Raw genomic sequence first — 576716 nt, forward strand, 5'->3', positions numbered from 1 at the left:
CCATGTAAGACTAATGTCAACATTTCCCAAACTGATGACAACATTAGCATACACACCAGGTACTTTTTGAATTTGCAGGAGAGCATTGAATAGCTCTACTGGAGTCTTCCAGGAGAGCTGTTTAGAGCATTTACAATAGAATGTGAGAGAATTGTCAACTAAGAGCTAAAAATCACTCTCCTATATCAGATTTAAGGAGAGCAGTAGAGAGCTATTTGCTCTCGCTCTCCTCAAAAGCCAGTCCCTGACACACACGCTATTATTTCAGATGGAGAAATATATATACATCTTGCCAAAATTATACATGTCAGTACTTTGTATATATTGTTTTCCCATTTAAGTTAATTAAGCAATATAAACTTAACTTAATAAGTGTATTTTATTAATTTGTTTGTTAAAACTAGTTTTCCATATAAAAAAAACAGCTTGTTTACTTAGCAATCTTTGACAAACTTTCAACAAATTATTTAAATATTTATATTGTAATAATATTAGGATGTTTCAAATAACTGGTGATTATATGCAGCTCATCAAAGTAAGTTAAAACCTCTGATTTGTACATCAAAAGCCCCATAAATTTAGTTCTTCATTAATAATGTGACCCTTCCAAGGTGAAGCCCAGGTGATTTATGTTGGGTGATGGTGCCTAATGTGTGACCCATCCCCGGCCCCTGCCCATGCCCTTAGACATTAAAAAAAAAAGCAGCATTTGAAATAAGCAGGAGCCAGGGGCAATCAGGGGCATATCAAGAGCCTCAGAGGCCATGGACATGGAGCAGTGCGGGGGCCTTTTAACATCTCCTTTATCAGCTCTGTTCCTATATTCGCCTTTGCTTGGAGCCACTGGACTTCGTCCATCCTGTCCACCTCCTTGCTACGTCCCTAGGGGAAATTGCACCTGGTTCCCATGGAAATCTTCATGACCAGGGCCATTTCCACCCCGATTTCCACGAGCTGGGAAAAAAGGAGAGACCATCAAATGTGTAAATGCATATGTTGTGAGTTTTATCTCTCCATCAGTAGTCACTTTTTTCATATGTGACAGGATCAAGGGAAATGAGTCGGATGTCGCTAATATTGATTTTGAGATATTGACAAAGAAAGTGTTAAAATTCTTTTGTTTTCTATTGTTTTCAGCGATTGATCAAGTGATGTAACTTGGCAAAGAAAAGTCATATCAACATGGGGTTTTCAGTTATTGAAAGCTCTAAATGTCCTCTTTAGAAACACATGTAAAACTCATTTTTGACCAGGGTCGAAATGTGACTCATTCCCCTTGATCATGTCCAGGGACAGGCGATTTGCGCGGAAAAAAATAGCAAATTGCGCGGAATTGCGCGGAACTCTTTTTTCAGTGCAAATCATGTATCCCTGCCCATAGGAAAAAAAAAGCCAATTGCGCGGGAAAAAAAGTTCCGCGCAAATCGCCTGTCCCTGATCATATGGACACTGTACAACCTTTACCCACATTTGTAGGCGGTCCTGGTTGTAGAACATGGTAATTCATTTACTTTACCAATGTACAATCCTTTCAGAATTTAGCATTTCTCCCTTCGTAATAGAATAATCAGATTAGAATCATGCATAATTTGCATAGTATATTTTGTATGCTAAAATAGTATTTTACTACAAAAGTTAGTATCTGGATTGTTAGTAACTTACTCTTATTATATATTTGTCTTGTATATAGCAAAATATGTCTGTGTAATATAAAAACAAATAATAGTGTACCATGTTTGAAATTTATTTAGGAAAATAAACGAAACCCTCATTATTTGTGAAGCTTTTTGTGATTTGTCAAGTGTGAATCAGGGTTGTATAAAAAGCAGCAGTGGTGGCACCACGGGGGGGGGTTATGAGGGGAAAATCCCCAGTCAAAACCCAAAACTACGAAAAATTTCACTTTTTGTGGCAATTTTGCACAAATTTTGTTGATTTTGCCCTCGAAATCAACTTGAAAAAAAAAGGTGACAATTCTAAGATGGGGTCTTTGGGTTGCAAAGATTTTTTGGCAGGTCAAAAGGAGGGGCAAGCATTTTTTGACAGGTCAGAAGTGTGGGGCAAGTGATTTTTGGCACAGATGTTTTGGGCACCATTTCTTTATTACACCCTAAAAGGTGTAGGTAACGTTAGGAACATGTTCAAATATGCAAAACTTCCTTCTCGATGCCCTCGCATATGATCATCGATTTAAGATTTTTTTTTAAATTTGGGTTCCCCAAAACCTTGCATGTGTAAAGGGGGGGCAAATATTTTTGACATGATGAAGACCCCATCAAAAGGTGGGGGATTTTTGGCACTGCCACTGAGAGGGGGCAAACAATTTCTTGACAGACCATACTTGAGAATTGACAGTGGGTACACTTATTTGCACAGCCCCTTAGAGTTGCAATTCAATATTCATTGTTATTAAAACGTATTGTTTTTATATTTCCAAAATTAATATTTGATCAATCAATCAAATATTTACCTAATATCTGGTCACACCTGCCCTGATGTAAATTCGCCTGTTTTGTTTTTTTAATAGCCCCTCTTTTGACAATTGATCCGGCTAGACAGTGGGCATGCGTAGTTGCAAATGTCGAATATCCGATCGGATCCAAATTTGGGCCCGTAAATGATATGACTTTTACCCCAAAATAAGGAATTATAAGGGTTTTAAACCAATCGGAATATGTCATGGAGTAAAGCAGCCTGTAAGGATTTTACGCAGCGTAACTATTTGTGAAGGACCTGCCGGGAACACCTGTAGAATTGCAAGGAACATCCAATATTTATGCTCAGAATATTTCATCGCTGATGACCTCATCATGTCATTTCAACGGTTTCTGACAAAGTGGGATGTATGTTGTTGAGCTGTTTCTTTCGAAATATTGATATAATATCTTTATAAATGTATGTGAAGAGCAAAATCCCAGTATGTGCTAATACTACTAACATAAGTTTTACCCCAGTCCATTGAAATTCGTATTTTATAACGAGTTGCAAATTATCAGACATGATCATCTGATCAATGATGATGAGACATGCAGCCAGCTGGATGCTGAACTGCACTGCCCATCTCTCTGCCCATGATCATGACAGCTATGGCATGCATGTGTGGCCGTGCACTGCTTCATCCTTCATGCATGTACTGCGGATGTACTGTTAATTGAAGTCCTGGGACTTGGCCTCTGTCAGGACCTGTAATAGCCCAAACGTCATTCATAGCTTACTCGAGCAAACATGACAAATTTCAACATTTGAGGACTTGTTCTCCTGGCCCCCAGCTCAACACAAAAGTTGGCAACCATGAGAGGTACCAAATCTTTCAAACACCCACTTTTGCAATGATTTTTCATCATATTTACCCCTTTTTTCATACAAAATCAAGGACAAAATTTGGACAAAAACGACCATTTTTTTGGTTTTCAATGCCGACTAGAATTTCAAACACCCATTTTAAATGACTAGAATTTCAAACACCCCTTTTTCAATGACACTAAATATTGCCAAAAAATTACTAGATTTTCTCAAGTACCCCTTTTATCCAAATTTCGTGGACAGTGCAAATTAAATACCCCCTATTTTGCTGATTTCACAGTCAAATTTCATGGGCAGTCCAATTTAAACCCCTATTTTGCCAATTTCATGCGGTCCTTGCTACTGGTAAAAAATTGCCTCTTTCCCGCTTTTCGGTAACTCTCATGGTTGCCAATTTTGGGTGAGTTGGGGGCGGGCTTTTTCTCAAGTTGTAGAAGGTGCCATAGGGGTGTCTTCAGTGTTAATTGTTTTCATTATAAATGTCGCAAAATATTAATATTGACAATAATTAACGACCTGTTTGACCTCTCCATTATATATTCATACATTGCTCACCTGTGTTTTCATATCATATTTTGTGGTCAAAAATGATTACAAATGTATATTAAATTTGCAGTCATTTTTGGAGCAACGATTTCTCAGTACCGACAGCTAAGTGTGTATGTGAATGCACATTAAACACATGCAAACACATGTACACACATGCACAGTACCTGTTGGAACTCCCGGTCGGAGCCGGAGTTTCAGTTATTGGAACTGTGCTCGAGAACTCTAAGCTTAGAATTTGTACACGATAGTTACGCATTCGATGCTATAGCTAAAATAATAGTTTCTCGATCATGAGAGTACAAATGTACTGCGTGCACTGCATAATGTCACAAGTTTAGTGGAATGACACAATACTCAATAGCGCGATCAATTGTGCATGCACAGGAAATGCAGAGCGTGTGTGGTAGGCGTTGTACGCTGACGCAATTGTCATTGCGTGCCTATTGAGCTCTCATGATCGAGAAACTATTATTTTAGCTATAGAGTGCGTTGCTATCGTTTTTCGGTCGGACAGCGGTGCAGTTTTTTGCACCGGAGGTTATATATTCTGTTCATGTTGAAATTTGGATATAGTTATTTCGATGAGTCAACTGTATCTTTTGATTGAGCAAGATTTGCATATTTTGGACAGTCTAAAATTTTGTTGAAGTGTAATTTTAGCAACATTTTTGATGCAATCGCCTGTCGTGATCGGGCTGTGTTTACTTCTGAACTTCCATTGCTTTACACGGTGTCATGTTTCAGTGAATCCAACTGGATTTTGAATGCAATGGTCTCTAGCCTAGTACATGTATGTGAAGCTATCGGTGAGCAAATTCTTGGCTAGAGTTCATGAGCAATTCATAGCCTGGCGATCTTTTCCTTTTAGACTAAATTATTACTTTTACATCAAGGTTTACTTTTGCATCAAGATTTTACAGTTGCCAAACACTTTGAAGTCAAGGTTTAAGGAGGGCAGGGTTTTGATAAATGAGGAAATTTATGGGGTAAAAAAACAAGGTTAAAACAACTTTTTGAAAACAAGTGAAGTGAAAACGGCTATTTTGCTATAGCTAAAATAATAGTTTCTCGATCATGAGCTCAATAGGCACGTAATGCATTTCCGTGCGTGCACAATCGATCGCGCTTATCGTGTCATTCCACTAAACTTGCGACATTACGCAGTGCACGCAGTACATTCATGATCAAGAAATTATTATTTTAGCTATATTAATAGGAAGGTTTTGTCTCATAAAACAATTTAAAAATTATCGGAAAAGCAAGAAACATATATGTACCTTTATAAAATTAGCATCACTTCCGTCACATAAAAAGATGATCAGATCAGTGGAAAGTGGCAAAGAATTTGTGAAATGAGGGACATTTTAATAAAATACATCATGTTTTTCGAGAAATTCGCCATCTTGATTCAGAATTGCGTCACACAGTAAAAAACTGTCAAACGCGTTTGGAAATGCTAAATGTGAGCGTAAAACCAGTTTTGCGTTCAACTCTTTTACGTCAAAAATTGTGATAAAAACATGGATTTTGGAACAAAATAAAGCTTGTTCGACAAAGTAAAAAGTATACATGTTTGTTCAGCTAAAACATGTTTGAAAATTGATGCAAAAGTTTAATTTGATAAATTCGTAATTTTAACATATAGCTCGGGTGGTCTAAAAGAAAAGATCGCCCATAGCTTTATTTGTTCGTCACTACAAGATACTAACTTGTGTGGCTCACGCATGCAATACATGATAGTATTGCAGCATGGTAAAGCAAGTCTCTCTCGCAAGTGGTCATTTTTTACTCTGTTCAAAACGTGACATGTACACCAAATACAGCCCCCGAAATGGTCAACTTCCAGTTTAGAGGCTGATCGGTTTATAGTTAGCAAATAGTAACTCAATTTTCAAAAATGCCTCCTTTGGCCCCCATGGACCAGATCGTGTCACAAATGAAAGATCCTACATTGTACATATTCCATATCGGTGTATTTCCAAAGATATCATCAAAAAACTGTTGAATTAGTCTCAAACGCGGATACCACAGTCGAGACTTAATTCATCAATGTTTTGATGATTTCTTCGGAAATATACCGATTTATAACGCCTAATTTCAATATTTTATGAAAAAAATATGAACTTTCATCCTGGTATCAAAATCTGCATTTTAATGGTGTAAAGTGAGGGATGAGGCTGTCAATCAGGTTTACCCTGACCGTCTGACTCCAGGATGCAGGAGGAGTGTTGCCAGTACTAAAATAAGGTCAAGATCAAGACCCACCTTTAATAGCCTCTACATTTTGTAGTCTTTGCAACTTTGGACTTTGAAACTTTTGACGGTTTCATGCAGTCATACTTTGCTTGAGAAGTCTAGCTTCTACACTATCTTTCTTCCTTGCTCTGATTGATGCGAGTGCCCTGGTAATATTATCTTACTATAAATAGGCAAAGTTTGTGGCTGTGGCCTGTGTCCACACAAAAGCTCCGTCAGTTTCGATCCAAATGTCCAAAAGATCGAGGATTGTACGGGGACTTGTTTAGAATTTATTTGGTTGAAAACAGTAAAAAATTGGCCTCAAAATCAGTGAAAATGTAGTAGATTGCTATGACACGATCTGGTCCATGGGGGCCAAAGGCGGCAAATTTGAAACTGAGATTAAGGAGTATAAAAGCAATAAAATACATAAGAAAATAGGCATCAAAAAACTTCATAACTTTAGAACCAAGTATGCTAGACCCTTGGTGTTTTCAGTAAATGATGGCCTTTTGTATTACAGTGGAAACTCTTTAATACGAAATTTGTGGGGACACAAAATTTAGTTTGTCTTATCAGGATTTTGTGTTATCCATCACATATTACATAGGGATTCAGTGCCAGGGACCTGAAAATCAAGCTTGTCTTATCAGGTTTTTGTATTATCAGAGCTTGTATTAACGAGTTTCAGTAATAATTACAGTAACTCAATTTTCAAAAATGCCGCCTTTGGCCCCCATGGACCAGATCGTGTCACATGTGATGTGTGGTCAAAAGTCATTTGAGGTAATTTTACTGTGAATTTGTGTGATTTTTTTTTTTTTTTGTTTTTCGTTTTGTTCACTGCCGGTACGTAATTACAATGTACTAATCTACTTGTTGTTTATTTCCAGTGACAACTTTAATAATACAGTAACTACTATGGAAGACGGTACAAGTACTTCCCCACCTGGAGGTGACGATACTACTGAGATGTCAGAAAACGATGCATCCTCTATCGTACCAGATGTCATTCCTTTGGAAGATTACAATATTAAAAAGGTGCGTAAATTATTTGTAATGAATTCGGTAATAATATATTATGTTAAAATAGATGTGCCACTTTATACAAAATAATTAATGTATTTTATTTTTGTAATTTTCGGGTACAGTTATTTTCACGATTTTGAGAGATATACGTGTACATTAGGATTAGGAATTTGTTATTTTTGCAATTGTCCAATCCTGCCCTATGCTTCCTATAGATACTTTTGCGAGGTGTTAATTTCGCAGTTGGAAGTCCATTGGGGAAAGATAAACCCTCACAAAAATGACCAAAAAAAAATTGATGAAAATCAGCTTTGAGCATTTTTATTTTATATAAGTGCTTCATTTGTTTCTTGTTTGTTTGTTGTTATTTAGAATTTGTTTGTTGTTGGCTTTTCTAAAGTTCTTCTTTTTTTTTTCAAGTTACTCTTGGTAATGGCATTTATTTATATGAGAGATACCACACTTGGGTCTTGGTGTGATATCTTAATTGCTGAAGTAGGCTTTGCAGTCATATGCTACCCATTTTGTGACCAGAATATTCAATATTTTTTAGTAACATAAACTATATTTTGCTAACTGTCCGACCATTTCTGTAAGGACACCTCATGGCGCATGTTACCGGAAACACAGACAAACATTGGACAAATTGTAACCTCTTATGCATTGTGAAATTATTCTCTTACCTCCATTGCCCCAATCACAGATGAATGATGATAACATGCATCACTGCCAGATTCGTATGTGATCCAATACAACCAGCTGTATAGTGTATACATATGTACATGCATGTGTGTATTGGTGCAAATTGATCACTTTGATTACCCATTCCGTGTGTGTTGTACATGTAGCTCTACTGTATGGTTTCCAAGTACATGTGTACGCATCGCATTCAATCATCTGTGAAATTCTAGTTCAGAATGTGGTCCAAAAATTCTATAATTTGACACCTGCATGATGGGTGTAGTAATTGCATCAATTAAATTAAATTAAATTTATGTAATCTGTGTAGGGAATACAACACAATCAATGGAACATTCCCATCACCAAAATAATTTGATTTGGACTCGGTCATTTGTTATGTTAGAATTTTTTTATAAATTTTGTTGCTAATTTGCTATAATGGGATGATTTGAACTGATGTTCAAATTGCAAAATGTGAATTAGATCCCATCTAGAAGAGCTTGAAAAGAGATTTTTTATAGAATCTATTACTAGTGCTGTCTTTGGCACCGTTTTTTAATGTCGACATGTCGATATAATTCGTATGTCGATAATGTGTCGACATAAAAATATTCTTAAAAAAACAAAACATTTTTTGATTTGATTGGACTCGGTCATTTGTTATACATAGAAATATTTTTTAAAATTTTGTTGCTAATTTGCTATAATGGGATGATTTACTCGGACTGATGTTCAAATTGCAAAGTGTGAATTAGATCCCATCTAGAAGAGCTTGAGAAGAGATTTTTTATAGAATCTACTACACCATCTAGCTCACAGCGTATTGTTCAGAGGTGGCTGTAGATGTAGGTGGACTTTGGATTCAAATGCTCACAGGAGTATTACATGTACATGTATTAGTATTACTCATCCACATACATGTCCTGTTTGTAGAAATTGGGAAGAAATTGTGGGTGAGATGAGAACGTTTACAAACACCCACACTCAAAATAGAAAAAAAAATCACTTCTTTTATGTATTTTACATTCTTCCTTATAAAGGAAGGAAGGTTTTTTATTTCAAACTCTAATGGTGACCCGCAGGTCAAATTGTTAGAATTGTACATTAAACACAACTAAACAGATACAATGCAATTTGCAGGCAGCAGCTTAATCAGCGCCAATATTGCAATGAAACAAACAACTATACAAACATCCAATCCAACCCAACCCAATCCCCCAGAAGGCAATGAGGATAAAGTGCCTTGCCCAAGGACACAACACGTTGGCACGAGCGGGCTCGAACTCGCAACCTATGGATTATGAGTCGGGCGCCTTATCCACTCGGCCACACGTGCTATCACCCATGGAAAGTTGAAGAGAAAGTGTAAGATTCCAAATTTGGATCTGGTGAGAACTCAAACTACATGCTATTCTTTCTGTGTGTAGCAATGTTGAAAGTGTGAACAAGGGAGCCCAAAATATGGAACCAGTTGTGTGTGGTGATTGCTTTGTATTTGACCCATGGCTTGATGTGTACACAGTGGTCCAGTTTACTCATTCAGATGTGTTCATTCACCTGTAATTAGATATCAATTATTGAAATAAATGGTGCAAAGGTTATCTTGTGATTATTTGCTTTGTTGTAGAGTAAACCACATGTGTTTGCTTTATTTCTAGTTCATGAACACATTTGGAATTTTGTTTTGGTCAGTTTTTATTTTGGAAGTGACTGTATAAATTGAATCGTAACATTTCAAAAATATGACTAGTCCTTTGAGTAATAATTTAATTTACAAAACCATGACCTATGATGACAAGAAGTGTCCACATGCTGAAATTTCAGAATCCCCTATTTTGCCCAAAAATCAGTGCTCCGTTCCCAAAGTTTGATGCTCTGCACCACACACCCAAATGTTGAATGCCTTTTTACCTTGATGTCCTAAATATCTCTCATTTAGGTTTGATCTGTGGTCAAATTGCATTGAATTGACAGTTGACACTGCCTTTATTTTGAAATCTCATACAGGAAGACACTCACTGAGTTTATATGAAATTTGTTCAAGTATGTCACAGATTTGTTAGGAATTCACATAATATGTTTTTAGCAGCCTCTGAATTGTGAGAACACAATGAATAACAATGACAATACAAAGATCTGAAGTTTGAACACTTAATCTCATAATTACATCGATGACATAATCCTATTGGCTCTTTACAATGCTGTATTTATACAAACCTGTAGAAGTGTGAATGATTATAAAAACAAGACCTTATTGTTATGTCAATAGGTACTGAAGTGTAGAGAACACAATAGTAGGATAACAGTTCACAGTTATGTGGTTATGCAATTTAAGATCATAAAGTGGTCATGTAGTAATTGGGTAGGGTCTACACATACAACTGGCATAGAATAGAGTCCAAAGTTTTCCGTTTTACGGAAAACAGAAAAAAATCACGGAATCAGAGACATTTTTGTATGATGTGACAAAAATTGGTAAAAGATAAGCGCAATAAATGGTAAATATAATCATAAGTTGTGTGTGTCAATTTTTATGATAAAAATACTGACTTGTTTATGTACCGAAATAAAGGTGTACTATACATATTGTCTTGTCTTGTCTTGTACGTTACTACTCAACGCTCCAGTTGAAGCTAATCAAGTTGGAGCCACACGAGTAGGTTGGTGGGCGTGCTTGCGAATGATGGTTTATTGGAGGTAGTGGTTGGTTACTGCTTCTTTGAAGTTGCTTGGATCTTGAATATGGTCATTTTCACGGTAAAGGGTGTAACTTTGGATTTTTAACATTTTGATCCGTAGTTTTCTAATAAAGCCACAGAATTCCATGATTTTTGGCCACATAAGTCATCTAGTTAGCAGCTACCTTGGGTAGCATAATCATCTTCGGGAGTTACTGCGCTCAGTTTTAGCAGGCTTAAATGTACCTAATATTGCCATTTTGAAAAACTGTAAAAACAGTAACATTTTTGTAAAACCCTGTGTTTTCTTCAGTTAGTTCATGGATAATTTTTCTTATCCTGAAAGTACGGTCATATGTTCAGTAAACACTGCCACATTAGATTTAATTGTGAACAGCCCTGTATTTTTGAGAACCGGACTTCGATATTTGTCGTTTCGAGGCTTCATTTTCCGTTAACAATTGTTAACAAACTTTGTGGGTATAGCTTTGGTTCATAATTCTTGGTTATTTCTTCACTTCTTCTTGATTCATAACAGTTGATATCTTAACTTGAAATGGGTAACAAAAATTAGTTGATTTGCAAGCTTTTAAAATTTTTATAAAATCTTGACTTCAAAGAGCCGTTTTTCCGTTAACTTTTTTTAATTCTTCGAAACAAACTGTTCAGCAAGCTTGGGCAAATATAAATAAAAGAGCTCATCCAATCTATTTATCAAAATGTAGCAAAGTAGATCCTCAAGTCACTTGTTTTTAAAATCATGGAGATATATATCACCGTTTGAAAATGGGACCCAATACAAACTTTCCGTTAACAATTGAAGCCTCCGAAACAAATGAAGCCACCGAAACAACAGTAAGCTTAATTATCATCTATGCATATCTAAATTGGTATGTTCCATATTGATATCTGCATTGTAATTGTTGCATGATATGTGCAGAATGTCATAAATTAAAAAAAATTGATATTATGGTTAATGCTTGAAAAATATACTGATATCCAAGAAAGCCCGCTTGGAGGCTTCACATGCAAATAACACCATACTTAACAAATGGGTGAAAAAATTACCATGTTATAAATCTACAATATCTGCCGTGATAGAATCATTGATTCAATACACACAAGAAAATAACAGCTTAGATGATCCCAACAGTGTTGTTTTCAAAAAACTACTTCTGCAATGTTTAACCATTGTTAACATGAAGCCTCCAAACAAAAAAAATGACTTGCTGTGATAATTTAATTTTTGTCACAACTGAAATTCAATACTTAGAAGCAAAGCATGAAAATTGGTAATTGTGATATTTTTACCTATTTTTTCATGTCAACTTGTAGTAGTTAGCCAAATATTTTACTTTTATGATCACCTGTGTTGTTAACTGAAGCCTCCGAAACACAAATCGCTTGAATTGCCAATTCTAAAAATAACTCCAATTTCTGTGAAACTTGGCTGGGAGGTTCCTTTCATCAAGTAGTATTTGTACACGGTTAGACATTTAAATTATTTTAGGAACCCAATTAAAACTTAAAAAATATGTTTAAGGTTGGGAAATTTCCATTGCAAATGACCCTTGATGTTAAAAATTTTCAAAATTGCAATTACAAACATAGCAAAACATGGTATAAAATTTAACTTATATCTGTTGACTTACTTTGGAATGGGATTTCACATGTATTCCAGCTTTCATGTCATAATTTTCTGAGCTTATGTAAAATACATTTTTCTTAGATTTTAACCAAAATGTTATGGAAATGTCAATTTTTTTTTTTTTTTTCAAAAGGTTTAAGCCTTGAAACACTATTTTACTCGAATTTAAGTTGCTTCTATGCATGATTACAGTAAACAGAAACATATTTAAGTGGTTTGAAATTTTGACCCTAAAAATCAAAAGTTACACCCTTTACTGTGAAAATGACCATATCTGTAAGTTGCTCTGGTAGTTGATTCCAATCACGGACTGTTTGTGGCAGGTATGAACAGTTTTTGTTGGCACTTATGGCGATGAAACAATTTTTGTTGGAATGGCGAGAGTGACGACGAACCGGGTGCAGCAGTGTTTGCACCGGGACCTTTTGAGATATCAACACCTAGATAGCAATGGTGTGAAGTTTCCTGAAGCTGAGTATTGTTAAAATGTGTAAGTGAACTGGTGAGGAGATCTGGCCTGAGTTATACGCATCACATAACATTTTTTACTGTTAAAGCTCATTTGCCAGTGATCTTGCAACTCTGTTAACTTATTCAGATCCTGTTGAAGGTTTTCTGCATCAAATGAGTTCTTAATGGGACGATACAATACACAATCGTCAGCAAAGAGCCGGATGCTAGATGAGATGTTATCTGGGAGATCGTTTATAAAAATCAAAAACCAGAGAGTGCCTGTCACAGTTCCTTGAGGAACACTGGAGATCACATTAGCCCAATCTGAACACTCACCATTGATCTTGACTCTTTGCTGTCGATTTGTGAGGAATGATTTCACCCATTCATAAATTTTACCTCTAATGCCATTGTTGAATATTTTGGCAAGCAGGCGTTTGTGGGGAACTTTATCAAATGCCTTATCAAAGTCCATTACTATCAAATCTGTTTGAATACTTCTATCTGCTGTTGAGGTGAGATCTTGCATGGTATTTATTAATTGCAACTCACAAGAGTATCCTTTCCTGAAATTGTGTTGCTCTTCCTTAAGCAGGTTATATTTGTCAAGGTGATCCATAACATTATCTAATGAATGATGTGTTCCATCACTTTTGAACAGATTGAAGTGAGGCTGACTGGCCTGTAATTAAGTGGTAAGGTCTTGTCTCCCTTCTTATGGATAGGGCTGATACATGCCTGTAACCAATCCTTGGGCAGAATTACCAAGGCATGAACCCCCTATATCCCTCCAAACATCGTAATAGTCAGCCTATTATCGTGAGAATATTCCAATCAGAGCATGATATTAATATTATTGTTTATACATTTTAAGCGATTTCATGACACGGATGTACAAATTTTACAATACGGAAAATGGATTTTAGAAAACGGTAAACTTCGGACTCTAGCATAGAACAACCTTTTCAAAATGCTCAGTAGTTTAATCCATCCTATTTCAACATTAGTACCGTAGTACACACCCATCACTTTTTTAAAGAAAATGCTTTAAAAATTGTAATTGTTCATAATGTTACTGAATGTTTCACCTAAACACATATTCTATGTTACAAGTTGCTACTTTCAATGTCTTATTTCTATCTAGGATGTGGCAGTTTTATAACATTTCCCATTAGATTGTGACAGGAAGTAAATGGCTTCCCCAGTTTCAACAGCTAAGCCCCGAATGCATATATATTTCTTTTGGCACAGATTTAATAGGTTCAATATGATGATGATTAGGTCGTTGGCCGACAATAACTGCACAGTCTAACTTCATCATAACTGTGATGTGATTATGTTAAATAATTATTATAAAGTTGTATAATTCCTACATGTGTATTTTTGATGAGTAATTGAGTAGTACTACTATTAGTCACATTGCATCTGGATCATTCAACTTTGGCCACTTTGGACATTTTCATCTTAATTGTACAGTAAACCAAACATGATGGCAATGCCCTACTTATGTGCAAGAGTTCTATATAGTTATTGACTTGTTTTCCTTGAAGACCCTGTAATTAACATTACAAAATGTGGTTTCTTTAAGAAGGGAACTTAATGTCATATTTTGTGATTGCTGCCTATGAAGGGAGGAGTGAGAAGTATATTTGTGAAACAATATTAGAGTAGTGAGATGTGTACTAATATACTATTTGATCCTGAATGCTGATTGGTTGAGAAAGTTTAGTGCATTGATTTTGAGAGTTGGGAGGAGAGAATGGTATGTTTTAATTAAGTTAGACTGAAAGAATAAAGTTATAGTCGAGCTCCACTTCTAGATAGCGATATAGCTATTGTATTGACAGTATAAAACTGCTACCGGTAATTAAAAAAAATAGCTGTGTAGTGTGGAAAGCCACGCTTCCCAACCAACAAATAGTGAATAGTATGAGTGATGTGAATGATGAGAGAAAATGTGTTTTGAATCAAAAAATTAACAACACCTGCTTTAAGTTTAAATTGGGCAGCAAATCTTTTGCCAGTATGTTAACTTATGAAATATTTTTACAAAAAAGTTATGCCTGAAATTAAAGAAAAACAAATCAGAATCCATAAAAAAAGAAAGCGGGCAGTGATGATAAAATGTTTTGGCAGAGATCAACTCAAGATGTCTAGTTGTTCAACTTACATTTCAATGTTCTTTGAATATCAGATGAACATTTTTCAGTAGTAGTTAGCATGATTCATAACATCAACTTTTTTCTTGTTATTTCCTAGGCTAAACTGAAAGCATCACTAAAATGGATGGTTGTCAATGCCTACACAAAATACGAACCACCACCGGACCTGAAAGAACCGTTCTTCCAAGATGCCGAGGTAAGCTTCTTATGTGCAGATTGTATTTGTAGCTGTGAGATGTGGCTTGAACAGGTTGTGCATACCTCTTACAGAAATGATCCAGGATTTGGGCAAATTACTTGGTGAATGAAAGATGCTGATTTTTGCAGATCCGCTCCACCAACCGCTGTCTTACATACATGTACATATAATCTGGAGTTAATTTTGCATTTCTTGAGAAATTGTTGCATCTAAGACAAATATTAATTATTGAAAATTAAAAAAACCAATTCACATTGCAAAGTGATTACCATGGTTACAGTTCAGTGTTAGGCCTACATGTCATGATGAGAATAATAGTGATCCATAAGCTTATCATACTGTGGAGTTCATAGGTTGACAATGACCACCCCTCCCCCTCCTTCATTTACATGATACCTGAATATCCATATCTTAATTAATGGACACATCATAAGGGATACAATATATTAACAGTGCAAGAAGCTAACAACCTCCTGAAGGTCTCTTAACAATAGAAATGTTAACTAAAGGTAAACAACGGATAACAGTGGTCCTCACATTGTTCTACTCACCCACTTGCTCATCTTGGAAATTGTATCCAATGAGTATTTTAAGGGATCTAAAATGAGCGTTTATTGCGTTTCGACAGTATTTTTTGTGGGACATGAGAGCACCTCAGACCTATCGAATTGCATTCTGAATACGAAGCATGTCTTTCTGTTATCAAATAATTTTCATTTTTGAAAATCACAATATAATACAAATTTTATGACAAATTATAAAAATTTGATATTTTTCAAATTTTGATATATAACAGTCCTCAAGTAAATTACATAAATCTAATGACATATTCTTAAAGTGTATGTAGCAGGGAGGAAAAGCCGACGGTCAATTGAAAATTTTGACATTTCTTATTGAAGATATGGATTTTTTTCCCAAAAAGACCTAATTTTTTTGGTGTTTTGGGAAAAAAATCCATATCTTCAATACTGAAAGGTCAAAATTTTCAATTGATCGTCGGCTTTTCATCCCACTCCACATAAAAGTATAAATCATCAGATTTATAAATTTTACTTCAAGTACTGTTAAATATCAAAAATATCAATTTTAATGATTTGCCATAAAATGTGTATTAAATTGCGAATTTCAAAAATCAAAATTATTTGATATCAGAATGACATTCTTCGTATTCAGAATGCAATTCGATATGTCTGATGTGCTCTAATGTCCCACAATAAATACTGTCCAAACGCTCATACCCCAGCCCTTAATAGTATACTTAAAAGTATTACTGTGATTGGTTTTATGAGATGGAGACACCTATTTCTGAATGTTCTTATTGGTCAAATTCTTATTTTACAGCAATCTATTATTTATGTTATAGTTGTATACAAATGTATACGTTTTGACATTGCCAAAAATGATTGTATGGATATTCAGGTATCATGTGGTCAAAAAACACATATTTGATAGTTTTTGTTTAGTTAAGAAACCCAACAATCTCTACAGAAATTTGGGAGTGTTTAGAAATTCTTCACTAGTGTTCTATAATATGCATAAAAGCATTTGGTTTTGTACCAATTTCTTAAGTGTTTACCATCTTAATTATATTATTAATTCTTCGCAGGGAGAAGAGCACTTGAAGCCCTCCGTCATCTACCAGCTAGCCTCCAGCGAACTTTACAGCATGGCCAGTACCAACGTGTTCCCACCTACTTTACATCAATGGCAGGGCCACTGGAGTATCATACAAGGATTGTCAAGAAAAGGAGTCTATGTGGTGGATGATAAAGAGCAGCCTGTGACGGAGACCGTTCTGGCACAGACACAGAGAATCAAACTGGTAGGTTGCGTTAGGTTTGATTGTTTGTTTTATTGTTAGTTCATCTTTTGTCTGTTGTTTTCTTAGTTCTTGGTAGTTCAAATTGAAATTCCCGATCTTATGGGAACATTCATTGGACTGATATTAAAAATGAATCTGTTAGCATATTTTCATCCAGTTTATTTTGCTGAACATGGTTGAAAAGTTATCCATCGAAAAAGGTCAGTTTAGTATTATTCTTTTCCACCATTATTCCATTTTGGTTCATAACATAACAACACTTGTCTCATTTCGCTACAGCACAGTTGCTTTGTTTGAAAGCATGTTCTGTGATGTTTGACTTTTAGATCATAAATACAGAATGTTTGGTTAGTGACATGGAGAATTAATTAAAACATTTGTCATGCGATAACATTTCAATTTAAACCCTGTGTATGCTCATGTAATATACTGCGCCAATAAAGTATCCTTACACTTGGAAAAATAATCACAATTTCAAAACTGAACAATATTGGGGTAAATTTGTTTTTTAAATAGATGCACTATCTAATCCTGCACATTATGACACCACATTGAATCCGATGTGACCTTAAGAAGTAAAGTTACAAGCAATTGAATAGACGAAGGTCCAGTTTTAAAAGTGGCAAACTGGCCTATACAAGGCGCAAAACAAGCGAAACAAAGAGACAACACAGTTTCTTTAATGAAGCGTTATTTAAAAAGCAGTTTTTATTTCATTTTTTGCTTCTCTGTACTTTTCATAACTTTAATTTTATTTGTCAGTTCTTTTGTTTCAGTTTTCTTTTGTTCCTTTTGTTTTAAATTAAAGCCAAACGCATAAATTAGCCATTCACCACTCTCAAACCAGATGTCTAGTCTGTGGAGTTTTGAATAGGCCAGTTTGTTACTTTTAAAACGGGCCCTTCGTCTAATCAAATGCTTGTAACTTTGCTTCTTGAAGTCACATTGGATTCAATGTGGTGTCATAATGTGCAGGATTAGATAGTGCGTCTATTAAAAAAACAAATTTACCCCAATATTGTTCAGTTTGGAAATTGTGATTATTTTTCCAAGTGTAAGGATACTTTATTGGCGCAGTATATATAGCATACATCTCAATGAGAATTTAGTGGATCGCTTCATCGCTTGACACAATGATGATGCCTAAACACAAAATATCATCAATACAGAGTACATGCATTTTTTTATCAACTGCCACCGAAAATCAAACTTTCTTGATGATATTTTCAAAACCCAAGCTTTAGTGTGAATAATATATCTTAGAAATACATACCCATGCATTCAGTAAAGCCTTGAATTCCAATGAATACTACCTAATGTAAAGGTCTGTATTTTTTTGGATTTCATATCCCATGAAAAGCTTCTTTGGGGATGCAAGGCCATTGTTGCCTGTTTCATACAAAAATAAAGTATTTAATCTGGAGTCAAAAGTCATCGCCTCCAGGCTCTAAAATTTCTTACTTGTTTGGGGTCAATTCAACTTTCCTTGGACATGGAAGTATTTTTTTATTTATTTTAAGGTTTCCGTCAAATCAAGTCCTTTATGAATCAAATAGTGTGAACATTATAAATGGGTAGTAAGAATTAATTGGGGTTGTTGAATATAAGGAAAAAATCTTTCATCTTCCCGTACCTGCCATTTGGCTGTGACCCATCCTAATCTAAGCACAGATTGTGTAATCCTAGGGTCAGTTCCTGTACATGTAGGTTTTGGAAAGGGATGACAGTGAGGCTGTGTAAAAAAATAGTTTAAATTTTGCGGCAATATTGTACTCAGGAGGGGCATGTCTATTTGTCTACCATCACTGAACATTCTAATATGTGAACAGTAAGGTAAAATTCTGTACATGAATTTGTTTAGAGCAGTGAAGCTTCCTTACTACATATGCTTACATTTTTTCATGATTAAGCTCAGCAAATCTCCAAATGTATGGATAATTTCATGTACCTAATAAATATTTAGATTGGCTAATTGGTGGAAAAAAAACAGTAATTTTTATTGAATAAAAAGTTAAGTGCAATGTAGGATGAGACATTTGAGATTTGTCATGCTGTGGCGTATACCTTGTTTCACCTTAAGTTTGGTTATGAAGCAAGTGTACCTTCAAAATGCCCTTGTATGTGTGTATTGATACAGTAGCATAAGGTGTGTGATTTGATACATCGAGCAGAGAAATACGCAGCTCATCACTACACGTACCAAACTCAGTACATTACACGGTGAACCTGAATTGTCATAAAGCATGAAAGTACCTTCATCCTAAAAATTATTTCAACATTCAAACTTGTTCAAATGAAAATTTTTTCAAAAGTTTGCAATCATTCTGGTTAACTTTGTATTTACCTGCTGCCTGACGTGTTGCTATGATGTCACTAGCAGAAGGAATTGTAGGAGTTGACAATGGAGTACTATGATTATCCGATCAAATTTTTTGTGAACTTTTACACTTAGTTAAACATTAAAAATAATGTTTGTAAAGAATGCGACAATGAAATGAAGGGATTAAAGAGTTAAAATGCATTTACCATGAAGTTGTGTAATGTGTATGCATGTAAGCTAGTTTGTAAAAGTTAATGAAATGAGAAAAGTCAAGTTTAAAACTTTCAATTCTAATCTAAAGTCATCATTCAAAAATAACATTTTTTTGTGCACAATGTGTGAGTGTTCTGCTGTGAGATTTAATGATTGATCACCATTCTTTTTCTGTTTTGAAATATATTGTACTTTTAATCATAATAATATCAATCTTTACAATTTTGCATCGGTGTACAATCCACAAGCCATACCAATAAGCTACCAGACATGAACGCAAATCGCACCTTTTTTTTTACACCTCAGGGCCTCAGATTCAACGAGAATCACTGAATTGATTCTCATAAACATTTGTTGCGAGGGTCTTTCATTCAACCATGCAGTTTTAAAGTGAAGCGACTTAGATGGTTTTGATTCTCACAAACTTGCATGAAATCTAGGCCCTGCTGACCTGATTATTTAGTTAGACCAGAGGGATAGATTTTACACTTCCCTTCAGGGTTATAGCCACGCCGGTCGGGGGTAACCGGCACGGACCGGCGCCGTTTTTTTTTGGTCAAAATTTTTCCCCCAAATATGTTTTATTCATCATAAAAAGAGTAAAAAACCAAAAAAAAATTTTGGGGGTATACCCCCTAGCCTATTCCCCGATCCCTTGTGTTCGCTAAAAAGATTGTGCCCCAAGCCAGCCCTCTAATTGGATAGTAAAATTAGCCGGTACTCAACTTGGGCTAGCTATAACCCTGCTTCCCTTCTCTTTTTAGCAAAGGTTAAAAGCCTTTGTTAAATCCTATCCTAAAACCTTGCAAACAGACAGCATCACAAACAGAGTAGATACCCTCCCCTTGTACAATTAATGAGTGATGGGATAAGTCCTTTGATAGCATGACCTTTCATTTCTACTGGGCAAGTTTCTCAAAGCTCGGACAGACCTGCTGCATGCTGCCAGGTACACCGTGTAGCATTCAAGACCCCTTCTTTTGCTCCAGTGATAACATGACCTTTCTTTCAGTTCTGCTGGGCAAGTTTCTCAAAGCTTAGGCACAGATATTCTGCTGGCTACACTATGTAGCTTTCAACTTGACCGCTAAATGTACAATTGTACATAATGGCAAACTTCAAGGGGCCTTGAACATGAAGGCTCCATTTACTTATGATGTAGAAACTGTTCCCCCCTCCTAAATGTCATGCTATGCGTCCATGCGGCGTACCTGTGTCTCTCAAACGCGATATCTCTCAACCTAAGCAAGTATGGGTGTCCTCAGTAGAGCTAGCCCAATGGCCTAAATAAATCCCTGCCTCTTGTTGAGCTTTTTTAGAAATAACATGTAACAGTCCACTGCTCTGCAATATCATGCCAACATGGGATGAGTTTACAACAGAAAAACTTTTTACATGCTTTTACGCTTCTTTGCAGGACAGGAAAATGCAATTGATTGAAGTTTTCTTATAACAATTTTTATCCATGTATTGCTCACAAAAATATTATTTGAAACAGTCTACTTGTATTCACAGTATTATGCACTTTATTAAATATCAATTGTTGAGATTCTGAAAATGTCTCCATGAACAATTAATTCTTAATTTAGGAGTTCAGACACAGTTCAGGTGTATAAAGCAAAAAGGAAATGACATTGCATTGCACTGCCTTTTCTCCCAGTGACTGCTGAGGTCACATTCATATAATGTACATATGCTGGCCAGGACAAAAGTCTGTATTATCTAGATCTGAGAGACAGAACCATCGCTAATGAACCAGAAATCCTATATGGTCAGGATGGTACAATTTATACTGAATGCAGTCTTGAGGTAAACAGTGACCTAAATTAGCTGGCTGAAAGTGGAAGAAGGGTCTTAATCAGGAAATTGTGCATCCACAAATCAATGTTGTGATGTGGAAATGGTGACCTGGCTAGATATTCTGCATTGCAAATTTTCCACACTTATTTTTGCCCTTGAATATATTATCTCTAGATTTGAAGGTAGTGATCATCTGAAATGTTGGCAACTCCATTAGACAAAAGTATCCTATACTCAGTTGTTTTTATTATTTGTTTTTAATGGTCGATCCATGCAGAAACACAATTGGGTCCTGATGGGACCAGGCTCAAGCAAAATGTTTAAGGCAGCCTAAAAAGCCTCTATTTGAACATCACAAGAATCATTTCGCATAGGCCTATATGTTGACAATGTATGCTTTGCCAAACAAGATGCAAGAACATGATGGCCTAATGGATAGAGCGTTCTACTCATGAGCACAAGGTTGTGGGTTTGAACCCTGGCAGAGCCAATGTGTTATATCGTGGGCTGCACTGCTGCAGACACTTTATCTCACTTGTCCCACTTCACCCAGGCGTAAAATGGGGAGCTGTAGGGGGTAGTCATACCAGCACCTTATTGTTGTCAGCCAAATGGTATGATATCCTAGTGGCAGCTGTAAAGCACTTTGATGTATGTTAAATTGCAGATCCAAGACGCTATATAAATGGCTACATTTATTATTTTTATTTATAAAAAGCATAAAATGAACAGTATGAGAAAATAATATTCAGGTTGCTGTAGATAGCTCAACAAAAATCAGTGCTACCCCTAGGGGATTCAGCATTTGGTGAATATTTCACACAAACATAATGTACAAGGTGTTTAATTCAACCTCCATTTTTATATTTACAATTTACTCAAGTTAAGACAGGAATGCGCTGGATTTGGAGTTAGCAGCTACGGAATTCTGCCATTTCAAATAAAAAGTGTAAATAAAATATTGAACAGCTTAAGCATAGTTGAAGTTTTGTTATTTTTACAATTATATTTCCTTTTTTGTGCTGGTGCATTGGCACTGACCCCGTTTTAACAATTTCCACCTTACAGAAAGCTTAACAAGCTGTTAAGTTCTTATTGTACTGAGGAAGACAAGCATACAATATGGTATAAATTTACCTTGTAGAGGCTATTCTGTGTAACAAGGGCACTGGAACAGTGGCCAGTTTTGTGCCTGATATATTTGATTGTTGGTGAAATGTTATAATGACAAGTTGTGTAGATTTGCATTGGAATGCCTGTCTGTCTGTCAAGCTTTCAAGAACATCGAGATTAAGTACTTTATGGGACAAAAGAAAACAGAATAATATTTCTGAATGGCTTTGTGGATTTAGGAAATAAAAGCCCAGAATTAATTTTTACCCAGAAATTCTTTGATAACTATGGACTACCTAATATTTGGCAACTTTAGAAATGATTTACACATTATTCAAAACATACATTATGATCAAATTAAAAGCTATCAAATGTAACAGAATGATACATTGTAGAAAGTGGCCAATAATCAGAAGCTTTTCCTGGCTTGCCTCTTATGAAATAGTCAATTAAGCTGTTAGCTGGTACTTTAAAACATGCACAAATTTCCACCAAATCTATTACAGGGGAGTAATATTCCTTGCATCTAGGCAGAATGAGTACCTTTCAACTAAACGGTAACTGTTGCAGAAAATAAATCGAGGTCAAGTTATCATTAGCAGCACAACACAAATATTTTTATGATATAAATAGTAATACCCAAACCTAAGCAGTGTCCTAGAATTTGATTTTGTGACTCGAGAAACATTAAAAACACCTTACAGCATTGCATGTATGCTTTGAACTTCCTGACAAATTTTGACAGTTACTTGAAAATTGCTAGAAAGGCAAATAGTATTTTTATTGCCTGCAAATGTAGGCACTTAAGGTCCAGAAATACCGACTACATGTAGTTGAATATGTAGGAACACAATATGATGTAAAATGTAATATTGCTGTCTACTGAAGATGACCATCATGTTGTCAGTTGGTTCACTGCACAGTGTACACATCATGCATTACACAGCACACATACCCATTAAAAAGTCAAACATGTTGTCAGTAAATGGTGCATATTGAGTTAAATAATGAATACAGTATGCACATATGTTAGAAAAAGGGTGTTTTTAAACAAATCCTGACTGCATCTAAAATTTGTTATTAATTTTACCAGCTGTTTGCATTTGCTCATTTTGAGTATTCAGTGCATAGATTAATAATGATGCACAGCGTGACATAGAGCTCAAGTCAGTTTCTTTTACTAATCTATTTTGCATTTTGGTGGAATTATTGTATGAAATATCATATAGTAATCCGGTAAGGAAGGACAATAAGATTAAATACCAGGCACATAGCAATATATTCTGTATGCAATCGGCATGCAATGTGTTAAAACCACCGAGCGAGACAGATGCATGTTGTTTTTATTGCCAGTTGTCGACCATGCTATTTGACTATCTCTCCTTCCGCATGTATTATAAGGTAACCTTTAGCCTTTGTGATTTCACGAGATAGTTTGTGCAAGGTATCACCTGTTTTGCGGGATGAGCTAAATCAAATAATATTGCTAGAAATTTGCATCTCATCAAGTATCTCTGCAATATTTTTATAATCTATCAGTTCCAACAGAATTGTTTTTGATATGCACAAAGGTACACTTCACATTTCCTATGATTTGCTTAAAAATGAAATAGTTTCTTGCATTGCTGATAATGCTTATTAATATTTACACAATGATTAATGGCAAAATTAGTATATTGATATTTACTATTTTAAGTCATGCTTACATTGTACATGTATACTAATATGATACAGTGCATTCAAGGCAATAACAACATGCAATTGAAAAATCCATAAATTCATTTAGGGCCAGACCGAGCCATCGGATGTGGGAGTTTACATCATACACAAACTGATATAATCCTAGATGGCACACAGCAAGACTAGTTTACAAACACTTCAATAGAAATGATGGGAGTAACTTTAGAATAGTGGCTTAAGGTCACGCTCCACTCTAATCCTAAGTTCCTAACCTTAACCCTTAATCAAAAATTCTTAATCATAATTTGGTGATTTTTTTTGCCAAACCTGACTTTTCTGATATGTACGGTGTTTGTAATATTTGAACATGTCCCAACTTACACTTTATTGGAAGCAGCCAAATTTGTAGTTTAGGACAACAGCAATTTTTAATTAATATTGAAACATTTAAATCGCTCAGAGCTCCAGCAGCCAAGTGGATTTCTTTCATTTTTGTCTCATAATTTCAGCAAATGGGTAGCAAATATTCCAGAGAGTAATATTAATTTGTTCAAGTACTACTTCATTACATGTTGTTCAATATTGCCAATTTCAGGTGATGGGATCAAATAATTTTCAGTAAAATGTATGTTCTCTATACTACTAGTGTTGTTTAAGATGCATTTTGATTCAGAATCATCCTGGTTTTTAAAAAAACCACCCCAAATCTTATTACATAATAATTCTAAATAAAATATATATGCCAGAAAATTGTGATATCAAACAATTAAATAATAATAAGCAAATACGAGGCACCAATAAAATAGAACTAGTCATCTCTGAGGAATGGGTGGGTAAGGTCAAACAATATGATGTGATACCGCTTTGATTACAAAATAAAGGCGTCTTCCAATAAGTCATCACGTTGGAATTTTTGCCTCCTTTCCTGCAATTTACGCTAACCAATTAGGTATAAAAAAATCCAATCTGTTACTTTATACCAGGGAATGTTAAAAGCTTAAAATATTTGATGATGTACACACGTGTAAGGGTGGAGTATTAATGGCCGTGTGTGTATGTGTGAGTCACTAATATAGGGACGTATATATAGATGTGTAAGTACGCCTGATTATCAGTCCGAATGAAGCGTGTGTACAGTGCTGTCTATTGGATTTTTGTGTTTGTTTGATTTTATGCATGGATATCGTTACAGCAGTGATTATTCGCTTGTGTGGAAGTGTGAATGAGCCATTGTTTTTTTTGGATTTCAGTAGGTAAGGATAGTTTATGTTGTCTTTGGTGAAATAGTTTAGGTCGCTGAAAGTTGTTAGAAATGTGTTCATTATTAAAACTGTTTATATTTTGTGACTAGTAAGTAGGGGTGTGATTCTTCAGGATTTTTTGCGGCCAAAATTTTTCGGACTTGTATTGATTTTCAGCCTGTTTGGGGGGTATTTTAGCCCAATTTCATGTTGTTTTTCAGGATTTTCTGCTACTTTCAGGATATTTCACAACCTTTGAATTACAGCCCTGAAAGTGGTCTGTGATTGAAATGCAGTACAAAATAATATGAATCAAATTTTATTATTTTGATTACTACTACTTAACATGTACAGTAAGTTACAACTTTTACTTCAAAATGGTGTTAATATAATTAGCTATTGAGCATTCACAATATTGCAGCTATCTTTATACTAAATTGTATGTTTAATTTAAAAAAATCTTTTAAATAGCATTTGACCGTTATTTGTCACTAAGAAAAAGTATCGTTAATTTACATTCTATTTCTATGAAGTGAAATATACTGGTACAGATCCTTCATTTCCTTGTTTGTCATTCTTGCTGGTGGTTCTGACAAATGGTGAAATTGATATTCATGCACTTTACAGCCATTATGGTAGTTGATGATAGCAATGCATGCTATAATAATAGTAAAAATGTACGGTAATAATAAAAGATAGGTAGGTATTGCGGGGGTCTAAACTGCCAATGCCATGTGTATGTATGTTGCAAATTCACAGGAATTGCGATGCCATTTGTGTAGGGGCATGGTTTATTTTTGTGCTATGGGTCAATCATTTTAAATTGTCGTGCAAAAATAGAATTGAAACCTCCAGTGGGTGTCTGGATAGCCTTCTGATACTAATTTTAGAGGATGAATAATAAGTTATTTTTGACATCCACACAAAATAAACTTGGGTTAAGTGGCTTGTAAAAGTGTAATTGTTTTTAACTTGCTAATAAGTATGTGAGATTAGCAATATTTTTTTTATCCATTCGCAGATGTTTGCCTGAAATATGAAATTTGTTTTTTTCCTGTACATTCATCATTTTCATTTCATGTTCATACCATTTTGCTGATCTACATAATGCAGATGTGTTGAACTAAACAGGTTTATTGCATATTGATCATGTTTCATGTCAGTTGAGCAACTCTTTCCCACAAATATAAAGAAAGAATCAGTCTTAAACATAGATGTGGGTGAGGTAATAAGCGTGGAACATTTGTAACATCCCTAGAAGTAGGGGGGTCACACTATTTTGTAATCAATGCTTTATCTCCTTGGTTTAAAGCTTTTATGAAAGTGCTTACAAAACTAAACTTATAGCAATTTAAATGGTGAAAATCGGTCAAAGCGTTTTTTAAGTTATTACAGTTTTAATGTTCCCAAAATTGCCGATTTTCAGCCCAAATCGGTGAAAAACACCCAAATTTAACGAAGTGGCAACTTTGATATAGAATAAAAACTTAAATATGAGTTTCAAAGATCCAAATTCAGTATAATTATACTGTATCCATTAACATCCAAAACGGATGTGACGTCACAGGCATCGGTCGCATCTCTTTTTGCTCCCGCGAAGCTTTGAATTAAATCTTCGCAATTTTCTGATTTCCTTTGGCCATCCGGCAATAATTTTTGTGGATTTGCGTTGTATAAACCTTGCTCCTCAATTATGTTGGCAAATTTCTTCGATATTGCTGACTAAGATGTTATTTTATGAACTTTAATGATCCTGGGGTACTTCAGTGTACAGTCGCCATCTTGACTCGTGTGTTGAAATCTATCGGGGATCTACGATAGTGATTGCATGCAGCTTGTGCGCTGCTTTACTCCCGGGATATCACTGGACTTTTCTTTGGCCACTATCCTCTCTGTATCATCTTCATGCTGGACAGTTACGGTAGGATCTTTCCATTATTTTTGTAGCCTATGTTACCGAACTTATACATGTAGCAATGGCGAGACGACGATCTGTCAACAAACATCGTGACCATGATAATATGCTCTCGCTTATTGTTCTTCTAGTGGCAAAACTGCTAGTATTCCATCATCTTGTGGCAGTTAGTGATTTGCAATCAGATGTACATGTACATGTTACAAATTACCCTCCTTTCAATTTTATCCCATTTGATTTAAACCAAACTCACAATGGTTATGGTAGAAATACATGTAGTATGCGTACAGGTGTAGAAATAGAACCTGATTATCTCCGAAACAAATATGTTGAACTTGAAACTCGTGCAGCAAGCACTCCAAATGTGTCGCATGATATGTATGTGCATGCGCCCTCTCCATCTTGTTTTGCACCGAGATGTCCTGATACTGGGCTTTCTCCATCTGATCATGACAAAGTTCATGAACCCATTCTGTCCAAATCCATCTCATTTGATGTAAACCAAAACATGCAAAATTATGGTATGCATACAGGTGTAGAAATAGAATCTGAATATCTCCAAATGAAACATGTTGAACTTGAAACTTGTGCAGCAAGCACTCCAAATGTGTCGCATGATATGTATGTGCATGCGCCTCTCCATTATGTCTTGCACCGAGATGTCCTGATACTGGGCTTTCTCTATCTGAGCATGACAAATTTCATGAACTCATTCTGCCCAAATCCATCTCATTTGATGTAAACCAAATACAATATTATGGTATGCATACAGGTGTAGAAATAGAATCTGAATATCTCCAAAAGAAACACGTTGAACTTGAAACTTGTGCAGCAAGCACTCCAAATGTGTCGCATGATATGTATGTGCATGCGCCCTCTCCATTATGTCTTGCACCGAGATGTCCTGATACTGGGCTTTCTCTATCTGATCATAACAAACCCAATGAACTCACACTGTTCAAATTCATCCCCTTTGTTGATGTAAACCAAAATTACGGTATGCATAGGGGTGTAGAAACAAAATCTGGTACTCTTCAAAACAAACATTTTGATCTTGAAATCTGTGAAGAAAGTGTTTCAAATGTGTCGCATGATATGATTGTGCATGCGCCCTCACATTTATGTCTTACATCAAGAAGCCCTGATATTGGGCTCTTTCCTCATGAACATGACAAATTCCATGAACTAAATCAGCTCAAACTCATCTCATTAGATGTAAACCAAATATATGGTATGCATACAGGTGTGGAAATAGAATCTGGTACTCTCCAAAACAAACATATTGAACTTGAAATCTGTGAAGAAAATACCTCAAATGTGTCGCATGATATGTATGTGCATGCGCCCTCCCCTTTATGTCTTACATCAAGAAGCCCTGTCACTGGGCTCCCACCTCCAGATCATGACAAATTCCATGAACTCATGCTGTCCAAACTCATCTCATTTGTTGTCAACAAAATGTACGATATGTATACGGGTGTTGAAACTGGTGTTCTAAATGTTACATGTGTTCAAGGTGAAAATTATACTGAACACAAGTGTATGTTATATGAAACCTTTGAATCCTCTCTATCATATTACAGTAGCCTGCACACAGGTGTTACATGTACAACTTGTTCCAAAGGTAATTATGCTGAACTCATTAATTGTACTGAATACATTCCATTCATCTCGCATCCAAAACAAACTTATTATGATAGTACGCATACAGGAGCTGAAAGCAGTGCCCCTAAAGCCACATGTGTTGAGCTTGAAATCTGCACAGAAAGTATTCCACACATGTACGTGTCGTGTGATACGTTGGTGCCCTCCATATGTCTCATACAAAGAAGCTTTGTTACAAGTTGTTTTCCATCTTATGTTAACCAAAACAAGGCTAACATAAACAACCTGTACCTGTACGTGCTGAATCTCCTTGAATTTACATTCTCTTTTTGCCAAATGTTCCCAACATGCATGCAACCAAAACCAGCTTGCAATGTGGAGCTTTAAACTCCTTGTTAGTAAACAACAAAAACTAACCCATACATTGGGGTTTGGCATTTTGATTCCAAAAATACCAGTCACTTGTTATTGATATTATTACTTAGTGGGCAAATTGAAACAAACCCTGGCCCTCAAGTTTTGGAGTACAAATGTGGCGCTTGCCAGTCAGAGGTTGGTAATGATGCTCAAGCGTTAATCTGTGACAAGTGTAACTTCTGGTGTCACACCGAGTGTGTTGGTTTATCTGATCAAAACTATAATGACCTGATGAACACATCTGGTAGTTTTTCCTGGGTGTGCTATCAATGTGGCTGTCCAAATTTTGATAGCTCTGTTTTTGGAACCAGATCCATAGAGTTGTCAAATCCATTCTCTACACTAAGTGATTCTATCATTGACATTCCAGGTGGTGATTACCCCAAAACATCCACCCCAACTGATACAAACCATGAGCAACAATTCAGGAGTTTTTCTCCTCCCAAAAACCGTAGCAACAAAATCAAGACAATGATTATAAACTGTAATGGGCTGAAAGGTCAAAAGAAACAGGCAGCCTTTCGTGCCTCAGTGGATCATCACAATCCTGATATCATCCTGGGCTGTGAGTCAAAAAATCAGTCAAGATATGGCTACATATTCCATATTCCCAGACAATTACGCCATTTACAGGAAAGATAGAGACTCAAACGGGGGAGGCGTATTTATTGCTGTCAGAGACACTCTCATAACTGCTGACATACCAGACTTAGACTCAAACTGTGAAGTAGTGTGGGCAAGCTTACAGTTCTCAGACACCAAATCACTGTATATTGCCAGCTACTATGGCCCACAAACTAACAAAGCTAAATCTCTTGAAGAGTTAGCCAAGTCCTTGTCTACTGTGTACTCTAAACAGAGATCTAAGCTCCCAAATGTCATCATCGGGGGAGATTTCAACTTCGCTGACATAAATTGGGATTCATGGACAACCACCAATCCAAAAACAGCTAGTGAACACAGAAGCTTCTTGAGCTTTTTACTTGAAAACTCACTCTCCCAACTTGTCACAAAGGTCACTAGACCTATATCCAATAGTATATTGGATTTGATCACCACCACAAATCCACACTTGGTGAGCAACATCATTGTGAGCTCAGGTATATCGGACCACGATATAGTCACCTTTGACATAAACATGAAACCAAAATACCAGGTTAAACCACCCAGGAAAATTTATAACTTCCTGAAAGCTGATGAAAGTGTTTTAAATGAAAAGGTAGCAGCATTCACACAGGAGTTTCTTGCATCAAATCCCTCTCTAAATACTGTGGACACAAACTGGGAGAAAATAAGAAATTGCTTGTATGAAATCATGAATGACCATGTCCCATGGAAAATGAGTAATGGGAAACGCGTCATCCCTTGGATCACTCGTGACATCAAGCGATGCATGCGGAAAAGAGACACTCTCTACAGCAAGGCACGTAAACATCCAAGTGACCAATCCTGGAGAACATTCCGCCAATATCGGAACAAAGTGACCTCATTGGTTCACAACGCACACCAAGAATACGTCAACAACATCATTGGTGCCAACATTGTAGAGAAACCAAAATCATTCTGGTCATACGTGAAGCTCATGCGAACTGAAAATCTTGGAGTACCAACACTCAGAACTGACACAAAACTCTGCACAACTGACAAAGATAAAGCTGAAGCTCTCAACACACACTTCAAATCTGTCTTCACTTGTGAACCAAAGACCAACATACCTGATAAGGGGATCTCACCTCATCCATCAATATCGGTGCTCACCATAGGCTTGGAGGGAGTGGAAAAACAACTTTCATCACTGAACCCAACCAAGGCTTGTGGACCAGATGAACTGCCTGCCAAGCTCTTGAAGATGGTCGCACATGAACTAGCACCTGCACTCAGATTTCTTTTTCACCAATCCTACACCCTGGGCTGCGTACCAACCCAATGGAAACAAGCTCTGGTCACCGGTATACACAAGAAAGGTCTAAAATCCGACCCTGCAAATTACAGACCCATTTCACTTACTTGCCTGTGTTGCAAAATAATGGAACACATTGTACTCAGCCATGTTTCCAAGCATCTCAACGCAAATAACATCTTGCTTGACTCTCAACACGGGTTTAGGAGAGGCTGTCAACGGTAACACAACTAATTACATCTTGCCATGACTGGTCTTACACTCTCCAAAATCGCGCCAAGCTGACGTAGTGTTGCTAGACTTTAGCAAGGCGTTTGATAAAGTTCCACATCATCGCTTATCCGCCAAACTAAACTTCTACGGCATCAGAGGTCCGACTTTGGAATGGGTCAACTCCTTTCTGCACAACAGAGTACAAGCTGTGTCAGTAAACGGTTCTCACTCCAGCTGGGGCAATGTTACATCAGGTGTGCCCCAAGGATCGGTACTTGGACCAGCCCTCTTCCTGTTGTACATTAATGATATCCAAGAGAAGATCCAGTCAAGTATGCGCCTGTTTGCAGATGACAGTATTGTGTATCGGGAGATTAAGAGCGAAGAAGACCATCGCATCCTGCAGAGAGATCTCGAAGTCCTCGCTGACTGGTCGTCCACCTGGCTTATGCAGTTTAACATCAGCAAGTGTGCCATTCTCTCCATCACCAAGAAACGCAAACCAAGCATCTTCCAATATAACATCCTTGGACAGCCACTTGTGAGAGCAGACCAGCACGAGTATCTCGGCGTTACCATCTCGCATGATCTCCAATGGAGCGACCACTGCAGTAAAATCACCAAGAAAGCGAAGTCGCACCTTGGGTTTGCTACGCCGCACCTTATCTCCCTGTAATCAAGACGTCAAAGCCAGAGCCTACCAGGCGCTTTGTACGCCCTCAGCTTGACTACGCCGCTGAAGCCTGGAACCCGTATACCATCACTGTAGTTAATCGCATCGAGCAAGTTCAGCGAGCTGCAGCACGTTTGTCTTCAGAGACTTCAGAAGAACTACATCTGTGTCAAGCTTGATCAACACCTTGGGCTGGGACCAACTTCATACCAGGCGCCTGGCATCACAGCTGACCATGTTCTATAAGATCCAACATGGCCTGGTCAACATACAACTGCCGCACATTATCCTACCAGCAACATACATAGGTAGACACGACCATCAATTGAAATATTCCATACCAGAAGCCACCATAGACTGCTACAAATATGCATACTATCCTAGAGCCGTAAGATTGTGGAACCAACTACCATCAGCGACAGTGTTAGCACCATCTTTAGCCACTTTCAAGGAAGCCGCCCCTACCAGCTGTGAGGGGGGATGAAGGTACCTGTTGGCTCAAGACTCCTGTAAACCACCACAGCAAGTATGTTTTTATCCCAAGCACCCTAAGTTTTTCGTTTGGTATGGTCGTTACTTTTTCTTCACCTACACTTTTCTGCACTTTGCCTGTTGACGTCACTTCTGCACCATCCTAGTATAGCTTTTAAAGCTGCAAAAGGATTCACCTTTGAAGAATATTAAAGAATTAAAATAATAACAGGTCACATGATATATTATGCAGTTTCTGAAATAAAAGACCTGGAAAATGGGCAAAATGGCAAAAATGGAGGACCGTCGAAAAGTAGCATGCCATAGAGATATTCCCCATAGAAAACACACACATTTTTATAGGCAAATTGATAAAAAACCACAATATTCAATTTGTTATAACTTCGGAACGGTTTATCATAGAAAAAAGAAAGTTATATCCAAAGAAAGCATTTTTATTCAATATCTAGAAATACCACCTAAGAAATTGATTGCATACTTTCCTCATTGTAGGGTAACTTGATTTTCCAAATGACCAAAATGAAAATTTCAATTTTGGTAGGATTTTCCCCATAGAAAACACACACGTTTTTATAGGGAAATCGACCAAAAAAGAGTACCATTTTCAATTTGTTATAACTTTTGAACCATTTATTGTAGAAATAAGAAAGTTATATCCCAGGAAAGCAATTGTATTCAATATTAGGAAAAAGCATGCAAGAAATTCATTGCATATATGTTCCTCACTGTAGGGTAACTTGATTTCCCAACAACTAAATTCTAGAATTTTTTCTGCGGATATGACATTTCACCAAACAAAACACAACAGAAGCAAAAATGTGTCAAAAGCCATTGCAGAAAAAATACATTTCAAAACTTTCCATGACTGTAAAAAACAAAATTTAACATGTTTGTACATTGGTGAGTTAAAATAGGAAAGAAGAGTCATTTAGAATGAATAAAATCAGTAATTCTGATCAATTCAAAATCAGCACTTTTGGGCTCTGAGTCAAATTTCTGTGCTGTGACGACACAAATTAGGCTAAAGTGTGACCTCCCTACTAGAAGCCAAACCTATCAGCATCTATCACATAAATTCTGTTAATGTGTGTAAGGGAAATGCTGGTTGGTCGGATGATTTTTATTCCTCTGTATAGATGAGGTGACATGTGTTTACATTTGATACGCCCTCTGTTGGTCTGTGATCAAAACTGTCAGGCAAAAAACACTATAGTTTACATGGAAGAAGTTAATTTTTATTCATTAACTTTGGTTTCAAAGCAAATAATACAAAAAATGGTATCAATCTTGTTTATAAATGCATCAAGCTATATATCACACAAAACTTCAAAGGTTTTTAAAAGTTGAGTTTTAAAGAGATTTATGTGGTCTGTCATAGACACTTCTGTGTTATTTTGCCTGACTTGAAACAACAGAGGGCGGTCTGAATGTAAACATGTGACATCATAGGTCACCTCATCTATACATTGTACATCATTTTCATTTCATGTTCATAACATTTTACATCATACAGCTGTGTTTGGCAACTGAACTTTAAACAGGTTTACTGTATATTAATCATGTTTCATGTGGACTGATCAACTCTTTCCCGTAAAAAGTAAAGAAAGAATCAATCTTAAACATAGACGCAGGTGGGGTATGCAGACCTTGAAGCTAAACTGATCAGCATCTATGATCACAGGATACAGGAATTATCTGTTAATGTTTGTAAGTGAAATGCTGCTGCTAGTCAGATGATATTTACCCGCATTTTTATTCCTCGGTATACATCATGTTTATTTCATGCTCATAACATTTTATATGCAGCTGTATGGCAACTAAACAGGTTTACTACATATTGATCATGTTTCATGTTAGTTGAGCAACTCTTTTCCCATAAAAATAAGGAAAGAATCAATCTTAAACCTAGGCGCAGGTGGGGTAAGCCTGAAACATTAGTAAAGCATGCATACCTTGAAGCTAAAATGCTCAGCATCCAGGGATACAGAGATTCTGTTAATGTTAAGGGAACAAACCAAATATTTGGTGACATTTACTGACATCCTACAAACAAAAGTACTTTCATTAGGAAGCTGACTCCACCCCTCCTTCCCTCCCTGAAACGTATGTTGTGAAATGTTGAAGATTCCAACCCAAAAGATCAACTTTGACATATTTAACTAGTTTTTAAACGTAATCAGACTTTTTAACCCCTCCGATCTAACGAAAGCACTTTCGCTTATTAGTCGTCGTTGAACTTTTAGTTTGTTCCCTAAGTGAAATGCTGCTTGTTTGGATGTTAAATTTATGCAGTCTGGCCATGTATTGAATTAATATAGTGTACTTACTGTAATAACATAGACCGCATTACTAGGAGCTCTGGAACACAACAATATATTGGCTTGAAAACAGAATGAGGCTCAGCCAGCATGTAGACCAACTATGTGTTACTATTCTACACATGTAGTACCCATTCCTTAATAAGCACCCTCGGAGGACATTTCTAACTTTCTAAGCTGATTAAATGCCACCTTTTGCTGTACTTGCAGCATGGATTTATAATTTAGGTCAAATTTTTTAACTTAACATGAGTGAAAAGGACTTTGGCATTGAGTTGCATTGCCTGTGATATTTGTTACATACAACATTTTACAGTTATCTTAAATCGAAACATGGACCAGGTTAGGTTTACATAAAACATCCTGTTCGACATTCAAAACCTAGTAAGTGATAAGCATCCGTTCAAACAATTTGTAATTAACATCCTATGGACTAAGGGTGAATACGATAAAGTTTTGTGGATATAAGATACCAAAATTGTGAAATGCTCCTTTAACAACAAGAAGAATCGATCATATCATATTTACATAGAGTTGGGAGGTTGAGACTAGTCAACATCACTGCCTTTGCCATAAGCAAAAAACAACATTAGCATCTATCACACATTGATGCTAAATAATTCTGATAACGTGCATGCATGCTTGTATGAAAATGAAGTACCTACTGACATGATTATGCTCTTAAAAAATCAGATTTGCTCAATAGATGGTGGATGTAAAATTAACATTGTACATTCATGTAATGATGGACTGATATTTTAATATATTTCATCTGTCATATGTTTGTATATTTAGAAGTCAGGAGTAGGAGGAGTTCGGAAATATAATATTGAAAAGGTTTTTCTAATGTTGAGGTTCCATTCCTGCAATTAGAGCACTTGAATTTTCTTCAGTTTGAGGTGCAACACAGCAGGTCACGGCAAGTCGTGTAGAGACAGTGTAGCTATGCTAGTTGCGTTGTTATGCAAGAAAAAGTGTGTAGATGCATAATTTGATACAAGTCTTGTATTCTGTTTACAGAATGGTTTGGACATGGAGTGTCTGAAGGTTTCCTGTGGCTTGATTTAAATTTTAAGGATGAAAAAGAAATGGAAAACAGACTGGCCATCAATAATGTATGATCTTATGAAATTGGTTTAATTTTTTTCAAACCTGATTATTGTTTGGGATATTTGTAGTGTTTTACACATGTCCCAACCTACACCTTTATTTATATTGAATTGGCCAATCAAATGGAATTTTATGTTGTGTTTGTAATGGAGCAATTATTAATTAATGTTGTGATGGAATCCCCCATATAACTCCATGTTAAACAGCCAAGATAGCCAGTATCTTTCATTACCTCATTTTTCTGCCTCCGCAGGAGGTAGTATGCTTTGAAATTTACACCTAAAATGCCGCACATTGCGCGGCATGTAGGCCGATTGTACAAATTTATATTCTGACAAGTACTCTAATTTCCGCCCAATATCGAGAGCCCAATATATATCCCCCACCTCTTTGCGCCATACATAAATTCGCCTATCGCCATTTCCGAATGTTCAAAAGGTAATCACGCTTCTCAGCATGTGCAATAAATTAGCATTAAAATTAATCTTATTCTATAGGGATTCTAGAAACGCTTAGCACGTGGCGCCAATGGCGTGGGTCTATCAAGTTAATGAATTATGCATTAGAAAATTTTCAAACTCATATGTTGTATAATTGAAGACCGAAGTAAATAAGACTAGCTTGCGTATGCCGTCCTGTAAACCAGACCAAAAATGCCATACTGCGCAGGTCAGCAACCAATCACGGCGCGCCTTTGTCATGACGTCAGACGCAAACTAGTCTTTTTTTAATTCGGTCTTTAATTATAGGTTGTAGCCTCAGCGCTCATCTGCAGCCACACCACCTCAATGCCTTCGGTGTGATCAGCAGCTTTATCGTTGAAGACAAGTTGGAAAACCGTTATGCTGTGGCAATGGGAATACACCTCAAACAAGGTTTAATTTCATGATTACATGAAACCTGATTATTAATGCAAAAACTTTGGCTGGAGAAGTTGAAGCTGACGTTCATGGCGACACTTTGGATGTGATAATTTGACATCATGGATTGTTTTGTGCAAAATTGAGGTATTTTTGTGCCACGGCGAGTCAGCAGACCGACTGGCATGCATGCTAGGCTCGACTAGGCCACAATCATGATCCGATGCATTTGAACTGCAATGTATGGTATGATACGCCTAGCCGCGCCTATGGCGGCTTCATTGCTGCCCGGCATTGCTGTTCAAATACATGTACTAAAGTATTGCAATTTTATTGCGTTGATATAATTCGAATAATTCGTTTTAAAGTATTTGCTTCCCCAATTCCCATGCGTGGTTGTGTTTTATGTTCTACTGAGTACTGTTGCAATATTTTTGCATGCATACCCATGACCGTTTCAAGACTTTGACTGAGAAATTTGCTTTTTGTTTGTTAAGATAAAAATAAAAATAAAATGCAAGAATCATCTTTCCCCACACAATACTTCTTACAAACAAGGTGTTGATATTGGCCCTTTCGATGCAAGACAAAGCACAAATGAAGGAAACAAAACAAAACAATAATGTTTTTGATTTTTTATTCAATTACACATACAAAAGAGTAATGACCTATAAAAGACCCCCTAAATATAATAATATTAATATTATTTTAGTCCTGAATACAAAATATAATAAACAAGCATTAAAAAAATCTGAAACGTTACAATCGTAATTTTCAGTCAAAAATCCACGAGAAATGACTCTTGATACAACTTAGGCATATATGCATTTAAAAAACAGAAACGGCTGCCTGCATCTGGAACTCTTCATATCTGAAAGTTTGAAGGTCTTATTTCATACATCAGAATTATCTGCAAGATGACTTTAGGTGACCGTGGCCCTATTGGCTAATGCACAAATTTAGATTTTCTTTCTATTTAAATAATATGTTAAAGCTTATGCCCTGTAGATTACATTCGGTTCTTGAGATATGGCCTGTCAAAATGGTGCGAACCCAAAACAAAAAATTGGCAACAACTTTCTTTTTATTTTCTATATTTTGACAAGTCCAGTTGCCAGATGATTTTCTAATTACATGTATGAATTATGCAAAGTAAAGATTTCAGATACAATTAAAAGAACTATAGTAGGCCTACTGAGGCATGGTACATGGGTAGAACACACACTGTAGACCTACTACAAAATTACGGTTGCGTTTTGGCAAATTTCAATTTGCATAATTAATTTGGGCCACTTATTAGAAAAGTTGATTAGGGCCCTAATTAATTATGCAAATGGAAATTTGCATGGAAAAAACATTCATGGGTTTTATATCTTATTTTGTAGCCGATCTGAACATTCTACTTAGTACAATTCTTGCATATATAATTAGAAAATAAGGCCTACCTGACATCATTGCATATCAAAAATAAAAGAAATTTGTTGCCAACTTCTTGGTTTCAGCGCCATTTTGACAGGCCATATATTTTGGTAACCGAATATCCGATTAAAATAAAATTTTCAGTCTTGTAATCAGGAGAGAATGGACTCACATATTTCAATCAGACAAAAATCTATATCCAATAGCGTTACCTTAACGCGGCTGTGTACTCTAGCCATTGTTTCTTTCTCAAAATTGAGTTTTTATGATATGTTTGTACCTTGTTATGTTTTTTATAAATACAAGGAATGAAAATCCAGATTTGTAAACTCCAACTGCAATATTTTAAGGATTTTATTTCACTATTCCACTCGTGTTTGAAATTAAAAGGAAAGAAAATCTTTGTTGTACCAGCAAGGTACACGCCACAAGCAACAACTCATCGCGTTGCGTGTCGCGCAATTTGTTAACGCACAAATACGCTGACGCATACTGCCGACGCTTATCTGCATGCGCGGCGCATCTTATGGAAACACCACGGAAGCACTGATTTCACAAAAACCTTGGCCAAATGGCTCCGTTTTAGCTGATAAAATGTGGGTTTTTTCAAGTTCTTTGCCCCGATTTAAATATCAAGTTATGAATGGATTTCGCTCACACTTCTCAAGGGGCTGTGGATTTACCCGATGTTCACGTAATATAAGTTACAAAAACGAAAACTGTCGCATTCTCCTGTGAGATTCGATGAAAGTGTAAAATGTGACCACTTTAAACTTCAACGGCCATTATTTCAATGTTCATTTTCTCGGTAAAATGACGATTTAGGTACACGATAACTCAATAAATACAGCATCTATAGGTAAGCAAATATGATCATCGTAAAAAGCATGATCGACTCAAGAAACGGTTTTCTCATTTTTTTATATTTCGGTCTATTTCCGATTTTGGGCATCATTTTGTGCAAATAGGCGTTTTGAATTTTAAAAGTTCATTTTGATGCCTTATATGGTCAATATCTCAAAAAATAAGGCCAATATCAAAAAAATAAAAAACCGTTTTGGAATGGAGCCTCAAGATTGAGCTAAAAACAAAATAAAATATTTTGGAAAGAGTGTTTTTTGTTATGATGTACCTAACAAATATTGCCAAAAACTCACTTTTTTGTGATTTTCTTCAGAATTGTTGTTTTTACCCCAAATCTGTATTTATATTAAGATTTATGGATGTCTTGCCTTCATAAAAATGTATACTTTTATATGTCTTGCGCGAATAATTACAAAGTTATTGCACTTTTGCTACATGCATGTCTGAGAGTACACAGCCACCTTAAAGCTAGCATTATAAGTGTCTCCTTAACTAATAACAAAAGGTGCCCACTGGTATCTTGGAGGCATTGTCTTTTTTAAAGACATTTCTTGTTTGGCTTAAAATGAACAGAAACCCTTCCTAGCGGTAATATTTCACCAATTCTGGTAAAGAATAACAAAATTAAAATTTGACAAAAATCATACCTTTAATAACTCGGAATTCAAGAGATTGCATCACTGTCCAGTACAATCTGTGATAGAAGGGTAATTTGGCATGCTTTGAAATTCATAAACCATGTTCTTTGAATTTCCAATTCATCATTCAACCAGGATGAGTATAAATTTCAAAATGAACTTGTCATGTAGGCCTACCTCATAGCAAAAATACCTTAGTCAATCTTACTATGAAGACAACCTTAAACCATGGCTTAAGGAACGATGCTATTTGTCATGTCGGTGTGTAGGCAGGAGTACTACGTGTATAGCTGTAGGAACGAGTCTATTGTACAGGATATTCAGTATAAACAACAGGAAACTTTAATAGACTATAAATCCTACATCCACGACCACAACAGGCACCCTCACATTACATAGCATGCATACTATAAGGCCCTTGAAACTCTTTCCTGTTTCCCATCACTTTTTGTTTCAGCTCATAATAATGAGGCGACTTTTTCATTATTCATTATTTTGGCGATTTCCATTTCTCACAAAAACTAACTTCTTTGGTACCACCCATACATGTACATAATATGCAAAAAGATGATTAAAGCTAGTGAAATAAATAGGGGATCACAGAAGACTGAATTGTTTATTCCCTGCTTCCGAAATGATTTTGCAGCAACCCATGTTCACTTGGAAGAACACTGAAATATTTAAGAAAAATATGCTGAAGTGCTATTGTACCAAATAATGAATTTTATTCAGATTCTTGATTCACAAACGCAGACTAAATTTCATAACACACACAAGTGGTGGAAACGGTAAATCGAGTTTCAATGGCCTAATAGTAATATGCCTAATGTATGCAGCAGATAATAAAATAATTGTTTTTTAAATTCATAAAATGAAATTTTGAGGTCAGGTTTTTATCAATGTAGTACATCATCATCGTATTTTAATTGTAATTATAGTACTAGGTTTGCACAACTGAACCGGAAATATCAACTGCCTGATTGAAGCTTGGGATAGTCGGTGTAATTAATTATCCCTAATTCAATTAATTAATGGAGTCATTTGGTTTTGCATTACATGGAGGCAATGGAGAAGATTAAATGTCAAGATTAAGCAAAGACTATGCTATCTCAAAGAGCTCTTATGAATAATAACACAGAGACTCTTGAAACGCTTCCCTTTTTTTGGTGCAATCATACAGGGCTTGGGATGTGTCAACAGAATACATATTTTTAATGTATCCCTGGTGCTCACCTTTCACAATGTAGAAATGTCTGTAGACGACAAGTACATACAATGGAAACTTGTCGCGTAAGACGTCCTAACATAGATGATGTAGCCAACGTGTCTAGCTAATTATTGCTGCTTAGTGATCGTAATATCACCGATCATTTCAGCATTAAAGGGTTGACCACTATTTGGCCCTAGGCTTGTTTGTTTTACTTGCTTGAATTGTATAAAAGTTTATATATCGCCAAGATTTGTACGTACAAATGTGGAAGTGACATATGAACAACAATTAGCATCAGAAAACTTGAAACTTGGACTGTGTAAATAAATATCTAGCATATTGATTGCTATAAATTTAGAATGTGCACATTTTGTGAATGACCTGCTTCTGGCAAAGGGGAATAAGGAAACAGAAAGAGATGTTTTAGTGAAATAGTACTAATAGAAGTGTCTATAAAAATGATGTTATACAAGTTGCATCATAGTGATGACAAATGCAATTCATTGATGGCACTATACATTTAATCTGAGGGGCGGTGTCAATACATAAACAGAAAAGAACTTGTACTTTCACTTTTTGAAGCAGTGGCACAACCATAGGCTGGAGTCCCTCTGCTTAAGATCCTTACCTCCCTTAGTGGACTGGGCTGGTAGTTTATAAATTTAGAATGTGCACATTTTGTGAATGACCTGCTTCTGGCAAAGGGGAATAAGGAAACAGAAAGAGATGTTTTAGTGAAATAGTACTAATAGAAGTGTCTATAAAAATGATGTTATACAAGTTGCATCATAGTGATGACAAATGCAATTCATTGATGGCACTATACATTTAATCTGAGGGGCGGTGTCAATACATTTTTGCTTTTCTTTGTAAATTATATATTGCTGACATTTTGAAAGAGTACATTGAAGTGTCATCAGGAGAAATGTATTAATTGACTGTCAGTAAAGTACACAGGTCTGTCATTAGTGATCAATGATTATGTTATGAATTCAATCAGTCATAATACGCCAATTTATTATTGTACAGACATCAATGCGAGATCAAGGCTAATATACACAGGGCTGTGTTTGCAGACATGTATGTGATACAGACATGTATCTAAACATATAAGCAGCTTATGTCTGTCCGATAAAAAACAGAAGGTAGTATCATGTTGTATCACATTGTTACTGCATGGGAGTTGATATGATATTAACCCTAACCCACCAGGGGCTTTTAGGCGACGGGAAGGGAAAGAAGGAATAAAGAGAGAAAAGAAAGAAGTTGTTTGCTCTGGGTGGGAATCGAACCCGAGACCCCTCGCATGCCAAGCACTGGCTCGGCGACACTTGGGCGTGTTAGGTTTAAGCTACAAGCAAACTAGTATCAAAAGCTAAATCCAAGTATCCAACCATATAGATTTTGGAAACATATTCTGGTCTGCGATTCTTTCTTTCAATATGGTGCCATCTTTATATCAAGGGCAAAAGGTAGCCCTGTAATCTGTTCAGGTGACATTGATTTACATGTATAATAAAATTGCAAATGATACACGCTTTTGCCATTAATTGATCAAATGTTTCAAACAGTCATCTGCGATCATTAGCCAACCAAGTGAAAAGATTTTCATATTTGATAAAGAATCTCTAAAGACTACATAGTCTATGGTGATATTTACCACACAAAATGTGTGGTAGAAGCAGGCTGTTGTCACACAGTATACGTCAACATCGTCATAAGGCAAAGTCGTCTAGTTCTCTTTCAGTGTTAGCCTCATCCTTTATATGTCATGCACGGCAGAGCAGAACCAACATGGTTATAATTCACTGACTGTTAATTGTTAATAATTCACCAAGACTCGTCACATAGTGGTCGTTGTCACTTCAGCATGGCACATGATTGCAGTGTTGGAAAACATCTATGATGACCAGTGACAGAACATTTGCTGACATTGAGATGTTTATTTTATCAATAATTAACAATGAACTCATTATGTGTTTATGTGTCTTTACAGAGTGCTCATCTAGCCATGATGGATGCGATACAGAGAGCGTATGTGTTAGAGGTTGCCAGTATAGAGAAGGTTGTACATGCAGTCAGGTAAGTATGTCACCTTGTTAAATTGAAATGAAAGAGGCTGTAAGCTCTGACATGTTTGGTGTGTTAGAAGTAATGTGTTAGAATCGATGCTGTGAGATAGGTTTTATACATTGCATACAATATGAAGATGGATATCAGTTGGCTCGCTTGAATTCAAGTATGTAACATGAGCATGCAAATGTAAACAGATTTACTTTCATGGATATTGAAAATGTGTCTTAACCAAAGAGAGTAGACCCAAAGAGTACCAACTCTGTCATGTGTCGATAAAATTATGTACCTCCAGATTATATTGCCATGCACCAGAAAAACTTATATTTAAAGCTTGTTAATTTGCATTGTGTGTGTGATGCGTTGTACAGATGACTTGCACAATGCTGTATGGCAAACCTTTGTAAGGCTCAAGTTAATTTTCAATGCTGGAGATACAGAACACTTTGGTCTCCATGCATGATAAACCGATATGGCAGATTTGCTGTAGCATTACTCATGCTGCAATTCTGAGTCGGTACTCTTGGTCCAATCTCTGGTTTCATCATAAAAAGTACCTTTTTATTCTTTGCCAATGTTAAGATTAGATACATCATAAAAAGATGGTTAGGGAATGTCCAGTGGATTTGAAAGTCAGCTATTTGATTTGTAACTTGTGTTATTTTGTAGTCACATTATGAATCTATGCAAATGACTCATTTTGTAGAATTTATGCTGAAACCAGGATTCATACAATAGATAAAAGTGTGTAAATGTCTTAACTGCTTTTAGCTTCCTTGAATCAGTAACATCAGTGCAAAATTCAGGTCTTGCAGGATTAAATTGCGCACATTAAATAAAACGCTGGCATACAGACGTGTATCTAAAGGCTGTGTATAGATTACCTGTATGCAAAACAAAAACCTACAGGTGTGTACATCACTGACTTGAGGAAGGCAAATAGAGTTGAGTGGTCTTGATTTCACACTACACCTCTGCTATTTCTCCCATCTATACAGGCAATTTTCCACCTTCAGTGCATCCAGTGAATTACCATATGATGTGGAAGATGGTCTTCTGTTCTGGTTGAATAAAGTATGCGCAACAGTAAGACACAAGATGGAGAAGGAGAGAAAGAATCAACAACAAAGTCTAATTCAAGGTTCTCCACAAAAGGTAACATTCAAAAGTGAAAAAATATCAAATGTATAAAGTGTGTCATGTATTGGAAGTCCAGGCTCTGCTCTGTATCCCACTTTTCCATACATATGTTCATGTTTCAAAGGTACGAGGTGCTCCCAAGTATTTGCCAACCCAATCTAACATAATTTGATAGAAAATAAAAAGTAACACTTATCAGCTCGTAATAGGCGGGACTCGTAACATTGTGGATTGATATAGAATTGCGTACACATAGCTGGGCGCAGCACCTGCGCGAACTGCGCTTTGCGTATTGCATGAATGATGCACGCTTTTGTGAATTTACGCAAGCGTAAATTTGGACTTTATTGACTCTCGCAGTAACAAAAACCAAATAATTCCCTCCTATTAAGAGCTGATCATAGTATAGTTGAAGGATGTATTGCACTTGGTGAAATTAGCTCTTTGCACATAAGTAAGAACTGCTTGGCAAGTATGGTAAACAAAAAATGAATTTGAGACTTCAGGCTACAGACATCTACATTCATGATGCACATCAAACCTTGCATTATATGAGGCTGCTGGGAAGTTAAGCCCAGGGTTAGTAATACATTATAACACACAGATATGATTCAATTTAATCTGACTGTGGGTAATGAATCTTCTGGCCTTATATCAAACCCAAGGTTATAATATTATGCTTTATTGAAGGCATCCTGTGTTTTGTTTTGTGTGCTTCGTTCAGCATAGAAACAGAAAAGAACTTGTACTTTCACTTTTTGAAGCAGTGGCACAACCATAGGCTGGAGTCCCTCTGCTTAAGATCCTTACCTCCCTTAGTGGACTGGGCTGGTAGTTTATAAAGGAGAAAAAACTGATTTTGTCCCTTTCTACATCCCCCTTGGCTGTAATCTTTACTACTCAACTATAAATACACCACTGCTTTAAACGTAAAGGCATCAGTAAGAACATAAAATTCCCTTTTATTGCAATTACTTCACGTAGCATAAGTTAGCTGATTCAATACACATTGTTCCATCATGCCATGCACATTATTGTTACTCAAAAGAAACAACCTAAATATTTAAAATAGTTTAGGCTGAGTGATTTAAAAGATCCCAGCAATCAAGCGTACCTTAGGTAAATAGAGCAATGTGCAGTGAACTGCTGTCGACCTTGAACATGGCCAAAACAAATATGGGTATACATTATGTCAGTCACATGGGTGTTAGTACATGTGCAAATTAACACTGTGACTGAGCCTCGCTAATTCGGAACTGTGAACTTCAAATTGTCCCCTGTTAATATTACATTGATTGGCACAATGCATTCTGAATTACTCTTGTTGATTTGTGTACAATGTAAATTGAAAAGCTTTGACAGCAGAGAACTTACTATAGTGGGAAACATGAAACATTTATCCTTGGAAAAGTCCAATGGAACAATTTTCAAACATTTTAGACAAGAAATACTGTTCATATTACGCCTACAATTGTTAGACATAGGATGTCTTCTGTGTAAGTCAAGTAACGTTTGACCTCAAGTAACCTATGAATATTAAATCTAAACTGAACAGTCGAGGTCCGTTGATAGCACTAGTACAATACAGTGATGTTTCATCTTTTGACGTCTTGTCATGGAGGGAAATTAACATCCTGAATAAATTATTACTATTCAATCATGCACTCCTGTAAAAAATACTGCAAATAAAGAAGACTATAAGTTGAGGCAGTAAGTTATTGGGATGTATTCTAAAAATATTCACAATTTTGAAGCTTTGAATCATTGCTGTACATAAGGGGTTGCATGTTTGTAGTTACTGAGTAGCATGCTGCACAGTACATTAGATGCAGTAAAATGGTACATCAATTATGAATCAAACATTACTTAGACCTAATTTATAATTTCGCATCAACATGCTTGATTCCTGCAATAGCTCAAATGAAGCTACAGTCCTGTCAGAAATTTGTTGCCACACTAGCATTGTTGGTATAAACTAAACATTGATTTAAACTTCTGCGTAATGTTTTATGCAGAAGTTCTACAATAATGTTCTACAATATTAAAATGCACATTCAGCTTACACTCTCCTTTTCCCCATTTTTCAATGTTGGTACACTATATTGTAGAAATGATGACAACATTGTCCAAATCAACATTACAATAGGGGAGCATGGAAGGACATTGGCCAATTATTGCTTTGGTGACTGTAGCAACAATTTCCTCCAGGATTGTCCAAACTATCAAAATCATCACTCTCTATTATGAAATGAAGCAAACAAAGAATCACCATTTAGTGACATCAACCAGTTATGACCCAAACAAACAGCTGTTTACCGTTGTATACTTTGATATTGTTCAAAATCAATGTTGTATTCAGTAGGACGGATGAAAAAATATGCAGCATGCTGTTAACAATGAACCACCCAAGCATGAAATAACTCTAAAATATGTACAAACTATTTTGAACTTGGCATCCATTGTTTGTGTTGTTAAGTATGGCAGTTAAATTTATCGCTGTGCCTGCAGGGATATTTGTGTCATAACAATGAGAAATTAAATTTTGAATAAAGCGGAATTTTAACAGTGGATATCAGTTATCAAAACCGACACCAGTGATTGTGTTATTTGTAGTGTATACCTGTCATGTAGAGACACATTGATCTAATAATGTGTACAATGTAAAATGTTTTGAAATCAAGCAAACTAATTTGTCAAGAAGTAATTGCATGATACCAGATTGACTTGGATATGTTTTCACAATAGAAAGGACTTTTGAAACAAGAATTGTACAAACATGTCTTGATCTACGTGTACACTTGTCAAGATCAAAAACGTAAAAATGTTGTACTCTTATAATCATAAAATATATCTAAAATATTTATGAATTCAACCATTTGATTCATCATAAATGTCATACGGAATAAATGATTTTTACACCTTAGGCCACCTTAATTAACACCTGTAGTTGCCATGCGTGTTTAGTAATATCGGTTGTGTTATTCTTTTTGAAAATCAAGAAATTCATTTTTTTTTCTTTGTCTTTTTTTTTTTTTAACGGTGAAAAGGTGAAAGTAAAACTCAAAATTCCTATTTGATTTGATTTGATTTCAAGTTTTCAACAAGCAGTGACTTAAATTTGTCTACTATTCCAACATTTGCAACAGATATTGAATACTTTATGCACAAAATGCTTGTCTCAAATCCTGTACTAACACATAAATAAATCAAAAATGAATAAAACAAAAAAAATTTAAAAAGCATTCCGTATTAGGTTTCAAATTTTGAGCTTTGAGACTCAGGATTTAATTAAGGTGGACTTATTAATACTTTGTACCACCAAATGGGATGATTATGTAGAAAACAAAGTTGACTTAAAATTGTTTTTGAGATGCACTAACGCTGTCATCCATGTTTTGTTATCTCCCCATTACAGGTGCGTATACGTCGTGAGCAGCTACAAGCCAAAGATTTACCCAGCATTCCAGTGATGGATGATTTAATGAAGGACCTTGGTGATGGTTGCTGTCTGGCAGTGCTATTACACTTTTACTTCCCACATCTTATGTCACTTGATGGTAAGACTGGCCTCATGATCTAAAGGCACTGATGACATGTGTAGACTGTCCATTTTGTCCCAGCTGTTTCTCAGTTGCTTTAGTTCTGTGCCAAAATAAGGGGAGTGGGAATCATTTTTAGGACTTGGGGGATGAGTTTTGTTTTAATTGTGTTTTCAAGTTTAATTTACATTCAACAACAGGTTTGAGCTTATAGTCGGGTTTGAGCATGTGAATGGAAATAAAATAAACTTGTAGTTCATAGACCTTTTAATGATCTTCATTCATTTCACAGATTTTCAAGCATCATTAGTATATATCTACCTCATCACAAATAGACAGCGGTATTGTTGTGCTTTAAAAAAAATTGGCATCATGCAGTTCAGATGGGATTACAAGGCTCAGCTAATAATTGTAATTTCCCACCATTGTCAAAGTAGTTAATATTGAAGCAATTTATCAGTATTTTAATTTTTTTTCACCTGTTGCAGATCTTAGTCTTCAAGACCCAATGTCATTTGCTGAATCCATCCATAATCTTGGTATCATAGAAGAATTCTTCCGACAGCACCTCCCACAGATGTATCCGTTTAAGTCGGAGGATCTACTCTACAGTCCAGCATGCCTCAAGTCCAATGTGCTGGCTATGCTTGGGGAATTGTTTTATACATGTGAAGTGTCCAAGCCTCATCATCTCAAACAAGTACAAGAACAAGGTAACTGAAAGATAATGAACACAATAATTAAAGGTATAATCAGAGCCAGAGAGATTAAAGGTATCAGAGCCAGAGTCTCAGAGATCAACAAAAATACTAGTTTGCGTCTGATGTCACTTGTCAATCAAACTCAGAAACGATTTGTTTAGGAATTGTCATGAACGCAGCGGTAAAACAATGTGCCTTATAGTTTTGCACCTTCAAACATACAAATCATCACAAAAATTAGGTCTTAGTAATAGGCACATTTCATTCCTGAAGACCCATGTCACCAATGCCTAGAGAGCCATTTTCTTGCTATTCATTTTTGTCCGATGAAGGCACCATATGAATCCAGTGTTTACTCAGAGGCCGTATGTCTCAAATTTGGCCCAGTGAAAATTATTTTTGTCTCACAAAAATTTGTAATGCTGTATTACAATTAGTGAATTTGGGGAATTACTGGGCCAAAATTGGGCCAATTTGAGAAGAAAATGTTTCATTTGGGGCACCCAATTTCCAGAGAGAGTAAACACTGTATGAATCAACCGTCCTTTTACTTAGAGAATAATAACTGTAACTATTTTTTTAAGCAAAAACTAAGTTACTGTCATAAAAGCGCATTACAAGCGCATTATTACATGTTATCAACACCCATGATGTTGTCTAAGGCCTGATAGACGGCACCCGAAATCATGCGATTGTCCAATCAGATTATGTGTCTACGAACTAGACCACTCCCGCTGACGAAGAATATCCAATCAAGGGTCGTGGGTAGTTTGATTCTCAATGACATCAGATGCAAACTAGTCTTTTTAATTCTGTCTGGGATTATAGCAATATCATTTCATTAGGTTAGGTTAATCATCAGAGGTTTAATATTTATATTTAGTTTAATCTGATATGATTCGTGTAAACACAATTAATCGGCAGGTTTTCACCGATATGATGCATGTCAAAATGTTCTTGGAGAAAAGGTTTATTCACATAAACAGTGCTGCAAATCTGTTTGTGTGGGAATCATATTAGAATTTATTCCCTGTTCGATTTAGAAACCTTGTAATTTACAAGGACAGAAGTTTGACATTGTATTTTGTGTAGTTCTGATAATAATTGTATTGGTTTTGAAAGTTTGAATAGCTGCTTAAATTATTACCAATTGTTGCTGTGAGAACTTCTTTGCAAATGTTGATAGAATGTGACATAATGCTGTGGTTTCCAGGATAAAATAATAAAGTCAGTGGGATGAATTATTTTGAGTGGGCTTTAGTGACCTTTGGTAACCTAATGTGGGTGATATTGTGTTTCCAATGACTAGTTATGAAAAAACATTAACTCAGATCTATGTAAACAAGGATTGCGGAAGACCTGTGCTATAGTTTGTTTGGCTTATAATCAGAGGAAAAATGAGACTCATAACATCGTATATTAACATAGAATGGCATGCATGCAATTGGGCGCAGCACTAATGCTAATTGCGTAATGTGTGACTGGCATGGCACAAAATTTTGCAAATTTATGGGAGTTTGGATTTTACGCGCATTCACAAAAACAAATAATTTTTCGCCGATTATAAGCGGAACAAAGTTTAGAAAGGCATAACCATTGATCAGGAATAACAACCACAACTGTCCAAATTAGGTCTTTAAAGCAAATAATGAAGTCAGAAGTTCACCATGTGGTTTCATGTAGACAAACATGCATTACAAATTTATAAGACAAATGTCATGGTACTGATCTGCTTTTTTCTGCGAGTATAAAGTAATGTTTGTCACACAAAAACATCATACATGTTTTAAGTACCACCAACAACTGTCATGGATTGGGTTATATATATGTATCTCATCCATTCAGAGGAATACTTAACATTGATTTTGATACCTTCATTTTTGATGTACAGCTAATAATACTTCCAGTGTGAAGACCCCAGATGGCATAAGCTCCAAGCTTCCTCCTCTCCCTATCAGTAGTGCAACCAAGAGGAGTTTTCAGAATGACACGGCATCAAACCTGGCCAGAAATACAGCTAGCAACCCTGAACTGGACAAGATTGGAGCCTCTCCGCAATTGTAAGTTTTATATCATATATACCGTTGCCCTACTACAAAAATTGCCCATGTCATTTTTTTATAAGTTTGAGAACAAAGAACAAATTATGATTCAAGCATGCATTTAAGCATAATTATTCACCAATCTTTGCACAAGAACAATAAGATAATGATCCAAATGAAAGGGAATAATAGGAAATAATTAAGGTGATTACATAACTGATGCATGCTTGAACCACATTTTGTATTTTGTTCTCAAAATTACAAAAAATGACTTAGATGTTTACAAGCAATTATGGTAGTAGGCTGACAATATGTAATATGATCTGTTCCAATCAGACCAAAGTTGGCAATAATGAACTTGGCAAGGTACCGAGCAAGTTAATAATGGTGGTAGCTTAATTTTTTTTTTAATCTGACTTTGGTAGAGTGGATGGATCAGATCGTGTCACATAATGAGAAGAACTGTTATACGGTTGAAATATTGACTGTAGGTCAATTTGAAGTCGCATGAAACAAATGTCACAGGGTGTAATGAGCAGTATCTTCAAATAATGGACACGACATGAGATATAGGATACAGGCGAGGATTAGGGGTTCAATTTGGGTAATAAATATTTCTATACTTTAATCAGCGGGAATTGTTGGGCTTTTACCACTATGAAGAAAAGTAGACCCACGTTAATATAGCTGACCTATCTGGTTTATATTGCGTATGTTAAATAAAGTAGACAAAGTATATGACATTAATTATAATTTGTGATGCTTCTTGCAAGATGTCACATGGCAATTCTTAAAATAAAATATATTGATATTAATCCGCGATGTTATAAGGCCCGCCGATTATGAGCTGATCAAACTGTAGGAATATGTTTAATGCTCCTGATTACCTACTATAAGGTCATGCCTGCATATGGGCTTCCTTGACAATCAGGATTTTGGATGCAGGCTAGGAGTGCCTTCCCGTGGAGGTCCTTCCAACAGTTGAGGGGGCTTTTCTGTCTCTGCATGATTTCTATTTCATTGAGAATGAGCCTATGTGCACCACTGGGCGATGCCTTGCGGTATTTGAGCTTATGTCCTTTCTAAATTATACGTATATTAAACATTTTCTTACTCTTTTATGCAGCATGTAATAATCTTATGTTATTTTAATTTCTTGTAGCTAGTATGTGTATGGTAATAATTTTATGCCTTTTATATTTTAAAATACATGTTTGTTATTTATATGTGTTGTATCCTGGGTAGTATGGGAGAACAGTGCTGGTCACTGTTTGCATGTCCCAGGTTAAAGAAGAAATAAATAAAATAAATTAATAAGATTAACCCCGGAATTAAGACATTATGGCATTTGAGATTTGCAATAGGACTAGGTTTAGTAGAGAAATCCAGGATGGCCTCCAAAATCTCCTAAAGAGTGTATAGTACAGTATTAATTACAGCAAAATATTATTCCTGATACAAGATGAAACCCTCCCTCATCCTATTCCTTTAGTTGGACCTAACTTGCAGTAAAAGTGAAATTTTTTGGGAAAAGTGACACAAATTTGCCATTTCTTTGGCAAAAGAGCAGAAAAAGTCTGCACTACTTGATTTGAACCAATTGCACTTCCATTATGAAATGCTCCCAATTTTATTGCAGGGGTCAACAACCATTACTCCCCAAGCGTCATAGGCAAATCCAAGGTAGTTTACATCTTGATAATGGAGATGATAGTCTACAGTCACAGCTAAGAAGAGCTACATCACTTGACAACATAGATGTAGGCAAAAGGTCTTTTGTTGCATGGCAAAAGCCAGAGGAGAGGTAGGTCCCTTAGCTGACAGGACACTCGCACTCACATGGACATGGTCATATTTTGTGTAAAGCATCATTCATATTGGGCTATGCCAGTTGAAATCGATATACCGATTATGCAAGACATGACCTTAAAGGCCCATTCAGTGATTTGCTCATCCGGACGATCGTAAAAATCATCAAAATTCAGATTTTGGTACCTTTGTAATTGGCATAGATGTGCTAACATAGCCTGCTAGTGGTTCGGTCGAAAGCCGTGTATTTTAGACAAAATAAAGCATTTGCATGATTCTGGACTTTTGATACTGACAGTACAAAAAGTCCGACTCGAGATCGAAAGAAGCTCACTCTCCATCGTACCAACACGCGTTGTATTGTTTCTACTACTTATTACATCAGTAGCTACTATTTTAAACAAAATATACAATTTTAACTGTTTTTCATATTTGAATTGACCGTTAGTTTGCCTCGGTGATCTTTAATTGCTTATTTTGTTTTCTACTACAAAATTGTAGCTTAAAAGCGTCTGTTTTAAATCAATTTAGACTCTACTTCCCCGTGTTAGAAACACTGGACTAGGAAGTTTTTCCAGTCGATTAAGTGGCGCACTGTACTAAAAAATCTCGATTTTCTCAGAGTTGAAGTAGAAAACCTTTCTAAAACTTCTGTTTTTTGACTAATTTGTCGATGTATTCAGGGGAAAAGTGGTTTAATGAAATTCTGTAGACTTATTCTTTATTTCTAAGCAACTCTGACAAATTTCTATTTTTTTTAATGTTCCTGTGAAATCACTGAAAGGGCCTTTAATCCACAGGGAGTGTGAATTTCATATGGGGTTACCTATATGGGTGACTCCATTTGAAATTGTCACCCATTGTGTGGGAGATTACAGTCTCTTCCATATAAGGGGTGTATGGATTTCAACTGTGATAGCCCATTGCTACCACTGGTTTTGGCCCAAGTACTCCCATTGCACTAGTTTTTGATCAAACTAACATGCTCCTGTAGAGATAATTGCTCAAAATTTCCTGAGATTGTGAAAGACAATTTTGATTCAAATTCCAGTAATATTATCAAGCTGAAACAATTCTTTTTTCTCTGTTCAACGAATCATGAAGAGATGAGTAACAAACCTATTGTTTACTCTGGTGATTTCCAAATTAGCAGAAATAATTTGGTTGCAGTTCATGCCAGTGTCCAAGAATTCCCACCTTTTGCACTCTTCCTATTAGCACAACGTTCCCGGCTCTGCACACAGTGTCTTGTTGCACACAATTTGCACTCTGTTGTTCCTAGGTTATTATTATGATCTCTTCTGTTAAATTAAATTACAAAACACCATTAAACATTCATATCTTTGTTATATGCTTTCAGTAAAGGTAAAATTGAATTGTTTTGTTTGCAATTAGTAGATGACCATACAATGAACAATTATTTTACATAGCATATAGACAATCATTATTACCTTGCTGATAGGGCATTAGGATCTGGATTTGGTAAAACACTAGATTAAGTCTCTTTTCCAATAAAATGACCAGAACTTATGAAGTATGACTGAAGTATGATGATATTGACAATGTTAACTTGTCTACCATTTGAAAATAGACCAAATATTTACTGGGTTGCAAAATCCTAGCTCATAGCATTCACAGGGTTTCCCCATTTCAAAATAAGCACTAATAAAACAAGTAAGTTCACAATAATCTTAGTTGCAACTACTAGTGGTAGTTGTTCACCATGTATGAGATAAAATGATAGTTTGTCTTTAGAAAGCATTAATGTGTACTGAAAACATTTGCTTAAATTTCTGAAAATTGATTGTCAATTTAGGTTCATTCTATTGTATTTTGTTACTCAAAAGTCTGTGCTGTACCTGTGTACTTACACCTGTTTGTGTAGTCATACCTTGCCTTTGTTTCCATGCTTTTGCACGCATTAACATTCACCTTTACTATTATACCTCGTGTTACTTTGAGCTTGCTTGTGATGTAGCCTTAAAACATGCGTGCCGCTCTCGGAATCACAACATAATACGCTCGCTTTAAAGTTGGCACAAACGGAACATTCTCTAAAATACATATCATTTCGATATCACTACCAATTTCAAAGTAACAAGGTATATATTTTCCAGTAAATCTTTGACGAGCGTGTACTACCTTGATGTTGCAAAGTCGGCGCTAACAATGCATACAGCGCAAAGTTCATTGATAAATTTCCACTCTGCAACAGCAGATCACCTCAGCAGCAATCAGAGACAAGTGCGTTTCAATGTAGTAAATATGTGATGTACGTTCTCGTCAAAGGTTTACTACAAAATATTATAGTTGCCATGATAGTTGTTGACAACTGCAAAAAAAATGTGATATAATATTTTGCAGTAAACCTTTGACGGTGCGTACTAATGTGATGTTGCGAAGTCAGAGCTAACAAGGTGTATGCCGCAAAGGTCGTTAATAAATTTTCACAAGGCAACAGCAGATCGACTCAGCAGCCAATCAGAGACAAGTGTGTTTCAATACACAATGTACGCTTAATATACACTCTCGTCAAAGGTTTACTGCAAAACATTACAGTGGTACAGTTTTAATATTTATCCCTTTGTGCCTTCTTTCTCATTATAGGCTAGATGTAGCAGTGTCACCATTGAAATCATCTGAACCAATCAAGGCATCAGTGAGCGACAGCCAAGCCAGTAGTCTACTCACTAACGTTAGTCTGGATAGTGATCTCGGACAAAGTATGAATATAGATGAACTTAACGAAAGTCACAATATGCCATTACAGAGTCATCGTCAAGTAGAGTCTAGACCGGGGCGTATACCATGCCCGATTATGTCGATGAAGATGATCTAGAAGTGGAAAGTTTGACTTCCGCTTTGTCGCGGGTGTCAAGAGCATCCGAAAATGCTCAGCCACAGAGTTTAGACGGTGCCCCTGCTGTTGCAGGTGGTGGTGTTATTAATAGACAATCACAGTATAATGGAACTGAAGAAATAGTGGAACCAAGACATAATACTATGAGAACTGACTCAATTAATGAGCCGTCAGAAACGGCATCTTACGTTACTGACAGTCAATCAAGTCTTGGTCACACCTTGGGTGGTGGAAGTGAACAATTATTAGAACCTGCAACTAATTTCCACAGGAAGAAGCTCACATTGGACATTCAACCTGTACCTATAGGACAAAACAGAGGGAGACACCAGGAGAAATTAATGCCTGCTGTCGTCAGACCTCTGAAAGAAAAATCACAAAATGCAAACAAGCAGGAAGAGCGTGGTGTGCTTTCGCAAAGTCGTAGCCCAAGACTAACTGGTGAGAAGTTGACGTCATGGGGTAGTGGTGGGAAACATGAGAACAATGATTTATCTCCAGACTTGGAACCGTCTACGCCTCTTAGTCCTGAAAGCATCGCAGACTCGTTAGCGAGCGACTTTTCACAACGTAACAAAGACAATGTATCGCAGCAGAAGGGCCAGTATAACCGTGTGCCGTTTCAGCCTCTCAATCAGAACATATCGCAAGAGCCGCAAATGGCCAAAGGGAAACATGGAGAGGCGTTCTACATCCATACAAACCCAGACCAAAATTTGCAGTATCAAGACAATGTGCATGATTCCATGCAATATCAGGACAATATGCATGAGTCTATGGAGCCTGCAAGGCCCCATCCTACCAGTAGTTTCACTATAGTTGACAAACAGTATACAATGGAGAGTGCGCAGCAAGCAGGAATACCAGTGGTGTCATCAATGGATGACGGTCAGAGATCACTACAGTGGTCTCATCCGACCATGGAGTCTGTTAGCGGTGGAGGAGGAGGCAGTCCCCGGATCACGCAATCTAACGCCTTTTCTCATGCTTACCCAGCTAATCCTAACCACATGCATAGCCCTCATCTGATGCATTCTTACCACAGTCCATCACATTCCCATAACTCATCACCCATGCATACCCCTCCTCCATTACACAATACTCCACCACCCCCTCCTCCCGGTAATCCCAATTATCCTAATCCTCATTATCCTAATCCTCACCACAGTCCGCAGCATTCAAGCCCACGCCATCATTACCCTACCCAGCATGCTAGTCCTCACCATGGACACCTATCCCATAGCAACCCTCAATATGCAGGGCTCGGTGGCGGGAGTAGCAGCATTGGCGGTGGCCGGGTAGAGCTTACTCGTTTCGGGAATCCAGGTATGGAGCCTTCTTCTGTTATTCATTCTGCCCCTGTGAATATTAATGATAAAGAGTCCCCCAAGTTACATGCCGATCAAACCGAAAGAGAATCGCCTTTTAGGGCGCCAGTTCTCTTGACCTTTGACTCGAATCTGAGTCCAGAAAAGCCGATAGAATCACCTGTAGTTAGCACTTCTTCTAACATGAACCACTCACAGTCTAATCATATTAATCACTCACCAGTAGTTGCTAATAGTCATAGATATAGCCCTGAAGAGATAACAAGCTTACCTACTAACTCTAGTCCTCAGCTTAGTAACCATGTCCGCATGGATGCAGATCCACTGGACACTAACCACATCCAGATGGATGCAGACCCATTGGATGATGAAGCTCATCTCATTAATCAGAAATTATCAGGTCCCGATGTTGTTTTATCCTCAGATTACATCACTACTAAACCTCATTCCAAAATGACTACTTGGGTTTCTCACTCAAAGCATGCACCTCATATTAATGATATTAACACAGGTCACGGGGCACCCTCTCATCACCACAACAACCAAGAACCACTGGCCATCGGTCTTGCCCAGGTACGCCTTAGACTGGAGGAGAAACGGCGCAACATGGAGAAGGAGAAACGCACACTGGAACGTCACTGGACAAAGACGAGACAGCGTGTGGGTAAAGCTGCATTCCTGCAAGTTTTAGCTAATCAGAAGCAAGCTAAAGAACCTAAGAACATTGTATCCAATGCTCCGGAAGAAGGGACATTGGGGAAAGGTGGAAATAGGCCTTACTCAAGAGAGGAAATTGAAAGATCATTGCATGAGGCACAGTCAAGGTGGCTAGAAGAACCAGCTAATCAAGGCAAAACCACATTTGCCGCTATAAATGCACACAAGGAGAAAAGTAGTGGTAGCATTCATAGCCGAGATTCGGACAGCCCAAGAGGATGTCGTGCTGATTCTCCATCATCGGGTGCTGAAATTGGTAGCAAAGGAAGCCCATCATCTAGCGTTGGGTCGCATTCACCACCACATTTGACTCCCGAACAGTATAATGTTTCTCTTGATAAAATGAACGAGAACATGTCACAACTGATGCGTGAGATTCAGAAAATCTCAGTGCAGCAGGAACAATTAAAATCGGCCATGTCATCGCCAAGACAACAAGGAGCAAAGGAATCGCCACAGCAAGCAACATCTAAGCCGTCGACTGGTAGGCAGTTATCATCATCATCATCCGGTAGTGATGCACCTGGGTTTACGTTACATGGTGGTGGTGGATCACAAAATGCACCTGATAATCAGCCTTTCTTTTTGGGCGGCCATTCACCCTCGCCTCCTGGACCACCTCCGGTCGATTCTGATAATGAACCTTTTGTGTTGCAAGAAAATCCATTGTTTAGCATGTCTGAACAAATGTCACCACCTACAGGCAGGCCTGTAGGTGGTCTCCCAGCACAGAGTCCACGAACATTGCACCCTGGCGGTAGCGACCAAGAATCACCTAGAGACAATCACAATACATATGTTGTACAAAAACCTAAATCAAGGCCCAAGTTGGACATGTCTGCAACTGAATCTTTAGCAAGTAAACGTGGTCAGCAAATTACGCCAGTGGAGACCAACGTGGCAAAATCAGCGGGAAGCGAAGCCCCGATGACCTTGGACGATCTTGACAAAAGCCCACCAAACCAAGGATTTCGTCTCCATGGTGGCGATGCAGAACCAGATGGTGATGCACAGGTGGTGGAAGCAAACTCTTACAAAGCTCCAGTCGGTTTTGAAATTGTTGATGATGAACCGAAACCAACGCCTACGAAACGGCCAAAAGAGACGAGACGGACTCCGCAGCAGGTGCAGCAGAAACAGTCAGAAAAGGTGGTGCCGAGGCGGAGAAATAATTCGGTAGGATCTCCAACAAAGAAGCGCCCTCCATCACTGTATGAGATTGTCGGCGAGACAGATGGACAAGAGGAAGACGTAGAGCAGATGGTGGTGAAGCCCTTAGATGAATCCACGCATGATGTTGATGACAGCGGGGATTCCAAGGTCCTAGGATTTATGGTTGCTGAGGAAAAGGTAAGATATTTTTTCATATTTAAAAAAAAAAAAATTTAAGTGAATAAAAGTAGTTTTGGGTTATCAAGATTACTGTATTTAAACAGTATATTTTTTTCGGTATTAATTTTTTAGTTCTGAGCCGTTTGTTTTACTTGTGGTTTTTTTAGACTTCACAATAAATCCTATGTCATCACTGGTTTCACATTGCAACCTATCATAATGCTAGCTATATACGATACATTGTTATGTGAAACATTGTTATGTGAAAAGGACCATGTGTTGGAAATTTGTTTTAGGCTCTTTAAATTTGCAGTCATGACATAAACTCTGTAAAACATGGACATTTCCTGCCTTACACTATGGTTATTTTAGAATATTTCATTGATAAGTAGTGTTTGGCAATATGTAATAAAGGAGGAGGATCAGTAACCTCATTATATGCATTTAACATGTTTACTCCATCATTTTAGTATCAGTTGGTGGAAAGGCCATATTTATCTCATTGACACTGAGATATGACAAAGGTGTTTGGATTTTGTATGCCAAAATGTATCTCAAGTGGGTTAGCTGATCTATGGAGCCTTGACATCAACATTATTCGCCTATTGCACGGTTCCGCCATGATGCAAGGAGAGCCTCGAACTGGCATGACATGAAAGGAAGAATTACATAACTTTACGCAATGTTATATGACTGATTCAATTCCCATTTAAATGCATGCTGCCAGATAGAGGCTCTCCTCACACATGGCAGAACCATGCAATGGGTGAATAGCTCTTATATCATAAGGGCTTGAAATATCTGCATGCAACTGCATAGGCGGAGAATGGGAGTTGAGGTTATCAACTTAAGTGAAAGAATATGATAAGATTGGACCATTAACATTATTGGATTGGATAAAGTGACATTTGACAAACTAATTATTCATATTTTTAAGTGGTAACTTCACAGGAATCTAAGTACACAAAGTTTACAGGGTGAAATTGACAGCTGATAGAAAACAAGTACAATATGTTGCGCATGGGTTTCTCTTCCGGAAGTCAATTAGTACCGAAAATTCCATCTCACAAGATAATAGACATGTTGCATAACAATAGATACAGTTTGGTGGTTAATTCATTTCCTTTGTTATGCAATATGCAAATTGACTCCTGAAGGACAAACTCAGGATCCATATGTTCCCAAGTATGAAATTGACATCAAACATTATTTGTGTTTAAAAAAGAATAAGTATCGATATCTGAAACATGGCAGATATCACCATCAGAATTGTTCACACTTTTTGGCCAATGCAGTGTATGAATGTTAAAAAAGAAAAATGAGTTTTACATATGTTTCTCAAGAAGACATTTAGTGCTTTCAGAAACTGAAACCCCAAGTTGATACGGCTTTCCTTTGCGAAGTTACGTCACTTTATCAATCGCTGAAAACAGTAGAAAACTAAAGAATTTTAACACTTTCTTTGCCAATATCTCAAAATCAATGTTAGCTACATCCAACTCATTCCCCTTGATCATGTCACATTTTCTTCCATGTTAATTTTATGGGTTGATTTGTTTCAGAATGAGGAGGACGAGATAGCCAAGAAGAGAGAACAATTCCTGCGTAGCCGACTCAAGAAGCAAGAGGCAGAGAAAGCCAAGAAGGCAGCCAGAGAAGCACAGTCAGAAAAGTTGAAGGAAGAACACAGGTATGGGCTTAGTGTTGTAAAAAAAAAAACATCCCAAGTTTGTGATTGCCCATCTGTGGGAGGGGTGCTAATCCTTTAGAACCATCACGTGCATGGAGTATAAAGTAATAAAAACTGTAACGATAATCTTGCTTTGTATTTCAGACGAAAACAGGAAGAAATTGAAGCCAAGAAGGCGAAGGAAATAGAAAGACGAGAGAAGATTAGGCTTGCCTACCAGAAAAAGAAACAAAAGGATCAGGTAACTTAGTTTGATACGTACTTGGTTTATTTGGATTATCTTAACAGATGACATTCTTGCTTTCCACAGAGAAATATTACCAACTATACTATTCAGCAAATCACTTCAGCAGTGTCCTTCTGCTCTGTCTGATCATCACCTAAAAAGAACTAGGTCACACGTACGTTGCTACGCAGTTTGACTAGCGAATGAGGTGCCCATGTGATCATAACGTGATTCAATTAGCCAATCAGAACCCCACTTCCGTATACACCATAAACTGCCAAATTGGCAGACCGCTGAAGTACTCTGCTGAAAACTAGAACCAATTTAATAAAGATCTTCATGTTGTAACAATAATAAATCTATAAAATGATGTTATTGGTAAATTCTTACGAGGAGCTTTATTTATTGACAGTGTAAATCATCCTTGATGTAATATTTAGGCCTATATTTTTTAAATTAATTTGTCTAACAATATAACAGGAGGAACAAGATGGAGGTCCACCACCTATGCGAGAGAAGAAATCCAGCAGAACAAAGTCACGTCCAAGGTCAAGAATCATCGATGAGAACACCGACTTTGCCAAACCCACCATCAGCTCTGGACACCCTGCAGTGTCAGCACAGGATGTAGCTGATGTAAACATGCCAATAAGTAGGTGTACACCATATCAAGTCAGTCATGTGTTATGCAATTATCAAATTCTATTAACTGTTTTGATTTGATCTGCATTTGCAATCCACAGAGCAACACACTTTCCAAGGCACAGTTCACTGAGTCTGTATCTTGATGTGTGTCTAGATAGAGGGCCTGCTAGCTCTGGGTATCATATTTGGTACTTTTTTAATTAACAAGTTCTGTTTACCATAATTGATTTACATGTAGCTTAGTGGACTCTGCCCTTGGGGTGTGGATTGTTTTATTGCAGATTGATATAGAGCAGTTTGCACAGAATGTTAAGTTGGTAAAATTTATATAAAAACAAAAATGAGACAAAAGTTTCAATTTGCTGGGAGTTGTGCATCAAGTACTAATTTAACTCAATTTAATTCAAATTATATTTATACATGAAAAGGGCTGGTCTTCACTGGGGTAGTGTTTTACAACAAGAAACTTATTACCTACTGTGCACATTGCTCAAACTTATTACTTTTATTCTTTTAAGTTTTATTCTTTAGTTTTGTAATGTTTAATTATTGTATTAGCCATTTGAATGTTACTTACCTAGTAATGTAACCAACTACATTTCATGTAACTGGAAATGGAAATAATGTTCAAAACCATGTTCAGGAATCATTGTATGAAAATGATACATAAATATTGAAGTGTTCAGTTTGAAAAGTGGTTGGTTCTTTTGAATTTGAGCATTAACTGATAAAAGTAAGAATTCTTTCTATTGTTATTATTGGTGCAGTGGAAACTTGACATAGTTGCTTGATGTTGTTGGAAGTTGGAGCTGAACTCCAAAAGTGTTCAATTTAAAAATAATTGTTTTAATAAACTTTTGATCATGTGATCTCACTGCTCTATCATTAAAAAGAAAACTTTCGAAGTTGTAATTTTGTGTTCAATGACAATTGAAATGTTTCTACTGCACCAGTATACAATAGTGCATCATGTTGCATTAGCAATGACTATTTACTCTATTATAATATAAAAGTTCAATGTTTCTTCATACTTCTCTCCAGTGAGTTTGAATCAAAAAGATATTTAATCTTGTTTCAATTGAAATACTCGGTTGAATATTTTATTGTATATGACTCTTGTCTGCATTAATTTTATAATTTTATCTGCATTAAGTCTAAGTAAAGTATATTGTTACTTCGAATGACTTGCTTAGTATATTTAAAGATGATAGTTCTTCCACAAACACTAACCAATTTCAAATCTTCCTTTAAATGTTCTGCAACTAATCAAGATTAGGTTGAAGTGAATATGAGGGTGACCATTTTAGCTTCTTTGAGATAACTTCATATACTTGAAGTTGAAAGGGGCTTAACCCCATGAGAACTACCTGGCTATTGGTCAAAAAGAAGTTTTCATTATCAATTGGACCAATCAGCAACACTGTTAGAATAATTTCAACACACAAAAAAATTGTGAGTGGATTATTTTTAAAGCTCCAATCTGATTGATGATTGAAATGAAGATATCATGTAACTGACCAATCAGAGAGAATGTTAGATCGGCAGGTAGTGCTCAGGGGGTTAATTCAGTTCCTTATCAAAGATGGCCAAAGGTGATCATCCTTAGTGGGTTATTCCAATTGAAATCCACACACACCCGGGATGTGGAAGATATGACCTTAATCTCCCACACATGGAGTGGGAATTTCAAATGGGGTTACCTGATCGAGTGAATCCATGTTATATCAACACTCCCTGTGTGGGAGATTAAGGGTATGTCATCCACAGGGTTTATGGATTTCAACTGGAATAACCCAATATTCTCATAGTTCAGTACCCATAGATGACCCCTATCTCACAGATTATGCTATAGTATTATTACCTGCATATAACAAGCCATGTATAATTAAAGCAGGCCTAGTCTGAAATATAATCATATTAATGACATCAAGGCTGTTTTTTAGCTATTTTGGCACTCAGAGATCTATATTTTGTAGGAATTGTGATGGTTTTATCCCCAAATAAAATTTGATTTAATTTTGAAACATAATCATAATTGAACATAAGACAAAAAGTCAAAACAGCCGTGATATAAATAAAGTAGATATGCAATTTAACAAAGTTCATTGCAAGCTTAATATTCAGAAAAGAAAGTCAGCGGAAATGAAATTAACTGAGTTGCTAATTTTATTTTACCCTGTATTTAGTTATTGAAACCCTCTTGCATGTAACTGAGATGTCAAATTGATGATTCTGTTTGGCATATTTTCATGTTGACAATTTACATGAATTCCTATTTTGCAGACTTTAGTAACAAATATTTTAACTCTCTGCCCTGTAACCAGGGGGTGCAATGCTTTAAATGTTAAAAAGGTTCAAATTTGAACATTCAATGCAGCCCAAAAAGAGGGGCTAAGTCCACTTTTTTGCAAGAAATAATTTTTATTTTTTGAAAAAGGTCCACATTCAGGAAATAACTCACCTGCCCTGTGCAAAAAATTGGAAATATATTCTTTTGATTTTGATTTTTCCACCCACTCAAGTGTCTATGTTTGCCTTATAGCTGACAATAGTTACAATACCAAATTATTAAGCTTGCAATGACATTTTATGTTAATGCCCTTTCTATATGTATGTTCTGACTGTTCTTTTCGCTCGGGGCGCTCCCTGCTATTACCATATGTACTCTATAGGCAAACAGAAGACATCGTTTACGATTTCATCATCCAATGGTCAAACGGATCGCAATGGTGGAGGGGCAGCGGGAGTAACTGGTGGTACGTTCTTTGCCTCTTTTTTTGTTTATTTTATGATTTATTTGAAGACAGCATAACTGCTGGTAGTAGGTAAAACTATGATTTATGTAGTTTATGTTTTGCTGTGTATTTTGACGTGGTTGTTGTGTATGTGTTTTGCTTAAACTTTTAACACTTGGTAACAAAACTAAGAAAGACTCTCATAATCGCTCTTCATTTTGTCATCTTTCATAGTTAAATTAGTGATTTTTTGCAAAAATGGTTGTTAATATAAATACTTGATACTCTGCAACAACATCAGTTCTTCATGTATAACAGTACCACAGCATTCCTTTTCTAATATAGTCAATGGCAGCACCAGGAACATTTTTTCTTGAGGGTGCAAATTGAAATCTGGTGGTTAGGGGCATAAAAATTAATGCATTTTTGGCCCCAAATAGTGAGATGTTATAATACTGCCACTGTGCCACAGGTGCATTGGTATCATATAGAAATTTATCAAAATCATAAATGTCATGTAGAGGGATATTGCCATAACATTTTCATACACGTGTGTTCAATACTGAACTGAATCAAAAGAACACAGTTCTCTCTCTGGTATTTGTATACTGTTCATAATATTCTCTTTGAGCATACATCACTCATGAATGTTTTACAATTATGTCATGACTATACATCGTAACATCTATCAGCATATTTTCATGTGTGAAACCTATTTTTCTGTGTATTTTTTGCTTGAGTTTCATAATTTAAACAAAGTAGTAATCACTTGGCTCTCAGAAATAGTTATCATTATACTTGTTAGACATGTAGGACAGTTCTTTTGATTACATTTTTGAGATTTACGAGCTCTTTGTCTCTAATAATATTAAAGTACAAAAAGCCATAAACCATGATCAGGTAAGTGCCGGATCTAAACAGGGTCTCCAGAACCAAAATAGGGTTTATGGGACTAAAATGGGGTCTTTCTCAGAAATAAATAGTTACAGCACAAATTTGAAACTAATTTTGAGGTATTTGGAGAAAACTTTAGCCTATAGTCTCTAGAACTTCAAATGGGGTCTCCAGAATTGGAAGAGCTTGATAACAAAGAGACATGTTATTTATAGATTGCTCAAAGTTTGAATTGCTTGGTTAGTTGTATAGAGACTTATGCCCCTTGATAGTCTTACCATTTATTAACCTCTTACTGTATCTTCATGTAGACATGAATGTTTTGCAATTTGAGTATGCAGATGGTTTGATTGAATTATGCAGTGTGTTTACTTTATCTTTACCTAACAAATTTTTCCATTTTTGTCCTCGTCTTTTTTTTTTACTAATCCTTCTTGAAAACAGGGCAATCAACACCAACCCAGCCCATTAATTCAGGCCCCGGTACCCCAACAACTGCCCCTGCCGGGTTAGCATCAAGTGCAATGAAAGTAACCAGCCCAGAAAAGCCCCCCTCAGTCCCTGATGCAGTCAAACGTAGGCCACCCTCCCCAAGGGTACGTCCCAAACAAAATGGAACAAAACAAGCAGACACATCACCAACTAAAAAGGATCCATCACCAACAGCCTCTGGGCCACCTTCAGAGCGCCCCAGCTCGGGCAAATCTGAAGACACACAGTCAACAACAGCCCCTAGTGTTGTATCGCAGGATAGTAATGATTCAGGGGGCAGCGGACAACCGGAATATACGGGTTTGTGGGATTATTGAATTATATTCTGCCGCATGATCGTAAGCATGTGCCTGCAAGCATGTCTCAAATATACTGACTTGTAGAGTAATTATTTGCATAGAGAAAAATAGCCTCATGCTAAAACTAATCACAAAATAGATAGGCATGTCATCCACCTGCACCTTGTGTCACTTGTTTACTGTATTTGCCTTTTATCTTTACTCTTTCATTTCATTCTCTCATTTTTATTGTCCAAATATAGCTTGGATCATATTTGTATCGTAATAATCTATTCTATGCACATATTTGTTTTTTACCCAAATATTTTGATTTTCTTTGCAAATGTCCTAGATGTTCACCGTACTGCATAGACTTCTCCGTAGTCCACTTGCCAATTGTGCACCACTCTGGCTATTACATTTAAGCTTAAAACTCTGATTTAATTAATGAGTGCACAATTGATAGATTTTCACAACTGATCTTTTCAGTCACCGTCGCCCTCTGTTTGTTAGCTTCCCAAGTGGACTACTGACTTTGCCTTGAGAGTTAGGCCAATTTCTGGCCTAACTAAAATTAGTGATGATGTAATGCATCTTTAAAAATGAATCTGGCTTGTGATTGGTCGCCCAGATCTCGTTATTGTTTAAATCCTCCCGGCGCGTACTGGTACCATTATAACTATACATGGTACACAACTATCTAGGGAATCTGGCTTTTTGTGCTGGTGGATGAGCGTATGCATCTAGCGCGTATTGTACCACCATGCTTAGTCTTGTGGTTAGATTTTATTGATAAACAAGTATGATTGACAGTGTGTGAGTCCCGGGTAAAGTTCTGCTTAAAAGTGAAAGTCCATAGTCGGTTTTTCGGATAATAAACTGGCAGATTCTAAAATTAGAATTGTTCAGTATTGAAGTGTCATTATAATTATGCCATTATGATATGTTGCATTATAAGCCTACGTGGGGCCTATACTTTACTTTTACTGTCACAAATATAATTATATAGCCTAAACTTTTTCATAACCATTTTATACTAGTATTTTGATGTAGGCCTACTAAATATCAGTATAATTTCGAGTTCAACTGAATGCGTTCATCATGATTAATAACATTTTTATTTATCAAAAATCGACTATGGCATAGTCTACGTACTGCATGTCATTGTGTATTACTTTTAGTTGAAATTTATTGTATCTTTTGTTTTTCCTTCTGTTTTCTTTTCTATTATCTGTAATGTATCCATTTGTCTCAACATGTTGTTGGTAATTTGTGGATAATTATAACAGTGTTGGGACAGAGGATGAGAAAAATAAAACAACTTGCTCAGTCTTTCTGAACATCTTAATGTTGCATTTGACTTTAATAGTTTATGCATGAATTTTGAAATGTATCGCATGCTGTTAACTAGCACTAGGAAGGATGTTTGCATATGCATGAGATAAAATGATAAAAAAATGTTTGATAATATACTGAAGTAAATTGCCTAATTGTTCAAAGTTACGGGTAGTCCGTGATGATCATAAGAAGCTTGGAAGAAGTGAAGTTGCCGCTCCCACGATGGATGAGTAATGGATAATTGTCTTGTTGCCATGATGGTTAATCAGCCAATGAGAAGTTTGTATCACTTACTTGTATATGCTTGATGCACAACACAGAACAATTAGGTAAATTACTTTGGTTACACATTTTTAAGTTAAAAGTAACAGAATTTGCTAAATAAGAAATTATACACACAGCTGAGATAAAAGGTAACAATGTACTTCACTTGAGTACAGATGTGCCCATCATTAATAGCTGTGCAGTGGTAGTAATTTTCAGTATCTTGAGTTTCAATATTGTTATTGGTGACACATTTTGGTGTGTATATTAGATGCACAGTGCAATAATTTGCATTTTGAGTGCTTTTAATGATCAGTTCGATGTTTATAGGGGATTTAAAAAAGTTGTTCTACTGTAGCAATGTAGAATACAAAAGAGTGTATTCAGTGTACTTTACATAGTCAGATCAGGTAGTTGGATGTCTTATTCCATTTTAGCGATGGTGGTGTCTTGGTTAAGTGTCAATTAAACATCACATTACTTAACTTGACACTTCCAGGTAGTTTTTGTTGGAGGTACCGGTGTGTTACCTGCCCACCCCACTGAAAGGGAGGCATCCAGCCTGAGGTATTTGCTAGTGTTAAGGTTTAAGAAGGCTAAGTGGTAGCAGGTGTTGTGTAATCCTTAAAATTATCAGATCAGCAGGATTGCTCCTTAAAGCCCCACTCCTGGACCCCTTTGATCATCTCAAGCTAAGCGCTCGGGCCTAGCCTACGACTAGGTTGTTTCTGGAAATGGATCAGTTGCCCGTTTACATCTTTGCAAAAGGTATGGCATATAGTGCAATGAATAGGCTTAGAATTTGCTTAAATTTATGAAAACTTGCTGGCAAGTCCTGTGGAAAAGTAGCATATTGCATAACAATAGTCATGTTAGCAATTCAAGTCATTCAAAGTTTAAATTGGCCTAGCAGAGTGTGGGTTTGGTCATATTGGAGTAAGTCTGATAATGGTAATTTAGTAAATTAAATCTAATTCTCTTCAGGGGTTTTAGTCAGAGGTGCACCTAGATGTGTTCACAGCCTGTTGAAGGGGAGGCACAGCCTGTAGGATTCAGGGCAGTTGTAAAATTTGTATATATTGCAAATTTCAAAAAAATCAAAATTATTTGATATCAGTAGGATATTCCTAGTGTTCAGAATTTAATTTTGTGTGTTTGATGTGCTCTCAGGTCTCACAAAAGTACTGTGCAAACGTCGCTATCCGAGCCCATGAAAAAGGCTAATCTGGTTAGAGGAGTTTATGAAACAGTGTGCTTCATATAATTGCAGAGCCTGTGTTTGATTTGCCTCTTAAGTATTGAGTTATCTATTTATTTCACTGCATCTTTGATTTATTGCTCTGGGTATTGCAGTAACACAGTAAATTACTTGATTGAAGGAAAAATAGATGAAAAAACAAACTGTAGTGGTTGTACTTCAGCAGATGCATTGCTTACGAAATATTCGACATTGTTTCTTATAGATGGAGCTTTTTGTGTTTTTGTCATGTACTGCAGGTGTGTTCCACTTATCTCTAGTTGAAAAAAACATCTGTTTAATGTGCATTTTGTAGTATTTACATGTATTATTAACATGGAATATGTTTTGCCTTTTATGTGCAGGTCCAAAGTTATATGTGAAGCCAGCCAGCAAATCCAACCGTCATATCATTACCAATGCTATAGCACATTGTGTACTAGCTGGTGTTGTCAACCAAGGAAATAAGGATAAAGTATTACAGGTAGGCACTGTGGTCTTTATGGGTGGGGTTTATCTCCCTCAAATCAGGGGAAAATTGCCTCCGACCCCCTCAAATGAAGCTCCAACCACCAACTACAAGTAACTTTGTCTTGTATTTCTTTGTTTCCAAATTTACGACCGTCTAAATTTACAATTCAACCTGAAATTTATTAAGGTCTGATTAGGCCAAAAAAATAATGGTTTGTCTCAAAGCTCACGAGTGGTTTGAAAACAAATGCGAAATGCGATTTTTTTTTTTTTTTTTTATTCCCGACTTTTTTCATGGTATTTGGAGAAAAAAATCTGATTTTCGCCAAATTTTTCTGGAAAAACTATAAAAAAAATTTTTTTTTTGAAATAAAAAAAATTCTGCATTTCTTTTTTTCCAAATCTCACGATTTTACAAACGCGCGCGAGCTTTGAGACAAACCTTTTTTTTTTGTTGGCCTTATGAATACTGCTACAGCTATAATAAACCAAAGAAATGATGTCAGAAAATAACAACAGAATTGGAATTGGAAAGTGGAATCATTTATTAAGATTTTCAAAGTCTGTGCTATTACGTAATTATAATACGAGAACATGTTTTTGAGATCTATGCAGTTGCAAATAAACTCAGTCACAAAACAAAATGCATGCATCAGTCATGTATTGCACAAAGCACACTACCGTAGGTGCTTGGCCCAACTGCGCGTGCGCACCATTCTATATCATTCCATTTTGTTGCGAGTCTCCCTATTACAAGTTGAACTAAGTATACCATTGTATGTTTTCCTACTCCTTAAAACCTTGACAATATTACCATTGAACCGTGCAGTACCATCAAATACTTGTAGCACAAGTATAAGGATGTATGAAGTCAACTCAAAATTTTTAATACTTCATCATTTTCAATCCTGAAATTAAGTTGAAATGCGCGTCATATTAAAGTACCGAGTTCTAAAATCAGAAATACCCTCCCTCTTATGAAAGGACTTTCATTTATAGGATGTCATCAAACTTACTGGTTTATCACTTACCTGAATAAATTAATAAATTAATTGCTTATGTTTATTTTTTTCCTTGCTCTCAATACAGGAGGTAGCCAAGTCAGAATACAAGCATTTTGTACTATTGTTTAGAAACGCTGGTCTCCAATTCCGTGGTCTGTACGGCTACTCGCCAGACTCGGATGAGATTACCAAGATATATGGTACAGGGCCAAGGCATGTTGCCCCTAAAATGATTGAAAGCTTATTCAAGTAAGTAGAAGCATGCTGATTGTTGGTTAATGCGTATGACTACTTGACAGAGGAGGCTTAAATACATTTCCACAATGCACTATGATTGGGAAATTTGTTCAATATAACCTAATTTTAAGGCAAAGTCCCCTTACCATACACACAAAATGGTAATTTTAAAATTGCAGCCAACAAGCTAATTGTGAAAACACCAGATATTTGCACACAATCCCAATGCAAGGTATGGTCAACTGTGTACAAATGGCAGACATACCAAGGCCAGAAACCCCATTGGGTTATGGGAATGTATTTAAACATCCTCTGACTACTCTGATGAAAAACTTGTCATGGTTAGTAGGGGAATGGGACAAATTGGGCTGTGGGTGAGGGTGATAGGCCTGTAGCCAGTACCAAGGGGAAAATTGTTGCCATATTTCCCTGATAGAAACCATGTTGTATTTGGTTTATTGTACCATACTTTGGGAATGAGGTTGTAGGAAAATAGTAAGAAATATCACACAGGAAAATGGTCGGTGTCATTTGTGATTAACCAATAAGTTGGCATGATTAGCTTATGAATATTTTATTTATGAGGTGTAATGATATACACCTATGACATGGTTTAAAAGGAAGAAGAAAAACTGCTATCCCGAGGTGTCACATAATTTGTCTGCTTCCTGACGCACAGTGGAAGGAAATAGTCAAAGTTATGCAACATTACGTTTTACCTAAATAAATGTTGTATTTGTATTACATTATCATATAAATTTTGTGACATTGAAAAGAAAACAAACAAACTAAAGAATTTTGATGTGATGCATGATCAATAGAGGTTATCCGTGTTCTATAAGCTGTATATCCTATCAGCGACTGCTATACCTTGTTAGGATTTTCAAAAGAAGTACCTGCAGCTGCATGTACAACCATGACTGTTTCAAAATAGCCTGCCAAAGTCATGCAAGTAACTCCGAGGTCGTGCATTGAATTGGTTTGAATGAGGAATACTACGGGAACCAGCGCCTTTTGTTAAAAGTCACACATGAGTAATGTGGCTAACTAAACCTCTATAAACATCCATATAGTTAAATAAGAGACCAAAGTTTTCTGTTTTACCGGTAAAGAAAACAGAATTCAGTGTTTTGGTGGAAAACCAGTTTATGTCATAATTTCTTGGAGAAGACTTTGTCAGACTAAATTAATGTCAGTTTAAGCTTTGCTTTGCCTTAAACATTCATGCTAACAATGATGGTCTGTCTATGTTGAGGGTGCAATTTTGCAATTTGAAAACGGGTATTGCAATTCACAAAACGGAATTTGCCTTTGGTCTCTAAATTAAATACAACCTTAAAGGGAAAAGTTAGTCTTACTTTGTTGCCACTAATTCTCTTAATTATGTGAAGCAGATGAATACAATGATTGATATGAACATAACAAACTCTTTTTCTCTTGACAGATACAACTCTGGTGATAAAAGCTTCAGTAGAATACCTTCCAAGACCATGTCAGTTCAGATAGAAGCGGCATCACGATAGCCAACCATCTATGGCAAAGCAAAAACCATCCGGAAAGAAACACTGATCTGTCTACGCTGCCGATGTATGTCATGTGCCTCGTAGGAATAGATGGGTAGGAGCTATATGAGATGAACTGTATTTGTTGAATCAGAATGAAAGATGGATGTCTCCCAAGATTGACCAGCTGGTCAAGATAATGTTGTTATTGACAGCGCCTAGAGTTTTAAGATTAAATGTGTGGCGTGGGCATTCAATATTTCGGTCTCTATATCAATGGCCCGATTATAAGACAAGTCACTAACAAACAGATACTACCACCCTAAAACGATAATTGCATAACTTGATAAGGTTAAAAACACAAAAATATAGTCACAATACTGGTCAAATTATATAGTTATTTATCATTCTTTGGATAGGAATTCATAACCTATGAAATATATTTGGTAGATGCACATTGCAAAGGCTTTTAAAAAAAACCAAAAGTAGATTATGCAATTTTAACTCATTTGGGTGAGGATATAAGAATGTTCCAAAGCCAATAATGTAGTGGACAGATGTTCAAGTTGGATGAAATGTAGAGAGATGATGGTATGGCTTGAGCTTGTACTGCAAATATGCACAAGGTAGTGGATCAGAAATTATTCATGTCCAGGCAGTCAAGGATATAGTATGACCATGAAAACCTGAAAGAGCATACTTCTTCAATTGTCAGGTTTCTCTAAACCTTCCAACCATTAACATTCAATTCATGTACAGAACATGTGCTACTAAAATGTCTGTCTTTACATACTGATATAATAATATGTAAACAAATTGCTTGTAAAATGTTCGGTAGCAAATATATTCTCTACTTTATATTGAAGTGTGAAAGTGGGACTGGTGGATGTGTAATGTGTCTTTAAAAAAAAGAAATATCTGCCAAGGATTGCTATAACAGCTTTTTTGTGGGTTTCTATCTATTATGATGGAGTTAAATCAGAACACATATCAATTTTGTATGTAGTGATTTTGTTGCAAAATGCAAAGGGCTGCAAAGCCAACATCATCTGAGTGTCACGGTATCATGCATAATAGCTGCCTTGTGGTGTATGCCATTTTATAATAGTATGATAAATATGCAAATACTTAATCACTGAAATTATTAGTAGCCACCTTCTACATGTACAACATTGAAAGCTTACAAAGCAGCTGTTACTGTATAACTTAGTTGCAATAATGTGACTATGTGATATAAAAGGATAAACCAAGTAGTAAATTTACGGTACTTCATATATCAAACTGACGGGATCATTTTGTTTCACCTCAAATTTGGTAGTGATGTTGGTGCTTTTACGTGGTTGCAGCGCAAGCATACCAACAAACTGCCCTTGTGTGTGTGTGTGTGTACATGCACTGCAGGATTATGTTAGCATTTGTAATTCAATTGTGTCTAGCAAAATGGATACTTATGTCACTACCAAACTCTAGGTTAATCAAAGTATATTTGTGCAAATTATGCTTGTTGTATCAAAGTTTAGTAGAAGAAAGGTCTTTTCATCAACACATATGGTGGCTGTCAGTATTGTAATCGATCAACACAGGTAATCATATATCTTATAATCATATATAAATACGTCATTGTACAGATATATGTATAAATGTATGAAACTTCATGTGTGCAATACAAGTACTTGGTTGTAAACTTGCAGACTATTTTACTGCACAGAAATGTATACTCTATAATATACTGCCTGAGAAAGAGTACTTTTAGATATATATGGATGACTTGGAGGAAAATGTTAGTACCCCAACAAACACAAAATGTTTTAAAATGTTATAAACATGTTCAAAAGCGTATGTTGGTTTTAGTGGTCAAACAGTTTTAATAATATTTAAATATCGGTTTGTATGAAAGTCATGTAACACTTTTAAATTGTTTTATATGATAAAATGCTACTCGTTTTAAAAATGTCATTGCAAAATATTTTTGTTAACACTTAACAACATATGTGAGAATTTTTTGCATTAAGTTTAAAAAAATCTTTTCTTAATGATATTAAAACAATTTATACCCTTTACATAATCCGACATTTAAATGTTTTCTGTAAAATGTTTTGTGTTTATTGGGAAGTGCTAAATCAATCTTCTAAAGTTTGGTAATTGACCTAAAAATAATGTACTCATTATTATTCTTATTACTCTACGATGTTTTTGCTATTTAAGATGATATGCAATGCATAGTTCATGCACAAACCCATCTTAACTTTCCAAAAACAACAAAATGATCAGGAGCTTGTGACTTTCAAATATTTTGGCACTTAATATGGGTTGCAAGTGTATATGAAGTAAAGGCCATGTGACATTAGCAAACATATATCCATTCGTAAAAATATTGTCAATATAAAAAGTAGCATCCCGGGTATTTGCAGATTTGGATAGAAATGGCACTCAGTGGATGCAAACTGTTTATGAATGCCATATTCTATGTTGCGTGGCATGTGATTGCATGGAAAGGCTTAACAATGGCAAGTATAGAGTAATGTTTGAGCACGAAAACATGTCACAAAATTAATGCAGTTCTGTCCATAAATGTATGCTACCTACACAGTGAAAAGCATTATGTTTATTATCAATGCAAATGTAGTAGAGTAACAATAATTATTATGTCTGCAATCACACAAATATCAGCGGAGAGTTACAATTGGGCTGCTTGTATTAAATTACTGAGAAATAAAAAAGTTTACCTGGTATCTACACTTCCATGTGACACAATCTTATCCTAAAAACAGACCTGAAACTTTTTGGCTGATTTCAGGTCTGTTAAAAGGCCAATGCCAGGCAATTTTAATTTGAGTGTATAGATCAATAACAAGAACATTTGTATGAAAACATACATTTCTAAATTTCATAACATCAATAAGTATGCCAAGTTTATCTAGATGGTCATGGTCAAATTGACTGACATTGGCTTAACTCATTTGTATCGTATATTTTAAAAAGCTGTGATATGCAATTAATTAAAGTATGTATTGTGAATATCAAGGATTTGATCAAATTCCTTCTGCTTGTTTTGCTGCGGCAATAAAGACTTCAATAATAGAAAATTTAAGTTTGCACATGTTCATAAGTCATATATGAAAAATACAACTCATTCCAAACAAGAATTTATCTATATCGTAACTTATTGAAAAGAAAGTTCTACTCTATATGTGAAATTATATAGTTCTTTATTATATAATAAGTCAAACAATTACAAAATTATCATTCAAAAAGACTGGTGTACAAGGCAAATTATATAATGCATTAAGCTTGAACACAATACCATTTTGTACAACCCCTATGGCAATATAGTGTGGTACCCATTTGCGTACCCACTAATCAAACTTCAAATACATTGCCAATACTATATTATTCAAGAACAAGAACTAAAGTGCATTTCTCTCTATTCAGATGTGCGTCTATTATAACATTAAAAAACAATAATAAATTGAGATATGTGACCATCCAGCACAACTGAGCCCGGAAGTCGCCAATCATCATTTTTGAGATATTCAACCAAAATATTCTGCTTGAAATTATCTTTAAAATGATGTATATCATGTCTATAGTACTAGACATTTAAGTAGTGAAAAATCAATAAAACAGTCAATAAATCCTTTGTTTCCTATTGTTTCAATTTTAAGTTCAATGGAGCATATCTCAATAGTGGCACTGGCAACATCCGGGCTCAGTTGTGCTGGATGGTCACATATATGTATTAATGTTCTACAGATAATGTGATGTATCCTGTGGGTTTTTTTATGTAAAAAAGACAGGTTACTGTTAGCCAATATTTATGTTAATGATGCTTTTGTGCAGTTGCTTGTAAGGAAAATTAATTGCACCAAAATTGGACAAAAACGTTTAACCCAGGGATCCAAGTGAGTAGCTCCTTACAGTGTCTGCCTCTTTCTGGGTCCAGGCATTTGAAGCCCATAAATATATGTACCTAGTGTCCCAAAATAGATTGCATGTAGAAAATGAACCGCAAAAAAGGCTGGGCCTACTCAAATGCCCACCAATGTACAGTGGTAATGAACTTTGCGTCATGTGTTATTATTTCACATAAACAGCTCACTCATGCATGTTGTGAACTTGACATCACAGGGGAAATGGTAGAGGGTGCATATTGCCGTTGGGCAGGAAAAACCTCCTATGTGCTTGTGGCCCCTGAACATGTTTAAAACAAAACTGCCAACAGACTAAAGGAGATTTTGCTTTAAACATGTTCAGGGGCCAATGACACATGAGGTTTTTCCTTCCCAAATCCGATATGTCATAAAAAGGACACCTATATTTGTTTTCAAAAATCTACATGTAACCTTTTTTGGGGACACCTGGTAATTACAGTATGTAAATTAAGGAGTTCCAACCATTCTCTGGATTTGTTTCAATATGTATTTAGTAGTGCAATTACTTTAGTGTGTAATTTATTCTGTACAGCTAGCTTTCTTTTTCATTTATCAGTATATAGAAAATGATGATATTTGTATTATATTGCCAAATAAACCAGGCTTGACTATAAAATAAAAAGCAGAGCTTCCGATTACTCAAAATGTTGTGTATGTTAATGTGTGTAATACTGAGGAAGAAATATGTATTATTTGTTTGTGCATTTCAGTCAAATCTATGCTAACATTACAAAGCCCTGTAATGTTTTAAAATTCTGTCTATATATAATCCAGAGCATTATTGAATGTGCATCAATTGTCTAACTTATTGTTAAGCAATGTTGCATGAATGTTTGTTTATTTGAAATTTTGTTTGTCAAAATTATTAGCCTTTTCGAGATATGTCTGACACAATAGGATGGCTCTGCACGAACTGGGTAAAGTCTTTTGAATTTGCCGGGTTTTACCCATATTGAAGACTGCCCTCTTATTGTGTACGCCATATCTCGAAAAGGCTAATTGCATCATCAGTGGAAATGAAATGTTGGCAGTATTTTTCAGAATATTTGCCTGATTAGGTATGATAAAAACATCCCCAAATGTTCATATCTAGTCATACCTGGGTTTGCCTTGTTCGTGAAAATCAGATGCCAGGCTATCAAATTCATATGTCATCCAAATTGTGCCCACAACTGGGGGGGGTGAAAGACTTTCTATATTAACTGTTTCGACAATATAGATGCCTCCACAAAGGAAAGATAGTCAAGTTTCTGTATAAGTGGTTATTTCCGCGTACATAATTTGTTTGCAATTTCCAAAAAGGGGACCTTTGTGTCCGAATAAAGGCACCTTTGTGTTTGTTGGTATTTTCACAAATTGTAATGCATAACAATGTTATATATGACAAAAGTTCATACTCATGTAATGTTAAATTTGCAAAAATAAAACCCTCACAAAAATGACCACTTTTTGCAGTACCAGCTGCTTCTGGTATGTGGGTGGGAGTTACTGGTTGGGTGTTGCATCTCCGTAAGCCTTCATCCATTCTAAAGTTTGTTCAGCTTTTGTTACTGTGTGCGTCAATAAAGTACCAACTCTCACATACGCGTGCATTGGTTACGCATTATGCAATGTACAACTAATGTAAGCACTGCGCCCAATTGCGTTCATGTCATTTTATATCAATACACAGTGTTATGAGTCTTTTCCACTTGTGTAAGCAAACAAACTTGACCATGCACTAATTGTGGCAAGGGTTATAATGGATATGCATGCCCCTATTGCATAATGGTACAATGCAAAGGTACAATGCAAAGTACTAAGTTTTAAGCTAACTACCCTTGAAGCAATGGGGAACATTAGAAGATATATATTCAATTGAATGAACATGCATCTATTGCTTTTCAAACCTCCCAGTGGGTGTGTTGTCATAGTTGAATCAGGAACATGGGGGGTTTGTCATGTTGTGTTCACTCAATTGAAATACCAGAGTATAACTTAAGGGACTGGTCACAGAAAATGTGTAGGACGTTATTTCTGATTCCAGCATTTCATAATTACTATTACCAACATTGTCATTGTCTCTGATGATGTTGCATAAAATCTGCCTTCAGTTTTTGTAGTACCTCCAACCAAACCACTAAATGGTACATTAATGTCGATCAATTCAGTGTCAAGAATAAAACTGTTTTAAAAGCCAATGTGCTTTTGTCACCGATATACCAAATAATATCAGCAAGTGTGAGTAGTGTATCATTTACTGTGTGGGGCCTAAAACTGGAAATAAATGTGTTTGGTCAAAATTAGTGTTATTAATTTAAACAAACACTTCATTCTATCTGAAAAATAAAAATCCCATTAAAAACAATAATCCTCCAATTTTGCTGAATGTAAATTTTTAAACATAAGACATAGACACCTCTGGTACGGTGAACATGTCCAGTTCATGCTAAAATGGTGGCCCAAATGTAACGTGCCAGTTTTGGCTCCCAAGCCTTGATGTATTTTATTTGTAAATGACAAAACATGCGGACCATTCACTAACAGGGAAAATCCCTGTGATTTGTTTGCACCGAGAATGTTTGCTTATTCATGAAGGCCAAATGCCTGTGTCTAACAATTAATTAATGATTAATAAACATGCATTGGTGTACCTCAAGTTCGGTAGTGACATAGGCCTAGGTGCTTTTTTCACTGGTCGCAGTATCAAATCATGCATAATGTTAATCGCGCGGAGCGTACAGCCATACAAGGGCAGTTTTCAGCACGCTTGCAGGCGAAAAAGCATTGATGTCGCTACTGAACTAGTGGTGAACCAAAGAAAATGTAATATAATATATTATACAAGTAAAAAAATCTGGTTGACATACATTGTTTTTATCACATCACATTTTGGCTTGACTGACAATCTTCTGCAATTCTACACAGTATGAATGCAATGTTCATGCATAATGTTTTGAAAGTTTATACTCCCAAAAGTTTTTTTAATCATTAATGAACAAACAAAAGTTATAATGGGTATGAAAATTGTAGTGCTAAGACTTCGCAACTGAATAGAACTGGAGAAGTTGGACTGTGTCATGTTTAAATGTCACTTATGGAGAGGCATAGTGGTTAACCATGTACACAGCAAACTTGATATTTAAGGATGTTATGAATTTAGCCAATATTTTTCATAACGGTATGTTTTTCTGTATATTTTTCAAGATTAGTTTGTTTATTTGCCAGGCGGTATATTTTACTGGAACGGGTCACATGACATTCAGGAATGAATTTGGTGCATGGTCAGACTTATTTATTAGCACTTTTAAAAACAGCATTAACATTGTAAATTATACGAGTGTTGTTTCATTCAAACAACAGAACACATGCACTACCAAATACTGAAGTCCATGAGACTGAAAAAAACACTTTGTTTAGCAGCAGGAGAACAGAAAAGAAATAATGCAAATCAGGATTGCCAGAATCTGATTCTATAATTTTTCAGGCATGAGAATTTTCGGAGTTTTTTTCCTGAATTCAGGCAGTTTTGTTGTCCAAATATATGCATTTATATTTTTTCCAGCTTTTTTTTTCACACTTTTTCAGGCAGTTTTCAAAAAAATCCATTCTCATGCCGGAAATTTTGGAGTAATGATTGCAGCCCATTTCATTGCCGAAAATCTCCAAGTTGAACAAAGTTTAGTCATCAATCCAAGATTCTTAATGTTTGGGTGTACCCCCCCCCAGCTCTGCATCGTGTATTGTGCAGCATGTATATAGCTCTACAGCTGAAAAAATAATAAATATTGCATGCCACTATTGAGTTATTGATTTTTAAATATTATTTTATACTTTGAAGGAACAGTGCTTTCTTTATAATGGATTATAGTAAGCAAAGGTTGTACAAAGTATGATGGTAATTTTTGTTCCATTTTGCTTATAATTTATTTCAAATCCCTCAAAGTATTTTATTAGGGATTCTGTGGATATTATGTTTTGTATATAACATGCTCTTGGCAAGGCCAAATAAAGATATAAATGAATGAATGATAATTACACATTTCAAGAGTGTTTGAAATTGATTGTGTCTGTGTTGTAAGATGAATCAAATAATTTAATGAATATTTGCATCAAAATATAAAAGCTATAATAAACACACAAACAAGAGAGATATGCTACCATTATTAATAAAGATGAGTGACTTGATTCATTCCCTATTTTCTCCATCAAAATAAATATTTCAGTATGTGAAAGCTTAAATTATTCTTAACTCTAGTGAAATTTTGAGTTAAAACACCAGTCAAGTTTCTCGTCTCTGTACCCTTGCCTTCTGTTTTACTGAGGTGGGTGAAATATGTTTCTTTTAGTTTTTTTTTTTCGTTTTAGGTTTTTAACTTAATTATTTAGTGGTCTGTACTGACATCAAAACAAAATAATTTGTTGTTTTTTCTCTTGGTTGTGCTGCTTGTGCATGAATGACTTTTTAATGTTATTATGACTTAAATAGCATCTTAACAATATTCTTATAACAATGCTGTTAATGCTAGCAACATGAACACATAATAACATTAATTAATAACATAAAAAAGACTTTCATTTGTACAGTAATATTTTTCTTTGGAATTTGAGTTGGTCGAGAAACTGCAAACAAGCATTTTTTTTTAGTGTTTTAGGAGCATGTTACGTCCACCCTGAAGCCATGTCATTTAAAATTCGCTAAAAATTATTATTAGCCGCTTAAATATAGACCAGAGTCAGAGATAGAATCAGAGTTGTTTTTATTAGAAACTGCACATTCATTGGACAAATAACAAAATATACATTTTATAATCCACACTAAGTACTGTATGTCAAATTCAGATTCATTACTAATATTTATCATGATTTTACTGAATTGGTTTTAAAAACCAGTGGCATAGCAGCCATTTTTTTCCTACTCAAAATGTCTAAATTCATAGTTTGCAAAAGGTATTTCTATACTATATATCCTCAATCTTGTGAAAAAGACATCCAGTAGAAAAATATACTATTTCATATTTCTATAAAGCAAAGTGCATTTTGTGCTTCAGACAAAGGTAATATTGGAACTGAATATTAAAGAGAAGTTACATTTTCATCAATTGCACGAAATCTCACTTTTACAAACATTGTAATGAATGATCATCATGAATTCATATCATACATGAACACATATGATTATATTTGTTTAATATATGTTAAGCATCAGGGGGCATGCCCAGAAAGGGAGCTGGAAGGCAACAAGAGGTCAGAGTGGCTAGAATGTGCCCAAAAAAGGCAGATTTCTCATGTTTTGGGCTTAAACCTGGGGCTACCCTTAGCCTAACTCCGTCAGGCCCTATTGCGGCATCCTTTTACTTTACCCACAATCCTGTTCGTGTAGCATCCATACAGATAGGTTAGGAGACTGACGGATTTAGTCTTAGGCTACCCTCTGGGCACACACCAGAGTATATTGAATATTAAGTTGTTATGACGTAGAGTCCAGACTCAGAATAGCCCAGTGCATAGCACTGTAATAAATGCTCCATATTGGTTTATCATGCATGGAAACCAAAACAGTGTACATATGTTAAAAGCCTCAAATCAAAGCTTGAGCATTATGCAAAATTTGCTCATGTAGCCTCTAGCATGTTATCAGCAAGACAAATTACACATACAACATGACAAAGCATGTGCTTTAACTCAAAGTTTCTAAGCGCATGATGAGATAATCCGGAGGTACCCTCTATGAGTGATGCACAAACATGGCAGAGTCTGGACTCAAAAATTTTAAGTCTCATCTCTTTATGTCATTGTAAAAATAGAGTGTTACATAATTGACAAAAAGTGCCTTCATTGCTGGTGTTCTTTTTATTGCTGTTTAATCTCTAAACACGTAGACATCACTGCATTGATAGAAGACAGCAGGGGCATCTGGGTTCTTGGTTACGTATGTTACCTGGAAAAAAAAGAAGAGAAACATTGTTTTAATGTCTTTCCTGACTAGTATCTACAAGGTTAAATCTAACAATTAATCTCAAATCTGTCACTAGTTTGTTTGACGGTGTACATTTGTCTTGGAGAAATTGGCCAATTCAACTTTTTGAATTTTTTTTTTAAATAGTACCAAAAATTGGGTTTTATATTTAAAAGCATATATGTCAGTAGAATAAATATTTTATTATTTGAATAAGAATGTAAGTTTTGAAAGTTCCGAACATCTCAAACTTATTTTGAGTTTTGGGGAAGACGGTAGAGTGGAAAAAACGCATTCCAAAATGGATTTTAAAATCTTCACAAGCTTCGCTCATAATTATTGCACAACCTCTTATGGATTGTTCTTTAAAACATTACCATCATGTGAGATTTTACTTACAAGCCTCATGGCATGTAACAGATGTGTTACACCTTGTCTCTCCTATTTACAGCTTTATTTGAATGCAGCCTTCAAACATACTAACTGTCTCAAAAGCTAGGTCATAGTAATAAAATTATTTCTCCCCGAAGGCACCATGTCAACAAGTTGAGTTTATTCTGCCTTGTGAGAGAACAGACCACAGACTACTACAGACCATGTATCAACAGTCAAAGTCCCAGTGCATTGTATACTGTGAATTTTCACATATTCATGAGGGCCGATTGTTCGATCGTGCCATGTCTAACAATCACGCCAGTGTTACGTGCGATAGAGCATTGCTTGCCTTCACGATTACGCGATAGACCGTTAAAATATGTGGTAAGTGCGTAGCAGTTTTGCCTGTCGTATTTCATGGAACAATCAGCCCTCATTATCGGGTGATGCTTATACTTTGACTGCTTGTACACAATCTGTTATCTTTTTCGTCCATGGAACAGATATTGTTTGCCATTTTCTGCGATTCCTTTTCTCAGAAGAAGGCACCAAATAAATAACTCCCATTTTAAGTGCTACTAACCAATCACAGGCTGCAGGGAGGTTGATTGATAGGTTTGTTGGACGTGAAGTAGTTTCTTTATTTCTTACATATTTATTAGTGTTAGGGGGCTATCATTTTCTTCGGGAGGGGGGTCCCAAATTTACAAAAAGTCAGCATCAATAATATTGCGACCCCCCTATTTCTGCAAAAAAAAAAAAAAAATTATGACCCCACCACCGATACACCTTACCCCCTAAAACAGGCTAAAACTGTATTGAAATCAGTCTTTTTGAATAAAATAAACACACTATCTGTGATCATATTGTGACTCCCTACATTTTCGTCATCAAAATTTTTATGACACCCCCCCATTTTTCTTTCCAAATATTTGTGACCCCCCTATTATATTTGTGACCCCCCTTCCAAAGAAAATGATAGTCCCCTTTATACTCACCTGAATAACACCAACTGACATTCCAATAGCACTATTGAATAAAAACAAATCAAAATAATGTATCAATAACAGATTTGTGTACAACTAGAAAACTGGTTAATGATTTTTTCAAATAGCAGAATGCATGGTTGCAGTCAATTTTAGAATGATTAATCTTTGTTAAAATAAGAGAACCCTTTTCTTGGCTTTAATATTTTATTGAATGGAAATTGGTTAGAATAAGCATATTTTTACAAGTTGTTACCAATTTTCGGGGATATTTTTGGCAATTAAAAAATGTTGACCTAAATTTAAAAAATAGTAACCAGATTTTTGTCTCTAATTTTTATAACTTTTAAGCAGAGTACCTAAAATCTTACAGAAAAGACACTCCTTGTGTTAAAAGTTGAGCTATTCCAGTTGATATCCACACTACCCCTGTGGAAGGTTTGGAAATATCTTCCACAGGGGGAGTATGTTTTTCAAATGTAACTAGTCAGGATTAATCATTTTGAAACCCATACTCCCCCCAGTAGCGTAGCCAGCGGGGGGGGCAGGTGGGGCAGAGTGCCCCCCCTGACAAAAAATGAAAGAAAAAGTGCCCTCTGACAAAAAAATGAGAGAGAAAATCAGGAGGGCAAAGGAAAAGAAAAGGGCAAGGAGCCCTTTTCTAGCAAAATTCAGGGCCAAAATAGTGTAAAAATACAAAATTTTCAGCTTCGCACAAAATTGTAACAATAAAGCCCTTTTTAGCCGGATAATGGGCGAAAATAGTGTAAAATACCATTTTTTTTTTGCTTCGCTGGCGCACATCATCCCAATAAGGCCCTTTTAAGGGAAGCTCAAGACATACAGTCTCTATGTATTGTATGATGCAACTGCAATTTTTTTCTTCTGTTCCCCCAAAATTTTATGTTGCCCCCCCTGACCAAGAAAGCTGGCTACGCCCCTGACTCCCCCCTCTATTATAGCTTTACCTATATCTTCCACAAATGGAGAGAGTATTTCAAATGAAGTTACCCAATTGTCTATTCTATTCAAAACTCATACTCCCTCTTTGGAAGACTTTAGCTAAATCTTCCACAGGGGTGGTGTGGAATGGTCCAATGCTACACTCCTTGCATAGTGCACATTAGAATGTGACCGTTGCTAGGTCAACTGGCTCACGCTGTTTTTGTTACGAACCACTATTCGAAATGATCAGAACACAAATCCTATGGCATATCATAATTCGGAACAGGTGTATGAGCCCAGGCTTGAACCAGTAACCAATGGTTACTAACAGCCCCCATGTCACAAGGGAAAAAGCGGTAAATCGCACATTATTTCACATTATTTGCACATTATTTGCAGAATCTCTCCTCTTTTTTCACATTATATAAGCTTACTTAACAGAAATTGTGGCAAATTTTGGCGATCTTAGCGTTTTTGAGCGATTTTGCTCGTTTTACCGCTTTTTCCCTTGTGTCATGGGGCCTGTATCACCCGCCATACACCAAATTTTTTGAAGGGGAAAAAAATGCATTGGGGGGTTCAAAAAATTAAAATGTTTGAAATTGCCCATACTTTCAACCCCTGCAATTTTAAGGCAGTCAATATATAGGATATTGCCAAATTTGAATTCCAAAATGTGGCTTTACCACAGGGTTCAATGGGAGAATTCAAACTTTAAATGGCTTTTTCCGGATTTTTTAAGTGCTTTTTTCCTCTGGCGTCAAAAAATTAGAATTGATTCCGGATCAAAGTTTCATAGCGAGAACGCAGCATATTACTTAGGGCTTTTCGAAAGAAGCGGAAATTTAAATCAAATTTGCTCCACAGGTTCCAAAGTACACAATGTGCTTACACTCAGTGATTTACCAGCCTACCTTGTATGTCCGATGTGTTAAATGCAGCCAATGCTTAATGGGCTGTTCAGTTAAAATCCTTACACCCTCTAGATGGAGGTCATGGCGTCAATCTTGCACACAGGAGTGTAGATATCAAATATGGTCACCCATTCAGGCAACTCCATTTGATATTCACACTCCCTGTGTGGAAGATGTCTTGCCGGGTGGGGAGTATGGAATTCAAATGGAATAGCCCAGCATTTCTTCTTTTGTAGGATTTGAAGGATTTCAATATTTAAGTCTGTTCCAGATCATGATTTTACATTTGAATTCACTCGCCTTAAAAAAAAAAAAAATCTGCAGGGGGTAGGTGGGGGGGGGGGTAGGTGGGGGGGCTGAAAATTTGAAACGTTCAAAATCACTCATATTTTTAACCACTGGAATCTTAAGGCAGCCAATGTGTAGCATATAGCTCAATTTGGACTCCAACTTGTATATTTTGCATAGGGTTCCATGTAAAATTAAAACTTCAAATGCATTTTTCTGGAATTCCAAGTGCTTTTTTCCTCTGGCGTCAAAAAATTAGAATTGGTTCGGATCAAAGTTTATAACGGGCTTTCGAGATAAAAAAAAAAAAAAAAAAAAAAAAAAGCCGCAAAAAATTGAAATCGATATTTTGCTCCACAGGCTGGCTGTGTACTGTACATACACAATGTGTAGCTGATACAGTGAAATTTGACTGCCACACTCTTGCAGCCAATGGGCTATTCCATTTGACATGCATACACCCCTAGATGGAGGTCATGACCTCAATCGCGCACACAGGGGTGTAGATATCAAATGGAATCGCCTATTCAGGTAACTTCATTTGAAATTCACACTCCCTGTGTGGAAGATTAAGGCATGTCTTCCATAGGGGTGTATGGATTTTAACTGAATAGCCCAATGGTTTAATCACCTGTTTGAGTTCTGCATGTAAAATCATCTGCAAGTAAGAAGCCCCCATGTCACAAGGGAAAAAGCGGTAAATCGCACATTATTTCACATTATTTGCACATTATTTTCAGAATCTCTCCTCTTTTTCACATTATAAGCTTACTTAACAGAAATTGTGGAAAATTTTGGCGATCTTAGCGTTTTTGAGCGATTTTGCTCGTTTTACCGCTTTTTCCCTTGTGTCATGGGGCCTGTATCACCCGCCATACACCAAATTTTTGAAGGGAAAAAAAAATGCATTGGGGGGGGTCAAAAAAAATAAAATGTTTGAAATTGCCCATACTTTCAACCCCTGCAATTTTAAGGCAGTCAATATATAGGATATTGCCAAATTTGAATTCCAAAATGTGGCTTTACCACAGGGTTCAATGGGAGAATTCAAACTTTAAATGGCTTTTTCACGGCATTTCTAGTGCTTTTTTCCTCTGGCGTCAAAAAATTAGAATTGATTCGGATCAAAGTTTCATAGCGAGAACGCATATTACTTAGGGCTTTTCGAAAGAAGCGGAAATTTAAATCAAATTTGCTCCACAGGTTCCAAAGTACACAATGTGCTTACACTCAGTGATTTACCAGCCTACCTTGTATGTCCGATGTGTTAAATGCAGCCAATGCTTAATGGGCTGTTCCAGTTAAAATCCTTACACCCTCTAGATGGAGGTCATGACGTCAATCTTGCACACAGGAGTGTAGATATCAAATATGGTCACCCATTCAGGCAACTCCATTTGATATTCACACTCCCTGTGTGGAAGATGTCTTGCCGGGTGGGGGGTATGGAATTCAAATGGAATAGCCCAGCATTTCTTCTTTTGTAGGATTTGAAGGATTTCAATATTTAAGTCTGTTCCAGATCATGATTTTACATTTGAATTCACTCGCCTTTAAAAAAAAAAAAAATCTGCAGGGGGGGCTGAAAATTTGAAACGTTCAAAATCACTCATATTTTTAACCACTGGAATCTTAAGGCAGCCAATGTGTAGCATATAGCTCAATTTGGACTCCAACTTGTATATTTTGCATAGGTTTCCATGTAAAATTAAAACTTCAAATGCATTTTCTGGAATTCCAAGTGCTTTTTTTTCCTCTGGCGTCAAAAAATTAGAATTGGTTCGGATCAAAGTTTACATAACGAGAACGCCATATTACTTAGGGCTTTCGAGATAAAAAAAAAAAAAAAAGCCGCAAAAAATTGAAATCGATATTTTGCTCCACAGGCTGGCTGTGTACTGTACATACACAATGTGTAGCTGATACAGTGAAATTTGACTGCCACACTCTTGCAGCCAATGGGCTATTCCATTTGACATGCATACACCCCTAGATGGAGGTCATGACCTCAATCAGCGCACACAGGGGTGTAGATATCAAATGGAATCGCCTATTCAGGTAACTTCATTTGAAATTCACACTCCCTGTGTGGAAGATTAAGGGCATGTCTTCCATAGGGGTGTATGGATTTTAACTGAATAGCCCAATGGTTTAATCACCTGTTTGAGTTCTGCATGTAAAATCATCTGCAAGTAAGAAGCTGTATCACCCGCCATACACCAAATTTTTGAAGGGAAAAAATGCATTGGGGGGGTCAAAAAAATAAAATGTTTGAAATTGCCCATACTTTCAACCCCTGCAATTTTAAGGCAGTCAATATATAGGATATTGCCAAATTTGAATTCCAAAATGTGGCTTTACCACAGGGTTCAATGGGAGAATTCAAACTTTAAATGGCTTTTTCCGAATTTCAAGTGCTTTTTTCCTCTGGCGTCAAAAAAATTAGAATTGATTCGGATCAAAGTTTCATAACGAGAACGCCGCATATTACTTAGGGCTTTCGAAAGAAGCGGAAATTTAAATCAAATTTGCTCCACAGGTTCCAAAGTACACAATGTGCTTACACTCAGTGATTTACCAGCCTACCTTGTATGTCCGATGTGTTAAATGCAGCCAATGCTTAATGGGCTGTTCCAGTTAAAATCCTTACACCCTCTAGATGGAGGTCATGGCGTCAATCTTGCACACAGGAGTGTAGATATCAAATATGGTCACCCATTCAGGCAACTCCATTTGATATTCACACTCCCTGTGTGGAAGATGTCTTGTCTTGCCGGGTGGGGAGTATGGAATTCAAATGGAATAGCCCAGCATTTCTTCTTTTGTAGGATTTGAAGGATTTCAATATTTAAGTCTGTTCCAGATCATGATTTTACATTTGAATTCACTCGCCTTTAAAAAAAAAAAAAAAATCTGCAGGGGGGTAGGTGGGGGGGGGGCTGAAAATTTGAAACGTTCAAAATCACTCATATTTTTAACCACTGGAATCTTAAGGCAGCCAATGTGTAGCATATAGCTCAATTTGGACTCCAACTTGTATATTTTGCATAGGGTTCCATGTAAAATTAAAACTTCAAATGCATTTTCTGGAATTCCAAGTGCTTTTTTCCTCTGGCGTCAAAAAATTAGAATTGGTTCGGATCAAAGTTTCATAACGAGAACGCAGATATTACTTAGGGCTTTCGAGATAAAAAAAAAAAAAAAAAAAAGCCGCAAAAAATTGAAATCGATATTTTGCTCCACAGGCTGGCTGTGTACTGTACATACACAATGTGTAGCTGATACAGTGAAATTTGACTGCCACACTCTTGCAGCCAATGGGCTATTCCATTTGACATGCATACACCCCCTAGATGGAGGTCATGACCTCAATCGCACACACAGGGGTGTACGTAGATATCAAATGGAATCGCCTATTCAGGTAACTTCATTTGAAATTCACACTCCCTGTGTGGAAGATTAAGGCATGTCTTCCATAGGGGTGTATGGATTTTAACTGGAATAGCCCAATGGTTTAATCACCTGTTTGAGTTCTGCATGTAAAATCATCTGCAAGTAAGAAGCTACTAACATGCACTACAGCAGTGAATTGCTTAGTATGATGTGTAAAGCCATGACAGATTATTAATAAAAACATCTCTTCCACTTCATCAATAATAAGCCCTATAAGTAATAATATATCTTACTTGTCAGGAATAGTGACATTCCTTGAGAACAGAGTAAGAGATGGTTCTCCCATGTCATTAATGCGAGCTAGTTCCTTGAAGGTGCCTTTGTCATCAGTGCCCATAGAGATTGAAAAATAACCCTGAAAATACAAAGAAATAAGTAATGAATATAAACACAAATTATTATTTTTAAACTGAAGAAACTGATATGAATCAAAAGCAAGGAACACTCACAAACAGATACACCCCACCCAGGGTTGGCATGATTTAAATCAAATGATTTTTTTTTAATCAATGGTTTAAATCTTTTTCAGTTTTTACCATTTTGATAAATTTAAGGTAATTTCTTTCTTGAATTGACTGTTTTACTTCATTTGTAATGCTTCTACACCTTTTGGATAAAATTAAATACCTCTATGATGTCATTTTATCTATTGCTAAAAGGTGCAGAATTCAATAGGTTCTTTCCCATGATTTAACCAAATTTTTTCTTTGAAATTTTCACATCTGAAAACATGTTTTGAGTTTTTGTAAATACCTGATAGGATTGTATATATGTCTACCATTCCACTGGTCTCTTTTGACATTATCATGTGGTTTTTCAGTTCTTGGAATCAAAATTTTTTTTTTTTAATCCGATTTAAATAAAACAAATCCGATTTAAATAAAATAAATTGATTTTTTTTTAAATCAAACAAATCGCCAACCCTGCCCCACACACTTCACTCCATTATACACGTACAACACACTACAAACAGTACAAGTTATTTAAGGCTAATCCCGGCAGTGTCAAATATATGCACATCCTTTCGGAAACAGACAAAAATAATAAATTGACAAGCAAACAGACAAACAAACAAATACATACACTTTATCAGATCTGTTTTAAACTTTCAGCCCCACAATCATGTGTCTAACTTTAATATTGTTTGCTCAATCCACATCTAGGTATCATATACCTGTCCCTGGATACAGTTTAATAATAGGCTGTTTATATAACTCACACACCTACACTAGACAAATAAATGATTAAAACTTTATGTAAGCCCTGTTTGTTTGTATTCAAAAAGCTAGTACTACTATAACAAATTTGTTCTGAATTTGATGACCAACAAATTGCTTTGATCATCTTGACTTCCAAGGATAATCACTTTGTTTTCACAGGTTCCAGACAGGACTTACAGATATTGCGATTAAACAATTAACATGTATATCGGCTACAGTACTCCCCCACACACCACTCATCACCCCCGCATTCATCATTGCTGTCTGTAGATATGTGGCCATCAGTACGTGATGGGCCTTGGCGAAAAATAATTTTTGTCAACAATAGACATTAATTTTGTGTGAGCTGCATGAGTACGTGAAGAAACAAAGTACATGTTTCCCCCACACTAATCTGCCTGTTTATGTTGCTCCGTAAGTTTTAAACTAAACTAAACATGTGTTGAATAATTTCTTTTGTTTGCACCCCCCACTGCACACCCCCCTCCCCACTAATTAGATTCAAGTTTGTGCCCCCCCTGGTTCGAAAAACTTGGCTATGCCACTTTAGCGCTAGTTTAATTAGCCACTTTCACATAACGGTAACTGTTCATTCATACCTGAGACCAATTAAGAGTGTTTGTCAAGGTTTATACTAAATTCATGTTACTTGCAACCAAATTGGCAACCTTTTTTAATAAAAAGGTTACACGTCATTACCCCCATTTACTTTTGATCCGTCCTAAATTAGCTTGTGCTTAAAATAAAGTTACTTTAAAAATATTTTAATTTAAAACAAAAATCTTCCCCATTGTCACTCACATTAAAATAACAAAGTATCATTGTCTTACTTTCTGCAGCTTATTCGCTGTCGTAGTGCACGTTAGTAACAACTGGTTACTGCTCCAAGCCTGGGCTCAGTCATTTACCTGTTCTGAATTTTGATATGCCATAGGCTTTGTGTTGTGATCATTTCGATCAGTGGTTCGTAACAAGGAAAGCGTGATCCAGTTGACCTAGCAAGGGTCATATTCTAACATGCACTACAACAGCCGAATACAGCAGGATCTTATTCTTACATTCAAGTTATGTTATAAATGGCTTGGAAACCCAACCGCCATTTGGCGACCTGTCAGAATCATTGGTATTGCCAGCTCCGCACCTGAGGTTGAGGCTTTGAATCCATCCCTTACATACCCCTTACACTAAATGAAAACACAAATAATTTGCAGAATACTTACAGGGGTTGCCTTAACCCAGTGGTCTAGATTCTTTTGGAAAGTAACGGTGAAATTCATTCCAGCTCTGTCAACAAGATAGAAACACAGACAACTTAGTTTCTTCTTCAAATTTATGAATGAAATGATCTCCACCACTATAATGCAAAAAAAGCCAGCAAGAAACAACATCTATAGAGATTTTTGATTTGAACTTATCAGCACCCCATGTACAGCAGGGTCAAATAATACATTACAGGGAGGTGGGACAATTTGCTAAGGCTGTCAATATTTAACCGTTTATTCATGTGTAAACATTGAAAGAGGCTAAAGGAGGCTAAATGAACCTAAAAATTCATTGTAATCTTCAAACTCTGAAATGTTTTACACAAACATATTTTTCAAATTGTCTTATTTTTTATCAAAAAATTTTAGTCAACATCAATCCGCTTTGGTCAAAGCTGTTTTATTTCATGCAGAGCTCTGAGAAAACAACAACTATATTTTTTTTCTTGTCACCTTAGATTTAAAGTTAAGAAAAAGAACATATAGAAGAACTAATAGACGAGGGACAACTAAGACAGATATTAATTTGATCAATTAATGACTTACCTGACCCCAACACTAGGGCTTGTGGCCATCCTTCCTCCACACGACATCTTGGTGAGAACACAATCATTTGCACCTGGATATGACGAGAACAAAAAATAAAAACACCAGAAAATGTCAAAAAAAAATCTCAGCATCTCAATACATGTGATAATGCCCAGGGGGGGGGCATTCATGTATAAAAGTTGTAAGCATCCGTGTTAATTGACTTTTTAAAAAACAAGAGCGGTTATTGTACCGCTAACTGGTGGACCGAGCTATGCGCACACTTGAATTTTAGGAGTACTGGACTGGTTTTCATTTAATTGTATTCTTTTTATTAATTATTAATTAATTATTAATGCCCCCGTGCCCCTATGACGCTACACCACTGTAGGGATCATAAAAACTGCCCAATATTTGATGTTTCTTCTTCAAAACTGAAACTCTCATTAAGGTTGGTCTGAACCCTGGAATTATGGAAACTTTCGGGCCTCATAACTGCTAAATTGTTGGTGTAATGTATAAAGTATACATATTTAGAATGGCAAAGACTTGATAAGTTCATCTGTGAGGTCAAATTTGGACCAAAATGCTCATTTTTGGCCCAAAATCCCAAAAAACTGTTTTTTAAATTAATTTTTAAAAACTAGATAAAAATATCTAGGAGATGTTTTTTTTATTTTTTTGAATTTTGACCAACTTCACTAAAAATATTTGAAATTTGGGCAAAAAATCAGGCTTTTTTATGATTTTTTTGAAAATTCAGCATTTTTTTACCATTTTTGGTGCAAATTTCTCCAAGTTGGTCGAAATTTAAAAAAATGAAAAAAGGCTCCTAGATATTTTTATCTAGTTTTTTAATAAATTAATAAAAAAAAATTTTTGGCCCAAGAATTTTTTTTTGAAGAGCGCCGTTCTATGTTAGCTTTGACGCTTAATCAGCCTCGGCCAATGATGCGATTATCGATTTGTCGTTATGATTGTCAGACCATTCAACAACTCTTCCTATACTTTTGTACAGGAGCCAAGCATTGTTAATCCGTGATGAATCCGCAGTCCAGTAGCGTATACATGAACGCAAGGTTACGCGTACGCATTACTCGTCAGCGCGTAAAATTCGTCATGCCTGGAACGTAAACACTCTCTTTAATATGTTGGCGGTAGCATAGCAGCTAAACATTACCACTGATATCGACAGGGAATTGAGAGAAATCATCGATCTTCTTGTAAGGTTGAGTGGCAATGACAAACAGATACCGTATTCCGAATGAAAAAATCATGTGAATTAGAAGATCTTTAGCTTGTTTTCGTTGTTGAAAGGGATTCAATCATGTTTCACCGTTATTCATCACCGATTAACAACTCGCGTCCGGCGCATCTGCATGGTTTGCTTCGCTCGGGCAGCAGTGGTGTCTGAATCGTTGTTAACTCGCGACCGGCGTGTCTGCGTTGTTAATCGGTGATGAACAACGGTGAAACATGAATCCCTAATTGGATAAGCCAATCAGAACCCGATTTCCGTATTTACGCTGTGCATGCTCTCAAAATAAAAACAAGTGCCGTCTTCTCAGCACTGTGACTTTAAATTTAACAATTATAACTTAAACATGTTAAAACTTATAACGATTTAAGCTTACCTTGTTTGTTGATTCCCATCATTGATCCTCGTTGAGGAGGACTGATCAAGCACATGTGTGCACTTGAGTAGGCCACAAAGCACACGACTATTAAAAACACACGCATTTTGTTTGGAATTTTATAGACAAAATGAATGACAAAGACAGCGGGGTAATTCAGTTGTTCCTTGTTTTCTTTTGTTTTGTAAATGAAGCTTATGATCGATCAGGTGACTGGTCATGTGATACGTTCGAGGGGGCGTGGCGAATATGGCAGGCCAAATGTCCAATAATATAACCTCAAAATCTTGGATTTTCACTTTACTTGAAAATCAATCGGTCCGTACATGAAGCCCGGTACCCCAGGTCAACATAAAAAGTGGTAACCATGTGTGTTCTAAATTTCGCAGAAAAGGGGTATTTTGTTGACTGAAATCGCGGACCGCGAAATCGCAAAAAAAGGGGGTATTCTGAGCATAGTCTCCGCGAAATTTTAAAAAAAAAGGGGTATTTCACAGGTTCGTTTGATCGATGTCTTCAGCCCTACATACATACTGTGTAATTGCCAAAGGAATCTTGTAAATTCATTCCCTTTCAGAGATATCGGCAAATATATTCGATTTGTATTTTTTGTCCCGGGTTTTTTTGTCTATCGACAGACAGAAAATATACAATCCTATGGCTATGGACCATTGAAAATATACGTTTTGGTCCATATCTCGCCAACGGTAAGTCCCGGCGGTAAGTCCGATTTGCGGGAGTACAACAGACACAAAGTAATGTTCATACTTGCACATTTTGTACTTAATATATTAAAATATTTGGAGTCATTGAAAAGGGGTGTCTGGAAATCTTCTCATTGAAAACCTTGAAAAAGGGGGTATTTTTACCCTGATTTTGTCAGTGATTTGGCAAAAAAAGGGGGGTAAAATCAATGAAAAATCAGTGAAAAGGGGGGATTTGAAAAAGGAAGAACACACATGGTTACCACTTTTTATGTTGACCTGGGGTACCGGGACATGAAGAACTTGAATTTTCAGTCCATAGGTCCTAATCCAAGATTTTCGACTTGAAAATCCAAGATTTTCAATAATTATATTGGAAAAAAACTTTCAATCGAAAATCCAAGATTTTCAACTTGCAGCAGTGAAAATCCAAGTTTTTCACTTTGATAATCCAAGATTTTAAGAATAAGCTGAAAAACTTGGGCACTCGGCCTGCCATAGGCGTAGTAACCCCGGGTAGCAACCAATATTAATTAGTGGTAGGCCTTATTTGTCCAAAATTTCGCGCAATTGTTTCAAGAATGGGGGGGTTGGGCGCCACAACCTCTAGCTACGCCACTGGCCCGCGTCTAAGATATTCTTGGGTGGGGGGGGGGGGGATAAGGGCGCCAATTTTGTTTCTTGTCCCGGGCGCTACCAACCCTAATTACGCCACTGCCCCTTCCTGAATCAGGGGCGGATCCAGGAATTTTTGATAGAGGGGGCGCCTTAGCTTTTAGTCGACGACGAGAAAATGGTGTTAAGGGGGTTACCCCCTCGGAAACTCAACGGTTTTGGCCCATTGTTACTGTTCATGGCCGAATTTGTTCATTTTTTAAATTTTTTTGTATTTTAAGTTAGGCCGGCGCCCTTTGCTAGTCAAAAAATAGAGGGGGCGCGCGCCGGCTGCGCCCCCCCCCCTAAATCCGCCCCTGTGAATGAAAGAAAGGGTCCTGCTGAGGCGGGATTCACTCCGGTACAATTCGCAGTGGTTTACCATGTTTACCCTGCACACCCTATTTTTTTGGGTCAGGGTTAGTGTTGGGCAGTAGCGTACAGCGGGCGACCCTCCCCCCATCAAAAAAAAAGAAAAAACAAAAGAAGAGAAATTGGAGAAAAAGAGAAGAGAAACGCCTGTGGGCCTATGCATGTTACTTTGACGAAATTGGCCATTTCAGCTTTTAAAAAACCCAGCAATTTAGGCGCGCTTCACATAAATTTGTTCCATTTGAAATATATTCGACCATATTATATTTAGGCCTAGGCCTACATGTTTCATGATTCTTCCTTAGTTCACCAAGAGATTTGCTGAAGTTCTGTACACGCGCCTGATAGGCCTACATGTAGTCCGGGCTGATAGTCTACTTTCTTTAAATCTTTTCACTGGCTGCATGATTGTCTTTGTCATGCAGAGGATAATTATCTCCCGGGAATTATCTTCACCAATGAAGTTGAAAGTCTTAACGATTCCAACCACCCATTCACCTTCTTCACCACGTGCACCATTGGTGATTGAAGTTCGAACAATGCCAAGATTGATCTTCGAACTGTTCGAAGATCAATCTTGGCTGTGTTTGGCTCCAAGATCTTTTCAGACATTTTAATAAGTAATCCCAACCATCAAACATACTCATACATATGAGGGAGGCACAAGGAAGAAGAACATCCAGAACTGAAACTTTAAACCAATCACATTCACCGATAATTATAACGTACGTATGGACCTGTCGATGTTACTATAGGTAACACTTCATAATTCATAATCATGATCATGCTGTTACCGGGGCTCCCGGTTCGGGGGCTGTTACCGACAAAGCTAAAAGTGCCTAAAAACTAATTGAACATTAGTCAAGAACTTAAATAACTTTTTTAGAGCATTCATTGGCGAATTTACCCCTGCCAGCCCAGGTGAGCTGGGTTTTTGTTTTTCCAATTATAATCTCCAGTCCCTATATTAAAGTGGATTGATCTCACTTGATCGATACACAATAATCAATATCATTATCAAAATAATTGACAAGCAAGCTGTCAAAGTTGTGAATGTGTGACTGAAGTGAAGAAACTAAGCTACAAAGTCTTCGAGAAATTTGATTTAATGGTACGGTTTTTCTTAGTCAGATTGATTGATATTAGATCTTTGTTAAGTTACTTATTCTGAATTTGTTTTGACACACGTGACTGATGGGATAATTTTTGCATCATCCGTGCCGTGTCAATTTGCAACCCAGATCATGAGATTCACTTCCGAATTCAGCAGGCATGCTAGTCCTGCCCCCAGGGGGGCCACTCATATATAAAAGTTGTAAGCATGCGTGTGAATGCACTTCAGAAAAGCACCCTTAACAAGGACAACCATTGTGTCTTCAAAATGACCCTTAACAAGGATAATGGTTTGTTAACCATACCCTTAACAAGGACAAGTTTAGTTACAAGTGGATTAAATCCAACCCCTTAGCCTAAGCCTAAGCTAAGGTAGACATGTCCACATTGCTTATTATAGAGGGCGACATTTAATCCAAAAAGTTGTGTCCACAGTAGCTCACAGTCAATGGCTTAACTGTGTAATCCCCATAGGGAAATACAAAAATTTGAAATTTGGACACCAGAAACTTGACGACGTAGTCCAAAAAGTGCTGGTACTTTATCCTTGACCTTGTCCTTGATACAGAAGTCAGCATGCAGTGAAAGTTAGATTTCATAAAATAAAATCGCCTTTGTGTAAAATGGATCATCGTGGTAAAAAATGATGCATTACATGCTTTTTTTGTACAGTAAGTCAGTGTAAGGCATTGTCAATGATTGGTGCAGAAAAGTGCAGTTTTTTAAAAACAGACATTTGCCCATAACTTCGGCTTCGCTAATTTTTGACCTACACTACAGACATGGTTGACCCCTCATTTTTTAAGTTAAATGATCACCTTTTTAAACAAAATAATTTCAATGTGAAATATCCTACTTGAAAATTTTGTGAACATGCCTACCTTAGCAAGGATGCATGATCAATTTTGAAGAAAAAAGTAAAAGACATCAACTTTCAAGGTTTCTTATTTCCTTTATTATTATACTCTAATTGGATACTTCCTAACTGGATTTGGTAGGCTTAGGCCTACTCAGTTATCATTATTCAACATAGGCCCCTAATTATCGCCTGCATTATTAGGGCAGTAGGCCCTATATTTTATTATGACGATTGTAGGGGTAGGAATGTGATTAGATTTAACTACCCTTAGCACGGACACATGGGTGTCAAAAATGACACCCTTATTTGCTATAATCAATGATTTTGAGACCCTTAACACGGGCCCGTGCGGGCCCGTGTTGCAGTAGAAAAAACCACCCATATTCCGCGTTTTTGTTCACACGCATGCTTACAACTTTTTATATGAGTGGCCCCCCTGGGGTCCTGCCAGCAAGACTTCAGTCTTTATCATAAACATAATGACATCTACTGACCTGAAGTCTTGCAGCGGTACATAGGGATGCACTGTACGTTAAGAAATCCAAACTTCAAGCATCAAGAAATATACCTTGTATTTGTCAGATCATGGAAGTAAGAGACATGTAAGCTGGTCAAATACTACATCAAAGTGAGTATCATACTTGCCGCAATACTGAACAAAAGCAGTACAGGTGAAAGTGGAACAATTGAGTCAACGCATGGTCAACGTGTACCATGTCTAAAATCAAAGTTCCCGCTTAAAATCAATAGCAGTACGAGGTCGTGTACTAAGTCCTGACAATGGGCTGTGCTATATTACCGCAGTGCATGACTAGTTTTATGAACACAAACAGATTTTATAAAATCCCTACGTAATGGTCAAAATGCTATCAGTTTAATTTATACAATTTTATTAAAAGTATGTAATTATGTGAAAACCTACCGATTAAATGATTATATGCTAGACTCTCAGATAGCAGTTTTAAAACAAAAAATTAAATGAAGTACAATTTATTTTACGCAGAATGTAAAAATAATACCCTACCCTGGAACATTCTGGTCAACAGCAATTTCGGGCAGCCCCGGGCACACAAATAGATGCGGGATTAATTTTATAATGTAACGCATGTGCCAAGTGCGCATATCAATTATTACCGCTAATTAGCGGTTTAGACGCAAATGCATGATTTCCAATATTTTGAAGTTTAAGAAAATCTGTAAGTATAGGGTAGAAATCGATATTTTAATTGGATTTCTGTAATTATGAATTACAAATCTAACATCCCTGTCATTTTTTTCCGAATAAAAACAACATACTTGAAACATAATCAAGAAAAACACGATTTTTGCTCATAATAATAAACCTGTAAATAAACGAACTGGCAATAAAGGCGGCAAGTCTGATCCACATCAAAGACACGCTGACTACATTGTTATCACAATAGTTTGATACGTACCCTCTATAGAATGTTACGTAAATAATTCAATAGATGTTGGATCGACCAGCTTCCATGTCTCTTACTTCCATGGTCAGATTTACCTCAGCCGCTCAGTCTCAGAGATGCTGTGGACCCTCTCTACACAGCACAGTGTAGAAACATCACAAGTAGAATGCTGCTCAATATGATAAATCCAAATCATGAAAATCAAGACATTTTGCAGAGCAATATTTTGACCACTTTTGCACTAAGTAAATTACTCCCATGAAGATTGCAGGTTTTGCCAACCCTGGGAATTTTGAACCCACCCAAAAGATGAGATCAATGTTGATCAATTACCTCAACTTTGTGAGTATAGACTAGTAGTAGAGTGGGATTAAAATCATCCAAGCACGCCCAAACCCTGATACAATGGGATTAAAATCATCAGTGCATGCCCAAACTGTCCTTGAGAGAGTTCCTCAGCTACATCCTTAGTTAGAGCCCAAAATGAGCCCACATATTGTGATGTTTCTTAGGCGCGTGAAAGTCGATTCCGAGTTTATCGTCCCCCGCCCGCGTCACTTTTTGGACACCAAAAACACCTGCGTCAAATTTTCAAAAATGCCAAAATAATTCATATCAGTGTTTTCACCAGTTTTAGCAATTGGAAACATATATTTTTGTTTGTAAAACATATAAATTTATAACTTGGAACCAAAACCAGGCTCTTTTCTAACTTTTCTAGTCCCTACCCATATAAAAACATGTTTAAATAACATGTATGAGTGTGGCTTTAAATCAACACTCACTTTAGGTCAATAATGAAATCTGATGGAATAATGAAAAATGAAAAAGTCACCTCACCAACCTGGGAAAAAAAAGGGACGATAAACTCGGAATTGACTTTCATGGGCCTTATATGGAATAGATAACAGTAGAGTATCACTGTAACTCTAGGTATGACGAGTTACAGTTACTGGAACTAGCAGGCATGCATGCATAACTCAATATTTTGGCACTCGTATTTTAGGGTTAGGGTTTAGTTAGCTTAGGGTTAGGGCTAAGTTTTTGGGTTTGGGTTAGGTTCGGGGTTAGCATTTTGGGCCAAGTGACAGTGTCATATCATAATGCAAGACATTTTCAGCAGGGGTAGCGTTTTAAGGGGTCTTGGGGTCCAGGACTCCTTGAATTGGCAGGTCACCGTGATTTGGACCCCTTTAATTTTGTACGCCTGCATAGAATTTGATGCCTGGACCCCTTCATTTGCCAACTTGGACCCCTGGACACAGCAGGTCACCGCTAACCCTGATTTTCAGGAAAGAGGTCAAGCATCACTTTTTTAAGGAAATCTCAATGTGCAATTTATAAGGCTGGACCTGATGTACATATAGTACATGTATGTTTTTTCAACATGAATATTGTGTGTTTTTAATATTATTTTATTTTGATTTTTCGTTTTCAAAATTTGTAGGTTATGCTAAGTAATGGTAACAGTATGTGTAATATTGTATGTTTTATGCTTGCTGAACAGTTTAAAATTTAGGGTGGTACTACACCCCTTGATCAATTTGTGACTATTTTTGTATTTTTCTCGGGGTGGCGAGTGGGTGGGAGGAGTTGTGGGGTGGGGAGTCTGGTTGCTGCGCTGGGATTTCTCACTGCACAAAGGCTCTGCAAGCGCAGGTATTCCATGTGATGCAATTACGTCGTCATGCAAATTTTATAAGGCTTTGAAAATGTGATTTTTGTTCGAAAATTTGATTTTTTTTGTCAAAAATGTGATTTTTGTTCGAAAATGTGATTTTTGGTCAAAAATGTGTTTTTGGGTGAAAAATGTGATTTGTGACAGATACTTTCACATTATACCTGAATTTATTGATCTCGCTAGAGTTTTCAAATATTACGCTCGACTTTGTCTCGCATGATATTTGAAAACTCTAGCTCTACCGATAAATCTGTCCAATTTTATATATCTTACTATAATTCACCAGAATCTGTCTGTGTGTGTGTCTGTCTGTCTGTTTGTCTGTCCGCCTCTTTTCTCGGAGACTGGGGGTCGCACGTTCCTCAAACTTGGTGGGTGGGTGCAGCTTGGTATGAGGAAGAACGAGTTTATATTTGTTGGTGGGTCAAGGTCACCCAAGGTCATGCAGGGGTCAAATTAGTACAAACTGTTTTTCTCGAGACTGGGGTCGACGTTCCTCAAACTTGACAGGTGGGTGCGCCTTGACCCGGGACAGGACAAGTTTGTATTGGTTAGTGGGTCAAGGTCACCAGAGGTCATCTAGGGGTCAAATTAGTAAAAACTGTCATATGGGCATGAAACTTGGTGGGTAGGTGCATCTTGACCTAGGACAGAGCAAGATTGTATTGATTAGTGGGTCAAGGTCACCCAGGGGTCATCTGAGGTCAAATTAGTAAAAACTGTTTTCCGCCTATTTTCTCGGAGACTAGGGGTCGGCCGTTTCTCAAACTTGGTGGCTGGGTGCATCTGGACCTCAGACAGAACAAGTTTGTTTCAGTTAGTGGGCCAAGATCACCCGAGGTCATCCAGGGGTCATCTGAGGTCAAATTAGTAAAAACTATCGTATGGGCATGAAACTTGGTGGGTACAGTCAACTTTTAGAGTCAAATTTTTGGACGATCATTTTGGTGTCATCCGGGGTCACCCAGGGGTCATCTGAGGTCAAATTAGTAAAAAATGTCGTATGCGCATGAAACTTGGTGGGTACAGTCAACTTTTAGAATCAAATTTTTGGACGGTCATTTTGGGGTCATCTAAGGTCAACTTACTAAAAACTGTCGTATGGGCATGAAACGTGGTGGGTACAGTCAACATTTAGAGCCAAATTTTGGAAGGTCATTTCGAGGTCACAAGGGGTCATCTGAGGTCAAATTAGTAAAAACTGTCCTATGGGCATAACACTTGGTGAGTACAGTTACCATCAGCCAGGTAATCGCGACAGCCGAGAACCGCCAAATACGGGTAACCGCCTAGTCAAAATAATTGGCATGGGGATTGGATATGGTGGCCTGATGTGCTGTATAATTTTGTGCCATGTTATTTGCATATTTATGAATTTATTAATGAGCTGATTTTCATATTCAATGATATTATAATTTTGCTTTTGTTTTCAGAAAAAATATTACGATGTGAGTAGACTATTATCAACAGATAATGCAAACTAGAGGTAAAACAGCACAAACAAGAGGTGAGAAAGAATATTTTTGTTTGTTTAATTGTATTTTCATGTACATATGCATGTTGTCCGATAATATAACACATTTTGTTTTCTAGCTCACATTGAGGCCCATCACTCAAACATTTACTTAATTATCCCAAGTGTTGAGGTCAGTTACTCCATCAAGTTGAAATCACCAATGTGATGCGAGTTGGTAGAGGGTGGCAATTGACTGTCTTCAAATTCCAGTAGGATTTGCTTAAAGCCATATATTATTGCAGTTTCATGAAATATGAGGGGAACGACCACCTTAGCAAGACAAAAATATCAGGTCATTTTGGGATTATTCGGGGTCATCCAGGGTAAAATTACCGTATTTTGTCGCAAGGTCATGAAATTATATGGGAATGACCACCGAACAAATGGCAATTTTGGGGTCAATTCGCCATAGTGCTGCAGGTTCATGAAATTTGATGGGAACGATCACCTTTGCTTGGCAAATAATGTGAAGGTCATTTCAAGTTTGAGGTCAAGTGAAATTGCAGTTATTGCACCAGTTAAAATGATGCGCATCAAGGTGGAGACATTGCGGCACGAGAGCCCACAAGTCCAGAAACGCGAAGTTCTAGTTAGCATTATGATCCAGGACCACAAGTTGCAGACAAAATTAGATATATGCTGAGTGATTCCACCAACATCACATTTTCACCAAGATCACAAATGAGAGATTTAGTCTGCAACTTGTGGACCAGGATCGCAAGTAGTTTATTAACATAGGGCAGCTATTCATTAATCTTTAGAAGCTGCAACTGAGAAATAATCAAACATTTAATGGGAGGGTACGATTTACTTATTTCAAAGTCGTGGTATTGTTTCACATCTTGCAGACAAAATCTGTCAAATGCAAACTATTCTGTATCAGATTGTAATTTCTATGTCATGAAGCCCTCAAACAAATTTTAAATTCTGGTTTTTACACGATTGTAATGTACTTTAGTCAATAAAGATACTCTGCAAAAATCAAGACTTTAGGTGCTGTAGTTTTGTCACAATCCGAGATTTTGAATAAAACAATTGAAGCGGCGTTTATTATTACGATGGAAATATTAGTCAAACACGTATACACAGTACGTACACGGAGTGCGGCATACACATACACACACACCCCAAGGATCGTACTAGTACCGTATTACAACCGCGGGAGCAACATGCATGGGCGCTAGTAGTAAATTCCAATTTTCTATGCTTTACTTCACTTGTTCGGCTCAAAATTAAAAGGGGACATATCTGACAGTAAAACCTAACATTTTATGGAAAATAAATACTAATCTATTTTTACAGAAATGTTATAATATGGCTTTAAAGAGGGGGGGCAAAGATCTGGCAAGACTTTAGATACCCCCGGTACCGGTAATTGTGCTATTAAATCATGAGGGATTAGGATTAGGGGCTATGCAATAATTATGAGCCCCCCGCCCCAAAATTTCCCAACGGCTCACCAAAATCGCTTGTTCTCCTCTCGCACGCCAAAAATCACTAGCCCCCCTCTTGGCCCGCCAAAAATCTTTACCCTCCCTTGAACATGCCAATCGCTTCCGTACTGTTTTCCTAAGCCTTTTTAGAGTGTTTTATTTAAAAGGCGCCCCAAGAATTGGTGCCTAAAATCGCTTGCCCCCCTCTCGGCTTGCCAAAAATTGCTTGCCCCCCCTTTTGGCTCGCCAAAAAAATTTTCCCCTCCCCTAAGGGCTCATAATTATTGCACAGCCCCTTAGGGACCTAGGGTTAGACATTAGTTTTAGGATTCAGATTTTAGGGTTAGGATAGAGCCTGTGGTGCTATTAGGTCAAATACAGTACTTTAATCTTATTCTTATGTTACAATAAATTTGTTCTTCATTCTAGGGGCTGCAATATGTTGCGACTTGGAGTCTGAAAATCGGATTCCATTGGTTGCCAACACAGATTCACCTGTGTCCTCACAAACAACCATCAGTTCATTCTCTATAGATGGAACAAAGGTAAGTATTGAAACCCGGGTATTGAAATGACAAAACAACACTCGGTTACCTGTGTTTAATGGTCTGAAAACAATATTGACAGTGATTGTGTTCGTCACTTAGATGAGAAACCATATGTGATTAAGAGAGGTAGTCACAATAACAGTACCATATATGAGTCTTTATGGTATCAAGGGGCATGTCTCAGGAAGGGGTATGTCTATGTCACCTCACACCAACAGTTCGTAGTCTGAAAAGTTGTTCTACTAGAGATGATGAAGGTGATTCCTCAGTCTGTAATGACAGTTGTTGCTTCTGGAGAGGCAGGGTTCATGGGACCAATGTGCTCCACCGCTTGTCTCATGGCAGGGGCAGTAGCAGCAAGTTTGGCAGAATTAACAATACAGGATTACAGGAATGATGTTACCTGGGCTTGATTAACTATAACAGCTTCAAATCCAAAACTGTACACATCCTAAAAAAATGTCAATGTAGACTAAACCAGAAGGCAGACATACCTGGCCATGGCATTTCAGTTTCACTCTTTAACTCTTTTTTTTTCTACAAAATTGTGAACAGGTTGGTCAACTTGCTTGGGTACAGTGTGAGAATGAAGCATGTCTGAAATGGCGACAAATAACTCAGACAGAAGCAGAGAAGCTACAGATTACTGACAAACCATGGTTTTGTTCCATGAACACAAATAGCCAGTTTAACAGGTACGAGTGAGCAATTTGTGCTGGTGAATTTTGGTAAAATTCAGCAAATGTTCCATTAGTGAAGCAATGCTTTGTGGAGTGTTACTGCAACGATAAGCAGCCCAGGATCGGAACATTAAGGACTAAGTAAGTCCTCATCATGCACACCACAATCCTATGCATCCATCTTGTTCCACAAGGAATGTTTGCACAGCAACCAAGAAGAAGCATGAAAACTAAAACAAACACAAGACAAAATAATGGTCACTTTTCTATTATAAAGTATTATATAAAAGGGAGGGCCTGTCAAGCAATTACCTTGGCCAGTAAAAAAATGCTGACTGGCATATTAAAATGATTTGCCAAGTCCTTTTTACAAATTAATACTAATAACCGTCCAGCGCACACAATAGAAGTTGCAAGGATTACGCTTTGAGCAAAACAAAATTTGGCTAAATATGGATCTAATTGATTTGTTTTTGATAATTTGTTACTGTCTACTTCAGTTGGTTCCTTGGGATGGTTCTCCTGGTCTTGGTTGAGGTCTAGTTTAGACGCTGCAATTTTGACACCTCCAATCAAGTCGCTTGTAGATTTAAGAATTAATTTCCAATGGCTTTTTCAACCAAATCTGTTCTTGCAGTTGTGATTGTCCTGAAGAGAAGCTCCTAGATGACAAGACTGCATCCAAGTGTGGCTACCGTATTGTACGTGCTACTCTGCCTGCTGGATCTCTAGTCTGGGCTAGGATGCCAGGACACATCAAGTAAGGTCATTCTGTATTATGTAGCTTCCTATGATAACATCATTCCGTACTATGTAGTTTACTCTGACAGCGCCAGGAATGGTTTTTTTTGGGGGGGGGGTCAAGTGAATTTCAGGGGGACAAAATCACTGAGCAAATTTGTGGGGCAAAATTGCTGCCAAAAAGCGAACATTTGCATAATTTTGGGTTTTACGGCCGGGGGTAAGAGTTCTGACGGGGTGGGGGCATTTGCTTTTGGTTGGTAAACTGGTAGTCATTATTTTGAAGTTTTTATGCCTTTTAATACTTCAGAGTATTTTTTCAGTTGAAATCCACCCCCCTAAAGAAAACATGATCTAAATATTCCACACAGGGAGTGTTAATTTCAAATGGAGTTACATGAATGGGTGATTCTATTTGAAATTCACACTCCCTGTGTGAAAGATTAAGGTCATGTAGTCCATAAGGGGATGTATGGATTTCAACTGGTATGCCCCATTGATATTTGCAGGTGGCCAGCTATTCTGAGTCCATGGGATGGTCAGCATGTTGAACTGGATTTTTTGGGTGACCCAAAATTCTACCATGTGGAATTTCTTGGTAAACCTCACACACAATACTGGGTTCATGGCCGCAGTGTGGAGATCTATGCAGAGAGCCAAAAACCAATACTGCAACAGCAACAGGTAATGTGAATCAAAATTAAATATCCTAAATACGTTTGAAATAAAATTTATGAAAAGGAGAAGGTCCTGAACATTCAGCATTTCATCCACGCAAGGAGTTGGACCCGAGGGTTGGAGGTGCTCATGTGTAAAGGTGGTACAGGTATGTGTGTCAGACAAGGGTCTCCTTTTTTCAGGCTGTCTGGCATGCTGACAATTGAATTGTATCTCTTTAGCTGAACTTCTGAAAAATATAGATGAGTAGACTTCTGACATCAATGCCTGACAGTATGTGCACGCATCATCACAATTTCCATTGTTTTTTTGCTTGGCAGTATGCGTGCGCATCATATTTTGTTCAGGGTTTGTGTTTTTAAAACTCCTGCCACATCGCAATAAGGCTATTGAACAGTGGAGTGGTTGCACGGGGTTCAGTCAAGCATATCGATATACCAGTCCCTTGCCTTTATTGATAAACATTGAGGTCAACTGATCTATAGAATTTCTTAAGTCCACAGACTAAACTTTAGCCCAATTTTCAGGATTTTTCATGAGTTTCATGAATTTGTTAAAGGAACAAGGCTTCTGGATTTCTGAAAAACTCCTGCTCTTGATAATGACTTAATAGAGGCTGTCAGCCTTTCACCATCTTGCGGGTACACATGATACACATGTTCATACGTTGGACACTACGTGCAGGGCGCAGCTTGCCAAGCATATTAAATTAACTGTGACATCCAGTTTAGGGACAAAAATTGTTCACTGAGCTGTCAGGAATCACTTCTGCAACCTGTAGAAAACATTAAAAAAATCTTTGTTTCATAGTATAACTACAACTTTATATGTTTGGCTACAGAAAACAGGGAAGAGGAAGAAGAAGCCCCTGACTAATAATGTAAGACATGCAAGTGTCAAGTATCAACGCTACCTGCTGGAGAGTATGGCAGAGGCAGATATATTGAAGAACCTCACATGTGAGGAGAGGCTTGCAAAATGTGTTTTCAAGTATGAGAAACCTGCATCATCAGAACCAAGTGAATCTAGATCAGAACCTCAACCAGCAGAAGTAAATAAGCAACATGGAAAAGATGCACATTCAGGTATTGATATTTACTTACAAATTAATTGGAAGAGGTACTCAGTACAAATGAGCATATTTATGGGGATGTGTTGTAAACATCGTAAACATGAGTTGCATTTTCTGCCATTTGATATCAGTGACCCCTTTTTCTATGCCAAATTTGGTATATGGATGGGTATTTTTTTTCAAAATTGTCTTACTTTTTGTTCAGAAATAGTTCAATTTTGTCATTATTTTCAAAATTTTACAAAAATGCATTGAACGGACAAATCAGTCACAAGATCATAAACTTTTCTTGAAGTTCTAGCTATTGGTATTCAAGTGTTTGATGATGGAGCATGTAGAGATGTTGAGCTAAAAGCTAGAATGATAAACTTGAAATGCTGGTTCATATTGCATAATGTACATTACACAAGTTGAAAAAAAAACCCCACATAATGACCTGAACATGTACCATCCATATCAGCAGGTGGTAGTTGTGTATGTGGTGTATAAAGACAAAAATAAGGGCTTCAAATTTTGAAATGGGGCATCTCATTATCACATGATTTGGTTTTACATTCTAAATAAATAAATAATAAAAAATGAAATAAATAAATTTTGGATTTATATAGCGCCTTTTCTCCAGATCATAGAGGACTCAAAAGCGCTATAATTTCGCTGCCATGGTGAATCATCACAATCAGATCGCATCAACTAGGCCAGTTGCTGCCGAACGGTGCAAACCTATCCACACTTAGATTGTAACATCCACCAATTATCTGTGCAGCTCCCCAAATTCCATTGGGTGAAGTTTTTTTGATAACCAAACAACTAATCACCGATTTTTGCGATACAGGAGGAAACTGGAGATCCATATGGAAAAGTAGTCTCTTTTGCTCAAATAAAAGGGGTCCCACAGTTAAGCAATGGGAGAAAATTGTCTTTTTTCACTTTCAACTTCAATTATTATAAAGGGAATGTCTTTTATTTTTTGGCTCACTCTTAATTGTCTCATGTATATATTAAAATTTCCTTTCCCCGATTGTTAAGGAAATCTGATGAAAGACCTCGTCGTACAGGAGCACTAAACACCGCGAGGTATTCCCAAACTCTCACTCGATTTACGGCGAAATACACTGACATGCACCCTGTGTCATTAAAGTAGCGTGCTATAGCCGGCCCTCACTTGATAATAGTCAGTCCGATTGACTTGGCTCAAACGGTATTTTCTAGAAATACTTTGCCAGATTCTACTCTCTAAAAAGGAATCTGATTGGTTACAAAATGCCGTCGTACCGTAGGAAAAACCACACACTCTTCCGTACAGCCCTGCTCAGTGTGTTGTGTGGTAATGTATGCATTGTGCATTGACCTCGAACGCCTCTGTACACACAGCGTGCACACACTGGAGTCGGGTATGACTTATTTAAAGAGACTTTCATAGGAAAACTTTGCCATATGCGGAAAAAACCTGCGAGAGCGAGCATGGAATCGGGAGCATGGAACAAGTGCACATGAGTCCTTGGGCCGCGCCAGGGCTTGAACCCGGGACCTCAGTGGTGCAAGGCGAGGGAACAACCGCTGCGCTAACTCACTCCCCCATTCTAATATGATATACATGTTGGTTAGTATTGAAGTTTCCATATTCTATTTTGGTGTTATTGCAGGTTTGAAAACTTCTGTAGCACAGCCATCTCAACAAGAATCATCTGGATTTTCTCTCCATGTGCCCACTTCACGTCAGCTTAATGATCCAATCCATCTTGAACCAGTAGTAAAGAAAAAGAGGGGAAGACCACCAAAATCAGCTACTTTGTATACTCATGGTATTGATACCAGCAACATGACTGGACAAGATATGAGCAGGCAATTATTGTTGAACAAAACAAGGTATTCACACAAAGACCACTGCAAGAAAAAGAAGGTATGCAATTTCTCAAATTCAGATGAATTTACTGAACAGTTTGGTTCAGTGAGATCATATGTGACTTGATCAAGGGGAATGAGTCGATGTTGTTAATATTGTTTTGTTTTATATTTATTTTTTGCTCTGTTGTCAGGATTGTCCAGAGAAAATGGCTAAAAAGCACTTAGTTAAAAGTATGCTGTGAGGTTAGACTGTGCCAACTGGGGAAAGTGAAGATTCTGCATGATATGTTTCACCTAAAGACTTCAGTGTTCATCTTATTGGCACTTGGACAATTTTGATAGTATTAGTTGAAAAAGAAAAGATGCTGAAAAAAAGTAAAATATAATTGTATGGTGAAATTACTGTATTAATTAGAATTTGCTGAAGAAAATACAAGCTTGGGTTTGTATTTGGGACTCACTCAAACAATTTGAAGGATAATAGTCAGAAAATATTCAAATTTGGTACTGATACTGTGAGGAGAAACATCTCAGCTGCACATTTTTTTAAACTGTATTAAAATATGATCTATGATGGGCAAGTTATAAAATGAAAGGAGGGTATGAAAAAAGCAACAACAACCTGGCTGGCAACTCACAAATTTTGTGACTTTGGTCAGTCGGCATGTCACTCACAATAGATCGCTTCATTGCATTGGTTGTTTTTGCCTGGATGTGGCTGTTCCATCTTGTGCCCTCTGGACTTGAAGGGGATGCTTACTGTTGCACTCAATGACCATGGCATAAGGCCAAAGAAAAGCAAGTTTGTTTCCTGTAGCACCGCATTACGTTTTTGACGGCTTATTTTGCGCATTAGAATTTTTTTTTTCACTTTTCAAAGAAAAAAAACAAAAACCCGGAAAAATCACAAAAAATAATATAAAACACTACTGGAGTAAACATTTACACATTGCACAACAAATAAGCATAGTGAAAAACTACTTGAGAAAACATCACACATTTTTTTGCAGGTTGAAAGGGGATCATAAATATTCTTGAATATGATGTTTTTGTGTGTGTCGGAGAGACCCACTGTAAATTCCCATTCCAATTTGCAGCAAGAAAAGGTAATTTTGTCATTTGAAGACATAGATTAAAAAAACAAAAAAACACACATTTCGCATTTTACTTTTTTGACCTGCTACAGGAAACAAACATGTTTTTTTATGGCCTAAAATAAATACCTCTTGGTTAAACAATTTAAAACATTGGTTATCAGGGGAATAAACTCCCAATAATTACAAAAGAAATGGCAAGTTGGTATTTTCTATGAGGAACAAATTGACTAGAACTGAAAGGCCCTGTATAACCAATAGAGATTTCGAAAGATGTCCACTTAGACAGACATGAGAAATGGGTAAGTGCAATAGATGCAACAACCCGACCGAGAGAAAAGTTATATTATTTGTTTGGGTAACATTTGATAAAATCACATCATAACATTCTTCCATTCATTTGGGTTTATTTCAGCTGAAAAAGCAGAAAAAGAAAAAGAAGAAACACAAACATAAGAAGAAGAACCACAGACATGAATGGGACCCTTATGAGTGGCATGATGATCATAATTCCTGGAGACCACTGTATGCTGCAGCACCACTAGCCACTCCTCCTAGGAGATCAAATGTAAGGATACAAACATTTATTTGCACTATTGTTCTCATCACTAAGTTGACTCAGTTGAATATCATGCCAACTGTTCAGATTTAATCTGATTTGTTCAGATTTCAGAGTTTTGAACAATCAGATTTTTCACATCTTCCAAAGAACAAATTTAATGTAAATAGACCAGTGCATGAAATGTTGTAATATCTATAATATCTTTCTTTCTTGGGTCTTTTCCAAATCAATAACCAGGGTCCTATGGGGTGCAGGTGCAAATGGTGCATGCAGAATCAGCCCATTTTGGGGCTTTTCATGCAGCACCCTGGGATCTAATGTTTCTGGGTATTCCTTGTTCAGCTTTTGGGGTTTCTGTTGTTGGGAGGTATGGAGTATTCAGTCTGTGAAGCTAGAGACAACATGGAGTTAACATTTATTAGAAATGCACTATGTGGAATATATGTGTCTGTCAAACATTTGGCAAGGCTGTCTCCACCCCATGGGAGTAAGACTAGAGCTAGGATTTTTAGGGTTAATTTGTAATGAGGATTATGATTAGGGTTTGGGAAATTTGTTTTTTATTATGAAAGTGCTTGTGAAATATCAACAAAAGAGCTTTACACTGAAAATGATAATGAAACATTTTCTTTTTGTGATGGTGATTTTGAAGGATTTGTGAAATTGGACCTCTTTTCTATTTAGGCAGTGATTATTGCTGTAAATCAGATCATTGTATATTTCTTTGTTACAGATGAATATGCAGTTTGGACCACATGAGTTTAGCAATCCTCAGCAGCCACTGCAACAAACACCATTGATATCCAAGGAGGACCGTCTACAAGCAGATATCCAGGTAAAACATTGCAGCAAGAAAATGGGAATCATATTCATTTCTTCTAATCAAAACTAATTGATACATATTGTTAAGGGAATTCAAATGAGTTAAAAAAAAAAAAAACCAATTCCCCCCCCCCAAAAAAGAATTTCAAAAGTTACATTCTCTTTGCAGTACATAAAGGTTCAAATAATACGAATACATTGAAGAGCCAAGGTTCTGTTCGAAATATTACACTCTTTTGACCCATATAATTATGTACATTGAAACAATAAGACCCTTTGAATTGGCAAGAGTTGAATTCCTAGAAACCCATATATTATTTTTCACACTACTACCTTTAATCTTCATAAAAACATTCGCATCTAAAAGGCCTGATTCATTCAGATTCATATGTGCATTTTTTGTCACGATAAACTTTGAGTTGAACAGCCTTTACCTACAAAAATCTGTTAAGCACTAAAATTACCGAGTTTAATAATTGTGTTCAACTCAAGTGATGATTTCCTTGTACTTCATAATTATGATAAGTAATTTATCGCATAATGTAATCACATTAAAAATGAAAGCTGTATTATTTTGTATACACGTATTCCTGTTTTTCTAACTATAGAATCTAAGAAGAGATGAGCAAGAATTCCACACTAGCCTTAATGCCTTTCACAAGAAAACAGGCAGAAAAACTCGCAAACCACCTCATTGGCAGGGCCGTCTAATCAGCCTCTACCAGCTCTTCATGGCGGTTCAAGAGAGGGGAGGATTCTACAAAGTAAATATTTGAAATATGAGAATAGAATGTCATTGTACATGATGTTTTTGTTAGTTTGTTTTTGTGTTTATTTCCTTCCGGTTTTTTTTGTGTATTTCTGTATCTTTGTTAGTTCCTATGTGTTGCATTCTTGGATAAAGTTGAATTGTTTACTTCAGGCCTATAAGGCTAAAAATGATACGGGGAAAAAAGGTTGATTTGGCAAAAAAAACCTTAATGTATTCCACTTGGCCTAATCTAAGTTTATATATTGTGCACCATCATATCATAATGCGACCAGCTCCCACAAAACGAGCGTAAAAGTAACGGAACTATATAGAAGATACATTCCAGTAAACATGTTCCAATTCAATAAAAACACAAAAGCTTTGGAGGAAATTGATTTTTGAAGACCAAGGCAAGGAGCAACCCTATATATTTGGTATGCTTTGAAACCTTATAAAAAAAAGGATTTCAAATCGGGAATATCTTGGGAAGTTATTTACCAACTTTATTTATTTATTTATTTGTTATTTGCGGCATAGTTATAGAGAGTAGCACAGATCAGTTAACAAAGCATTGCTTTCCAGTGGGGCCCTCTTATATACTCATTTCTTGGTAAGCAGGTCACAAATAAGATAAAGAGTAGAGCTGCAGCCACACAAGTATTTTCCATCATCAAGTCTATGTCCTCTTGTGCTTTGAATATGACAACTACAGATCTACACTTTCCATTTGAAATGAATGAAGACATGAGTTAAAACAGTTAATCACCATTATTATGTAACCTATAGGTGTGTGCAGTACCTGGTGCATGGAAGAACATCTATCAAGATGTAAGCAATGTGGTGCTACAGCAGGCTGGACCATTTGGACATACAGCTAAGAAATACTATCAAAGGTAATGTTTCCTTCATCATGAGAGTCTATTTGGAGAGTCATGATTGAAGTTTCTACTTACGCCGAACATAATAAGTCATTATGTGAAAAGGTTAACATCTTGGTTTGACTTGGAAGAGCTTGGTGTCCATATTGCCCCTTGTGCTCAGTGGGTATCATCTAGAGACCAAAGTTTTCTATGTTACCAGTAATGAAAACGGAATGCAGTGTTTTGGTGGAAAACAAGTTGATATTATAACTTATTGGAGAAGACTTTATTAGACTAATTGATGTCATTTTAACTTCGCCTTGCCTTAAACACTCCAAATTCATGTTAACAATAATGGTCTGTCTATGTTGAGGGTGTAATTTTGCAATTTGAAAACTGTTGGAAACTGGTCTTGCAATTCACAAAACAGAATTTGCCTTTTAGAAAATGGAAATCTTTGGTCTCTAGTATCATCCACTAAATAAATCACATAAAAGGGTCATTTTCAAGACCCAAAGCACTGTATATAACGTTAATAGGGTATCTAAAACAAGCAAATTTTAGAAAAATTTCATAACGTTAATGATGTATCTAAAAAGCAAATTTGAGAAAATTTGCTCAAAAAATAATACATATTATGGGCTCTATGATAAAGAATTTGTATAAAACCATGGAAACTTTCTGACCTTGTGATATTTAAGCATTTTTCCAGTTGTATAATCAAAGATTTGTGTCTCAAATAACTGGCTTAAGAGTCCCAAAAAATTGATGCTTAACTTGGTTTAGGGAATAAAATAATTGTTTAGGGCATAGCAATGACACCTGCCTTATTTGCTCAGGGGTGCATTTTCAAATAAATGCTTTTACATGTTTAGAGTGCTTTTTGAAAGTCCCTGTTCACAGATGATGCCCCTTTGTCAATGTCAAATGCAATATTGCTTTCTTTTAGGACTTTACTTCAGTACGAGCTGTCATGCATCAAAGGTAAACAGATTCGGCCTGGGAAGGTTCTTCATCACACCGAATTGGATAAAGTGCAAAAGCAGCTAAACTTTTCACCACCACCTCCTCCATCATCATATCCAAAACCAATACCATCACACAACAGCGCATCATTCTCCATGAACCAAACATCTACCAACTTCTTGTCTCAACTTGCTGCTCTTGGATCAGCTAGCCCTGCTAGATTGAAAACTGCATCATGTGCCTTTGCTGAGAAAGGCAGCACTGTGAGCAAAGATGTAACAGCACCCTCTACAGGGCAGGACACAGGCAAAGTGGATATTCTAGGTAAGAGAGAGGGAGACAGTGATTTCAGTGTTATGGGCATAGACCACCAAATAACTTTGAAAAGCACGTAAAAATCAACTTTTTTAAGCGGCGTTTTCTATATGGCGTGACAATATTTTTCACTTTTTCCGTCATCCCTGTATTAATTAAGGACTGAAATTTCATTTAAGCTTCAATTTTGGGAACTTTATAGATAAATTTTAAATTAAAAAATGTTGAAAAGCGACGCCGCTATTTCAACACCAAAACTAGCATTAAAACTTGTTCCGTTAGCAGTAATTCGGACAGGGCCTACTTTTCTTGTGAAATCGATTTGTATAATTTCATATCTATTTTAGTCATTAATAGGTTAGCATCTTTCATTTAAATTTATTTATTTATAACATTCGGCCGAAGCCAGGCTAATCCCAATAGTGCTCAGAGGCTACTAAATTTAAGGGACGCCATCCGGATATGATGGGACAGGAGGAAAACCGGAGCACCCGGAGAAAAACCTGCGAGGACAAGCATGGATCGGCAACCAAACTCACATGTGGCGCCGCGGGGAATTGAACCCCGGCCACAGTGGTGAGAAGCGAGTGAGAAGACCACTACACTAACCCGCCCTCCCCAAAAAAATCAGAACATGCCAACTTCACGAAGAACATGGTCCCTAAGGACACCACATTGTCTCAAGTAGCCATATACTTTTAACCGGAACTTATCACCATTGCACCTTTCGCGCAGTGATTTGGTGTAATGCGCCCTTATGAAGAGTACTGAAAACTACTCAATTTTGTGGGTACTTTGTTTTGCAAATAACAAATATCCAGCTATTTTGTTTCCAGACTAATTTCACAATTTCAGTGTTATTTTCAGAGTTTGCTGGGCTCCTTGCAAACTTTGTGCAGTATGTAGGTTCCAGAAGTAAGTCCTAATTTGGCCATTTATCAATGAAAATGATTGGCTCTCTTTAGATAGTTAATAAACTAACATAATAGAGAATTTGAGATAAGTAGTGAAGAAGTGAAGAAGTTAAATTCAAAATAAAATAAATAAGTAGTGCAGAAGTTTAATATAAAATTATTCTTAAACTGATTAAAGAGTTTAACTTCAACACAACACTATTTTTCGCTCACCTGGAACGTTTTCACTAGTTCGACTAGCATCTTCAGCAGATGGTGATGCTGTGATGTTATCTTGTCTACAATCGGGAAAAACGTTCCAGGTGAGCGAAAAATAGTGTAGTGTTGAAGTTAAACTCTCTAATCATTTTATCTACCACTACGTATGAATATCCACTCGTATATTCTTAAACTAACATTTATTTTTACATTTTTTGCTTTATTTTTGTTGACACTAACTACTACTTGAGAGTAAATGAAACATATATATAAAAGTTAATAGTGTTCCAAATTAAAATACTTTTATCAGCAAGATCCATGTTCACCCATATTTTAGCATGAAACAAAGGGATTGCAGAACAATGGGCACTGCTTTCCAGTTCCCAAAAACCTGTCTGTTAATATCTGAGTGGATCGCGTCCCTGGGATCTTTGCATAATTTTGTGTCCTATGTTTGCATAGGTGGAGAAAAGAGGGTACTGGCAGTAGGGAGTTGGATTTTATTGTGTTCAGTGACTTGTTCAAAAGATCATAATCTATTAAAATCCTGATGGCACTTTCTTGAATGATTAAAACACCAGTTCATAATTTGTCCCAAACTGCAATTATCTTTGCTGTCCTATTCGGAAAAGTCCTTTCATACTGCCTGACCACGCTTCATGATCAATACATAAAAAGAACTAAGTCACGCATGGGCCATGTTTCGTAGCTTTTTTGGCTAATGAGGTGCCGATGTGATGATAACATGATTTAATTAGCCAATCAGAACCCCACTTCTGTGTTTATGCTGTAAGTAGCGCCAAGTCGGCAGAGTGCTAAAGGACTTTGCCGAATAGTATAGTAGAGGGGTGGGAAAAGTGCACAAGTAAGGTCAATCAGATAGGCAGGGACTGACAATTGTATCCTTGAGAGCTAGTTCTCTCAGCCAGCTGGGAAGTAAAAGAAACCACACCTAATAATTTCCTCTCTACAGATAGTAGAAGTAATGATTAGATAATTATCTGATTCACACACATCTGTACAAGAAACCTCACCTGTGGGAAGCTTTCAACTTGAGTGTCCGCTCAGCTATTTTCAACCCCAAACTTTCAGAAGGGTTGCTTTTGAAAAGTCCCTTCTGAGACAGTAACACCAAAATATTCTACATGACTCAGAAAAGAGGTGTTGATGCAGTCATTGGGAGGTTGAGGCACTCAATTTTCATTTTGATACAGGTGTATGTATGTGTGGCGCAGAGCGCTGAATTATTGGTACTGAGAACTGATTTCCCAGCTAAAATGGGGTTTCGAATTCCGAACTGAAATTTTGACATGTTTTTGGGTCTAGCGAACTGAAATTGGTCCAAATTATAGGTTGTATAGCTATGAAAATTGATCTCCCCCCCCCTAATTTTTGACTAAAGGGCTACAAAATGGAATTTTATTCTTTTGAAGCTGAATTGAAGCCTGCCTCCGCCAAGGTTGGCCTTTACAAAAATGCATCCTTGTTGAGGCTGCTGTTCCTTATTTTGATGTGTGGTGCTTTTTCATGTTTTAATCTGTATAATTATGGACTTCCCTAGTTTGATAGTTGCACAAGAATACAACAAGATTGAAAGGATGCAGCTAGATAAATTTTAGGCGACAAAAAATAACCCTGTCCTATGGGCTCAGCCGACCCAGATTTTCTGTTTTTGAGGTTTTAAATTGTTAATTTACATATAAAATCACCTGTTTTTTGTCCAAAAGTGGACTGAGTTTTGTATAAGTGGGGAAAATCTTGTAATGGTGTGAAAGTGAATCTTTGAACCCTAATTATAGAAAAGATACCTTGCATGAGACCACCTCATAAAATCTTATCACACAGCATTCCCATGAGGGTCACTTGTTGAGTTCCTTCCTCATTTCTGATCTGTAATACTGACCAGGGATGTGCACTTCCCTGCACTCACTAAGGCCTACCTCACCCCTCTGAGGTGTGTCATCTAAAATATTGGTGACATCATGTGTAGATGTAGAAAGCTTTGTAAAATCACAGATTAATCTGTGGTAAAATACTTTTTTTTTCAAACTATGCTGCAGGCTTGGTTAACAAGCAGTAGATACAGTGACAGGTCACTGATTGAAGTCATTCATGGGGGGTACTCTGTAATGACCATAAAGGAATATGCCACAAACATGGGTCACATTTTTGGCCGTTTAGTTTATCAAGGACCCCTTTTAAGCCATTGGTGTACGGATTGGTAAAAAATTTTCCAAAATGTTCTCAATTTGTTTGGAAAATCACCAATTTTGCCTCACTGTAGGCAACATTTTCAAAATTTACTAAAAATTTGGTGAAAAGGTGTCAACAATTGCAATTTGTATTACATTTGGCTAAAAATTGGACTTTCGGTATAGCAATGGGTTCAGATTTCTTGGAAAATTGATACAGCGATAACCAATTACTGGATGTGTATCCTTTCAGATTTTCAGAGGCATCTTCCTACCCAAACCAAACTGGAGGTACCCAGGGATGTACCCCACAGGCATTCATCTTCCTTTCATCTCTTTCCATTTAGCCGATAGGGGTACATTATAAAAGTTTACAAAAGTTTACCTTCAAGAGGTTACAAAGTATCCTCAAGACTCGGTCACTGGCTATTATTCTTATCTACCATGTTTTCAGCTGTAGTCTTTTGCCTGATCAAATTGTCTTGAGATTTTTGATGTAAAGTTTATGAAGATATACTAGTAGTAGGCTTTATCAAAATTAATCTTTGCAGATTTTGATGTTGAACATGGCCATGTATCAGCAGGACGTTGTCCCCACACAGGTCACTAGATGAAGTCTATGATATTTCCTGGTAGCTTGTGACATAAACTGATTCCTATTAAAGCCACATAACCCTCTTTGGGACATGATAGACATAGTAGGCTTTGTAAGAAAGGCCCATCTTTCAGATGTTACAGGGTGTCTGTATTATGCATGGCTTGAGACTTTTATCACTGTAGTTTACATCGGTATTCCAGTTGAAATCCATACACCCCCTATGAAAGGCATGATCTTAATCGCCCACACAGGTAGTGTAGATTTCATATGAAGTCACCCATTCAGGTAACCTCACAGGGGGGTGTATGGATTTCAATTGGAATAGCCCTTTTGTGCTCTTCCTCCTTCCATGTCTAGCCTGAGACACAGACTTAAACCTAAACCATATCTCTCTTGAGGTTTGTGATGTGAAGTATGGGTGACTTGTAAACTTTGAAAGCTTTATGCATTTGATTATGTAAGGTGTTTCAGAGGTCAATTTACTGTTATGTAAAATGTATAAAAGATGAAGAAGCTGAAAGTGCATTAATTGTTTTTTGTTTTGTGTGGTTTTTTTGCGTTATTTTCTGGGTAATTCTAGGCAAAATAATACATGTATTGATTCTAAGAAGTTTGACATTGGCTCAATGGAGTTAGGGCTACTGTGGAGTCCATCTTTGAGGTGGGCCTACCTCACACATTTTGCATATGATTGAATACAACTTCTCTACCTGGTAGCAAAATTGTATCCAGCACAATAAATGAATAAATTGTAATTTACATGACACTCTCATCATAGCAAATTCCTGCCACCCTAACAATCCTAGCCTGAATTTCTTAATCCTAACCAAAAACTTAACCCCAACCCTGACCCTAATCATACCCCTAAAACTGAATCCTAAGAATTTCATTTTTGGGCCGTACCATTTTGCCCAAATTGCTGTAGAATTTGTTGGTGAGGGCTTTTTGATTATCTTGACCCATTTTGACAGCTTTTATTTCACAATGATATGAGGAGGACACCCTCAATATTTTTCAAATTTCTGATTATTACTCGATTCTTCTTCTTTACGTATACTGTCCAACACCTCTTCTATTCCAAAGTGGTCAACCGGACAGGATGTGGTGTGCTCGCTGTTTATTTGTTACTTTCTTGCTGATGATATCTTGAGATATTCTTTAACTGCCTCTTTGAAGTTTTCTTTGTCCGGGATTACGGTTAGGTTAGGTAAATTGTTCCAATCAACTAAAGTTCTTGGTATGAAGCTGAATTTGAAACAGTATTTGTTTGTAACGTACTGTTGTAAACTAGCATGCAAACCCCAATGCTTAAAGGTGCTGTAGTTGTGGCAAAATCTGAGATTTTGAATGAAACAATGGAATATGTCGTTTAATTATTACATTATTGATGAGATTCATCAGGATCATTCAAAAGTCAAATAAATAGGTTCTGGTATTGAACAGATCCATAAGAAAAAAGTACTCACTTGATATATTTCAGTGCCTATCAGGAACCTTGTTCCCTCTGCAATGCCTGTAGTGTTTTTAGATGTGACAGTCCTTGGTGGCTGGGATGACATCGCCACTTTTGAAATGATCTAGAGTCATTAATTATTATGATTAGTCTAATGCATACACGGTGCTCATAACACTGTATGCACCTAGGATACATACATGGTGTGAAGGATGGTCATAATACATCAAAAGGACCAACCTCACTCCGTCACAATAGAGTGACACGCACTTGGTGACATATGTGCTAGAATTAAATACCGATTTTCTTTGTGTTGCCTCATCTGTTTGGGTCAAAATTAAAAGTGGACTATATCTGACAGTGAAAATTAACATTTGTGGAAAAGAAATGCAATCCTATTTCTTATGAAAATATTACAATATTGCTCTAAGCAAGGAATCATAAATTGGTACTGTCATAAAGGTTCTAAACTTGGGTTTCATCACTCACCATTACCTTAATAAGGTGGTGAGGTAGTTTACCTTGCACGTAAAGTTGGTCACCGGAATTGCTGTAGCGTGCCATAGAATAGGCCATTCCAGTTGAAATCTATATATCCTCTATAGAAGACATAACCTTATGCTCCTACACAGGGGGTGTAGATTTCAAATGGAGTCATCTATTCAGGTAACCCCATTTGAAATTCACACTCCCTGTGTGAGATATTAAGGTCATGCCTTCTATAGGGAGTGTATGGATATCAACTGGAATGGCACAATTGCACACAGATGTGCTGAATAGTGAAATGTGAATATGCTGAAAGTCCCAATTATTCTTGATTGGCCAATTGATGGATCGAAGAATTTGTTAAGTAGATGTTGAAGGAGATATACCAGCTTGCCTGAACTGTTGTTAGCCTTTGGGTGAACGGGTGAACAAGCAGGTTCAAGTACATGCTTTGCATGGTGAATTTCAATTGGGGTGGGGAGGGGGGGGGGGGAGTAAGTAGCGAAAGGCTCTTCAGGAATCCATAAATGGATAAAGTAAACTAAAATATCTTGCATCGATCATATATAAATATAATTCACCCAGGAGGTAATCCCCCTATCCTCTAATTCTCAGAATCATTTGCAAAGAAACCAAGACTATGTCATTGTCACTGCGCATATTTGTCACTGGACACTGATGTGTGCATCAGCAATAATTACATTTACAAAATGCAGTGATTTATAGTGTCCTATGCATACTGCAGGCATAAACCCACAAGCCTCAGCACACTTAATAGGAATTTGCTGTCCAATGTGGCCGAAGACATCATATAAACCATTTAGTAGCAAGCAGGCTTGCAGCTAAGAAGTGCAAACCGTATACATACCACATTAACCCTAACTGAACCAAACATCAAAAAACCTCAATTCAAAAAGCACATGCATGCGCAGGGACCCAACGTGATGCAATTGCGTCATCATGCGAACAGTCAAGCTTTACCTCCGTGGCAAGGTAGGCCTGTGCATGGGAGTTTCCTTAATTCCCCCCTGCCAAAAAGCAACTGGGGCATTAGGGTTAAACCATTATAGCCAGGTTCAGCTCCTCCAAGTTCTTGAACAAGTAATACAAGACAATCAGCAGTATGTTAGTTCCTTGCACAGCGGAATTTCAAGTTAGTTTTGGTTTGTTTGCTATGGATTTCAAGATTAACTTGACTTTCATTTAAACTTAAATAAATAGATTGTTAAAAATTCCCAACAAAAAGTGCTAAACAATCTTCTTTAACTTTTTTCATCACAATGGAAGATTGAAAATGTGAGCATCGTGGCAACCTAGCTGAAGACCGAAGGTTTCAGTCGCAATGTCAGTTTCATCTGTTTAAAAAAAAATGGTATGTCTGGTTGGCCAGATTTAAATTAAATCTAAATGGTGGCAACTTGTACTATTTTACAGAAGGCTTTTTAAGTCATCTAAATTTGTGGAAAAAAAAACATAGGAACTTGGAAGTTTGACTTCCTCCATGATATGATGAGAATCGTAATCATGATAATACCATGCTTGCTTTGTGCCCTGCATTGTAAATTGTAGTTGGTAAATGATTGACTTTAGATAGGAATGCTATAATTTATGAAAACATTTTTTATTTTATTTACAAGTTCAGTTTCATTTTGTCAATTAAGTACTAATCAATTATCACGTTAAGTAATTAACCGGTCACGATTATTATGAGTGAAACCACAATGCACACGTCAATCTATGAAGGTTCATATGTTAGGCTAATGCAAGTTGACCACATGGTTCCTGTTTCATATTTTTTGATTTAGGACAAAGCGACTATTTCATTATTCATTATTTTTGTCATTTTAATTTCATTAATTGCAATTATCAAAGTTGGAAGTTAGCACTAGAACCTACATGTAGATTTGTGAGTAAAGCATTTTGTGAACACTTTGGAAGTGTTTAACAGCTTAAGGTGATGATGATGTATTGTTGGTTGAAGCAGCCAAAAATTGATTTTCATTCTCAAAATCAATATATTATTGAAAAATTTTACTTTGATGTTTTGCAGAAGTTAATTTTACAAATCATATACTTATTTATTTATTTATTTATTTATTTCACAATATTTCAACAGGGTAACCTGCTCAATAAAAATTGATTTTCAGCAGGGCCCTGCTTAACGTATAAAACACAGTTTTACATGTTAAAAGAAAATAAATATTTACATAAACATATAATCTATCCATAAAACCATGACGTAAAAGACATAAAAGATATGTATATAAATTATTGAATAATTGATAAAATCATTAGAAACTTCATAAGAATTGCATAAGAATATAAATATTGACATAAACATATAATCGAACCATAAAAACCATAATATTAAGAAACATGCTGATGTAAAAGACATAAAAGATATATATATACATAAATAGGATAATTGATTAAAAAAAACATTAGAAAATACATAAGAAATATACATTGATATGCTAAAAACCTATTGCAATTGAAAACATAATTTAAGAATGCAGAGCAAGATGATGACTCATAAATGGCAAGATACATTAACATAATTTCAGATCTTTTTTAAAAGCTGTTTTAAAAGACGAGAATGATTTTGCATCTCGGATATCCTTTGAAATAAGATTCCATGTGATACATCCCTGATATTGAAACTTACTTTTACCATAATCTATACTATTAAAGAGGAACTTATCGATACTTTGAAGAGGAACTGATCGATTCATCGGTATCATCTCGGAGATTATAGATAAATTATAAATTAATAAATAGATAAATAAATAAGTTCTAGCATTTCCAGATGAATGGTAAATGCATAGATAGATAGATAAATTAATAAATACAAATAATTATTTGGATTTATTCGGTAGATCAACCAATGGTGGCCCGCTTATTTACGGTCCGTTGCTGCGTTGCTATCGCGGATTACGCACAGAGTCGTGGCAACTTCCCGACGCGCTAATGGTAAACAAAACTTCCAGTTTCATCTAAGACGGAAAATATCACATCTCTTAGACGGAACTAACAAATTAATGGCTGAGACAAAGGTGGTTTTAAGTTACGTATTTTGAAAATAAATGGTCCAAGTGATCTAATAATTTTGAAAGTGATATGTGTTAATCCGTCGTGGTGACTTTCGACGGAGAGTGGGCATTATGCGGCATGGTAACCGCAACGGCTATAATAATAAATCAACTGCATTCGTTTATGCAAATTATGACTTTGGAAACTTCTTTTGTGATGACTTTCCGAAGATTTTAAATTCAAGGTAGGCCTAGGCATATACGGTATTGGAAAGTAATTTGAGTTTATTCGTTTGTCATGTTGTGATGAATTTCGATGGGGAGTGTGGTACATTATTAGCAGATGATAGCGTGGTATAAAACCGCAAACGCTAAATATCCGTGGCGTAGATTTCTTTTTGACATTAGGGAGGGATGAAAACATTTCTTGAAGTAGGCATATTAATAGTGAATCCGCATCTTTTGGCAACATTAACAATGGCGTAGATTTCTCTTGACATGGCGGGGATGGGTCCGTTTAAATCAATTTCTTGCAATAGGCCTACAGTGAAGCCAGCATCTTGGCGACAGAATAATTTATGGCAAGCTAATTAGGCCTACTGGTGAATTATATTGTGCAAAAGTGGAACAAATTAAGCACGAAGGCCGCAAAAATTGGCACTTTTTAGTTTGGCCAAAAATGAGGTTAATTTTGTCAGAAACCCACATCTATTATACATGTGTGAACTTGGGGTGATTGTACGGACCATTGACCTTATCAAAACATGGGGGGGTTATACCCACCCCAACACCGAATTTACGCTATGTAACTCAACCTTCTTGAAACCCAATGTTTGGTGATTCAGTAGATCATGCCCCTTATCGAAATATTGAGGAATTTATTACTCATCCCGGGATTTATGCCTATGTAAAGAAAGAAGAAGGAAGGAAAAAAGGAAGGAAAGAGGGAAGGAAAGAGGGAAAGAACGAAAGAAAGAAAGAAAGAAAGAAAGAAAGAAAGAAAGAAAGAAAGAAAGAAAGAAAGAAAGAAAGAAAGAAAGAAAGAAAGAAAGAAAGAAAGAAAGAAAGAAAGAAAGAAGGAAGGAAGGAAGGAAGGAAGGAAGGAAGGAAGAAAAAGAAACAACGGGAAAGCAAGAAAGGGAGAGAGAAACGAAAACAAAGAAGAAATAGACAGAAAGAAAGAAAGAAGAGAGAGAGAGAGAAAGAAAGGGAACAAGCAAGAAACAGAAAGAGAGAAACTGAAAGAAAAAAGGGAAAGACAAAGAAAAAATAAGTAAAAAGGGAGGGAAAGAAAGAAAGAAAGAAAGGAAAGCAAGAAAGAAAGAAGGGAAAGCAAGAAAGGGAGGGAAAGAAGAAAGAAAGGGAGAAAGAAAGGGAGGGAAAGCAAGAAAGAGGGAAAGCAAAAGGGAGGGAAAGCAAGAGAGAAAGAGAGGGAAAGCAAGCAAGAAAGAACGGAAAGCAAGAAAGAAAGAACGGAAAGCAAGAAAGAAAGAACGGAAAGCAAGAAAGAAAGAACGGAAAGCAAGAAAGAAAGAACGGAAAGTAAGAAAGAAAGAACGCCGCTTGCAAAGTAGAGGCAACAAATGGTAGGCCTACCACATCACTAACCGCGTAATAATTGAGCTGTTAAAAGCGATACCAATTGACATGATTACCATTTCCATCGTTTATACTAACCGATCCCGTTTACTAACCGCTCCCATTTACTCATCTAGCGGGGGCCCGCGCGAAGCGCGGGTACCCGCTAGTAAGTATTAAAACTAGGCTTGTAAAGATTTCCAGCTTTGCTTGTTCGTGTATGTACAGCATGGATAGAACTAACTGCATGAAATAAATCATTAAGGTAAACAGGTGCCATATTATTCAAAACTTTGTACATCATACACCCATTATTATATAAAATTTGACTACGAATATCCATGAAGCCTAAAGTCATTAACATATCTTTTGATGTGTGTACGGAATGGCATACATAAAATAATTCTCATGGCAGTATTCTGGAGTTTTTGAAGCCTATTTATATTAGTTTCCGTACAACTACTCCAGACAACCATTCCATAATCAAAGTGAGGAAGTACCAATGTGTTATAAATTGTGATAAGGAACTCTTTGGTACAAATGGCTTAATTCTCCTCATGATACCAAGGCCATTACATACCTTTCGCAAACGTTGTTAACATGATCATTCCATTTTAAGTTTGAATCAATAGAAACACCAAGATACTTAAACGAATTTACATTTTCAAGCACAATATCATTCATAGTTACATTAAAATCACGAATTTGTCTTGTTTTGAATGGCGTACCCAGCAACATTACCTTTGTTTTGTTTACATTTGCTTTCATATGGTTATCATCAAGCCAATTATTTAATGACATAAGGTCATCGTTTAGGAGATTTTCAATAGTAGTGACATCTTTATGACAAACGTAGATTAAAGTATCATCAGCATACATGTCAATAATTGAGTTGTTTAAATAATTTGGCATGTCATTTATAAAAATCAGAAAAAGTAAGGACCAAGAATAGATCCTTGTGGAACTCCGGATCTAATTAAATTTGGATTTGAAATTTTGCCATTAACCAATACATGCTGTGTTCGATTTTCAAGATAAGATTTGAACCAGCTACCTTCAACTCCTGAAATACCAAGTGACTGTAATTTGTGCACAAGTAATTCATGATTTACCATGTCAAATGCTTTGCTGAGATCAACAAAAACAGCACCAACATAATTTCCATTATCTATTTCCATGTTCCATTTATCAATTGTTTTAATAAGAGCTGTGCATGTAGAGTGGTGTTTTCTGAAACCAGATTGAGCAGTATACAAAATATTATTATCAGTAACATATTTATACAGTTGTTTATGAACGAGCTTTTCCAAAATCTTTGAACAAACTGGAAGAATGGAGATGGGCCTATAATTTGAAAAATCATCTTTATCACCACTCTTGAAAATTGGGGAAACCTTCGCAATTTTGAGATCAGTAGGAACTTTACCTTGTTTAATACATAAGTTAAAAATATTACACAACACAGGAGCAATTTCATTCGCGGCATACTTCAATAACTTAGTATAATTTGAATACTTGCTTGATTTATTGTTATTAATGAGTTATGTACGTTTTACAAAAGTGTTGTTGTTTCAGCCCTCTTTACAACATAACTCAAGAACCACAGAGCCTACAAAAGTATATAGGCCCCCTATGTGATATTTGAATGAAATGATCAATGCAAATTTTGCCAGAGCTCACTACCATTCGCACGATGCTGTGAACTACCAAATCGCAACAGTTTAAAATAGTTGCTACCCTTAACATAATTCATCATTGGCAACTTCTTTTAGAATTTGGATGGAAACATGAATCAGCTTCAGCAGTGCAAGAAACATGGTGAAAAAATCGTAAAATTTCATTATTAACCCTGTCTTATGCTCCCATTGATATGAAACGCTGTTAAAATGATTAGGGGGAGACATGTGACATTTTTGTTAGTATTAACAGGTATGGTATATTTTCCATCAGGAAAAATGAAAAATATTGAAAATGTTTGTAGTAGGAAACAAGAACCAAATGAATCAAATTTCATTGGCCTTATTTCTATACTTTTATAAATTAAGTATACTAGAAATGAGCCAAGTGACCAGACAAACCATGTTATTCATCATCTCGGCTAAGTCCAAGTCCGGAGCAAAGTAAACAATGACCATGGAAATATTTTTCTAGATTTATAATTTCAATTTCCTCAATTTCCTTCAAGGCACCTGCAACTAAAGCCATGAGTGAAATGGACAGTATTGTTTAATGTAAGATGTGACCTTATGAGTAAAATGAGGACAATGATATTGGTTTCTTTTTAAACAGGCATCAGAATTTTCCTGCCCAAGCAGGAATTCCTGCTTTTTTGTTGTCCAAATTTCCTGCATTTTTATTTATTTTTACCCCTTTTTGGAGAATTTTTGCCAAATTTTTACTCACTTTTTCCAGCTTTTATAGAACTTTCCTGTTTTGTCAAGGAAATCTATTCTCATGACTGTTTAAAGTAGATTGTGAGTATTGTGTGATATCCAGAATTTGTTTTGGAAGGCTTTAGGACGAAGTTGACCTTTTTCAAATGAAAAGTGCCTTTGGGCAGATTGGGCAGATACTTTGTAAAAACAGTGGACCTACCCCCCCCCCTTAAAAATTGCCTTGGACTTTATCACACAATTTGAACCTTTTATTTACTGCATATTAGTCTGATGATATCTACACCATAACCAAAAATGTTACCTTTACTATTTCACCATCTTAATGTGTTTGATCCTGATCAGTCCTGTAAGTGGAAAATTAGAAAAGAGCTGTAGAATGCTCTTCTGGTCTCTTAAAGCATAAAGAAATTAACGAGTCATCTAGAGGAGCTATAAATCGCTCTAGCAAATGCAACTTAAGAAGAGCTGTAGAGGAGTGATTGCTCTTGCTCCTCTCAAAAGGCAGTCCCTGGTCTGATGGGGATATGCAGCTCAGAAGGAAATGAAGACCACAGTTGATTGCTATGGGTCTAAAAATCTCAGAAAACTGGTTGATATTACTATTAGAGAGGGAATGCCTTTTCAAAAATGTACTCCAACAATCTGGCAAAAGTGCTCATTTTCATTGTTATTTGTAAAAATTTGATACATACTCATTGTTGATTTGTTGCTTTACAACTGCTGACTAAGCAACAATAAACAAACAAAAAACCAACTTAATTCCAGCATTACATTTTGGTGGTGTATGCAGACCAGGAATTAAGCTGTGGTTGCAGTGAAAGTGATCTTTGTACTCCCTTTCAAAACTGCATTACACCATCACTTCAGTTGTAGAGTTCAATTTTGTAAAACAAAAAAGATAATAAATATTTTGAGCCTCGATTTAGAGACCTTGGATTGAAAAAAAAAACCGCTACAATTTGGATTTAATATTGCGCTGAATAATGCCTCTAGTTGTACACATCTATCAGACATAATAACAGGTTTGCTTGCAATGGTTTACAGGTCCACCAGGTAAAACTGGAGTAGGAAGGAAATAACCATTTACAGCTTCAAATATGAGAAATTGTATAGACAGCTCAATGACTAACATATGGCCAACGTTTGAAATCAAGTCAACGAAATACTTTGACAAAAAGCTCCTTTTTTTAATGATTATATGTACCAAAATTGAAATAACTGTGAGTTGATATGCTTCAGGTGTTGCTTTGATTTGGAAGGAAATTTGTCTGGCCTACAGGATGTGGCAGCTACATAAGACAGAAGTTTTGTATTTGACCACAGTTGTGTATTTCCTTCTGGATAAAAAATGAAAAGAAATTTTGACTTTTTGCACTTGTGTTAAAAGTTCATAAGTCTAATCATCCACCCATTAGCTCATTAAATGTTAAATGTGGAAAGTTTTCTGTCATTTGTGATTTACATGTTGCTATTTGTGTAACAGGTGCATGTTAAATGTATGCAGCTTTTACAATGGGACAATGTCTTTGTATCCAATTAGTAAGGTTTTTATGGGTTTGCCATAGGCCAAGTTGGGAAGGTTAAGCTTTCATTAGGAGTAGCTCTGACTTCTTCAGGATAAAGTACCTAATAATGAGACATGTATCCTTGCCTACTGGTGGCTCTGAGAAGAGCCAAATTTGCCAACAGAACAAGCAGACCTTACTTAATCTGCTAATGTAAAGGTTTTGGTGGCCCTGAAAAGAGCCGTTCACAGAAGACTGCTAGAATAGTTAATAAGTGGTGGCTTTATATGTTCTCATTTGCATGCATGTAGCAAGTAGTTTTCAATTTATCCATACCTTTTGAAAATCAAATCACATGACCTTAAATGATGCAACCATTTCCAGATTCGTTCAATGAAATCCATTTAACATTTGGTATTTTCTCCTGGAATTATTCATCTCACCAGCTAGAACTACAATTGTATTAATTGTCCATCAGCAATATTTAAATGAATGTGAGCTCTAATGCCCCAGGTGTTTTTGGCAAAGGAGAAGAAAAGGAGGAAGAAAAGTTGTATTTTCTGGTGAGGTTTTGAACCCCTGACCTGGGATAGCATGCCATGGGGGTGTAGCTTGGCCGAACAAGCTATTCCTGCCATTATGTGTGTTTGCATGCAATTGATTCAGGTGGGATACTTACGCTTTGTGCATTAAAGACTAATGTACGATCTTTTTAAATTTTTAGATTTTTCTTTTTTTCTTCCAAAATGCAGTTTAATTAGCTCGTCTAATGAAACATAATATTATCTCGCGACTGAAATTGCCTTCCGTAGTGAAGTCACGTTTCACTATTTTCCCGGTGGCGGAAATAGCCTTCCGTAAGGAAGTCACGTGATAGTTTCGCGGGCAAGGCTTCATTGGGTTGCCGTTAGGTACATGTGTACCGGTTTTCATTCTATATCAGTCAAGCATTCGGAATCGGACGTAAAATTTTTTTTTTTTCTCTATGTATCATGTCTATTGTACAACGAAGAGGCCAAATTAAATCAGCAAGCTTATACAATACAGCTTTCTTCACATGGAATAAACTGTGACGGCAACAGATATTAAATCAAGATGTTGTCTGCATAGTTTTGTGTAAATTACTCGATAATACAAGTATACTGAGGTAGTCAGGCGTTACGAGTGCAATTCGCTGTATGACGATAATCAAGAGTGTGTGCTGATATTCCGGGGTTCTTATGCTTGAACATACATGTAATGGCAACGACCGATGGCTAACACAATTTCTGTATTCGGCTTCAACGGGCAGAACAGGGGATAAATCGGTGAGATATTTGTTTTCAACAATTTGTCAAACCTTGCTGTTAATCAGTTTTATTAGCAGTGAATAACTGGGTTCTAGCCCATCTTTAGAAATTAGCCATGGAGAATAGCTCCAGATACGGATACCTACTTCTAAAATTCAGGTTTACATGTCAATCTAACGTTATCTTGCTGTATTTCAGCTAGGGGCCATGGGTAGAAAATCTGGGTTAATGTTCTTAGAACAATCCAAATAGGCCTCACGTAATCAGATTGCGGGAGCACTTTCTTTGTCATGGGACTAAAGTTGAAAATCGCCCAATTAGGCGCCAAATCGCGGGTTTGGCAACCCTCGTAATCTATTCATGACTTCAGGGACGCTGCTGACCTCTATCATAGATGACCATAATGGTCATCAGTTCTATTCACCATGTTCATTGAAGTGACAAGAGAATTGAATAGATGCGTGTATGTCCCATCAGAAAGTAATACAATTATTGGTACTCATGAATGCTAAAGATCGATGAATCATGCAGGTGGCCAACTGGCCATTTCTATAACACATCATAAACCGGGAAGAAGGAAACTTGTTTCTGTTCTGGTTAAATAAATTAAAAGTTACATTTATTAGTAAAATTCGGTTCAATTTTTTGTTGTTGTTGTCGTTGTTGGTTCTGAATTGGAAAAATCTCTCTTGGTATAAAATGGCCATAGGCCTATGAGGGAAAGTTATTGCAACGCAAGGATATGTGCACTGGACACGTAATGGTCGAATTGGATAGTGTTCCGTGTTCCATTTTGACGAAACGAATCGTAACAAACAAACAAAATTAAAAAAATAATAACAGTAATAATGATAACTTGAATATTGTCGTCAAAGAAAAAGGCCATTTTAATTGTGCATTTGACGCGATTACGCGGCCATTGGTATATATAGGTTTTCATAAATGAAATTTCAACTCAAGCAGGGATATTTTACATTTGAAAAAAAAAAAAAAAAAAAAAAAATCATACTCAAAATTTCTGTTCGAATTGGAAAATCTCTCTGAGGATATAATGGCAATTTGAGCGAATTTTAATGTCAATTTCAAACATTTTATCGCAATCATTTTTTATTTTTTTATTGTGGAAGCCATTCGTGTTTTCTTTTTGGCTTCAACTAGAATATATTAATGAAGGAGTTGGAGTGTAGAATATATACGAGGCTAATAATATACAGACATGTACATGTATATGACATACAGTATTTAGTGTAGGCTTTGCAGACATAATTTCCTTCCCTTTTCTTCTGTTTTTAATTGCAGGTCGTATGGATTTTACGAGATGGGGGATAGAAGGAAGAACGATAGACGAAAGAACGGGAACTTCTATATAGGGAAAATTATGGGCCTACAACGGCTAACTACATTTAGTGCAGACAAAGAGACAAAGGATCTACATCTTCATTAAAACACAGTGTTTCCCTCAAATTGAGTAGTGTTGCATCTCGAATATTAACATATTATACAGTGCTTCGATGCGAGTAAAAATAGCATCAGCAATTATGGAACTGAATTCTAACATGTCTATGGATGGGTAGGCAGTGAGGAATAGAGGAATATCGGTTCACAGCTTGATGGAAAGGTCAACACTTTTAATATTTGGTATCAGTGGAAGGAGCTTATACAATTCTTTGGCAATCTATCCAGGTAAAACAATTCAGGAAGCACAGTAAGGATACAGTTGGAGGGAATGAAAGAATAATCTTGGGTGTCATCAATGGATCATTCAATTAATAAAAGTTCATACATTAAGCGCTGAACTGATCCGAAAGCAAGTAGTTGAAATTAGCGAGTTTTATCTCGGTAGCAGCTAACCAAATATGTTATTGCATAAATTATCTTTGATATATTTGTACAAACAAGGGTCATTCCACATCGGACAACTTGACTTTGGCTAGTTGGACAAATAGCGACAAGCGTTATAGCAGAAATCAGATGGGATTGAAATATTACTAATCAAATCAGACGTTAGTGTGCGCAAATAGTGATGCCTTGCCTTTTGATGCCTTGTCATTTATGTATTTCTGGATCTGTGTATCCATAAGGGTGATGTACTAGCAACCTCTCCCTTCTTTATCGCATCGTCATTTTTTAAAAATAAGCGTGCAATGTGGCTTCTTTGTGACGGGCCCACGGATGTTTCTTCTGCTTTTATCGAAATCGCCGGTGGTTTTCTTTTTAACTCTATGTCATAATGTACATTGATTTTATGACGATATTGCTATAATTTTGTTTCAATATTACCTGCTTTATATAGTTTTGATGTGCTTATCATGCTTACTGTAGATTGATGTTGTTTTGAAAAGTAATTTTGTATATAAGGCCTATGCGTTGTAAATCGCTATATCATAATCATGTTTGATGCTTGCTATAGTTTATGATATTTGATATATAATTTTGTATTTAAGGCCAATGCTTTGTAAATTGCTATATCATGTTTGATGTACTTGTAATTTTGTATTTAGGGCATGCTTGGTAAAGCGCTTAACGACATCTGTTTTAGCGCTTCATAAATGTTTCGTTATTATTTATATATTATTGACTTGGTTCAGATAAATAAAAAAAAAAAGATGATATATTGTTTGTCTTTTAAAACTAGTTTTAATATATTTGCTCGAACTCTTTGTATGTTCTAAAAATTGTAAACTCAAATATTGTTCTCATTTTTTACAATGTATGTGGTTTTATATAATACCATGTTTTGTAAAGCGCTTTGAGTTCTTTTGATGTGATTGCACTATATAAGAAATTATTATCATTTTTATTATTATTATTGTTATTATTATTATTAGTTCTCCAGTAGTCAAATTACAGTATTCTCTTTTACGGTGTATGTATGTCACAATGTTAAATAGGTTCACCTAGTTGATACACCCAGAGACAAAAGGAAATTCACCTAAGTGGGCATGAAACATGTAGGGGCATTCGTCAAAACTTGGGAAGTCGACAGTGGCATATAGGGCCTACATTTGAACATCACATGTAGGCCTTGAGGGATGAAAATTCAAATAACGCCAATATTTAGCAGGCTAATAATCATTGGGTTTGTTTGTTTTGTTTGGCATTGGGTTTTTCTCATACGTAAATCTACCCAAAAGATAGTAGTACATTGTAGGAGTATTGATTGCCCATCAGACTTTTTGTTATTCCAAACATAACGATGGCTAATGCACTGGTCAATTGAACCGTCAATCATTTTCTTCACCGCAAAGCTCGGCGGAAGGGTAGATGTCATGTAAAACATAAACTGCAATCAGAGGGGGCGGAGTCAGGCAAGTTCCTTGACTTGTCTACGGAACGTGGTTGGCAGTTTTTTGGATCATTTTTCTAAAATGATCAATTTAATGTACATAATTATACATATATTACATTAATAAATTCTATTTTGTCTTTCCAATCTTCGTGGGTATTTGCCTACTAGAAGATTTGGCGTTGGTTTATGCTGATGCCCACCATGTAATCTAAATATGAATATAATATGAAAATGAGAAAGGGGTCAGCCATTTAATTTCTTTTGATATATGTAAGTCCGCTGACTTTTTATATTGTCATCGTTAGATGCAGTCTTTATATCCTATCCATTGCTAAATCGAGTCTTTATATTTTCTCTATCGTTAGATAGTGCATTCCCTGTTAGGGGAACTTTTGGTTTATATGCTAACTGGCTTTCAAGTAATTGTTTGGAAGGCTCCGTCGGGTAATTACTCTGAGCGAAAAAGTTGACCATAAATCAATAAATATTAGTTGGCTGATTCCAATGAATTTTCTCAAAGCATTGCATGAATAAATTATGCGTTCTTTCTGAATGACTGATAAGTGTCCAAAAATTGGTGTGAGGCATTTCTTTATTTCAGTGTCTAGGGATAATGCAGTTTAATTAGCTCGTCTAATGAAACATAATATTATCTCGCGACTGAAATTGCCTTCCGTAGTGAAGTCACGCTTTCACTATTTTCCCGGTGGCGGAAATAGCCTTCCGTAAGGAAGTCACGTGACGTGATAGTTTCAAGGGCAAGGCTTCATTGGTTGCCGTTAGGTACATGTGTACCGGTTTTCATTCTATATCAGTCAAGCATTCGAATCGGACGTAAAATTTTTTCCCACCCTCCACTCCCTTTATGTCAAGGTTGATCTGATTAAAATTGATCAAAATAGAGGACAGGACGTCGAAAATAAGTATCGCAAGAGTGAGACAAATCACATGAAGGTTTCATCTTTATTAAGTCAAAATGTAATTAAGAATGAAATGAAATCAGAACATGTTGGATGTCACGGTTCTTTGTGTTGCATAATAGTATGACTATATGAGTGTACGTGTGTGAGTAGTTCACTTCAGCTTCAGTTTCTATCTCAGCAACATGTTCTATTCTGTTGCGCAGCTGTAATATTTGTTCTCAGTGAAATAGTGTGGTGAAGTTTGCTTCTGCCTCAGAAGCATTAGTGAAATTGATTTTAATTTGTGCCATTTTGAGTCAGAAGGAGAAAGGAAAACATAATTGGTTGAGAGCCCTCGGGTTAGAATATACTGCGGAATAGTATGACTAAGGGTGAGAGTGCGTGAGTAGATCATTTCGGGTTCAGGTCTAATTCAGCAACACGTTTTATGCTGTGGCGCAGTTATAAATTTTCAAATATCGTTGTAAAATAGTGTGGTTAAGTTGCTTCTTCTACAGAAGCATAAGTAAAAGCGTTAAAATTTATGCCATTTCAATCTTGGGCGGTATTTTGGTTGATGAATGTTGTGTATAGAGGGAGGAAGGAATCAACACCAGGTTGGCATGGGGTAGCTAGACAGGGGCCAAGTACTATGCCCTCAGATTTTTCTTGTTCAACAAAATATAAGTAAAAAGGAAATATTGTGATCAAGTTTTTTATTACGTTGCGCAACCCGCCAGTTATCGCGTTGAATTCTAGGGTAGGCTGTCCTATTGCATTTAGAGTAGGCATCATAACCTAGTGGTGCATACGATATCATAAGCTTTCAAAGCATGGCGATGTGTGTCAAGGAACCTGGGGCAGTTTTTTGGATCATTTTTCTAAAATGATCAATTTAATGTACATAATTATACATATATTACATTAATAAATTCTATTTTGTCTTTCCAATCTTCGTGGGTATTTGCCTACTAGAAGATTTGGCGTTGGTTTATGCTGATGCCCACCATGTAATCTAAATATGAATATAATATGAAAATGAGAAAGGGTCAGCCATTTAATTTCTTTTGATATATGTAAGTCCGCTGGCTTTTTATATTGTCATCGTTAGATGCAGTCTTTATATTCTATCCATTGTTAAATCGAGTCTTTATATTTTCTCTATCGTTAGATAGTGCATTCCCTGTTAGGGGAACTTTTGGTTTATATGCTAACTGGCTTTCAAGTAATTGTTTGGAAGGCTCCGTCCGGGTAATTACTCTGAGCGAAAAAGTTGACCATAAATCAATAAATATTAGTTGGCTGATTCCAATGAATTTTCTCAAAGCATTGCATGAATAAATTATGCGTTCTTTCTGAATGACTGATAAGTGTCCAAAAATTGGTGTGAGGCATTTCTTTATTTCAGTGTCTAGGGATAATGATAATATGCAATCATTATGAAAGTTCCCAATACATTTGGACGCGAAAAACATTGGGAATTTGAAACAACAAGAAACAACATCATAAACTTCACCTCTATCACTCGAAACATCTCGCACTATTTGGATTAGGACAGCGAGTGCGGCCTCAGAGTTAGTCTCCTACGCGGCCAGTTTGGTTACGCTCCTCCAAAAAAAAAAGGGTTTTTGATGTTTGGCAAGGTTAGAATTAATATTTTAAATATCATGTTTAGTTTTCAAATAAAAGTACATTTTTGGACAAAAGAACCCTAGGTAACAAAACATAAAGTTTTACCACTAAATTGAATTAACATTTTTAAATATCTTCTGAAAGCAGATGTTGACATTCAGAATGAAGCTCAAAGCTATATTGTCACATTACAGTAACTTTTATAGCAGGGGTTTCCACCTTTATAGACAGGGCCCTGGCCCTGTGTTGCAAAAGCCAAACAGTTCACAACCCATGTAGAAATATGTTTCATGACCCACCTTAATAAACCTATGCACAGTCATCTCAAAATGAGGTTCTTCTCGAAAAGTGCATGCTGTGTGCGGATGCCTTTCATGCTTTAATTAACATGTTCGCTTTGTGAAAGTCTTTTGGAGCATTGCTAGAAATGTGCGGAAAACAAAAACGCACCTTTGCTAGGAGAATTATATATGGGGCATAATTATTTACCAGGGAATATACGGGATCTTTTGCCTGAAAAAAACCCTTAGATGCAGGAGAAGAGGAAACTGGAAGCCATAAGGAACTTCCCTGGAAGCATTATAAATTATATAGTGTGAAATGGCTAGACTGATTGAGCAGGAAAATGTATGGATCCATACAGGGTGTCTATAAAAAAACATGTACCATCCTAAATGGTAATTATTGAGGATTTTAATTTCTAAACAAAACAAGATTTAATAAATTTTTAATTATACAATTGTGTAAAAAGACCGATTTCATATTCTTTTTGAATTTTGTACATTGACTACTTTGTTCTTGAAATAGAAGTGTTCTATATGTATGACAGTGCTTTATTTTGAATCCTTTCCACATATTCAATACTCGGTGCTTGAGGTGTTATTTACTGGGTATTAAAGCCGTATTGTAACATTTCTATAAAAATAGATTCGTATTTCTTTTCCATAAAATGTTAGCTTTTACTGTCAGATATACCCCCTTTTAATTTCGAGCCAAACAAGTGAGGTAAAGCAAAGAAAATTTGAATTTACTACCAGCGTCAATGGATGTTACTCCGGCGGTCATAATAAGGTATGATCCTTTGATGTGTGTGTATAACCGTACCATCCTGTACGCCGTGTACGTACTTTGTTGTGAACATCGCATATGTGTTCGACTAATATTTCAATTATAATAATAAACCATCTTATTGGGACGGTTTATTCAAAATCTTGGATTTTGACAAAATTATGGCACCTGAAGTTTGATTTTTGCAGGGTATCTTTGTTTACTAAAGTACATTAATACAGTCATGTAAAAAAACAAATATTGAGGGCGTCCTCCCCAGCAAATGTTACAATATGGCTTTAATTACCGTGATACACATTCTTTTTGATTCTTGAAACGGAATAAAAATTTGTGTGATTTTTAAATTGTTATAATTCAAGAATGGAGCAGTCAATTTTTGGAAAATAGGTAATATTTGGTTTATTATTTACATACATTATTCCTTTCTGTTTTATAGTACTAGCAATAAAATACTCAAAAATGAAAAAATACTAAAAAAAAAAGATTATTTCTGATGGTACAGTTCTTTCAGAGACACCCTGTATCTGACCAAAATGAGGTGACTGAGATAGGAAGAGGAAAGTAGGACAAACACAAGTATGGACTATTAGAGAGTAATAGTGTGTATAACTAATGGTATCCTTAAATGACACTAGACCATGGTGACATTTTTTTTTCTTTTTTTCATTTTGCAAGTTAGTTGTAGAGCTGTGTAGCGAGTTTATTCGAGCTTAATGGTAGCAACATGCATATTTGGAAGCATAAACATTGAAGGGAAATCAAAGGCTCAAAATAGAAGCATGTCAGTCATGTGTGATTTGCAGTTGTTTGGGATGAAAACTTTTGTATGAGTGCAAACTCTGGTCAATTTAAAGGGCTTTGTGCCACATTTTATGTGATGTAAGCTGTAAAATTGGTCAAACAGTCAAGTTATAATTGTGGGTCATTATTGTTGTCAGAGAAGTTGTTATCATCTTCTACACTGTAATAATAACAATTTCTCTGATAACAATAGTGACTTCCCACAATTATAACTTGACTGTTTGACCAATTTTACTGCTTACATCTTGACTCTGCTGCAGGTGAATCTCAAATTTTAATCCCAATCCGAACCGTTACATTAAACTTAACCTTAATTCCAAAGCCGTCATTTCGCAACACATATTCAGTAGTACCACTGACCCAGTTTCTTCAAAACCTCAAAAAAGTTCAAAAACATCCCCACCCTAAGGGCAATTGTTGGAGCATTTATGAGATGGCGTAATGATAACTAAACGAGCCATGCATAAAATGATGCAAGTATAGACCCATAAGGCCAATCAAAGTCGATTTTGAGTTTCCTGTCACCCGCCCTCACTTCATTTTCTGACCCTCACTTGAATTCATTATTGTGATTTTCCAAAAAATACCGATAAAAAACTGGTTATATATTTGCAATAAAAATGATGAATATCCCTTTATTTTTTGTGGAAAATCAAAATCGAAACATACATTTTGCTGTCAACCATGGAGACTCTTTTTAATATACTTTTGAATCTCATTTGGGCTAAACATCCATCTTTAAGTGAGTGAGCGGCAAATAACAACACATTTTACATGCGTGTTGGTCATAATAATGAATGGCAGAAAAATAATGAATAATGAAAAATGAAAAAGTTACCTCACTTGTTTTCAGAAATTATGTGACGGGAAACTCAAAATTGACTGTTAGTGGCCTAATAGCCATTGCTAGGAAGGTGCTGTTGAATACCTGCATGTACTGAACCCAAAAGGTGTGAGATTTTATCAAAAAGTAGAATCTACAAAGTCATCAGGTATGATGAAGCAGAAATGCCTTCAGGACAAACTTGTGTGAAAATCTAGTGTGTCACATGTTTAAAATTGAATAAAAGTATTATAAATCTGCTCATTTCTGCATCTTAAAGGTCTTTTCAGTGATTTGTTCATCCGAAGGATCGTAAAAGTCATGAAAATTCAGACGTTGGCACCGTTGTTAGTGTCATTGATGTGCTAGCATAGCCTACTAGTGAGTCAAAAGCTGCGTATTGAAGACAAAATAATTACCTGACTTGAAATTAGCTACATGTATTTGCATGGGGCTTCAACTTTGTCAATACTGCTGTTTTCCTTGTTTTTTGCAATTTTTGATTAACTAATTAATTAATTAACATGCCAATTTAATGACTTATCCATCACTTTTAGGTAATTTATACACAATGGTTTTTTTTTTTTACAATTTCAGTGAGATCACTGAATGAGCCTTTAATACTGGAAAATGGGACGACTGGTCAAAATCTCTGGACATGAAGTCTCTACTACCATCATGCTCTGGGCAAAGTACCTGGGTCAGGTCTTAATGTGAACATTGAATGAAATGGTTATAAATCTGCTCATTCCTCGATCTTATACTGGAAAAAAGGGGGGAGTGTTGAAAATCTCTGGCTCTGGTCTAAGGAAGATGAGAGAGTAAAATTTGGTCTTTTGGTGTCTTTGTATCTGGTTCTCATGGTTCTGTAGTATTTGGTTCAACTTTCATACAGTTGTTTTGTGCCCATATAAATTGCCTTTTGATTAAAAATATGTTAAATTTGATTTCTTTGGAAAACTTTTTATAAAGGCTATTTCAAAAACAAGACTCCATAAAATGTGATGATACGCAGTCAGGCAAGTGTTGCATACTAATGCAAACTCCTTTATTTGGCAAAGCATTCTGGATAAATAGGGCAAGCCATGAACTTTTGTCAGTTTTTACAGTGATGTGGCTGAGAATGTTGTCACTATGATCATCACTTGAGAATGTGTCTATTGACATGTTACATGGATGTTGTCCCCAAGGTAATTTGTAAAACTCAAGAAGATCATTATATTGTCAATACTTGCTGTGTCATTGTTTTCCTGCTTGTCAATTTTTGTCAATTTATCAATTTAAACATAATAAATGGTATTATGTTTGGTGGAGTGTAGTTTTAAAGGGCACTTGGTGATTTTTGAAGAATATGAGTATTCAACCAGTTATGTGGCATTTTTAATCAGAATTGAGCATGCCATGTGTACGATGTATTCATTAATATTGTGAAAATCTGTTGAAAACTGGTATATTGCACGTGTGAAAGGGTGAATTTTATTACTGTACTGATGCGAGTATAGTCCCACCTTCGAGTAAAGTCCCACCCCCAAGTTTTCCATTTTGTAGTGTCCCTGGACCTACAGCTATATGCTAGGATCATTCATGGTTGACTTACTAAAAAAAAAGTTCACCTAAAATGGGGTGGGACTATACTGGAGTCAGTACGGTAATGAAAAGAAAATATTTGTGATATGACTTGAAAGTTTCAACTTAATGTGTTGTCCTTAAACAAGTTACTAGTTAAGCTTACCTTAATATACTGTGAAGGTTTAGTTTACGATGTTGTAATTTTCTTCACAGTAGTTCAATGTGAAGTCATGGCTGACAAACTAATCCAGTAGTAAGGTGATGAGCTGTCAAAGCTAGGGATAAGAACATTAGGGTTCTGACAGCCACTTCAACAGTTATGTAAGTTGCCAGTACCCTGGCATCATGTAGGCATATATTTTTCCACTACCAGGCACTGATTGCGCATGATTCTCACGCATGCAAGTGGTGTACTTCTTGACGATTCTGAGGGTGGGGGTGCTGGAGGTACTCTTTACAAATGACCATAATGGGGATGTGCCACAAGCATGGGCCTCATTATCCAAATACGGCGCCTCCACCTAATCAAATTTGGGCTAGGATTTTTTTTCAGGCTCCAAAGCATGCAAACAATAACAATACTTATATCTGTAGGCATCGGATGTTTACAGTGAAAGCGTTCATCTAAAAGAGTCCCATAAAATTGGTCTTTTGCATAATTAGGCAATTTATGATACATAAATGGGGTGTATCAATTTAGGGGGCATTGACTATGGACTTGTGTTCAATCTTCTTTACCATGGGTTGTGGCAGGGCAGTAGTAAGGTTGATAAATATTGGAGCAGCCCCAGTGAATCAACCGTGAAGAAACTGGGGCAGCCAAAACCAGGTTTTGGATCCAAATGAACGTGAAGTTATAAAGAAATGCATAAGAAATTGTTCGATTGGGAGTCCCATGTTTCTGGCTGCCCCTGCCTCCCTGGTTGCTATGACCCTATGTTGTATCACTAACAGTGGCGTGCGCAGCACATTGAAAGTGGGGGGCAAGGTTGTTCAGTTCCTCCGAATGGAGTCTGTTTAGGAGCAAATGTTGACATTTTTCCCCCAAATCCCCCGAATGACCAACAAAAGTGGCACGCCACTGATCACTAAGTACCCAGCAAACACAAAACGTTTTCGACATCATTCGCAAAAGGTTATAAAAGGTTGTCAGAAAACATTTAAATGTCGGGTTATATAAGGGTACATTAATGGTATAAAACGTTTTCATAACATTAAAAAACATTTGTTGGTAATTTACTGCACATTAAATACAAATGTTTTACAGAAAACATTTAAATGTCGGGTTATATAAATGGTATAAAATGTTTTAATAACATTCCAAAAACATTTTTGAAAACTTGGTGCAAATCATTCTAAACAGAATGTTATTTTGGGGTTTAAAAAATATTTTGCAAAAAATGTTTGCCCAAAATATTTACAATAACATTTTTAAAATGTTTTCATGACCTTTATATAACCCGACATTTAAATGTTATTAAAACGTTTTTTAAAAAACATTTTAAGAACATTTCTGTGTTTGCCTGGTACAAATATTTTAACATAATGTTATTTAAGTGTTGACAAAATATTTAGCCAAAAATGTTTGCAAAAATAGTTTACAATGACATTTCGAAAACATTTAAAAAATATTTTTGTAGTGTGTTTTCATACAAAACGCTTTTAAAAGCGATTTCACGACCTTTATATAACCCGACATTTTAATGTTATTAAAACGCGTTTTACCTAAACCAAAACCCAAAATATAACTTATTTAAAACGCTTTAAAAACGTTTTGTGTTTGCTGGGTAAGAATCTTAATTGTGGACAGAAGGACTTGGTTTTGATTTCTGCCTGGCCAGGATGTGAATCTCTATTTCCTATGACAGCATAAAGGAAGAAAGTATATTGGCATATTAAACAAAACATCTTTCCTAAAATTAATTCTTTGAAATAAAATCAAAGTTCTTTCACATTAGTGCAGGTGTCTTAGGTTGTACTCAGTTTGAGGACAATGCTTCATGATTCATCCTCTCATCCCATGGTAAGTAACCCTGTGCACGGCGTCAAATGTAGGACATTAGTTTATTCCCATTTACAGGGTGTCTCTGAAAGAATTGTACCATCAGAAATTGTATTTTTTTAGTATTTTAATTCCTGAACTAATCAAGATTCAATAATTAATGCAATGTGTGTAATAAGACAGCTTTTATACACTTTTTGAATTTTAAAAATTGGCTGCTTCATTCTTGAAATTAAAGACATTTATAAAAAAAATGTTGGTATTTATACAGCGCCTTTCACATGTGCACATGTACCAAAGCGCTTTACATTTATTCCGCTGTCGTTTGAATAGAATATGTCAGCTGCCATACAATGCCCAAGGCATGCTCATACCTTTAGGTGGCGCTTAATGGACAATATTCATAACAGCTCCCCATTTCACCCCTGGGTAGAGAGAAGTAAGTAAGGTAAAGTGCCTTGCCCAAGAGCACAACATGATGGCACCGCCGGGGCTCGTACTCGCAATCCACCGATTGCAAGGCAGAGCCTGTACCGCTGCGCCACCGTGCCCTGTGACAGTTAATTTCATTTGAATCTTGTCCACAGATTCAATGTGGCAGTCAATAGGCTGTGCCTGAAGTATCAAAGCACTGGGTATTCAGTGGTATTAAGCACGAATAGTTCAATATACACAATTTATGGCTTGTGGACTGGATTAAAAATGAGGTATGATTTTCAAATTGTTATAATTCCGAGAAGGGGTCAATTCACCTTCGTAGTGATGACATCATGCTGTAGTAACTGGTTCACTCTTGGATTGCAAACCTGTTAGCAACCCATTGGCTTTGTGTTGTGATCATTTTGATTGTGGTTCCAAACACAGATAGCATGAACCAGTTGACATGTAGCAACAATCGATTTTGACATCACAGTACGACTGCAAATTTTCAAGATTCAAAAAATATGTGGCAGCTGCTTTGTCACACAATCATACAATACCCCATTCTGGTTCCATTCCTTTGTGGCATTCAAAAATGAAATTTTCTGATGGTACAGTTCTTTCATAGACACCATGTATCTTCAAAGTTTGTTGCAGGTGTCTTCGATATGTGCTACTTTGTTTGATGCCATCACTTCATGATTCAACCTATATACCAGGGTAACCCCCTCTCCGTATACAGGTTTATGATTAGAGACATTAGGCCCCAGTTGACACTATGTTAATTTAATTTAGAACATGATTCATGTTCTGGGGTGATTTTTGTGCTCTTTTCTCAGCTGGTTTTCTCAAGTGGCCCTGAATCTTCCTGATTGAATTTTGGTCAAGTTATGGTTCGCTTACTCAGTTGTTGTTTTTGCACTTTTCACACATTTTGCTAGTCATGATATGTCCTGCAAAATGAAAATGATATTCATTTGAGGCTTGTTTAATACACACTAGGATTGCCACAATTTTGAAGACCAGAGCCGAGGTGCAGCAATCAGCACACTCTTTTGATAATCCTGTGCACATCAGCCAAGCAATACGCAAGGTGCATCTTAAGTAGACACTGGCTAATCGATGTGCGCATATCGGCATCAGACGACGTGACGTCAAATGACAACATCTCAGGTGTACTCGCAAAGGCTTATGGGATTTACCGAAAAGGTCAATTAAGAATAGAAAACACAGTTATTCAGTCTTTCACATTCAAAAACTTATGAAGATTGGCACAATAAAATTAGCCACACTTTAAATTAAAGTGGAGCATTTTTTAGGTGTTGTGGCCTTATTTAAATGTGTAGCCTAATTGTGCAAGGAATTTTTGGCAATCCTGATTCCCCTTAAAAATTCCTTTGTGAAATGAACTTCAATTTCATTGTTGGAATGTGTCTCTTGTTATAAAGCTTCAATGAGATATGGTCAGTGACAGCACCAGGAATTCTTTTCAGGGGAGGGGCATGGGGGAAACATGAATTTCAAGGGGTGTGGGGAAATCAACCAATTTTGCATAAAATTGTTGCGAAAAGTGGAAATTTGTATGATTTTGCAGTTTTTGCCTCAAAACTGGGGGAAAACTGGAGGGGGGGGCAAGACATATTGGGGGGATGCCCCCTTGTCTCCCCTCCCCCCGTAGCACTGCCACTGGATGTGGTTTCCAGGTCCTGCATCTGAAAAGACCTGCAAATAGTACAGCACAGTCACAGTGCTAAATGAATGTCCTAATTTGTACAATAATAATGAGTAGTTACCTTAGATTTGGTTGAGTGCTGAAAGCTGTTATTACCGTAATATTTACCTTGTATTCAGCAATTAATTGGGTTGAAATTGGGAAATGGTGCCAACTGAAATTCTGAACACCCAAGGGGGAAATGTCATGCGTTTTGCAGAGAAAATTTCCTGTGCTTTTATTAGTATGTAATTATTACTCATTCGCTGCCAACTACTTCCCATTGCATTGAAGTGAGAATTAATAATTACATTTTATGTGAAGAATTCAGATGCAAAAATTTATATCCATTTTTCCCAATTTGAGATAAAAATAAAGATAATAATAAGAAAATAATGTGCTACTTTTAATCATAGTTTTAAAAATTTACCTTGGGAAAGAAAGAAGAAAGAAAGAGAAAGGACAAGGAAGGAAGAAAGAAAACCAAAAGTTAGAAATGAAGGGAAAAAAACAAAGAAAAGGAAGAGAAGAAATAAATGATGGAAAGGAACAACAAGATAGAGAAGGAGAAACTAGATATAAAGGGAAGGAAAATAAGAATCAAAGAAGGAAAAAGATTGTTAAATAAACTTAAGAGATGGCTTCAAAACCCAACCACCAGCAACGTGGTAAAATTGATGGTGTAAGCATGTTCTATTGTTCTAAACAATTCACCTTTTTGGTAAATCCCATAAGCTTTTGCAAGTACACCTGAGAACTCGTCATTTGATGTCACACAGACTTGCAATGCGCAGTAACAATGTTTGATAAACGATGTATGCATCGGCATGGCGTCAAATGACAAGTTCTCAGGTGTACTCGCCAAGGCTTATGGGATTTACCAAAAAGCTGAATAGAAACCAGACCCAATTGCCCATTCTGCCAGGATGCCAACAGTCGACTGGCATTTGGGTTTTAAAGCTATCGCTAACTTTACTGTCATTCACTCATCATTGATGGGTCGTAGTCATTTTAGAACTATTAAAGACTTCATGATATGACAGTTAAGCCAGCATCTCCTTTGGCCATTAGTCACAACCTAACTGTCTCATATAAATATTGTTGTTTCAAGATCAAATTACATGGAAGGGAATTCCCAGTGGGGTATGTCAAGGTACTTTTATTTGGCTAACACCAGCAAAGGATGTTCGTCTTCTCATGTTTTATTTACGAATGATAGTTCTGATTTTTGTGCTGATTCATTTAGCGTATTTCTTTCATTTCAGCGCAGTACTAATTATTTGTATCTATCTTATGGATGTGTAAAACTGTTACTCCTATATAAGATTGCAAAGAAGTTTAACCCCCTGAGCACTACCTGCCAATCTAACAGCCTCTGATTGGTCAATTAGGCCTACATGATATCTTCACTTTAATCACCAATCAGAATGGAGCTTTGCAAATAATTCACCCCAATTTTTTTGCATGGTCAAATTATTCTAGCAATGTTGCTGATTGGGCCAATTGATAATGAAAACTTCTTTTTGGCCAATCGGCAGGTAGTTCTCATGGGGTTAAAAAGCAAAAGTGTGTACAAGTACTCAGGCATGAGAATTTTCAGTTTAAAAACTGAATTCAGTTTTTTTTATAGTCAAAATTTCCGCAACTTTATTTAATTTCAGCCTGTTTTTGGTACTTTTTGCCCAATTTCACGCGCATTTTCAGTTTTTTCAGTTTTTTTTAGGAAAGTGCAGTCTCATGCCTGAGTACTTCATACTTTTCTTTTATCTTGTCTTGGGTGAAAGTACTGTTAAGGGAACTTAAAATTACCCCAATTAAGGCTAGGGGTTCTGTTATAGATTGCAAACTTAATCACATCAAAGTAATAAGAAAATGATGGGATGGGATGCAAAAAGGGACTACTTCTTTATACACAAGGATTGGGAGGAAACATTGGAAAAAGGGTGTGGATTTGCAGCCAGACACATTTTGGTTCCACAGATAATCAAAGTTAACCAGTGAGACAAGTGCATTTGCAGGGACTACATGCATGAAGGTGTCTCAGGAGTATGCTAGTGCGATAATAACTAACTACACCATTTTTCACCTTGATGTGGCAGAGACGTCAACAGGTTGAGGCAACGGTTCCGTGCGTGCATCTAAGCGGTGTCTTTAAGCGAACACTAGCGATTTGAAGATGCGCCCAATGAAATAGGTACTGATGTCACTGCCACATCAGGGTGAAAAATGGTATGGGGTGTAGTGACCTATTTTAATGCAATTGGCATAACTGTAATTGTCATAAGTAGACATTGATAGTGGCAATGAATGAACACAGCATGATGAATGCCAGTGTTACCACCATGTATACAAGACAACACACCCACAAGGAGACATGGTATGGGATGCAGTAGACGTGTGAATTACGTGCATGTCTAAAATGGCATGTTCTTTTCATTCATTTGCCATTTGCACTGTAGAATACCCCCTTTGTCATTTGTTTTAGGGTTAGTGTCAGGAACCTAACACTAACACTAAAAGGTTAAAAGGTTATTTTTAGGGTGTGGGGATATTCTATAGTTCTATTCCAAAATTACATATCTGTCATGAATTGGCATAAAGGATGTTCCAAGAATATTGTGGTTGGAAAATCTAGGTCAGGGACTAGTACCTGTGCTGCGTAAATTTGCAACAGCATTCACATTAACTGCATTGAAATTCAGGCATTGTATATCATTATTAGAACCTACTTTTGTGTAAATTGCAGTTCAAATATTTAGCTATACACATGATACATTGTACATCAAGACTTCATTGTGACCAGCCTGTTCTGTTTAGCATTGCAATGAGCTGTATTGCACAATTAATCCAAGATAACAATCATAATAAGCCATTGGCACTCAATTTGAACCCAAACTTGAACTGAAAGCGCAACCCACCTCTTGGGTGGATTAACCAGTGCATGCCACAAAGACTGCTGCCCCAGACAGCTACCATGCATGAATAACCAAAACAATAGAGTAATAGATGTCCTAATAGAATTTCAGCAAAATGAAAATAAGCGACAAAGACAGATTATTAGTTGCCTGGATCAATCAAGGTCCTTTTTTTTTCTTGGATCTTCAAACTTCAAGAGGTCATCAGCATGACTCCTAGTTAATATCTAAACAAAATATACTAGAAATTAAATTTTGTACTTTCTTTTGTTATCCTTTCTTCCCTTTCTTTCTTCCTTTTTGCCATTTTGATATGTATTAGTACTTCATCAGTAGTTCTTGTATGACACTTCCAGTGGCGTTGCATCTAGTGCAGTTTACATGTCATCAGCAGCTCAGGTGGTGCAGAATCTACTTCAGAAAGGTTTGATTTCCCCAGCCAGATGATACTTATGTTGTATGTTTAAGTTGCAGGATATCTCCTTGTAATCCTGCAAGTTTCCACCCTTCTTCCACCCAGCATTACATAAGACAATGGCCACCTATGTGTGTTTCATTATGTATGTAACCTTACAAGACAACCATTTTGCTGCAAGATTAGGGAGCTGTCAAAATGTTTATGTAGCATGTGTCAATGTTAACACCCTAACAGCTTGCAAGAGTTAATTTTGTATCAAAGCATGCTGAATTTTTCAGTACTGAAATAGCAGCTCTCTCTCCTGGGTAAAGGGTATACCAACATGCACACTTGAGTGATTCTGATTTTGTTGAAGTCGATGCCCGGAGTCGTTGGCTCCTTTTGTGCATTTCATTTGTGGACCCAGGACAGGAACTTAAGGAACCCCAGATATCCTGTTCCTGTTGGACAAAAGTTTTGCACTGGTACTTCTGGGCAAGATGTCAAGCCTTAATTTGATGCTGACCAGTAGAGAGGTGTGGTGCTTTTCATATTTGAAAATTGTGGAATATCAAGTATTGTTTCCATTCCATGTAGGGGAGGAATTGAAATTCCTTACTTGAGCCAGGGATATGCCTGCTTGAGCATCCACTTAACATGTTTTGAGGGTTTGGCAACTAACTTTTGACACTGTTTGAAGCTTTTAGATAACTGCACAACCTGAGATTAATAGAATGACACAATTACTGTGTTTGTCACATTAGTGACACTGCATGAGTGTCTACAAATGCCAGAAAGGTCGGCATATATAGAAAGGTTAACCACTTTTAACCAGTTTTGATATGGATGTTACTTTTTGATATTTTACTTACATGCTTGAAGTCTGTAATAGAATTTTAATATATTTTAATAGAAAATGCAGTGCAAAAGGAAACCTTGCTGGTATTTTGGTATGTTATGGGTGGTTGGTAATAATGTGTTGAAATGGAGAATTGTGTGTGTTGGGCTGTATGTGACTGCTGTTAATGTCATAAATGTATTTCAGAAACTCTTATGTGACCATGGTGCACTACATGTACCAGATGAGCTTGATACTTCTTAGGATTCTTTGTGTGTGTGTATGTCAATCATGCCTAAAATAGAAAGACAATTTTGAAAACCAGAATTTCTCATTTTTGCCATCTCATTTTTGCCATCTCATTGCCCATTAAAAAATCAACAAGTTAACCTCATATCACACAAGAAAAATCCTAGCGTGATTCAAAAATCAGTAGTGATCAAACACTTGTAGCGTTTGCACAATTGCTACCACTTTTCAGTTGTGGCTAGCGATGTAGCAACAAAGTAGCTTAGGGGGCTGGCATTTTCTTCGGAAGGGGGGGGGTCACAAATATGTCGGTGACCGGAGTCAATTTTTTATGACCCCCTATCGCGGGCAAAAATTTTTACGACCCCCCCTATCGCGGGTCGAACAATTTTATGACCCCCCCCCCCCTTCCAACTACACAGACTCAAGAAAAATTATTCATTGCGGAACTAAAGCGCGGAGCGCCAAAACTTAAAAGTGAAGAAAGTGTGTGGAGCGGTAAAATTTTTATTGTAAGTGTAAAGAAGGCGCATGAGCGTGTAAAAATTTTGCATAGATTGTACGCACAAAAGTTACATAAGTTACATAATGCAAGGCAAGAAGCTAAAAATTTTAAGTCACCAGCCCTTAATAATTCTATAACCCCCTATTTTGGGTGCTAAAAAATTATAACCCCCTATTTTTGGTCTGAAAATTCTATGACCCCCCAGTATTTTTGTGACCCCCACTTCCAAAGAAAATGCCAGCCCCCTTACAAGTCAACTGGTTGTGATTTGATGCTAGGCAGGGTTTGAGTTTTGAAAAAACCAGGTGTGCTACAAATCGCACTCCTTGAAATGTTAAGGCGAGCTGTAAGGTGATAATAATTGCACTTGTGAAGAAGCTAAGGCTCTGGCAAATTTGTAAGGTGAGCTATAAATTGCACTCGGGTAGGTGATTCCTGGGCAATTTAACACTGTTTTAAAAGGTGTGCCCTATGTGTGTGTTGCACTCACACACCTTGAAATTCAAAAGCCTGGCTAGGGCATGTTAGCATTTCAATAAGCAAAAAAAACCTTCACTCCTTTCTATTACTTAGTATGATATGGGTATAATGCTGACAAAATACTAGTGTCCTTTAAGAAAATTGGTAATGATATTATATAGTGGCTCATATCATTTCCAATTCAATTGGCTATAGGCCCCGGGCTATAGGCCTGTATCTTGTTAGAGGCAAACCAATGATTAATTGGCCGTTTCTCTCTCATTTATCGGGAATGCAAATTTGGTTTCTTGTGTGCGAAATTCAAGTTTGTAAGTTCATATCTTGTGTCACTTATCTTGCCTAAAAAACTCACTTACCCAAAATGGGCTTGTCAGTTAGCATTCAATCATTCTCACGCATCGACCCTTGCATACACTTTATTCTGTGCTGAACTTGTTCCTTCCTCGCATTAACCCCCGCATTTTATCAAGTTTTCCATTGACACCTTGTTCCAGGAGTGTAGAGGCCAGACAGTGTTTCCTTAGCAGTAAACACAGTAGCATAAATAACACCAACAATCATTATCCTTTATAGGCCAAGCAACTGCGTGTTATAATAGCAACCAGTAATTGGTTGCCGAGCTAGATGGATGAATTAATACCTTCAGTTAATTTTAACCTACTAAGTGTGTTGTGATGAGTGCAGTGGATGATCGGAAAATGTGGCACATTTGGGGTATTCTATTTGAAATCCATACACCCCTAAGCAAGACATGACTTTAATCTCCCACACGAGTGGGGGTGTATATTTCAATTGGAGTCGGCCATTCAAGTAATCCAATTTGAAATTCACACTCCCCGTCTTGGTTTAGAAGATTGAAGTTGTTTTCCATAGGGGGTGTATTGATTCCAAATGGAATAGCCCTTTATTAGCAATGACGCTTTCAGTACCAACTTTGTAATCTGAATGATTATTTTGTTTGAATGAGAGAAAATGTGAATGGTATTGCAGTTCTTGAGATTTACAGCAGTTCTGTGAAGACTTTGCTGACTTTATGTGATGAATCCTTTTATTAGACATATCATTAAGCATTGACTAAATTGTTATTGACAACGGTCAAATATGAGTGATAAAGATTAAATCAATTTTAAACCAAATTAATATGAATTAATGTGTAATTAATTACTGCAATGATGATAGGTGGAAACTGTATTATCAATAGTAATCAAAATCATGTGTATCAAGGTGGCAAAGGTTATGAATATAATTATATATTCAGGTTGTATCAACCAAATCATTTTTGACAAGGTTCAAAATGTTGAGATGTTTGCATGAATCTCGGAATATTAACATAATTTTTTGATTTTCATATCAACATATTTATAATTGCAGGAATTGGTGAGTACTATAGGTAACTGAATGGATGCTTTATGTGACTGCTTCTGTGACTGTTTACTTTCAGTTGTTCCATCTTTTTGGATTAGTAAGATTGATTTATCTCAAGGAAGAAGGTAATTTTTCATTTAAATTTGACTCTAAATTTTGATCATAAAAGTGTTTGTAATTATGACTGTGATGGATCATGATTTAGAAAAGTAAAGTATGAATTGATGACTCATTTATTAAAACGCAAAGTGGAAACTTAACATTCTTCTTACCTTTTTGCTTAACTCTTATATTCAGTTTGAATACACCTACGATGTGCCACTCTTTTGCCAGTGCTTAGTTGCTTCTGTAAGTGATCTGATGCTTTAAATGTTCTTAGGCTTGCATAATGAAATAAACTAAACATTATTTTTGTTAAATTTGTTGAATAAATCAATGAGGCTTGGGGGAGTGGGGTGAGTGGAACAACTGTACATATTTGTAAACCCTTGGTAAGTTTTGCCTGGTACTTCCCTGCCATACATAGTCCTTAACGCAATGCGTCCAATTAGCTAACAGTTACAAAAATAATAGCTTTATGGAGAAGGTCCGGATTTATAACTCTTGCAGCCTTTCCTTATGTAATGGTTATAAGGAAACAACCATAAGGTCAACAAATGGGCAACTATTTTAACAGAAAACAAATCTAGAAATAAATGTGTTTTAAGTAATGAAAGAAAGTACCTGTCACTCCAAAGTCAATGGACCCTATAGTAGCTCCTTTCCTTCACCTCTTGAAAGTCTGTAAGTTCATGCACAGTCAAGTTGGGATTTAATTATGTCCACATATTTAAGTGCGCCTTTTGAAAATAGTTATTTTACATTGCCAGCAGGCACAAATTGCATATTGAGAGCTGTAAACACTTTGGGCAAGTTATAACAAGTTGCCCTTGGGTCTAGTAGTTGTACATTTGAGACCTGTACATTGAAATCTCAGAACCCACATCACAAACAAAATAAGTGTCATATTCATTACGGTGTTAAATCAAAGAGAGATAAAACATCATCTTGTTGGTGCAATTCAAGTTATCAAATTTTTCTCAAATTGTAATATTTCCCACCCCACAAACTGCATTTGCTTCATTTTCCACAAATATACCACCAAAGAGCATGAAGAGAGGCCAGTATTTTCTAGAAAAAAATACAGGCTCTCAGCAGTACATTAAAAATAGATCATCTGATATCAGAAAATTGGTAAATATTACTGATTCTGTTGCCAAACATTGAGAAAGCCACCAAAAGAGCACACCTACAACAAAAAGTAAGCATTTACAAGCATGTTTTTCACTTTTCTACTAACTTTTGATAAAGCAGGTGCGGTTTCTCACATAAAAGTACTGAGATGTTTAGATAGGAATGGGCAATATTTATCCAGTGCTCTGCACCCCTCACCTAAAGGGTACACATTTGAATGGTCATGCACTGAGCGAAAATATTTGAAGAAGAAAAAGTATCCAGGCAAGTTTAAAAAGTGGTGGGCCAGTTGTGCCAGCGATTGATCTAATCTGGGCCAAAGAACAAGTTGATGAAAAATGTGAGCACTGATTCTGATCTTTTAACTGTGAACAGGTGAAAATGATATGTCTCAGTGAGTAAAAGTCTCTCAGTGTCTTTGAATAGACTCTTCTTCAGTTGCCGAGTGATATTGTCCATTTCACCTGCACATTGAACGTTTGTCTTAATAATGTCCATGCTTTTGCTGGTGCCTATTTTTACACGTAGGTGGAGAGAGACAATCCATGGTAAAGCAGGTAGTATTAATGTGCAGCATAATGGTGCCACTAGGGATCAAAATTGTAACTCTAGCTACTCAGTCCCACTTTTTTGATTATGACAAAATGAATCCTATAATACTGCATCACTTCCTAGAATTGATGTACTAGTTTATTACAACTTAATTTGCTATGTAATGTTTGACAGAATAGACGGTGTTGCCTTGCTGCAGGCCCAGGGGGTGCTCAGTACAAATGATGATACAGGGGGATGTGCTGCAATCATGGGTCTCATTCTCATTTTTGGCTAGTTGCAATATCAATGACTCCCTTTTCTAGGCCAATTTTGGTGAGCAAGAGTAGTTGTAAATTTGCCATAAAATTTTGACATTTGGTATAGTGATGGGTCCAAATTTCTTGGAAAATTAGTATATGGATAAGGCCAAAAAAGAATAGTTTGCTTGTCCCCCACAACTCGATCAGTCGAGATTATTAAAAAAGGTCATAGCCAAAACATGACTGTATGCCTTAGCTTAATAAATAGCCGAAATAGTTGTGAATTGGGATATGTCTCTACTGTATACCATTTCATTCGTGTTTTGAAAACAGTTTAGAAGTGTGTAGAAACTGTAAAAAGAACCTTTCAGGATGTCAAAATGTTGAAAGAAAAAACTTTTTCTGGAATATCCAGAATTAGGGTTGGTATTCATTTGTACAGTAAAACAAAACAAAAACCCTTTCCAGATTTTCCAGATTATGGTCTGTCGGTGGAGGACAAGCAAACAATCTTTTTTTTTTTTTTTTAAGCCCATTTTCAAATTCTCAGTGGCACACCTAACCAAACCAGACTTGAGTACCCAACCCCTTGTAAAATTAAAGTTGTGAGTTGTACAGCAATTGTACTTCCAGTTCTTAGGTGCTCTTTTTGGATGGCAATGATGTATTAATTCCTTGTCACAATATAATAAATATTTTTAGTGCATCTGATAATCTGCCTTTAAAAATGCCACAAAGTTCTTTAAGGGATCTCTAGAATGAGCGTTTATGGCGTTTCAACAGTATTTTTTGTGGGACATGAGAGCACATCAGACATATCGAATTGCATTCTGAATACGAAGAATGTCTTTCTGATATCAAATAATTTTCATTTTTTGAAATTCACGATATAATACAAATTTTATGACAAATTATTAAAATTTGATATTTTTCAAATTTTTGATATATAACAATCCTCGAAATAAATTTTATAAATCTAATGATATATTCTTAAAGTGTATGTAGCTGGGAGGAAAAGCTGACGATCAATTGAAAATTTTGACCTTTTATATTGAAGATATGGATTTTTTTCCCAAAAAGACCTATTTTTTTTTGGTGTTTTGGGAAAAAAATCCATATCTTCAATACGAAAGGTCAAAATTTTCAATTGATCGTCGGTTTTTCATCCCACCTAGAACTAGCCCCGTTCCACAAACTGCGACGCCTCTCGAATAGCGAGCGGAGCGAGCACCGCTACTATCCTACAGTTGGAAAATCATCATACAGGTATCAGAGTACAGCACAGAAACCAGTGCTAATCCCACCTACATACACTTTAAGTATAAATAGTGATAGGCTGTTTAAGGGTGTAGTTGCAAACAGCTTAGGGTACCAGCTTATTTGATGCATCTTGTTGTTCTGAGTAATTTGACACCAATTTTATTGAAATCGGCCAAAAATTGAGACAGTGCCGGCCAAATAACGACACACAAGGGGGGGGCAGATTTGACCCTATTTTCTAGTTTTAAGGGAATTTTATCACATTAAGGATTATGTAATGCATTTTTGGTATCTACTTACATAGTTTTAGGTCCAGGAAGGTCATTTATGCACTTTGTGTCAAATGAAACTTTTTAGTGTCCTTAAAATTAACGGTTTTGGGTAAAATTAGGCTGTGAGGGCGCTTTACCTTTTAGCAACACCTTTCGCAACCATTTTTTATTTTTAAGTTAATTATACTAGAGATAATCATCAATCATCCATATTCTGAAATTTTCAGCCATTTATCACATTTGGTGTGGCCGTGGCGCTAATTTTTAATACAGGGTAACCTGCCCATAGCAATATACAGGGGTCAAATCGAACTTTGTATCACATGTAAGTCAATGGAAGCGTCTCTACACATTTTCAAATGGGTACCACGCACAAGTGAAATAATTTGGACAGATGCTGTTATTTATCAGTAACTTTGATTTGATAATAAGAAATGATAAAATTTTAGTAGGGGGGGATACGTAACAGCTATTAGGCTGAACAGCGCCCTCGCATCCTAAAATGGCTCTTAAACTTGCATTAAAACATACGATTTGTGTAAAATTGCATAAATATATCCAGGGACCCAAAATCATGTTAATAATCATTAGAATCCAACAAACAGGCAAAGAAAATGCCCATAATTGTCAAAATAGTGAAAAATAGGGGGGGTCCCAAGAAATCCCCCTTATGCGTAGTTTTTTGGCCGGCACTGTCTCATTTTTTAACCAATTTTTTTTTAAAAGGTGTCAAAATGCTCAGGAGGATCAGCTGCTTCAATTCAGCTGGTACCCTAAGCTTTTTGAAACATCACCCTTTTTTTGGGCTGTACAGCCTATCACTAGTATAAATCATCAGATTTATAAAGTTTACTTCAAGTACTGTTAAATATCAAAAATATCAATTTTTAATGATTTGCCATAAAATGTGTATTACATTGCGAATTTCAAAAAATCTAAATTATTTGATATCAGAAGGACATTCTTCTTATTCAGAATGCAATTCGATATGTCTGATGTGCTCTAATGTCCCACAATAAATACTGTCCAAACGTTCATACCCCTTCCCTTAATATACTCTGTAAAGAAAATGCAAAATTAAAAATTTACTTACCATTCTTACTCTCACTCAAACGAACAATTATATGTATAATTATTAAGATGCGTTCTGACTAACAGATCAAGGCAAAATATAACCCTTTTTGGGGATTTCAAGAATTATACAATTGAAAAAAGTACCTTTTTTTAGATTTCACAAGAAAAGAAATTCAAGAAAGTCAATAGTTTTTTCTTGCAAAGGTTTATGTGTGTATTCAACAGTTTTAAAAGTGACAGGACCAGGGGGTATTGGTGATCCTACCCTCACCCCTGTCATACTGGTTTGGATTGCTTGGCAAATACCCAATTTGTAATTCATGAGTGCATGCATAGTGCCATATAACAGTGTATGGTTTTGTTAGCTCTGATATGTTCTCAATACAATCTTTGATTCCCAATTTCCTCCGATTTCCTACAGGTTATAACATGGATCAATAGTAGATAATCATCATTGTGATATAGGCTTTAATATGCTTAATAACGTAGGGTTATTTGTGATGTTGCACCTAAATATCGGTAAATTATTATGTTAATGTGCTAGTGACTTGCATGCTCTCACCGGGGGGGGGCACTCACATTTCCCAGCTATACGGCATGTGCCGCGGCGACGACCCCCTTTTTCAGAGCCGCTGGCCGTTCCTTAGACCCTCTGAATTCATTGTTTGCCCGCTCTGAAGCCCCAAAATTTTTCTATAGACCCTCAGATCATCGATTTCCGCTCTCATCGGCATCTTGAGAGGTGTGTTTTCTGTCCTACCATTTCAAGCCCAAAAGCAGACCCAAAAGCTACTTTTGCGAGCCCAAAAACTTCAAAGGGAATTTTCCATTAATTTCTTCCCCATTGAAACACATTGTAAAGTGAACTTTGGGCGGGATTTTGGGCTCCTTTTAGAGTGGCAACACTGGTTGACTGTTTATAAACATTGTAGTATGCTAGGTGAATTCAAATTTGCCATCAAACTGCATCGTTTTATATATCAAATTAAAGCCCTTGAGTAAACAAAGCCAAAACTGAAAACCTTTTTTTCATAGCACTTTCCGTAGCAAAGTTACATCTTGTCAAAGATTGACTTTCATCAAACAATGTCAAAAAGATTCAGCTAGCAAAATTCCCCAAAAGCGGCATTTCGGGGTGTTTCTAGATCTTAATCTCATGATGATAGCAGCTTTTTTAATGGAACTGCTATCAAAATCCTCTAAAATTCCATGTGCGAGTGACTTATCACCATAAAAATCATATATTTGGGTCAAGTGAAGTATAGAAAACATATTTATGTAGGTTTCTTTCTTGACCAGTTGTTTTAAATTTCTATGTAAAAATGCATTGACATTGTCGGCGAATTTGGCTGACTAGCAAATGTGTTTGCCTGGCATACCTAAACATTGCAGCACTGCCGAGTGCCTGCCGACTGCGATGCCTCCAGCTGGTGAACATTTAGCTAGAAATAAATGATTTTGAGATCTCTTTTGGGAATAAAATTGCCAAATATGAGGAAAAGTACCTTAAGGGATCTAAAATGAGCGTTTATTAGCGTTTAGACAGTATTTTTTGTGGGACATGAGAGCACCTCAGACCTATCGAATTGCATTCTGAATACTGAAGCATGTCTTTCTGATATCAAATAATTTTCATTTTTGAAAATCACAATATAATACAAATTTTATGACAAATTATAAAAATTTGATATTTTTCAAATTTTTGATATATAACAGTCCTCGAAGTAAATTATATAAATCTAATGACATATTCTTAAAGTGTATGTAGCAGGAGGAAAAAGCCGACGCGGTCAATTGAAAATTTTGACCTTTCATATTGAAGATATGGATTTTTTCCCAAAAAGACATAATTTGTTTTGGTGTTTTGGGGAAAAAATCCATATCTTCAATACGAAAGGTCAAAATTTTCAATTGATCGTCGGCTTTTCAACCCACCTACATACACTTTAAGTATAAATCATCAGATTTATAAAGTTAACTTCAAGTACTGTTAAATATCAAAAATATCAATTTTTAATGATTTGCCATAAAATGTGTATTAAATTGCCAATTTCAAAAATCAAAATTATTTGATATCAGAATGACATTCTTCGTATTCAGAATGCAATTCGATATGTCTGATGTGCTCTAATGTCCCACAATAAATACTGTCCAAACGTTCATACCCCACCCCTAAATAATTATGTACACATCCTTGCAACTCTCCATAAACAATGAATTAAAAGGTAATTTACGATCTACTGGTCTAGTGAAATCGGGAGTGGAATGGCTGTCAAATTCTGCACACTTCACTCAATCATCTCATATGTTAAGCATGGCAGTTCAATGTTGTCTAAATGTTTTTCTTTTCGGCACTGAAAAAAATAATTCTTGTGGATTTGTTTTTAATATGGTGGGCTGCTGCTATAATTATCAGTAGGCTAATAGCATAAATTGAAGGTCTACAGGGTCTAGTAATTTTTGAATTGAATGCTGTTTTGCTTTGTTGAGGTTTCCATCGTAATAGGCCAAACCAGACCTATTTTGCATTAATGGTTTTCCTGATTAATAATTTAATGCACAATTCAAAGTGAAATCGATTCCTTCAAAAATCTGTGGCAAAAACGCAACAAAATTGAACCCTGGTTTGGCCTGCGGGTTTAGTTTCCGAGATTTTTCGGATTTCGTGACCGATCAGTTCCCAAGACCCCCTTTTGGTCGGTCAATCAGTTCCCAAGACCCCCCTTTTGACCGGCCAATCAGTTCCTAGACCCTCCTTTTTGGCTGTCCGATCAGTTCCTTAGACCTCAAGTTCAAACTGGCGGTGGCACACCCTACCAAAAAAAAATTTGAGTGCCCGGGGCTCTCACATTGGAATGTTTGCATTTTATTTTATTTACCTAGGTGGGTTTACACCCACCTAGGTATTGAATTCAGTCGTTTTCTTCCGCTGGCAAACTGGCTGGCAACAGAAACTCATCTATCAGGGCACAGTTCTTGAACCCCAATATATTTGTATATTCATTGAATAACAAATTTGGGTACAAAAAAACTCATACTCGGTAACAAATTCAAAATGCTATGTCACTTGCACATATAATCATGGAAGTATACTATATAGTGAGCAAGGTCAGAACAGAGATCAAAAGTAGAATCAGACATGCAGCTGGAAGTGATTCCCAATTGGGTAATAAAACCACCCCTTGCTGCAACCCACTCACAACTCTAATTTCACTGACCTCCAAGCAGGTGATGTCAGCCACTTACTCCGATTTCACCATTCAGAAGTTCACTGTTGTTGTGGATATTATAATGTGCATATGATGAGCATTGATCATGTTGATTACCTAGCTGGGGATTTCCACCCCGAGCTAGGTACTGTTTTGCTATCCGATCTTTCTTACCTAGCTGGTGGGTTTAGGCTACAACCCCCCAAGCTAGGTACTGTTTTGCTATCCGATCTTTCTTCTTTCTTCTTCTTCTTTCTGACAATAACTTCAAATTGCTTCTCCTCCTACATGTTACACCCTACAATCATGTCACTTGTACCACAGACCCTAGAAAGTTCTATGGTCTGTGCTTGCACATATGTATCGGCTATATCCAGTGGACATAGGGTCTAAACAGAATTGAGGTCAAAGGTCATTAAGAGGGCATTTCCAGTATTTAACCAAATACCTTCAAAATGCTTCTTTTGTCACATATCATATATAGTACAATGATGTAATTTGCATATATGCATCGGCTATACCACACGCCTATAACTTGCATACAGAATTGGGGTCAAAGGTCATTAAGGGGTAAAATCTTACAATTGTATTATCTGGATATCTGTAAGGGGTATGGGGCTCAAACTCGGTGACGACAAATCTCATGACCAGGGGAACATTTTGCAGGGGTCAGGTCAAAGGTCATGCAGAGGTGAAATTTTAGAAATGCATTTCCTGTACATCTGTAAGGAGTACAGGGCTCAAACTTGGTGACAACAAACTTAATGACCAGGGGAACATTTTGGAACACTTTGCAGGGGTCGGTCAAAGGTTATCTGGGGTTAAATCTTAGAATTCACTTTCTGGATACCTGTAAGGGGTATGGGGCTCAAATTCAGTGACAACAAATCTCATGACCAGGGGAACATTTTGCAGGGGTCAGGTCAAAGGTCATATAGAGGTCAAATCTTAAAACGTCTTTTCTGGACATCTGTAAGGGGTAAGGGGGCTCAAACTCGGTGACAACAAACTTGATGACCACGGAAACATTTTTGAACATTTTGCAGGGGTCAGGTCAAAGGTCATCTGGGGTCAAATTTTAAAATTACTTTTTCTGGACATCCGTAAGGAGAAAAGGACTCAAACTCGGTGACAACAAACGTCATGACCAGGGGAACATTTTTGGAACATTTTGCAGGGGTCAGATACATCCACAACACCAACACGCCCCACCTAGGTTTGTGGTCTATGACCATCATTTGCCACTAGTTTAATCTGTAGCCAGAGCAGCCAGCAGACATTACATTAGGCCAAAAAAAAAAAAAAGTTTGTCTCACGAACATTTGCCAAAAAAGCTAAGTGCTATGCTTTTTTTTTTTTTTTTTTTTTGGTTTAGAAGCTATGCTAATCGTTTTTTTTTTTTGTGTTTTTTTTAGCCTGAGACAAATGAAAATCACAAGACAGGTATTGGAAAACTACAAGTGGTCTTACAATGAAAGAGAAGCAACAAATTTACAATGTTAATATTCTGTAACTGTATTTTATTTGCGGAAAATACGGGTTAGGCTACAGCTTCACCCGACACCAACTCATTTTTAGGGCATTCAGAGTAACCGAATCGGTAGCACCAATGCAGTGCCCAATTCCTCAGCACAGTCCCCCCTGTTTTAACTATACGAATACGAACAATCATGTTGAAATAAACGGTAAAAAATTCGTTAAAAAACAGCTACAAAAAATACAAAAATTTATGAAAACAACATGGCCGCACTCGGTCGCAGAGTTCTCCGTAGGCTAAGTCCTTTTATATTGCATCCACTTTGCTTCGTCGGCTTTACGCTCCGTGCCGTTGCAGGGATGGCGTGAAACTAGCGAGACTGAGGCTACGGTGTGGGTTACGGGCTATCTGCAACACTAATGGCATCCGCGCTGCCTGACATTTTCGATGGTTTTCTGACATTGAGGAATTCATTTTTACTACGTTGGTCGAACTATCGGGAACCGGAAAAATCGGGGGAAAAAAAAAAAAAACCTTTAAAAAGGCGGTCAGCGGGTAGACAAACGCGCTGTATCGCTTTCACATACTTATGCGGGGGGGTTCGTGAGACAAACCTTTTTTTTTTTTTGGCCTTATTGGGTACAGATTAAAATTTGCTAAGTATAATAATTTCATTTGATTTTATAGGAATTTTATATGATACTGAATCATACCTTAGCTAGCATATGCTTTAAGCCCATTAAAAGAATGTAGAGGATGCTTTTATTAAAGTTCAGATTTTGCGACTTGCTAAAGCATATTAACCCTCTTCAAGCAGGCGTCGACTGCAGACACCAACTTTCAAAAAAACAAAAAATTCAAAAATTTATGAATTTCACATTTTCGTAAACATTAAAATGAGAACAAATAAGCCGTTTTTATTGGTTCAGCAGTTCTTGAGATAGCTCTTGATATTTCGAGAAAATACCTCAAGACTTTTTTTGTTGAAGCCTGTGGCTAGCACGCAAGTAATAATAATGTGTATTATGCCTTACAGATTGAGCTTTGACATCAATCAGGCCAATCAATGTGAATTGCCAGTTAGGTCCAACTAAAAGATTAGGAGTGAGCTGTGGTTTATTTGACAAAACCGGATAATATTTGGGAGGACGCGTTAGTGTAGTGGTCTTCTCACTCACTTCTACCCATGTAGACTAAGTTAATTGTTTGTTTGTTTGTTTTAAATGATCTTCCCGTAGGAACTCGACAACGACCCATAATAGGAGAGGGTTAACGGCTCGCACTACCCCCATCCCCGGTCTACGCCAAGCTGGTGGTCCAAGTAGGCCAATTTCGACAAACTTTTACGTCTTTCAGGAAATGCCACTTGCATCTTGACAATCCTTTTTGGACGGTACAATATTTGCTCTAGCCTTTTGGGTAACGAGAAAGGACTAACTGATTCCAGTCTCTAACACCACTAAGGCATATGAAGTGCTTTAATTACAGTAAAATTTTATAATAATAACAATAATATTGGCGAGTTAATAAACACATTCACAATACTTATAGGCACTGGAATGATAGCTATTTTCTTTGTTTAACCTCATTTTATTCAGTTTGAAATTTTAATTTCATGTCTTCTTTTAAAAAAGACGACATGTAATAGTAATAAAATTCCTTTAAAAGGAAAGCCAGCCTCAATGTAGAAGAGGTCTTGTAATTAGTTTTGGTCAATGTGAAAGGCATTTTTAGGATCACGCTTACATCTACATGACAGTCCACCAAACCATCAACGATGAGAACATGCACACTGAAACAGCAGAAAACATTAATTCCTAATCTCATGTCAACTCTTTTAATTCATTACATGTACTCCAAATTGTTCTGGTCTGTTTGTTTTGTTGTTGTTGTTGTTGTTGTTGTTGTTGGTTTTTTTGTCTTTTCAGCTTTTTACCCACGATATCTCAATTTCCAATTTTGTAATACCAGAACTTACGAACTCAATATCTTCGCTTAGGAATGTCCGATTTCACTGCTTTCGATATATACACTGCGGTTTGAGTTAACTTACATGTACATTTTATTTTAAAATAACTTAATTAATTCGCAATGTATAGTTTAAGCCTACTATATTATAATAGATAGTGGCCAGCACATTTATAAAGGACTGGTTACTCACTACAATCTTCACTCTTAAACTGTGTTTTTCTGAATGTGCTGATCATGTTGATTGCTAGTCGGAAACTCCTGCGAAGCTATGGACATGGCATCTTACATACTCCATTCTATAACAGTCTGCCTAGTGCCTTGTGTGTTTTCTCTTCAATCATTTTGTTGAATGTAATTTTATGAATCAAATAGTTATGTGTCATTTTATTTATAATAAAGAAGTTATTAAATTAATAAAGTAAGACAATTTATTTATCTATAAGTGCATGTCAAATGGGGTACATTGTTCAATACTATATGCATAAATTATGCCCATATTATAGCTAGGCCCTAAAAACTTTATTTTGCATCGGATTTTTCCCGTTGAAAAGACAAAACTGATGTTTATGATAGCAACCATTTCATCAATAACATTTTGAGTCATTTTTATCCATAAAACGCGACACAGGATATGATAGATAACTACTTTCACATCAATATGGTCCATATGATCACAGATTGTTGAGAATCTGTGATATGATCCGATGGCGTAACCAGTTAGGGTGGCGGGGGCAAGCTGCCCCCGGACACAAAAAACTGGGAAGAAGAGCAAAAAATTGGGAAGGGGAAAAGGGGGAAGGAGAGAAAAAAGGGAAGAAAAAAGGGGAAGGAGAAGAGAAAAAGGGGAAAAAAGAGGGAAGAAGAGAAAGGGGAAAGAAGAAAAGAAAAAAAGAGGGAAAAAAAAAGGGAAGGGAGAAGAGAAAAGGGAAAGAAAGAGGGAATTTGAAATTTGTACTCTGAAACACTGATTTTTTAGCTTCTAATATGCCAAAAACCAGGAGCTTCAGGGGGCCCGCCCCCTGGACCCCACCAGGGCTCCTGAGGCGGGCCCCTGGACCACACCCGTTTAACGCTTCGCGGCAAGCCGCTCGTGGCTTTTGGTCAAGCATTGGGAAATTTTTCAATCTTGCCCCCCCGGAAGGTCAGGTCTGGTTACGCCCCTGATGATCCGGGGATATGATGAAGATTTTGATTCTATAGATCTGTTATCAACATGATATCACGCTGTTCAGTGGTCAAGGAGTAAGGACCCCGGTCAAGGACACTGATATGACATCATAGGTGATGTCAGATTTTCTTCTGCTGACCATATGATGCTATATATATTAACTATTATTGTTACATTTAGGCCTTTAAACTTTTAAAGTCATAATTAATTAGTTCAAACATAACTTTGGTAATACTCACTCGTTTTAGCTCGTTGAAACGGCAAAACATACTTACTTTTCCTAACAAATCGAATTAAAATATTTTTAAAAAATTTAACCACAAAAGTAAAAAAAAAAATCATTCCAATACCACTAAAATATAATCTCTTGAGTAAACTGACCCCAAACCTGAAACAGGTACCAGCCCCGAATGGGCTGGCGAAAACTAATATTTTATGGAAAGCAAATAAGAATCTATTCTTTCTCAAAATCGTGCATTATTGCTTTAACCTTACGGACATCTTGTTAGCATCATACTAATCCTCACTTAATCTTGAGCTTAAATTGTCATATCTAAAGTGTCTGTCTTGACAGTCAGGCTTTCCTGTTGCAAACACCTAGATTATTCATCATTAACTGTGGTCACTAACTATCATGTTATGATTATATTAATTATATAATTTAATGCTTAATTAGTAAATATAGTTATAATGACGTTCCTGTGACATGTCTTAATTGGTTGTAGTACTTGCAGATAAATCTATAGAAGAAAGAGGATCTTGGAAAATTTGTCAATTTTCAATTATTATTTTTTTCCATATTTTCTAAGATATATACAGGGGCGTAGCCAGCTTTCTTGGTCAGGGGGGGGCAAAATAAAATTTTGGGGGCACAGACGAAAAAAAATTGCAGTTGCATCATACAATACATAGAGACTATATGTCTTTGAGCTTCCCGAAAAGGGCCTTATTGGGATGATGTGCGCGCGTTGCGCGAAAAAAAAATGGTATTTTACACTATTTTCGTCCATTATCTGACTAAAAAAGGGCTTTATTGTTACAATGTGCGCTACGTAGCGCTTGGAAAAATTTTGTATTTTACACTATTTTGGCCCTGAATTTTGCTAGAAAAGGGCTCCTTGCCCTTTTTCTTTTCCTTTGCCCTCCTGATTTTCTCTTTCATTTTTTTTCGGGGGGGCACTTTTTCTTTCATTTTTTGTCAGGGGGGCACTCTGCCCCCGCTGGCTACGCTTACTGGATATATATGTGTGTGTGTGTTCCTCCGAGGCTAATATTTCCTTCTTTTTTTAGTGACATATTACTCTTTTTGTTACTTTTATTCAAAATACCAACCAATAACATAAATACTTATAAATATAAGATGGTTTAAGTTTTTCATCGCATGGTATCAGGTTTATTGAAGAAAACAGTAAACAAAACCCACTAAAAACTTGAAAACTCTGTTAAGTACTTGCAACTTTTTGTTTCCTACTTTATATTATAGTATATTTATCAGTAAACACAACTCGCAAAGACTTCCTTCAGATTTCATTTAGAATTAGTAGTGATGAGAAGTACCAACACACAAGAAATATAAAATAATTGTAAATGTGTATATATATAAGTTTTATATTTGTTTCAAAAAGGGTTATATATAGTCCCTTATCCTCACTTACCGTACCAGGACTTCTTTTATACAGATTTCTGTTATCCGCACATGTGATCTTCATAAAAAAAAAAGTTTTGAATGCTTTGAGAGCTTGATTTTATGCACTGAAGCATTTAGAAGGACATTGTGGCATACCATAAACATTTGCTTAATGGCGCACATGGGCACCTTGTCTTGTAAATTTCAGATACAGATAGAGAGCTCACTCCTGAAAATTCCAACAAGAATTAAGGGTATACATGCCCTTTTTTTGCTGGTGGGATTTTTATGGGAGGGCACTTTTAGATTGTGCCTAAAATTCCAGTTATGTCAAGGCAGCCCATAGCCCCATTAGGCGAACGTTTATTTTAGCACTTGCATATCATCATCTGTCAAGTGTCATTACCCCATTTTGAGTAAATTTTGAATGTCTCTATGTTAAGCATTTCATGCATTCAATGCAGATTTGCATAAAATTCACTTATCCAAAGTTTTCACTTATAAACCGGTCAGTGCTTGGTCCTATCATGGCCGAATAACAAGAGTTGGACTGTACAGTGAAATTTTAATGACTGAGGTTCACTTTCTGGAGAATGGTCATTTCCTTCTGTTGAATTTACATGAACCTGCCATTTGCTAAATGATGCAATAGACTTCAAATCAGGTGAGGTAGTGTCTGTATAAACAGCCTGTTTCATCTCTTAATTTTTTGATTATTTAACCACGTTTAGCAAAATAATCTATTGACAATTAACCTAATTAAATCCCAATCCATCTCTATACACATGTGATATAATAGCTATTCACGTCACGTCTGTCTAGGTCAGGGTTATTTTGATTTTTTTTTGGCTTTTGTGGCTTAATATTCATCCACGTTCTTACCTAGATATCAAGGAAAGGTGGTCACTAATTGAATTGCCTTGTTTATATCAAATAATCCATTTTTAATTTGCAGTTAAGTAGTAGGATATAAAAGTGTGTTGTGTTTATTGTCTGCTGAAATCCTTAGTTTCCTGAAAGAAGATTTTCTTATTAAGTGATGACACATTTTGGTTTTAAAGAAAATTTAGTGGCGTACAGTTAGAAGGGCTTAGTTCTGTGCTAGATCATTTGCTTTTACAAGAAAATAGTAACCGTATATCCTTGAATAGTCTCCCCGCAGGTGTTGCTTTTTCCAAAAGGGGGCGTTTATTAGAGATCATTATTTTATAGAATATAAAATGTACATGTAAGTTAACTCAAACCGGCAGTGTATTTGTGACGTGGTATATCGAAAGCAGACAAAACAACAACAACAACACAAAAACCAGACCAGAACAATTTGGAGTAACAAATTAAAGAGTTGACATGAGATTAGGAATTAATGTTTTCTGATGTTTCAGTGTACATGTTCTCATCGTTGATGGTTTGGTGGACTGTCATGTAACATGGATGTAAGCGTGATCCTAAAAAATGCCTTTCACATTGACCAAAACTAATTACAAGACCTCTTCTACATTGAGGCTGGCTTTCCCTTTTAAAGGGAATTTTTATAGAGTGATAATTCCTGTTAAAATTGTTAGGTAAGCTTAAAACTCACGCTGTAATGACGAACTATGAACTTAGGAACGATGACTTCTGGTTCACTTCCGGGTTTACGATCAAACTTTCGCCAACTACATCAGCATTTTTGAACATCTTGGTGGGGGGCATTTAATTGAATGGGTGCAACTGTTCGGGGATATACGGTACATATATTTCAAACCAATTTTCAACTGCATTGTGTTGTGATCACAAGTCTTAAATTTTCAAATGGATGCTGTGTGGGTCATTGGGTTTATCTGTGGTTGTTGTTGGGTTTTTTGTGTGTGTTTTTTTGTGTGTGTTTTTTTTGTTTTTTTAAGAACATACTTCTGCATACGCACATTTATCCTTGCACCCGACAGATTCTACCAGCCCTGCAAGTCCTTAACCACAGTGGCGTAACCAGTGGGGTGGCCGGGGGGGCAAGCTGCCCCCCCGGGCACAAAAAAACTGGGAAGAAGAGCAAAAAATTGGGAAGGGGAAAAGGGAGAAGGAGAGAAAAAGAGGGAAGAGAAAGGGGAAAGAAGAGAAAAAAGAGGGAAGAAAAAGGGAAAAGAAGAAAAGAAAAAGAGGGAAGAAAAAAAGGAGAAGAGAAAGGGAAGGGGAAGAGAAAGGGAAAGAAAGAGGGAAGAAGATCTATAGGGTCCTACTACTTTCATTGTGAAATTTGTTCTCTGAAACACTGATTTTTAGCTTCTAATATGCCAAAAACCAGAGTTCAGGGGGCTCCGCCCCTGATTCCCCACGGGCTTTGCCCCTGGACCCCACCAGTATAATGCTTCGCGGCAAACCGCTCGCACATAAATACTATGATTTTTTTCAGAAATTGGGAAATTTTACAATCTTGCCCCCCCCCCGGAAGGTCAGGTCTGGTTACGCCCCTGCTTAACCAGCAACATCATACACCTTTCACTATAAATTTCAGTAAATCCCCTTCATTGTCATCTTTCAAATCACTCAATTTGAAAGACTCCAAAATAATTAAGTGATCTGAAGCAAGGATTTTATGCTGTTACATTGTCTTACACAGTATCCATTGCAGGATCAAGGCATCACCATGTTGTCTCCAGGGTAGCTTCTGTTCCTTGTCTGATGAGGTAATATCTATTGCCTTTTTTTGTCAGAAGGTAGTGTCTCACATATAATGTGTGTTTGATGATGCGGATAGAATCTGATAGAATTTTCATAGCATAAGTTTAATTGGGCTATTCCAGTTGATATCCATATAACCCCTATGGAAGACATGACCTTAATCTCCCACACTGGGAGCGTTAATTTCAAATGGGTTACCTGAATGGGTGACTCCATTTGAAATTCACACTCCCTGTGTGGGAGATTAAGACTATGCCTTTCATAGGGGGTGTATGGATTTCAACTGAAATAACATATTTTATACCAGGAATCTGTAGTGTCTCATTGAGGTCTGATTCAATGTCTTAATGCAGCAAACAGGTGTAGCTGTAGTAGAAGTAGGAATACAGAGGTATGAGTAAGAGAAAAGGAGATTCTTAGGTGACAGCCAAATTGTTTAATCATGATCATTAAGATTGTAATGAGTCACCTTTTTATGTTTTGATCCCAGGTAGATTTCTTTTAATTAATGTGATTGTAGGTTGACCTAGACAAGGGCGACCGAGTCAAAATCAACGAGTTAGCAGAGGCTGGTTAATGGTTCGACAATTAGTAAGTTTTTAGCTGGTTCGCCATCGGAAAAGTTTAGAACTGTCAAACTTTCATCAGGAGTAGCTCTGACTTTGTCAGGACAAGTACCTATGAATGAGACATGTAGGCCACCCCTAGTCTACTGGTGGCTCTGAAAAGAGCCGTTCACTAGACTGTCCCTTGTCAACAGAAAACAAGCAGATCTTGCCTATCTGATAATGTAATAGGTTTGGTGGCTCTGAAAAGAGCTGCTCAATGAAGACTGCTATTAATGTTTGACTGGTTTTGTTTTGCTGTGGCTCTAACTAGAGTTTACACATCAAATTGGACTTGAATTTGAATCAAAATAATATCTACTGTGTATGGCACATTGATACATTTTATTCCTAGTATCAAATATCAGATAGGAAGATGAATCAGACATTTATGTGTGTCTGTCATTTGTTGCCGTATATTCATGATATATATGGCTTTACCGAATTGCAATACAGGATCAATAAAATATATTCATAATCCATATAATGCTCTGCCATATCATCCCTGTCTGCAAAATACACTGATGATATTCAAGATGTACCTGTTTTGTTTTATTTTTTGACGTCCAATATTGGATGCAACAAGTATTCATTAGCAATATGTTTCAGTTCATTTTGATTTTCTAAGGAATGTTTGTTGATGAAAAATCAATTATATTTGATGCTTGATATCTGGTGGAAATATAATCTGATGATGATAGATTTTACATCACCAAGCATTTGTTAGAAAATAAAAATGACTGGAAAGAGACTTATTAATAACATAACCGTTTGTTACATCAAATATTTGAAGTCAAATAAAAAGTATGAATCAGCCTAAGAAAATATTATTTTGAAAGACCCGAGGTGCTCAACACTTAGACAGGTAGCCAAATTGTTATCATGGTTATATGGCTAGATTTGAGTATCTTGATGACAAAAAAGTAAGAAAATCAGGTGTATTAGGCCCTTGTGAGCATATTGGTAACTTTCATGTTTGAACTTTGGAGGTCTCACATGTTCAGTACAGAAACAATGTAAAATAGGTGTGTCACCAGTCACCACTAGAATGTATTGTTAATTCTTACAAATACAATATGCGATGCAATCAAGCAAAATCAGTCGGAACTCGGAAATATTAAATTTTCAGTTTCTATAGTAAATAGCATTTGCAAAGCTGCATTTTGCAGAAAACTCCATTGAAATTGAAAAACCAGTTCCAAAGATATGAGCAATTGAAGAGTTTCTAAAACAAAAGGAAATATTACCTTTGTTTGGCTATATTCCAAAATCAATATTTCCGAGTTCCAACTGATTTTGCTTGATCGCATCACATATGTGACCCTCAGCACAACTGAGCCCTGAAGTCGCCAATCATCATTTTTGAGATATTCACACCAAAATATTCTGCTTGAAATTAGCTTTAAAATGATGTATATCATGTCTATAGTACTTGACATTTAAGTAGTGAAAAATCAATAAAACAGTCAATAAATCCTTTGTTTCCTATTGTTTATTGTTAAGTTCGATGGAGCATATCTCAATAGTGGCACAGGCGACATCCGGGCTCAGTTGTGTAGGATGGTCACATATAACATGGAAATAGTAGATGAGAAGGAATCACAACGAAATCGATCGCCTGTGACTAATCCCGCTTATCTATTCTTCATTACAAAGGAAGAGGACTCAACAAATACCCTTTTGAGGACACTCATATTGCCGCCATCAGCATGATTTGGTAGCATAACTGGAAATTCATAGCGATAAATCTTTGCGCACACTAAATTTTGAACCGGTTGTTGTGACCTTAGTTGCTGAAGCGCACTTTTAACATTCATTTAGACTGGATTTTATAAACATTTGCAACAGATTTCTGCATTTTCAGATGCAGAGAAGTCAAAACAATACAAATATTGGGAAATTTAATCAAAATACGTTGTATTTTCGACTAAAGACACTTTTAAACAAGTTTTACATTTTGTAAGGATAATCGTATTTTCGCTGACCCCAAATTTAATTAAAATGTAAAGGTATAAAACAAGTTGTTCCGATTGTTTCCGAAAAATGGGAACAGATTCTATCATAAGACAAACGGAAAATCAATTCTATCAAATTGCCTTCACATGTGCCCCAGACCACCCACATAGGTAAATTTGCCCCTAAATGTTTCAAATATATGACTTTCTATTTCCGATTTTGGTAATACATCCTTCCCACAAGGCATTATTTTTGGGTATGTTATCCCATCTGTCCCATAATGCATTCATATTTCCCGCCCTTTCCTGCTCACAAGGCCGCATTTAGTCCATAAGCATTGGTCGCTTGACTGCAGCTTTAGAATTGAAAATGTCATGTCATAGAAATGTTACGTCACCGATGACCATCGTGTTGGGATATAATCCCGAGGATTATGATATAACCAGCGCACTGAATGGTCTATTGTTCTATTGTGTCCGATTTGAGCGCTGACATATTGGAAAATGTTTGCCAATCAATATTCATGAGAGTGTACATTCAACGTCCAATTTTCGAAATTGGGTGACTTGTGCTTGGCAGGTGTAAAATACATCTGAATGGGCGTTTTAAATACGTAACGCATTAAGGCATTGACATCATCGAATGGCTGCCTATAGTGCTGTTAGTGTTAGGCCTATGTGTGTGGGGGGGGGCTGTGTTTAGTTGCTATAATAATTATTATAAGGCCTACATTTATTTGTTATTCCTTTCTTTTCCTTTCTCTGTACTTATTCTTTCCTTGCTAAAGTATCACTCCCTCTTCTTATCTCCCTTCCCTTCTCCATCCCCTCATACTTTTTGTCCCTCTTTCTCTCTTCCTCCAGCCCCCTCTCATCTCTTCCTCCCTCATCCCCTCCCAATACCTCTCACAAAGGAGCTGCCCCCCCCCTTCAGTACGCCACTGTTTATGACATTCTCCTTCTTAAAATAAAATAAAATGTCAATTTGTGAAACAACTTTTATATAGGCCTATACCGGTATACTTATTATATGTTACATGTATACGTATAGCTATTACCATTATACAGTAATAGACATGGCAGCCTTGATCTGAATCATTCAGCAAGTGCATTCAATTTATTTAAATGAAGCACCTACAGTCAGTGGGGTCACAACGAACTGCATCAGCGGCTAATGTGTGCCTTTTGAGCTTACGGCTACTCAATTACACCCTTGAGTGGTATGACAACAAAAGGTACTTTTCGTTATAGTAAGCGCTTACACGCGACTTTCGCTTGATCACTTATTGACAGTAGTCTGCTAGGTAAAGCGTTAATACACTGTCGGGTCAGCTTACCGATTTAATGGTGGACGCTCTTTGTCCCAAACAAAAGGTACCTTTCGATGAATAGCTTGTCAGATTTCAAATCGGCACAAGTTTTCAATGCGTTACATAATCTATTGCCTCTCCATTCTTAATAGCTCCATGGATATAACTATAGCGGTTGACGTGTATAGAAACGTCAATGTACATGTCGGCAATGTGTTTGGAACTTTGATGATGGTTAGTTGTGATTCCTTCTCATCTACTATTTCCATGCATATAATAAGTCCCATACTTTATTTTACATAAATCACAATATGGATAAACTGATGCATTAAACTGTAAGACCATTTTTGATAGTTTTAGGATCCTTTTAAAATCACACTCTTGAGCTATGTGAAAAGTGAAACATGGCAGCCATCATACCTGCAAAATAATGTAGCATTCAATTCATGAACTTCATTTCTAGACAAATTGTGTTATTTTGGGGACAGAGTAGTCGATTCTCAAAAAGTATTTGAAATATTTAAAACTTTTGCTTATGTTTGGCTTATATTGTGCTCAAAAGGAACATTCAGTACACCATAGCAACCAAATGTTGATTTTTCAGGATCAGCTTCAATATTAAAGGTTGATTAGAACTGTCTTTAAAATCGTAAAAATACATTTTATCAGACTCATAAAAATGCCATAAAAGAGGAAGCTGATTCACCTAGATCATCTGCATTTTATCTTAATATGCCTGGGTTTTAGTAGACATTTATGCAGGAACAATTAACAATTTTCAATTTGAAAGTGGCCTGTAAAGTGTAGATTCCAACCACATGTTTGTCAATTGATAGGGCCCAGCAATATCAATATTTCTCAAAGTCATGATAAGTTTACTTAAAAAGGAAAACTATATTATGTAACCATGGTAACCTTAGGCTGATCTATACAGCATTTTATTAAAGCAGTTGTAGTTTTCACCAGAATTATAGGTTGTCATTAGGCCTATGACACATAGGCCTAATTATGTGTAGACCTTAGGGATACAAATTACCTGGTAAAGGCATGAGCAAAAAACATTCACTTTCATGTTCTTTTTAGTCAGATAGAATATGCAGACTTCGGTCTAGTGGTGTGAAATTATTCTTAAGGTCCCAAGAAGCATTAATAATCCTGGTGTATGCCTATCCACAGCTCTTATGGTCAGAATAGCAATTCCTGTATAGATCTTGTAAATTTATCAATTATCATCACAGTGAGCCATTGCTTCCTGTACTCGGCATTATTATGAAAGTGTCACATGAAAATGGACCATTCTGACAAACAAAGGTTGTTTTAGTATTTGAGTACCGGAATGTCCAGAGGCAAGTGCCAGTGCCAATGAGAGGAGGGGGTATTTGGGGGAATTCCTCCCACTTCTCCCCCCCCCCCAGTCAGAATAAAAAAATCACAGTAAATCATGATTTGGGCGAGAGGGCAAAAAATACTCAATTTCCCTCCCCAAATTGGAGGCACCATTTATTTGTTTTGCCTGTCCTCAGCCCACAGGTCCAGGGGATGAGAGGCATGCAGGATGTTATTTTTTGCAGTTTTCAGCAGAGTTTGGGTTAGTTAACTTGTGGAGTGTTTCCATTTCTGCCAGTTCTCTAATGTAATAGCTTTTTACTGTTCATCTAGCAATTTCTCCCATGTTTGTACAAACTCCAGTCTTAGTTTAGTCTTAGTCATCCTTTCTAGTGTTTGTTTCTGTGCCCATTTCATTCCCCATTGGGCCATTTTTCACATTTCTCAGTGTTTCACCTGTACCTTGGGTTTTGTATATTTAGCCAAATAGTCATTTGCTGTCATAATAATGGTTGTGAGATTGTCGAATTTGACATACATGTGACTTGTCATTTCAAATTCCAAACTTAGTCATCCTTTCTAGTGTTCCTTGCCCATTTCATTTCCCATCGTGCCCTTTTTAATATTCTATAGTGTATCACCTGTACCTTAGGGTTTCATAGAATAATTTAGCCAATAGTCATGGCATTTGCCGTCATAATAATGGTGATAAGATTGTCAAATTTGACATACACGTGACTTGTCATTTCTATAAATATCCACCAATTGATTTGACCATTTTGAGTCTTGTATGTGTTGCATCGACACTCCTCACATATCCTTAATGCATGGTTTATGTAGATGTGTGTCTGACTGGTGGAAGTTACCAATCACCTATCGCGATATCGGTTCACTCCCTCAGTAGAAAAAATATTTTTGAAGACAGTTAGAACTGCAATCCATTGGTATTATGTGCATAGTGCCCTCTGTTGTTTGAAGTACTTACTTAAATTCAATAGTACTTGATTCACTGTGTCATCATTTGCAACTTGTGTGAGTGTGTTTGGAGCACTTAAGACATACACTGTAAGCAGGTACTTGATTCCAAACTTGGTACAGGTTTTCCAGAAGGTATAAAAACTACCCACAGTAGCAATTTGTATATGGCCCATTCTTATAGTAACCTTCAAAAATAGGATGCAATCATATATAGTAGCCTCCAAAAATGCCAATTGTAGGTTTTGTAAATAGTAGTAACCAAAAATAAGCCAAAAATTACCCATTAGTCAAGTTGACAAAAAACGATCCACCCAAATGACCCAGTAACATCATACAAAATGACCCATTGTTATAGTAAGAGGTGGAAATATGACATACACCTGGGGCAGCACATTATGTACCTACCTTTTCTGCAGAGACCCCCCCCCCCCCGCTTCTTTTCAAGGTTCTGGAATGAATCCACCTCTACAGTGTCATCCCAGCAAACACAAAACGTTTTCGACATCATTCGCAAAAGGTTATAAAAGGTTGTCAGGAAACGTTTAAATGTCGGGTTATATAAAGGGTATATTAAGGGTATAAAACGTTTTCATAACATTAAAAATCATTTTTTGATAATCTACTGCTCAGCAAACAAAAATGTTTTAGAGAAAACGTTTAAATGTCGGGTTATATAAAGGGTATAAAACGTTTTAATAACATTCCAAAAACATTTTTGAAAACTGATACAAAACATTTTAAACAGAATGTTATTTTGGGGTTGAAAACATATTTTGCGAAAAATGTTTGCCCAAAATATTTGCAATCACGTTTTAAAAACGTTTTCATGACCTTTATATAACCCGACATTGAAATGTTATTAAAACGTTATGAAAAAAACATTTTAAGAACATTTCTGTGTTTGCTGAGTGCAAATATTTTAACATAATGTTATTTAAGTGTTGACAAAATATTTGGCAAAAATGTTTGCAAAAATAGTTTACAATAACATTTTTGAAAACATTTTAAAAATATTGTTGTAGTGTGTTTTCATACAAAACGTTTTAAAACGCTTTCATGACCTTTATATAACCCGACATTTTAATGTTATTAAAACGTTTTTATGTAAACCAAAAGCCAAAATATAACTTATTAAAAACGTTTTTAAAACGTTTTTGTGTTTGCTGGGATGACAGAGGGTCAGTCAACGCTAAAGCAGTATTCAGACTTTTTATTATGCGTACAATATTGTATGCAACATATCTCGTTGTTTAATCTATTGCCATTCTATTTCCAGTAATGTTTAAGTTCTAACGAATGTTTGATGACGTAAAATCGATAATATATTTCTACTAGATATTACATGTAACTTATTATCGATTTTTCGTCATTAAACATTCGTTATAACTTAAACATTACTGGAAATAGAATGGCAATAGATTAAATAACGTAGATATGTTGCATACAATATTGTACGTACAATACTCGGAGTCTGTGGAGCGCTTTATTGTGAAAAAGCATAAAAACCGATGATACTGAGCAGATGTAATTATGGTATTAGATGCATCCTGTTTACACCTGACTTGGCATTTCTCTAAATAGATTTCATAATTGACTGAGATGCTATTGTCTTGGTTATCTTCTTTCAAACTGACACCCATTTCCATAAATATCAGATTCAGATGTGCTATTAAAACAATTATTATATTGTTTGATTTAGAGCCTTGGGTATAATGGTTTTGATAGGACTTATGAGAGAGAAAATTCAATTATAGAACATTTGTGATAATGAATGCATTGTGGTGACTGCTGTATGTGGCTTTCGCTTTTTCACTCTATTATGCGCTCATTCACTTTTTCTTCTACAATTTGTGGCTAAGCGCTAGCTAGCAGAAGCTTTATTTAAAACTAATTATTTCCATCAGAATTCAAGCATGTTTCCACAAAACTTAGTCTACCTTCATAACAATAAGTCAATGGGCTATTCCCTGCACACCCCCTATAAAGGAGTTCGGATTTCCGGATTTTTTGTCCAATCGTGACTGTTGGAAATCCAGACTTCTAAAATGTCCAAAGGTAAAAAAATCGGCAGAAAAATAGTTCAAAATCAGTAATCCTCAATTTGAGAGCTCATTTTGGCCATTTCTATGATTTCTCCTTCATTTAAATGGGTTTCCAAGCTTTTGCAAGTGACATTGGCATCTGGAATTCCCGGGCTGGAATTCCAGTCGTTTTCAGAAAGCAGACTTGGACATTTCTTTGATTGAAAATTTACTCCTCTATAGGGGGTGTGCACTTATTTTCTGGAATAGCCCAATGTGTGGGTAAGTTTTGTAACCCCAAATCAAGGTAACCTATTTAAGACCTGTTCACCTGACCCTAGATCCAGGACTGACTTTGCATTTCTGTAATTACCTTGACCAGGTAGGAAGCCATCATTGTCTAATGTGGGTGACAATCTGACACTCCTTGGATGTCCTGTTCATTACTTTTGCTAACTGCTCTAGAAACTAGAGAAAAATCATGGCATTTGTTTGCAAAAGGTTTTGATTTCAGTATTAAACTTCTTGTGGTTTTGAAGCAGCTCTATTTCTAATGCAATAAAAGTTGCCCTTTGTCTAAAATGATATGTAAGAAGTTTTCATTACTTGAATAGTATACACAACAGCACCAGAAATTCCAAGTGTGATGTATAAGCCGTGGCCTTCACCATGGAGAATTGACTTGGTACAGATGGTGTATTATAATATTGATGTATTTTGTGGAGGAAGTGAATTTAATTCTTATATGATTGCTTTGTGCTTTGTATTAAGGTCTGATTTATGTCAATCACTTCCAGAAAGTAATTATTGCTTAAAAATAAAATTAATCAGTTCTGTTTTCTTGCAAAAGTTTCATTAATTTTAATCGAAATGGAAGGAAGTTTGTATTGAGTCTTAAGGGCTGGGGTATGAACGTTTGGACAGTATTTATTTTGGGACATTAGAGCACATCAGACATATCGAATTGCATTCTGAATATGAAGAATGTCATTCTGATATCAAATAATTTTGATTTTTTGAAATTCGCAAATTAATACACATTTTATGACAAATCATTAAAAATTGATATTTTTGATATTTAACAGTACTTGAAGTAAACTTTATAAATCTGATGATTTATACTTAAAGTGTATGTAGGTGGGATGAAAAGCCGACGATCAATTGAAAATTTTGACCTTTCAGATTGAAGATATGGATTTTTTCCCAAAACACCAAAAAAAAATTAGGTCTTTTTGGGAAAAAAATCCATATCTTCAATATGAAAGGTCAAAATTTTCAATTGACCGTCGGCTTTTCCTCCCTGCTACATACACTTTAAGAATATATCATTAGATTTATATAATTTACTTTTGAGGATATATCAAAATTTGAACAATATCAAATTTTTATAATTTGTCATAAAATTTGTATTATATTGTGATTTTAAAAAATGAAAATTATTTGATATCAGAAAGACATGCTTCAGTATTCAGAATGCAATTGATAGGTCTGAGGTGCTCTCATGTCCCACAAAAAATACTGTCGAAACGCAATAAACGCTCATTTTGGATCCCTTAAGGCCAAGTACAGTGCTAGTGTAGTTGATGGTTTTTGCACTATGCACATATTACGAAACTAAAATCTCACTATACCATTTTCACGCTGATGTGGTAGTGATGTCAACATCTTGAAGCACATGTTTCGCACAAACATCTATGTGGCATCTTTAAGCGTGTGCGTGCGTATGCCAGTACCGTGAGCGAATGCTAGCTATTTGAAGCTGCGCCCAATGAAATGCACACTGACGTCACAGCCACACCATGGTGAAAAATGGTATGTCACAACTGGATGCAATCTACAGGATAGATATCTATAAGGATGAAATCTGCTCCCAAAAAAGCCACTGGGCCATTGTAGAGTGATACGAACAGCTATCCTATTCCACTAGATATCTGTAGCAGTTACTGCCAGAGCCTTGTATAGTCATGATAGTTGATGCATGCCTTTGGCGTTCCATCAGATCACATAACCTTGCAGTGAAAGTTCCCATATCTAACTGTGTCAGCCGCAAGAGATCAGTTCTCCCCTTTTCAGCAGGCATATAGAATGCCCTTTCTGATCATATTGTGTCCAGGATATCCAAAGCTTTAAGTGGGAGGTTAACTGGTATATGCTGCCAACTCGTCATCAGCACTACATCTAAGAAAATAGGTTATAAAGCTAATGCATTGCCTGTGTGACAAACTGGAACAAGTGGTCAATAGTGGACATCGTTTCTTCTTTAATTATCTATTGCTCAATTCCTGCTAATTGTCTCAAATTAGGCCTGACAGGAACATATCCTCTTTACATGTATTATAGTTAAACATGTTAACTATACAAGCAAGTTGATATTAACTGGCACTAGTAGTCACTATAAAGTGGTTATCCTGAAGTGGACATTGTATCTTTTAACTAGAGCTATTGCCCAGTTGTTTCACATGAAGAAATTAAAAACTGATTAGGATTGACAGGGTTACAACAAATGCATCCCTATAACATCATAAGTATTAGGCCTACATTGATTAAAAGGAGCACAAGTGGTCACTCCTAGTGGTCATTCCTGCGAATGACCACTGAACACCCTATGCGAAAAAGGCATGGTTGAACTATGGTTAACCATGGTCAACCATGGTTCAACCATGGGTTTTGACCATGGTCAAACCATGGTCAACCATGCTTTGAAAAATGGCATCACGGCCAGAGACCATGGTCAACCACCTTTTGACCATGGTCTATCTAAAGTGACCATGGTCAACCATGGTTAAAACTTAGCATGTTTGACCATGGTTGAACCATTGTCAACCATAGTTCAACAACCAGGGTTTTGACCATGGTCAACCATGTTTTTGACCATGGTCAACCATGTTTTTGACCATGGTCAACCATGTTTTTGACCATGGTCAACCATGTTTTTGACCATGGTCAACAATGGTCAACCATGTTTTTGACAAATGGCACCACGGCCAGAGACCATGGTCAACCATGGTCTATCTAAGTGACCATGGTCAACCATGGTCAAAAATTTGCATGTTTGACCATGGTTAAGAAACAATAGCAATCAAGGAAGAAAGGGAAATTATGGGGTAAATATTTAACAGAATAAACTGCATAATCATATTATTTAGATTTATTCTGTTAAAAATCTTATTTTAACTTATCAAATTACTAGTTTTTATATTCTATGGTGTCAAATATTTATTCACAACGTTGTAAATACGCATTAAATACGATTAATAACAACAGAGGGTGCTTTTTCTCATTCACTACCCAGAGTCAACCATGGTCAGGTGAGGTGATGACCATGGCTGACAATGCTCAGCCATGCTAAAGCATGGTCGACCATGGTATACTTAAAAGTGACCATGGTCAACCATGGTCAGGTGAGGTGATGACCATGGCTGACCATGCTCAGCCATGCTAAAGCATGGTTGACCATGGTATACTTGAAGTAACCATGGTCAACCATGGTCAGGTGAGGTGATGACCATGGCTGACCATGCTCACACATGCTAAAGCATGGTTGACCATGGTATACTTGAAGTAACCATGGTCAACCATGGTCAGGTGAGGTGATGACCATGGCTGACCATGCTCACACATGCTAAAGCATGGTTGACCATGGTATACTTGAAGTGACCATGGTCAGGTGAGGTGATGACCATGGCTGACCATGCTCACCCATGCTAAAGCATGATTGACCATGGTATACTTGAAGTGACCATGGTCAACCATGGTCAAGTGAGGTGATGAACATGGCTGACCATGCTCACCCATGATAAAGCATGGTTGACCATGGTATACTTAAAAGTGACCATGGTCAACCATGGTCAAGTGAGGTGAAGACCATGGCTGACCATGCTCGGCCATGCTAAAGCATGGTCGACCATGGTATACCATGGTGACCATGGCAACCATGGTTGGCCATGGTCAAGCCACCATGGCTGATCATCGCTGACCATAGTTAACCATGGTCAACCATGTTTTGACCATGGTTGACCATGGTTGACCATGCTAGCACGGTTGACATTTCGCCTAGGACCTTTATACGGGTGCATTATACAGGATACAAGGAGCTTATTATATTTACACATAGTGACCCAATCTACAGGGCCAAGCTTTTTACGCAAGTCGGACATGTTACCTGTACAAAGATGTGCTTCTTGTCAGAGCATCCAGGAAGTTGCAATGCTTGTAGTGGGCAGTCTCTTGTCTAAAGTTATTATCTATCTTTTAGCCAGTGCATTTCTGTATAAGATCACACTGATGAGATGCTACATGTGTGGGTCACTTTTGTTATAAACTTGATTATCTGTGGGATGTGGGGGAGTACCTACTTTACACATAATAAGGTTATGTAAAGATGACACTAGGTCACTGAATTATGTAAAGATGACACCGGGTCAATGATTAAGATAAAGCAGATGAAATGTATAGTATCATATTTTGGACATGGGATTTTGAGTAAAATGTCAGTTCCAAATCAAGCAAAGATAGGATGTTATTAACTTGATGCTCGTCTTTAATCATATTATGTTAAGATATCGCCAGGTTAGCGTTTTGAAGAAAACAGATGTGTTGCACTCATCTTTTATGTCTGGAATTTGGATTGAAATCAAAATGTCAGTTCCTAATTAAGGAAACTATATGTGACACGATTTAGTCCATGGAAACAAAGGAGGCATTTTTGACAATTGAGTTGCTATACTTCACCTCATACAAACATTAGGCTATTATACTGAAAACGCAAAAAGGTCTTGCATACTTGGTTCTGAAGTTAAGAAATTTTGTGATTCTATTTTCTTATGTATTTTCTTGTTTTTTTATGTCATATTTTTGACATTATCTCAATTTCAAATTTGCAGCCTTTAGCCTCCATGGATCAGATTATTTCACCTCCTTCGGCTGAAGCTGGTCCTTGATCTTATAGCAGCAATATGGTCAGGAAAGTGCAGTCCACAAGTGAAGAATGAATATATACATTCCAAATTTCACATTCAATCAAATTTAAACTATGAGTTGACTATTAGAAGCAACTATAGGAAAACAAAAAGTTGTAGCCATAAACTCCAATGTGTGCATAAAACTGCAATGCCCAAATTCAAGGCTCACATCTGAGGGGCTTGATTGATTTAATTCACAATATAACTACACTACAAGATTCCTATTGGAGTCACCTGCACAGGTACAGTGGTACACCATCGCAAAGTACCTGACAGGTACACACAGAGTACCCACCAGCAGAGAACCTGTGCAGTAGGTGTACTGTGTGTGTACCTGTCAGGTACCTTGGCGACACTGTGCCTGTGCAGGTGGGCCCAATAGGAATTTTGTAGTGTAGTTCTTTCAACTACAAATCAACTATATTGCAGAGAAACACAAGTGGAAGTTTGAGAAAGGACCTTTCATAGGTTGATTATAATTGGAGTCCATCGAGTATTCCATGTCTTGACAACCTACCACACACATTTTCCTGTTAAGATTCACGTTGATACCGCGAATTAGTCGTATACTTCCACTACCAAGTACCAATTCCCCAGCAACTTGAACCAGGCCTGGTGTGGTGCAATTATAACTCTCAACTGAGACTCACTGGAAACATGAATGTTTGCATTGAATCTCTCTTGGATCTGAATTTCCTTTTCCTTTTAATTTTAGAGTTTTGCTCATTTCTTTTATCCCCATGGCTTTAGCCATAAAGGGGGATATCACCAGGGTATATTTGTTCTGTGTGTATGTGAATGTATTTGTATTGATGGATGTTTGTGTGTGTGTTCCATTTTAGTTTTTTCTTTTTTCCTCATATTTTCTCACACTTTGATCCTATAGTGATGAAACTTGGTGTCAGTTAACTTCAATATGTATTGCACAATGTCAAGGTCATATAACGTAATCAGAGGTAAAATTAGTGAAGATGGTTTGATTTTCACAAAAGTTTGAGTTTTTAACCAAGGGTGTTTGATCAAATTGATCAAAGGTCATTTCAAACCTTGAAATTCAAGGCCATCAGGGTTATCTAAGGTAACATAACTAACGATTGTTGAATTTTCATGAAACTTGGTGACTATGAACAGTAATGAGAGTGACTTTTTTGAAGGTCATCTGAGTTCAAATAAGTCAAGATTGGTGGATTTTTATGAAATTTAAAGCCATTATTTTTGCAATATCATTTTAAGGTCATCTGAGGTCAAATAAATATTCTTGGAATTCCTTAAAATCTGTGGAAATATCAACCTTTGGGTACAACATGACGATTATATTTAGGGGCTTTGCAGTGACAAACTGCTGTTTTTGTTTGTTTTTTTTGTTTTTTTTGTCTTGGTTTCAAAGTTGTTCTTTTTTCCAGTTTGAAGTGATTGGGGTCTGATTGGTTGGGTAGGCTAACAGGGACAAACTTATCAGTATACTGAGCTCAGGAAAGGAAATTGAGTCATTGAAATACACTGTCATGATATTATTAACTCAAGTGGTATTTATGCACATTTGAAATTGCATTTAATTAATTAAATTGCTCTTCTTGCATTAATATTTCCCTTATTACACTCACAAAATGAGTTTGTTTAGACTTGTCCATTTACATTTGCTTATATATTATCACATTCACCCATTGGATGGTTCTGCCATATGCGAGCAGAATCTCGATCTTGCAGAATGAATTTGAATAGAACTGGTCATATAACATTATGTCAAGTTACGTAATTCTACCTTTCATGTCAGGCTCTCCTTGCATATGGCATTGAGAACTGTGCAGGACAAATTGGCATGGATTCTCGGTTCCTCACCTCACCCAGGGTCCAAAGTACCTGCCCCAATCCTGTAGTACCCTTCTCACTAGGATCCACAACATGCTCTTCTATCAGGGGAACAGTTCTTAAACCCCAATACATTTGTACATTCATTAAATGACCTTTGAAGATTTGGGTACAAAAACTCATACTCTGCAACTTGAGGTCAAATTTTGCACTATGATTATGTAATTGAGGTTATTGGAATATGCCATTGGGATGAGGCTCTTGTGGTCCATAGTGTCTACTGCAGTAATTACACCAGGAAGTTGCAGAGGAAGTCGGTCTAATCTGATGAATTTGGCTCTTGGAGGAAGTCATAATTTGTTCACCATGTAAGGTGAATCCTGCCGACCACAGTCAACAGGATTGTGGGGATACCATCAAATGGGTACCGTATGTGTGGGATGGAGATTATTTATGTTATGGACTAACTGTGGATCATCTTGCTTACCTGTGACCTTGTGTTTGGAAAAGATGCACTTTTACAATTAAAGCAGTGAAGTGTCTATGAATAAAGCTTCCAAATCTTCCTAAACATGATATTTTTTAAGAGGCATTTCTTGAATGAAGGTTTTGTTGTTTTGTGATATATTGTTTTGAAGAGGATGTAACAGTAATAACAAGTTATGTACTTGTGTAAAAAGTTATTCATTAGATACTCGGCTGTATTTTCTTAGAATTAAACTACCAATATAAGTTATTATATTTTAACCAATTTTCCTTTTTGCCCCTTTCAGGGATATAGTTCACAAGAGCAGTGGTGGAGCCATGGGGGAAAATGGCGTCCAGTCAGAACTCTTGCTCCCCCCTTTACCCCCCCCAGTAAAAACCAAAAATACGAAAAATACCACTTTTTGTGGCAATTTTGTGCCAAATTTGTTGATTTCTTGCACTTCCCAAATTCACTTTCCCCCTGAAAAAAAATTCTGACCGCCACTGCACAAGAGTAGTTTATATTGTTGAAGACAATTGGAGAGATGAAATGTCAGTGGATTTGGAAGTGTCTCTTAATCCTGCACCTGCTGATCACCAGATCTGGTTTGTGAAACTCTGTTTTTGCAACCTATATGAATGTATCATGTGTATAGACTGACACATCATTATTTTCATTTATAAGAACTTCATTGTTTAGCTGGAATTCATGTTCAAGTTTGGCAAATCTGGTATGACCAAGACAATTAATAACGCTCATGTGGCATCTCCAGGCTTATAGAAAATAGAGATTTTTGGTTATTCTCAAGAACCATATTTCTTTCTTAGGTTTGAAAAATACCAAAGCAAGCTATTTTGTGGTATATGATCAGATCAAGACATCACCTGGCAAATCATTCACCTTCATGTGTGTGCAACTTTTTTTTATTAGAAATCGGATTCAAATCACTACAGATAAAGCCTCATCTTTGTGCCTCTCCTGGTCAACATGAAGTCAACTGCTCCATCACTTTGTAGCTTGTCAATATGGAGCACAGTGCAGTCTGAACTATCCTGATATCTGAGATCAAGATACAAAATGATTATAAAATTGGGACTTATTACAATCAAGCAGATCTAATTTCCTCAACAAGTTTCTTGCCATCTATTATCCTGAAGAATGTATCTATCACCCAGCAAATCAAAATTGTTGCTTGATCTAATACTTTAATAGCTGTATTAATTTTAAAGGTCAATCTTTGGCCAAATGGAGGAGTTATTAATATAGCACCAAGGAAGCAAGTCTCTATAGTCCGTCTCAGCTCAAGTTGAGAGTAACGCCATGTTGGATTTCACAGTGGACGATTCGAATTGTGAGCGCTTACCAAATCCCACGGGGCGTATACATGTGCGTAGAAGTGGGATTTGTTAGTACACTGGCGATACAACCGCGTAAGCGCACTGACTTGTATCTGCCACTCCGGAAATCCAACATAGTGTTACTCTCAACTTGAGACGAGACACATTGCTGTCCTTTGATCTTGTATCAGTTACCGTAGTTCAACTTTATAAGCAAAAGAAATGGTTTGCAGGTGAAGTTTTCTGTATGGATTTTAGTATAAATCACTGGGCTTTTATATATATATATATATATATATATGAATTTTAGTGCAAAACATATGTGGGGGTAAATATGGGGAATACTTTTGAAGTGTGAAAACCATGCCAATGTGTGGATTTTCCCCAGAAATAAAGAATCGTAACATTTGGACTCATAGTCTGATGTCTCTCCATGTTTATATTTATGTCACTTAGTTACATTTTTACATGAAAAGACAACTTGAATTTCAGTGAAATAATGTTTTTTAGCTTCAATCGGCTAACTGTAACAAGCATGCATAGTCATGGTGGCTGACATTGGGTCCCCCTATCTCATAAGCTAAGATGCCCAATATCCCCTCGCCAAGAGAGACTAAGAAACTTGATACTGGTATGCACTCATACAGTATAATATATAATGGTAAGCATAGTAAGGTGGTAGCAAGGGGTTGGGGAAGATTGGGATGAAAGCCAATGCCTTCCTGTTCTATTTAAATGTTTTTCATAATGATACAGGTGGACATGTTTCATGGGTAATATATGACTGGCCTGATCATCCTGGCCTAATCGACCAATCTAATTTGGTAATAGAAGAAGTGAAGATTGTTGATGGGAAACATAGTTAGGCATGCAAGAAATCAGATTAGTAGAACATACTTGACATACATGGCATAAAGATTGCACATTTTGTTAGTTAGTCATATTTCTTCTCGTTTTTATTTTTCCATTTTTTTTTTCACATTCAAACCATAACGCGTCAGGGTTCGCAGGTTTTTGCCGCAGGTGGAAAAAACTGTGGTTTTAACCGCGGTTTTAACCAATTTTTGCCGGCAAAAATGGCAAAAACTAAAAAAGTGATTTATAGTTAATTTTTTTCATCTCATTAAGTTACAAAAATAAGTTCCTGAGTGTAACAAAGCCAGATTTTGTTATTATAAGTAATATATTAAGACATTAAAGGCATGCATTTTCATTGCTCAAGTGCAATTAATCGAAATGTGGCATTTATCAAATTCAAAACTTTTTCATTTTAAGGACTTGATGAGACAAAAAATGTGTTGAATGATTCATTAAAAGTTGTGTGTTACTGTTTATGAGCTTTCTGTGTCACTTTTTAATATTTGAATGACTATATGTGAGTTTTTGCCAGTTTTTGCCATTTTTGCCGGTTTAAACCAGGCAAAAACTGGCAAAAACAGTTTTTGCCAGGTTTTGCCACTTTGCCGGCAAAAAACCGAACCCTGTAACGCGTTAAGGCAATTTCAGTGAAATAGGGTTTGTTTTTCATCAGTATCAATAGACTAATTGTAACAAGCAAGTGATCATGTGCATCAATCCGGGGGGCAGGGGGCAAATGACCCATTTTGTTCTTTTCAGTTTGCCCCCCGCCACATTTCAAACTGGATTGGCACTAATGGAAACAAGCATAGTCATGATGAAGGCTGATATTGGGTCCCTCTATCTCATAAGCTAAGGTGTGCAATAATCCCTCCCCAAATGAGATTAAAGAAACTTGATACTGGTATGCAGCATAAAGGTAAGATGGTAGCAAGGGGTAGTTGAAGATTGGGATGAAATCCAATGCCTTCCTGTTCTATTTAAATGTGTTCATCTTGCTGCAGGTGGAAATGTTTCATGGGAATTTATTACTTGTACGACTTACTGGCCTGGTGAATGTAGAAACTTGAAACCAATCTAATTTGGTAAAACAAGAAGTGAAGACTTTCGATGGGAAATATAGTTAGACATACAAGAAATCAGATTAGTAGAACATCATATTTGACATACGTTGGCAATTGCGTAAAGATCATTTTTTTGTAAGTTGGTCATAGGTCTTGATGTTTGTATTTATTTCACTTTGTTAATTTTAACACAATAAGGTAATTTCAGTGAAATAGGCTATTTGTAACAAGCATAGTCATGATGATGGCTGATTTGGGTCCCCTATCTCATAAGCTAAGATGCTCAATGTCCCCCTACCCAAGAGAGATTAAAGAAAGTTGAAACTGGTATGCAGGATGCATATAAAGGTAAGATGGTAGCAAGGTCAGGGAAGATTGGGATGAAATCCAAAACCTTCCTGTCTGATTTAAATGTGTTCATCTTGCTGCAGGTGGAAATGTTTCATGTCTGACTTACTGACCTGGTGAATGTAGAAACTTGAAACCAATCTAATTTGGTAATAGAAGAAGTGAAGATTGTTGATGGGAAACATAGTTAGGCATACAAGAAATCAGATTAGTAGAACATCATTATTATGGCATAAAGATTACTTCTGTTAGTTGGTTATGAGACATTTAAATATGATGGATATAAGTTAATGTGTCAAATCAGGGCACAAAACTAGGTTTACTGACACAAGACTAGTATAATCAGATGTTTTGTTGTGTGATGACAGACATTGCGTTTGGTTCTCTGCAGTAAGTTTTGGTTCTCTGTTGGCGTTGTGAATTTCAGTTTTCGGCTGCAACAACTAAGAAACAAAATTAGACTGCAGTTATATTTCACTCCACTAAAATTTGTTCAACTTATAATTGCAAGAATTACTCATTTTTGGTCAAGAGCCATTAGGCACCAGACATAAATGCAGTAACTCCATTGCAAGAGCGATTGTGCTGACAAATGCATAACTTACATAAGTTAATGATCCATCATTATGCTTAGTCAGTATTATAATAAAACAATATGTGCCGGTTTTAGATAATATGTGACCTTTGACTCGGATAACATCACCAAAGTGTAAAATAAAATGCATGAGAGAACAATAGAATAGATAATAGTGATTAAAACTGGGCATTGGACATTACCGTATATATCCTCGAATAGTCACCCCGGGGGTGTTGCATTTTCTAAAAGGGGGCATTTATTAGAGATCATCAGGTAAGCTTAAAACTCACGCTGAACTATGAACTCCAGGTTTATGACTTTTGCCAACTACCAGTGCCATTTAGCAATCATGTGTACACCTTGGTAAGCTTACTACACAAGATTTTTTTTTTTTTTGATTGTTTTTTTGTTGTTGATTTGTTCGGGTTTGACAACCCTGGATAACCCAAGAAAGCCTCTATTGAAGCTTATTTCCATTGGGGTCCATTTGAACACCGGGACGGGTTGGGAACAGTCAGGGGTTAACACCCTACTCTTTTCTAAACTGGCTGCGAGATACATGTACAGGTATGGCTCTCTGCACACTGGACCGACGGCTTAACGTCCCCTCCGAAGGACGGGGTACTTTCATGATTCATTAACCCAATTCTAAATGAACCATGGAGGAGAGCGGAAGTCTGAATTTAATCTACAGAGGTTGCCAATTAATTTCAGACTTTTTTTTTTTTTTTTCATAGCATGGAAATATCAGCATTTTTGAAACATCTTGGTTGAAAAAAAATGGTGGGGACGTTTAATTGAAGGGGGATAAAAATTCCTTTAAAAAAGGAATGGGGCGCCCAAATTATGTGAGCTTGGACGTGATATGGTGAATTCCATGGCATGGTGTTTAGATTTGGTCCCGGGATTTGGTATCATAATGATTTTTTCTAGGGAAGAGTAGAAGATGATCAAATGCAAGACAAATGTGTTTGATTGGGGAAGGTGTATCACAGGACCGTTTTGGATGAAATAACTTTTGAATTGGAATGAAGCTGTCGTGTCAATTTGCGATTATGTGGGGTGGGGGAGTTCAATTTTGGGGCATATTGTAGTGATGATATTGCTTTGGATATTGAATATTGTTGAATTTCGTTATGCAGGGGGGTATATGATGGATAGTATAGAAGAGGATCTACCCCTATGTTGACCAAAAGAAAAGTTTTTATGAATGTATAACGTCTGTGATACATATACATCATAACGTCTGTGATACATATACATCATCTACTTGCTAATACACTGAAAATCTAATAGAGATGAAGGATAAAAGACAATTACAGAACATTCATTCTTCAAAAGTAGCTATATGGGTATACAATGTTTACAAGATAAGAACGTTAATGTTTTGTACATGAACGTAACATCTTTGATACATAGTTGTTAACACACTGAAAATCTGACTAGAGATTTACAATTTGATGATATCCAAAAGAATACTTACTAACTTAGCATTGAAGAATTAAAATAATTACAGAACTTTCATTTGTTAACATACACGTAGCAATGATTAACAATGTTGAAAATACAAACGTAACGTTTTGTTCATAAACATAACATCCTCGACACATCTAGGATCCGCATAATTTGTTGATTAATGTCATAAACAGTCACAAAAGATTTATGGTCTGATCATTTTATCATTTTAAGGGGACCCGATATTGCATTTGGAAGAACCAGGCTTTTCAATTACTATCAAAACTGCTGGGTACCAAACTTTTTGATACAGCTTGTATAGTAATTTGTTCTAATTTCCATGCAAAAGGAGCCAGTTGTTTCATCCTTAAAACAAATAGGCTACACCATAATTTCCAATTACCCCATGCAGATAGATAAGACCTTGGTAAGATAAGCGTGTTAATTGTTATGTCACTATCACTATCTTGATCTTGATAAGATGCCTGACTTTGAAACTTTGGGTACAAAAACTCATACTCTGCAAGTTAGGTCAAATTTTGCACTATGATTGTTTATTTGAGCTTATTGGACTATGCCATTCAGATTAGGCTATTGTAATCCAAAGTGTTGGTCACCGCTCATCGGGTTCTAAGAGGCGGTAAACTGGATACAAAGGTCAAAGTGGTTACAAAGGTAAAAGGTCTCGATTTATTTGGTGTTTTTACAAATCCATTAATTTTGTCTTTTAAACAAAGAATATCGCACACCATTTTATCCTGTGCATAACAGAAAACAATAATAAAATAAAATCCAAGCATATTGTGGATTTATTTCTGAGCAAGGGCATAATTTTAGCAAAATAGCACAACAATTGCGGAGTAAATCTAGTAAGACTGAAATTAGAAGCTACTCACAAGTACATGCCAATATTGTGGGACGCCTCCGTAGAGGGCGCCCCAACAACTATCCAAGGATATACGGTATATGTCAGGGTTTTGTATGTGATTTTTAATCGCATTAAAACTGGGCTTTGGTCATTATATGTCCGGCTTTTGTATGTGATTTTGCACGTTGGACAGATTGATGAGAAAATTATCATGAAAGATGCTGATATAAAACGGTTTTACTTCACATGCATTGTAAGTTTTTGCTCAGCCCAACAACGGATATTGAGATTTCTGATAAATTTTACCAGTATTTCCAAGGCTTATACTCAAACCTTCATCCCGTCACAGGATTTAATATTAGTGCACAATATGCTTCACCAATAAATACCTGGATTTTCCACATCCTGTTTTTAAAGCTGTGAACCAATAATTTGTCTCAAAAAATTTCCCTGAAGCTTACCGAACTTTGAGTTGTTTATATCCTAGCATAAACCATCATGACCAGAGCAAGTGAATTACATAGGATTATATAATACAAAAACCAGGTCATAAGAATTGTACCTAATTGATTGATGTAAGTGAAGGATTTGAATTTTATACCTTTGTGGAAGAAAGTGATAGTGAGTCATGTCAATTTATCATAAATATCAGAGCAGTTTGATTTTGATCTAGAAACCCACAAGAAGAGCCCAAAATAGTTTGAGAAATATCATAAATTGGTAAAGTGATACCAAATGTTTTTGAACATCAATTTTATTTGATTGAAATCAAATACGTTTTTGGTGCAGGACCATAGCCAGGATTTATTTGGGGACAGTACTGATTTTGAAATCACCTTCACAGCATGGCCAATGTATCCCTACCTAAGTACAAACTCACTTTAGATTGTATCATGAAAGGTTTTGGAGATATTTGCAAAAATGTTGGAATTCATGATTTCCCTAAACCTTGCCTTTAACACCACCTTAATACTGAGAAGTGCACTGCACTTTTTTCAAATTACTAAAACTGAAATAATATGATTCCTGCCATCCCTCTCGCCTTAAAGTTGGTAAGTTTGCATATGAGTTCATGAAGAGGAAACGTAGGAAACATTGTAAGAACTTTTTAAGTTAAATCAAACAAAATGTTCTGGTCAAATCAAATAATAAATCAGCAAGTTTTGCAAGTAAGAGTGATTCATGTTTTTCTGGTACTGCATGAGATCATGTTGTGGATGACCGAATTTCATTTTGATTTCAGTCATGAATGACATGATGCGACCGCTATGATCCTTTTGGAGCCGGGGGTGTATTGAGTTTTATGATTCTTATTTGTATAATATATCTGTTACAATGATGCATAGTATGACAGATTTGCTGAAGCTTTACTTTGAGTAATAATTTCTGGTGTCCTAAGGTTTTTATAATTGAAACATTGTTTTTTTACTCTGCATTATTGTCTATATTTCAAATTCAAACTTCCTGACATTGGCCTAACTGGATTTGATAGTATCACAAAATGTTGATAATTAAATGCCTTTGAGAGTATTACAGTCAACAAACTGACAGATAGACTCATGTGACTTTGGGGACTTCTGGGGTTCAAGTTTCTACAAAATCAGCCTCTTTGGCCACATTGCAGCAACTGAGCCCTCATCAGTGCTGATACACTCAAACTCCCCTCCCTGGTTGAAGGATACTGGACATGCCCCATGCCCCAAGGAGGTCACTCATTATGTAACTTGTTACGCAGGCACATCAAATTTTTTTTTAAAGGGTGTCATTTTCAGCACAGGTGATGTTGCCGTTGTTATCAAAAAAGAATGTTTTTGAAAAGGCAATGCACTTTAGGGGTACCTGATGCTTTGTGAAATCAGTTTTGTGTAAGAAACGTAGCACTTTTTGTCTACCCACAGCTTCAATCTTCTGCACGAGATAAAGTGGAAGCTACAGAATAAAAGCTTGTTCTTAACTCTACGCCATTTAGGGTATTTTTTGCAGTATTACACTATTTAGAGTTGCAATTGATTTTCTGTGATACGCCATTTAGGGTGTATTTCAGATGTTGTCAGACAGACGCGGATGGGCAGCACTTTTGTGTGAGAGTGACACCCCCCTGCCCACATCATCTCTCTAAAACCTCACCAAAGACATGTCCCCCTAGACCCATCGTTATCAAATAAGCCTTACCCCATCCATGACTCACTATTTTCACATGTCCTTTTCTACTCATTTCCCATGTAGATCAGGTTCCATGACAAATGTGACATATAGGCTTGAGGAAACAAATCAAACAGTCAAAGGAATTCAGATGAAAAGCAAAAAAAAAAAAAAAGTATGAAGATTCCAGAAAAATTACTTACATCTGTAAAAATCTCTAATGTGACCGTACAGCACGAATGAGCCGTAAATGTCCTAAATTGTATTCTGAGTTACAGTGTAAAATGTGCATGAAGGTCGTATTCATCGGTTCCTCTAGCTGGTGCGACATCTATCTCATTTCGATAGTCAAACACCAATCAATAATCCTATTGTTGAAGAGGATAATAAGCTTCTACCTTAAATGGCTATAGAATTTTTAATAGCTCTGGTCTTTGTTTGCTTTGGCTAAATCCTGTTCAAGTGGTGGGTTACCAGGCATTGTATTTTGTATAGGTATGTATAACCAACAACCAAGAACTTTCTTGAACCTCGTTGACTTGGGGATGATTTGAAATGACCGCCAATTATGATTGTTTGATCTTTATTGCCAGCAATGTGGAAAAAGAGACATATGTAGAAACGAAAAAAGCTACCATTTTGTTGAAGGAGCAAAGTTTAACAAACCATAACCCCGCTTCTGGATATCGTTTGAAGTCAAATAATATACCATTTTAAAGCTTATGATGTATATTTTCTAAACATAAAATTAAACAAAATTGACCAGGGAGGAATTTACGGCTCAATCGCCGTGTAATGTCTTGTTAATATTATGTTTTACCACTTTTGTTTTATCACCAACTGTTTTCATATCTTGAAAGCTATCTTTGTTACACTTTGATTTTCTTTTAGGGAAAAACCTTTCCTTTTCAAAAGAAATCACTTTCATTTCTTTATTTGTGACATGATCTGGTCCATGGGGGCCAAAGGCGGCAAATTTGAAACTGAGATAAAGATAAAAATATGGAGTAAAAAAAAACCCAATAAAATACATAACTTCATAACTTTAGAACCAAGTATGCTAGACCTTCGCTGTTTTCAGTAAATGATAGCCTATTGTATGTATAATGTAATAATTACAGTAACTCAATTTTCGAAAATGTCTCCTTTGGCCCCCATGGACCAGATCGTGTCACATTTCCTATTAAAAAATTACACTGCTTTTTATTTCCAGATAGACTCGCCTAAATAAGTTTCTTGCAAAGCTATGTTTAATTCCCATACTTGGAGAATATGTACTATTATATTTCCAAATAAAATTTCCAGTAACTTCGTAAAGGTGCAATGGCCAGCCCAGTAAATGACATAAATCTCATGTGTTTTACATGTTTGTTTCCTGTGTTAGATTTCATGGCAGCAGATATGACAGATATGCTAGATGAAGAAACAGATCAAACGGTGGAAGAAATCCAACTGATTAAATCTATGCTACAAGCAGTCAACGGTGATGATGATGACGTGCCGGTGCTCGACAGACCTACACATACTGGTATGAATAATAGTGAACATTCTAAATGAAACGGACGCCAGGGGTTAAAAGGAATGGACACCTTTTGCTCACATTTTATGTAACAGCATTTTAACACTGCTGTTCACATTCGGAACACAATTTGATCACTTTTTGTGTTTAATTTTGAATTTTGAATGTTTGTTTGTATTTAACTTACGAACACTGGCGTTCATTGATTGAATACAAAAAAGTGTTCAAACTGTGTTCTGCAGACATATTTAACACTCTTGAGTGAGAAACATGTGTTCTTCAACACTTTTTATGCAAGACTTTTTGAACACTTTGCAGGATGTGTTAAGCGTTTAAAAGCGCTCAAAAGTAAACAGTGAAATTTACGGTTTTTTAATAAAAAATTTAATGTAATGCCACATTTGCTTAGATTTTTGATTGTTTGGATAGCTTTGGGTGAAGTATTTAATAACTAAGAAGTGCTACAGAAAAGTGGATACATATTTTGAGGAAAATGGGAAAAATAAATTTGAATGCATGTATGTGTTCAAAAACCTGACATCTGTTTCATTTAGAGTACTAGGCGGTTACCGGTATTTGGCGGTTCTCGGCTGTCGCGATTACCTGGCTGATGGTGACTGTACATAGGACAGTTTTTACTAATTTGACCTCAGATGACCACTTGTGACCTCAAAATGACCTTCAAAAATTTGACTCTAAATGTTGACTGTACCCACCACGTTTCATGCCCATATGACAGTTTTTAGTAATTTGACATTGGATGGCCCCAAAATGACCTTCCAAAAATTTGACTATAAAAGTTGACTGTACCCACCAAGTTTCATGCCCATACGATAGTTTTTACTAATTTGACCTCAGATGACCCCTGGATGACCTCGGGTGATATTGGCCCACTAACTGAAACAAACTTGTTCTGTCTGAGGTCCAGATGCACCCACCAACCAAGTTTGAGGATCGTGCGACCCCTAGTCTCCGAGAAAATAGGCGGAAAACAGTTTTTACTAATTTGACCTCAGATGACCCCTGGGTGACCTTGACCCACTAATCAATACAAACTTGTTCTGTCTTAGGTCAAGATGCACCTACCCACCAAGTTTCATGCCCACATGACAGTTTTTACTAATTTGACCCCTAGATGACCTCTGGTGACCTTGACCCACTAACCATTACAAACTTGTTCTGTCCCGGATCAAGACGCACCCACCCGTCAAGTTTGAGGAACGTGCGACCCCCAGTCTCTGAGAAAAACAGTTTTTACTAATTTGACCCCTGCATGACCTTGGGTGACCTTGACCCACTAACCAATATAAACTCGTTCTTCCTCATACCAAGCTGCACCCACCCACCAAGTTTGAAGAACGTGCGACCCCTAGTCTCCGAGAAAAGAGGCGGACAGACAAACAGACAAACAGACAGATTGTGGTGAATTATAGTAAGATATAATTTTTGTTTTAATTTTACACAACAATTACCTTCAAGTCTTTGATGTGGAGATGTGTAAGGTAAGGTGCAGGAGCAAGTCCCCCATCTCTTTTTTACTTGGCGGTTTGGGCCAGACTCCCCAGAATTAACTTGTGGGGGTCGCCACTCCATTCTTGTGACATGGCAAAGATCTGACACTCCCCCAGGTTTGGAATTTTTGAATTTACATGATTTTATTCTTTCAAAATATACAAGCATCTATAAAAGTGTTATCTTTTATAAAAAAAAATTAAAAGAAGACATTAGTTACTCACAGGGTATGGATTCAAAGAAAGACATAAATGAGCAATTATGCAATTAAAAAAACATTGAAAGTGATAACACTTTTTTCTTCATAACACAAGCACACAAACAATGTGTACCTGTGCATTGTATGCAGTGAGAATTCTCGCATATTCATGAGGGCCAATCGTTCTATCGCCCATCTAAAAAGTCATGCACAGCATTGCATGCACTTGAAAAATATGCCGTACCAGGCACAGAGTGGGTGTAGCATTTTTATCTCTCACACTTGATAGATGTAAGGACAATCTACCTTCATTAACAGATGAGCTTCTGAAATTTGCAGACAAAGATATTAAAATATGAAAGAAGAGATTAACAACAAAAAGATTATTACAGGATATATTTAACTTGCACGTCAGTCCAATTTTCTGTATAGCAAGTTCAACCACTCTATTTTAAACTTAGGCCTACTGAAAATGTTTTTAAATGATGAATGTTTCCTCAATAGTGAGACAAATGCATGAATAGTATAAGTACTCAAGTTTTCTGTGAAGGGAAAAGAAGATTTATCTATTGCAATTATGGTGGTAAATTGTGCTTATTTGGTGCCACTGATGATTCCTAATCTAATTCCACATAGGTTTCTTGGCGCTGGTTCTAGCCATCACAATACTTCCAATAATGCTAGAAAAAACTTTTTTGATGGTTTCACATGAGTAGCAATCTGGCACCACAATGTCATTATCATGCAGTTTATCAGAGAAAAAGTTTTTAGAGTTGATAGGTTTGGAGACACATAACTATATGAAATTTTGTAGTAGCTTGCTTGACAAGTGCAAATTGTCACCAACATAATCAACCAGACAGCTGTTTCTAAGAAACCCCTAGATATCAGCAACCCCACAACTAGGCCAAAGAACAGACATAAAATTTTCTTGCTAAGTTTTTAAGGAAAACTTTATGGTATGGTAGAATTTTGTGCTAACATCAGAAACTTGTAGTAAACATAATTGTGAAATTTACACTGGAAGTGGAACTAATATATTTTGTTATCACTTTCATGTGGTGATTTCAAAAAGGAAGTATAACATCTGTGAATGGGTCCACTGGCTCCCTTGTACAGATTAATAGCCAGTTGTTACACCAGAAATTTTTGTAATTTGCATTTTTTTACGGGGAGAGGGGGGCAAGAGTTCTGACTGAGGGGATTTGCGCCCCCATGGCGCTGCCACTGTTGATAGCACCCACCTGGCCCAAGAGAATCATAACGCTTCCGATCACGCTATTATAATAATGTCAAGTAATGAAAATCTGTTAAGATTAGAAATGAAAATTAAAAATGTCTGTTTTGAATTTCATTAGGATAATCAAATAACTAAAATCACCTGTACTGTACACATAAATAGTATTCATAACATGATTCTAAACACCTAAAATTGTTTGATGCACTGAAAGCTTTTAAGGGAAACATTTATGTGCTGTCTTATCGGAATTACTTGACATCGGAATTCTGCCACATGTTTGGATAAGTATAGACTATCAGTACATTATAATAATAGCAGTCAAAAATTAAAATGAAAAACAAAAATGAAATCTACATGAAAATGTATTCAAATAAGTACTAATATGCCTAGGTTTTGGGGTGTTTTTTCTTGAAAGAATATGGGAATATGGTAAAGGAATCGGGAGTAATAATATTTAAAAGGATAAACTACTGGTTTCCACAAATGAAATCAGTTGCCAATTTTGTGAGCAGACTATGCTAGACTTGGATCAAACTGAATGTCGTAAAGCGATTAAATTTTCAAGTTTAAAACTTAAATTAGCGAGAAACTCAACAGACAGTAAAATATGGGTCCAATCTTTTCCATAGTCAAAGAAACTTTAATGTGAATGAATTTATGGCTCTTTCTTCAAGCAATTAAATATTTTCAAATTGTGTTACAACTGTAACTGTACTTGCAGATTGATCTGGAAATAAGTATGATAATGCCCACTGTCCATCAAAAATAAAAAAATACGGGGTAAGTCAGTTCCACTACTTCTAATGCAGTATGCACTAGCATTGCCGTCTACATACACACATGTCAATTTTAGGCTAAATCTCCCAACCCGTCTCCCAATTGCCAACTCTCAATCAAATGCAGATAAAGTGACTTCACTCGTTTGTGCATAGAGTGAATACAAGTATCACATCCCTGATATTGTACCTCCCTAATATGCTTGTAGGTTGTACATGTAGCCTCTCCGTTTCTTCCTATGGTGAATGCATCCTGTAGTCTGCTATGTATTAGCCCCCTCTATATTATACAAGTAAATTAGTCACGGACATCATAAATGTCATAGCTTTGATATGGCAAATGAAAGCAATTAAATAGTGTCAATTTTATTGGTCGTTAGTGTCTTGTAGGGATAGGATGGCTCTGGAAATTAGTTGCAGTTGTGAAGTCATTGAGATGCAAAAAACCAAATGCTGGGATTTGGTCAAAAATAGCTAAATCATCGGTGGAAAGGATAGGACTTTCCCTGCTCTTTCACTTCTTGATAGTCACCAGTTTTAAAGAAATTTTGCTTGCTTGTCCACAGATCCTGGATCTGTGGTTTACCCTGTTTGTATAAAGTATTGGAAAGGACACATTTTCGGACTTTTTCAGGCATATAAATTGTGTGTTGTTATTTTATCATTTTAGGAGAAGGGAACCCTGGATTCTGATAAAAATCCACTTACAAACTTGCAGTTTCACATCACTAAACAGAAATGGGAAACAAATTTGTTAGTTTTTCATCTATGTTAGCTTTGATTACAAATCCATATTTGCAATTATTTAATCTTATGTTTAATGCAGGAAATTAGTGAACTAGTTAAGATATTCATCAGCTAATCCAAAAAGGAAATATACTAAATGTGTAATAAGTACTCCAACACGTACATATGATTGAGTTAAGCCATGATCCAAGTTGCAAACTGTAGGTACCGCATGTATATTGTGGATTTTCATGCATACATAAAAGTGGGCCTTTTGTGAATGTTTCTTTCAAAGGCTGATTTTCAATTAAAGTTTTTACCAAAAAATAGACCTTTTGATTTGGTTTGTCATCGGGGTGGGGATCTGTCATACTTAACCACTAGGCCGTAGCAAGGTTGAAAAATGTGAGAAATAAAGATATAAAGAAAAACATAACAAATTTCTCAAAAAGTGGGGCGGCCATGGCATCCCCGGCCGCCCCACTTCCTACGGCCCTGCTTAACCACACCCACCCCACCCCCATCTACAGCTTCAGTAACTAGTAAATGTGGTCCTTCAAGTTACCAGCCAAAATACCCTCTGAAATGAAGTATATACACCAAATATTTCTGCAATCAACCTTGTCGGTGAAAGAAAACCCCTTTGGACTCAATTTCCAAATATTTTGAAATACTTCTTAAAATGACAAGTTATGTGATTAGAACCGGCTCAGTTCCACAGATCATCAGGCTTGAATAGAATGTGTGGCCACCAAGCTGCCAGTGTGATGAGTCTTTTAAAAATGTTGCCAGTGTGAGTCTTTTAAAAATGCTGTATAGACTCAGTGTCAGGGATGGTAGCCAGTGCTAAACACAGTTGTCAGGGGGAAAAGTTTTATTTTTCTTGAAAGTTTGTAGTTTTTAAACCCTAATCAATACCCTATAGTCGGTCAACTTAGTCGGCCAAGTACAAAGTAAATAGACCTCAGAAACTGGAGGTATGAGAATAATTATTTCAGTGTAAAGCATGTGTAAATGCTTCTTTGGCGTGCCAACTGGTGCACGATTTGTACTTGCAGAGTGCACCACGCTCTTTATGCATCGCATTCTTTAACATGCAGTGCGTGTGATGCAAAGCTCCGACCCCCAATACCAGATTTGGTTTGTAGTTCTAGGTTGAAGCAGTATATTAGCAGTGGCGACGCCAGGATTTTTTGGGGGTGGGGGCAAAGTGAATTTCAGGGGGAATCAACAATTTTGCATGCAAAATTACTGCAAAAAGTGGAAATTTTCATAATTTTTTGGGTTTGGGGGGGCAAGAGTTCTGATTGGGGGCATTTTCCCCCATGCCCCCCCCCCCCTGTGGCGCTGCCACTGTATAGTAGTACTAGTAATGCACATTACTGACCCAATTGCCTGTATATGTACTCTTGAATGACAAGACATTTCTTGTTTTATACTCATAGCCCCTGTATAGAGTTATGCTTTGGTTTTAAGCAAACCTAAACTTACTAGGGCCCAACTACATTTATGAAGTCACCCATCCCATAGTACATTTTTCTTAGTATGATAGATAGTTCATCAACCTTTGAAGATGTACCTTTTAATTTCTAATTGATTAAGTTATTGAATGGACAAGGGCACCTGTAATCGAATCATTTAAAAAGTCATCCAAATTTATATTGAAATTGAGAGGTACTATATAAGTGGGAAATTTTCGCAAATTTTTATTTTTGCTCCTTTTTTCGGTGGATTTCAACACTGCAAATATTAAGCCTGGGAAAATATATTTTACCCATCGACTTTAATATGCAACTGTTTGAAATTGGTTGGATAAGAAACCGCGAAATTGCTCTGAACTGTTCAAATTGTAAAAAAAATTAATACCGTGAAAATATCACCCTTGACAGTAATTTTGTCTTGTTATCTAAATAAATGAAGGGTAATAGGCAAAATGAGTGAATATAATTGTGAAATGGGTGACCTCATGCATATTGATGGCAGCTATCTGTGACTTAGGAAAAGTCATAGTTTCTTATTAAATTGAGGATAATTAATTGTGATTTGACTAGACTGACCATTTTTCCAGGAAGAAAGTGTCTGCAACTCTGCATATCGATTCCTTCAGAAAGAGAAATGTGAGAGACTTGGGAGGAGGGAATACTCATACTGGAAGACCATCCAGAACCATCAGGAAGCATGACTGTTGTCAAATTGCAAAAGATGTCATTAGATATAGAGAACTGTTATTACTGTCTGAAATCAAAATGAAGTACTTTTTATCTGCTGACAAAATCAATGGATATCTAGTGCAGAAGTCAGGTCAAGGAGAAATAAAGATTCCATCAAACATTTTACTCTCAACCTTACATCAAGAGAAAGGAATTTCTGGCAAACTCAGCTGGTTATCGTTTACGGAGTTTAGGGTTGGGGTTTAGGGTTTAGGTAGATCAGTCTTGTAATAAGACTCGTAGAGTTGCACCCTATTTGGCAATCACTCTGAAAGGTTATAATCAATCTGGTTAAATAGTACCAATGACATTATAGTCAGTCAACTCAGAAGTACGAAAAAAAATCTGTGGCATCTGGGGTCAATGCTTCGCGTCACACGCACTGCGTGTTAGAAAACGTGACACATAAAGAGCGTGCTGCGCTCGGCAAGTACAGATCGCGCAGCAGTTGACGCGCCTAAGAAGCATTTACACACGCATTGCACTGAAATAATTATTCTCATATCTCCAGTTGCCGAGGTCTATTTACTTTGTACTTCTGAGTTGATGAACTATATATTTGTTTTGTTTTGTTATCCGCTTCTGGGCCCATGGACTATAGAAGCTTATAGACATACTTGTATTGATTACTAAATGAGGTCAGTCGCGCATCTGATCTGAGTCTTCAGAAACTTGGAAATCAGGTCATTTTGTAGGCTGAGGATGATGGTTGTCTGAGACCTTGACACAAAACACCCACTTTCCTCTTCTGTACTTCAAGACTACTAAACTTCTATTGACAATTAATTACAAGCAAAATTGTAAGGGATATTTTGAGAATTTAAAATGATTTCCAAGTGACCAAGTGTCCCATCTCAGATCAACCTAAAAACAATCCTGGCTCATCTTACTACAGTCTGTGTATAGCTATAATTAGATGCAAAATACTGTACATGTTCATGTAACCTTCAACTCATTTACATAATTTTGGATACCAGGACTGTATTCTGATTTGTTGAGCCTTCTAGTTAGCATGCTTTTGAATACCTCCATATTTGGTTTTACCTAATTAATTATCAATACCTGTACGTTGTTTATATAGTGACGTCATAAGAGCTAATTGTTATTTTGTCAATACGAAACATAATGAACATTTGCATTTTTCTTTCCATTACTTTTATATTGTGAAATACCATATGGTGCAATGTATTTGAAAAACATTTCTGCATGCTGATGAACCTATGCTAAGCTGTATTTTCGCTCGAAAGGTGCTGCATCTTGTTCGCCATTTTGAATTTCTCAGACAACTTGCAGAGAACAATATTGCTAAGAGTTGTGTCCAGCTTAAGCTGAAACACAATAGGTAGCGTGTGTGGACACCATAAGAAGATGATAAGAGGTTAATAACAGTGCATCGGTTATTTGGAGGGCATTGTGAAAAAAACTAAACATTTTGTCTTTGGAACCGAGGAATATTCTGAGATCCAAAGCAAAATGTTTAGATTTTTCACAATGCCCGACATATTACCGATGTTAAGTTATTAACCACATTTAACACACAATTTTCCTCAAAAGTTTGTAAATATGAATAATTTTTACATCTTCCCTTTAACAGGCTAAAACTGGATGACCAGTAACAAAAGTGCGTACCACAGTGTGCAAATATGGTAGCGCGCAATCCAAATGCGGCAGCCAGCGTGCACAGTTTGTTTGACGCCCCGGTTTGACGCACAATACAGCGCGCGCGCGGAGGTTACTAATAATTTACTTTAGAACAATTACACATTTTGTGGTCAATTGTGAGATATTAATGAACCCGATTTGTGTTTGTGTTTTTACAAATAATAAAATATGATTAGATCACTCACAACGTACATATTCATGAGGTTACAAATCGTGAATACTACACCTGAATCTGATTAAATTTTAGTAAACTTAGAATTAGTGCTCACTGTTTAATGATTGAAAAAGGTCGCCACTGTCATCCAAAAATAGATGTTGAACAACGACTCTGTAAACTCTGTAATTTGAATGTCGTTGAGGATGAGTTCCATTTTATTATGAAGTGCTCTCATTATGACGATCTTCGTACTAAGTTATTTTCTGGTGTTAAGGAAATTTACGATATTGATAAACTCAGTGATAATGATGTTTTCCTTCTAATTATGAGTGCAGAGGAATATGATTGTATTTCTTTAATCCTTGAATATGTTAATGGTGCTTTTACTACACGGATGTCTCATGACATTTAAATATACCATACTTTACATTCCTTATAGTGTGTGCTCAGTATTACAAAGTACTATAGCATTTTATTATGTTAAACTGTAAATATTATCTTGTGTTTTATGTACTTGTGTTGTTTACTTACATGTATTGTTTACATTGATTATACCTAATGTGTGGTAAATATCAATAAAGATTCTGATTCTGATTCTGATTTCATACTGACCTCATATTCATTTGAACTTCATCATTGTACTCATGTGTGTCACTAATAATGGAATATTGGTTAATAAATTCAGGTAGCAGAACAAATTTGAATCATCAAATTTCCATCCTAGCCTTGACCAGGTATGTAGGTGTAAATTTGAAACTTAACCCCAACCCAGTTGTGTAATTTGTTGGATACTGGACTCTCTTCCCTTCCCTTTCAGCAGTGAATTATCTGCAACGTCCCATCAAGTAATGACAGGTAAGTTGACCTCTTCTGCCCGTGGTGTCTTTGGCCTACTTCATTTAACTCTTGGTTACTCTGAAACTCTCTCAAAAGTGGATAAAAATGGTTAAGGCCTCTGGTATGAACGTTTTGACAGTATTTTTTATGGGACATGAGAGCACATCACACATCAAATTGAATTCTGAATGCGAGGAATGTCCTGATATCAAATAATTTTGATTTTTTGATATTTGCGATATGATACAAATTTTATGACATTATTAAAATTTGATATTTTTATATTGTTAATATTTAATAGTCCTCGAAGTAAACTTTCTAAAGCTAATGATATGTAGCTGGGATAAAAAGCTGATGATCAATTGAAAATTTTGACCTTTCATATAGAAGATATATATTTTCCCCCCTACCCCCCCCAAAAAAAACCTATTTTTTTAGTGTTTTGGGGGGAAAAGCCATATCTTCAATATGAAAGGTCAAAATGTTCAATTGATCATTGGCTTTTCATCCCAGCTACTTACACTTTAAGTACATATATTAGATTTATAAAGTTTACTTCGAGGACTGTTAAATATCAAAAATATCGAATTTTAATCATTTGCCATAAAATGTGTATTATATCGCAAATTTCAAAAACATCTTCGTATTCAGAATCCATTTCGATATGTCTGATGTGCTCTCATGTCCCACAAAAATACTGTCCAAATGTTCATACACCATCCCTTGAGTACTTGAATCTTGTGCTTAGGTGTGTAGTGTTTTGTCTTTGAGTCTCTGCAGTCATGTTTCTTTGCTCTGGTAGATGCCCTAAAGTCTCCTAGCAAAAAGAAAACCCTTAATACTGAGTCCTCAGTGTCCCTGTTAACATGTATGAAAACCTGTTGATCCTGGCTGTGGCGGTTATCCTAGATAAATGTTGATTAGAGCACTGTACCTGTTTAGAGTTGCACCCCTGAATGAAACTGGAAATTATTCAATGAGTGTTTTGGGCCATCATGGCATGACCATGCTCGGCGGTTTTTATATCTGTAAAAGTGTGATGTGGCATTCAAATATCTAATGTTGTTTTCTTTTCCTAGTTAAAAGTGGTAGTAGATGACAGGTGCTGGTTTATGAAAACAAGACTGATTTTAAGAATGGTTAGCAATGTTCTTCATCAATTTATTTCAGCGGTGTTCGTCTGCTCTGTCTGATTATCGCGTAAAAAGAACTAGGGCTTACGTTGCCACACAGCTTGAGCAACGAATGAGATGCCGATGTGATGATGACATGATTCAATTAGCCAATCACACTTCCGTATGCGCCATAAACTTCGCCAAATCAGCAGATTGTGGCTACTTTGGTTTCCATTCTTGAATGATTTCTTTTACATGAATTAGTGTTTCTGCTTATCTTTGTAAGTTTCTTATGAATCTTTGTGATGGTTACTACTGTATCTCTTGTCTCAGCATGCATGGCGGTATAGAGCATCTAAGAAGAAGACTAAAATATAGATATAAACAATTAAGAATCCCCTTTGAACAAAATGAGCAACTCCCCAGCAGAACATGTGGATACCAATTCACCAGCAACTTCCAATCCAAACTTTGATACATCAAGATCATTAAAGTAATTCATTTTCACCTTATACCACCCCTATCCTATGTATGATTCATTGCCGTAGTTGACTCATGGTGTATGAAGGCACAGTAATGTCAACTGAGTAGCCACAAGTCCTATGTTGTGTCAGTTTTGAGTCTTTGCTCCAAATGAACTGGTCCCTGAGGAGACTTGCTTCTTCATATCTACTATGTGTAATGGAATCAAGGATATCACACCTGAATTGAATTCAACATTGACCATGCAGTGTTACATATCTACTGGTTATAATGTACCATCATGATAGTGTGTCATCACAACAACTTAGGGACCGTTCACAAACACTTGTTAGGGGGGTCTGATGCAAACAAATTTCATCACAAAAATTTTTTGGCCCCCCCTTTCAGATCTCAAAAATTTCAGGGCCCCCACTTTTTGACATGAAAATTATGGGTCAACCCCATAGAAAAGCATATAAGCTCAATTTTCCCGGAAAAATTTGTGGTCAATTTTTTCAGGCAGGAGGGTCAAAACTTTTACTTTTAAGGGCCCCCATTTTGCATCAGGCCCCCCAATAAGTGTTTGTGAATGGTCCCTTATAGTGAGCACAGATTGCATCAAACTCTCACTTCCTTGACTACATTTTGTTTAATTGAAAGTTGTGATATTAATGAAGATTCGGTTCCTTCCTGGTTGCTGACCATCAAGTACACCTGAATGCAATTTTATCTTTATCTGGTACATTCTCTAATCATGTGTTCCTTACTGTATTAATCAAAACTAATGTTTTGATTAACATTGAACATAAGAGATCAAAGTCCATCAACCTTGACCAAACTGCAGGGGAATATGAAACACATTGCCCAAACCTAGTTGCATGATAAATGGAAGTTGAAAATCATGTTCCTTCGACTAATTGGCCAGCAAACACATCTGAATCCATTTCACTGTTGAGCTTATGTAGCATACATGCATATTCTTGGATTGTCTGTACCTTAACTGGGTCATTTAAAACTAAAGTTTCACTAATAACTTTGCAGTTTGCAGGCATGTATATAACATCAAGTTTGTATCCTTATCTATGTTGATACAAATGAACCTTATTAGCCTAATTTAGTCCAATTATAGTTGAAAATTGTGTTCTTCCCAATTGCACCATTGACCTCACATGGACACATCTTCTTTGTATTATGTATCTTAATGTGTCATTATGTCTTAGTTTACTTCTTTCTTTCACCTATTACATCAAAGTTACATGCCCTTGACCAAATTGCTGTTAGTTTGACACATAATTCCCTAATTGTGTCATTACTAAGATCATGTTCCTGCATAGAATCTTCTATGGTTCCTGCCAGGTTATTGACCATCATACACACCTGTATCCAATCTCTTATTGACCTGATTTGATTGAAACCAGTTCATTGAGTATTCATCAGTATACCTTCTTCAGTACATTATGTGTCATCAGGAAGATGTTTTAGGAAATCAGGTAGCTAAATAAAGTGTTCAAAGTCAAACCAGCCTTGACCAAGTGGGATATTTTTAACATTGTATCTTACATTTGCTTTTGTTTGAAGCAGGTCTTGTTCCTCTTCAGGTTAGTAAACTGAACTTGATCAATTATGGGCAGATATTATTCTGACCTCATCTTGTCGTCAGTAGTCGGGTGGATGCTAGAGTTCAATTGACCTATATTGAAAACTTTGTGTCATCTGCGAAACCCAACTTACGCACAAGCACTTATATACAGGAGAGCATGCATCTTTTTTCACAAATACTGACAGAACTTTTGAACCAAATAAGTGATGAAGTTCGGGAGCCCAGATAATGAAAATCTTTAGGGTTTCTTTTGATGTATAAAATAGCATTGTTCGTTCAACCCCATGCAGTCACGCAATCGTACGCTGAAAATATTATCATGAGTATTCAATGGCGATGAGTGGAAATTTGGAAGATTTGTGCATGATTTAGCAATGACCAGTGCTTTTGCAAGGCACAGCTTGAGAACAAAAGGTTGCATGAACTTCGGGAGTTCTGAAAATAAAGTGTGACATCATGCAGATTGCTGTGATTGTTCCAATTTTTCCCAATGCAAAATGGAGTTAAGAATGACAACCCAATCACAGTCTTCTTTATATGCGGTAATGCTTCAGTGTACTATCCTGTGTACTATGTGTGCCTTCAGATTACAATGTCAGATCCCTCTTCCACTACACACAGCATAGTGGTCTGATTTTCTGCCTGATGAAGGCCAAAAGTTCTCAAATATGCCCACTCACCTGGAGAAGTTCAAGAAATGGGAAAAAGAAGAAGGGATATAAAAAGTGAAATAAAATATAATAAGAGAAAATGTACGATTGGATATTCATACATAGTAGTGGATGATGAGGCCCTAGAGAGTTTCTTCAACTCTGCACTATTTTTTGCTCACTTGGAATGTTTTCACCAGTTTGACTAGCATCTTCAGCGAATGGTGATGCTGTACTGATATCTTGTCTATCGGGATAGTGTGGTTAAACTCTTTAATAAGAGAAAACTTGTGTTGAAAGTACTGAGAAAAGGGAAAGCAAATGGGTGAATTTGAACTTGAAAGTAGATTATTAGTGCACACTTGACTCATCAGTAATTTTGCCAAAAGTACATGCCGGTGCTAATGCTGGTACATGGCTTCAGTGAGCCAATGACCAATATAACTTGAGTCATTAATATCTGGAGATGATAGCAATCAATTGCTGAACAATTATTAAATTGGCAGTACAAACCAACATTGAAAAAATTAATGTGGTCAAAAACAGAGTCAGTTTGGGGAAGTGAAGATGGGGAAAGATCAAAGCATGTGCAATTTTTTAATGACTGATGGGTGCCTAGCACTTTCCTTCTGATATTCTTTTAAGTAAACAGGTATCATTTTCTCCCAGATTCTGCAATCATCAGTTATCAATTATACCAACTTCATTGCATGGAGAAAATACTTTCTTGGCATCTATTTACATGCCCAAGATGGTTTTGGACTTTATCCAAACAAAATTAATACAGAAGTAGATTTCCCATTATTTTGAATTTTTGATCTTGAAAATATTCTCCACCTGACAAATGTGTGCAGAATTCTGTACACAAAAGAAAAGTTACAAAATCATAGCCAGGTGTACTATTTCAAACTTGCTCCCAGACAGTTTGTCCATAATTAGCAATTTTATTGTCTTGATAAATTAAATCTCTACAAATTGAGTTACAAAACAATGGTCAATATTTATACCTTGGCCAGGTGTAACTTTTAAACTTGCCCTCAATTTTATATTGTGAAATTGTGTGTTCCTGTTAGGTTGTTGCTTAGTCTTTTCCAATTACCAATGGTTCATAGTGACTTTGTTTGTTAACCTCAAACTGTCTACATGTAGGCCACTTAGTATAGTCACTAGCAAAAAGGAACTATAGGATCCATAACTCTCCTTAATATTTTACGAAATGTAAAAAGATATGTGTAACCTTATTTGTTGTACACATCTGGACCAATTTATAGCATCAAAACAAAAAGCTAGCATGGCTATTTAGCCAACAATTTGATGAAAATTTTTTCCATGAAAAGACATTGTGTAGGTAAGCTTAACAACACTTTTTGGGTGTGCCGTTAATAGTATCACATTCAACATTCAAAAATTGCTAGATGGGCACTTATTGGGGTATGGGCATTTAATGGAATGAATATTATGTGGTACCTGTAATATTATGGAATCTCCATTGAAACATGATGATGGTTGTTTTGGCCAACAATTCTGGCATTTAATTTGGGGGGGTAGATATTGTGTAGGTAAGGTTGATAAAACTTTTTTTTGGGTGTGTGGTTAGTAGTATTACGTTCTAAAAGTTGAAAAATCGCTCGGTGTCCTCTTATCATTGCTTATTGGGGCATCGGCATTTATTGGAAAAAATATGGTACAACCAAATGATGGTGAAATCAATTATGGATATTTAAAACATTTTCATCAAGTTTAAATGGTGTACTATAGTTTCTTTCCTGAACTGACTTGTTAACAATCATAGGCAGTCTGTGTTGAAAACTTTCCAACTGTATTTGTTAATAACATCTGACTATGTACAGTCAGTGCGTCTACATTCAGTGAAATTTGTGGTTGTGTGCCAAGCAGCATAACATCAGGTATACTTGCTTTTCAAATTATGTGATGTATAATTTCTTGGCACTAAATGAAAGAGCTTCTAAAAATGATGTCTGCAGTAATTATGGTTTGTCATGTTTGACATTGCTAGAATATTTCCATGGATCTAGAAAAAATTGATAAAGTACTGTGATCTGTATACAACTTGGATTTGTAGATCAGGAGTACATAAATTTGTATGTTTCTGAAGTTGATGACTGAAAGTTACAATTTTATAAGGTCATTAGAACACTTGAACTAAATAAATGCACAATCTTGTGCCAAATCAAACAGAATTCGCTGTAAATAGGTTTTAATTTTATCAAAGTTGGCAAATGTTTTGGGATTTGAAATGCAGCAACTTAGCTGTCAATTCATAATGTGCCTCGTAGGTAAACATTTCATCATGTAAGAGAAAAGAAAGCGATAATACAGTCATATGTTTGTAGCTTTATGTGTAGGCATGCACAAATAACCTATTCTTAGATATGTGAGTCTTTGCAATATTTCCTGATATGAAGGCAATGGTTCAGCTATAATTGATTGGTAGAGGGACAGGATTAGGGATAAGCGTTGGCCAAAAGGGTAGATTGATCTCAATATTTAACTTTTGAATTTGACACAGTTTAATGGAGCCAATGGCAAATTAGCAAATTAGGTTGAATGAAATATGACACAGTTTCATGCAGCCAATAGCAACTTACTCGTATGAGTGAAAACTTAAACAGTGGCATAGATTTCTTTTGGACATGGGGGGATGGGGTTTGTGAAAAAGAAAGTAGAGAGAATCTAGACCCATGGTACAAATCAGGCCATCATTTTGAAAATTGCAGGAGCTCTGTTAATCATACTCCTGAAATGTTGTTAAGAAGAGCTGTAGGAGCTCTGGTGCAATTGAGCTCCTCAATAATGAAGGTCTGACAAAAGTGTGTGACTTGTGAAAAAAATGTTGCCAAAAATAATACAAATTTGAACAATTCCGTGCGAAGTACCACAAATGTGCACTTTTTAACCTAAAATGGTCAAATATGCTGTTATGTTGTCCAAAATACACACATGTGGCATTAACATTGATATGGGTTGATTGTATGGACCATCCCCCAGGATCTACATCTATGAACTTGAATATTATCAACAAGTCACTTTGATGGTCCTGCTTCAATATAATATAGTACCATCATCATTTTGTTAATGAGGTAACATAGCTTAAATGGTAGGCCTGTGCCTACAAATTCTAAAAATCTGCTCACAAGGGCTTTTCTCTAGGCATTTCTTGTATTACTTGCTTCCAGGATCTTGCTTATGTACTAGGCTGGGGTGAGTCGCTGAAATGTGCCTAAAAAAGGCCGATTTTGCATGATTTTACAGAAAAATGTGGGTGCTGAAAGCCCTTAAAACCACCTTCCTTAGTATACTGAAAAGCCCTTAAAGCCAAATGAGTCTCATACCTAAAGCATACAGGCATACCTCATATCCACTTCAGTGGCAAGTATGGAGCTAAGCATCGCTCTTGGGAAGCACCACTACTTCCTTCATTGTATCATTGGCATGACATTCAGTTGGTTTCTTGCCAAATGTGTCATTGGGTATTCCCATGTTAAAGGGAATGTTAAACTAATGAGTTTTTGAAACTGCCACTAAGTTGAAATCACATCAGTGTCTTAAGTGTCAGTGTTCCAATGTCAATGTCCCCTTTGCATTGAGGACCATTATCCCCAAAAGAAATCGCCTACCATCTTAAGAGCCAAGTACATGTTATAGCCATATCTTGGCCATCACAATGCAAAACTCTATCTTATATGATTTGCATTATGAGGGTGACTCGCATTGTATCAAAAGTATAAGAATGCAACAGGTATCAACTGATGGTAGAGCTTTCGTTTCAATAATATTCATGTGTGGCTAGTAGTACAAGCGGGTCTGCATATTACAGATTTTACATATTGCCAGTTCTAATGACATATTGTTGTGTATAAATTTGTCCACACTACCTCTCCAAGATGTAGGGTCGATCTGAACTTTTTTTCTCCGATTTAAAAAAAAGATTTGTCAGGTTTGGGGAAACAAACAACTTTTCAGGGCCTAACTTCCTTAATTGCGGAAAAGTGAACCTTAAAGTGGAAAATGGGTACCTTAGAATTAGTAGCATATTTATCTTTAACAATCACATCGGATACAAAGGAGATGTGTTTTTTTAATCAAAGTGTAAATTGTTGGATCAGTGATCAATATTTTATTAGGGATGTAAAATCAGGCCTATTTAAGTACCCCATAGCCTATTACCCGACCCCTCACATTTGATAAAAAGGTTGTGCGGAGAAAGGGCTTGATGTTCTCGCTTCGCTGTACTCGCTTCTTTTCAGGGTTTTTTTTTTCAACAGCTACTTGCATCCATTTTATTATTCAGCGGCGTGTCCAGGGGGCTTTAGGTGCTGAAGCCCCCCACAATTTATCATGTAAAATCAGCCGCTTTTTGGCAATTTTAGCCATTAAGCCCCCCGCATAACTCTGAAAGCCCCTCTGAGACCCCGCAGGAAAAGATCCTGGACACGCTGGTGTTATTTGAGTGCATGATATTGTTACATTGAAAAAGATGTTCCACTGCTCGCTCGACACTCATAAACAGATTAATGGGAATTTGTACTGCATTGTGTAGAGAAGTTTGCCTAGATGGAATATATCAAGTGTATCCATGTTTTAAAATATCGAGACCATAAAAATTAGTTGACTTTGAAAGTCGGATATCACAGGTAATGGAGAAATGGGCATTTGGTTAAGAAAGGGAAACTGTGAAACGAGATGTAATCAAATTTGAAATTGTCAAGTCATGGGAGGAAAAATAAAAAATGTTCTGAGGAATTTCAAACTATACTATATTGCAAACCTTTCAAATGCTTTGCTATAAATAGCATGTTTTTCTTAAATTGATATAAAAATACTTTATATGGATATAACATTATAAATAGGCTTCAAACACTTTGTTAACCAAACTATATATTGAAATTAAAATTTTTTCTTAGTTTATGTGAGTCAGTCAGTCACTGGTTTTAGTGAGCAGGCAATTATTTAAACAATACTCCTTTTCTTAAAATGCTATTGAGCTTGATAAGCATTGGGCTGTTCCAGAAATAAGTGCACACCCCCTATAGAGGAGTAAATTTTCAATAAAAGAAATGTCTGGATTTCCAGGTTTGCTTCCTGAAAACAACTGGAATTTCAGTTGCCAATGTTACTGGAAAAGGCTTGGAAATACAATGAAATGTATAAAAAATCACTTATTTAGTTTCATATTTAGACACTTTGAAAGTTTGGATTTCCAGCAATCATGGCTGATCGAAAAGTCCAGAAATACGAAATCCTCTATAGGGTGTGTGTATCTTTTGCCTGGAATGGCCCAATATCTATCGTACCACATTCACAATAGCACTGAAAACTTGATTTCAGAAATTTGAAGGCATTTCTCCTTTAAATGTGTATCATTGCCTAGGCGAAATGTCAACCGTGCTAGCATGGTCAACCATGGTCAACCATGGTCAAAACATGGTTGACCATGGTTAACTATGGTCAGCGATGATCAGCCATGGTGGCTTGACCATGGTCAACCATGGTTGCCATGGTCACCATGGTATACCATGGTCGACCATGCTTTAGCATGGCCGAGCATGGTCAGCCATGGTCTTCACCTCACTTGACCATGGTTGACCATGGTCACTTTTAAGTATACCATGGTCAACCATGCTTTATCATGGGTGAGCATGGTCAGCCATGTTCATCACCTCACTTGACCATGGTTGACCATGGTCACTTCAAGTATACCATGGTCAATCATGCTTTAGCATGGGTGAGCATGGTCAGCCATGGTCATCACCTCACCTGACCATGGTCACTTCAAGTATACCATGGTCAACCATGCTTTAGCATGTGTGAGCATGGTCAGCCATGGTCATCACCTCACCTGACCATGGTTGACCATGGTTACTTCAAGTATACCATGGTCAACCATGCTTTAGCATGGCTGAGCATGGTCAGCCATGGTCATCACCTCGCCTGACCATGGTTGACCATGGTCACTTTTAAGTATACCATGGTCGACCATGCTTTAGCATGGCTGAGCATTGTCAGCCATGGTCATCACCTCACCTGACCATGGTTGACTCTGGGTAGTGAATGAGAAAAAGCGCCTCTGTTGTTATTAATCGTATTTAATGCGTATTTACAACGTTGTGAATAAATATTTGACACCATAGAATATAAAAACTAGTAATTTGATAAGTTAAAATAAGATTTTTAACAGAATAAATCTAAATAATATGATTATGCAGTTTATTCCGTTAAATATTTACCCCATAATTTCCCTCTTAACCATGGTCAAACATGCAAATTTTTGACCATGGTTGACCATGGTCACTTTAGATAGACCATGGTTGACCATGGTCTCTGGCCGTGGCGTTTGGACCATGTGACGTCATATTGAACTTTAGAAAGTCTACACAATTCGACAGCAATACCCCTTGGGCGGATTACGCCTTTTAAAAGGAATTCTTGTTGATGAACTTTTCAACAACAATTCCTTTTAAAAGGGAATAGTCGCAGAGCGGTACATGTAGGCCTATTTAGTCCGCATTTGAACGATAAGTCACAAGTAATTGTTTAATTTTTCGACAATTTCTTTATGTATTTCTGTAAGCCATGTGCCTCACGTAAATATTTACCAAAATATTTTCAGTTGGTAGCTTGTTTGAAAATAACAGTTTAGGCCACATTATAAAAAAATGTTTCTCGTTAGGGGCCACATTTTCTTTGAAATGTGGGCTCATGAATATACTGAGCCCAGTACCCCACTTTGAACACTATAGTGGGACCCTAAAAATTCATTATTTTGATTCCCGGGCAATCCCGCAATTATTTCAAACAACTTTGGTGCCCACTTTTAAGAAGAAACAGTTTTAGATTTCCATTGTTATTTTGTTTTCTTGTGCCATAACAATCACTTACAACTAAGGTTCCTCGGAAGTGCTCGGAGACTTCAAACATATTTTGAAAGGTTCCATGAGTAAAGGGAAATTGAAATATTGGTGAACCCTGCATAGGCTATGAAGAACAAAAGTGTTGCATTTTATTTAATGTACCGTAAAAGTATGCATACACACATACTATCATATTAGCATATTATGACACATTATTTTTTTTTCATCCATATAAGTGCCACTAAATTTCAATCAGTTAGGGCAGAAAACATGACACAAAAGAAAGACAAGTTGGAGAACATACATTTATTATTTCTGTAGTTTATCAGTATATCTGTCCAGGAGAAATATTATTGATTTATTTTAAATCTATGCCAAGTTTACATTTTTAGTTATACCTCATTTCACCTGGAGTTTGTAGTCACTTCATAAAGCATCCACATGTGCAAGAGCATTTTGATTGCCCCACCAGTACTGGCTCGATGAGAATTATGCTGCGATTCTTAGAGCGATGTGTGCATTTATTTTCATGGCTACATTATCCCATAATGGCTGCACTGTCACTACCAAACTCAAGGGGAAACAAACTTTTGTATAACATTTTATTCTTTTCTGACATTAATTTAGATTAGCAGTAAAGACAGCACATATTCTAAAATGCTGCTCTATTTTTATCAATTTTACTGCCTAATGTAGTGAGCATGTGCATATATTATAACCGTCACAGAAAATAGGTGAAATAGCCTGTGTAATAAGTATGCAAATAAATGATGAAAACTGTGAAAACTGAAGCGGCAAAGCAGGGACATGTTGCTCTTGAAATGTACCCTTTTTATTTTAAGGACAGTATTGCTCCCCTTGCAATTTGAAAACCGCAGACATTTTTGTCTATATTTTGCCCGTAAATTCTGTCATGAAAATACCCCTAATTCATGGTAGAAGTAGTGATGTAACAGGATAAATTACCACAGCGATAGGTGAAAAGGTCGCTGTCGGATTGTGTTTTTTGATGTGTCGCCTACATTATATAAAGTAGGCTACACTCATCACCTGTCATGTCTGTGAATGTGTGCAATCATAGATTAAAAAAATTACCGCTCTTTGCAAAGACACTAATCGTACCTGTGCAAGTGAAACGTACATGGACCAGGTACAGGTCTTTATGCATGTTCTTTGATCATTAATGGTGCGATACAAAGTTACCATGTATGTCTAGTGCAGGGCAATACGTTCAAAAATGTTTTCATACATCGCTTTGGTAATTAATCCTGTTACATCACTACTTGAACTACAGCAAATTAGAATGATCATACATAACGATGATATTATTTTACTCCCACATTGTCAGCTTTCTACACAATATGTATATTCTGATGAGAAATCGGGTACAGATTAGCTACACTACATGAAAAGCTCAAAAATGTTCCTAAATATCTTGATGCACTTTGTAAAACCACAAGTCGCATCATCAGGCACAGGCACATGTAGTCATCGCTGTTGTTATTACGCTCACACCATTCATCTGATGGACAAAATCCCAGGTGACATGTCAGGAATCAGGATTTGGTTGGATTTGACAATTTCTTGAACCGGACATGTTGTGTGTGGGAGATTTCAATTACCCAACTCTACCAAAACCAGTGGACCAATATTGACACTGGGATTAGTAAGGTTGAGCAATCCTTTTCTCCCCAAGCAGAGTCCCAAGTCAATGGATGCTGATCTCTTCACCACTTGAGTATCAGTAATGGATGGTGTCCTGAAATGAAAAAAAATTATAAAAAAATTATAAAAGCGACGATTCGCATTATTTCCTTGGAGTCGCAAAAGTTGTTATCAATAGCAAATCACCACTGTCGCTGAATTGCATAATTCTACCGGCATTTGAATTTTGATTACCATGATTACGGTACCGTACTTTACTAGTGATTTTTAAATCGCACATTTTACTCAAGAACTTTAGCTTCAAATTTGTGCACGATTGTACGCATTTGATACTGGAGTCCATTCTGTCGTTTTCCGTTCGATCAACATCAACTGACATTTTAGGCAATGGATGTTATTTTGTTATGTAGAAATGCAGATTGCAAGTTATTTACAATGATTCAAGTGTATCTTTTGTGTAAAGGTTGCCTATTTTAGCAAAATTGTAGTGTTGTGATCGGCTGTGTTTACTTCTAAACTTTCACTGCTTTACAGTGTCATGCTTCAGTGAATTTGACTAGATTTCGAGTGCAATGATCTCTAAGCTTGAGTTGCTCGAGAGGTCTAGCCACGAATTTGCTCACTGATAGCTTCACATTCGAGGCTAGAGACCATTGCATTCAAAATCTAGTTGCATTCGCTGAAGCATGACACCATGTAGAGCAATGGAAGTTCATAAATAAACACAGTGGGTCACGACGGGTGATCACATCAAAAACGTTGCTAAAATTGCAATTCAACAAAATTTTAGACTTCAATAATAGGTAAATTTATATCAAAAGGTCCCGCAAAAGGTACAGATTGACTTATTGAAATAACTTTCATCCAAATTTCAACATTAACGGCATAAATAACATCCGTGCAAAAATGTCAACGCCGTCAACCGAAAAACGATAGCAATATACTCTAGCATCGAATGCATAACTATCGTGTGCAAATTGAAGCTATAGAATTCGCTTTGAGTAACGCACACAAACACACACTGTGACTGCTACTGGTATGCCCTTACGCAGCTAGTACTGGAGCAGAAACATAAAGTGGGGCCAAAAAGGGGCCCTGAAAGTTTTATATCCCTCTGAGGGGGGGCTTTAAAAATCACCTAATTGTTCTCATAGTCATCGAACATGAGTTTACACTACGGGGTTGGCGTACATCATTTTTCATGGCCAAATGGGGGGTAGCTTGTTCACGTGGCGGTTGTCACACTGGCCTACTACACGTATAAACGTAGATTGCATGGCGATCGGAGTGTTATCGCAGAGCACCATGCGGACTGGGGGGCTGAAAATAATGTTAGGTCCGTCCCACGGGGGGCTGAAAAATGTGCATTTTTCATTTAGTATCAGCCCAGCCCAGCCCCCCCCCCCTTCACAAGTGTTTGTGAATGGTCCCTTGAAACACATGACATAAGTAGAGTGATTTTTAAATGAAATTTTAAATTATAATCCCTGTTCATACAGTGAGTAAACACTCAAAATTTCAATTTGGAAGTCAAATTAATTTAAGTAATTTTGTAATTTACAAATTACATCAGTCATGGTCATGTGGTGAATAATAATCAAGAATCTGATGCCAGCAAGCAACAGAAATGAGCACAATTTCAACTAGTTCAACAGTCATTAGTGTTTTGACGCTTCGCACACACATGCACATACACAGCCACAGGGCGCCCAAACTGCCGAATTCTACTCCGGCTCCGCTACCGTAATTTTGTTTAAGCTTTCATGTCGTGATCAAACGCATGCGAAAGTGTAATTCTGAAGGAAGTAGTGACAGGATAAACTTAATACTATTCTTTACCTTGTATGGATGACAATATTGCCTGGAATTCCAATGTTTAATCGCTAATCCAAATGAATTTAGTTGCTGCACATCTTCCCTTCCCATGGGCGCCGCCATTTTGTTGTGACGTCACAGTGACGAAGTCGTGCAATCTGATTGGTCCAACTGTAGACACTGTAGAAAACTGTAGAAAAATTGTAGACAACTGTAGACTTTTGACCAATCAGGAGATAGCTCACGAAACTGTAGACATGAACTGTAGACTCTCGGCCAATCAGAGCTAAGAACTGTAGACAACTGTAGACAGCATTGCACTTCCCACGGACTCACATCTGGCCGTGGTGCCATTTTTCAAAAACATGGTTGACCATGGTCAAAAACATGGTTGACCATGGTCAAAACCCTGGTTGTTGAACTATGGTTGACAATGGTTCAACCATGGTCAAACATGGTCACTTTAGATAGACCATGGTTGACCATGGTCTCTGGCCGTGGTGCCATTTTTCAAAAACATGGTTGACCATGGTCAAAAACATGGTTGACCATGGTCAAAAACATGGTTGACCATGGTCAAAAACATGGTTGACCATGGTCAAAACATGGTTGACCATGGTCAAAACCCTGGTTGTTGAACTATGGTTGACAATGGTTCAACCATGGTCAAACATGCTAAGTTTTAACCATGGTTGACCATGGTCACTTTAGATAGACCATGGTCAAAAGGTTAACCATGGTTGACCATGGTCTTTGGCCGTGGTGCCATTTTTCAAAAGCATGGTTGACCATGGTTTGACCATGGTCAAAACCCATGGTTGAACCATGGTTGACCATGGTTAACCATAGTTCAACCATGCCTTTTTCGCATAGGTAGTATGTCTGTTGAAATGTTAAGGTTTTGAGGGAACTATTGATATGATGTGATAATAAAACACAGTTTATTTCAAAGCCATATTGAGGTGGTGTGCGGTAGTTGCAACACCTCAAAAAATGCAATTCGGAAAAGAATTCACAAAAGTCTGTTTTTTTCGGGAAAATTTTTAAATTAGCTGTTTCTTGAGTGGAAAATTTATAAAAGGTCCCCTTTTGCTAGTCCCCTGCACCCCCAAAATAAATCCTGGCTATGGCTTGGATGCATTTCCCTAGCAAAGTTCTCTTACCAGCAAGGAATTGTTGTATTACACTTTGCATTCTAAAACAAAAACAAAAAATTAACTGTGAAAAATGTGAAAATAAAAACCTGGCAAAAATATTCCGCTATAAAATATATCTCGTTGTACAATATTGAATTTGATTTTTGTTCCCATTTTTCTTAATTTTTCAGACATAACATTTACAAAGCCAAGTCCGCTTTCAAGTAAGAAGCCATTTCAATTCTATTCCATGCAATTTGATGATGCGGATACCGTAACTAAGGATCCATTGAAGAAGAAAACAACGGTAAGTAGTGATTTTACCACAGTGTTAACTCACTGGAGTGAGTATCTTTAATGGTGTTATTGCTGTTGTTGTTGTTCTATTTTTTATATGCAATATTTTTCCTGTGTATCATACATTCTGAAACATTTCAAGACCGGCTGATCGATGGACATCTTTTTTCAAATTGGCATGGATTTATATCAGCTGTAACACATGCACTTTGATAGTGCTGCTATTGTTACAGAAATATGAGGTAAGTTGGTTATGCTGCATCAGCGATATGATCAAGGTAAATGAGATGTTTGTCGCTAATATAGATTTCGAGATTTTGATCCAACAAAAGCATTCAACTGCCCTTGTATTTTGTTGTTCCAAGCAACACTAAAGCGCTCCACAGACTCCGAGTATTAGACGTACAATATTGTATGTAACATATCTATGTTATTTAATCTATTGCCATTCTATTTCCAGTAATGTTTAAGTTCTAACGAATGTTTGATGACGAAAAATCGATAATATGTTACATATAATATCTAGCAGAAATATATTATCGATTTTACGTCATCAAACATTCGTTAGAACTTAAACATTACTGGAAATAGAATGGCAATAGATTAAACAACGAGATATGTTACAAACAATATTTTACGTACAATAAAAAGTCTGAATACTGCTTTATGCAATTGGGATGAAATTTAGGCAAATGAAAGCAATGGAAATGCTTAATGTAATGAGATTACAAATACTTTTTGATTTTGATTGACAAATGACTCACTTTGCTTGATCGCATCACTTAGGCCTAAAAAAAATTGTTTGATTGGCGTAACCCGACCGACCCAAAGTAGGCCCAACCCTAGACTTTTTTTTTGCAAAAATATAATACAAAAATAAAGAAATTAAAAAAAAATTAAAATAATTTTTTTAAAAAAGAAGAAAAAAAGTTCCAATGCCTTTATCGAACACAATTTACAGCTTAAAAAGTAAAACAAAAATTCGACCTACCTACCCTAATTTTTTTTTTTAATGTTACGCCAATCAAACAATTTATTTTTTGAGGCCTTATGGCTATTCTTTGATCTAAAATTGGGTCTTGCTTTGGTGATATCACACCAAACAAATGATATATGATGATTAAGATGTTCTAGTTTTATTGTTTTTACTCATGTATTAGACTTTATCAGTAGTACTAAAAAACATGGAGCATCCATTTAAAAATATTAAATATATTGCGCACAATACCAATAGCAAATTTTAAATACAAAAATAGGACCAATGCAATTTTAAAAACAGACAAAAATATGTGCGTGTCACCTCTAAGACCATCCACCTTTATATCCAAATCAGAGAAGAAGTTTGCTCTATTATTTACCGTATTCATTCTAATAAGCGCCCAGGGTGCTTAACAAAGTCATTTTGGGATGGCTCTTATTTTTTACCTGGTTTACCTAATTTTTTAGCAAGGGGCGTTTATTAGAGACAAATTTATGTATGTTATAAAAGGGTCCTGAGACGTTCTAGTAGCTTTTCTGATGCAGAAAATGTATTACAAGTTTGCAGAGGACTTCTAGTCCTCCAACTATTTCACTGTATCAACGTCTATCCGTCGCTTCAACATTGATGGTACCCTTTAGCAAGTTGAAAATACCCTGGGTGGGCGCTTACGCTTATTGGGGCATGGGCGCTTATTACGGTACATGAAAAGTTGAACAAAAAAGGACTGCGCAAAAAGTGGATCTACTTTTATTGGCGCAATAACAAAAGCCTCACAGTGTCCACCTATTTGGCACTGATCAGAATGTAGGTGAATTATTTTACTATAACTACAACAAAGAGCCAGTGGCATAGCAAGGGCTTTTTAAGATTCCTCACAGGTGTGGGTGGTGGCAGGGGCAGCAGCTCCCTTTCCCCTGGCTACGCCACTGCAAAGAGCAAACCATAAAATGGAAATACACATTTAACAAGAGAAGCATTTTCTTTATTTTCTATATCTGTCTATTTTTAATTGAGATTTTCCTCTGAGTAAACAAGCATTGCCATGTAGATAGGTTGGTCTCTGTGCAATTGTTATATATTCTTTCTGATGATTGCTATAATAATGTAATAGAGGTGAGCTAAGGGCAAATCATGTTGACACTATGAATATAAACATTCAACCTGAACGTCAATTCAAAAGCTTAGTTCCTGCTTGGTTCCTTCAGGACCTTACGCCATAGGCTCAAAATGAAGTTTGCATTATTAAAAATAACAAATAAATATTGCCTATATGTCATTTTTGTCAGTACCGTATGTTCCATGGCATAAGCTGAGGGTTTATAGCTTTATTTAGAAATGATCTTACCTGATTTGTGAGGAAATTAAGAGCTTTGGTGAGTGATCATTAGATCAAACACATAGTTCATGTAAATCAAATTTGATTGTGTTGAAAAAATGTTTTGAGTCAAGTTGCGTGGGATTTATTTGAAGCTGAGAAGTTACATGTTTCCTGTTGGATAATTCTCAATTTGTATGCACTAATCAGAAAACAAGAGAGCTATGTTATAATTTCTTCCTGCAAAAGGAAAATGATTTAACTGGGATTTTATTGATAATTGAAAATGATCATTAAATAAAACATAGTTTTGCACCATTTTTCTTATAAATGAAACTTGAGATTAAGATGATGATTAGCATGAAGAAGCATATGGAGAATTTTAAAAAATGTCTTTTTAATAGTCATTATGTAAATTATACTGTTTACTTATTGAAAATAGACTACTTGAATCAGATTCATTAAAATATTGGTGGGATAATTAGGATGGAGCTAGTGTTCATACAACGCAATGTTAAAACCAAGAAAGATACATTTATTGAGAGCAGGTATTTGGGATCACAAGGTTGCAGAAAGCCAAGGCTCAAAATATCTGTTTTAATTGTGTTAATTACATTATTGAACAAATTCTATCAAATCTAGCTTTTGTTTATTTGAAATTTGTTCGCAGGTCACATGGGTTATTTTGTGAAATTTTGGGGTAATCACCATCAAGAGAAGATATCTTACCCTTCCCAGAATCCTTTACAATATGTACATACATCACCTCAGTTCAGCAAATGACACTTGAGTTTGTACCTCGACTTTGTACAGGTCACATTTGTTGAGAATGAACTGGCTAAATATGTGCCAATAGTCATGGAATAAACATAAGTTCATTTAGGTACCTTTGGTCACTGTCAACCCATGTTGCACTGGATATCATCTCAGTACAGAAAATGGAAGCTATGCATTGTGGGAAGTGTAAGGTATCTTCTCTGATCACCATCAGCCCTTGTGTAATTTTTGTGACTGAGTTTAGTGTTCGTAAGGTTGTGGGTTCAAGCCTAACGTTTCAGTAGTGCTTTATTGCAAGTCCTTGTGTTTAGAAGGTTGTGGGTTCAACTCAAGCCTAAAGTTTTGAGTAGTGCTTTATAGCCAAGTCCTTGTGTTCAGAAGGTGGTGGGTGCAACCAATATGTGGCATTCATTATTTTAGTTGTTGAGACTAGTCATTGTGTTCATAAGGTTATTGGTTGAAGCCAGTAAAGTTCGGATCATGCTTTGGATCATGCTTTACAGAGAGAACTAGTATTCACAAGGTTATGGATTCAAGCCTGAGATGCATTTACTTCGCGTTAATAAGGTTACAGGTTCAAAAGCTTTCAAACAGTAGAGCTAGGGTAGTGGATGAGACTATAAGTACTTTATTCATAAGATTGGTCGACATAACTGGGTGAGTGGTTGAGATCAGACGCTCAAGATTGTGAGAGAGCTGGAGTTGTGATAGGTAGATTCAGGGGCGGCGCCAGGGTATTTTGATAGGGGGGGCAAAACAATTTTGGAAATTTTGTATGCAGCGCGACAGCGCTGCCTGTCAAGCTTGCTTATGCCGACGCAGAAGTGTCTGAGGGGATGTGCCCCCCTCCAATTAGAAAATTTTCAAAATGAAAGCACAAATTAAGCCATTTGATGCACCATTTTCACCCGTTCTAGGGTTATTTATTTATTTTCCAACCGCATATTTTTTTGGATTTCATTCACGGGCCCGACTTTCAACCCGCTGGTTTTAGGAATGGAAAAATCCAGCACCTTTTGACAACAAAATAAGTTCATGGTACAAATTTGCACGAAGTGAAATATGGTGGAAACGTTAAATAAAGTCGCGCGAAGCGCGAAAAATTTGGCACTTTTTAGGCTAAAATGGCCAAATATGAGATTACTTTGGACAGAAACTCACACAGGCGTCAACATTGGGGAATGATTGTATTATGCCCCACACCCGGGTCAGATCTACGCCTCTGGTCGCAAAGCGGGTATGTTAAGTCAGTTGCATTGTAAATATGCGGTTTTTTAAATATAAATTTGCACGATAAAATGATATGAATGGGGTAGGCCTACCCGTCTTGAGGGTGGAAATATTTCAAATTGAAAGCCGCAATCAAGTGCATAGGCGGGAGGTAGTCGCCCCTAATCACTAAAAAGCTGAAAAGGTCCACTTTTTTATGCTTTTTCAGCCAGAAAAGGACAACATTTGCCCATTCACGAGTGTAGCGAGCGAAAGTAGTTGGGAGAATGCAAGAGAGGCCATGTGACTTTTATGGGGGAAAAATTTGCCGAAAATGGGCCCTCAATATAAAAACCAACAACTTTAAAACCGCATAGGTCAGCATCCCACAAGGGGCAAGATGTCCGAAGGGGGTGGGGGTCCTCCTTCTAACCGTGGACAAGGAGGGGAATGGCTCCTTTTCTTCTTCTCCCTCCTCTCTTTTTCTCCCCTCCCTTTTCTCTCTCCTTCTTCTCTTTCTCTTTTCCTTCCTTTTACCTCTTTTTTGAAAATCATAGGGGGGCAATTGCCCCCCTTGCCCCCCCTGTGGCGCCGCCCCTGGGTAGATTGACACATATGACTAAGAGTAAGATACCGCATATCTTTGGGCAAGATGTTTTATTATTTTTATTATGTAAAGGGTGATAAGGATGATTAGAGGAGTTGCTAGCCATTGGTTAAAGTGTAATTATCATTGAAATGTGCTAGTACAAAGAAGCAGATCTTTCAAGTAAATCTTTCAATCACTGTGAGCTGTTTTATATTATCCTGTTTTATATAACAAGCTTTCCTGTGTTATAATTTGAAACGTATATTTGTGAAATAAATGAAGTAGATTGGTATTTCAGGATATATTTTGTCAATTAAAATGACATGCTTTTGACACAATCTCATTATGGTAACTGTCATTAACAAATTATTTTTTTGAAATTTGGTTGCATCATGCCAGTTGTCTTTTACATCAAAGTTTAGCATCTTGGACCTTTTTTATTTCACTGGTTGCATCATACCAGTTGTCTTTTACATCAAAGTTTAACATCTTGGACTTTTTTTATTTCCTAACATATTACCGTATGGTTTCCTTTTATATTAATTTCAGAAGTATTGTCGTGAAATATCAGTTTTAGTGTGTTAATTGATTTAAGATAACAGCAGTTATGAATAGGATAGCATAGATTCATTTGTCACAGTAAATGGTAAGTCTGGCATAAAATGGTATGTCTTGGATAAATGTAATTTGATTATGACGGTTTAATTTTAAACTGAACAGGGCGCAAATGATCCAATTTGAACTTGTCACACCAGGCTCAGAAACTTTGTAACATTACAGGATAGAAACAATATTTTTTCATAAATTTAAGGCAGGTGACTCTCCATTATATGTTTCTGTCCCACATCACTGTCATGAAATCTCCTACCTCCAATCCTGTGTCTTTCTTGTGAATATCAATGCATATAAGAGCTGCAGCTGGTCCCCCAGGTTTCTTTCTCCTATGCTTTGGTATCCAGTGGACTAGTCAGGATGCTGACTCCTCACACCTAGAGCTGTGTCTTGCATTATCTGAAATTTGTTCTCTCCCTAATCTTGTCACACATTTTGGAGATCCCCCATATTATTCAGCATTTGTAATGTGCTGCTTCCAGTTAACATTTAAAACAGTTCTTAGCATACAGGTGTAGCAACCATATAATTCTTTACAGTTTTTGGGTCCATGCTTCACAACCCTTGAGAAGGACTGACTTGACTGAAAAAAATGAAGTATATAACAACGTTTTACCTTTACCTTAAACATCATTCCACCCAAAGAACCTTACATTGAGATAAAATATCAAAATGATGAGATTTGGGTTGCAACAGCATGCCCAAGTTTGTTTTGGAATTTGTTAGTTTAAAACCATATTGTAACATTTGCTGAGGAGGATGGCCTCAATATTTTTTGAGGTTCTATTTTGCACGATTGTAATGTACTTCATTTTAAAAACTAACATACCCTGCACAAATCAAGACTTAAGGTGCTGTAGTTTGGTCAAAATCCGAGATTTGGAATTTATAAAGCTCTGGAACCGTCGTTTAATTACTTCAATGGAAATATTAGTCAAATGTGTACACAATATTTTCAGAACACAATGCGTACATGGCATGGCGTCGTCATACACACATCAAAGAACCGTGCCATAGCATGACCGATGAAGTGACAAACATCGGCGCTGGAGTTGTTCGGCTCAAGATTTAAAAGGGGACATATCTGATATGAAAAGCTAACATTTTATGGAAAAATCTATTTTTTATGGAAATGTTACAATATGGCTTTAAAACAATACCAAGCTTTCATTCTTCAGAATGCACAGTGACGATTGAAGCCTGTCAAACTGCCAGTGAGTATTTGACATGTTTGACTTAGTTACAGATTTAACTTATTCTTAAAGTTTCAAAATGATAAACAAAGAAAAATAATAAGCTCAACTGCAGTCACCAAAAGGCCAGATTATCCTGGATGTCATCATTGCTAGAGTTGTCAATCTACTGCTAGACAAAAGCCTCAGGATGTCAGTATCTTGTTAATATGTCTCTAAATTGTACTCTATTTTGCCTTAGATAGCCGTGATCAGCCCATGTCTGTCTCCTGATGGCCATTCCTTCCAACCTGCCCTAATCAGCCTATGTCTCCCAATGACCAATCTGCATTTACTCCTTAAAATGGCCATATTCATGGTTTTCTGCAACAATGTTATTTATGTGACTGATACCACAAAACAATGTGACAGTAACAGAAAGTGGACCATCTGTGATATTTAACCCAAGATTCCATTAATAAAATTGAAATGGATACCATGTTAGCAATATCATTTCCTCGCTCTATCTTGGGAAAGACGGATCTGCTAAATACAACATTTCATACGGCAAGCCCATCTGTGCATAATGTCAATATACCATGTGTCAGGTTAGGAAATTTAATTGTTGGATATGTGTGCTGTAAAAGGGCACTTAGTGGAATGCCTACTGTCATAATTATACTTCTAATTCTGCCACATTTGTCTTAAGCCGGCTCTTTAGCTGTAGATAAGCCTAACCAAATAATATGTTTGTTTCTTGTAGTTGCTATAAAACCAAGATGCCTTTTGCATTTTTTTTTGCGTCAAAGCACATCTGGGCATTAATAACGACACACATATGATGACATGTAGAAACTGCTGGCAAGTAAGCAACTTGATGGTAATCAATAAGGAATAATCAATGGGACATCAAACACCAGAAACAGCATGTTAAATATTGAACAGGGTTGCAAGTGTTAGCAATGGTAGTTTTCAGCTCTGCGGTTCTGCTCAGAAATGCCCCCCTGGTTTATTTTTGGTGTGTAAAATATGTTTCACGTAAGAAATATTAGTTCTTAAATCAGTTGCCAAAACGAAATAGGAAACTTTGCGGAAAGGTATAGATTGATTTTCAGTATGTGTTTTTGTATGTCATTTGTAAACAAAACAAAACATTTTTCATAGGCATTTTATACAAGAAAATTATAAATTTGTCCAGATTGCTCAAATAAAAAAAAATGAAATGCATTAAAATTGCTTCTAAAACCAAAATACACAGCAGATCTGCAGGAAACAAACTTGTTTTTTGGCATGGCCTTTCCACATATTGTTCCTAGCTGTTTCTACCTCACACATTTATCATTTCAAGATAACATTGGGATTTAGAATGTCACGCTTTGATTTTCAAATTAGTTTATGCGTGAGAAGTATGATTGGAAGATATCCTTTATAAACGGCAAATATAGTGCATGGGAAAAATGAGAACATGGTTAATGTTTTGTGAAAATGTATTCAAGATGGCATGAATAGTTTCTACTGTTTTCTAAAGAGGTTTGGTGATGTGAGTCATATATGTTAGGTCTTGGGATTAATGTCTTTTTTAATGCAAATATTTTTGTTGTTTTCTTACTAAGCAAATTGTGCATATAATTTTGAAATATAACATGCCATGTTAGACCTTTTATTCACTAATGGCAATCAGGGTGCGTAGCAAGAGCCTCTGGGGCCATGGACAAGGAGCATTGCGGGGGCCCTTTATTGACTCCTTTATCTATCAGCACTTATGTAATTTTTGCCTTTTGATCGGGGGCCCTGAACCCATGGACGTCCACCTGCTGAGTACGCCTCTGATGGCAATGTCAGATGCATAGCAAACCCGAAACAGAATATAGATAGCTGATTGGGATTGAAAGGGTTTGTTTTAAGGTAGAATTAAGTGTAAAATCATTTTCTGCCGCAAAAGAGTTAACATTTGATGGTGACCAATCAAAATAATTAGTAGAGACTAGACCAATTTGCACTGATCTTAGTACTCAGAATTGTAATTTTTGATGGGTGTCTGGCACTTTTTAAAAGCAAATTGAATGTTTCTCATATTCGACAAAGAAAATAAGGGGAAGATTATTAAATATGTGCTCTACCATTTCCACAGGTACCAATATACAATATAAAAGTAGTAATAATAATAACAAAATGAACAATACATGTATAGTAACAGTAATAATAATAATATTTTTCAATATCACATTAAAAATATTATTACCCAAAGATACCCAAGTATCATGAGTATTGTCATTGGCATACTGGATCACTAGGGGGGTGATGCAAACAAGAAATATCAACAGTTAGTGCGCAATAGCTTGCAAGTCACAGGAATGAAGCTGCATAGATCTGACAAGCAATCAACAAAGTTCTTAGAGAATGACGCTTTATTTCTTTTACTATTCTAGCCTATTGCATGATCTTTGGGTGCAGAGCTGACAAGTAAGAAAGCAGTATGAAATTATGAAATTTTTCCAATAATTGTTAATATTTTTCCACTCAATTCTGTAGTGTGATATTATTCAGTTCCTGAAGTACACAACTTACACACTTTGCTTAGAAGAAGAAGAATGTGGTCATAGGAAGTCTATGGCATATCAATGAGCACTATCTTATAGAATCTATAGTATTAGCTTTGATCATGTATCATGTGCTTGTTGACCATGTTGACCTTTAAATAGTGCCATGGTTTGTGAATATGTGAGCATCACTGGGATTAACATTTGGTCAACAACATGTTGAAATCCATCATGTACATCCTACGAAGGCATGCAATGCATTAAAGCGTGGTTTTGGTCATGCAACTTTTCAAAACACCAGCTCTGGAGTGAGAGTGATCTGCCTGTTTCCGATAGAGGAAATATAGGAGCGCACTGGGGAAAAGTATGGGAAGTGAGTGTCGCGAGGGGCACGGGAAGCTAGCTGGAAGGACAGGGAGGGAATGGCATGTATTAGGACCTGGAGCTAGTGCTATGTCAGGCTCTGAGTCATTATGGAAGTGACAAGAAACTAGGTGAATCTAAGTATAGCAGTAAAAGCAATCAAGCCAAAAATGGGTGGAAGCGTTAAGGCATAGTTGGGCAGTGATTTGAACTTTTGACTTGATCACAAGGTATGTCACACAAGTACAGGTTCAAATCATGGTAGTGTCATTATGTAGCATAATACCTTTAGTCCAACTGTGCGTCCAAGTGTTGTATATATGTACCACAGGCTTTGTGTTGCATTGAGACTCTGATACCTGTATGATGATCTAAGATAAGATCTAAGAGGGACGTCTTGGTTTGCAAACTGGGCTAGTTCTATTTACTGTGTGACCAAAAACGTTAAGTTAAGAGGAGTATATTTTGGTTACTAACCACATATTATGTTACTCATTATGGGAAAACATATCAATGTTCAAGGATATGTTTTCTGATATGTCCAACTTATCATAGGTCTATGGAGTACATTTTCAAAATGTTTGCAAATTTAATTCCAGAAAGGTGAATTTTTGCTAAAAATTTGGGTAAAAGATGGATTATTTTTGCTGGTATGATGAAACTTGTTTATTAGCATGATTAGGACGTCAAGAATTTACTGGTCATGCATATGTACCTATGCACTAAGTGGCCCTTGGGTACTGGCAAAAGGAAGGTAAACAGTCTCTCTATGATATATTGTAATGGTTTTTTAGCAAAGCTGTCAGCTATGACGTCATGCTGGACACTTAGTTATTGGGTGCAGCGGAGATATGGTATAGGAATACCATGCTCAAAGTGTTATACTAGGCGAAGCCGTAAGGCCAAGCCTAGTATGACACTGAGCACATGGTATTTCCAATATCATATCCATGCTGAACCCAATACCGAAGTCAATGCATTTTTAAATAATTATAATTTCACACATTCATAGTGCATAGTATCACATAAAATAAACCATGTATCCATGTTTTGCGCATGATGTTCTCGTCCCTGATGCACATAATAGATTGTGCCAAATGTTGAGGAACATAATGACTCGAATATGTGGTCATCTACCTAGTATGACACATTGTAAGTGCTAGATTATATGCTTAAATTACTCTCAGATCCCACCAAAAATATGTCAAAACTTCGCTATTCAAGCCCTTAACTGTCCAAATGCAGTAAATGAAATTCATGAAATGACACCATGGACAATGCCAAGCCAATGTGACAGTGGACGCAGGTGACCAAATACTAAGTGTTTGAAGCCAATGTGACAGTGGACCAAAATGACGCAGGAGACCAAATACTAAGTGTCTGAAGCCAATGTGACAGTGGACCAAAATGACGCAGGCAACCAAATACTAAGTGTTTGAAGCCAATGTGACAGTGGACCAAAATGACGCAGGAGACCAAATACTAAGTGTCTGAAGCCAATGTGACAGTGGACCAAAATGACGCAGTTGACCACCCAGCAAACACAAAAACGTTTTAAAAACGCTTTTAATAAGTTATATTTTGGCTTTTGGTTTACATAAAATGTTTTAATAACATTAAAATGGCGGGTTATATAAAGGTCATGAAAACGCTTTTGTATGAAAACACACTACAACAATATTTTTTAAATGTTTTCAAAAATGTTATTGTAAACTATTTTTGCAAACATTTTTAAATAACATGTTAAAATATTTGCACCCAGCAAACACAGAAATGTTCTTAAAATGTTTTTTCAAAACCTTTTAATAACATTTAAATGTCGGGTTATATAAACGTCATGAATACGTTTTTAAAACGTTATTGCAAATATTTTGGGCAAACATTTTTCGCAAAATATTTTTTCAACCCCAAAATAACATTCTGTTTAGAATGTTTTGTATCAAGTTTTCAAAAATGTTTTTGGAATGTTATTAAAACGTTTTTATACCCTTTATATAACCCGACATTTAAACGCTTTCTGTAAAACATTTTTGTTTGCTGAGCAGTATATTATCAAAAAATGATTTTTAATGTTATGAAAACGTTTTATACCCTTAATATAGGCCTACCCTTAATATAACCCGACATTTAAACGTTTTCTGACAACCTTTTATAACCTTTTGCGAATGATGTCGAAAACGTTTTGTGTTTGCTGGGCAAATACCAAGTGTTTGAAGCCATTGTGACAGTGGATCAAAATGACGCAGGTGACCAAATGCTAAATGCCTGAAGCCAATGTGACAGTGGACCAAAATGACGCAGGTGACCAAATACCAAGTGTTTGAAGCCATTGTGACAGTGGATATCAAAATGACGCAGGTGACCAAATGCTAAATGCCTGAAGCCAATGTGACAGTGGACCAAAATGATGCAGGTGACCAAATACCAAGTGTTTGAAGCCATTGTGACAGTGGATATCAAAATGACGCAGGTGACCAAATGCTAAATGCCTGAAGCCAATGTGACAGTGGACCAAAATGACGCAGGTGACCAAATACCAAGTGTTTGAAGCCAATGTGACAGTGGACCATTTTAAAAATATTGTTGTAGTGTGTTTTCATACAAAACGTTTTAAAACGTTTTCATGACCTTTATACAACCCGACATTTTAATGTTATTAAAACGTTTTTACCGACACCAAAAGCCAAAATATAACTTATATAAAATGTTTTTAAAACGTTTTTGTGTTTGCTGGGAAATGCCTGAAGCCAATGTGACAGTGGACCAAAATGACGCAGGTGACCAAATGCTAAATGCCTGAAGCCAATGTGACAGTGGACCAAAATGACGCAGGAGACCAAATACTAAGTGCCTGAAGCCAATGTGACAGTGGACCAAAATGACGCAGGTGACCAAATACTAAATCTCTGAAGCCATTGTGACAGTGGACCAAAATGACACAGGCGATCAAATGCTAAGTGTTTGAAGCCAATGTGACAGTGGACCAAAATGACGCAGGAGACCACATACTAAGTGCTTGCCCAGCAAACACAAAACGTTTTTGACATCATTCGCAAAAGGTTATAAAAGGTTGTCAGAAAACGTTTAAATGTCGGGTTATATAAAGGGTATATTAAAAGTATAAAACGCTTTCATAACCTTAAAAACATTTTTGATAATCTACTGCTCAGCAAACAAAATGTTTTACAGAAAACGTTTAAATGTCGGGTTATATAAAGGGTATAAAAACGTTTTAATAACATTCCAAAAACATTCTTGAAAACTTGATACAAAACATTCCAAACAGAATGTTATTTTTGAAAAAATATTTTGCGAAAAATGTTTGCCCAAAATATTTTCAATAACGTTTTAAAAACGTTTTCATGACCTTTGTATAACCCGACATTTAAATGTTATTAAAAGGTTTTGAAGTAAACATTTTAAGAACATTTCTGTGTTTGCTGGGTTCAAACATTTTAAAATAATGTTATTTAAGTATTGACACAATATTTGGGAAAAAATAGTTTACAATAACATTTTTTGAAAACATTTAAAAATATTGTTGTAGTGTGTTTTCATACAAAACGTTTTAAAACGTTATCATGACTTTTATATAACCGACATTTTAATGTTATTAAAACGCTTTTACCTAAACCAAAAGCCAAAATATAACTTATTTAAAACGTTTTTAAAACGTTTTTGTGTTTGCTAGGTGAAGCCAATGTGACAGTGGACCAAAATGATGCAGGTGACCAAATACTAAATCTCTGAAGCCAATGTGACAGTGGACCAAAATGATGCAGGTGACCAAATGCCAAGTGTTTGAAGCCAATGTGACAGTGGACCAAAATGACACAGGCGATCAAATGCTACCGGTAAGTGTTTCCCAGCAAACACAAAAACGTTTTTAAAACGTTTTAAATAAGTTATATTTTGGGTTTTGGTTTAGGTAAAAACGTTTTAATAATATTAAAATGTCGGGTTATATAAAGGTCATGAAATCGCTTTTAAAACGCTTTTGTATGAAAACACACTACAACAATATTTTTAAATGTTTTCAAATGTCATTGTAAACTATTTTTGCAAACATATTTGGCCAAATATTTTGTCAACACTTAAATAGCATTATGTTAAAATATTTGCATCTAGCATACACAGAAATGTTCTTAAAATGTTTTTACAAAACGTTTTAATAACATTTAAATGTCGGGTTATAAAAAGGTCGTGAAAACATTTTAAAAACGTTATTGTAAATATTTTGGGCTAACATTTTGTGCAAAATATTTTTTCAACCCCAAAATAACATTCTGTTTAGAATGATTTGTACCAAGTTTTCAAAATGTTTTTGGAATGTTATTAAAACGCTTTTTATACCCTTTATATAACCCGACATTTAAATGTTTTCTGTAAAACATTTGTGTTTGCTGTGCAGTAAATTATCAACAAATGTTATTTAATGTTATGAAAAGTTATACCAAGTTGTTGAAGCCAATGTGACAGTGGACCAAAATGACGCAGGTGACCAAATACTAAATCTCTGAAGCCAATGTGACACTGGACCAAAATGACGCAGGCGACCAAATGCCAAGTGTTTGAAGCCAATGTGACAGTGTACCAAAATGATGCAGGCGACCAAATGCCAAGTGTCTGAAGCCAATGTGACAGTGGACCAAAATGACGCAGGCAACCAAATACTAAGTGTCTGAAGCCAATGTGACAGTGGACCAAAATGACGCAGGCAACCAAATACTAAGTGTCTGAAGCCAATGTGACAGTGGACCAAAATGATGTAGGCAACCAAATACTAAGTGTCTGAAGCCAATGTGACAGTGGACCAAAATGATGTAGGGGACCAAATACTAAGTGTCTGAAGCCAATGTGACAGTGGACCAAAATGACGCAGGCAACCAAATACTAAGTGTCTGTAGCCAATGTGACAGTGGACCAAAATGACGCAGGCAACCAAATACTAAGTGTCTGAAGCCAATGTGACAGTGGACCAAAATGACGCAGGCAACCAAATACTAAGTGTCTGAAGCCAATGTGACAGTGGACCAAAATGATGTAGGCAACCAAATACTAAGTGTCTGTAGCCAATGTGACAGTGGACCAAAATGATGTAGTGGACTACAAAGATTACATGCTATTAACTTAAGGCAACATTCTGTGTCAACTTATTCCTGAATTTCAACCTCAACCTGCCAAAAAAATAACATCTTAGCATATCCATTAACACACAGACATTGCAGTCAGATAGTTGCAGTATAGTCTGTTTCATTGTTTCAACAGTACTTAAAGTGTATGTAGCCAGGATGAAAAGCTGACGATCAATTGAAAATTTTGACCTTTCGTATTAAACATAATAGATTTTTTTCCCCAAAATACCAAAGTTAGGTTTTTTTGGGAAAATAATGTATATCTTCGATATGAAAGGTCAAAATTTTGTACTTGAATACTTGATAAGTACATATCATTAGATTTAGAAGGTTTACTTCGAGGACTGTTATTTGTTAAATATCAAAAATTTAAAAAATATCAAATTTTAATAATTTCTCATAAAATTTGTATTATATCGCGAATTTCAAAAAATCAAAATTATTTGATATCAGAAGGACATTCTTCGTGTTCAGAATTCAATTTGATATGTCTGATGTGCTCTCATTTCCCACAAAAAATACTGTCGAAACGTTCATACCAGAGCCTCGTCCTTAAGACAAACGAAGCATCAAAATTTGCAGGAAAAAAAACAGGTATTTTGCAAATTCAGTTTTAATATTTTATGCATAGAGTTATTATTTCTTAATGACATGGTAATTAATTTATGTGATGTGTTTAGATTGGTATTCAATGCTAGTCAAGCAGCTTCTTTGGCTTTGCCATTTTTACCAAGACCTCATTGTGATGGTAGCTATCATTAGCCATCTACCACCTTCTTAAATTAACATATCTCTCAATTGACCCACATGTGATGCTATCATTATCAATCTTAGCATTACAGAAATTCAAACTGACCCTTCCATTCGTGCTAATTTTAGACAAGACATAATTGGATTTGAAATTGAGCATCTTTATGTTTTCTAAATTTAGACAAAATCTAAGCTGCTGTTGGCAATCTAGCTAGCACCTTGTTCAATTGATCCTAAATCCAACTTGGGCCAACTTGATGTTGAATACTTCCTTCCTCAACCAAGTCTATTATGTTATCAGACACTTGATCCAAGTGATGATACAATGAACTAACTATTGTATGTAGACAATGATTTACTGGATCAGCAATAGCCTATGACCTGCTAGACTAGATATGCACTGAACCTGCCAGCAACCCAGAGGCTTGAAATCTCTTTCTAGCAATTCAGGTAGCACAATATTAATCTAATCCAAGTTCTAATTAACCATGTAAATAACTATTAAGAAGACAGTGTTATCACATTATTATGTGAGACACAAAGGCTCATTGTTGTGTCCTGGAGCATTTTCATTGTCTTCTAGGATCTCTGGTTAATTAGTACAGACAAAATGGTTGGTTTGAGAGCAATATGGACAGTCGACTGAGCAGGGGTCAATCTGAAATCTTATCAAATACACATTCAAGCATGTTCTCAAGTGGCACGGTGAAGTTGGTTCAATATTAGAGTTTTAAACCTTTTCTGCATCGATCACATAACATGGAGTAATTTGAGACCTTTTTTGAACAAAAAATTTCAAAGTTTTTGAACTTTGTTATTCGGGCGAATTTCGACTTAAAAGCCACTTTTATGTATTAATCATGTGTTCTTAAGCATTTTGACACGTAACAATTAAGCAGTCTCAATTACTCCAGTACTCATGATCGATGCAGACAAATGATTAAAAATGTTATTTTCAATGTAACTGCGAATGTCTAATCTCTACTCATGAGACAACTTCACCGTGCCTCTCAAGTCTAAATCCATCTCAAGTCTAAATCCATCTACCATTTATTGAAGCTTTAAAGTTAGATATGCTTTAAGGTGGTATTGGATGCATTTTCTAGAAATTAGAAAATGCTTTGAGCATGTTTTAAACAGATAAATTGAGTAGGGTAAAGTACACTGATCAATATGCTTTTTGTTTGGAGTAAATCGGACATACGGTTTCCATAATACATCAATTTATATTTTCTTTGTATCCTATTGTTTTTGTCAATAATCAATATAGTTAATGAGCTAAAAGGACTGGAAAGGCTCATTAATATGTAATTTTGCCAATATTTTGCTAAAATCAATGCATAAATGTTCAGGTACTTTTATTTTGCATACTTTTGCCCTGAAACTTGGTCAAAGTGTTTCTAATATGTTCTAATGTATTATATAGTGAAGCCGCCCTCTAATTTGCATATTTGCATAATTAATGAGCTAATTTGCATAAATGCTAATTAATTATGCAAATATGCAAATTAGGAGGCGGCTTCACTATATAATACATTAGAACATATTTGAAACACTTTGACCAAGTTTCAGGGCAAAATTATGCAAAATAAAAGTACCCTTAACATTTATGCATGGATTTTAGCAAAATATTGGCAAGAATTATATGTTAATGAGCTTCTCCAGTCATTTTAGCTCATTAACTTTATTGATTATTGATAAAAACAATAAGATACAAAGAAAATATAAACTGATATATTTTGAAAACCGTATGTCCGATTGACTCCAAACAAAAGGCATATTGATTAGTGTACTTTTGTTTCACTCAACTAATCTGTTTAAAACATGATTAGAGCACTTTATAATGCCTCCATAACCACCTTAAATAACATTTTGTTGCCAGTAGGGAGGGTTGATTCCCCAGTTAATTTTTGGGTGTATCAAATTTTCTGACCTAAATCTGAACTGACAATTTACCATCGGAGCCTGTGCCTGTACAATAGGTCTTACTTACATCCTAATTTTCACTTGCTGTTCAAGTTAGCTAATAAAACATCAATGAATATTATAATATTGAATGTTTATGAGTTCAATGGTAAGAATATTTTCATGAGGTGAAATATGGACTGTTCCATTCAACGAGGCGGGTATTGAACTGGAGGCCTATAGATAATAACATCACTGCTCTTCTCCATCTGACTCATTAGCTCAGTTGGCAGAGTATCGGTCCGGTGATCCGAAGGTCCCAGGTTCAAATCCTGGATGGTCAGTGAAATTTTTTCACTGGCAGTCATTTATGTATGTGGAGACTTGTGGTTAAAAACCTTTCTCAGATTGAATGGAACAGTTCATATTTCACCAAATGGAAATATTCTTTCCATTGAGCGAATAAAAAACATTATATAACTCATAAATAAGTTCCTTTGCTTCTACTGAATTTGATAAATCACCAGGAAAAAAAAAAAAGATATCTAAATGCATATTTATTTTTGAAGCAACACCCGCACCTATAATTGGCGAGTCTAGATGGAAACCTCACGTTTTACGCTTGCGCGATGCGCGTCTGTCAAATATTGCACGGACGTGGAGTGCAATAGTCCTTTTGCAACTGGCCACTAAAAATAGCAGAAATAATTTTTTATTTCGTTTTGGACCTTGGAATTCTTGGGATATTTACATAGGTTCCAAAGGCAAAATGTTAAGATTTTTCATAACATTCTCAAAACAACTGATGCACAGGAATTAAAACCTCTGATCAAAAAAAAAAAATCTTTTGAAAAAAACACTTAGAGATGTCACAAAATGAAACTTATTTATTTTATTATTATTTTATTACAATGGAAAAAATAGCTATTAGCTTTCTAGCCAGTATGACATTATAGAAATTGAATTTCATACATTTATGAAGCGAAATCTGATTCAAAGCACTCTATACTTAATTAGGCTCAGGTAGCTACTAAATATATCTATTATTATTACCTTGTATTGTTACCATATTTTATGCTAGTAAAGATAAATTGTAATCTTTGAGCTTGATTCTTTTGAGATGAAAACCTTTACAAATCCTGTATCCATTAATGCCTATACAAATTATCATGTGATTGGAACAAGTAAAAACTTTTACTTATATTTTTATCATATTTTATCCCGGGGGGGGGGGGGGTACTCAAGTTTGGTTTTGGTAGGGACGTGCCGCGGAGGTTTTGGAAGTAGACCCATAAATATACCAATTTTTCAAGAAATTTGGACCCATTGATATACCAAAAGTCAAAATTTTCAGCCGAATTTAACCAAAATTGTCTTAGTTTTTACAAATTTTCCCAAAATTTTGGGAAAATTTTGAAAATTTTGGCTAGATTAAGGAAAAATTGGGCTGTTTTCGAAAAAATTGAGAAAATTTTGAAAAAGGACCCATTCATATACCAAAATAGGCTTTGAAAAAGGGGTCATTGATATACCAGAAGGCTGAAAATGCTACCCATGTTTATGCACGTCCCGTATGGTCATTTGTACTGAGTACCCCCGGTATTTTATGCTAGGAAAGATAAATTTTAACCTTGAGTTTGATTCACACATTGGAATAGCTGCCAAAAGTAGTTATCAACTAGCTTGCCTTCTGGTATATTAAACAATACAGGGTTGCTTGAAGTTGGAATAAGCATCATTGTGTAATGAGCATAACATAGACCCCGTTTAGACTAGAGAAAAGTCGAATTCAAACTCGACATTGAATTCGATTAAGACAGAGGATTACCATAAATTAATTCGTGTTTGTGGTTTTTACTGGGTGTTTACACTATGCGCCCGCAACGAATTTGACTCTGTTAAATTCGATTACGACTATTTATGCCCTCTGTCATCTAGTAATTTTTTTTATTAAACCTCAGATTATAATTTATTATATTCTATTTTCAATGCCTGTATACTTTTTAAACAAAAAATCTGCATGCAAAGTAGTGAAATTGAGTTAAAAGTCAGCGTTTTTCGGTAGAAACGTTTTGAGTACGTCGCCATATTGAATTCTTAACACGTATTTCACTCATTCTGAGCATGTGCAGAACGTGTCACTGCTCAACTTGTGATGTCATAGTTCATGTAAGATTCATCCGTGGGGCGGCTCACAGAATTTGGGCCGCGCCGGATCACAAAACTTTTTGACCTTGCTTTATGAACTAAATCCATTTGCATCCGAGTTATGAGATAATACTTTGACCCATTTACACTAAATTAAAACTTTAAAATCCATCAGGTCAAACTCTGTGGATCGAATGGAAAAGACGGCATCTTGTGACAAGATGGATAAAATCATTTTTGTGGATTTACTTCGAGTTTGGAGTGAAAATTGGATGTAGGTCTACAGTACACTCACTGCAGTATGCTGCACATGTACGAAAATACACAAGAACAGCTGTTGTTTATCGATATCACAATGCCGTTGCTTAGCGACAAATCGACGGACGGGAAATTCACCTTGCCAGGTCAGCGACACGCATGAAAAAGTCGAATTCAATTCGACTGACTGTTTAGACCAGGAAAAGTCGCACTTCAACCACGACAAAGTCGAATTGAATTCGACTTAATGAACCTCGGGAGCATTGTTGAACAACGACTTTTGAATCAACTTTGGTCGTACTTGAACAACGACTGTACCTGTTTAGACCTGAATTCGACTGAACTCGACTTCAAAAAAGTCGTTGTTGAAGTACGCCTTTTCCCTAGTCTAAACGGGGTCATATATAGACCACTTGGCATGTGACGTCATTGCCCGGCAGTATGCGCGCGCATTATGGCAATTTCCATTGTTCGTTGCCCTGCAGTGTGCGTGCGCATCGTAGTCTGCTAAGAACACGTGCATTTTAAATCGCCCGCCACATTTCATATAGTACAGGAAAGCCATTGAACAGTGTAGCGGCTCATTCGAGCATATCGATAGACGAGTCCCTCGCCTTTGTTGATAAACAGTGATGTCAAGTGGTCTATAGCCCAAGTGTCTGTAAGGCTGTGATCACATAGAAGTATACTGTATACGGTATTCGCTATACGCTTTTCAATCAGTATAGGTCAGTTTGCCAATTTTAAAACTGAACCTTCGTCTAATCAAATACTTGTAACTTTACTTTTTGAGGTCATTCAATGAGGTGTCATAATGTGCAGAATTAGATAATGCATCTATTAAAAAAAATTTACCCACATATGGTTTAGTTTTAAAATTAGGACGGTATACGCTGCACTAAAATTGAACACGCCCGATTCCCACTATACTATACTATACGCAGGTATACAGCCTTTTCGAATAGTGCCCTCTTATGTGACCCGGTACTATGAAATTACCTTGCTCCTGCAAGAAACTAAGAGACATTGTCGACTATCTGCCAGATCATGCAGATAGAGATAAGAAAAGGTGATCAAAGAAGAAATAAAAATTCCCTTTAAAAGGGAAAGCCAGCCTCAAGGAGAAGAGGTCTTGTAATTAGTTTTGGTCAATGTGAAAGGCATTTTAGGATCACGCTTACATCTACATGACAGTCCACCAAACCATCAACGATGAGAACATGCACACTGAAACAGCAGAAAACATTAATTCCTAATCTCATGTCAACTCTTTTAATTCATTACATGTACTCCAAATTGTTCTGGTCTGTTTGTTTTGTTGTTGTTGTTGTTGTTGTTGTCGTTGGGTTTTTTTGTCTTTTCAGCTTTTTACCCACGATATCTCAATTTCCAATTTTGTAATACCAGAACTTACGAACTCAATATCTTCGCTTAGGAATGTCCGATTTCACTGCTTTCGATATATACACTGCCGGTTTGAGTTAACTTACATGTACATTTTATTTTAAAATAACTTAATTAATTCGCAATGTATAGTTTAAGCCTACTATATTATAATAGATAGTGGCCAGCACATTTATAAAGGACTGGTTACTCACTACAATCTTCACTCTTAAACTGTGTTTTTAGGCGAAAAACGCGAAGCGTTTTAGTCCTATATTGCGATGGGTTTTGGCTTACTTATTTCCTCACAGCGTTGCAGAATAAAAAATAAAATAATTGTGCTGTCTATGTAATCAGGAAACTACAGAGGCGATAGTGTACATTTAAATTTGTCATTACTAATTCATGTTGATATTCAAACAGCGCTATAAAGTTGTCTTACCAAGGAATGTGTTTGTATTAAAAGAAATAATTGTTTCACAACTTGGATTAACTAGAATTACTTTTATGCAAATCCGAAAATTGCAACAGATATTTTTCATTTCTTTAAGATTTAGCGGTATTGCCAGATTGTACGTACAGTTGGGCTACATTAATAGCCTCATTATAGTTTTATTGATACTGGTAAAATACTTGCCTGTATGTGCTTGTTGTTCAAACATTCAATTAATTTATGTCAACATGAGGCGAGGCTGTCGGATTGCTCAGACCAAGAATGTTTGCTTATCATGCTTATTGACCAATTTACCAGGAGAAAAGTCAATAACTGGTTGCCCTTTATCTGCTAACTTGGTTGAACCTGATGTGGTGGTATACAGCTGTATACGTTGAAGTCAATGTTAAAAAAATGCCAAATGTTGCTAGCAGTAGAATAGTTAAATAGGCCTACTGCATGCAATGACAATAAAAAAAAGTTTATCATGATGTCGTCATGCTTAGATCTTAAGGTGGTATTTGAGGCATATTCTAGAAATTAATAAATGGCTGAGACAAAACCGTTTGTGACTTTCAGAAGATTTTAAAGAGGTACCAGCACATCTGGATTTATTCATAAAATGTTACACAAGCTTAGCATTTTATAGCATAACATAATCCATGATAATAAAATTGTCCAACTCGCCAAGATCCTGACCATCTAAAAGAACATAGTGCAGTGATATGTAAAGACAAGGTTACTTGCCCAAATCCTAGTATAAACATTTAGTAATTGTTGGTATTTAGTTCCTGCATAAACTGCGGCCAGTTGACCAGGCCAACGATGGTGGACCTTTAAGGTATGTGCCAGTATTTTTGGTAACGAACCGGAGCGATATGACATGTAAAACAGATGAAAAAACTGGAAACATCAACCTTCTTTTGTGATGACTTTTAGCACCTTCTTTTGGAATGGGATGGGGGCATCTTTTGTGATGACATTCGGAACCGTTCTGGGCCATTATTGGCATAACCACAACCGTATTAATCAACCTTCTTTTGATCTTCTTCTGTTATGACTTTCGAACATCATGTAATGTTTTGAACTTTTGAATTCATAGTATGGCCGTCACATCTCTAATAAGATTGTTTTTTTTTGTTTTGTTTTTTTTCATTTTTTCGATAATTTTTTTCATTTCTTCATTCATCGATAAACAAGAAATGTTTTTATCTAGGCCTAGGTGCAATTATTTTCGTTTTAACGAATAACCGTGGAACGACATTAACATGTAAAACAGACGTAGGCCTATCATGTAAACATTAATCATGATGATGGGGGCATAATTATGCGCATTATTATAGCATATAACATTCAGCGGAAACTAATGAAATGTTCTCAATATAAAGTGCAAATACTAGTGTCAGCTTTTAAATAGAAAAATTAATTATGCAAAGTAGAGCAGCTAACTAATTAATTATCTGGAAGTCATTAGGAACACTTTGACCAAGTTTGAAACCAGTATTCTATTAAATAAAAATGTTATGTTTTAATCACAATGGTTAGAATTAAATAGTCAAAATGATTAGACAAATAGGCTACATTGTCCATACACTGTACATTCTCATTGCAAGATCATTATGATCGATGCGAATTATAGAAACAGTTCAAACAATAAAATTACTACACCTTTATCTTGACACTTCCTCATTTGCTCGCCCTGTTCCTTTTTAAAGGAATTTTTATTCTGAATGTGCTGATCATGTTGATTGCTAGTCGGAAACTCCTGCGAAGCTATGGACATGGCATCTTACATACTCCATTCTATAACAGTCTGCCTAGTGCCTTGTGTGTTTTCTCTTCAATCATTTTGTTGAATGTAATTTTATGAATCAAATAGTTATGTGTCATTTTATTTATAATAAAGAAGTTATTAAATTAATAAAGTAAGACAATTTATTTATTTATAAGTGCATGTCAAATGGGGTACATTGTTCAATACTATATGCATAAATTATGCCCATATTATAGCTAGGCCCTAAAAACTTTATTTTGCATCGGATTTTTCCCGTTGAAAAGACAAAACTGATGTTTATGATAGCAACCATTTCATCAATAACATTTTGAGTAATTTTTATCCATAAAACGACACAGGATATGATAGATAACTACTTTCACATCAATATGGTCCATATGATCACAGATTGTTGAGAATCTGTGATATGATCCAGGGATATGATAAAGATTTTGATTCTATAGATCTGTTATCAACATGATATCACGCTGTTCAGTGGTCAAGGAGTAAGGACCCCCGGTCAAGGACACTGAGATGACATCATAGGTGATGTCAGATTTTCTTCTGCTGACCATATGATGCTATATATATTAACTATTATTGTTACATTTAGGCCTTTAAACTTTTAAAGTCATAATTAATTAGTTCAAACATAACTTTGGTAATACTCACTCGTTTTCGTGCGTTGAAACGGCAAAACATACTTACTTTTCCTAACAAATCGAATTAAAATATTTTAAAAAAAATTTAACCACAAAAAGTAAAAAAAAAATCATTCCAATACCACTAAAATATAATCTCTTGAGTAAACTGACCCCAAACCTGAAACAGGTACCAGCCCGAATGGGCTGGCGACAAAGAAAATGGGAAAGAAAAACAGAGAAAGCAATTATTTGTAGATAGACAATAACCATGATAACCAAAATATAAGGGAGAAAATAGCAATGAATTTCTAACAATTTTACGTAAAAATTATAGCAGTGATGAGGTTATAGTAAAAGTGATGATATTTAAAAGAAGGAAAGCTTTATAACACATTTTATCATCAATTCAAGGCTATAAGAGAGTGGTGAGTGCAGCATCAAAGCTTAATGAATATAATAGTATAGTCAAGAATATAGTGGAGGACAAATTAGATGTTTGACAATTGTTTTCTATTGTCACCTGGAAGTAGCATGCTATTAGTCGTGTTCACATTTTGAATTACACCCAGCATAAACTTACGCTAACATAGATACAAATTCCACAAATATTTCCCTACTCCTACCACGTGTCCACACTTAGCCTACTCTTTGCACTACCAAGCATTCAATTCTCTTCGGCGTAAGCATCGGCTACCACTTCCGGTGTTTCAGTTACCTTTATCAACAATGTGAAATGTAATTTCTTAGGTCCGACCAAAAAGCAGCGTTCACATTGCAACATATGCCTGGCGGATATTACACCTAGCTCGCTACTCCTGACTTGATTTTTGTCAGGAGTAAATTGTCGGACGTATGCCTGTCAGAACTTAAACTGACCATCGTTCACACTGTCACTACTCCTGGCAGCACCTACCGCTACTCCTAGCAACTTGCGCAGACCAATCCGCCGGGCGTACGTCCGACAATGTGAACATGGCTTATGAAAGAGAAGATGTATATTTTGTGTGGGGGCTGGATGGCTAATATAAGTCTGAATGCAGTGTTTAATGAAACAGAATACCTAATAGGGCCTATGTTACAGCTTGTATGGATGAAAGTAATGCATATACAGAAATAGAATTATTTCTTTACAAAGACCTGTTTTGATCAAAATTTACAAAACTAGCTTGCTCCTGCATCATTTTGGAGTTTTTGCTGGAGCCATTAGTGAATGTTCCTGACTCACCTTTTGGTATTGTGCAATACTTTGGCACAAATTCCAAGATTTGAACCAAACACAACGCAAAAAGAACGGCCGCACTTATGTAACGTGTCCTACACCAAAACCTGATCTTTTTATGACAATTTGATTGATAAGGTCGTGTGCAGAATCTTGTTAGCTCAAATTTGATACCAAACGATGCATGTGGTCAAAATTGCTAAGCGTGGTCAAGCGTGTTTGTCCGCGATGGGCCCCTGCCGACTATCCCAAGTGCCCATACAATGCGTGGTTTGTTCAGTTGTTAATTTGAAATGCATGGAAATGATGAGAATGAAGGTTTAGCACATCAAAAGGAAAAACCAGTTAAAATAAAGTCAAAATAAGATTTTCTCTTACCTTTCTTAGTGCTAAAGTATGTACCATGGTACTGAGATAAATTCGTAAAGGGCATTTTAAATTTCTTTTTTTTTTTTTTGTCTTTTAAAGGTGGGCATTCTTTGATTTTGATTTTTTTTATCATTACATAACTGGTTTAAAGGGGTAATCTGATTTTGCAGAAATATGTAATATAAAATGTACCGTATTCATTCCAATAAGCACCCAGGGCGCTTAACAAAGTCATTTTGGGTGGGCGCTTATCTTTTTACAAGGTTTACCTAATTTTTTTCTTAACAGGCGTTTATTAGAGACAAATTTATGTACGTAAATTAAAGGGTCCCGAGACGTTCTAGTAGCTTTTCTAATGCAGAAAATGTATTGCAAGTTTACACAGGACTTCTAATCCCCCAGCTATTTTATTGTATCGGTGTCTATCCATCACTTCAACATTAATGGTACCCTTTAGCATTTTTGAAAATACCCTGGGTGGGCGCTTGCTTATTGGGGCATGGGCGCTTATTGGAACGAATATGGTACAAATGCTATAAACTTTTGTGGTGATTAGCGATAAATTATCTTCAGTAGATGCAGGGATATTGAGTGAGTATAAATAAAAAGTTCTTTAGAAGCTAGCAAGAGATTATAAATTAAAACAGCCTTCAGTAGATAGCAAGGTCCAAGTATAAAACCACATTTAGTATAGATAGCAAGGTGTGAGTATAGCAAATGTTTTGGAAGCTAGCAAGAGTACCCTCTGTACATAGCAAAGTCTGAACAGAAAACTATCTTCAGTAGATAGCAAGAATGAAACTGTATTCGGAAGCTATAGCAAGTTGCAAGTATAAAATAACCTTCAATACATATACATAAGGCCAAGAAAAATAAATTGCTTGTTTGCCCTTTCATGAAAAAAATCAGAAGGGTCGGTAGGTCGAATTAAAAAAACCCATTTTTATATGATGTAAACAACGGATGTTAAAGTCCCACATTTGTTTTTAAAACAAAACAGAAACAAAGAAAAATGAGAACAGTCATGGAAACATAATCATGAGGTATCATTTGCCAAAGTCTGGGTTTCAAAACGCTCAAAAATATCTTAGAAAAGTATAAATTATTTTTTAATGATTTTTTTTTTGCAAAAAATTCTGAATTTTTGAGGTTATAAAAGGAAAAAAAATAAAACATGACCCAAGATTTTAGTGATTTTTGGGTCGGTCGGGAAACGGCAAACAATTTTTTTTTTCTTGGCCTAAGGTCCCAGTAGAAAACTAAATATTCAGTAGATAGCAAGATGTGAGTATAATTATATAAAGCCATCTTATTAGTATAAAACTGTATTAGGAAGCTTGCAAGGTGAACTAGCAAATCTCATATTAAATTTGGACTGGCAAACCTATTTGAAATTTGGACTAGTGCACCTTTTTTGGTTTTGGATTGGTGAATCTCTTTAAATTTGGACTAGCGTACCTCGCCTCATCTTATTGAGTTAAGTGTTCGGACAAACAAACCTTCGGACTAGTACTCACCTGAAATGTAATTACAAATTGGTTGACCTACTTTGCTGCACTGTCCACAGATCCTTCTTTCCAGGATCTGTGCACTGTCTCACACCGACAAGAAAGAGATCTATTTCCCTGACCATACATCAGTCCATGATCTGAACTGTGTAATTCCTTTGATCATTGTCTCCAATTAATTAGTAAACATCCAGGTATATCATGGAAGGAAAATGAGTGTATGCTGGGATTATATTGAGGGGAAAATATTAAGGTACCACTGGTTAGACTAGGATTGAGGTGATGCTTGATGGTGATTTGTGGATTTTATGTAACGTTGCCAGCATTTATTTCTAAATACTAAATATTCAGTTTTCCATTTAGCTTCTTGGAAGCAGTTAGGGATGCACCAATTGACTTCTGGGGTGGAAGTTTTGAATATCACTTAAAAGAACTTTCCTCACCTTACTGTGTATAATGCATGCAAATTATTAAAAATAAATAAATCCTGACCAATACCTAGTGCAAAGACAAAAAACAAAAACCTTCATTGCCTAAAAAAAGTGCAGACTTTAACTTCAAGGCCCCCCTCCTGGAAGTCAAATGGTACAACCCTTACATCAGAATATTTGTTGCAGTTACTTTCCATGTGTACATGTACCACCTTTGATCATGGTGTAAACATGGCAGTTCTTTGAGTCAACATACTCAATTCCCGACTCAAATTTTAACTGTGACCACTAGAGCATGCATTGACACCAATGCCACGAGGAAGTCAAAAGCATTTATGTGTTTATGTGTTGGGATAGAGCAGAAGCTCAAAACCTGTTGTTATTTTTAGTGAGTTTTCAGGCTCGTTTATCTATGCACATGTTACAAGTTTGCATCGTAACTCTACCATTTGTTTTAGCAAAATCTTTCGCTGTAAAGAGAACTGGTCATTGTCACCTTAATTAAGGTGCAAGACATCTATCGCCAGATATACGCCATGAATTAGGAAATCCTATAGTATCTGCTTTGATGATGAAACACATGAGTATCAGTGTGAATGATGGGTCAATCTCTCTCATTAGTAGCATTACATGGTGTGAGCAGACAATTTGTGATCCTACCTTCAAAATTCTTGTGAACAATATTTAAGGTTAGCAACTATTTCAAACTGTTGCGATTTGGTAGTTCACAGCATCTTGCGAATGGTAGTGAGCTTTGGCAAAAATTGCATTGATCATTTTATAGCGAGTGTGTAGACAAATTCAAATATCACAGATATACTTTTGTAGATCCTGTGGTTCTTGAGTTATGTTGTAAAGAGGGCTGAAACAACATCACTTTTGTAAAACGTATTTTTAAAGTATATGATTTGTAGAATGAACTTTTGCAAAATATCAAAGTGTTATTTTTCAATATTATATTGATTACGATAATGAAAATCAATATTTTGGCTGCTTTGACCAACAATACTGCGTAGATCCTTAAGCCAATAACTTACAAAGAGGATTTTCTACTTCAAGTAATAGACCATAATGTGACCCGATCTGATCCACTCAAGCCAAAGTTGAAAATTTTGAAAATTGAGATACTACCATTACTAACTTGCTCAGTACCTACACTTACTGAAGTTGAATCCCCAGGTCTTGATTGCAAAGATATGAAACTTTAATATCTCCATTTTCTTATGTTTTTATTGGGGTTTTTTCTCCTCACATTTTGCCTATATCTCAGATTCATTAATGCTGAATTTAGCCTGATTTGATCAGATCTGGTCACATAATGTATTGCATGTATGTAATTAATAACACAAAGGCCTCAAAACAGATGCTTTATCACTATCGCCTAGTCGTACTTTGTAATTTATTGGAGAAATTGTACATGTTTTATAGGAAATACACTAAATTTGGATGTAGAACTTAAAACACCGCATAATTCTTGATATTGGAACGATTTAATATTAGTGCAGCTATCTTGGCTGAAAAATGTACTTTTTTATGTGATATTTACCACCATTTTTACCCCAAAATGTGACCCGGCAGCACAAACGAGCCGTAAATTCCCTAAATTGTATTCTGAGTAAAGCAGTATTCAGACTTTTTATTGTAGTACAATATTGTATGCAACATATCTACGTTATTTAATCTATTGCCATTCTATTTCCATTAATGTTTAAGTTCTAACGAATGTTTGATGACGTAAAATCGATAATATATTTCTACTAGATATTACATGTAACATCCCAGCAAACACAAAACGTTTTCGACATCATTCGCAAAAGGTTATAAAAGGTTGTCAGAAAACATTTAAATGTCGGGTTATATAAAGGGTATATTAAGAGTATAAAACGCTTTCATAACCTTAAAAAACATTTTTTTTAATCTTACTGCTCAGCAAACAAAAATGCTTTACAGAAAACGTTTAAATGTCGGGTTATATAAAGGGTATAAAAATGTTTTAATAACATTCCAAAAACATTATTGAAAACTTGATACAAAACATTCTAAACAGAATGTTATTTTGGGGTTGAAAAAATATTTTGCAAAAAATGTTTGCCCAAAATATTTGCAATAACGTTTTAAAAACGTTTTTATGACCTTTATATAACCCGACATTTAAATGTTATAAAAAGGTTTTGAAAAAAACATTTTAAGAACATTTCTGTGTTTACCGGGTTCAAATATTTTAACATAATGTTATTTAACTATTGACACAATATTTGGCCAAAAATGTTTACAAAAATAGTTTACAATAACATTTTTTGAAAACATTTAAAAATATTGTTGTAGTGTGTTTTCATACAAAACGCGTTTTAAAAGCGTTATCATGACCTTTATATAACCCGACATTTTAATGTTATTAAAACGTTTTTACCTAAACCAAAAGCCAAAATATAACTTATTTAAAAGCGTTTTAAAGCGTTTTGTGTTTGCTGGATATTATCGATTTTTCGTCATCAAACATTCGTTAGAACTTAAACATTACTGGAAATAGAATGGCAATAGATTAAATAACGTAGATATGTTGCATACAATATTGTACGTACAATACTCGGAGTCTGTGGAGCGCTTTATGGTGTAAAATGTGTACGAAGGTCGTATTCATCGGTCACTTATGCTGGCGCGACATCTGTCTTATTTCGATAGTCACAACACCAATCAATAATCCTATTATTGAAGTGGATAATAAGCTTCTACCTTAGATGGCTATAAAACTTTTAATAGCTCTGGTCTTTGTTTGCTTTTGCTAAATCCTTTTCAAGTGGTGGGTTACCAGGCATTGTATTTTGTATAGGTATGCATAACCAACAATTAACAATGAGAGAACCTTCTTAAACCTCGTTGACTTGGGGATGATTTGAAATGACCGCCAATTATGACTGTTTGATATTTATTGCCAGCAATGTGGAAAAAGAGACAAATGTAAAAACATAAGAAGCTATAATTTTGTTGAAGGAGCAAAGTTTATCAAACCATAACCCCGCTTCTGGATATCGTTTGAAGTCAAATGATATACCATTTTTAAGTTTATGATGTTTATTTTTTAAACACGAAATAAAACAAAATTAACCGGGGGAGGAATTTACGGGTCATTCGCCGTGGACGGTCACAAATGTTATTATTAGTTACAGAGGATATAACTTGCACAAGGAAACCTTGCTGCAAATTCAATCTTCACCTTAGCTGCGGGTTTCAATATATCTATCATTACGCGCGCAGAGACACCAAATATATTCGCTTTTCAATCAAATCTACCATTCTAAGCTTAAAATACTTGAGGTTCAACTATATTTTCCGATATCTTGATTGGCATTTCTACTCACCACTAATAACAAACCTGAATTGGCAAATATTGACAGGCAAATAACATCTTCCTTCTAAAGTGGAGTGCCTCCCCCTCACTGGGTTTCTGGTATATACCTCTGTGTAATCTTTATTTTATTTTCTGATTTCTCATCGATCTACTCTTATTCATGCGCAGTGACATAGGGGCAGGGAGCCACATGCTCCCTCAATGCGAAACCGTAGGGACAGGAACACGTTGGACATTTCATGTCTGCACCTAGCTATAGAAGGATCGGTAAATTTGTGCAGACTACGAGTGAACTGACACAAATAATATAATAGAACCTTAGTCAGTCCCTGCTAACAAAATTCAACTTTCCCAATATAGATCATTCTGCTACCCTGTACCTCAGCTTACCTCACAGATGATCAAATCATTTTGTATCATTTTTCACCCTGAAGTGGCAGTGATGTAACTTCATGTTGAAGAGGTTGTTTTTGTATGCGCATCTATTTCTTCTGCGCGCATCTATGCGGTGTCCTTAATCGTGTGTGTGCATTTGCCAGCATCTTGAGTATTAAAAGCACTAGCAATTTGAAGATGCACCCAATGAAATGCGCCCTGATGTCACTGCCACATCAAGGTGAAAAATACTATACTGTATATATGTAGGGCATGTGGAGTGTGGACACAGAAAATCATGAAATAAGATGTTGGAAATCCAGCCTAATTATGATCGGAAAAGGCGCAAGACCAACTGTCAGTTTCAAAACAGACAGTGCACTAGACATCTATGACAGCCGTATACGGCCCCTAAGACCATCTATCCCACCTGATGCCTTGCTTAAAGGAATTGTCTACCTGTTCTGTGTGTCATCAACTTATTATCACATAAATGTTGCATTAAAGATTGTCACTATGCTCAGCCAAAGTAATTGACTGTGAATGAGACATCAATTATTGTATCAGATACGTCTGGTTCAATTATCTCTTTTATCCTTAACATGGTTTAAGGGATGTAGCAAGGTATGATGCTTATTTAGTTAAGTAACTAATTGTTGGGGAAGTTTCTCATTGTTTTTTCCTTTTGTTGACCCACCCCTGAAGGTATGATTGTCTGATGTCTTAATAAGGTGATAGCCTGGTCATGGATGATAGGGGATTCAACCACACCTGTTTGGTTACTCCTTGTCTTTTTAGACTCACCTGATAGATGGCCTATGAGTATGAACTATATTTGTATGATTCCAATCGGGGACCCGGTGGGTTCAGTTTGTATTTAAAGATAGGACGTATGACCGTTCCAGGATTTGAAAATGACCCCCTATTTCACAGGGAATCAAGGACATTTGCAGCAAGTTTACCCCCTATTTTGCATGAAATCAAGGAAAATTTGCCCCCAAATACCTCCCCTATTTTGATCATTTTGAAGACGCATTTTTATTTCACCCCCTTATCGCAAGGAATCAAGGACATTTTTCCGAAATTTCCAAAATTTACCACTTCAAGGACGCTTTTGAATTTTTTCCCTATTTCACGGGGAAATGAGGACAATTTTTTTTGTGAAAATACCCATCAATTTTTGTGTGGAACTACTAAAAAAACGGACAGAAAAAATACAAAAAAACCCGAAAACTGTAGCGGTAAAACGAGGAGGAAAGTCCTAGAAATACACCCTATTTTTCATTTCAAGGACAATTTTGCTCCAAAACACCCCTAATTTGGACAATCGCAAACAATTTTGTCCTCGAAAATTCCGCGGACATTTCTTGAAAAGTACCCCTAATTGGAACCATCATGCGTACACATCGTCAGTGAAGACTGAACCCACCAAGTCGGGACAGGCTACTTAGTATTTTGCCCTGTTTCATGGTTAGTACTCCAGGGAAGGGAAGTAGCATACACGGGCAAATACAATACATACAATATCTTGTATTTCTTTAGACTCTCATTCATCTGGGAATGTTGAAACTGACAAAATAAATTGTATTATCTTGTCAGCCAAACATACCTTGTTGGAGCAACCTTAACCTAAAGTATTCAGCAGGTTGGCAACCTTCCTGACTGAAGACTGTACAAGGTATGTCTGGTTGACAAGATTCAATTTTATTGCTCAAATTAACGTTCTTTTTCACAGAGCAATTTGCACAAACAAGTTCCTCCATAAAATTGGTAGAATTGATTCCCCATTTTGTGGTTTTTGTAATAATTCTGAGTGAGGAATCCTTGGTGCATTTATTTTGTGATTGTGATCAAATTGAATGCTTGTGTGTGGAACAGTCTGACCCAATTTATTGAAAGAAAAACTGGTGATAATATTACAATTTCTAACTATCAAAAAATGTTTGAGATTAATGTCTATGACTCTGAGCACAGAATTGTAATCAACTTTCTTGTATGTTTGAAGTTTTATATTCATAGATGTAAATTTCAAAAGACTTCTCCCAGTTTCCAAGCTTTTATGAACTTTGTGAGAATGAAACTAAATACAGAATATAGGATTGCCGAAGGTAAAGATAAATTGGGCAAACATTTCAAGAAATTTACGTTTGACCTTAATGAAGATTGAAGTCACTTTGCCTGCCAATCTGTTTTTATTTGTATTTCCTCTTTTTTAATTTTTTTCTCATTCTGCACCTGATGAAAATAACATGGGAAACTTGTCCTTTTGTCTGTGTCATCGTTTTTGTGTTGTTTGTGTTCGTGTTGTTTTGTCCTTTCTGGTGTCGAAAATCATAAAATCAGCCATCATTTTATATTGTATTATTTGTTAATTTAATCATACACTATGGCTGTCAAAAGATTTAAAAAAATTAATGCTCTGTTTAACCAATTGGTCCATGTGGACACATGCTTGGGTGCTGATTTGGGTGCTGATGGGATCAGGCTGAAGCAATACCCTCAAGCCAAGCTGAAATATAAGCATACTAGTCTGTATGAAGAGAAAAGAAAGAAACAGAAAAAGAGCAAAGAAAAGAAAGGCCACTCCCATCAAGCAATGGTAAATTACAATAGAGGTTATCCGTGTTCTATAAGCTGCATATCCTATCAGCGACTGCTATACCTTGTTAAGGACTTTCAAAAGAAGTACCTGCATGTGCAACCATCACTGTTTCAAAATAGCCCGCCAAAGTCATGCAGGTAACCCAGAGGTCGTGCATTGAATTGGATTGAATGAGGAATACTACGGGAACCAGCGCCTTTTGTTAGAAGTCACACATGAGTAAAGTGGATAACCTCTATATAATGGAGGTTTTTTCCATAAAGTTTTGTGTGGTCTTGCATCATTTTTTGTCTGATCCTCACACATATTAACTGTGTCTTGTGTTGTCTTACAGTCTGTTAGGGTGAAGCAAATAGTATACCTCATTTCTTCATTTGTGTGTGTGTGGGGGAGTGTTACTTGCTGCGAACATCATATTGTTCTCCCCCAATTGACCCACCCTTGAGGTATGATTGTCTGATATCTTAATAAAGTGATAAACTTGTCATAGTTGAAATAATTTGACCACACCTGCTTAATTAATTGCTGCTTGTATTCTCAGACTCACCTGACAGACAAGATTGGGGAGGTACATTACTTGTGGCTATGTTCTAGATATCCAATTGGGCACATTAGTCCCTTCCTGCAATGCCTTCAGGTTTGTGATAGACTATCATTATAATTCAATTGAATTCCTTCTTTACCACAGGGCCTTGTTAATGTCATATAGGTGAATATAATAACATTCAAAGAGGAAGCCCACAGGGCAGAGCAGTTTTCTAGGGTGAACCAAACCTGCATGGTTATCAAATTAATCAGTGACAAGGTTATCTCTAAATCTGACAGGTGCTAATTGATGTTTTAATGTTATTGCATCAATTAGCAGTCAAATTCAGAGATAACCTTTTCACTGATTAATTTGATAACCAAACAGGTTTGGTTCACCCCAGAAGAACTGCTCTGACAGGGCTTCCTCTAGAATGCAGAAAGAATATTTATATTGAAGGATACTGTAGAGAATATGTTGTAAATTACTGGATTCCTCCCTCTCCCTCTCACTTTTTGTGTGTCTTTGATAGCATTTTTACACAATGGCTGAATTCAATATGTTCCAATTTGAATGTCTCTGTCATCCATCATCATATTATCAAAAATTTCATCTAATCTATGTCACTGTCAGTTGTAATTAAATTTTGTATGTTAGACATATATTAGTGATAGACAATAACAATTTTTCATTGTGTCTGTAACCCAAAGGTAAAATTATGTGATTCTTGATTAGACAACGCCCAGTCTTTTGCTTCTATGTTATCACCCCAGGGTGATCACCCCTAACTGCATCACTACTTAGTACTTGGTACGACTATGGTAGGTAGGACACCCCTCATTAGTTTGATGTAATGGATTTGCAAATGCAATGAGTGGAATAAATCTGAAATATTGGACCAAGCACTGAAAGTGAATGCTCAAAATCGAGATAGTGAAGGGTCAAAAGTCAAGGGTCATTGACCCTTCGTAACGGGTTAGTGAAATTGTCAACTATACTTTGATCAGCTCGTAATCGGCGGGCCTTTTAACATTAGGAATTATTATCAATATGTTTTGTATTGAAAATTGTGACATCTTGCCAGAAGCATTCAAGTCATATACTTTGTCTACTTTCTTTAACTCGCAAAATATAGAGTAGACAGGTCAACTATAGCACTCATAATGTAGCGTAGTGATAAAAACCTAACATTTCTCGCCGATTACGAGCTGATCAAAGTATAGTGACCATTGCAGATGTTAAGGCGAAGGCACTGCAATCTGAAGATGTAATATGGTGCAGCAAAAGCGAACAAACATAAGATCAACATGATCAATGGCATGGTGTATAATTTGGTTCACCTCAAGTTTGGTAGTGACGTCAATACTACTTCGCGTTTGCACCGCAAGCATGTCAACAAACCGCCCATGTACGCATGCATGTACACTCAGGGTGTTTAACTTTACGCGCTCGATTTGATACTGCGGCGAGCGAAATACGCACATACGTCACTACCAAACTTGAGATGAACCAAATTATATGTGAACTCAAGTCCTTGTCAAAGGCCTGACCGATTGACCCACCCTTCCACAAACACCCAATTTAGTCTCAACTGAGGTCATAAAATACAATTGGAAGGCATTAACCAGAACATTTCACAAACAGAGCACATTACCTCTTCCTTCCTATCTCCAGACTGGTCATATTCAGCCAAATGGGCTATTCTAGTTGAAATCCATACACCCCCTATGTAAGACATGACCTTAATCTTCCACACAGGGAGTGTGGATTACAAATTGGATTTACCTGAATGGGTGATTCCATTTGAAATTTACACTCCCTGTGTGGAAGATTAAGGTCATGTCTTCCATAGGGGGGGTGTATGGATTTCAATTGGAATAGCCCATAATGGACTGTGTAAAAATACAGTGACTAGCCAGGATTTTTGCTTTATTTTTGGATGACTTCCATTTTGGGAGTTTGAAGTGGGTCGTTTGTAACTACTACAACTATGACCCATTTTGCTGACAATTTTATCCAATTTCCTTTGATTTTACTAAAATGTGTAGGAAGTTTGCAAACACAATTAAGTGGTAAAATTGATCTAATTTGGGTTAAATTTGACCCTTTTTTGGTCAAAATGGGTTCCATTGTCTTGGCAATATTGGAATTGGGTTCTTTTCATGATAGGTTAAAGATACCATTCTACCAGATCCTCTTTTGACATTTTCAGTTCAAAATGCTTTACACTGTGCACAGCACATGTTTTAAATTTTCAGTAATTTTATAATGACACCATTATGTAATTCTTTATGCAGATTTTTGTTCATGATAGTATTGCACAGGGTAAAGGAGGTCAGAATGACTTGAAATTTGATGGAACACTGAAATATAAAAGACACATCAGATATTGAATAAACAAAAACAAAAGAAGGGTGAAGAAGTTGTACATTTTTATATACTTATCGTCATTTATGTTTAGAGATAACAATTTATAAATTACTGCCTCGTGGAATGCATACAGACCATTATAGACTTTTATAGTGGACTTTTTCTTAAACTTGGGAAAAGAGACTTGACATGCCAGTACAGTATGATTGGGCTATTCCAGTTGAAATCCACACTACCCCTGTGGAAGATGTTGGAAATATCTTCAATGGGGGAGTATGTTTTTCAAATGTAATTGGTCAGGGTTAATCATTTTGAAACTCATACTCCCTTTGTATCATGGCTTTACTCTTTCTACAACTGGAGTGAGTATTTCAAATAGAAGTTTTTCAATTGTCTATTCTATTCAAAACACATACTCCCTCTGTGGACAACTTTAGCTATATCTTCCACAGGGGTAGTGTGGATTTTATATTTCAAACAACAGTTTAAGGATTTATCATATCTTACTGTATGAAATCAAAATATTCATTTTTGATTCTCCTGTTGATGTTCAAATTCATCTTGTTGGTCTTACCATTGTACTATTATGTCAGGTTACTGAGAATAATAGACCAATATCATACTTAACATACAGTCCAACCTCTCTTATCCGGCCATGATGGGGACCAAGCATTGGCCGGATAAGTGAAAAATCCGGATAAGTGAATTACATGTAATTTTGCATTGAATGTCTGAAGTGCTAACATTGAGACAGCAAAAGGTTACTCAAATGGGGTAAATAACACTGAAATATGGTATTTGAGTTATGTATGCCACATAGTTATGTCCTTCTAAATGCTTCTGTGCATGAAATCAAGTTCTCAAAACATGAAAAACATGTTTTTCTATGAAGAACACATATCCGGATAACAGAGAGATCCATATAAAAGAGGTCCGGATAAGAGAGGTTGGACTGTACTTTAAAAAAAGTATCAGAGGCTGTGCAAATGAGCCCTTTGAGTGTAGCGAGCAGAAAATTGTGCATATTTGATATTTGATCGTTTTTTTAAGCCTTTTTGGAGCATGTCATTTAAAAGGTGCATTGTCATCCTTTTCCTTGGGGGGTTAAAAAAATTCTTGCCCCCCCTCCTTTTTTTTACCCACCCCCATGGCTCATAATTGCACTGCCCTGAAAGATACAGCTAAAGAAAAGCTACAAGCTATTTTAAGCTGCAAGGAGGGAGCTAATTATACGCCTAATGAGGGGTACATCTAACAATAGCTACCTGTCCCTCAGGGTGATAGGAAGCTTCCTATCATCAACACACAACAAGCTATCAAACTGTTACATCCTATGATGGAGTGAGTTGATACAATGTGACAGTCAAGTATCATCAGTATATTACACTGGAACATAGGAAGCTGGAAATATCAGAAACATGTATGCAGTACAATTATGTCAATGTTAATTATCATGATGAGGTGCATGTGGTACCTTTTGCCCCAGTTGTTCATTTCTACACATGCCCGGTACACATGCTTGCAAACTTGGAAGAGACAGAAGCTTGTGTTGAATTTCAATTATTTTTCAAAATACATAAAAAATATATCAACAGAAAGGTGAATGAGAACTTTTGAGCTGCCAGGAGCCCTGAAATACCAAAAGAACACTATCACTAAGGTGCAGAGCTCTTAAGTCGGAAGATCTCTATACAAAAGACAAGAATAAAGCCATATTATAACATTTCTGTAAAAATAGATTAGTATTTATTTTCCATAAAATGTTAGCTTTTACCAGATATGTCCCCTTAAATTTTGAGGCAAACAAGTGAGGTAAAGCAAAGGAAATTGGAATTTACTACTAACGCCAATGCATGTTACTCCTGTGGTTGTAATGCGGCACGATCCTCTGGGGTGTTCATAAAACATAACAGAGTATGTACATGGCGTGCGGAACACACACATCGCATACGTGTTCGACTAATATTTCCATCGTAATAATAAAATGATGGTTCCTGCGTTTTATTCAAAATCTCGGATTTTGACAAAACTACAGCACCCAAAGTCTTGATTTTTGCAGAGTATCTTTATGAATTAAAAATTTTTTGAGGGCGTTCTCCTCAGCAATGATAAGTGCTTCACTCCTTTATTTTGACCCTTTTCTGTCCTTCTGTCCTATTGTTTTAAAATAGTTGACCAACAATTTATCTTGATCATTGTTGATAGTGTAATTTTTGACACCTAACTCTGTAGTGTTTTTATATCGGACAAATTGTGGTTTTCCCTCCTGCGCTTTAGGGCATCTATACTGATGAGTATGAGTAATAAGGCCAAACAACTTTGCGCAGGTTAAATTGCAGTATGTTGGTTTGTGCATGGAATAAAGAGATAAGAAGGAACCACAACGGACGCATTCACTTTGTCCACTCCCTTTACCGACATTTAATTGACATTGTTATTCATGAGGATTTACTTTGATCAATACCCCGCGTTAAATAGGTGATTGGTATTGTACTCCATGTATTTGCATGTCTTCTGGAGCGTGTCTGAAGGATGATTTGAACTAATGACCTTCCGTGCAAGCACTCTATAGGATTTTCTCTGGTGACGTGATCATCGGTCATTGATGGCCTACATCTTTTTCTTCCATTTCGCCCAATTTTCCCGAACTTTGATGACTTTTTTCTCAGAGTTGGTAGTCTTTGGCACTGAAACGAGTTAGCTAGTTACGATTATACACATATAAACTATTAAATTAAACAGGTTTCATGTACCGGAATCAACCGGAATATTGTGCATTATTTAAGAACATTTTGCATCTATTTTTCATCAAAAAAGTCACCAAAATCTTACCTTATTTGCTAAAGATGAAACTCAGCAAAAAAACGGCCGATTTTGATGACCTTTTCGATGTGTTAAAGGACATTTTCTACACAACACGATCAAGAAAACAGTTTGACTGTAGATCCCAAAACAAAGCTACTATACATGTTCAGAGCATCAGTGAAATTCCATAATCTTACTTCTGGGTAGCGTTTGTTTGTTCTTGGATGGGTTTGTTATAGTTTTTTTCCAGTAATGATTTCGCCAAGCATCGATCGCGGTAAATGGATCATACATGAAAGTAAGTACCATTGATAGCTTTTCTTTTCATGCGTCAATAAATAAGTGGATTAAAACTTGGCCGATCGAAGTCGTTGTGGTTCCTTCTCATCTCTTTCTTCCATGGTTTGTGTATGTGAGCACTATGTGCACACATGTGAGGGTTATCGCTGTATTAAAATGAGGACGAAAGTGAAGAATTTCTGACAACTGCATTGCTTATAAAACGAGCTTTTACAATGATAAAAAGAAATGTTTTTCAACAATTGGTTATTAAATTAGTTTGGGGGAAAGACAGAAGCATAATAAATGTTTGGTTCAGCTATAGACCCAAAAATTCCTTTAGCATAATGAAACAAATTGTTCATAGCACTACTACTACTAGGCCTATCATAGATTCATTGCTGGTCGATCTCGACAGGATTTCAGTCATAAGCATGTTAACACAGGTAAGAGCTGGGTTTTGACTTATTTTTCAGCTAAAGAGGTAATTGAATTCAGTAGGGGATGAATCAAAAGCCAGGAAGGGCTCAAACAAGATCAAAAACGCTCAGCAGAAAAGTGTCTTAAGTATTGAGAACCAAAATCCTATCAAGATCGACCAGTAATGTTATCATGACTATAGCACTTGTTCAGTGCTGAAATTACAGGCCCTCTCTTGCACTAATTTCCCACATTTGTCCGCTCACCCTGGATGGGTTCGGTGGCCTCTTCGCCATTCACCATCCGTGCACCATTCGAGGGCATTGCAATGAAAGGAACTGAGGCAGTTCTACACCGATACAGTTCTACACTACTACTGCTGATGGGGTATTCTGGTTGCATGGAATTGCATTTGGGATTGGGGTTTCCTCTAAGTAAATGAATGATGTTTAATAATGACAAAGCAAGTTAGAGGAAAAAAAGACAAAGTTGAAAGATCTTGTAATTGAAAAATCATTTAAAACAACATAATCCCTGCGAAGGTATAGACAACATTATCTGTTGCACCTGTCATTGCTAATTATATGATCAATAGCCTCAGCAGTATCTGATCCATATCTTTATCCCTGGTAGCCAGACAGGTATGGAAGGTTCTGTGTGAATAGTAAATTCAGGAAATCAGTACACCACACCTATACCTGAGTAGTATGTCCTATTTATATGGTGACACCTGGTGATTTGGTGTATTTTACGGAAAAATTGAATCCTTCCTTGCAAGCTTTTTTGGGAAGAATGGTAGCTGTCGAAAGTATATTTTTATTAATATTAGCCAAATCGAATCAATTTTCCAGTGGTAAATACAACAACCTAGCCCACATGACTGATCACAGAGAACAAGAAACCACATAATTGGCTTAACATGCTTGACCAAAGATTTACCTTAATCATTACTGATGGTGTCACTTCACACGCTTAACTAAATGATTGTGTTTTTCCTCCATGCTATGGTGGTCTTCTCCTACTTCCCGACGAATGATGAGGATATAAAAAACAGAAGTGTTTCTCTTCCCTCATTCTCTAGCCTCTGGTCAAAGTACTGATCCATAATGGTCATTGGACTATTTCAGTTGAAATCCGTACAGCTACATTTAGAGCTGAAATGATCAAAATCAAGGGTCTTTCAGAGCTCTGTTTTGGTCCAATTCAGAGGTCTTTCGGAGCTGCGTGGTCCAAAAACAGGTCTTTCAGGGGAAGCATACCCGTATGGTCATTTGTGTTCAGTGACACCCCCCTCCTCCCGGGGTTAGATACAGGGTTATTTAAATATTGCAACAAAATCAAACCACCAGCTCCTAAACCTTCTGTATAGATAACCACATCTTGGCTTGCAGTTGGCTTAGCATGAATTGACTCCTCTACATGTAGGTCAAAGGTAGCACCAAATCAGACTTGTGTGAGTTTCAATTTGGGATGTCCTGTCACAGGGTTTGCTTTGTATATAGGGATGTCCTGATATAAGGACACACCTGTCCAGACCTAAGTTGGTCCATTATGTGCCCATGGTGAGTCTAATTCAAACCCTTCCTTCTGTGTACAATTTCAGAAATGAATCAGATATGAAATTTTCAGCAATTATTATATCGGGACTTTTGACGCAAAAATAGACAGATGGAACTAGGTCAATGTTTACAAGATGTCAGAGTTAATTCGCTATCAGCTGTGAATGTCTAGTTGCATTTACAACTGCACACTTCTACTAATCTGATTATGCAGCAGAATTCAAATAGAAATATTATAGTCATTGTATTGCCAACCAAGACTGTTTATCTTTTTTGTGGCGCCCTCTACGGAGGGGCCACAATATAGGCATGACTTTGTGAACGGCTTCTAATTTCACTCTTGCTAGATTGCCTTCGCAATTGTTTTGCTAAAATTATGCCCAGCTCAGAAATAAAACCACAATTTGCTTGGATTTTATTTTATTATTGTTTTCTGATATGCACGGGATAAAATGGTGAGCGTATATTCTTTGTTTAAAATACAAAATTAGGATTTATAAAAACACCAAATAAATCCTGACCTTTGTATGCGTTCAACCAGTTTACCGTGTGCCTTAGAACCCGATAGACGGTGACATTTGACCATACACTAGGATCCACAACATGCTCATCTATCATGGGAACAGTTCTTAAACCCTAATACATTTGTACATTCATCCTTTGTACACAAACTCATACTCTGCAACTTGAGGTCAAATTTTGCACTATGATTATGTAATTGAGGTTATTGGACTATGCCATTGGGATGAGACTCTTATGGTCAATAGTGTTAAGATCAATTAACGAGCTTTCTTAAACTGATGGCTTTTGTTTGCTAATTACCATAGAATCTATATAGCGGTTACTCCATGATTGGATTAAGTAAATAACTAAATCCTGTTATCTATCCAGCAATGTTTGCTTATCTTAATTATTGTAACAAACTGTAGTGTACTAAATGGCACAAGACAGAAAAGGCAAACAGACAGATATTTAAAGTTTTAAATTAGAGAGTTGACAGGAAGTTGTAAGAGTTAAATTGTTATGGATATATGATTGGTGTAAGCGCGAAAATGTTGAATGTCATATCAAAGTCATCCGAGGTGAATTAAGTAATGTCAATCACAAATTGTTACAGGTCATTTGAGGTGGACTAAGTTTATATTTGGATTGTCAGAACACCTTCCCCAATCAAACACATTTCTCTTGTATTTGATCATCTTCTACTCTTCCCTAGAAAAATCATTATAATACCAAATCTACACACCATGGAATTCACCATATCACGTCCAAGTTCACATTGGGCGCCACATTCCTTTTTTGAAGGAATTTTTATTCTTGCATTAATTGTTTTGGCTTTTATTTTGTTATTGTTTATGTCTGCCATTATCTTACACACTGACACTGCCAGGCCGCCTTCTGCATTTAGGAATTATAAAATTGGTTTTGTACACCACAGTCCCGGGGTACTCAAGTTTGGTTTTGGTAGGGACGTGCAGCTGCAGGGCAGTAGTGCAAGCCGGGCAGCCAGGGATGCCATGGCCATCCCACTTTTTGAGAAATTTGTTATGTTTTTCTTTATATCTTTATTTCAATTTGGTGATATATTTGTATTTTGGCCGCCCCACATTTGTCATGGCCGCCCCACATTTTACAAACTTGCTACGACCCTGTGCCGCTGAGATTTTGGAAGTAGACCCATAAATATACCAATTTTTCAAGAAATTTGGACCCATTGATATACCAAAAGTCAAAATTTTCGGCCGAATTTACCCAAAATTGTCTTAGTTTTTACAAATTTTCCCAAAATGTTGGGAAAATGTTGAAAATTTTGGCTTGATTAAGGAAAAATTGGGCTGTTTTCCGAAAAAATTGAGAACATTTTGAAAAAAGGACCCATTCATATACCAAAATAGGCTTTGAAAAAAGGGTCATTGATATACCAGAAGGCTGAAAATGCTACCCATGTTTGTGGCACGTCCCCGTATGGTCATTTGTACTGAGTACTCCCCGGGCCACAGTGCTGAACGTGGGGTGGCGCTGGTCATCCATGGGGGAGGGGAGAACTTAAGTTGTTGACTTTTTTTCATCAGAATTTTTCAAATCATTTTCTTCAAAATGTTACTATGCGACTAAACCACTTCTATCTCTGCACACAATTTTTTTGTGGGTGGTTAGTTTTCTTGTAATAGTTTGTTTTTTTGATCCCAATTTTATGTATAACATGGGTATTTGAAGACATCAGCAGCAAATCAAAATTCCCTGGAAAATGCTTTTTTTTTTCAATTTAGGGGGATGGGTCTCATTCCTTGATTACACACCTCTTGCATGTTTTCTATTTTGTCTTTCGAAATTTCATTTAGATGTTTCTTTTCCACTTTCTTGTCAGATAATTGCCACCTCAAAAATGATGTTGCCAGGAAATTAGTTGAGTAGGCCTAAAATATCCCAGTACATTACTAAACAACAGGAGTACCTTTCCTTAAATTTAAAGCTCTACAATATCATTTTTATTTATAGTGTTATCTTATGTTAGAAGTTGTTAGATTAGAAATGATTTTCTGTATTATCAGTCTCTGAAGACATTTACATTGTTCCAAGCCATTTCCTTTCCCCGGTGTTAACACTTACCATTGACTATGTGTACGCATGATCGTTCCCAATTTCGTGAAAAAAGGGGTTATTTTTGGGGCGCCCGCTACGGCGGCGTCCCCCATTATTTGGCTTGACTTTGCAAAAAGCTTCTAATTTCAGTCTTGCTAGATTTACTTAGTAACTGTTTTGCTTAAAATTATGCCCAGCTTAGAAATAAAACCACAATATGCTTGGATTTTATTTTATTATTGTTTTCTGATGTGCACGGGATAAAATGTTGTGCGTATATTCTTTGTTTAAAATACAAAATTAATGGACTTATAAAACACCAAATACATCGTGACCTTTGTATGGTCAGGTATGGTTTAAACTGCAGTTTACCGCCTCTTAGAACCCGATAGACGGTGACATTTGACCATTCTAATTATGTATGTTTTGAACACATGATGTTTGCACATGAACTAGTTGTTTACAGTGTGAAGAATCTACAACATGCTCATCTATCAGGGCACAGTTCATTAACCCCAATACATTTGTGCATTCATTGAATGACCTTTGAAAATGTGAGTACAAAAACTCATACTCTGCAACTTAAGGTCAAATTTTGCACTATGATTGTTTAATTGAGGTTAATGATAATATGCCACTGGAATGAGGCCATTGTGGTCCATAGTGACCTTTGCACACCTAATCCTTAAACCAAACAAAACAACCACTGACCAATCATGAAATCACTAATTGGTTTATGTGCTTCAATGCTAACTGATTGTGACCAAATATTAGAACACAGCTCAGTATCTTTGTGGTGACTATCTCTGATAAAAAACATTAATTAACGAATTTCAATTCTGCTCAGCAGAGAAAGGAATAAATTCGAAAGACATGATTGTGTTGAAGGTCAGAAGTGTATTTGCAACCCGAGTTGCCAACCCCGCGATATGGTAGCCCAATTAGGCGATTTTTAACTCGTGGTTCACCGTTGTTGGGCAGTTTAAAGCAATAATATACGATTTAGGCCTACATCATTTTGTTAGTGTTTACCCATAATGCTGAATGAAATTATATTTATTGTAATATGCCTAACTGCTGGGAAGGGTTCCTAGCAAGGTAAAGTGAAAGAAACCCCAATGGCTATTTTGTCCGTTTAAAATAGAGTTCTATGGCCGATTTAAAGTCATAATTATGACGTAATTTTGTTATTTATTAATTACTATTTTTAGCAGAATAATGGGCTGTGCCCGTCTCATGAAGAATAACGATCGATCTTACCCTTGATTTAACAGGCCTGTCAATTTCTTGGAATTGTTTGATATGAAAGGAGGGTATGATTTTTTTGTATTAGTTTTAAGTATTTCCTAGCCTCTCTTAGCCACAGGGTTGGCTACAAAAGACACAAAGTATACCTTAGGATAAACTGGTATGAGTGCGCTGACCCCAGGTTTTCAACATTTCAGGATTGTTTGTGGACGGAGGTCGGGTGAAAAACGAAATTACGTTTACATGTCGAAATTAAATCGTGTGACAAGAATGAGTGTATAGATTACTAGGGGGGAAGCTTACTTATTTGTATCTTCTATACTATCCATCATATACCCAAGGCCCTGCATAACAAAATTCAACAATATTCAATATCCAAAGCAATATCCTCACTACAATAGGCCCCCAAAACAGAACTCCCACCCCACATAATCGCAAATTGACACGAAAGCTTCATTCCATGAAGCATTTCTCTCGTATTAGATCATCATATCCCGTCCAGCTCACATTGGGCGCCCCATTCCTTTTTTAAAGGAATTTTTATTCAACTATGTTTGCGAACATAAAATGTTCGCAATATTTAAAAAATAGGGTTGTTTTTGACGACGGGGTACTTGAAATTAAAAACTAGGGTATATTTTTGTGAATCCTGAGAATGTTGAAATCCCAAAAAATCTTACCATTTCATGCTCAATTTACTCCCGGATTTCACTTTTGTGAATTTTTGTGCCTTCCTAATATTCAGCAACTCACTCAGTTTGTTTCTGGGGTTTCTTTACACCGATTACGTCACTACGGACTTCCCAGTTTGGCCACTGTGTTCTTTGGTGTGAAGTCTGTCCTTGATAATACAAGTTTAACATTGCACTTTTTCTAACAGAACACTTTAGAGGTCTAAGAACAATAGGTGAAAGCAGGATTTGGATGTTAATCTTGAAGTAGGATCTAGACGCCACAAGATTACCATTGGCTAAATTCAGCATGAAAACTCATCCGTCAAGTGTGATTTTGAGACAAATATGGCAGTGAACCAAAGCAAAGTCAAACAGCTATAGGCTATGATGGATACTACACTTTATGGACAGTATAGCACTGTGATAGTGATGTGAAGGAGAGTATGATTTATGAATGAGCATACAAGGGAATATTATAAGGGGGGTACCCCAATCCTTATCTTGAAAGTCTTCTTAAAAAGTGGTAGGGCACAGATTTTTATAAGTGGACTTTGGCATCAGCCCCCCATCAACTTTCAAAGTTGCTCTAAAAAGAAAGGTTTGTTTGAAAGAGTTTCTAAATATAAATTTGTAAATGTTATATTTTCATCACATTCATGGTTCACTGGAACATTCTTTATCTTCAAGATTTTTTTATGTGACTGTTAACAATGCTGTAATAATACCATGCTGATTGGACAGGCCTTTCATCAACATAGAACATGCATTTGTGAAAAATGTTTAGGTCAGGTGTGCATGCTTGTCATGTGTGTGTTAAAGCATACAACTTCAGCTTTTTTAACAGCGAGCTAGTTGGCACCAAATACTCATAACTACTAGTATGATGACTATTTGGATGTCAAACTCTGAATAAAATAAAAACTCATGTGAGCTCAGTGCCTGAACTGCACAAATAGAAAAATAAATATGTTATATAAGATATAATCAAAAGAATAGATGTTGAAAGCAAGATATACACATTTATTCATTTTGTTATTATTTTATTTATTTATATTATGTTTTTTACTTTTTTCTGCTTTCTGTCTTTCTTTCTGACTTATCAGATATACCTTAAATGTCATTACATTAGTAGCAGTGCGCATGTTTCCAGCCATTAGCTTACAGAATTAATCCGTTACTTTCCTAGTGATTAAGGCCTTCCTTAAATGTACAGACCAATTCATACTTAAAATCCATACAGCTAGCCTCTTATAGGGTTAGGATATATAACCAGGTTAGGATTTGGATTAAGATTAGGGATTAGATTAGAATGGTTATAGTGAGGGTTTTTCACCCAGTTTGCTGAGAAAGGTCATAAGAAAGACACTCCCTCATCATCAGGAGCACATTATGGCTCAATAGAGTTTGGAAAGGCATGGTTAAATTGGTTAATTCTGAATAGTTTTTGCAACAAGTTTGCCCAGAAAGTTCACATCAAAGATGTACCTATACAGTCTTTGCACAGAGTGGTGAGAACGATCCTCCCAGAAATAATATAATTATTTTTGACTTTTAGCATGTTTAGCAGTACTGAAAAGGAAGTACGATTTTATGTGTCTTCAACAATTTTGTACCGTTTCCTTTTATGTTGATCATCCCTTCATATCAGCACAGCAAGCATATGCACAGGCCTGCTACAAAAATGAAGCATCAGTGAGCGGGCAGGTATTGCAACATTTTTCATACTGTATATAATTTGGTTCACCTCAAGTACGGTAGTGACGTATGTGCGTATATCGCTCGCCGCAGTATCAAATCTTGTGTGTCAAGTTAAATGTGCTGAATGTACACACATGCGTACAGGGGCAGTTTGTTGGCACGCTTGTGGTGCAACCGCGAAAAAGCATTGACATCACTACCGACCTTGAGGTGAACCAAATTATAGGATACATTGAGCTACATTGGGTGTGACCATGGTGACTGCAAACATAAAATGAGAAACAAATGTTTGAGTTGAAGAACATTAATCAAAGATATCAACAAACATTTTGAAATTGCATCTGATGATTGCAAAAGTTGTATTTGTTTATGAATACAGGTCTTTTTCTTAACTCTCAATGCCAGAATTTCTGTCAGTGCATTCTTTCATTGGTCCTAATTTCCTGGTCTATTTAATAAGCCTACATGTAAGGTGCACATAAATGATTGGCTTGGTCATAATTGTTGCACAGACAGTTTGATCACAGACTGCATAGAATATACGCACCTTGGTGTTGATAACCTGGTTTCTTCTATCCTATGAAATCCCACGTGAGAAAACCACAGTGAGTCCACGCCTGCCTGTAGGGTACTTTAACCTAGATAGGGGTACACCCTTAAAAAATACGCCTAAGTGTGTTAATAGTAGTCATGTCGTAGAGTTCTTGAGGATCGGCATGCTCAAGAATTGTGATTCCTTAGTCAATTCCCGAGTGTGTGTCCACCATAGACTCCACACAACTCAATATTGAAGCCTGGAATCCTAGAGTTTTTTTGCATGAAGATGTTGATCAGGCCTTGGCATTTAAAAGTGAGGGATACTTGAAATTGTCATTAGATATGTTTATCAATTTCCAAAAGTTTAAACTGACTTTTAGCACAACAATTCACTAACCTTGAATTTTCGATGTGTGACACACATCTTCATCAGAAGAAGTCCTAAGATGTTGTGATGGACTTGCCCTCGAAAATTCAAGGTTAGTGAATTTTTGTGCTGAAAGTCAGTTTAAACTTTTGGAAATTGTTTATTACCTGCACATATGAACTTACATTCGAGGATATGTTTTTCATGTAGCAAATTTCATGTAGAAAATGAAGAAAACAGCATTGGTGATAAATATCCAGGGATGTAAATCTTTAGGAAATTTCCTAATTTCAGGAAATTTTGCTTGGATCTTCCCTGTACAAAGTTGAGGAAAATTCACCTTTTCAGGAAATGTTAAAGCAGTTTCAGGAAATTATGTCAGTGCTTGTTTTCATCCCTGAATATTAAGCTCCATTTACCGTAACCACCCGGGTATAAGCCCACCTTCAGGTATAAACCCACCCTCTGTTTTTCAAAACATTCTGGGAACAAGGGTGCACTCGGCTATAAGCCCAGTACTAAATTTTGGCCAAGTTCTAAAATCATATCAATGCTTATGCTTTTCTCTCACATTTAAGAACAAATATAAAAAACATCAGTTGATAATTAACATTCCACACTTAGAATTTTAAGAAATTGACATAGATGATAGAAATTACTGGTACATTGGGCATAAACAAATGGGGATGATTTTTCTTATTTCTAAATTCAAGTACTAGCCCCTACCTGCATATAAGCCCACCCCCATTTTTGAAGTGAAATCTGCCATAGGGGGTGGGCTTATACCCGAGTGGTTACGGTAAATGCCTGTAACTACCAGTGCCAGTATGGACAAAGTCACCAAAAATTGAGCTCTATGTAACATCTAGCCTTATTATGTCGTTTTCGGTCTTATCACTTGTGCTTTACAAAATGCAGAAATCTCATTTTTGATGATTTTTTTAGATTGTCTGATTTAGCTAATCCCTAATGGTTTAACTGCAACTAATAACAGCGAATATTCAGCACACTGAGCACCTACTTACAGCACGTTGCATATGTTTCCTGACATAATGTTAGATAAATAGCTTGAAAGATAACTGCTATGCAGCGCCAGTGTATGAAAACCCATGGGAGTATGCACCATGACCAGCAAATTGAAAAGAGAAACACTATATAAGACCCCATTTAATTTTGAATCATAACTCTGATAGTTTATATGATACAAGAGTAAGAAATGTGTTATTATTAAGAAGTGCCATGATGAAATTGTTTAGAAAGATTGGTGTCATTAAGTAAATTTTCAAGTCATGGTTAAATACATAAAAGTAAGATTTCTCCTCAATCAGGACCTTAGCCCCACTTAAATTGGTGGTTCATACAAATGTATTTGAATAATCTAGATTTCACCCCTCAGACACTATTTCCAATCACTTTTATTACTTAATCAATATTGTGTTTATGATTGTGCTTGGATGTCTGATACCTCTCTTGACCAAATGTGAACCAAAGTTGATGCCTGTGATCACCGAAAGCCAGTAAGCATGTGTGTTACTGCAGTCAAGTTTGTGAGGTACTGGACACTGCATGACAGAACGATTTCAAGCCCCAGCAATATCATTCATTATTCTGTTCTTGTGAAAAACATTGAATCTACTGTTAGTCCTGTAAAGTCCTATTCAGATTCTACATTGCAGTGCGATGTGATGCTGCAATGCTTTTAGCTGAAATCTGTGGCAGGTTTTTATGAGCTCCCCTGTGAAAATTCCCCGGTTCAGCGGGTACTCATGCTCGTCAGTGAACTTTGAAAACACCCGCTGCAATGTAGAGTCTGAATTGAGCTTAACCTTGTACAAAACTGAGGGAGCTGCATGATCCTGCTAGCAATGATTTATCTGGATGAAGGTTAATTACAATATTGCGCCTCATAGGGCTAGCTGTATTCCGTAGCCATTGTGGATAGCAACTTTCAGTAAAGATTGGGCAAAATCAAGAAATTTCGTAATTTGGGGTTTTTTCTTGGGGGGGCAACAGGGAGAGGCAAGAGTTCTGACTGGGGGGCATTTATCCCTCCATGCCCCCTCCCCGTGGCACCACCACTGTGAACATCATTTTCAACTGAGATAGAATATATTCTTGTATTTTTGGGTATCTCTGGCAATCAAAAATATAAATGTTATGAAGATGGGAAAAAGGTCATACAACTTCTCACCTCCTTCTTTTGCATTTAAGTATTAGAATGTGTTGATGGATAAAACTATAAATGCATAGTAGAGTCATGATGGAACATGGAAGTCTTCCGGCATGATCTAGATTGATGAATGAAATAATGTTGTTAAGAATATGATGATTCAGGTAAGAAAATAAAAATACCAAAGTGATGAGATGATTGGAGGAAACATAACTGGATGCATACCTTGACATGGAAACTGTGTCTACTTGTTGAATGTATCTGAAGGTAGTGTAATGAAGAATTGTTCAATGAAAATAAAAATGTGTGAACTTCTATTTTTGATGTGGGGGATGGAAAAGGTATCGATTTGTGGTGCGCAAATACATTATCTGTAATGATCAGAAAGTTATTGGGCTAGAACACAATATCAACCAGTTTAGCATCATTTTGGGATGTAGCTCTTATTATACAGGTGCAGTTCCCGTATCAGCCGGCATCTAGATTAAACATAGCAACCAGAATAAACTCCCTGAATTTGGTATGGGGGGTAAACCGGGTAACAATTATTACTAGCAGGAAGTTCTTTGACCAGGAGAATTTTAAGCTAGCTCAATTTTTCCACAAGAATATAAAACGGACACTGCATGAGCTCAAAATTACACCTTCACACACCAGAGTTTAGCGCTATACCAATTGAGATAATTTGACTCACCGAAACCACAAAAGCAAGTTACTTATCACCTTCCCTTTTGCTACCTGTGTACATGTATATGAATTCATCCCGGGGATTCATACATACTTGCCTACATTTATAGTCAAGAAACAGCACACACATAAGGCCAAAAAAAAATTGTTGTGTTGCCCTCAAGTGGAAAAATGGGAAATTTGGGTAGGACGGTCGGATTATTATTTTTATTTTTTTTTTTTTTTTTTTTAACCTTCAGTTTTTAAAAATCCCCTCAAATATTAAATAATGCTTGTTCAATTAGGGGACATTTGTCAATTTTGACTTATGGATACCTGTTAGACAACAATTAAAGACTAGTCTTACAATAAAATATTAATTTTAAGTGAAAAACATTGAGTTTTTGAACAAATCTGTAAAAATCATAATTCAAAAAAAAAGTTGCGACCCTGATTTTTCAGGATTTAGGGTCGGACGGTTGAGGGCAACACAACAATATTTTTTTTTGGCCTAACTATACCCCTACCTACAATCCCCGAAATATGTCCTTGGAACGCTTTAGGCATCTTGAATGAAATCAAAAGTGTATTTTTAATGTGGATAAAAATGTTCAATATTTGGAATTAGAAGAAAGCTGGGCCATCAATTAACACTTTTCCCTCCCCCCCATCATTCAATGTTGCGACACTTTGGAGACACGCTGAACACATTTCAACATTGCACGGGGAGTGGGGGGGGCTTATTTTCCCTAAAGACGCTTTAATGTTTCAAGACATATTTCGGGGATTGTAGTCCATCTTATGAACGCCCTTATACTTGTGCACATATGCATAAACACACACCAAAAAGAGTATGGTAGCTGACCGAAGAATACATTTTCTTCAAGTCATGTAATCATTTATCAATATCATACAATGATTTTTGACAAATCACTGAGTTTATTTAAGTTCACAATTTATTTTTCAGGGCTGTTGATATTCAGATATTTCATCAAGTTGAGTTTACAAGTAAACCATGTGTAAAGAGACAAGGTGTTTCACTGATACCCCTCAACAAGTCTGTGATATCAAGTATGGATATATATATCAACAACTTGTTAATGTTTAGCGATGACATTAAGAAATCTGTCAAAGTTAGGACAGAATTACATCATGACGTAAGTAGCTAGTAGCCAGAATACACGTCAAACATGGGAATGATGATAACGGTGTTAAATAGATACATGGATGTTCTAGGGTGTTGATTCTCATTGAAGCGTGTGATAAAAATGGTTATTGCCTTTGTTAGACCTGTTGCCATATGCATAAACACACACCAAAAAGAGTATGGTAGCTGACCGAAGAATACATTTTCTTCAAGTCATGTAATCATTTATCAATATCATACAATGATTTTTGACAAATCACTGAGTTTATTTAAGTTCACAATTTATTTTTCAGGGCTGTTGATATTCAGATATTTCATCAAGTTGAGTTTACAAGTAAACCATGTGTAAAGAGACAAGGTGTTTCACTGATACCCCTCAACAAGTCTGTGATATCAAGTATGGATATATATATCAACAACTTGTTAATTTTTAGCGATGACATTAAGAAATCTGTCAAAGTTAGGACAGAATTACATCATGACGTAAGTAGCTAGTAGCCAGAATACACGTCAAACATGGGAATGATGATAACGGTGTTAAATAGATACATGCATGTTCTAGGGTGTTGATTCTCATTGAAGCGTGTGATAAAAATGGTTATTGCCTTTGTTAGACCTGTTGCCATGGTTACCAGAGCTTGGCTCTCAAAGATTTCTACAGGATAAGAATGGTAAGTTTGTTTATCACTTGCTCGTGTCTGTAATATTTAAAAAAATATACAACAGATGGTTTTGGCAAAAAAAACCAGAGGGATTGAACTATATTTGGGTCCTGCCAAACAGAAATATAGGCTATTCCATTTAGGATCCACACTACCCCTGTGGAAGATTTATATTCATTCATTCATATTCATTCATATTTTATTTCCATAAAAATCAAAGACATTACATAAAAAAAATATATAAACACGGAACATATGGAGGAAAAGGCTGGAAGACCAAAAAGGTCTGAAAGTTAGCCTTTCCCTGAAATCAAATGAAATTTACATAGCCAAAAGACAAGGTAAGGGGAGGTGGGGGTGCTCATGGAAAAGATTAATTATATTTAGCTAAAGTCGTCCACAGAGGGAGTATGAGTTTTAAATAGAATATACAGTTGGGTAACTTCCATTTGAAATACCTTACTCCAGTTGTGGAAGATGTAGGTAAAGCTATGCTACAGGGGGAGTATGGGTTTCAAAATGATTAACCTTGACCAATTACATTTGAAAAACATACTCCCTCTGTGGAAGATATTACTAAAATCTTCCACAGGGGTAGTGTTGGTTTCAACTGGAATAGCCCAATACGACCTACCTATGGTCTACCCCATAAGTTTCTACCAGGAAGGAAATTGTATGATTGAAAAGGTAGCATTTCAATAATTTAGTTTGATTAACATAGGCATTTTTTTTCACTCTTAAGGAATCGACATAGTGTTGCTCTGTCTATATTAAGAGTTGTTGCAAGGTGTTTGTGGGTAACAGTTCCAGTAAAAGAAGATAAAGGTTTGCAATTTTAAATTATAATTCTTGTGACATTTAAGAATCTTGTACTTTTTGCTGCAGGGCCTCCTTGGAAATCAGTGTATTAACATTGAAGGGGCTACCCTGCCTAAAGAAAGAATAAATAAAAAACATGCACAAATCATTTGTTTCTTTTTAGAAATGGTATCAGCAGTTAGATTGGTCTGATTCCAAATTATTAAATTTCCAGAGATGAAATCTGATGGATATAATGCAAAGGAGGTGTCTGTATATTTAAAATTTTCATCTAATATAGGAACTTTTTTTTGACCAAAAAAATTAGGAAAACTGTAAATCGACAGTAATTTGAAGCCCCATTCAGATATAAATGTAGCTATATTAAGTATAGAGATATTACAGAGAATAAAGGTATTGTTTTTGGCCGTTGGAATGCATCTATCGTCTCATATAACACGGACGACGTCATTATTTGAAGTAAAACAACGAGGCGAAGCACGGCAGCGGTTAAAAACAATACCTTTATTCTCATTCTTATTCAAATTAAATCCTACATTTTGCAAGGATAATACCTAGGGCTTAAAATCGATCAGTCCCATTGTTGCTATGCGCCTCCGATTGGTTCAAATAGCGAGTATGCGTATCGCATTGATTCACATGCGCTGACCTGTCATATCACACGGGTAAGAACCAATAAGATTGCAGGAACATTCTCAAGTGTTTAAGAATTTCCTATATAAAATGTCCTGTTTTGTCTTTATTAGTTTCCAACTTAACCTTAGCAGATTATGTTAGCTCATTTATTATACTAACAAAGGTGCCAAAAAATCATTCAACATGCCTCTGACACCCTCAAATGAAGCACAACCACCTCAAATAATCATATATAGCAACTCTGTTTTGTGACAGTTAAATAATAAATAAATAATCAAATTAATATTTAAGAAGAGTTTGTTTCTAAAAGGCGCTAAATCCAATAGCTGCCTTGTGTCACATTTTTATGGTATATTTTAAGATCTTTAAAGTTTAAATGACATTTAACGATTGGAATGGATACGTTTGTAATTCTAGCTTATTTTCTATCTGTTTTCAAAATCATTTTGTCCCCTAAATATTCTCCAATGCAAAGTTTTAAAATGGCTGCCATTGGATTTAGCTCCTTTTGGAACAACAAAATATATTTTCTTTTATATTTATTGTTTTCTTCTTCGCACGTGGGAGGTTAAATAGATTTGCAATTATTTTTTTAAAGATATCCAAAGAATTGTTATAACTTTGATAAAGGTTCTTGTTCAGATCCAATAAAATGATACTACTCACTCAGAAATATTTCAATTCCTATCAGGAATCTTGTTCACTCTGGTACTGGTGTTTCTAGGTGTTTTTAGAACCGCAACACTTCTGTCTGGTTTTGATGACGTCACCAAACTTTCTTGTTGCGAGAATTTATGACCTGGTCATAAATTTTGTCCAGTCTGTAAGCCCCCTCGTCCTTGTTCATGGTGTCTTTTCCTCTACTTCTAATCCAGATTGCTTCCTTTAGCCAGCGTGTTGTTTTGTCTGATTCTTGATCTATGACCTGAGCCTCATCCCACCCAATCACATGATTTTGATGTGCAACATGTTCTGCAATAGCCGATTTGTGGATTTCAGAAGCTGATGCTTTTCTTTGTGACCTGGTGAAGCCCTCGCCAGATGCGGTTACCCTGAGTGGTCGATCAACAAAGTTAAAGCGGACAAAGAGAACCCTAAACCTAAGGTTAAACCCCCCAAAGACACTAGGGAGAGGAGTAAAGGCCTTGTGGTCATCCCTTATGTGGAGGGCCTCTCGGAGAGGGTTTCAAGAATTTTTAAGAAACACGGATTCTCCACTAGCATGAAACCCCACCGCACGATACGAAATATGTTAGTCCATCCAAAAGACAAGCGTGACCCATTGCAATCGGCGGAAGTTATTTATGAGATCCCGTGCAGAATTGCCCCAAAACGTACATCGGGAAACGGGTCGTTTGTTTGAGACTAGACTAACGGAACATAAATCAGAAAGTGAAAAAGTGAGCGCAAAGAGCTTCACCAGGTCACAAAGAAAAGCATCAGCTTCTGAAATCCACAAATCGGCTATTGCAGAACATGTTGCACATCAAAATCATGTGATTGGGTGGGATGAGGCTCAGGTCATAGATCAAGAATCAGACAAAACAACACGCTGGCTAAAGGAAGCAATCTGGATTAGAAGTAGAGGAAAAGACACCATGAACAAGGACGAGGGGGCTTACAGACTGGACAAAATTTATGACCAGGTCATAAATTCTCGCAACAAGAAAGTTTGGTGACGCTCATCAAAACCAGACAGAAGTGTTGCCGGTTCTAAAAACACCTAGAAACACCAGTACCAGAGTGAACAAGATTCCTGATAGGAATTGAAATATTTCTGAGTGAGTAGTATCATTTTATTGGATCTGAACAAGAACCTTTATCAATCTTATGAACTATGAACGATCCTGATGAATCTGTTTCAAGAATTGTTATAACTATTCTAGTGGTCCAATGTTATTAGATTGGCAAGGTTACTGCTACTCTTAGGAATATCTGCAATTGAATTTTACATAAAGCAGCCTTTGGATTTAGCGCCTTTTGGAAACAAACTCTTCGTCACTTTGTTATTTTTATATATCATATTCAACCCTAAATATGACATTGAATACCACTGAAAACATTCCAATTCATTTTTGCCCATTCACCCATATCATTGGCTTGCACACTGCTCAGAGACGACTTTTGAGGCTTCAACACCCCTCACCCAAATTTTTGACAAAATCTGCCTATTTGGGACATACATTTAATCCACCAAGCCCTTCAGCTCCCCAAGGTTGAAGGTTCTTGGACACACCCCAGCCTAGTATCATTCACATAGATGAGAGTTCAAGTGCCCATCTTATTCACATTAGTGCTATGCACTATGTGCAGGGAGAGCCTCGAATTGGCAGCATACATGAAAGGAAGAATTACGTAACCTTACACAGAATGTTATATGATTGGTTCAATTTCCATTCATGTATGCTGCCAGTTTGAAGCTCTCCCCGCACATAGTGCATAATGGCAGAACCATGCAAGTAGCGAATGAGGATACTGCAGAGTTCTAGGAAGCCACAAATGTAAACCTGGGTTACCATTCTCATGCTCTGACAACTGAGATCATTGTATGAGTCTCCTAGATTGGTATTCTAGATTTTTGGAGCAGTTCTGTGTTTTATCCCGGGGTTTTATCCTGCATCTTGCAACTGGGTTTCTAACAGCACAGTAATGCTAGTTTCGTATTACCACGCCGCTTGCCGCTGAGCGGCGTGGCTCACAAGCATTGCAGACAAACGGACACAATCAAGGCTTGTCATTGGTTGAAACGCCCTGCCGCAGCGGTAAGCAGCAGGAAAATCTGACAGAGGCATGAGGGCATCTAACATTAAAGCATAGAATCTGTGATGAAAGAAAACTCTTGCCCATTCCCTTTTAATACATTTACTTTTGACATAAGCTCTGAAAACTTTTCACTCCCAAACTTTCATATCCCTAGAGATTTCCTATCCCATCATACAAAATTACATGCTTGAATATTTGAAAACTTAATCCGCCATGAAGAAGCTCACCACACCATATCCCAACTCTGTTAATCCACATTCATGCTGCTTGTTACTCGATGACTGTTTTATATAATATATGCACTAACCCACAGCACAAACATAGTTTCCCTGGGGTTCTGGGCTTGCTTTTAGTTCCCAATAGGCACGTTCAGACCCGAATTATTACTTGAGTTAAATTTTTTACAACCCGTGATAAAATACCACAAATATTTTCGCTAACTCGACTGATTGTCCATACATAGCTTACCCCGACCTTTTAACACGACCTGCTGACGTGAATTTACCACGACCATTTTGTACCCAGGGATAATTTCCGGAAGTAGCGCGCAGGTTCTAAAAGTAAATATGCACTGCAGTCCGATTGTAAACCAATTTCATTCGAGTAAAATTCGCAACGGAAAACTAGATGCAAAACATTCCAAAAGAATTTGATTTAACTGTTGACAAAATATTTTACCAAAATGTTTGCCCAAATATAATGTTTAAAAAACGTATTCATGATCTTTATATAACCCGACATTTAAATACTATTAAAAAGTTTTGTATAACATGTATTTGCAGGGTCATTAGGCCTACACTCTTCAGCGAAGAAAAAACGCACGCCTTGATTCATGTAAAGTAATTTAGAACAAGAACTGACTGAACGCCGATGGTTAATTTGTAGTGAGGTCAAATCTGCAGATGTTTACCTCGACTGTTACCTCTAGTGCGATCCACACAGGCATCAACCTCGACTGCTCCGGTCGGGTTAAGGATTTACCTCGTGACTTTTTTTCAGAGGTAAATCAGTCGGGTTAAGGTCGGGATAAGCTGCCCCGACTACTGTCCAGACGGGCACAAACTCGACATTTATCACGAGCTTACCCCGACTGGGCACTTTACTCGAGGTAAATACCCCTTTACCCGAGTTAAATACCCTACGTCTGAACACGGCTACAGAGTCAATGCCCCTGTAATGCAAAACTCAAGGGAATTCCAAACATCATGTTTAAATAGAATGTTGTTTTCAACAGTAAGGTGGTTATTGCTGAGCAAAGTTAACACTGATCTCCCATTGGGACGTACTATGGGGGAGCGTAATCCCAGAGCAACATGTACAACCCATGAAGTGTTGACAATCTGCTTTGTGAGGGGGTTTTGTGTTCATGCAGATACGCTGATCATTGATAGCTTTGTTTTTCTTTATAATAAATATTGCTTTTGTTCAGTAACATGTAAGAGACTAAGAGTAATTATCATTAGAGACAATGTGGTGTTGCTTAATTAGACAAACACTTGTTAGGGGGCCTGATGCAAAAAGGGGGCCCTTAAATTTTTTGATCCTCCTAAGGGGGGGGGGGGCTGAAAAAAATGTATATGCTTTTCTATGGGGGTTGACCCATAATTTTCATGACAAAAAGGCTAGGGGCTAGGGAGGGCCCTGAAATTTTTGAGATCTCAAAAGGGGGGGCCGTAAAATTTTTGCAATATAATTATTTTGCATCAGCCCCTTAACCCTATTCTATTACCCCCTCAAGCTATTACCCCCACATAAGTGGTATATTTGAGTTATGTGGAGGTATCATATTAACTATTGTATTGCAGTGTTATCGGTTGGATAAAACCCAATAAGTGGCATACCATTGGCAAGTGGACTTAAAGCTTTTAGAAAAACATGTTTAATAATTATGTTTATTTTATGCAAATTAGCTCATGAATAATTAATGAGTTCATAGCCAAATATGATGAAAATAAAAATTCCTTTAAAAAAGGAATGTGGCGCCCAATGTGAACTTGGACGTGATATGGTGAATTCCATGGTGTGTAGATTTGGTATTATAATGATTTTTCTAGGGAAGAGTAGAAGATGATCAAATGCAAGAGAAATGTGTTTGATTGGGGAAGGTGTTCTGACAATCCAAATATAAACATAGTCCACCTCAAATGACCTGTAACAATTTGTGATTGACATTACTTAATTCACCTCGGATGACTTTGATCTGACATTCAACATTTTCGCTTACACCAATCATATCCATAACAATTTAACTCTTACAACTTCCTGTCAACTCTCTAATTTAAAACTCTAAATTTCTGTCTGTTTGCCTTTTCTGTCTTGAACCATTTTACACTACAGTTTATTAAGATAAGCAAACATTGCTGGGTAGAAACAGGATTTAGTTATTTACTTAATCCAATCATGGAGGTAGTAGCTAGTACTACCTCCATGATCCAATCATGGCATTAACGTACATTTTGGTCGTCAGTGTTTTAAAATACAACAATGTAGAACATGTATAATTAATATGTCGTGTTGTTTGCATGCAGTTTGCCGCCCAATTGTGCCACCATATTGTAACTTTGGCAATAACCGCTATATAGATTCTATGGTAATTAGCAAACAAAAGCCATCAGTTTAATAGGCCTCGTTAATTGATCTTATCACTATGGACCACAAGAGTCTCATCCCAATGGCATAGTCCAATAACCTCAATTACATAATCATAGTGCAAAATTTGACCTCAAGTTGCAGAGTATGAGTTTGTGTACAAAGTATGAATGTACAAATGTATTAGGGTTTAAGAACTGTTCCCATGATAGATGAGGATGTTGTGGATCCTAGTGTATGGTCAAATGTCACCGTCTATCGGGTTCTAAGGCACACGGTAAACTGGTTGAACTCATACAAAGGTCAGGATTTATTTGGTGTTTTTATAAATCCTAATTTTGTATTTTAAACAAAGAATATACGCTCACCATTTTATCCCGTGCATATCAGAAAACAATAATAAAATAAAATCCAAGCAAATTGTGGTTTTATTTCTGAGCTGGGCATAATTTTAGCAAAACAATTGCGAAGTCAATCTAGCAAGAGTGAAATTAGAAGCTTTTCACAAAGTCATGCATATATATTGTGGCGCCTCCGTAGAGGGCGCCACAAAAATATTTTGATTTACATTTTTGAAGTGTATGAGTACATCAATGTGGCATTTTCATGCAGTTTTAAATACACTGCCATGTTTCTACATATAATAAAAAGAAATCTGAGTTACTTTGGACTATATTTAAAAAGTTTATGGACATTTTTGTGGGGGGTAATAGAATAGGATTAAGACAATTTGTCACAATAACATTGTTAATTAGAAAATAGGTCACATCACAACAATGTTTAAAGTAAAATAGGACGGAATTTTTGATCAGCATCAGCTTGAGTGTGTGGGTACTGAGCATGATGTGAAACTTATAGGAAAAGGCAGATAGAGTACATTCTTTTCTTAGTCTGGTTCAGTGTGTCACCAAATATTGGTCATTGGAAATCTGTGGGGATTTTCTACTTTTTGCAGAACTGTACTGTCATAAACTTTAATTTTTAGGTATTTTAATCCCCAATCCAAATAGAACTGAATATAGTAAGCAGTGGCGTACCGTGGCCGCCCCTTCCCCGGAGGGCTGAAGAAAATCCAATTTTGCCGCCCCTTCCTCAACAGCCCGAAAAGGTTGCCCCAATTTTTTTTACGGTCGTTTGAAAAAGTGAAGAGCAAAAAATAAAAAATAAAACGATTTCTAGGCGCAACCGCCCCAAAAGCAACACATTTTGATATATAGTACAATTTTTTCACATTTTCCGCCCTATTTTCTTTACAAATTCTTTTTGACGCCTCTTCTTCTTCCGCCGCCTCTTTTTGCCGCCTTCTTCTTTGACCCGGGCTGGCACCCCCAAAAGCCCCCCAAAAAATATGCGCATGGTAAGCAACAGAATTAAGGTGGTTTTAAATGCAAATTAAAGATCTATGGATCGTTTTCATTTTTGGCACAGAAGAAGATAATTTTTTTTAATTTTCGGCAGTGTTTTCAGCACCCTACCTCCTCTGATTATTGCTCTCCAGGGACCGTGAAATTTCAGACCTGGATACTGCCCTCATACGGTTGAAATTGCACATGTCCAAATAAATATTGGAATGGTGTCAAATCGTTCAAGAACATCACGAATGACCTCTGCTGATTTTCCCGTAAAAAGTTTGTAAGTAATATGGAATCTGTGGCCAAAAAACGAAAATTTCACTTTGACCCCCCAGGGGGAATTCCACTGGGATTTTTTTTACTGGAAAATCAGTGGAGGTGCACAGGAACATGACTCAACACGTGAGTATACTTCTATTGGGACAAATGAAGTGATTTGCGAAAAAACCAACTTTCAATGTGATTGGTCAGAAGCCAATAGCGACTGCTTGGTTACCATGGCAACATTTTTATTACCTTCATATCATGGCCAATATATCCCTACATAAGTACAAACTCACTTGAGATTGTATCATGAAAGGGTTTGGAGATATTTGCAAAAATGTTGGAATTTATGATTTCCATTTTAAATCCATTCCACGAAGTCGCACATATAACTATATTGAACATCATAACAATTTTATGGATGCCTCATGCTCAGTTCTTAGTACTCCAGGTACAGATCATTGATTGATATTAACTGAAATGGACTGAAAATGAAGTATTTTCATTAAATTTTTGTATGTAAAGAACAAATGGTCCAATTATCAAAATTCAAAAAAGTGTATACATGAAAGCTGTTTTATTGTACAAATGCATAAAGCATTCGGCAATGTTTGATTTGGGCATTAAAATACCAACACATTTAGGTTTCCGATGGTACAGTTCTTTCAGGGACACCCTGTATGCCAACTTCATTAGGTCTGCTTTAAGTGTATCTCATATTATCCTCAGTTCATTGAATTTTATCCATTAACTTCAAATGGAAAATAATTTAAGAATAAGCTATAATGGACAGACTATTATATACTTCCTAATCATGCTCAGGCCTCGAAGAAAAATATATACTGCGCCAATAAAGTATCCTTACACTTGGAAAAATACTGAACAATATTGAGGTAAATTTGTTTTTTTAATAGATGCACTATCTAATCCTGCACATTATGACACCACATTGAATCCAGTGTGACCTCAAGAAGTAAAGTTACAAGCAATTGAATAGATGAAAGCCCCATTTTAAAAGTGACAAACTGGCCTATACAAGGTGCAAAAAGATTCCAACAAGCGAAACAAAGGGACAACACAGTTTCTTCAATGAAGCGTTATTTAAAGCAGTTTTTATTTCAGTTTTTACTTCTCTGTACTTTTCATAACTTTCATTTTATTTGTCAGTTCTTTCAGTTTTCTTTTGTTCCTTTTGTTTTAAATTAAAGCCAAACACATAAATTAGCCATTCACCATTCTCAAACCAGATGTCTAGTCTGGAGTTTTGAATACACCAGATTGTCACTTTTAAATCGGGACCTTCTTCTAATCAAATGCTTGTAACTTTGCTTCTTGATGTCACATTGGATTCAATCTGGTTTCAAAATGTGCAGGATTAGATAGCGCATCTTTTAAAAAAACAAATTTACCCCAATATTGTTCAGTTTGGAAATTGTGATTATTTTTCCAAGTGTAAGGATACTTTATTGGTGCAGTATATATTTAAAAATGTCACTCTTTTGACCTGTCCTGGCATTACACTATTGGACAGTATGATCATGTGATCAGTGACTTTTAAGTCAGTGACTTTTAAGGCGTTAAAACGCCTTACAATTTGTTTAGATTTGATCGGGGAGCTAGGAAAATTTGGTATTTGGTAAAAAAGTTGGGGATTAAAGCCAGTATCAACAATTCCACCCACATTTGCATTTTCAACTGGAGAACTGAACTGAGGACTGTATGGACTGAAAGGAAGGGAGCAAGCCGGTGAAGTGACTACTTCTATCAAATCAACAATATTATTACAACTGTAGAAATACCAATATCGCAACTTACTTTTTTGAATGGTGTAAGAACAATATTGTTGAAGACAGTCAGTAATTTCATTATGGATGTCATTCAAAACACCAGCACTTGTTTTGGGGCAGAGGATATCATTAATGTAACTGATCCAGCTTTAGCAATGGAAATGACTTTCTCTTTTGAAGATGCAGTTATGTACATGTTTGTAGGACCTATTATTGCTACTTTTGGCATATTAGGAAATGTAACCTTCTTGATATCAACCATGGTAATTCCAGAAATGAAGAGTAGCTTGACTGCTTTTATGAACAACTTAGCCATCGCAGATATTTTGTTTCTAGTAAATATGTGGGTTGCGGGAAGTTTGGATTATTGGACCTCTGATGTTCGTGGTGATTTTCTTAGTTCAAAAATAGATTGTTACGTTCGCAGTATATCTTTGGATGTCTGTCACATTTTGTCATTGGGTTTTGTCACACTGATTTCTGTAGAGAGATACCTGGCAATTTGCAAACCAATTAAACATCACCTGATGAAGGGAGGAAAGCGTACATGTAAGATGATAATTGCAGTATGGTTGATTGGTTCTGCACTTGTTGCAATATGGGCAACTGGATATAAACTTGATTCAAAATGTGTCATATGGCCTCCCGAAGAAGCATTCTCACATCTACCTGTTCATATTGCACGTTGTGAGCTATATATTCCATTTCAAGATGTAATCCCAATTTGTTCATTTTGTGTTTGTTTACTGATCAACTGCATTATTACAGTTAAAATCATATTGGTTTTGATGAGCCGTGAACTTACAAATAATCGCGTGCAAATGCAATCAGCTCATAATCAAGTCACTCGCACTTTGCTCCTGAACAATATAGTCTTTTTTATTTTTCAATCACCGGTTCAATTTATGTATCTTGATATTATAGTTCATTTTTTGAATTCCAAGCAACACAACACACTTTATGCCATAGGGTTTACTTGTCTAGTGCTGAACTCTTGCATCAACCCAATCCTGTATGTCTGTTGCTGTCAAAAATACCGTAATGCAATGCGCGATACTCTGAAAAGACTTTGCTGTCATTGCCGATCTGCTCAGAGCCCCCGTGACATCCAGACTGGCATTAGTAACATAAGTGGACCTTTGCAAGATAATAGAAATCCTGCTTCAATCAATATGAAATGAGTTCAAGCAAAAAATGGAGCCTGAATACCAGTACGAAATCTGCAGTAATCTTGTAAACATCAACAAACTTGAACACAGTAAAATGTAGCTTGCCAGTAAGTGGACCTTTGCATGATAATATAAATCCTGCTTGAACATGATGAATGAACATAGTGGAATGGCTGTTCCTTCTACCATTTGTCCTCCCATGTTAATCCAGATAACAAAATGTTAATTTAAAGTATCATTGTAAATGAATTTTTATTTTTACTTTTCGGATTTGGCTTTGAGCAATGGTTGCACATACCATGTTTACAGAAAAAATGAAAATTCAATTCCAGACACCGTCAAAATGTCAAACTTTGTATTTTTTGTATTATATTTAAGGGATCTAGAATGAGCGTTTATGGCGTTTCAACAGTATTTTTGTGGGACATGAGAGCACCTCAGGCGTGTCGAATTGCATTCTGAATACTGAAGCATGTCTTTCTGATATCAAATAATTTTCATTTTTTGAAATTCACGATATAATACAAATTTTATGACAAATTATTAAAATTTGATATTTTTCAAATTTTTGATATATAACAGTCCTCGAAATAAATTTTATAAATCTAATGATATATTCTTAAAGTGTATGTAGCTGGGAGGAAAAGCCGACTATCAATTGAAAATTTTGACCTTTTATATTGACGATATGGATTTTTTCCCAAAAAGACCTTCTTTTTTTTTTGGTGTTTTGGGAAAAAAAATCCATATCTTCAATACGAAAGGTCAAAATTTTCCATTGATCATCGGCTTTTCATCCCACCTACATACACTTTAAGTATAAATCATCAGATTTATAACTGTTAAATATCAAAAATATCAATTTTTAATGATTTGCCATAAAATGTGTATTACATTGCAAATTTCAAAAAATCAAAATTATTTGATATCAGAAGGACATTCTTCAGATTCAGAATGCAATTCGATATGTCTGATGTGCTCTAATGTCCCACAATAAATACTGTCCAAACGTTCATACCCCACCCCTTAAGTAATTAACTGCAGTTTCTTTATTCAACATCATAACAGGTTCATACTTGACAAATTTATGATGAATGAAAAGACTTTCCATTCAATATTGAAAAAACCCAAAATTACTCATGGCTAATTTACATAATATCATGAATACATAATTAGCTGTAATTAGCTAATTTGCATAATTAATTACTTTTTGTGTATTTTTGTTATCAATTGAAAGAACTTTGTATACATGTGTGCAAAAAACATGCACCCTGATATCATGTACGGTTTTCTATTGGCATCAATTTTGCATAGGCCTATTAATTAGCTGAACTTTTTTTTTCAGCTTTAATTTGTCTGCAGATTGGACGAAATTGCTAAAATAGTATATTTGGTTAATTTATTATAATTATTCCATGATAGATTTTTAAATTTTGTTTTCTTTGACGAAGTCAGAAAAGATAGGCATTTAACCTGTGATGCTTAAATTAACGCTGCTTTTTCAAGCAAGCATCCAAATAAACCTGTAAAATATCGAAATGTGCCAATTTTGTCATTATAGTCATTTGTGGCAGATTTGCATTCCATTCATGAGCATCTTAAAATTGACACTACATCACAATGCATTGACCGATTTCAATTCCATTTTTTGGTTTTTGATGCTTTTAATTTTGAGGTGATATGCCTACTAGTAGCATTGTAAAAGAGGGTTTGACGAAAGACATGGAAGAAGAAGAATCAGAAGATTCGCCTGCATGCCAATATATCAGTGTGGCATTTCATGCCACTTGATATAAAGAGAAAGAGAAGAATAGTGAAGGTCATAGCTACTAATTACCGTCAAGAGCATAATGGAAACAAACGCCTACGGTTTCTGATGATGATTCTGATGATGCACTTTTGATGATATATATAGTAGGGTGTGGCGAAAAACACTTTACAGTAAGAAATAGCAAATAAGTAGGGATTTTGTGAAAATCTACTGCCTGGGCGAGAGGCTCCAATCTTACTGATATTTCAACACAATAGTAATATGTATACCATAGTAAAATTCACCGAGAGGTGATCCGATAATAAAAGTGTTTTTCACCACACCCTACACGCTTGTTTGATGGCATGCAAAACTGAGTCATTTTGAAGAAAAGTTGAACAATTATGGCACTATTTACCTTAAATCTTGCTTGCATCTTTACAAGGGGTAGAACTGTAGAAAAATATTTACAAATGGCAAGGAAATTTTCAAAAAACTTTTATCATGAAATGTAAGGAACAAGTCATATTATTTGGCTAATTTAAATTCAGATTGTATTTGAGTAGCGCCCTCAATTTGCACTCACATGTACAGTTTATAGAATAAAAATTACCACAAAGAAGCATAAAAAGATTTATTAATTGACATAGAAATGAAAATCTGTCTTAAAAATAGCTACAAATATATGTTTTCACAATGCATCAATTATTATTTTCTTTGTATCTTATTTAATGAGCTTAAGTAACTTAAAGCTCATGTAGTACCGTTTGTAGTACTGAGGGTGGTTAGGGTTAAGTTTGTGAGTTTGGTTTCTTACCAATTTACCCAGGGGGTCACTCCCATTGTGGCCTGTACACCATCCGCGATAATAAAAACATGTAAAAAGGGTAGTTTTTCGTGGGTAGGCACGCCATGTAGTACCGTTTGTAGTACTGAGGGTGGTTAGGGTTAAGTTTGTGAGTTTGGTTTCTTACCAATTTACCCCGGGGGGTCACTCCCATTGTGGCCTGTACACCATCCGCGATATTAAAACGCGTAAAAAGGGTAGTTTTTCGTGGGTAGGCACGATACGCGCGTATCGTGTTTAGGGTGTCAAAAACATAAAAAAATGGAAAAAAGGGTAGCAAAATTTGCAATTGCTAATAAGCGGAAATGAAATTTAGGGTATGAAATTTGATGCAAGTAATAAAATCCCTGTTTAGGGTGTGAAAACATGCGTGTTACCTGTTTAGGGTATTGTTTTAGCCAAGGGTTAAATCCTTATTTAGGGTGCTTTTCAAAAGTTGATTATCGCGGATGGTGTACAGGCCACAATGGGAGTGAACCCCACCCCCCCCCACCCCGGGCAATTTACATTGACACCAAATAAGAAAAATGTGTAAAGAGCAGTTTGTTCTAATAATTGAATCATGTATGCATGTAAATACTACAATTTCGAGTCATATATAATAACCAATTTAAGTGCACTTATTACAACTGCGTTAAAGATTTGCCTAATGGCGCACATGGATTCCTATCCTAGGAAAATTTGCATATTTAAGCGTTTCCGTACAGTGGCGTAGCCCCCTGGCAATGCCTATTTGGGCTTTATTAAACCAATATACCCTGCAAAAATCAAGACTCTAGGTGCTGTAGTTTTGTCAAAATCCGAGATTTTGAATAAAACGCCGGAACCGGCGCTTTATTATTACAATGGAATTATTAGTCGAACGCATACACGATGTTCATAACACACAGTACGCATTACACGGCGCATGCGACAGTGATATACACAACAAAGGGTCGTACCACAACACGACCGAAAGGAGTGGTACGATATTGGCGACATGTGCGCTGGTAGTAAATTCAATTTTCTTTGCTTTGCCGTAGTTGTTCGGCTCAAAAATAAAAGGGATATATCTGACAGTAAAAGCTAACATTTTATGGCAAAGAAATGCTAATCTATTTTGTTTGAAAATGTTATAATATGGCTTTAATCAGTAGACCTATTGGACTATTTTCGAAGTTTAGAACTTCGGATCCCTTTTGTAGGCGTATAGATCCTGGTGGGATGGAGGATAAATCCCACTAATATTTTGCCAGGGGATCGAGATGGTCCATACAATCACCCTCCCAATGTTGACGCCTGTATGTGGGTTTCTGCCAGGGGTTTCTGACCAAATTAACCTCATTGGCCATTTTAGCTAGCCCCCAAAGTGCAAATTTTTGCACGCTCAACGCGAATTTATTCCACTTTTGCATCTAGTAGGCCTATTTCACCAGTTATCTTCTAGTATTTTTTTCGCGCGCTTCGCGCGAATTTGTATCATTAACTTATAATGCTGTCGCGAAAAGGTGCTGGATTCACTATAGGCCTATACTTCAAAAAACATTTCCAACCCCCATCTCCCCAAATCTACACCACTGCGCGCTATCCCTTTGCCGTCCCTTCTTCTTCTGCCGCCCTTCTTTTTTGCCACCCCAAAAGCCCCCCCTAGGCCTACGCGTATATCGGGTATGGTCGTTTGGCGTAGGGTGTGGGCGAAATGACCCCTAAAAACCCTAGGCATGCGGGGGCACAAGTTGATATTTTTAGACGGGGTGGAGGCTCCCAAAACCCGTAGGCCTACACATTGCCATTGACTGTGGACAGGTAGGGGCCTACCCATTTCTAAGGATTTTCTCAAAAATATAGACCCATGTCTACAGTTTTCTTTGAAGCCTATAGGGCATATAGGCCTATAGACCCTTAACGGACCCATAAGGATTTTCAGCAAAAATAGGGACCCATGTCTATAAGGATTATTTATTTAAATTTGCAAAAGCGCAATCCCCATATGCATTTGGCAGTATGGGATTATCCACCCCCACCCCCACCCCTTGGCCGGAGGCAATAGGCATGCCCATTGTCATTGAATAATGATCAATAGACCTACAACAATATTTGGCTGATTTTATAATAATCATTTTTGTGAGCCCGGGTTTCAGTAAATCTAATAATAGGCTCATATCTTCCATGTGTTTTTACAGTAGCAAAACACTCAGTACTGCAAGTTACCGGGCCCTGCTGGGCGGCCGGTTTCAAGCATAGCGATATCCCGATTCCCGTTCGTACATCCCGTTTTGGTATTACATGCCCAATTTGACGAGTTTGCCGGACTGACGTTCTAATCGGAAACGCTTCAACTTGAGAGATAGTCTCCTTCACAATCGGTTTATGCTGTGGTTAACGTCGTTCTAAACACACATCGTTCATCCTAACAACATGCAGTCTGGACTCGAAACTAAGATAGTAGTTGGTGCATACCATGGAGCTTTATATAAATGGACCGCACGCAATACAATCGGAGTTTGTTTTCATTTGCAACAGGAGACAAAATAGGGGGAAATTACACATTGGCACTTTATTTCAGGATTCATGTTATTTTATATGAAGGATATGTATGTCTTCTTGTCAAAAATAAAATAAAAAATTTTCCCTATGTCAAGGTCATGACCCAAGAGAACGTACCCTTAAAGATTTGCCTAATGGCGCACATGGATTCCTATGTCTTAGGTTAAAGTGCACGTACAAATAGAGAGCTCATTCCTCTGAAAATCCCAACAAGAATTAAGGGTCCATGTTTGTGCTTTAAATTCCAGTGATTTCAAGGGAGCCCATGAGTGCCATTAGGTGAAAAACATAGGAGAGTGATGGTATGTTCACACATGAATTGATGTTACCATACGGAGCGACCGTTTAAACAAACAAACAAACTATTATTTTTCTGATTTATCATGGAAAGACCAATAATTTGGGACCATTTTCAAAAAATCTGAGCATTTTTCAATTTTGCTCCATGTGGTGACAAAATTAGACCTATGACATCACAATGTTACCTTTTTGCTCATAACTCCATAACCACACATCGTAGGACAGCATTCAAGCTTTGACTTACGTTTGGTGGCCAGAATGGTGGAAACTTAAATTGAAAGATATCCTACTTAAAGGAACATTTTCTAGGGTGAAATTTTGTGTAGAAACTGAATCTGACATAAAAAATGCATAATTATCAACTTGAAAATTTTCCCCATAGCACTGTACAGACATATTTCTGCCCGAAATCCCCAAAATTGGAGCAAAAATTGGAGCAAAAAAAATAAGTCCTTCAAAATGGGGATACTCAGGGCTAAACCAAAAACATGTTGCTCTAGAGGGAGGCATTGGTAAGGGCAACATGTCTTTTGTTTAGCCTCAAATCTGTGACTTTTTTCACGCCCTCAAAATCCTTAGGGGTGGGGGTAGCACTTTGCAAGTTATTTTATTTTCTGTAGATCTAGCTTACTTGTTTGTTATATCACCATTTAGCTAATGAAATACTGAGCAAATAAACACTTAAAGCATCCCTATAGCTCATACCATTGTGGAGATATGGCGTTTTCAATTTGAAAATGATGCGAATATTGTATTTTTTTCTAAATGAATTGTCACCCGAACCCTCAAGTTTCTACCGCTGCTACAAAAATAAAGAAATATATGGATCCCATTCAATGCTTTTAATATCACAATTGTACCCTTGTTACACAATTAGAATAGAAAATTAGGCACTATTTGATAGTTTTCATGTTCATATACTCACAGGAAATCTGCAAGTCAAAATTTTTGTCACCCTAAAATGGGCATTTTTGGCCAAAATCGGACCAAAAAATGATTTTTTCTCAAAATCTATAAAAAATAGAGAGTTTTAAGTGCCAAAATCTGAAACTAGATGACATTTTACCCTTGGAAACATATAAACATTCAAGAATTTTGGTTCTTTTCACCCCTAAATACTTTTTTCACACGCGTGTCCGCCAAATCTTGAACGCTGTCGTAGATAGGTTAAACTGTACTTTTTCTGACTCCTTATGACTAGGGGAACACATTGCTTGTGTTTTTTTAACCATGTCCAAGCAAGTTTGACCTAAAAGTTCAATGACATTTTCCCACCAAATAGGGTGCTGTTGAAATGCCTCCATCTCTGCCAAATACAGCACATTTAACATGATTTACACGATTAATACGGGAATTTATTAGACTATTATTACAGTGATATTCTATCAGTGTTCATTTCAGATTTTAGTGTTTTTCAGTGGTTTTATTAGCTCATTGCGTAACGCAATGAACTATAGGCATAGTCCAATTTTCTGTATGTTTTTTTCTTTCTCTTGCTACATCGTTTGAGCAATGGATCTGGTAATTTGAGGCGGCGATCTTTGCATGATTGTTCATGATTGTTACTTATTTAGCTAGGAAAATTTGGACGGAAAGTGTCATTTTTTGGAGCATTTTGTCACAAAATTTTTACCAAATTTCATGGAATAGTCTCCTATGCAGACTGTTTGTGGTGCTTTTCATATTACAAACACTGTACAAACTCCTTGATCTGGCGATTTTGTAAAAGAGATGTTGAACTTTACTGCTTCAGTGTGGCTACAATGTTTGCTTTTCAGTGTTGCTTTGCCTTACATTTGGCAAGTCAATAGATAAAGCACCAATTGGGCTCGTGCTGTCTATAGTCCCTTACTTCTGTGCACGAGCCATGAGCAAGTAGTGTCTCAAATTCTCCCAATTAATGCATATTCAGAACTAATTGGGCTACCAAATTGTTGGTTGGCAACCCTGACTATGAACAAACATCTCACTCATTTACACCTATTAGGCCAAAAAAATAATTGTTTGTTTGTCCTCCACAGCTTTGAAAGAGGAGGTGCAGGTGTGCGGATTTTTTTTTCGGATTTGGCATATTCCTGAACCTAGCTAGATCTAAAAGCTTCAATCATTCACTGTGACTTAAAAAAACAACAACATTTTGTTTCTTTAATATACCGTATTCACTCGATAGTTAGCACATGTGCTTACTATCGAGGGCTTTAAAACGTGCAAAAGCGAAAAAAAAAATGAACAGCGCCATCCACAAAAGTGACAAAAGTGTAAAGGGTTTTGAGCAAATCATCGATACACATAGCTATATACTGAACAATTAAACCTCACAATTTGCGTGTTAACTACATTAGCTCAGTTGGTAAAGCGACAGACTTTGAATCATCTTAAGAAGAGCGAACTGAGCAGGAGTTCGAGGCTCGTTATAAACTTTTTCCGTTGCTTTATTTTTTATTTTGGGGTTTGAGCTTTTCTTGATAAATTTAATCTTTGTTTTTCATTTTGTTTCTTTATTGTTTTTTATTTGCTTTATTTTGTTTTGTTTTTTCTTTTCTTTTCTTTTTCTCCTTTCTTTCTTTTTTTTTTTTTTTTTCTTACTGGGGTCATGGGTTATTTATTCAAAACATACCTATATACGAACAATTCAACCTGCAAATGTATGTCTGAATCCCATTAGCTCAGTTTGGAAAACGCCGGACTTCGAGACTTCGATGAAGTTCAAATCTGTTCAGTATTTCACTATTTAGATTTTTTTTTCTCTGCCATGTTTGTTTTACAGGTCTTTTTTAACTACGAATATAGGCCTACATTTGACAATTCTTGAAGGTTTTTTGTGGGCTTTTTATTTATTTATTTATTTATTTATTTATTTATTTTTACCAAAGGAACAATTAGAGATCAGTTGGATTAAAAGTGGAGTGGTTACATAACTCCTTGGTAACTGGATCACGCACCTTTTGAAGGCAAATAAATACGCTCATTTCGTTCTAATAGACAAAGTGATAATCGGATTACACGTAACACTTCGCTGGCGAATAATTGGATCAACTTTAAAATTTCACCCCTACATCCAATTTCATGCATTTCTACACCCATGCATGCTACACCTCAATGGCAGACATAGCTGCTGGGACACAATAGAACAATAAATGGCGTTGAATGCCAACTTTGAATGCCGACTTTGTGTTGCGATCATATCGATCGTGGTGCAGAACTCAAAAGCGTGATCCAGCTGACAGTGATAATCGGATTACACGTAACATTTCCCTTGCGAATTGTTACGCATAGTCGTCTTAAAAAGTCGGTCGATACATGTTGAACTCAACACAATTCAGAAATACGCGATTTTGCTTTGAAAATTCTCGGTCAAATAAAAAACTTTTTTTTTTTCAGTAATGTTGAATAAAAATGTTGAATAAAAAGATAGTTCTTGGATATACATTTGAAAAAATCCGGTGTTAAAATTAGGCACGAAATTGTTTCCTGTTTGATTTTGATAGGACTCAGCTTCACCTAGACTGCGGAACTTAGTCCTCAATGATAGTCAGTCATTTATCTTTTGGTCGTTATATGACTATCATGATACATCTCCGAGGAGCAATTTCAGACAATTGCTTGGGATTACTGGGGCAGAGGTTAATTGAATCCTTTCATGACCACTGATGCATAGTCAAGTCTGACAAGGACACTCGGCACGAATTGAAAGACCATGTCACTCTCGACAAAAGAATGCCTGCATGTCAAAGGTCATACGACACCAATTGGTGTTTGTTATGCTCTTCAAAATATGTACAGTAGGTCTATGTCTGGTTCCCTTCATTGTAATGTCCTCCCATACTTCTCCAACCCACTTGGTGATCCGAATTAAATCTTTGGCTTGCTGTTATGTCATTGTTGGCGTATTTTGGCCATTTAATCGGGGACTGAAACAGATTATTGTCAAGCTATTGTTATCAGATTATCTTTTCGACCTTCCGATTGTATGCGAGTTAGCTTGAGTGCGCTATGTTTGAATTTTATTATTTACTCATGTTGCCCTACTAAATATAAAAAAACATCAAAATATTCCAATATCTTTTTAAGTTATGTAAAATTGTGTAAAATGTCTATCCTTTGTCGAACACAATTTCTGTGTAGCATGGAAAATCATTTACATAGGATTTTGAAGACAAAATGTGATAATTTTGTGGAGATACAGAATACTAGAACAAACAAAATTATATTTTTTCTGGAATGTGTACACCGTACGCTTGGTATTCCTACTGATTTCGATACTAAAATAATTCTTAAGATGATGTTCTTTGAAGATTTATGTTGGCATTTCTAGAGTCTGTCATTATAGGCAAACATGTAGGCTCATTTCAAATGTACAAGACAAGCCACGCTGCGCTGTGTTGTAACTGTGCTTGGATTCGTACAGGGTCTAATTGATCAACGTATTATTCATGCTTGCTCAACTGAGGATAATTTGTAAACCAGCAACTCGCATGGTACAATGGGTGGAAGCCGTTTACAGTCCCTCCATATAGAGGCCTAGCATGTGACGTATCATCCCGTAAATATGGTGGACTACTCAAATGCATTCAATAAAAGCATGATTGCAATCTACCGTGACAGTTCGTCTCACACACATAACCCTGCACTGCGCTCAAATAGGTTGATGACAACATTTGATTGAATGGACTATAACTACGGTGAAGGACATCGGTTCAAATCCTTTGTCTGGAGCCAATCGATAATTTCATGCAGGGCCTCTATACAAAGTCCCTGATTCAATAAAGCACACAATGTAACAGGCACAATTGAATCGGAGCGGGATTTTACACAATGAGCGTGTTTATAGTGAGACAATCTTTCCGTTATTTAGCTAAACTACCGCGCAGTCTAGATTTGCAATGGTTAGTAAAACATAAACAAATATAGACTGCGTGGCAGTCCAGCTAAATACCGCATAATCTGGCTCACTATAAACACGCTCTTTGTTTTTTTTATTTTTCAGTATTGCACAAAATCATAAAAAGTATAATGGATAAGGTTAAAATTATAAAATGCAAAAGATTTCTTTGCGGTTAAAAAGCATGTCCATATCACGTTTAAGTCGCAGTTATTGTGTCCTTGATGTAAAACGAAGTCAGTATTTTGAAATAGATTGCGGAACTCAGTCTTCAATGATAGTCATTTGATAGAAGGGAACCATCATCAGAGCCTTTGAAAAATATGGAATTTCTGTAGCGTGTAATGGCAAAGAGGACCATGACCACCTCATTTTAACATTGAGGGCATACCCAACTACATTGTTGAATAAACAGCCCATGACCCCAGTATGAATAGAACAAAAAGAAAGAAGAAAAAGAAAAGAAAAAACAAAACAAAATAAAGCAAATAAGAAACAATAAAGAAACAAAATGAAAAACAAAGCAAAAAAAGATTAAATTTATCAAGAAAAGCTCAAACCCCAAAATAAAAATTAATCAACGGAAAAGTTTATAATGAGCCTCGAACTCCTGCTCAGTTCGCTCTTCTTAAGATGATTCAAATCCTTTACCAACTGAGCTAATGTAGTTAACACACAAATTTGTAGGTTTAATTGTTCGTATATAGCTATGTGTATCGATGATTTGCTCAAAACCCTTTACACTTTTGTCACTTTTGTGGATGGCGCTGTTCATTTTTTTTTTTTTTTTTTGCACGTTTTCAAAAGCCCTCGATAGTAAGCACATGTGCTAACTATCGAGTGAATACGGTATGCAAAGTTATACATGTAGTTTGTGTTCATGTCATAGTATTTTAATGATTTCAAAATGGATATAAATCCAATGTATTTTGCAGTCATTAATAATAATAGACTATGACATGAACACATAGTTATAACTTTGCATATTGAAGACACAAAATGGTTTTTTTTGTTTGGTTTTTTTGGTTTTTTTTTTTTTTTCAACCTTGAAAGATCCTAGCATTTAGCATTTTTTTTGCCTATTATCACACATCTTGAAAACCCAATTAGTTATGTAAACATTAATTATACTCAAGGTGAAATGTCCTTTTGACTAGCACTTGTCCAGTGCCAAGTATATCAGTATATGGGACCATTACCATGATTACAACCCCTCTCTGACATTACAAAACAGACAAACAGAAAGTCTGAACAGGGAAGTGCTGGGGGTAACACTAGGCTAGTGGCCTTTCCCTGTTCTGAAGATTGAAGGGAGCACTCGTTTGAAATATGAAGTCAGGACAATTAGATGTGTGTGCAAAATTTTATTTTATTTGTTTTAAATAATTTCATTTACCATGAAAGTGCTATACTAGTTTTTAAGTTTGAAGTTTTTATTTGGAAATTGCTTTTACATCAGTGGCACTCATCTATCCGATGGTGCATCCAAGACATTAAATATACAAACAAAACTGTATTAAACAAAATAAAATCAAAGGATACTCGAAAAGCAAAAGGTACAAATAAATAAATGCTTTGAATAAATAAATATATTGAGAACCGTAGTATATTTTCAAAAATGCTGATTTGTGCTTGATCACAGCACTATGGTGATTTTGAGGCTTGAGAATACTGCAATGTGTTTTTCAAAGTTGGCAGCCCTGTATACATGGCTATACATAGCTATACATGGCTATGACATGGTTACATATGGCTATACATAGCTATGCATGGCTATACATGGCCATACATAGCTATCCATGGCTATACATAGCTATGCATAGCTATACATAGCTATGCATGGCTATACATAGCTATGCATGGCTATACATAACTATGCATGGCTATACATAGCTATGCATGGCATTTACCATGAAAGTGTTGTAGTTTTTAAGTTTCAAGTTTTTATTTGGAAATTGCTTTTACATCAGTGGCACTCATCTATCCGATGGTGCATCCAAGACATTAAATATACAAACAAAACTGTATTAAACAAAATAAAATCAAAGGATACTCGACAAGCAAAAGGGTACAAACAAATAAATGCCTTGAATAAATAAATATCTTGAGAACTGTAAGTATATTTTCAAAATGCTGATTTGTGCTGGATCACAGCACTATTGTGATTTTGAGGTTTGAGAATACTGAAATGTTTTTCAAAGTTGGCAGCCCTGTATACATAGCTATACATGGCTATACATAGCTATACATGGCTATACATGGAGTATACATGGCTATGACATGGTTACATCCCGGGGGGTACTCAACAGGCCTGTGAAATCTCCGCTACAGAGCGGAAATCCGCTTTTTTCATTTTTCCGACCGATTTCAATTTCAGCTTTTTTAAACATCAAAAATCAAAATAGTGTCTGTGCACTTCTGATAGCATTACGTGTTGCAATAAAACGACTGGAAATAAGATTAACGATGTTTGAAAGGTCATGAATTCGGGTCATGAAACGCAGGTCATATTCATCGCGATATTCTTTGATTCCTCGTCCATACTCATTGTGTAATACGTTTGTTCTGGAACTGCGCCCATCGGATGATGTTAAAAATGGCGCCATGGTTGCTGTGGGGAAATACGAAATTATGTGATTGTTCGTAAGTGATTTACAATCCAAACCATCCATCGGAAGTTTCACATTGGATTTCATAAAAAGCATATGGAATTAAGAGAAGATACATCATGGCTACCATAAAATGTAATTTTGTCGAGCGACACTCACATTTAGGCCATGAAATGGAAGCTTATAATCTTCAATTTTTTGCTTTTGAAATACGCGCGGAATAGCATCGAATTTGTACTGTAGTTTGGTAGGTAAATTTTCCGATTTTTTTCGAAACCCACTGGTTGGTAAATTTTCCGATTTAAAAAAAAAAGCCATTTCACACCCCTGACTCAAGTTTGGTTTTGGTAGGGACGTGCTGCTGAGATTTTGGAAGTGGACCCATAAATATACCAATTTTTCAAGAAATTTGGACCCATTGGTATATCAAAAGTCAAAATTGTCTTAGTTTTTACAAATTTTCCCAAAATGTTTATGACACGTCCCCTGTATGGTCATTTGTACTGAGTACCCCCGGTTACATATTGCTATACATAGCTATGCATGGCTATACATGGCCATACATAGCTATCCATGGCTATACATAGTTATGCATGGCTATACATAGCTATGCATGGCTATACATAGCTATGTATGGCTATACATAACTATGCATGGCTAAACATAGCTATACATGGCTATACACAGCTATGCATGGCTATACATAACTATGCATGGCTATACATAGCTATGCATGGCTATACATAGCTATGCATGGCTATACATAGCTATGCATGGCTATACATAGCTATGCATGGTATTCCTGACCATAACCCATAACAAATGAGCTACAGCACCATTGGTGCTCTTGTTTCATAAGTGAGTGTAGAACTAATTTATCGACTAGTAAAATGAATTCAAGTATAAACTACAACCCTGGACAAAAGGGTTGGAATGAAATTAGTACGGTATTGCAAATGAGCCCCCGTTCCCCTGATCAGTGTTGAATCCTGACAGTTTGTTCATGTGCACTCAGTAGTACCCAACATTGATTGGTGGGGCAGGGGGAGGTATTGGGGGTGAGGGTAATGTTTAGACTTGACACTAAAGAAAGCACATAATGAAAATATGGCCATTACAAGGTGCACATTCTGTTTTTCATTCCAACCTATTTTGTCTAGCATTGTATTTGAAAAGTTGACAAAAAAATCATCTAATTTTGGTTTTTTGGCCATAAAATGAAAAGTAAATAAGATATGGACCTGCAATTTGGAGGCTAACAATAGCTAATCTGTCATATTTAGGGACTGGTCACTAAAATTACTAATATCCTATTTTTGGCCCTGTTTAGAAACACAATTGATCACTTGAAATGACAAAAAATTAAGTCCACAAACTTGTAAAATATTATTTAGATCAGCAACAATCTGAAATCTATTCTGTAGAAGTAAATACTTAGGAAAAAATATAAAATGTCGGGATCAAAATAAAAAAGCGACCATGTAGGATTCGAACCTGTGAGGTCAAATTTGCTCGTTTAATTGGTACGCGCTCTACCAATGGAGCTATTTAATGTTACTCGGTTTGTTTGCGATAATTTAGACCATATCAATATATGAGTTTTACGGTATGTAGACACAATAAAGATTTTAATACTGTGTCTCTATACTGTTTATGCATACCGTACATTTTTCTTTTTATGTCACGTTTTGGAATCTAATTTCTGACGAACAGGTCTGAATACCGTGGTTCTCTATTCAATAAGCCAATTATTATTGCATAAAACAAGTGGATTAGTTTTAAACACTTTTTATTCATTTATAAAGAATCTATAGTACCAAGGTGCACGTAGAATTGGGCTATTACAGAAATTAACGGCACCTACCCTATAGAAGACATGGGATTCCCAAAATAAAATTTTTTTGATTTACGAGGTTAGATGTGTCAAATTTGTCTTCTATTAGTACATGGTGTTACGTAAGCCAGTGCAAAATTTGCTACACTAGTGGAACCAATGCTTTTTAGCTTCTGAATACCCCTACGAACAAAACCTGAGTTGGCTCCATTTTTTCGAATGTAATCTTGGCGGCCATTTTGAAATTCAAAATGGCCACTATATTTAGCCTTTTTTAAGCCGTATTTGTCGCGAAAGCGCACAAAGTCATAGTTTTTTAATGATTATTTATACTTTTGATTGTCGAAATCCACTAAGAACATAGTTATGATCATTTTCTAGAATCCAAGATGGCTGCCAAATCCAAAATGGCTGCCAATTTGTCTAAAATGGTCTGCCAGCTATAAGGACATTGATTTCTTTACTTTTTTGCTGATTATTTTCACTACCTATGTTTTAGAGAATCCACTGAGAACTAAAAACTTAATTTGGTCCATTTTCTCCAATCCAAGATGGCCTCTAAATCCAAAATGGCTGCCTTTTATTAAAATATGGCATACCGCTTTAGGCAATTACTATCATTGAGAGTAAAATACATGTATCTCATTTCTGTCAGATATGAACAATAAAATTATTCTAAACATGAAAGAAAAAAAGCAAGGTACACCAATGATGTGGGGAAACAAATAAAATGCAGACTAGACAGTATGCAGGGGGACAAAAACAGCAAATGTAGGCAGAAGAAGTAGGCAAAGTTCGATAACCAAAAATTACCAGTTCCAAGGCCCACAGAAGTAAGTGCTGAACCTGGTTCCTAAACATCTTAAAGTAGTGCAACAACATTGTTTAAGGAGAATATAGGTGCATTTCACCTTTCAAAATGGCCGACAAAGTGTCTTGAAATTGGCTAAGATAAATTTTTTAAGTATTTATGAAATGAATATTTGAATATCGTATTTTTAAAAGTTGAAATTTCAATATTGTAATTCAACTTTAGACATTTATGATAGCGCTGAGACATATAAATGCCTAGTTGTCATCATCTATGTTATCAGTATTTTCAAGTTCCTCAGTTTGGTGCACAGCTGTATTGGTACACTCTTCATCTACTCCACAAGCACATGCTTCTGTACAAGTCAGATTGTGTCGTCTGCAGGAACATCTTCTGGAGCATCTTCTGGAGCATTTGCTTATTCCACATCCGCACCTAACAAGCTCAACAACAGACTCGAGTGCTATTGCCCCGGGGGTGCCACTGTAATGGTGAAGGGGGGTATCAGGCGCGTCCGTGGACTCACAAAAAGCACCCTAAACAAGTATTGCTGAGACTGAAATTTGCACCCCTAAACAAGTATAAGTAGCGTGATTTGCTACCCTAAACAAGTAGTTGTCTTTTCTCTACCCCTAAACAATTGATGCAATTATTACCCCTAAACAACACTAAGAAACAGGTGCTTTTAACCATAAAATAAGTAAGAAGCTGTTGCCTTGGTCAATTTTGGAAATAACTTGACCCAAAAACGTGTTTTTGCTTAATCCTTTATTAAATAAATGCATGTTATGAAAAGTTTGAACATGTTGAATGTAAAAGTTTCAACTTCAAAGGTTCAAACTTGAAAACTGAGCCCCTACGCATATGAACTGTATCAAGAGATAGAGCTCTTTAAAATAAAGCTTTTCTGACAAAATTGGACAGAGCTCCGCCGTCTAACAGAGAAATTTAAGGTTTCCAAGAGCTTGCTTTTTAATCACAAGTCACTTATTCACAGAGCTTACCTATAGTACTAGTAGTAGCCTCCATTAAAACAATAGTTTAAGGATGCACAACTATGTTTTCTCAAAATTTGAGTTGGCAAAATCCCTAAAAAAGTAAGTCCTAAATTTATTAATTTATCCAATTTGGCAACTGGCTAAATTGCGAAAAAAAACAACAACCAGGTTTTGAATTTGAAGTTAATAGGACATCAGTAAAGTGGTCAAACATCGTTTTTTAGTATTTATCAATTATTAATTTAAATGAATAGGACTGGCAACCCACTAATTTCAGAAAATCATTGATCAATACATCATTAAAACAGTCAAGTGTCAATGTCAATTAGAAATACTATGATAGCAGTTGTCTATGTATGGTTAAAGAAAAATTAATGTGCCCGTGCTGCACCATGAGAAAGTCACTACAAAACAAAGTCGAAAACCGTCTTGTAGGCTTATTCTTTTGCACAAATAGACCTAAATAGTTAACTAAATACCTTCAGAAGACAATGCATGTGTAGCAGTTAGATAGTTAATAAAAAATATTAATGTGCATGAAAAATCGGCAAGTTGGAAGAAAATCATTTCGGAAACCATCTTGTAGGCATATATAGTTTTATGTTAATGTGAAAGCATTAGTCATGCGAAAATCGGGAGAAAAACAAAATCCGAAACCATCATGTACGCTTATTTTTTTTCACCGATAGAGCGAAATAGTTAACTAAATACCTTCAGAAGACATAGCATTAGATGGTTGAGTAAAATATTAATGTGCATGAAAAATCAGCAAGTCGGAAGAACATTATTTCGAAACCATCTTGTAGGCCTAGCCATATAATTTTTTAATGTGCATGCATCATGCGAAAGTCGGGAGAATAACGCAGTCGGAAACCATCTTGTAGGCTTATTCTTTTGCACCAATAGAGCTAAATAGTTAACTGAATACCTTCAGAAGACATAGCATCAGATGGTTTTAAGTAAAATATTAATGTGCATGAAAAATCAGCAAGTCGGAAGAACATTATTTCGGAAACCATCTTGTAGTCCTAGCCATATAATTTTTTTAATGTGCATGCATCATGCGAAAGTCGGGAGAATAACGCAGTCGGAAACCATCTTGTAGGTTTATTCTTTTGCACCACTAGAGCTAAATAGTTAACTGAATACCTTCAGAAGACATAGTATTAGATGGTTATTAAAATATTAAGGTGCAGGACAAAATTATTTGAAACCATCTTGTTGTAGGCTACAACAAGATGGTTTCCGTGAGGCCTATTAAATAATTTTTAATGTGCATGCATCAACGAAGGTCGGGAGAAAAATGATGTATATTTTTGCCAGTTTGGTATGGGTTAAGTGTCTAGTGTCGAAAGAATTGAGTCCGTTACAAAACCCGGGCAAAACTACCTTAAGTACGTCGAGCTCCAAAAACATACCCTTTTACACCAATTTTACATGGATTTGATACCCTATTCGCGTTACGCACGTAACGTGCCCTAGTCTGAAAAAATACCATTTTTACGTTGAATTTACGGACGCGCTTCTGATACCCCCCTTCACCATTCGAGTGGCCCCCCCGGGGCTATTGCAATGTCTGACGGATAGGAACTGGAATGTTATCTGCATCACTCAACCATCCTTGCTTGAATGGGTCTGGAATATTTGGATTTACCACAAGGTCTTGACTCCAAACATATGCTTGCATATGCGCCCAGCAGAATGTGTTGATACCACGCACCAGAAATTGGAGGGATTTTATCAATCCCCCCGGTTGGCTCTTGAAGCGTTTCCATCTCAGTTTTTCAGCTGTGTTGGCCTCTAGGTCATATTTTGTGCCCATGAGCCTGCACAAAAACCTCTCACTGCCTGAAAACACACTTTGAGAAGGCATTTTTGTTGACTCAGTGCTGTCAGTTCTTCAGGTGTTGCTTCAGTGAAGGCCTTGAAAGCAGTCTTCTTGCCTATACCTCTGATATGTCCACATGTGTCGCATCATGTTAAACAATGAAATCCCGGAAGCGCTGCTGCTTTTGATGTCCCAAGACGGATCATGTATTGGTTTCAGCAAGATTTTCCTTCTGTTGTCATAAGCATGGTTGCCTGAAGACCAAGAACCGTCAGTCTTCAAAGAGCACGGACCCCGGGCACGGACCATTACATCTGTATCTTGGGTCATGATATGGACATTCTTTCCAGCTTCAGAGATCTCTGCTGCTTGTAGCATGATTAAAGTGTCTGCTTCTTCTTGTGTACTAACACCTGTCGATGGCTGAACATCATTTATGTTGCTTTTCACATGCAGACGTGTTACAGTGACTATTGGAATCTTCAGCTTCAAAACTTTGTTTGCCAGGTAGATTGTGAGGGAGTCCTTATATAATTAGTTTCATTGTTTGCCAAAAATAGCTTTGAGTCATGGGGGTTGTGTCAGCAACAATGTAGGCTCTCGCTGATGATTGGACCCCTAACTTGCGACGTCTGATTATATCTTTGATTGAGTTTTCTCTTCCATAATTATCAAAGATGACACGGCAACCTTCATAGTCACTGTAACACGTCTGCATGTGAAAAGCAACATGAATGATGTTCAGCCATCGACAGGTGTTAGTACACAAGAGGAAGCAAACACTCTATTCATGCAGCAGAGATCTCTGAAGCTGGAAAGAATGTCCATATCATGACCCAAGATACAGATGTTATGGTCCGTGCTCTTCAAACACTTACGGTTCTGGTCTTCAGACAACCATGCTTATAGGAACAGGTGACAACCTATGCGAAAAAGGCATGGTTGAACTATGGTTAACCATGGTCAACCATGGTTCAACCATGGGTTTTGACCATGGTCAAACCATGGTCAACCATGCTTTTGAAAAATGGCACCACGGCCAGAGACCATGGTCAACCTTTTGACCATGGTCTATCTAAAGTGACCATGGTCAACCATGGTTAAAACTTAGCATGTTTGACCATGGTTGAACCATTGTCAACCATAGTTCAACAACCAGGGTTTTGACCATGGTCAACCATGTTATTGATCATGGTCAACCATGTTTTTGACCATGGTCAACCATGTTTTGACCATGGTCAACCATGTTTTTGACCATGGTCAACCATGGTCAACCATGTTTTTGAAAAATGGCACCACGGCCAGAGACCATGGTCAACCATGGTCTATCTAATGTCACCATGGTCAACCATGGGAAAAAATTTGCATGTTTGACCATGGTTAAGAAACAATAGCAATCAAGGAAGAAACAATAGAAAGAAACAATAGCAATCAAGCTTAAACTTTAAATTAGCACCCGATAGAGGGCAGGGCCTGAAGAATGAGGGAAATTATGGGAGTAAATATTTAACGGAATAAACTGCATAATCATATTATTTAGATTTATTCCGTTAAAAATCTTATTTTAACTTATCAAATTACTAGTTTTTATATTCTATGGTGTCAAATATTTATTCACAACGTTGTAAATACGCATTAAATACGATTAATAACAACAGAGGGCACTTTTTCTCATTCAATACCCAGAGTCAACCATGGTCAGGTGAGGTGATGACCATGGCTGACAATGCTCACCCATGCTAAAGCATGGTCGACCATGGTATACTTAAAAGTGACCATGGTCAACCATGGTCAGGTGAGGTGATGACCATGGCTGACCATGCTCAGCCATGCTAAAGCATGGTTGACCATGGTACATACTTGAAGTAACCATGGTCAACCATGGTCAGGTGAGGTGATGACCATGGCTGACCATGCTCACACATGCTAAAGCATGGTTGACCATGGTATACTTGAAGTGACCATGGTCAGGTGAGGTGATGACCATGGCTGACCATGCTCACCCATGCTAAAGCATGATTGACCATGGTATACTTGAAGTGACCATGGTCAAGTGAGGGGATGAACATGGCTGACCATGCTCACCCATGATAAAGCATGGTTGACCATGGTATACTTAAAAGTGACCATGGTCAACCATGGTCAAGTGAGGTGAAGACCATGGCTGACCATGCTCGGCCATGCTAAAGCATGGTCGACCATGGTATACCATGGTGACCATGGCAACCATGGTTGACCATGGTCAAGCCACCATGGCTGATCATCGCTGACCATAGTTAACCATGGTCAACCATGTTTTGACCATGGTTGACCATGGTTGACCATGCTAGCACGGTTGACATTTCGCCTAGGCATAGAAGGAAATTCTTGCTGAAACCAATACATGATCCGTCTTAGGATATCAAAAGCATCAGCGCTTCCGGGATTTCATTGTTTAACAGGATGCGACACATGTGGACATATCAGAGGTATAGGCAAGAAGACTGCTTTCAAGGCCTTCACTGAAGCAACACCTGAAGAACTCACAGCACTGAGTCGACTTGGTGCCGGTGATGCAGAAATGCCTTCTCAAAGTGTTGTTTCAGGCAGTGAGAGGTTTTTGTGCAGGCGCATGGGCACAAAATATGACCTAGAGGCCAACACAGCTGAAAAACTGAGATGGAAACGCTTCAAGAGCCAACCAGGGGGATTGATAATATCTCCCCAACTTCTGGTGCGTGGCATCAACACATTTTGCGGGCGCATATGCAAGCATATGTTTGGAGTCAAGACCTAGTGGTAAATCCAAATATTCCAGACCCCCCTGAATAGGGGGGGTTAAAAAAGTTTTGGTTGTATGAACAGGGGGTTATAAAGTTTTTCGACACGTAGGGGGGGTGTAAAATTTTTACATGAGCTCCATGGCAAAATGTTAAACTTTTAAACACCAGAACAAAAGTAGGCTTACATTTAACCCGTGTTAAAAATTGTCTTATCTATAACTTCATTTTGAGGTTTGTGTCAGTTCTTTCTGGTCAGCTCTTTAAATCACTGAATCTTTAGTGTTGACAATTTTTTCATTGTTTCATGTAGTACAGATTATTAATTTATTATCACTGATATATACAACTAAATCATGTTGCATTACAATTATAAGAGGAGGAAGCTTGGAGAACCGGTACACCCCCTAATTTTTTCCATGGGGAACATCCCCTAAAAATCCTAATAGAAGAAAAAATAGAGCAATAATTGCCTATTTTTTAGCACATCGAAAAGCACCATATTTTGGGCCCAAATAGGGTAAAATTGCAAAATTTTGCGCTTCGCGATCACACGAACTGGCCCATCAATTAGCAAAACACACCATTTCGGCAGTAACGTAGACAGGGGTGGAAGGGCCCCCTGACACAAAATGAAAGAAAAAAGTGCCCCTCTGACAAAAAATGAAAGAGAAAATCTGGAGGGCAAAGAAAAGGAGCAAGGAGCCCCTTTTCCATCCAAATTCACCCCAATCATGGGCCAAAATAGTGTAAAATACAAAATGTTTGCACGCTGGGCGCACATTGCCACAATAAAGGCAATTCATCCCATCATGGGTGAAATACACAATGTTTGCAGGCTTTTTGTCCCAATAAAGCCTTTTTTGGAAGCTCAAATACATGTACAGTCTCTCTAAAAAACGAAACTGGTAGGCCTATATGTATTTGCAACTGCAATTTCTTGTTTCGTCTGTGCCCCAAATTGTATTTCCCCCCCCCGACCAAGAAAACTGGGTACGCCCCTGTATTTTGGGCTAAAATAGTACACTTCGCCGCAACAAAATGTCTCAGTAAAACAAGAACAAAATAATATACTCATCCCCGACCCCCCCTAAATTTGTAATGCTACCGTCACCACTGATTCCAATTATAAATGTATGGTTTAATACTGGGTTGCATAAACATACTTATGCTACTGGTACCGGTACTTTAAAACATTTCCACAATTCCACATATTTTATATCAATGACATGGGAACAATTTCATTGCACATGAATACAAATTTTAGTATCATTTTATGTTTCATCTGCCATTTGATGGTACATGATGATGATGGGGGGGGGGGTCAAAATAGTTTTGAACCTATATGAGGGGGGGGTCAAAAAGTTTTAGGTCCATTAAGAGGGGGGTCAAAAAGTTTTGGGTTCAAGAAGAGGGGGTTAAAAAATTTCGACATGAAAAAAATATTTTCCAGCCCCCCACCAAAGTATTTATGAACACTCCTTATGAAATTTTTTTGGGGGATAATAAATAAATAAATAATGGGCTATTACAGAAATTAACGGCACCTACCCTATAGAAGACATGGGATTCCCAAAATAAATTTTTTTTGATTTACGAGGTTAGATGTGTCAAATTTGTCTTCTATAGGGTATGTGCCTTTTATTTCTGTAATAGCCCATTACAACACCTCAATAGCTCAGTGGATAAGGCGACTGGCAGTTAACGGAAGGGCTTGGGTTCAATTCCCGGCATTTTTTACAATTTGCTTTTGCCTATGAATAAAAATTAAATTAAATGCTTCGTTTTTGTACTGAACATTTGATTTTAATTTTCCTTTCTACAGATTTACAATAAGAACAATATAGCTATAAAACCTGTAAAATATACTACACATGTTAACTATCTACTGAAAACGAAATAATGATTTTCTGTGGATTTTGTACATTTTTAAACTTTTAAAACATTTATTTCATTTTGCCATGTTCTGTTTCTAAGATTATACTTTCATGAATTGCATTTATAATATTTCATTTACATGTAAAGGGTAAAATGAACATTTCTTGGAAGTACAACACATGCAATATATGACGTTATATGAACTACTTTAGTTGAATTGCATGAACTTCAAATTAAAGGCTGCATGTACATAAATTGACCGCTCCCTTACACTAGTGACACTAAAACAATTTTGGTTTTGGCATTGAGGAAAAGACAGTTAATTTTTTTATCTTGATGTAAATTTTCATTTCAATCGGACGAAGAATAAAAAAAACTATAGCTATAAAACATGTGTCATTATGTATTTTCGGGTAGCCTTAGAGACAACCCTGGACAAAAGGGTTGGAATGAAATTAATACGGTATTGTAAATGAGCCCCGTTTCCCCGATCAATGTTGAATCCTGACATTTTGTTCATGTGCGCTCAGTAGTACCCAACATTGATTGGTGGGGCAGGGGGAGGTATTGGGGGTGAGGGTAATGTTTAGACTTGAAACTAAAGAAAGCGCCATTTCATCACTCTAGAAATAACGAAAATATGGCCATTACAAGGTGCACATTCTGTTTTTCATTCCAACCTATTTTGTCTAGCATTGTAGTTTATGAAACTTGGTTTGACTTTGATAGCAATGGCAAGAAAGATGAATGGGAAAAAGAAGAATATATTATAACATATGTGACCCGTTAACCCTAACACTGACCCATGCTTTTTGATATCGGAAGTCAAAGAAGATCCGAATTTTTCAAGAAGAAGAAGAATTTTGACTTGGCACTTTGGATTCGAACCTTTGACCCCCGCATGCCAAGCACACGATCGCGGACCGGTTGCTGGAGGTTACAGCCCGCTAGTCCGAAGGCCCGCCAGTCCGAAGGTTCGCTAGTCCGAAGGTTCGCTAGCCCGAAGGTCCGCTAGTCCGAAGGTTCTCTATTCCGAATTCTAAATAAGGTCCGCTAGTCCGAATTTTTAACAAGGTTCTTTAGTCCGAATTTTAAATAAGGCTCGCTAGTCCGAATTATATATAAGGTTCGCTAGTCCGAATTTAAAATCATGGCGCTAATTCAATTTGATTTAGGGTTCGCTAGTCCGAATTATAGATAAGGTTCGCTAGTCCGAATTTTAAATAAGGTCCGCTAGTCCGAATTTAAGAAAGAAAGAAAAAAAGAAAGAAAGAAAGAAAGAAAGAAAGAAAGAAAGAAAGAAAAAATTAAAGGAAGAAGGATTTATAGAGAAAGTAATCAATGAAGAAATAAAATAAATAGAAAAGTTTGTATTTTAGACATTCATAATAGGCCTAGCTCTCGTTGTTGTTTTGAATTATATCCATTACTATTGAGGCGATGGTGTATATTTGATTGGAATTTCATTCATTCTGCAAAACCTACATCAGTAATTTTTAAAAGGAATAAATATTCAAATACTTTAGAAAAACAGCATCTATACCATGTATACTTTTTGTGTCTTTAGAACATAAATATACAGTTTTCATCGATTTGGAAACTTATTGGGTTACTTGCATTGTTTCCTTTCTGAAAATGTATACTTTTATGTACTTGCCATCATCACACTTATGGTGATTGCATCATCGCAGACCCTGGGATGCATGCATGATCAGAATTTTTCATCGTGGTATTTTGTGGTTTTTACTGGTGTTAGGGTTAGTCTGATAAATCAGAAACAAGTCGCATTTTTGACATTTCATGATTTAAAAAAATGTAAGCACTAGACAATTAGCTTTAAAATGATACAAAATTATAAACATAACATCAATACTTCTCAAGATATGGATAATTTTGTAAATGATATCTTGATATTATTGCCAAGTTGCTATTCTGAGTAATTGGCTAATTGGTTTGCTGCCTTACACAGGATTGAATAGGGATTATCATAGTTAAGTATTGATTAAATCAACCTTGTTGTAACAAGTACTTTCAAGGATTTAAAAGTCCACTTAGTCCCACAGTCAAATACAATGAAATTAAGAATTCCAAAATTTGATTTATTTTTATGGGAATGTAATCTTTAAAGGCCTCAAACTCAAAAACATGCCTGGCGACTTGTTCCGGGTGTTTGTTGTAGCTGGTCACATAATGTAGTCCAATAGCTAAGCGAATATTAAATAATAACAATCCAGATACATACAATATTTGTACTAGTGGAGAATACAAGGCCCCATGTCACAAAGACGAACAAAGGATAGACAGTACAAATATAACAGGTAATTAAAAATAATAAAATGAAATGAAAACTAACCTGAAAATAACAAGAAATGTTCAGCACATGAATGGAAAATATTGCTATTATTCAAGTAATAAAAATATTGATATCAATGACAAATGAATGAACAAAATGAAATAAAATGAAGATGAACAAAAAAAAAAGAGAAACATTGGCTGGATGCATGAATGGGAAATATTACAAATAAGTACGCACACAATCACCGACATGTAGCTACCGAGGTTTGGCTGCCCGGGCAGCATTTCCCTGGGGATATGTGACTTAGGCTGATTGCGTCATTAAGTCACGTGGATTGCATGCACGCAGAGTGGTTTTAATAGTGAGCTTTAGTGAGACTCAGTTGGGTTAGGGTTAAGGAGGTCTAAATCTAGGAAAAACATGCATATTAACCCTAACCCTACCCGTGGTTTTTTTGCTATCGGAAGGGAAAGAAGAAACAAAAAAGGAGAGAAGGTGAAGAAACAAGTCACTTGTTACCCCTGGGATTCGAACCCGGGAGGCATGCACGCAGAGTGGTTTTAATAGTGAGCTTTAGTGAGACTCAGTTGGGTTAGGGTTAACCGCAAGATGGAAATGGTAAGCATAAACAGTCAGAATTAATAGGTAAATTTTCACGGGAAAATTTTCTGGACACATGATACCCATGAGCGCAGACATATTAGCATTATGGAATGTGACCCCGAGCACAGTGGGTGTTCTTCCGATGTATTTGAATAGGAAGAATTCCTCCTTTGATGCAAAATAAGTTACTTGTCGCAAGTTAATAATGTTATGGTAAGAGTTTCCGTAGATAAATATTTTTTGAAATTACGTTTTGATGATATTGTGAAAAAGTTAAGATAACATAATATTCAATAAATTTGCAATGCACAAATTTCTATCAAAATTGCGGTCAAAAATACTATTCCAATTCAAAATTACTAAGACTTGAATAGCGAGGTCACCTCCGGGGGTCAGAGATCAGGCTTGAGGTTACACTCACATTGATACGCATTGGTCACGTGTCCAGAAAATTTTCCCGTGAAAATTTACCTATTAATGTTGACTGATAAATGATATACACCCAATATATCCATGCAGAAACTTCCTGATCATGCTCAGACCAGAGAATACTAATTTTAATTGAACTGGCTCCATCATGCTATTGGTGTATTCATGTGATCAGCAACTCAATATCTAGCAATAGATTCAATTTGGTGACCTACAAAAATACAATCTATTCAGCTATTCTAATTGTTGTGTACATTTTTCCTGAAAAGTTGGAGAATTGTAAGCCAGCATCAACATAGATTCACTGATGTTTGTGCTTTTGAACCTGTAGAAACAAGTACTTTATGAGAGGGAGCAAGGTAAATACTTGTACAGTAATGAGCCCATAACGTGATTGGTTGTGCCAACCCAAAACAACATCAATATTGCTGTTACAACTGTTAAAATACCAATATTGGAACTTTTTCGCAATTGTTGATTATACATTATGTTATTCCATCATGGATGCCCTTCAAGACAACACTTGTTTTGGGGCAGAGGATATCATCAATGTAACTGATCCAACTTTAGCCATGGAAAGGATTTTCTCTGTTAAAGATGCAGTTACCTCAATGTTTATAGCTTTCATTTGTGCTTTTGGTATATTTGGAAATGTTACCTTCTTGATATCAATCTTGACAATTCCAGAAATGAAGAGTAGCTTGACTGCTTTTATGAGCAACTTAGCCATCGCAGATATTTTCTTTCTTGCTGGTGTGTGGATGTGGTCAAGTTTGGATGTTTGGGCTTCAGATGTTCGTCTTGATTATCTTAATAGTTCAAATATAGATTGTTATATTCTTCGGATATCCACTTATATCCCTTACTATGTGTCATTGGGTTTTGTCACAATGATTGCTGTGGAAAGATACCTGGCAATTTGTGCCCCAATTAAACATCGCCTGATGAAAGGAGAAAAGCGTACATTTAAGATGATAATTGCAATATGGTTGATTGGATCAGCTTTTACTGTAGTCGATATATCTGGATTTCAAATTCATCCAACCTGTTTCATTTGGCCTCCTGAAGAAGCATTCTCACACCTACCTGTTCATGTTGCATTTTGTGAAACATATAGTATATATCCTCAAGTAATTTCAATTTCTTCATTTTTAAGTTGCTTTCTGATTAACAGCTCTATTTCTGTTAAAATTATTTCAGTTTTGATGAACAGAAAACTTACAAACAATAATGAACAAATGCAGTCAGCTCAGAATCAAGTTACTCGTACATTAGTTCTTAACAACATACTCTTTTTTCTTTGTCAATTGCCACAACGATTTAGATTATTGGATGAAATACTTGAAGATGTGACTAACATTGACTTTTTAAATGTAAAGCAAAGCAAAACAGCTTACAGCATAGGGTATGTTTTCCTTGTACTGAACTCTTGTATCAACCCAATCTTGTATGTCTGCTGCTGTCAAAAATATCGTCTTGGAATGCGTGATGCTCTGAAAAAACTTTGCTGTTGTTGCTTATCTTCTAGCAGTAACCGTGGCATTGAGACTGGTATTAGTAGGCATGTCCACTAAAAATTGAAGTACTTTTAAATTGATTCAGACCTAACTTATTGGATGGGAATTGATGAAAGAAACATTTTGGCGTTTAAATAATCTTAATCGGACGTTTCATTCCAGAGATATGGCCTTTCGAGTGTCACGGTTTTATATAGGGCTGCTAGAACATGTTAAAAAGTTAAAGTCCAAAAAGGAATACTAACAGAAAGTGCAACTTTAAGGTACTTTTTCTTAATGTATTTATTAACTATCTTATCTGGAACATTATATTTGCTTATAACAACATGAAAATAAGATCCTCCTGAAAATTTAATCGATTTTGTTGACATACAACAAAAACTATAAGACCTCAAAACCCATGGTTTGTTTGTTGAAACCTCAAGCATGATCATAGATGGCCGCCATGGAAAATATCTCCATAGAGGAGATGAACAATAAGTGCATTATTTCAAATGAAAAGCGGTAGTCTTAAACATTGTTCAATCTTTTAAGGTCAGCACATTTTATCTTCAAAAATTATTATATTTCATCATGGCATAAGTTTGGTAACATTAATCACTACCAATTTTGAGAAATTTGCTCCAACTCAAAGGTTATCTTTACTACATTGAGCAATACACTGTGTGCATGGAAGCCATGATGGTCCCCGGTTTTTATACTCCCTATGAAATGGACATGGTAGTGAGAAGTGCACGGAAGTGCATGATTTGAGATGGGCATGCGGTAGGCTTAAACATTCTTAAATTTCTTAACATCCTACACATTTTGTCTTCATAAATAGTTAAATTTTATGAGTATGTAAGTTTGCTTGTCTGATTCACTCCAAATTCGGAGATAATTGCGTTTGAACACCTGATGCACGGAATGGTGTCACTTCAACCTGTTGTAGTTCTCATCTCATTAAATTTTTCATTAAAAAAGTTGATCTCTTCATGCAGGAAGGTCCTCTCTATTTACTGACCAAACAAGAAAAAGTTTGGTGAATGTTTTCTGGTGGAATCAGGAATTTCTTGAAACACCCTGATATAGGCCTACATTTGGATCAAAACAAGTATGTACGCCATTTAACATGCCTGGGATTTCTTGTATCGATCAGTTTCTCCATAGACAATACGTGTGTGAGTGCACGCACACAGTAAATGAAAAATCGTTCTAGTGGAAACTGTATTGAGAGTGGGCATCCCTAGTATTAGTAGCATCAGTGAACCTCTGCAAGATTAGAGAAGTCGGCAAATACAACCTACTGAATAAATAGGTGATATATCTAGCACTAAATCTTCTACAATCTTCTAATTATTAACAAACTTGAACAGAGGGCAGTAAAAGTTTGTCTCAGAAGCATTTGGTCAAAAGGCTATGATAAAAAACAACTGATAAAAAAAGTGATCCTGTAGGACTATGCGGCAAATCCAGTTTCACATACTTATGCAAACAGGTTTCTGAGGTGTTTTTTTTAAATTTTTTTGGCCGAAGTACAAAACTTGCATGAAAATATATTAAGAAATTATAATTAACAAGATAATTTTGTTTTTGCAATTATACTTTTCAAGAGAATTTTACAAGGCAGTGGCCATTCCCTTTTAAAGAGAATTTTTAATAAATTATAATAGTGACTGAGTGCATTATGGACTGAAAGAAGGTGGCAGTGCCTGTGAAGTGACCACTTAACGTCAACTAGTCCACAATACAACTGTTGAAATGCCAATATCGCAGGAAACTGTTGATCACAATTGGTAATTTCATCATGGATACCATTCAAAGCACCAACACTTGTTTTGGGGCAGATTATATCTTCAATGTAACGGATCCAGCTTTAGCAATAGAATGGATTTTCTCCATTAGAGATGCAGTTGGCCTCATATTTATATGTCCTATTGTTTGTGCTTTTGGTATATTTGGAAATGTTACCTTCTTGATATCAGTCTTGACGATTCCAGAAATGAAAAGTAGCTTGACTGCTTTTATGAGCAACTTAGCCATCGCAGATGTTTTCTATCTGGCAGGTACATTGATGTGGGCAAGCTTGGATTATTGGACTTCCGATATTCGCCTTGACTTTTATAGTTTTTTTAGATCAAATTTAGATTGTAGTATTACCTTTTTATCTGTGGATATCCCCTACTTTGTGTCATTGGGTTTTGTCACACTGATTTCTGTAGAAAGATACCTGGCAATTTGCTCACCAATTCGACATCTTACGATGAATGGAAAAAAACGTACATTTGCGATGATAATTGCAGTATGGTTGATTAGTTTTGCACTTAGTGCAATATATGCAACTGGATATAAACGTATTCAGACATGTTTCATTTGGCCTCCTGAAGAAGCATTCTCACATCTACCTGTTAATGTTGGATTTTGTGAGGCACATAGTCCATTACCAAATCCAATCTCAATTTGTTCATTTTTAGTTTGTTTACTGATCACCTGCATTATTTCAGTTAAAATCATATCAGTTTTGATGAGCCGTGAACTTACAAATAATCGTGTACAAATGCAATCAATTCACAATCAAGTCACTCGAACTTTGATTCTCAACAACATTGTCTTTTTTCTTTGTCAACTGCCGATTCAATTTAAATACTTTGATGAAATACTTGAAGAAGTGAGTGACATTGACTATTTGAATTCCGAACAATACAACATAATTTCCGCGATAGGGAACCTTTTTCTTGTGCTGAACTCTTGCATCAATCCAATACTGTATGTTTGTGCCTGTCAAAAATATCGTCACGGAATGCGTGATACCCTGAAAAAACTTTGCTGCCGTTGATGATCTGCTAGCAGTAATTATGGTAACTGGAATTAGAACTTTAAATCCTACTTGAATATGAAACGAGGTCCAACAACAAATGCGACCTGTAGATAATGATGTACTGTTCTGAACAAAGGGCAATGAAATACTTGAAGAAGTGAGTGACATTGACTATTTGAATTCCGAACAATACAACATAATTTCCGGGATAGGGAACCTTTTTCTTGTGCTGAACTCTTGCATCAATCCAATCCTGTATGTCTGTGCCTATCAAAAATATCGTCATGGAATGCGTGATACCCTGAAAAAACTTTGCTGCCGTTGATGATCTGCTAGCAGTAATTATGGTATCCAGACTGGAATTAGAACTTTAAATCCTACTTGAATATGAAACAAGTTCCAGCAACAAATGCGACATGTAGATAGCGATAGGACAATCAATGTGTGTATATTGTCAGTAAGCAAATCATGTAATTATGTATATAGTATCAATACAAAATTTGATATGAATGTTGCACCAAGTAAATTTTATAAATCTAATGACATAAAGTAAACTTTATAAATCTGATGATTTATACTTAAAGTGTATGTAGGTGGGATGAAAAGCCGATGATCAATTGAAAATGTTGAGCTTTAGTATTGAAGATATGAATTTTTTCCCAAAACACCAAAAAAATTAGGTCTTTTTGTGAAAAAAAATTCATATCTTCAATATGAAAGGTCAAAATTGTCAATTGATCGTCGGCTTTTCCTCCCAGCTACATACACTTTAAGAATATGTTATTAGATTTATAAAATTTACTTCGAGGACTGTTATATATCAAAAATGTGAAAAATATTAAATTTTAATCATTTGTCACAAAATTTGTATTATATCGTGAATTTCAAAAAATGAAAATTATTTGATATCAGAAAGACATTCTTCATATTCAGAATGCAATTCGATATGTCTGATGTGCTCTCATGTCCCACAAAAAATACTGTCAAAACACTCATTCCAGATCCCTTAATGTAGAAAGTGAATTTAAGTAGAAAGTGATTTAAAAATGAACATATATTAATTTGTATAATAACACTAGATAGTATATTAAATTACCAAAATTATTCTTAGCAGTCTGCTATTTCAACAGTGCTATGAAGTGTACTGTGCACTGAGCACCAAACCAAAAAGCTGTAGTAGAATCACTGAACTTTGCAAAATAGTGAAATAATATTTGTGAAAGAAAATAAGTTGGAAAAGTAAAGTGATATGTTTAGTGGCTATTCTATATACTGCTGTGCCCTGATTTCTTAAAACATTGCCTCTCTCTGGAATTTGATAATTTAATTAACTGTTTCTCTCATAATTGTATTAGTAAGCTTGGCAATATAATGAAAACAGAACATCACTTTTCAATGGTTTTCCAAAAACAAAATTCCATTGATTTCACATGCAAACGATCACCCTAAGGCCAAAAGATGTTTGCTTGCCCTCAACTGACCGACCCTAATGTTGGAAATCAAAAAAAAAAAATCCTATTTACTGTACAAAAGAATACTGACCCTATTTTTGGAAAATCCTGAAAAAGTTTTTTTTTTCTTTTCAAATTTTTGCATTCTGAAGATGTAAAAAAAATGTGTATTTTAGAGCTTGTGTTCAACATTTTAGTTGTTTTGTAATGTTTGTTGATTCATTTTGACACCAAAATTGTCTGATTTTGCATATTTTGAGCCTTAATTAATACAAACAGTAGAGTTTGCTAGTAATTTTTAAAAGAAAGAAAGAAAGAAAAAAAATAAAGACCGACTGACCGACCCAATTTGTAAAATTCATTTGAGGGCAATCAAACAATTTTTTTTTCTTGGCCTAATGTAGAGTCCATTTTCGTGTTGTAATCCGTGTTGTAAAATTTGGAAATCCGTGCAGTCAGTATGCAGGCACACGCAATTACGTTGCTTTTCTAACCCACACTATTGAACCGGAAGTACTTACGCCGTTGGAAGCAGAGTTTGACCCTGAAAAGTTAGCCCAGGAAAACTTCGTTTTTTCATGTTTAGAATCATAATTCGATGGAAATTTGCTCATTGTATGCCAAGATAGGGATGAAGTTATCCATAAATATGCATAGATTCGTGCAAAATATATTGCGTAGTTGGAAACAAGTAATGAATTTTGGGTCCAAATTTCATTATGATTTTGGATATTTTCTCACGAAATTTAACGCAAATATCTCATTTTCATAGTGCCGGTCCTTGATATCACTTGACAAAATGCATAATTTGTAATCTTTTGCATTGAAAAATTCAACTCGGATATCATGAAGATATTTTACCTGGTCAAACGGATAGATAAAATTTGGACTCATTATTTGGAGACCGGACTGTCAGAACACCGATGATAGCGTTTGTTTTGATCAGAAATCATGACCTTGACTGAACGAAATCACGCGCAGTCATTGGCTGGTTATAATCACGTGGACAGTGCTCACAGGTAGTAGCTGTTGTGGCTGGATGCAAATAGTTGCACGTTCCAATTAAATAATAACTAAATAAAATTAATAATTATTTAAAACTTATATGAAAATGAAGAAATTATTCTTTGAATAAATTATAAAAATGTATTAGTGTAAGATATCTTTTTCGAAAGAGAATTAAGTTATAATCGAGTATAAATTCAATACAAAAAGAAGGGAGTAGTCCTAGATTTTGGACAAATTTATTGTCATGTCAAACAAGGGGTCATCTGCACCCCGTGAGAAGCCCCCCCCCCACTCTGGGATGCTGGCCACCCTAATATTTAAGATTTTTAGGCCTTTTTTGTATTTTTAGCCCATTTTCGTCAAAGTTTTCCCCCAGAGTTTGCCTCCCTAAAATAATAAGGGAGCTGGCATTTTCTTCGGAAGGGGGGGTCCCAAATATACTGGTGGGGGGGTCATAAAATAAGTTTTGAAAGAAAATTAGGGGGTGGTCATAAAAATTTTGATGACCAAAATGTATGGAGTCACAAGATTTAGGGGGTAATGTGTACGGTGGTAGTGGGGGAGGGGTCATAAAATATTTGTTGCTGAAATGAGGGGGTCGGAATTTTATTGACGCCAACTTTTTTTACATTTGGGACCCCCAAATTACGCTGGTTACGCACAGGGTTCCTGAAAAAATTGCCTAAAATTAAAAAAAAATGAAATGGCTTGTTTAAAATGTCCACGGTAAAATTTTAAATTTAAAAAGCCTGAATTCAGACTAAAGCAAGACAACTGATCACATATTTGTCTCTGGGTTTTGATTGTGGCTGCCTATTTTTGGACACAAAAAACACTAGTTTTCTGTGATAACAGCTTCCATCCTCTGTTTCATCTTCTTTCTCACATGCTCAAGCATATTTAAATGGTGTACGCTGTATTAAGCAGAAATAATGATGGTATAGTTAATCCTTGAGTTAAGGTCTAATACTTCATATATTTGGACAAACAAAGAATACACTGACAATAAGTTGTATATTTTGAATGAATATTTAATACGTATCAAAAACACAAAATAAAAGAAAATACATCTTTTAACACAAAAATATAAGAGAATACAAATTTTTACTTGTATGTACATGGAAGGTCTTCGGAAACAACTAAACTGAGGAATGCATAGTTAATATTGAAAGAACAAGTTTTTATGTATATGACAGCTGCATGTTTCTCATTTGAAGATTTTATGCATGTATAAAATAATATGTTGCAAACATTTGCAATTGCACACATTGAGTAACATCTTCCCTTTCTGATTGGTCTGAAATGCTTTACACCAATTATTTACATTCACACAAATGTGACGCGATCAAGCAAAATCAGTCAGAACTCGGAAATATTAAATTTTCAGTTTCTTATAGAATAGTAAATAGCATTTATAAGGCTGGATTTTGCAGAAAACTCCATTGAAATTGAACAACCAATTCCAAAGATATGAGCAATCAAAGAGTTTCCAAAACAAGAGGAAACAAAAGGAAATAATTTCTTTTGTTTGGCTCTATCTCAAAATCAATATTTCCGAGTTCCGACTGATTTTGCTTGATTGCATCACACATGCGTACTTCATCTTTCTAAGCACCAATTCTTTAACCTGAATACAATCACTAAGCACCAATTCTTTAACCCGAATACAATCACACACGAGTTGGGTTAATTAATAGAGTTGTCTGAAATAATAAAATACATAACAAGGCACCAAATCCTTTAAGCACACACAGGTTGGTAAGTGATCCATAGCCTCACCCCCCCCCCTTTTCAAGAAAGTTTTTTTTATACCAATGGCTAAATAATATTTATAAACAAAGGATTATGTTTCACAAAAATATTGTCAAATTTGGATTACTTTCTGGTATACCAGAACAAACTGATAACGCAGTTGCCTACATGTATGAAGCAGAGTAGGCCTAATAACTGCTTTAACGCGAAATCAGTAATTTTTGGAATAAGATTTTTTCGCAAATATTTACTGAAATATGTCATAAAAAAGGGATGCTAGGATCACAGAATACTCATTTAATAAAGTTACACTAAATGTTACCAATTATTTACAATCACATACGAGTTGGTACATGTCGAGTTGATAAAGCTTATTTATACACAATACTGTTGGTAATCTACATTTATATCAAAGTAAGGCAACAATTTCTCATAATGACACATGTATGTGTACATGACACAGCCCCTTTATGTAATGCTAATACAAGTACTGTACATAAAGTCAATTATTGCCTTTTGTTTTAAATATTCCATAAACATGTTAAGCTCAACATTTTGAAAGCTGCAAGGTTTACCCTGAGGTATATAATAATATATTAGAGCACACATTTTACCTATGTAGACATAGAGGTGATCAGTGGATAGTACATGTACAAATAATATAAAAGCATAGTAAAGCACCAACTAGACAAATGCTGATGACAAACCAGAAGAGGAAAGCGATGCTTGGTTCAGACTGAGTTGTTCTATACACAGATTTGGCAACATGACATGGCAAATTATCGTCGTAACACCAAAATATATACATGTATGGAGAAAGGTAAAAGTTAGGGATGGTGTCAAAACCTCGACTGCCAGTTGCCTGCCACTTCCATTTATAAACAATGCCGGTTCTATAAACAATGGAACATGGTTTAACGTTAACCACTGGTCGAGTTTTGAAGCTAGCCCTTATCTTCTTGGTATGTTATTGCCTATACCTCACCATCATCATCACTATCACTTTCTTGATAATCAAACACAAGAAATTCATTTTCAATATCATCATCTGAATCATACCTAACCAACTCACCAGAATCATCATCACTCTCAAACTCCTCATCATTTTCCTCATCTGGATCATCATCAGCATTGATTTCTAATACATCACTAGTCAATGTATTTGTGGAACGAACACCTGTGTTTTCACAATTTTTACAAGTGCAACCTGGGCTGCACTCCTGTTTTGCCCTGTGGCATTTGCACAGGCCTGTTTTACATTTACTTTGTTTACACCCGCACCCTTTTGTCAAAAAGGCAACATTTACTTGAATTGCCTTTATGTTTTCGGGATCATCCCATATTACTTTTACAATCCCATTCTCTTCCTTCCAACCATAACAACTTATTTGAGGAAAGTCATATTGTGGGATGGTAGCCATGCCCCACATTTCACTGACCCAACATACCCTTTGCCAATGAAAAAAGCAAGGGCAGCATTGGAAGGCAAAAGTGAATTTTCATATTCTCCCTTCCATGTTCCTTGGCGGATTATATCAAGGTATTGGTGATGTTTTGTTAATATATCAGTAGAAGTACAGGTTTTGAAAACATTTTCAGGAGTGTCATATTTGTTCAGACTGACACGATTACTTTGAAAATATACACAACCTATTAGACGATAAAATGCTAAAAGGCCTAATCTGCTGGAATCGTGATCAGTATTGTGTAACGACCCAAAATTTGAATCTTTCTGACCAGCTATGAAACGACAGTATTGACAAAGTATCTTTAAAAATGTTGACTTTCCTTGCCCTTCAAAATATGACACAAAGTCGCAGCCGGATGCAATGTATAGAACTTGAACAATATGTCCAATTTTACCAGCTGGCAGAGAGACTAAGTCAGGATCATTACAAAAAGCATGATGTAACATGTTAAGGTCGAGATATTTGATTGGCTCTTGTTGAAATTCAATATAAATTTGTTTCGTAGCAAACTTTTCAAAATGTGAAATACCAATTACACCTATGTCTCGGTCTTTGGATCGAATATGTACAGTGTCACAATTAGTATCCAAAACATGGAGCCAAATCTGTGTATCAGACTCTTCATGGTTTTGCGACACTGCATTATTTTCAAATTGAAATGTGTACTCTGTAACCCGGTCTCTAGTTACACAGACTGATCTTGGGCCTTTGTCATTTAGTGCATGATGAAAGCCACCAGAAACAATAAATTTGGTATCAGAGGAGAGATAAGGACCAACTATTTCTTGAAATCTATGAAACAGATAATTGCAAAGTAGATGTTTATTTTTTCGCAATTTCAAGAAACCAGCCCAATTGGAGGGCAAAACAGAAGTATCTGTTATTTCAGAATACATGTCCTTTTCAATTTCATCATCATGATCACGTCGCTCTTGCTCAATGCATTTGGGAGATATACCTTGAGACCCTGCATCATCAAATAGAATGCGAACATCATTATAACCACATCGAAAATAATAAAGCAAAACGTTTTTGAACAACATATTTGCATATCCCACAAAATATTTCTCCCCCTTCTCAGGCTTCTTATAGATAAGGTTCATACCTTCAGCAATCAAGCATACATTATTGGCTTTGAATTTCATGACATCTACAATAGGACCAGACCCCTCAGACTCATATCTAGTGTTAAATACTTTATACATGTTGGATTTTGTCCCTTTATATGGGAGCCCGTCTTTGGTACACATAGCCCGTGGCGTTTCCAGGAACTGTAGAGTATTTGAAGGACGGAACTTTCCTTTTTGTATAAGGTCCATTGTTCTTATGTAACACCTAGTGACCAATGCTTTGTCCTTTTCCAAATTTTTGACATAAGTAGGTGTCATTCGCTTTTCGGCAAAAGTTTTTAATTTTGATTTCCTGGCTACTGCCTTCTTTGAACTGGGAGATTTTATAATTCTACCTTCAACAAAGTCCATCATTTTTGTGTACCCAATATCTGCGTATGACAGCAAGTCATGTACTTGGTCTTTGCCAGGTAATTTGTTCGAAAAGGCCTGAAAAAGCGATTTTTGAATTACATTACCAAAAATGTTTGAACTCGTCCATTTGTCATAGTAAGTGAACACATTTGTTTGCTCCTTTAAAATAACAGTTCTAGCAAAATCACGTTGCGGAAGATTTTTTTGAACATCTTTCACATTTAACTCGTAATTTTTGATAAGTTGGGCCTGATAGGGAAGTGTACTACATATGCGTCCAATCGAGTCTGGTGTTGATTTCACAATGATTTTTTTGGTGTCTTTGTTAAGGCATTCATGGCCTTCATCAAAGGCAATGCATGAGAAAGGGTTTCCTTTAATGCTTGAAGCAAATCCACCCTTCTTGAAATGGTCAAGAACATAAATGGGTAGTGCAAACATTTGACTAAGATGCACTACTAGCCACCGAGAATAGTTTGGACGGTCATATGCATGCATTAATGTAGCAATATGCTTAATAGATGCCATACGCCCTTCCCAATTTCTAGAGCGCATTCCTAAATATAACTGTACATAGGCAAACATGTCTCTCTTGAGAAAATTATTCCAAAAGGCAAATGTTTCAAACTTTACTGACATATCAACACACCATAAATCAAATTTCTCCCAAAGAGAAGGAATTAACTTAGCCTTTAACTCGTTTTGAGAGTGGATGAACTCATCAACATTAGTGAAATCACTATTTGGGTTATTCAATTTACACATAACCTGTTCAATGACAGAAAGAATATTCTCATCTGACATCAACTTTTCTTCAACTTGAATCCCAGAATTGCCTTGGTCTGAAAGAAAACAATCTATTTGGTACATATATAAGGCTTCATATGATTGCAACAAGAATCTGTGAGTTTTCTTGAACTTTCCACTGTTTATTAGTGAAGAAAGTGCTGTGCATTTTGCTATATTCTTCAAACCAGCATCCCAAAATATCTTCTTAAGCAAAACGTCTTGAAAATTGAACAAAATATGCCAATCGCCAACGAATGGTATGACCCAATCCATGGCATGACCACATTCACTTTTCACCTTATTGATATACAGAAATGTTTTGATATCCCCACATAAAACAATATGATTAAGTTTAGTTGAGATACCAAATTCTTTGTAAATGTCACGCAGAACAGTCTTTATCGTTTCCGTGCTATCTGCTTTCAAATCATACACATCAATATAGGCAAAATTTGACTTTTCACATGTCTCAGAAGATTCAAAGGCAAACTTACATTTCAAGTTAGGAAGGTAAGCATTAATATTCTTCTTCTTAAGGTTACACAAAGAGACGATATAAAAACGTATAAAAGACGTATAAAGTTGTTCTCTAAAACAGAGTTTTCTCAGTAATCAAATATCGCAGCTTGAGTGAAATGATGGTGCATTGGATGTAGCTTAACATTTTTGTGTGTGTTATATACAAATTATTAGAATAAATTTGAAAATCCTTCGTTTAAAGCATTTTTACCCACCATGTACACAAGATCAAAAACACGTTCCATGAGGTTTTTTTTCAAATGTGCGCTCCGTATAAATCCACACCGAGCGATTGTTTTCTTCATTTTCGTATTGTATTACAAATCGATCAAAGAAATAATGTTGCCATGGGGAAGAACCAAATACAGTACCGATTAAATTTTAAAAGCCCGTTTTGGGGAAAATTTTGGAGAATTTGCTTGAGAAAAAGCTGGTTTGTGAAATTATCGATATCTTGATTACGAGGCGTTAATTTAGACATCTGAATACCTACATTATTTCTCAACATTCTGCCAATTGCTATTCCATTTGATTTTCACTCCAAATTGAAGCTAGTTTTGCAAAAAACGAGGTTTTCCTCCATCAGTTCGTTCAAAATTTCAGCGCCGACATGCGTGTTTATTCTAAGAGCCATAATGCGGACGCGATTGTAATCATATGTAATTGCATCCAATTACAGTAATATCATCCGCTTTGAGAACAGTCAATTGCGTAAGCGGAGCTATGGCCCAGTGGATTGAGCGTTGGACTGGGAATCTAATATGAACTATTTTTGTGGGTTCGAGTCTCCGTGTGGCTGAATTTTCTTTCTTTTTTCTCTTTTCTCATTTTTACTTCCTTTCTTTCCTCTTTTCTTTCTCCCTTTCTTTTTTCATTTCTTTTTTTTTTTCATTTCTTTCTTTCTTTCTTTTTCGTTCATTTTCTTTCTCTCTCTTTCTTTCTCTTTTTCACTATTTCTTTATTCTTTCTTGCTCCTTTCTTTTTAGTTTTATTTGATTGATTCGCTGAGTGCAGTGAATCGTGATTGATTGTTTTTCACTTTATATAATTCAGAAATTTGTAGGCCTGCTAAGTCTGTCTTGTTGATTTTCATCCCAAATTCGATTTACAAATAATTGCTTTTTGATATTGTTGTTGTTGCCTACCCTTACATTGTAATCAGGGAATAGCAGCATTGATTTCATCAAAGATATCAAGGCTATAAATTCAAAATGCCCCAATCAATTTTAAAATTTATAAAATCCTTGTGAAAATTGCCGCTTAAAACGGCTTGTGCCCCCCGGCATCCGAGCTCCGGGCACGAGCTAAGCCAAGTTTCATAAGCGTTTTCATGTCTTGACCGTGGATCGATATTCTATTGTAAGTAGGCCTCACGTCCCGATGCACGCTTGTTCATTTTCTGCATGGCTGTTTCTGTTATGAACTTACGCCCTCTGAAATCAAGCGCATGAAAAACTCTCGGCTAACCTTAATTGTTAATCGCTCAAGATTGTACAGGAATATTTCTACAGATAATTTTGAACTTTGTTCCTGTTCTGCTGATGATGACTTAAACAGGTCAATTGTTATTTGTTGCGGTATATATGTTTTGAACAAAGTTTCCAGGTAAGATGAAGTGGAGACATTTTGGCGATCAATTTTACTTTCACTGAGACGAGTTGAAAATTTCTTTGTTGTTGAAGCAGAATTTGTACGATTTGAATTTTCAATATTGGATGGTGGTTCACACATAACATCAATCACATCATAGAGAGAAGGGTTAGAATATGATTGAGCTTTGTTGAAATAATCAGCCCAATCCTTAAAGTATTCACTGAGAGCAAAATTACCAATCATTTCATCTTTTGGAAAGGCCCACTGTCTTTGAGAATTTACATTTCCTTCATATAAGACATTAAAATGACCTGGCGTACCATCTACATCAGGTGTATAGGCAAGCAGAATTGGAGTTGTTTCACCAAATAAGTGAGATGGGTATGCTGCTACCTTCTTGTACATCCCATTATTGATTTGGTAAATATGAATCTGTGTCTTAAGACAGTGAGCAACAGCAGATATTTCCAGTGGCCCAGCAAAAGTGCCTTTATTTTTCATATCCTGTAATCGCTCATCAAATGATTGATAATGCACTCCAGCTTGTTTTTCAAGGTAATATTGCTGTAGACCATCCGGCAAAGCTAAAAGATGCTGCAAATTATCTGCGAGAGTATTTACAACAACTTCACGAATTTCGTCTGCCAAATTTGTTTCCACAGAATGAAGGTTTCCAATCTTAGCTTGGGAAAACATATTTCGTGGACACTCACTTAACTGTCGATGGCTAACTACAGCAATACACCGAAAAAAACATCGGCCGTCTCCAAACACTTTTAATGGATAGAATGAATTTGAATTATGTGACAAGTTTTCAAATTGGTGGAGAGTATCTGAATCTGGTAATGGTTGTTGTGCCATCACAGACGTTCCATGCCAGCAACGATTTTGAAGGTCTGCCGTCGTCGCAGCAAATGGAGAGAGTGAATCTATGTTGTCTACAGTTATAACAATAGGTGAATTCTGGTTAAAGTGTTTCATTGCATTAAGCTTGGTATGCTTTGCCACACCTTCATGAAAACGGCTCAGTGTGTCAGTCGACACAGACAACCCAGTACGATTTTGAATTTTCATAAGTCGACTCGAATTGGACAATTGTTTTACAATGTTAGCTTGTATAATATGCAATGGATAATTATTTGTTTCATTCAAAATAAACAACTTGTGAAAAACGTGAACTAATCGCCTAACAAAACGTCTTCTTGCATGCTCATTTGTATCATCAATAAAGATGTGCTTATCCCAAGTGAAGTCCATTTTTTTTCAAAACATGTTTTTCTTTATCAGTCAGTGTATCAAGACAAATTTGATTCCAGATATATGGGTCTATATCCAAAACAATGTCCTTGAATTTAAGTTCTGCAAGATGAAATGGGTTTTCTTTGTAAAAAGTTGACAGTTTCTTTCCCTGACATTTCAACCTGTAATTCATTTCTTTAGTAGCACACAGAAGAGTAACATTTTCATTTGAGTTAATTCTAATGGTTTCAGGTTCTGCTAAACATGGTTCAATTTCACTTTTAAATTTCTTATCTAGTAAATGTAATCTGTACACTGCTTTATGCAACAAAAGATGAATATTACTGTTTTTGTAATATAATAATTTGCTCTCTTTTGTAGCATTTGAACTGTGTGTTGCAATCAAACTTTTAAATATTCCTTTGATTCCAGCCATGAACCATTCTTTTTTTTTTTGGTTTGATATTTGTGCAAGAAGGAAGATGAACCTTGGCCAATAAAGGTAGCTTATTTACATAATCATTATAGAGTACAATAAAAATTGCTGCCTGATCACTCTGGAACAAATAAATTAATTCAATTGCTGTTTCATTTAGTGCACGCTCATGGATGGACTCTTCCCCTATAAATTGTGTATAGTCAAATTCCTCCATATCAATGAGTAGAGCATTCAATGAAACACCCCCCAAGCTTTTGTAGCGACGGTAACATGATGGACACATGATGGAATCATTAGAAATATTCAAATTAGAATGAATTTCTCTAAAAAATTGTTCTATCTTTCTTACATCTTTGCCACAATAATATTTCTTAGAAGTAAGAGCTAGATGAACAAATATCACAACACTTGTAATTTTCAAAACGATGAAGAGCAGAATAATGTGGTTGACAAAGAGACAGGTTACACGGTAGTTCACCATCTTCAACATCAATTTTATAACATGCATTAAAATCAGCAACACTTGTTTTAGTTTGCTTTTCTTTTACAGATACCAATTCACATAAATTAAATGACTTTAAGTAGCAGTCAGGACGTTTTTTTGCTCTTGAACCTGTTGGTTTATAATCAGGTTTGAAAAGTTCGTTCTCAAATGACGTCTTACATTTTGTACATATACAAGCGGTGTCTGAAATTTGGTACGTAGATTTAATGTATAACTTGAGTGGTTCACGCTTCATTGTTTTAAGATGAGCCCATTTTGTGCTTGACAATTTACATTTTACACAAGGACCACATTTATCCTTTCCACATGGTTGCTCTTGCTTTCTGCCTACTTTAACAGATACTGAACCATATCTGGGTTGTTTAACATGCCTACCCTTTCTTGAAGCACTTTTTTTCGGAGATACCAACTTCAACTTTTTTGATGGAGATGCGCCACAGGTTTGTATCAATGAGGACGATCGCTTTCTTGGAGATGATCTACTCGGTGTGGTAGGTGCTAATTCACTGGACGATCGCTTTCTTGGAGATGATCTACTCGGTGTGGTAGGTGCTAATTCACTGGACGATAGCTTTCTTGGAGATGATCTACTCGGTGTGGTAGGTGCTAATTCACTGGACGATCGCTTTCTTGGAGATGATCTACTCGATGTGGTAGGTGCTAATTCACTGTGCTTCCTTGGTGATGAACGTTTGGTTGGCGATTCATCACCACTGCCCGGTTTCACCCCAGCAAATCTGGTTGGCAGAAAATAATACCAAATTCACCCAGTTCTGGAGTGTGATCCTGCAGAAATAGAAAAGTTGGTCCAGACTTATCATTAAAAAGTTTCTCCTGGCAAGGCCCGTAGCCAGAGGGTGCGGTGGGGTGACGCAACCCCATATTCTGTAAAAATAGCAAATCTGGGGCAAAAATGTCAAACATTTTGATAAATATACCGCAAATTATGAACTTTCTGTGACATTTGTTAAAATAGGATCCAACAATTGTAGAGGGGACATTCTGTAATTTGGGCCAGTTAATGAAGATTCCTCTTGTAAAGGAAAAGCCGCACCCCTCAAAAAATTCTGTCTACGAGCATTTTCCCAGTACATCAATTTGCTTGGAACTTAGGTCAAGATGCACAGTATTAAATACTTACACATCATTTTTTGGTGAATGACTTTCAATGTTTTTCTTAACCTGTGGTAAATTGTTTTTGTGAAGCACCTAATTATAAAATTTATGATCCATATGAACTTGTCGCCTTCAGCATACTTCATGCAACACATTGAATTTTGCTAAAGTTTTAATAAACCAGGCACCATGATTAATTAAAGCCAAACTCAACAATACAAATACATACCTCAATGTCCCCAAATAGAAGGTGCAGGATGTTGACTTCCTCCACAGGTGCTTCTTCTATCTTCTCATGTTGTACACATCGTTCTGCCTCTTGGTTCAGCTGCACCAATAGGTACTGTACCTGCATCAGTGTGCTTCCATTCCACTGTACGAAAAGAAAAAATTTCAACAGGTATAATATTTGGAAGTCATCATTGTCATCTATTGAGTCACATTTTAGATTTCTCATTGTTTTTTAGCTGCACTTCTCTACCCAATAGAAATTGAAATACCCCAGCCGATCTAACCGGTAACTCAATTCCAACTGCTCCTAATTTTCGCAATATCTTCTCAATTTATCTGCACATTTTTTGTTTTCATGAACCGACTTAAATGAGACAGTAGATAAATGGTTTCAAATTTAAATTTTTGTTTGTATTTATTGCTTGCACAATTTTTTTTAATGACGGCTTCTGAAGAAAAAAGTTTTAACCATTTGATTAAAAGAACACGAAACACACCTGTTTTCTTCTCCGTCTTGAGCGCTGCTTTCTGATCCGCTTTCTCCGCCTCTTCTTCCGACGTGCCTTCTCCCGTACCCGTCTATAGGGACTTGTGTTGAAGCATGTTCTTTCCGTCGTCTTAGTCTTGCATTTGACAGTTTCGTATGCAAATCCACCAAACCGGTGGATTGGAGCAGTCAACACTGGTGCCGATGGAAGCTGCCACCCCTTCTGCTGGTATCCATTCGACCCAAAAACAGGAGTGACAGCTCTCCTCATCTTCTTCTTTATCGTCCCATTTGATGGTCCTTTGGTACACTTTGTACTTGTAGGCTTTGTCTTGCATGTACTAGTAGTTTCTTCAGCCTTGTCTTTCTTTGGTCGCCTTGGTTTGGGCAAGAGGGGCGGAATCATTGTCTTCGCTGCTGTTGAACTTGTCGGTACTGTACCACTTGTTGGCAGATGATTTTCAACTGCTCTCTGAAGATCGGCTGCAAAACTTTCATAACCAATATCATCCAGATGTAAACCATCTTCACACAAGTCTCTGGTGGTGATCGAGTTCCGAACAAACTTCATATTTTTACCTTTGTTTGTCAAATCACATATGGCGTGATTATAAGCCGTTATATGTATGTCGTCACGTGGCAACAGTTCCGAGCACAGGATTAGAGTGTCAGGAAATTTGAGCTTAAGTCTTATTAGCATGCTGTTGTAATCTTTAACAAATCTGGTCAGCAACCCACAGTTTCCCAAATTGTTCGTTCCAACGTGTACAAGTAGCACAGAAGGTGGTGGAAGGTGGCTTATATCTTGTGTTGCAACCAACTTTTCAACAGATTTTGTTGTAGCACCTCGGTTGAAATATGGAACATAAGAACCTCCCAGGCTTGCAGGCAGATGTTTGGTAAGAGAATCACCATATATGAATGCCACTGGCAGAGGCCCCCCAGGTTCTGGAGATGGCCTGGAAGTAAACAAAAAGATCAAAAGAAACATTAGTGGCTGTATGCAAAATGTAGTTGTACACGTCATCAATATTTTAGGGGCTAGTGCAACAAAGACTCCATTTCTGACAACATTGTGTTTGCAGCCTCCTTTCTTCATTTAATGTCAAATGCTAAGACCAAAACAAAAATCAAAACAAAAGCTGTTTGATTGACAGACCCTTATCAAACAATTGTTTTGAAACAAGGCCTAAAAAAATTGTTTGATTGGCCTAAGCCCTGTAACAACATAAAAAATAAAATAAGGGTAGGTCGGACTTGGTAGGCGTTTTTTTCTTCTTCTTCTTGTTTTTACACACGCTGAATTAAGCTGTAAATGCGCGATAAAGGCCTTGGAACTTTTTTTTTTTTTTCTTTTTTTTTAAAGTTTCGCATATGTGTCTGAGTGGTTTTTCATTTTTAATTGACTTTGAAGTGACAATCATAAAAAACCGGCAGAAAATGCAATAAAAAAATCTCGCGCACAACACACGCGTTCAAAGCTATGACAAAAATCATTTCTTTTATATTTTTTTTTGAATGAAAATTTGTTCCATTGCCCAAGCCTCAATCTAATATAATATTAAACATGAATGAGAATCGTAAGGTAAGGTAGCAACAAAGATACAGTGAGGTAACAACATAGATCTTACAATGGTGTCATGTTGTGCGGAAGTATGGGAATCAGGGTAGTAGCTACGCCGGGCGCTGCCGGGCAGGGCCGCCCGGCACAAAAAAAAAAATTACAATTTAAAAAAAAAAAATCATCATAAGAAAATCAAAATAATTTTTTTTAGGGGGGTGATACCCCTTAAGCGAGTCCCTGGACCCCCGGCCGTAAGCGCGAGAGCTCGCAATAATTTGCCACCTGGCATAGAAATTGGCCTAGCTACAACCCTGATGGGAATACCCCCCCCCCCCACACTATCAGAACTCTAAATTACGAAAATTTCCGCTTTTTCACAAAAATTTTTTGATTCAAATGAACCCCCACCCCAACAAAAAATTCACTTTACCCCACCCCCGCTCAGAATTTTGTTCACAGTGTGGGAATCTTTGCAGAATAAATTTGCGGGAGTCATTCAATTCTTGCAAATCAACTTCAGTGTAGGCCCCTACTGTATTAAATAAAAAATCTTGCGAGAATCAACTTTTGAATTCACGCAAATCTGTTTACGAGAATCTTTGCAAGAATAGATTCTCCGATTCTCAACGAAATTCTGACCCCCCCCCCCCCCGACACTGTCATCATGACTGTTGACAGTCATGACAGTACACATGTTTTTGTGTGCATTATTATTTATATAATTATTGTGTTAATGCAATCAATGATCATTAACATAAAATCATGTCTTGTCTCAACGTCTCTACATACTTTTAACATTCGGGACCACTGACATTTGTCCGAGACCGAGATCGAAAACCAGTTTCCCAAACCTGTCTGCTCATGCCTTTCCAAACTCCAGACCATTTACCAGAATCATATTGATTTATTTCATGCTGAATTAAATTCATAAAACACGCCATATCATCGGGGAATAGCATGTTAAATCGTACCCAAGTGCCGATTGAAACGAACAAAAAATTGTACAAAATGGCCCGAAAAAATGGTCATTTTCGTTGGCGGATTTTTATTATTGGAACTTGTCGGTCCCAAGTGATTTTGGTATCAAACGAAAGCTTCGTCTCTCAACTACAACAAAAACACACCGAAATTAACGTCAATTTCTTGACCCGGTCAAACGGATAGTTACAAACTACTCATGCCACACAATTCTTCAAATCCACCCGAAACTTCCAACCCATATTTCATCACTATACGATCATCGAAACTGGTCAAATTTGGACTTAAAATACTCGTAAGAATCTTTACATTTCAACTTACCTCGCCATTTTGTCGCAGCACTGCAGATCGAACCGGAAATCGCCTCTGACAGATATTTGGCATAAGGCAGACCTTTCCTATGACGTATTTCACAAGGTTGACATCCTACGATCGCGGTTTAGAAAATGCGAGGTCATCACTGCCAGCACGATCGCTGCATACTGACTGTGTGTAATGAATAAAGCTTAAATTGTATAAACAATGATATTAATGTCACAATAAATTGTTCAATATCGCAATCAATATACTCTGATTGGAATATTCTCACAACAATAGGGGGGTTCATGTCTTGCGGCGCGGTAATATACCTTTTTTTTTTCGGTATTATTAAACAGTATTTTTATCATAAAAATGGACATAAACAACTCATGATTGTTTTTAACATTCATTTCTTTTATCTTTTAACAATTTTTGTCACATCATTCAAAAATGTCATTTTCCGTGTTGTACCTCCGATTCCGTGATTTTCTTCCGTTTTCCGTAAAACGGAAAACTTTGGACTCTAGCCTAATGGTGAAAAAATAGACCAAAAAGCCATTTCAATAGTGTACCCACATCTAAGATGGAGTCATATTTGCAAATGTGTGTTAAAATGGAGAACAGTTTCAAAATTGTGAAACTTAAATAACAAGAAACTTTCTTGGTTTATGCCCAAATATCTACTAATATACATGAGATGTTGTAAATAGCCAGTAATAAATAATATTATTTAGTTGGTTTGAAATGATTTAAAAGGCTACCTTTTATACTGACATGGGTTTCCAGTGAAAAACATAAACATGGTGCCTGACTTAATAAATGAAATTTTACTAGCCGTGCATGCAAAATAACTACACTTCAAGATTTAAATGAGTATTATTATGTTCACTCAGATAGTCAGTTTCCATTAATTTTGGGCTCTACTTCAGGAGGAATATAGGAATTGAAAGACTAAGCTTGCTATCATTTCAAATATAAAACACGTTTCCATGTTGTCACAATCAGATATAGCTACAAAAAACACAATATAAATGGGCTGGCATCAATAATGCCATTTCTGACTTGTTTGTATTGCAGATTTCAATGTCTGTATTAACAACAGAGTATGCTCCCAGTAAACACATTATGGGCTATTCCATTTAAAATCCACACTAACCCTGTAGAAGATTTAGCTGAAGTATTCCACAGAGGGAGTAAGAGTTTTGATTAGAATAGACAAATAGTGTAACTTCCATTTGAAATACTCACTCCAGTTGTGGAAGATATAGGTAAAGCCATAATACAGGGGGAGTATGGGTTTCAAAATGATTAACCCTGACCAATTACATTCGAAAAAACATACTCCCCCATGTGGCAGATATTTCCAAAATCTTCCACAGGGGTAGTGTGGATTTTAAATGGAATAGCCCAATGTATTATTTTCAAAAAGCCAGATATTTAACGGTTGACAAAAACTATTTCCAACAAAAGTTTTGTTATAAATGGGAGTTGTTATAGAACATTGCACACAAATGTTTAAAACGTTTCCGTCTATAAATTTATTTTTTCCGTCTGCAGATACTTTCGAAATGTTATTTTTTATAACATATTGTAAATTCTGAAGCCCCCATGTGTAATAATTTTGCAATCAAACAATTTTTTTAGGCCTTAAAGGAAATCTGTACCATAAACTAATCAATGGCTAATATAGTTATATACCCCTAAATATGAATTTCGGAATATTCCTAACAAAGAAAAAGCACTTTTAATCCTTCGTTTCTGCGATTCATGGAAGCCGCCATGATAGCTGCTTGCGAATCCTTTCTGCCACAAGCGGTATAGTGTAACCTTTCACACAGACCCTGGCGGCGTAGTTTGCTATGGCATTCGCGACCCCACAGCAAATTTTGGTTTTTAGTGCTGTTTTTACTTTTCGTTCTCAAAAGACATTGTTGATCATAAATATTACTTAAAATACATTTTTTTATGTTCTTCTGTAGTTTTATGGGTAAAAATTGTCGCGTTTTCTTTTGAGCGAATGTTGAATCTGAACTTTGGTAGTATTAAGCTTTCGTGTCACCAAAGTTCACGAGGGACGAGCTGGTGGCACGGATTTTGCTGGTTTCAAAATCGGGTACCGTTACAGCGTAATAAAATACATCGGGTATCAATATGGCCGCCACCATGGATTACAAACTGATCGCTGATTGTCGTAAGGAATTAAGAATTTCTCCTTGGGACTTTTACTGTTTGTTGTTTTTATTATTACTGCAACTATATAGCCATTGATTAGTTTATGGTACAGATTTCCTTTAATGCTGAAATTTGATGATATTTATCTAAAGAGTTCCTTGGTCATGCTTGCTGGTCATGAGTGCCCATGGGTCACATGTGTATTTATAAATATAGTTGAAGGTAGCTGACTAATTAACCCCAGACGGAGACAATGATACACAAGGCAACAGCAAATTTTGGTAATACTTATTGGCCATCAGGATAGACAATAATTTAATTTTCATAAACAAAGATTTCAGCCATTATATCATTACAAGCAAAGGGTTTGTACACAACCCTGGAATGAAATCAGAAAGGATGGGATTCCAAGATAAAAGTAAAATACTCAACCCAATTTCTGTACGACAGTAAACCAACTGAGGAATCATGAATCCCAAATCAAGCAAGTTCAAAAAGGGAAGAATCAAAAGGATGGGATTCCAAGATAAAAGTAAAAATACTCAACCCAATTTTGTTCGACAGTAAACCAACTGAGGAAATGAATCCCAATCGCAAATTCAAAGGGGAACTCCAGAATAAGAGCAAAGCAGCTCAACCCAATTTCTATTCTACAGTAAGCATTACTGAGGAACGTGGAGCCCACAAATAACCCGACAAAGGGATTTTTATAATGGCGAAACTTTCCACTCTATCAGTTTTTCATTATATAATTAGTGCATACAGTATTAACTGATATTAATATGAAATATAGATATACAGGTGCATATAAGTGGAAGATGCAAGATAAAAGAAAACAAACATCTCCTTGTATAATACATGTTTATAGCTTGTCCTCTAAGTATTATATGTAATTAAACGTGACATGTTTAACTCTTGATCGATAAGTCTGTCTTCTGTGAGGACTCCTTTCTATGTTAGAATTTTTTTTTGATAACAGATGTTGTAATAATGCAATAAGCTGCAGTTAAATTTTATGCTGCTATTATATATAAAAATTAGCATTATAATGAATTTTGCCCGCGCATGTCGGGAGCTTATCATTTATTTGCTATTTTATATCAACAAAGATATTTGAGATTCCAAGATGAAAGCAAAATGCTCAACCCAATATCTGTTCTACAGTAACACTACTGAGGAATCTGAATCCCAAAGCAATCCTGGGGAAAATTAATACAAATCCTCATGGAATTCCAAGATAAAAGTAAAAATACTCAACCCAATTTCTGTTCTACAGTGAATACCCGACTGAAGAATCCAAATCCCATAAAAAATTTTCTTTACCCATATAATTATTTGTGCTCCAATAGCATGCCTAAAGCATGCTTTATAATCGTGCAACTATTTAATTTGTTTTCCTTAATTATGTAAGGAAAGCAGTACCTGCCTTTTTTTAAAAACAACTTATGATTTGCTTGAAATAACGTTATGTGCTTGCATTAACATATTTGACAAACACATAGGCTCCCCTAAAATTGGGAGAGGTGGGTGGGAATTAAAATTTTGTGTCTATCCATTCTGGAAACCAATAATGTAATGAAGACAAAACACCACGACAGTGACCAGCGCAGAGCGAGAGGGCAGCTCTCATTGGTCAACACACGCGATGCTGTCACGCTGCTATGGCAACACCCGGCCGGGAACACACAGACCCTATCGTTATGAACCGGAATTGCTTCAGCGTGGGGTCAAATTTGTTTTCTTATCGTTTCACGTTAGAAAACTTTATTAACCCCAGACGGAGACAATGATACACAAGGCAACAGCAAATTTTGGTAATACTTATTGGCCATCAGGATAGACAATAATTTAATTTTCATAAACAAAGATTTCAGCCATTATATCATTACAAGCAAAGGGTTTGTACACAACCCTGGAATGAAATCAGAAAGGATGGGATTCCAAGATAAAAGTAAAAATACTCAACCCAATTTCTGTACGACAGTAAACCAACTGAGGAATCATGAATCCCAAATCAAGCAAGTTCAAAAAGGGAAGAATCAAAAGGATGGGATTCCAAGATAAAAGTAAAAATACTCAACCCAATTTTGTTCGACAGTAAACCAACTGAGGAAATGAATCCCAATCGCAAATTCAAAGGGGAACTCCAGAATAAGAGCAAAGCAGCTCAACCCAATTTCTATTCTACAGTAAGCATTACTGAGGAACGTGGAGCCCACAAATAACCCGACAAAGGGATTTTTATAATGGCGAAACTTTCCACTCTATCAGTTTTTCATTATATAATTAGTGCATACAGTATTAACTGATATTAATATGAAATATAGATATACAGGTGCATATAAGTGGAAGATGCAAGATAAAAGAAAACAAACATCTCCACACAAGTTTATTAGGAATGGAATGACTGAGAAACTTGCCAAAACCCCCCGCCCCTCCGCCCCCACACATAAATCAGAGCTGAATGCTGATTAATACGTTTTTGGCATGCTTCTCAGTGCACCTGAAGGGTAATGTATTGAATTTAGCTGGTTATTGAAGTGAAATTCTGAGAATTGTGAACATTTGTACATAAACATGTAGGATGTCAAAGGGGGAATGCAGAATCAACGTGATAACTAGCCGGCTGCGCAACCTCAACATAAAACTTGAACACATTTAAATTTTTAGATTTTGATGAACAAGAAAACTGAGGACATAGTACTTGACCCCTGTCTAGCTATCCCATGCCAACCTGGTGCTGGTTCCTTCCATCCCGCTACGTAACATAAGACATAGCTGACCAAAGCGTCGCATAATTTGAAATACTTTTTAATAATGCATATGAAACAATCATGCTTCTGAAGAAAAGCAAACTCAACTCTGACTAATTTTCATCACAGGTCTGTCCATTTCACCATTTGACCAGGCATTTATCTTTATAAAGTTCTGCTCAGTTGACCAGGCCTTTGTGTGAATTTTGCAAAATATAAACTCCATCTGCATAAACACTTCATTCAGTTTACTTTGTAGAATATGGTCAAACAAATGTCTTGTCACTTATCTATTCTCATTAAAAGTTATACCACTCGTTTTATGGATATGGTAATTTCCCAATATTTGGGCTGTCTTAACTCTGACGAATTTCATTGTTCATGTATATGGTAATTGTGGTCAGGGTGGCCCAACATCGTGACTACACTTCATTTAGTCTTGTCCTCAACCTCTGAATCACATATCGTCTGCTCAGTAAACAATTCCACGAGATACTCTGTCGCACCCATATTACCCACATGCTCATCTTTTCTGTAACAAGTAGAACAAAATGAAAAGGAAACAGTAGGGCAAGTATATAGTTCTTAATTAGCACACCTGGAGTGTGAAAGGTACTTTTGCTGTCTGTACAAACGATTAAACGATTTCCATTATCAAAATCAATATATTATAGAAAAATAACACTTTGATCTTTTGCAAAGGTTCCTTCTACAATTTTTTAATTTTTTCTTAATTTATTGCTGCTAAATGGATTATCTACGTTTACAAAAGTGTTGTTTCAGCCCTTTTAACATATAACTCAAGAACCACAGACCTACAAAATATATATCTGTGAATATAGATTCTTCAACGAGCTCGCTATGAAATGAGCAACCAATGCAATTTTTGCCAAAGCTCACTACCATTCGCAAAATGCTGTACACTACCAAAACTGCCAAGGACGCCATTCTCAGAGATTACCTGGAACATCATAATTATTAATTATATGTCCGTCGGACCCCATGGGTTTTTAACAATCAGAATTCCATGTCCTAGTGACCTACTCAGACCTACTACAAATAGATACCTAATGGTAATTTCTTAAGTTCTTCTTCTTCTTCCTTATAAGTGCCTCCCTCATATGTATGAGTATTGTCGCACTGCATACAGACAAGCTGTACTACTCTGGAACCTAGAGTAGATGAGCAAGTAGAGTGAAGTGTCTTGCTCAAGGACACAAAGAGCCGGACCTGTGATTCGAACCCTTGACCCTTGGTAGGCCTACCTCATAATTTCTACCAATCAACTTCCTTCATTGCACTGAACTCATATAAAAACCTGTAATTAACCTGCTTGACCCTGGAATTTCAACAACATCACTTGCTAAGGGGTGCTAAAGAGGTAGCAGAGAACCCAATTTTACTTCTTTTAACATTGTAACCATGGTAACTGACGTGATGTAAGCCTATTGCTCCATTGAATGGAATAATTTATACAGTTGTAATTAACATGCTTGACCCCGAGATTTCAACATCAATTGCTATAAAATTTGTGTTTGTGTGACCTAATTGCACGCCTTAAGGGTAGAGCGAGGTATTGTTGGTCGAAGCAACCTAAAATTCGATTTTCATTATCTAGATCAATATGTTATTGAAAATTAACACCTTGATGTTTTGCAAAAGTTCATTCTACAAATCGTATACATTGCAAACTTGCTTAATTTATTGTTGTTAATGAGTTATGTACGTTATACAAAGGTGTTGTTGTTTCAGCCCTCTTTACAACGTAACTAAAGAACCCCAACACCTATCAAAGTATATCTGTGATATTTTAATTCTTCTACACACTCGCTATGAATTGAGCAATGCAGTTTTTGACAAAGCTCACTACCATTCGTAAGATGCTGTAAACTACCAAATCACAACAGTTTAAAATAATTAATAACCTTAAAGATTCTCCAGCTCTCAAAACCCAAAACGATTTGCACGCCATACAGGCTGAGTCAAAAAGAAGTAAACTCATGTTTGAGGGGCTGTAACTCGAGACCTGTAAGGAATCTGCTAAAAATGAAAATACCACTGGAAAGAGCAAATTCTACACGTCAAAATAAAAAAAAGAATTGTTGCAATTGCTCACAGCAAACTCAAGTTATACTCATTTGAATACAACCACCCATTTTTGTAGCTACACACGGTTTCACTTCCCAAGTAGGGGCCTACCTATTATGCTGATTGGTAAGGCGCGATATTCAAATGCAAATAAAGTTCTGTGGCAGGTGTGGTTTCGATCAATAATTCCTACATGTTAAAGGGCTCTTTTCAATGTGAATTTTACCTCATTGCACTACATTATAATCAAACGGGCCAAATGACAACATGGCACCACAATTTACCGCACGGGAGCGCACGTTTCTGTCGACGAAGTATCATGAAATTAAGAGTCCCACTGAAGTTCAGCGTCTTTCGTCTCCAATTTCCTACAGCTAACCGGGTTTCATGTAAGGGAGCAGTATATAAGAATGTGAACAAGCTCAATGTGTATGGGACACTAAGAAACAGACAGTCGGAAGCATCAGGCAGACGACCACGAACTGCTAGATCACAAGTGAACATTGCTAGAGTTAGACATGCGTCACAGCAAGACCAAAGATCACCTCAATCCTTTTCCCAACATTCCGCAATCAAGCTTCTGCCGGATCGTTCGTAAAGACTTGAATTGGTATCCCTGCAAACTATAGTACCGTCATGGACTTTGTTGAATATTAATTAAAAGCAAATGTTGTCTTTTCAACAATAAATCCTGTTTGCAGTTTGCTGATTCGTCGAAATTGAAAAGCTTTGAAATAGATGAAAATCAATCAGCCGTGTGCAGCTACAAAAATGGGTGGTTGTATTCAAATGAGTATAACTTTAGTTTGCTGTGAGCACTTGCAACAATTCCTGTTTTTATTTAGACGTGTAGAATTTGCTCTTTCCAGTGGTATTTTTATTTTTAGCAGATTCCTTGCAGATCTCGAGTTACATCTCCTCAAACATGAGTTTACTTCTTTTTGACTCAGCCTGTACGTTGTCACATCATACCTTGCACATAATACATCGACCTATGACTGGGCAGAGAATTTCGGTGTCTGCTTATTAATGATATTGGCATTATTAACCTATTGCCTGACCACAATTATTTTTCGCTGCTTGCCCCATAGTACCACTGATACTGTGTTAAACTTCTTTTTTCGATGTATCCTTATTTTGTTGTTGGGAGTTGTTTTATTTTATTTTTTCCATTATTCTTCACCAATTTCATGAACTATTAATTTGGATATTGCAAGTTTTTTTTTTTTTTTTTTTTTTTTTTTTTTTTTGCTCTAATCTCTCATCGCCTGATTTTTCTATGTAACCAAATTATAAAGTATCAACCAAAATATACAATTATCAACCAAATATAAAAGTTTCCACCACAATATAAAGGTATATTTTTTAACCATTAGCGAATCAGCTAACACAATCTAATCTAGCTAGACAATATTAATTTAAAATGAACTACCTTCTGCTAGTTTGCTAGGACAGCATTCTTATTAAAATGACGTATGACGTCAGGTGTCTTTTGAAATGTTGGAGTTTTTGCCACATGGAATTTTGAATATAAAATATCAAATTATTCAAGTGGAACAGCTGGTAAAAGGTAAATTATTCACGCCAACCACCAACCAAAGGCATGGACGCTCGCATCAATTCTCCCTACTTCCAGCGTATGCAACTATGAATGATATGACTCTACTGATCCCAACCTAAAACAAACCTACCCAAGATCTCCCATTATTATAATTTTTTTTTTTTTTTTTTGTTTTTGTTTTTTTTTTAATTATTTTATTTTATTTTATTATAATTTTTGGAAGAGGTAGAACTCTATTTATTAAAAGTATTTCCAATAACGATTCTAGTAAAAGGGTAGTCCAACTCAATGAATGAGAAAATTCGATCGTGAACTTGATGAACGCAATCACAATTCACAAGATGATAGATCGAAGATGATGAAGCTCATATAAATTTTAATTATTACTTTAACCCCCGATATTATGAGCTAGCCTCGCCGCACCGTACGATACCTGTGCATGACTGCTCGTTTTTTATACCGTTCTGCAAATTCCACCGGCAGGCATATTATTTATTAACATCATTCAAACATTTTCTTTCCCTCAGAGTTCGTCGGCAAGACAATGAACACTCTTGTTTGTTTATCTTTATTTGTTGTTTAACCTTGACAATATTCATGACTTCGTACATCACTCATGACATCCGACCAATCGCCCATGCGGTTATTGACATGACGTGGCAAGAATTTTGACCTCTGTAGTGACCTAGTAAACACATTTTTCCTCCAGCGATACGTCATTGATATTTTACTGTTTTGATCCCGATTTGGATGTCGACAGTTTAAAGATTTTGCGTGTTATTTACATCCGGGCGGAATTATTTATTGCAAATTGAATGTAAATTATGAGTAGAAAACATATAAGAAAACTTGGTTAATACTGTATTTTTTCAGTAGTCTAACCCAATGATATATTTAAAATGCTATCAGGCCTGATAATTTTCTGTCCCAATTTCAAGCGTATTTCCACTTTCTTACTAAACGTTGCTATGTAACGTTCGACCTTCCAGAATATAATTTCAATCCATTATTTTACTACCACTCAAAATTTTGTTTTATATATCAGTGATATTGTTCATAAAAACCACATTGTTTGATATTTTGAAGCGAGAGCTTTATTTAAGCTCCTCTAATTTAATAAACATTTGGACCTTTTTTATCAATGAGATATAAATATATGAATTCAGTTTTTGCATTCGCAACTGGCGGAGATAATCTTAACTAAATTATGATTCATAAACTTATTATAAACTTCTTAATTATGGGCAATTCACTGAATTTAATACATCATTTTGCTAGGGTTAACAATAACATAGTGCCATAATATTATTATTTTGTTAAAATGTTCGTATGCATGTTTTGTAAAGTTTTGAACATTAAATGAAACCTGAGACCATCTTTCTGTCTTCCGGGAAAAAACCCACAAACTCATGAATAATTAATGAAGTACTTTATCAATGGGTATATTTACCAATTCAACATGTTTATGTCTATTGACTTCTTGAAATTGAAAGGAATCAATAATTCTGATGGCTTTTAATCATAAATTCCGGCACAATTATGAATTTATTGATGAAATTAAATGCATGATGACTTATATTTCTTGGATATATTTGAAATGATATTAGCAAATCTCTCACCCGGCATTTAAGCTGTGGCGATACAACAACATCTAGAAACCATGGACGTCATTTTGGTCTGGTTTGTAAACAAATTCTTTATCGGACGAATTATGCACACAATGTATTATGCATCACCAACTTCCATAGGCTTTCGTTGAAATGGAATTGGTTGGAATTCATTTTAACAAGTCGGCGCCTGTTCAACTGCTGTATGGCTTTCGTTTGCATAATTGTTTGGTACGGCAGCCGTATTTTTTGATATTAATTCTGCCGTGTGCAACTTGGCTTGCTCTGAATCTGATGACGTTGCATTGCGCCGATGATTTTTCAGCAATCATGTCCACGGCATAAATTAAATGCCTTATTGTAGCTTCCTTCATTAGACTGTTTTTTTCCATTTAAATAAACTAATTATGGTAAGCTTAATTAAAATTTTGTGTCTATCCATTCTGGAAACCAATAATGTAATGAAGACAAAACACCACGACAGTGACCAGCGCAGACGAGAGGGCAGCTCTCATGGTCAACACACGATGCTGTCACGCTGCTATGGCAACACCCGGCCGGGAACACACAGACCCGATCGGTATGAACCGGAATTGCTTCCGCGTGGGGTCAAATTTGTTTTCTTATCGTTTCACGTTAGAAAACTTTATTTTAGTACATATATTTTAAGCCGTGGGTAACCAGTATTTCAAAAAAGGGTGAGATGTGATAGGATTCAATTTTATTCAATATCCATGCTGACCGACAAATTGTTCTACTGTTTCGCAGTTTCATTTCAATTACTATCCAATATAAATACAGTCCGTGAAGGTATTGATACAAATAGCATACATGTGAAATGTTCTAAAGGTTAACGATCAAAACAATTTAAAATCGAAAATAAGAGATAAACTTGTCTCCCTATGTACAAGTGCATGTATATTAATGGTCTTTACAATATGTTCTTATGTTCTTCATCAGGTATGAAGTAGTAATATAATAGTTATATTAAATGAAATCATAGTACAAATAAATCATCTTCATTCATCATATATACTGCATGTGTCCATACTTGTCTTTAAAGTAAGTAGAAGCATGGTAGAAGTAGATTGTCAACTTTCAATGTGGCATCATGTTATGAAATATCTAGAATTTTAAAATGCATAGGCCCACATCAGTGAAAAAAATAGGTCTTATAAGATAAACAAGATTTTCAATCTGAACTGCATTCATGGCCATATTTTTATGTGGAAAAAAATCTATTGCATCATCATGTTCACTCTAACATTAAAGTTTGGGAATGTTCTAAACGACCCCTCAAATACACAAATTGCGCAAATCAGATTAAACGCCAGTAATCCACCCGAAAAGGAGTGTAATTGTAGAAAAAAGGATGCTGCCCTCTCAGTGGAATATGCTTATCTCAAGCTAAAGTTTACAAAGCAACAGTAAAATCAGACAATGAATCAAAGCAGTACATTGGTTTAGTAGGTGGCAGTGGTGTAGTTGAGTCCTCAATGTTCGATTCTGAGTCCTTGGTGTTCGAGTCTGAGTCCCTGCCAATTTCTGATGTCCGAGTCTGAGTCCTCAATGTCCAAGTCCGAGTCCTTATGTATCAAATTCAAGCCCCAGGCTTCACCAATATATTAAAGGGATCAGTCAGTCATGTTATGTTTTGCCCTAATATCATTGTTTATGAATGTTATTAATAGACATACCTGGTTCGTTTAAAGTACAAAAAACCTCTCTGTTATAAAGAAATAAAATTTAAATATCTTTAAATTTCCCGGTATCGGGGATGGACATTTTCCATCATTTTTTAACGTCACTAAAGCCCAAGTGTTGATACAGCCGAGTGGGCAATGCTAGTTTTTCCTATGGAGGTTATCCACTTCACACATGTGTGACTTCTAACAAAACGAGCTGGTTCCCGTAGTATTCCTCATTCAAACCAATTCAATGCATGACCTCGGAGGTACCTGCATGACTTTGCCGGGCTATTTTGAAACAGTCATGGTTGCATATGTGTGTACATTGTTTTCAATTTTCTTGGTCCGTTTTGCGCTGATTTCCGTGTTGCCAATATCGCTTATCACACGACCTAAGCCCCCGCCCAATGTGAGTGTAATACTATATATACTGTATAATACTACAGCCCAAGTATCGCAACATGGCGACTTCCACTGATGATTTTAATTAATTACACTAATTAAGTAGCAAAAGTGTTTGATTCTAACAATACCGTCATGAATGTCAATACACCCAGGTACACAGATATTTCTAGCACAGTGAGTCTAGTCTCCACGCAGTGTGTTATACCACCGGTTGAGTGCATAGCAAATTAGCATCATAAGAGTTGTGTGAGATCTAGTGGAAAATAGACATCTGTGATTGGTTTTTGTCCAAACCTCAAGTGTTCCTTTCATCCAATCAGATTTTTTTTTCATCGAAAGAAAGCTAACATTTCCCTCTAAATCACTTTCTTACATTAGGTAAACAGATAACACAATTTAATGTTATAGCAAGGCGAATGTGGCCGGTAAATCTGTTGAAAATCATGACTACCTATTTTTTGACCAAAATGTAGGTTTTAAAAGTCAAAACCTCAAGTGTTCCTTACAATATGTTTCAAATTTTATGTCATTAAATGAAAGAGCACACTTATATTAGAATGAGCAATGGCCAATTCTCTTTAAATTGCAAATCTTGTGCAAAAAGTTACAGATTTTGCCCGTTTTGTCATACGGTTGAAACTTGTAAATTCAGTGAACTATGACTTTGCTAAAGAGCGCTTACAAATTGATATGATTCAGTGGGGGCCCCAAGAAAATGGGGGTCATTATGTGTTGGAATGCTAAAAAGTGGGTGTCATTGACCGTGACTTTCTGGACAAAAAAGTACGAAATTGTTTGTTAAATTTGTTCAAAATGCACACAAAGATTTGGTGTAAATTTCTAAATAAGGGTCATTGGTTAAGCAGATAAACTCCAGAATATAATTGAACTTCCTTTGCATTTCACTGTAATGTTTCAAGCAATACTAAAATGACAATATCTTTCAAATTTCAACGCCAATCGATGTGACCCAAGCCGGCAAATCCACGGCCACGTGGGTGTCTATTTCGCCCAAACATGTGCTAATTTCTACATGAACAGAATTGCACACATAACACTTTGGATGACATTACCATTTCATAGGGCATGTAAAAGCACCTGTGAGCATTAAATGGGTGCACATTCGAGCCAAATCGCATATGGTGTTGATTACGTTGAACTTACAGCTCCTTGCCATTGTAACAACCATCATATATAGTAGTATACAGAATGTCCCACATGCACACATCAGCAGGTAAAAGAACTGATGAATCGATTTAATTAGGTCCCATTTTGGTTGTGATGGCAATGCATCAATTGAAAACCTGCTATTTTTGCAAGCGCCTGACTGCTGAATTCGGTTCCACAGCAAAACCAAATTCGGGTTGTAAATGATTAAAATGAACGAAAATAAAAGACCTACAAAGACCCAATTTTGCGGGACTCGAAAAGGACTCGGAGCCGAGTCCTTAGGGTCCGAATCTGAGTTTTTAGCGTCCAAGTCCTTGAAAAAATGACTTGAGTCCGGACTCGAGTCTGAGTACTCCAACACTGGCAGGTGGTACGTTTGAAGAAAGGTATAACAACCATACCAAGTCTTTTAGAAGGAGACGGAGCTATCCAAATATGTTTGGGGACTTAATCACATGGGATATAATCCATAAATCCAATACCAGAATGAGAAAATCAGCTACCTTTGTTTAGAAGAAAAAATGGCAATCTTAAAGTCTAAAGTTTGAATAACCCCAGAATCTCGCTAAACAAAAGAACTGAATTGATGCAAAACTAGCAAATGTCATCATAGCAGTAAACCAGCGAGCCGAGTTAAGAAAATATAATGTTTAGGCCTATCCATATCCTTTCTCCATATCCTATTTCTGCACCAGCTGTTAATTTTGTGCTAGGTACGTTTCGCGACACCACATGTGTTGCGGGTGCGCATTATATTTTGTTGCTAAGTTATGGAGTTTCGATTAGGAAAGGTCACCATGTTTTCATTCATTCATTCATTCATTCACCTGATGATCGTTATTGTATGAAACACTGTGTAGTGAAATGTTATAAAATCTGTGTTTATATTTAAAATAGCTCTACCATTTATAGGTTTTGAGCACTTTATAGCTGTCTCTTACACATGTAATTCTTAATTCTTATATATAGTCTAAAATCAATTTCGCTTCATCTCCCCGGCTCTAACTATGCGAACTCCATTAGGTCTACAGAAAGTGTATGTCATTTGTTCGTTGTGGAATATTTGTGTTCATTGTGGATTTGCAAGAGATGAGTATCATAGCTTTCATCAAAAGTAGGTTGCAATTTAACCCACTTCCTTCATGATCATGTCACACTATTGGTCAGTAGTGATCATGTGATTAGTGACTCAGTGCTCTGCAATCTGTTCAGATCTGGGAAAAATATATTCATTGGTATTCTGCTTTTCGCCAGCCCATTCGGGGCTGGATCTGTTTCAGGTTTGGGGTCAGTTTACTCAAGAGATTATATTTTAGTGGTATTGGAATGATTTTTTTTTTTACTTTTTGTGGTTAAATTTTTTTTAAATATTTTAATTGATTTGTTAGGAAAAGTAAGTATGTTTTGCCGTTTCAACGAACAAAACGAGTGAGTATTTCCAAAGTTATATTTGAATTATTTATGGCTTAAATATTATACGTTTATGCCTAAATGTAAGGATATCGTCCATGTTATACAGCATATCACCAATGACCATGATGACGTGAAAGCCTTGCACGATGAAGCTATGGCGATTGTGACGTATTAGGGAACAATCATAAAGTTGAATGACGATGTTTTATGTAAGGAAGGTGTTTTTGTTTATTTTGGTTTAGATTTTAATATTACACGTGTTAGGGAAGAATTTATAGTAAGCATTGTTGTTATTGGACGTCGTCGAATTGATGGTTGGTTTTAAACAATTGATGTTCGAGGCAAGTTTTTGTCCGAGGTAAGTTTTTCCTAGTCCTTCAAGAATGACTCTCGGCTTGAGAAGTTTAAAACTATACTAGTATTGAGGCAAAGCCGAGAGTCCTTCAACTTCCACATAAAACCCCCTGCTGTGAGCATCACTTCATAATCAGTGACCATCCAAAGTCAGATTTGACAAATGATGTAACCATACCAAATTTGGTCATTCTAAAATCAAACCCCGCCCTCTCTAGTGCCTGGGAAGACACCCCTGCTGTGAATGGCAACACACAATTGGTAGATACTGTGAACTGATGAGTGATGACCAATTATAAATGTTACAACCAAACTGAAGGTCAATAATACTACAACTTAAAAATGTGATCCCTGCTAAAACGGTTTATGGAAGTAGAATTGTGAATAAATATAAAATGAAGAATTTTATTGAATATCTCTTCTTCCCCACAGAAACCAAACGCAAATTTATATTATTTATGTTGTAATTGTACTTTTGGAAATATCCCCTATTTGCCCATTCATTTGCCCCCTCATGCCCCCGTCAGAACTCTTTGCCCCTGTTTCCCCAGTAAAAAACCCTAATTACGAAAATTTCACCTTATTGCGGTAATTTGGCCCAAAATTTGTTGATTTTTCCCCTGAAATTCACATTGCCCCTCAATGCCCCCCCAGAAAAAATCCTGGCACCTTAACATTTTCCGAAAGTCAGCTAGGTGCGTGCCGGGGGGCTTGAGGGTTTCGAGTCCACTGTCTCCAAACTTGGAGACAGAGAGAGAAAAAGAGGAGGAAAAGAAAGAGTGAGATGAAAAAAATAGGAAAGAAAAAGGAGAGAAAGAAAAGAGGTAAAAAAGAAAATATTGGTAATAAAATTCCTTTAAAAGGGAAAGCCAGCCTCAATGTAGAAGAGGTCTTGTAATTAGTTTTGGTCAATGTGAAAGGCATTTTTAGGATCACGACTTACTACATCCATGTTACATGACAGTCCACCAAACCATCAACGGTGAGAAGATGTACACTGAAACTGCAGAAAACATTAACTCCTAATCTCCTGTCAACTCTTTAATTCATTATTGTTCATTATTATTAATTCATTATTGTTCTCTAAATTGTTCTGTTCTGGTTTTATTTGTCTTTTCAGCTTTTTACCCACGATATTTCAATTTCCAATTTTTAATACCATAACTTACGAACTCAATTTCTTCGCTTAGGAATGTCCGATTGTATTGCGGAAAACGGCGCTGTGGAGCAAAATAGCTCTTTATGTGAAAGCCTCCAAATTTATAAGCTGTCCAAAAGATGTCTGTTTTTTTGACATGATACGCCACATTTCTTAAAGACCCATTCAGTGATCTCAGTGCAAGAGTAAAAAAATTAAAATTGTTTATAAATTGCTTAAAAGAGAAGGATAGGCCTAAGTCATTCAAATTGTCATTTGGTATTTTTGAAATGCCAAATTTGGCAAAAATGAAGAAAACAGCAGTACTGACGAAGTTCAAGCCCCGCCATTCAAATACTTGTAGCTAATTTTAGATACTGGCAGTGTCAGTATCTAAAAATACAGATTCGTGTAAAATGTCTTATTTTGTCTTAAATAGGCCTACACGGCTTTTGGCTGAACCATTCGCAGACTTAGCACATCTATGTAATAACAAAGGTACGGTACCAAAATTTTGATGATTTTTACGATCGTCCGGATGAGCAAATCACTGAATGGGCCTTTAATATTAATAATAGATAAGCTGCCTTTAAAAATATTATTGACAATGTTGAGAGTAGGAATTACCTTGAAAAATGTCTCAAAAATACAACATACCAGTTATATTCCGGTCAGACAATATTTTAAACATTAATAACATCATAAACCCAAATCGTGAAAAAATCACCCCGGGTAGATTTTTGGCTATTTCTCCATTTACGATCCTGCCCAAAAGTGTCTGCTTTTCGATATACCACGTCACAAATACTACACTGCACTGACTGCAGGTTTTATTTAAAAGGGCATTTCGTGATCCACAGCATCATCCCCTAACTTTTCTCAAAAAAAGTTGAGATTTTTATATCACTGGAAACCTCTGGCTACATAATGTTTATGTACAAAATATTTCTTGCAGATTAATTAGTTAGCAAAGTAATCGTGAAATTTGAATTTAGTTCTGGTATACCAGAACAAAATTGCAACACATACACATAACCATGCATAACTCGTAAAGGCAAAATCGGCATCAACTGAATTTTTTTAGAATAAGCTTTTTTTGTGGATATCTACTGAAAAATGTCACAAAAAGAGGATGCTAGGATCACGAAATACTCCTTAAATTCGCCATATAACATAATATAAACTCACCTTACATGTACATTTTTTATTTTAAAATAATTTGATATTAATTGCAATGTATAGTTTACTATATGATAGATGGTGGCAAGAACATTTATAAAGGACTGATTACTCACTGCAATCTTCACTCTTGTGTGTTTTGACTGTAAGTTTATGAATCAAATAAAAAGATAGAAAGTAGCTTCACTTATGTTATGTGTCATTTTATTTATAACATAGAAGTTATTAAATTAATAAAGTAAGACAATTTATTTATCTATAAGTGCATGTCAAATGGGTACATTGTTCAATACTATAGGCCTACATGCATAAATTATGCCCATATTATAGTTAGGCCCTAAAAACTTTATTTTGCATCGGATTTTTCCCGTTGAAAAGGCAAAACTGATGTTCATGATAGCAACTATTTCATCAATAGCATTTTGAGTCATTTTTATCCATAAAACGACACAGGATAGGATAGATAATTCCTTAATATCATGTGCTTGCCACTATCTACTTTATAGTAAACTATATACATTGCGAAATAATATAAAATTATTTTAAAATAAAATGTGCATGTAAGTTGAGTTAACATAGCTTAATTAACTAACAACTGCAGTGTATTTCTTGATTTTAATAATAAGCATGGGTAAAAAGCAGTAAAGACAAAAATACAGAACAATTTGGAGTAATGAATTAAAGAGTTGACAGGAGTTATAGGAGTTAATGTTTTTTGGTGTTTCAGTGTGCATGTTCTCACCATTGATGGTTTGGTGAACTGTCATGTAACATGGATGTAAGCGTGATCCTAAAAAATGCCTTTCACGGTGACCCAAACTATTTACAAGACCTCTTCTGCATTGAGGCTGGCCTTCCCTTTTAAAGGGAATTTTTATCTTGTTACATCCCGGGAGTTACATATTTGGTAAAGAAATTGGAGATTGAAGTCAGTATCGGTGCATTTTTAACTGGAGAACTGAACTGTGTACTATATATGGACTGAAATGAAGGTAACAAGCTTGTGAAGTGACCACTTTTGTCAAATCAATAATATTCCAACTTTTGAAATGCCAATATCGCAACTTACTTTTTTGATTGCACAAGAAATAATATTGTTATATATGAGTTTATAGTAATTTCATCATGGATGCTGTTCAAAATACCAATATTTGTTTTGGGGCCGATAATATCATCAATGTAACTGATCTAGCTTTAGCAATGGAATTGATTTTCTCCATTAAAGATGGAAGTCACTACATGTTATTGTTTGTAGTGCCTATTGTTTGTGCTTTTGGCATATTTGGAAATGTTACCTTCTTGATATCTGTCTTGACAATTCCAGAAATGAAAAGTAGCTTGACTGCTTTCATGAGCAACCTAGCCATCGCAGATATTTTCTTCATAGCATTTTTGTTGATATGGGGAGAATTGGATTATTGGACCTCAGATGTTCAGCATGATTATTATTATAGTTCAAATATAGATTGTTATGTTCTTTGGATATCTACATTTATCCCCTACTTTGTGTCATTGGGTTTTGTGACACTGATTTCTGTGGAAAGATACCTGGCAATTTGCAAACCAATTAAACACCGCCTGATGAAGGGAGAAAAGCGAACGTTTAAAATGATAGTTGCAGTATGGGTGATTGGTTCAGCACTTAGTGTGGTACATTCATCTGGATATGAACTTCGTCCAACCTGCTTCATTTGGCCTTCAGAAGAAGCATTTTCACACCTACCTGTTCATGTTGCATTTTGTGAAACACATATTGTATTTCCGCAAGTTATCTCAGTTTGTTCATTTTTAGTTTGTTTCCTGATTAACAGCTTTATTTCTGTTAATATTATTAATGATTTGATCAAGCGAAAACTTACAAACAATAGTGAACAAATGCAGTCAGTTCAGAATCAAGTTACTCGTACATTGGTTCTCAACAACACACTATTTTTTCTTTGTCAATTGCCACATCGATTTACATTATTAGATGAAATGCTTGATGCCATGACTAACATTGACTTTTTAAATGGAAATCAGCGCATAACAGCTTTTACCATAGGGTACTTTTTTCTACTGCTGAACTCTTGTATCAATCCGATCCTGTATGTCTGTTGCTGTCAAAAATATCGCCATGGAATGTGTGATGCTCTGAAAAGACGTTAATTGCTGTTGTTGCTTATCTTCTAGTAATATTAACTGTGGCATCCAGACTGGTATTAATAATATAAGTGGATTTTCACAAGATAATAGAAATGCTGGTCAACAAATATAACCTACAGAGTGGTGTAATCAGTGGCGGTTTGCTAAACAGGGCTGAAAGGGCTAAGCCCCACCACTTTTTCCAACGCATGTTTTATATTTTTCACTTCTCAAGATATATAAAAAAATCACTGAAAATACACAGAAACTTGTCCAAAAGAATTCATTATCACAAATAAATTCAATTTGTAAGCGATGCCAAATGCCCCATATGGCACACCTTACATTTGCTATTGCAATTCAGTGTGCACTTGATAGTGTTATGACAGCACCACATGTCCACATTGGCTTCCTGTACATGGGCTAAACTGACAAATCACCTTTATGCTTGTCTCTGCTTCATGCTTCCACATGCTGCACCATATACTACACTTACAAGGGCAGAACTATGTTGACACTGTGGCTGGTATAAGTGTCCTCAGATCATCCAAGCTTGGCAATAATGAAAACAGAACATCACTTTTCAATGGTTTTCCAAAAACAAAATCCCATTGATTTCACATGCAAACGTTCCAAGTATGGTAGCACCCTATTTACTTTATTCAAAAGTGATCAAACTTTTTATTCACTAACATGACCAAAAAAAAAGATGTTTGCTTGCCCTCAACTGACCGACCCTAATGCTGGAAATCAGAAGAAACTAAATTTCTATTTACTATACAAAAGAATACTGACCCTATTTTTGGAAATTCCTGAAAATGTTTTTTTTTTTTCTTTTCAAATTTTTGCATTCTGAAGATGTAAAACAAATGTATTTTAGAGCTTGTGTTCAACATTTTAGTTGTTTTGTAATGTTAGTTGATTCATTTTAACACCAGAATTGTCTGATTTTGTATATTTTGAGCCTTAATTAATACAAACAGTAGAGTTTGCTAGTAATTAAAAAAAAGAAAAAAGAAAGACCGACCCAATTTGTAAAATTCATTTGAGGGCAAGCAAACAATTTTTTTTCTTGGCCTAATGGTGAAAAAATAGACCAAAAATACATTTCAATAGTGTACCCACATCTAAGATGGAGTCATATTTGCAAACGTGTGTTAAAATGGAGAACATTTTCAAAATTGTGAAACTTAAATAACAAGAAACTTTCTTGGTTTATGCCCAAAAATCTACTAATATACATGAGATGTTGTAAATAGCCATTAATAAATAATATTATTTAATTGGTTTGAAATGATTAAAAAGGCTACCTTTTATACTGACATGGGTTTCCAGTGAAAAACATAAACATGGTGCCTGACTTAATAAATGAAATTTTACTAGCCGTGCATGCAAAATAACTACACTTCAAGATTTAAATGAGGGATTATTATGTTCACTAAGATAGTCATTTTCCATTAATTTTGGGCTCTACTTCAGGAGAAATATAGGAATTGAAAGACTTGCTTGCTATAATTTCAAATATAAAACACGTTTCCATGTTGTCACAATCAGATATAGCTATAACTAGCTATAGTATAACACACATTATCCCCGGTAAGTGGGGCTGATTAGCCAGTAGTAATTTGGCCCTCTTGTGACCAGATCAGATGTTAGTCTGTATACCAACTGCCGTGTTCTTCTTCATGGTGAAGGAGCACAGTCTATCGCTTCATCTCCTCATCTGTATGTCAACCAGTGGCGGCGCCAGGAATTTTTTTTCGGGGCAAAGTGATTTTCAGGGGGGCAAAATTGGCAAATTTGTGCGCAAAATTGCCACAAAAAGTGGAAATTTACGTGATTTTGGGGTTTTTGCCTCAAAAGTGGGGGGGCAAGAAAAAAAGTATGGGGGGGCAAATGCACCCTTGCCCCCCCCCCTGTAGCGCCGCCACTGATGTCAACTCCATTAGGTCTGCATTAAGGATATTCTCTCTTTATAACTAAATTTTCAAATCAATTGAGGTACATGCCCATATGCCATTGCGCATGAATAAGAACATATCGACAAATAATCAGAAAATAAAAAGTGACATTATTTGCCTGTCAGTAGGCCTTTCTCTTTTCTGAAGTTTAATATTTCCAAATGACCCCCTTTTAGGTATAGATTTTGTTTTGTTTATTAGCTACTGCTGAGTAGAAATTTCCATCAAGATTATCGGAAAAAATAGATGAAAAAGTATTTTAAGCTTTATTGGCAGATTTGATCGAAAAGCGAATTAATTCGGAAATGAGGTTTTCTTATCAGCTCTGCACAGCATCCAACAGCAGGTAAATTATTATTTTTATATTTTTAATCACATGGAATTGTAATCAAACCATCAGGTGCCACTTCACAAAATAAGCTGAATTTATACTTTGTTGATGAGTGACAGGCGATTGGTATTTCACCTATAAGGTAACTCACTTTGCAAACGCAAGAAAAGGAGTCCTATATCTCATTGGCTAAAAAACAATCGCTATCGCTGTGCTCTGTAGATCTCTGCGCAAAGGATCGATATTGAATACACTAAAATAGTATTCCATTGAACTGGCTCCACATCGCACTAGTGACTTAACGCCTTGCAATATGTTAAGGGTCGGTTCATAGTGCATATTCAAGGCGAATATTCGGCGAATACTTTTTGTGACGCTCAAAATATATACGGCAACGAATAAAATATGATGACATGCCGAGTTGAACCGGATTAAATACCACGCAACTGATAGCGAGATAATATTGATTTATATGAAAGGCTCGAGGTCACCTGAATATCGTTCGACGAACGATGATTTCAAAAAATCCCCAATGAAAATTAAGGGATCTGGAATGAGCGTTTTGAGCGTTTTCGACAGTATTTTTGTGGGACATGAGAGCACATCAGACATATCAATTACATTATGAATACGAAGAATGTCTTTCTGATATCAAATAATTTTTATTTGTTGAAATTCACGATATAATACAAATTTTATGACAAATTATTAAAATTTGATATTTTTCACATATTGATATATAACAGTCCTCAAGTAAATATTATAAATCTAATGATATTTTCTTAAAGTGTATGTAGCTGGGAGGAAAAGCCGACGATCAATTGAAAATTTTGCCTTTTTCCCAAAAGACCTAATTTTTTTGGTGTTTTGGGGAAAAAATCCATATCTTCAATACGAAAGGTCAAAATTTTCAATTGATTGTCGGCTTTTCATCCCACCTACATCAGGGCCGTTCTAGGATTTTGCCGCCCTATACAATGCCTCTCCTGCCGCCCCACCAAAGCATAGCAAAAAAAGTATTAAGGAGGTTACCCGTTGAAAACTACTCAGTTTTGACCTATTTGTATGCTGCCCACGACCGTTTTCCTCAGTGGCGTAGATTTCTTTTTGACATTGGAGGATGGGGAAAAAAAAAAAAAATAAATCTTCAATTATAATGCGTGCGGAGCCTTGAAAAATATTCCCATTTTTAAGCTAAACTGTTGAAATGTGGTGCAAAAATGAAATAAATTCAGCTGACCTTGGAAAAATTGCACTTTTGGGACTGAAATGGCCAAATAAGAGGTGAATTTGTCAGAAACCCACATACAGGCGTCAACATTGGGGGGAAGGGGATGATTGTATGGACCATCCCCTGGCAAAATATTGGGGATTTACCTACCCACCCCCCTTGATCTCGCCTATCAGCCAATGAAAAAAGTATTCACGGAAATATATTTGTGGGAGTTGAAACTATGCAGAACAACCAAATCCACGAGCGTTGGTACCCTATCATTGCGTGTTATTTTAAAATAAATTCTTGTTTATTTCTATAATTTGTGAATCAGGCATTAAAACACACTTTATAGGCCCTAGCAATGTAGGCCTACACAAGTTCGAACGAGACTTTTTATCTTTTGACGCGTATTTTGGTGAATGCCAAAATTGATTGCTCAATGAATCATGAAATGAGAGCAATACTACTTTGATGATACCGATCTCAAGTGGATATCAGCCAATGAAAAAAGTATTCACGGAAATATATTTGTGGGAGTTGAATTTTGTTGAACTCGACAGATATATATTTGGTGGGTCACCGTGGGTGGTCTCATATATAACACTTGTGAGGGCTGTCATATTTGCCGTCGCTTCAATCATATCTTATGATATTTATATATTTATTTATTTATTTATTTATTTATTTATTTATTTATTTATTTATTTATTTATTTATTTATTTATTTATTTATTTATAGTAAGAAATTATAATGAAACCATCATTAGATACAGTGCTCAACTATAAAATATAGGAGCGAAATATATATATTTATTTATTTATTTATTCATTTATTTATTTATATATATATATTTATTTATTTATATATTCATTTATTTATTTATATAATTATATATTTATTTATTTATTTATTTATTTATTTATTTATTTATTTATTTATTTATTTATTTATTTAATTATTTATGTATTTATTGACTTATTTATTGACTTTTTTGTTTGTATTTATTTATTTATCTATTGACTCATTCATTTTTGATTTGCTTTGCAGTTGAAACCTACAAGAAGGTATGGGTCAACCTCCGCTGCCAAGTTACAGGCAGGTAAATAAATGCCCAAAAGCAAATCTTTTTGACTCCTATTCAGGTCAGGGCGTAACCAGACCTGACCTTCGGGAGAGCAAGATTGAAAAAATTCACAATTTCTGATCAAAAGTTTTAGTATTTATGTTCGAGAGAAAGCTCGCTTGCGCAAGCGTTAAACGGGTGGAGTCGGTGGGGTCCAGGGGCAAAGCCCAGGCGGGGAATCAAGGGGCTGAGCGCCATGAAGCTCCTGGTTTTTGGCATATTCGAAAATGTCAGTGTTTCAGAGTACAAATTTCACAATGAAAGTAGTAGGCCTATAGATCTTCTTCTTTCATTCTTTCCCTTTTCTCGTCTCCCTTGAGTCCCTTCCCCCTTTCTCTTCTCCCATCCCCTTTTCTTCCCACTTTTTCTTTTCTTCTTTCCCTTTCTCTTCCCTCATTCTTTCCCTTTTTCTCTTCTCCTTTCCCTTTTTTGTCTTCTTTCCCTTTCTCTTCCCTCTTTATTCTTCCCTCTTTTCTCTCTTTCCCCTTCCCAATTTTTTTTTTTTTTTTCAGGTTTTTTTGTTTCCGGGGGCTTCTTGCACCCCGCCCCCACTGGTTACGCCACTGCTCCTATTTAGACCCATTTATACAGACATTAAATCATGACAATAGTTCAATGGAGTTTACCTATTATGATTTTATTAACTTCGTTAAAGAAATTCTCTAAATTTTGCTTACATTGGTCAACGGGCAATACTTGTTAACAGTCGGGCAACGCTGTGAATTGTAGAAATATATCTTTCTCCGGTTCATAGTTTTATATTCGAAGCCGCATATATTTTGGCCTAAAAGCGTATTCAAGTCGAATATTCACCTTCAATATTCACTTTGAACCAGCCTTATGATTTGATCGGGGAGCTAGGAAAATATATTTTCATAGGTATCTGATTTGTATTCGTATTTGGTAAAAAAGTTGGAGATTGATTGCATATTTGCATTTTTAATTGTAGAACTGACCTGAGTACTGTATGGACTAAAAGGAAGGTAACACGGGTATGTGATGTGACCACTTGTGTGAAATCAATAATATTACAACTGTTGAAATATGAATATCACAACTTACTTTTTTGATTGTGCAATCGTGCAAGAACATTATCGTTGATGACAGTAATTTTATCATGGATGTCGTTCAAAGCTCCAACATTTGTTTTGGGGCAGAAGATATCATCAATGTAACTGATACAACTTTAGCAATGGAAAGGATTTTCTCCTTTGAAGATGCAGCTATGTTCATGTTCATATTGCCTATTATTTGTGCTTTTGGCATATTTGGAAATGTTACCTTCATGATATCAGTGTTGGCAGTTCCAGAAATGAAGAGTGGCTTGACTGCTTTTATGAGCAACCTAGCCATTGCAGATATTTTCTTTATAGCATTTTTGTTGGTGTGGGGACATTTGGATTATTGGACCTCAGATATTCACCATGATTATCTTCTTAGCTCAAGTATAGATTGTTATGGATATCTATACATATCCCCTACTTTGTGTCAGTGGGTTTTATCACACTGATTGCTGTGGAAAGATACTTGGCAATTTGCAAACCAATTAAACTCCTCCTGATGAAAGGGAAAAGGTGTACATTTAAGCTGATATTTGCTGTATGGGTGATTGGTTCAGCACTTAGTGTAGTATATGGATCTGGATATGAACTTCGTCCAACCTGTTTCATTTGGCCTTCAGAGGAAGCATTCTCACACCTACCTGTTCATGTTGCATTTTGTAATGCGCATATTGTATTTCCACAAGTAATCTCAATTTGTTTATTTTTAATTAGTTTCGTGATTAACAGCTCTCTTTCTGTTGTAATTATATCAGTTATGATCAAGCAAAAACTTACAAACAATAGTGAACAAATGCAGTCAGATCAGAATCAAGTTACTCGTACATTGGTTCTCAACAACACACTCTTTTTCCTTTGTCAATTGCCACATCGATTTACATTATTGGATGATATACTTGACGGTGTGACTAACATTGACTTTTTAAATGTAAAACAACACGATACAGCTCACATCTTAGGGTATTTTCTTCTTCTGCTGAACTCTTGTATCAACCCAATCCTGTATGTCTGTTGCTGTCAAAAATATCATCATGCAATGCGCGATACTCTGAAAAGACTTTGCTGTCGTTGCTTACATTCTAGTAATAACCGTGGCATCAAGACTGGCATTAGTAACATAAGTGGACATTTGCAAGACAATAGAAATTGCTCATAAGTTACAGCATGGAACCTGCAGAGTGATGCACAATAATGATATATCAGTTCAAAATATTCCCAGAAAATATTTAGTAAACTTCTAAACATTAAGAAATTTTAACAGAGAACAGTCAATATGTAGCTTGTCAGTTAGTCGATATAGCAATTCATATAATCAACATTAATATAAATGCAAAGTTTTATCTTTGATATATGAATGTTACACCATTTTGTGTATGTATATACTTTAGGGATGGTGCAATAATTATGTTCCCAGTACAATACCATTTTTCACCCTGATGTGGCAGTGACCAGTGGCGTAGCATGGGTCATCATATTGGGGGGGCACGATGAAAAATTAAGCGCAGGGTCTGCAATGACGCAATCACCCTGAGTGTTATATGCTCACGGAATTGCTGCCCGGGCAGCGATAACCCATGTAGCTACCGGTCTGTGATCGTGTGCTTGGCATGCTGGGGTTAAAGGTTCGAATCCCGGGGGTGCCAAGTGACTTCTTTATTCATCTTCTCTCCTTTTTCGTATCTTCTTTAACTTCTGATATCAAAAAGCAGGGTTAAGTGTTAGGGTTAACCACACATGGTCTGTGCACAAAAAAAACATTGCTGTCATTGCTTACCGTGGCAACCAGACTGGCATTAGTACCATAAGTGGACCTTTGCAAGATAATAGAAATGCTGCTCAAATATGAAATAAATAAGTTACAGCAACAAATGCAACCTACAGAGTGATGTATAATAATGATGTATATGCACAAAATATTCCCAGAAAATCTTCAGTAAACTTTTAAACATAACAAACTTTATAGTAGTCAATTTGTAAAAAGTGGATATATTGAAGAAATTCATGTAATCAGCATCAAGCTTTTCAAGATGGGTTGCGCACACGTCATTCACAGTAAGATGATGGAATTAATGTACCATAGCATCAAGCGAAACAAACCCCCATTCCTCACTACAAGCCCAAAATTGCAAATGCCTTTTGAATGAGAGAAATGAAAAAAGCTGAAAATATCTTTCTGAATAACATCTTCTCTTGACACTTGGACCCATGCAAGTTGACTATATTTTCTATAGTTTCAATGAATTTGAGCCAATACTTTCGCCAAAACAGTGCTAACTTGCAAGGCTCCTACAGTAAGCCAAAGAATTAAGGTACCAGTTATGTTCACCCCTGTATATCCTAAATAAAGACAAATATGTCAAAATTAAAACAAACAACCAATACCTGTACTCTTTAGCTCTGATTTAAGACCTTATTTGTTGAAATTCAGTTGAGTATTAAAGAAACAGTGATCTAAAATCTAATGAAGAAACAAAATCAAAAGTTGCGCTTTTGTGTTCTAACCAATGAAAGCACGACGCTAGTTTTAACATGCTAATCAATGGAAGCGCAGCGTTAGTTCTCTTGTTCACGAACGTTTTGTGTACAGATCAATAGGGCATTTAATGCAGCAAACTGCAACTTTTAAATTGGTATCTTCCTTGGGTTTTGAGATCGCTGTGTCTTATTTCTTGAACAATTTCAACGAATGAGGTCTTAAATTCGAGCTAAAAGATGCAGCCATTGGCTGCTGGTGTAATTATGACATATCTGTCTGTTTAGGATATACAGCATGTGAACATAACTGGTACCTTAATTTTTTGGCTTACTGTATACCTGTAACACACAGTGAATATCAGTATATGACCTTGAAGACTGCCCAAAAAAGTAGCCAGAGTTTCTGACCATGGCTCCCATATCCTGAAAATCTGAAGTCAATCTGCTTAGATCCATCCACGAGATACAGCATCCAGAGGTACGTACAGACGGACCTGGAGGACATTGCAAAAACAGTATGCCTTGCAGTGGAGGCATAACTAGCAATTCCTGTAACACACAGTGATGGGCCCTTTGTATATATATGGTATAGTAAAACAGACAATAACATCACAAGGAAAGGTTTTGTATTTTAAGTGCATGGACTATATACTAAATCTAAATCAATTTCGCTTCATCTCCTTATCTGTATGCCAATTCCATTAGGTCTGCATTATATTCTCTCTTCATTGTGGGACATTGAATTAATATTATTATTAAACCATTTCTATTGAATCCAAAGTAATTTTAAGAATATCAGGTTATCCAAGAGAGAAGTCTCATACAAAAGACTATAAATCACTTAATGTACACTGCAAGATTCTCATCTGTGTGACACCGATGTCACCACAATGTCACTCCATCGGAAACTACACCTCGGTTTTCCATATCGCCGGTCTGAAATAGCCGGGTAGCCAGCCTCCTAGGTTTCTACAGAGTGACTTCGCGGTGCGGTGACTTCGCAGGAGAGTCACACCGGTGTGACTATGCGACTGGGCCTGAGTGCTCAGTACCGGCGTTTTGGGTTGCCGGTTTTGCTTTTATTGCCATATTTTTTATATTCTCTTGATTTATTCAAATAATATTCTTTATTTCTTGTTTTTTTAGGGGATAAGGGAGGGGGAAATTGCGAACTGGACTTTAAAAATAAGGGAACTATTACATGAATAAAATAAATTTGTTAGTAAAAGAAATAAACATGATCAGTAAACAAAGTATAATTCAATAAACTAATATGACGAATAAAATACATTTTTGTTAATTGGTGGTTATTTGAATAACTAAATAAATGACAAATTAAGAAATAAATAAGCAAGAAGAAACCAATAAACGAAGAATGGAAGAAACAAAGAAACACTTCGAAAGAAAACAACTTGAGAAAATTGCAAATAAAGAAGTTAAAAGTAGGAATATTATAAGAAACATGTAGGCCTATTGATGAATTTAAAATATTAAATGTGTAAAATAATATAAATAATTATAACAATAATAATTCATATTAAACAAGCATTAATATTTGCATGATAAAAAATAAGACACAATTTCAAACAAACACTGCAATAGGCTTATATTGATGTGACACCGATTTATAGGCATAATTTGATAACGTAAAAAAATCTACATGAAAAACGAATCAATAGGCCTATAAAAACACCATTTTGAAAAACGGAAAAAGAAAATAGCACAAGCCAAAGTTTTGCACAAACTTACGGCAGTAAAATTATAAATTTGCAGTAGACCTTTCAGGAAAGTGACAAGAAGTAAAACAAAATGCATGCTAGGCCTATAAACCAATTTTAAATATAACAGAAAAATTCTTGCTTCAAAATAAGTAAAGTTTTGGCAAATCAAAATGTATAAATTGAAAATGCTAGGCCTATAATAGGCATACTTTGCGAACTTCGGCTGAAAATTATATCTTTTTTAAAACACAATACGTTTTAAATAAAAAAAAGTTTCAATAGGCCTATATATATGTAAAATATGAAAAAAATAGGCTTAATTTGATAGCAAAACATGTCATCTAACCACTGAAGTAAACAAAGCAATGATATAAGTTTTGTGGGAAAACAAGCAAACAAATAAACAAAATAAAAACGTTTGAAATGAAACAAACAAATAAACCAAGAACAAGAACTGCAAACAAAACACACAGTTGATGAGATTAATAAACGGGCAGCACGAAAAGAATTAAAATATTATAAAAGAGAACAATAAATAAATGAAACAAAATGAATCGGAAGTCTCAGAGTTGAAATATAAATGATAAAGAATGCAAAAGCACGATAAAAACAAAACAAAAACAAAGACGGCAGTACCTATGCGAAAAAGGCATGGTTAAACTATGGTTAACCATGGTCAACCATGGTTCAACCATGGGTTTTGACCATGGTCAAACCATGGTCAACCATGCTTTGAAAAATGGCACCACGGCCAAAGACCATGGTCAACCATGGTTAACCTTTTGACCATGGTCTATCTAAAGTGACCATGGTCAACCATGGTTAAAACTTAGCATGTTTGACCATGGTTGAACCATTGTCAACCATAGTTCAACAACCAGGGTTTTGACCATGGTCAACCATGTTTTGACCATGGTCAACCATGTTTTTGACCATGGTCAACCATGTTTTTGACCATGGTCAACCATGTTTTTGACCATGGTCAACCATGTTTTTGACCATGGTCAACCATGTTTTTTGACCATGGTCAACCATGGTCAACCATGTTTTTGAAAAATGGCACCACGGCCAGAGACCATGGTCAACCATGGTCTATCTAAAGTGACCATGGTCCACCATGGTCAAAAATTTGCATGTTTGACCATGGTTAAGAGGGAAATTATGGGGTAAATATTTAACGGAATAAACTGCATAATCATATTATTTAGATTGATTCTGTTAAAAATCTTATTTTAACTTATCAAATTACTAGTTTTTATATTCTATGGTGTCAAATATGTATTCACAATGATGTAAATACGCATTAAATACGATTAATAACAACAGAGGGCGCTTTTTCTCATTCACTACCCAGAGTCAACCATGGTCAGGTGAGGTGATGACCATGGCTGACAATGCTCAGCCATGCTAAAGCATGGTCGACCATGGTATACTTAAAAGTGACCATGGTCAACCATGGTCAGGCGAGGTGATGACCATGGCTGACCATGCTCAGCCATGCTAAAGCATGGTTGACCATGGTATACTTGAAGTAACCATGGTCAACCATGGTCAGGTGAGGTGATGACCATGGCTGACCATGCTCACACATGCTAAAGCATGGTTGACCATGGTATACTTGAAGTGACCATGGTCAGGTGAGGTGATGACCATGGCTGACCATGCTCACCCATGCTAAAGCATGATTGACCATGGTACATGAAGTGACCATGGTCAACCATGGTCAAGTGAGGTGATGAACATGGCTGACCATGCTCACCCATGATAAAGCATGGTTGACCATGGTATACTTAAAAGTGACCATGGTCAACCATGGTCAAGTGAGGTGAAGACCATGGCTGACCATGCTCGGCCATGCTAAAGCATGGTCGACCATGGTATACCATGGTGACCATGGCAACCATGGTTGACCATGGTCAAGCCACCATGGCTGATCATCGCTGACCATAGTTAACCATGGTCAACCATGTTTTGACCATGGTTGACCATGGTTGACCATGCTAGCACGGTTGACATTTCGCCTAGGTAGAACCACAGACCCACTATACAGCATGCACCAATCAATTAATTATAAAACCAACTCATTCCATTCGTGAGCGTATACAAGCAGTAAACAAGCATGATACGCGTTTAAATGTCATCACCAGCGCGTATTTGGTAGATATACGCGTGCGTCCCCAGAGTGTTCGAACAGGGTTCGGTCAACGACCTTTCGGCAGCGTAGTCACCTTGAAGTTCGCCGACTGGGCACCGAGCAGGCGACGCATGGGGCACTGGCTACGGAAGTCACTTTGATGTGACTACAAGATGTGGACCACTGTCGGAATCTAGTCGGTGGTGTACATCATAAGTCGCCGATGCGGCATCGAGCAGGTAATTAACACATCGGAGGCTAGCAGTTGTAGTCACTACGTGATGACACTGCTGCATAATACCCTACTGCCTTGTTTCCGATGTAGTCACTCTCCTGACGGTGGTAGTGACTTCAGAGTTCCAGTGCGATGTAGTCACTCTGTCACCAGGAATTTTGCAGTGTACTTCTTGATCATGCTCAGACCAGGGAATTTAGATTTTAGAATTCTTTTAAACTGGCCCCACATCACACATTTGGTCAGTATGTGATCAGTGACTCAATCTGTTCAGAAAACTATTTTCATAGGTATCTGCTTTTCTAGTTGTCTTGTATTCATACAAGTTGGAGATTGAAGCCAGTATCAACAATTCCACATGTGTGCATATATGTTTAACTGTAGAACTGAACTGAGTACTGTATGGACTGAAAGGAAGGGAGCAAGCCGGTGAAGTGACTATTTATGTCAAATCAACGATATTACAAGTGTTAAAATACCAATATCACAACTTTTTTGATTGTGCAAGATATTGCTGATGACAGTAATTTCATCATGGATGCTACTCCCAACACTTGTTTTGGAGTAGAAGGTATCATCAATGTAACTGATCCAGCATTAGCAATTGAATGGATTTTTTCCCCTGAAGACACTAGCTACCTGTACATGTTTATGGGGCCTAGTGTTTGTGCTTTTAGCCTATTAGGAAATGTAACCTTCTTGATATCAGTGTTGATAATTCCAGAAATGAAAAGTAGCTTAACTGTTTTTATGAGCAACCTAGCTGTCGCAGATATTTTCCTTGTAGTGATTATGTTAATATGGGGACAAGTTGATTATTGGACCACTGATGTTCACCAAGATCATCTTCATAGTTCAATTATAGATTGTTATGTTTTTTGGATATCTATATATATCCCCTACTTTGTGTCATTGGGTTTTGTCACACTGATTTCTGTGGAAAGATATCTGGCAATTTGCAAACCAATTAAACATCGCCTGATGAAGGGAGGAAAGCGTACATTTACTATGATAACTGCAGCATGGGTGATTGGTTCAGCACTTAGTGTGGTACATTCATCTGGATATGAACTTCGTCCAATCTGTTTCATTTGGCCTTCAGAAGAAGCATTTTCACACCTACCTGTTCATGTTGCATATTGTGAAACATATATCATATTTCCGCAAGTTATCTCAGTTTGTTCATTTTTAGTTTCTTTCCTGATTAACAGCTTTCTGTCTGTTAAAATTATTTCAGCTATGATCAAGCGAAAAGTTACAAACAATAGTGAACAAATGCAGAAAGTTCAGAATCAAGTTACTCGTACATTGGTACTCAACAACAGTATCTTTTTCCTTTGTCAATTGCCACATCGAGTGACATTATTGGATGAAATACTTCAAGATACGACTAACATTGACTTTTTAAATGTACAACAAAGCAAAATAGCTTATACCATGGGGTATATTTTTATTGTGCTGAACTCATGTATCAACCCGGTCCTGTATGCCTGTTGCTGTCAAAAATATCGTCATGGAATGCGCGATGCTCTGAAAAAACTTTGCTGTCGTTGCTTATCTTCTAGCAGTAACCGTGGCACTAAGACTGGCATTAATACCATCAGTGGATCTTTGCAAGATAATAGAAATGCTGCTCAAATATAAAATAAATAAGTTACAGCAACAAATGCAACCTGTAGAGTGATGTATAATAATGATGTATCCGCACAAAATATTCCCAGAAAATCTTCAGTAAACTTCTAAACATAACAAACTTTAGCAGTCAATTTGTAAGTGGATATACCGTAAAACCCCGTCTACAAGGATATACCTAAGAAACGCCCTCAATAAAATTGGTTGCTTGTTGTATTTGGAGTTTGAGCAAATATATACTGGCACTGGGTGGCTATGCATTCCATCTAAGTATGTTGTAACACCAATCAATTGTATTGATAACGACTGTTTCAGATATCAGGATCGTATAGCTCAATTGATAGAGCGTCCAGACTTTGGAACTGAAGACATGCTGAAGAGAGCATGGTCCGGGCACCGTTCCGTTTTTCATTCTCGTTTAATTTTAACTTTTGACATGTTCTTTTTATCTTTCTTCAAATCTACCTTTCTACTTTTAATTTTAGGTGCGTTTTTTTATTTTTTTTTTTTTTTTTTAGTAATTTTGTGGTTTTATAGAAACTAGTAAAAGCATTTATTCTAAATAATAGCGAAACCCACGGTTAGACAGATGTGTTGTAACTACTTGTCTGTCCTCGTATTTGCAATAAAAACCTATGTTGCACCTTTGTGCCATCCCAATTCTTGAGGTAGGGTGCGTTTTTGGCTTAAGCACGATTTTGTTTCTACTTGAAATGAAATCAAAATAAATATTGTTCTGTTGCCACAATTGCAGTTTTTTCAATAAAAAAATAGATGAGGAATAATAATTATTCCATATTTGAATCTATTGTCCCATCAAGAATAGAGTGTCTTCAAAAACTTCAATCAATTCATCTGACAAAGGAAACTATTCTGGTCATTCAATTTTGTTTCGCTTGCACCTGTTATATCACAGGCGTTGGTAGTGATGTAAACACTAACATGATTAATTACCATAGCTAGCAATGGACATACACTATTTTTTGTTCCACTTGAACCCATACTATAGGCTATTCGCTGTCGATGTGACGTAATTAATCGGATTAACTACCATAGCAATTGATGAATACAATTTCAATATATAGCCCTGCACTTCATCGTTCACGTGGCACCTATGCATTAAACCATAGTTGTCAAAGAAATGCTAATCACTCGCCATGTAAGATTAGTATTTATGAAAAGAGTGGTATTCAATCTATGTTTGGTGACATACGCGGGTGATTAGTGCAATCTGCTTGATGGTAGTTATTGCGATTATTACGTCACTTCGACAGCGAATTGTAATATAGACGAATCCAACAAGCCAAGTGATGGTCAGAATTTATTCGCCATTATATCGCTGGTGAAGTTAACGTAATTAATCGGATTAATTACCATAGCAATAGGTGAAAACAATTTTGAACATATCGCGCTGCGCTACAAGCAGGTTACACTCATCACCTGTACTGTGTATGTCTGCAATCATAGATTGAATACAATACTGGTCTTTTCAAAGATCTTACAGGTGCAGCATGATATGGTTCAATGAAGAGGTACCGCCTGAACGTATCAGTGTATAACGCGGTATATTCAAAAATTGTTTTCACCTATTGCTATGGTAGTTAATCCGATTATTACGTAACTTCGCCAGCGCACTGGAATAAAACAGGAGGACGTGAGTTCATAAGGGCAATGTCGGGATAGGTCACAATCGATGTGGAGAGATGAGAGGTCCGACCAACAGCCATAGCGATTCAACTAATTCCAGCGGACGGTCTGTGGCTAGTAAGGAATCGCTTTTGACCACATGCGAGATCTGTCTCGTCAGGAAGATATTTAATATCCCGAATTTATAATAGGCCTATGCCTACCAGTTCCATCGTATAACCGATCTGCTAGAGAATATTTGTTACCATGTTTAATAAATTCGTATTTATCGTATAATAAAATGTAGCCAAATGTATATTATGTGTCACACGGTTTTCTGCTGAACCACTAGCAGGCTATGTTACCACATCTATGACAATGACAAAGGTGAATTTTGATGATTTTTACGATCGTCCGGATGAGCAAATCACTGAATGGGTCTTTAGTTCCTCCTCTCCTTATCCTGCCAATATTATATGAATCAAAGAAAAATAAAGAAAAAATAAAATTAAACAAGAAAAAAAGACAAAGAAAAGAAACAATAAAAGAAAAACAATAAAATAAATTAAACTAAATATGAAAAAAAAAAAAAATGATCACGAAAGGAGTCTTTAGAAAATGCAAGAAAATATAAATGAAAAGTTTGAACAATATTTTGTTTATAAAAGTTTGTGTGACCGTGATGAGGCTCGAACTCACCATCTTCCGATCTAAAGAACCAAAGTCTTATGCCTTGCCAAGTGAGCTATGCTCGTGAGATGCTAAATAAAGATAAAATAATACATTGTATACCTGCTTGTGTCGGTAAATGATTTGCTCAAATTCCATAATGATATAATATTGTGGAGGGCGCTAGCGTGAAATATGCTATCATCACAGTCGCTTCTATTCCTTATAGACGGGTTTCTACGGTATTGAAGCAATTCATGTAATCAGCATATTAGTATAAATACAATAATTTACCTTTAATATGAATGTTACACCATTTTGTATATAATTGAACCACAGATGAAGCAGGTGTTTAAATTAAAAGTAAATCAAATGCGGCTGAGATTGTCTTTGTATTAGTTCATGATGTGTAATGTGTATTTGAATAACACTAGATAGTATTAACTATGATATTAAATTACCAAAATAATTTTTAGCAATCTACTATTTCAACAGTGCTATAAGTGTACTGTGCATTGAGCACCAAACCGAAAAGCTGGAGTAGAATCATTGAACTTTGCAAAATAGTAAAAATTATGTCTGTAAGATAATGAGTTGCAGACTTAAGGTGGAATATGAGACATTTTCTGAAAATTATTATATGCTCTGCTGAGCATGGTTTAAACAGATTAATAGATTAGGGCAAAATACACTAATCAACATGGCCTTTGTTTGAAGCAAATTGCACATATGGTTTTCATAAAATATCAGTTTATATTTTCTTAATGCCTTATTTAATATCAGACAATTAAAACTCATAAATTGTAATATTTGTAGTACTGAGAGTGGTTAGGGTTAAGTATGTGAGTTTGGCTACATACACAATTCACATTGACACCAAATAATAATAAAATTCCCTTTAAAAGGGAAAGCCAGCCTCAATGTAGAAGAGGTCTTGTAATTAGTTTTGGTCAATGTGAAAGGCATTTTTAGGATCACGCTTACATCTACATGACAGTCCACCAAACCATCAACGAAGAGAACATGCACACTGAAACAGCAGAAAACATTAATTCCTAATCTCATGTCAACTCTTTTAATTCATTACATGTACTCCAAATTGTTCTGGTCTGTTTGTTTTGTTGTTGTTGTTGTTGTTGTTGTCGCTGGGTTTTTTGTCTTTTCAGCTTTTTACCCACGATATCTCAATTTCCAATTTTGTAATACCAGAACGTACGAACTCAATATCTTCGCTTAGGAATGTCCGATTTCACTGCTTTCGATATATACACTGCCGGTTTGAGTTAACTTACATGTACATTTTATTTTAAAATAACTTAATTAATTCGCAATGTATAGTTTAAGCCTACTATATTATAATAGATAGTGGCCAGCACATTTATAAAGGACTGGTTACTCACTACAATCTTCACTCTTAAACTGTGTTTTTCTGAATGTGCTGATCATGTTGATTGCTAGTCGGAAACTCCTGCGAAGCTATGGACATGGCATCTTACATACTCCATTCTATAACAGTCTGCCTAGTGCCTTGTGTGTTTTCTCTTCAATCATTTTGTTGAATGTAATTTTATGAATCAAATAGTTATGTGTCATTTTATTTATAATAAAGAAGTTATTAAATTAATAAAGTAAGACAATTTATTTATCTATAAGTGCATGTCAAATGGGGTACATTGTTCAATACTATATGCATAAATTATGCCCATATTATAGCTAGGCCCTAAAAACTTTATTTTGCATCGGATTTTTCCCGTTGAAAAGACAAAACTGATGTTTATGATAGCAACCATTTCATCAATAACATTTTGAGTCATTTTTATCCATAAAACGACACAGGATATGATAGATAACTACTTTCACATCAATATGGTCCATATGATCACAGATTGTTGAGAATCTGTGATATGATCCGGGATATGATGAAGATTTTGATTCTATAGATCTGTTATCAACATGATATCACGCTGTTCAGTGGTCAAGGAGTAAGGACCCCGGTCAAGGACACTGATATGACATCATAGGTGATGTCAGATTTTCTTCTGCTGACCATATGATGCTATATATATTAACTATTATTGTTACATTTAGGCCTTTAAACTTTTAAAGTCATAATTAATTAGTTCAAACATAACTTTGGTAATACTCACTGTTTTAGCTCGTTGAAACGGCAAAACATACTTACTTTTCCTAACAAATCGAATTAAAATATTTTTAAAAAAATTTAACCACAAAAAGTAAAAAAAAAAAAATCATTCCAATACCACTAAAATATAATCTCTTGAGTAAACTGACCCCAAACCTGAAACAGGTACCAGCCCCAAATGGGCTGGCGAAAATGTAGAAAGAGCAGTTTGTTCTAATAATTGAATCATGTATGCATGTAAATACTGCACTTTCAAGTAAAGATTATAGCAAAAACACCTTGAACAAAGAAATAGTTTATAGTTATGTATGTAATTTAAATTATGTAAAATGCCTCAAAATATGAATATTAATATCAGCATTATATAAAAGCCTTTTACATAATTGTGTTCACTGAAACCAAAATGTTAAAGTGCACAAAACAAAACCTTTGCAGAAAATAAGTGGAATCTTTTCAGATTGTTTGACAATCTTGCTTGACATCACATTGACATCAAATACTATAAATAATATGAAGAGAAATTTGTTCTAATAATTGATTGTATGCATGTAATTACTGCACTTTCAAGTAAAGATAATAGTGAATCTAACAAAATCAGCAAAATTCTTAAAATATTTTTATTGCATTAAGGTCTAGACTAAAGTGGCAAGTTTTCTATTTTGTAGTTACTGAGGAAATTATGAGGAGCAGTTTGTTGTAAGAATGTATGCATGTATAACTACACTTTCAAGTAAAGATAATATCAAATTTAATTGCACTTAATTTAACGATTAAGTTAACTCTAACAAAATAACAAAATTGTGCTTGAACAAAATTAGTTGCAATTAATTATACACTACAGAATGTGAAGTAATTTATAGTGAATATGATGTGTAATTGTGTATTTTAATAACACTAGCTGGTATTAAATTACCAAAATTATTTTTAGCTGTCTGCTTTTTCAACAGTGCTTTGCAGTGTACTGTGCATTGAGCACCAAACCAAAAAGCTGTAGTAGAATCATTGAACTTTGCAAAATAGTGAAAATTATGTCTGTAAGATAATGAGTTAAGGTGGTATATAAGGCATTCTCTGAAATGAAATGCTCTGATCATGGTTTGAACAGATTAATAGAATAGGGCAAAATGAAGTAATCAACATGCTCTTTGTTTGAAGCAAATCGGACATAAAATGTTTCTACTAAATCAGTTCATATTTTCTTTGTATCTTATATAATGAAAATGACTGACAAATGAAGCTCACGAATGGTAGTACTGGGATGGTTAGTACTGAAGCTCACGAATGGGAGTACTGGGATGGTTAGGGTTAAGTTTGTGAGTTGGCTTCAAAATTCACATTAACTCCAAATAATAAAACTGTATAAAGAGCAGTTTGTTCTAATAATTGAATCATGTATGCATATACTGCACTTTCAAGTAAAGATAATAGCTAATTTAAGTGCACTAAATTTAATGATTAAGTCAATTACCCAAAATGAGCAAAATTCTGCTTGAAACTAAATAGTTGCGATTAATTATACACTATAAAAAGTATAGTAAGTTTTAGTGAACGTGATGTATAATTGGGTATTATAATAACACTAGATAGTAGATTAAATTACCAAAACTATTTTTAGCAGTCTGCTATTTCAACAGTGTACTATACACTGAGCACTAAACTGAAAAGCTGTAGTAGAATCATTGAACTGTGCAAAATAGTAAAAATTATGTTTATAAGGCATTCTCTGAAATGAAATGCTCTGAGCCTGGTTTAAACAGAGTAATAGAATAGGGCAAAATACACAAATCAATATGCCTTTTGTTTTACAACTCATGAAAAGTAGTATTTTGTAGTACTGAGAGTGGTTAGGGTTAAGTTTGTGAGTTTGTCTACTTTAATAAAACTGTATAAAGAGCAGTTTCTTCTGGTGATTGAATCACATATTCATGTAAATACTGCACTTTCAAGTAAATTAGATATTAGCTAATTTATGTGCACTAAATTTAATGATTACGTCAACTGTAACAAAATGAGCAAAATTCTGCTTGAAACTAAATAGTTGCGATTAGTATAGTAAGTTATAGTGAACGTGATGTATAATTGGGTATTATAATAACACTAGCTAGTAGATTAAATTGCCATTTCAACAGTGCTATGACGTGTACTGTACACTGAGCACTAAACTGAAAAGGTGTAGTAGAATCATTGAACTTTTCAAGTAAAGATAATAACAAATTTATGTGCACTTATTATTGCAACTACCGTAAAGAGTCACCTAATGGTGCACATGGACACCCTTGCCTTAGAGGCGAATTGCACATATAAATAGAGAGCTTGCTCCTCTGAAAATCCCAACAAGAATTAAGGGTCCGTGCCCTAGCTATAGGGATTTTTACGAATGGGCACTTTTAGTTTGTGCTTTAAATTCCAATTATTTCAAGGGAGCCCATGAGTGCCATTAGCATGATTAGGCAAATCTTTACGGTAGTTGCAATAAGTTCTAGACAACAGAAATTAAGTAATTTATAATCAACATATATATAATTGAATACCTGAGTGGAAGAAGGGCCCAACTCCATCAAAACTGTTTTTGAGATATTAAGAAAAAACTGAATATTTGGAAATTTTTTATAGACAGAATGTTTTCATCTTCAGGGGACCTTTAATACATGAACATACAGTATAAGATACATTCGAAATCATATATGATGTTTCCATGGCAACGGTACAGGTCTTAATACGAGCTGGAGTTTGGCCCTTCTTCCACTAACCCAGCAAACACAAAACGTTTTCGACATCATTCGCAAACGGTTATAAAAGGTTGTCAGAAAAGGTTTAAATGTCGGGTTATATAAAGAGTATATTAAAGGGGGGTAACCCTATTGGTTTTGGATATGGATTGTCTTTAAAATTACATAATAATATAAAATATCGCCCCCTTTATGCTGCTTTGTGAGAAAACGAGAGAATACCTTGGTATACGTGAATTGCATTCTGGGCAGGCAAGCAACAACAACAACAATTCCCGTTCAGATGACGACAATGCTGTACAATGCCCGCCCGTATTGAACGGAAAATATTTGTTTTTTTCGCTCCGTTTCAGAAAAAGGAAACAAAATATATTTCCCCTTGCAATATGTACATTTCAAATGAATATAAAAAGTTTGGGTTAAAAATGGAGAAAAAAAAAAAACTTCCGATACCGGGTTTTGAACCGGGTATCTCTCGTTAAAACACAATGCGCTAACTGATTGAGCTAAATCGCCCACTTCGTCCATCTTGGAATTGTATAACTATATACGGCATACCGTCTTCTCAGCAGTTAGTGTAGACTATGCCATAGCCGAATTTTATTAAAAATATGTTATTATTAGTCATGGTGAACCCATTGCGTTGAACTCATAATTATACTGATGTTTATTAAACTTAAAGTATTCAATAGTAAAATGGTCATAAAGAGTTAAAAATATCAGACGATTAGTGACAATAAAAGTAATTGAATGCAACATTATCTTGCATAATTAGGCCTATAACGGCTCACTTTAATACTGAACAATTCTGATTTTGGAATCTACCAGTTTATTGATAGCGAACCCGGAAATTTCGACTATGAACTTTGAATTGTAAGCAGAACTTTACCCCCTGGACTTTGCTCTCTAAAAACACACTGTCAAGCATACTTGTTTATCAGTCCATTTACCACAAGTACACGCTAGATGTTTGATGAGAGATATTAACTTTCGCGTCTACACAAAAGCGCCGCAATGGTAATGGCGCGTGCCCAGACGATTTAAACCATAGCGAGGTATGGGCGACCAATCACAAGGCAGATCAATTTAAAGATGCATTACATCATGCCCAATTTTAGTTAGGCCAGAAATTGGCCTAACTCTCCATAGAGTCCCGTGTTAAAAATCTTAACCGCAAGGCAATGTCAGTAGTCCACTTGGGAAGCTAACAAACAGAGGGAGTAGGGTGACTGATCAGATGTGAAAATCTATCAATTGTGCACACATTAATTAAATCAGAGTTTTAAGCTTAAATACAATATCCAGAGTATGCACAATGGGCAAGTGGACTACGGGGTAGTCTACAGTTAGTGTGGTTCGCGTTTTTTCACAGAATGTGTATGACGCGAAACAAAAGTAGCTGTTGAGGAGACTGATGATTCGCAATTATTCCCTACCCAGAAATCCGAAGAAGTTTTAGTATTTACAAACTGGTAGCCTGTAAAAACCGCTGTGTTTCATGATTTCTCCGGAAATACATCGACTTGGAGCGTCAAATTTCAGGATAGTAATGAGAAAAATAGTATCTATCATGTGATACCAAAACCTCATCAACAATGAAAATTATCGGGGGATGATGCTGTCGATCGGGTCACGGACCTTTAAGGGTATAAAACGTTTTCATAACATTTAATAACATTTTTAGATAATCTACTGCCCAACAAACACAAAATGTTTTATATTTAACGTTTAAATGTCCGGTTATATAAAGGGTATAACACGTTTTAATACCATTCCAAAAACATTTTTGAAAACTTTTTACAAAACATTCTAAACAGAACGTTATTTTGGGGCTGAAAACATATTTTGCGAAAAATGTTTGCCCAAAATATTTGCAATAACGTTTTGAAAACGTTTTCATGACCTTTACATAACCCGACATTTAAAATGTTATTAAAACATTTTGAATAAAACATTTGAAGAACATTTCTGTGTTTGCTGAGTGCAAATATTTGAACATAATGTTATTTAAGTGTTGACAAAATATTTGGAAAAAAACGTTTGCGAAAATAGTTTACATTGACATTTTTAAAAACATTAAAAAATATAGTTGCAGAGTGTTTCCATATAAAACGTTTTAAGACGTTTTCATGACCTTTATATAACCCGACATTTTAATGTTATTAAAACGTTTCTACCTAAACCAAAAGCCAAAATATAACTTATTTATAACGTTTTTAAAACGTTTTTGTGTTTGCTGGGTAATATAGGCCTACTGCAAGTGCCAGTTCCGTAAGCAGATGTGTTATAAAAAGCTACAGAAATTTGGAAATTATCCATTAATTGCACAAGTAGAAGCATATAATATGTTAGCAAAATAGTTTATTGCAGTGAAAAGCAAATTTCATGGGTGAATAAAATTCCTCTTTAACTCAATATTTTGTGGAAGAAGGGCCCAACTCCATGGAGTTGGGCCTTTCTTCCATGAAAACCATGATTAAGTGTACATGGAAGACTATTTTGAGAGTGAATTTTGGCTCATCTTTCACACACAAGGCCCAAGGAAGAACAGTCTACTGGCAATAAAATGCTGGGTCTAACTCATTTTTGTAAAAAATTGGAGTTGGGCCCTTCTTCCACTCAGGTATTCAATTGATTAATGACTTGCAAGAGTGAGTAGGCTGCCTTTTAGAACTGATAGAATCAAACATTCTTTTCAAAAATGACAAATTGACAATATTTCATGTAAAGGAGGAAATATATTTTGTTAATGTTCCATACAAAGAATGCTTTTTACAAGGTAATTAACTATACTTCATCTCAAATGTAATGAGAAAATATTTCCCAGTTACTTTCTTCGATTTGTATGAACAAATTACAGACAAAATGAATATATTGTTGCATTGGGTTTCAATTTCCAAACAAAAGAGTGGTTTTGATATTGTATATGAAATTAAATCCAGTTGAAAGCATATGGTCGAATCCAACGAAAAGTGTACACGGCATGTTCAGGACCATAACTTAAAAGTATTAATCAATTGGCATTCGTTTTTGTATTGTGTTTATTCGCCTTGATCATACGCTTCACGCCATATATAATAAGACCCCCTTCTGTGAAAAACTTAGACACAGAGACCCCAAAACATGCAATTTTTACCCATTTTTTCAAAATATTTCTTAAGGTATTTTTAAAAACATCTAAATCAATTATGAAAAGAAGTCATTGGATTGAATCTAAATTGATTTCCTGAAAGGTGTGTATTCAAAGATTGCCTGTTCAACTTTTCACATATTTGTACATAATTATGAATTTTTTGTGATAATTTTTTGAGTGGTATTTTTTTACATTACCTACGAATACAATTTTTCATAGCACTAGATATATCTTTAAAAATGGAAATCACTAATAAATGCGCAATTGATACAAGCTTTGATATGTCCAATACTGAAATGCATTGCATTCGGACATCATTATTATTGTGTTTAGCTGCCAGAAATTCTAAATGGCACAAAGGTAGGTTTGGTAAAAAATATTCATTACCTCCGAATACATGTTAAAAGCTGTGTCATTTCCACAAAGTGAGAGAATAGTAAACAATAGTTAAGCAATAGGTGCAGGGTAATACACTCTTTATTTCTACCAAGTTTCAATAGCCTGCGTTTAAATATTTTTGAAATGTCAACAATAAAAGCAAGTATTCAGAGGTAAATTTCGGTAACCGAATGTTACCTACTTAATACAATTTGACATCATGACAGTATTGTGAAACACCGCCATTCATGCCAATGCCCATATTGGTACATAACGCACGCCTGTATGTTTGCTATCAAATCATATGTCAATCGAAAGTTGCGAATTCACATACATGCCCACCATGCAAAAGTGAATACGGCTTAATTGTTGAAAAATATGTACTGAAATAGACGACGGTCTGCTCATTTGAAAGAAAAATCAGATTCAAAGAAGATTTGAAGGGGATAAATACTTGGATTTGTCAACTGTCATGTGTGCTTCATTTTAAATGTTTACCGACCTTCTGGTTTCTGAGTAATTTGTGTCCAAATTGATTTATTCAAGGTAACTTTTGACGCTTTTCGCTAAGGTTACCTACGAATACCATGAAAAAACGACTGTTCTCATTGTCTCATGATCTAGACAACACAGTGATGGACCCTGGTATAAAGCTAATTGTAGTTGCCCTCAAACGAAAGGCCACAAGACGTAACTGACTCCAAGATGGACTTCACAAGTCTGCAATAACGGTTTTAAGCGATTTGTGTGCAATTAAGCAAATTAAAGTCACTTTAGCGTCTTTGTTTCTTACTTCAGTCCTCTTTCAACCGCTGTGAACCGACATTATTAATACATGATAGTGTCTAAAGTATCAATAAACATAAAAGAAAATAATACATTCAAAGTGCTTTATAAAATGAAGTTTTGATTATGATATCCACCAAAAGTCTAATTCTTACCTACAAATACTGAAATGTTACTTACGAATACAGCATAATACATGACATGTGTAATGAAGTGTCCCTACCAATGGAAATTAATTGTCAAAACTGTAAGCGGTACCCATGACACTATTATTACCCATATACGGATTCATTCAACAATTATTTATTATGTAAAATTGCTGATTAACTACTTGTATATCAAAATGAAGTGGTCAAAATCTTGCTAAAAACATCAAAAATTTTTGATCTAAGGTAATAGCATTTATTAATTTGGACGCATTCCATCTGAAAGAGATCTAAAACTACCATTTTATTAATTCATTACCATAATAGCAAAATTTAAACCTCTAAACTCAATATAGATATTGTTAAATCGCTCATGTTACCTATGAATACCGGGTTTCTTCACCTTTTCATTGTATAAAGCGTTAGGTGTATGCGTATAATTCCTAATATTCTTGAAAACATATATCCTACTCGTTCTTATACAATGTGTTAATTGATTCATACTCATTTGATAAATAAAATACAGAAACTGACCTAAACTTCATTTTCAAAAATAAACTAGCATAAATTGACTAAGATCATATTGATCGCGTTATAAAAATAAAAACAAATATTTTCTGGTTGAGCTAGCATTTTCCTGACACCCTGTGGTCTACTTTACACGAAAAAAAGCGTTAATGGGAATATTCCATTTGTTTTAGGTTGATTAGTATTGCGATAGTGAAAAGCATCCTAGTGGTATTCGTAGGTAACATTGGGTTTTGATATCACATTTACTATCACACGCCCTGGATTTATTTTTCAAGATTAGTAATGGCACTTTTGGTCCCTGTAATAAGGCCAATATGTCATCAATCAATGGGCAAAAGGAAAAAATCGTGGAGACATTTTTATTTCGGACTTTTATTTTTGGCCCGTGGACACTTTTGGTTGGATTCGACCATATACTGACAGATAGCTTTATTTTTTTCTCATATTTTCTCATTTCACCATTTCACCATTGGTTAAATAAGGTATTTTTACTTCAACATCTTGATGATGTGAGTATAGGTATCAGAAAGTATTTGGATTCTGATCTATTTGTTGCATTATTAAACACAAAAGCAGTTTTAAATAATTTGGGTGCATTTCTTATTTCTGGGTCTTTTTTTTTTTTTTAAGTGTGTTTTACATGCAAGTCTGGATATTGAGAGTGATATAACTATAGTTTTCAATATGTTTAAAGCTGAGAAAGGTACCTTTTAATTTTCAAATTTTTGCACAGCTTGTTGCTAGCTTGTTCTGATATTTCATTCATCATTTTCATATGGTTCATTATCAGTGCACAACCCCCCCCTCCGTATTTAACAAACATTATTGCCTAAATTGCAGAACAAGAATAATTTCTATTTCAACTTCATTAACAGATACATTATTTGATAATGCTACATTTGAGACTAGTCTCTAGGCATTACCAAGTCTATCAAATCAATTTCACTTCAAGTCAACTCCCCACCTGTATGCCAACTCCATTATGACTACATTAACTGAATCTTATATTATCCACAGTTCATTAAGGACAAGAATAAGCACAAATTGAATTATTCATGAAATAACAATAAGACAAAAAAAAAATTCTGCCCATACTAAGACTAGAAAATATAGATCACAATTCTTTCATTTAGTGCCATATTTCGTCAAATAGTCGCCCCCCCTCAAAAAAACGCACCCTCCACTCTTTTCAACCAAGATGTTTCAAAATTCGATATTTCCATGCTATCTTGTGTAGTAAGCTTACCAAGTTGCTCACATGGTCGGTAATAGCAGCAATAAATGATGAAAATCTGCATCAGAAACCCGGACGTGAACCAAAAGTCAGTGTCAAAAGTTCGTCATTTTAGCGTGACTTTTAAGCTTACCTAATGATTTTAACGGGAATTGTCGTATAAAAATGACCTCTAATAAAAGCCCCCCTTGGGAAAATGTAACGCCCCCGGGGGCGTTTATTTGACGAAATACGGTATACATTTTCTGAATCCTTGTGACTAGAGGAATACATCGGAATGGTTTTTAACACAATTTGAGCAAGTTTGAAATTTGACCCTGTGTAAAGTTTGATGACCTTTTCCTGGCAAAAGCTACTCCGGTTCAATTGCTATCAGGCGTTTTTATGTAGCCCATGATGTCAACTACCTATGGTAAAAGTGCAGCTCTGCCCCCCCTCAAGTGGTACCTTCCAACCCCCCGAGCTCACACTGCTCAAAATGTTGCCTCACTGATGAGTAAAAAAAAAAAAAATTTGCTTCATAATAAGTAAAAAAAAAAAAAGTTCCCTACCCAGCTCTGTATAAAGGTATACATTAAAATTGAAAAAACACACCTTCGCCGCTGAAAAAAAAAAATTGCCTCAAAGGCAGCGAAAAAACAAAACAAAATTCTGTCTGACCCCAACTCCCTAACCCCCCGATAATATCTAATGGTGCGTCCCTTATATCTGCGCTCCTATACGCTGGCGAAGTGACATCATAATCAGATTAACTACCATAGCAATAGATGAATACAATTTTTGAATAGATCATTTTGCACTACAACAGGTTGCACTCATCATCTGTCTACAATCATATAATAGATTGAATACAATACCGCTCTTTTCAAAGAGACTAATCTTACAGATGCAAGTGATTAGCATTTCTTTGACATAAACGTTGTAGTGCGGGACGATATACAGGGTGTCCCAGAAAAAAATACCGGGCGAATGAATTTGAACGTAAGTCGAGAAATAGACATCAGAATCCAAAAATCAAAATATCAGCGTATAGTCCATCTTATTCTGCATCTTATACGCCAATTTTACTGGAATCGGTTGACTGATTGCGAAGAAATGAGCGATTACATAACGCATGCGTCAATTCACTTCATTCCAAGTTTGAAAGTAAGATTATTCAACACAATACGACGAACTAGTGATTAACTGTCAATGGGCTTCATATTTTGTTATGTGAAATTCTTTTTGTTCTTTTTAAACAATCTGTTTCTTGCAAAACATTGAATTAGGTTTTGTTCAAATTTGAAAACCTGCACGATATTGAAAGTGAAAGCTTGCGTGTAAGATGATGCTCGGTATCTTTTTCATTAATGTTGATATAAATGTTGCATAAAGAATTATTGCATAAAGAATTTCAGCTTGCTTAAAAAATTTCTCACACACATTAATGTTTTTGGAATATTTCCAAGAAATTGTAATGCAAAGTTTAAATCTTTAAAAACTTGGTATCAAAGCATGGTATCAAAAATCACAAGTAAAGCTGTAAGCACTTGATTATTGTCATTTTTGACTCAAATGTTCTTGGGAAAGTTAGAATTAAAGTTGGAAAGCTTCTAATTGTAGAAATCAAAGTTTTCTGGGACAAACTATTATTCATCTTCAGTGAAATAAGCATGAATAACATTACACCATCGGATTATAAAATAGATAACGTGGGCTAAATTTAATGAGATACACAAACTTTAGGAAGCGGTGCGCGAGTATGAAAAAAGCACCTGTTGATCAAACTGGGAATGAACTGCATTGATGCGCGCTTTATGTAATCGTTCATTTCTTCGCAACTAGTCAACTGAATCAAATAAAATTTTCGTATGTGATGCACAATAAAATAGGCTATGCGCTACATTTTTAATTTGTTGATTCCGATGTCTATTTCTCGACTTACGTTCAATTATATTCACTTATTTTTATGGGACACCCTGTAGTCAAAATTGTATTCATCTATTGCTATGGTAGATGGTCACTTCGCCAGCGTATGTATCTTCACACATGGGAAACCTGTGCCAATAGGGCAAAAGTTTCCTATAGGGCGAAAGTTTCATATTTAACATTTACTGAATATTTACACCAGTAACTACAAACTGAATATTTCTCTTATTCAAGTTGTATTTTGTTTTTGTTTACCATATGCATATTACTAAACATATTTTTGTATACATCATGGAATAAGTTTAGGGTGATGCGTTCAAATATGCCCTAGCTCCCATCAGGTTCAGTAGACTCATTGTTCTTGTGGGCAGCAGACCAGGGGTAATGACATTTTGCACAAACAAGATGGCAGCCTCTAAAGTGCAAGTTGTCTCATGAAAAGTGGTGAAGTTTTTCAGATTTTACAGCAATTTTAGTGAATTCAGCTACCAAAAGTAACTACTGTGTATAAAGATCCAGGATTTGAAGGGGACAGGATACGGCAAACTTAACACAGGATTTGTGTTCGAGGTCCTTTCCAGCCTTTTGGGACAAAAACTTCAGCCCTGGAAACAGCCCAGATTTGAATCCAATAGAAAACTTGTGGTCAATCATAGAGGACAAAGTTTATTGTCCTCCTTTGGCAAGAAATAAGGCGATGTTGGTAAGAAAGATACAGGATGCGTGGGAGAATGTGAAGTTGAGGAAGCACATGATTCTTCCAAATCTCCTACAAGGGGATCATGAGTGGAAGGCCAGATGCCAGAAGGTCATTGAGAACCAGACTGGTGATAGTTTGTTAGCAGGAAAGTAAAATTTAAGTGAAATTATTGTGTTTTGATGGTTATTATTGTTTATAATATACAATATTATATTGGTCAGCCTAGGGCACATAGAGGATCTGGTTTAAATACCTTCTCTGTCTCTGGCCCGAGGGAATGGAACAAACTCCCTAAAGCCATCAGGGAGTCTCCATCAATTCCAGTTTTCAGGAAGAAACTGAAAACTCACCTTTTCAGTTAGCTTCTTTCTTGTTCCGCTGTGTTCCTTTTTTTCCCCTTTCTCTCCTTGTTCAGCGCTTTGATAAATTTTTAAGGCGCTTTATAAATACCTTTATGTATGTATGTAATATACAATACGGTAGGCTATCTTTGAACGCACCACCCTATATTATAGCCTATACCATCTCATTAATAAGTAAAGTGGACATGCTAGCAGTGCAAAGGTCCACTTATTCTTTGGGATTAGAAAACTAAAGCTTTATGTCTCTGTATCCTGTGCATATAGCTTTGCATTAACGATTTAAGCTACATTTTAATAATGTTAAGCTATGTTTTAAGCTATGTTTTGATAATGCAATAAAGCTATATTTTAATAATTTATCAATACATCATTATACATCACTTTGCAGGTTGCATTTGTTGCTGTAACTTATTTTATATTCGAGGAGCATATCTATCATCTTGCAACGATCCACTTATGCTACTAATACCAGGCTGGATGCCATGGTGACTTTGAAAAGATAAGCAACAACAGCAAAGTTTTTTCAGAGCATCGCACATTGCATGATGATATTTTTGACAGCAGCAGACATACAAGATTGGGTTGATATAAGAGTTCAGCAGAAGAAATATATACCCTATGCTGTAAGCTGTTTTGCTTTGATTTACATGTAAAAAGTCAATGTTAGTCACATCTTCAAGTATTTCATCCAATAATGTAAATCGATGTGGCAATTGACAAAGAAAAAAGAGTATGTTGTTGAGAACCAATGTACGAGTAACTTGATTCTGAGCTGACTGCATTTGTTCACTATAATTTGTTTGTAAGTTTTCGCTTGATCAAAACTGAAATAATTTTAACAGAAATAAAGCTGTTAATCAGAAAGCAAACTAAGAATGAACAAACTGAGATTACTTGTGGAAATATGATATATGTTTCACAAAATGCAACATGAACAGGTAGATGTGAGAATTCTTCTTCTGAAGGCCAATTGAAACAGGTTGGATGTAGTTCATATCCAGATGAATGTACCACACTAAGTGCACAACCAATCACCCATACTGCAACTATCATTTTAAATGTTCACTTTTCCCCCTTCATCAGGCTGTGTTTAATTGGTGAGCAAATTGCAAGGTATCTTTCCACAGAAATCAGTGTGAAAAAACCTAATGACACGAAGTAGGGGATGTATGCTGATATCCGAAGAACATAACAAATCTATACTTGAACTAAGAATATAATCAACATGAACATTCGAGGTCCAATAATCCAAAGTTATCCAAATCGCCTGGATTGCTATAAACAAAATATCTGTGATGGCTAAGTTGCTCATAAATGCCGTCAAGCTACTCTTCATTTCTGGAATTGTCAAGACTGATATCAAGAAGGTAACGTTTCCTAAAATGCCGAAAGCACAAACAATAGGCCCTACAAACATGTACATAACTGCATCTTCAAAGGAGAAAATCCTTTCCATGGCTAATATTGGATCGGTTACATTGATGATATCCTCTGCCCCAAAACAATTGTTAGTATTCTGAACAGCATCCATAATGAAATTACTTAATGTTCTCAACGATATCTTGCACAATCGAAAAGTATATTGGTATTTCAACAGTTTTATAATACTGCTGTTGTTTTGGTACAAGTGGGCACTTCAAGGGCTATAATCCATACCATACTGATTCTGACTTTTTCCAACTTCTCAGAAACACAAAACAAATCCAAATAGATTGCTATATGGAGACACTGAGTTGCTGAAAACATGAACTTACCAACAGTGTGATATGGCACTAAATGAAAGAATTGTGATCTATATTTTCTAGTCTTAGTATGGGCAGAATTTTTTTTTTTTTTAAATCTGTTTTGTTTCATTTTGCTGTGTTTGTTTGATTGTTTGTTTTTTTGTTTGTTTTCAATGCGTACTCTTCATTTTCTTTTTATCTGGATTTTATATGGATACTGATTAAGATCTTTTCTTAGGATTCGATGAACAGTTGTACGCGGTACGTTGTTCTCCATTAAAAGTCGACGTACTGATCGTCTTGGGCTTTTCGCCACCGCTCTTCGTATGACATCGATGTTTGTAGCCGATCTTCCTGTTCTTCCTCGTCCTGCCTGAGATAGATCATGAACAGATCCAGTTGATAGGAATGTCTGCACTAGTTGCTTGATTGTATTTCGGCTGGGTGCATAATTTACATTAAAATGTTCCTTTAAAACTTTGCTTGAGTGAGTTTGTCCGATGTTGTCTCGGCAAAGAACCGTACCATCTGAATCCGTTGATCTATAGGACATTCATCTTCACTTAAATTGTTTTATAGTTAATATTGTCAATATATCCTAATTATAATCTAAAACAGCAGTCACACTTACGCTAGGCCATGTAATCCATGAATGTTCTTACCTAAATGTAGCGTGTGCAGTGAGTGAACCAACTCTATTGTTCAGGGAAGCACATCATTCATGTGCTTGAACAAAGAACATTATGAACTTGCTTTTGTGGGTTTGATACACACATATGTACAGGCGCACAGAAAGGTCAAGGGGTCATCAATAATGCCGCTTTTGGTATCAGAATAATTCTAAAAGATCAATCTATGTGAATATGTTCTCCATTTTGGTATGAAGTAGGTAATATTTGAGATATGGCAAATTCACACTGTTAAGTTACTTTTGGGACACGCTGTATAACCAACAAATAACAATGAGAGGACATTCCTGAACCTCGTTGACTTGGGGATGATTTGAAATGGCCGCCAATTATGATTATTTGATATTTATCACCAGCAATGTGGAAAAAGAGACACATGTAGAACCGAAAAAGGGTATCATTTTGTTGAAGGAGCAGAGTTCAACAAACCATAACCCAACCCCGCTTCTGGATATCGCTTGAAGTCAAATGATATAGCATTTTATGATATATATTTTCTAAACACGAAATAAAACAAAATTGACCGGGCCGACTTTATGGCTGATTCGTGGTGCACCGTCACATATACTTGATCTGTATTTTGTTCATAAAAATGAATGACAAGCTCTGTGAGATGATCCCTTAGCTCTCCGAGCATATGAAAAAAACAATGTGATTCTATTGAGCATCAGTAGGTAACTTTTGTTTGGGGGGAGGGTCAAATAACCTTGTTTTGCAACAGACATCATGCCAGTCTAGTCTATTGTACACTTTTAATATATTTAAATAGTACGTGTATAGATTTTTGTTCAGTTGGGTAACACTTCCACTTGCCTTAGATGATCTTATTGACACTACATTGACTTTTCTCTAAAATATAGCTCATGTTCAACAGTCCGGTCCGACTGCCTGATCAGGAAGTACTGCCGAATCAGGCAGCATGTTGCCGAGTCAGGCAACACAGGCTTTGTTAACCTTCCAAATTTGACAGACTAAGGACTAAATTGTTCATGGTGATTTTATAAAAGATCGGTGGAAATTTTACTTTGACACACATGAGCTACATGTAAGTTGACAATTTTTCACCGGGCGAAAACAAATTCCACCGGGAGGAAAATAATTTAAATAACAAAACAATTTCTAACGGTTTTTTAAAAATTTGATTTAAATATGCAAATTAACTTTATTTTAACTAAAATTGATGAAAAAATACTACTAATTGTACATCCATTGATAATTTTATATATTTTACCTACTTCTTTACTCTAAACCAAGAAATAACGGTATATTAAAAGATGTTCTATTTGAAATAGAGCATTGCATTGTAGGATACCATGCTGCCTGACTCGGCAACATGCTGCCTGATTCGGCAGTATTTCTTGATCAGGCAGTCGGACCGGACTGTTCAAGTGTTTTTTGCTTTTGTTTACCATATGCATATTACTAATTATATTTTTGTACCACATTGTGAATAAGTTTACCGATAAGCAGGGACAGGCGATTTGAGCGGAACATTTTTTCCGCGCAATTTGGCTATTTTTTCCTATGGGCAGAGATACATGATTTGCACTGAAAAAAAAGTTCCGCGCAATTTGCTATTATTTTCCGCGCAAATCGCCTGTCCCTGCCGATAAGAAAGCCAATAGCATTAAGGCTTATAAAATAAGATAAAAATATGTCTCTATAACCTGTGCACATAGCTTTGCATTTAGCTTTTTGATCAAATTGTAACTTGTACACAGAACATTTGTCGTTAGTACGGTGAATATGTAATACATGGAAAATATCAGCCTCAGATTTGCTTATAAACTTGCTTCATCTATGGTTAACGACATACAAAATGGTGTAACATTCATATCAAAGGCAAAATTTTGCATTTATACTAATATGCTGATTATACATGAATTACATGAATTGCTTCAATATATCAACTTGCTGAAAAGCTACAAATTGACTGGTCTTTGTTAAAGTTTGTTTAGAAGTTTACTGAAGATTTTTGGGAAGATATTGTGCCAATATAACATTATACATCACTTTTATTTCATGTTTGAGCATCTTGCTAAGGTTCACTTATGGTACTAATGTCAGTCTCAGTGCCACGGTTACTGCTAGAAGATAAGCAACGACAGCAAAGTTTTTTTAGAGTATCGCGCATTGCATGACGATATTTTTGACAGCAACAGACATACAGGATCGGGTTGATGCTAGAGTTCACCAGAAGAAAAATAAACCCTAAGCTGTAAGCTGTTTTACTTTGTTTTACATTTAAAAAGTCAATGTTACTTGTAGTCAAATCTTCAAGTATATCATCCATTAATGTAAATCGATTTGGCAATTGACAAAGGAAAAAGAGTACGTTGTTGAGAACCAATGTACAAGTAACTTGATTCTGAGCTGACTGCATTTGTTCACTATTGTTTGTAAGTTTTCGCTTGATCAAAACTGAAATAATTTTAACAGAAATCGAGCTGTTAATCAGAAAGCAAACTAAGAATGAGCAAACTGAGATAACTGGTGGAAATACTATATATGTTTGACAAAATGCAACATGAACAGGTAGGTGTGAGAATGCTTCTTCTGAAGGCCAAATGAAACAGGTTGGATGACGTTCATATCCAGATGCATGTACCACACTAAATGCTGAACCAATCAACCATACTGCAACTATCATCTTAAATGTACGTTTTTCCCCCTTCATTAGGAGATGTTTAATTGGTGAGCAAATTGCAAGGTATCTTTCCACAGCAATCAGTGTGACAAAACCCAATGACACAAAGTAGGGAGTATATGTAGTTATCCAACCAACATAACAATCTATATTTGAACTATAATGATAATCATACTGCACATCCGAGGTCCAATAATCCAAATGTCCCCACATCAACACAAATGCTATAAAGAAAATATCTGCGATGGCTAAGTTGCTCATAAAAGCAGTCAAGCTACTCTTCATTTCTGGAATTGTCAAGACTGATATCAAGAAGGTAACGTTTCCTAAAATGCCGAAAGCACAAACAATAGGCCCTACAAACATGTACATAACTGCATCTTCAAAGGAGAAAATCCTTTCCATGGCTAATATTGGATCGGTTACATTGATGATATCCTCTGCCCCAAAACAATTGTTAGTATTCTGAACAGCATCCATAATGAAATTACTTAATGTTCTCAACGATATCTTGCACAATCGAAAAGTATATTGTATTTCAACAGTTTTATAATACTGCTGTTGTTTTGGTACAAGTGGGCACTTCAAGGGCTCACTAACGTATCTCCTCTCAATCCATACCATACTGATTCTGACTTTTTCCAACTTCTCAGAAACACAAAACAAATCCAAATAGATTGCTATATGGAGACACTGAGTTGCTGAAAACATGAACTTACCAACAGTGTGATATGGCACTAAATGAAAGAATTGTGATCTATATTTTCTAGTCTTAGTATGGGCAGAATTTTTTTTTTTTTTTTAATCTGTTTTGTTTAATTTTGCTGTGTTTGTTTGATTGTTTGTTTGTTTGTTTGTTTTCAATGCGTACTCTTCATTTTCTTTTTATCTGGATTTTATATGGATACTGATTAAGATCTTTTCTTAGGATTCGATGAACAGTTGTACGCGGTACGTTGTTCTCCATTAAAAGTCGACGTACTGATCGTCTTGGGCTTTTCGCCACCGCTCTTCGTATGACATCGATGTTTGTAGCCGATCTTCCTGTTCTTCCTCGTCCTGCCTGAGATAGATCATGAACAGATCCAGTTGATAGGAATGTCTGCACTAGTTGCTTGATTGTATTTCGGCTGGGTGCATAATTTACATTAAAATGTTCCTTTAAAACTTTGCTTGAGTGAGTTTGTCCGATGTTGTCTCGGCAAAGAACCGTACCATCTGAATCCGTTGATCTATAGGACATTCATCTTCACTTAAATTGTTTTATAGTTAATATTGTCAATATATCCTAATTATAATCTAAAACAGCAGTCACACTTACGCTAGGCCATGTAATCCATGAATGTTCTTACCTAAATGTAGCGTGTGCAGTGAGTGAACCAACTCTATTGTTCAGGGAAGCACATCATTCATGTGCTTGAACAAAGAACATTATGAACTTGCTTTTGTGGGTTTGATACACACATATGTACAGGCGCACAGAAAGGTCAAGGGGTCATCAATAATGCCGTTTTTGGTATCAGAATAATTCTAAAAGATCAATCTATGTGAATATGTTCTCCATTTTGGTATGAAGTAGGTAATATTTGAGATATGGCAAATTCACACTGTTAAGTTACTTTTGGGACACGCTGTATAACCAACAAATAACAATGAGAGGACATTCCTGAACCTCGTTGACTTGGGGATGATTTGAAATGGCCGCCAATTATGATTATTTGATATTTATCACCAGCAATGTGGAAAAAGAGACACATGTAGAACCGAAAAAGGGTATCATTTTGTTGAAGGAGCAGAGTTCAACAAACCATAACCCAACCCCGCTTCTGGATATCGTTTGAAGTCAAATGATATAGCATTTTATGATATATATTTTCTAAACACGAAATAAAACAAAATTGACCGGGCCGACTTTATGGCTGATTCGTGGTGCACCGTCACATATACTTGATCTGTATTTTGTTCATAAAAATGAATGACAAGCTCTGTGAGATGATCCCTTAGCTCTCCGAGCATATGAAAAAAAAACAAGGTGATTCTATTGAGCATCAGTAGGTAACTTTTGTTTGGGGGAGGGTCAAATAACCTTGTTTTGCAACAGACATCATGCCAGTCTAGTCTATTGTACACTTTTAATATATTTAAATAGTAATGCGTGTATAGATTTTTGTTCAGTTGGGTAACACTTCCACTTGCCTTAGATGATCTTATTGACACTACATTGACTTTTCTCTAAAATATAGCTCATGTTCAACAGTCCGGTCCGACTGCCTGATCAGGAAGTACTGCCGAATCAGGCAGCATGTTGCCGAGTCAGGCAACACAGGCTTTGTTAACCTTCCAAATTTGACAGACTAAGGACTAAATTGTTCATGGTGATTTTATAAAAGATCGGTGGAAATTTTACTTTGACACACATGAGCTACATGTAAGTTGACAATTTTTCACCGGCGAAAACAAATTCCACGGGAGGAAAATAATTTAAATAACAAAACAATTTCTAACGGTTTTTAAAAATTTGATTTAAATATGCAAATTAACTTTATTTTAACTAAAATTGATGAAAAATACTACTAATTGTACATCCATTGATAATTTTATATATTTTACCTACTTCTTTACTCTAAACCAAGAAATAACGGTATATTAAAAGATGTTCTATTTGAAATAGAGCATTGCATTGTAGGATACCATGCTGCCTGACTCGGCAACATGCTGCCTGATTCGGCAGTATTTCTTGATCAGGCAGTCGGACCGGACTGTTCAAGTGTTTTTTGCTTTTGTTTACCATATGCATATTACTAATTATATTTTTGTACCACATTGTGAATAAGTTTACCGATAAGCAGGGACAGGCGATTTGAGCGGAACATTTTTTCCGCGCAATTTGGCTATTTTTTCCTATGGGCAGAGATACATGATTTGCACTGAAAAAAAAGTTCAGCGCAATTTGCTATTATTTTCCGCCAAGAAATCGCCTGTCCCTGCCGATAAGAAAGCCAATAGCATTAAGGCTTATAAAATAAGATAAAAATATGTCTCTATAACCTGTGCACATAGCTTTGCATTTAGCTTTTTGATCAAATTGTAACTTGTACACAGAACATTTGTCGTTAGTACGGTGAATATGTAATACATGGAAAATATCAGCCTCAGATTTGCTTATAAACTTGCTTCATCTATGGTTAACGTACATACAAAATGGTGTAACATTCATATCAAAGGCAAAATTTTGCATTTATACTAATATGCTGATTATACATGAATTACATGAATTGCTTCAATATATCAACTTGCTGAAAAGCTACAAATTGACTGGTCTTTGTTAAAGTTTGTTTAGAAGTTTACTGAAGATTTTTGGGAAGATATTGTGCCAATATAACATTATACATCACTTTTATTTCATGTTTGAGCATCTTGCTAAGGTTCACTTATGGTACTAATGTCAGTCTCAGTGCCACGGTTACTGCTAGAAGATAAGCAACGACAGCAAAGTTTTTTTAGAGTATCGCGCATTGCATGACGATATTTTTGACAGCAACAGACATACAGGATCAGGTTGATGCTAGAGTTCACCAGAAGAAAAATAAACCCTAAGCTGTAAGCTGTTTTACTTTGTTTTACATTTAAAAGTCAATGTTACTTGTAGTCAAATCTTCAAGTATATCATCCATTAATGTAAATCGATTTGGCAATTGACAAAGGAAAAAAGAGTACGTTGTTGAGAACCAATGTACAAGTAACTTGATTCTGAGCTGACTGCATTTGTTCACTATTGTTTGTAAGTTTTCACTTGATCAAAACTGAAATAATTTTAACAGAAATCGAGCTGTTAATCAGAAAGCAAACTAAGAATGAGCAAACTGAGATAACTGGTGGAAATACTATATATGTTTGACAAAATGCAACATGAACAGGTAGGTGTGAGAATGCTTCTTCTGAAGGCCAAATGAAACAGGTTGGATGACGTTCATATCCAGATGCATGTACCACACTAAATGCTGAACCAATCAACCATACTGCAACTATCATCTTAAATGTACGTTTTTCCCCCTTCATTCGGAGATGTTTAATTGGTGAGCAAATTGCAAGGTATCTTTCCACAGCAATCAGTGTGACAAAACCCAATGACACAAAGTAGGGAGTATATGTAGTTATCCAACCAACATAACAATCTATATTTGAACTATAATGATAATCATACTGCACATCCGAGGTCCAATAATCCAAATGTCCCCACATCAACACAAATGCTATAAAGAAAATATCTGCGATGGCTAAGTTGCTCATAAAAGCAGTCAAGCTACTCTTCATTTCTGGAATTGTCAAGACTGATATCAAGAAGATAACATTTCCGAATATGCCAAAAGCACAAACAATAGTCCCTACAAAGAGGTACATAGCTGCATCTTCAGAGGAGAAAATCCTTTCCATGGCTAAAGTTGGATCAGTTACATTGATGATATTATCTGCTCCATAACAAATGTTGGTGTTTTGAACGGCATCCATCATGAAATTACTAATTATGAACAATTTGCACAATTGAAAAAGTCGCAATATTGGTATTCCAGGAGTTGTATTAAATATTGATGTTGTTTTGGCACAAGTGGTCACTTTATGGGCTCACTATCATATCTCCTTCTCATTCCATACAGTATCAGTTCCGTTTTTCATTTAAAGCAAACATGGGTGAAAATAGTATATTGATGCTGACTTTTTCCAATTTCTATGAAACACATAAACAGTAACTAGAAAAGCAGATACAAATTACTTTCTAGATCACCAGATCAAATATATAAAAGTTGTTGATAACATGAACATTCCAATAGTGTAACGTGGTACCAAAAGAATTATGATCTATACATATTCCCTAATCTGCCCATTTTAGTCTATATCAATATTCCACAAATATCCATTCTCTCCCTAATGAACTGAAGATAATATGAGTTAATGTATACGTAATATGGAGTTGATAGATAATGTAGAGTATAGGTAATGACTTGATACTAATGTAGCACATTAAATAATGTGTCTATTAATCAGAGATGCCACAGGGTTAACCCAAAAAATCCTGAACTTTTGAGAAGCGTGAGTGGGAGCTCTTGGCCATCACAGCCGGATGTCCAGAAACCAGCTTCTGGTGGGGTCCAGGGGCAACGCACCAGTGGGGCTCGAAGGGGTATCTACACTTTTAAAACCGGTAAGAGGCCTCTCTGGACAACTGATTTCTTAAAATACATAAACGCTTTAGCCCCTGTATCAAAAAACACAAAACAAACATAAAAACAATACGATATTACTAGTCCTAACCCCGGTGGGTTCAGTTTGTATTTAAAGGTAGGACGTATGATCGTTCCAAGATTTAAAAATGACCCCTATTTCATGGGGAATCAAGGACATTTGCAGCAATTTTACCCCCTATTTTGCGCGAAATCAAGGAAAATTTGCCCCCATTTTCATTTCACCCCCTTATCACGAGGAATCAAGGACATTTTTCCGAAATAAATACCCCTATTTTTACCATTTCAAGGACGCTTTTGAATTTCCCCCCTATTTCATGGGGAAATGAGTGAATTTCAACTCGTTCAAGGAGTTAAATGAAGGACAACACATTTTTCGAGTTGTCCTTCATTTAACTCCTTGAACGAGTTGAAATTCACTCTTTTAGAGTGGTTTTCACTCTATTTTGAGTGGTTTTAAAGTTAAAAAACACATTTCACTCTTTTTTGAGTGGTCTTATAGGTGAATCACTCTTTTGGGGAGTGAGTTTTTCACTCTTTTTACATTTAGAGAGTATAGATAGGTCAAACTACCGTATTTCGTCAATTTCTTAGTTCAAGTATAGATTGTTATGTTCTTTGGATATCTGCATACATCCCCTACTTCGTGTCATTAGGTTTTTTCACACTGATTTCTGTGGAAAGATACCTTGCAATTTGCTCACCAATTAAACATCTCCTGATGAAGGGGGAAAAGCGTACTGTTGAGGAAGGGGCGGCAAAATTGATTTCCGTCGGCAAAACATGCTGTACACCCCGGAATCATATTGGTCTAGCAACGCTCATGCCATAGATATGGTGTTTTTCAGATTTAAAAAATCAAACAAATTTGATTTTTTTGCACCAAAATTATTACACATTTTGGGGACAACTTAAATATTTTGAGGACAAGCATAATTTATGCTTAAGTTGTTAACAGGACAACCTCCATTTTTTCCTTATTTAAACACTCCCACAGCTCGCATCTTGGGATGATGCTGCCATGGCTTGAAATGAGAATGGTATAAAATTATTCACACTACAAATTTTTGGTGAATTTCAAAACTGTTATAAGGAATAATGACTTGAAATGTTTATCTTAAAAGTAGTACATGTATGTTTTCCTTTACCGATGGCCGCTATTGACCTACAAGCAACTAGAAATACTGTATTGTCTTTAATAAACACTCCCCCTCTACTTAACGATCGCTAAATTGCATGGACAAAACCGGGGGACAAAACCTATTATAACTCAAACTTCCATCCATCCATTTCATTGGTAGAATTCCACTAATTCCATGCACTTGCGGGTGTAATTTTGTTTGTATTTTACCACGAAAATGTCATTTTCCACGCAATTCTGTGAAATTCTGTGGGCGCCGCCATTAGTAGACAATCCTCCTTTAATATGCCATAGACGATTTTTCATGAGTCATGTCAGACATGTCGTTGACGATCACTAAATATTGCATGGACAAAACCTATTATGACTCAAACTTCCATCCATTGTGTTGCCTTATTATGGTCGAATTCCACTAATTCCATGCACTTCTGGATGTAATTTTGTTTGTATTATACCACGAAAATGTCATTTTCCACACAATTCTGTGAAATTTTGTGGGCGCCGCCATTAGTAGTAAATCCCTCCTTCAATATGCCATAGTTGATTTTTGATAAATAAATATATGTTATTAATCATGATAACAGAATTCAGTTGAACTCAAAATTATACTGATGTTTATTACATCAAAATACTAGTAAATGGTTATAAAAAAATTTCTGATTTATTCTGATTTTAGAATCTACCAGTTTCGTGAAAGCCAGAGTAAAAATTGAATGTACTTTGGATTTTGAAAAGGACTTTGATCGGGGACTTTGTCCCTAACACACACTGCCAATCACACTTGTTTATCAATCCAATTTAACTGCAAACACTAAGCATGTCATGCACCTAGTGAGAGTTTAACTTTCACGCCAACACAAAGCGCCACAAATTCCACAGATAGTTGTGCACGCGATGTAGTTAAAAGAGGCAGCCATTTTGAAAAATTGAGTGTTTTTTGGGTGTTTTATAATAGCTGCCGGTTATTGATTTTTGAAATAATATTCTCTAAATTGTGGCGATTTTGTGTTTTGTATTAGAATATTATTTATACAAATGTTTTTGAATAAAAATGCAAATAAAAATTGATCAGTTAGAGCAAGTAGCCTGCATGATCACTGCCCACTTGTAAAACACCACTGCCCTGATGTTTTTGTATGGTTGGCTATGGAGCAACCATCATTACATGGAAGATGTAAGACACTCCATACTGAATTGGTTACCTCATGACCACCAAATTTTCTAGGCCTAAGTTTTGGAAGAGTTATGCAGGTGTGAAAGAAGTTCGGATTGGTTTGAAGAGGTGGAAGGATTGATGGATGAGGTGGATGGATCCCGGATAGAAGATGTGGAATTAGTTTCCATCACTGCTCCAGCTCAGCTTGGCGACATTGCTTTGGAGCTCGGAGCAGTCGGTAGTCCTCCATAGGTAGAGAGATGGTTGATCGGGGCAGGTGCTGCAGCGATATAAGCAAATCACTCTCTGTGTTCTACCATCTCGTTTGCAAACAATGCACATACGCTTGGGATCATTCTCCATAAATGCACACCATCAAGCCTTCCAAGATCAGGCTGATGAGCCTGGCTTCTTGGACGCTGACCTGCCAACTGTTCAACATATAAGTCACTCTCAAAAGCGACTCGCAGCAATCTTTGTTCTGGTATGCTTCTCCAGGAGAAGCCTGGCCTTGATCAGCGTGATATCCAATATGTAATTGAATACCTTGATATACCACTTGCGGGACCTATCCAGGTACACATTGTATGACGCTGGTCCATCGACTTCTCGCATTACCTTTTTGTACGCACATGTCTATGATGGTATGCGCCTGCGAATCGTACCTTCAGCACCAGCAATATTTCTAAGGTGCTCGTTAGATGATGCACGCCTTGGGCGTTCTTGCGTTGTTGTACCGTGCACTGTACTAAGCATGCACACATCATTGTGATCCTCGAAAGACACAGCAAGGATTGGATCCCTGAACACAAACTTGGGTTCTGGTATTGGCTGTGCTATCACCGCTTCAGGCATGCCTCTAAAATTATTTTGCGCGGTGCCGACAATCCCTATATCTTCAACTGCATCAATTTTTTGCCTAAAGTTGGACTAGTATAAAAACTTTCAGTATAAAGAATATCCCTTCTGGCATGCCACAGACCAGTTTTAGTACGACACTACAGCTTTGCCCCAGATCTCGATCATAGTCATAATAAAAATTCCCTTTAAAAGGGAAAGCCAGCCTCAATGTAGAAGAGGTCTTGTAATTAGTTTTGCTCAATGTGAAAGGCATTTTTAGGATCACGCTTATATCCATGTTACATGACAGTCCACCAAACCATCAACGATGAGAACATGTACACTGAAACAGCAGAAAACATTATTTCCTAATCTCATGTCAACTGTGTATATGTCGTATTTGATGCAGTAACATGTAGAGGCATCACAGAGCTACGCACCTTTCACACCATACCGATGATGCTCTATAGATTTGATGTGCTGCTGAATCCTTGGCCGGTTAGATAGCTGTCCTCCAATTTTCAACCACATTAGCATTTAGTGGCTGAATCTTGAAGAGTGGGTTGTATGCCGGATCATCTCTGTCGTGCACTTGGTCTTCATTATTTACAAAATGAAGACACATTGTCAGCACATCTAACCGATGTTTGAGGTGCTCACTGATGTACCACTTTTTGGCTTCTACTTTTAAAAGCATGTAAGCTACATTGATACCGATGCCACCAATAGAATGAGAAGATTTGCCCCTTCATTTTGCATAATACTTTTTTTCACAAAATGCAAAAAAAATGCAATGGGTGTAGTACCCCCTTAACTGAATCTCATATTATCCACATTATTGAGTAGCGACAAGAATAAGCAAAAATGGAGGTATACAATGAACATCCTGATCATGCCCAGACTAGTGAATATAGATCATAATTCTTTCATTTGGTGCCACATCACACTATTTATATGTTCATGTTATTAGCAACTCAATGTGTCGGCAGCAATCTATTTGGATTGATCTGGTGATCTAGAAAAAAAGTTATGTGTATCTGCTTTTCTAGCTGCTGTTTATGTGTTTCAGAGAAGTTGAAAAAGTCAGCATCAGTATATCATTGCATTCACGTTTGATTTAAATGAAAAACTGAGCCCTTGAAGTGACCACTTGTACCAAAACAACGGCAATATTTAATACAACTGTTGAAATACCAATATTACATATTACTTTTTCGATTGTGCAAGATCTAAATCTAAATCTAAAAAAACTCAATAAAATCGCAAATGTGACATCTAATTGAGAAGCAAAATGGTCCACATTAATATGACACTTAAAAGTGTCACATTAATGTGGACCAATGTAACATCCATTGTTTTTATTTGAGTTTGGGCCCATGAAAATTGATGAATGCCCATAGATTTCAAAAAGTGTTCACTTGTTCCCATGTGACCTGCCACACAGACAACAAACCTTTGTTTTGCTTAGTGCCCATATCCATAGGTTGCCTATGGATACGGGGCCTAACTGTTCCTATTTACTTTTGAAAATAATGTATCATAATTTTCATAATACTTGCTATTTTATATTTGAGTGAAGCTCAGTTACAACTTCGGAGCAGGAATAACTGTGGATAGTGACGATTGAGGGTGATATAACCTCAGTTTTCAATATGTTTTAAGCTTAGAAAGGTATCTTTTTATTTTTCTAATTTTTGAACAGAATGTTGGTTGATTGTTCTGGCATTTCATTCATATGGTTCACTATTAGTGCACAACCCCCCCACACACACACACACAAATAATTTAATTAAAAAATATACTTCCGTGTTTAAGAAACATTGTCTAAATTTCTATTTAAACTTAATGAATAGATACATTATTTGATATGCTACATTTGATATTAAAGTGAGACAAGGCTCAAGTCATTACCAAATTTATCAAGTCAATTCACTTCATCTCCCCACCTGTATGCCAATTCCATTAGGTTATCTCATATTATCCACAGTCCATTAGGGATAAAATCAAGCAAAAATGGATTTATGTGTCAAATAACAATAAATACAAACATGTCCTGATCATGCTCAGATGAAAACTGAGCCATAACAGTGACTACTCACAGCAATTTAAACAACAGTTCAAATACAAATATCACAATTCACCTTTTAGATTGTGCAAGATATTGTTGATGACAGTCAGCATAGTCAGATATTTCACCATGGATGCTGTTCAAAACACCAACACTTGTCTGGGGGCAGATAATATTATCAATGTAACTGATCCAGCTTTAGCAATGGAAAGGATTTTCTCCTTCGAAGATGCATTTATGTACTTATGTATATTAATTATTGTTTGTGCTTTGAACATATTAGGAAATGTTACCTTCTTGATATCAGTTGTGACAATTCCAGAAATGAAGAGTAGCTTGACTGCTTTTATGAGCAACTTAGCCATTGCAGATATTTTCTTTGTATCGATTTGTACGATATGGGGACATTTGGATTATTGGACCTCGGAAGTTCAGTATGATTATCGTTTTAGTTCAAATATAGATTGTTATGTTCATTGGATATCTATATATATCCCCTACTTTGTGTCATTGGGTTTTGTCACACTGATTTCTGTGGAAAGATACCTGGCAATTTGCTCACCAATTAAACATCACCTGATGAAGGGAGGAAAGCGTACATTTATGATGATAATTGCAGTATGGTTGATTGGTTTAGCACTTAGTGTAGTATATGCATCTGGATATGAACTTCGTCCAACCTGTTTCATTTGGCCTTCAGAAGAAGCATTCTCACACCTACCTGTTCATGTTGCATTTTGTGAAACATATATTGTATTTCCACATGTAATGTCAGTTTGTTCATTTTTAGTTTGTTTCCTAATTAACAGCTTTATTTCTGTTAAAATTATTTCAGTTTTGATCAAGCGAAAACTTACAAACAATAGTGAACCAATGCAGTTAGCTCAGAATCAAGTTACTCGTACATTGGTTCTTAACAATATGGTCTTTTTCCTTTGTCAATTGCCACATCGATTTACATTATTGGATGAAATACTTGAAAATGTGACTAAGATTGAATTTTTAGATGTAAAACAAGGCAAAAGAGTTTATACCATAGGCTATATTTGTCTTATGCTGAACGCATGTATCAACCCAATCCTGTATGTTTGTTGCTGACAAAAATTCCGTAATGCAATGCGTGATGCTCTGAAAAGACTTTTCTGTCGTTGCTTATCTTCTAGCAGTAACCGTGGCACTAAAACTGGCATTAATACCATCAGTGGATCTTTGCAAGATAATAGAAATGCTGCTCAAATATGAAATAAATAAGTTACAGCAACAAATGTAACCTGTAGAGTGATGTATAATAATGATGTATTCCCAAAAAATCTTCAGTAAACTTCTAAACATTAACAAACTTTAACAGAGAACAGTCAATTTGTAGCTTGTCAGTAAGTGGATCTATTGAAGCATTCACATAATCAAGCATATTAGTATAAATACAAAATTTCACATTTGATATGAATGTTACACCATTTTGTATATATGTATTTTAACCACAGATGAAGCAAGTGCATTAAGTAAAATTGAGATTTACCATGTTTTTAATTCACTAATGTACAAACAACACATGGTCTCTGCACAAGTTACTATGAACGATTTTAATAAATTATTAAAATATAGCTTTGCATTATTTTTAAACATAGTTTAACATTATTAAAATATAGCTTGAATTGTTAAAACAAAGCTTTGCATTTTGCCATGTTTTTGAGCTTTAAAAAACTCAAAACATGGCAATATGCAAAGCTATATGCACTGGATACAGAGTCAGACATAGAGCTTTAGTTTTCTAATCCCAAAGAATAAGTGGAACTTTGCGCTGCCAGCATGGCTCTTTTACTTATCATAGTACAGGCTACATATTGTAAACTTATATACAAAAATATATTTAGTAATATGCATATGGTAAACAAAAACAAAATACAACTTGAATAAGAGAAATATTTCGGTTAATCGTCAGTAAATGTTAAATATGAACCAACTTGAACAGAGTATTGCCAATGTAGTGTGTCAATAAGATCATCTACAGGGTGAGATGAAATGTTACCTCTGTACAAAGTAGGCAATGGTGCCTCCAATGGACGAGGTACAAAACACACCAAGGATCAAAGGATGATATAAGAGGATACATAGAATATATAAAAATAGAAAGATTCAAGCCATGTATACCAACTTGGTGTGGGGAACAAGACAAAGACAAGATAAAAACTAATGCAGTATGTGAACCAGGATGGTGTACACTATTACTGCATTAGTAAAAATCCAAAACCACAGGGATAGTAGCCAAAGTTCAATAAAAAATACAACTGACGTCTCTGCAGATAGAGACGCAATATTTTTGGCTCTATGATATTTTGCTTGCTTCCTTGGATTCATTATTTGCTATGATTTGATTAATTTTTATGCTTCCTATCCACTTGTAACTAGATTCAATTATTTGCTGTATATATTTTTTGTTGTTTGTCCCTGGGGAAGGGCAGTTTATCTGCTCGAAATGTCTGTTGTATTTTTGTCTACTATTCCTGTGGTTTTGGATTTTTACTAATGCAGTAACAGTGTACACCATCATGGTTCACATAGTGCCATTAGTTTTTATCTTGTCTTTGTCTTGTTCCCCACACCAAGTTGGTATACCTTGCTCAAATCTTTCTATTTACCTCTGTACAACAATCTTGCAAATACTTAGCATTATTTAAGGTTAGCAACTATTTTAAACTGTTGCGATTTGGTAGTTCACAGCATCTTGTGAATGGTAGTGCGCTTTGGCAAAAGTTGCATTGATCATTTCATAGTAAGCATGTAGTAGAATTCAAATATCACAGATGTATAGGTCTTGTTGTTCTTGATTTTTCTTCTTTATATTGTAAAGAGGGCTGAAACAACAACACTTTTGTGAAATGTACATAACTCACTAACAACAATAAATCAAGCAAGTTTTCAATGTATTATGATTTGTAGAATGAACTTTTGCAAAACATCAAGGTGTTATTTTTCAATAATATATTGATCTAGATAATGAAAATCAATTTTTTTTGGTTGCTGCAACCAACAATACCTTATAATTGTCTGCCCTTAAATCTATTAAAAGTGCATGATAGACCTAAGACTGGCATGTTGTCTTTTGTATGTGAAAGTTTCCTAAATGTACATCTTTTAGTTGACAAAACAAGATTATTTGACACCTCATGCAAAATTCAAGTAACCTACTGATGTTCAATACAATTAAGGCTGGTTCAAAGTGAATATTCGAAGGCGAATATTCGACTTCGAATACGTTGTGGGCGTCAACATATATGCGGCTCCGAATATAAAACTATGAACCGGAGAAAGATATATTTCTACAATTCACAGCGTTGCCCGACTGTTAACAAGTATTGCCCGTTGACCAAGGTAGGCAAAATTTAGAGAACTTCTTTAACAAAGTTAATAAAATCATAATAGGTAAACTCCATTGAACTATTGTCATGATTTAATGTCTGTATAAATGGGTCTAAATAGGAGCAGTGGGCGTAACTAGTGGGGGCAGGGGGGTGCAAGCTGTCCCCGGACACAAAAACCTGGAAGAAGAGTCAAAAATTGGGAAGGGAAAAGAGGGAAGAAAAAGAGGGAAGAGAAAGGGAAAGAAGAGAAAAAGGGGAAGGAGAAGAGAAAAAGGAAAGAAAGAGGGAAGAGAAAGGGGAAAGAAGAAAAGAAAAAAGAAAGAAAAAAGGGGAAGGGAGAAAGGAGAAGGGAGAAGAGAAAAGGGGAAGGGACTCAAGGGAGAAGAGAAAAGGGAAAGAAAGAGAGAAGAAGATCTATAGGCCTACTACTTTCATTGTGAAATTTGTACTCTGAAACACTGATATTTTCTGATATGCCAAAAACCAGGAGCGGAGGTTGACCCATACCTTCTTGTAGGTTTCAACTGCAAAGCAAATCAAGAAATGAATGAGTCAATAGATAAATAAATTAATAAATAAAAAATAAATAAGTCAATAAATAAGTCAATGAATACATAAATAATTAAATAAATAAATAAATAAATATATATATAAATAAATAAATAAATAAATAAATAAATAAATAAATAAATAAATAAATAAATAAATAAATAAATAAATAAATAAATATAAATAAATATCATAAGATATGATTGAAGCGACGACAAATATGACAGCCCTCACAAGTGTTATATATGAGACCACCCACGGTGACCCACCAAATATATATCTGTCGAGTTCAACAAAATTCAACTCCCACAAATATATTTCCGGTGAATACTTTTTTCATTGGCTGATATCCACTTGAGATCGGTATCATCAAAGTAGTATTGCTCTCATTTCATGATTCATTGAGCAATCAATTTTGGCATTTGACCGAAATACGCGTCAAAAGATAAAAAGTCTCGTTCCAAACTTGTGCAGGCCTACATTGCTAGGGCCTAAGTGTGTTTTAATGCCTGATTCACAAATTATAGAAATAAACAAGAATTTATTTTAAAAGAGCACGCAATGATAGGGTACCAACGCTCGTAGTTTTGGTTGTTCTGCATAGTTTATGAAGATATTCATTGCAAAGCGCTATATATCCATTCCTACATATTACTTATTTTGCCCTCTTAATTATTAATTATAATTATGAATTTGACTGATAACAACGCATTACATCTTTATTCCGCCCAAAATAACATCGTTTAGGCCTATAAGTGCCAAAAACGTCAAGAATTCCGCTAGTGCGGAAAAGATGACAAAAATGGGTGAACCTCCATGGCAAACGCATTTTCGCCAGCCCATTCGCGGGCTGGTATATATTTCTGGGATCGGGTCTGTTTGCTCAAGAGATTAACTTTTATTGGTATTGGAATGACTTATTTTTTTTATTTTTTGCGGTGGAATTTTTAAAAATTATTGTAATTCGATTTGTCAGGAATGAAAACGAGTGAGTATTACCAAAGTTATGTTTGAATTAATATGACTTTAAAAGTTTTAGGTATAGGCCTAAAATGTAACAATAATAATAGTTAATATACAGCATCATATGGTCAGCAGAAGAAAATTACACTCCTATGATCCGGGGTCCTTGACCACTGAACAGCGTGATATCATGTTGATAACAGATCTAAGAATCAAAATCTTCATCATATGGACCATATTGATGTCAACGTAATTATCTATCCTATCCTATCCTATCCTGTGTCGTTTTATGGATAAAAATGACTCAAAATGCTATTGATGAAATAGTTGCTATCATAAACATCAGTTTTGTCTTTTCAACGGGAAAAATCCGATGCAAAATAAAGTTTTTAGGGCCTAGCTATAATATGGGCATAATGTATGCATGTAGGCCTATTTATTGTGGGACATTAGAGCACATCAGACATATCGAATAGGATTCTGAATACGAAGAATGTCCTGATGATATCAAATAATTTTGATTTTTTTGAAATTCGCAATGAAATACACATTTTATATCAAATTATTAAAAATTGATATTTTTGATATTTAACAGTACTCAAATTAAACTTTATAAATCTGATGATTTATACTTGTAGGTGGGATGAAAAGCTGACAATCAATTGACCTTTCGTATTGAAGATATGGATTTTTTCCCCAAAACACCAAAAACAATTAGGTCTTTTTGGGAAAAAAATCCATATCTTCAAAATGAAAGGGCACAATTTTCAATTTTCAATTGATCGTCGGCTTTTCCTCCCAGCTACATACACTTTAAGAAAATATCATTAGATTTATAATATTTACTTCGAGGACTGTTATTTATCAATATGTGAAAAATATCAAATTTTAATAATTTGTCATAAAATTTGTATTATATCGTGAATTTCAAAAAATGAAAATGATTTGATATCAGAAAGACATTCTTCGTATTTATAATGTAATTCGATATGTCTGATGTGCTCTCATGTCCCACAAAAATACTGTCGAAACGCTCAAAACGCTCATTCCAGATCCCTTAATTTTCATTGGGGATTTTTGAAATCATCGTTAATTTAACGATATTCAGGTGACCTCGAGCATTTCATATAAATCAATAGTATCTACGCTATCAGTTGCGCGATATTTAATCCGATTCAACTCATATTTTATTCGTTGCCGTATATATTTTGACGTCACAAAAAGTATTCGAAGCCGAATATTCGACTTCGAATATTCACTATGAACCGACCCTTACATTGTCTTTTCATATGGCCTCTGCAAATTTATGTACAAAAATCATTCAATACAATACCTGAAAGTGGTTTCATTGTTATGCTTTGAATAAAGTTTTTTTAACCATTCATAACTTAGTATCATGTTGCAAATTAATGTGACATATCATGTATATGTATGTCTGTAAATACACTTTCAAGCATAATATCGTAATTTTAAATACTTAAAAGTGCACTAAATCCAATGTAAAATTCAACTTTAGCAAAAGAAAAACCTGCTTGAAAGATAATTACTTGTAAGAAGTTCTAAACTACAGAAAGTAAAGTGATTTTTAATAGACTATTGAGTAGTCAATGTGTACATATAACAACAACACTAGGTGGTATGCTATTAAAATGCCAGAATTATATGAATTGTGTACCTTTTAGTTGTCTGTTATTTTGTTGGTGATTTGAAGTGGAATGTGCCCCAAGGGAGGGGGTTAGGGGCACTTGACTTTGGAAGTGACAGGGATGTCTGGACAGCACTTTCAAATTTCAGTGGGAGTTGAAATTGGATTAAGCATTTGCTTAGTTTCTCTTGACACAAATTAAAGGCTGGCAGTAAATTCTTAAATTTGATTGTTGGGAGTGGCCTTCATATATTGTTCTCCTCATTGTTCTTTATCTTCAAATTTGTTTCTCATTTCTCTTTCCAATCCATATCGGGCAGCACAGGCTCTATAGCCTGGCTTTTGTTTTGAGCCTGGTCCCATCAGGAAGTGTGTCTGAGTGACAGTTTACACAAACAAACAAACATCCTTCGCAATTCTGCTTCCAAGCTTCGGAGTCGGGATCGGCTTGCGTTAGGCCCGGCGCATGCCGGTGGTAGCCTAGGCCTGCACACCCAGGAGGTAGGCTTAATAGGTCTGAAGAAATTAAGTCGCATGACATGGGCTAGCCTAAAACATGGTCTTCTCTTTCCTATCCTCACTGGATATTTCAGAGGAAATAGAAGTTAAGAGTTACTATATCAAAACCAAAGATACTCCCTTGCAAAAGTTCCAAGCAGAGCTTTGACTTTGTCAACATGTAGGCTAATACTTCTAATTTCCCTGCTGTTGGCCAAATTTGTAGCAATATACTTATTTAGACCTATATCATAGGCTACCACTACCAGTCTAGTGTCAGTCTAGTCTAGTTTAATATACTTGCATGCTTGTTAGGCCTAAAGGCACAGCCAGGTTCATTATTGTAAACATGTTGGTTTAGGACCAAGTCTGGCCTACTTTGATGTCACACAACGGGCTACCACACGTTTCAAGTTCTCAACATATGAATTGAGTGAATAAAACTTGACATTGGGTGATTTGTCATTTTTGCTGCTTTGAGGGGTTATGTAAAGAACAATTGCAGGGGCGGATCCAGGAATTTTCAATAGAGGCGCCGAGCCACCGTCGCTGCCAAGTCAAGGCTCGGCGCCCACACAAAATCAGACGCTCTGCAAAAATACATTAAGTCGGTAGCCGCTTTGCAAAAATAGAGGCGCGGCATGGTGCGCCTCTAAATCCGCCCTGAATTGTGTTTATTGTTTTAGATATTGATTCTATATTTTATGGCCTTTATTTTGATACCAAATAATGTTTTCTTTCAATGGTCCCTTTAAGGGCTCTGGTGTGAGCGTTTGGACAGTATTTTTATGGGACATGAGAGCACATCAGACATATCGAATAGCATTCTGAATACGAAGAATGTCCTTCTGATATCAAATAATTTTTGAAATTTGCGATACAAGACAAATTTTATGACAAAATATGAAAATTATTTTAAATTTTTGATATAACAGTCCTTGAAATTAACTTTATATATATAATGATAAGTACTTGGATTCTGTGTAGCTGGGATGGTCAATTGACAATTTTGATCTTTCATATTGAAGATATACATTTTTTTTCCAAAAAGACCTAATTTTTTTGGTGTTTTGGAGAAAAATCTATATCTTCAATAGGAATGATCAAAATTTTAAATTGATCGTCTGCTTTTCATCCCAGCTACATACACTTTAAGTATATATCATTTAATAGATTTATAAAGTTTACTTCAAGACTGTTAATATCAAAAATATATATTTTTAATCATTTGCAATCACATGTGTATTATATCGCGAATTTCAAAAGGACATTCTTCGTATTCAAAATGCAATTCGATATGTCTGATGTACTCTGTATGTCTCACAAAAAATACTGTCCAAACGCTCATACCAGAGCCCTTAACATGAAAAATTTGTCAATTTGTCATTATTGAGAAGAACTTCAGAGTAAAATAATCCACGCACAGCCAACATCTTGGGATGATGCCACCATTGCTTGAGAGTTTTTGGTGAATTTAAAAACTGTTTATGGGGAATACTCACTTGAAATGTTTATCATAAAGGTAGTACTGGTAAGTTATCCTTCACCCACATATTGCTGCTATTGTCTTACAAGCAACTAGCAATATTCTGTGTTTTAGAATATTCCTAATGGTTAGGGTTCAGGGTTCCCAGGTTTTTGCCGCAGGTGGAAAAAACCGCGGTTTTAACCGTTGTTAAAACCACTTGGCAAAAAACAGTTTTTGCCAGCAAAAACTAAAAAAGTGATTTATAGTTCAGTTTTTTCATCTCAAAACAAATTATTAAGTTACAAAAATTATTTCGTAAGTGTAAGGAGGCCAGATTTAATTATTATAAGTAACATATTAAGAAATTAAAGGCATGCGTTTTCATTGCTCAAGTGCATTTAACCGAAATGTGGCAAAAATCAAATTCAAAACTTTTTCGTTTTAAGGACTTGATGAGACAAATAATTATTGAATGATTCATTAAAAGTTTTGTGTTACTGTTTATGAGCTTTCTGTGTTACTTTTTAATATTTGAGTAACTAAATGTGAGTTTTGCCATTTTTGCCGGTTTAAACCAGGCAAAAACAGGTTTTTGCCAGTTTTTGCCACTTTGCCGAAAACCCGAACCCTGTTAGGGTTAGGAAAAAAATTTGCATTCATTCATCAATAACTGTGACTAAATAGCCTAATTATAATGGAAAACCTCTTTCAAACTCAGCTAAAACACAATAATTGATTGTAATACATTGATACTCAGCTAGGTAGAAACATCAGTAGGAAAGGTCAGGACTGAGAATGAATGCTGGCAAAACGAAGTTCATGGCATTTAGCCACAGCAAAGGTCTCACAATGAAGACAAACAGTTGAACACATATTGAGGATGTCACATATTTCAAGTCTGAAAAGGATGTAAAAATTCGAAAAGCAGCCTGGAGAGCTTGTATGGCTAAGATCTGGAAGTAATCGCTCTCAACAAGGTTCAAGCAACGCTTATTTACAGCAACAGTTGAATTAGTACAGCTCTATGGGTGTGAGGCATGGACATTCACTTCTAAACTGGCAAAGGAGCTGGATTGCTGCTACACCAGACTTTTGAGGGCAATTCATAATGTCCACTGGAAACAGCATATGACAAAGAGCTGTATGGTGACCTTCCAAAGTTATCAGACAAGATCAGGGAAAGAAGGACACGGTTTGCTGGTCACTGCTATAGAAGCAAGACATAGCCTGTATCTAAACTGGTGCACTGGATTCCGAAGCATGGGAAAAGAAAACAAGGAAGACCTGCCCTAACATATGTGACCATCCACCACAACTGAGCCCGGATGTCTCCAGTGCCACTATTGAGATATGCTCCTTTGAACTTAACAATAAACAATAGGGAACAAAGGATTTATTGACTGTTTTATTGATTTTTGACTACTTAAATGTCAAATACTATAGACATGATATACATCATTTTAAAGCTAATTTCAAGCAGAATATTTTGGTTGAATATCTCAAAAATGATGATTGGCGACTTCAGGGCTCAGTTGTGCTGGATGGTCACATATGTCAACATTCTAAGAGAATACACTGGATTTGAATCTACTGACATGGTAACAGCAATACAAGTCAGGAAGATATCTAGGGCCATCACAGTTCGAGGACTTAAGCAAGTAAGCAAGCACATTGATACCTTTAGGTCAATTAATTAGTGACCCATTTGTATTCAATACCTCATATCCTTAATTTTGTTAAAGGGGCCTTGCAGCCAACATTATCAAAGGCCTTTTTTAGATCTAAATTTACTGCCCATTATCAGGTTATCATGCATATTATTCAGAAGATGATCAGTATCTTGCAATAATGTCTGAAAAATGCATACAATAAGCACTTAGTAATCACTATTTTTTTTTAACTTGGTGGGTACAGTCATCATTTAGAGCCAAATTTTTGGAAAGTCAATACAAGGTCATCTGAAGTCACTCAGGGGTCATCTGAGGTCAAATTACTAAAAACTTGTATGGGCATGAAACTTGATGGGTACAGTCAACATTTAAAGCCAAATTTTTGGAAGGTCATTTCGGGGGGGTCATTTGAGGTCAAATTAGTAAAACTGTCATATGGGCATGAGACTTGATGGGTACAGTCACCATCAGCCAGGTAATTGTGCCCAGCCGAGAACCACTAAAGTTTACAGGTCAAATGTCACATTTCAATATTGGTCCAATCAAGCTCAAATTGAACAGGCAAATCACCATGGGTTGTTGCAGGTTCATTTACTTCTACCAAAAGTGATCACGAAAGACTTGTGGTTCGAGAACCGCCTTGTATAGATTAAAGATCCTTGACCCAATCGACAGCCTCATCCCCATTTTTATTCATCAAAACTGAGATTTTGAGAAAATTTTCAGCATGACTTCTCTGGCATGACTGTCTGAACAAACAAAACTGAACCTTACCAAAAACGTCAAAAAGTCTTGATAACAAGAAAACAAAGCACTTGTGGCCCCAGGCTTGTGGCAACGAAATTGGGACCGATCCATTATTTCTACAGGGGTCAAAATCTGTTTTTTTAATAATTATTTCCAAGTTACTTTATATTACATGCTACATTTATTATTAAAGTGAGACTAGTCTCAAGTCATTACCAAATCCATTAAGTCAAACTGCTTCATCTCCTCACCTGTATGCCAAATCCATTAGTTCTGCATTGACCGAATCACATATTATCCACAATTCATTAGGTGCAAGAATAAGCAAAAGTACACAAACTATCAATAAAGACTACATCCTGATCATGCTCAATATAGATTCTTTCATTTGGTGTCACACTATTGGTATTATCAACAACTCAATGTCTCCAGCAATCTATTTAGATTTGATCTTAGAAGAAAGTCACATGTATCTGCTTCTCTAGTTGATGTTTATGTGTTTCATAGAAGTTGAAAAAGTTAGCATCAAATCATTGCATTACTGTTTGATTTTAATTGAAAAACTGAGCCCTTACACTGACCACTTGTAGCAATATTTAATACAACAGTTGAAATACCACACAATTTACTTTTTGATTGTGCAAGATATTGTTGATGACATGGTCAGTAATTTCATCATGGATGCTGTTCAAAATACCAACACTTGTTTTGGGGCAGAGGATATCATCAATGTAACTGATCCAGCTTTAGCAATGGAATGGATTATCTCCTCTGATCAAGCAGTTGTGTACACATTTGTGGGGGCAATAGTGTGTGCATTTGCCATATTAGGCAATGTTACTTTCTTGATAGCGGTCTTGACAATTCCAGAAATGAAGAGTAGCTTGACTGCTTTTATGAGTAACTTAGCCATCGCAGATATTTTCTTTGTATCTATTGGAACGCTATGGGGAACTCTGGATTGTCTCAAGACATCAGGAAAACACAACACCAAAGCATTGATTAGACTCCGCATTGCCCTCACGATCATGAGGACCATTTATTAAGCTATTTATGACCATTCAACAATTTATATTCATATACATAAATATAATTGAGATACATAATGATAGATTTCATAGCACTTTCATAGCAATTAAGACCCGACATAATATAAATAGAAATAACCATACTGAATTAGTTATCTTCCAATAAATATTATTAATAACACAATACAAGAATTATTGGAAAAATGTGTACAACAAGCCAACCATACAGGCTGGACATGCAAGAATTGACTTCTGTATCACATTTAACCAAATTTCATCTTAAGCAAATACAGATACCTCTTTGGATCAAACAGAGGATTGAATTGGAAATCAATATTTATAACGCAATTATTAAATAAACAGAAATCTCCAAAAGAAGAAACAATGCCAACTCTATCAATGAATTAAACCTTTAAATCCCTATATAAACTGGTAATTATTGAAAAGTGAGCCAATATTTACTATAAAATAATATTAATAAATGAAATAATCCACTGACAAAAACAATCAAGCCAAAAAGATACTTCAAATAAGCATAAATTACTCTACATAAAGCGTAGTAGAAAGTGGAGACAATCTACTGACAAGATTCCTCAGGATTTGAAGAAACTCCAGACAACGCAGCGTAGTAGAAAGTGGAGACAATCTACTGACGAGATTCCTCAGGATTTGAAGAAACTCCAGACAAAGCAGCATAGTAGAAAGTGGAGACAATCTACTGACGAGATTCTTCAGGATTTGAAGAAACTCCATACAAAGCATTTATTAAGCCAGCACAAAGCGTAGTAGAAAGTGGAGACAATCTACAGACGAGATTCTTCAGGATTTGAAGAACTCCATACAAAGCATTCATTAAGCCAGCACAAAGCATAGTAGAAAGTGGAGACAATCTACAGACGAGATTCTTCAGGATTTGAAGAACTCCATACAAAGCATTCATTAAGCCAGCACAAAGCGTAGTAGAAAGTGGAGACAATCTACAGACGAGATTCTTCAGGATTTGAAGAACTCCATACAAAGCATTCATTAAGCCAGCACAAAGCGTAGTAGAAAGTGGAGACAATCTACAGACGAGATTCTTCAGGATTTGAAGAACTCCATACAAACCATTCATTAAGCCAGCACAAAGCGTAGTAGAAAGTGGAGACAATCTACAGACGAGATTCTTCAGGATTTGAAGAACTCCATACAAACCATTCATTAAGCCAGCACAAAGCGTAGTAGAAAGTGGAGACAATCTACAGACGAGATTCTTCAGGATTTGAAGAACTCCATACAAAGCATTCATTAAGCCAGCACAAAGCGTAGTAGAAAGTGGAGACAATCTACAGGCGAGATTCTTCAGGATTTGAAGAACTCCATACAAAGCATTCATTAAGCCAGCACAAAGCGTAGTAGAAAGTGGAGACAATCTACAGACGAGATTCCTCAGGATTTGAAGAAACTCCAGACAAAGCAGCGTAGTAGAAAGTGGAGACAATCTACTGACGAGATTCCTCAGGATTTGAAGAAACTCCAGACAAAGCAGCATAGTAGAAAGTGGAGACAATCTACTGACGAGATTCCTCAGGATTTGAAGAAACTCCAAACAACGCAGGCGTAGTAGAAAGTGGAGACAATCTACTGACGAGATTCCTCAGGATTTGAAGAAACTCCAGACAAAGCAGCATAGTAGAAAGTGGAGACAATCTACTGACGAGATTCCTCAGGATTTGAAGAAACTCCAGACAACGCAGCGTAGTAGAAAGTGGAGACAATCTACTGACGAGATTCTTCAGGATTTGAAGAAACTCCAGACAAAGCGGAGAGTAGCATAATTTGACATACTTTCATTGAAGCATCTTTGACAAATGAGATAACTGATTTACCCTTCCAGCTACTGGGAGGGTGGGTGGGATTTTTGGTCCAGCATGATCGGAGGAGCAAATGCAAGTGGCTTACTAAGAAAGGTATGAACACAACAAAAGAAATGGAATTAAAGCAGATACCTGATTGGCTGCACCCCACTAAAGTGCCATCTGAATGGCCAGGAATCTGGGATTGTTGCTATAACAACACAACAACTCCTACAACATTCCAATACCATGACCCAAATCAATAGCATAAGTTTCAAGAGCACTTGATATGGCTCAAGTGGAACTGATAGGATAATTATCCAGACTTGGCTGCACATGAACGCCCAAGTTTCCCTGATGCTGAGACAATCTGGTTTTTAAAAGATTTTCAACTTTGAAAAACGTCATTATTTGACCTCAGATGTTCGAGAAGATTATCTTCTTAGTTCAAGAATAAATTGTTATGTTTTTTGGATATCTTTATATATCCCATACTTTGTGTCATTGGGTTTTGTCACACTGATTTCTGTAGAAAGATACCTGGCAATTTGCAAACCAATTAAACATCACCTGATGAAGGGAGGAAAGCGTACATTTAAGATGATAATTGCAGTATGGTTGATTGGTTCAGCGCTTAGTGTGGTATATGCATCTGGATTTGAACTTCGTCCAACCTGTTTCATTTGGCCTTCAGAAGAAGCATTCTCACATCTACCTGTCCATGTTGCATTTTGTGAAACATATATTTTATTTCCACAAGTAATCTCAGTTTGTTCATTTTTAGTTTGTTTCCTGATTAACAGCTCTCTTTCTGTTAAAATTATTTCAGTTATGATTAAGCGAAAACTTACAAACAATAGTGAACAAATGCAGTTAGCTCAGAATCAAGTTACCCGTACATTGGTTCTCAACAACATACTCTTTTTCCTTTGTCAATTGCCACATCGAGTGACATTATTGGATGAAATACTTGAAGATGTGACAAAGATTGACTTTTTAAATGTAAAACAAAGCAAAGCAGCTTATACCATAGGGTATATTTATCTTATTCTGAACTCGTGTATCAACCCAATCCTGTATGTCTGTTGCTGTCAAAAATACCGCAATGCAATGCACGATACTCTGAAAAGACTTTGCTGTCGCTGCTTATCTTCTAGCTCTAACCGTGGCACTAAGACTGGCATTAGTAGCATAAGTGGACATTTGCAAGATAATAGAAATGCAGCTCAAATATGAAATAAGTTGCACCAACAAATGCAACCTACAGAGTGATGTATAATAATGATATATCAGCACAAAATATTCCCAGAAAATCTTCAGTAAACTTCATAACATTAACAAACTTTAACAGAACAGTCAATTTGTAGCTTGTCAGTAAATGGCTTATTGAAGTAATTCATGTAATCAAGCATATTAGTATAAATGATTTGAAATGTTACTACTGTACAGAAATCTCAAAATGTTTAGCACTATTTAAAAGTGTATATCACCCTATATAAATGTCAGTAATTAGTCACATTTACAAGAAACATTTATGTGTTCTTTTTGCTTGAAGGGGACAGCATTTTATGTTATACGTAACGGCCGTGCCTGTGCTTTCTGAGTGTTTATGTAATATATGCACTTGCTTTCTTCCTTGTATGCTTGCGGTAATGCACCCCATACTTATCATCAATCCACATGGGCTAAATTTACCTTCCTTGTGTGGGTGAAAAAGTTAGTGTTCAAGTTAATGTACCATAGCATCAAGATACTGGTATGGAGTGTGCTCCTTTATGGCTTGGAGGGCTGGACTACGACCAAAGCAGATGAGAACCGGTACTTGCTGCTGAAATGTGGTTCTGGAGAAGAATGCTAAACATCAGTTATCATAATCCCACATTTGGAAGGAAAAAGAACAAACAGGAGCATCCTTGAAGAACTTGATGTGAAGAGACAGCTGCTTGGAGAGTTGGTGCATGACAAGAAAGTTAACCTATCTTGTGGTCACATCCTCAGAGGAAGTGGCAGTACATTAACACTCCAGATAATAGAAGGAAAAGTTGAAGGGAAAAGGAAGGGAGGACAACAGAAAAAACAATGGTTTGACAACATCAAAGAATGGACAGGAATATAACCCGGGGGTACTCAACTTAAATTTTAGGTAAAAGTGTGCGGCAGAGGCGTAAACTTTGGGAACTAAGAACTGATTTTCGGGCAAAATAGGGGCTTGAAGAACTGAAATTAGGGCCAAATTATAGGCTGTTGAGCTAAAAATGTCTAAATTATTTCCAAATTTGAGCTCAAAGAGCTACAATTATCAGAATTTGAGGCTCAAAGAACTGGAGCAGATCCAAATGTGGGGCTTAAGGAACTGCCGGAGAGCCTGAAAAAGGGACCTTTGACCGCCGAACATACCCATACAACCTTAACATGTGAGTGCTCCCCCCCCCCGAATATAACGAACCTAGTGCAAGCCAAGCATCTAGAACAGAACAGCTTGAAGAAGGAGATAAGGAGATGCAGCCAGATGGTAGCCAATCATCAGTGTGACGGTGACCAATGAAGCAGAGCATCAAGGGAAACAAACCACATTCCTCACTACAAGCCCAAAATCAGACAATTGCAAATGAGAGTGAGGGCCCTGGGTATAAGGTATAGTAAAACAGACAATACCTGGACAAGGAAAGATTTTGTATTCTAAGTGCATGATAATAATTATTTTGGGAGACTATAGTGTCCAGCCATTACCAAATCTAAATCAATTTCGCTTCATCTCCTTTGTATATTAACTCCATTATTTGCGACAGCGGACCTGGTGAAAAATGTTGTTTATCCATTAGGTCTGTATTAAGGATAGTCTCTCTTCATTGTAGGACATTGAATTAATATTATTATTCAATCATTTCTATTGAACCTAAAGTAATTTTAAGAATATTAGAAAGAGATCACTGATATGAAAGACTATAATTAATTAACCCGTAATTGGTGGTCCATGTTTTTACTTGCACTCTGTAAATACGCACCAACACGTCTGGCACTGCACATGCGCATCCGCATCCATTGGCATCACATCCAGACTTATGGACTCTGCCAATTACCGAAGTAGAAGTAACTTACTTCCTGATCATGCTCAGACCAGGGAATTTTATTTGATATATTTCTTTTAAACTGGCCACACATCACACAGTTTGTCAGTATGTGGACAGTGATTCAATGACTTGGTAGTTTCATCATGGAAGCTGTTCAAACCACCACCACTTGTTTTGAGGCAGACACTATCATCAATGTAACTGATCCAGCTTTAGCCATGGAAAGGATTTTCTTGACTAAAGATACAGCTTTTTATCTGTTTATATTACCTATTATTTGTGGTTTTGGCATATTAGGAAATGCTACCTTCTTGATATCAGTAGTGACTGTTCCAGAAATGAAAAGTAGCTTGACTGCTTTTATGAGCAACTTAGCCATTGCAGATATTTTATTTCTAGCAATTTTATTGACATGGGGAGATTTGGATTATCTTACCTCGGATGTTTACCTAGATCATCTTTTTAGATCAAATATAGATTGTTATATTTTTTGGATATCTATATATATCCCATACTTTGTGTCATTGGGTTTTGTCACACTGATTGCTGTGGAAAGATACCTGGCAATTTGCAAACCAATTAAACATCGCCTGATGAAAGGGGAAAAGCGTACATTTAAGATGATAATTGCAGTATGGTTGATTGGTGCAACATTTAGTGTAGTATGAGTAAATGTATTTTTATCATTGACATTGTAGTTATAGTTGTAGTTGTAGTTATAGTTATAATCACATTTTTATAATCATTTATAATTGTAGTTGGATTATAGTTGGATTTATAGTTGCAGTTAGAATTGTAGCTGGATTGAGAGTTATAATTAGAGAGTTATAGTTGAGTCTAGAGTTATAGTTGAGTTTATAGTTACTTTATAGTAGTTGTAGGTTTAGAGTTAGGGTTGAATATTTCACTTATGCTACATATGATCACAGAGGTAAGAAATCTTTCATGATGATCAGGTATTAAACCTAGTAAATTCAAAACCTAGGTCTATAGATTCAAATCTTCATAGACTATACTCCAACATCAGATACTCTTTTTTTCTGGAAGACCTGGGTAAATTACTTGAGGGCACAACAAAGGGGAATTAGTTTTATGGCCATATTAAATGTTTTCACTGTGGGAGACTATTAGCATGATTAGTAGTTGTGAAAACAGACCCTGGAAATAAATTCCAGGTTCTGTGCTGTGACTTGGTATAGATCTGATCACCTACCATGCCTATACTGCTAAAATAGTCATGATAGTGGGATGGGTGTAACAATGCGGTACTTAAAACAATTGTGCCATTTAGTATCATTTAGCTTAACATAATTAGTGCAAATTGCACTCTATTAGTTTAATTAGTGTTCAGTGGTGCAGTGGTGTAGTCCCGGGGTGTAGTTCAGGGGTTGTGGTGCCCAGGGGCCAATGATACATAATGGTGCCCCTTTTTTTTGCATCAGGCCCCCCTTACAAGTGTTTGTGAACGGTCCCTAAATAGTTTATTTGCGAGCATAGCAAGCATGACATTTTGCACACATTTCTGTACTGCCCGGGGTACTGCCCCCTCTTTTAAAGTGCCAAATCCCCACAGCTCATAATTAGTGCACAGTCCAAAATGACGGGTGTTTGGGTGATGGAGCCAAAAGTAAAACCACTGACAGGCCCGGAGGGGGTACTCACATGTAAATGGGGTATGGGTATGTGTGGCGGCCAAGGGTCCCTTTTTCAGGCTCCCCGGCAGTTCCATAAGACCCACATTTGGATTATGCTCCAGTTCTTTGAGCCTCAAACTCTGGCAATTGTAGCTCTTTAGCCAAAATTTGGAAAATTTTGGATTTTTTTTAGCTCCAAAGCCTATAATTTGGCCCAATTTTAGTTCACAAGACCCACCAAATTTCAGTTCATCAAGCCCCTATTTTTCCCCAAATCAGTTCTTAGTTCCCAAAGTTCGGCGCTCCGCGCCGCACTCCCCTACCAAAATTTCAGTTGAGTGCCCCCCCCGGGCTGACAGGCCTGTACATATAGAACCCTATTTATTTTCACCTTCAAAAGACAGCGTATAAACTCTTCTACAGGAGTGGGAGAATTAAGAAGGGGCCAAGAGGTGCAAAATTTCCAAATCTTCCTGCTGTCCCTCTACTAAAATATTGTTGATATTCACTGAGAAATTTTGGGTCAAAATTAGATGTTTAAAAATTGTGGTCTAACCACCAGGCCAAAAGAAGATACTTTTGGTCAATTTTGTCCCAGTATTTTGAGCGAAGCAATATCGACCAGCCCGGGTGGGTATGCTCCCCGAAATTTTGAGGTGGTGGGTCTTTGGGAGCTGACTGCGTGCCGATAAAAGGGGTCTTTTGGAGCTGCGAACAAGTAAAACAGGGACTTTTGGAGCTGCGAACAGTCCAAATCAAGGGTCTATCTTGGCTTTCTGGTTGAAAATCGCCTGAAAAAAACCTTTCAGACCTGAAATTATCAAAATCAAGGGTCTTTCGGAGTTCTTTTTTGTTCAAATATAGGGGGTCTTTCAGAGCTGCGAAATCCAAAAAGGGGTCTCCGGGGAGCATACCCGTATGGTCATTTGTGTTGAGTGCCCCCCCGGACCAGCCTCTCCCACTCCCCATTACTGCTGATGCTGGTATGCCTCTGCTCTTCTGGGTCTTTGAATTGATGAAGGATCATGCTATACAAATTAATTAAGTCAATGAAGTGACATGAGCTATGTATAAATTGCATAATGGGTTGCTGTTTTGGCCATGATTTGACCACCCAGAGGCTTTCATTTCCTGCTTAACATCATCAACACATTGACCCCTCACTGTGTGTCTCAACTCCAAGCATGAAGTTATAGAACTCCCAGGACCCCAGTTTAGTATCTTTGTTTACCTTGACAAAAAGGACTCATGTAACATTTCACAGTGAACCCAGGAAGGGCTTCATCATATTGAAAAAAATGCAGAATTATGAACAATGCCAAAGGGATTGAGGCTAATTGTTATAATTGGTTGGTTTCAGTTGCGGTCCTGTAGTAAGGATCTTCACATTTACATCAAGATACTAGTAATAGTATATGGTGACGACACAAGTGGACAACTTACAAATGTGCGCAAAATTTTTTGCCATATTGAAGCTAAACTGATGGAATATGATGCAAAAGGGGAATAAATTCGGGGCTAAAATGGCCAATAGAAGGTTAATTTGGTCAGAAACACACATACAGGCGTCAACATTGGGGGGGGGCGTTGTATGGACCATCCCCCTGCCAAAATATTGGGAGACACCCCCCTGATCTCGCCTATGATTGATTGACATACACGACCAACATGCTGATGGAGAAGGATATTTTGCCCTGTACAATACAGGATTTTTGTCTCATTTCTTTGGTCGTTCCCAAAATTCCGCAACAATCTATGGCGTTTCGACCGCATATGACCACAAAATGACAATGAGTTTGGTTTTTTTCACCAAATTTCACAATCTATATTACCAGGATGTATTGATGTATTGTGACTTACCATTTCAACAAGGGATTCGAATAGAGGGTACAGCAATGCATTATGGGAAGGCATTCCAGTACAGAGTACGGAATGCATTTATGGAAGGCATTTAACTACCGGTATAGCATAGTATCAACAATGCATTATGGGAAGCTATGGCATAATTTCATCAATACTTTGTATGGGAATATAAGGTACAGGTGATGCATTCTGGGAAGAATACATAGTGTACATGTAGGCCTATTTAACATGACAATAACATGGTTTTAAAAATGCATTATGGGCAAGAGTTCCAACAATGCATTTATATGGGAAAGCATTCCAATACAATCTACAGCAATGCATTATGGGAAGACATTCCGCTACAGAGTATAGGTATAGCATATAGTTGCAACAATGCATTATGGGAAACTATGGCATAATTTCAACAATGGTACAGAGAATGTCTTTAGTTATATAACTCGAACTAGCCAACAATAAACTCAACTATAATTCCAACTAGGCCTACAACTATAAACTCAACTATAATTCTAACTACAACTATAAACTCAACTATAATTCCAACTACAACTATAAACTCAACTATAATTCCAACTATAACTACAACTACAACTATAACTACAACTATAAACTACAACTACAACTATAAACTATAAAATGTTAACACTCGTGTATGGATCTGGATTTGAACTTCATCCAACCTGTTTCATTTGGCCTTCAGAAGAAGCATTCTCACACCTACCTGTTCATGTTGCATTTTGTAAATCATATATGGTATTTCCACAAGTAATCTCAGTTTGTGCATTTTTAGTTTGTTTCCTGATTAACAGCTCTCTTTCTGTTAAAATTATTTCAGCTATGATCAAGCGAAAACTTACAAACAATAGTGAACAAATGCAGTTAGCTCAGAATTAAGTTACTCGTACATTGGTTCTCAACAATATACTCTTTTTCCTTTGTCAATTACCACATCGATTTACATTATTGGATGAAATACTTGAAGATGTGACTAACATTGACTTTTTAAATGTAGATCAAAGCAAAACAGTTTGGATCTTTGGGTATTTTTTTCTTCTGCTGAACTCTTGTATCAACCCAATCCTGTATGTCTGTTGCTGTCAAAAATATCGTAATGCAATGCGCGATGCTCTGAAAAAACTTTGCTGTTGTTGCTTATCTTCTAGCAGTAACCGTGGCACTAAGACTGGCATTAGTAGCATAAGTGGATCTTTGCAAGACGATAGAAATGCTGCTCAAATATGAAATAAGTTACAGCAACAAATGCAACCTAGTGATATAATGATATTTTGGCACAAAAAATTCCAATAAAATCTTCAGTAAACTTCTAATCATTAACATCATATTAAACAAACTTAAACAGTGAACAGTCAATTTGTAGCTTTTTAGCAAGTGGATATATTGAAGTAATTCATGTAATCAGCATATTAGTATAAATACAATATTTTACCTTTGATATGAATGTTACACCATTTTGTATATGTGACCATCCACCAAAAAACCAGCCGTAAGGTCAGCAAATTGTATTCTGAGTTACAGTTTAAAATGTGCATGAAGGTATCTCATTTTGCTAGTGCCAGTCAAACACGTTTTAAACCAATCAATAATCCTATTGTTGGAAGAGGATAATAAACTTCTACCTATGTCTGTAGAATTCTTAAATAGCTCTAGATTTTGTTTGCTTAGATCCTGTTCAAGTGGTGGGTTACAAAGCATTGTATTTTGTCTAGGTATGTATACCCAACAATTAACAATGAGAGGACATTCCTGAACCTCGTTGATTTGGGGATGATTTGATCTGACCGCCAATTATAACTGTTTGATATTTATTACCAGCAATGTGGAAAAAGAGACACATATCATGTAGAACCGAAATAAGGTACCATTTTGCTAAAGGAGCAAAGTTCAACAAACCATAACTCCGCTTCTGGATGTTGTTTGAAGTAAAATGATATATCATTTTAAAGCTTATGATATAGGCCTATATTTTCTAAACACGAAATAAAACAAAATTTACCGGGGGTCGACTTAAGTTTACAGCCATTTTGTGTTGGATGATCACATATGTACTTAAGCCGCAGATGAAGCAAGTGTATAAGCAAATCTGAGGCTGAGAATTTCCATGTATTAGTTCACCGTACTATCCACACATGGTCTGTGCGTATATAACAATCGATAAAGCTAAAAAATATAGAAAAATACAAAACTGTGTGTACAGAATACGGAGACATGTTTTTTGTCATAACAATTGGTTTTCTTATCCATAAATATAAGTGCACCTTTGTAATATTAGCATTTCTACTTGAAAATTGACTTTTTGATGTTATGGGCTACATTATAAATGAACAAATTTTAATCTTTACCCAGAGGATCCAGCGCACACATAAAGGTTGAAGAAAAAACCCAGTGCATCTAGCTCTGGCCGGAATCGAACTGGCGACCTTCATATATTTACTAGCACGACGCTCTGCCAATTGGGCCACAGAGGCACACTGGAGAAGAGCAGAAGATTTAATCTATAGGTATTAGATTTGAATTTTAATCTTTACTCAGAGCACATAAACAATAACATGTGCAGCTGGCGGAATCAAACTGGTGACCTTTGTATTACTAGCACAACACTCTGGGCCACAGAGGCACACTGGAGAAGAGCGGAAGATTTTAATGTATAGGTATTAGATTCAAATTTGTCTGCTTAGAGAAATAAGTATATAATTTTCATCCCTATGTGACTTTGTATATTTCTTAAAAATATGCAGTTCTGATACCTTCCGCTAGGAATGCAACGAACACCATTCAAACCTAATACCTATGAGATTAAAATCTTATGCTTTCTCCAGTGTGCTTAGCGTGGCCCAAATGGCAAAGTGACGTGTTAGTAATACGAAGGTCGCAGGTTCGATTCCTGTCAGATGCATTGGGTTTTTTTGTTTTGTTTTGGGGGGTTTTCAACGTTTATGTGCGTTGGCTGCTCTGGGTAAAGATTAAAATTTGTTCATCCTATCAACCCAGAGAAATAAGTATATAATTTTCATCCCTATGTGACTTTGTATATTTCTTAAAAATATGCAGTTCTGATACCTTCCGCTAGGAATGCAACGAACACCATTCAAACCTAATACCTATGAGATTAAAATCTTCTGCTCTTCTCCAGTATGCCTCTGTGGCCCAATTGGCAGAGCGTCGTGCTAGTAAATAGGAAGGTTTTCGATTCCGGCCTGATGCACTGGTTTTTGTTTTTGTTTTCGTAAAATACATCACCCATGAGCCCCCTGCTAATGATTGAATTATGTAAATACTGCACTTTCAAGTGAAGATAATATTGTAATCAAGTGAATTAAATCTAATAATTAGTCAACTTTAACAAAAAATCCAAATTCTGCTTGAAAGAAAATTACCTGCAAAGGTATAAACTAAAGAAAATGAAGTGATTTATAATGGACAATGTATTAGTAAATGTGTACATATCAACATTAAAGGAGTATTTCGTGATCCTAACATCCTCTATTTATGTCATTTTTCATTAGATATCCACGAAAAAAACCTATTCCCAAAATTTCAGTTGATTCCGATTTTGCGTTTGCGAGTTATGCATGATTATGTGTATTACACTGCTCCATAGACAATGCGTTGTAATTTCGTTCTGGTGCACCAGAACGAAATTCAAATTTCACGATATCTTTGCTAAACGAATTAATGATCTGCAAGAAATATTTTGTACATAAACATTATGTAGAGAAGTGATTTTAGAGCAGCTCTGACTTGACCAGGGGTTATAAGGTCATGTGACAACTGATTTGCCATAATTTTCAAGGCCATCTGATCAAGAGATGGCTACCCGAAAATTATTTTTCGTTTATTTTTAGTAATGCTGCAGTTGATACCTATGCAACAAAGACCAAAATTGTGAAATTTGACTGAGTAAAACTGGGGACATGTTCCATGATGCTACCCATACCCCTTAATTTAGCATCCCAATATCAACAATATTTAACTACAAACCTGTTAGCAAAAAATTATGGTAACCAATTTGAGACTGATTGCTATCTGATGATATTTAGAGGGTCCAAACAAAATACCCCATGTGTTTAGTATTGGCCATGATGTCATCTGAATGCCTAGGTTGTTCCTACTAAATTCTCTATATAGAATAGCAAATAAGTAGGGATTTTGTAAAAATCTGCCTGGGCTAAACATGCTCGATCTTACTGATATTTCAGCACAAAAAACTAGTAAAATTCTCAGAGAGTTCCAAGTTGATCCAAGAAAAAAGCGTTTTTTTGCCACACCCTACTGTATACACTGCACAGCACTTAGAGATTTGTTGGAAAGGTGCTTTATAAATCTCTTTTATTATTATTTATTTATTGTCTATTGTGATTACAGTGTAGGGCAGAAAATATTGTATATTTTCCATTTGCTTTATTCTATTTGCATCTAGACCAAACAAAGGGAAAACAGTCAACATTATTTCTAACAAAGCTACATAGAGTGATTTAGAAATACTATTAGTGATTTTTGTGAAAGCATAAAATATCAGACATTTGGATTAATAAGCTCAAAGTAAAGAATAAATCTGCTTTATTTGTAACAAAGCGATGTGAAGCTAAACAAAACAGCAAAGGTATCTTCTAAAAATAAAGCTCATAACAGAGTTCCAAAAGATCAAATGTCTGTTTCACGTAACTCCAACCTCAGTAAGAAAGGTTTAAAGGTTTGTCATTTTAACATGCAAAGTCTTATGTCAAGTTTTGATGAACTTCAACTTTGGATTAAAAGTCAACCATTTCATATAATCACAATGTCAGAAACTTGGCTTGACAATACAGTTTCTGACAGTGAAATCACATTCCTGGTTATGTGGTAGAACGTAGAGATAGAAATAGACATGGAGGGGTGTTGCTGTCTATATTGATGATAATATCAAGTACACACGAAGATATGATGTTGAGAATGATAATAAGGAATCTTTATGGGTTGAAATCCATCAGGTTCACAAGAAATCCATTCTGATTGGTACTTATTACAGGCCTCAAACTGAAGGACCTGATTTTTTTGACGTATTGTCTGAAACGATGGATGTTTTAACAAATGAAAATAAAGAAATTATCCTTGTGGGTGATTTTAACTGTGACTTCTTAAAACCAAATTCTCTCACAAGTCACATGTCTTTTTTTATGAATTTGTATAATTTAAGTCAAATTGTTGAGCATGCTACAAGAATAACGCCTACAAGTAAAAACACTTATTGATATAATTCTCACTACCAATCGTAACATTTGTAAGGATACTCGTGTAATTCACAAGTCGTTTAGTGACCATTCTTTTCCTTGTACAACAATTGTATCAAAGACTAAGGTGAAAAAGTGTACTAAAAGTAATCATGTTACGAAAAAGTTTCGATGTTTTAAGAATTTTAATGTTGATGATTTTGTGAATGATTTAAATGACGTTAATTGGTCTGTTGATGACACTCTGCCTGTGAATGAAGCATGGGACTCATTTGTAAGTAAGTTTACCAAGGTTTGTGACAGCCATGTTCCTATTAAAACTATCAGATTTAAGGACAACATTTGTCCTTGGTTAGAAAACCGTGATGATATTTTTACGAAAATGCATGACAGGGATTATCATCACAAAAAAGCAATTAATGGTGCTGCTGGAAATAAACATTGGGATGAATATAAAATTCTCAGAAATCAAGTAAATAAGATGATGAAAGATGCAAAGAGAGACTATTTCACCAATGAAATCAATAGCTCTGCTGGAGATACAAAGAAAATGTGGAAAACACTTAAAGAATTGCTTCCAAGTAAGAAAGGTAGTGCTGCCACATGCACTCTTCCGTCAACATCTAAGGGAGATCTTAACTTAGCTAACGATTTTAATGAACATTTCACGAACATTGGTATGTCAAATTCTTGTGATGTAAATAATAACAACTCAAATAATGTTCAAGGTGTGGTGTTGACACTAAGTTTAAATTTATTGAGATCACAAATGCGGAAGTTATGGACGAAATCAATTCTCTCTCGCCAAAGAAAGCTAGTGGATTAGACGACATATGTGTAAAACTTCTCAAATATGGTAAAGAAGCTGTTGTTCCTATCCTTTGTAAGATATTCAATATGTCTCTTAAACAAGGTTGCTTCCCAGATGATTTAAAGATAGCTCGTGTCATTCCCATTTATAAAGGTAGTAATCAAGATGAGTTTTCCAACTACAGGCCCATCTCTATCTTACCTGTGTGCTCTAAGCTACTGGAAAAGATTGTACATAGTCAGTTATATAATTATGTCACCGATAACAATATTTTGTACAAAGGTCAATCTGGTTTTCGTAAACAACACTCCACCTGTACAGCTCTCCTTAAAACGATTGATAAATGGAGTACAGATATAGATAATGGTAATTATGTTGGAGCAGTCTTTGTAGATTTAAGTAAAGCCTTTGACATGGTAAATCATAAACTGCTTATTCAAAAGATGCACGCATTGGGTGTTAAAGATAATGAAAGAAAATGGTTTGAAACATATCTCACCAAACGTACCCAATATGTCTCTATTAATAATTCCATTTCTGTGCCCCATGTTATATCATCAGGAGTTCCACAAGGCTCTATACTTGGGCCACTTTTATTTCTTTTATTTATTAACGACATGCCAAATGATCTAAAACATTCAGTTGTTGACATGTATGCCGATTTATACCTTGATTTATGTTTGTAGTAAAGATGTTAAGGAAATAGAGAATAACCTAAATGAAGATCTTAATACACTCTGTAAATGGTTTGATAATAATCTTATGAAAGCAAATGTGAAGAAAACAAAAGTTATGTTACTTGGTACACCTGTTAAAACTAGTAAAATTAATCATGTTAAAGTGTATATGAATAATGTTGAGATTGAAAATGTCACATGTTTTAAATATCTTGGTGTTCAAATTGATGTTAACTTGAAATGGAAAGAGCAGATCAACAATATTTGTCGTAAAGTGTGTACAAGTCTTGCAGTCATGAGAAGAGTTAAGCCGTTTGTCCCGAGAAGTTCACTGATTACTATATACAACACTATGGTTTTACCACATTTTGATTATGCAATTACTATTTGGAGTAGCTGCAGTGTAATAAACTTAAATAAGCTTCAAAAACTCCAAAACACGGCAATGCGAATTATACTAAGTGTACCATACAGAACTCATATAAACGACATGTTACGTGCTTTAGGCTTCATGAATATAAGAGACCGTATTATTTTCTTAACTGGATGTATGATGTTTAAAGTTAAAAATGAAATTGCACCCTCCTACCTCAATGATCTGTTTCGTCCAGTTAATATCATTCATTCTGTTAACACTAGAGGTAGTGTAAATGGCGATCTATATGTTCCAAAGTGCAATACAAATTATGGTAAAAGCTCTTTCCAATACAAAGGTAGCGTATTATGGAATGTTATTTCGAAAGATATTCGTCAAGTCAACTCACTAATGCAATTCAAAAAGAAACTCAAAGAAGACCTGAAATTGTAGCACAACTAATTCTGCAGCTCATACATGTCATATGTTTTAAATACTTCGTGTAGCTTTTGAATTATTTTTAATTACAAAAACTTGGTTTTCATGCTGTATAATATTTATATAAGGTATTTTAATGCTGTGTAATATTTATGTAAGCTCAATTTTTATGGTTTTTAATAATGTATAATCTACGTGTATTTAATGCTTTTATATGTTTGTCTCAGGGCCCTACTGAAAATCAACATTGTAATATTTGTTGAGTAGGTTACCCTGTTTAAATATGGTTAATAAATAAATAAATAAATATAAGCTACATAAAGTAAGTTAAAAGCATCATTAGAGATTGTTGTGAAAGCATCAAATAATAGAAATTTGTAATAATAAGCCTATAAAAGTAAAGAATCAGAGATTTTTGTGAAAGCATAAAATATTAGAAATTTGTAATAATAAGCTCTAAGTAAAGAATCAATCTATACAATTCTCAGCTAATATTTTGTTTCATATGAGTAATTGACAAAGAGAAAATAAGTGCTGAAGAGGTGTGAAATTCCATTCAATTACATGTAGCTTTGTCCAATCCGTGTAAGTGCTTGTCCTGTTTCCTATGAGTAATTGACAAAGAGAAGAAGCTAGAAGATAAGTGCTGAAGAGATGTGAAAGTCCATTCAATTATGTGTAGCTTTGTCTAATCCACGTAAGTGCTTGTCCTATTGCCCAATAAAGTGATTGTCTGGCAGAAGACCAAAATTTGCCCAGAATTAAGTTGAATTCATTGTCATCAACTGTTTTGCTCAATGAAAATGACAGTAAGGACCAAGGTAATATCCATTTTGTAATCTAAAGACTGAAGAACCTGGTCAAAATACATCGAAGTATAACCAAATTATGCAAAAAGTTTTATTTTTGGCAATAATTGCAGTTCAAACAAATGTTGCAGGCAACCAAATATATCTAGCGAACAACCTAACACATGAGGTCAGGTTGTCCGGTGCACCCTCCCATTTTTTTCTTAGTTTGAACAACAGAGTCCCTACGGACAGAGATCTCCAAAATTAACAAAAGTCAAATTTTATCCTTAATATTTACATTCCAAGGTTGCTGTCACTCTTATCACTTGCAGTATGTCAGAACGCATTATCGTTTTGTTTTGAAAAATGCAAAAGTGTGATTTTTGTTTAGATTTTCTTATTTAACAAACCACTGATGGTGCATTTGTTGAATTAAAGTCCAGGTGAACGTTATACTTCATTCTAGTAGTCAAAAAGTTCTGCCTCAATCCTCATATCTCTCCTGAGTTGTAAATAGCTGTAAATGGTAGATTCTTGAAATACTGTGTGATTATAAAGTAAGCAAATTAACTTGTGGGCTCTGTCACTTACTATTCTTAGTCAGTGGGAGTGGTCTAGTTCGTAGACACATTTCTGATTGGACAATCGCATGATTTCGGGTGCCGTCTATCAGGCCGTAGACGACCCCGTCATCATGCGTCTTGATAATCGTAACACGCGTGTAGAGTGCTTGGCGTATGTACCGCGCTGGATGCGTAGACTAGTGCGGAATACTGCGAACGCGCTAGCAGTACGCGCAAACAGAATACGTGAAGTTGTAAACAAGTTTCGTTCATTTTATAATGAGGGAGTTTTTATGACGGTAACTTAGTTTTTGCTTTAAAAAAAATGTTTACAGTTATTAAAATAATATTTAACTGACTAAGAATGAGAATAAGCGATAGGAATTTTTATTTTGCCTATCCTCTACCTATGATAGAGCGACAGGCAGGTCCAATATTTTTATCGTAGTGGATACCGGCTGCGCCGGCATCCACTACTCAAAATATTGGACCTGCCTGTCGCCTATCACACGGTAGAGGATAGGCAAAATAAAAATTCCTATCGTTTATTCTCTAAATATTCTCTTCACACAGCTCTGAGAGGAAGCATAATGTAGCATGATTGGTTCATGCTATGCCTGTCACATGTCCACCCAACTACCAATTTATTTGTTTTCACTTTTTCAGTATCTGATATGTAATAAGCATGCTTCCTTTTCTCTCCGATACCCTGTAATATTTATTTTAAATAAGCAAAATAATAATGAAAGTTTAAAATAATACAAAGGCTCTGGAAGATTTTTAATATGGGGCCTGCTCCAAGGTGTGAAACGTCAAAGGGGGTGGGAGCAGCAAGGGGTATCCCCCCTCCCACATGTATTTTACCTTTAAAATAATGCATTTTACCCTAAAATAATGAATTTTACCCTAAAATTATGAATTTTACCCTAAAATAATGAATTTTACCCTAAAATAATGAATTTCACCTTAAAATAATGAATTTTACCCTAAAATAATGAATTTTACCCTAAAATTAGGAATTTCACCCTAAAATTAGGAATTTTACCCTTAAATTATGAATTTTACCCTGATGAATTTTAATTATTGGGGCCCTGGGGTACTACTCACCCCACCCCACCAAAATTATTGGTGCAGGTCTCACCAGGTCCCCAGTTCCAGAGCCACTGTTTTATGTAATAGAATAGAATAATTACACCAACACAGAAGTTGTGAGAGGGTATTGAGATAGACAAAGAGTCATTGCTCAAAGTAATAATATGAAACTTACTGATCCATTACTCGTTGATGGTCGATAAACGTCCCAATAAATCGGACTTAGTCACCGGTCAGTTCTACAGCATAGATATCCATGGCTAACGATGGTTAACTATGGAAACATGTTAAAGGACATCAAGAAAATTTTCTAAGTTATTTATTTTGAGCTCTTTCGAGACGAGTAATGGATATATTCTGTAGATTTAGGTTTTGTCTGTGACTGCTAATGTGAGGCCGTCGTGGGTCGATGCACGGGCTCAAACTCGGTGGGTGGGTGTAGTTCTGTCCTGGAAGGAAGAAATTTATGTTCGTTAAGTCATCCGACCCCGGGGCCCCCTCCCAGGGGTGATTTGAGGTCAAATGACTAAAAACTGCCATATGGGCATGAAACTAGGTCCTCGGACTCAAACTCGGTGGGTGGGTGGGTGTAGTTCTGTCCTGGCAAGAAGATGTTCATGTTCGTTAAGTCATCCGACCCCGGGGCCCCCTCCCAGGGGTCATTTGAGGTAAAATGACTAAAAACTGTCATATGGGCATGAAACTAGGTCGTGCGGGGCTCAAACTCGGTGGGTGGGTGTAGTTCTGTCCTGTCAAGAAGATGTTTATGTTCGTTTTAAAGTCATCTGACACCGGGGTCCGCTCCCAGGGGTCATCTGAGGTCAAATTACTAAAAAGTGTCGTATGGGCATGAAACTTGGTAGGTACAGTCAACATTTAAAACAACATTTTTTTGAAGGTCATTTTGGGGTCATCCAAGGTCACCACGGGTCATCTGAGGTCAAATTAGTAAAAACTCATATATGGGCATGAAACTTGGTGGGTACAGTCAACATTTAGAGTTATAAGTTTAGATCATTTTGGGGTCATCCAAGGTCACCCAGGGGTCATCTGAGGTCAAATTACTAAAACTGTCGTATGGGCATGAAACTTGGTGGGTACAGTCAACATTTAGAGCCAAATTTTTGGAAGGTCATTTTGGGGTCGCCAGGGTCATCTGAGGTCAAATTAGTAAAACTGTCATATGGACATGTCACCATCAGCCTGGTAATCGCGCCCAGCCGAGAACCGCCAAATATGGTAACCGCCTAGTCTATTTTAAAACTGATGCATCAATGATTATGTTCATCATGTCATTAATGTATCATTCTCACATACATTAGGAAATGAATTTGGAGAATAGAGGCCTTGCATGTGACATATCATCCCGTAAATATGGCGGACTACTCAAATGCATTCAACAAAAGCATGATTGCAATCAAATAGGTTGATGACAACATTTGATTGAATGGACTGCACTCCGCCATAACTACGGTGAAGGACACCGGCTCAAATCCTTTGTTTGGAGTCAATCGATAATTTCATGCAGGGCCTATATACTTTCTGTTAATAAAATACTATGCTGACCTCACACTCCAGTAATTTCAGATCATTGAGCTCAGTAATACATCAAAGAATGTCTTCCAATTCATGAAAACAAATAGATAATCTGCATATCGGATTAAAAGCTTGAGGCATTTCAATTGCAAGGCCCATTACTTATACACCAACAACAACATAGGCCTACAAGTGTATATAATGTAGCATGTGCACACATTATCATGTTGTGAATGGTGAATCAAGCTGCAGTGCCTACCCATTTCCAAATAAATGCAGTGACCAACCGGTGTTCACTCATGATTGACGTACTGATCATTATGTATGATTTAAACTCATAGGTTTTGGCAATTTGGGAGGGAGTGGGTTCAAAATGACCCCATAGGATTATATGGGGTAAAAATTTCAAATTGCTCAAATACCCTTTCAAATATATCAAATGATTTAAATAAATAAATAAATAAATAAATAAATAAATAAATAGATAAATGAATGAATGAATGAATGAATGAATGAATGAATGAATGAATGAATGAATGAATGAATGAATAAATAAATAAATGAAAAAAAATTGAACAAATTGTAGCGTAGCATTAAAATCATAATAACCATTGCTGGCAGGCGGATTCGAACCAACGATATTGACATTACCAGTCTGATGCTCTAACACTGAGCTATGCCATCATCTAGTAATGAGGGTCAAGTTTTTAGCGTATAGGCCTACAGTGTTTGTCTGTGAAAATGCCGCCTTGTGAAATAAATAAATATAAAGTCTCAATTTTTAATTTAATTTTATTTGATAATTTTCTAACCTATATTTTCTTTAGAGCAGGGACAAATATTTCCCTTTTATCCAATTTGGCCGCTAAATAAGAATCTACTTCTTTTATTACTGATTTAATTCCGCGATTTGTTCCATTCAGCAATATCAAAGATTAATGTCAAGCATCTCACGACAGATATTTAGTTGGCTTAGTGGTTTTGCACAGTGCTTTTTAACCGGGAGGTACCGAGATCGATTCCCACCTCTGCCTGCAATTTTTTTTCAAGACTGGGGAATAATAACCTGACATTCGCCGCTGACATTCGTACTGCAGATGCGGAGTTGTAACTTGTTAAACTTTGCTCCTTCCGTAAAAGGGTACATTATTTTGGCACTACATTATTTCTTTTTTCCACATTGCTGGTAGGCCCTATTAGCCACTTGCAGGTTCATATTATGCACTATGTGTGGGAGAGCCTCGAACTGGCAGCATACATGAATGGGAATTGAACCAGTCATATAACATTCTGTGTAAGGTTACGTAATTCTTCCTTTCATGTATACTGCCAGTTCGAGGCTCTCCCCGCATATAGTGCATAATGGCGGAACCGCAAGTGGCGAATTAAATATCAAATGGTCATAATTGGCGGTCACTTCAAATCATCGCCAACTGACCGAGGATCAGGAATGTACTCTCATTGTTAATTGTTGGTTAATCCACCACTTGAACAGGACTTAACCAAAGCAAACAAAGACTTAAGCTTTTTTACGAATGCTATATACATAAGTATAAGCTTATTATCCTCTTCAACAATAGGATTAAAGATTGGTGCTTGACTGGAATTACGTGCTAGTGTCATTGGTTATTGTTAAAAGGCAATAAGGTGTGTAATTGCAATATTTCCTCTGAATAGGAAAGACTCTCTACATCGAACCATGGATGCTGGTGGTTGAATTAAGCCCGATCCTGACTCCACTTTGCAGCGGTATGCGATGCTGCGATGCTTTTCAAACATCTCAGCATCCCGCGATGAAATTAAAATGTACAGGTGGAGTCAGTATCGGGCTTTAGGAATAAAACCCAATTCAAATGATGCGCTTGAGAATTCAACAATATAAATAATGGTAGCTCTATTATAATACACATTAATGATAAAATTCCAAAATATAATCGCTTTCTGTCTTTGCTTGTCACGTGGTAGCGATTATATTTTTAAATAAGTTTCAAATGAATAACAAGACAAGTGGCCGAGTGGTCTAAGGCGCTAGGCTCATAGAGTACTAAGCGTTACGCCGTGAGTTCGAACCCCGCCTCTGCCAAACTTTAAAAGAAGTAAATTAAAATTTGACTTTTTTAATTTCATATTTGGGAAATGTGACTGGGAGAATTTATGTATGGTGTGGAGTGGTGTGATAGGGCATGTACTTTAACTGGCGGCAGCGCGTCCGGTGACTAAGTCTTTATTAGGCGTTTATCGGCAGTCAACGAGTAATGCAATACACTCTGTTTTTTCTTGTTCACCCTCTATTACAGAGTTACCCTGATGATACCCAAATAGTACCCAATGTCTTCATTCCATCTCCAGAGGTCCAATATCCATCAGGCCCTACAAGTGTCTTCACACATGAAACCAAGGAGGATGACCAGACCAGCAAGGAAACAGATGATATGGATCAACTTGTTGAGGACATCGATTTACTGGATCAAGAACTAAGCCAACAATGGCTTGACATATGATATTGCCTGGGCAGTACAGGGAGGAAGTCAATCCCAGCATTTTCATGGTCACAGAAGTGAGTGAGAAGGTATATGAGCTTCATTTGTGTGTGTGTTTGCAAGCCCAGGCAGGTAATGATTAATGACAATGGGGGCACTCAACAGAAATTACCATACGGGTATACTCCCCTGGAAAGACCCATGTTTTTGTACCACGCAGCTCCCAAAGACCACTTTTGACCAAAACAGACCACTGAAAGACCCTTGCTTTTGATAATTTCAGCTCTAAACATGCTAAAAGACCCCTAAATGGCTCATTCCTCACCTGTGTACCTTCTGGGGATTCAGTTCAAATAGCTAAATTGCCCATAGCCTTAATTTATTAGTATATCTTGTTCTGAGTTCATGGAACTTAATTCAAGGACAAATTTTAGCATCTGCCAGAGCTATTAATCTTGCCTACTATCCCAGGAGCAAACTGCCCAATCTAAATGATGGGTGGATGGCTAAGACTTTTCAAGAAGTGTTTCTGCCTTAAAGCTATATTAAATCACATGCTTATAAATAAATACTTACACTCGCATGTCCTAATTGACCATTTGCACGATCATCTCAAAACAAGTTTCTACTTACAAAGTATGTGTTGTTTGTGCGACTCCCTGCATGACTTTTTTTGCGATTTGAAAAGATTCATAATTTTTGTGGAAATCTAATTTTCGTGAAAGTGATACATTTTCTTAAAGGCCTATCTTCATGCACACAAACATTGCATGTGTTATAGTATTTCCATGGATTTATAAAATCACTCCAACACCTTGCGTAAAAGTGTGCAGGAAAGACATAAAATCAAACATTCACCATTGAATATGTGTTTGCATGGAAAACTTAGTTTTGAAAGATGGTGGATCCAATGAAAATGGTTAATAGCGGTGATTGTCGGGTTGGTACCTTTGATATACTCTGGATATGAAAATATACTTCTGCTAAATGGCGCTATCATTTTCTTTGGAAGGAGGTCCCAAATACCGTAAACGTTTGCCTAATGGCGCTCACAGGCTCCTTTGCCTTGGGGTAAATTTCATGTACAAATAGAGAGCTCCCTCCTCTGAAAGAATTAAGGGTATTATTATTATTTGCTGGTGGGATTTTTACGGGAGGGCACTTTAAGATTGTGCCTAAAATTCCAGTTATGTCAATGCAGCCCATAGCGCCATTAGGCGAACGTTTACGGTATGTCAGCGAACAGTCAATTTTTATGCCCCCTCCATCTTGGGTTGAAAATTGTTATCTGCGCCCTCCCATGCACAAACAGACCCAAAATATATTATTCAAAAAGACCAGGAGATATGTTCTTATATATATGAGCTTCCTATAGTTAATTTGGAAAGAATGTGTGAGTACTCAGTAGCATGCAGGATTTTTGACCCTGTTTTTTGTGATATTGTTTTTGACCCCACATATTTGGGACACCTCTTCCAAAGGAAATAGCAGTTCTCTAAATGATAATGAGTTTGATGAGTTTTAATTTACAAACTAGACTAGATCAAGAGATTGTTGCAATTGAAAACATGATAGACTAAATCAAAAGATTGAAAATGTTGGTTCTGAAGTTTTAATTGAACCCAAATCATATGTGATACTGTTTTTGAGTTAATAAATACATTTTGTTGAAATACCTGAAATAGGAGAACTGATGATTGTTATATTGTTGTGTCAGTACTTTTACTGTAAACTTTTATTGTAAACTCGGTATTTTTGTAAAAATGTGTTTCAGAAGCAAACTTAAAACAAAACAAAAAAACAATTGCAAAACTTCTTAACTGCTCTTAATAGAGCAAGTAAAACATACAACCAGTGGTGGTGGAAATGGGGGTAGAGGAGACACACCCACCCCCATAAATTTGATGTCCCCTAAAAATCACATTATAATAAGTATTTAACACCCCCACCCACCCTTGTAAATTTAATTGCTTCCGCCACCACCGCATACAACAATGCTAGTAGTAAGGATGGTCTTTTGGGACATCTACTTCCGGTTCGGGTCAAAGGTCACTTCCGGTTCGGGTCAAAGGCAGGGGTGTGATTTTTCCGGATTTTTGGGATTAAAAAACAATTCCGGATTTTCAAAAAAATTTTTTTTTTTTGTCGCTTTTGGAGTGGCCCTGGACCAAGAGCTAAATGCTCAACAGAGATGTCACATTTCCGGAATTTTCAGTTTCCAGATATGAGAAAATCTCCAATTTTAAAATGAAAATTCCTTAGAACCCTGACTGGATGATTTATAGACACACTGTACTGTGCAAAAATGGTGATGCAATTTCTCATGTGTATGTGAATGATATGATACTGGAAGTATGTATTCGCAGATAATAAATGTTTTTATACTATAAAGTGAAGTATTTTAACAGTTTCTCATTTTTGCATTTTACCCCATGAAATTGCATCTCCAGTGGTGCTCAAGTGTGTAAAACCCCTCTGGCTCCCACCGGGCCGTTGCCCCTGGACCCCACCAGGGGCCCTTGAGTGGGCCCCTGGACCTCCGGCCGCAACAGGCGAGAGCTCCGCTCGCTCCGCTTCGCAATTTCATTGCCTTGGGTTTTTTTTCAAAAAGCACCAATCACACCCCTGCAAAGGTCACTTCCGGTTCGCATAATAATGAGGTGGGTGTGGCTAATTAGCATGTTATATGAATATTAATGAGCTGGGCGTGGCTTCATGAGGTGGGCGTGGCTAATTAGCATATTATATGAATATTAATGAGCTGGGCGTGGCCTCATGAATATTAACGAGACTAATGAATAGCAACGAGGTAGGCGTGGCTAATTAGCGTATCCAAAGCGGGCGTGGCGAATGCAACGAGATGAGGAGGGGTGGCTTAGCGATGTTTCACGGGAGTGTTTTTGTTCTAGAAACACCGAAATTTTAAAATAAGAATTTTTTTCCTAATTTAAAACGTCATTCTACGGCATGTATCGGGGTCAAATTCGGTGTATTCGGTAAGGGTCGAGTTACCAACTATCCGCGAGGGTCGAAAGGTCGGCGTGTTTAAAAAAAAAAAAAATTTCAGTATAGGGAAAAATTTTTATGCGTTCTATAGCGCATATCAAGTAAAAATCAAGGCGTGACCTCGCGATTCGGAAGTGGTACATGACTCGGTAGTGACCTTTGACCCAAACTCGATGTGGCTCGTAACTTCACGAGATGGGCGTGGTTAATTAGCATATTTGCATATTCACAAGATGGGCGTGGTTAATTAGCATAATTGAATATTAACGAAGTGGGGGTGATCATTGACATCGGTGGACCTTTGACCCAAACCGGAAGTGACCTCTGACATCTCGCACGTAACAGTATAAAAAATGTCACTTGGTGTTTTTAGAGTTCTAGAAACACAAAAGTTATAAAATAAGGAAAACATTTTGAATAAATTTTAATTTCGTTCGAATCTAATGGTTTTATTTCTTAACAAGATAATGAAATACGCATCTACGTAGTTTTATTTCTTATTCATCCAGCCAATGATCTACTCTCGTTCGAGCTAGGTTCACCGCCTCCACTTTCGAGTAGGTATTTCCCTAGACGAATTTTTTTTAAATGTCTGTGTTTCTAGAACAAAAACACCCCCGTGACTGCGGAGGTCGTCCCCCCTCCTAAACCACCCCCTGGTCCCGATGCATTTGCCACGCCCCTTTCGGATATGCTAATTAGCATATTATATGAATATTAATGAGCTGGGCGTGGCCTCATGAATATTAACGAGACTAATGAATAGCAACGGGAGTGTTTTTGTTCTAGAAACACCGAAATTTTAAAATAAGAATTTTTTTCCTAATTTAAAACGTCATTCTACGGCATGTATCGGGGTCAAATTCGGTGTATTCGGTAAGGGTCGAGTTACCAACTATCCGCGAGGGTCGAAAGGTCGGCGTGTTTAAAAAAAAATTTCGTATAGGGAAAAATTTTTGCGTTCTATAGCGCATATCGAAGTAAAAATCAAGGGCGTGACCTCGCGATTCGGAAGTGGTACATGACTCGGTAGTGACCTTTGACCCAAACTCGATGTGGCTCGTAACTTCACGAGATGGGCGTGGTTAATTAGCATATTTGCATATTCACAAGATGGGCGTGGTTAATTAGCATAATTGAATATTACCGAAGTGGGGGTGATCATTGACATCGGTGGACCTTTGACCCAAACCGGAAGTGACCTCTGACATCTCGCACGTACCCGTGTAAAAAATGTCACTTGGTGTTTTTTAGAGTTCTAGAAACACAAAAGTTATAAAATAAGGAAAACATTTTGAATACATTTTAATTTCGTTCGAATCTAATGGTTTTATTTCTTAACAAGATAATGAAATACGCATCTACGTAGTTTTATTTCTTATTCATCCAGCCAATGATCTACTCTCGTTCGAGCTAGGTTCACCGCCTCCACTTTCGAGTAGAACTCCCTCGATTAGAAACCGGCGCGCATGGAGCGCATCAGCGCGGGACCGTCGAGGTGACCTTCGCCATCCCTGTACCGCTTATCTCCCCATTATTCATCGCCGTTTTTCGCGAGGTGGGGGATAAGCGGTACAGGGACGGTGAAGGTCACCTCGACCTAATGCGCTCCATGCGTGCCGGTTTCTACTCTCGAGAGTTCTACGCGAAAGCTGAGGTGGTGAATCTAGCTCGGTTGGATGATTGAATTTATTTATTTAAAAGAAATAAAAAATAAAACCCTATTAGAACCGAATAAAGTAGTGTTTAAAATTGCTTCTTTCCTTATTTTAAAATCTCGATGTTTCTAAAACAAAAACACACCCGCTTGAGGCTCATTTCGGGTCAAAGGTCACTTCAGGGTCAAGTACCACTTCCGGGTCGAGGGTCGCGCCCCTAATTTTGTTACTTCGATATGCACCATAGAACGAAAAATATGATATTTCCCTAGACGAATTTTTTTTAAATGTCGGTGTTTCTAGAACAAAAACACCCCCGTGACTGCGGAGGTCGTCCCCCCTCCTAAACCACCCCCTGGTCCCGATGCATTTGCCACGCCCCTTTCGGATATGCTAATTAACCACGCCCATCTCGTTAATATTCGTGACGCCACGTCTAGCTCATTAATATTCATATAATATGCTAATTAACCACATCCAGCTCATTAATATTCATATAACGTGCTAATTAGCCACGCCCACCTCATTATTATGCGAACCGGAAGTGACCTTTCACCCGAACCGGGAGTGACCTTTGACCCGAACCGGAAGTAGATGACCCAAAAGACCATCCTTACTACTACTAATGCTGTTTAAGAATAAGATATATGTGCAAAGCTTTCTCATCAATATTACTAGATAGATTCAGGATATAAAAAATTACAATAAAATACACTACACAACATATTTATAAAAGAACATATGTGACACGATCTGGTCCATGGGGGCCAAAGGCGGCAAATTTGAAACTGAGATAAAGGTACAAATATGGAGTAAAAAACAATAAAATACATAAGAAAATGGACATCAAAAAACTTCATAACTCTAGAACCAAATATGCTAGACCTTTCGGTGTTTCCAGTAAATGATAGCCTATTGTTTGAATAATGTAATAATTACAGTAACTCAATTTTCAAAAATGCCTCCTTTAGCCCCCATGGACCAGATCGTGTCACATATATACGATGCCAAGGATAGCCAAAATTTCTATTCGGTCCTATATAGAATAAAACATTAATTCCATAAAAATGATTGCACTTCGGATGAAACAACTGCATATGATAAAACTGCATAATTATGATAAAACCGATTCAAATCAAGATAGGAAGTGGCTGTTAACTGCCTTTTTAAACTGTGAATGAGTTTGGGAATTTTTTACTGGCTAATGTCCAAAGTCTTGTCATCACATTTTGAATGACTGATTGCGATAAGTTATACAATGTCATTTATTAATGAGTTAATCCATAAATATTTATTATTCTTATGACAAAATCCATGGTCAATATACTTCATGGATGTACTGTTATTCAGTATTTAATCCTATACTTGACAGCAACCCTAAATGCAGATTGACACTATAATACTCATATAAAGCGATGGCTCAGTAGCCATAGACCGGGAGATAGACATGCATGTACATTGCTGCTGCGTGTATAGTGATACACTCCTAAGAAAAATGGATTCTTGGCTGTCCTTTACGGATTATGCTCAAGATAAAAGGGTTCTTGAAAATTTAAAGAACCCCAAAATGGTTCTCTGTGGCCATTTCAGAACCCTTTCAGGTCTAAAATGGTTCTCTGTGGCCATTTCAGAACCCTTTCAGGTCTAAAATGGTTCTCTGTGGCCATTTCAGAACCCTTTCAGGTCTACAATGGTTCTTTCTAGCCTTTCCAGAACCCCTTCCTATTCTTTGTAGAACCATTTCACATACATGATAGCTCAAGACCTATTTTAGGTTCTACTTTATAGAACCATTTTTTTCTCTAAAAGTGAAGTAGTAAGTGTGCACAAGTCCACTCCTTAATGATGCATGCACTCATACATTCATATAGGACACATACTGTGCAGTTACATATCACAAGCAATACATACTCATGGTAGCTAATGGAGTTACGTCTTTTTACCGCTGAGCTGTCAATATGCAAGTTGTGTAAATAATTGCTATATGATTCTGGAGTTGAAGAAAGATGTTTTAAAATGACATACATGTGATGATACAAAAAAAGATTACTTCTCTTATTTTCATAACATGTGATGATACAAAAGATTATTTCTCTAATTTTCATAAACTTTCAATAATCCACATCATATTGTTCTTTTTATATTTTTGAATCTGATTCAGAGTGATCTACATACCAACCTGTCATTAGGGTATAGATCATGATTATGGGGATCATGATGAAAACATGTAAATTGGTTTTGATCATTATTAGTTAAGTTAATCCATGTGAACTTGGATGTGAAGTACATCAATCTGCTAGTAATTATACTGACCAGGGAGTGGGTAGTATCATTGTGTATTAGCTTGTATTGTTATTCATATTGTCTGGAATTATATAGCAGTTTCCCCATAAAATGCAAAACATTATACAGAAAATGTTTAAATGAGGAGTTATATAAAGAGTATAAAACATTTTAAAAACATTAAAAAACATTTTAAAAACATAAAAAACTGCAAAACATTCTAACAAAATGTTATTTACGTGTTGACAAAATATTTTTCAAAAATGTTTGTACAAAATATTTGACAGTAACATTTTAAAAACATTGTTGTAGTGCGCCTCCAGGTTGCATCCCAGCAAACACAAAAACGTTTTAAAAACGTTTTAAATAAGTTATATTTTGGCTTTTGGTTTAGGTAAAACGTTTTAATAACATTAAAATGTCGGGTTATATAAAGGTCATGATAACGTTTTAAAACGCTTTTGTATGAAAATACACTATAACAATATTTTTAAATGTTTTCAAAAAATGTTATTGTAAACTATTTTTGCAAACATTTTTGCCAAATATTGTATCAATACTTAAATAACATTATGTTAAAATATTTGAACCCAGCAAACACAGAAATGTTCTTAAAATGTTTTTTTTCAAAACCTTTTAATAACATTTAAATGTCGGGTTATATAAAGGTCATGAAAACGCGTTTTTAAAACGTTATTGAAAATATTTTGGGCAAACATTTTTCGCAAAATATTTTTTCAACTCCCCAAATAACATTCTGTTTAGAATGTTTTGTATCAAGTTTTCAAGAATGTTTTTGGAATGTTATTAAAACGTTTTATACCCTTTATATATCCCGACATTTAAACGTTTTATGTAAAACATTTTTGTTTGCTGATCAGTAGATTATCAGAAAATGTTTTTTAAGGTTATGAAAACGTTTTATACTCTTAATATACCCTTTATATAACCCGACATTTAAACGTTTTCTGACAATCTTTTATAACCTTTTGCGAATGATGTCGAAAACGTTTTGTGTTTGCTGGGATGTTGCCTGATTATATATGAAACCCTGGATTTCCCACTAAGAAATAAAATGTGGCATGAAAAACGGCACCAAATATTACTAAATTAGCTAAGAGATCTACTCTTGTGTATTGATAGACGAAGTTGAACAAAATTATGTACTTATACGCATAAATAGTAAACGAAAATTGTGACTTCTCTCTAGTCCGAAGGGTCACTAGTCCAAAGGGCCTCCAGTCCGAAGGGTCGCTAGCCCTGGGTCGCTAGTCCAAAAACCAAATTAAGTTCACTAATCAGATGGTTCTCTAGTCCGAATATAGAATAAGGGTTAGGGTTAGTGAGCCTTATTCTACATTTTCAGACTAGAGAACCTTATTTATTATTCGGACTAGAGGACCCGACATTCAGATTTCTCTGCAGAATTCGGACTAGCCAATGGTAAATTATGTGTTTGGACTAGGGAACCTTCAGACTAGAGAGTTGTCACCGCTAAAATAATCTGGTACCGTACATAGCGAAGTTGAATATTCTAATATGAAATTCATTTCAATTTATTTATCCATACATGCTAAAGTAAATTGTGTAGTATATGATGCTGTTTTCAAGTCCGTTCGCAACAAGTTTTTCATTGTGTGATTTTCAATGAAATGGCAACCTACAATCTGTAGCTCAGCAATCTATGTTTATTTATGTCATTGCATCCAGTGGCTTTGCGACAGGGGGGCAGGAGGGGGCACATGCCCTGGGTGCCACCCTTATGGGGGTGCCGAATTGACCAATTCAGCATCGATTCTGCGCCCCACCAAGCAATGAAAGTCTAAATTTTCGCTGGTAAGACTGGTATTCAACTTCATTAAAGGCCTAACCTAAATTAATTAGTGGTAGGCCCTATGTGCAAATTTTTAGCCCTGGGCGCCACAAGCCCTAGCTACACCACTGATTGCATCCAACAGTACTACGATAACTGATTCTACATGATTTGGCAAATATGGATTGATCTGCAGGTGCTATGTGCAGGAAATCATGATGTTTCATACCCTTTTGTCACATTTAAAATACACTCATAACATAACTATATGACAAATGTGAACGAATTAACAAGACATGATTTAAGTGCTTCCTATATCCTTTCAAAGAAGAAACTAAAAGTACGGTGCTTTATGTGCAAAATGGGAAAAATAATAGATAACAAACAAAAGGAAAATGGCTAGACATTTTATATTTTGATTATATGTACTTTATCTAATATATAGTTAATCATGAATGATCTCTATGGTCTGATGACAGAGATTTGGAGAGACTTGTAAGAGGAAAGAGCAAAATGTAATGATTGCATCAATTTTACTTGCCTTCAAGCATACATCCAGTCAAAGGCAGCCTCAGAAGGAAAGTTACAAGATGAAATTTAATTCTAACCAAGAGCTGACACCATTTTAATGTGAAGAACAAGTCATGTAGGTTAGATATTTAAAGGTCCACTTGTGGATACAGGTTTATGCTGCAGCTACATCAAGAAAGTAAGTTTTTTTAATGATGCCACTGTGTATCCTATATATCATCATTGCCTGCAGATGATCACTTTGTAAAAGACTAAGGTCATGTGGGAATAGGGGTAGCCCTAGTATAGAGCCTCTGCCAATGCCCAATAGCACAAGTAATGAGGTCTGACTATACCATGTACAAGCCTCTTCACACCTCGGCGCTGCACGCCTCGAAGTCGGCGCTACGCGCCTCTACTGTTGGACATCGCGATCCGAGCGAACTGACCAAGTTCTAGAATAGGGGATGTGTGGAAAGATGTACAATATCCAAAAAAGGGATTGCCTGTGTACAGTGGCAATCCTATGCTAAACACACAATAACACATGTAAAAAGTGTTTAATTTGTCAAAACCAATTGATCGATGTATTAAAGAGTCAATTCAGATCACGAGGAAGGGCGAGGAGTGATGGACAGAGATGAGGGGGTCTACAATCTTAGTCATGTTTACGATCCACTTTTGAAGAGTGCGAGTCAACAAGCTTCAATAAAGTCAGTGGTTCACTGACGAAACTGTAAGCATGAAAATTGTAAGTTTCTTTCGATGGTTTTGACAAGTTATTACCGAACCTGTTTTAAAAAATGACACATGTCATTTATTCCAGTTCTAAAAACATATCCATGTACTCACATTTTGGAGTCTCAACATTTGAAAACTTTTTAGTCTGGTTTATTAGTCATATGTGATGAATTGATTCTGAATCACTATAATGCACAAATAACCTCAAATAATGCACTTTCTACACAACAGGTCTAACATGGTCTGTGTTATGGTCACATGTGCTCCTTTAAACATGTGAAATGGCAAGGATATCCATCTTGTATACCTAAGGCAAAGTAAGTCTGATCTCACAGAATCTGGTTCTCTCTATCCCCAACCTCTACTATTGGGCTATTCCAGTTGAAATCCATGCACCCTGTATGGAAGGCATGTATGGCCTTAGTCTCTCATACAAGGGGTGTAGATTTCAAATGGAGTTTCCTATTCAGGTAACCATGCATTTGAAATTCACACTTACTGTGTGGAGATTAAGGCCATGTCTTCCATAGTGGGTGTATGGCTTTTAAATGGAATAGCCCTTAAGTAGAACTCATACAGACTATAGAATGGGGAAGTCGTGGAACTGCAGACTCCAGCAAGGCACATCCAGGGATGATTCGGGGAGGAACAGGAAGAAATGGGTCACATAGATTCAGGTAAAAGTACAAATGAAGAGTTCAGATTCAAAAGCAGATAAACACCATTTTTAAACTTTTTGAGGTAAGGGTGGTCTTGGAATTATGGTAACTTTCGGACCTCATATTACTGCTAAATTCTTGGTCTAAACATGGAAGTACAAGTCTTGTACTTCCATGGTCTAAAGTACTAGTATATAAAATTATAGATATTTAGATTGGCAAAGACTTGATAAATTCATAAGGTCAAATTTAGCAAAAATGCTCAGTATAACAAAATAATTCTTGAGTAAAATTTTTTTTTTTCAAAACAACATAAATATATCTGGGACCCATTTTTTAATTTTTTGAATTTTGAATAACTTTGTCACAAAAATAATTGAAATTTGGGCCAAAATCAAACTTTTTTATGATTGTTTATTCATGAGGGCTGGTCATTCCATTGTGCATTGTGTGCCTTCACATTACCATGCCAATCGAGTATTGCGTGTCTTCGCATTTACACACAAGACCGTAAAAATGTGCATAGCAGTTTTGTCTGTCGCACTTCAATGAACGATTGGCCTTCATTAACTGGTGCATGTGGTCACATGCAGCACTTTGACTTTGTGGGCAAACTGATTCAAAAGCACCTGTATCCCAAGTAAAGAGGCAGCATCAATTTTGTAATTTGTCCACAGATACTATGATTTTACTTGGGAGGGCCAGATTGTAAGGCAGTTTGAATTTTTATTTAAAAGTTTCTCTGTTCTCATAGTTTGATCTGATCATCTTCCAAAGTAGAGCTACACCATGCAAGCTTGATGACAAATCATCAATTAATAATGAGAAAAGTGCTTGACAGTATAGAGGAAGTATTGGTTTCCACTTGTCAATTTGAGACACTCAAATAGCACTCTTGCTAACTTGTCTGTACCGCATCAGCGTCATCATCACCAAGGCTGTGAAAATGTCTCATTTCCATTCCACATATTTGGGTACACCTATGACCTATATATATGGGCGGGATGAAGAAAAAGAATTTTTATATCTGGTAGGCATCCATACATGTTTCTTCCATGTTTTTGGCAAATTGGCGCTGGTAAGCTATCAGCAAAGGAAATTAGGTTTTTTATCTCCTCGGCATAGTCTCAGTATGTTCTTTGCACACATACTTTTGGCGCTTGCAATGTTTCAGTGGTTCATCAAAATTTGCTAATCTGTTCTAGAACTGGCTCATTTCCTCATGGTGCTGGGTGTCGTAGCCACTATGAATGGTTCCTACAAGGCACTTTGAATGATGATTGGAATCCTGGGGAGTACTTGAACTATTTCTTGGCATGGTGTGCTGCCCCAGATTCAAGACCCTACCCCATGTCCAGGGGTAATTTTGTTGTTTAAGGATAATTTTTTCTCAAAACATAGACCCAAGATAACACTTGATTAAAAACACACATTGATAGATTTTTAAAGAGCTTTATAACTACTTTTTACAAGCATATATTGCACAATGTATATGAGCAAAGTTGCACAAGTAAAAAGAAGAGCAAGTTTACTACTTCATTATAATCAGGACCCTTGGTGATGTTAAGCATTGGGTTTACACTCCAAGGAAGGCATGTCCTACTTTTAAATCAGTCTCAGACCCATTTAGCATGTTTAAATAGGACACACCTAGTCTTGGTGACACTAGTCTTTATGCCGCTAGTAAAAATAGACCCAGATGTTGTTTCTTGGTGATTTACCCATAAAGTACCTACTGGGCCCCAGATACTGGGCACCATGTATGTGATCCACCCTAAGTACGGTAGCTTCTTTGTACAAAGGCAGCACCACTGAAAAATCTGAATATTTGGGAATCTTTTCGATGATATTTGGTTCTGGTAGGAGGGGATACTAAACTCATGTGGAGTGGGGGAAATATCTCCCTTGGCAATTGTGGGTTTCCAAACATTGTGAAAGACAAATAAAAAAAAGGTCAAAAACGATATTTACAAAAACAAATTGAAGTTGTTAATGGTTTGCCTGCTGGCCTTTATTGAGATATTTTTTCACAATAGCAAGTCCTATCTCAAGAACCACTGAACCAATACTGGGCTTGTTTTTATTTATTTTAATGCAATTTTCATGTTGATTCCAAATATTGTCAAAGAAAATTTGGAATTAGTATTCTGCAGTCGACACCAATGTGGAGAGATAAGAGTTAAAGATGCAGTTGGTGTTATTATATTAACAGACATTTACAATTTTGAAACATACCTCTTTAAGGGTATACGATGTATTGTTGGTCAAAGCAGCAGAAAAAATGTAGTTCACAGCAACTTGCGAATGGTAGTGAGCTTTAGCAAAAATTGCATTGCTCAATTCATAGCGAGTGTGTAGAAGAATTCAAATATCACAGATATACTTTTGTAGGTCCTGTGGTTATGTTGTAAAGAGGGCTGAAACAACAACACTTTTGTAAAACGTACATAACTCATTAACAACAATAAATAAGCAAGTTTTCAAAGTATATGATTTGTAGAATGAACTTTTGCAAAACACCAAAGTGTTATTTTTCAATAATATATTGATTCAGATAATGAAAATAGATTTTTTTTGGCTGATTCGACCAACAATACCTCATATTCCCTGAAGTAGTCGAGTATAGCGATGATTTTCTGTCATTTTTGTTTATGTTTTCTATATTTTACAGTTGGTTAGTCCAAGCTACTGAAGTTGGAAATAAGTATGTTTAGTAGCTGAAAGTATTTTTTGGCATGTCAAAAGGGGTGCGAGATATAATTGTGATGTGATCTATGAAACCCCTTCACATGTTGCATTGTCCTATTTTGTTTTTTAAAGATAATAAAGGCTAAAACTACAACTATTTCTCTTTTTTCTCTTTTTTTGTTTAATCCTTCTTTGCTCATAACTTTTGATTTTGAAGTAACAGGTACAAAATGAAAACAGGTCTTAAAAGAGTTCTAAAATTGCATGTTTTTTGTCTACAAAACTCAAAAATTAAAAATGGCACCATGTGAAGGGTTTCACAGATCACCTCACAATTGTGAACAATTTTAAAGTTTTAAGTACCTTTTAACATTACAGACAGGAAAGTCTCAGCAAAACAAGACAAACTTTTCACAATATTTCCTGCTTGGGTAGCACTCTCATCATGATCATTAAGGCAGGCATTAAGGTTTTAAAATTGCACCCCTCCCCCTCTGAAAGTTGGTGTGTTCAACAGTTAGAACTGAACAGGGTCGTCCTGGGACCCTTTACTTTTTTGTTTATAACAGTTTGGACCCATTAAATTCCAAGCTGAAATTGACCAATGGATCCGATCAATACTGCATGGACCCCTTGAATTTTATAATGCATGGAGGCTTAAATTATCCTTTGGTGAGTTGCTCTTAATCATATTTTTTGATACAAAAAAGGATCCAATTATGACACAGAAAACCCAAGAAATCTTCCAAATAGAGAGTTCCAAAATCATCATGAAAATAACTAGTCAATACAATAACAACACAATGACTTCAATCTTAACACAAGTTACCATCTACACCTGGCCCGGACTCCTGGTTGCGCATAAACTTTAGAACATAAGATCCCTTAAAATTTCCATTGGACCTCTTGAATTTGGGTTTTGCAGGGCTTAAAGGGTCCGGTAAAAATCAACTCGGACCCTCTTAATTTTTGAGCACATACTATCCGTGGAACTGAATTTCAAAGTCTGTGAAAATATTTTTATACCCATAGGCTTTAATGTGTAAATGGGCTATTCCATTTAAAATCCACACTACCCGTGTGGAAGATTTTGGAAATATCTTCCACGTGGGGTGTATGTTTTTCAAATGTAAACCCGTGTGGAAGATTTTGGAAATATCATCCACATGGGGTGTATGTTTTTCAAATGTAGGGGAGAGCGCCGGGAGTGTTCGCCCTAGGGGCAGGTTCGCCCACCCTTGTTTCTCAGCACTACGGCTATCGGGGGATTTGGTGATCGCAAAATTAGGTGACATTGGTCATTATAAACTTCTAATATTAGCTACGCGACATATAGGGACGTGTTCATCGAACTGCAGCCAAAACAAAAAAATTACACCAAAATGTAATTTTTTGTTGCATTAATAATGTTGTATTATCATTGATACATAAATACAGATGGTTTTAATGGAAAGCTGTGTTGGGAACATATGGGATTTCTCAAAGATTTAATGCAGTTATAAACTCCTTATTCGATTTGTATTTTGCATACCCTGAAGAAAATACAAACATGTGCACAAGGGGCATGTTCGTCCTTTTGAGGATGGAGATCTCCACCCTTACCTTCCACGACGCTCTTCAGATCAACCGTAATCGGACCTGCCCCATCAGCGTATTATGCAAAATATTGATAATTATACCATTAAACAAGGTAAAACTACTGAAAAGCATGTTTTTTAAAGTTATGTGGTATCAGTATTTACTCATACCACCGTTTATGTCCTAATCCATAATCTCCCCGAAGTTGTAAACATGATATGTTAAAAGCTCACTTTGGACCCCTACATTTTACCATGACCCGACCCCTGCAACAAATTTAGTGACTCCCAGAAGAGAATGAATGCCCTGTATACTCTTGCTAAATGTTTGCATTGAATATGGTATTGTTATGCAATGTTTAAATCTTTTTTTGTGATTAGGGTGAACTTACCCCACCGTATGGGCGAACCTGTCCCAATATGGGGCAAGTTCGCCACTTTGCAAAACTTTTTTGTTTGCTCTATCCTGTTGCTATTGTAAGGCCTATAGTTCTGGGATTGTGGTCGTATATAGCTAAGACATAGGGCTTTCACATGGGCTAATCAGGTCATCCCTAACCTTAAAATTGACATCGCTAGGCTGGTCAGAAAAAAATAGGGCGAACACTCCCCGCTCTCCCCTAATTGGTCAGGGTTAATCATTTTGGAACCCATACTCCCTCTGTATTATGACTTCACCAATAACTGGAGTGAGTATTTCAAATAGAATTTACCTAACTGTCTGTTCTATTCAAAACTAACTCATACTCCCTTTTGTATGGAAGTCTTTAGCTAAACCTTTCACAGGGATGGTGTGCACTTTAAATGGAATAGCCCAATGTTTGAAATCATAATATAAGAAACTGCAAATCTGCTCCAAACAGTTCAATTTGCGAAAAATTAATACCGTAAAAATATCATGCTTAACAATATGTGATTGATGCACAGTAGCTCTACATAGGAAATACAGATTACATTAAAGGATATAACTCATTTCATTTGGTGTCCATGATCAAGGTTATAAAATGAATGAATGTATTATTGTCTGTGTGCACTAAGACTTAACAGGTTTCATATAATTTAAAATATGATAAGGATGGATCACATTTTCATATAATATATTTGAGATATAATAACTTTATAAGCTTTAATGAAATCTTAACGGAAATGATGAGAAATTCTTACTGGGTGTTTATTTCCCCTTTTTGAGTGACAACAGTGTCATTGTCAAAAGTGTTTTATTGACAAGTTGATTCACTTGACAAGTTGATATCAATGGTGGAAGTCCACACACAATACCTAAAGTTTGTTCGGCTTATATTAGGCAGAAAAAATTAGACTCACAACACCTATACGCCGAACAAACTTTCATGTTAAGGTGAGTGGAATGGCAAGAAGCCACATTTTTCAACATTTTTCAAGTCATGCTCCTCTCTGATCCGCCTTAAAGGGGTGTGATCCAATCTTTTCATGTCCTGTTTTTTATCTTACATTGAGGCCTACTATTAAAACAATATTTTTCCAAATTTTGAGTTATGTAAAACTGTGTATAACAAAGCACCCTAGGATAGTTCTTGTATACATGTACACTGTCTTCCTGTGGTGACCACAATTCTCTGCGTTTTTGTCCACACCATTTATAATAATAATAATAATAATGCATTTATATCTAGACAACCTATTCCAAGGCGCAAACATTGAGCAATTAGAAATTAACACACAATTATTAAAACAGTCATATTGTAGAAGTCAATTGTCATAAGCAATCTTGAAAAAAGATTAGTTTTTGATGTCTTTCTGAAAACATCAAGTGAATCTTAAAAACGCAGATTCAAAAGAAGCCAGTTTCAAAGTGTAGGTGCACAAGCATAGAAGGCCTGGGTGCCAAATGAAGAAGTCCGAGGAACTGAAAAAAGATGCTTATCCGATGATCTAAGGTCACGTAATGGAATATATAAATTGATAAGTTCACTGATATAATTAGAAGGTGCCATGTCATGGAGCGCTTCCCAGGTGAGAAGAAGGAGTTTGAAATGAATGTGATACTGAATTGGTAACCAGTGCAGACATTTATGATAAGACAGGTGAAATATGATCAAATTTTCTAGTCCTTGTGAGCATTGCGTGCAGCAGCATTTTGAGCCTGTTGAAGTTTATTGAGTTGTCGTTCAGTGATAAATAAAGCATTTCCATTGTCAAGACGTGCATGATGTGACTAAGGCGTGGACAAGTGTAGCAGCAGTATCATAATCAAGCACTTTGCAAATTTCATTAACATTTCTAATCTGAAAATAAGTTGATTTACACACATTTTTGATGAAATACCGTAAAACCCCGTCTACAAGCATATAGAGTGCTTCTGATGAAAGCTACATTAATCCAGGCGCCATTATGAAGTTTGAGCAAATAAATTACGGATCCAAGCATATACAAACATGTATTATTTTAAGACCAATCTATTGTATTGATATATTTACGCTTGCTTCGAATTAATTTAGCTTTCATCAAAAACACTATATATGCTTGTAGACGGGGTTTTACGGTAGTAGAAGCTTGAATGTTGGCAGAATCAAGAGAGTTGGAGCAAAGTTTTGATTCTGGAAAATGTTCACAAATTTTGTTAAAACACTTTCAAGAACCTGCACTTTTTTCAGATTTTTAGAGAAAATTTTGAAGAAAAAAAAATAATGTGAATTTATAATGCACATATCTCCACCAAATTAATGGCGCTCAAGGCATAATAAAAAGATTTACTTACACTACAAAATAAACTAAACTTACATTACAACTTAGTCTACACATGAATAATATTATTAACAACAGTCAATAGGTGAACAAAAAGTCCCCATATCTAAACCAATTTATTTATTATTTCACCAAAATATAGGGAACATGATTTTACAAGAGAATGGCTTTAATCTCCCACACAGGGGGTGTAGATTTCAAACCATCCAGGTAACTCTATTTAAAATTCACACCCCTGTGTAGAAGATTAAAGTCATGGTTTCCATATATAGGTGTGTCTATTATTCTCAATTTTTCTCCCAAAAAATCCATTGAATTGAGTGTTTTATACAAAAATAAAATTGTCAGGTTATTTTCAGTCTTATCACGTGTAGATTATGCTAGCATACATATATTACTCACACAAAATGCTCAAATATGATGATTCTGAAGATATCTCTGGCATCAATAAAAATTGTTTGATTGGCGTAACCAGGGAGGACGCTTTATTTAGTCATATACTAGTCTTGTTATAGGGCTCCAGTTATTATAAAATAAAGTGTGACTTTTTTTCCTTGTCAGTTTTAGGACTAAGCATACCTGCCAACTAGTAAGATTTTGTCATATTTAGTAAGATTTCTAGATTTCCAGGTGTCAAAAAATCTTACAAATCCTGGGGGTTTTTTTCAGACATTTTTGTTTGTTGACAGTTTTTCTGGCGACCTTTTCTATAAAATGTGTCTTCTGTAAGGGGCTTATAAGGGTTTTTACAGTGTAGAAACCCTCCTCCTCCACCGAGGTGTTGCCCCTGTACCCCCACCAGGAGCCCAGCGGGCACCCGGCTATGAACCGCGAGAGCTCCGGCTCGTTACTCTTCGCACTGAGTACTCTTTTTGGGATTTCAATGTTGGCAGGTATTGGTCACAGCCTCTGAACTTATCCTCTGATAAAAATTATTATTATTGTTGTTGTTGTTGTTGTTGTTGTTGTTGTTGTTGTTGTTGTTGTTGTTGTTGTTGTTGTTGTTGTTGGCAGGTATTGGTCACAGCCTCTGAACTTATCCTCTGATAAAAATTATTATTATTGTTGTTGTTGTTGTTGTTGTTGTTGTTGTTGTTGTTGTTGTTGTTGCCTCTGAACTTATCCTCTGATAAAAATTATTATTATTATTGTTGTTGTTGTTGTTGTTGTTGTTGTTGTTGTTGTTGTTGTTGTTGTTGTTGTCATTATTATTCATTGTCAATGTAAAAGCAACCCAGCAAAGAGTGTACAAACACTTGACTGCATAAGTGCGTTAACTGGAATCCTTTTTTTGCTATTTGAAATATTTCAATCAACTTTCAATCTAAGCGTAGATTGAAATTGATAAAACAATTAATCTAAATCTAGATTCTAAGTATTATTGAATTAGTCTCTTCCCAGGGAATAATCAATTGTTGCAAAAATACTAAGGGCGAATTTCTCGACGGGTGGCTTAGCAATTGGCTTGTCTAGCCTCAAGGCTTAAGAGGTCGTAAGACCAGGCTTAACTGAAAACGTATTTCCTGAAGCACGGCTACCATAGCCTCGAGGCTTCGTTAACCCGTGGGCCAGGCTTGTAGGATTAGCCCCAGGCTTCAGTAAAATTTGCATTTCTCGAAATCAGTCTTCTGTAGCCGTAGTCTCACGCAAGCCTATTAGACCAGGCTTACATCGGCTTTTCTTGGCCCTGCCTCAGAGCAGGTCTTAGGTCGTAAGCCTTGGTCTGTTTCAATTTACAAATTATTTAAATTGTAACGCAAAGTTTATCTTTCATATTTTTGACGGTCTTTCAATTAACATGAGTAAGCAGTCGGCGTAACTAGGGGGGAACAGGGGAGCTCTTGCCCCACCCACCCACCCATGAAAAAAAAGGTAAATTAGGCCTACTTCTGAGAGTTATTAATTAACCTCATATTTGGTCATTTTAACCTTAAAAACTCAATTTTAAGGTTAAATAAATTGCATTTATCCCACTTTTGTACCATTGGCCTATATGTCACCAGCTTTAATAGCTTAAATATGGCATTTGTACCATAATTTTTTTTCAATCCCCCCCCCCCCCCCCCCATGTCAAAAAGAAATCTACGCCAATGTTCCGGGGACACATTCCAAGCAGATCCCATAACTCCTCAGACCCACTCCACCCCTTACAAACCCAACAGCATGAACGATGCCTGCCCCTCATTATTATGTTTGCCCCGCATTCCCCACCCCACCCCAAATGAAAATGTCTAGTTACGCCCACTGTGGGTAAGTAATTGTTCGATTTAGTTGAACATTTCAGCATTTTATTTTAGTGTTCATTTGAGTTAGTTGAATTTTTTTAAGTAGCTGTTGCTATCATAAGACCTACTCATTTTGAATGATGATTTTTTTAACAACGAATATAATTTAAAAAAACATTCTTTCATGATCATCATGATCATCATAATAATCATCATCATCATCATCATCATCATCATCATCATCATCATCATCATCATCATCATCATCATCATGAAGCCATGATACCACCTGTCCCTATCCAAGCCTTAATAGTTTGATACTCGTACTTTTCATAAGCAGGCCTATTACAATATTATTTTGGAGTGCCTATATTATACCAGGTTGGACATCAATTTAATACAATAGAAGAAGGACAAAATTGGTAAAGATATAGTAAATATTTGACACGAAACAATAATGCATGCAGTATTAAAATCTTCTACTATAACTTAAATAATTATAAATATTTTACCAACAGATAACTTCATGTGAGATCTGAGAAGACTACTGATATTAGCAGTAGATAGCACGTTGGTTGCTTTCCTTTTTAGGGGAATCACAGATTCTTTTCCATTAGGCTTACAGTTTTATACCCTTTTGGGATGCAAAGAAAACATCACGAGTATAAAGCATAGACGTATCATTCATACAAGTTGGACTCATAAAAGTCAAGTGGAAATAAAATACTACATAAAAGACACAAAAACAGACACAATATTCTTGCATCAAGTTGTGTACGGTATAAGCCCAAGCACAAGACCGCTGGGTCCAGGCTAGTCTTTGCGCCGGGAACATTGCGATAATGAGACGGCAACCTTGTTAGTACGGTAAACCGTGAGGACCACAGCTTATGTACATCTACCTCCAACAGCCTATACAATTAAGTCGCTGGTTGAAAGGGACGAGGTTGTCAAGCGTTAAGCCTGCAAGGCTACTAAGACTAGGTTGAATTTGCGTTGAAGAAATCCGGCTAGAGTTAAGACTCGGGCTTCGAGAGCGGGCTAGGCTTAGTAGCCTCAAGGCCACCTTAAGACTACGGCTTAATAAGACTCCTGTCGGGAAACTCGCCCTTAATCTCTAATATCCTCTGCAGGTGCCATATTAGAAATGTCACATCACCATGGAAACGATCTCAAACTGAATATACATCTACATAAAGTAAAGAATTTAGAAAGAAAACGTTATATGAGGCGACAAAACAATTCTTACAAGTGGATGGGCGGTCAATCAGGATTTTATATGGAAAAAAAATGGCATTTATACAGCACCTTTCACATGTATCAAAGCGCTTTACATTTATTATGCTGTTGTTAGTGTCAGCTGTCATACAGTTCCAAGGCATGCGCATACCTATGGGCGGCGCTCAATGGACAAATTCATAACAGCTCCCCATTTCACCCCTGGGTAGAGTAGAGAGAGACAATTAAGGTAAAGCGCATTGCTCAAGTACACAACATGATGGCACCGCTGGGGCTCAAACTCACAATCCACAAATTGCAAGGCAAAGCCTGTACCGCTGCGCCACTGTGCCCCATAAGAAAGAAGCATGTGACCCGTAAAAATAACTGAAACCTTGAACAATCTGTGAAAAATCTGACTTAAAAAAAAAAAAAAAAATTGGGTTGGGTTGGTGGGGCCAGTAGAACAAATTTGTGTTTCTTTTTCGATGCCTTATTACCAGTCTCTCCCAGCACTTACAGCAGTGACACACTTTTGTTACTGCTACAAGTAACACACACCAGTCCATATCTTGGCGGCGCCCTTCAAATGAGGTCAATTTGAGGTCACATTTTAAAATGTTACTGCATGCAGTGACATCTAAAACCATTAATAAACATGGCTGCCAAGAGTGTTACCCTACCAAGTAACACTTGCAAAATATTTGCCATAACTTCCTGATTTGAACTGACCGTCGCACCTACACAAATGAGAGTCGCAAAGAAATTAGCAATGTAAACATGATCTCAAAGTACCAAGGTAACAGATTATCCAGATCAAATAACAATCATTTGATTTCTTTTGGTGTAATAGACCCCCAAAGAGGAGCATTATCACACCCAATTATGACTGATTTCAACACTTTATAGGTCTGTCACACTACGACGGACTAGATCAACGTACATCACCGAATACAAAAATATTTTATTCGGTGGAAAAATCACCAGTCCGGCAGAAGATTCGGTGGGATTTTGGGTCCGATTCCCGTTCGCTCTCTATGCGTTGTGGCCGCTAAAAAATCCTGCAGGCGTCTTATATCCGATCGTTCAACGTCCGACAAATGACCGGTTTGGGGGTCCGATTCCGTTCGTTTCTCTATGCGTTGTGGCCGCTAATAATCCTGCAGGCGTCTTATATTCGATCGTTCAACGTCCGACAAATGACCGGATTTGGGGTCAACGTCCTACAAATGTCCGGATTTGGGGTCCGATTCCCGTTCGTCTCTCTATGCGTTGTGGCCGCTAATAATCCTGCAGGCGTTTTATATTCAATCGTTCAAAGTCCGACAAATGACCGGCGAATCCGTGACATGTGGCACCAACAGGGACGTCCACCCTATCAGAAAAGTGGGTGAGGAGAGGGTGTTTGAGAGGGTTTTTGACCCCTTAGAGGCAGTGACGTAGCAAGCACTTTTTCAGAGGGTGAGCAAAGTGGGGAAAGACAACTTTTAAGGGGGAAAACTTTGACGAAAATGGTCAAATATTGGCTAATAAGTACAAAAGGGCTACAAATCTGATATATCAGGGCAACCAGCGTCCGGGGGCAATAGACGTGAGAAACCTTTGGACAATGAAGGCCCAATTGAAGCCATTTGTCATTTTTGGATCAATTTTAGCACTATTATTGGGTACTATTTTAGTTTGAAACAGCCGCAAATTGGTGAAACGAAAGCCTAATTGAAGCCATTGAAAAGTTTTCACCATTATGATTATTGTATAATAATAAACAATTATTTTAAAAATAACACGTGGATGTCCATAGCAGAAGCAAAAAGGAAGACTTGTCCATTTTTCAAAATGACGGTGCAATTGAAACCATTTGCATGGGCACTGTAGGGCCTATTTACATTATTAGGCCTAGGCCTATTGTGTAGAAATTTAGTTTTAAAAATGGAAAATTTGGAAAATTGTTTTTGGTGCATCATTTTTACACTATTATTGCCTTAAACAAAAAACAAAGAAGGCCCGAACTGAATTTGCAAAATTTAAAATGTTACACTGATCCACTGACATTACTTAGATAAGACTTCAGACTCGTAATTTCAGGTAATACATGCATGGATTGATATGTTAAAGTCAGTTATAGACCTAAGTCCGTCTTAATACTGATTTTTGTGACAAAATGTCACGGGCCCTACATATCGACGGGCCGGCAGTATTTTTTCACAGGCTTTTGGACCAAGGAACCACATTTAAGCACTGCCTATAATAATCACAGGCCTATACTTAGGCTTACTATATACTATCCTGGGCCTACTCAATAACGTACAATTTAACCTTTTCCATGTTTTCTCTTCTTTTTTTCTTTCTTGTCAATCACTAAAACTGGTAGGAATTTGATATTGCGTCCTCTACCCTTCAGAAAGTGCCCCTCCCTCAATACTACTTACATGCATGGTCCTACTAAATTACGTGCAATTTAACTTTTTCTCTTCTCTTCTCTCTTCAATTTTTCTCACTTTTTTTTTTTTTTTTTTTATTCATTTTGCTTTTAGATTAAACAGGACAAAAGACAAATAACTTGAGAAAAAATAAACAAAAGATAGAAAGAATAAAAACAACACACACAAATACAAATGCATCTCTTATATCACTAGTACAATACAATATTATGCATATTTTTAAATTCGTTTAAATACTTTGTTTGTCCGTGGGCACATGAGAAAGACAATAATTAATATGTTATATTTATATATAATTACTTTGTTGTTACATTATTTTCTTACACAAAACCTTCCCATTTCATACGAAAGATATTCAATTTATTTATTCTCTGAAAACAAGCTTTTTCTTCTTCAATTTTTTTTACTTTTTTATGTGAGAACGTGGCGATATATGGTTTTTCATTTGAAAACCTGTTCCTAAATAAATAATACTTAGCACTCAGAATAATATAGTTAAGCACTTTGAACCTTGAATGTCCTTCCAGTCCCAAAATTATATCTTTATAACATAGATGTATTCGAGTCTGTATCTTTCCATTTAACCATGTCTCTATCTCCTTCCAAAAAGAGTTTATTTGATGGCATTCCCAGAACATGTGATCAATTGTTTCTTTATTTTGACATAAATGACAATTTTCGTTCTCTTTCAGATTAATAAGCTTTAAATAACTATTGCTTGGAATTATTCGATGAAGGATTTTATATTGAAAAAATCTCATTCTTTCTTCAGTGGTAATTTGAAAAGGTAATGTCCAAATGTATTCCCAATTTAGATTACCCAAATGATCAAACAAACGATCATAATAATTCTGATTTACTGGTTTTGTTGATTGTGACATGTTAAATTGTTTAGATACATCACGAGTTGTTAACTTCTTTACTTCTAACGAAATATTTTTTTCAATACTTTTAAGTTTTCCCATATCTGTTTCAGAAAGTTTCTTTATTTCTAATTTCCATTCCCTTGGTAAACTATTTATAACACCGTAATATGTTACAAAATCAATACATCGTCCATATTTTTCACAAAGCTTTTCGTATGAATAAAATGAACCTTTATCATCTAATATATCTTTAATCTTTATTAGTCTTGTTCGAGCTCTATTAAGAGCCTTGTTTACATCTTTTGAAAACAACTTGTTATAACTTAGTGGCATATGCAATACATCTTCCAAATTGATTGTTTCTTTGTTATTACATTGTTTAAAACTTTGCCAGCTTAAAATGACTTCTTTGTAAAACTGGGGGAAATTGGCAGGAAAAACAGAATCATCAACATTACATTGTAACAGGAACTCCAGACCTCCCATTCTATTAAAGAAATAATTTGGGACATCTTTCCACGGTGCATAACCTTCACTCAAAAATCTTTTTAGCCACATTATCTTTAATGCTTTGTCTGTATTGGATATATTTACCATCTCTATTCCTCCGCTTTCTTTTGGTGCAATTAAAACAGAACGTTTGATTTTTTCTGGTTTTCCACTCCATAAGAAGTTATACAGTATCTTTTGAACATCAGATAACACATTTCCACTCACATAATCTGTGGACATTAAATAAGTCATTTGTGAAATACCAATACTTTTTACTAATAAGACCTTTCCTCTAAGTGTTAGATCTCTTTGTCTCCAAATATCTAATTTGTCCTTTAATTTTGTGAGTCTTGGTTGAATATTATACTCATTACATTTGTTACTATCATAACCAACAAATAAGCCCAATATTTTCACAGGTTCCTTAGTTGGTTTAATACCATAAACATAATCATTACAGTGTCTAAGACTTCCTATCTTCATCAATTCTGTTTTCTCCAAATTTATCTTCAAACCAGACAACCTTCCAAACTTATCTATTTCTCTTACAAGATTCTCCACAGATTTTGAATCGGATAGAAAAAAGGTTGCATCATCTGCAAAAAAGGAGCACTTAAGCTCCACCCCACTTGGGAGTTCTATGCCATTAATATCCTTACATTTCAAAGTTATTAAAGCCAACATTTCTATCACACATACGAATAATGCTGTTGATAACGGGCATCCTTGACGAACACCTCGTGTCAGATCAAACCAACCAGTAGAAAACCCTTATTTATTACACAACTTTTAATATTTGAATAAAAACATTTTACCCATGAAAGCAGGTTTGGACCAAAATTAAATTTTTCAAGGTTGCCATAAGAAAACTCCATTCAACAGAATCAAAAGCCTTCTCCAAATCGGCAAAAAGCAACATACCAGGAATGTGGTTATCATTTGTGTACTGCAGAATATCTTCAACTAAACGAATATTTTCTCCAATATATCTACCTTTGACAAAGGCTGTTTGATGATTACCTATAATACTTGGTAGTACACCTTCCATTCGTTTAGCAATTGCCTTTGTACCTATTTTGTAATCGATATTTAATAATGATATTGGACGCCAATTTTGATAAGCTTTGGATCTTTTCCAGGCTTAGGTAGAAGAGAAATTATTGCTTGTGATTGCGTTGTTGAAAGTTGACCATTTAAGTAGCCAAAATTTAAAGAGTCAACTAAAATATTTCCAAGCAAATCCCAGAAACATAGGTAAAACTCACCAGAGAAACCATCACTCCCAGGAGATTTATTTTTAGACATATCTTTTAAGGTTTTGTAACATTCGTCCAAAGTCAAACGCTTTTCACAGAGCTCTTGCTGTTGTGGAGAAAGCTTGGGAATCTCAATTTGATTTAAATATTCCTCAATATCTTCATAACCTTCACCATCTTGTTTACTTGAGAAAAGATCTTCATAAAAGACTTTGATTTCACCAAGAATATCTTTTGATGTTGTTTTAAGGACATTATTTACAAGTAATTCATTAATTCCCTTTTTGAAACATTTCTTTTTTCCAAGTTAAAAAATATTTAGAGCTTTTTTTCTCCTTCATCATAATACCTGTCTCTTGATCTCACAATACTACCATTAACTTTGTATTTATATATTTCCTCTAAGTTTTTCTTCACTTCGGCATACTCGTGTACAATTTCTTCTTGAAGTTCATTATTTATCTTTTCTTCAAGATCAATTAATCTTTTATTCAAAGATCTTTCACGTGCATTTCTTTCTCGATTTTTTGTGGTTGAATATGATATGGTTTCCATACGTAATTTGAACTTCATAAATTCCCAAAATTGTTGATCATTTAAGTTAGCATATTCACGTTTAACATCTGAAATGACACTTTTAATTAAATTATGATAATCAACATCTTCTAGAAGACTATTATTGAACTTCCAAAACCCGGCCCACGAGGCTCGGTATCACTCAAAGAAATCTTCATAATTATAGTTTGGTGATAGGACATAATACTTGGTACAATATTACAATCTACTATATTCATTTTAAGCGACTGAGGTATAAACCAATAATCAATCCTTGATGCAGAATTGCGATTACGTGTTGACCATGTGTAAGCTATTTTGGTAGGGTTTCTTGTACGAAAAATGTCTATTAAATTGTTTTTAAAAGAAGACGTTTGAGGAAATTCGGCCATTCTTATGCTCATCCTTAATAGTATTATTTTTAGATTTTCTATCCAAAGTGATATCCATAGCTAAATTCATATCGCCTCCTATAATCAAGTATTCTTTAATTACATGTTTTTCTATAATATTGCTTAACTGATCATAAAAGATAACTTGATCTTTGTCATTATTGGGAGCGTACACATTTAACAGGTAAAAGGTTTTTTTTCGATACTAACTTTTGCTAAAATGAATCTTCCTTCCGAGTCACTTATCACTTGGTCAAACGTACATGTAATTGTTGGATTTACTAAAATAGCTACACCTTTACTATCGTTTGTTCCATGACTAAAAACAATATTACTTGACCATTCTCGTTTCCATTGTTTTTCTAAAGTTTTACAGCAATGTGTTTCCTGAAGGAATATAATGTCTATTTTTTCTTCTTCATATACATAAAGATTGCTTTACGTTTTTTTACATTTCTCAACCCACGGACATTCAGAGATGCAACATTTATACACGACATAAATAAGAAGTACAAATAATAAAAATAATAATATTAAATAATAACGAGATTTGAAATAACTAAAATGTAATCAAAAAGATAAATCCTGATCTACTTGATCAGTTTAGCGGGTGTCTACCCATCCGAAAATATTACAAAATGTTCACCAATCAATCAGTTCAAGAGTTCACCTTGCTTTTATAGCAAAGTTCTTTCAATAGTTCTTAATATTTAATGTTTGTTTATTTTCATTGTTTGCGCTTTAAACTTTCAGTTATGGTGTTGAGATTCACTTATTGATGCGGAACTCCGCTATCAAACTGTCTTTCATTATACTTGTAAACAGTATTGTGTCTATAATAATGTGTTAAGATTAGTCTATCATGGGGTGCAGCTATCATTCTAACTCGTTTCCAGTTGATTGATCATCACCAAGGTCTCGCTGATCATCCCTATGGTCTCGTTGTTCAGTGTGCCGGCAATTCCTGTGTATTGGGCCTGTATATTCTCCATAATCTCGACCGTATGTATCATCTGCATAAAAAGGCGCCTTGTTTCCTTTTTGTCCCTCCAGTAACCAGCGACAAACCGGAAATAAATTTTCTTCTTATACAGTAATTTTACTCGTTCAGAGAACGCCTTTTTCTCCTTTAAATCCTTGACCGTTAGGTCCTCTACCATGTGATAATTTTCATACTTAAGTTTCTCCTTCTTTTCGTTCATAATGTCCATTTTATCTTGATACCGGAGAAATTTGACCAAGATGTGTCGATTAACACCGTGACGAAACTTTCCATCTCTATGAGCACGTTCTATTTCGATGTCTCCTCTGTCAAATTGCTCCTTCAAAATGGTCTCCACTATCTCAAAGACATTTTCCCCTTTTTTCGGGGTACCCTATTATCCGTATGTTACTTCTTCGTGAATGTCTTTCAAGCTTATTAATGTGATCATGCAGCTCGGCGATTTTGCTTGTATTTGATACGATCTTTTCTTTCTGATTTTTTGCTATTATGTCCAGGCGTTTTGTGTCCTTTTTTATGTCTTTAATTTCCTCACCTTGGAAATTCACGGCAGCTTTAATATCATTCAGTTCCTTCTTCAGTTCATTCTGTCCAGTAATAAGGGTTTCTAGCGACCGTTTAATGTATGCGTTTACGTCCTGATCCTTTGCACTATCGTTGCCAGTAGGCTGGGCATTAGCACTACGGGAATCATCGGCGAAATATTTACTTGTAGTCGGCCTTGGATCAGCTGCGTTTTGTTTAGCGCTAGTGTTACGTGCAGTACTCACATTACTACCGCCGCTGTTTGAATCACCCGCCGTATCATTTCCACCTTGATTTTTTCTTCTTCTGGTATCCATTTCATTCGAAATTTTGATCAGTGTGTTCCGAAACTGCTAAATACGTCGACAGTATCAATATTTCTGATTCTGGTGATTATTTAGACAGTCAATTTAACGTTTATTCCGGACGGTGACACCCTCGCGTGCTTCATACCGCCGCCATGTTGTTGTTTTTTGCATGCATGGTCCTACTAAATTACGTGCAATTTAACTTTTTCTCTTCTCTTCTCTCTTCAATTTTTCTCACTTTCTTTTCTTTTTTCTCTCCTTTCCCCTTTTTTTTTCTTCTTGTCAGTCACTAAAGTACTGGGGCAATATGATACTGCGTCACACACCCTTCAGAAAGCCCCCCATGATCGATGCACATGTTCGCCATAGGCCTACATCCGGCACAAGCGCCTGCGAAACCTTGCAAACACCTGCGGTATATAAACGAAAGAATAACGAACAAACCCAGGGTATTATACAGAACAGTACGAACACACATCGGACAACTTCCGAACATGTGTATTCGAGCACATTCCGTTTCAAGTTTTGTGCATGCACAAAACTTGAAACGTATTGTCGACGGACTAAACAAACATCACCTAACACGAAACGCATTTGGCGGATAATAGCAGTACATATGAAGAACATAAAACGAACATTGACGAACACTAACGGATTTGCTAAAATACCATCCGTTTTTTATACGGAAGACCGATCCGGTGTAGTGTGACACTAACACGGTATGGGTCAACGTACATCACCGAATGCAAAAATATGCTATCCGGTGATGAAGGCCTCACAGGAACGTATTTGCAACGAACACGGGCCGAGTGCAACGAACAAAGAACAAACATGAACGAAAGGAGAACGAACAAACTCCGGCAATATGCAGCACCATACGAACACACATCGGATAAATACCGAACATGTGTATTCGGTACATTCCGTTTCAAGTTTTGTGCATGCACAAAACTTGCCGACGGACTTAACGAACATCACCTAACACGAAACGCATTTGGCGGATGATAGCAGGACATAAAAAGAACATAAAACGATCATTGACGAACAACAACGGATTTACTAAAATAACATCCGTTTCTTGTACGGAAGACCTATTCGGTGTAGTGTGACAGAAGCATTACAAACCACAAGTCCATCTGACCTTGGTCAGTGTCTTATGTTTACTTGGGGAAATACCTATTCAGACCTATTCTCTTCATCCAGACACACAACAGTCACTTACTGATATGATACATATTGTTATTTAGCTCCAATAGGTGTGAATTGCAGAGACTGTTCAGATGTCACTGCTGCAGGTAACATCATCTAAACATGTCACTTCCACCAGTAACACATTCATGTGTCACTGCTGTGAGTGCCGGGAGAGACTGATTACTGTATTCCTATTGCTCTCAAACTGTATGTACTCATAATTTCTGAAGGTTATCAATGCTTGATACTCAATACATTTGATTGGCACTTCTGAACATCAATGTGTATGTTGGACATTCAAATTTCCAATTGAAATGGTATCAAATGTTCATCAATCTGCTAAAATCGCACAGAGTCTGCAAACCCGTTTGCAAAGTCACATCAACTTTTTTGTAATGAATTCTGCAAAGGGGATTAATGAGCTAAATGAGCAGAAATGCTGCAAAATATGTGTGGTTTCCCATTTTGCTCTATATATGCAAAGTATACTTTGATGTGACATGGGCCTTATAATTTTTCAATTTTAAAAATTTAGTATGAAATCTCTTTGGGATATGCAATATTATGCCTAATTTATCTGAATAAATAGCCTAACTGTCTTCATAGTATGTATCCTTTACAGCATGACACCTCTTCTCAACAGAACACTAATTAGTGACTTATCTGGGAGATTGCCATTTGAAATTGGTCTTTCCATACTTTGCTAATCATAGTCTGATGAAGTGTGCTCCATATGCATAGAGCGATTTTAGAAAGTTTTCCTCTTCCTATACTGGATATGTCATATCAGAAACTCAATTAACGAATCCACTGTAGCTAAATTATATTTATGACATAAGTCATTATTGAGTCCTGATCCTAGTTAAGCTGATGTAATTATGAAAAAAATAGGTTATCATCTCAAATATAGGTATAGATCAGTGGGGTGTTTTAAATTTGGATTGGATATGGATGTGCAGCGGGGATTCCGAAAACATCAGCCAAAATATACCAAATTTGACCGATTTTTTTTTTCTGTTCAAAATTACAGTAAATTTGACCAAAACTGGAAAAATTTGCTAACAAAACAGTGAAAAATCTGCACTTTTCAAGTTTTGGAGAAAATGTTAAAAAAAGTATCCATTCAGTCGTGGCACCAGAATTTTTTTGTGGGGGGTAGGGGCATATTTAATTTCAGGGAGGAGCAAAAACAAAAAAATTAGCCCAAAATCGATGCAAATAGTGGTACTTTGTAAAAAAGAGTTCTGACTGATTCCCCCCCCTGCCCATTGGTAATATGTGTAATAACTCACTAAATGGTAACTTTACACATTTCTGCATTTTTGTGGCCTAAAACAGGTCAAAAGGAATCATTTTTGTCCCAATATTACAAGGCCCCTCCCCCTTCCATCTCCGAATCCGATCGGTAAACATGTTACTTAACATAATACCACCACCTTTCAGACGCAAGCAGATTAACAAGGACATCAGATATTTTTCCGCCATGGGCGGGCTAACCCTGAATTTACACTTAATTTAGGTGTATTTTGTCTTGGGTCCAATTTCTAGCATGGAAAGTTTGCTATATCTTTATAAATATAATGATTGGTTGTACTAGATTTGAGTTTTTGCAGAACCAATGTTTAATTGAAATATTTTGAAACCACAAACCAAAACTGGGTGCTATGATGTACGAGATTGGGCTACAAGTATTCATTTTACCAAGTTGGCAATAGGAATTTCCTTAATTTACATATGCATGACTTTCTTGTGTTGACCTTCAAGATGTGTCTTTTTCAGAAAAAAAAGATGAGGTTGAAGAGTTTAGGCATATATGAAATGTGCTGTATAGGTTTTTTGTTCATGGATGAAATTTGCTGTAATCAACAATATCTGGTGAATGACTCATTTTCTGCCCAAATTGACACCTTACCTAACACATTCAAATCGGTTAAAATTTGACGAAAATAAGATATGTTCTTTTCAATTACTACTTGTCCAATTGTTTTTGTCATATCAATCGAATTGCAATAAAATTTCTAGTAGCCAAAGTTTCACAAATATACCAGTTATACCATATCCATCCATCCCTAGGACCTGGTATACTCAGAAACGGATTTACTCTCAATGCATATTATCTGTTTTTGACTATAACAAATATGTAAACATGGGCAAGGTCATGTTTTTGTAGCCTCAGCAGGTCATACTGATAATGAATTGCACGCTAATTGAATCTGAACATACAATTAAAAAAACCGCTTATTTGGAAACAGATAATACTCTGTGATTATTTATGGATGACATTTAAAGGAAATGCTATCAATGAAGAAAATAATATATTAAACATACATTTGTTTTGTCAACGATGAAAATCCGTTCACAAATAAAGTTTTTAGGACCTATAATATTTGACAATTGAATTCATTCAGAAAATGCAAGATTGGATTGAGTAATCATGCAGTCTTTTTTTATTATAATGTGCTTGTAACTAACAGTAAACTATACCATGCAAATAAATATATTTAAAATAAAATGCCATGCTTTTAAGGGATTGGAGGAGCCATATTTTTTCAGTTTTAGCCATTTAATTAAAATATTGTAATGTACTAAATATTGGTAAATGGTAAAAGACAGAAAAGGCAAAAAGACAGAAGTTTGGAGTTATGAATGAGAGAGTTGACAGGAAGTTGTAGTAGTTAGATTGTTATGGACATGATGGGTGTATGCGCAAAAATGTTGAAGGTCAGGTCAATGTCATCCAAGGTAAATTGAGTATAGATTGTCAGCAAACATTCTTATTTCTTAAGGTCGTCTGAATAGATTGTTGGATTGTCGTGAAACTCTGTGGATGTGATTTCCATTGAGCCCTTTGTTACACTTCTGAATTAAATGTAGACCTATTTGGAACACATTTTTCAATTCAGCTTTAAACATGAAAATTCTTGAGTATTTCCAAATATGTCATTGGTGGTATTTACCAATAAATACCGATATTTCCCCATCGATTGGTTGTGCCACACAAAAAATAACTAGCATTCCAAGTACTTGTCAATGCAAAATTATGAAACCTGATCCTGATCCATGGCGTTGTCTTTTTTAAAGAGAGTTCTTGTCCAAATTGACGTGAAATATCAAGATTTGGCCCCGGATTAGACTATTACCATAATTAATTAATGTGAAAAATTGGCTATTCCATTAAAATCCACACTACCCCTGTGGAAGATTTATGAAAATTTCAAATATAATTGATTAGTTCGCAACACAAACTTAAATAACGGGCAAAACAGACATATCATTTATCGGTATGACATTTTCGTATTGGTGCTGCCATAACAGGCAAAACAGACACATCATTTATCGGTATGCCATTTTCGTATTGGTGCTGCCATAACGGGCAAAACAGACACATCATTTATCGGTATGACATTTTCGTATTGGTGCTGCCCTATCTAAGTTTGCACTGAAGTGCCATCTCAGTTTTGGTGCGCCGATGTGGATCATGTGTTAATGAATTTTTATTTATTCTGGATAAATAATGGGGTATTAATTACAATTACAAGCATAAGAGTTTAGACAAGAAGTACAAGAAGCTGTGTAATTAATATTATGACAAACATGCAACTATTAAGCTACAGGAGCCTTGTATTTTTTAGTGCAACGTTGCACTAGCTTTTTGTATACACTTCATCCCATACCGTTGTGCAGAGCTACTACGGTATGGGTCCTCGTACTAATAATTGATCAGGATTAGTTTTGAAACCTTTCATACTCCCCCCCCCCTGTATTATGGCTTTACCTATATCTTCCACAACTGGATGGAGTGAGTATTTCAAAGTTACCTACTTGTCTGTTCTATTCGAAACTCCTACTCCCTCTGTGGAAGACTTTAGCTAAATCGTCCACAGTGTGGATTTTAAATGGAATAGCCCAATAGATATAATTTTCTTATTCAATCCGTTAACACTTCTTCAGTCTCGACAGATGTGTTATCATATCATATAGACTAATTCACCTGTTATTTAGAGCTACTATCTATGTTACACATTATGCGGTTGCAATGATGTCATTGTCACCTATCTAGTCATTCTAGTAAGTATGTCACCATGGTTACCAATAATTTGTGGTTTTTTTTAGGAAAGTGAGTGATTTTTCATTTTAATCATAAAAGATCATTAAATAAGACCTGGGCAACTATAATATTCTCATCAAATTATAATAATACCTGTTTTGCATGTTCAAATGAGATGAGGACAACTCTTTATAACATTAATCTTCTCTTTCCCCCTCGTGTGGGGATGCGTTTGTAAATGCCTCCAAACGAGGACCTACATATGGATACACACCTATTTTTTGTTGCTAGTTTGCCATAAACATAATTGTCCTAAGTGTTTGTGTTGTCACTCAAGTCTCTCTATGTTTCATGTATATTGTTAAATTAAAAATACAACGGGAAAAAATTATCTTGATTGTACAATGATTGAAAATAATGTATCTGAGAGAATTATGTTTAAAAGATCATTTGGTATAAAATTGGGAATGTACAATATTAATAGGCCAAACAAATTGTACACGTTCATCTAGATCTGCATGTAATCAGTTGTTAAAAGATGTATACATACATACATACATACATACATAAAGGTATTTATATAGCGCCTTTAAAATTTATCAAGGCGCTGAACAAGGAGAGAAAGGAAGGGGAAAAAAGAAACACAGTGGAACAAGAAAGAAGCTAACTGAAAAGGTGAGTTTTCAGTTTCTTCCTGAAAACTGGAATTGATGGAGACTCCCTGATGGCTTTAGGGAGTTTGTTCCATTCCCTCGGGCCAGAGACAGAGAAGGTATTTAAACCAGATCCTCTATGTGCCCTAGGCTGACTAAGCAGGGTCTTATCGGAAGAAGATCTCAATTCTCTTCCGGGAGCATAGGCTGAAAGAAGCTCACAAAGATAATTGGGGGCACGGCCCTGAGAGCAATTGAAAACATAAAGCAGGAGTTTAAAAAGAATTCGGTCCTGGATTGGAAGCCAATGTAATTGAATGAGAAGGTCGGAGGTACCAGTTGAGCGAGGGACAGAGAAAATCAAACGCACAGCACGATTTTGCAGCTTCTGCAGTCTATTTCTTTCACCTTGAGTGATACCATAGAGGATTGCATTGCCATAATCAAGTCGGGACAGTATGAGAGAGCGAACAGCATGGTGACAGGTATCCTGGTCAATGAATTTACGGATGCGGTAAAGATTACGAAGATGGAAATTGACAGACTTTGTGAGGGTGGTAATGTGGTCACGCATAGACATGGTGGGATCAAATATGATTCCCAGATTCCGGATGGAATTGGAGGGCTCGATGATGACTGAGCTGCTCAAATGAAGCGTAACATTGGAAATGGAGTTAATGGCACGAGGGGATGCAGCAGCAAAGAATTCGGTTTTTTGATCATTCAACTTGAGTTTATTGATTGTCATCCACTTCTTGATATCTGAGATACATGCAGACAATCTGGATAAAGCTAGATCAGAACTTCCAGGAACAGAAGGATCAAAGGCAGTATAAAGCTGTGTATCATCTGCATATACATGGTATCTCAGATGATGATGAGTTATGATATCAGCGACAGGTTTAGTGTAAAAAGTAAATATGAGAGGACCCACAACTGAGCCCTGAGGAACCCCAAAATCCACAGATTGCTCATCCGAAAGGGTGCCAGAGATACTGACACGATTTGTGCGGTTCTTGAGGTAGCTATCAAACCAGTTCAACACGAGACCACGCAGCCCGTAAGATGTAGCAAGGCGAGATGTAAATCATGGTCAATCGTGTCGAACGCCGCCGACAAATCCAACAAGACAAGATAAACAGCCCTGTTATTGTCAATCTCATGCATAATGTCATTTTTGACACGTAGAATGGCAGTTTCAGTGCTATGGTTGCCTCTATAAGCTGACTGAAAAGGTTGTTCCAGTGAATTTTCCATGATATATGAATCAAGACGACGAGAAACAACCTTTTCAATGACTTTGGATAGGAAGGGGATATTGGAGACAGGCCTATAGTTACTCAAGTTATTTTGATCCAAATTTGATTTCTTAAGGATCGGAGTAACTATGGCCCGACGTAAGGAGTCTGGGAAAACACCAGTACTGATGGAAGTATTCACAATATGTGAGACAAACTGAACCATATCATGGACATAGGTCTTAAGAAGCCATGTAGGCATGGAGTCCAGAGAACAAGTCTTATTTGGTGCACGAACAATAATTTCAGAGATTTCATCATGATCAGCCGAAGCAAATGAAGATAACTCACAATTCACAATTTACAGGAACATCATGAAACCCGAACGCCGACATTTGGTGCGTGCACGTGCTGAGTTTCAAGCTGGGACATCGCGCGGTCCTTGACGAAACTCGACTTGACGATACAGACCCCACGTGCTTTTAAAACATCGCAACATCGTGCGATGAAATTAAAATGTACATTTTAATTTCATCGCGCGATGCTGCGATGTTTGAAAAGCATCGCAGCATCGCATCGCGCTGCGAAGTGGAGTCAGGATCGGGCTTAACGCTAGTCCAAAATTCTTCGGATGGAAAGCCGAAATACCAAGTTATTGGGTCTACATAAATCTTCCAGCACGGAGATCAACTTCAAGTTCAACTTGTTAAACATTGTCTTCCAGTTGTTCGTGGCTTCAAAAAGTTGTATTATTATTTATTATTTGTAAGATGTTAAAAGTATGACTTCCATCTTATTTGACTTCCATCTTGATATTAGGTGTCAATGATGCATGGTCTATAATAAGTCGGATTCAGTTTTTAAAACAGTCATTTTGTCATCAATTATTGTATGTTCTTAAATTGCCAGGAGTCAATTATTTAAGGGGGAGCGTATGTTGTGACGATAATTGATTCGATAATTGAATATTCGCTACTTGCACGGTTCCGCCATTATGCACTATGTGCGGGAGAGCCTCGAACTGGCAGCATACATGAAAGGAAGAATTATGTAACCTTACACAGAACGTTATGACTAGTTCAATTCCCATTCATGTATGCTGCCAGTTCGAGGCTCTCCCCGCACATAGTGCATAATGGCGGAACCGTGCAAGTAGCGAATTGATCATAGTGCAGTAAGCCATGATAACCATTCATCAAGTGAACGTTTTTATATACGTGCATCAATTGCACTGACTGTTAGCGATGGTTTGTTTGCATGATGCAGTCATGTCTACAGTAGAATTCAACTCGACCTTTGCAGGACTTAAACCCCATTAAAAGCTATTAAACCAAGATAACACTCATTGAAAACAGCTCAACTGATTAAATCATATCTTCTCTGGTTAAATACACACAACATATGTTTCTGTTTTACACGTACAATGGAGCAATGAGCTGGGATTATACTTTCAGTTGGGTGAACGATTATAAAGCGAGCACTAGAGAACAATTGTGTGTGGTCTTTGTTTACGAAATGAGACAATACGTGCTTATTGTTAACCAGCGTTCTTGAAAATGAGAAACATGGTGGTTTGCAGACTTAACACGGTTTGGAAATAATTTCTTCATATTTTTTGGTGTTGTCTGTCGTTTACATATCCTTCCTAAAACACCAAAGTACGCATATTTCCAAACATCTAAATTAGCTAAAAATTTAGGACATGTTACAAAACTATATTTTCTAGAATTTTAGAAGAGTACTTTTAATATTGGCCGGTTATTTTTCACACAGCGACGTTAACTAGGCAATGTACTATTACCTATAACATTAACTAAAACACCAAAGTACGCATATTTCCAAACATCTAAATTAGCAAAAAATTTAGGACATGTTACAAAACTATATTTTCTAGAACTTTAGAAGAGTACTTTTAATATTGGCCGGTTATTTTTCATACAGCGACGTTAACTAGGCATATCCCCATACTTTTAACGTAGGCTATTTGTAGAGGTCACGCGTCAATGGGAAAGAGCACTGTGTATAATTGTGTATAGGAAAACGGACAGTAACTGCAGTATGGTACGTTAATAAAGACTTCACTCCTTGTTAACCCTGCGACCCATGTAGACGTGCTCAGGGTTGGCTCATGATGATTAGTTAGATTGGTCAACATGATTATATTGTCATCATGTCTTGCACGTGAATCATATTCAATTATACTTATTATGATGCGATGTAACTCTGGTAAGACTTTATATTAATACATAGGCCTACAATATATATTTTTATCAGTTTGTCTGATGATGTAAATTCATAATAAATTGTTATACTTAATTTCTGTTTCATCTTATTCATTTCGTGATAGTCATTCCCATTCCCGTTCATTCCCTCATCCCTTGGGACTCCAAATCTGGTATACCTCGCTCTCCTTTCCCATGGACTAATTCCCCAATTTAGATCCATACAGGAATCGCACAAAAATATGCACTTTTTCCTGATGATTGTTATTAGTTAAGCTTAATCATCATGATCATAATCATGTAATGGTGAGTCCCGGGTACGTATGCGTTCATATGAAATCATGAAAATAACAATAAATAAGCCGTTTATACCTTTCAATACCTCTCCAACATCTTCCCCAAATACTTTGCTTGTCTCTCTCCATACCTCTTCCATAGATGACCATTCTTTTCCGAGCAAATTAATGAAAGGATTTTCCATTTTGACTGAAGATACACAATGCGTTCATTGCTTCCTTCTCGGCTACGGCACAAAAGATCGAATTTTGTCAAAATCGTCTGCGAGCTGCGTCTGATTGACCAATCGAAATTATTCTTTTATGTCACGTGGGACAAAAGCGCGCTATTTAAATCATGGACGTGTTTAAATCCTAAACATGTAACTGGAAGTGTTACTCTTCGAAGCGGGTGTCCTACAGTTTGACGAGCATCTTTTGAATAGGCGTCAAAACTGTAAACATGTTTTCTACTAAACGTTTAGCTATTTTGTGTTTACATTTTTTTCACACGATGCATTTAAATCCTAAACATGTAACTGGAAGTGTCAAACTTCGAAACGCGTAAATATTTACCAACTGTTTAGAACTTCAAATGTTTGCAATCTAAGCATGTAGAGGAAAGATGTATCACAGATTTAAACAAAAAAATACTTGTGCTTAGACTTTAAACGTGTTTAGTTTACTTGCAAGTGTTTAAATCCTAAGCTAGCACTGTATTTACAATGTACCGATGAGTGTCTGATTTTTAAGCAGTCAATTCACTACACACGCTGAATGGGAGATGTCATCAAACTTTTCCTAATATGAAATATGGTGCGCAAGAGGCATAAATTTGCATAAAATCGGGGGGGGGGGGGGGGTGATTGTATGAACCATTCGCCCTGGCAAAATATTGGGGTTACCCCCCACAGATCTACGCCTATGACTAATATTTTAAGCACGGAATTTTTATTCTCACTGCACGGATTTTTAATCTCAGTGCACGAACGTGCTAGGAGCCTGTAGGAGGCACGTTAAAATAACCTCTGTCATAATGTACAAACAACGGATGTTTATGTATATATCCCACGGATAAGGCCAAGTAAAAATGATGCAATTCGGATTTTTCCTTCCGTCTTTTCCCCGATATTTTTATTCACCCCACCCCCTCAACCCGGACCAAGAGAGCTGGCTAACCCCCTGGTGTATGTAATATAGGCCCAAAGATGCAGTGGTCATTGTTTTGTGCTTCGGTTATTTTTTTTTTCTTTTAAGTATTTAGTTGCCGAGAAAAAAAATTGGGCTTCGTGTCCTTGCAAAAGGAAAAGGATAATTCTGATGTTCTTGCAAACACAAAAACATTTTTGTTTGTTTGGTTTTTTTTCGTGTTTTTTTTTTGGTGGTTTTAACATTAAATGTCGGGGTTAAAATGTGTTAATAACATTAAATGTCGGATTATACAGAAGTCATGAAAACGTTTTTAAACATTTTGAAGAAAAAACGCACTTTAAAATGTGATGCATGATCTTTTATTTTATGTACTGAATAAATGTAATTTCATTTGTAAGTTGTTTTCGACTATACTAAGAGACTATAGCCTATGCACTTTCCACCCCGGGTTTCCACTTTTCATTTATTCGTTTCACTTTCAATCCGACACAGCATTACTCATCAGATATTCTCACTTAAAATAAAATAGACCTACCCGTGGGATTTATATATTCATACCCAACCTGCAATAAAATCAGAACTATGTTTACCTATTTTGTTTATTATTATTATCAAAAAGTGCATAATGTTAGGCCTATAGGTAATAGGCCTAACATTATGCACTTTTTGATCTTACAATATATTGCACTTTCTCCAATTTAGCATGTTTTAGGCTAATTCTAACCATGGATAACCATGTTTTAAACAATTTATAAAGTTTGACACAGAACTTTACTCGGCTACGAGTTGTCCCTCATTCTTAGTCAGATGACTAGCCCGTCTCCCAAGTTAAATACCTTCATCCTGCCAAAGCAACACGTAGTTTCCGGTTGACTAGCTTACACGCACATAAAACTTGTTGATTCAAAAGATAAATCGTGAAGAATATAGCAGCGCAAAGTCCACGAATAACTACGCCGGAAACAACATTTATTGCTCTAAAATGTTCTCATTTGATGTGTAGTTGTGTTATTTCATGTTAAAATTGGATATTAGAGTGTTAGTCGACGTGAACCACCTGTGAGCTTCGTGTGTATTTTCGCATTCCGATACACCACGGCGGCAATTTGACCAGTGTTGTAACGCAAGGCAGTGCAGGATCCGGTAAGTACACTTTATACACGGGACTTTTACATTGAATTGCAATCGAAACTTTGCAATGACGAATCGATGATGCACTACACTCATACGATATTTTAGTGCTGCAATACTATAATAATGGCAGTGTATGTATTTGTGTATGAATTTAAATATAACACTAGTTTTGTGTTGTGTTTAATAGTGTGGTGTGATAGTAGTTTAAAACGTCATAATTTGCATTGCATGTAAATCAGTCGGGAGGTCAGTTAAAAAAGTTATATAAGTTTGCACATAGCGCTTTAACGTTAAGATGTATGCTGAGAAGTTGCGCTGTGCATAGACAGAGAAGCTCGGTGTACAGGGCCGCCCACTGCTGTTATTCATAGCAGCCTATGAAGTACTCGAAGGCAAAAATGGCGGGTCAGCAAGGTCATTATACAGTAAATGCTATTATAAACTTCCTTTTGCATTACGGTGTCATTTTCATGAACAAAACCTGTGGGTATACAGAGCAGTGAGAGATATTTCATTATAAATCATATAGAGAAAAGGTGGTTGTATTAACTTGTTTTATTGTCTGGTAAAAGTAGTTTGTGAAACTTTAATTTTTAAAGATGCAAGTTTATTTATAAATGCGTTCAACCTGCGCGTGAACCCGGGTACGTATAAGTTAGCATTAACTAATACATTGCGTTCATGGCAATTTTACGTTCATGGAATAAAAATAAAATGCCGCATATTGCCTTGCTGATTGAAATCTCCGATGAAATCATACTTTATAGGCCTATTATATATCCACTTATTTACGGATTATTGGAAATTGAATATTAAACTACTCTTTGATAAATTAAAAGTGTTGTCATTTGACATGGTTGAAATGATATATATATTTATTCAAGAAACGGCGTATACTACATTACTAGCTTGTGTTTCGCGATGATAAAACTTGTTAATTTAGGGGGGGGGGTCTATATGCCTTGGCGTAATATATAGGCCTATATCCTCTATCGCGGCAATTTTTTGCTCTGCTGTTTTACAAATAAATGCAAGTTCTTTGAATCACAAGTTCTGAAATAAAATAAAAACTTTTTTTATGCCTAGAAAATAATAAAGACTGACGCCTATCAAATTAAAAATGTCCATTTGATAAATTTGATATGATACAAATTACGGAATACAGTTTACTTATACTCTACAGATAGCCTAATAATTTGTCATAATAGGCCTACATTATTTTATAGTTACCCATCGGTTGGTTTTTTCTTTCTTTCTTTCTTTCTTTCTTTCTTTCTTTCTTTCTTTCTTTCTTTCTTTCTTTCTTTCTTTCTTTCTTTCTTTCTTTCTTTCTTTTTTGTAACATAAGGATCACGAATGGTTAAAAAAAAATAAAACCTGAATGAGATGTATTCTACTTTTAGTTTCCGTAAATGTCTGTGTAAATCAATTCAATGTAAATAGGCCTATAAAAGCTTATAAATCTGTTGTGCTTTGACTCTTTAATACGATTTTCCACTCAACTGTTTTCAACTTTCAATTAACTTCCCTGCTTTTAGGGACGCACCATTAGACTTCAAGGGGGTAGGAAGTTTTGAAAAAAACACTTTCCCCACTATAATGAGCAAAAAAAAAACTTTCCCCACCAACACTAAAAAATAAAATTCCGCGACCCCAACTTCCTACCCCCCCCCCTTGAAATCTAATGGTGCGTCCCTTACGAAACCAGAAACGGGAGTTTTATACTCAATTACTTTTGATTCCGCCTAGAACAAATTTGTAATTTGTCAAATGGTCTGAAAATCTCCTAATGTAATCTTACCAGAGCAGTCATACCATGTACCAGGAAATGCTCAATATTGGGAAATTTGAGGTAATTAGTTCCGGGAATTAGTTGTGTGTGGTCAAAGGTCAAGAAGCTTCTAATATTTAATGAGTCCAATTAATGAGATTTTATTGAAATCTATGGTCCAATCCATTGCTGGTAGTCTCCAAACAACTCAAAAGTATACTTTACATGTTGATCTTATTTTTACGATGGTTTATAAATTCTTTCACGATTATTTCAGATCGCGTAGGTCGGGGTCGCTCCTGCATGTAAACGTATACATGTATAGTATTAAAGTCACTTTGGTACCGTATAGCCCTTCTTATAGTAAATGGAAGTTTGAAACAAGAATTCCTAATATTTATAAGGTGGAATGAAAATTAAAAACGTTTGATTTTATTATCGTTTGCTCGTCCTTTTTATTAATAAATTGTGACAATTAATGATAATTCTACAATAATGATAAGTAATAAGTGGCAACAACAACAGGTTTCTACACATAAGCAATTATTTAGAAAACGCAAACAAATCCTACTAAAAATAGGAAAAGTTGTTTTGGAAAAGCGAACAAGAATATTTATGAGCGAGGACATTGTTATCAATACAATTGATAGGCACATGTATGCTCTCATTGTTTGCATTTTGGACCATTTTGAGAGTAGAGAATCGAGATAATACCTTTGGGCTATACAATTTAGTGAAAATAGTTTTGCATGGTATCGCAAGTTCGATAAAACAACAATACGTTGGTATATAATTGACGTCATATATTTCGGTGAGCTCACTACATGTATATTCACATGAAGAGCCTTCACTGCGAAACTAGTTTTATATGAATAGTTAAAGTTGATTTCTAGAAGTAAATGGCAACTCCAACGTTTTAACGTGTTAAAACTTTTATTTCATTTACCAAAGTGAATTGTATAAACATTTGTTTATGCACTTGTGTCTGGTAAAAAAGGCCGATACGGAAACTAAAATACCCTTTTTTGCAAGGTGTTGCAAGTACAGGAAAAATAACGTGTCTATACATTTAATTGTTATATTAATATCCAGGAAAGCGTGATCAAAGTAGACGTGAGACCTACTTGTTTAAGGCCAATTACAATTGATCCTTAGTTTCCTGTTTCCCTCGCGCGTCCAAAATCAAGAATGGAAAAATATTTAATTATTTTATTTATATTTTGGATTTTTTTTTTTAAAATAACTTTAAATGACTCCCATTTGCTACTTTCTGACTTTGATCATATCAACAATAATGATGAATAAACAAAGAACATAACTGTACCATTACTTATGTATAAAATCAAACATAGTTGTAAAATAATTAAATGCTTGTCCCTTGTCGAAACGGGTTGATGTAGGTTGCGACCACTTGTTTTAAAATAAAGAAAATAAAAGATTATTAATAATTAAAAGTCGCCTCATCCCTTGTTTCCAACCATGAAACAGGAAACTAAGAATTAATTGTGAAGGGCCTAATAGAGCCGAGATGATATTCATGTGTGTCAACAGCACTGAATAAATAAAAGAAAATAATTTAATGACCCTTCTGAGAGGCTTTGCGAGTTATTGAAGCACGTCACACCTATAGAATTGTATTATTCAACATACCTGGGTTTAGGCTGGGAAAAGAGTGAGTAATTCGTTACCCTTTTATGGATTTCGGAATTATTTGACTCGTATACCCTTTCATTAAAGCCATAGGCCCCTAATGTACGATCTCATAAATTATATGAAATTTATTTTCAAACATTTTCAAACCTGATTTGGGCATCTTTGCAATGTTTACACATGTCCTAACTTAAAGATTCATAAAGTGTTACACAATCTTAACATGTTATGGCAAAACATACTAGTAATCCATGATAATAATTAATAGTCTCCAACTCACCAAGGTCCTGACCAGTCTAAAAGAACATTGTAATATGTAAGGACTATTATAAAGGTTACCTGCCCAAATCCTAGTACTGTATTATAAACATTGCTGGTATTTAGTTACCATAGTTACTGCACAAAGCTGGCCAGTTGGCCTGACCAACGCAGGCCAACGATGTTAGACTTAAGACCCTATAATCGTAGGCCCCCTATAGACTTTTTAGTGGACGTTATTTTAACTGGTCTGGAAATCAAAAAAATATGAAATGGTGTTTTGCAAGGCATCGCAGGTGCCGGTAAAACAGCGAGTCTCTAACCTATTGTTAAAACTTGGCTCCCGGCAAGGCCATGCACTCGTCACATTTTCGTGAACTTTGGACGTACGTGTATTGCAGACGTTAATACAACAAGTACATGTATACTTCATTTTATGAAATCAAACAGTAACTGTTTGTTTTGCGTTTTCAACAAACCCGTTATTGAGCGGAATTTGGAAAATGGTTTCAAAACACTGCCCATTGTCACATTGCCTGATATCGTAGTGTGTTTCTACCCAAAATGAAATTGCAATTTTCACCCGTGATTACTAAAAAAGTGTTGTTTCTAATATCGCCATTATCCCCTTGTGGGATTCTGTGTGAAATTTGGAAACTCGAAATTCGCCATTTTGTTGTCGCATTTAACAAATTTGAATTTACCTAATACCTAAAGAAAATTACCTAAACTCATCAACAAAATTATGAGGTTTAATTTGAAATGAAATCAATATAGTTCACAAACTTCCAAAGACCTCCAATAACCAATATGATGCAGAGAAAATAACCAGGGATACGAGATAACTAGCCTCACTTTAATTAACATAAATATGTATATTATAGTTAAAAAAAACACGTTTTTAGTAAATTTTAGATTACTAAATATTTACCAAGTGAGACCGAAAGTAGCAGTTATTTTCAACCTAAGTATAACTACACATTGTGCATTGTACTATATACATCACATTGTTTATACGGTCCTTTATTCAAACAAAAGTAACGGGCAATAAAGAAGTTCTCAATGTGGTCAACGTAACAGGAAATTGTTAACTGAAAGGTTTTGGTTGGTATTGCAAGTACAGGAAAAACAACTGGTCTAAGGTTAATTGAATTGAAGAACAACCGGAAGTACGCTTAATTTTATCGATTTTGTATCACAATTCGATATTTTCGTTTTGAACTATCAGACGTACCTCGGTACTAATAACAGTGATATTTGTTAATTTATTGTTTGTGTGTTTGCTTGTTTAATATTATTTGTTTCTCAGAATTGGTTCTAGTTCGTACATCAACCATGTGAATTGCAATTAACGCTGTAGTATTCATGATATGTAAATAATTGGAAATACTATAGTCGCCTCCCGTTTTAATGCACATAATTTCAATTTGTAATGGGTTTAGTACAAAGTAACAATTGTCTTTAATACAATATACCTAGTACCTGTAGGTCACGTTTGGGCAGTATTATAACAATAAATGCATGGAGTAAGGTCAACTGAAACTTGGATATGAGTAACGTGATAACACTTCCCGAGTATTGGTATGCACCTTCGTCAACCCTAGAGGGTCTATGCATACACACGCAATGCACTTTATAAATACACGTAGTTTAACATGCTTAAAGGGACAACTCTTACTGTTTTCAAAATTATAATTTGCTTCAACATAGACCGAATACTCGTAGGTTTCTTGTACAAAATCACAACTAAATTGGGCGAAAATCGCCAATTTTGGGCAAAAATCGCCTATATTGAACGTAAATTGCACATTTTAAGGATTTTTTCCGATCCAACCCCCTTCCCAAAGGCCTATGCTCCCCCAACGAAACAAAATCCTGAGGCTGACACCGGGTTTTACATCTTCCAATTTTTCGATTTTCATGAACATTGCAGTATTATTATGATTTGTTAATGACTTGGGAAACTGGGAAAATAATACATTTGAGGGCTGGGGGATGTCCCACTTGCCTCCAAATCAGATCTTGAATGCTGTCATTTCTAAAAGATGACCAGGGATGTTTGATTTAAATCACGGTAATTTAAATCATCGATTGAAATCGTGAATTAATGTTTCTACAACTTTTGGATACAATTTCGCCAGCGAAGTGGTTACGTAACTCCCTGGTAAATGGATCACGCACCTTTTGGAATAAATAGTACATGCCATAGACTTTGTGTTGCGATCATTTCGATCGTGGTGCAGAACTCAAAAGCGTGATCCAGTTGACATAGTGATAATCGGATTACACGTAACCCTTCGCTGGCGAATTCTCGCTATTCGCAATAAGGGCGCCGCCAGCGGTTTGCGATGTAATCGTGATGTATCATGGGAAAAGGTCGACATCCAAGTCCGCGCAATACTACACCACATTTCGCCATAATATATTCTAGAAACGCTTGCTGTTAGAATAAGAAAAATTTAATTGTAATTATTGCACAGGTCACGGCGACCCTGTGACCTTTCCGGAAAAAGCCGAGTGGCAGGTTTTTCAAATGAATATTTTCTGTGTAAAAACTGTACCATCAGATAGGTAATGGATAATATGAATATTAACTGTACATCTATCACAACAATTTTTGATAACAACTTGCGTCACAATTGATCTAGTATAGAAGGCAGAGAATTTATTTCAATCTTATATACGCCATTTTTTTTTTGGAATTAAGTGAAAATTAATTCTGTAAAAACTGCATTTTTTTAATGTAATTTTCACATTAGACCCGACAAAAGATTACCGTTTTGTTGTTATGATAATCTAATCTTTTGATTTTGTAAATAAAATTAAGGGTCTAATGTGGATTTAGGATGCAAACTGGAACAATCCAATGCCTTGTCAAAATCATTTGCTTCAAAATGGAGTTCGGATGCACTTCGTAATACAACTTCCGCCACTGCGGGAACCACATGCACAGCAGAGCACATGGCCGATATCAAAATCGATTTTATGTATTGTGTATGTAGGCCTATTCATAGGACCCTCGTATTAATTGTCTCTATGCGCTTGAGAATTCAACAATATAAATAATGGTAGCTTTATTATAATACACATTAATGTTTTAAGCAGATAAAATTCCAAAATATGATGCAGTAATGAAGTTGCGATTTATTAATATTATAGGTATAAATTTTCACGATGACACTATCAAGTTCTTCGTGGTCGAGCGGTCTAAGGCGCTGGACGTCTGGTATACGTGATACTAGCCAAAGCGGTGAGCCGTGAGTTCGAACCCCGCCTCTGCCAAACTTTCAAAGAATTAAAATTAAAATTTTACTTTTTAAAAATTTCATATTGGGGAAATGTGACTGGGAGAATTTATGTATGGCGTGGAGTGGTGTGGCGCAATACGAATATTACCATGCTATTACATAGGAACACGTGACAATATTTTTTTAGTTTGTCAAAATAAAGGTGTTACACGCGAATCGATACTCAATAATACTTAATAATGTGATTTGAAATGTGCACAATTAATTTTTTCTCTATCGATTTGCGTGTAATACCGTTATATTGACAAACTAAAAATATTGTCACGTGTTCCTATGTAATAGCATGGTAATATTCGTATTGCGCGACTTGATGTCGACCTTTTCCCATGATACATCACGATTTTCCCATGATACATCACGATTACATCGCAAACCGCTGGCGGCGCCCTTATTGCGAATAGCGAGAATTGCTCAACATGATTTCTCATGATTTTACCAATAGTTTTCTTTGAAATTTTCTCTTGTAAAAATATGTTTTGATTTTTTTTGTGTAAATACCTGGTAGGATTGTGCATATGACCATGATGAATATTGACTAGCATTCCACTGGCACTCTTTTGACTTTATTTATTGGGTTCTTGGAATCAAAAAATATAAAGAAAAAAATCGATTTAAATAGAAAAAAAATCGGACTTAAATTTTAAAAAATTAAAAAAATCCGATTAAAAATAAATCAATAACCCTGCTTGTTACGTTAATTGCGTAAGTCATTTTTGTAATTTTGAGAAGAAATAACAAAATGTGGTTCAAACATGCATCAGCTACGTAATCACCCTAATTATCTCGGGTTATTCCCTTTCATAATTTGTATCAATTATCATTTGTTCTTGCAAAGATTGGTGAATAAATATGTTTAAATGCATGCCTGAACCATATTTTGTACTTTGTTCTCAAAATGACAAACAATAACTAATGTAAAAAGCGTAGCAGACTGACGATGTGTAGGTCTATACTTTGCATTCGTCACGTAAATATCAATATTGTTTTTAAAAAAATTAGTTTTCACAGTCGAAACCACTATACTGCTCGGTTCCATCATGCGATATTTTGTCGTTTTGTTTTGTTTTATAGTGTATGTTTCAACTTAATAATTTGTGAACTCCGAATTACAGTTTTGTACGATAAAATAAACGAATTATAGGAAACAAAATGCCATGATTGTGCCTGACAAAAAAAAACACCATTGTAATTGCCTGCCTTAATTTAAATTAGCCGCTGAGTTGATTTTATACCTAGAGTAATAGTAGACCTATATTATTAAATAACCATGGTTTCTAACTAGTTTCTAACCTTTAATCCGAGTTTATCGTACTATATTTTGATAACACTTACCGTGAAGGGGTAAAAAAACAACCCCAAAACAAAACAAAAATCAAACGTGGATATTATACCCTTCGTTACATTCGGCAAATCGTGCACTCTTAAAACGATCTACTCATTTTTAAATAGAAACTTGTCCAATTTGATAAGGAAAACTATTCAGATGGGCTAGAAATAACAGATTTTTCTTTAAAATGACTCGGATATTCTCATCAAAATGACAAGAAACTCATCAAATTTGATAAGATTGCCTTGTCATTTAGAACGGCGATCTTGTCAATTATTATAGAACGAATAAAAAATTGTCAGAATGGCCCGATTAACTTATCAAATGTGAGTATAGTTCGTCTTGTTAGACGGGTATACTTAACAGAATCTTGTCACAATGAAATGGGTAATCTTGTCAAATAATGAGTTGCATGGAAATCTTGTCAATTTGAAGAGTTAGTTGTTAAATTAAAACAGAAACACTATTCATTTTGATAAGATTGTCTGTTAAAAGTGATAAACCTAATCAAAATGAACAGTATAATCAAAAATAAGTGAGTAATTGTAAAAATTAAAAAAATGAATATTAAATTAGAGTGTGGACCCCGGCCGTGGACACACAAACCCGGGCCACGCAACCAAGCGTTGACGTCTTCGGTCTGTCCCCTGCCTCAGGGGCTGTGCAATAATTATATGTACCCCCTCCCCCCGGGGTGGTGAATTCTCAAAATGGTGTGCTAAAAATATTTGGGCCTCTTTGGCAATGCCAAATATGTATGTGCCCGCCCCCTCTCTGTATATAATTATGTACCAAAATATCCGGTGCCCCGCCTTTACACATGCAAGATTTTGGGGAACCCAACCTTGAATTGTCTTATTTAATATGCGTGCGATGCGGGCAGGAAAGTTTGCATTAGACATTTCCTAACGTTTTCATACACCTTTTTAGGGTGTAATATTGACATTTAGCCCCAAAATTAATATCTGCCAAAATTCCCCTCACTTTCGACCTGCCACCCAACATTTTGGCCTGTCAAAATATCTTCCCCCTATAATACACATAATTATTGCACCACCCTCGGAAGATCGTAAAATTGCGTTCAACGGGTGGTAGTAACTTTTCAACAAATGACGATATGTATATAATACGATACCTTTTTAACCTGTTTATAATGTATTAGCAAATTTTGTGATACGGACTTGAAATTCACCAAAGTTTTTTCTTGTTTATTTCCCTTGTAGACGACACAATGACGAAAACCAAACCCAAACCCTCGAAAAGGCGTTGGGACCTGCTGATGCCGCACACCTGTAAATACTGCAGACAAAGATTCAGCTGGGAGAAGAAACCACGATATATATCACATCTCCGCCACCATGAGATGTGGATGCTCCCTCATTGGTTCTGGTATGGCAAGATGAAGAATGACGTCATCAAACCGAAGAAGGTTCGCGCCAAGAAAGCCGCTCCAGTTCCATCTTCACCTGGCAGTCGCAAATTGGTAGTGGAGCTTACTGACATATTTGGTTGGCGTAACAAACGGAAGCAGTCTCCGCAAAAGCTACACATTGACTCTTCACCGTTTGAACCTATTATAGGGGTAGATATAACAACCATGATGAAACGCTTTGCTTCCACGAGATCGAGGAAGACAAAGGGAGTGCGAGTTAGATCATTGCCTTTCAAATCAGTGCCTTCAAAGAAACTGGCAAAGAAGAGTGCACATGTACCTGAAAAAGTGACGAACATTGACAAGAAACCACGAGGAAGACCAAGGAAAAACAAAGTGCCTGGAACAGAGAACGAAGAACAAGTTGTAAAAACTGAAGACAACAAGAGCGACCTCTTTAAACTTACGAATAACAGAAACCATCTTACAGTAGTGCCGCCACCAGGAGCAGCTCCCAAAACACCAGTAACAAAGCAAGAATTAACACCAGTAGATGGTTTATCACTAGGGCCGACACCGGCTGAAGCTTTAACAGCGGTAGTTGCACCAGCATCAATACCTGGATTCACAGTGGTAAAGTCACAGTCACCAGAGAGACCAGTAAGTGGCACCACTGATGGTATACTTCAACCCCACATCAAAAGTGAAGCTCTTGAAAAGAAACCATTTGACTTGAATAACAATCCTGTGAAACAAGAACCAATCGACTCAAAAGAAGGAATCATTCCATCGCCGCCTCCCCGTAGACGTCCTAGAAAGAAGACTATCTACCCATGCCAATACTGTCCCAAAGTATTCACGCGGAAACTTGCGCTGACCTATCACGAAGCGGTACACACCGGCGATAGAGCCTTCAAATGTCAGTTCTGCGATCAAACTTTCATTCAACCGGCTACCAAAACCAAGCACGAGATGTCCCATTTCGGATTGACCAAAACGCACAAATGCAGACACTGCGACGAGTGGTTTGCTGGCACTCACCCACGACGCGTCCATGAAAAGAAACAACACACCGGAATAATGACTTACGACTGCAGAGCTTGTGACGCAACTTTCACCTCAAGTGACGAGAAGAAAGCTCACGAGCACGCCCATAGAAGCGAGCGTCGCCACAAGTGTGGATTCTGCGTGAAAGCATTCAAGACCATGGCCCATAGGAAGGCCCACGAGAGAATTCATACGGGAGAGAAACCATTCGAATGCCAATTCTGCAAGAAGCGATTCATTCAGATGGCCATGAAGCAGAGATGCGAACGAAAACACACCGGAGAACGCTTCAAATGCCGACACTGTCAAAAGGACTTTTGCCGACCAGAAGCAAGAAATGATCACGAAAGAGTTCACCTTGGAGACACAACATTTATGTGTAATGAATGTGGCAAGATCTTTGACAATGGACGAAGTCTTAAATTGCACGAGATGATCCATCGCGGTGAGAAACCTCATAAATGTGATTACTGCGACAAGCGATTCACCAGGAAAGAGCACAAGAAGTTCCATGAGAAGATTCATACTGGACTTGGCTATTTCAAGTGCCGATTTTGCCCCAAAGAGTTTCGAGGCAAGAATGATCATAAACGGCACGAGAATTCACACACGTTTGAAACAGTGTACCGTTGTAGCTTCTGCGCCATGGGTTTCTCGTCTTCTACTGGACAGCGTCGACATGAACGCACTCACATTGGAATCAGGAAGTACAAGTGTGAGCAATGCGAGAAAAGATTTGAGACTCCGTCTCATTTGAAAAGACATCATAAAATCCATACCAACGAAAGGCCCTACACCTGTGGATATTGCCAGAAGTCCTTTCGTAGCGCCGAAGCTGCTAAGAATCACGAACAAACCGTGCATCTCAAAATGAGGAAATACAAGTGTAACTTCTGCGAAGCAACATTCGTGAACAACGCCGGCAGACGATATCACGAGGGCGCGAAACACACAGGAGAAAAATCGTTCCAGTGTAAATTCTGCGACAAGAGATTCGTCTGGCCAAATCAGAAAGTGTTCCATGAGAGAAAGTTTCACACCGGTGAAGGGATGTTTAACTGCTCGGCATGCGATAAGAAATTTGTGACGAAAGCGTACGCAGAAATGCATTTTAACAACAAACATTCTAAGATCAAGCCGTATAATTGTTCATTCTGTAAGCAAGGATTTGGAACCCGTGCGAGATTAGTGAATCATGAGCGCTTACACACGGGACAATTTAATTTCCACTGTGATATTTGTCCTGATCGCTTCACGAATTTAGGAGCACGAAATGACCACATGCGAGTCTACCATCCAAATGGTGCAGATATCAAATGCAAAAACTGTGAGAAGAGATTCAAGACTGAGCAACATAAGCAAGGACACGAAAGGCTGCACACAAAGAAAGATCCCATTTCTTGCATCACCTGTGGCTTGAAATATTGTCGCCAAAATGATCTTACTAAGCATAACCAACGACATCATAATATCGTGAAAATAGAGAAGCAAGACTCCGACGATCAACCAAACACAGACTTGTCTCAGGATCCGCTACTCGCTAAGATGGAAGAGTTAAAGCCGGTGTTAGCAACAATTGCAAGGTTTGAAGAATCTGGTGATTTCCCTGCAAATGCTATTGTTCCTATAGACAAGGTCATACCAGTAGTAATCCCGAATCCTATTTTTAAAGAAGAGCCATTGTCACCAGTCAAACCTGGTCAGACAGAGATCAAGCAAGACACAAAATCAGCCGCTAAAGTGTCAGAACCAGAGGTTAAATCAGTCGCTAATACTGAGCCCACGAAAAAGCGCAAATATGTACGCAAAAATACCAACGTAAATGACTCAGTGGATACTGCTGACATTGTAAGCAACACCGGCGTCGCCGATCCTAAGCAGAAGCGCAAGTATGTCTGTAAGATCATAGATAGTGAGGTCTCCTTCAATATCTACGGACAGATGGACGCCGATACCAGTAAATTTCAACCTGCTACGGAAACCACTAACCCTAGCAATGAAACGGCATCTGAGCCTCGAAAGAAGCGAAAGTATGTGCGTAAGGATAGAAAATCAAGTGATTCTAATACGACCCGCCCTGCTACGGAAACCGCTTCCCCTAGCAATGAAACGGCATCTGAGCCTCAAAAGAAGCGAAAGTATGTGCGTAAAGATAGCAAATCAAGTGATTCTAATACGACCAGCCCTGCTACGGAAACCGCTTCCCCTAGCAATGAAACGGCATCTGAGCCTCAAAAGAAGCGAAAGTATGTGCGTAAAGATAGCATATCAAGTGATTCTAATACGGCCAATCCTGCTACGGAAACGGCTTCCCCTAACAATGAAATGACAGTGTCTGAACCAAAGAAAAAGCGCAAGTACGTCCGGAAGGATAGCAAAATTAATTTGGACACCAAGACGCCAACTGATGAAACTGCTCAGCCAAGCAAGGTGACTGTCACTGAACCTAAAGCAAAGAGACAATATGTACGTAAATCCAGCAAAGAAGTGTCTGAACCGAAGCAGAAGCGAAAATATGTCCGTAGATCTAACAAAATGATTGACTCCGAACCGACAAAAAATCAGAATCTGGAAGAATCCATTTTGACGGCTAATAAGAGCGGCGTAAATAGTGACCTAAAACGTGATGAAACTACAGAAGTTACGAAACAAGTATCTGAGCCTATGAAAAATCCAAATCTGGAAGAACCAGTTTTGACGGCTGAGAGTAGCGCAAGTATTGACTCAAAACGTGATGAAACTACAGATTCTAAAGTTACGAAACAAGTATCTGAGCCTACGAAAAATCCAAACCTGGAAGAAGAATCAGTTTTGACGGCTAAAAGCGGCACAAGTACCGACTCAAAACTTGATGACACTACAGATTCTACAATTAAGAAACAAGTATCGGAGCCTACGAAAAATCCAAATCTGGAAGAAGAATCCGTTTTGACGTCTAAGACTGGCGCAAGTGCTGACTCAAAACGTGATGAAACTACAGATTCTAAAACTAAGAAACGATCTACAAAGAAATCAAGAAAGGATCAGCACAATACGAAGTTGGATGCAAAGAGCAAGAAGAGGCCGAGAATAACTCTGAAGATTAAGTTACCACTACCACCATCCGTAGAAGAAAAAAAACAAAGCCACAGCAAAACACGCTGGCAAAGACAAAATCCATTTCGGAGACGAATCTGGAAAATAAGTTGAAAGAAAAGCAAACGCCCAAGAAGATTGAAAGCAACGTGAACAAGGACCAGACATGTGAGATTAATGACCAAGCAGATACAGATGTTGTCATTAAGTTGGAAGAAGACATTATTAATGAGATCAAAGTTTCACAGGAAAACGAAAGTAATGATAATGAAGCTAAAGAAAAACAAACTTCTGCGACTTTGGAAAATATTGTCGAGAAACTGAGAAGCAAAATCAATGACCCAACGGTTGTGGAGACACCTGATTTGAACGGCGAGCAGTCCAACTCTGTGAACACGCTGGATTCTGTGCCCGTTATCCCGCAAGGAAGTGCAAAATGTCCGACTACTACGGAAACCAGTTCAGACTCTGTGGAAACTTCTGACTCTGTGGCAACTTCTGACTCTGTGGAAACTTCTGACTCTGTGGCAACTTCGGACTCTGTGGAAACTTCTGACTCTGTGGAAACTTCTGACTCTGTGGCAACTTCTGACTCTGTGGAAACTTCGGACTCTGTGGCAACTTCGGACTCTGTGGAAACTTCGGACTCTGTGGAAACTTCGGACTCTGTGGGAACTTCGGACTCTGTGGAAACTTCAGACTCTGTGGAAACTTCAGACTCTGTGGAAACTTCGGATAAAAATCTGACTATTACTAGTAAAACTGAATCCAAACTTGCAGATGATAGTGTTCCAACTAATGACATTGATTCGTCCAAAGTACACATAACAGTATTACCAAATGGTACCCAAGGAAGTACAAGCAAATGTCCAACTACTTCGGAAACTAGTTCAGACTCTGTGGAAACCTCGCACAAAAATCTGACTATTGCTAGTAAATCTAAATCATCCAAACTTGCCGATGCTGGTGTTCCAACTAATGACATTGATTCGTCCAAAGAAGACATATCAGTATTACCAAATGGTGCCTTAGACCTGAGTATCAGTGGTGCATCAGGTCGCAGTATGATTGGTGCATTGGATCTCAGTGTGAAAGGTCGGTCTGGTCTCAGTAAGAAAGGTACACCCGGTATGATTCGGGCACTTGATCTCAGTATGAAAAGACAAGCCCCCAAGAAGACTCAAGGTATTCCTGTTGATAAACTTTTGCTGGCACCAAGTGTTAACCAATATACCCCGATGTTAGGACAAGTTCCAAGAGTAAGAGAAATCTCTAAACCGCCACCAATGTCCCCTGTTGTTGCACAGGGCTTAGTCCATGGAACTGCGCAATATAGGGTTGCTGCTAACCCACCGCACCGTGGGCAAATATTTGCTCATCAGTATCTACTCAAATATTGTAATCATCCAAGAATCTCTCCGGCAAAATAAGTGTAATGTGCTTGTAGTGGATTCAGACCAACATGGCACTTGTCTCATTTTAGAGGATGGATGAGGAGCCGGGAATGGGTTGACAAGTTGCTTTGGATTCCACTGTTAAACTTAAGTTAGTCAAAAAGGTCTAATTCGGCTAATTTTCGACTAACTAAAATTAGTCATGCAAGATTTTTTATTCAAGAAAATCGAAAATTAGATTTTTGATCAATAATTAGTCATTTAATTAGTCGTTCAATTAGTAATGCACGTAAACGACTAATTAAATAACGATAAATCGCGAAGTCATAAATTCGTCATTAGTGTTGCAATTTCTTATTCTATACCCCGGTTCTATACGAATTGAATAAGTCGTGAAAATGTGTTTCCTTGAATAAAAAAAATATATCTTAATTGTATGACTAATTTTAGTTAGTCGAATTAGACCTTTTTTACTAACGTACGTTTACATATAGAATCTGTCGATTTTTAGAAAGAAGCTATGCATGGTGCTGCAAACAAAGAGACAAGTTTGTTTCCTGTAAGGTGACCCGAAAACCCTTGGGATTTGTTTGTGGGTGGGGTGGTTTGGGCGGTGTTGGTTTAGGCCAGAATTTATTTATGCCTCAATTGTGAAAATTCTGAGTTTATACATGCAGCACTGGGTGGTTCATTTTATTGATTTTGTATTTTATTTGAATATTCTTTTTATGCGTGTGCATGAAAATAAAAAATACTCAAGTAAAAAATGTGAATGTGGTACAATTGAAAAAAAAAAAAAAAAGAAAGAAAGAAAGAAATTCGGCAGTCTACGGGAAACAAACTTGTTTTGTGTTTTTGGCCTTATACTTAATTATGTGCACGTCTAGAGACACTTTTTCTTGTAGTCCGTTTTTAATCTTTTCACACTGTTTTTGCATAACTAAGCAACTCATCAAATTATCATCCGTAACTTCCAATAATAATTTGAAAGTGACACGATGACTTGCTTCACTTTTAGATCAAGTATAATTTATAAATTAAAAGAACTCGGATAACACGGTATTGATATTAAAGGTTAAAACAGTAAACTAAGTGGTAGTCCTAACACGAGTGGCGGTGCCAGGATTTTTTTCCGAGGGGGCATTGATGAGGGGGCAAAGTGAATTTCAGGGGGGGGGAATCAACCAATTTTGCGCAAAATTACCGCAAAAAGGTGAAATTTTCGTAATTTTGGGTTTCTACTGGGGAAAGAGTTCTGACTGGGGAATTTCCCCTCATGCCCCCCCCGTGGCGCCGCCACTGCCTAACACATGTATTTATAATACGAATTTTTGATACAGAAAAGCATACACGTCTTCCATTTTGAATTATGTGTTTTATAATACGTATATTTTTCCTACAAAAATTCAATGTGGTGCTAAGCAATGAGATGTTCTCAAAGAAACTAAACACATCCCAAAAAAGTAATTGCCCCCCTTTATTACGAGGCAATATTAAATTCAAAATCTATGCATCCAGTTTTAACACTGAAATACCAAATAGAAACTCAACTCATAGTTATGTAAATTGAGATGCAGAATCAAAACTTGCACTAAAAGATACCCAAGTGTACCATCCTTGCATTCTGTACATGACTGATAAAGGATGACCAGTGACAAGGCACTCAGGGAACAAAAGCAACATTTTCAATGGATGTTGGTGTAATTTTTAAACCTTTTTTTTTTTTTTCAAAGGGTCACCATGGCAACATATTTTGGCTATTAAGACAAATGAGGCATCAAAATTTGCAAAACAAAACCGGGGTTTTGGGTGTTTCAGTTTTAAAATTGGATGCCCCTAAAATTGGAGTTATTGCCTCGTAATAAACGGGGGTAATTACTTTTTGGGGGGTGTTTATTTATTTGACGTGTAAGTAACTGACTTTGCAAATCATATAATGTTAAAAAGAAGAGTCCGTTCATGTGACTGCAGTCTGTGTTCGTCAAAATTTAGTTAACCCCTAAGCACTACCTGCCGATCTAACTCTACCTCTGATTGGTCAATTATATGACATTTTCACTTTAATCACCAATCAGAATGGAGCTTTGCAAATAATTCACCCCATTTTTTTACATGGTGAAATTATTCTAACAATGTTGCTGATTGGGCCAATTGATAATGAAAACTTCTTTTTCGCCAATCGGCAGGTAGTTCTCATGGAGTGTGCTGCATTAGCATACTCGACTACAAGTCTGCAACTACATGGACCTCTTCCAGTTTTCTAATGTTAAAATAGCAAACTTTTGAAAAAGTTAATAATTTATGTTGCTGCAGCATTATACGAATTCATATTGTTATGACTTTTCAAAATTAATTTCTGTTTTGTACAATATTGCAAGCCATGCATGTTAACAAGTTTATATCAATTCTATGCACTGTTTTACTTAGGTAAATTGAGATACCGTCAACACATACGCTCCTGGACCTCTACGGAATAAATAGCGCTATGCCGCTAAACGTAGACTTACTCCGAAGAGCTCCAGGAGACTCCCGGAGGAGACTGTGTTGACTAGGTCTCAATTTTGCGTTTTACTAAAACCAAATTGGTTATTCCCTGCTTATTTAATATTTAAAATTTAAAATTAGATATCACGAGAGGTCATACAAACTACAATGAAGATTTATAGTGGAAGAAGTATTCAAGTCATCCAAGTGATGTTCAGAAATAGTTACTTTCGTAAAATATAATCTTTTCGTTTTTATAGGTCACAAAAATTCATATTTTAAGCATACTTGTGGGCGTAAAAGAACAGAAACTGGCAACACCATAGCTTTAATAAAAAGAGTCAGTTTGTGATCCACGTCTTTTATTTTTAAGATATGACCTACATTTTCGTAAAACTTGGAACTTGTGCACTAATTCTTATTCACTACACAGACTTCAAATCACTTTTAAGTAAATAATATCAAAATGTTTGCCACGAACTGCATGAACTGTGGCTATTTTGATTATCTTTATCATTCCAGGTATTTTGATTCCTTCCATTTATTCAAAATATGCAAAATGCGAAAGCAAAATTTCAGTATAGTTAATTACCTCCGTAAGTTGGACCCGATATAGGATTCTTTTTAATAGTCATTCAACCCACCAAACAATTAGATAAATATTTTGTGTCCCGTTATATTGGACAATTTTAATTCGGTAGTGTAGTTTTGTCATAATATTATTTCAGATCTGTTTCTGCATTCCTGTAAATAGCACTTATATATTTTGAACTTCAGTTTAAATGATATTTATGTAACACGAATTTATGACCAGTGGTAAATAATCAAAATGTTGAGAACGAAATGTATTTAGTGTTTGTAACGATTTTTACACTTTTTTTTATATTAACCCATTGAAGAGATACTAACTATGCAAACCAAGTAAATTCTAAATAAGCCATAGAATATATTTAGAGATACATATATATTATGCGCCTTACACTTTTATGCAGGGTCGTTAATTTATATCTACAAGTTCAATTTTTCAAATAAAATATGGACCAAAGTGAACAAGGTTTCACAAAGTATAAAATATAGACCAAAACTGTATAATTATATTAATTATGTTCGTCAGGGTCGGCCATTGAAATTCTTTAATAAAATGTGCATGCTAAAAGTGAAGATTGAACTTTAAAAGTGAAGATAGAACTTATGTTAGAATAGGTTACAACTAATACTATCTAATCATTTCTAGTATAACATTCCTATAGTAAATAATATGGCCATTGAAAAACGTGTTATTATAATTTTTTTGTTAGAAAGGTTTGATAAAATGGGTTCATTGGGTGCATCAGCGCCAATCCTGCTTAAAATGTGTGTGGGGTGTGTGTGTTGGGGGGGAGCAATCGGACTGAATTGTCAGAAAGTGGCTTAAAAGAACAAAAAATGGGCCATCTTGACGAAAGGTGGGGGGACACCCCCGGATTGACGCCCATGATTGGGTGTTGTCTCCATATAAAATGACCTTGGATGTAAGCTTTTGAGAAAAGGGGTCGATTGGGTGGTAGATTTGCAGAAAAGGTGGTCTATTGACAGACACGTGCATGACGCATAGCAATATATGCGAGTATCCCCCCTGTGATGTGTAATTTATAAAATGAGAATTATTTCCGAATTTATATGTAAATAAATGTATAATGTGCATGTGAAGTAGATTGCGATGTAATCTGCATGGATATTTAAAGGGCATTTATATGATATCATTGTTGAATATATGCAAAATATTAAGTAACACGCTGCATTCCGTAAGAATGTTCTAATTAACACATTGTTACATTCGTTGGTTGGGTCTCTGAGTTCTATAGTTGTTCTGTAGATCTCCGTATTTAAATTAAATATTGTTGATGTACTGTTTTTGCTTTTCTCGTAACTCGAGATTAGAAATTCTTTGTGAAGTATATATTAATTCGAGATACGCAATCCCGTAAAACGTGATTTCCAAAACATTGCGATTTGTTGAAACGTCATTTGAGAATTAAATGCACAGGCTTGCCAATCGAATTTGGATTAAATATACAAATCTGTTTGCGGATCCATTACATCCATGTATTCATGTTTTCAAAATCACAAAAATGTTGCCAACAAAATGCCTTATAATATTAAGTAAATCGGTTAGACCAGTTGGGATTTTTTTTAATAGTTCCACCATTCTTACAGAGTGTATATTCTTACCTTATGCATGTTGATGCTTTTAGGTGTAAGACTTGAAAGCATTATGTATTTCCCTTTATTATTTATTTTCTAGGCTATAAACTATTTTTAGCAGTTTCGTTAACTTGAATTTTATAGGTAGCTGAGACGTACACGCAGGCTTGTTTCCAAAGACAGTATAATCTAGAGAATTTGATAATATTTCAGCCTGAATTTGGACCAGAAATTTTTCGACTACGCGATAAAGCAATTTTTTGTTGCATTTGTCTCACAAATTGAATTTTTGATATCTTACAATATTATTACAAAATGAATTTGTGACTTATTACAACATAATACCCCAATGCCTATTATAATTTCCCAAATTAAAAGCTTTGTTTACTAATATAAATTTAGTTTGTTATTAGACATGTATACGATAACGACATACCCTGTTACAGTATTTATGCATTTTATAGCATTGTTTCAGTCTCATTAAGGACATTGTTTACTTAACAAATTTTGAACGTGATGGAAGTTGTTATATAAGAATGATGCATGTTTATTTTATAAGACATGGTCTTCATAGTTTCGTAGAAAATAAAGCCAGTATTTGAAGAATCTAAATGATTGCTGTTTTGAGGCCTTGTCTTTTATAGTAATTGTTTTAGTATATAATCAATTAGTATAATTGAATAATATAGTCGGCACAATGAATAAGGTAACCAGGGTAACAGTTCAAAAGTCACGATAATAGCCAAAGTGAGGATCGATTTCGAAAAAAAAATCATAATGATCGCAAGGATCATTGTGTTTACTTTGAGATATGAGTGACGGTAAATAATACAGAAACAACCAAAATGAAACTAAAACCAAAATAAGGTACAGATTCAAAAGTTGCACCCCTTTCCAGCCATGTGAACCAGTGTGTGACGACTGACCTCATTACTGTGTATATTCCGGTACAGGACGGAACCGGCGGGCAACCAGCGGTTAAGTTTTTATTTGATCCCTTAAAGGTTATGTAATATGTTTCATGAACTGCCTGCTACCTTATTTAGCGTGCTGACTGTACGTGGAATTTATACAGCAGTGCACAATTACCAAGTTTTGATCAAGCGGAAGAATATAAGGGGGAAAATGGTGCCCTTTCATTTCTAAAATCCTGGTCGTTTGGCCCCTTTTTCCAAAGACGTTATTAAGGCGAGTGTGATGGCACGAGCCACGTTTTGTCCAGTTTTACCCATTTAAGGGGGTAATACACCCCTGGCCAATTTTGTGCCTGTTTCTGCATTTTTCTCCAAAAAAATATAGCGCATTGGTGACAAGTAAGATATGTATATTGTAGGGGCAAGGACTACAACTACTGCACTGAAAATTCAGCAACGCAAGGCAAGTAGTTATTGATTTATTGATCAAATATTGGTTTTCCCTCATTTTTGACTGTAACTCCACAACTGTTATCTGTGCAGTAGTTGTAGTCCTTGCCCTTATAATATATATACATATCTTACTTATCACCAATGCGCTATAATTTTTGAGAAAAATGCAAAAATAGGCAGAAAATTGGGCAGGGGTGTAGTACCCCCTTAACTCAAGATAATGTTGATCCTATACATGCTATAGGAAATGAGTCAAGGAAGCCAATAATCGCATTTATAGGTCTTGCAGTACTTGAGTTAAGGCCGCTAATATATCAAAACGAATGTTTCGAGAGTTTGCCCCCCCCCCCAAATCATGCCCATTGGGCGGAAATGAGACCCCTTATATCAAACCTTGGGATCTCCTTTACAGGACACATACCGTTCCTCTTCTATTTGAATGCAAACAACGCTCGGTCATGTTCCATTCCGACCCACCTTAAGACACAATGTGCAAACTTTTCACTTCAAATTAGATAAAATCTCCACATGTAAATCTTTGTATTTCGCTACACACAGAAAATGCCCACAAATGTTAAGGGATCTAAAATGAGCGTTTATTGCGTTTCGACAGTATTTTTTGTGGGACATGAGAGCACCTCGGACCTATCGAATTGCATTCTGAATACGAAGCATGTCTTTCTGATATCAAATAATTTTCATTTTTTGAAAATCACAATATAATACAAATTTTATGACAAATTATAAAAATTTGATATTTTTCAAATTTTGATATATAACAGTCCTCGAAGTAAATTATATAAATCTAATGATATATTCTTAAAGTGTATGTAGCAGGGAGGAAAAGAGGTCAAATTTTGACCTTTCATATTGAAGATATGGATTTTTTCCCAAAAGACCTAATTTTTTTTTTGTGTTTTGGGAAAAAAATCCATATCTTCAATACGAAAGGTCAAAATTTTCAATTGATCGTCGGCTTTTCATCCCACCTACATACACTTTAAGTATAAATCATCAGATTTATAAAGTTTACTTCAAGTACTGTTAAATATCAAAAATATCAATTTTAATGATTTGCCATAAAATGTGTATTAAATTATTTGATATCAGAATGACATTCTTCGTATTCCGAATGCAATTCGATATGTCTGATGTGCTCTGATGTCCCAAAATAAATACTGTCCAAACGTTCATACCCGAGCCCTTAATAGAAGTATAACTTACCCAAAATATGAAAAAAAAATCACATTTGATATGTTTAATATTAAAAACAAAACACGTTTGATATGTTTAATATTAAAAACAAAATGTACCCTTATCTAATTCATTGAGGACGATCGGAAATGGCAATACAGCTGCTGAAATCATGATAATCTGCTATGTAGATACTCCGGAATACCCTCACCTCTGATATTATATAAACACAAATTAATCCCCACCAGATACTTTAAGTGGCCGTAACTTTGAGCTCAATTGCAATTCAGTCACCCACCCCCGTATTTTTGTGGGACCTGAAAGCACATCAGACACACCAAATTGCATTCTGAATATGAGGAATATCCTGATAATAGACCTACAAAATTTAGGTCTTTGGGGAAACTTCATGTAATCTTCAATACGAAAAGTCAAAATATTTATATGATTGTCGGCTTTTCCTCCCAGCTACATACACTTTATATCATTAGATTTATAAAGTTTACTTCTAGGACTGTTAAATGTCGAAAACATTTGCATTATATCACGAATTTAAAATAATGAATTAAAAAAAATGATATCAGACATCAGATCGTACAAAAATACTGTGCAGTGGGTGGCCGAGCCCTTAAAGCAATGACATTGTTAAGACTGTTGGAAAACTTTGTTAGCGGCAGTTCGATACCAAACGTTTGCAAAATTAAATCGGCATAATCGAGAATTTCACGATTGGGTGGAATCATTATCTTAATTATGGTGTTATTTGAAAAGTTGCACATCCAAACAGATTAGGCAAATCTTACCCTTTGTAGCATTATTTATATCCTAATCAATATAATCTTAACCCTATAAAAGAGACATTACAGAGGGTTTATGCGGGGGACATCGCATTTTTGATTACTTGTACGCCGAGTTCTGCACATTAGAGAATGAATTTGGAGAAAACCTTCTGATAAACACTCGCTGAGCAGCAAGATCTTCCCTCTAAGCTTTTAATCCGATAAGCTGATTATATATTTGTTTTCATGAATTGGAAGACATTCTTACTGAGCTCAATCATCTGAAATTACTGGAGCGTGAGACACCCAGGCTCAGCATAGGATTTTATTAACAGAAGGTTTTCTGCAAATTCGTTTCCTAATGATTCGCCATTGTTGTCATGCTCTACATGTGTAACTTCGAACGTGTCAAAATAGGTCACTGACGCGGGACGTAGGTTTATGGGTTTGAGTATCCTGTTCCCTTAGCCATATTTGAAAGTTGTGTGATAAAAATACGATTTACATGATTCTGTTTCCGTCCTGACAAGATATTGCATAAGTATATAGTACATTCGCGGACAAAGGACAATTTTTATGGCCTGTTAATTTCATTCAAAATTAACGAGTTCCCTTTCACTATATACGCTGGTGTTTATGTAAATAGATCCAATCGTGTAAAGGGGTTTTGAATTCAGATTGCCAAAAGTTATAAAATTGGTCAAATTGGTCAAAGTTATTAATCACAAATTCCATTTAAATAAGAGCTCAGAAATGTCTGAATATCCTCGTAATTTAAAGGTGCATGCGATTGTTTATGATTTCGTACAAAGTTCGACACAAAAATCCCGATTATGGTGTGCGCGGTCCAAAACCATTGTCCTTTTGTAGGAGTAATTTATCCATTTGCTCGATTTCTATACTCAAATAAGTACCCAACCTCGGGGACCCAGCACGTCCACGAGATTTAAACCAACTCGTTTGAGCTAAGAGTAGTTTTCAGATTACTACATTGGGTGGGACGTCATAATACCGTATAAAGATTCGCCTGCTAATGGCGCACTTGTATAATATGCTCCTTTGCCTTGGGGTAAATTTCATGTACAAATAGAGAGCGCCCTCCTCTGAAATCCCAACAAGAATGCTGGTGGGAATTTTACGGAAGGACACTTTTAGGTTGTGCCTAAAATTCCACTTCAAGGGAGCCTATTCGCTACTTGCACGGTTCCGCCATTATGCACTATGTGCGGGAGAGCCTCGAACTGGCAGCATACATGAAAGGAAGAATTATGTAACCTTACACAGAACGTTATGACTAGTTCAATTCCCATTCATGTATGCTGCCAGTTCGAGGCTCTCCCGCACATAGTGCATAATGGCGGAACCGTGCAAGTAGCGAATAGCGCCATTTGTTAGAAGTCACACATGAGTAAAGTGGATAACCTCTATTGTCCTTTTGCTCATAAAACAGGTTATTTCCTCGTAGCCTAATGGAAAACAGGAAAGGGTTTTAAACAAACACATCTTCATACATAAAAGAAACAAGAGAAACATGAAAATTATCATTTCTAGAAATCATGTATTTATTTCAAACAAAATACTAATATTAAAAAATAACATGAAAGACAAAGGCATATTTTGATTTAATTCTAATGATTAATACTCGACTGTGGTTAACGTTACATTTGACCATAAATGTTACATGTACACTTTTTAAAAATTATTTGTTTGAGAATAGTTAGAAATTTCGTAGAATCTTTTAAATAAGATTAATTTATAACACATTTCTGATTGAGTGATCTCTGTAATCATGGTAATACCTTATCCTTTGTGAAAATATTAAAGGTGAGCACCCGGGGTGGGCACTCAACTTTAGAAGTGACGGGTATGTGCCTACCAGCGTCGCGAAGTATAGAGGCATATCGGGCACAAAACGTTATTTTTAAAAAGGGGGTCATTGGGTATAAGATTTTGAAAAAAGGGGGTCATTGAGTATAGGATTTCAAATAAATAAGGGGTCATCGGGTAGAAAATTTTGAAAAAATGGAGCAAAATTCAATTTTCTTGTTCCAAATTTCCAATACAAATTTGTTGAAATAAGAGAATTCAAAAGTTTCGGCATTATTTTGTGGCATTTTGATGATGCTATTGTAGAAAAAAGGGGGTCATTGGGTAGCCGCAACTAAGAAAAAGGGGGGGTCATCGGGTATGACTTTTTAAAAAAGGGGTCATCGGGAATAGTCGACTTCAAAGAGGGGGCCTATTGAGGCACATACCGTCACTTCAAAGTTGAGTGTCCACCCCGGGGTGAGCATTCCAAGTCAATCCCTCAATCAGACGGATAAGAGTAAAGCTGCCATAGACTAGATGCTGTATCCAAATTATTGTTTTCCGTCAGTGTCTTTGAAATGCCTGCCTCTTCCAACCAAACCCACCATTTGATCCATTTGAAATGATTCACAGACTCCCGATGAAGTCAGAGAGGAAAGCTCAAACCCACCATTTGATCCATTTGAAATGATTTGCAGACTCCCGATGAAGTCCGAAGCTCAACCACACAGGGACCTTGGTACGTACTGTAGTAAATGTCAAGGGAATCAAGTGGTGCGTTTAGAAGAGGCACGCTTTTCAAAAAAACAAAACAAAATAACTACCGGATGGAAAACAATCATTTTAATACAGCCAGCCTGTATGACACTGTTAATTGTACTTTAGTACAGGTATTGTTTGTCCTTTTATTTACGTGGCCTAAAATGGTTACGTTAAGGGATCTAAAATGAGCGTTTATTGAGTTTCGATAGTATTTTTTGTGGCACATGAGAGCACCTCAGACCTATCGAATTGTATTCTGAATACGAAGCATGTCTTTCTGATATCAAATAATTTTCATTTTTGAAAATCACAATATAATACAAATTTTATGACAAATTATAAAAATTTGATATTTTTCGAATTTTTGATATATAACAATCCTCGAAGTAAATTATATAAATCTAATGATATATTCTTAAAGTGTATGTAGCAGGGAGGAAAAGCCGACGGTCAATTGAAAATTTTGACCTTTCATATTGAAGATATGGATTTTTTCCCAAAAGACCTAATTTTTTTTGGTGTTTTGGGAAAAAAAATCCATATCTTCAATATGAAAGGTCAAAATTTTCAATTGATCGTCGGCTTTTCAACCCACCTACACTTTAAGTATAAATCATCAGATTTATAAAGTTTACTTCAAGTACTGTTAAATATCAAAATATCAATTTTAATGATTTGCCATAAAATGTGTATTAAATTGCGAATTTCAAAAATTCAAAATTATTTGATATCAGAATGACATTCTTCGTATTCAGAATGCAATTCGATATGTCTGATGTGCTCTAATAAAATAAATACTGTCCAAACGTTCATACCCCAGCCCTTAAAAATACCAATACAATTTTGAGAAAAACAAGCGGTCCAAGTGTTTTTAAACACTAAAAATGACACAGGCATTCAATTCTTTGTGTTCGAACTCTAATTACGAGGCCTATATTTCATTTTACACAATACTTGGAATACGTTTATTCTATATCTGCTGAGTACTTTAATTCTGAATACATTACACTAAAGCAAGTTCTCAGTGAATATATAACAATTATGTATAAATATTTGTTACTGCATTCGGTAGTATTTGTTGTATCTTCAACAAGCTTTGTTAAACATTGAAAATAACATATTTCTGCAGTCAAGTTACATTTTCTACCGTTTCACGTTCATACCAAATAATTAGTATACCTTTACACAACCTATATATAAACGATTCGTATCTTTTCAGTTATATCTATCATGTTTATTGAAAAGGTCATAATTGGGGATAACGAGATCGAATATGTAATTTTTTGTTGTAAATCCCTCCCCTTATACCTATTTTTTACGTATTACTCTTTGATATTGAAATTGTACAAAATGATGCACGTGTACTGAGATGTTGATGCATTTGACGAATCAACATCTCAGTAAATTGTACAAAATAATGCGCGTGTACTGAGATGTTGATGCATTTGACGAATCAACATCTCAGTAAATTGTACAAAATAATGCGCGTGTACTGAGATGTTGATGCATTTGACGAATCAACATCTCAGTAAATTGTACAAAATAATGCACGTGTACTGAGATGTTGATGCATTTGACGAATCAACATCTCAGTAAATTGTACAAAATAATGCGCGTGTACTGAGATGTTGATGCATTTGACGAATCAACATCTCAGTAAATTGTACAAAATAATGCGCGTGTACTGAGATGTTGATGCATTTGACGCATCAACATCTCAGTACAAGCGCAGTATTTTGTACAATTCTTGAGCAACAAGTAAAATGAAGTTTAAATGCTATTTCACACTCGAGAAAAAACAAATCCCATGATTTTTGATATTTTTATAACAAAATTGCCGCTAAAAATATTGGAAAATGCGAACAAGTATAACTGCATGAGAGAAACAGGTGGGTAGCCAGGGAGGAACTGCAGCCCCCAGAAAATAATCAGGGATAAAATGGGGACGGCAAAGAGTAAAGCGTCCTTCAAATGACTAAAAATGCGACAAAAAAAATTACAAATAGGGACAAAAATTTGGCTTTGCCCCCTCGCAATAACATTTTTAACGAATGCTCTGATTGGCTCTCACTATCAAGAGTGTATGAAATACTTGCAATGGTTTTCACAATAATCAATAGTCTTACAGTCAACGGACTACATCGTTACATAATTACATACACACGGCCCTTTTTTATAGCGCCATATCACCAAGAACACAGCGTTCCTGTTACCAGTTCATTTCCTCTGACATGTCCACGCATGGCGAAGATCATGTCTACAAAATTACAGCCAATATCGTAAGCGTTTTTAGCTGTATTTGCCCTCAAAAAGTGCACAAAATATATTTCCCAGTGCAATGTGTACATTATCACAGTAAAATAAATTAATAGGGAAAACTTTAAAACAAATTATCTACCAAAAATGGGGGTTCAAGGGTTAATTGAGAAATAGCAGCCTTTTCAATAAACATTGTACAACTGATATGTACAGTACCCTTATTATTTTGTAAACAGGTTGTAGACAAATTTCTTATAGTACCATTCAAAATATACATATATGTATATATATATTTACATCTTTATAAAACAATATATTACACAAAGAAAATAATATATACATTAATTCCCTTTAACTTTCAAGTGTTGGAAAGGTACCATTGTGCCGAATGGGTTAAGGGTGTCAAATCCAAGATGGCTGTCAATTATAAATATAAAACAATTCTACATGGTCTGATTAACCAATCATTGACGATTTTGTCCCCACCCCTCATGATTAGAGGAAGAATTTGGGGTATTGTACTAGTTGATCGGATCATGTTGAATTTTGGTATGTCTAACTGGCCGCCATCTTGAATTTGGCGCTCTTAACCCGTTTGGTAAAAACATGGCACTCTCAATTTTGTAACACTTTACACCCCAAAGACATGACATCATGAGGAATATTGCTTTAACACATGCACGAAAGTGCATTGCAGCAGGGGATGAGGAGGGGTGTGGGTTATGTGTGGGGTGTGTCTGAAATATCTGCGTGAAGATGTTTGGTGTGAAGTGAGACACATATCACTCATCTATAAAGGTTAACACCACCACATCTCTGGCCCATTATTTTGTTCTTATCGAAATATTCGAAAACAAACCTCGACTAGGATATTTATGAAGTTACATTTTTTTCCTTCAAATTGTGGGGAAAACGAAATTTACACTAAAATAGTTCATCAACAGGTTAACGGTAAACGTTAACTTAAATCCATGTATATTCTGCTATCAGCACTTTGATGCGTTAATCCAGTCCTGTCTTTTGATCTTGACATACCAGGCCATAACGCAGAGTAATTAGGATCGTGTACAACCATTGCAGCATTCTGATATGTATGTCTACTGTCTGTTGAGTTCCTAAATGCTTCAATAATTGCATGTCTTCTAGCTTGCTTTTGATACTGTCTGGATCAGCAACACTATCAGTTATCACATATCTATTGCTACTTTCATAGCTACTTGTAGTACTTGCAGAATCATCAGTATCAGAACTGAATTCGCTAGTCCGCGATGTATATTGATCTTCCACAGTTGAATAAGCACGCGGACTTCGCATATGAACTGGAACGATATGCCGAGGTCTTTTAGAAGATAAACGTCGGCGAAGAGATATAAGAGTTACACGACGTTTGCCTTGTTTGAAGAATTTGTGAATAAGGCGATTGTGCCATAGCCAGAATAGAATAAACGCTAGAAGAGAAGTTAAGATGAACGTGGTGAGAACTGCCACAGCTACGCGCGCAGATTCGGTAGTGCAAATATCGTCAGGAACCGAAACTAAGATGTTTTCCTCTGTGGTTACAGGGTTCCATGATATTACATCTGTCCCTGGTTCGTATCTTGGATTCAAAGGTGTGTGTGGTCTTCCAGGACCTCTTGTGTTATCTCTATATCCAGGATAGTTAGGTTCAGTACCCGGAGCATTTGGTTCCGGTCTTGTTGGTGACCTTGGCCATGACGGTTGTAATGGTGTTTCTGGAGCTGATGGTGACCTTGGCCATGACGGTTGTAATGGTGTTCCTGGAACTGATGGTTGACGAGGTGGTTCAGCTGTTATAGTAGGTGCTGACGTAGCTCGTCCAAAATGTCCCCGAGTTGTTGGGTCTGTTGGTTGTCGCGTTTCTGGTTTTGTGGGTTGCCCTCCAATAGGTTTTGTAGGATTTGAAGCAGGCCGCTTCGGTTCGACAGCCGGAGCAACAGTAATAGGTGTTCGCACAAGTAACCGCATCCCCTGTGTAACTTGTCCAGCGGGATTTTTTGCAACACACACATATTCACCGCGATCTTCTATAGTCGTTCTCGAGATCAATAAACGTCCATCTTCTAACAGCGCGTATTTACCTGTACCCTCTATGATCAAAGCTCTACTTGGAGAATACCACAAAATATCAGGCATTGGAAATCCTTGGCCCACACATTGAAGTGTTATATTTTGTCCAGTAAGACTACTTATCTCGCGACCACTTGTATACGATATAATCGGTGCTGTACATCGCAGGTCTGTTTTCCTCACTGCAGTCAGTCTCTTCCCACGATACGCTGCTGGTATATCGCAAACGGGGATCTCAAAAGGTAGATGTCTCACTGGAAGCCTCTGGTACCAATCCTTAAGACCCCGTAGACGACAATCACATTGAAGAGGATTGCCTGTCAAGAACAGCTTATTCAAAGATGGCATTGAACGCATAGTGGTCGAATCAAAAGTGTGCAGGTAGTTCGATTTCAGTGATAATGTTCGAAGAGAACGAAGTCCATACAAAGGCGGCACTATTTTTAAGTGGTTATTTTCCATCATGAGTGTGTTCAAGCGTTGTAATCTAGAGAATACTTCAGGTTTTACTTTTGTAAGCATGTTATTGTTCAATACAAGACGTTCTAAATTTGGCATGGGCAAGAACGTGTCATCATGAAAATTTTTGATCAAATTAAAGGAAATATCCAACTCGATCATATTCCTGAGACCAACAAAAGCTGCAGGCTCGACGACTTCTATCTTATTGCTGCTTAAAACAAGATCTCTTACATGTCCCAAACCGTTGAATGAGTTATTCGGTATTACCGTTATAAACGTGTCTGTCATGTCCAGATCTCCAAGCCGTACCAGACCACTGAAATTAGGTAATGATGTGAAACGATTGCCATCTAAATCAAGCTCCATTAAATTTGACAGTCCAACAAGATATTTAGAGTTTTGGTTAGCAACCAATTGGTTCTCTTGCAGGAATAGTCTACGTAAATTAGTGAGCGGATGGAACACCGGATCCGGCAGGTTGGATAAGGTGTTACCAGCTATATTCAGTTCTTGTAGCATTGGTAATCCATTGAAGGCACTAGGGTGGATTGACGTAATACTGTTACCATTTAAATGAAGCACCTGCAGACCCCAGAGTCCTTGCAGGGTGGAAATTCAATTGTATTTACTCTGTTGAAGCTCATCAAGAGCGTGCGTAACGAGCGGAGGTTCATAAACGCTCCATCTTCAATTTTAAATATTTTATTGTTTGACAAATCAACTGTTTGTAATCTTGAATGGCCACTGAATGAATTCACACCAAGTCTTGTAATCTCGTTTTGGCGCAGATCAATGGTGATTCCCATGGGGAAGTTGGTGGGTATGCAGCGAATCATGCGACCATCGCAGTCGGCTCTGGCGACATCGGGAGAGTAGTTGCAGGTGGTTACTGTACAGGGTACTGCTGCAGATGAGGTGGCGAAGAGGAATAGAAGACACCACAGACGAAAGACTTGTAGCAGTTCCATATTCGGGATTGCCATCGTGGTATTGTAATCTGAAAGAAAGAACAGACAGAATGATTAGTAAAACGGTGTATGGAACCTTCGGCAATACAATGTAATATTAAACGTTGGGATGTATCAGTTGGTACTCACTTTGTGAAATATTATCAGTATGTTGATTCCATTGTACCATAAACGGTATAGTGGCTTCAAATGAACACTGAACTATTGCATACTTTATTCAAAATCAAAATCTCTAAAAATAGAGTTAATATTGTTGAAGATTATGATTATCAAAACTATCTTCTGATCTTATCGATGGCAAATGTGAATCCTGATAACAATTATACCACCAGATTAATTAGGATGATTGTCCTTACATTCCACGGATTTCCAAATCTGATAACTTTTTTTCTGAGAAAGGTCCATATCTATAATTCACCAGCCATGTGTGTGAGAGAATACATAGATAGTAACGCAATCCATATTGACCAAAAGAGACCAATACTGATTCAAAAATAAACTTTTATTGCCTTATTGCGTAAGATTGCAGAAACTTGATAATTAAATATCTACGTATCAGGGAACGCCAATTCATAAACAAGTTCGTTAGCACTGTGTAGATCACAAGACCATGTCCATCAAATGTGTAGCGGAAAAGTAATTAAGCTATTCATGTCAATTAATTATTAAACTATTGGCAATTAATAATATATCAAGTGTCACTTCCATTTTAACAGTTGATGCAATTGTGATGATTCTTCCAAGTAAGTTGTATATTCATGTGACGATTCAATATTTGATAATATAATTTGTTAATTTAATAATATAATTTGTTTTCGTAAGTCCTATGCTGATTTTAGATGTGGGATGTTACCACTTGCTATTCAATCTGACCGATATATAGGTACCCCACTTGAGGAGCGTATTTGCACATTCTGTGATATGAATACCATTGAAAATAAATTTCATTTTCTCTAAGAGTGCATATATTATAATGGTCTAAGATCTTAACCATTACCATTGTACTATCATAGACACCCTTAAAATATCAGTTTCAATCAGTTGTTTACGTGTAACATAGATGAAACTCAAAAATGTTGGAAAATATATTTATTTTGCTCTTGAAATTAGAAATGTTAATTACACAACCTCTGTAATGTATTATATAACTGTCTATACTTTTGGGCCAGAGGCGCTATGTTAATCAAACTTGGAATTGCATTGAATTGATAGAAGTTGGTTACTTTACGTTGTAATTATATATTTCTTTCTGTTATTCAATGATAACTAATTGAAGTAGCCCCCGGGAGGGAAGTATAGCCATTGATTACATAAGGCTGGCCACTAATATAATATTTGTGTCACCAATCTTTACTATTCTGGTGACTGTCATATTTCGGACGTACCTGGTAAAATCGGAAATATATTCTCTCTTCTTTCAAATATCGACATTAAACACATCACCATTTACGTGACTATACACCTTTTTTAATAAAGAGAGATAAACCAGGTATATGCAGAAGTGGCGACTATTGAAAAAGATACGTATCGGGAAAAAGTGACTAATACTGAGGAATATATAACTGAAAAGTAAACCACAACTATAGAATACATTTAATGATCAACTCAGCATAAAACTCGTAAAGCACTATTACACGATTGTTTGACGGCATGTAAAATGTAGTCACTTTTAAGAAAAGGTGAACACTGATGGCGCTATTTATCTTACATCGTATCTTATTTTCATCTTTACAAGGGGCAGACACTGGTATAATGGTATTAAAACATCAAAAAAGAGTAAAAAATAACAATGAAATTGTCAACAACCTTTCTAAAAATATGTGTAAATAGCGCCCTCAATTTGGACACAAATATATATTTTATAGAATACAAATTGCAACAAAAAGCGGGAAAAGATGAATAAGTTGATAAAGATATCTAAAAATATATAAGTATGTTAGAATGTTAGCTGTTGGTATTGCCTGTGTCTAATATTGAACATTATAAATACTTTGTTAGAAAATTCAATAAAAGATTACATCAAACAACCGTACAGTATCCATTAAAACAAAACCAATCTATAAATGCTATAATAACTTGCTAAGACAGTTTAATCTTGGAAACCCAGATGTTCCCAATCTCTGCTCTCCAGCTCTTGACAGTTAACTAAGTTTATGTCTTCTTAGAGCTGGATTAGCGTATTAGCACCTTTACAAAGCTGTGTCGACACATGATGTCAAAGGACCCGTCAAAGTTTAAACTCTGAATGAAAGATAAGCAAGAGTTATGAAAGACAAGCAACAGCTAAAACCTAGAAGCTACTATTTTCAGCGTGTAACCTGTTGTACGATAAATGATTCGTGATCGGACACAGGAAAAAGTGTTGCTACTATTACTAGAATAATAAAAATCGTGCATGATGTCTTAATATTCGTTTGATGTCTTTACTATTTTATTACATACTTTAGTAATCATTGTGTTTAGCTTGAATTTGTTATAGTCATAATGGTGTTTTTAGAATGTCAATTTCAAAGACATAATGTTTGGGAAAACATCGAAGGGCAGTATTTTATCCCAGAGTGTCTGTATTGGTTATATCTGAGAATCTTATATCAATATAATAAAGCTAACAAACAAACGGTTTAAATCGCACATGTTTGCAGCTTGTAACTCACTATATACAAACTATGTTTCAGCAACAGAAGGTATTCGTGATTATGAAAAGTTTGAATTAGCTGGGTACTCGAAGCTTATAGTCAACACATTAAAGTTGGTCATCGACAGCCCGGTTAGTATTCTGTTCAAACTGGCAACATTTTTTTACAGTGTAGCCCCTTCTTTAGAAGCGATATAACTATTTTAGAAGGACCGGGATCTGAGAGGTACCTTAATGTCAGGACATTTGTCATGTTTGTTATAGTCCGAATCGTGACGGTCATAGACCCAAAAACTGAATCCAAATAAATTAATAACAATTTAATATCACAATAAACATGATAAGGAACAATGTATCAAATTTCTAAAAATGTACAACCGCTGAAATTAACTTTTAAAATTTCAAGTGATGTATGAAAAAGATATGATATGTTTTGATGTTGTAATGTCACTTCACGAATGATTTTCGGAACCGTGATTAAATATGCGACTGAGCGTGGAGACTAACAGTTCGTGACTGTAACTGTGCTCAGAGGAAAAGAGGCGTCAACGTTGTTAAGGGGGAAGCATTAAGACCCCCGGTGTGTTGCTATGATGTTTACAGGGATTTTGCCCCCTCCTCCATCTTGTTCACAGCGTAACATATATGGCACTTCCATCTTGTATGAAGATAATGCAATTCTAGATTGCGTCCAAGCTCATCCGGGATGCGTACTGCACTTTCGCTCCAATTTACTCAAGTGTCCTTTTTGCATTTATCTGTTAACATGTTTTTTCATTTTGTGTTGTAAATTTACTTCTGGGCATGGAAAAAATTGATGTTTACCATGTGCATCAACAATCAGCATCAGAACATTATTTATATACCAGTACGATACACTGGTATTCTTTCTCTACCTTGTCGCTGACGCTTAGGTAATCTCAGCACTTGGATTGCGATGATCCCTATTTACGAGATTACGCCTGGGTGAAGTGAGGCGATCGAAATAAATCGCTTCTACGTACCGTATCGGGATAATCGACTACATTTTCACACTCATCTATATGAAACTACATTCAATTATATACAATGTACATTATTTATTCAATACAAAACATTGTCCCTCATTCTCCTGTTCGATTTAAAATTCTGAGCCAAAACGGATTGTGGCAGTTGAAACTGAATAACTCGAAAAGTAATTGGTGTCTTTGAAAAAATTAAGTTTCGGACGCTCTACAAAATATATAACTTAAGCAAATTTTAGTCTGATAAATTAAAAGCAATATTAACCAACAATCGAGTGATTGATATAAGAAAATGGAAACCCAAGGGAACATAGAATATATACAAATTTGAAGATTATCCTATTTAATCTATCATATGTCAGCAATCGTTTCTAATATCCAACTTGATCTTCAAGGGGAAATTTGAGAAATTTATCTTCTTTACGGTTCAGTGGTGGATAATGATAGAAGCGCACTTCCCATATGAAAGTGGATATATCATAGGTCAGGGTTGCAGAGGTCCGTGCCATGCCTGTTTTATGTGTCAAATTATATTAAAAGCCTGTTTATTTATTCACTTAATTATATTGTCAATTTGGGTATAAATAAATATGTTTGCTCTAATTGCTTCGATGAAAGGTGAATTGAGCATTTTGGCAAATCAATTTTTTAACTATAGCTACTTTTCCAATTAAGGATAAGCACATTCTTAACTATTCTTGGCTTGAAATTTTATTCGAAACGAACACTTGGAAAATATATGTTGGTAAAGCAAAAGCATTTCACATTATTGCAACAACCTGTTTTCTGACAAAGTTATCTAGGTCTGGGATACATTGGAATAAATCAATTAAAAGGGGAAATGAATTACATTGCCTGTCATGTATGTCAAAATGCAGGTCACTCGAATCTTTTCCCCTTGGTACTTCTTGTACGGGATATCTAGCGAGTAAAGAAGAATATGTCCTAGGGCCTATTTCATATTCTTTATTGTTTCCTTTTACTTAAAGTTTAATCATCACAATTTTACCTAAAATACCTGCTCCAATGCCAAACGTAGAAGAAAGGCTCAATCTCATCAAATCAACTCGGATATCAATATTACATGTTTGTAATTGGATTAAATTATGATTTGATGATATTGATGTGAAGGAAACATGCTAAGATAATGTCTTTCCTATGAGAGTAACATACTTGTATGGGTGGTTGCCCTCAAGGTCAGTGCTTCGCTACATCATTTTTATGATTTTCTGAAAAACGTTCTTGTCTTGTTACAGATTTGTGTATTTTCTTTAGAATTAATATCGTATACAGGAACATTCTTGAAATGAAAGCATTAATAGGTTTGCTGCTCCAGGTAACCATATGTGCCATCACGAGCCACTTTAAAAATAATAACAAATTCAGGAGAAACTATCTCAGTTTGCCCCCGAGTTTGTCTCATAACGATACGAACATCAGAGGCCTGCATTTTACTTTTAATACAATCTTCAGACACTCTTCTAAATAGGTCCGGGGAAATTGGTAAACTAGCTCCATAAAATTCAAGTCAGTCTTAAGGTTTTCTTTGTTAAGGGTGTTGCTTTTTTAAACCTAGATATATTATATGGCATCGAAGGCGCGAGCGACCGAGTCGCAAGGCGAGGAATCATTGTACTCCCACACAGCCCGCCATGTTCGCAGTTTCAATTAATTTTCCAGGTCGTGGCACGGACTAATTTAAAGGAATATTTGCTAGACAGTCCGTCGTATATAACACAGCCCAGTGAGCCTTTATCATGTTTATCAATGGCAGTATGCCCAGCCAGTGGCTCTCATATCCGGATTGACTTGGCAAACATTAATAGATGTTTTGTAGTGGGAGATACGACGGTCTATTTTGAGCGACAGCAATAATTACAGATATCAGTTTGTGATAAAAGTATTCCTTGCCTGGAAAATTTTTCGAGTGTAAAGATAGACAGGCTAGGCCTTCTGACGATACCAATGATTTTGAATGTACTCGAGTTGTACAGCAAGAGACGGCTCGACCGTGCCAGGGAATGAGTGATAAATTCGATATACAAATACATTCGGACATACCGCAACTTTCGTTCTAACGACAAGACAATCGACATCCATGCCTGTCATATTTGACTGGTCCGTATCGACATGACACTTCATATTATTTTGGTGCGACATTGCTGGTTTCTATCTCGTCTACGTTGCATTGTCCTTGAGGTTATATTCCCTTAGGGTATGACAATTCCCATGACCTTCAAATGTCCTGTAATATGTCTGTTCCTGTAAAGATCACCTTTATGTCTTCAATATCCTTTGTTTCGACCGGAGACTTGAAGCTCTATGGAATACAATAATGACTGTTTCCATGTCGTGTAAACCAAATAGTTGAGTTGTCAACACCTTCGCTCATAAATACGTGTATCCATACGTACGTGGGTGCAATCATTTCTGTCAACTTTCAAGTTGAGTTTTTAAGACTACTCAAAGGCAGAAGAATGTTGCCATTGCTGTCATTGCAGACCCTTTCAATGAAAACAGATCTCAAAGTTGCATCTAACATGTTGCTTTTCTTGCCCAGTGCATATTGATTCAACTTTGCAATCTGTACCTCTTTTGAAATCTCAAAAATAAAGTTCTCATTTTATTAGAGGACTATTAAAATGGGCTTCTTTTTGCTATTTCAGTTTTATTTGAAAATAGTGAAGCAGGTATGGGTTGTACTCCAAAAATTGGAAGTGTGGTTGTATCAATAGCATGTTGTTCCAAAAAAAGAGGGTTTAGCTTTGCGATGTGGCACAGGATTTGTGTTGTGTTCCGTTAATGGGAATGTTACCTTGATAATGTTGATGAACAGGTTTGAGTTCAGTTTTCATATCCCAGTTCATAAAAAGGAGGAATAGGCTATATTACCAGTAACTGTATGTGTGTCTAATGTTTGACAATTTACTTGTCATAGTTTTGAAGTGGTGCTTTTAACATGTTCAAACAACACTGCGTGACTAGTGTTATAGAACAACTTGATTTGAAAATCCCACGTGGGTTACAAGAGCATCCCAAAGGTTTGGTCATGATATCATCGTCACGGTCCCGGGTCACGGTCATGATGTCATGTTTTGACAAGTCACATGTGATGAAGTGCTACAAAACATATAGATTCACGCTTGATTTGATATCAACCTTGTCAGAAAATATACATTTCCGATTGAGTTTGTGTGTATTGTTTTTATCGCCATGTTTCCTTGATCCTTGTCAATCAATACCCTTGTGTATTATTACTAAGATGTCATGTACGTCATGTATGGATAACAATTACATGATGACAAAGAGTGTTGATATCCTGGTTTGTTCTAGTAGGCGTCTGAACATGTTGAACGATAGTAAGTCTAGATTGGTCTTCAAGAAGTCCAGATCTCCAACCTTTGGAGAACATCCTAAAGAGGATCAACAAGAGCATAACACCTGATGCCAACTTGGTAGGTTTGCACCGCATTCTTCTTACATGTCTTAGGCAGTGGAACCGGATTGAATAAGGAGAGATCAGAATCAGACGTCTATCAGAAGCACGAGACGTCTACGTACAGCAGTTGTGACAACGGCGCGGTGGCCACACTAAATCAGTGGCGGCGGATTTTTTTTTTGTCGGGGGGGCATTTGGGGACAAAGTGAATTTCAATGGGGGAGCAAATTGGCAAATTTTGCGCAAAATGGCCGCAAAAAGTGGAAATTTGCGTGATTTTGGGGTTTTGCCTCAAAAGTGGGGGGCAAGAAAATATGGGGGGCAAATGCCCCTTGCCCTCCCCGTAGCGCCGCCACTGCACTGCACTAAATGCTGAAGGAAACAAGAGAACTGAAACAAGAGAACTAAAAGAAAACTGAAACCAAAAAAAATGAAAACAGTTGTGAGAGAAGTGCAAAACAAAACCATACTGCTTCAATAACTATTTACTGGCGAAAAATGTGTTATGTCCACTTGTTGTAATTTGTTCTCTTTGTACGTATAGACCAGTTTGTCATTTTTACAAATTCGATCTACGCCCATTCAAATGATTGCACATTTGCTGTTGTCGCAGCAAATCCTAACAGATGTCACAATGTACAAAATAAGATATTTAAGTAAAATAAAGTTACCCAATAGTTTTTAAATCGCTGACTCTTTTCAGGTGTAAATATGCACAGTAAATGCTTGAAGGTTCTGTTAAATGTTCTTTTTTTCCTAAACTAAAACTCAGACAAGGCACCTTCTGTAATCAAGACTACACCATCATGAGAATCGAATTGAGACCACTCATATGATAACATAACACAGATTGAATGCGTCACAGAATTGGTAGACTGTTATGTAGGTAAATGTGCAATCTGGTAAGCATCAGGAACAAGCTTCCATCTTTGATGATAGCCCGTGTGGAATACACGTCACCTCATTTCTATAACAGTCACTCAGTCATCGTGGCCATACAAGTCGTCAAGAGTAGATGCAATCTTCCTTCTTTTAAAAATATTCTTTGATGCTTTGTTTTGTGCTTGTCAGTGTGAGTGCGGCCGTGTGAATATTTGTGGGTATTTGCCTTCCCCCAACATGCTCACAGCGCCGGGTCACAGCGTTTCTGTATTGTTGTGCAATCGGTCTTAGGACTTTCGTTTTGTGTCAGTCAATCTGTACTTTGCGCATGTCCGAACTTTACCTACCACCAATTACACCTATATTGTCCTGTAATGTCTTCAGATGTCTTTCGTGACAGCAATTCAGTACTTTGCGTATGTCCGAACTCAAACCATGCCTAGGCAAAATAATTGCATTGTCGCACAATGTCCTTAGATGTTGTCTTTTGTGACAGTCAATATGTGCTTTGCGTACCTCCGAAGTCCAACTACCATGACTACGAAAGGTTTATACAAAAGAAGCATACACGGGAGCATACAGTCAGATTTTGTACCTAGAAATGGGCCTGGATTGCAACAGCATACTTATTAAACTCTTTATTACAACTGACAGCTCCAAATTGCAGCCAAACTTCAAATTTCACTGACGGATTACATCATCAAATGACGTCATGACATGTATTATTAAGGCGAATATAGGCAGCAGACGAAATAGTGGTCATACCATAGAAACAACGAACAAATTAAGGTAGCAACATTTTCATCAAAGCAGTAGACATACTGCGAGGATTCAGTGACTAAGATTTGTTCTCAATCTAAAGACACTGATTTTATCGGACATCAAAGCCCCGATGGGAGATGAGAAAAACAACTATTTTTAACAGTTTGTGGTCAGTGTTATCGTAACTTATTCGGCTATTTGGACAATTTTCTATATTGATATAGTTTCTTGTGATGCATTGGCGCCGTCCAAGTATAAAGGAAATAACGCACTCTGAGCTGTCAGTGTGACGGCTTATGAGAAAGATGTTTTACATCTGATAATGATGATATCTGTAACATCCAATTTGCAAAAAGTGTTTCCAATAATAAAGTAGCGATGAATGGTTACCCAAGTAGTGTGCTATATGCAATCAGAAGACGCCTTTGCTTTGCACCATTCACTTTTGAAGTTTTGATTTGAATTTAAGATTTTCCCGCGCGCGCGATATTTGACCATTTCATGTCCCATACTTTCCAACAACGGCTCTCTGGACTTCCGGTGTTTTTCTGTCACATAACCCGAACTTTTCGACTTAAACAAACAACCAGACCGTGTATTTAATTTCTTCAAACATATGGATTATAGAGTTTATACAGACTATTTTGTCTCACTGCCAACAAACGGTCAACAATCATAACTAGGTCAATTTCATTATCGTATCATGTTTATTTCAAATATCTCGCTTTGTAATTGAAGACTGAATTAAAAAACTAGTTTGCGTATGACGTCCTGTCAACCAGACCAAAAATGCCGTACTGCGCAGGTCAGCAACCAATCACGTCGCGCCTTTGACCTGACGTCAGACGCAAACTAGTCTTTCTTAATTCTGTCGTCAATAATATAATTGTCCACAATGTCGACTGCCAGCACACGCGAGTTAGCCATGTTTTCTGAATTTTGCAACTCACTTGCTCGATAAAGGCTATTCTAGTTGAAAATTCATACACTTATCATGCTTATGGAAGACATTGCCTTAATCTTCTACATAGTGATTGTATGGATTTCAACTGGAATAGCCCATTTACGAATGACATTTCATCGGGTCGTTAGTATTTATATGATTGTTTCAAAATGCTAAATATCTGCATTGTGAAGAATTTCGGTGTGTTCTGGTGTAGCCAATCATTATTACTCCATTTTGAAGGAACAGAAATGGAATATATAGAGAAATTTGGTTAGTCGTGGTCATGTGAGGAGGGAAGGGACTTCATTGCATTATGTGGTTGGTAGTTTGAATGCTACAATGCCATGTCTATTAGCCTTCCCATGCGATTATTGCGTGCACGGAGCAACTTAAGGGGGTACTACACCCCTGCCCAATTTTGTGCCTATTTTTGCATTTTTCTCCAACATTATAGCGCATTGGTGACAAGTAGGATATGTATATTATTGGGGCAAGGACTACAACTACTGCACTGGAAATTTTATTTCAGCACAGACAACAGTTGTGGAGTTACAGTTAAAAATGAGGGAAAACCATTATTTGATCAATAAATCAATAACTACTTGCCTTGAGTTGCTGAAGTTTCAGTGCAGTAGTTGGTGTGCTTGCCCCAATAATATGCATATCTTACTTGTACCAATGCGCTATAATTTTTGAGAAAAATGCAAAAATAGGCATAAAATTGGCCAGGGGTGTAGTATCCCCTTAAACTTAAGAGGGAAATTTAAAAAAACTCACGACCAATACAAAAACTTTACGACCATAATAAATATGCATAATCAATCCTAAGCTTCTAATTAATTAGTTTCTTTGACCACGTAACAGGTCACAGCACTAAACTGAAAGTCTTATTTCTACTTTATGCAATTTACGCGTTATCATGATTATGAACACCATTCGAGTTTCCATCATGTCAATTAGTATTGCCATGGTTTCCAGCCCTTGAGTGTAATCCAAATAAGCACTAACAGAAAGAAATGGATTTCCATATTGACTGAAAGAAATAATTACGCAGCAAAAATTCTACATATGGTCGCTATTGAGTGACTTGGTTTCTAGTATGTCAAAACTGGGACACGGTGTAAAGATATCACATCTAGCGAGTAATAAGAACGTGTTTATTAATACTTAATTGTAATAATTTCCTATTATTTCCTCCCTTAAGACAAAGTTAAGGAACTATACATTTATTTAAGACTTTCATGCCAGCATAGACCGTGATTGCAGACTATTTTATTAGAACGTGGCAGATGACGTTAGTTCATCTTCCTATTAATTTACTAATATGTCTGATCAAAAATTGTCGACAATGTTTCGAGGGAATGCATTATACCTTGCGATTAAATATCTGTGTACTGTCTTTTTTATAACAAGTGAATGTACCTATCAAGAAGCCCTACAGCTACACGAACACCAGGTATGATGATGTGCATATCTATTATGGTCGTAAAGGTTTTGTATTGGTCGTATTTTTGTTAATTCTCCTCGTAAGTGTAAGTCACTCCGTGTACACGACAATCGCAGGGTAAGGCTTATAGACATGGCATTGTAGCATTCATACTCCCAACCACATAATGTAATGAAGTCCTTCCCTCCTCACATGACCACAACTAACCCAATTTCTCTATTCAATTTCTGGTTCCTTCAAAAGATTCAGTGTGATAAACTTCTAATCTAATTTTCTACATAGGTGTGGTTGATTAACTTTGATACTTTAGCTTTTCTACTTGTCTTACCATTACTCTATTGTTTTGTTGTAAACGGCAAGGTTCAAATCACCATTATCCTGTTGCCACTCAATTTTAACACCGGTATTGCACCTTGCCATTTACGACACGAATTACGTGACAAAAAACGCCCCTTTCTAGGGAATCCTTCCTGTGTTTTGTTGCTATATATAGCAGTAGTGTATAATTGTTAAAAAGTCGAACACTATCGTATGAGGTCATTTCATATAAAGTTTCATAAACAATGAATCTATGAGGTACGGTATTAACATTATGTTAAATGACCAAATGGCATCCAAGAATATACGAACATGGTGAAATGGAAATATTTCAAATATCATATATATTGTAATTGGCCTTTAATATCTTCAATTAATTCGGGTTTTCGAATATATTTCTTAATATTATGTGATCTGATTGTTAATACAGAAAAATTGTAGACACGGTCACACGGTTGTCTTTGTGGATTGCGCAGATTTTCATTAGGAAGCTTACAAAGACTTCCAATGGGAAGGTCAAAATTGTAGATGTAGTTCTGAAATTTTCGTTATATTTTTTCGCACGTTTATGCTTTTTTGTGAGTTCTATAATGAGGCAGTCTAAACTTCACCCTAGCCGGGTGTAAGACAATACGACGGCACAAATAATAATAATAAATTCTTTATTCTACATAACATAATATTGTATGGATCAATACAAACCCCCTTCAGGGGCGTTAAGCAACCCCCTTTCAGGGGCGTTAAGCAGTATTAAACCAGAACCAGAACCAGAGGACAAGTTGATACAATCATGAAAAAACACGCATCCTTTGCACTAAGTGGCACGTTTCTAAATACGATGGTATTTCAAGTCATTGACATGTTGACTCGTACACGTACATGGTACGGGTTTATATACCCTTGTAATACTAAAACTTGGAAATCTGGTGTTAAGTTAGCCAAAGTCCTTTTAATTGTATAATGCTACATTAAGCGCACACAAAGCTCAAATCAAACGATATGAAAGTGATATACTGATATATGGATAAATTATGATTGTTTGATAACATTTCATTTCCCGTACAGGAATTACGATAAATTTAACGTCATTCTCAGGGGACGCAGTGTAATATAAACTAAGAAATAAACTTAAGAAATAAACTATATCTTTTTTTCAAAATGGTATGTATAAAGTTTGTTTAAGTGCCAATCGGATGTGTATCAATTTAAAGATTTGAACTTTCGGTCCATATGTATGTCAGTAGTTATTGTTATTAATGCCAGGTAAACATGGAGCAAGCTTAACTTGCCTGTACCATTAATGTTAATCGTACCACCACCATTAAACGTTGGTTAAATGTTTTTCGCGTTTAAAGTTAGTTTGAAAATCACTCACAATATTGATATTGTCATTTGGGTTGTAGAGAAATTTTACCATACTGCTATTTTCTGCTATTGTCCAAAAATTTAAGTGCAATTATTCATATCAACTATAGGCCTGTATCAACCCAGTTCCATGCTACGTATTGCAGTGATTGCGCTAAATAGATGTAAAACAATGGCACTAACTAATTAGCATGATTAGCAATTGCACTAATCCCAATCAATAGCTATCAATTGCGAACAATTTCTGATCGGAAAAGAGAAATTACGAGCTTCATCTGGCGTTCTTGTTGGTTAGTCCTGATATACACGGCCTGGTAAGAATCACATGGACGGGAACGGTCAAAGTTTAGATGTAACGCCTCCGGGGTGGTGATTGACTAATATTCAAAATGATTATCAAATACTTCCATTGTCTTCTGGGTAAAAAACAAAGTCTAGACGATGACAGTAAAAACAATAATCGTACATTCTTTGACTTGAAACTTTAGTCATAATGTTGTATTTTTACGTCAACAAATTGCTCATTGCGGTAATATTGTGCCATTAGATTACTATTAAGGGCTTGCTTTAGGGTTACAATTGGGGATAGCTTCAGGTTTAGATTAGCATTCAGACCATATTTTAGGATTTCAAAATATATCCAGTGTGATCTGGTATTACTGGTTCATCTGTACAAACATCCTCAATGACTCTAGAGATCGGCCAACCTGAGACATCTTCTTACCCTTTCTATTGGTGACCTGAATAATCTTCTGTTTCTCTGTATAATAAATTTCATTTCTTTTTAATACTCTGCATGCTAGCCATAGGCCTCTACATGAAAAGTTTTGAAATATCAAGAGCTATCTTAAGAACCACTGAACAAATACTAGGCTTGTTTGTACTCATTTTAATGCATTTATTTTTATGATGATTCCAATTATAGTCATGAAAATTTACAATTCTGAAATTTGTGAACTTTTAAATTTTGTTTTGAAACTTGTCGTCTGCAGTCGACGCCCGCGCGAACATTAATATTCTGTTTTGCATAGTTACTTTCAAAATTTGTAGGAAATCAAATGTGTAACGTAAATATCTGCAAGCAATAGCCAGCATATACCCCCTTTTTACCTCAACCTTGTCCTTCCTAACAAATATAGAATTTGTTTTCTACAAGTATGACTACGTTCATGAAGTTCATCTCTAGGCCACCTTACATAACCGAGACGGGGGGACCTAGTAGAATTTCCTATCATATCCGTGAAAAACAAGCTCAAAAATTAATGCACCATTTAGGGAAATGATGAGTTCATTCCAGTCTATGCGTAAAAATGTTACATTTCTTCGTTGAAAGTGAAATGACTAGAAAGAAAGAGAGTATGGTCGATGTATTTCCAACTTGTGTACCAATGAACCCTATACTTCTGACAACTTTAAAGGTCGATGGTCCCATCAACAGCTATGTCTGTCTCCACTGTATGATAAACATCTCAAAAAAAGTAACTAAACCCCCTTACATAATGGCCGTTATTCAAAAAGGGGCTATTGTATTACATATCTGTAAAATGCGTTGGAAGCAGAATTTCTGCGCATTTTGACACCTTATTTGATACGATGGCCCAGAAAACAATAAAACACAGGTTAATGTAGTGAGGTCCAGATTTGAAAGTTGCACTAACATACAGTACAAAAACTCCCAGATATCATTACACAGATTTCCTTCCATTACACTGAATACAAAATCAGTACAACTTACTGCAACTTTCAAATCTTGCGCTACATTGATTTAAATGTACGCTGTGACATCAGTATTTAGTCAATTGCTGCAAATGAGGTGTCAAAATGTGCAGAAATAAATTCTGCTTCCAACGCATTTGACTGATTTGTAATACAATTGCCCGTTCTTGAATAATGATCATTATTTAAGGGGGTTATTTACTTTTTTGAGATGTTTATTTATGTTCACCAAAGTGGAATTTTAGTGGAAAGCCTATACAATGTATTCATAATATTATATACCATGTGAAATATTAGAGTTTATCGAAAGTTTTAATCGATTTCGTAAGCCAAAATGTATCTAAGAATAATCCACTTAGACAATAGTCTTAAAAATAGTGTTTGGCTCTCATATCAAAAGGGATTGAACTCATGAAACTCCATATGGAATAGGTAGTAGGAGTGGTCGTCCAAACAAACTCAAAACTGCGTGAACAGATGTGGAAGCGCTGCCGAATGAGATTGTATGCTGTTTGGGACATCAAAAGTACATGTCGAACTTTGTAAGAATTATCTATTTCAATCTACAACCAATTATTATCCAGTGATTTAGGAAGAAACTCAAATGAAGCTGGTGACCTTGATAACCTTTCCGTGTAATTTTGATATTTCTCTGTTTGATTTACTATAGTAAGTGAATCAAATACAGTCTATCGGCATTTACGGATTATCGAAGATCTATAATATCAAAGGTTACTCTTTCACCTGTTCGCTTATTTCTGATGTTACCATGATTATGTTTCAGTACAAAACTTTATGTATATGACTTGTTGGCCTTAGTGTGTAATTTGCTATCAATGTGCCCTACAGTTTGATCAGCTCGTAATCGGCGGGCCTTATGCATAATGCGGATTAATATCATATATTTTATTTGGAGAATTGGCTTGTGACATCTCGCCCTAAGTATTACAAATTATTAATTGAAGTCCTGTACTTTGTCTCTTAACACGCAAAATATATCAGGCAGATCAACGTTAACACTCTTATTGTGGGTCTACTTTACGTCGTAGTGATAAAAGCCTAATAATTCCCGCCGATTACGAGCTGATCAGAGTATATGTACAACATTTTCAAGCAATTGAAGCTCATTATTGAAGCTATCAGCAATTAAGAGGAAGAATATATTTAGCTTCGATAACAGTGCTTAGATAAAATGTTTCATATCTGTCACTGAAGTACAGGAATCGGATACCAGTGAAAATTATTTTTGCCAAAAATGAAATTAATAATATCCTCACAAGTAAATACTAGTAATTATCGCAATTATCGGGTCTCGTTGGACAGATGTAGGTGCATCTTGTTGTCAACAAATTGGTAGTATTTAGTGTCATAATTATTATAGAGTTAATTAAATTTCAGGGTAATACGTCATGTTAATTACATCGGTTAACGAACCCTTTTTTGCCACAACAGTAGTAGAAAATGAACGAGCAATATAACAACCTGCTAGATACAAAAATACTAGTTTTGCTTTGAATCAACGATTTGGCTTTAGGTTTGCAAATGTGTTTTATCTCTGTCATCCAAACATCGGATATTAAATATATTAACGTGATTTAAAGGTATTAACTTAAGAGTATAACTCAAGCATTGTGACTTGGCATTTTACAAATCAGATCAATGCTCTGTACATTGCAAAATCTATGGTTTATCAAAAATAAATTTCTTTAAGGGATCTGGAATGAGCGTTTTGAGCGTTTCGACAGTATTTTTTGTGGGACATGCCATAAAATGTGTATTACATTGGGAATTTCAAAAAATCAAAATTATTTGATATCAGAAGGACATTCTTCGTATTCAGAATGCAATTCGGTATGTCTGATGTGCTCTAATGTCCCACAATAAATACTGTCCAAACGTTCATACCCCATCCCTTAAGTTACACATTAATACGCGCTACAAACTACCATTCAATGGTATATGATCAAATTTACACCCATAAAATAAAATATCCGTTTGAATATAAGGCTAATGAAAGTCAATGTTATGTTTAGCGTAACATTTTTTTCAAATCACAATGAGGCAACTTTTTCATTATTCATTATTCATTATTTTGCAACGTTTCATTAATTACAAAATAGCAGCCACTTCATCAACACTTGTCGCACTATATACCCTCCAATATTCTATTAAAACAACTCTAATCAACAGTAGGCCTTTTTTTGAAGGCATATGAACCAACACATTTGTATTAAAAATATTTTTCACCATCCAGGTATTTATACCAGCTTTCTTACCAGTTAAAAGGCCATAAATTGTTAAATGACTGTCCACATTATTGGTCCCAAACCAGCCCTCCTTGGGGTAATGGCCAATTATAGTTCAATTTGATAACAGAATCTTGTTTTTAGTTCTTTTTATGTTGGAATAGGTTGATTTATCATTGGCATTTGTGCTTGTGTCCCCACTGGAAACTAAGTGTGTACAAAATACAAAATAATGAACTGTTTTGGGATTTTGGCATCACAAACGCGGCCAGAAAATCCAAACGCGGGCGGGTGACGCTAAACATAACATTGACTTTCATTAGCCTAATAATAAATCATATATAATCACTTTAATGTAATCCGATTCGCTACGCCCTCCCTTTACCAGAGTTAGTTGAACACCATTTGAGGGAAAATTAGAAGGAAATTCAAGTTAGGCCTAATGCTCAATCAAGCTGTGATAATTAAATCACACAGGCGCACAGTACTGCAACGCTCTCGTGATTGTGAGATTATTATCAAGTAACTATATTCTGGTATGGTATACATTGTTATCGAACTTGGTGACTTTATTGTAGTGTTTGTATTTGCAAGAAAATACTTATTATTAATAATAATTACGTAAATAGTTCTGAAAATGACTGAACGAAATTCGAAAGCAACATGTTATTTTATCTTACAAGGGCTAGAATTGATAATATATTCCACATTATCTTTATTAACCAATGCATAGTCGCTGTTAAAAGTGCAAAGAACAGATATCCGATATGAACACCTGGAGACGCGTATTGCATGTTGTACCAAAACTTTATGGTACATGACCCCGTACATGAATGATATGCCATAGCAGCAATTTTCAGTGATTCCAAAGCAATGCTTCTCTTTACATGCTTGAGGCCCTTCGGGAACACTAGAGAAGTAAAGAATAATAGACATTCCAATGACATCTGATGTATAGAACAGCTGCTGTTAACATTGTTAAGAGAATCACTGATAAAAGCACAACGTACATGTGTTGCACGTAAGCATGGTCAAGTACTTTACTTTTGTCAAACACCTGAGTTTGATCGATTAGTCCAATTTTTTTATACCTCATTACATATTGTTCACGGCCACTTATTTAATATTTATCTTCTAGGTACAACTCTTGCTATAAAATAATAAAGAAAGACCGCGTGACGGTTGATCTTTAACTCTCTCCACGTGGGTGTAGACAGACGACATGTGTCACTTTAAAAAAAAAATTAAAATATTTTAGAACTGTAAATTTGCATGACCATATTTGGAATCAGCATGAAAAATGCATTAAAATGAGTACAAACAAGTCTATTCTTGATAGCTCTTGATATTTTGAGAAAATACCTCAAAACTTGGACTTTTTAAATATGTAGAAGTCAATGGCTAGCACGCAGAACATTAAGCGAGTTCAGCCTTTAGCGTAGGAAGGAAGACATTTGGATGAAGGTGGTGACATACAAGACATTGAAGGCACTCTGATTTTATATCCAGCCACTTGTTCCAATGGCACAAAGTTCATTTCTTGTTTTATGAACCTACATATTAACCCTATATGTGCAAGGTGCTTCAATATTTGTGTCTGGTGTAACTGTAACCAACAACAATATCAAAACTTAATTTTTATGTCAGCATTGTAGGATTGCAAGCGGTTTTGTCATAATAATGGCCGGAATATAAAAATGCACCCAGGATAAATACTTGATACTGTTCGTTTTTCAAAATATTATTTTTTTTCATATTTCACTTCCCTCCGTTTATTGTCCTCGTACAATATCTGTTCATAGTTTTTTTTAAATATATATTCATTTCACTCGTCATAGCTTGTTTTTCATTATTATATATTTGACAATTTTAGTGTGTGTGAGACAAAAATATCAGGAAATTGCAATACAAATAGCTCCCTTTTCTATAAGAGAATACAACCAAGTAACAATACAGGTATTAAAATATGTCGCTACTAGAAGGCGGTATGGTTGGTCGTCTTTTGTTTTTTTGAATAGCATCTGTTACACTTATCCAAAACAGCTTATCTTGGTTTTTTTTACTTTTTAAATAAGGAAGATGCAAAGGTTGTTAAGCTAAAATCTTCTGAGCCTTACAATATTACCTTCACCTGTGTGGTGAGATAGGATGTAATATGTTAAAACAAAGTTGATAAAAGCTATCCAAAACAACCTGTGTTGTTTAATGAACGAAAATTAAGTAAGGCTGTTACTAAGGCCATCTTTATTGCTACGCATTAATCTATTATCAGGCTTGTGGTTAATACATATTAGGGATAAGGTTAATTTAATGATAAAACCTTTAAAACCTTCACAGTATATGATCATTATGTTCCAGAAGAAAAAGAGTCTGGCGCATTATGGTAACGGTTTAGGTAAACTTTAAGTTCTGTATTATCATCATGATCATACCGGTGCCATTTGGTAAGCCACGAACTTGAAGGATCAGAGTTAATGCTTAAATTTCACCTTGCTTTGGTTGAGTAACTTTATAGGAATTTGACATTCTTTGTGCAGAAATGATTCAAGTCTTCGTTGTATTGCACTCTTAATAAGGTATAGTCCAGGGGTCTAGTCGAATTAGATACTCAAATCCTAGTCAAATAAGATCTCACATATTGATTGGATGATAATGTCAAATTTTCATGGCTCATGATCCGTGTCAAATCTGACACTATTCTGGTCAAATTTGACATGATTTTGGTCAAATCTAGTGAGATTGTATTTCAAGGAATCTAGTCACATTCGACTCGACCTTTTAAACATTGTTTCAGAGAATATCCCAGCAAACACAAAAACGTTTTAAAAACGTTTTAAATCAGTCATATTTTGGCTTTTGGTTTAGGTAAAAACGTTTTAATAACATTAAAATGTCGGGTTATATAAAGCTCATGATAACGTTTTAAAACGTTTTGTATGAAAACACACTACAACAATATTTTTAAATGTTTTCAAAAAATGTTATTGTAAACTATTTTTGCAAACATGTTTGCCAAATATTGTGTCAATACTTAAATAACATTATGTTAAAATATTTGAACCCAGGAAACACAGAAATGTTCTTAAAATGTTTTTTTTCAAAACCTTTTAATAACATTTAAATGTCGGGTTATATAAAGGTCATGAAAACGTTTTTAAAACGTTATTGAAAATATTTTGGGCAAACATTTTTCGCAAAATATTTTTCAACCCTAAAATAACATTCTGTTTAGAATGTTTTGTATCAAGTTTTCAAGAATGTTTTTGGAATGTTATTAAAACGTTTTTATACCCTTAATATAACCCGACATTTAAACGTTTTCTGTATAACATTTTTGTTTGCTGAGCAGTAGATTATCAAAAATGTTTTTAAGGTTATGAAAACGTTTTATACTCTTAATATACCCTTTATATAACCCGACATTTAAACGTTTTCTGACAACCTTTTATAACCTTTTGCGAATGATGTCGAAAACGTTTTGTGTTTGCTGGGATGTTAAACACTTACATCTTCTACGACCCTAAGCTAGATGAACCCGAGATAATGGATGATGGATATGAGTAGCAATACTTTGGGAGCAACTGACAAAATAGCTGATTATTTCAATCTCACGAGTTATGTGTTTCAAATTTAATCGTTCAGACTATGTCTGTCCCAAAGTTTTCCCCCATAGATTACAATTATATTGTGGTCTGCATGTCTGTCCATCTGAACTGCAATTCTGACTTCCTTATTCGGTATGGTCTCTGTGTTTTTGGATTAATAGGTTTTATGTGGTCTGGTGATTGTCATAGCACCTTACCCATGTTACCTGTTACAAATTGTGTTTATGTCTGTGTCTGGGCAATGGGTATCACTGATATCGCATGAAATGGATGTGGTCCTGCACTTTTGTCAGATTAATATTTTTAACCGTGAATAAGAATCTCGGGATAAGAATATACCCAGGACACACTTCAGACTCACATTTTCATCAAGAAGGTTGTGTTACTTTGCAATCTTTACGGTCTAGTGCTGTATCTCTGTGAGACACAATGTTCGCATTCTTAATGGCAAAGCTCAATGACCCATGACCCTCATTGACAAAGCAAAGCTCCAATTTTGACCTCAAGTTGGGGAGCATGAGTTTTTGTATCCAACATATCCAAAGGTCATTCTTTGAGTGTAGAAGCATATCGGGGTTAAGGAACTTTGACTAAGAGATTGTCTGATTTGAGATCTCAGTGTACAATAGTGTATGGTGTTGAGTTTGTAGAATATTTAACAATCGCTGCAGATTGACTATCACTATTATGCACTGGCTCGGTTATAGTTGTCGATGATCTCTTTTGCTAAGACACATATTTGATTGACAGTTCCTGTTGAAGAGCCTTAATTGTTGTGATAATCCTTTCGTGAGAAAACGAAACATCTATGTGTTTTATTTAATAATTGGTCGGCAAATTGTTTCGTTTGATTAGTTAGTTACAATAATGTTACAATATCAGGAAACCGATATATAGGCCTAGATCAATCCAGATGTACTTAAAGGCCGCTATAAATATCTGGAAAACACATTAAGTTGGGAGCTGTACAAAGTTTGGTGGTATAGAGGTGAACATTGACTTGATTATATTTTAAGCCTACTTAATTGGGTTGTCCTTGAAAGTTTGCCTGGTCAACTGGATCCCCCTTTAAGCTAAAGGTGCACAACCAGATTCATATTACTGCTACCCCAGATGTACAATGCTGCCCAGCTACTTAGTGGCTACTCTAGAGTACCAGTACAGTACCAATCCAGTACCCATGGTACCAGTGCTTGTATTGTACGTGTGATTCCGATGTATGTACTCTAGAATATCCACACAGGTTCTCTAGAGTACCAATGAAGCATCTGGCCAGCTGTGTGCTTCTGGGCGTCAGCAGTAGGAATCGGGTGGTGTGTTTCATGCCAAAGAACTTTGTTCATACTAATGTCCCAGCAGAGACAGTGAATATTATATCGTTCTTTTAGAATCAGTTCGGTAGATCCCGGAATAATCTTTCATCATTTACCATGTTTACAACCACACCATGATTAGAATCGTGTAAACGTATCATCACATTGAGTCATGGACCAAAATCGTCCCAAAGAATATCAAATTTCGACATTGCTGTCTCTGAATCCTGCTTAAAAATCGAACCATATAGTCGTTTGTTGTTTCATAATATCTTCACATTACTATGATTAGCCTGAGACCTGATTTGTGGACCTGATGTCGACTAAGATCTGAGTATACTCTTTATCCTGAAATAAATGTACATGTACTTGATTAAACATTTGATGGATCATACGGATCTCTTCGCAAAAATTTATGTAATTAGATTCTAGCTTCATTCAGCTAGGCCCAAATATGTTGTCGAGATTTAGAACTTGCTACAATTCTCTCTAACCAAAATGCAATAATAATTGCTCATAAGCACGCGGTAAATGTTTCACAATTTCCTTATAATTATGATTATCGTTAACATCCTCTAAATCAACTGGGGCTCTTCACAAAGACCTTCAATAGATATTATGATTGGAATTACGTGTGGTAAATCTATTGTAAGATTGATCGTGAGGCTTTGTGAAACTGGGCCCTGGTTATAAACTATATTTATCGCTGACACGTATCGTCAATGTCTTTCACAATATCTTAATCGTTATTCTCATATCTTCAATATACTCTTAAGGTTATTAATTATTTTAAACTGTTGCGATTTGGTAGTTCACAGCATCTTGCGAATGGTAGTGAGCTTTGGCAAAAACTGCATTGCTCATTCATAGCGAGCGTGTAGAAGAATTCAAATATCACCATGATCACAGATATAAAAAGTAGGTCCTGTGGTTCGTGAGTTATGTTGTAAAGAGGATTGAAACAACAACACTTTTGTAAAACGTACATAACTCAGTAACAACAATAAATTAAGCAAGTTTGCAAAGTATATGATTTGTAGATAATATATTGATCTAGATAATGAAAATCGATTTTTTTTTTGGTTGCTTCGACCAACAGTACCTCGTCTACCCTTAAAACAACTTGCAATGAATTATAAAGTACTCATCGCTGACACGTGTCGTCACTGTCTTTCACGATGTCTTCTTCGTTATATCTATTTCAACGATTTAGGCTTAACAGGATCTAAAAGGATGCCCCGGATTAATATAAAAAATCCGCCCAGGAAGAAAGGCAGACCGGATTTCAAACTATCATACAGGTTAAGAAATCTATAGTGACAAAAAACTTAACATTCGAAAAACTAAGTACCCTACTAAATACTTTTTCTGACTAGTGTGCCCTTCTCATAAATATGTTCATGACTTGGTCAAAGCTTTAAAAATAGCTCTATGTTATGACTATTGGTAGGGAGCAATTTCCTCCCAGTTAAAAGTACAACCGTTTCTAAATATTATATTTATGTGCGTATGTGATGATTTGCACCCCGTTTCTGACAGCCCTAATCACTATCCCCTGAAACGGGTTTCTCTTGCACCAGTCACCCGCTCATGTTTTATGAAGTTCCAACAAGTGATATTATATCAAGAATGGCACCTCAGCAAAAATAGCTCTTTGACTGTATAAATATTGGCTACATATTAATAAATTACACTAAATCTTAATGATATCTTGTTTTAAACTCAAACCAAGTATTGTTGTTTCAACAGTGGTTGGATTAAGAATTTCCAAAGTGGTTTCGTTTTTCTTGATCTTTATCTTCAAAGTAATATATTTATTATTAGTCTCTTTAGTTTATTATGCCAGCATGCTTATACATTGTAAAAACTAGACATTTCTATTCCAACTGATGCAGGGAACCAAAGGATGGATCCAAAAGGATACAAGTGTGCCACACTAACAAAGAGTAACTTTAAAAGCAGCAAAAATGTGACACAACATCCAATGGAGCAATTGAACATGTTGAATATGTGACCCAACATCCAATGGAGCAATTGAACATGTTGAATATGTGACCCAACATCCAATGGAGCAATTGAACATGTTGAATATGTGACCCAACATCCAATGGAGCAATTGAACATGTTGAATATGTGACCCAACATCCAATGGAGCAATTGAACATGTTGAATATGTGACCCAACATCCAATGGAGCAATTGAATATGTGACCCAACATCCAATGGAGCAATAATATTGCATGACATGACATCCATAGGAGTGAATATGTGACACACCATTCAATGGACAATTGAATATGTGACACACCATCCAATGGAGCAATTGCATGACATAACATCCAATGGAGCAATTGAATGTGAATCAACATCCAATGGAGCAATTGCATGACATAACATCCAATGGAGCAATTGAATGTGACCCAACATCCAATGGAACAATTGAATATGTGACCCAACATCCAATGGAGCAATTGAATATGTGACCCAACATCCAATGGAGCAATTGCAAATGTGACACACCATCCAATGGAGGTAAAAACAAATATACACAAAGTTAAAAACTTAATTAACTTTGTGTATTTATTTGTTAATACCTCCATTGGATGTTGTATCACATTTTTGTGTCACGTTAGTGCTGTTTTTTTTATAAATGCTTATTAACTTTTTCGCCTGTCCTGAGCATTATTGAGTTTTTATCCCTGTCTCATTTGGACCCAAATGTATCTCTGTACGGAGCGACCGTTTACACAAACTGTATGTTGTGATCTTCCAAACGTTGATCCTTGTTAAATTTGTCATTCGATTACCAATCATTACACTATACCCTTTTCCATTTATACATTTTTAGTTTGTCATTCGATTACACTATTACCCTTTTCCATTTGCACTTTCAAATATAAAATTTGATGAATTGTTTTTGATCAATGATGATTTACTGAATCATGGAGAAGGCTTACTGATAAATTAACCCCTTTATGACAGTATAATGAAAACAATATTAACTGATATGAAGTCAAATCATGGATGACCTTATTCATCAGCATAAAGAGAGGAAATTTGGTTTGAATATGAGCGTAGAACATGTTCATTACAGCACCCAACCTGCGAGTCAACCGGAATAGGATAGCACCTATTACCTTGGTCCAGCCACAACACTGCATGGGTAACACAAAATGCACTGGGAGTATTATGAAGACTTGGCATGTTTGGATCTTTCAAAGAGAGGAAATGTGGTTTGAATTTGAGCGTAGAACAGGTTCATTACAGCACCCAACCTGCGAGACAACCGGAATAGGATAACACCTATAGATTATACCTTGGTCAGGACAGCCACAACACTAAGACTGTGATTAACACAAAATGCACTGGGAGTATTATGAGGACTTGGCATGTTTGGACTTTTTAAAGAGATGAAATGGAAATTTGGCTTGAATATGAGCGTAGAACAGGTTCATTACAGCACCCAACCTGCGAGACAACCGGAATAGGATAACACCTATAGATTATACTTTGGTCAGCACAGCCACAACACTGTGTGATTAACACAAAATTCGCTGGGATTATTATGAAGAATTAGCATGCTTGGACCTTTCAAAGAGAAAGAGAGAAAGATTTTCGCACCAAAATACCATGTATTTGGTCATGTTGGCAAGTGGAATATAGGCATATTACAATGCATTACAGTGTTTTGTTGAGTCGTGGTTTTTTGCCAGAGGTATGCTTCTGCCATAGAGGGCTTTCGCGTTGTTTCAGTACAGTACTCCAACCTAGTGACCAAAGTTTAACATTTGATTTGTCGTAGCTTTATGTGCAAACTTAATAACCAATAGGCCTATATCTAGCCAGAATTTTTTAAATTTTCATACAGTAAAAAATGTATTAAATATAAATCTTTGCGTTAAAATTCTACTGTCATGAAACTGTAAAATTTCACTGATAGGCCTAACTCTTTTATTGAAGATCGATCCGATCCAAAGTTGGCCAGATCACTATTTTTGCTCATGCCAATCATAAATTGGAATGTAAATTGATATTCTTTGTACTTCCTATATTTGCTTTTATTTTGATTAAAATCTATAGCATTTGACGAAAGGAACTAATTAATAATGACAGCATAAAAGCTATCGTATTAGTTCATTGGGATCTACGGTCAATTACAGATTTCCGTATTTTACGGTTTGGCAAAGTTGGTCACTGTGAAGTCGCTCCAAATTTGGGTTGTTATAATGCCTAATGCCTAACATTATGTTAAACATCTTTGGCAAATCTACGACACTAATTAAGTACCGTTTATTATATTGACCTATAACAAAATCCAATGCTCTATGTTCGGACTGCGTGTTAGTTGATTAAATTAGACACTTTTGGCGCGAAGTAAGTGACACTGATTGTTAGCAATGCATTATTAGTGATATTCATTTAACATTATAAGCTCTCTTGGCTAGGATGTTGGTCTTCGATAGGATTAAGTGTGAATGGAGATGATGACGTCTTTCAACAAATCCATGTCACAGTGTCATTGTCTTCATATTACTGGGTTGATTCGGTGTAAGGTCATTTAATCCCTAATTTAATGCTACAGAAAGAACATGTGCATAGTTGATAATGATGTAGCAAAATTTGGAAATGACGTATCTATATATTTTATTTTAAATGTTTGACCATTTAATATGCGAGAGGTTTAGTAATATCATTCAATAGAAATTATGTGGCTATCCACAATGATGTTTCTATTGTATTCTAGACGTTACACCCACAATAGAAAAAGAATAACTTGTATAAAACAGGTGTATTAAAAAACAATAATTATGTTAGTTATTGTATAATCTGGCAGCACAATGGTGTCACTTGGTTCAATATCCGACAAAATTGTATCATGAATTATAATATGATATAGCTCCTTGCTTGATGGTGTCTGCGTGATGAGCGTTTTACCTAAATAAGCTATGTCACTCATCTAAGTTAAATTCCTGAACATCATCTACGACACTGAAAGTAACAGGCAACCGTCAGAGAAAGATGTACTTTGTACCATCGTATGGCGATTTGCTATTATTAGCAGGAGGACTTGCTTTAGATTCAAGTAGCTGAATAGTCAGACACCCTCCTACGACTAATTCGTGTATGAAATTTGTGCAACATAACATCAAGTAAGCTGTCATTTGTGAGTAAATTCAGTTATTTTTTTAAAGTATACATACCTTTTAGCTGTATATCTTCTGCGAAGATTCGAAGTATAGTCCGTAAAGTAAGTATAGTAAATCCACTAGCAAAGTTCCGATAGGTACAGCATATTGTAGTAAATATCCAGGTAATAGTGTTAGGTAGGATTCCTAGATCGTTGAAGATATTTCAAAGTACATCAATGTACACAATTTCAAAAATATGAACAAACTTCGTCAAATAAAATAGAACAGAATCATCAATAATGAGCAAATCAACTGATTTTGTAGAAACATTCAAATCCGAAGCATCGTATGTTTGTTTGATATCACATATCTGAGACTATTGTCAGAATCCGTCAGCCAATATCTGTGGTCAAATGCAAGGTGTTTGATACTGGATGTGCCTCAAGCTTATGGAAGTCCGTTGGTTTGTATAGGTACCATTACAGAGGCCTCAGAGCACTATGTCAGTGTCAGGACAAACACTCATTCTGAGTGGCTTCACGAATAGTATTCCGATCATGGCATGTGGGTAAACTCACTGATGACTTTGATGGTTAGCAGAAACAAGTGCCAACTCCATCCATAGCATTCAACCCTATAGCATTCACCTGCCACTAGCTAGTCTCTTACAGAATTATTTGAATGACATTCGAGCACTTTAGGAAGCTTTACTTGTGTTTCCTTTTTAAAGTTAAAGCAGAATGGGTCAGAGTCTATTTCAAAGGGTATAGGAAGCCTGCACTGGGAAGCCTGGACAAGCCTGGAAATTAGCAGTCACTGCTTAGAAGAATATCTGCAGTATGATTGGTCAAAAGTTTAGACTTGTACACAGGATCGTAATCATGGTGTGACATGGATATCTACTAGAGGCGTGAAATGAGTGTGTCATAATGGGAGACTAGGCTCCAAACTGTTTACCAATCGGAACTGATGAATGACTAATATACTTCAACGGGATACATGGTGGTTATTTCACCAATACTTAGCTATTTATTTCTCTTAATATAACCGACCAAGGATTTGTGGTTTCTAAAAATTATTGGTTATATTACCTGTATCGATCTAAATATTGCTTTGAAAATTAGCCTTGTTGACAGATCATTGTTTTAATCAAAATATATTTAGGAAATCTCGTTTTCACGAGAAAAAGTTTGCTTTGAGTTGAATAAGAATCGATACCCTCGTGAGGTATTTTAATCGGTTTATGATCAAAAAATATATCGCAATTAAATCCTTTTGATAGGAGGTGTATAGCACGTTTACTTGGTGAAGCCATTTCACTGAACTTTTCGCCTCTGATATTTATCATATTTAATATTAAGCGAAACAAAATGTCCAAAAAGATCGTGACATTGAGAAGTGTGATTGTCTCATAGATTGAATTTGTACATCTTGTTACCTTGCTCCTCCAAGCTCCGAAATTCGAGAGTCCGAGAATCCATTCTGGCAGAGATTCTCATATTTGGATAAATTTCGCCATGGACATCCTGGAGGTCATTGCAGCATCCATCGCAGTTTTGGCTTGACTATATTCATGGAGATGGTTAATGACGATGACATTCTACCTCCGTGAAATAATGATAGTAGTGGAAGGTTGTAGCATTTTGTTTTTTCACATTTCAGAAACAGAAGCAAAGTATAATGGGAAGAATAATTATATGTATAATATGGGGAGATTCTGAGATATTCAATTATGCACCCTCAACAAAATTGAGGTATGTGCCAGAATCTGAAGAAAACAAGTGTGTACACTGTTTGGTCCATCAACACTGATCAAGAACCACAAAACCTAGAGAACAGCGAGTGCACGTTAAATATAATTGAACTTCTTTGACTATGGTGGCAGATTCTATCCAAGGTCATAGAGCTAATTGTTTTAGATACATATTTTTGCATACCTCTTTTTCTCTCTGCTTTAAAGAAATGCTTGTCTGTATGATCTTCTGGCTCCAGTGCGATTTTGAAAAGTAGAAACACATTGATTTAAGATACGGCGACGTAAGATCTTTTACGGACCTTTGAAGTAGGTCATACATTCATTTGTACATACAAATTGACAGAGATCATAAGAAAAAAATAGAGTTGTTAAGCTTTGTTAAGAATCGGTTTGGGAACGTATTCCAACTTCATATAAGTGATATTGTATAGGATACTGCACTCAGCGAAGCAACTTTTGTCATGGTTTTCAAGATGCTATCATAGATTCTAGTATCTATAAATGCATCATCGAAATCCCTTAAAGAAATGTCAAAACAGACCTAAATATAGGCGGCCCCATGATGGTTATTATAGACGCGATAAACCATGGATAACCCGGTTTGTGGTGACAAAGAGGGCGTAAACATGGTAAACAAGCAAGGTTGTCCTGATGGATTTTTCTTCAGATCACACATTTCATCGCTTATACCTAATCTTAGCACGGGGCGGGAAGACCTCCGAAATTGATTTGTTGTCCAGATTATTTGCTTTATCATCATTAAGGTGGTTAGAAAACGGAAACATCTTCTTGCGAGGATGAAGTTTGAGGATTTCTGACAATGTCAATGACATCGTTTTAGCATTATGATGATGGCGAAAATTGCAGGCAAAATTGTAGATTTGTCACGTCTAAGGCTAGCAGCCTGCTAGCACCTTTCCCGGGGGAGTGAGATTCATTTATGTTAATTATAGAAACACTCCAAGGCCATAATAAGGGTTGAGATTACCGATATTTTGTCACAAGTACCTATAGCATCCGAATCAAAGGAATACTGGTGTCAAAATAACAATTCAGAACATGCAGAAGGGTGCTCAGTAGTCAGTATTGTTTTGACTCGACATTCAAAGTCTTGCCCAGGCCGTTTAATTTAGTTGGCCATTTCATCTGGCACTTCTTGCAACAAAATGACTATTAATGAATAAGTGTTGGTAATGAGAGTGTCCCGCCGATTTTTAGAATTTTGACAGCCAAATGTTTCACGATCGTATTTGGTATCTTTCCATCATGCAATCTTGCATGGGTAGAGTTCCAGATAAAATTTAATACCCACACACACCCTCCCCCAACATCCCGACCCCATATACAAACACCCAGACCCCTCACATACACCCCTACACTATCCCGTGGTCCACTATAGTATAAGATTTTTATTTTAATACTACTTTTTAAAGAAAAAAGATCAACATTTATAGTAAATGTTATCAATATTTACAGTAAATTTGATCAATATCCCTAAAAAGATGCACTTTGGCAAGTTTAGTCATCAAAACATTGCTTAATTTAAACATGTTAAAATACTTCGTCAAATGTATAAAACCCGTTAGCTCAATCAGTAGAGCATCATAACTCTATACTTAAGGTCCCTGGTTCGAATCCCGGTAGGTAAATTAAAGTAAGTGACTTGTAAGCTGGGTAATTTGTATTCGCTGTAAAATAGAGAGACAGGTAATAGAAGACTTAATGTAAGCACAGTAAACAGTACTAATTACTATTTTTTTTATTTTTTTATTTCTGATTTTTGTCATGGGCTTAAGTGGAATCTAATAAGGAGTCATTTAAGTGCTTCCTTAGGTGTCAAGAGTTTGTCCTGGAGAAGACTCTTGCAGAGAGTCCTGGATGGTGGACCCCTCAAAGCGTCAGATAAGTGGAATCTAATAAGGAGTCATTTAAATGCTTCCTTAGGTGTCAAGAGTTTGTCCTGGAGAAGACTCTTGCAGAGAGTCCTGGATGGTGGACCCCTCAAAGCGTCAGATAAGTGGAATCTTATAAGGAGTCATATAAATGCTTCCTTAGGTGTCAAGAGTTTGTCCTGGAGAAGACCGTTGCAGAGAGTCCTGGATGGTGGACCCCTCAAAGCGTCAGATAAGTGGAATCTTATAAGGAGTCATATAAATGCTTCCTTAGGTGTCAAGAGTTAGTCCTGGAGAAGACTCTTGCAGAGAGTCCTGGATGGTGGACCCCTCAAAGCGTCAGATAAGTGGAATCTTATAAGGAGTCATGTAAATGCTTCCTTAGGTGTCAAGAGTTATAGGAGAAGACTCTTGCAGAGAGTTCTGGATGGTGGACCCCTCAAAGCGTCATATAAGTGGAATCTTATAAGGAGTCATGTAAATGCCTCCTTAGGTGTCAAGAGTTAGTCCTGGAGAAGACTCTTGTAGAGAGTCCTGGATGGTGGACCCCTCAAAGCGTCATATAAGTGAAATCTTATAAGGAGTCATGTAGATGCTTCCTTAGGTGTCAAGAGTTTGTCCTGGATGGTGGACTTCTCAAAGCGCTAGCGTCAGATAAGAGGAATCTAATGATGCTTTCTCAGGTGTCAGGAGTCGAGTCGACTCCAAAAGAGAGTTCCTATATTGGACTCTTGAGGGAGTTAAGTGGGCAAACTCTTTTATTAGTGTCATGTTGATTCAAATTTTAAAATATCACTTCAACACCTTTTGTCCGTGTGCAATCCAAGACGCTTAAGTATTTGAACGCACAAAAAACGTCAATCTAAATAAAATGAATAATAATCGACTACATTGGAAATATCATGAATACGAATTAGGTCAAAACTGAAGTTTTATACATAAACATTGCCCAATGTGAATGTTCCTTTATCATGTCTATATATTATCGCAACCAGTCACTAGATAGCAGACAATACCGGAGGCCTCCGACGAGCTGCAATGATTATGAGACGGAAAACTTAAAAACTAACAATGTTTTAATAATTACATGTATCAATCAACAATGTTAATTAAATCTATTGGGACAATAGGTCAGAGTACCAACGGTCAGAAATGTCCAAAGACATTGTCCTATACCATGTATACTATATTAATGTCCAAAGAAACTAGTCGCCTTCTATGTCATCACTGTCTATGTTTATTCTCTTAGGTTTGGTCAGTGCGTCCCATCTAATCTCATCCCCGAAGAACAACATTGCGTCAAATCAAAATTAAACCCAATTTATCTTATTAAATAGCATTGTTTTATTTTTGTGATCTGTGAAAGTGGTAGCTTTAGGCAGAAGTTGACTTCAAGCGAACCGCGACATAATAGTCTGTAAGGAGATGCACATGGCTGAGAAATGATAAAATCATGCACCGCCGCACGACACGACTCATCGGCTGCGTGGATGCCCTAGAAGGCGGGAACACAAATTGTTACATTTTGGGATTTGTCCGGATTTTTGCCCGCAGATTAATACTCTACAAATACACATAATCTTATTTCTTGTGCGTAGCTAAAAATATTATTCATCTATTTATAGAAAGCTATAGCAAAAGTTCAATTTATTTGATTTGAATCTGCTTCATCAGACCCGGAAATAATACATTTTCTGCTCACTTACCAAGGAATTTTATGGTTTGCTCAGCAAAAATTGACTGAAGGTTTAAGGCCTAAAATAACAGACGACGCGATAACCTTCATAAGCTTTCATAGTAAAAAAATCAGTCTGTTTGGATATTTGTTTGTTTTATCATTTTATGATATCTTTATATAGAGGGTATACCGGTAGCATAATAGCTATTGTGTCGAAGCATTGATTTCCACATAGTAGGCCTGTTTCGTTGAGAGAGTGCAAGACAAGTCCATAATTGTATGGTTTTGCAAGAGCATATTTTTTCTCTTTCACGAAGCCGTTCATTTACCAAAGATATGGTTTATTTTTGGTTTTATTGGATTTTCAGAAAGTTGATTTCTATATTACAATTTCTGCAAATAAAGTTAATGAAAACAAATAAAGGAGTTATGATTAAATTCAGATGTCGTAAAAAGTGCATGTCATAATTTTGCTGTGAGTGTAAGACTAACGTAAGTGTCACTTACTATGTATGGTCTTGCACTGTGGCCTAATGAAATGTTTTTGAGTGCAATACCGTATACGTGAAGCACTTACCATGCTTACGATGGTAATCGGATCGGAAGTGAGGCTTACGAATACGATACAATAACAAATGAATGTTCCGTGCAAGACCATCGTAAATGGCACGTACGATGCTCTTGCACACAACAAATGAGCGTTCAGCGCAAGACGATCGTAAGTGTTGCACTGACGATGGTATTGCACTCACAATAAAATAGGATATGCAGTACGACATCTAAATGTAATCATAACTTTTTTGTTTGTTATCGTGAACTTATATTTGCCACAATTGTAATATAGAAATCAACTTTCTGAATATTAATAAAACCGTTGAGTTTGGTTAACGAACGGCTAGATAATTGCTGCGAATAAAGTTCATATGCTAACAAACAAAAGAGTTATAATTAATTTTAGATGTCGTAAGTGCATACCATAATTTCGCTGTGAGTGAAATATCATCGTAAGTGCCCCTTTCGACATCTATTGCGCTGAATGTTATTGTTGTTGTTGTTGTTGTTGAGTGCAAGAATATGGTAAGTGCTGCACTTGCGATGGTCTTGTAGACTGAGTACAAAACAATCATTTACTCATGATCCATGAAGCACAATGTAAAATAATTCAGTTTAAGTGACTTTGGAGGTTAAACGGCAATGCGCGCGCATAACCCTAACTATTCTTACCCCTAACCCTAATCCTAATGGCCTAAACCCTAACTTTTAGACTAATGACCCTACGGATTAATGGGCTGTTCCCGATCGGAGCCAGTGACGGCTCCTCAAATTGTGGTATCCAATTGTGGGTGGTTAGTCTATACGCAATACCCTTTGAGAGTTAGAGCGCTAAAATACTTCCGAGATCGTCATTTCCAAGGCATATAGTAGGCATGTGTCAACTATTTCCCTTACTTTTCTCTTACGGTTATCAATGGTTATTTTAGCATGTTTATAAGCTTTTACAGAGGTTGCTTGAATTTGATGTCCCTTATTTTGGAGAAACAGTAGTAATATAGTCTAGACTATTTAATACAATTACGGCAATGAAGTGAAGATACTCCTTGCACCCCTAGCAAGGGCGGAGTAAAACTCATTGACCTCTTTTAAATCGAACTAAAGACGATTTATCATGTTTATTGCGTGCAAAATTTATGTTGAAACAATATTATATTAAACGTACAGCCTGTCTCAAAAAAAAATTGTGCAAGTGAAAAGCGCCCTCTTTGGCAATTAGAAAATACCGTTGTGACATGATGCTTACATCAACTTCAAGGACGTAATCTTAGCTCTCAAATGCCGTTTGTTCTGTTCAATTTGCTTGTTTTAATCTCGAGATATATATGTTTAATTAACAACGAAATGGTAAAATCACAATTGTGCCACTTTTACTATAGAAGAGGGCTTTACATGTAATTCATTGATGATATAGCATTAAGGGCTGGGGTATGAACGTTTGGACAGTATTTATTTTGGGACATTAGAGCACATCAGACATATCGAATTGCATTCTGAATACGAAGAATGTCATTCTGATATCAAATAATTTTGATTTTTGAAATTCGCAATTTAATACACATTTTATGGCAAATCATTAAAAATTGATATTTTTGATATTTAACAGTACTTGAAGTAAACTTTATAAATCTGATGATTTATACTTAAAGTGTATGTAGGTGGGATGAAAAGCCGACGATCAATTGAAAATTTTGACCTTTCATATTGAAGATATGGATTTTTTCCCAAAACACCAAAATAAATTAGGTCTTTTGGGAAAAAATCCATATCTTCAATATGAAAGGTCAAAATTTTCAATTGACCGTCGGCTTTTCCTCCCTGCTACATACACTTTAAGAATATATCATTAGATTTATATAATTTACTTCGAGGACTGTTATATATCAAATATTTGAAAAATATAAAATTTTTATAATTTGTCATAAAATTTGTATTAAATTGTGATTTAAAAAATGAAAATTATTTGATATTAGAAAGACATGCTTCGTATTCAGAATGCAATTCGATAGGTCTGAGGTGCTCTCATGTCCCACAAAAAATACTGTCGAAACGCAAGAAACGCTCATTTTGGATCCCTTAAGTTTATCAAGAGTTCCTTCGTGAAATCAAAAGAATGCATCAATTACACAACAATACAAAATAATAATTTTTTTACTGTTTTATCATGATACAGGTAGTATGATTCTCTTTTTCCACTTAAAACAGATTAAAAGATAAATAAATATTTCACATTCTACTGTAAAATTAAATACAATGTGCATGTCAATGATTTTATCATGGTAAATACCCGGGGGGGCACTCCAACTTTGGAGGTGACGCGTATGTAGGGCTGTTAAGACCCCTTTTTCAGCATCGCTGTCACCCAAAGACCCCATATTTTTTACGAACACATGCTCTGTCCATGCTCTGTCACCCAAAGTCCCCCTATTTTTCCATTTGATCTGTCACCCAAAGACCCTTGCAAGTCCAATTTGAACAGCAACTTTCATTTATCATGGATTTTGTTACTTATTTTGAAAAAACAAGGAAATTTGAAGCCATTTAGAACTAAATACTCAATTTTCGAGGTTTCTGTGGCGCTTTTTCGGCTCTCACCCAAAGATTCCATTTAAAAAAAGGTCATGTTCTCACCCAATGACCCCATATTTTTCACATTTTGCTCTCACCGAATGCCAAAAATCATGCTCTCACCCAATGACCCCATATTTTTTACATTTTGCTCTCACCGAATGCCCCTTAGTGCGAAACTGCCAGCCCTACACCTATATCCATTTCATATTGAAGTGCCCCCCCCCCCGGGGGTAAATACTGTTCTCTTTGTCACTCAAGACATTTTAAAAGACAAACATATACTGCACACTTACAGGTTAATGAACGCGTATTACTTGTTGGGAGAAAAATTAGACAAAATAATGCGCGCGCTGATGTTGATCAACCTCAGCTATCATTGATTTACATGTAAAGACCTCTTCCCTAGTAAAAGTGGTACAAGTTGTGATTTTACCCTTTTGTTGTTAACTAAACATATCTCGAGATTAAAACAAACCAATTGAACAGGACAAACGGCGTTTGAGAGCTAAGGCTGCGCCCTTGACGTTGATGTAATGTAAGTATCATGTCACAACGGTATTTTCTAATTGCCACAGAGGGCGCCTTTCACTTGCACAATTATATTTGAGACAGGCGTTATTTTGACTGCCTCTGTTCAGTGAGACACATATTTTTTTTGTTGAAGTATATATAAATACGGGGATGTACATCCGAATTTTTTTTTTTACAAAAAGGGGTGGTGCAATAATTATGTGTACCCCCGGGGTAGTGAATTTTAGGGGGGCAAAAAAAATTTTGGCAGGCCAAAAAAGGGGGGGGGTATTTTTGGCAGGTCGAAAAGGTGGGTCGAGCAATTTTGGCAGGTCGAAGGGGGAAGCAATTTTGGCACAGATATTTTGGCACCGTTTCTACACTCATAGAAATGACTTAAGTAAGTAGTAAGGAGTAAGTTTGGACAACTCAAAAATAGTGTAAAAGTTGCCAAAACAAAATTCATTTTAGTTATCCGAACTTAAAAATGCTGAAAAAGCTCAAAAGTTCCGTCAACTAATCAACTTTGTTGGCATTACTTAATAAAAATTCCTTTAAAAGGAATAGGGCGGGCAAATGAAAAATTGTCAAGAGAAATGAAAGAATGAGTAAGTCTTCACAATTAAAAACAGGGAAAATAGGACACAACATCAATTTCCAATGGGGGAATAACACAAAACGTATAAACAAAGTTAAAAGAGTTTTTAACTTTATACGTTTATACGTTTGTTATTCCCCCATTGGAGGTTGTGTCATATTTTCCCTGATTTTAATCTTATCTGCAACTTATCCTTTGTTCTCTGCTGGTCAGTTGGAACAGATTTTCCCTGTTTTTATATTAACCCTTCACATCATAACAGAAGACGTTTTATGTTAACATTTTATATAAAACATTGTTATAAAACTTTTGTAGATATTAGTTATTTAAAACATTTTCGTAATCATACCTAGAGTTTTTTTTATCATCAGATAGAAAGACTTCTGCTTATCTTCTCTGGTGAGACAACAGGGCTGGGGTATCTTTCCATATCAAAGTTTTAAAAATCTGTCATATCAATTTCCTCAATATGTTGTTTTGATACAACTTATGAGGGGAAAGGTTTGATTTTACAATATTTCGATATTATTTTTTAACTTTGTACTGAACTTTATTATGATTAACATAACTGTATTTCAAAGCGTCAAACTATATCATTATGTTGTCCCAACAAAAATAATCCAGGGAATAAAATATTCATTCATGTTTATTTATTTTATTCAACCTGGGCCATTTCTACTGGTGAACATGCATTCTAATAATGTACACACTGAACACAATGCACATACAAGATGTGTGCATACCGAAGCTGTCAGTATAAAATGATATATATGACCTTCACGATGCTATTAATTTAGCCCAAAGATTAGGAAAACTAGCAAAACTGGTGAACTGGTATACTGTTCAAATAAAAACATCTGCAAATCTTGCTGCAATTTCCAAATAGTATTTCTATTACTCAAATAATTATTTTTGTTATTTCTTTTAATACAAACACATTACTGCCTATGACGACTTCATCGTATTACTTACATATCAAAATCAAGTAATAATTACAAAACTCGCAGTAAACTATCACCTCTGTGGGTGTTTGGGATATAACCGGCACGAATATTTTCTCAACACTGCGGCATGTGAAAAAGTAGGTCAATAGTCAGAGAATATAGGGCGGGTGCGGCACGCCGCACCCGCCCAAAAAGTTGATGTAAGTCGTTGCGTCAACTTTTTAAGTAATGTCAACTTCTGAATTCAAGTTCAGGGAACTTAGAAAAATAAACAAGGTTCAAAGAACCAATTAGTTGAGTTATTGTAACTCAACATGTCAGTTGATGTAACTCGTTCATATTAAGTTACTGGTAGGCCTACTTATTGTTTTGAGTTATTCCAATTTGGTACTTTGTTACTTAATTCACGTATAATTGGATCATTTTCTGCACAATTAGCAGTATTCAAATATTTATTTTTGTAATCAGTGCAAAATTTTGTATACTATAGCACACCTCTAGAAAATTATGCTAACCTAGGCTAGTTTCATTTTCTGAGTTGTAACAACTCAATAAAGTAAGTGCAAATGAGTGCGACCAACATAATGATATCGAGTCAGCGTTACTCAAAATTGTACGCGTTGGCATTACTCGGAAAGTTGACGCAACGACGCGACTTACATCAACTTACTGAGTAATGCCAACGAACAATTTCTATGAGTGTATAACGCCTTATAAAAAGGTGTAGAAAAACGTTAGGAACTTACGCCAAAATGCTCGCTGCGCTCGCATATGATAAGACAATTATTTTAAGGTTTTAAATTCGGGTTCCCCAAAATCTTTCATGTGTAAAGGAGGGGGCAGCAAAGGTTTTTGGGCACGTCGGGGCAAAGGTTTTTTGGCACGACCAAAGGGGGGGGGCCGGGGGGCAATGTTGGCAGACCATTTTGAGACTGAATTCACCACTCCGGGGTACGCAAAGCCTAATTATTGCACAGCCCCTAAATCCCTAGACATGGGGTGGGGTTACTCAAAAAATCTCCAGACACCGGGGTCCAAAACGGCAAAAATGGGTTAGATATTTACCACAAATTCTTAGAAATGAGTCCATGTTTCGACAAGAAAACTCCCCAATGTAGCTGTTTTTTGTTGTTGAAAAAATCACCCTTTAATGGGGGTAGGCTTTGAATTTCGGGCGGCACGTGCACTGTAATCCAAGTAGGCCTACCTCTCCTCGGGACTAAACTATTGCCAAAAGCTCAGGCGGCGAATGGCATAATCGAGCCGGCAACTTGTGAAACCGCCCGGCCGTATGGCATTTTCAATATACTCGGTTAGTTTTGTGGGGTTCATTATCGAACCCCAACGGTTTTAGCTTGTATTTATATTATTTATTAACATAGGCCTATTTGTTTGTGATATTTCAAGCGTTTTAAAATTTCAAAATAATGACACGGTTGACGATGGAAATTTACTGAATTTAGAGAACGCACGTCATTCACCACCTGAAAAGCTAATGGAAATGTCATGTTAGCAGTTAGTGGAAATGTCATCGAATTGAAAAGTTAACAACCAAGCAAACACAGAAACGTTTTTAAATGTCATTAACGTGTTATAGTTTTGGTCAAAATGTTGAAAAACACTACAACTACATTTTTTTAAATGTGGTCAAAATGTTATTGCAAATACCGTATATAGTTAAGAAACATTATTTTTTTGAAAATTATTTTTCCTGATTAGGCCGGGGGGGGCACTTCAATTTGAAATGGATATAGGGGTGGGGCTGGCACTTTCGCACTAAGGGGCATTCGGTGAGAGCAAAATGTAAAAAATATGGGGTCATTGGGTGATATCGAGAGCATGACTTTTGGCATTCGGTGAGAGCAAAATGAAATATGGGGTCATTTGGGTGAGAACATGACCTTTCTTCAAAATGGAATCTTTGGGTGAGAACCGAAACAGCGCCTCTGAAACCTCGAAAATCGAATTTCTAGTTCTAAATGGCTTCAAATGAAAGTTGTTTTTTTCAAAATAAGTAACAAAATCAGTGATAAATGAAAGTTGGTGTTCAAATTGAACTTGTAAGGGAGTGTTCATAAATACTTTGGTGGGGGGGGGGGTTAGACTATCCTACTAAAAAATCAAAAAAAATTAAGAGCATAAAAGGGGGGAATAAAAAATCCACCTTTTCAGTTAGGGGGGATCAAAAAAATTTTGACGTCCGAGCCGAGGTTCCAACGTTTCCAACCCCCCCCCCGCCCCCACCAAAGTTGGAGTGCCCCCCGGATTAGGCCTATTTTTTTTTTTAGGCCTAGACGTTAATAAATCATTTTATTTATACCCGTTTTATGTAAAACGTTTTGCGCCTTGCTGGGAATGATAGAGAATTCTGTAGTCAGCTCAAACTGAATGAATGCTGATACCGAAGAAATAAAACCAACCAACAGAGCACGGTGCTCCAACTCGAGGAAGGAATTTGGCTCGCTATCACAATTCACAACCGGGTCACGTCACAGCAAGGTCACAGACAAGAAAGAAAAATAGGAATCGAAGGAGTAGTAATTTTAATTGACTAAAAAGCGCCCATAACATAAGTGTTCTTTATTACAGAAGAAGGCAACTATGTCTTTGTAAATTGCTGCATAATTTGGTACTATTTGTAGCTGAGTTTGGTGGTTTCAAGGGGCTCAAATGGACGATGAATTTGACGGTAAGTTGCAAGCCTGCCGAATTCACTTACCATTGCATTGCTATTGTAGAGTGTACTTTACTCGAGAACTCTAGCTTCGAATTTGCACACGATAGTTACGCATTCGATGCTAGAGTACATGTACTTTACTATGGTTTTTCGGTCGGACAGCGGTGCAATTTTTTACACAGGAGGTTATTTATTCATGTTAAAGGAGTATTTCGTGATCCTAGCATCCTCTTTTTATGACATTTCTCAGTACATAGCCACGAAAAAGGCATATTCCCAAAATTTCAGTTGATTCCGATTATGCGTTTGCGAGTTATGCATGATTATGTGTATTACACTGCTCCATAGACAATACGTTGTAATTTCGTTCTGGTGCACCAGAACGAAATTCAAATTTCGCGATATCTTTGCTAAACGAATTAATCTGCAAGAAATATTTTGTACATAAACATTATGTAGCCAGAGTATTCCAGTGATATAAAAATCTCAACTTTTTTTGAGAAAAGTGGGGGATGAGGCTGTGGATCACGAAATGCCCCTTTAATATTGAAATTTGGATGAAAGTTATTTCGATGAGTCGACTGTATCTTTTGAGCAAGATTTGCGTATTTTGGACAGTCTAAAATTTTGCTGAAGTGTAATTTTAGCAACATTTTTGATGCAATCGCCTGTCGTGATCGGCTGTGTTTACTTCTGAACTTCCATTGCTTTACATGGTGTCATGCTTCAGCGAATCCGACTAGATTTTGAATGCAAAGGTCTCTAGCCTAGAATGTGAAGCTATCGGTGAGCAAATTCTTGGCTAGAGTTCTCGAGCAAACTGTAACTAGCTTACAATTGCCTCAGATTAGGCTATTGAAACTTGATGTTGAGTTTAGCGTCCCATTTTTTTCAGCTCATAATGAGGCAACTATTTCATTATTCATTATTCATTATTTTCAAAGTTTCATTATCAGCGGCGTTTTACCAATGCTTAATGCTTATGCGCTTTTGTTCATTCTAATTGGGTATCGCCAGTCACAATATAATGTCACAAACACACATGAACATTTATAAAAGTATAATTATCTTGCTTTTTGTTTTTCAAGTTTCACTAAAATGTATTCCGAGGTATACCATGCCAGTCTTCTTCACTCCAATTTGTACTAACCTCTCCGTATACATTTGAGGATAGGGGGAAATGGGGGTGGGGGGATTGACTCATTAAATACAAAAATAACAATCATGCAGAACATTATGAAATTAATTTTTGGCACCAATTTGTCAAAACTAGGTCTTTCCTAGTTAAATTATTTACAACATCAACAATCTGGTAAAAACATTTTGGCTAGGTTGATTTCTCTTCTAGCTTCTAGTCTACCCTAGAGCTGGTAACCCAAAGGTATAATTGAAATAATTGGATAGAGCAAGGGTCAAAAACCTGTATGGTATATTTTTAATGCTAAAATATTTAGATGGATCCATCTAATAGTTCTCAAGGCTTTCTATAGTTTTGAAGGGTTCAAATACAGAAAAAAGGGTATAAAAATTTTGCAGAACAAATTTTCTTTCTGGTTTAGTAGTAATTTGCAAAATAATAATTATTTTCAGATTTTACATCTCAAACGCGGCACAAAATTCATAACGCGGGCGGTGGACGCTAAACTCAGAATCAAGTTTCAAGTGCCTTAAATGAAAGACAAAGATAAAGAGAATTTTTCGCGTCTGACGTCATCTGTCAATCAAACTCGAGCACGGTTTGTTTACAAGTGTCGTGATGATGACTTGCTGAACGCGGATTTATATAAACCGGGCGCCTTATTGTTAATTTTGTAGGTATGCCAGGCAAACCTTAATTAACACATTTGCTAGTCAACCAAATTCACCTAGAACACAATACATATTTTACATAGAAATTTAAAAGAACAGGCTGGTCAAGGAAACCTACATAAATATGTTTTTTATACTCTCACTTGACCCAAATGCATGATTTTTAGCTGCGGGTAGCAGCTCTATTAGTCACCATGTCTCTCCGTTAGTCTGTTAGTCCGTTGGTCCGTTGGTAACAAACGCTAAAAAATGCTGTTACGTCTACATTGTTTGTCGCATGGCTATGATACTTGGTGAGGGGAGGGCCTATACCGCCCCATACTGGAAAAGAGTTTCAGTCCCAAAATTTGGGAAAATGAGGGGAAATCGAAGAGAATTAAGGAAATTGAAATTTTTTGAAGAGAATTAAGGAAATTGAATTTTTTTCCTTTTTTTTTCCGAATTTGTTTTTCCTTTTTCCGAATTTTTTTTTTGAAATTTTTTTTTTTTTTTTGAAATTTTTTTCCAAATTTTTTTTTTGAAATTTTTTTTCCAAATTTTTTTTTGTCCCAAATTTTTTTTTTTGAATTTTTTTTTTCGAAATTTTTTTTCCCAAATTTTTTTTAAATAGAAATTTTTTTTTTTTGAAATTTATTTTTTCCGAAATTTTTTTTTCCGAATTTTTTTTTCCCGAAAATCGTTTGGGCATCAAAAGTGTCCGAAATCGGTGTCCGAACACTTTTGATGTCAAGACGCTTTGTCCCGAAAATCGTTTGGACATCAAAAGTGTCCGAAATCGGTTTCGAACACTTTTGATGTCAAGACGCTTTTTCCCGAAAATCGTTTGGACATCAAAAGTGTCCGAAATCGGTTTCCGAACACTTTTGATGTCAAGACGCTTTTTTCCGAAAATCGTTTGGACATCAAAAGTGTCCGAAATCGATTTCCGAACACTTTTCATGTCAAGACGCTTTTTGCCCGAAAATCGTTTGGACATCAAAAGTGTCCAGAATCGGTGTCCGAACACTTTCGCTGTCAAGACGCTTTTTCCCCGAAAATTGTTTGGAAATCAAAAGTGTCCGAAATCGGTTTCCGAACACTTTTGATGTCATGATGCTTTTTTCCCCGACAATTGTTTGGACATCAACAGTGTCCAAAATTGGTTTCCGAACACAATTTTCCAAATTTTGATTTTTGTTTTTGGTGTGGATGGAAATACCCTTTCTGGCATTATTTTAAGATGAGCGCCCTCAAAGGTTAAGCTCACAGAGGGGGTACAGGTCAAAATAGAGGTCAAACTTGAACCTGCTTCAAAGACACCAACACTGCAAAATTGAATTCCTTGTCCCGCAGCGACCGCTACGGATCCGACGGTACTTGTTTATGGTGATAAGACAATCGCACATGGAATTTTAGAGGGATTTTGATAGCAGTTCCATTAAAAAAGCTGCTATCATCATGAGACTAAGATCTAGAAACACTCCCGAAAGACTGTTTTGGGGAATTTTGCTAGCAGAATCTTTTTGATGAAAGTCGATCTTTGAAAAGGTGTAACTTTGCTACGGAAAGTGCTATGACAAAAAGTTTTTCAGTTTTGGCTTTCTTTACTCAAGGGCTTTAATTTGATATACATGTATAAAATGATGCAGTTTGATGGCAAATTTTAATTCACCTGGCATACCTAAATTTTGCACCTTTCGACATGCAAACCATCTTAGGTCTTTATAGTAGGAAACTTTCTTAACCGAAGGCACCATGTCCACAATGCCTAGAAAAGCTGCTTTTTTGCCTTGTAAAAGTACGTAATTTTTCGCCATTTGCTGCTATTCCTTTTCTCCGATCAGCACCAGATAGATCGGTCTTCCTTTCTGCTGATTAACCTGTGTAAACCAATCAAGGATCGTAATTGACAGTGACATCAGACGCGATAAATTCTTTTTATCTCTGTCTTTAATTATAGAGCTCTCAAGATACTCTAGCTAAAATACAGGTTTACTATCTTACATTATCTTGCTGTATTTCAGCTAGAGCGCCATAGGTAGAAAAGCCAGTTTTTTTCTGAGAACAATACTGTCATGATCAATCCAATTGATCATTAGATCTTAATTTTTAATTATCAAGCTCCGCTTATCTAGTGTTTTTAATCGCGCCATTTGTTGCATGGTCTTTCAGCATCCAGCGTGTCTAAGCATACGCGAGTCTAACAAGCGGTGTGGATATGTTTGCGGCACTTTGTTGAAGTGCCTGAGGAGGGTAATTTTGAAACTTCACTCACTTTTTGCGCAAGGCAGCCATGAAATCTCATCAAACCAAAAATTTTCATGTACAAAAAACTACCTTTATTCACCGTGTGCTCAATTTAACTCACCGCTCAACTCCGTTAATTAGATATTTGGAGAGTAATTCCCAAAAAATTAGTTCGAAAATTGCCACTTTCAAACCCACTAGAAAGTCGTCAAAATTTGCCATGAACATGTGCCAATCATCTGACCTCTTCTGGGGTATGATGATATTTAACCTTTTGACTTGACCTTGTAAGCTTAGGAACTGTTTCAAACTCGATTTAATTTCCCCCAAAATGTTTTCAAAAACATCGCTGTGATGGATAAATTAACTTGGGACACAGGCCTACTTCTACCGCCATCAACGTTCGCCGGGCCTATAGAATTCTACTGTTTGGGCCACACGGCGGCCGTGCGTATAGTCATTTGCATTATTTAATTATTTAACTTAAAAAATGAGGAGTCAACAATGTCTGTTTTTAAAATTCTGCATTTTTCTGCGGCCATCATTTACAATGCCTTGCAATGACTTACTGTACAAAAAAGCAAGTAATGCATCATTTTTCACCACGGCGATTCGTGTTACACAAAGTCGATTTTATTTTATGAAATCTAACTATCACTGCATGATGACTTCTGTATCAAGGATAAAGTACCAGCACTTTTTAGACTACGTCTCCAAGTTTCTGGTGTCCAAATTTCAAAATTTTGTATTTTCCTATGGGGATTACACAGTTAAGGGAAGGGGTATGAACGTTTGGACAGTATTTATTTTGGGACATTAGAGCACATCAGACATATCGAATTGCATTCTGAATACAAAGAATGTCCTTCTGATATCAAATAATTTTGATTTTTTGAAATTCGCAATTTAATACACATTTTATGGCAAATCATTAAAATTGATATTTTTGATATTTAACAGTACTCGGTAAACTTTATAAATCTGATGATTTATACTTAAAAGTGTATGTAGGTGGGATGAAAAGCCGATGATCAATTGAAAATGTTGACCTTTCGTATTGAAGATATGGATTTTTTTCCCAAAACACCAAAAACATTTAGGTCTTTTTGGGAAAAAATCCATATCTTCAATATGAAAGGTCAAAATTTTCAATTGACCGTCGGCTTTTCCTCCCAGCTACATACACTTTAAGAATATATCATTAGATTTATATAATTTACTTCGAGGACTGTATATATCAAAAATTTGAAAAATATCAAATTTTTATAATTTGTCATAAAATTTGTATTATATTGTGATTTTCAAAAATGAAAATTATTTGATATCAGAAAGACATGCTTCAGATTCAGAATGCAATTCGATAGGTCTGAGGTGCTCTCATGTCCCACAAAAAATACTGTCGAAACGCAATTTAAAACGCTCATTCTAGATCCCTTAAGCCATTTACTGTGGTCGCAACTTTTTGAGCTTTTTGAGTTGAACGTCGCCCTCTATAATAAGCAATGTGGACATACCTATCTCAGGGACGTGACCTTGATGGCCATCATTTCTATTCACCATAAGGGAAAAGTCAGAAAAATTGGTTTTTAAAATGTTTTACAATTGAGTGAAGAATAAAAACAAACCCAAAAAACATTAATAATAATTACAGCAATTTCCCCGATATGTCAGAGGTCAAAGTGTCCCAAAACTGCTCTCAAAAACCGGAAGTTAGAATGGCGATTGGGCTTATTGAATAGATGCTTGTTCGTCACAATGTCATGACCAGGCATATCATTACAAGTACTAACTTGGCGATCATTTCCTTTAGACCACCCTCGCTATATAGGGACTAAATTATTACTTTTGCATCAAGGTTTACTTTTGCATCAAGGTTAAACAGTTAAACAATTTATTGATGATTTAGAAATTTATTTTGATGACTTATATCTTTACTCAGAGCAAATACAGAATTACACAGCGCTCCTATAATTAGCTTATAAATAAAAGCTGTTACAATTAGTAGTACATTATTTTGTTCAACTGTATTTATTATTAATTTTTTCAATAATTTCTCTTCAAATTAAGACCTTTGAAGCCATTTGTTCATGATGGACTTTAGCTAAAATATATAGGAATAAAAAGGTAAAATGATTTAGGTAATTTTAGCAAAATGGGGGGGGCTCTGAAAAAACATGAGAACTTACAAATATTTAATACATTTATTGCAAGACATCCATGTAAGAAAGTCCGGCAAAAAGTCTTGTGCATCTGTACTGCTAGTGTAATCATTTTCAACAAGTTTGCTGACAGTGCAAAAACAATTAATTGCGTAACTCATGTCAATCAATTACGCCTGCTGCTGTATTTCCATGTGCCCGGTCAGAATATCTTCCATGGTATTGCTGTGCAGTATTAAACAGGCATTATTTCGTGATCCACAGCCTCATTCCCCCTACCTTTCTCAAAAAAAGTTGAGAATTTTATACCACTGGAAACCTCTGGCTACATAATGTTTATGTACCAAATATTTCTTGCAAATTAATTCGTTTCACACAAATTTCCTGAAATTTGAATTTTGTTCTGGTACCGGTATACCAGAACGAAATTATAACACATTGTCTATGGAGCAGTGTAATACACATAATCATGCAGAGCTCACAAACGCAAATTCGGAATCAACTGAAATTTTGGGAATAAGCTTTTTTCGTGGATATCTACTGCAAAATGTCATAAAAAGAGGCTGCTAGGATCACGAAATGCTCCTTTTTGTGGTATAGCTAAAAAAGTTCAAATATAAAAAACCTCAACATTGAAAAGTGAACTTTGACGCACGTAGTGAGAAAATTCTTGCTGTGCATTTTTTGGTTTATTAATATTCATATATCAGCCAGGCCGGTTATATTAACGGCCATGCATCATTACGCTGGGTATTTTCCCATATGTGACCCGTTCCAACAAAATCAGGAACAAGTCGCATTTGTGACATTTCATGATTTGAATACAAATGTAAGCATAGGAGAATAAGCTTCAAAATGATACCAAAATTATATACATAGCATCAATACTTTTCAAGATATGGATAATTTTGTAAATTATACCTTGATATTTTTGTCAAATTGCTAGTCTGAGTAATGTGCTAATTAGTTTCCGGCCTTACACAAGATTGAATAGAGATTATCATAGTTCAACTGTCAATTATTGATTAAATAAACCTCTTTTTAATATAATAAGTACTTTCAAGGATTTGAAAGTCCACGCAGTCTCAAGGTCAAATATTATGAAATCATTCCAAAATTTGATTTTTTTAATGGGAATGTCATCTTAAGGCCTATAACTCAGAAACATGCCTGGCAACTTGTTCCGGGTTTTGTTGGAGCTGGTCACATATGTCATCATTATTATTTATACCTAGGTCTTATGAGGTCTGCATAAATTATGATAATGTTGATGGATCGTACAATGTTTTTAAATCTTAGCTTTTTGTTCAGTTTTGTGCTCAGTAAACAATATTTGCCATAAAAGTTATAAAAGATATCATATAAAATTGACATTTTGGTTCATTTTTCCACAAATTTAATTAAAAATATTTTGTGCTTGTTGGCAAGCTTAAAAATAAGATGGAGTGGCGGTCAGCATTGGTGAGTCCTGGTTTGTACCGACCAACGTAGCTACAACACTGATGCTCGATGTTGGTTTCCAAAAAGGGTGGGGTAAGGACAGGCTTCAGTATAGAGTAAAGTGTATATATAAAAAACTGTGGATAAGAAAAAAAAACATGGGGTTGAAATCCCACAGCACACTAGAGTAAACTCTGAAAGACATTTTTGTGTTATTATGCTTTAAATGAATAACCTTATTTTGATGTTGATTTTATATTGTTATTTTCAGAAGACCCTAAGGAAGGAGGAGTTAAACGTCCAACTGAAGCCTCTTGGGATAGCGATGATGAACTACTACAAGATGAAATTACTCCAAGCAAGAAGGTAATAACTAGATACTGTCTGATTACCCCCATATTGAATTCATTAATCTTCTCAGGAAAAAAAAAAAAAAAAAAAAACCCTAATGGCATTGAAGGTAATATGCAGTATTTAGTCAAATAAACGTCCCGGGCGTTACATTTTCCCCAGGGGGGGGGGGGGGGTTTATTTAAGGTCAATTTTAGAACGATAATTCCCGTTAAAATCATTAGGAAAACTTAAAACTCACACTAAAATGACGAACTATGAACTAGAAACACTGACTTCTGGTTCACTTCCGGGTTCCAATCCAGATTTTACCAATTATTGACGCTATTATCGACCATGTGGGCAACTTGGTAAGCTTACTACACAAGATAGCATGGAAATATCGGCATTTTTGAAACATCATGGTTGAAAAAAGTGGTGGGGGTGACTATTTGATGTAATACGGTAGTGAGTGTGACAGATAAATTTGGCAATCTACTACCACATGTGAGCTGTATGATTTTATAGCATTTTAATATTTGGAAATTGCTTTCAACGTTCTTCTTTTAATTTAAAGAAACTTAAACATCATGGAAACTAAACTGAGTTTTGGTTTAAATTTTGAATTGATCTTCTACAGATAAAAACTGAGGAGGATGCTGAGGATGAATTGGATGAAGAAGCCCTCCTGGGCATCAGCGATGGAGAAAACGATGGAGAAGAGACCTATGACGACACAGAAGAAGGAGGTGAATACGAGAGCCAAGAGGATGACACAACAGGAGAGGACTACACTGAGGAAGGGTATGAAGAAGGAGTGGAAGAAGGAGCGGAAACAGTGGAAGTGGGTGAACACCAAGAGGACTATCACGGAGAAGGATATGAAGAGGAACATTATGAGGAAGGGTATGAAGGAGAAGGTGGGGGAGAGGAAGGTCATGACGAATATGCAGCGGAAATCTCAGCTGATTATTCTGGAATGTTAGATGATACACATGGTGACGAGGTACTGGAAGAAGCGGAGGAGTATGCAAATGAGGAGGATACAGGGGAAGGAGGAGATGAAGAGGAACATTATGAGGAAGGGTAAGGAAATACTATAATTTGGCCATATATGTGGCACAGTAGTTAACTTAAGGTATTAGCCACAGATCCATCCACCTGTCTTTTGGATGGGTGGAAAACATTTCAACCCGTCTTATGGATGGGTACTTTTGGACAAGCAATAAAAATGCATTATAATCCATCCAATAAAAATGCCAGATGAGATAAATTTATAAACAAATATAATTTCCTTTAAAAAGGTCTATTATTGTAGTTGGAACATATTGCAACAGTCGCCATTTTGATATTGTGAAATATGAATAAATATGACAGAGTTAACAATGTGTAATGCACACAATGCGGATGTACACTCTCATCAAAGGTTAACAGCAAAATACTATACCTGCAAACTTAATTTGTTGAAGTGTATATTTAAATTCAATCCATGTTGCAATTCAGTATTTGTTTGATCTCAATGTTTTGGAAAGAACTGAGATGTGCTATTTTTGTACCAGAAATAGATATCCTATAAAGAAAGATAAGATTAATGTTGTAAGTCAGGAATTGTTTGTACAATAGAGCAAGTTCAATTGGTTTATAAGAGTGCATGATATGCTAGACTACTGCTCATATTTTTTCATTACAACCGCACACAATACAGCACAGTCATTCTGTGAATGGTTAAAATTTTCTCAGATAACAAACTGTTTTTGTTTGTCTCTAATGTTACCACATCTACCTCACACATTAGATACGAGGAGGAGCACGTGGCTGCTGATGAGACCTCACAAGATGTGCTTGACATTAACCCAGGCATGGCGGATGTCTTGGATATTGTTGATCCTGATGCTGGCCTTGTTGATGACTTTGATAAGGAGCTCATGGAGGAATCAGAAAAACCTACAACTGTTGTTAAAAGTGAGCCAGTGAAACCTGCGGTGAAGCCACAGTCTAGCTTCACTGCAGTCAAGAAGAGAGAGCCAGAGAAGAAAGTAGTAGAGTCACAGGTAATTTGGTTCTTTTCAACTTTCCCTTTGTTGCTGGCTAGTAATGAAAATAGTACTGAAATTGGAATCCTACTAGGAATGAAAATACGGAAGTTGCAAAAAGCCAGACCAAGTATAGTCTGTCTCGTCTCAAGTTGAGAGTAATGCCATGTTGGATTTCGCAGTGGCAGATTCAAATTGCGCATGCTAATCTAATCTAGCAGGGGTATTCATGCATAGAAGGGTGATTGTCCATACGCTGGCAACGCAACTGCGTAGATGCACTGATTATAATCTGCTACTGCAAAATCTAACATGGTGTTACTCTCAACTTGAGTAGAGGCACACTGTAGCTGGGAGTGCATGCTGCAATCCAAGTGTTTCTTATGTGTGTGTTACTTCTACTGTTGTGTCCTTACACTAAACTCTGTTCCATCATTGTGTGTGTTACTGTTAGAATAATGATGGCGGCTGTAAGGGTTCATATTAAACAGTGATTTATTTAGCTTAGATATAGACAAAAGGGCTTTCCTTAAAACAGATCGTGACCAATCATTTATATCAGAGACAACTGCTAAAATTTGGAGCTTACTCAAATTTCTCTTAATGTGAGTCCAAAGTGGAATGTTAGCCTTGTAGCATGACTCACTTATATATTTATGAATATTATCAATCATCCAGGTAGATCAAATAGTTGAATAAATTATAATTCTATTCAACTGGATTTACTATTTAAGATGGCTACGGTATCACGTCATATCCATGACGCATCATCAGGCCGACTGATCTTGAATTGGCTCTGTATTCTTGACCTGTGACGTCACGATGGTAGAAGTGACGTCACACGAGAGTCGTCGAGGGATTTAGTCAACTGTTTGACTCACTTATAGTCACATGACAAGCTGGTGGAGCTGATCATGTTGGTAACTGGTGTTTGCCAGTATCCATATTAAAATTTGAATTAATACTTTTTTTTCTGTTTATTCGCAGGAGTCTCAAGAGAAAGAAGAAACAGATGACGAAGGCAAAGGCAAAAAGGATGACGAATCCAGCGACAGCGAGGAGGAGGAAGACGATGAGGACGGCAGGAATTCACGCTTCAAATCTGAACGTCAAAACATTGTAACGCTAAGCACTAAAGGAGCTCGGAGTAGGAGGGATATACCAGAAACACTTGGTAAGCATCTAGTACAGGCTGTATCAAAATGTTTGGTATCCACGGTTGCCAAAAGATTTCAGCCCGAATTGCGGGTCTACCAATTTGGTATCCATCAACTTTGTTGTCTGATGACACATGTGCTTCTTCTACATTCAACATTAGATTCTCTTGAAATGATTACAGTTTATTGTTTGATGACCTTTTATGAGATAAATCTGCAAAAAGGGACATGACAGTATTTTGATGTGGCATTCTTGTCCAATACTAACTGGATATTGATTGCCATGGTACCAATCATTTTGATACACCCTGTACATCTATTAGGTCTTGGATGCAAGCTTGATAACAGTTATGTCAAAGGTATGTGTGGTGGTTTTTGATGCAGAAGGTAGAAAAAATACTGTTTCTGTGCAATTATAGTAAAATAATCTATTTTCATTGTTGAAGCGCTTGTCTATATTATTTTTATATTTATTATATTATTAATGGTTTATTAAAACAATGCACTCGCAGCAAAAAGCTGAATTACAACATCATTTACATATCAAAAATTAACACAAAAATATCACAACTATGGTAAGAGAAAATATATACAACAATTAAATGAGACTACAACATAAACATATGACAAATCAAACTGAAGCCGAAACTAAAACCAACCTCAGTATAAGCAGCAGAGAGAACTGCAGAAAACCACGCAGCACAGAGAATACAAAATGGTCAAAACTATTTCAACTGTTCATTCCACTTTTTGACCATGTACGGGATAGCACTGTTGGCGTGTCTCTGTGTGCGTACTTCGGCAGCGTCATCATGTTGCTATTGCGGAGAGGAACTTTGACTACTTCGGATCTCAACTTAGGTAGCCAGCTGCGAAATTGTTGAGACTCGTACAGTTTGGTAGCAAAATCTAAGCAGATCTTGTCGCGTCTGCTTCTCAGATCAGACATGTTACATGTGACGAGGGCATCTTGGTAAGAAATGTAGTTACCACCCAAGACGATTCTGCACGCCCTCTTCGGAATACGCTCCAAAGCCAGGTGTTGTTTCTTAGTAAGCCCCGGATGCCAAACGGGCACCGCGTATTCAAGAAGGGGGCGCACAAAACCAACGTTGATAGTAACCAAATCCTCAACACTCAGTCCAAATCTTTTGAGCCTGGTCAGCATAAACAGCCGGCCACTAGCACGCCCTAGAACGTCTCCAATATGAATGTCCCAACTGAGGTCTTTGGCGATCTTAATGCCCAAAATTTTGATCACATCGGCACTTTTAAGATTTTGATTACATAACCGCAGAGGGGGTAATACCTCGGGATCTTTCATGAAGGAGACGTCCATATACATGCATTTTGACGGGTTTAACTTCATGTTGTTGTACAGAGCCCAATCGTCAAAATTGTCTAAATCAGTTTGGATAGTACTACCATTTCTGGTATTGATGTTTTCAATTACAGTTAAATCATCAACGTATTTCAAAGCGAATTTCTTTGGATCGTTCATGCTGGCAGCGTCATTTGCGAGAACCATAAAAATAATAGGCCCATTTAAGGTGCCTTGTGGAACCCCGCCTGAGAGATTTTGCCAGTCAGACAGGACATTTTGGTATCTCACACATTGGGATCTGTACGACAAAAAATCACAAATCCATGGTATTGCAGCAGGCCTTGTACCCATTTCAATTAATTTTGGAATAGCAATATTATGGTCAACGCAGTCTAAGGCTTTACTAAAATCAGTCACGGTGATACGTGACATACTTTTAAATTGCTCAAGGTGTTTAAGGATGAAGTCGACTAACTTAACCAAATAATGGGTCGTGGATCTTTCTTTTCTGCTGCCGAATTGCCCATGATCGATTTGTGGTTCTATGTCATCCACCACCCAATCTGTAACAAAAGACTCGGCCACAGTCTAGCTGTTGAACTCTTTCGATTGATGCATGGGAAGTAGACATGAACAATGATGCAGCTTTGCCAGGATCTGGAAAATGAGATATAATATTGAAATGCCACTGTTAAAAAAACCACCTTGTTTTGCAGACAATGATGATGACCAAATACATTATATTACTATGATATTTTCCTTAAAAAATAAAGTATAAGATTTCAAAATGGCCTCATGTAAGAGTACATTTATCTAGTACTCTTACATCTTAAAAATTATACTTCTTTGCATATCATTAAGACCTTTATGCAGTTTCTGTAAGTACAATATATTTTCACTCATTTTTCCACAGAAATAACGAAGGATATCCAGGACAAAATAGACGATTTTGAACGTCAGAAACAGGAACAGAGGGAAGCGAGGCGAAATCGAGGCAGAGGACGCAATAGAGGTCGTGGCGGGTTCCGTGGAGGAATGAACCAAGGTGACCCAAGATTTATGCACCCTGGAATGAGACCACCGTTTCACAGAGGACCTCCTCCGTTTGGACAGCGGTTTGGACCTCCACCCATGGACTTCACCCAGGATCCAAGTATACAACAAATACCAGGACCCGATGTAAGTGCAACATATGTGTGTGGCATTGTTCAGTTGTGCATTTTGACTTTGAAAATGTACCCAAAAGAAAAATCTGCATAGCGTTGGCAGCATTTCCAATTTTTTTTTGAAGCCAAAACACAGCCCTGATATTCATGAGTGCCCACCCAGTGACTTTTTAACTGGCAAAGCACATTTTCAAATAAAATTATTGGTCATTAAAAGCCGAAGAAAAGCCAAAACTCTCTGCTTATAAAAAACACAATGCCAATTTATAGTGGAGATGACAATCTCATTTATAAAATTTCATGTAAACAAATCCAATAGATTATTTGGTAAAATGATGTTAAACATACCTAACAATGACGTTTCGTGCTACATCGTAGCACTTTCTCAAATCGACTGACCAATTCTCCCAGTCCTCCTCGTCTGCTTCCTGTTGGAGCGTGACGTTGGTGGCACTGTTTTAGGTGGTTTTAGGAGTTGGTCATAGATGTGCGGCAGGAAGTGATTTCCTTCATCCCGGTTGAGTGTGTTGTTTACGGAGATGACAATCTGTTTTGAAAATATTCAAAGATGTCCATGTCCAAATGGAACTGCATTGTGTGTTTTCATGCTATATTTGGCCAGATTCCAAATATGACATGTTCTGTAACTGGATACCACCAGTTTACTGGATACAGCCATTGTTTCAAATATACGGATTGGACACATGTTCAAACTTTGGAAGTCTTTGACTGTGCCATGGTTACATAATACATTAATTAATGGGCTTGTCTGCATAGTGGTAGAGAGAAACTGTTTTGTAGTGAAGAACTTCCAAGGTTGAACATGTGTCCTATCCTTTCATTTGAAACAACCTCTGTAATCAGTAGTAAGGTGGTATCCAGTATAAATGCCTTGTAATAGCAGAACATGTCACATATTTTATAATATTTTTAGTAACCAGGAAATGTGAGAAAGGTCCCTACCAATTCAACAGTCAGCCCATATGGGATTTTATGATTGTAAACAAATGAAACAAGCCAATGCCCACACAAAGTGACTTAGCGCTTAAAGACCCATTCAGTGATTTGCTCATCCGGACGATCGTAAAAATCATCAAAATTCAGATTTTGGTACCTTTGCCATAGATGTGCTAACATAGCCTGCGAGTGGTTCAGCTGAAAGCTGTGTATTTAAGACAAAACAAGACATTTTACATGAATCTGTAATTTAGATACTGACAGTATCTAAATTAGCTACATGTATTTGAATGGGGCTTCAACTTCGTCAGTACTGCTGTTTTCTTCGTTTTTTGCCAAATTTGTCATTTCAAAAATACCAAATGACAATTTGAATGACTTATCCTTCACTTTTAAGGGGGTACTACACCCCTGCCCAATTTTATGCCTATTTTTGCATTTTTCTCAAAAATTATAGGGCATTGGTGACAAGTAAGATATGTATATTATAGGGGCAAGGACTACAACTACTGCTCTGGAAATTTAAAACCAATATTTGATCAATAAATCAATAACTGCTTGACTTGAGTTGCTAAATTTTTAGTGCAGTAGTTGTAGTCCTTGCCCCTATAATATGCATATCTTACTTGTCACCAATGTGTTATAATTTTTGAGAAAAATAAAAAATAGGCTCAAAATTGGCCAGGGGTGTAGTACCCCCTTAAGCAATTTATAAACAATTTTAAATTTTTTTACACTTGCGCTGGGATCAATGAATGGGTCTTTAATGGAATGAATGGTAGAAAACTAAAATATGGTAGAATACTAAAGTACCTTGTTGCTTTTCTACAAAATTAATGGATATGAATATAGCACAAAACTAACTGTTGCTTTCTTTCAAAATTGAATTAACCATTTGATGAATAATTCATTACTCAATCTTTTCTGCAGGGAGCACAATTCTTTGGTAGTGGCGGTCCACCGCGATTTGCACCTCCTATGCACCATGGAGGTCCGCGACCATTGATGCCAGAGTTTGGAGGGCGCTTTCCACCTCCCGGCATCAAGGACCTCCACCCATGGAGCACAGGCCGCCACCAAATCAACCGCCGCCTGCGTCAGGGCCTCCTTCATCAGGTCCACCTTTCCAACAAGGTAGGAGTAGTTTGTGTTTGCTCTGGTTGGTTATGGGTTGTTGTTTTTTTGTATCACTTACTACTTTAGTGTACTATTGCAAGGTGATAATAAACAAATAGATGATCAAACAAAAATGAAACAAAATATTGGGAAAAGATATAGCCAATGTAATGTTTGTTAGATCTACAAAGTTGAGGAACACGTGTGGCCGAGTGGATAAGGTGCCCGACTCATAATCCATAGGTTGCGAGTTCGAACACCACTTGTGCCAACTTGTTGTGTTCTTTGGCAAGGCACTTTATCCTCATTGCCTTTGTAGGTTAGGGTAGGGTTGGGTGTTTGTATAATTGTTTATTTCAATGTTGTAATATTGGCGCTGATTAAGCTGCTGCCTGCAAATTGCATTGTTTCTGTTTAGGCGTGATAAATGTAAATTCTAGCAGTTGACCTGCTGTCACCATTAGAGTTTGAATTAAAAACCTTGGGTTTGTTTTTGTGTGTGTGTTTTTAATTCTGGCACTCCAGTGCAGTGAGGTCATATTAGTGGCGCACACATTTTTGGATGTGGGGCCATAAAAAGCAATTCTGGAATTTTTTTAAACTCAAAACTACGGCATGATGTGGCAAGGCACGTCCTTATATTTCCTGTATGCATAAATCCCTATAAGTTAAAATCTGTATATTTTATGGAAAATGTGCTACTTATCCCTGTTTTACTTCAAATGAAAAGTTAACATTACTTGTTGGAATATCTATGTAAGTTTGCTCAGAGCAAATAATGCATTTCCAGTCGTGAACGTTATAAATTCAGTTTTGTCACATTTCAAGATATAATCCATGTACAGGTAAACTTTGGTCACAATTTCGCTCCTATTCTTTTGTTTTTATCACAGGTCCACCTCCATCATCTATGGCACCCCCAAGTTCAGGGCCTCCTCCATCATCAATGGGACCCCCACCAACATCCATGGGACCTCCACCATCATCTATGGGTCCACCACCAACATCCATGGGCTCATCTGGAGAGGCTCCGCCTCTGAAACCCAAGATTCATTTTAATCCGCATTTTAAGGGACCTAGACCAGTAACACATTCGGGTAAGTGGCATACGTTGATGATATTTATAGTCCATAGCTGGTACAAGAATTTACAAAATTGATAAAGCCATAATGTATGATAATCATCAAATCTTATTCTTGTTATTATGTGTACTAATCCGATTTCTTTTCCATTGAACAGAGCCACCTGCATCCCAGCCTCCTCCACAGCAACAATTTCAGGTAGGTGACCATTGGTACATAGAAAGTAATGTTTGATGATACAAGTACCCTGTATATATACTGCAACTCATGCTGTTAATAGTGCATCAAATTTACTGCATAATCCTTCAAGTATTGAATCTGTTCAGAAGGATATTGATGTACGGTACATTTCACAATACCATTGGTGTTTATAGCCAAAAGTTTTCTGGATATTTTCTAACCAGACAGAACGTATTTGCCAAAGTACCGTACATCTGCTTCTATTATAAATAAGCTTATAATTATAGTTCAGTTAGAAATGTTAAGGTGTGATATTTTATTTCATCATATCATCTTTGTAAATTACCCAATGAAATATTTGGCACTCTTGATATCTATGCAATTTGAAGCATGTTTTACATTTCAACCAAGAACTACAGCGTGACAAAATTTCAGGGCCTAAGTTATAGACGAATCCAACGAGCCAAGTCATGGTTTGGTCGGCCATATTTGGTTCCCCGCATGCACCAAACAGGTGTTGTGAGTGCCCAATTGGGTGGATTAAACCCGCTTAAAATTCGATGTTAGATTCTTTTGTGTTGTAAACTGTCATCATTCTTTTGTCTACGTGTAACACGGGTGATAGAATGCAGTTTAAAATACCCTTCAAGGCCGCATCATTTCACAATTTAGGTGAGATAGCTGGGTCCCCATCGCGGCTATGGCTGCCATTGAGGAGTAGGAATGTGTGAAATTGGATTCGTCTATAAGGGAACAAGGTCAAGATTTTATTTTTGTTACCAGATGGCTCAATAAGGACTGGTAGTAGTGGGCTATGCCTTTCATTAAATGTTTTGACCCTTTGTAACTCAAGTAACTATTCCTAAGTTGCCAAAACCTTTTCACTAGTCGTAACTTTGCAAAGGGACTCTGTAGTTAATCCCTATTAATCATTTTAGTGAAATGGATTCTGTAAGTTACAATGGATTTTGAGCTTGTTAAAGTTTAGTGAAATGGACCCCTGGTCATCAGCATTTTTCAGCTGATTATGTTATTTTGCAATTGATACCAGTTGTTATACACGTACACTACTGATTCATTAGTTTTTCGTCAGTATTTGTATCTCTATTGATGTTGTCCTGACTATTTTGTCAAACAGAGTGCACCACCCCCAGTCTCTCAATCATGGGGCCCACCCCCATCCCAAGATAACCAGAGACTGACACCAGCTCAAGTATGGGAACAACCAACTAGGCATCCACCACCAACATCAGAGGCGTGGCATCCACATCAACCCCCTCCAGGTAAGATACATTTTACGGGTGGGTGTGTGGGTGGGTTGGTGAATATTTGAGTGAGAGAGCGAGGGAACACAGGTGTGAGTGTGGGGTGGGTAAGTGAGTAAGTGATGGAGAGAAGAAGTTGATGACAAAATTAATATATGAGCACTCATAGAGAAGTGATACAAAGAGTTACAGAGAAACTGCTTTATTGTTAGACTGCTGCAACAGGCTAGATTCTCATATTGATCATCCAACCCTATTACATTCTTCACTGATGTACCCACTGTGCCACTATAATCAAATCTCGCTCACCTATTGGTAAGATATAGTAATAATCTAGAACATATCATCTTTGATACGTTTATGCTACGTTTATCGATCAAAATAATGTAAAACTGTAATCAAACACTTCCTATAGCTTGAAGTTGATAATGATGTCATTGAATATTGAAAAGCTCAAACTGCATCCACATGACAAATACTTGAAATCATTGTCAATTTGAAGCCAGAAAGGAGGTACTTGCTGTGTGTGTGTTTGGTATGTTTTCCTCCTTTTTTGCACAGGTCAAGTCCATCAAGTTTTGTCACACCATCAGCCCCTTGACATTGAACTTCGCCGTTGTCCTATAAAGACAACTTGGCATGCTGTTAATCCTAACCATCAGAAAGAGGAACTAGAATTCAGGGTATCCGTAATTGAAGAAAAGGATGAGGCACAGCCTGTGCAGCCACAGATAGGGTTGCCTGCATTTCAGTGGCAGGCTCAGCCACAGTTTAGGGCACCACCTGTTCTCCCACGATTTAGGTTATCAGGATTCCAGCATCAGTTTAGGGCACCGCAATTCCAGCCACAGCTTAGGGCACCGCAGCAACAGATATTTAGGCATCCCTATCAGTTGCCAGGGTTTCAGCCACAATTCAGGATACCACCCTTTCAGCCACAATTCAGTATGCCACCCTTTCAGCCAAAGTTAAGGGCACCAGTAGTTCAGCGGCCACAGATGATGGTGCCGCCGTTTCAGTCACTATATCCACGGCCATTTGTCCAGCCAAAGTTTGATGCGCCACACAATCGGACATGGTTTGAGGCTTCACCAGTTCAACCACAATACAAAGGACCCCTGTATCGGTTTGAGGTGCCTCAAATTCCATTCCAGTTTGGAGCCCAACGACAGTTTAAAACACAAGCAATCCAGCCGCGGTTCAGGCCACCTCCATTTCGCTTTGAGGCACCACAAATTCAGCTACAATTTAAGCCACCAGTAGTTAATCCAAAGTTTCAGTTACCAGTTGGACATCCACCTTTAAGAAAGCCACCAATGGAGACATACATTGAGGCAGGACCAGTTGACACAAGAGTCTCTCATTGGAGAGTTAGAGTTGCCGTAGTAAAATGTAGGCTAAAAGAAAAGAGGCCTGTAGCCCATTTCACAGCAAGTGACACCAGTTAAATCATCAGTTACAAGTTACATGCTTATGATTTTACACTTACTGACCCATGAGATGTTACTAACCCATGTAATACATTTTAATTTGATTTCATTTTGTCGCTAAACCTGCTCTACTAAAAACAGTGGAATTTACCACCTTTAGTAATTGGCTATTCCAGTTGAAATTCATGCGCCCCAATGGAAGACGTAACCTTACCCTCTCACACATGGGATGTAGAGTTCAAATGGAGTCATCCATTCAGGTAACCCCATTTGAAATTCAAACTATCTGTTGTGTCTTCCATAGGGGTTGTATGGATTTCAACTGGAGTAACCCAACATTGCCACACATTGAGCGTGAAGAAAGTATTCAAGCTGCTAGGTTTTATATGATCATTCATTTGAAATGCTTGACCACCAGGCACAAGAACACTTCATAGAGTTATATCTGTCTGTGTTTTACATTAATTACAGTGCCCATCTGAATCAAGTTTTGGTTAAGCTGTAACGTTTATTTATAGTCATTGCTTGCTATTTTACCATGGTTTTCACAGCAACTTCCTTGCTTATTGCCCACAAAGCCTCTCAATTCATATCACATCGTTTTAGTGCAAGTTAACACGTCCTCACACTTCTGTTGACACACAATGTCATTAGTTGTTGCCCTTATTTATGTATGGTAAACTATTGAAATTGGGCTCCAACCATTGCCCTTAGCAGTACAGAGATGTACTCACTACTCACGTTAGTTACAATGTGTCTTACAAGCTGTGAGCTGTGGCTGAGAGGTTACTGTTGTATCCCTTGAACATGGATTGAGGAAGTTTCTGTTGTAATCATGTTCAGAAATTATAGGTGTGAAGGGTGTGGCATACCTGTTTACTCCTACAAGTACCAACATGGTAAGGTTACTTACACATCTTATCTTTGTTTTCATACCTGTGAAAAAAGGGATCTTGCAGTCCTAGAAAAAAGCTTGGGAAAAGAAGTACTGCATACATTGTGGATGCATATTTTGATTTTGAAGTGGATTTATACTGGCAACATTTTGAAAATCTGCATAGTTTTGCTCCCATTTCTATTTCTGTCAAACATTTGTTTTGCTTAATTTGCGCTTAATCAGGTATTGATGTCCGTATAACGTCATTTGAATTAAGATTAAGAATTAAGAATGTGCTTTTGATGACTTTGCTTAACAACTGGTGACTTCACAACCTTGTTCTCCAAGGTCATTATTTAGAAACAAGACAAATGGTGAAATTTCATGCATTTCAGTAAATCCTGTTACCGTTTCATATTTAACACTTGCATATCAGCATACATGGAATCATAATTCCCTTATTAATGTATCACAAGCTTTTACAGTTGTCATGCTATTATAATGCACTTTCATAATCAATTTTTTGCTTGTATACAAATCTTACTCTTTATTTTGGTTAGCAATATTAACATATATTTGCTTGCATTTCAAGTATTTATTTTGTGTTGTAGTATTTTGTTTTATTTTTATTTTTCCAATTGCTTTTGCAGTAAGCATAATACCAAATGAAGTAATGTGATGTTGCTTTGCAGTTATTGTAGCTGAACATCAGATCCATTGTACAATCATCTTTTGACCCTTTTCTCATCTCACAAATTAAGCTATTTCAGTTTAAATCCATGCATCTGGTATGTAAGACATGACCATAATCTGCCACAAAGTGGATGCAGATTTCAAATGGAGCAACCCCATGGGAAGATTAAGGTCATGTCTTTCATAGCCCATTGTATAATCACCTTTTGACCCTTTTCTCATCTCCCAAATTCACTTAATTCAGTGTAATTTTTGTGCTAATAAAATTGGGCATGGCAGTTTTAGCTTTTGTTTTTGTTGCTTTTTAACCAGCAAATAGCGATTTAAATTGTAAAAAGCAAGTTGTCAAATTATTAACTATTGTGTTTTTGTCTACACAGGTCAACCCTACCAAGGTCCCCCTCCACACCAGCCTCCTCCATTTGAACAAGGACCACCACCACCCCATCCTCATGGAGGAGAGGGGCCACCCTTCAACCAAGCATCTCAATACCATGATGGTGGAGGTCCACCGCCTCCAAGCTCACAGCCACAGTTTAGGGCACCACCACCTCATCTACAGTTCCAGAGTCCACCCAGGCCAGTTAGGTAAGTACCCATGAGGTTATGGTACAGTGAATTGGGAGAATATCTTGTGAAAAAATTGGGAACCAAATTTGTTTACATTTTTTTTATCAGCATATTGATAAAGTGTTGCTCCTCCACTCCATGTAAAGTTGACAGAATTTTCATTCTACTGATTTTTTTCTCCAGAAGTCACTTGTATTGATTGATTTCTATAGATGGTTGTTTGATTCCAAATGATCCTTTTATCCTTAAAAGTAAAAGGTTTTTTTTAAAAATTTTATCTCGCTGGAGATTCGCTGGTCGGGTATCTCCGTGTCCTAGATTTTACACTGCCAGTTTGTATTACTTAGAATGTATTTTATTGTTGCTATACTTATTTTATTCAAGTATCATTATTTGTCTTTATATATGTAATTAATGAGAATAAACTGGCTGATTTAATAAAATACAGAAAAACAGCTCCTTCATGTTGGAATAATACAGAACAAATGGGAATGTTGTATTGTACCTGGTCCAACTTTATATGCATGAACATATCAAAGGGGTTTTTATGACAATAGTACATCACTCTTCATTCCATTACTAATGTATGCGGGAGAATTTTTGTTATAATATTGTTGTATGTGTATACATTTCAGGCATAGTGCACCACAGTCTTCAAATAGACCTATATCATCACGTATACAGCATCAACCACAATCAGTACTAAGGGAATTACCAGCTGCTAAACCCACACCACCAAGAGTAACCTTGCCATCTCCCAAGAGACTAATTGAAGAAGCAGCTAGTATGCATAATACAGACGTATCTCCGCCCAAGAAGATGAAAAAGAAGATGTAAGGCAGCAAGATGTTAAGCTGAATTTATACTCGATCGCCGAAAGCAATGCGATGCAACGCTTTTGAAAGCGATGGGCAATCGCCGAATTTTATATGCATCGCTCATCGCTTTTGCATTTATACTTATCATGGCGAGAGCGATTGCAGACGACGATTAAAATGTTCTACATGCCACAAAATACATTTTTAGAACATCCATTGCTGTCAATAATTATTGCTTTGAATTATTTCATCACCAAAAATTGATAATCGAGAAAGGTAAATTAATGAGCCAAATTATAGGTCCAGTTGGTTGTAAATGATTGCTTGGATGCATTCATGTGTCAAGCAATATCACTGGGAAGTTTCTTCAACTTGCAAAAGCGACGTCATTTTTGCCTCAGCGATTTGAATTGATTGATCAGCTCGGAATGTGAGGAAATACTGAGCATGCGTGAGAATCGCTTTTCTGCAAAAGCGATCGAGTATAAATTCAGCTTTAAGGTGGAAGTTTGTTATAATTGCTAATTTCAGTTTAAGAAAAATATTCTTTTGATTGTTTTCATATTGAATAATGTATTGTGATTTACTGAGATGTACCTTTTGTGGATATTGCCAGAAATTCAGATTTGGGGCCTCATCCGCACAGTTTTCCTCATCAAAACTGATATTTTGGTATCGGATCAAAGCTCATATTTTTCATATTACCACAGTAATGCCCAGTGATATGTTTCGTCGAACAAATGATGTGAACAAAACTTGGTAAAAAGTTATAACCACGTGTTTTGCTTTTCATATCAAAACCGTTGGAGTAATATATAATATAATTTAAAATTTGACCGCTAGAGCATTATAATCTAAAATGAGGAAATGGATTATTTTAATGGTAGGCCTCAATGTAAGATAGAAAATTTGCTGAAGCAAATATATCAAAATGTTATCATTATAATCTTGAAACTGCTACTTATTTTAGCCTAATGAAGATCCAGAAACCAGAAAGTTGCGGATCCAACTAGAAGAGCAAAAGAAATTACGAGAAGCAATCCTGGCCAGAAAGGAAGCAAGACGGCAACAGCAGGCATCGCAGCGCCAACTAGAACTTAAGAAACGCATTGCCCAGCAAAGGGCTAAGAAGATCAAGGAGCAAGACAATCAGGGAGGTGCTGCTGCTGGGGGACCTGCACCCTCTGGGTCGCAACCTGCTAAAGCACCACAACGGAGACCCAGTGGACCAGGCAACCCTAATATCATTCAAGGTACGCTGTTTGGTGTATTCAATTATGTAAATAATACAGGTACATTATCAAGGTCAAGGCCAAGTGAGAGGTCACGGGATGCATTCTTGGATGCTTCACAATGTGATAAAATATGGTTGTGGGGTTTTTTTTTAGAATTCATATTTGAATTTTCATATTTGGTATAAAATACACAAATATGTTGTGAAAATGTTTTGCTTATTTGTAATTCGTACTACACAGCTCTGATATATTAAAAAAAAACCTTTAAGTTGTTGTTTACCATGGTATTTTATGGTGAACTTGCATTTCTTAATATTGTATGTGCCCCCCCCCCCCCAAAAAAAAAGAGTAAACTGACTGGCCGACCCTGACTTTGGAGCTCTAATGGCAATACAATTTTTATCTCATTTTATCTCATTAGTGTATTTAGGGGAACATCCTATATACAAAACTAGTTTTGGTAGGTAGGGGTGGGGTTAACAATGACGGTCGGTTATGTTTCTCATATGCTCTTAAAAACGTTGAGTATTATTTTGACACACCTCGGTTGCATTACAAACGTGCAAGGAAGGGATTACGGTCAGCTGTGAAACAAAACTAGTTAAATGTCAATCTTTTGAAGTGTTCCCTTCTCAACTCGAGGTGACTTATGGTTTTGAATTCATCTGCAGTTGGTCACAGATATTTACAGTAAAAGAAAATGAAAACAGAAGAAAAGAAACTTCAGAAGGGGTTGTAGGGAGGAGTACAGATCAAGGGAAATATTTAAATTCCTATAAAAAGTTTTGGCCAACCTGGTCTGGGTTTCTATATGTCAAAACCCCAACCATCAATTGAATTATTTGTGACTTTATTCATAGTGTGTAGTAAACCTGTTCTGTAGCTCCATAATTTAATATGTCCATGGACTTGCTAATAATTTGCATTCAATAAATGTTTGTATGTTCATGCACTCAGGTTCTGGACCACGTCAGCCTTCACCGCAACCCCAACAGAGACCAGGCCAAGGGCATCCAGGTGGCCCCAGGGGCCCACCACCCCATATGCAGCAACATCCACCTCATCAGCAGCAACAGCAACCTAGGCCCCTAATGCAGCCACATCCTCGTCATCCACCCCCAGGCCACCATCATCAGCAGATGCACGGACAGAGGCCGCCTCATCCTGGTCATCAGCATCATCAACAGCAGCAGCAGTCTGGTGCAAATATGTGGGAACAACACCAGAATGTTAAAGTAAGTTGATTAAGCAGAAATAAATTGGTTGAATAAGTTTTGGCACACAGCATCTTTCCGAACTAATTTCCGAAGATTTACAATAAGCTGCTGAAAAGGCCTATATAATAAGGTACGTCAACATGATCTGTACTCTTTTCCATGTACGGTGCACTGTGTTTAACAGAATCAGGGTGTGTCTGACATGATCATGTCACCCATTCAGGTAGTCCCATTTGACATTCACACTCCCTGTGTGACAGCTTAAGGTAAAGCCACAATTTCTCTGTGTTACAAAATTTAAATTCTGTGTTACAAATTGGACAATTTCCGTGATTTTCTGTTTTCCACTGAAAAGTTAAAACAAAAATGTTTTAAAAGTGTTTTCTGTCTTACCTTTTACTGTAGTATGGCCAGAATCTTGCATCGTAGGCTTACAATTAATGCTAGAATGGATTGTTTAATGGTTGGTTACTGCTAAATAATCACCTTTCTTTGTTTTATTTTGCAAATCAAGACACCAGTTAGACATTTTACACAGCTTTTCACTATTTTGTGGCATTTTCAAATTTCCGTGAGCAAACCCTGAATTCCGTGAATTTTTCTGTTTTCCGTATCGCGGAGAAATTGTGGCTTTAGCTTAAGGTCATGTCTTCTATAGGGGCTGTATGAATTTCAACTGGAATATCTCATTATACAAGTGTTCCCAGTTGCATCACTTGAAGTTTGAATAATTTTTTGTCTACATTTTTTGTCTAACAGGTGTTGGTTCCTTCTGTTCCGCAACCTATTGCATCTCTAGGAGGTATGCCACCTCAACATATGCAGCACTTTCAAGAGCATCCTCCTCAAGGACAACCCATGCCAGGGCAACAGGGAATCAGGGTGAGTAAGCATTGCTAAGGGATTCAAAGCAATAGAGAACAAAGACATGGGAAATCACAAGGGCACTAACAGCCAAATTAATAATAAATAAGAACTAATTTGATTGGTTAAAAACAGTTATATTATGTGTTGAGCCAATCAGAGTTATGGTAAGAATGGATAAGTCAGTAGGACTGAAAGGGATTAAGCTTAAAATGTATTTGTATCATGTATTTGACCAATCAGAGGCACTGTAAGGAAGGCAGTTGTTGCACAGTGATTTTGTTACACAGTGATTTAAAAACAAAGCATAGTGACTTACTGCGTGTTATGAACAGGTATAAACGTACAACCTCAGTGCACTTTACAGGATTGCAGTATAGTATAGGGTGTGATTGTTGCTAAAGATATGGTTTATATGGTGTGTTTCGGGCCATAGATTCATACAAATCTGTTTAAGGGATCTAAAATGAGCGTTTATTATGTTTCGACAGTATTTTTTTGTGGGACATGAGAGCACCTCAGACCTATCGAATTGCATTCTGAATCTGAAGCATGTCTTTCTGATATCAAATATTTTTCATTTTTGAAAATCACAATATAATACAAATTTTATGACAAATTATAAAAGTTGATATTTTTCAAATTTTGATATATAACAGTCCTCGAGTAAATTATATAAATCTAATGACATATTCTTAAAGTGTATGTAGCAGGGAGGAAAAGCCGACGGTCAATTGAAAATTTTGACCTTTCATATTGAAGATATGTATTTTTTTCCCAAAAAGACCTAATTTTTTTTGGTGTTTTGGGAAAAAAATCCATATCTTCAATACGAAAAGGTCAAAATTTTCAATTGATCGTCGGCTTTTCATCCCACCCACATACACTTTAAGTATAAATCATCAGATTTGTAAAGTTTACTTCAAGTACTGTTAAATATCAAAATATCAATTTTAATGATTTGCCATAAAATGTGTATTAAATTGCAAATTTCAAAAATCAAAATTATTTGATATCAGAATGACATTCTTCAGATTCAGAATGCAATTCGATATGTCTGATGTGCTCTAATGTCCCACAATAAATACTGTCCAAACGCTCATACCCCATCCCTTAAAAGAACCAATTTTCGGATTCTAAAACTGAAATTTTTGGTTTAAATTAACATTATTTGTTGAATCATTTTCAGCAGAGTTAAGGCTGTAGCTTCATCTAAAATATAATTTATGTAAAAAATTATAGTAATTCATGATTATTAAAAAAATTGTTGTTTGGGTTTATTTGACATTTTTTAAAGAAAGAGTTGTAACAAGTAAATCCATTTTCAATAACATTGCAGCATCCAATGCAAGGAAACAGGGGTCGAGGACAGCGTGGAAGGGGTATGCGTGGTAGGGGAAGAGGGAGAGGAAGGGCGCTCCTGGTAATCAGCAACAGTTTCATCAACAGCAAGGACAGCCACCTCGGTTTGCAAACCCTAATCAACCCAAGCATATGCGACCTATGCATCCTAATCAACAGATTGTAAGTACATAAGGATTGTAATGGACTTGCATATCATTGGGCTATTCCAGTTGCAATTCATACACCCCCTATGGAAGATATGACTTTAATCTTCCACACAGGGAGTGGAAATTTCAAATGGGGTTACTGAATGGGTGATTCCATTTGAAATCTGAACCCTCTGTGTAGAGATTAAGGTTGTCTTCCATAGGGGGTGTATGAATTTCAACTGGTATAGCCCATTTTTGTAATATTTTGGGCAATGTTCAAGGGTCAGTGCTCTTTGAACTTTTTTTGCAAACCTCAAGAGCTTTTGGAACCAGTGTAATGAGTCGGGTGTGTTGACTTAACTACATAAACTGGCCTCAAAAAGAAACTTATAATTTTTCACAAGGTCATATCTTAAAATCCTCTCCATAAAAATGAACAAAAATTGCACACAGGATTACTTCAATACTCTACTCTAAACAGATGTCAGTAACCGAACAGTTGTCCAACTGACACAACAGCAAAATGCACTGACATGGAACAGCTTCCTGGTCCACATTCACAGCCCAACAGATTCCTTTTGCTGGGTTCAAATTATTCGCCTGTACATGAACACATATTACACACAGGATTACTTGTAATATTTTGGGCAATGTTCAAGGGTCAGTGCTCTTTGACCTTTTTTGCAAACCTCAAGAGCTTTTGGAACCAGTGTAATGAGTCGGGTGTGTTGACTTAACTACATAAACTGGCCTCAAAAAAGAAACTTATAATTTTTCACAAGGTCATATCTTAAAATCCTCTCCATAAAATGAACAAAAATTACGCACAGGATTACTTCAATACTCTACTCTAAACAGATGTCAGTAACCAAGCAGTTGTCCAACTGACACAACAGTAAAATGCACTGACACGGAACAGCTTCCGGGACCACATTCACAGGCGAATAATTGGAACCCAGCAAAAGAAATCTGTTGGGCTGTGAATGTGGTCCAGGAAGATGTTCCATGTCAGTGCATTTTGCTGTTGTGTCAGTTGGGCAACTGCTTGGTTACTGACATGTGTTTAGAGTAGAGTATTGAAGTAATCCTGTGTGTAATTTTTTTAATTTTTATAGACAGGATTTTAAGATATGACCTTGTGAAAAATTACAAGTTTCTTTTTGAGGCCAGTTTAGGTACACCCACTCTATATTTTTCATATACTAGTCCAGGTAGTAAATGACACCTCCATTTTAAATCAGTGAAGTAAAAACAGTGTGACATATATTTTTTTTGACAGATTCGTCCACAGATGCATCAGCCTGGTCAACCAAGACAACCAGTTCCTAGAAATCAGCAGCAGCAGCAGCAGCAGCAGCAGCAAGGGAATATACCTGCAGGATCACCACCCATCACCAGCAACAGCAGCAGCAACAACAACAACAACAGCCACCACAGAGGATCAGTGCGAAAGCCCGCTTGGGTATCCGTGGTGGGAATGTTCGAGGCAGAGGTGGAGCTGCACAACAACAAAGAGGGGGATCAACTCGTAACAGAGGGCCTCCTGCTCAGGCACGAGGGGCCCTTGCACAAGGAAATACTAATGTTATGAAAGGCCAACACCCTCAACAAGGTCAAAGACCAGCGCAAGGAGCAGCCTCAGTACGGGGTAGAGGAGTCTCGGTACGAGCCAGAGGAATGGCTCGCGGTGGTATACGAGGGAGAGGGGGGAAAGTAGCTCGTGGAAGAGGTGCTCCTGGGAGAGGGGCATTTAATAGTGGACAAGGTGCACCGGGACAGAGAGTTGTGTTGCACGGTGGTCAACAACAACAACAGGTGCAAAAACAAAGTGGTCCACCGCCTCAGCAATACCACACAGTACCACCACCATCACAACAATTCCAAGTAGTTAAGAAACAAGAAAGTACTCCTAAAAGAATGGTGGTAAAACAGTCTCCTAAACGTGTTGTACAGGGCAATGGAGCAGCCTCGAGACCACCTACAGGAGCTGCAGGAGGACTGCGTGTTGTGCATATTGAAGGATTATCTAAAGATACATCAAGGGGAGAAATCGCCAAAATGCTTAGGCAATCCGGAATGTTTGGGGTGAGATTAAAAAATGCTTGTTGCTTGTGAAATTTTGTGTGGAAATCTCTTTGTATATATTTCAATCCATCATGTACTTTGAATTTAAACTTATTTAGAACATAAAAGTATAAATGCTCATCTATTATTAATTCATTTCGGTTTATCGAATGTCGTTGTCTTATGTTATGTTATTAATGTGATATTTCTTAGCTGTTGTTCTTGAAAGAACAATATAAGAACATTGGAGATTTAAATGTTTCAGGAAAGGCATCTTGGATTGGTAAGAACCAATAATATTGACATATTAATAACAAAAATCATTGAAGTCTATATGTGTAAAGTTGAATTTCCTTTGACAATTTGATTTATTTTGAATTAATTTGAATTGCTTATAAATGATAGTAGAGTCCAATCAGAAGTCAGATTGAAAAAGTTTTGGTTAAAGGAAGCAGCCAGCATGTGTGCTTTAGTATCTTGCACAAATCATTTCAAATAATATTTATGGTCTAAAGTGTCAGGTCAGTAAAATATGATTGGTTTTGACAAACTGAAATGTATATTATGATTTCTACAAATCTCTTCAAGAAGAAATTATTTCAAACATTTATTCTTAATTGACAGAATCTTCAGTTGTGCCCACAAAAGGGATCAGCCACTGCAACATTCACTAACCCATCTGACGCCCAGAAATTCCAGGCCAAATATAACAGGTAGGTTCTTTTGATTTTTCGATCAATTGGTTGATTGACCGGTCCAATTTGTAAGCATAAAATCAGCAGCACTGAAATAGCAAGAAATATTAATGAACCATCGTTTTATCTTTTCAGTTTCTGTTTCCGTATCCGTAATAGTTTTTGTAAGTCATTGTTATTCTGAAGTGATAGTCTCCCAGGTGTGACCCATCTTTTATTCTAGCCTTTTGTTAGTTACTGAAAATGTGAAGCTCGTGAATTTCAGTTTTCGTTTTGGTAAGTTATATTGATTTTTTACATAAAACCTTGAGAGGTGCGGTTGGGTGCTAATCTAGACAAAAGAAGAGTCTAAATTTTACGGTCCTAATTTCATGGTAAATTGTGCGGCTTCAATTGACTTGTGTTTGGTGTATATGCACTTACGCCTAGACGTAAGTGGCTCGTAAAAATTGTCTTGCATTGAAGTATATACTAACCATGTTGCCAAGTTATAAGCAAAAGTGTTTCATATTGGTGATGAAACGAGCGTCTAAAATAGTCAAATATCTCCCAATGAGGCGCATACAAGTGGTGTTTTGGTAATCATGTTTTATATTGAAATGCAATACAAAAGAATAATAAGAATTGCAGTGGAGCAAAGATAATGTATTCTATTCATTCGTACCAATGGCAAGCTAATCTGATAATTGGTTGCGCCTATATGCAAGACTCGGGTTTATTTTAAATGTTCATTTTTGCAGAGCTTATTTTCAGTCATGGATCATATTGATAAATTTCGCAAGGGAGGGGAGGGAGGGAGGGAGGGGATACTTGAGACTGAACAAGTGAGAGTGGGAGGGGTGAGGAAGAAAGAGATGAGAGGGAGAGACGAAAAGACTAGAAAGAGAAGAACTCGAGAGGAGAGAGAAGGGACCGGGGAGAGAGTGGAGAGACTGATCATTCGGAGGGGGGAGGAGAGGATGAAGCAAAATAGGGAGATAGGCATTGATACGAGGGAAGGGCGACACTGCGGCCCTGCACGGGTGCATTGGGGTGCGACATGCTCACGGGCCTTTTGTGATTTTCAACGTTTTTACAGAAAAAGGTGGACCTTTTCATTCGGATTGGCATTTTGTAATCATGATAATAATATGAATCAATTTAACAGTGTCAAACACGAGAGGGCGCTAGACCATAAAAACACCGGTCAGACACTCTTATTTCCAGCCTTTTAATATTGACACAGGTAATCACTTCTATTGAAATAAGCTGATTGGTACTTCAGAGGTAACAATGAAATTAGATTACAGTAAACTTACTGAATCCCTTGCGTTTTCGTATCTGAACAATAGAGTTATGGAAACTGAAAAGATAAAAAGACCCGAAGAATTTTAAAATGATTTGAATTCATTGTTTGGCCAATGATTGATACAATCTTCATGGTTCCCACAGTCCTTGAAAGTCCTTGAATTTGAAAATACTTTTCAAGGCCTTGAAAGTCCTGGAAATTTGCACAAGGTCCTTGAAAGTCCTTGAAAAGTATAATTTTGACAAAATTTGGGGAGTGGAGAGGAGGCGTCACTTTCTTTAATATGTGCTGCATGGAGAGCGGCATCATGATTTTTGTGTTGTGGTAAGTCCTTGAAATTCATGCTTTTGGACCTTGAAAGTCCTTGAATTTTAAAGGCTTCAAGTTGCAGGAACCCTGGATCCTGTTTCAGTTGAAATGGAGTCACCCATTCAGGTAACCCCATTTGAAATTCACACTCCCTGTGTGGAGATTAAGCTCATGTCTTCCATAGAGGGTGTGTGGGCTTCAACTGGAATAGCCCAATGTAGTACAAATCATGAAAGAAACAAAACTCACATAAAAATGGCACATTCTTTGTCTTTATTTTATCACTCTGCAGGAAGATGATAGATTTGACCTTGGTATCCATCACATTGGGCAATGCATAACAGAACAAGGAGTCGGACAGGTGTATATACATTGTGCTACCTTAGTGTGTGTGAGTCAAGCATCAGATGATACATGGCGTGGTAGGTGGGATGTACTATTAACATTGTTTTGTTTGAAAGATTTGCATATTTGCATGTCATTAAAATCAATGTATTCTGTTGTAATGATTGTATAACTACAAAACTGATCATTGTATGTAATTTGTTGGTGGTTATGTGGAGCTGAACAAAACTACAATGGTGGATAGGCTGCTGTATTTCAAGATGGCGAGGAGCAGAATTATGCAGTGTTGGCGTAACTTTGCTGTGCTGCAACTAGGTTGAAGATGATGCAGTAATCAGTGACATCAATCAAGATTCTGCAGTGCTGCAAACAGAAATGCTTCGGCAGATACGGCAATGAAGATTAGCGATACAATGTTTCAAAACTGGCAAGAATGGTTAACCTGTATTGACACTGAAGTACTACAGTGATGAAACTTTCACTGAATTCGCAGCATTGACTATGAACTGACTTGAAATGTGTATAGTTGCTGCTACATTGTTAACTTCACAAAACGCAAGTGAACTGTAACCAGTGGCCATCTCCAGGGATTTCTACTACAACTTGCAGGAGTTTTTAGTCCATGTGGAGCTGAAAGGATATTCTGGAATTGTGTGTCATTGCAATTATGTAACTATATCCTAAACCTATTGAAAATGTAACAGTTCTTGTATTGTATCAAGATGCATTATAGATGTCAACATCATATCGCTGTTGATGTTACTGTAACATTACACAAACTCAATGTGATAATCAGCTTGTCATACTTGTCTACTCACTATTAAAGGGCATATGTAATTAAATTGGAGCTACCTGCTGAATCAACTCATTGTGAAGTTCAGAATAGTTAGTATACAGCAATGCTTATTCTGGAACTTTCTTAAGCAGTAGTAGTAATCCTATAGTGTTATATGTACAGTGCACAGTATGCAAGAATTCAAAGATTACAATCTTTGAATCTTTGAAAGTTGTATCACCATTATACATGATTGCTCCATTGATGCACAAATGTGCAGATGTGTGTATAATAGTTAATACCTGGTATAATGTGGAATATATTTCTATGGGAACACCACCTTCCCTATTGGAATGTATAATATGTTATACAACTTTTATGTTTCATATGCCTATGAAGCTGACCAATTTCAGCAAATGATTTTTCAACAAAAATTATGCATGCTCTTAAATAAGAGTCATTCTATGTAACTCCTATATGGGAGTTGTTATGATTTGTATGTGAACCATACAGTGAAATAGTCAGCAGTATTACATGGTGAATTTACTATCGGTGTCTATCATGATGAAGAAACCTTACTTACATCAGTCAGCATTATATCTGGAATGAGAGGTCTCCCTTCAACCAGCCATGAGAGAGGATGAACTGTACTACTACTGGTATAGTGAAAGGTGTGTGCTGTGTCTGATGCATCTTGCCAATTGATTAGTGACTGAGATTTGACCAATGAGGTGGATTGTTCCTTCTGGCTTTGGAAAGAACAGCCCAGTTGATTGGTCAAATACCAATCACTTTTCAAGTTGTTCAATTTAATATAGAGTAAGATGTGCCGATTTTCATCCAATTCCAAATTGCTGTGTTGTCAAGTATGCGCCTAGGATCTATTTTGTCCATGTATGTAAACTCGCAAGCATTCCCCTAACTTTGTGTTAAGTAGAGAGTGCTGCCCAGACAGTGTATATACGGTACATATTAAATATAAAATGAAATAATAGTTTGATTTAGATGATGCATAGGACACAAAACATCTTTCACATCTTTCACTATATTTGCCCATACTTTCACTATGATTTCATATGCCTATGAGTTTGCCTTTTAAGATAGTCATCGAGCTAAGTTTCTTAATGTTCAGCTGTAAGCTATTCTTCTTAAACTTCTATTAACATTTGGGGTCCGTTTTCAGACAAATCTGCAACTCTTAATATGGCATAACTCATCACAATAAGTCCTAGAACCCAACACCAAGAATATAGATGGTTCAGGGACTTGTAATGGATTTGACACTGAAAATGGATAATAATCATTTTGAAGTCAGGCTGTTCTATGCTCCCTGTGGCAAGTGAATATTTGTGATCTATTTTTTAATTTTTTTTTTTGCTAAACAGCAAGTGATGATAAATTTATAGTGAACTTAGCTAGTTGGCTTCTTTACAGTCAAACTCTTGGCACATGTCTTTGTGAGCAGCAGCATGGGCTACAGATAGCAACATCAGCAAGACATCAGAGGATCTACTAGGCTTATCCTAAGAATGATACATGTTATCTATTCACACTTGATATGCTTGCCAGTTCCACTTGAGTAAGAGGGGTGTCAAACCAGGTGATGTATAATCTGATAAAAATAAACAACAATAAATAAATACTTGAACACCCCCCTCATTCAAGTGGAAGTGATAAGGATATGTGGGTGAATAGATAATAGTGGTAATGTAAGATGTTACATTGTGTTTTGTTCATTGTGTGAAAATTAAATTTTAATTTATATATTTTGTTGTAATCATAGAAAAGAGGGAACTTCATGGATGTCATAATTGGTGTGTAACTTGTATAAA

At 36.3% G+C, this 576716-nt stretch overlaps 8 protein-coding genes across 8 annotated transcripts; 4 read left to right on the forward strand and 4 right to left on the reverse strand.

The window, feature by feature from the left end:
* Positions 1–2559: 2559 nt before the first annotated feature.
* LOC140151090 (calmodulin-regulated spectrin-associated protein 1-like) lies at positions 2560–73156 on the forward strand. Its single transcript, XM_072173304.1, is given in 21 exon segments — positions 2560–2843; positions 6984–7131; positions 14839–14937; positions 16547–16762; positions 42760–42845; positions 43835–43991; positions 47392–47533; positions 48004–48228; positions 50108–50276; positions 51898–52062; positions 54675–54865; positions 54868–58322; positions 59867–59994; positions 60139–60235; positions 60701–60872; positions 63538–63621; positions 64939–65286; positions 68469–68587; positions 69664–69827; positions 71260–71323; positions 71326–73156. Coding segments are annotated over 20 exon segments (6312 nt in total). The 5' UTR covers positions 2560–2843; positions 6984–7011; the 3' UTR covers positions 71437–73156.
* A 6815-nt stretch (positions 73157–79971) lies between these two features.
* LOC140151091 (uncharacterized) lies at positions 79972–92990 on the reverse strand. Its single transcript, XM_072173306.1, has 6 exons — positions 92793–92990; positions 91177–91249; positions 90589–90652; positions 88382–88503; positions 82561–82591; positions 79972–81169 (listed from the first exon to the last, which is right to left on the reverse strand). The coding sequence occupies exons 1-6, from the start codon at positions 92896–92898 to the stop codon at positions 81092–81094; spliced, it is 474 nt and encodes a 157-aa protein (XP_072029407.1). The 5' UTR covers positions 92899–92990; the 3' UTR covers positions 79972–81091.
* An 8042-nt stretch (positions 92991–101032) lies between these two features.
* LOC140149880 (uncharacterized) lies at positions 101033–429959 on the forward strand. The gene is made up of 15 exons (XM_072171904.1): positions 101033–101106; positions 102978–103093; positions 103652–103791; positions 104414–104536; positions 105027–105201; positions 106037–106280; positions 107911–108167; positions 109622–109774; positions 110502–110603; positions 111199–111354; positions 112128–112234; positions 113151–113491; positions 192294–192437; positions 217254–217369; positions 429390–429959. The coding sequence occupies exons 1-15, from the start codon at positions 101073–101075 to the stop codon at positions 429591–429593; spliced, it is 2412 nt and encodes an 803-aa protein (XP_072028005.1). The 5' UTR covers positions 101033–101072; the 3' UTR covers positions 429594–429959.
* LOC140151092 (uncharacterized) lies at positions 316492–325071 on the reverse strand. Its single transcript, XM_072173307.1, has 2 exons — positions 322895–325071; positions 316492–321439 (listed from the first exon to the last, which is right to left on the reverse strand). The coding sequence occupies exons 1-2, from the start codon at positions 324275–324277 to the stop codon at positions 318551–318553; spliced, it is 4272 nt and encodes a 1423-aa protein (XP_072029408.1). The 5' UTR covers positions 324278–325071; the 3' UTR covers positions 316492–318550.
* LOC140149568 (uncharacterized) lies at positions 325808–329908 on the reverse strand. Its single transcript, XM_072171646.1, has 4 exons — positions 329901–329908; positions 327048–327996; positions 326549–326692; positions 325808–325989 (listed from the first exon to the last, which is right to left on the reverse strand). Exons 1-4 carry the CDS (start codon positions 329906–329908, stop codon positions 325927–325929), a joined length of 1164 nt encoding a protein of 387 aa, XP_072027747.1. The 3' UTR covers positions 325808–325926.
* A 40185-nt stretch (positions 429960–470144) lies between the features above and the next one.
* On the forward strand, positions 470145–486026 carry LOC140151093 (uncharacterized). The gene is made up of 2 exons (XM_072173308.1): positions 470145–470434; positions 479963–486026. Exon 2 carries the CDS (start codon positions 479971–479973, stop codon positions 484345–484347), a length of 4377 nt encoding a protein of 1458 aa, XP_072029409.1. The 5' UTR covers positions 470145–470434; positions 479963–479970; the 3' UTR covers positions 484348–486026.
* Positions 486027–497035: 11009 nt separating this feature from the next.
* LOC140151094 (uncharacterized) lies at positions 497036–501654 on the reverse strand. Its single transcript, XM_072173309.1, has one exon. The coding sequence runs from the start codon at positions 501532–501534 to the stop codon at positions 499468–499470; it is 2067 nt and encodes a 688-aa protein (XP_072029410.1). The 5' UTR covers positions 501535–501654; the 3' UTR covers positions 497036–499467.
* A 55850-nt stretch (positions 501655–557504) lies between these two features.
* LOC140149569 (uncharacterized) lies at positions 557505–571028 on the forward strand. Its single transcript, XM_072171648.1, has 12 exons — positions 557505–557702; positions 558578–558781; positions 558924–558964; positions 560085–560229; positions 563592–563799; positions 564417–564614; positions 565191–565308; positions 565570–565852; positions 566792–567069; positions 567811–567933; positions 569255–569439; positions 570688–571028. The coding sequence occupies exons 1-12, from the start codon at positions 557627–557629 to the stop codon at positions 570938–570940; spliced, it is 2112 nt and encodes a 703-aa protein (XP_072027749.1). The 5' UTR covers positions 557505–557626; the 3' UTR covers positions 570941–571028.
* The last annotated feature ends 5688 nt before the right edge of the window (positions 571029–576716 follow it).

This window comes from Amphiura filiformis, chromosome 4, assembly GCF_039555335.1.
Source record: "Amphiura filiformis chromosome 4, Afil_fr2py, whole genome shotgun sequence".
Classification (NCBI taxonomy): Eukaryota; Metazoa; Echinodermata; class Ophiuroidea; order Amphilepidida; family Amphiuridae; genus Amphiura; species Amphiura filiformis.

Coding starts and splice junctions, on each gene's coding strand:
- LOC140151093 (XM_072173308.1), top strand. CDS start 479,971: ATGACGAAAACCAAACCCAAACCCTCGAAAAGGCGTTGGGACCTGCTG.
- LOC140149569 (XM_072171648.1), top strand. CDS start 557,627: ATGGAGCACAGGCCGCCACCAAATCAACCGCCGCCTGCGTCAGGGCCT. Junction 557,703..558,577: donor AGGTCCACCTTTCCAACAAG/GTAGGAGTAGTT, acceptor TTTTTATCACAG/GTCCACCTCCATCATCTATG. Junction 564,615..565,190: donor AAGAAGATGAAAAAGAAGAT/GTAAGGCAGCAA, acceptor TGATTTACTGAG/ATGTACCTTTTGTGGATATT.
- LOC140151091 (XM_072173306.1), bottom strand. CDS start 92,898: ATGCGTGTGTTTTTAATAGTCGTGTGCTTTGTGGCCTACTCAAGTGCA. Junction 90,653..91,176: donor AGCCCTAGTGTTGGGGTCAG/GTAAGTCATTAA, acceptor TCTTGTTGACAG/AGCTGGAATGAATTTCACCG. Junction 82,592..88,381: donor AATGTCACTATTCCTGACAA/GTAAGATATATT, acceptor TTTATTCAATAG/TGCTATTGGAATGTCAGTTG.
- LOC140151094 (XM_072173309.1), bottom strand. CDS start 501,534: ATGCTACAAGAACTGAATATAGCTGGTAACACCTTATCCAACCTGCCG.
- LOC140149568 (XM_072171646.1), bottom strand. Junction 326,693..327,047: donor CAAGACGGAGAAGAAAACAG/GTGTGTTTCGTG, acceptor CTTTTCGTACAG/TGGAATGGAAGCACACTGAT. Junction 325,990..326,548: donor TTCTATTTGGGGACATTGAG/GTATGTATTTGT, acceptor CTATTTCTGCAG/GATCACACTCCAGAACTGGG.
- LOC140151092 (XM_072173307.1), bottom strand. CDS start 324,277: ATGGACTTCACTTGGGATAAGCACATCTTTATTGATGATACAAATGAG. Junction 321,440..322,894: donor TTGAGCGATTAACAATTAAG/GTTAGCCGAGAG, acceptor TGTAACCTTAAG/AAGAAGAATATTAATGCTTA.
- LOC140149880 (XM_072171904.1), top strand. CDS start 101,073: ATGCAAACTAGAGGTAAAACAGCACAAACAAGAG. Junction 106,281..107,910: donor TGGAAAAGATGCACATTCAG/GTATTGATATTT, acceptor GTGTTATTGCAG/GTTTGAAAACTTCTGTAGCA. Junction 108,168..109,621: donor ACCACTGCAAGAAAAAGAAG/GTATGCAATTTC, acceptor GGTTTATTTCAG/CTGAAAAAGCAGAAAAAGAA.